Source organism: Miniopterus natalensis, chromosome 21 (genome assembly GCF_054644295.1).
Source record: "Miniopterus natalensis isolate mMinNat1 chromosome 21, mMinNat1.hap1, whole genome shotgun sequence".
NCBI lineage: Eukaryota > Metazoa > Chordata > Mammalia > Chiroptera > Miniopteridae > Miniopterus > Miniopterus natalensis.
Genome location: NC_142101.1, coordinates 15,868,942 through 16,296,644, shown reverse-complemented (window position 1 = coordinate 16,296,644; position 427,703 = coordinate 15,868,942). Strand labels below are relative to the sequence as shown.

Genomic DNA, 427,703 nt, shown 5'->3' with positions numbered 1-427,703 from the left:
AGTAGCAAGAGTTTTGGAAACGTATCCGCACCAAAAAAGTTTTGCAACAACACAGAGCGGCGTCAGGAACAACGTCTGAGAGATGAAGGCGTGGAAGCCACGTATATACAGCGTTTAAAAATTAGACTTATCTATATTGAAATATTCAAAGTTGTATTTCTAAGCTATACATCGGTATTCTATAATAAACCGTTAGAGAAATTATCCCTTGTTTTGAAAATATTATTATTATGACTTCGATGTGTTACCTGTTTCGTAATGAGTACTTGTTTGGGGGGGGGTGTCGATCTCTTAATTCTTATTAGCGGGAACCTTATTACGGGGAAGGGAGGGAATATACTACGGTCGTCTCCTGAGGAATTGTACATCCAATATTGTCTCTAATTCTACCCTGTGTCTAAAAAGCACACACCACAAGAATCCAAACACCACGAGAACAAGACAGACAGTCTCCGAATGCAACAGAAAACTTCAGGAAAAAGCACGGCAAACATGGAACATTGAGAAGCTGAACTACGTTTCTTTTGTTTGTTAGGGTTACAATTTTTAATTACATCTGTGTACATAGAATAAGACTGTTCACACAGTACAGGGAGCAGCTACTAACACTGGTCCATTGGTCTAGCGTCTGATGGAGGTTACTGTTTCAGCGACTGTAGGTGTCGGGGGCGTCTAGTCGGTTTCTTCCTTCGATGACACCTCTTCCCAGTCTGGAACCTGACTTTCTGGCTGTGACAATATTATCGGTGGAAAAGCAGACACATCGGCTTAGCTCTTGGCAAAAACTGCAGATTCGTTTCAACAGGCATTCCTCGAGGAATCAACTCAGACCGATAGGTTTGCGAATTTGGTCAAGCATCTGTCGTCTCCTATGGGTTTTTCCGTCGCCGTCGAGGATGGTGATGTTCAAATTCGGGCGTTCGCCTTATTGCCTCGTGGGTGAGCCCTGGCTCGCGGCTCCTTCCAGGACGGGGTCGGGGCCTTGCCAACGGGCAGGAGCTCGTTCCCGGCCTCGCCGCAGCTGGCAGGCCTATGGCCAAGGCGCCGCCCAGGCACAGGGGCGCCCTTCTGAGAAATCCCGGGGATCCGGATCCCGCGGGCAGTGCCGGCGCAGGCGACCGCCCGGAGTCACCGCAGGGCCGGGGCACAGGTAGGTGAGCTGGAGCTCGCGCTGAGAAATCGATGTTTGGGACCAGACTGGCACACGACATAAATTGCATCCGTGATAATATGCACCTTCCCCTTCGGCTATTGCTTGAGTACGTTAAATTCCCATATTCCTAATAAATGGCTGAAAAGTGGTAAAGCTGGTACCCAAAAAAAAAAAAAAAATTAAAAAAAAATCTCCATTTGTAAGAAGAAACAAAATGTGTGTGTGTGTGTTTTTGTGTGTTTTTTTTTGTGTGGTTTTTTTTTTTTAAATCTTCAAGATTTCATGTGTCCTTCATCACTGTCCGTCCCTGTTTGGAGCCAGCACACCAACTGCAGTGTTCTTATTTCTCTTTAGTATTGCATGAATGAATAAAGCTTAAGCTATTCCCTGAAAAGGTTATGCGCGTCGCAGCTAAACTAACAAATACCTGGAAGACTTGAAAAAACAATTAAGGAATCAAACGGCTGGAACTGATCTGGATGGAAAAGCAACGATGAGACGCAGCCGAGGCAAAGTTGCTCAAGTCGTCGGGTTCGCGGCTGCCTCCCCCCCGCCCCACCCCCACCCCCGGATCTACCACTGCGCTAGGCCGATCGTTTCTGTCGCACGGTCCTTCGGGTACGTCGGTTCCCTCTCTGATTCCTTAGTCACTGGGGGACGTCATAGTTCGCGATGAGTTCACTGGCATCCATATTATGGATCCCCATCCTTTGGCAGGGCTGGCTTCCACCTCTCTTCAATTAGAGACCTCTTTTAAGAGTTCAGCAGCAGGGGGGACGCGGGGAGGGAGGAAACGAGAGAGAGGGGGAACCGGTAATCAAGGAAGCCGAGAAATGAGGGCCAGAAGGAGTGAGAGAGGGACAGGGGGAGAAGGGCGGGGGAGAAATGAGAAAAAACAGGTGAGGCATCTGGAAGCTGCTTCATAGCTTTCCTGCTACATGACCGGCGCAGTCTCGGCTGATTTCGGATGGCGGTAACTAAACTCTAAAGTTTCCTCGACTTCACTCTTCTCGGGTTGGTTTCCCCTTTTCCGGCGAGCAGGAGAGGGCGGCCCGGGAGGACGTGGGTCAGACCTTGGCCTCCAGCATTTCCAGAAAGAGTTTGTGCATGGGCACCTTGCCTTCCAGTTTGATGCTGTAGAAGTGCTGCACGGCCTTGGTGGACGTCTGCCTGAGCAGCGGCAGGGTCATCAGCATCTTGCCGGCCCGGCGCGGGTCTTCCATGTGCTGGCCGGCCTCGTAGTCCTGCAGGGCCTCGTGCAGGACGTCCTGGAGCTTCTGGACGGCCTCCACGTCTTCTATGTGCATGGAGTCTGCGCGACAAAGCAGAGCACAGAGACGGCACCGTTAACAGTCACGAAAACCTGCGTGGGGTACAGTCGCGAGAGCTAAGCCTGGCCCTTGAACCTCTCTAGGCTGGGGCTGGCTCAGGGTCTCGCCTTTCCAAACGCTCTTTTGTGGGGGTTTTTTGGTCTAAATTACCCTACAGGAGATAATTTGCAGTGCTTCATGAGAACATAAGAATTATGACAAAAGATCCATTATTTAAAAGGTGCGGGTTTGGCCCGGCCGGGCGGGGCTCAGCGGTTGAGCGTCGACCTGGGATCCAGGCGATTGGGATTCGAGTCCCGGTCAGGGCACAGGCCCGGGTTGTGGGCTGCAGCCGATCAATGACTCTCCCATTGATGTTTCTCTCTCTCTCCCTCTCCTTTCCTCTCTCTGAAATCAATAAAGATATTTAAAAAATAAAATAAAATAAAATAAATAAAAATAAAAGGTGTGGGTTTGTTTGTGTGATTTTTTTCCCCCCTCTTAAGACTGAGCAAGAGAGACCTTTCCTTGAACAGATTATAATCTTGGCTCTTCCAGTCACTGCCCCATTCATGTGCACATCCATTCTGCAATTCTGGAAGGCCGTCTATTAAGAGTATTACTTCCCGTGGTGCGGACTTAAAATTCTTTATAATTCTGACCTTGCCCTGAAAATGCTCATATTTCCCCAAAGGAGAGAAAAATGTTGATGACTGAGATTTTGAGACCCCCCTGGGAGTACCCTGGATCGATCACCGGGTCCCGTTGTAGAATTTTCCGTTTACTATGCACAGTTCCTTAAATAGTCTGTTTCTCTCCTGGAACACAAATAAAGCCTTTAGATGAAGGAGTTCTGAAATTTAATTTTTAAAAAAATCTAATGCAGTCAAGCAAGGAAAGGGTTAACAGGGTTGCCCACGGTGGTTCTTGGGAGAAATGTGAGATGGGGTTGGGGGGAGTGGGGTAAAAGTTACAGCTCTAGCTCTAAAAGAGACACTTAATTATATACAAGTTTGAATCATTTAGCACGTTTTATTGATTCTGATGACAGTTTATCTGTTAATTATACATAATGGGGTCTTTGGGGGAATTCTGCGTGTTTAATAATTCCGGTTCTCGGAGAATGCCGAGTCCTAAGATGTATGGCGGTGGCCTGATCTTGCCTAGGATTCAGATGTCAGGCCACATGCACGAAAAGAGAGAGGAAATGTAATTTAAAGTCAAGTGGCGAAATGTACGATTAAAAAAAAAAAATTATGGCAAAGTAATTAAAAGGTTGACTGCGACTGTAAGTGGTAATATTTTTAGATTTTCTTTGTTGTGTTTTTCCCTTTACATGGTCATTTTGAATCATTTCACCACATTATTGGTGACCTGACACTATTTGCATTAAGTGACCGGTGACATGTTTATTTGAAAGAGTTTTGAATCATCTGGAAGACAGTCGTTTATAAGTGTTTACTGCCCAAGACTTGATTCCAGCCTGAAGGAGCCACAAGGAAGGAATTCTCGCAGGTTAGAAATGTTGATGGTGGGGGCCTGGACTGGAACTCAAGACATGCTCAGCCCGGCCGGTGCGGCTCAGTTGGTTGAGCATCACCAGTGCACCAGAAGGTCACGGGTTCGATTCCTGGTCAGGACACATGCCCAGGTGGTGGGCTCCATCCCCAGTAGGGGGCGTGCAGGAGGCAGCCCATCAATGTCTCTCTCTAAAAAAAAAAAAAGTTGAAATTGTCTTTCGAACTCACCCTGTCCAGGAACCTTCTCTACCACATTTTCATGAAGACATTTCCAATTATATGTAGGGCGTTCTGCTTGATAAGGAACCGAGCTAATTATTAGAAATGTCTTCTTCATATTTTCCCAAATCTGACTCCAGTGCCCGAACTCTGGTCCTGGCCCCAGCTCCTGGAACAAGACAGGGCACCCCTCCTCCCGCGTGGCGGGTCTTCACGTGCCTGAGGTCGGCGGCACGGTCACCTCGGGGGGCCCCCCCAGGTCTAGCCTTCCCCCGCTCCTTGGGCCCAGCGGGAGATATATTATAGGATGTCACAGGAAATGAGGCGAGAACAAATAGCAGAGAGATACGCTCACAAACAGCAATTAAGACTTCAAACTATTCTTTAAGGGCTGTGATTTAGCTGGTGAGATTTAAAAATGATTTAATCAAATTACTATGATAATTTAACTTCCCATTTGCAGGAAGGATTCTAACTCATTTTAGCTTTACCCGTCCTCGGATCTGCTAATACTTTAAACGCAAACTCACTAAATCTGAACTATTTAATTAGACCATGATTCAGCCGGCAGACTGTTGAAGAAAATATTAATCTCCATTAGAGATCCCAGTCCAAGTTCTGGCTCCGTAGCTTTCATCCCGCTCTGTTCTTTTTGCTAAATTTATATCTGCATGCCAGGCTCCACTGAACTGCCATTAATTTATGTAATCATTTAGCTTTGGTTGTAGGTGAGGGTTCCTTTTTAACTTGATGTTTTTAAAGGAAATAGTCCCAGTATTCTTGCAAATGAGAAACAGCTAAACTTAATAATGAAAATCATTGATTTATGAACCAACTAGACGGGGGAGGCTATATTTTAAAAATGATGCCTAAGTTGGTAAAAAACAAACAAACACAACAAGAACACAACAACAACAAAACATCTCATATGCCTGGGCCCAAGCCCAGGCCTCTTATATCAGAAAATTGGGGCTGGATCAGGACATCAGTATTTGTTAAAATCTAGATGACTCTATGGCCAAGCTACAGTTGAAGACTATTGAACCAGGCAGTAAGACAAACAAATGCTATTCTAATGTAATCAAAATTTTAAAAGATAACCAGGGATGAAAGATACATATGGTATCACCCGTATATTAAGTTTCAACACCTGATGATAAAATAGAACCCGCTCGTTAACTTCCAACATTTTACTCTGTGAAGTAGGACTTCACACCGTCTCTAGTCATTAAAGGAATGAAACACGATATGACTAAAATGACAGAGAAGTGACCAGAAGCCTCTTCTCTCAAAGAGAATCTGTGTTTCAGAGTTTTTATAAACAATATTTAAGGGGTCTAATGGAGCAGTCCTCTGGCTCTCAGGGGCTGGGGTACTGAGCTGGGGGGCGCTGGCTGACGGTCATGGCAAGTTGGCTCTTGATGAACGTAGGAGTTGGCCTTACTTGTTAAAAAAAGGTGCCAACCATAAAGTTTTGGTTAAAAGTAGGTAAACTGGATTCGAGGAAGATAGCAGCTGTGGAAGCAAAAGAGTTTAATCTCTCTAAATGTGCATATAAAAATCAAGAGAAAAATAGATCCCAAAACTAAAAACCCAACAATAAAGATAAATTACAAAAAAACAAAACAATAGAACCGATCGGGAGAAGGGAATCCCATCACGATATAATCTAACCCAAAAGGCTTGTAGTAACATTTCACTGCATTTTCCAATAAAGGCATGAAATTAATTACAGAATCACAGGGTTCCCCACATGAAAAAAAAATTCTACGTCAAGAAAACTGGGCCTAACAATTACAATGTTAAAACGGTGACTTCAATTTTACTTTTAAAACTCCATCCCACGGAGAGGTATCGGGGATGCGATCAGGAGGCTGTTGGCATTCTGAGGGGATCAATGAAAAAAAGAGAGGGGCATCTGTAATATCTTTAACAATAAAGATAAATTTAAAAATAAGCGAATACCTCATTTAAGTGAGACTCTGACTTCTTTTTTTAACCTTCAAAAATAATTGGAACAGTTACATAGGGTTTCCAATTATTTGAATGTGAGAATGACAGTATCAATTTATGCTATATTGGTGTTTTGGGGGACTTTTTGGTCATATACCTGAAGACAGGAACTATTCTTCCACTGGTTCTAACTATTCCTGAATTCACATATGACAGAAACGGCTACAAAAAATATGACAGTCATTATCAGGAAGCCAATCCCCTGTTTCCCGAGCCTAAGCACAACATTTATAATTATCGAATCAAGACAGATGTTTAAAAGAAGCTGAAATTTAGATTAATGAGACAATGGTTGTTAACACCTACAGCCACACAGGGACTGCTAAGATGCCTATCAATTAAAGAACGCTGATATAGCTTTTTTAAAAATTTTTTGCACCAACAGTCACTTCCGCTGATCTGAAATTTCTAGATACTAAAAGAAAACCTATGAGCTTTAGGAATCTAGGAATATTATGAAAGCATTTCTGTACTGATGTCTTTATGAGCAGTTTAAAAAAATAAAAATCACTGGATCCAAACATCAACACATCTGCAAAGTTTATCACTGTCCTCCCAGTAATGGTAAAAAGATGGAATGAATGGCATCATATACAGTATCAGAGAAAAGGACTTTCTGAGTCATTTATCCCAGGTTAGAATAGTGGAGCTTCCAGGTTCAAGGGCAAGAGAAAGGCCATGTTTATATAGCGCAGGAGAGTCGGCTCCGTAGGAATGGAAACCGCATGTAAGGCCGCATGTAAGGCGCTAACTTGTTTCTCCGTCTCTGCGGACGCCGGCTCGGCTCCTCTCGGCACTGAGGGGCCCAAAGCCTGTTCACATAACACGCAGGGAAATTCCGGGGCGTGGAGGGATTTTCTTTGAAAAAGTCACGCTACACAACACCGTAATAAAGGGAAATGGGAGGGCCTGCGAATTATTTCTGGCTTCCAACAAGAAACACCAACTAACTAGTTCTTTAAATACCCTGATCACCACAGTTAGGTCCCTTCCTCCCCCTAACAGAAGGGTGAGTGGGGTTTGAATATTTTTCCGTAAGAATATTACTGATCACACTGCTCAGCCACAGGGGCAGAGATGCTGCCGTTAATTCGGGCGCCCTCGGCTATAATCCATGGCCGTAAAGCATGCGTAACCTCACTTCTGAAATTATAAAAATTTCAGCTGTTTCGATGATACAACGCTTAGCGTCGCTCAGCATTCATGATCAGCTAATAATGGGACACAAGCAACTTGAAACAAAAAAGCTACAAAACGGGTTTGCTGAGCTTTATAAATATTCAAGTAAATGTCTAAATTTGAAGCGCTATATGGTTACCAAATAAAAGGTCTTTCCCAACTCTTCCATCTAATCACGGGAGAGGCCATACAGGGAAGTCTCTGCAAACTAGCAAATTCTCAGAAAACGGTTCCCCCATTTCCCACTTTGGTTCTCTAGGGAGCAGGACCAGGGATTCTCGGTGGTCTGCAACAGCAAGCAGCGCCATTTGTCACGATGAATCACACTTTACATTTCCCGGGGAGACAGGAGGAGAGGACCAGGCGTGTGGGGGGGACGGCTGGGCTCACAATTACAAGTGCGAATCGCCAACCCCACCGTAAAGACAGACCGCCAAGAACCACTTCACTGTGGAAAAACCGCCTCCCTCCTGTCCGTCCAAGGATGCGTGTGCATCGACATTGCAGATGAACTGTTAATTACAAAATCAATTAAAAATTATTTCTAAAAAACAGTCACGCGTCGCCCGAGCTCTCACGGGGGCAATCTGGGCAGAAGGACTCATCCCCCCCAGGTCCGCGCCAGATCGCCCAGTCCTCAGACCCGGCTAAGCAAAAGCAATCTGGTTTTTCATTTTTCAGCGCGGCTGAGCCCAGCCTGAGATTGATCGCCACATATGGCCCCCAGAAAACAAACTGTCAATACCTTGAACGCTGCAGAATTTGAACAAATAGCCATCCGCCCATTCAAGCCACTCATTGCATCCCATTTAACAGATTTTATTGACAGTTTCCTTCTTGTAATTAAAGGGGAAACTACTGGCCGGCAACCAAGATAAAGTTCAAAGACAGGGTCAAAACAAAAGCGGACGGAGGGGCGCCGTGTGACTGTCAATGGTACCCAGCCTCCGAGCCGCGCTATCGACGTGCAGGTATCTAACGATCGGCACGTCATTAAGGAGGGATCTATCCGGGACCTGACGCAGATGCTAAAACAGGCTGAGGCCACAAGAAAGCATCGGGAGAGGCACGCAGGGAAAAGCGCCAAAGCGCCAACGACCTGTACTTAGGAGGCTGCTCCCTCTTTTAGTGCTTTTCAGTTCAGATATAAAGACTTTATTCCCATAACTCTTAACCCTTCCTGCACAGGGAGGACCTGTGAGGGGGACACGCCCTCAGCAGAATCTGACTTCTAGGGAATTCCGGGAGGTGAGAAAACAGAGTGTTCTTTGATCACCAAAATTAAAAACAACACTTAATACGTTTTTGTTGTTGTTTTTTTCTAATTGCAAAAGTTGCATTTTTTTTTTGAGGGGGGAGAAATGGTTTGTGCGTATTTGTGATTCACGCTTATTTTCATTTGCCCACACAAGACAACTGAGCTAATTTTGCCCTGAGAGTGTCCCTATATATACTACAAACTAGTAAGTGCGTGAGGTAGCAAAAATTCCATGGCTTGCAACAGGCAGATATAAGGTGTCCCACCCAAAAATGTACACACACGCTTTGAATAATTATAAAGGCAGCGCTTATTAAAATACATTTCACTTGCAAAACTGAGCTAGGAGCTGTTGAAGTGTGTGTACGCTTTTGGGGGACACCCTGTATAATAAAAACCATCCCCATTAAGTTGATTTTTCTCATTTATAAACTGTTCACTGGAAAGGAATCATGATTCTGATTGTGCTGATTCATACAGAATTTACAACAGGGCCTAGCAAATCTCTGAAGAAGTGAAGGGAGCCCGGCTGGCGTGGCTCAGCGGTTGAGCGTCGACCTATGAACCGGGAGATCACGGTTCGATTCCCGGTCAGGGCACAGGCCCGGGTTGCGGGCTCGATGCCCAGCGGGGGGCATGCAGGAGGCAGCCGATCCATGGCCCTCTCATCATTGATGTTTCTCTCTCTCTCTCTCTGAAATCAATAAAAAAACACATTAAAAAAAAAAGGAAATGAAGGGAAAGGGTGAAACTGACATATCAAAACAACGTAAGAGCGACCACGTCAATGTGCCAACCTGAATTCGCGAGGGCTATTGCTTTGAGGGTGACGAACTCTTCTTTCTCCAGCTTCATGCTCTTGTACTTCTTGACCAGCTGCAGGATGGCATTGTTTAGGTCAAGGAGGCCGGCCAACTTGGACTGGTCTTCGTCCATGATATAGTCGTCTGCATAGACGAGCTCGTCCTCGAAGGAGAGAGAGCGGTAGACCACGCCGAGGATCAGGATCTCCATCCAGGCGCTCTGCAGGAGGCTCATCTGGTCGGCCAGGGACAGCGTGGAGAAGCCTGCAGGGGAGACGGCACATTAAGCCCCTGCCAGGCCGGGGCCTCGCGGGGACGCACCGGGCGCAGCGGCGCTCGGCCTCCGCACCAGCCTCCCTTAGATTCGCCCCCGGTCATTCTGCACATGGCGAAGTAAAAGTCACCAACCAGCCTCAACGCAACGCGGGGGGTGTTTCCCCCGAGGGTTTGTAGGCTGAGCTGAGAGGAATACAATAGAGAATTCTGCACCTTTCAGTTAAAAAAAAACAAAAAACAAATATAAAAACGTCATCGTTAAATATGCTTGATTTTCTGGCTCAATGACTCTCTCCTAGGAAGTCAGATTTTCAATGAGCGCATCTCTCAAAGCCACTATTGATAACATGAACGTTTCTTTTTTTAAAAGCCCAAAAATGAAGGAAAACAAATCATTTAGGTCATGCGGTGGAGTGAAATTGGGAAACATTTCTCTATGACAGTCACAAGCGCAGTGAATGGGGAGCGCTCTTACATCAAAAGAGCCTTTGTAATTGGATATTTGCCCCCATTCATTTTTAACATGAATTCCTTTTTTAAAACGGTGAGTATTGGCATAAAAGAGAGTGGAGTGCTTAGCATCCTGGCCTCCTCACCAAAGAGAAGAGAGGGTTTATTCTTGGGATTAAGATCCAGTTATTTAAAAAAGTTAAATACGAGGGCAGTGGGGTTTTGGGGGGAGGACAGGAGCAGAGCCAGACTGGAATTTAAGTATTGGCTCCACTGAGCTACTGGCTGTTTCATCCTGAGCACGACAACTTACCTGTACCTTAATTTTTTTTATTGGAAAATATAAAAACCAACACAAGATGGATCCGTAATACGAATTCAGTAAGTGTGGCTACATCAGATAGTATTTTTATCTGAAACACCTGCATGACTGTTTTCAATTCTTTATTTAAAATCCGGTCTGCATTTACACATGCGTGCTTACAGTCCCTTCTGAGCTTGAGAAAACACACGCAAACATACATATTAAACAGAAAATCGGGCTCAACAGGAGGCAGTAGTTCAACTCAGCCTACTTAGGAGTAAAGAGAGATACTCATGGCTTGGCGGGACTAGGTCGAAATTCCGCAAGAAATTTAAGGAATAAAGTCTTCGTGACTATACCTGATATTCCCCATATGCTTTTCCAACAGTATTTTTTTTTTTAAATGTTTCTTTTTTAAAACTTTACTTTCATGTCCAAGGTTATGCCCAGGAATTCCAAATGTAACCAACCACTCCTGGTCTTTGGGAACAATGATTTAAGGCACTGCCACCAGCCATTACCTCTAGAAGGGGGGCATTTCTGGATGATGCAACTTATAAAATCTATTTTTACTCCCCTGCTAGGCCCTATTACCCTAACCAAATATGCGCGGCGCGGCCCAACCTTCCTAGGCTCTTGCTAGGGTCATTGTTTTTGTCATTTTTGTTCATATCAAACCGTTCCTGTCCCACGTGATATGAGGAATGACAGTGCGATCAGGAAAAGGTTTCCTGGCCCGTTGGTGATAACTAGTACCCTGCCATTTGGCTCCAGTAACTAGGAGCGTTTAATAAAATCATCAAGAGGGGTCGGGCGAGCCTCATGTAAGGGGGTCTGCAGGTGCCCATAAAAAGCATCTCTTCCCTTGTTTAGCAAGCTGCGGACACATCACCGGACAGGTCTTCCTTTGGGCATGGCTGTGTAAGGTTTTTTTTTCTATTTTTTTTTTGGTCTTTGCAATCTGAGGTTCAATTAATAAAATCCTCCTAAAATCCTCTCTACAACAACTGACAACATTTTAAACAGGGATTCCAAAGAGAAAAAGGGCCGATCCAACCTGAGCGGGCTCGGCTCCACTTGCTGTTGGTTTAGAGAAGGTTCTGCTCACCACGAACAAACGACATTGCTCTTTTTTTTTCCTATCTCTACCCCCTACCCCTGCGCCCCAGGAGAAAAGATGCGGTGCACATCCAACTAGCGAGCTCAAGAAAAGGGACGGCCTGGGGATTTCTTTTGTAAACTCAACGGGTGAAAAGACCAGCGGCCCTCTAGGAAGTCAGGAGCGAAAGGGCATTTCCAACGCGCTCGGCCCCCGCCGGCCGCTCCCCGCAGCAGCAGATGGACGGGGCCGCCGCCCGCGGCCCCTTCCCGTGACAGCCGCCCTCCCTCCCAGCCGCCACTGTTAGTAAATAGATTTACACATTCCCCAATCTCCACACATCTTTCTGCCGAATAATTAAAAGCGGGATGATTAGTTTATTGAGTGGAAGGAGGAACTTTTTTATTGAGGCCCATCCACGATTTTATCAGGGCCAGCACTTTTACGGTTGTCAGGAGGGTGCAGGCATCCAATTTTTCTTATCTGCCTGATTAATACAAACGCTGTTTCAGGACGCATTAATTAACAGATACAAATCTACGTTCTCATGGAAGGATCAATACCGAGAAGAAAAGAGGCATCAGTGTGAATTTAGTGCTGATGATGGAGAAGGCTGGCTATCGACATTTACGTGCTCGGAAACTTGAAAGTTGCTCAGGGGCCCTTTGTCCCCGAGATTTACAGATGAACAATTTTTTCAGCCATCACAGCATTTCACACATTTGTTTGGGGTTTAATTAAGCAAAAAAAAAAAAAAAAAAAAAAAAAACACAACAAAAAAACACAACAAAAAAACACAACAAAAACACAGACACAATGAAAGTTCATTTTTTTTAGGTGGATTCTGCCATTTATTTCTTCTATATTATTGGCTGTGTGTGTGTGTGTGTGTGTCCTTCCTATAAACCTAAGTTTTTCCCTTCTCCTTTCACTTGTCAATGAAATAAAAAGAGAGGAAAGGTAAAGAAAGGTTCTACTTTCTTTTTGGGGGGATCAGGAGGGTGGGGAGTTGCGTAGAAGACAGAAGGTCTGACAAGTCTGCCGGCTCGCCGTCTTCAGGCCTATTGCCGCGATTAAAGCAGGTGTGATTTTGCAAAACAGTGGAGAAAGCAACACTCCGCGCCTTACACACTATAAATACGAGTCTGGACTTTTACCTCCTCTTGGTCTAGAAACAGCTGGCTCCCAACCCGTTAACCCTTTCCCTCCTCGCTTCTGCAACGTCCCCGCTGCCACCAAGAGCTCTGCCGCCCCCAGGCCCAGGGGTGGCTGTGCTCACCTGACCCCTCAGGAAGCTGAACACGCCTCGGAGATTATCTTTTCATTCCACAAAGTTCCCCCCCTGCGCCGGGGGGGGGGGGGGGGGGGCGCTGGCTATATTTCAGATAGACACCCGCACACGGATACAATACTATTTTTATCAGTAGATCGGAGCCAAGTATAAAAACTTAACCGACCGAGATCTGAATGAAAAATGCACATTTTAATACACGGGGCCTAAGGAATCCTGTAAAAGCACAACTGCTTTATTGGCACGCACACACCCGTGTCGGAACGGGGACTGCTTGTTTGTGCTTTCGCCAGCATTGAGTGGTGTTTTGTCGCCATCAGGCCAGAAGTTAGAGGTCCTCACCGTCCCCAACATTTAGCCACCTCTGGCGAGAAGCCTCCTTCCCAAGGGAAATAAAATACGCGTCGCACTGTGTCGTTTGCGCTTCATGTTTTGTCCAACCCCGGGTCTTCATCTTCGGTGTGTGACAGGTTATCGTTTTAAACGCTCTGCTGCATCGCAGCTTTTTGGAAATACACGGAGACCACGGCCCATCCTTTCCTTCTCCGACTATAGCCCGTCCCACGCGCGTCCCTGACAACTCCGCTCTGTCCTGGGGTCGGTGCCCCTTAATGCATCTCGGGCATCTTGCTGCAGAAGCACTCTCTTCCTTGACCCGCAGTTAAACGGCGAGTTTATCTGCCACACAGCAAAATGCCCCAAATAAACCAGATGCCAGTTGGCAAAAGCATCGCCGGGAAGGACTGAAACACCGCTCGAGAGGCAGGCACCCCCGAAGCTCCCAGGAAGCATGCTCTGTGCCCACCCCCTTGCCTGCGTCTCCCAGAAACTTCAGGGGATGCCAAGGGCTCTTGTCAAGTACTTTTCCCCCCCCCTTAGCCCGGCAAACGGGTGCACTTTGCAGTCTCCTTACAAAAAAAGGCAAAGCACTTGGAAGCGTGAAGGGCAAAAATGACCTGACGGCGACTCTTCAGAAACACACTTTCTTTTCACAAAGCATAAATGTTTGTTTCCCGAGTGGGGTGTTGACGGGAGCTGGCTGCCGCGTGGGCATTTCGGGTGCAGGCCCGCGGGGCCTATTCCCCTGGGCGGCGCCCCTGCGACGGGGACAGCGGGCCCCGCCAGCGCTCAGCGTGGCCCGGGTCGCGCCCGCTCACTGTTTTCCGACCGTAGTTTCTCTGTGCCCCACACGCACAACAAGGACGCTTTTCTACAAACAGCGCATCGTGCTAGCGTTACAATCATGCCGTGACGACTCACGAGGGACGCCGACCGAGTCACGGAGACATGCTGGTCGAGCGACAGGCCAGAGCTGAGCAGCCACAAATGGGCAGGTGCCAAGGCCAGGGCCTGAATAACTACCTGGTGCCATCTGAACCTTTTTACTCAAAAACCTTCCTTATAAGCGACGATTACTCTTCTGTCTAGATTTCATGGGGACTTAAGCACCAGGTAGGACGCCTCCAGTAATGCCCTTCGAGTCTTTCACTCTTTTTAGACTGACCGCGGCCCAGATCTCCCATCATTCAGATGCAACCGCAGCTGGTGGGGCTGAAACGCAGGAATGGTTAAGATGGATCGATAACCGGCGAACACGGGCTGGCTCCCTCTCTCGCCAACTCAGCCGTGGGTTTCGACACGTGTTGGCTCCTTAGGAAATCGGCTTCCTTGGCTCTGTTTTGATCTTTCAAGCGGGGCTCACAGGGATTCCACGGAGCCATTGTTTTTAAGCAGTGGTTTCCCAGGGCACATGTGAAAAGCCGGGAGACAGAACTCAGATCCAAAATTTCCTTTGTATCTTAAGATGCGGCAGGACTGGCCACCATCTATAAAATTTAGCCGAGGATTCGGGGTGCGGCGGTCAATTGAAGGAGGGGGAGAAGTGAATCGTGAAGGTGATGCCTCTACCAGTCCCAGACAGAAAGATCGCTCTGAACCGAGTCCGCTGGAGCACCTGGCAGGTGAGCTCGCAATCTGCCTACTCTGGGCACCGGAATGGAAACCGTGGCACTGGGGAAAAGCTTTCTTTAGCAACTGTCCCTCCTCTCCCAGTCCAGCTTGCTCGAAAAATTAAAAGTATAACGGCAGCTAAAAATGGATATTCTCTCCTGGCAACACAGGAGAGCCTCAAAATGATGACAAGGGTCTTTTTTGTTTGTTTCTGTGAGTGGGCGGATTTTAAGTGCCAACCTCGTTTGAAGGAAAGGCCTGGATGCGGGGCAGGTGAATGCGCAATAGGAATCCGGACAGTACCTACAGGGTGTGTGCCGTTCCTCCTGCAAATCCCACCTCCCTGCCACTTCCGAATGACGACAGAGGGTCGGAAATAATTCCCTCAGCTTTTCCCAAGCTCCCTCTTACCTGGCCTCCCCTTCACTCCCCCCATCCTTTCATCTAAGCCAAGAAGAAAGAAAAGGTGTTGGAAGGTGTGGAGGCCCGTATGGGCTGAGCTAATGAGCTAATGATCTTTCTTCCGACAACCTTTATTTTTTATTAGTTGAAAACCTTTACTTTTTATTATTTCTGCCTGGGAAGATCTCCTTTTTGATGTGACTACAAGTTGACCATCAAGAAAAACGTAACATAGGTGCCATATAATACAGAGCTCTAAAAACTATCTTAGAAAAGGGCCTTCTGAGCCTTACTTTAGGATTTGATGGATACTGAATAAGGAAAGGCACTGTTTTGAAGCCCTCTTTCTGATCTGAGAGAAAAAGAACCCGTGTTTTAATATGACTGGCTCCACCCCGTCACTGGTAAGAAGGGGTAGAAATACCATAGGGTGTCACAGGGCACTGACCAGTAGTCCGAGGAGAACCAGGCCAGCCGGGGCATCACCCTTTTCAGGAAATCCCCAACCCGTCTGCATCCAAGTTAGCCCAGGGCTTGATCTGAAATTCAAGACTCCAACATAAATGCATGCTGACTCCACGGTGCACTTTGGGGATTTGTGAAGCTGACAGACACACATTTCCATAGATTTTGAAAGAGTCTCTGGGAAACATTTAATGTCAAATATCCAAAAGCTAAGGGTCTGCTGTCCTTGAGTGATACAGGAGGGAAGGCACTAATGTGGGAGCAGTGACATTGAGGTCTGGAGATCTGAGTTCTAATTTCATTGCGTTACAACCACTGGTGCTAACTCGGCCCCTGTTGGGGCTGAATTGCGTCTCTCCAGAGATTTTGGAATCCGAACCCCCAGTGCCTGTGAATGTGACCTTATTTGGAAACAGGGTCTTTGAAGATGATGAAGTCATGATGAGGTTGTTAGGGGCGAGTCCTAACCTAATAGGACTGTAACTTTATAAAAAAGAGGTATTTTAGACAGAAACAAGATTAAAAATGAGGGAAAGCAATGTGAAGATACACAAGGAGACTGTCATCTACATGCCAAGGGATGTCTGAGGCTACCAGAAGCTGGGAGAGAAGCTAGGAGAGGTTCTCCCTCACGGCCTTCAGAAGGAGCCAACCCTCCAGGAACCTTGGTGCAGCCTCCAGAACTGAGAGGCGATGAATTTCAGTTATTCAAGCCACCCAGGTGGTGGTACGTTGTTACAGCAGCCCCAACGTACTGATACAGACTCACGGTTGACTCCTCACCTGTCCAGTGTGAAATGTAGTCTAGATACCCCTCTGAGGGAGCTTCCATTCCCAACCCTGTCTGACTCAGAGTGACAGAGAACTATCTGCATGGAGCACAGAGCTGGGTGGTCACTGGACAAAGGTCACTGGACTGGGAGTGAGGAGACCTAGCACTGGGTGCTACCTCTGGCCACCGAGTAACGGCCCGACTCTGATAAATGACTCAGTTCCTCTGGTTCCTGATTTCTCACCTGTGAAATGAGAAGGGGGGGGGAAATGTTCACCCAAGGTTTTGGGCCAGCCCTACATTATGAGGGTTCCAAAGGCTCCACTGTAACAAAATTCAAAGCAACGGATAATTCCTGGTGCATCTGTGGTATGTGGAGCACCAGGCTCAGGAACATCAGAACATACAAGGTGAACACGATATAGTCCTTGCCCTCTAAGATTTTACTTTAGACCATGATGAGGGGGGGAAAAGGTACCTGCCATACAGAATCATCAATGTGCATGAACACTCAGAGGAGGGAAGATCACTGTTGGGCTGTACGTGTCCATCTGAATGTGCCCCTCACTTTCTCTCCTTGCCCCCCCCTCCGTAGTTTTGGCTCAGGCCTCCATCATCTCTTCAGGGGTAAAGAAATACCAACATCCTTAAATCTGTTATTTTCCTCTCCTTTCCTCCTCGTGGCTATTCAGGCTTTCTTTCATCTGTGGAATCACAGTATGCCGTCGGCTAATCGAAGTGCCTTCTTGGCTTCCACTTCTTCCGAAAGACAAAACTGAAACTCTCCGGCACGATACAGAACTCCCTTCTCTCTTCTGCCCTCTTCTCCCTCCCCGGCCACACTGCCTGAAAAACCTCCCCCTGGTAAGTTTTCCCTGGCTGGTCTCCGACGTGCCGAAAAGCCAGCTCACCATCCGAACCCCAACGTCCAACCCCACAGATGCCCCGCTTCCCAGATTCACAGCACCGCCCTCCATCGGCGGCCTGCACGCTAGGCTTTCCCTGGTCTCTCTTTCACCAGTTCTTGTCTTTCCAGGCCCACGGCCGTAATCACTGCTCCCAAGCAGCATCCGGGGGAATTGACAGTTGTAGGTTGTAAAATATGAAAGTGGAGCTCAAGGTAAAGACGCGCGTGACGGAGTGGATGTGCTGGCCTGCCCTCTAACGGATCCATCTGCATCCCCCTCAGTGGGCTGCCGCGCTCCCCGAGATCTTGATGAGGGAGCCCCCTCTCCCTTGTTCCTTCCTGTGTCCCCAGCACCGCCCCCAGTCCCTGCCACATAGCAGGTGCTCAATTAAATACATGCCGAATGAACGGATGGCTGATTCGGAGACTGTCCCAAGGATCAGCCTCTCTCTCAACAAGAGGATATCTGAACATGTAACAAAAAGAGTTGCTTATTGTTTTTATTTTTTATTTTTTTGCAATTCAACAAGTGCTTAAGGCACTGATTATATGTACTGCTCTTTGCTTGCAAGTGCCTATATAGTTATAGGATTTTCTTCGGAGCCACTTAAACGCTCATAAACTCCTGCCTAAATTTCTCAGCCTCAGCCGGTTCCTTTTTAATTTGCAATTAAAGTAGGCATTTTTGTCACAGGGCCTGTTTTCTCTTATATTTACAAAGAGCCATTCACAACAGATCCCATGATAAGGTCACGATGGCTTTTTTATTATTCTCAAGTACCCGTAATTAATTTCTCGGCTTTATTCTAGCCGCATAATTATTTGACAATGTGTAAATTTATTTTCTGCAGCTAGAATTTTAAACCTCGGAAATCCTAACCCAGTCTGGTGAGGAATGAAAACAAACGCTCGCGGCTTCCGTCTACTTGCAGGAATCAAAAACGGTACGTCTCCATTTTTTAAAAATGGATTCTTAGATTTCAAATCTAGTTCTTGTAAAGCCCAAGTAACTGAGGAAGGCCCTTTCTACACTTAAAAAAAAAAAAGAAATGGCACGCAGACTGAGAAACCCTGGGCTGTTACCGTTAGGGGCTTCCCCTCCCCAAATCAAACACAGCTAAAAGAAGGCAATGCAATTAAAAATGCATCCGTGGGGCGGCATCTCCCTCTCAGTCCATCCAGATGCTCGGTGAGTAAACACTCACCTGTCAGAAGCATTTGTAACACGACAGCCACGGAGCAGCACAGGGGGAGTGAGCTGACTTCCCGCTAAACAGCAGCGAATTCGACACTGACACACAGGGACAACGGTGCTTGTCGGTTATGACCTTTCACTGTGTCGGCACAAGTTGGTGTTGATGTAATTTAAATGCCAAACTGGTCTGTATATCATTCTTATGTAATCCTTGTGGAGAGGGGCTATTTTTTTATGTTTTATTAATTTCAGCGAGAGGAAGGGAGAGAGAGAGAGAGAGAAACATTGATGAGAGAGAAACACCGATTAGCTGCCTCCTGCACGCCCCCTACGGGGGATTGAACCCGAAACCCAGGCATGTGCCCTGACTGAGAATCGAACCTGTGACCTCCTGGTGCACCGGGCGACGCTCAGCCAACTGGGCCGCACGGGCCAGGGCGAGGGGAACCATTTCCACCTGCTGTAGGAACAAACACAGCTAGAGAGAGCCCTAGACAAATATTCTGGGCAAGTCAAGGAAGATCCATTTAGGTTTATAAAAAGTCAGCCTAACCCGGAGACATACGATCTGCAGATTTTACTACAATTTGAAAACGGAAATGCATTTTAATAAACACTGCCTTTTATAATTATTCAAAGTATGTATACATTTTTTGGGACACTCTGTATGTACACACACATATATGTCTATAAATATATATATACATGCGCGTATCTGTAAATATATATATAAACTTACCGAGTTAGCACAAAAGAGAAAATTAGAGGAAGAGAGTAATAAACCCTCAATCCACCCCAGTCCTGTTTTGGAATAAGTGCCGCCTACCCAAGGAAAGTGGAAAGTCGCGTTTCTCTCAGAGTGTCTGTTGGAGTGGATGGGGGCAGAGTCGCTGGCATTTAAGTCCCACCATCTAGTCAAAGGAATCTTTCTGTCACCGTTTTCCCACTTGTGGAGGCCACGCCTACACGCCTGAAGGCACAGAGCGTCGCTGGCATCGTGAATATCTGGGAGATCTCACGAGCTCACCAAAACCTTGAACCTCTTGTTTCCGCTGCCAGTTACAGGAAGCTGGAGGGTGGTGCTGATCTTTCCCCGAGGTGACCAAGGACAGATCCTACGCCTGGGGTCTCTAAGAGAAAACCACTTATAATTTCTCTATTCATTTTAAACAACATGCCTTCGAATCTTTCCACATTTACCTAATTGGTCCCTTGGTATAGAGACAGGAATTCCAGCAAGAGCACTCGTTATTGGAGGCCTGGTGTCTGTGGCGTTAATATTAACATCGCCCCTTCTCTCGTTTGCACTAGTTTACAAATAAAGCATTAAAAAAGATCCTTCAGGTGTGTTTTTACTTGCCTTTCTCAAACAGAAAGACGTTATAACTCAGTGTCTCCAACATCTGGCCCCAGAAAGAGGAGAGGCAGGAAAAAAAGAAAAAAAAATCAGAAGGTCTTGAGCATAGATGCAAGTTAAAGGATTTATAGCACAGGCCATTAAAAAACCAACTGTCATATGTATTCATGGAAGAACGCAGAAGAAATATGCCACGCGTGAGGCGCACGTCACAGCTGTGAAATTACGGCACGCCGCCCCTGAAAGTCCACACTCAAATAATACTAGGAACCCTCGCCGTCTGTGCGTGTTTTAAAGGCCTTGCAGACTGTGGGTGCGGGACAGCCGGGCCAGACCGCACCTCTGAATTTCCAGCCCCCGGCGTTCTGCGGAAGGGCGGCCCCCGCCCTGTTCCCTCCTGTCTCATGAAGATCTGTCTACGAGCATTCACCCCGAGCTCACGGCTGGCGGAGCTCAGTCATTAGGGCTTGGCATCCGTTCCACCGGGGAGGCCAGCGGTCGTCTTATTGACAACAGAGACAACCCCTTCGATCCCTCTCTGGGGCCTCCCCTGCTTTCTCCCCACGCCGGCCCCGATGGGGAGGGGTGGCCGGGTTACAGGGAAACAAAAGCACAAACAGGGAACAACGCAGCGCTTGGAATGCCTCGGCCACGTGGATGCAGCTCCGTTCCCAGGAACGCGAGCTGCCGGCCGCAGGCATCGCGGGTCCGCGACACGCGAACCGAGCCTGCGCCTCCCTTCCCTCTGGCTGAGACGATCAACAGCAGGACGCCACGCAAGAGGGGCCGGGGCTGCGGGAAGAAGCTCCCAGACGACATGTAATTCCTCTCCTCCCCGATGAACGCAGGCGCCCCGGCTCTGCTCAGCGCCCCTGTGATCTCCTGCAGAGCAAGTTTACCTTTGCATCCCACCTGCCTCCCCTTCACGTCTCTCAGATCCCGCAAACAGATCCAGGAAACCCTAGGAATTCCTATATTCGGTTCCCGCAAGGAAACAAGCCGGGGAAGACACAAGGGTGACCGCGCAGGGGGGAGTCGACGGGGCAGCTGTGCCGTCTCCTGACTCGACTGGAGAGGGGCACGGCCCCCGCGTCCGCAGCCGGAGCCTCTTAACGTCTGCGAGAGTCCAGAATAAAAGGGGGCCAAAAAAAAAAAAAAAAAACCAAAAAAAAGGAGAAAAAAAAAAAAAAGCTGCCTGCTTCTAATACACCTAATTAGCTATCGGCAGACTCTTAATTGCATACATTAGGATGATTCCATAGTGGAGATTAATTCTAAATACACCCAAGCAGCTGGTTAAGATGCCGAGGACTACGGTGCGGACCGCACTTTTCCACTTAATTAGATATCAAAATTAAGCAAGCAACAAGCATTTTGACATAACGGGGATCCAGCCGCTGGCCGGTCTCCCTGAGCTGCAGTCAAGTGACCGCTAAACAGAGCCGCACAGATGGAGGGATATTAAATGCCTCACTGGAAAGTAATTTCAAATAATAAAATATCAATATTTACATTTTAATTACCCCTACTGAGAGCCGCTCTGTCATCCCCGCTATCGCCGGCGCAGCAAGGGGTAGCGCAGTGACATTGCGGCTCCGGCTGCAATGACTATTTTGTTTCCATTAAAGAATGACAAGTGTTTTAGAGGCAGTGACACTCGGGGTGAGAACAGGAGCGCCAGCGGATCAGGAAATTCCTGTCGGGGGACGAACCGCCCCGACGAGAGAATGGACTCCAGGCAGCCGCTCCTCCGTGAAGCTCGTAATCCCCTCCGAATTTTCTGCCGAAAGTTTATGGCGGGGGATCCCCAAGGGGGGCTTTAGTCGCCCATGAAATATTCAGATCCGCAAAGCGCCGTGCGCCGGGTGTCAATTTAAAAACCGTAACACCTGATGCGAACGGATATCCGGGAGTTAGGTGTACATCACGATGCCGTCAGGGGCTTCTTTTAATTTTATTATTATTTTTTTCTTTCACTTAATTTCGACCATGCCGTGGATCATGTTTCCCTGAAACGTGTCTATTTCCTATCGCAGGCAGGGTTTCTTTTTATTCTATTATTATTATTTTTTCCTTTAATTTAAGACCATGCCGTGGATCATGTTTCCCTGAGACGTGTCTATTTCCTATCGCAGGCAGGGTTTCTTTTTATTCTATTATTATTTTTTCTTTCGTTTAATTTAGGCCATGCCGTGGATCATGTTTCCCTGAGACGTGTCTATTTCCTATCGCACGCATGGACGGACGCTTGGAATATGGCCTAGGACGGTCATCGTAAAAAGGCTGGGTTTGTTTCCACGCTCTCTCCATTAGTTATTCTGTGGCGCTCGGCCATCTCGGTCATAGCTCCTGTGCGTGGAAAACAGTCGAGCACGGGTCGCCGTCCACGCGTGCACACGCACACACACGCACACACATACGCGCAGGCGCACGGCACGTTCTTCTGGAGCCCCAGTTATTGCTGAGAAAGAGCCAACTCCTCGCCCCGTTTAATTACTCTTTATGGGGTGTGAAGATGAGATTATGGAAAATAAATAAATAAAAGGCACAGATTCGCGGTGACACGCGGCACTCGCGGGATAATAGATGGAAACAGCCGAGTCTTCCTTTGGGGACCACTGTCAAAACTGCGGAGATCTTGAAAGAATGTTAATGCCTCGAGATACGGGAGAGCGTAAGAGAAAGTCCACGGTCAGTATCCTGGAGTGGGCCGTTAACTGACCCCCGATCGCCCGGCCTGCATTTATTTAATGCGCAGAGAGGAGCCGCCATAAACGTGATAGATGGCCGCAGCCAGAGGCCGCATGGGATTTTTCAAAGAAGGGAAAAGGGAAGTTGGGCAGTTAGATAGGCGCTTAGCGCTCTTGGATTCCCTCTTTTTGTAAAAAAAAATTTCCCTTTTGAAATTGGAATAAAAAACTTCATAATAGGCACGATGCACGAGTGCTTGTTTTCTAACCGGGAGACGTTCCTCTTAGCAAAAAATGGAAAGTGCCTGGGAAAGTATTACTTAAGCGTCCCTAATGCTTTTAGGATAAGACAGGTCCCCATTTCTCAGCGACTAGCACCTTTTAATTTCTGAAGGAGCCACGGTTGAAAATCTTAATTAATTGTTCCATACTGCTTCAGGAACATTATGCAATGTAATAAAGGCCGTGTAATTATGAAATTTTACAGCCATTACCGAGGCTGATGGCTCGTATTTCATCCTCAGCTGGACCCGATGGCTTTTAGGCTCTCGGCTCCTCTTTGATGAACTACAGAGAGATCTATCAGGCCCAAACAATATCCAGGCGAGGCAGCTATAATAGCTACCTACCGATGAAGCCGCCGATAAAGATAAACTATAAATCTACACGCGCAAATGCAGGCCCACCGCCTGGGGCCTGCGGGGGGGCGGGGGGGACGCTGGGGACGGGCGCTGCTCCCACGAAGGCGGCCTCCCTCCCGCGTCGCCCGCTCATTCGCTCCAGAACGGTCTGCGTGTCATAAAAGACGGAGAAACCCAAGTAAACGTCTCATTTATTCCCTGTATCTGGAAATCAAATGAGAGAAGGAAGGGGTGTGCCGGTGTCCACGAGCATTGTACTCACTGCATTATTTAAAGGGCAGGAACTGCTCAGATATCCTAACATCTATTTCAGTGGCGGAGAAAGGAAAAAAAAAAAGGTAGGCATCTGGGACTTTTCCCCCTGCCCACAGCATTTATACAGTAATCCAAAAATGAGTCCTCTGAAACGAATTCGATTACAGCCCATGAGTATTTTTCTTATCGACTTTAATGTTAAAAAAAAGATTTGAGCCCCGGCTGGTGTGGTTCAGTGGTTAGTGTCAGCACCAAAAGGTCATGGGTTCAATTCCTGGTCAAGGGCACACACCTGGGTACCTGGGTTGCAGGTTCGATCCCAGGCCCTGGTCAGGGTGTGTGTGGGGGAGGCAACCAATCTATGTGTCTCTCTCACCTTGATGTCTCTCTTTCTCTCTCTCTCCCTCCCTCCCTTCCACTCTCTCTAAAAAATCAATGGAGCCCGGCCGGGCGTGGCTCAGTGGTTGAGCATCAACCTAGGATTCAACCGGCGATCGGGGTTCGATTCCCGGTCAGGGCACATGCCCGGTTGCGGGCTCGATCAATGACTCTCTCATCATTGATGTTTCTATCTCTCTCTCTCCCTCTCCTTTCCGCTCTCTGAAATCAATAAAGATGTATTTAAAAAAAATAAAAATTAAAAATAAAAAAATCAATGGAAAAAATATCCTCAGGTGTGAATTAACAAAAAATAATGATACTAAATCGAGAACTATAAATACCCATACTGAAATGTAGACGGGGAAAATAAGGTCCTATTCATATATAATTAAGACGTTTGTAGCTCCAAAGTATTTTCGTTTGGGGGTGTAAGAATTCACAGAGTCTAAGAACCGATTAAACATATGGTTTGCTTAACATATTTCCAACGTGTCTCTTTTTGCGAATTAAGCATCTACGGAGATCCTTTCAAACATCAAGTTCAATGGAGAAGGGCCGTCTAGAAGGTTCCTTTGCCACCGTAAGTGCCACATACACTCCAGGGAGCATGTCCTTCAGTGCTGCCTTGGGGATGTGCCAGTCGCTTCCCAGGACTCATGCCTCTGTCTTCGGGATGGCACCAGCCACACGCTGGCTCATTTCATGAATAGGACCAGCCAGCCAGGCTGCCACGGGGCTTATCCGGGAGGGAAAACCCCATCTGAGGGTGAATGGGATTCTGGCTGCCAGGTGAGGCCGCGGACCACGCAGGGTGGGAAAGAAAAGTAACAGGACGCGCGCAGGCAGATCTGGGGTTGAAGACTGGCCGGGGGGTCTGTGCGTGTCTGCAGAAGGGGGGTGCGTATAAAAAGGGAAGTAAAACTGGCTTCAGCGGCATTTAGCCCCTGGAAAGCACAGCGTGAAACAGTTCACTCAAAGTACAGCTCAAGAGAGAGACGCACACTGGTTTTAGTACTATCTCAGCTACTAACTAGCCGTGTGACCTCGAGCTGGTCACTGAATCACGAAATTTCCGTATCTGCCCGACGAGGTTGCTGGGCTGGAGGTGCCAGGCCACGGTCCACTCCCCACTGAACCTCCCAGCGTCTCTGCCGCTCTTACCCAAAACACACCTTCCCTGCAGGAACTCAGCAATTCGTAGGTTATGAGATGGGTGTGAACTTCCATATTCTATGCAGAGGAAAACTTTACAGGCGATTCGTTGCACGTATTTTTCACTCATTACACATTTTAAGTGAGAAGGAAAGGGTGTGACATCAGACGCATAATTCATGCCTCCAACCGAACCCTGTGGGGCCACAGGCAAAGGACCTTGTTTAATTTGTTGATGGATCCACCTGTTACACCACAAAATAAACTAACAACCTGGGTCCCCGTCTGGTTTAAAATAAAGAGGTGTTTGGAGCTTTTCCTTCTAAATTCAATTATAGTACAAAAAAAAAAACAGTCAAGGACCTTGGCATTCAAAAATCAACGGTAAAGATGCGGGCGGAACATCGCTACCTGCTCAACTCAGTTTCTGCTTCTTCGAGGTCGAGGCCTAGAAAGTCCTGGGGTAACTGGACTGTAGGAGAAACAGCAGCTGGAAAGACTCATTCAGAGCCAGTTTCTTCATTCTGGGGCGTTTACGAAAGTGTGTCCTTTAGACACAATAATTCCCAGTGTGCTTGATTAGGATTTTTTCTACTTAAAGTTCAATAGTCGAATAATTTCTTTAAAAAAAAAAATCAAAGAATGTGCTTTTGCATTCCTGTCGAAAACTGGCAGTTTCTCAAGATGTTCCTTTATGACCCAGGCCGATGACGTGACTAGTGTGGGAAGGGGACATGGGTCCCTTTTGGAGGCAGGAGCACTAATACGAGAGAGAGGGTTCAATGTGCTATTCTTCCACGTTTTATTAATTATGAGCAAAGCCATTCCCAATGGAATAGCGCGGGGTATTTATTAACATTTCTTCCCTCCCACAGAACAAATGAACAGCAAAGGAGGTAATTATGAAATACACTGATCCCTTTATCCACGTGGCCAGGGCAACCCAAAAGATAGTTTCCGATTATGATCTTTTTCATGATGTTTTAATTGTGCTTCTTAACCTGCTCAATTAAAAAACTACCGGGCAATCTCCCTAAGATCACACAGACAAAGGAGATCATATCAATTTGCAACAAAACATATGAAGGCTCCTATCTGCTTTAATTACACCGAGAATTTCACAGGCAAATTCAACAGGATCACAGAAGGACTGAGAGCTAAATGTTATCTCCCAGACAATAGCACTATCGTCTCCCGTATGTTGTTACACATTAGGGAGCGTGAACTTGTGTTTAATAATAAGTTCAGGAATTAGCGGTATTTCAGGAAGCGAGGCTTGTTCGGACATTTCCGAGCCTGTTGGTTTTTCGCGATCGGCTACTCTGTCCACCCTGATTGTGAGCATGAGATGAGGGATTTTTGGAAAGTATCTAAATCTCGCTGCTTCCCCAAGGTCAGGGTGTGGATTCCAAACATGATTGTGAACTTTTATTTTCTGTCTGAATCATCTTTACGGCGAAATCCTGCCCGAATTTCTCTCGGCCAACCTTTTGGTTTCTCTCAAATAGTCCACTGGCCTTGATCCTGAAATCCTCACCCCAAACTTTCCAGGGATCCCCAAGTGTGATCACAGTTTCCTAAGAGTTCCAATGTCCAAGGGGTTGAGTTTTTTATTCCTGTCCACAGCATTGGGAGCCTAACCCAGGCCAATTCCCTGGCAATAAATTGTCCTAAAAAATATACTTTGGTGAGATTCACAAACTGGATATACTACACCCTGTGGTGTTTTATGGGTGTGTGCTTTTGGGGGGGGCACAGAGATGTTTTTGGCTCTACTAATCCCAGCTGATTCATTCCTGTCCTTTCTGTGCTACTTGCAAAGGAAATCCTTCCTAATGCTCACATTCTGCTGAACTCTTTTTTTTTTTTTCTCTCTCTCTCTTTCTGGAACTATTTTATCTCCCTCCCAAAGGGAGAATTTCTTATTTAATCACTTCCTCGAGATTCAAGCCTTTCACTTTTCCAGGACATGCACCTCTTTTTAACCCTTATGAAAAATCCTTAAAATCAGTTACAGCTCTTAAATACACGTAAGTGAGACATCAACATATAGTCAGGGCAACCAAGAGCTTCATTCGCGGTACAAATTCGCAATTGTCAAGGAAGGAGGCATCTCACCTCGGTGAATTTCAGTATATAAAACCCCAAATTCTTATTCTTTTAAATGTTAATCATCTTGGGAAGATATTTCTTGGTCTTCTTAAACTAAGTCTGTTAAATACATATTTAATTTTGCTGATGTCAAAGGACCAGGCAGGACCAGGATCATGGATCAGGAGGATCCAAGCTGCCCTGAGCCACCCTCGGAGGGAGCTGGGGGCTGTGGGGCTGTGCGATCCCACGTCACATCCCCTCCAGCGCTAGGCTCCCTAGGACTCGACCTGCATTTGCTATGTCCGTGCGCCGACTCTCACTGGCTCCCACTGTCCCTGAGATGGCCTCTGACATCAGCCTCCCCTCAAATCTGCTCACATGAGAAGCAGCGGGAACCTGGTTGGAGAGGTTCACAGAAATGGTTTGAACAGCCCGGGAGTGAGGGGCTGAGGGGCTCCTTCTCAACTACAATACCTTTGGGGGTTACCCGAAATCTCTTCCTATTTTTTTTTTCCAACTATGCTAGAGGGGATTGGACTGTTTGAAATTTTATATGTATCCTTAGACAGAGAGGAACTGAATTGAAAGACAGTGACATTTTATTCACTTAAATGGAAATTTCTGTCTAAAAATATGGTAATTATGGTTTGGTTTTCCTCCTAAATGATGAGAAAAACAACTTGAGAATTAGAAAATGCCAAGTAAGAGTTGAATCACATAGCTTCATACGTGTTTGTGAATAATTGCCAAAATATTAATGCAACACAGCAATGATTTACATATAATAGTTTTATATAAACTTTATACAGCTCATTGACAAGCTGATGACATACCAACCCCAACTCACCAATTCTAAGACTGTCCGAATTAATATTAGCATATTTAGAGTTACTCTGAGGTTATTTGCATATGTTCCTATAAACGATTTCTCTACCCAAAATTCAAATGTCTTTAAATATACACAGCATTTACCTGAGTGCTTAGAACATTTATCACTTAACGTTTATAAATTTTTACACACATTATTTACAACCAAATCACTAAGGAAAGGTTCCTGTTTGATGAATAAATACATATTTATATACCTGTTACAATGCATATTGCTTACTCGCTGTGCTGTGACTCCTTTCTCACCATTATATGTGAATATGTAATTAGTCACATAATAAATATCCCCTATAAAACTTCCAAGAAAGCTCTTAATTCAAATGCGCCATGGTCCCTGCTCAGGGATCACTGACCTTTCTGATTTGTTTGTAAACAGCGAAAATGAAACTTATAGCTCGGCTGCAAAGTGCGGGCGCAAATGCACCTTGGCCGCCCAATAAATATTTATTGATCCTGTCGACGAAGGGGGCTTCTTGCAAAGTGAGGCCTTCTCTTCGGTAATAAAACCACCATATTTATTTATGGATTAATTTATAAGATTTGCAAAAGTGAATGCTGAACTCAAAAACCCCACCAGGGTGATGGTTTACGACAGGTTGCTGAACCTCAACACTACTGATATCTTGGGCAGAATGATTCTTTGTTGGGGAGGAAAGAGTGAGGGGGCCGCCCTACGAATGGTCCAATATTTAGCTTCCTCCCTGATTGTGACCACCAACCTTTCTCTGGACATTGCCAAATGTTCCCTGAGAGGCAAAACTGCTCCTGGGAGGGAACCAAGAATGAATGAATTATGCATTGTTGAGAATGACATTAAAAACGTCATGTCTTGGCTGAATGTAGCATTTTTCCAGACCAGGCCATGCACAGACTTCAACAAGAGGGACTCCTCTATCTGCTAAGCTTGTTCCCAAGCACAGTGTCCATCTCTCAGAGCAATACCAGGCTGGTTTAAGGTTCTGCTGTCACCATCTTGAAATTCAAGGTAAATTTTTAATGAGTTCTGCGTTTTCATTTTGAACTGGGCCCCACCGCTTATATAACTAAGTCCTGTAATAACTATCAAGTCAACGTTACTGAGATGCACCAATGAAATCTATGTTTTGATAGCAGATATTTTTGAGATCATACCGTACTAAAAAAAAAAAAAAAAATCAGGATGGAAAAAAAAATAAAAGAACTAGCCTGTACCAGTAAGTTGGATTAGCCTAGTAAATAAGAATCAGGGACTGGAATCCAACCGATCTGAATTTAAATCTCATCTTCGATACCTTACTGGCTTTGGGATCTCAGGCCTGTTGTTTGACTTCTCTAAGGTTCAATTTTTTCCATTTTAAAATGGTTTCAGAGACGATCCCCAACTATAGGGTTGCTTTGAAGAATACTTGAGATGAAGTTACTAAGACAATTAATATGGGTGGGCACCTAGTAAGTGCTCAATGAATGTAGCTCATGAGTATGGTGATGTTGTCAAAACCCATTCTGGACTGGGGGAGTCAGAAAAAAACATTCAATTTCATGAGCTCCGTCATATGGCTTTGAAAGTGTATTTCAGAAGTTCAAAGTGTGGGTCCTTCAGGTTGACTCACTCTCGCCCAATATTTTCCAATCGCTATGCGCACGCCAAAAAGTCTTCGACGTAAATTTTACATACGCAATCGGAGGCCTCAAACCTGGCCCTGAGTTTACACACCCAGGTCCACGTGTCCCGGGAAAACACATCTGGATGGGGCTGCCCACGCCTGACTGCTGACACCACCCCAAGTTAATGGTGCAAGCGCGTGTGCGCTAATACATCTCATACATTACAGATGTAAATTTTATGCTTCGAGCCGAACGCCAGGTGATTAATTCTCATAGCACAGTGATCAATCGGTGCAGGTGCTCCACCTGTATTAATGTTTGTTTTTGTGCGCATTAGTCGAGGGAGCACACCAATAACACAGGTGTCTGCGGCGGAGCTCCGCAGCCCTCCCTGCCGCCGGCAAACGTTTGACATCGGTCGTCAGGTTGCACGTAGCACTGCCAATTTTTTCAATTAGACCCATTATTGATTTGATGAAAAAGCAAATTAAACATACCATGGTGGTATGTAAATCGGTTAGAGAGAGCACAAGGTTCTGGTACAAAGCCTCAAGGCAGGAGCTGCAGAGTCTGCTCAGCTGCAACTCCTAGGGGTTCCTGCCCACGGCTGCTGCAGTCGGGGCTCCTTGAGCCACACGGGCTGGACCAGCCCCCCGAAAGATGGGAGCTGTATCTAAAAAGCCCACCGCAGTTCTGCAGAAGGGAAAAGGAAGCGGGTGTTGAGATAAGAGGCATCGGGCGGCATAAAATCGCTCCCCTGAAGCGACGGGACACCTTGTCTGTGCAAATGCCCGGCGTGAAGAATGCACCCGGCAGGGACACGCGGGAGCCGTGAGAAGCCCATTGCACGGATCCGGAGTGTTGTCTGGACCGCTAACCTCAAGCTACCGCAGGCTTCTGTCGTCTGAATCTGAAACCCCCTGGCTCGTCATAGTCAGAGCCTAATCCAGCTTCCCCACTGTCACTTCTTACCGTGCTTCAGTCTTCAGTGAACGATGCCCTTCAGTCCTGCTGACAATGGGGCAGATTCGTAGAAAACGGGCCGGTTTAACCTTCACGATCGGTTTCACTGACAGAAGGAAGCTCGGGCCTAGCTGAAAACTTCACCTTGATGCCGCCCGATACACGTATCTTCCCCGGGTCCCTACACGAGAAGCCTTCCCGGACCCCGCACTCAGAGTTCCCACCACGGTGCCCCCCAGGGGCGCTGAGCTACCCCCTCAGTGCACTCAGAACACTGCACTACAACCGCCCCTTGGCTCACCGGTGCCCCCCGGCTGGCTCTATGCTATAGGGTGGCGTGATCACGTCTGCCCTCCTTCCCTTTCTATCCCGCTGCCAAGCTGAGCAACTCGAGATGCCAACACACGTCGCACGGTAAGTAATGCAGTCAAAAATCCAACCGGGTCAACATTCACTGAGACGTTTTTATTATTAACGCAGAAACGTTGCAAATGTTAAATATCATCAGATCGATGATTGAAAAAAGTATTGTTTGTGTGTGTGTGTGTTTTAATAGTAGAACTCAGGAAAAGAGACATAGACAGACAAGGGACAAACAGCAAGGATGGAAAAGTCTGAATATTGATTACGAATACCGAGAACATCAAACGGAGCCAAGAGATATCGGGCGGGATTCTCCGTGCGCGGGAGTTTCTGCAAATGAAGGAACGAACGAATGAAGGAAAGAGTGAATGAAAATGGGAAATTGTCACAGGTCATGAGCTGCCAGCAAGCAGGACTGGGGAAGAAACAGTCAGATCAGTTATTCCATCCGAACGATCCCACTCCTTGCCCCGTGAACTATAACAATAATTACATCATCAACATTTCTGCCGTGCCTACAATTAACACAGGCCTGCCCCGGCCACAGGGAGGCGCTGCACGTGCGCCCGGCATCCCGGAGAATGGCTCAGGCGACCAGGAACACATCCCCCAAATGGGAAACGCAGAAAAATTTAAAAAATAAAAAAAATAAGTTTTTGCTCACGTGTTTCCCCTGGGGCAACTCTTCTGTCCAAACAGATCAGGACGAAATAAATCATCTGGAGGGTTACTGGTTGTTCTCTGTTTTTCTTTATTGTTACAATTCGCGAGCTCACTGTTGCTTTTTAATAGAACATCCAGGAGATGGGGGCTGGCGGAGCCCCCGGTTTCCGACGGGCGCGGGCGCATGTGGGCTGTCGTGCCGGGAACCCGGCGGCCACGGCCGTGCGGAAGCCAGTTCCGTCCAAGTTTGTGCCGTTGGAGGGACATGGTTAGAAGTTGAAAAAAGAGAAAAGCGATGTCCATTTGAAGCTCGCCTGTGAACTCTGCATGAACCGCTGGCATAATGCAGCTGATGACAAGCCAGTTATACCTTCCACTAAATTTGCTGTCTGGAATGAACTGAAATAGTGTTTGGTTTGTGTAATTACGTCCATCTATCTTTATATTCCAGCGGCATATCGCAAATTGAAAATACTAAAAATTGACTGTTGGTTCTGATATTTAATGATTGCCAAAGACAAGACGATGATTTATTGGTTACTTACCGATGTGACACATTTGCATCTTAGGAGACGGAGATTACTATTCCTTAAAATGCGGACGAGGCCTGATCATGTCTGATGGATTGATTTGATTTGCAAATGTAATCAAACTAATAAGAGGGAAAAAATGAGCAATAATGCCTTGTTTTTCAACTGGCAATCACTCCGCTGCCAACAAGGCTGATATCCCTGACTAAGCAGCCTTCACGCAGCCTTCCTGTCGCCTGGAATAAACAAAGGGATGCTAAGGGCTTGATGAGAGGATAACAGGCCGAGGGCGGATGCCACGCGGAGGCCGCGCCTCTGAACCGCGCCGCGCTGTGCGGGGCCGGGAGGAAAGTTAGCAGCAGGATATGCAATGCGACCTCAACAACCTCGAGAAAAGCCACCGCCGGAAATCGGCTCTGTATTCCCAGGTGGATTCAAGGCACATGAAGGACCTTTTCTTTTTCGTAATTATTTAATTTTTTTTTTTTTTTTTATTGATTTCATAAGAGGGAGGGAGGGAGAGAGAGAAAGAAACATCACTGATGAGAGAGACTCCTTGCAGGGCCGGGCGTGGCTCAGCGGTTGAGCATCGACCTAGGATCCAGGAGATCGAGGTTCGATTCCCGGTCAGGGCACAGGCCCGGGTTCCTGGCTCAACGTGCAGGAGGCAGCCGGTCAATGACTCTCTCATCATTGATGTTTCCATCTCCCTCTCTCCCTCTCTCTTCCTCTCTCTGAAATCAATAAAGATATTAAAAAAAAAAAAAAAAAAAGACAGAGTCCTTGATCGGCTGCCTCCTGCACACCCCCTACTGGGGATCGAGCCCACAACCCGGGCATGTGCCCTGGTCGGGAACTGAACCAAACCCTGACCTCCTGAGGACCTTTCCTTGAAGGAAAGGAACCCTGACTCCCTCGTGCAGTAAGCAGGCCTCTGTCCCTAAGGGACTCTGCATCTGAGACAGTTTTATTTACAATCCAAATGGGTTTAGAAGGGTCACATATAGTTGGTTTGAAAACAGCACCAAAAGCCTCCCAGCCAGCCCTGGCCCTCAGTTTAGGCCACAGAACAGCACTGGCGCAGGGAGCCCAGGGCCGGGGAGCCGCGCAGAGGCAGGCTCTGAAACACTGGGCCAGGAGGGTGGCCGACGTCCCACTTACTCACTCTCAAAGCACCTCCGTTAGACCCTTGAGGACGTGTGACAGAGAAATGAAAACCATGATCCTGAGTGAGCTGCAAAGCAACATCCTTGAAATCGAAATTCGGAAAGTATTCTGATAGCCGATCAACGATGCCTCGTAATCATAAAATGACAGAGAGGGTGTCCTAAGAACAGCGTCAGTGCAAGGCCCACGCGTAGTAGGCTCTCACTATATATTCTGGCTCGACGCGTGAGTGAATAGGTATTAGCTTGCTACAGAAAATATATCGCACGTGGTATTTGCATCAGGGAATTGAATACAAGGCGTTTAGGAAAATGCCAAACTGAATGTATAGAGCTGATTACCATATTCAGATACTACCCCGGATATTATCACAGTTGATGTTTGGAAGGTAACCCGTCACCCACGCTGAGCCCACAGAAAATGTAGTCAGCCGTACCAATACCGATACGCTATGATCGAATTCAAATTAAATAATAAATAACTCCGTCCTAAGTACATAAACTTGCCTTGGAAGTTTGAGGTCGAGTGTCATGGCAAATACAGAGATGTTAAGGCCTAATCCCTCACCGCGTGTAAATGGGTCGGATAACTGACCAGGTGAATTAAAACCCGTAAATTATCCGCAAGCTAATTTTAGCCAAATGTTCTCTATGCCGATCCACCAGAGACATGATTTTTCAAAGATCAGTATTTACGTAGCAAGTACCCTCGGAGATGCTTCGTAAATATCCCGTCGGGTGTTGTTTTATCCTTACGTCACCGAGGCACTGAGCTCTGTTTCAAGACGCTCCACTGAGCAAAGTTTTGGCCGCTCAGGGCTGCTGGCTGCGCTGGCCAACCTTCAGCGTCCGCAGTCAGAAATCTCTCTCCACTGCATCTCCCCGCAAGAAACAGAAGGACACTGAGCCAGACCTACAGCTACCTAGTCCCTCAGGAAGGGCTTTGATCTGATACCCCCAGACACTGCACCCGGTCGAGATCAAAGATTGACAAAAGATGGGTTTATCGCTTCTAACCTGTGGTGTAAAACTTTTTAAAAAATACACCACAATAATGTTTTCTGTAACATTTTCACTGCTATTTTACCTCTCAGAAATATATTGTCGGGATAAATAGGTGCACGTGTTTGTGCATAATGCAATATAATGCGGTATAACATAGTAAAGAGATAAAATTAAAATAAATTGCTAATATTTGATACTGTGCGTACGAATGTGCACCACTTTTCTGGGAAACTGGTAGCGACAACGATAAATGTGAACTGATGCCTAAGTGGGAGTGAAAGACCCGAGTTTCAGTCTCAGTGAGCTCGTGACTTTGCGTAAGTCCTTCATTTTTCCTGGTCTTAAGTGTGTTTATCCGTAAGTGAATGTACAAGTAAAGGCATTGAACATTTACTTTATTTTATATTATTATTTTTTTTCCCTCACTGAAGGACATTTTTTCCATTGCTTTATTTCAGAGTGGAAGGGAGGGAGAGAGAGGGAGAGAGAAACATCAGTGTGAGAGAGACACACCCACTGGTTGCCTCCTGCATGTGACCCTTTGGGAGCCCAGCCTGCAACCAAGGTAGGTGCCCTTGACCAGAATCGAACCCGGGAACTCTTGGGTCGGAGGCCTGACACTCTAACCGCTAAGCCAAACCGGCCAGGGCTGGACTGGGCCCTTTATATACATCAGGTCACCAAATCATCCTAGCAACCTGTAAAGTAGACATCCTATCCCATCTTATACGTAAACAAGCCAAGTCCACGCAATACAGCAACACCACGATTTAAACCAAGGTCTCCAACTCCGAGCACGGTACACGGCCCACCACAGCACACTGTCCCGCCTCTTTCTTAAAATGCAAAGTTCCAGCCAATGATCTCTAGGGGCCCTTCTGGCTCAATCATCTGAGAATTTTGGGGAGGGGGCAGGGGGAAGAGATTGCTCTTTGATATTATTCCATTTACTTAAAAAGGGTGACCCAAAGTTTCCTCTGGGCCTGTTTCCCCAAAAGCAAGCCCGTTTGAAAAACGTCGAAAACTCCATCACAAAGCCCTTTACATCGGAAGAGCAGCAAGAGAAAAGAAACCTGAAATGCTTTAAGGGATCGTCCCACGTTTCTCCACCAAAGGTTAAACCCGAGCAAACACCCTTCTGGGGTGTGTTGCATTTTTAGGTACACGCGACCCTGTTAAAGACACCCGGCCACGTGGCTCGGCCACGACACAGAAAACCAGGGAAATAAGTACGGTTGGACTTTTCTGCCCCTGATGTGCTGACTTGGTCGGGAGTCAGGATTTCCAGGAGCCCCCAGCTGCTCCGATGTCCCCCTGCCTCCCTCCTCAGCCCAGGCCACCATGTGCCCGGCCACAAACCTGCTGACTGGCGGAGGGGGCCCAGCACCGGAGGCAATTAATCCTCCCCTAATGTAGGTTAAGCAGGTGTGAAGCCGCCTTGCAGGGAGAGGGGGGAGCTGCTCTTCAGAGACACCCTGGAGTTACGCTGCTTAATTGGGCTCCAGTGACTAAAGCCGGGGAGCTGTGCCGCCGACCCGGGCACCCAGCTCCCCGCTCGCTACCTCTAAATCCAGGTGAAGAAACTGGTCCTTTCCCCTCCTTGATTTGACGATAGAAACAATTTACAGTTAGGATTTAATGCCTGCCTGGCAATGAAAATACGATTTCCCCATTGGAAGCAAAGCGGTGTGATTAGGGGGTAAAATTTCGGGATTAACTAGGTTGAATGGACTAGACGGCCCTCGGAATTACCCAGAGGTGGTGTTTATCCAGTACGTCTTTCTATTTCCCTAAATGACAGTGTGCTAGCACTTTTTAATTCATATAATGATAATACTGAACTGCACCCAAGGAGATCCAAGTATAAAACGAAAACCGAATACCCTTCTTACTTGGAGTTTGTATCCTTTATACATCATTCCTGACTCTTGCTGGAGGGAAAAAATAATAATAACCTGGTAAAAATAAATAAAACATAAAAGCTCTTGATTGCTTCAGAGAGAAAAAAAATAGTGTTTTGTGTGTGTGTGTGTTTTCAAGGAAAAAGAGAAAATTTTCTTAAGAGAACTAGCAAGGTATTATAAACAAATCGGAGGTATTATATCTTGCTTATCAAATAGCATAAACTTCTTAGAAAGTTCGGTCAATTAAAGTGATTTGGGCAGGTTAAATAGGATTTCCTGATGGGATTCTTCTAACTCAGGTGCATTTGCGACTATTGAAAACTGGTCTGAACTGGGGAGGAAGGGGATTGGTTTTAGGGAGACCAGATGTCTGCGGACACTCCTAGGGCCGTGTCAAGATGTTACCTGATTTGTAAAATGCTGCTGATGCGGATAGCTTGGTCTGCCTTGGACTCAGACTTATCGAAATTAAAAGAAAGGGACCAGTAACATACATAGTTAAAGGGAGGGCAGGGCCTAAGTGGACCCCAAGGCTGGTTTAAGAGGAAAGTTCATCCTGAACAGGAAGGAAGGGAATGGACAAGTTCCAGCAAGTTCCAGCTGTAGGTCCCACCTTCCCTCCTCCTTTCTCGACCCCAACAATCCCCCAGGAGAGGCGACGTGACAGTCCCTTCGATCTCGAGGTCAAGAGAAATCCTCGGCCACCCCTCCCGCCTCTCGCTCCTCCCCAGGGGTCCGGGGTGACTTCAGCTCCACTCTCCTTCCCCCCTGGTTCCTCCGCACCAGCAAAACCACACTCTGTACCTGGGACGCGGTGGGGACTCACTCACTTCACCTTGGTCCAGGAAGGAAGCAAGCTGATCGGGTCACATAAAAATAAACAAACACACACACAGCCAGCCCCGGCCGGTGCGGCTCAGGGGCTGAGCGTCATTCGGCCCAACAAGAGGTCGCCGGTTCGATCCCCAGTAGGGGCCGGGCAGGAGGCAGCTGGTCCATCTCGCATCTCTGTTTCTCTCCCTCTCCCTCTCCCTCCCTCTCTCTAAAATCAATTATAAAACATGTTAAAACACACACACACGTACTACGAGCACCAGCACTTCCAAGCTCCCCATTCCCTTTTGCGTGGGTTGAGGCGAATATTTATTTTCCCGAGTAATCAGGCTACTTCATAGCTTTCGGGAACTAATTTTGATATGTGTGATCCTGCATGACGCAGCTATTTTTGTCCACGGAACTATAACATATTGTACCAGAAATTCTCAGTTCAGCTGAGTAATACTTACACCCTCTTTGAAAAAGAAAACTCAGCAGTTACAATTTTTTTTTTTTTTAAGAAATCACTTCTCGGTGTGCGTTTCAACGGCGCTTTTAAACTGCTCCGGATTCTACAGAAAACTGTTCCTCTGATGCCTGAAGTCTCCAGCTGCCACACAATTTATATCTCTTTCCTCTGCTCTTTGTTTTTCAGCCATTTTCCCTGAATGTCAAAGTCAATTTAGTGCGTTTCACTTTGCTGAATAAATCAGAGGCGAAATCCTTGCTAAAAGTGAAAATTTGATTTGCTAAAAGGAGCTTAGGGCAACTATTAATCAATATATCCAGAGTGTCAAAGCCGAGGCCAGGATAGACATGCATTCATTTGGAGATTGGCTGAGGCAGATAAAGGGGGACGAGGGGGGAAAGTGCCACGGGCCCGCCGAAGGGGGGTGGGGTTCGGGTTGAAAAGAGGGTCAGAGGAGAGCAGAGTGGGAGGCGAAACACGTCCGCCTCTCACCGTGCTCGTCTCCCTCCAGTTCCCTTAGAGGTGGGGGCAGTTTTTTAATTAAGCATTGAAGCATCTGTGGATTATACTAATCAGATCAGCTCTTCTTCTCTTTTCAAAAGAATTCTTAAAATGTTCTTATTGATTTCAGAGGGAGAGAGGGAGAGAGAGAGAAACATCGATGAGAGAGAAACATCCATCGGCTGACTCCTGCTCGCCCCCTACTGGGGGTCGAGCCTGCAGCTCGGGTGGGAATCAAACCGGCAACGTCTTGGTTGCACAGAAGATGCTCGACCAACCGAGCCACAGGGCCCAGGGCGAGGTGCTATTTAGATATAACTCTCTCCGCCGGCGATGGCCTGCTTTCTGCACATCAAACCATCACCGCACGCTCACACACGTGGCAACACGCTTTGTGTTACAAATGGAATTTTAATCTTAGGGTAATTCTTTCCATCGCGTGTGTTCGTGTGTTTTTGCACGCATTGCAATCGCTGAAAGGTACAATCAATTTAAGATAAGTAACGGGGATCTACAAAACAAATCTTCCACAACTTTGGCTGCGGGATGAGAGAATCTTTAAAATGTTCTCCACATGAAATGCTTTAGAGCAATGGATGTATCTTTAAGCAGCGTCGTTAGCAGTAAATGTTTTAAAATAGTCTCCCACAAATTTATATCCTAATGTGGAGCTCGTTTATCCATGCTCTTCAGCGATTTCTGTCATTTCTGGAAAAGCCTGAGTACTTCTGTTGGGAAAAATTTAAAAAGCCAAATCAATGAGCAGTTTTTGAAGCGCTCAACTAAGAATTTCACAAAATATGTTGTGAATGAGAAATATCGGCTTCTATACTTTAGATTTCTGTTTCTAAAGTGAGTCTATATAAAGACTGTTTTATCATATTGTTTTACTGGTGTGGCTTTCTTTTAGAGCTTAACATTTCCTGCTTTGCCGTGTATGAAGCAAAATTGTAGGGTTTTATTTTCTGTTTGCTGTCACTACAATAGAGACAATTTTTAAAATGTGCCTAACTAGGTCCCAAACTTGACCAGAGTAACCTTTCTTTAGTAGGAAATTATTTAATTTGTCATGTTAAAAATAAACAAACCCAGCCGGGCGTGGCTCAGAGGTTGAGCATAGACCTAGGATCCAGGAGATCAGGGTTCGATTCCGGGTCAGGGCACGTGCCCAGGTTGGGGGCTGCAGCCGGTCAATGACTCATCATTGAGGTTTCTATCTCTCTCTCTATCTCTCCCTTCCTCTCTCTGAAATCAATAAAGATATATTTTAAAAAAATAAAAATAAAAATAAAAATAAAAATAAAAATAAACAAGCCTGCCTGGGGTGGGGATGGGAGGGGGATGCGGAGTCGAAGGGGACAATGGGGGAGAAAAGGGGACACCAGTCATTCTTTCAGCAATAAAGATAAATTCAAAGAAATAAAATAAATCAAAAATAAAATAAATAAGTGACCAAGCCTACCCGAAAGTCTGTCCCACTTGATAAAGGGCAAGCTGGCCTAAAATGCATTCACTCACTTAATTGTGCAAATACCTTCCTATGCTTTTAAAGGAAACCGTCTGGCGAGACCCACAAATGCACTCGAGCCACTTATGTAGGTCAGCTAATGTGGGTGACGCTCTCCGCAGCGCCATCGGACGAAGGGCGTCCTGCATTTTGCGCAGGAAGTTCCCGTCCATGATAATATTTTAATCAGCTGCAGACAACAGCAATGGCCGATGTGACTGCTGCCTGACAGTCGCCTGGCCCGGCTCGGGCGCTGGCCGGGCCTCCGTCCCTGGGCACGGCCCTTTCTAGAAAAAGGGCCAGCGGTGGCCGGGAAAGAAGTGCAGCGGGCGAGGCTCTGCGTCTGCACAGAGGAGAGGTGGGGCGACGGCCCCCGTTTCACAGCTCGTCATGTTGTGTTAACAGGCGCTTAGGCCGGGACAGAGAGGGGAATGAAAAGGAGCCAGGAGCCAGGCACCAGGAAAGCGGGGCGCGGGCAATTTCTCAGGGTGGCAAAGGGCGCTCTGGGGGGGCGGTCACCCTGAGGGAGGGCTATTAGGGCCCCTCGCCTGCTCTCCTGCCCTCGCGATCCTCCGAGGAGAGTCAAGCGCATTTTCTAAAGCCCTTGTGATCTCCCCCCGCCTTTTAGATAAAGCCGGGGTCACGCTTCCTAACAACACACTTTTCCATTTATGGGATTTATTTAAGGAAGTCAACTAATTCTATTTACTGATTTTTAAAAAAGGGGGGCCCACTCCCTATGTATTTTTCAATGTGCTTTTTTGGTGTTGCTGAATTCTTTACTTTTTCCTGTAGCGAAAGCAAGTGTACAAAATAGGACATTCCCAGGGGTGCAGAAAGACCACTGATCTGATCTTAGATGTTAAACTTGATTTTTAAAAAGTGTGTGTGTGTCACCCTGGCCGGCGTGGCTTGCTTAGGCTGAGCATCATCTTGGGCTCTGAAATGTCACCGGTTCGATTCCCCGGCAGGGCACACGCCCAGGTTTGGGGTTTGATCCCCGGTTGGGCTGTGTATGGGAGGCAACTAATTAATGTTTCTCTCTCTCTCTCTCTCTTCCCCCCTTCCTCTCCCTTCCTTTCTCTCTAAAATCAATACAAACATATTTTTTAAATGTGTGTGTGATATTACACAAACAGAACAGGCTAGGACAAAGAGAGCAAAGGCTTAAATTTTTGTGCTGATAAAAACAAAACAAAAAAAGGTTTCTCTACCGTTACAAAGAGTTTTGAAGTTAAGACTAAGACCGGCAAAATCGCTGCTCTGATTTGGCTTAACTTCCAGCTCCGACCCCGGTTATCAGGTCGGGGTCACGTTATCCAAAACTCCCTTTTACTTTTACCGAGGCAGAAACGTGACTTCCACCTTTACGTTCTCTCTGTCTGTGCGCCCCCCATCCCACGCCGCTCTGCTGCTGCACCCGGCACCCCTGAACCAGGGCACAGCGGCACCCGGGGAGCAGGGCCCCCTTCTAACCCAAGTCACCGCGGGGCGCACTTATTGTTCGAGAGGCACAAAGGACCTCGGCTCGTTCCTGTTCTGCTAATCCCTCTCTGAAAAGCCCAGATACTCCCTGCAATCATCTCAAGCACCTTCGGGGTATCACAAAAAACCAGAGCTGCGAGTCATCAGGCCACAGAGGCCCATTCGGGCACTTTCCGTAGACAGCAGATAACGTCAGCGCTCGCCAATGCTAAGCCCCGGTTCAGGCTGAACGCATAATCGTACGGCAATTGTTTCCACCGCCGCTTCTGCTGTTGCTCAGGGTTATTTAAAGCGACTGTCTTCACAGAAGTCACTGGAGCCCCGCTACGGTGACACATCCCTTTGTAAGCTGACGCCTTGACTTCGATGCACAACTGGACCCACGGCCTCGGCGCTGACCTTTTCTCTCCAGCGGGCGCTGGGAGGAGGTGTCGAGTTTTACGGGTCCTGACCGTGGAATGTCTGCAGCGCGTCCGAATAGTGGCTTAATGACTCCCTTAAACCAGGGAGCGCGTGGGGACAGGTTTTTCCAGTGATGGGTGGTTTAGCGTCCCTGTGGCGTAGCCTTCCATGCTGCTGCTCTTAGTAACAATATCATCATTATTATTCTAGAATAGTTCTTTCATGTGCAACCCACAGGACACTAAACCACCCTGGTTCGGCTGCAGGAAGTAAGGCTGAATGTACGCCCTGCAGGCACTGGACTTGTGTGGGCTTGGGCTGGTCTTTCTACCCCTCTCTGCCTCACATCTCCCTGTTTCTTTGCCCTAAGGGGGTAATAACCGATTCCTGGGTCAGAGCAATGGTTCTCAGTTGGGGACAGGCACAACTCTGCCCCCCAGAGGACATCTGCAACATCTGAAGACACTTTTGGGTGTCACAATTCAAGGGTGGTCATGGGTAAGGCAAAGGATGCTGCTAAACATCCTACCACCAAGGGACAGTCCCCACAACAGAGGACAATCTGTTTCCAAACAGAAGTAGTGTCAAGGCTGAGAAACCCTGGGTTGGAACAAAGAACGAACAATGATACTTTAGACACGTAAATATATGTGTGTGTATGTATAAAATGATAAACCCGTGTGGCTCAGCGGTTGAGCATCGACTAGGATCCAGGAGATCGCGGTTCGATTCCCGGTCAGGGCTCATGCCTGGGCTGCAGGCTCCTGGGTCCCCAGCAGGGGCGGGCAGGAGGCAGCCGGTCAATGACTCTCGTCATTGATGTTTCTCTCTCTCTCTCTCCCCCTCTCTGAAATCAATAAAGACATATTTTTTTTAAATGATAAGATCTATAAATGTAAATGACTACATATATATATTGATTATCCTAAAAAAGTACCTGTGGACATTTCAACAAATGTTAGTTTTATGTCTTTTGGCTCTAAAACCCCTCATCACACTTTCCTCCCGGATAAATGTATATTTATCATTCAAGAAAATTCGGGCTGTCCCCACTGCCACCGCTCCCAAATGTCGTAACGTCTCACAGCCTATCTTTTTTTTTTTTTTTTGCTTTTTCTAAAAGTCAGATAGACGTGACAACAATCCCGATGCAATGTCAACAACCCCTGTGATCCCATCCTCCCACTTTTTGCACACCCGGCGACTCTTGTGTAGGTATCGTCTGAAGCACACACCCCAGAGCTCACCTATTTAACTAGTTTTGACTTAATTTGGGGTGCTTTGTTAGCAAACAGTGTAAGACAGAGTAGCTGGTATAATACAGAGTGATGTTTAAATTAGTTTACAATTTGCTTGGCCTCATCTAGAACAGCACCGAACAAAGCCATTCAGAGATGTCAGCTGTGTTCCTAACCACCGTAACAAATCGTCGCCCGAACGCTGCACACCTAATGACTTCAAATTAGCTTCGCCGCGATGCTGCCTGACAGTTCGTTACGACTGTTAGCAGCAGAGCTGGCGTATCATGACCAATAAATTGGTTTCAGTGTGGGCTGGGAAAGGGACTTCCATCAATTTGATTAAAGAAATTACCGTAGCATTCAAAGCAGAAAGACAAACTAGTTTAAGGAGACAGAAGTAAGTTAACCGTATACCAGAGAAAAACACCACTCACCGTGGTTCAAAAACTTTCTCATGAACTCTGTGAAGATCAAAAGCCAAGCAAACAAAAAAGGAAAAATTCGAATCTACTACGCTGCCCAAAATCTGCGGCCAGGCGTAGGTTTGCTATGACAGGACGGGCCAAGAAAAGAAAAGTCATAGGCGATTGTAAAATGCTGCTCTTACGTTACCAGATGAGAAAATATCCTATGTCAGTGTAACATTTCTTTTTCTAATTTCTGTATAGATTCACGGCGAACAACTAACTGTGAACCAAAGCAGAGCCCGTGACTGTGAACAGGACACAAATAAACAGTAAAAACAGGCAGTTATTCTTAACACACACACACACACACACAAAGGTGCATTAGACTAATCTTGACAGAAACCCTTTTTGACATGAAAACACAAAGTAGAAGCCTTTCCTTAGGGGAAAGCTCAGAATTTTTAAGGAAGAAAGAAGTGAGCGTTTAATTACATTTTCTTTATCTTACATTGGCAATGGCACCTTCAAACAGGCAAAGATAGTCAACGAGAGCTCACATTGCTACCGACATAAAAAGGTTTATGTTCTACGAAGCTCAGCAAAGCGCTGCGTGAAATACGATAAAAACAGATGGAAAGGTTAAAAACCATCCTAACGAGAGAGAAATTTAGAATTTGCCGAAATGGACGTATACAACCTAGGGAGTTAACGGCAGCCTTTTCAGGTTCATTGTTCATTTCCCTCCCTCCCCCCGGAACGTGTACCTGGAATATGCTTCGCCCATCCGATGATGACCACCAGCTCTCGGTCGGCCAGGTCGCACAGTGTGGTGAGGGCTTTGATGTCACTGTCGGGGACGGTAGGGTCGGGCATGGCATAGATCTTCTCCGGTTCAGCCACCAACAAATGGGAAACAATCTTGTTATCTGCAGGATCAGACCAGAGCACTACAAGATCACTAGCAGCAGCACCCTTCTTCTACAAACCTCAAAGCGCGTTGCGTCTGGGACAGTAATCAGATCGCCTACAAGAAACCCAACGTGTCCCACTCGGGGTTCGGCACGGGGGCGTCAGGCCGTGCTCGGGGCAGCTCCTAGCAAGGCCGGAGCTGCTGCAGCCGTAACAGCGCCACTCTTTCTCTGTCTTCTTTGCTCTACCTGCCTTTGTGGGAAGGAAGCATTGGTCCTAGAATGAAATTAGTTTTATAGCAAACAGATAAGAAGCGTTAGGTGCTCCCTGGGTTTATGCTTTGACCCTTACATGGGATTTGGGGGAGCAGATTAAATAGTATACGACAGCTTTAAAATAAAAATACACAGTAAATCCCCGAAACCTAGACGATCATGTGGAAGGCAAAGAACTTCTAAGTGCCCGGAGTCATAATGGGCACGAAAGTCATTAATTGTCTTAATTCCTTTAAAGAAAAGAAAAGGTCAGGCCCTTCTCCCTGGGTGAATTACGGACCAAATAACTCTATCTCTGTGGGATGCATTAAACAGGAATTTCTTTTCTTTCGCCCTCTCCCCACACAGCCAGCCAATCTCCCAAAAATAGCCGGTATCGGTTTCTAGAAAAGCACTCCTACTTAAATGTTACAGCATTTTATCTTCAGAGCTTCGGATTCTTTAACTCTCTATTTTCATCTGTTGTCTTTCGTTCATTCTCTGGTTCAGATTTATCTGTCAGAAACTGATGATATATGTTTTAAAAAACCTTCATAAAATAAACACTAGAGACAAATGAAAAGCATCCCATCAGATGTGTTTTACTGCTCGGGGCCATGCGCGGGTTTATGGAGGGGGCTGTAAAGGCTTGCTAACCGAATGCTCTTTCTTGTTGGCCCTATTTTCAATTTCTGTGTGTCGCTTTAGATTTTCACACTTTCTGCTAAGTGAGGAGATTGACATGGGGCAGAATAAACCCCAATAATATTTCTATGTCCTGTGTACTGTTCCTCTAAAAAAGGGGCCATTAAATGGGATTTTTGTGAGCAGAGCTAAAGCTGCCTCTGTTCCTATTCCTTTTACTGTAAGTTTTTAACTTTTTAACCCAAATTGAAAGACTTCCTATACATCAGAATAGAAAACGTAGCATTCTTTTAAGCTCCTTGAACACAGTAACGAGGAGACTTATCCAAACTGTAAAACATTTTTTTTCTGACATATTTTAAAATTGTATTATTATGGCTGCCATAGAAATTATATTTATTGCAAATAAGCAATAGATAACCATTCACTGGCAGTAATATTCAATTATCATTCAACTGCAGATTGGGGGGAAATATTCCCAAATGCCGTATTTTCTAGTAAAAAAAATGAAGATAAATAGAGATTCTTTTTTTTTTTTTTTTTAAACTTGCAGGATCTGCAGAGAATGGCGTTGGCTTCTTGTATGTGCTATAGAAACAACACCCTGTATTTTTAGTTACGCTTGGAAAAGTTTCAGCTTTCGTGGCTCTGACAACACAAGGAAGCCTGTCAGCAACCACTAGATTCTCAGGATGAAAGCAAAACACAACAATAAAGGGCAAAGACACGCAGCCGAAGGAAATCCTGATTCTAGCTCTTAACACAGGATAAACGCCACCTGTTTTAGCCAAGTCAACGGATGCTTGACTTGGGGTCAGAGAAATTGGGTGGCAGCTTGGAAAGTCCCATCCTTCAGAAAACGGAATTAGCCAGCAGCACTGCTTCTAGGTAAATCTTATTTAATGTTTCCCTAATTAGAATCAATAGAACCCAATTTCCACTCTTGGGCTTGTGTGGCACACAATCCGTCAGCTTCCAGAAATCTCCCCCAGCCACTTCCTGCGCGAGGCCCACACGCCGTCCGTCTCTTGACACTTATCGGACGGGATCTGAAAATTAAGTTTTATAAATGTTTGTTACAAAAACACACTAATTGGATGGACTCGGGAAAATTAACACGGAGGCCTTGAGGTAATGAGGAATGATTTATAGGAGTCCTCTTTATCTCAGACAAACGCAGCTCAGTGAAATTGCTGTAATCTCCTTAAAGGCACTTGACAAGCCACTTCCCAATTCCTCGGGTTTTCGCAGAAAACCGGAGATGTTCCTTTATCGCGGGCTGGTTGGTGCGCAGTTTCCTCTCCGTAGAAGAAATTATCAATGGCTTTAGTCAACGTTTGCATAAAATGAAGGAGGGATGGGCACCCTGTGCACTATCGGATCCAGGGAAACGAAACCTCTGATGAAATTAAGCATTCGTGTTTATTGCATTTTACTGTATTATCAGAAAGGGTTTTTTTTATTTTTTTTTTATTTTTTATTATAACGTGCAAAATCTGCTTAATGCAGTCCGAGATCGTCTTTGCAGAATGCCAAACAGCTTACGCAGGCTGAGGGGAAGCCGCCAGATTGGACAATTGAAGGTATAATCAACGTAATGTTTTTTGGAAAGGCAAAAGGAAACTATGCCATATGTTCACTTAAGCTTTAATTTTATGTAAAACTGGTTGTTTTGCCTTTGACACAGCTGAAATGTCCTTTCGTTTACAGTTCAGGGTCTGTTTTATTTATTTAACGGATCCCCAGATGCTGACTGTACCGAGTGCAGCAGCGACCCCTCCTGGAGGCTCCGAATCAGAAGCCGACACTTTCGCTCTTGCCTTGAAAGCAGGTAAGAAACACACGCCCGGGTCTTTCCTGGAGCCGCCACGGATGCGGTTTCGTCTGGCGAGTGCCGGTTGTGTCTTCGAAGCCAAAGGCAGCCACACGTGAGGGCTGTCCCCGCGGAGGCTCTTCCCAGTGCCCAATATGAACTCTTTGCATAAACCTCCTAAAACGCTAGGGCTGTTGCCCAGCAGCTGCGAGCTGATTTTTCAGAAAATGGGCTACAGGTATTGCCTCAATCTATATCCCGGCTCTTTTAGTTAATGGCGAGTAGAACGGGGCTTGCCTTTTAGCAACATACCATCACCCCTTCGAATTGCAACCTGGTATTATGAAACCACGGGCTCTTTAAAAACAATTCATGACGCCCATAAGGGCCCCTGAGACGGAACCGTCAACCTATGCTTGTTATTAGCTGGGCCCGTTCTTGTTTTAATCCATCGCTGGCTAGTGTGTTAACCTTCTCTAGCTCCAAATTAATGAGGCTCCTAATGTATTTTCATTGGGAGGTTGAGCAGTCAAACTCATTTAGTTAGCGCAAACTACAAAAATCGCTTTCTTGTGAAATCTGAAAACGAGCAGCTCCAATGAACTAATGATCACAGCATGATCCATTTTATGTACCCCTGAAAATAAAGATAACCGGTAAATGTGAAACCCGCACCGCGTAAGCGATGCCTTAAAACACGCGCGCTTCCACAAAGCGACTGGGTGAGAAAAGGTGGGCGGGAGAGACCCAGAGGAAAGACAAAGATAATTAGTCTCAGAGGCAGTCTTTGGGAAGGGAGCCGCGGCCTCCTTGGAGTGGGTGGGGTGGGCAAGCCCAAACCGACTCACACGGAGCCGGCGGGGCTCGGGGGGCCCGATGCGTCTGCTGTACTTACATGGCTTCTTGGCTGGCTGAACCAGCTGAGGGTTCAGGTACGGGCTGTTCTCCGCGTCTATTCTGCGCTTGTACTTCTGCCGACCTCCACGCACTCTGTCCAGACGCACCCCTGCGGGCAGAGACGGTCGCAGGTTTACTACGGAGCATCTTTTAAAACCGATTCAATACAAAGACAGGATCACCCATGGGCGCCGGGGAAACGGACAGTCAACGCACAACGGTCCGGGGGTATTAGAGGGATGTGGAAAAGTGGTGGCTAAACCTAGATGGTCACGGTTGGAAACCAAATCTAGCCGAGGATGGTAAACCCGACAGGCATTTTATGCAAGGCAATCAAAGCCACAGTCGAACAGCAAAGAAAAAGCACAGTTTCACGTGAATTAATCCAAAGAAACTGGTTTTCAAATGAAAGACAATGGCATGTTGCATCGTCTTTGGCAGGGACCCCTGAAAGCTCAGTAGGGGGCTCGGGTAGACCAGCTGACCAGCTAGCGGACCCTGGCGCCTAGTGGGGGCTTTAATGTGGGCCCGTGGGACTGGGCTGCATTGCAAACACCATCAGGCCCTGCGGATGACATGCATGGATCGTTCTGTATTAGCATGCCTTGTATTAAGATGTCTCAGAAGGGGAATGTTATTTAACATTTTGGGGCACAACTGTATTTCCTTTCAAACGAGAGAAAAGTGGGAGTGGATTTGGGCCAAGCACAGGACAGGAAAGGGAGCCTCCTGGAAGCACGCGGGCCAGGGTGGCCAAGAAGGGGGTGCTCGCAGGGCGGAGCTGGAGCGTGAAGTCGGGCAGGAGGCGAGAGCAGGTGGCTTTTGTCAAACTTCCTCCCAAAGAGCGACCCGCTGGGTCAAGGTTCAGGGAGGTTTGGGGGGCAGCGGGATTTAAAAGATCAAGGAAAGAGGCAATAAGAAAAGAAAGGAATTAAAAATAATGTTTCGACTATGTGGGGGAGAGGTGGGGAAGAGCTTGTGAGCAACCCGGCTTCCAGTGCACAACTGTGAAGTTTAGGACGGGACCTGGGTACACCGTCGCCAAACAGAGACAAGGTGATGTGGCAGGAAGGTCGAGGGGAGAGCCTCTCTTTGGGGTATTCAGTTCCATCTTAATTGATGACACAGGATAACATTCCCCATGAATAAATTCAACCAAGCAATGCATTGCACGTATTTTGGCATTTTTCAAACTGTGTACAAAATAGATTTGGTTTAATAGCACCATCAGTATTATTATTTTACTGAAGGGCCTCTCAGCGCCTTTAATATGCAAATGGCCCCTGTAAAACTCTCACAGGGAGATGGAGGCCAGGCAGTGTTTTGCAAAGCAATTTCACCAAGGATCCAGATTGGGGGATATCATTAATATCATGGGACATGTGAGTTGTGGGTTTTCTGGGGAACAGGAAACAGTTTGGGAAAGGCTGATATCTCTCTCTGTGGATCCTGAGGGTGGCTATATACACTCAAATGGTAAAGATGATTACTGAGCCACACAATCAAGAAAAACACAATTGTCCATATTATCTTAATAGTAAATACTATTTTAAGAGTTGGTTATCTTTTAGTGAAACACACAATCATACACTGGTTCCCAGATAAAGTCTGAAAGGCCATATGGAAACATCAAAGCAGAGTTTAACTAAAATCAGAGGACAGCTTCAAAAGCAATTAAGTGGGTTGAGACAAATAAATATCAAAAAACAAAGAAATTAGGTACACTAAGTAGTCACTGGAAATAATACTGCAAGTTACAAAAAAAGCTATATGCAATGACATAATAAATTATTCCTAAATAGTATATGAAGAATGTGTTTAAAAAAATAAGGCATAATTGGCAAATCAGAATGGTTGAGTTTTTTAATGACTCTTTTGTTAACTAACTCTATAAACTGATGTAACTTATTTCCTTTCCCAAATATAAGTGGATGGAAAGGCAATATCCTCTCCGAAGTTTTGCTGTAATGATCTAATGTTATATTAATTAATATAGTATTACAGTTGGATATTATACAAATGTCTTACTAAAATATTTTATAAACCTTAAAATGCCAAGGCATATACAGAAGTTGCTACTGTACTATAACTTTGTTAAAATATCGCTATATTATTTTGTTTCAATCCATTCTGCACCATGATTATTTATTGAAAATCTACCCCATGAAGCCTGACAGTCTACCCTGCCTCAGTTCTGCAGGTAAACAGATCTGAAATATGATGAAGTGGTGAGATAATTCAAAAACCACAAGCCAAATCACGACACTGTTTGATGTCTAAGTGATTTATAGAAATATCTGGTACCCCATTCCATTTACTGCTCAACCCTGTCACTAATAATAGCATTTATGTATGTGATTGCTCCAGAATAGACAGAGAAACTAACCCAAATTCCATCAAAAAGAACCTGAGTTTAGCTCTAAACACACAATAGAAATTTGAGTAGAGAACTGATAATTATCCAATTAACCTGATACACCAAAAAGTCTCCAACTAACTACTTTAGCAGAAACAAACAAAAATTGTGAATATTTCCCATGAGGCCCGAGAAATCCAGATCTGCCATAAACAAACATCAGTCTCATCCTAATATTTCCAGGGCAGGTGGCAATGCCTGCCTCTCCGCACCTCTATCATCTTAAACACAAACGATCTGTTTCCATGTCCCTTGTAGGCCAGTTCCGAAAAAGTTTAAAAGTAAGATTTCTCCCAGGAAATAAGATACCCAGCGTGTCCGATGTTTGACAGGATCTGAAGTTAATTAAGGCAACTGGATTTTCTATTCACGGGGAGCCTGCCATTGTCTTTTTTTCCTTTTTTTTTAACTAAAAGATTTTAATAGTTGGCATTACCTACCAAGTAGAACGTTTCCTTTCACATTGCTGCTCCTTTCAAACGCTGCGTGTGCCTACGCCGCCACAAGGGAATTGCAAATCTCATACACTGTCAGAATTTACAGAATTGAGAGCTCCAGACTAGGGCAAGGAGGGGAAAAAAAATACGCTGCGAGGCAAATAAACTCCAAGAGACGCAGAGCGGTTCAGCACCGGGGCCTCTTAAGTCAGCTAATTTTAAGCCTGCATTTTATGCCCAAATGCAAATTTTTAATATGATGTGGTCCAAAGTCAAAAGTACTGTTCACATTTCCAACAGCACAAAGTCAGAGGAATCTCCTAGAACAAAAAAGCTCTTCTCATCAGGGAACGGCACAGGATGCCCCAGCCTCCTTCCCCAAATTAAAACCAAGCCTTGTAAACTGCTGTTCCCAGACAAAGGTTTGCTAAGCACGTGAATGCCAAAGATGCTGGAATACTTGAGAAAGATGCAAATAGTCCCATTAAAGTAAAAATACTTTAATGAAGTGCATGGCTACTAAAATCACCAGCTGCATTAAATAAACCTCATCGGATGCGGCTTGTGAGGGAGCCTGGGGAGCAGGCTGGGACGAAGCAAGGCCTCAAGCCCCACCTATGACTTCTGGATACTCTCGCTCCCCTTCCTATGGAGGAAACCTCACTCCTTGACGTCCCTAGCGCCCCCCTTGAACTCTCCTGAGATTTCGGTGAGGGAACCATCATGAGCCAGCGAGGGAGACATTCCTTTGAGGAGCTACAAAGGACAGGAACCCTATCAGACGCCACAAGGGGCATCCTCGGGGCCCCTTCTGATGGGGTCTCCTTCCAGGCGCTGTCCTGAACCAGGCCAGCTGAACCATAGTCGCAGGCCGCACAGGAAGGGGGTGAGTGACAGTTATTCATATATTCGCACCCACACCCCAGGGGGAAATCTAACCCCAGTAGATTCTTGAGGAACCCGTGAGACAAGAAAACAGCCAACCCTCTGGGTTGGCTTCCCTGCCATTGCCCCTCTCAAAACAGTGACACTGTTAAACAGGGCACCAGGCGTTTTCGGTCCCTTCCCTCCTGTCCGAGCATCCCTGCCTCCTCGCACCCGCATCCCCCTACCAACCAAAGTCTTCACCGCTCACGGATCGACTCCGTCTCGACACGCAGAGAGCCTCGGGAGACACCAAGATAGGAGCCAGTGACTCGCAGTCCCTGGTTAGGAAGGACTCGGGATATTCCAGGCCGTGGGCTGCTGCGCATACATTAACACGTTTAATCCTTACAGAAACCCTAAGGAGGTGGGGACTATTGTTATCACTTTTTATAAGTGAGAAAACTGGAAACAGCAAGAGGCAGAGCCGGGGGGGGGGGGAGTTGGGGAGAACGGCTTCGATCCCACGTTCTTAAGCGCAGAGCCTGACGGCCTCTCTGCCATTAAAGGCTATTTTGGGGAAAGAACATCTGGTTCCAAAGGCAGAAGCAATACTCACATCCCGATACGGGTGCGTGAACAGAAAGATGAACTTGCAGGGCAGAGAAGCGGGTGCTGTTATCCAGGTGAAAGGCTGGTCATCTTGCCCGGATCCCTGCATAAGGCGACGCCACTTAGAAAAGGCTACGGCCCTAAGTGTGGGCCAGAGCCAAGCGACGGAAAGTCAGTGACGCCACTTCTCCACGGAGGCAGGGGCTCAGAGATACTCATTTCCTCCCCCCTTGTTTCTCCTTAAAATGTTACTGCAATTTAGACAAGGCTTGTTTTGCCTGGGGTCCCAGAGGCGGGGTAACATCCAGGCTGAAATTTTCAGTTCCGGAGGGCGCCCCAGGCTCTTCCCAGAGACACCCCTGCCCGATGGTCACATTTACTCTGTTGGATTAAGGTCTGTCGAACTACCGGGGTGGGGGGGTCACACCAGGACAGAAAATGCATATCCATTAGGTAAACTTTTTTTTTTTTTAGCTGAGTCCTCAGTCACTAAAAGAGATAAAAGGCGTGACTCACGTTAAGGCCTCCTTGCTCTACAGAAGAAGAGACAATTAGTAAGGGGCAGTCTTTGGTTTGGGTCTCCTGATAGCGATCGGGGCTATTAAACTCGGGAGGCCTGCATAGGAAACGCAAAGGCTGCCCCCTCTTTCGGATTCCAGTTGCATCCCAAATACATCTGTAGATTCCTGTGCATAGGACATAACCTCAAAGAAGTCCCCCTTCTTTTTTTCAAGATGAGATTCCCTGTTCTTGGCTCGTTCAGAGGCATATATATAGATAGATCTATCTATCTATCTATCTATCTATCTATCTATCTATCTATCTATCTATCTATCTATCTATCATCTATCTATCTATCTATCTATCTATCTATCTATCTATCTATCTATCTATGTCATCTATCTATGTCATCTATCTATCATCTATCTATCTATCTATCTATCTATCTATCTATCTATCTATCTATCATCTATCTATCTATGTCATCTATCTATCTAAAATGTAGCATCTGGATTAGGGCTGAAATCGAAACGATAGAAATTTGAAATAACCAGACAAAATATTTTTCAGGGGGCGCGTTTCTTCCACTGGGGGTAGAGTTACGTCGTCTGAAGCAGAGAGCCCTAATCTATGACACATACGAGTACAAATTAGGTCACTGCAACAGGTGACACGTTTTAATTGAATGTCTTCTGTCTTCAATTCTGACAAAAGGTGAATGGAAATAAATGAGCCTGGCAAGACGGCCCTGAGCCTTACAATACCCAATAGCTCATTATTTTTAAACAGCTATCTATAAACTGATGCTGACAAGCCCTGAACCTTTTATTTCTGCTCAAGATGAGGTGGCTGTGAAGGGGAGAGAAAATAGAGAGAAAGAGGCCCTCGGAACATTACATTAAACATGCAATACCCACGATTATCACTTCTCGATGTAATTAAAGGGAATCTCCTACTCAAAGGGCAGCATTTCTTCTATTTCTTACTTTGCTTGATGTCAGAAGGAATGAGAGAGAGAGAGAGAGAGAGAACATGCTTGGCCTGCATTTGCTAAACAGAGACTGCCTTTTAAAAAGAAGGGAAATAAAAGAATATCTTCCCTCTCCTTCCAGCCTGTTACAAATTCCACAGGCTACTGGGACGCGTGCCTACCTAAACCCGATTTTCTCTCCTTACCATTTAATCCTGGCGACTCTTCCCTTTCTCCTTTGCGAAATGGCCCCCCGTGTGAATAAAGTTATGAATTAGTGGGTGAAGCCCGCATGTCAACATCCCGAAAAGTGATTCCGCTCACTCACAATTACACGTGGCGGCGGCGGCAATGAGTTTAACCCGATAACACGATCCTAAGAGTGCACAGCACCCCACGGGGACGCTCTGTGCACACAGGCGCACGGATATTATTTATGCAAAATCCGATGCCCTGTAAAAATAAATTAAATATGAAATCGACCCATCTGATGTACAAATGGCCCGGTTGAGAGGCGTAGACACTTTGCTTTGTTCCATGGAGAGGAAGACAGTGGAGCCTAATGACCGTCAAAAGCAGACGTGGATTCTAAAATATAGGTTTAAAAATAGAAAGAAAGGATGTGAGCCTGGCTGGTGTGGCTCAGTGGTTGGGAGTTGGCCCATGCACCACGAGGTCGCTGGTTTGATTCCCGGTCAGGGCACATGCCCAGGTTTTGGGTTTGATCCCCAGTAGGGGGTGTGCAGGAGGCAGCTGGTCAATGATTCTCTCTCATCGATGTTCCTCTCTCTCTGAAAATCAATAAAAACATTTTTTTTTTTTTTAAAGAAGGAGGTGATAGAGAAAGGTGGAGCTGAGTCTGGAGGGCCTCTGGTTCAGCATGTGTGACTCTAACTCACTTGGGCAACATAGACGAGCTTATGAAGCTCAAAGAGAAGTTTATGGTGATTTTATGGGGGGAGAATGTTACGTTCTGGACAATCTGTTAGTTAGTCAACAAAAATAACAGAAATGCATTACCAGGCTCAAGTGAAAATTCAGAGAGCCGATGATAAGACACCAAAGCGATGCATGATGTTTAATCATGTTTGGTGATGACGATTTGGTAAAGGTAAGGTTCAAAATAAAGCAAATCTGGTACAAAGAACACATCCAGGTCATGTGGAAAGAGAATCATACCCAACACATAAGATATGTAGGGAGAAAACAAGTTCAAGGATTAAAATATATCGAAAAGGTTTTGGTATATGTTTTAACTGTATATTACTCACTGTGGCACATGCCTGCCACATAATGGGTACTCAGAAATACTAACTGAATAAATAAATAAATAAATTCACAGCATGCTTTATAGCCATGCACCAATCTGGTGTTTCTCATTTTGATTTTTTTTTTTTTTTTGGATACTTCTAAACCTGAAATGTATACACAGAAAGTTATGACCCTCTTGTCAACAATTCTGTGTGTGATGTGTTCCTTAATGTATTAATTTATTCTAACTTCAGAAAGGTATAGAAAACTTGAAGACAACTAAATAGCACAAAGCACTGGGGGAAAAAACACAACAAAAAAAGTTGTTGAAAGGTAGGGGAGCAGAATTTAATCGTTTTCAATATTTATCCTGGACAATATAAGAAGAAACCGCATTTGATTTTTTGGGGGAAAGCCTCAGAGAGATCTTAAGAAAAACGGACTGATGAGAGTTGTATTTAGATACTGAATATTGAGCAGGAAAGACCTTCGGTCCCTATCCTTGGGAAATCTGACAAATGAAGGAAACCATTCTCTCTCCGAGGCATTTTTATTGCTCGCCTGCCTGAGAGCAGATGAATGAGGCTGATCACGTGGTGAGCTCTCTCCCAGCGCCGAGATTCTATGAATGAAATGCTGTACTTAAAATGATGGAATTGACCCATGGACTCCAAGTACAACTGCCTTGGCAGTTGGAAGCATCAACACACTTCATATTTTAAATCAGGGAAGACCAGAGCCAAATGGACGGCACTAATGAACCAGGAGAGCAGAAGGCTTTCTGGCACCGGTCTTCGTGCTCCCCTCCCGGTGACCTTGGCCAAATGCACTTACTTCCTTTTGTTCTTGACTATAATCAAGCACACAGAGTGCCCATGTCTGAAAAATGCTTCTAGCTTATTACTGCATTAGGGAAGGATCCATGTCCATGCCTGTTGCGTGCACATGGCTGTGGAGACTGAAGAATGAAAATAACCCACCAAGCTTCAGATTTGTGGATTTTTTCTTTTCTTTTTTTAACATATCTTTATTGATTTCAGAGAGAGGAAAGGAGAGGGAGAGAGAGAGATAGAAACATCAATGATGAGAGAGTCATTGACCAAGCCCACAACCCGGGCATGTGCCCTGACCAGGAATCGAACCCTGATTGCCTGGATCCTAGGTCGATGCTCAACCACTGAGCCACGCCCAGCCGGGCAGATTCGTGGATATTTTTTTAAAAATATGTCTTTATTGATTTCAGAGAGAGGAAGGGAGGGGGAGAGAGAGAAAGATCAATGAGGAGAGAGAACCATCAACCAGCTGCCTCCTGCATGCCCCCTGCCGGAGATGGAGCTTGCAACCCAGGCAGGTGCCCTGACCGGGACTCGAACCCGGGCCTCCTGGTTCACGGGTCCACGCTCAGCCCCTGAGCCATGCCAGAAGGGCAGGTGTGTGGACATTATACAACAGACAGAGTAGCATCACACAGGGTGGAAAAGTGAGTCTCTAAACAGGCCGCAGACTGTGGGTGGGAAACCAGGTTCCACGGGTGGGTTCTCTGTGAACGTTCATCCCGACGGTTAAAGCACGTCTATCACCTCACTTATGAGCACAAATTTATGGAAAATAACCGAGAGGAAAGCTTTGTTCTTATTAAGAAAACATGAATATGTATGTAATTTTAGCCAGACTAAACGAAACCAAAAATGAATACATAAGAAAGATAAGGACAGTAATTGTCACGGGAGAAGCCTCGTCTCCCTTTTGGCTCTTACGGCAGCATTTATGTTTACAGAGTTTCAAAAACATGAATTCATATTTTTAAATACAATCCCGAAAGAGACAAAAGAAAAGGAATCTGAGCGAAAACCACGATGGAGTAAGGAACGTGCTATTTCCCATTTCACAAGTAGGGAAACGGAGGCAGGTTCAATGGGACAGGGCTCCTGGGGGACGGCAGCACCCTCATGACATTACCACCTTCCTTCTAACCCGGGGACTGTCTGCCTGTCCGCATTATAGGAAAGAAGGACACCTCGACCAGACGGACAACTGCCCCTGGGGCAAGACGGTGCTTTCAGGTTGCTCCAGGGGAATGACAAACAGTCACCGTCCTGGCTCTATCAACGCTCGGAAGCCCGCGGCCCTGTGTCTTCTTTCCCACTGTCGCTCAGCTTCTTAACGAAAATGGACGGTCCTTTATAGTTGTGAATTTTTTCAAAAGAAGTAAAACAAGAATGAACAAAATCAATTATAGTGGTAGGCGCATGCCATCTATTAGAGGCAGGACTTTACAGTTTTAATTAAACGGAAATATAGGCCCATTGTCTTCAAGACATTAAAAAGACAATTCCAGCCCTGAATCTGCCCCCGCCCCGTCCCTGTCTTTTTAAACTGGACCGTCTGACAACCAGGCCGACCGCTGTCTAGAAGATTGGATTCTGATAATGGTGAACTGGAAATCAGGGCCTGGCATTCTAATTATTCCTCTAAAGCTCCTACGAATTGCAGGTCTCCCACTTGGTACACGTTCGCAAAGTTTGAATAGTTACCGAGTTTAAAGTTACTTGATAAAGTGAGCAGATCTGAAATCAGAAGGAACTGTACATAAGTTTACATAAAATACTAGGATTTATTCCATTCGCACCGGCTAAATCTTAAGAGTCGTAGGAATCCTGAAACACAGGGGAAACCTCTCACGGTTGGTAGAAAGGAAGCGCTTAGTGGGTGCACTTTACCTTCAGGAGACAGGGTCAAATCCCCGCTCCTGCACTTCCCCGGTGTGAGACCTTCATCCCTCTGAGCCTCAGATGGCTCATCGTGAAGACTCGAGAGGAGCTATTCCGCGTACTTACGTTTGCATCACAAATGCTGTTCTAGAAATCAACGCAGTTTATTTTTACACGAAACAATCATTTATACCTCCTTGAATACTATTTCACGCTGTAATATCTGAAGAACAGCAAAATGTCCGTATTTATTTGCTCAATGGTTCCATCAGCCCTACTGTGTGTCCAGCCACCCAGTCTAGAGGGAAGACTTTTCACAAGCCATCTCCTCTCATTCCCACCTTTCGGAGTGGTCCTCTGTCCCCAGCCCACCAGCTGACCGGAGCTGTCAGCGCCCTGGGGCCGGCTGATGAGATCTGATGGCTCAGTGCACAATAAAGTCAAGTGGAAAAAAATCACCGGGTGGGTTTGAATCAGGGCTCGACCACTTTCTCGCAGCGCGTCCTCTGCACAATTCGTGAACCCCTTTGAGTATCAGTTCCCGCCTCTCCTGTAGCATGAGAATGAAGAATCACATGAAGAACGTTTTCTAAAGGGCCTCACACTGTACCTGGCACATGGTGGGCCTTCAGTAAACACAGATTCCCTACGGCCTTCAGGTCTCTTCTTCCCGGGAACAAGGAACGTGTAAAGTTCAAATACAAAGAAATTCGTCTCCACTGGGGGAATGTGGGGACTCTGTGTTGGTAGAGAAGATATCTGGAGACCTGGGGCACCTCTGGTGCCTGTGACATCACAAGAGGCAACCCCCTGACCCATCCTGCAGAGAGTGGACTGCGGCAGGGGCGATGCTTCTATAAACTCCCCTCGGAAGAACCTGCCAGGGCCCGTGTGAGAAGTGGGGATCTATCTCCTCTCCTTCTAGGAAAGACAAGAGGGATGCTGGGTTCCAGGCAAATACTTGAAATACACGTCTGAGAAAAGGTATGATTAGAACAAGCCATTACGTGGCACATGAAACCATGCTTAATCCCAGAAAGCATGGCTTTGTGCTCGAGATTGGTATTATCCCCTGGGAAGGCGGACCTGGGGTCTGAAATTCTCCAGTCCTCATGACACGCACCTCTCTTTACTTTAAGAGCCCAGGTTTGCTCAGAAACGGCAGGTGCCGACACATAGAGAAAAAGGAAACTCCGATACGGCCCACTGCTCTAGTCCAACGTGATCCACCGTAAATGGACTTTATTTTCCCACTTGGTGAAATATAGCCAGGGAATTCACTGAGGACAGTGTACGATAAGAACCTGTTTCAATTATTTCAGAGAATTAAATTTCAAATATTAAAAAATACAAAATGCTAGTATCGCATGTCAAAAATGCTTAAGATGTCCATTTCTTAGAAAGGGTGCAGCACAGACTTTATTTCTATTTTGCTTTTAGTACCTTTCCTCTATTTTTGGAAACAAAATATATTTCAAGAGGCCTAATTAGCTGTCTATTCAAGTACGACTCAGTGAAAAAGCTAACGGCGTTCATTCCAGGCAGTTTTCCCCCAACTTGGGATGCTGAATTTCTGCTTCAACTGCCTCAAAGCCCTCAGGATCAAGTGAAGATTTTTTTCTTCAATGCCAGAGGATGAAAGCAATTATACAAAGTACCCAGAACATTTGTTCTCTGCATAATTTGGGTAGACAAACGGTCGAATTTTTTAAATAAAAATCTGCAACAAGTTGGGCGTTTCAGTAGCACAGGGGAGAGACGGGCGTTATCCCGTTTCCTATGTGTTATTTTGACGCACGCTGCCCCAAGGCCAATTCAAAGAGCCATCGGGGATTATCCGCAGCTCCGTTTCCTCTGGAGACACACGCGTGTTCTTAACATCGCTTCTAACCTGGACGAGCCCTTTCCCTGGGGTCAGCGGGCTCACGGCGAAAGTCAGATGAGGAACAACCTGAAACACGACGGCTGCTCGGGCTTCCCCTAAATGCTCCAGCAGCCGTGGCTCTGCCCTGTGTACACCGCATTCCATTACTGCCCAAAGTAATAAAGACTTCTGTCACGGCCGGGGCTTTTCATCTTCAGAGCTCCTCTCTCTTCCCCTGATAAGGCTGCCAGCTCCACTCTCAGTCAATGAGCTCATGTGAGCGCTTTATTTTCGGCGTGTGAAAACAAAACACGGAGCAGGACAGGGCCGCGGCCCAGCGTCGGGGCGGGAGGGGTGGCGCTCCGTCTCCCAAGTCGGGTGACGGTGCCTGAAAGGGACTGAAGCTGACCCGGGGGCCTCTCTCACAATCAGAAAGTGGAAGCTGACCCATTATACCGGCCACTGGCCTCCCTGAGGACCTGGGAGTGGGGGGAGCAAGGGATGGGGAATGGGGAGGGATGGGGGAAAGGGGGGCGGGAGAGAGGAGAACAGCCCAGCGAGCTTTAAACCAATTTCTGTTTGTGAGCATCAAGCATTTGCATTCCCTTTGGCCAACACCACCAGCCAATGTCAATGCCGCGAGTCTATGTGCGCTGAATGCTTCGCGTGCCGGACAGATGGCTAACCCATTACCATGCGGCCAATTCCAAAATAAGTGAGTCTCGGCTCCGGCTTCCACATCCAAACAGTAACTAAATTTAATTTTTTTTTTTTTTTTGCAATCAGCGGCATATGTTTGCATCTGTCCACCATACGACTTGGACTGGATCTGATCTGGCCAGGGCATCCTGAGCACTAAGGCTACACAAGTCCGCGTGTAACTGTATTGAAAATATCACAGGGGAACAGGTTCACTCATTAAGAATATACATTGTTTTTTGAACTCTTGGATATCTACCGCGTTTGTGATCAAGGTAAGAGCAACTGACCATCTAGAGCAGGAGCAGGGAAGGTCCGGCCAGCGAAATCATTTGGTCTGGCCCTGCCAAGGCCACCGCAGGCGGGACGCGAACTTCAATAAATCCAGGAGCTTTTTTCATAGCTAATTTTTAACTTGATAATTTTGTACGGCCCGCGAATGATATCGTAAATATCCAAATGGCCCTTGGCAGAAAGAAGGTTCCCCACCCCTGATCTAGACGATCTCTGTGGCATTTCTAAATTGTTTAAACTTGTCCCATTCAATAAAAATAACAACAGCAGCCGCCACAGCAAGTGGAACACACATTTAATTTTCTATTACATCTAAAAGGGATCGGTCTTATCTTTGGCCTCATATACTCACCCAATTCGATTTATTCAAATATGTATAAAGTCCTTATACGTATTTTTAAAAAAATCAATAAAAACATTTTTAAAATTATATGAAAGCTGGTACAGCAGGTCCTCAGATAACACTGTTTCATTGGCCATCCTTCGGCTGTATCATTGATGAGGTGCCCTAGGAACTTAACTCTTGTTTATATCAATGAGCCTGGGGTAAAATCGGTTTTGTTATACGTCACTTCCCTTAAAGGCACAGTACCTACGGACGACACCAAGCGAGGACTTAACCGTACATGGCTTTCAAAGAAAACAGGATAAAAGCACATTAGAAAGTACAGGCCTTTAACACCTCGCAGGAAGAAGCAGAACTTTACACCAAGTCCCTTCCGCATAATTTCTCAAAACTTGGCTATGTACCATTTCCACTATAATTAATGGGGTGTTTATAATGCTTAATGTTGAAAATCCTCCGATCTAACTAATTTTTAAAATAAATTATTCCCTTTAACAAGGAGAAGAAATCCTTTCCGTTTTGGCACAAGTGCTGCCCTTCCCCGAGCGTTCCCCGCTCCCCGCTATTATCCCGTCCTCACAAAGAGCCCACTTAATAATGCTCACTCTAACAACCTCATTTATTTTCCAGAAAATTAACTCAGTTTCAACCCTGATTAATGATTTCATCTAAATGAATCAAATTAAAAATTGAAAATTATATTTCAAAAGCCCGAGCAAAGAAAGTTGACCGTTTCCCAGTTAACAAATGATCCTTTCAAATATTAAAAGATGACCACGGAGAGCGCGTGATGGTAATAAAATCAGGCGCGGGCCCCGCCGCTGCTCTGGGGGTTCTCGGAGGAGGTGAATGAGAGAAAGAAAAACAGGAGAGAGAAGGGAGAGAGAAAAGGTACCCTGTGCATTTTTTAAACGCTCAGCTCCCTGGGGGATGCCACACGGACCGCTCCTTACGCTGTGCTAGGAAGGAGCGAACCAAAGTAATAGCATCCCCGTTAATTAACGCAGGTCGGGCTGGAGATGCCTCAGAAGAGGGGGGATTAGGAAGTTTCTCTCTATTTCTCTCTCTATTTCTCTCTCTCTCTGTCTCACACACACAGGCCTCTGCTAACAAAACCTAACCCGCGATGTCTTCTCCACCCGGCGGAAACAGTCCCAACAAAAAGCAAGCGACTCCTGACAGAGGAACTTCTTGCCTGACGTTGCATTTTTAACCATCCCCGTGTGCTCAGGGCTCACAGGGGAGGGAGGGGAGAACGGGCGGAGCAGGGGGGGTTTTTAGGGCAGCGAGAACCCTCCTGGGTGATCCTCTAAGGGCGGATCCGTGTCACAATCCATTTGTTCAAACCCACGAGACCCCAAGAGCGAACCCCCATGTAAACGGTGAACTTGGGGTGACAGCGACGTGTCAGGGCAGGGTGGACTGAAACACATGCACCGCTCCCGCGGGGGCTGCTGAGAGCGGGGGAGGCTGGGCATGTGGCAGGTCCACGGGGGCTGTTTTCCATTGGGTTTCACTGTGAATCTAGAACTGCCTTAAAAACACCTATTCAAAAAGACAGAATCCTCCCTTCGAAATTCCCCTTTTGCGATCCCTAAGCCCTGCATTTATCCCAAGTCCTGTGACAAAACTTTAGAAAAGCATGGTGTCCTTTTCAGCCAGGTTCCCCCATTTAATTCGGGTTTTTGACCCCGTGTCCACTAAGGGCAGCTAAGGCGGTGTAACTGGCCTGAGAGCGGGGCTGGGAACACGCGCCGGAGGCCCTCCGGCTGTATGCGGGCTGCGTCCTGCTTCCCTGGCAGACCCGTTCGCCCCAGCTCTGCCTCCCGCGCGGGGCTGAAGGTGAACTAGCATCTCGCCTGGCGAGCGGAAAAGGCTGCCCGGCGCTCCTGCCCGGCCTCTGCTGGGACTCGGCTCGCGCGGGCGGCAGAGCCTTGCAGAGGCCTCGCAGCCTGCAGCTGCGCTGTGTGTGTGTGTGCAGGGGGGTGCCAGGCTCAGAGCGCCCGCTCCAGCCCCGGCCACCCACAGGCTGCCCACCAGCCCCAGATGGGCGCCCGGCCAGGGGATCTGCTCACAGGGAGATGGGCAGCTGCGGGGGAGGGGACGCCCTGTGACGGGAAGCTGGCCCGCAGCCAGGGTACCCGGGGCCTCCCCGGGGCTCCCCTCCAAGCCGATTTCCAGGGGCTGATGTGCTCATTAAAACCAACGTCAGAGGGAAAGCAGGCGCAGCTCATGCGCCCCGGTGAAGGAAGGGGGGCTCCCCAAACCTAGACGCTAACCGTGAGGAAGGCACGTGAGCGCCGTGGGGACCAAGGGGGTGTGATTGGGAATGTTTCCTACACAGAATGAATTCTCAGGAGTTGCTGGGGCTCTGACAGAGAAACAGGACTTCAAGGGGCACGAGCAAGGGTGCCCCTGATTCAGGGAGGAAAGAGGCATGTTTAGGATTTATGTTTAGTGCGAGTTACTACTCCTGGGACCCTTCTCCCCAGTGGCCTGTGTCCATGCTTCTTGCCATAGCTGTTGTGCCCACAGCTCCTTTGCCCACAGGTCGGATTATTTCATTAATCACCACACAGGAGGCAGGTACTATTCCCGACAATTTACAAGAGGAAACAAAGACACAGGAAAAGCGACGCGAATGAAGCCCCCCCAAAGGTACCATGTTCTATGGCTCCTTAATTATTATTAATTGGCCGAAGTTTCCACAGCATACTTCATAAAACTCTACAGTCTCTTAAAAACTGCGGCCCATTCAAAGCCCTTAAGACTGAAACGGGCCACTGGGAACATTATTCAGATGCCGCCATTCAAATGGATGAATGACTGGTCTAAGGTCACGCGGCTAGTCAACAAGCATACGATATAAATATGTGAAAACGCCTGAAAAAAAATCCCAGTCTTTCTGTGCTCTGCGCAGATTCCTGGTTCCCTCAAACAGCGACTGTTCACCTCACACTTAGGGCTCTGATCCGTCTCAGCAGGGCGGGGCTGGCCTGCACGGGCCTTTGACATCTGCGGGGGATGTCTAATGACTTGTGGGGACACCGACGAGGACCCGGCTCTGCTACGGAAGATTCCTCTCCCAATAAGTTACATTTACCCGAGGACGGTAAACGCTCGCGGACCCCAGCTTGTCGTCGGCTTGACAACACTCTGGGGCTTTGATATAAAATAAGCCTTTTGATATAAAATAAAATGTTGCTGATGAAAGCAAATATTCTTCAATACCAAATATAATCTACTTCTTGGCACTTTTCAAACAATAAGGCGGAAATTTAAAAAAAAACCTCAGAACCAGGGCGAGATAATAGCAGGTGCTAATAAAATGTTTCCATGCCCGGCCAGAGCGGCTCAGTTGTTTCTCACATCGTTGTTTCTCTCTTTCTCTCTCTCTCTCCCCCCGGTTCAGGTCTAAAAAATAATTTTTTTCCCCCTTGAACCATTGTGTCTGTTTCACATCTACTCTGACCGGAAACACTTGGGCCTCTGTTGCAGGTTAAATGCTCACCACTGGGTTGCTGATTCGGGGCGATGGAAAGAAGGTCTGCAGGGACTATTCTAAAATGTCCAAGAGTTTCTCTGACACACAGTCTCACTGAACTTAAGTTTTCAAAATTATGACTCAATGAATTTCCTAGCCAAGCAACGTCTTCTCAACGTAAAGGACACGGAAATGATTTTCTTCATGCTGAAGGGACAGAAAATAATGTAAACTCACTACATTCACTTAGTCTTTAAATGAGCACCTGATCAATAATGTGGCATTGTTTCCATCGCCTACATGAAGGGAATTATGACAAATTTTCCAGCTCCATCCTAACTTGGTGTTAAACTATAGTTATGCATCAGGGAGGAAGAAATAGGTGGAAATGCTCTGTTTAATTTGATTTCTATAGATAGCAAACCTGATAATAATGATTTCAAAGCATTATCTTCTTACTTGAACCACTGGATTTAGCTGCTATATCGATCACGATAACCACATTAATTTTCTTGCTCCTACATTTGATATTACTTAAAACCCCATTTTAATCATTAAATGTGCAGTGTGACATTTTAAAAATAAATTAATCTACGTAGTTTTAAACTATAGTTTCATTTTCACTCATTTCCTTTTGTGCGTTTTTAACAGCAAGCTCCTTCCCTTGCTTTAAAATATAACCCAAAACCCACACTCTGCACAAACTTTTTCAAAATGTATCGTATTAATCCACCCTCCAAAAGATGGACACAATCCATGAATCGACCCTAATTTCCGCTGAAGGAGTCTGCAAATATTTGCTGTAACTTTATTTACCTATCTGCTTTATCTGGTTTGACTTCTGGCTGGATGAAGATAGATTTCTATTTAATCCCTGCCATAAAAAGACACTATTGAATGCTAAAGAGCCTGTGAATATTCCATGAAGGATCATTCGCTGCACATCAGTTTAAGTTACAGACGTAAGAAAAATGAAAAATAAAAAAAAAAACAGTGATTCACTGAGTTCAGTAAATTTCAACCTATCCTAAAAAACTCTGAGATTTCCAGCAAAGAAAACAGAACAATTGTAAAGTTGATGCCACAGTAACCTAGTCCCCCATGTCGCCCATTCTTGCAGCCAGTGGGGAAACAGGATGTGACGTGAAACAAGGCATAGAAAAATTAGAAAATTGTTGTTCCACATTTGTCGAAGTTCAGACAGGACAACAGAAACCCTAGGAGCCATTTCAACAGGGAGAATTCAGTATGAGAAACTGGATTAAAGGGCGTTGGAGAACTGCAATGACAAAAAAATGGAACAGGGACAGCAATCACAGGGGGCAGGGCCCGCTTTTGTCAACTGTTGGGACAAAGGGAAGACTGCGGAGCTTTCAGGATCTGGAAGCCCACGGAGGAGGCCCCGCCGGGCCGAGATTCAGGCCCGCGATGAGCAGAAGGCGGCGGGCCCGTGGTGAGTCTCCCCAGGTGCGCGGCGGGGCCGGCTTGGGAGCGCCAGAAAGAGCCAGAACCGCTGCCAACTGCCAAGGCCGGGGCGAGGGGCCTCGGGGGGGCGGCACCATCGGGGGCAGGCCAACGGGAAGCAAACAGAAAGATCGAATTTCTCCTCCCTCCTCCTGCCTCGAGCCCCAGCCCTCACATTGAAAACCAAGTGCGGGTTTTGAGCTGAGAGACGACAGCTTGATAAAGGCACCGTGGGCTTCAGACGGGTTTCATAGCTGGATCATGGACCCCAGCTCCGAGGACGGTGACCTTTCTATAGCAGTCCATCCTGGGCCACTAGAAAGGGACCGGGTCCCTTTCATGAGCCAATAATCTGTTGCTAATACCTGGTGCTCACCCCTTAACGCCCATGCTACATTCCTTTCCATGCCCTGAATCACCTAAAATATTTATCTGTTGCTCCTTGATCACCATGTTCATTCTTGATCCTTTAACTTTAAAAAACAACAGCAATTTATATCATTGTTTGTCACCAAACACACAGCAGTGTTTCTGTGCGGGATGAATACATCTTTGGAATACGTTGAAACCCTAGCCCTGGGGCCTCGGGGCTGCTTTGGCTGGTGACCAGGTGGACAGGTGGACAGCAGGGGGAGGGGGTGGCCGCCTGTGAGGGGCGGCTGGATGCTCGGGGACAAGAGAAGCGCAGCCCAGAACTAGGCCAAAACGTGTCACGGACAGACAGAGCTCACACCCAAACTTGATCAAGGAGTTCCGTGTTCTTTTTGGCTCTTCTTATTTTTTATTTTTTTTTTTTTTTTTGCATTAATGTTTTGGGTCAGGCCCTTAATGTTATATGAAAACAGAAACCTCGGCCTGTGAACCAATTTACTAAACAAATAGCAGCTGTAGTAAAACATCTGTTTGGGAGAAAGGCAAGATCAACTCATAAAATCAAACGGAGGCGACGGGATCTGTACTTCCACAGATATGTGGGTGGCAGACAGATGGAGCAGTTTGCAGAAACCGATCAGTCATCCCATTAAAAAACAAAGTGCGAGACAGGTGAACGTTAGGATCTCTGCACCGCACAGTAGCCGGTGTCTGAAGGAAAGCTTAGAAAATGATATGCGGGTATTTCTCAGGAATGAGAGGAGCCGGCCACATCTCTCTTGCAAAAAGTATTTTTTTAAAAATATAAAATAGCATTATATCTAAAATTGACTATATTGTGTATACTGTCACCAGTAGTAGAATGACTGGCATAAGGTAATTATACAAGGCTAAGTAAAGACATAATAACAGGAAAGAAATATTGTACGTGGAACTCAGGAAAGACATCTGCTCTCTTACGCGTGGATCTGCCTTACAATTCACCAGAGCCAAAGTGACTTGCTCTCTAAGACCAACCGTTAGAGGACCTCTGACGACAACACTATGAGACAGAAAAGTAAACGAGAGACTGGGTTTCACACTCATGGCCCCGCATGGAAGACAGCAGAGCTGAAATTAAGAAACAAAACAAACACACTCTCAGAAGAAGCTGCTGTTATCTACATAATCATAGGAACGCTGGGTTTTTTGTGTGTTTGTTTCATACTTTGCCGCCCCTGGTCCCCTTCTTTTTCTCTGATGCACAGGGTTTGAGTTAAAACCAAAGAAAGACATAATACATCCCCCCCACCACCAAAAAAAATCACATCACTAGTACAAAGCAGATCTGAGAGCAGTAATAAATGTCAGAGCTATAAAGCAAGGCAGAAGCTTGGCTCCTTTTTTACCTTTTCATACTTAAAAGTGCAATACCTAGCTGTTATCTCGGTGCCTGCAGAGCCTCCCCATTGTAGATTCAATAATACGAGAGGCTTCTTATCAGCAGCTGGGGTGACTGATTAGAGCTGTGATATGTTTAGACAATGCACTGTATTTAACTGAATTTACAGATGCCCCAACTCCGACGTGGTAGTAAACGCCAGGGACTAATAGGAAATTAAACATGTACAATAGACTAACTGCATTTGCTCTCACACAGTGTAACGTGTTTAGTTAACTTACTTAGAGTCACACTTTATCTTCCTCTCTATGGATTCCCCGGGATATGTTTCAAATTGGCCAGAGATTAAATCTTCTTTTCAATTTTTTGTTACCATTTTATGGCCGCTTTCCCTTATTACTGGCCACTCTTTCTCTTGCAGAGATAAGCTAAACAAGATGGTCAGTGTGCCCCCCCCCCCCCACCCACCCAACCCAATTATCAGATAGTCAGCAAGGAATGCAAGGGTACAGGATTCCATAATATTAATATTAATATAACATGAGAGGAACAAAAATCAGTCACTTATTTGAAAGCAAGGGTGTATTTGACTCATTTGAAATTTAAATGTGAATTTTAATGTGCCTGGAATGGAACACACATCCATACAGAGGGACAGGGTGGCAGCGGAATGCACAGGTCAGCTGGGGGACTGTGTTAACTCTTCACTGTTTCACAGGCCTGCTCCTAAGAGCCGCTCCAAGCAGCCGCGTGTCTACATCAATGCCCGGCGCAACTGTTGAGGGGGAAGGAAAGATGTCACAGTGCTCTAGGACCTTCCGTCTGGGTAACAGAGAAAGGTGATGTATCGTTACATAAATCCACGATTAATCTGCAGGTATTCTGTGAAAAGAGGCTGTTCACGCAGAACTCGCCTCATTACAACGCAGCCACTGAATCCATAACGATTTTGTTGTCCTTAGGAAACTACAAAGACTTTCTACACTCGTGGAAGTATATTACCTAGAAGGTATGGAAGAAATCTCTAATCTATTCCGATCCTAATTGGGATTCCTGAGAGGGTTTAAGGCAGTTCCATCTCCATGCGGACCATGTCCCCACACCCCAGGACCCTGTCCTTGAGAAAAGAGGGTGGAGTTAGATGCCCAAACGTTGGCAACGAGGCCAGGCCACAGTGCCCTCTGATTAATTTTTGACATTTTTTTTTTTTTTAATATATCTTTATTGATTTCAGAGAGAGGAAAGGAGAGGGAGAGAGAGAGAGACAGAAACATCAATGAGGAGAGAGTCACTGATCAAGCCCGCAACCGGGCCTGTGCCCTGACCGGGAATCGAACCCTGATCGCCTGGATCCTAGGCCGATGCTCAACCGCTGAGCCACGCCCGGTTGGGCAATTTTTGACATTTTTTATGCAGACCAGCCAAAATACCTTGGGTCCACCTAACTTACGAAATCAAAGGAAATCCAGAGCAAACACAATGGTCCAGGGAGCTGGCAGAGTGGCCAGCTGCATGGCCACACACACTTCAGAGCCTACAGGTTTGACACTGGACAGAAAGATGCAGCATCAACTCCACATGCTGCATGGTCACACCTGCTTCTGAAAGCCCAGCCCCTGGACCCCAGGACGGCCCCCGTCTGATGGCCCAGGGCACCCGCCCAGGACCCATGGTCTCAATATCCCCTTGACGGTGAGAAGGGCCTCCTCCATTTCCAATTTTATCAACTGCTATTTTTACTGAGTACACAGACTCAGAATTTTATCAGAATTTTGCATCTATTAAGACATAAATACTTAAACCAAACAGAAAAGAAACATGTGACTACATTGACAATGATAAGTGCCTGTATGTCATAGTCCTTTCAATCAATTTTTAATTGACTTTTTTTTCAACCAAGGCTGGCATCAAGGGAGAACACTAAAAGCACAGGTAACCACACAAAACCACAAATAAGCAAACTGACATAATTAACCATCCCAATGGATTATCCCCCCCATCCCCAGATCAAAATTTTACACCACGCATAGAACAGAGTGGTATGTTATCCAGAAGTACTAATGTCATTTGAAAATCAAGTTATAATCCAATAACTATTACTCGGTAAAATGGACTTCAGAGGAATCGTTTCTCTCTATATCTGAGCAGTCCCATAAATGTTACTTCTCTTAATCAGTTCTGACTGGTATTTGCTGTATGAGACACAGACAAATCTTTGACCAATCTTTAATTAGTATCCCTGATGAAATATTTATTCTTTTAATTTGAATTTAGAAACCCAATAAAGCCATGTTTGCATCTTTTATCAACTTAAATATTATCTTCCTTTATTGCTTTTTTCATGACTGCAGAATCTGACCGTTTTCTCCGGAAACGAGTATTTCAGATAGGCCTAGTTGCCCTGGTCTCATTGCTTTTAGGGCAAATATTTAATATAGGCGTCCGGGTCCTAGATTCATTTCAGTCTTCTTTCTGAAGGGATCAGGAGGCAGACTTCCTCTAAGTGTCAAGAGACAAAAGGAAGATATTTTTAGGCATCCTGAGGCCTTCGTAGGGAATCATAAATTCACAGAATCATAACTTAATTCTCCCCAGAGCTCCCGGTGTCCAGTTCACAGAAACAGCGGGGCTGGCGTCACCGGGCCCTTGTTCGTGGACCGTGCGGGGTGTTCTAGCGCCCAGGCGCTGAACTCTGACGCCGGCAGGCTATTTTTGGCTCTCCAACGGATAAGCTGCCACCTCCAGCTTAACCCAGAGGCACAGTTACCACAGTCCCCAAGTCTGCCAGCGCACGGGGACTGGAGCTCATTTAACACAGGCAGAAATCACCAGGCATATCATTAAAATCTAATGAAGCAATCAGACTGCATCTTGTTATAAAAACACTTCTACAAAGTTCCTCTAGTCCACAAAACACCTCTGAAATTAGTATACCCAGGATCATCCAGGGAAAAAAAAGAGGAGGGGTGGTATCTTCGGAAAGATACAGAAATAAATGACACAGATGCCTTCTGTGTTGTTCAGAGGAGTCTCCAGGACCCGAAAGTCTTCCCTGGTTATTGGTTTTCGCTTTTCTTCCGCGGTTGACAATCTCCAGTGGAAGCCACCTCTCTAAAGCGAATCTATCACCAACGGGTGCCTGTAAAGTGTAGAGCATCGGGTGCCTGTAGGAGCTGTTCCTTGTCATCTGTTACACACTCCTTCTAGCACCATCTACCCCTGCTCCACAGCACCTGCACCTTTTCATTTACTTACCCATGAGATCATTGCACATTAGATGATAAACTCTCCAGGACCTGGAACTTACTGGCTTTTGTCTACGATTGTACTCAAGGCCTAGCACAATGTCTAGCACGTAAACATCAAAAAAAAAGTGAACGCAGACGTTCTTTCCAAGAAGCCAACACTTGCTCTGGTCTCGGGAAAGCCTTGGGCGGAGTCACACCTCATCTGTCCTGGCATCTGTCACAGCTCACTTCATCCTTGACATAGTTTCTGCCCCTAGTCTGAGCCCAGAACTCCAGGTGGGCACAGTCGGATACTCCCACATCCCTATTTCTACCCAGCAATAACCGAGGTTACATGTTTCGACACTATCTACTTTATGGGGGGGGAAAGCCAAGTAGGATTCCTAACTATTTTAATCAGGTCCAATAAAAATGCAAACCTCTGAGATTCATTAACAATCTTAGCTAAAAAAAAAAAACACGTTAGAAATAACAAGTCTACTTTTTTCCCCTTAAAATACTCTGCCATGAAAGAGACAGGAGACGCAGGTATAAAAATAGCATGACTGTTGACACATTAGCGAACATACCTGATGAGCGTGTTGGCATTTCCTGTCAAAATCTCCATCAGGAGTTAATTCTGTCAAATGAAATCTTGACCTACAATTCTATTTGGTGGTGGCTGTCAGCTTGGGTTTTGCACGTTTCGGTATTATTTAAAGGTACTTTTCCATATTTAATATATGATGGCTTACTGTACCTTTCCACGGGCATTTATCACCTCTCAAGAGTGATCAGTCTCCACAAAAGTGAAGTTCACTGTCAGGGAAGGGCCCAGCCCTCATTTATTTCCCCATATAGCAGTCGGCACAGACTGAGGGGTACAATAGCAGGCGTGCCTTCAATTTAGAGGTCACACATTGAGCGACAGAAATATAAGTGATTAAAATAGACTTGTAATCTCTAAAAACACAGAGTGCCCTTAGTGTAAAAGTCTAGATAATTGCACAAAATTCAATATATATACTTTCCTTTGCTCCGGGTTCCAAAATTACCTTAAAGATACTGCTACTTCCCAAACCAGACTCCCCATTATTGGCAGAATTCAACATTGAATTTAGAAAAATATGAGCTTATAATATGCCTGTCGTCCAACTTTATCCTTGCCTGATTCCTCCATCTCTGTAATAGGTTAAGTCAACGCAGCTCACAGGGCTCCAAGGCATTTAAAGAATATTTAGAGGGATTTTTTTCTATGTCATTTAGCTTCAGCATGATAAAACCATCTATTTTTTTTTCCCCCCTTCTGAATATTTAACCAATGATTTGAACAGGCTCAGATCATGAATGCAGAAGAAGGGGTGGGCAGTGGAGGGAAAACATTAAGCGACGAAAGGTCTGAATCTCCTCTCCCCAGCTCAGCCCAGCTCTGCCACTTAACTAGCTCTGTGACTCTGGGTAGGATGCCCCGACGCCATGCTGCAAGCCTCAGTGTCCTTATCTGTAAGGATATGACACAGGACGTGCTACGGACACATTTATTTATTTGTTATTTGTTGACGGAGCACTTATGTTCAAAGCAATGTCTTAAATGTTTTGCATGTATTAACTCACTTAGTCCTTGCAACAGCCCTGTGAGGGGGGAAACAAAGAGAACAGAAGTACCTACTGACTAAGTAATCGCCCAACTTTACTCAACCAAAAAGGGCAGATCCAGGATCTAGCTATTGTACTGCCTCTGAGAGGCAGGGCTGAGATTATAAGGAAGCATCTAGAACATCGTTTGGCACACAGTAGGTCCTCAGCATAACCGGCAGGTCCTTCTCTGTCTATCTCTGACTCTCTGTTTCCTTTTCACATAAATCACAGTCAGATTCTCTTAGAGTAGCCCGGAGGACTAATTCAATTGGTATAACAGATCCTAGCAGGGAGTCACAAGACACAAAACCTTACAAGCGTGTATATAAATACTAAGCCTACCAACAAAGACAGCACACATGTGTGCACACACATGACATTTCAGGAAGCCTTCAAAACAAGTCCTGGGAATACCCACGGCCGGCGGGTTTATCATCAATGCTGATGGAACATGGACTCGGGACACAAACACTAGGCTGGGTTTAGAGGCAGGACAAGAGTAAAACATAGTGTCTGCCCTCAAGGGCCCAGATCCCACTGGGGGACTCGCTGCAACGTATCATTAACTCACTGTCATATATTTTGCACTATGCTAGAGGTGCGTGAAAAAGAAATCCTACGGGAACCTAGAACAAGGAACAATTCTGCCTGAGGCCTGAGAAGTCTTCACAAAGAGAAAACGATTTCTTCTAGGTGTTGAACTTCTCCAGGCCAAGACGAAGGTGAGAAGGGGGGTTCCAGGTTGAGGGAATGACCGAGCGGAGCTCTGGAGGCACGAGAGCCAGGCTACGGCCAGGCAACAGTCGTGAGAAGAGCCCAGCGGCCAACACATAGGGTGCCTGGAGGAGGTTAGGGAGATCAGTTAGGCCCCTGCCCTACACGGCTGCTCCTGCGAGGGCCACGGATTCCGGGGTTAATTCTATGCAGTGCAAACGAGGTTGGAAGAGATGATACTGAAGACACACAGACCGGTGGCGGTCATTTCCGTAGCCCAGGTGATGAAGGAAAGTCATCTGTACTCAGTAGTGGCAAAGCGGGCGAGCAGGGATGGACTGAAAGGTTCACTGTAGGGAGAACCCACTAGGCTTAGGAAGTAAGAGAAATAGGGGGTTAGGAAAAGGAGAATTCCAGGGCGTGTCCAATGATAGTAGTCAACACAGTGGGTGCTCTTAAGACTTACTCTTGATCAAAAAGGAAGGGAGGGAGGGAGGGAGGGAGGGAGAGAGGGAAGGGAGGGAGGGAGGGAGGGAGGGAGGGAGGGAGGGAGGGAGGGAGGGAGGGAGGGAGGGAGGGAGGGAGGGAAGGGAGGGAGGGAGGGAGGAAGGGAGGGAGGGAAGGAAGGGAGGGAGGAAGGGAGGGAGGGAGGGAGGGAGGGAGGGAGGGAGGGAGGAAGTTGGTTAGTTAGTTAGTTAGTTGCCGGGTGCCATAAAATTGAAATAGGTGAGCAGATACCTTGGGCTACAGTGAAAGGCACCTCAAGGAGCTTGTTAGGGGCCCTTCGCCAATTCCCAAAACATACACATAACACCGCACGCCTCCTCCCTGTGTCCTTTGGGTTCCAGCCGCCCCCCCAGCCCCCCCCCCCCCGTTCCCGCCTCCCGTCCCCCCTCTGGGTGCCCTGCCCCAGCCACAGGCATCAGCGAGCTCAGCCCTGCAAGGCCGGAAGAAGCCATGGAACCTGCTGCCTCACGCGGCTCACGCTGACGTCAGTGTCACAAGCCCAGTTCACGATACACTCCTCAGGGGGCCGTCGTCAGAACCCAGGCTCTCCCCAAACTGCTCTGTGGGACTTATTTAACCTACAAGCTCAGGGGTGCTTGCCTCCGAGCCTGCAGAAGGAGGGGCAGAGGCAGCTTTGTTTCCTGGGCAAACACTGCTCAGCAAAGCCATTAATGGGAATTATGGAGGGAAAAGCCAAGGGGACGCAGGGGCAGGGACAAGGGAGATGACTCAGCCCGTCCTCAGGGGTCTTTCGTCCTCTGATGGTAATTTTTGCTAGAGCCGCGACCGGGGAAGAAATTTTAGCTTTTCGAATTAAATCTGAACTGCAAATTGTTTCTGCTTTCCACGGTATCCTAAAGGAATGTCAGGGGGAATTTTCCTTCAGTTTGTGAAATGATTCCCCACGGACTGGGGGAAGTCTTTTGGAAATTTCTGGGTTACTCTTCGGGGATTTTTCCTGAAATTAATTCTCCTTTAGAAATAGTTTGGTTATTAATTTAAAAAAAAAACACATTGGGAAAAAATGTTTTGTCGAAAATTGGTAGCATGCCCCCCAAGTTCCTACTTACAGAATTTATAAAAATACTATCGTAATGGTAGTACCTTATAATGGTGTTATCCAACCCTGTATGGCTGTTTTAATCACTGCAGTAAGAAGTCATTATTTAAAAAACAACAACAAAAAAAAAACCCTACAAAACAGCAGAATGTATTTTTTGAAAATTCTTCATTACCCAACTTATTTTTGGCAGAAGTGCTAAAAAGTGTTTCCTTTTTATTTATAAAAATGTATCATTTGCGATTCTGGGAACCGGCCTATGAAATGATGTGGAAAGCCCCTTGAAGTGACGATGGGACCACGCAAAGACTCACGAGGATCGCTCTCTTGATGTGATGTCATTAATTTTACTTAAAAGCATATTACTCCCTACGCATCCCAACCGCAACAAAAATCACCTTCCACGGTCCAGGTCCTCCCTGGGAAACCTCAGGCTGCAGTCCTAGCCGCGGCCTCGCACCGGGGCAACGTGAACCCCCTCTTTAGGGTCCCCCTCTCCTGTCTCTCCTGCGCCCCACGTTCTCCCACTGACAGCAGCGGCCAGGATCTGAGACGGCGCAGTGAAGGCCCGAGCTGTTTCTGCTCTGCTGCGAGCGGCATCTTACTCTGCTCACAAGCTTTTATCTCATTGCCATCCTTTCACGACAAACGGCTTCCCTTCCGCTATTTTCCCCGCTTTGTGGAAAGTTGCGGGGATCTCTCCTTGGTTTGCAAACAGTAGGGCCTTGGTAGGGCCCCAGGGTCCAGGCGGCAGGAAACTCCAAGTCCCTTCTCCCCGATCCCACACCCTGCTTTACAAAAACACACCATTTGCAGATCAAAGAGAGACGATTTATGCTTTCATCCAGCTGACAGACGATTAAATTAAAACAGATCAGCAGCGCCGTGCCTGGGCAGGTGGCTCCCAACGCCACCGTCGGCCGGCCACAGAGCGATTAAATCGTGGCGGAGATGGAGGGCCTGCCGCTCCCATTCCCGCAGTTACAGATCACACGGTGACAAATGAGATGTTACCGCTCTTGTAAAGCAAGGCTACAATCTGTCAAAATCCAACATAATTTGTGACCCTCGGTGACATCCCCTTTCTCTCTCTCTCTCTCTCTTTTTCTGTGTGTGACATTTGAATACAGTGATTGTACCAAAGTCAAGTCCATTTCAGTGAATGGAGTCAACTCCCTCTAAAGGAATATAGCCTGTTAGCTCCAACATGGTAGCTGAGCATACATCTGCTGAGTACTCCAGCGACCCTTTCTGTTAAGTACATACCATTAACAATGAATTCTGATTTTTCCCCAAGTTATATAATTTGATATCTTGACAGCCCAGACACTTAAAGCACCACTATTTGTTTTAAATGGCTTTATTTTATTGTTTAAATGTCAGTATCAAAATAAAGTAATGCATACAGCCTTGTCAGTCCCAGGGCGGGGGGGGGGGGGGGGAAGTGTTCCTGTTGAGAAGAGTCTTAAAAGAGTTTGTTCTAAAAATGGACTCGAAAGGCAATTGCGATGTCTCTTGGCTGAATCCCGAAATGACTCATGAAACATATTTATACCGCATTTTCTGTTTAGCTGGTGCATTTAATAAGGCACCGAAGCAGAAACAGCCAGGGAGGCAGAGCATCTTAACTTACTGAAGTTGACATCGTTGCCAGGTTTTAAAAAAAAAAAAAAAAAATCCTGACTCTGGGAAATAATTGAGGGATGCTTGGTGGAACCCACAGCCCGGATAAATGAGCAGGCCTCTCGGTGGGCTTTAATTGTATAATCGGCAGGATTATTGGAGTGGCTTAGTCTTAAAGGGAGAAAATCAAAGATTCCAGAGGCTGGTTGAGGGTAATTTCTAATGTTTTTAACTAGGAGGGCGGCAGGAAAATTGATTCTCTCACGCCTCCAGGCCGCTCAGACCTGTGAGGGGGTTAGGAGGCTGTCACTTCAGAGCATTGAACTTTCTACTTCAAAGTGGCTCAAGATCTTTCCCCAAAGACTTCTGTTGACCACAACCCTTAGGCAGGGTAACGCCAGCCCTCGGGGAAATCACTCTGAAATAACTTTGTTTACAGAGAATGAAAGTGCCTGGAGACCCCGAGCGCTTTCTTGTTTTAGGGTTAGACTTCAAGGTCCGTCAAACGTTTTCCTGCCGCGGAGCCCGCGCTGTGAGCCACCTGAGCGGACGCACGCGGCCCGGTTTAGTTCCCAAACTTCGCGCCTGTTTGCCCACATTTTCAAGTGTCCCCAATACCGCCCCACTCGACGGAAGATCCCTGTTGATGACCTGGCTTCAGAATCCCGGCTGCCTACACAGCAGACCCCGGTTCACGGCGTTTCCGAGCAACCGGCCGGGCCAGAGGTGTCGCCTCCACTTTTGGCACCTGCGTCGTGATACAGACTAATCTACGACGATGGGCCTTTATATCTTCTCCTGGCCTGAATGCCTGTCATCACAGAACTGTTGCCCCCACGTGGAACGGGTGAGCATGAGCCCTGGGACCTACAGACCTTGCCTAGGAAAGCCAGGGTCTCAGCCTTCGTCTGAACGCATCCCAGGAGTCACGCATTTGCTCTCTATGCCAGAAAGAGGCATTTTGCCCCCATAAAGGGGCTCCGGGGACTAGGGCCAGCAGCTCCACTGGGACAGGAGTTACTAAGGGGGGTGCTGCCACGGATGACCGCAGAAAAAGGCCAACTGCTTTTTGGCTCCAATGCTGCGTGGCCATGACCTTCTAGACGGTAACACAGAGCTACCCTGAGCTCCAGGGTGCAAGCGGTTTTGTCATCACCTGAAGCCTATCAGGAGGATGGGAGTCAATCAGAAGTACTTTCTGTGCTGCTCTGAACCAGCTGGGAAATAACTACGACACGGAAAACGCAGGTTTGGCAAACATCCCCTTTGCCATAGTCCCTCCCAAGTCAAAAAGAGCCACGTGACAAATTTCAGCAAGGTTGGTTTCTTCTTTCCTTCCACCTTACTATTCCTCCCTCTGTTTATTAATGCAAATTTGGGACAAGTGTTTGTTGGCCCGTACGCACTGGGATGACGCCTTGGCTAACAGATGACTTGGACTTCCTGGGCGTCCTGCCTGCCTCCTGTGCCTGTCAAACCCTCTGCAGGTATTTCAGGCTGCCCCAGACCACTGGGCGGATCTCGGCCTCCCTGTCTCCTTTCTTCTCTCGATTTCTCACTTTTGATGTAGATTCTGGGAGACAGGGCAGGTTTTCACCTCTGCCTGCAAGCACATGGAGAGGCAGGAGGAAGGTGGCAGCAATATTATTAACTTTAAAATCTCCCCTCTACCCCCAAGAGGAGAAAAAATGCTCCCCAAAGAGTCCCCGAGACACACAGAGACAGCTCTGCCCCCACGGGAATCTCCTGTCACCTGGGTGTTTTTTTGCCTTCTGTAAATGGAGAGATCTTTTCAAATAAAATTTCTGCATCTGTCAACTGACACTGTCATAATATGAAACTCACCCAATCTGTTTCTTTTCAACTTTCCCAATCTTTGGTCTATGGTGCCGATTATATCTTAACTTCCCCACCTCCCCCTACGTCCCCGGGTTTCAGCACATTGGCTAAAGCTCACAGGCTCCCTCTTCGCTTTTCAAGCCACAGAACAGAAGTGGCTATGAGTGGCTGATGTCATCCGAACCAAAGGCCACTTGAGATGCCACCGAAAGAATAGCGGCTGAAGTTTATAAAGAGGGGGCACTATTTATAAAGCACCAACACAATGTTTCGTGCTGTGTAACATAAATAGCAGCATGAACACAGTATCAGCCGCTGTGTTTGGCGTCCCCTAATCACAGGCCTAGGGATGAAGCCCTTCCTCCTAATTGCTGGTCTGCCTTAAAAAAAAAAAAAAAAGAAAAAAAAGTTTTGGGTTGGGGGAGACTTATAAGGTGAGGAAATATAGCATCATATAGCAGAGTTCAGAAGAATCCAAATTATTTGACCATTCAGCAGCCATCATCTATTGTGGTCCTCAAGTCCAACAATAGCATTTTGATAACAGGAATTCTAGACTCTTGGCCTGGACCTCACCCGCCCAGCACTTGTTACCACTGAGAGATTAATGTTATCTCTCTGTTTAAGTAACCCACATCGATGTCCAAAATTAGACTGCAAAGCAAGAGCCTTCTTGGCTGGAATAAAATGGATTTTAACATCAATTTATAAATACTCTGAAATGCAAGTCACTTGGCCGCAGCTGGATGACTCATGCATTACGAGATTTTTGCGATGCCCAAAGCTTTGAACGTCGGAAAGATTTAAGTTCAAATCAACATGCATTTATTCCGCAGTACAGCAATATGGAAGGCTGCTGGCATGAATATTTTACAGTAATGTTTCAATATTAAAATCCCCATATTGAGATTCTGGAGTAACATACAAATTATAGTTAACCATCCAAAAAATTCAATGAAGTACTTATTAGAGTATCAGTAATAATAGTCATTAAAATTTTATGATCACTTAAGAGAACACTAAATAAAGACAGTTTAGCAAATGCCCTATTTACATATTTTAACGAGACTTACATAGTAACATCAGAATCATACTGAATTTGAGAGTAAAATTAAACTTGCACTCAAAGAACAGATACATTATGGATCTACCCTAATAAACATGTTTGTTTCCCTAATAGTGGGGTGAGCCGCGTTCTCATTCTTTCTGCCTTTTTGGACCAGCTGTGATATTATACGAGATATGCCCAAGGGTCAGGGGTTCAACCTATGGATTAAGATCAGAATTAACTAAACAGGCTGCATAGGAATTGAGTCCACAACCTTTGCCTTATATAGTACCATTTTCTGTTTTGCTCAGCTAAACAATACATAATTTTACACATATACAAGTACCCCACCTAATTTTACACACACAGTATATAAGTACTATGTCTATACCTATTCCCACATATGTGTACATATGTGGCTCACTTTCATTGAAAAATTTTTATAGTACTTACGCAAGCTCAAGACTTTAAGCAATTTTTTAAAATATTTTTATTGATTTCTGAGAGAGGAAGGGAGAGGGAGAGAGAGAGAAACATCAATGATGAGGGTCATTGATCGGCTGCCTCCTGCACGCCCCCTACTGGGGATCGAGCCTGCAACCCGGGCCTGTGCCCTGACCGGGAATCGAACCTCGATCCCCTGGATCCTAGGTCAATACTCAAACACTGAGCCACACCTACCAGGCACCTTAAACATTTTGATATCCAGAATATTTAATTGACTTGTCACAGCCTTTTAGAACACCGAAGAAAATCATTTTCAAAACTGTGACCCTCGCAACTTGCACAAATCGAGTGTAGGACATAAAACTAAACATACTGGTCAGATCTGTTTTTACCTTGTGTGTTTAAGGTTAAGAGTGATCCCTGTAAATCCAATGAGCTTGGGTAAACAGGAGGCCACTAGACATTCTCCAACAGAGACAGATATATGTCATGCAGGCGCTCGGGGAAGATGGGTGGCCGGGGGTCAACAGCCAAGCCTTCACAGAACAGCCGTGTCACTGACACAGGTCACATTGGTTTGCCTGGGACGAGTGATTTACTGGCAAACACATCCACTAGGAGTCTTCAGGCTCTGTCAGGATTTGAGACTCAGGGGTGGCAAATTCATCGGGCAAGGCATGGAGCGCCCCAAACCCCAGTGAGGAAAACACCTCAGAATGTGTTTAGACTAAAGCGCTCACTGGATGTGCATCAGCGACGTCCTGAAAGCGCACGACTGACTCAGCAAGACTCAACTGCTCCCCCTCTTGGTCCTTCCCAATGGCTCAAAAAGTAAAGAATAATCCCTTCTGATATCAAAAAGTGCTCAATACGTGTAAATATAACTTTCGTATAATTTAGGAGCCCTCCACTCTACAACAGTGGATAGTATAGTTTTTTTAAGTCTGGGCTCAGAAGTCAACTTCAGGGTTTGAATCCCTGCTGTGTAACATACCAGCTGTGTGATCTGTACAAGTTTCTTAATACCTCTGGTCCCCAATTTTCTCATCTACGAAATGTGTTAAAAATAGCACCTACTCCATAGTGTTGTTTTGAGGATGAAACAGCTTAATACACATACCGTTTTAATGGCAAACGATCATTACTATCTAATGCATTTTAGATCAGTCGGTTACAGGGCCAGTTCCCTAGTTTAAATGCTGTGCTTTACCCCATTTACCTATCCAGTCTTTTACTCATGCATTCATTCAACTGTTCATGTTCTCAGAAAGAGTCTGGAGGAGGGCACGCCTTTGATCCGGATCTATAAATTACCATTTGGAGCATCGACCTACTTATACACCCTCTATTTTCAGAAATGAGCTCAATGCACAGCCGTATGTTGAACGGTGGAGAAAAGGGGACTGATCTCTAAACATGTTGGGCTCACCAACCCAAAATCCGCTAGGCCCTGAGATCACATCAATATCGACATCGAGTCTGGACACCAGACGTCAAGGCCCAGGGCGTTTTGCAAGGAAGCCTCCCATCGCAGTTTGCTTTTCCCTCAGCCGATGAATATCAATAAGACCCTGAAAGCAGCCCTCGATGTGTATCCACGGCAGAAACTTAATGTAAGTGGCGTGTAAGTGATATTTATGTATAAAATGTTGCTTATTTATTCTAGGCTGAAGCACTCAGTGCACTAACCTTGACCTACCCTATCAAGATGGGCAAAAATCCAACTTATTATCCAATTAAAGAATTTTCTTTTCTTTATGTTTCATTGGAAAATTATGCCTGTCTACCTCATGCTACTACTGGGGGGAAAAAAACACACAGCAAAAACACCCCATCCTAGTGATATGAGCTTAAAAGACTTTTGACGAAGAGGTCCGATATTGAGGGTCATGCATGGTAATTATTTTTGTCAATTCCATACATTCAATCAAAAGGGTGCCGTGGGTCGCAGCCTTGCGTTTTGCCACTAGGTGAGGAAAAGAGAGACGGAGAAAGATCTCAACCCCCATGGTCAGGGTATCTGATGGTAAAGCCACACTCCTTCCAGGAAAGGATGCCTTGGGGTATTTTTCACCTTGAGTCAACATCTGAGGTTCTCAACAATGCCATTGGCACACGGTGATCCCGCAGAAGCAGAATGTCCCATAGTGAACCGAGCCACTGGAGGGCAGGTCACCGACTACAGGAGACAAAATTCCACTCCACCAAGTCATCTTGGCTTCGCTGCGCAGACCACAGGTGGATGGGCTGCTGGGATTAACACGGGGCAGTAGACGGCCCCCCACTGACTTTTCAGATCAGGTGGATATCGCTCCTTCTACAATATTCCCAAATCCAGTCAGGCGCTGGGACAGGTTCATTCAGTCTTTAATTTCTTTGTAGTGTCACTGCCACCACTCTCTTGGGGACCCTCATCGTTTGACACTGAAATATCTGCAATGATATTTCTAGACTCCGCACCTGTCCCTCTCTGGATTCTTCCATCATAGACACATGGGCACCTGTGACTTCTCTGAAAACACCAAAGCCTTAACTGATGTCTACTCTCTACAGAACACGGGGCACCTATCGGGCCTGGAATTCAAGCAACACCCTCCATGGTCTGGGCCTTATCTACGTCTCTACCCTTATCTCCAAATTATGTCTTTCACAAGATTCGACTCCAGCCGGAACGATACTAACTGTACTTGCAGACACCCGCTAAGTTACACCTGTGTGACCTGCCTGACAACAATGACTCCTGGGAGGAAAGCCCTTCCTTCTGACCTCTGCAGTTCTGAGGACTAACGTTTCTTTAAGAACAGTAGCGAGTTCACTTCTAAAGGACTTCTTACAACGCTCTGGTCATCTTTAATCAGCTCAGGAAGGGAACTCTGATAGCTACTGTCTGCCATATTTATATGGGACCTCTTCTGGGCTCTCATGAATTGTTAATTTTCTTTTAGGTGTTCTTTGATCTTTCACAACTAAATCATCAGCCCTTTAGGGGCACAGACTTTACACTTGAAATTCCCTGTACATATCAGAGTGACCTGTACATCACGGAAAATTTGTTCACTATGATACTAAAAGAAATGTGGGTTTCTCTCTCTTTAATAAATAGTTCTAATGGAAAACAGATAAAGTGTGTGTGTGTGTGTGTGTGTGTATATATATATATAATTATATAACATTGTGTGTGTGTGTGTGTGTGTATATATATATATATATAATATAAATTATATATATTCCCCCCACAAGATAGTGCACAGAATGATTTCGTTAGTAGGCTACGCTTTGTATCAGTGTTTTGCTTCTTGTAGGCTCAATTTGTAAGGTCAGAATTTTCATAAAGAAGAAATTTAAATGCATATGAATCACTCTGGCTACAGATTTCTTTTTCAAAACACTCTACATTGATTTGAGTCTTTTGAAGTATCACAATAAATAAATTACCAGTGTATTTGAAAGAAAATCTGTATGTCTAGGTGAGATTGGCACTTCTTAAACATATGGAAATAAAGAAAGAAGGGAGATAATGTCGAGTGAACTAATCTAAATGCTTCCTAGAGAAGATATCATTCGTTTAACAATATTCTTCCTCTTTTCAAAATATTATTTTACTGATTTTTAGCGAGAGAGGAAGGAGGAGAGAGAGAGAGAGAGAGAGAAACATAGTCGGCTGCCTCCTGCATGCCCCCTCCTGGGGATGAAGCCTGCAACCCAGGCTTGTGCCCTGACCTGGAGTCGAACCAGTGACCTCTTGGGGCAGGGGAAGACACTCAACCAAGTCACACCGGCCAGGGCAATATTATTCTTTTTTGTCTAGGAGTTTAAACTGTTTATTTCTATAGTTACAGTTCAATCAACTTATGACTCAACTTAGCATCGGTCAGAATCAATGATTTCTGCCTTTTAAAAAAGGGACCAGGAAAGATCTTGCAGGCAGCATTGTACAGGTGAACATCACCCACCCAGGTGGCATTATCTAGCTAAGCTCCAGCAGCCTACGCATGATACGTCCACATGTCAAGACCAGAAAGCACTCACAGAAGATGCGGCCTGCCCGGCTCTCCCAGTGAAATGGGCAGAGTGCCAGCGACAAGCTCTGCTCCTGGATGACCAAGGACATTGAAGAGCTACTTTGACAACTTTGGAGGGTTCGGGAAAGGACAAGAGACACGTTAAAATGAGTCAGAGGCTTGCAAATACTGACAGGTAACTAGGCCACGTAGCACTCAGAACGTGCCCATGTCACATTAAACTAATGACCTGTCCGGGAGGCATGACCCTTCGAATGATGTTAAAGTTACTAGTAACTACATATGAGACACGCGGTGAGGATTTGCGATTGCCCTACGCAGGCTGCGATGGGCATACACAGCACGCGTAGCAAAATGCACAGACGCACAAATAAATACACAACAAAGGCGGGTCTACGGAGCTCACGAGTGTATATCTGGGTAGCCCGAAGGCAGTGTTCTAGCAGGGTCATCCTTTACAACTCGAACTCTACGCTAGATCAACACCATTTCCACTAAGACCGAGAAAAAGGCCCTGAGAGGCACAGAGACCCCATGAGTCACCACCAAATTCTAGCCTCGGTCCCTTCTTTCCCATCAATCCCGGGCAGGAGGGTGTCGGGCACTAAGACTCCAGAGTGGAGGAAGTTCCTAGAACCATGAATAGAAATTCGCTCACTTCCAGCAATCCTGGGAGTTCCCGATCCCGTGCTCACTTACCTTTGCAGAGATGAAAAACCGCTCGGATACCCAACAGGGTCTAATAGCAGGAGAGAGTCAGGTGCTGAAATAATCCCAGACGTCTGAGCACCTGCCACAGTTTCCCAGGGGTGAGAAAGGATGGCCTGCAGCAGACCACGGTCACGACCTCGGGGTCCAGGCGCTGACTCCAAAGAAAGGGGCCCTGAGACACGTGATGACAGGTGATCAAGACGTCACTGTCACGCCCTGTCTGGACCAGATAATGTGCTCTGAGGAACAGTCGGCCCACCCACCTTCAAGAGCGCGAGGGGACTCACAGCGACGCAGGAAAGAAGTGACATTCATTCTGGGCGCAGGCCCTCCTTAAACAGACACCCCCGCCACCCTCGCCACTGTGCCGCTGCTCTCCAATTGGAACGGCACCCCCAGCCCTGAAATCTCACCCCGGTTTCCGCCTCATCGATTTGGGGTTGTTGTGTGTTTTTGTTAATCTTCACCCGAGGATATTTTTTCCACTGATTTTTTTTTTAGCGATAGTTGAAAGGAGGGAGGGAGAGCGAGAGAGAGAGAGAAACATCGATGTGAGAGAGACACAGCCACCGGTCGCCTCCCGCATGTTCCCCGACCCGGCCGGGGATCGAACCTACAACACAGGTACATGCCCTTGACCGCGAATCAGACCCACGAGCCTCGGGTGTGCGCAGGGCGGCTCTCACCGCCGAGCCACGCTGGTCGCGGCCAAACTGTGTTTTTAAGAAGGGCATTTATTAAGCCAAAAAATAATGACAGTAAGACAATCAGAATGATAAGAGGCCGGAAAGTTTTAGGCAAGAATGGAAAAGCCTTTGCCTGGAGACGCGCGGAGGGGGGACAAGGGGCAGCTTCTGCACCGTGATGGTCGGTTCGATACAGAAAGTCTAACCCCTTGTGGATTCGAGTGAGAGCGAAACCGTCTCTGACCCACACAAGAGCAGCTAGTTTGTGGCCCTGGGTTTCTGAGTGTCACCTGTAAACCTGGAAATCCCTTCCTTCCCAGGCGCCAGTCCTTCCACCTTCCCCACCCCTCCACCTCCGGCTGCCTGGGCATCCCAGCCCCGGATTCCCTTCCTTTTATTTTTTACTTTTGGGGTCACAGGGCATCTGGTTCTATTTCCACCCTGCTCCGTCTAGTGGAGCGCTTTTCTCGACAGCTGGGGCCACACTGGCCAGGGCCTACCTCTCCTTCTTCAAGCACCCCAGCTGGAGCAGACGCCCCTGCTTTGAGCTCCCGCCACCAACTAGACAGCCGGCCACTCCAACTCCTACCCACTGTCCATCCCCCTCACCCAGAACCCTGCTCAGAACAAAGGGGGGGGGCTCCTGAGCCCTTGTTGAGCACCTTGAATTAACAAAGGAATGATACTAAGATCCCAGCGGATCCTGGGCACAGAAACCAAGGGCACTGCAGAGTTTCGTTTTATTAAACGTAAAGATAGGAGCATGATGTCTGGGTGCCAAATAATTTTGCTCTTTGGGTGGAGATGGAGAAAGGACAGAGCTGTGAGAAGCAAATTTAAGAAGACAGGGTTAAGTCACAATAGAATGATGCTGGGAGGTGCATAGAATTTCCCCACTGGAATGATTAGCTCTAATATCTAAGTCACCCCCTGGGGGGCGTTTGGCTCTTACGTAAGAAGGCTAACTTATTTTTTTCTATCAGAGCCGAGTCTAATCAAGTGTAAATGCCGCAATCCCGCGAGTGGCAGGAGGGAATAAATGATCCTCTCGTGGGGTCCTGACGTCGCCCTGCCGGGGAAGTGACTCGGGCTCTGAACGGAACAGGGACCGTGAGAAACGGTTATCCAAAACTTAGGCTCTACTCGAAGGTTAGAATTCGATGATTTTTTTTTGATTTTTTTTTTTAGGGCTCCTTGGAATGGAGACTTAGGGAAAATACCAAACGTTGCCCACAATCCCAGGGCTCAAAGTCAGGAAAAAAAATAAAAATAGCCAGTTTACAACTCCTGTGGTTGTCCATTGTTGGCTTCAGGCACTAGTTGGATACATTATCTTAGATAAGCTAGTGAGTAAATTCTCTTAAAAAAAAAAAAAGAAAAGCCACACAAACTCACACAAATGAAAAGTCGGACGCCGCCGTGATAAGCCAAATCCTGGTGAAGCCACTGGAAACGCTGGCGAGACACCCTGCCTGTTAAGCACGTGCTGCATTTTACCTGAAAGTCAGAATTATTCGATGGGAAACCAACGCGGGGCCCTCTGCAAAACTATCTGCTTCATGACACCCACTCTTCCGAATGTGGGTGAGTCAATCATCAGAGTCTCTCGTTCTCTGTTCTCTGAGGCCCTAAGTCACCGTCATAATTATCAGCCGGAGTTTTTTTCCCCCCCCTTTGGACAGAGGATGATCACTGGTTTATAGGAAAACTTTGGGAGGCCCATCTAGCTGCTCATCAAACTTCATTGGGCAGTTTTTTTGAAAACTGTGAGTAACACTAACACACACACAATTAAATCATATAGGAAAAGGCTTCTACCTCTGCCCAGTTTCAGCTGGGAACACATTTTTATGACCAGCTAATAAACCTGCTGAAAACAGGGGCTGATAATGGAAACCCTCCCGAGCCCTTCACTACAGCGTGTGCGCTGTAATAAAAAGAATTAATGCAGTCAATTTGTACTTCTGTTCTCGGAACAAAAAACCCTATTTCAACCCCAGTCTTTTCAACCGCTGATTGGCAGCCCTGTCCATTTCCCCTCTCCAGCGTTGTCAGGACTCTTCAACGTGATAATGAACCTGTCACCATATTCAAATGGCCCCGTGACAGCGAGTTTTGTGACTGTGACGTCCACGGCAAAGGGTCTGTCAAAAAGCAGCTTTCGGAAAATGAAGAGGGACTGCGGCCCTGACGATCAACCTCATTTCTCCACAGATAAAAGAGGGAGATTTGTCATCAGATTTTGTCAGCGTTGTGTTGCATTTATCTCTTCAAAGGTTCCTGTTTTCTTTTTAAAAATATACATGAATTTAGATGCGGCCGTGATGGTGATAAATGAGGAGGAGGCACGGGGTCTGTTTGAGGAAGCTGAGTCCCACAGAGGAAAAGGGGGGGGAAAGAGAGAGGGAAAAAAAAGTGATGTTTTGTTTGTTTGGTTTTTGTCACATATATAAAAACAAGCAAGAAGAGAGTCGGACGAAGCTGTCGCTAGTTGTCTAATAAACTTCCAAGTGTGGGACTCCAGGGCTGCGGGCTTCATGCACTTAGGCCCACTGGTCCCCCCAAAACACCTGCAGGAAGGGGCTGTGTGGACTGTCCCCCCAAACCGTCACCTCCTCAGTGCACCAGGGAATCTGTGGCGCGTCCGCAGCTGAGTGAGCACCCCAAGGTCAAGACTGGAGGGCTCCGTGACCTTGGCACATTGTGTTGGTTGGCTGAATACTGGGAAAATGTGTTTTCATCCCATTTCAACACATCTACGACTGCTGTGTGCAACCGAGATGCTAAAAAGTAGTCCTGTTAATGGAAAAATACTCATCTTTCTCCAGTTATGGAGAATTATTTTATAAAAAGACCAGCTCCCTAGAGTAGCGATTTCCGACCTTTTCCATCCCACGGCATACATAAACGAATTATTAAAATTCTGCAGCACACCAAAAACTGTATTATATTTTTTGCCGATCTGGCCTAAAAAAAACAGGTATAATTTTGATTGATTTACAAAATAATAATAATAATAATAATAATAATAATAATAATAATAGTTAACTACCCTTTTTGCTCCAAAGTGACTTTTTAAAACGTCAGGTGCCTGTATTTGTATATAAGGATTTCTGGTGCCAAGAATTAACCAATCAGATGCTACCCTGTTATGCGACGTGGCCGGTGAGACGCAGCTCGATTACATGACCTGTATATTTAGGGTTCGAGGCAGGGCATGCACACCGGACGGCTATTGCTGTGTTGACTGTTGTCATTTTTTTATTTGACTATCTAAGGGAAAGGGGTCAGTGTCCCCCACTAAAGAGCCAGGTGCTACATGTTTTAAAAATCCTTGCAGCTCACGGGTTGAAAATTGCTGCTCTAGAGCACTGTTTAACTAACTCCGCTCCCCACTCACCCCTTATATCAAAAATCACAATGTGTTCAGCCTTGATACAAAGCCTAATTTAGATATTTTCTCAGAAGGAGTACACGAACAGGCATGTATATGTGTATATGTATATAAAATACACATTACGTACTATGTATATGCATTATACGTGTGTATAAAACCCATGTACATGCACCATGTATGCATATAAAATGCATATGCATATGTGTATGTATTGCATACATACATGTAATACATGTATACACATGCACACATATTATACATACGTGCACATGCACATACACACAGTGGAAAGAATGTCAAAGTGTCACTTTTCTTAAAAGTTAGTGATTCAGATTTTAACAAAATTCACACAGGTGTGTACCCATGGAAAACTGGGAAGCACTCTGGCTTTGATAGTAGAAACAGGGGGACAGGGCACCCTCAGAGGACTGACGTTCTCTCATTCCTGAGGTGCCCTGAATACCATCTTCACACACAAACCCATGCAAGTGGTCCCCAAGCTTCAAATAAAGAAAAAAAACCCTGCGTAAAAATTTAAATCCAATGCCCCCTTTTATGGCAGGCTCTATGACGAAGAAAGAGCCTTACATTTGAGAAAGCGCACAGGATATCATGAGTGATTCATTAATAATCCTATATCAAACTATACTTTTAAAAGATACTGCATTATAACACGTATACAACTGTGTCCCTACCCTGATTGTAGCTGATGGCTCGCTGACGTAAGGTTCATTGTAAAGCCGTATCTCCTTTAGTTTTCTGATCTGGCAACTTACGTCTCTCTAGGTGATGACGGTCTTTGAGAAGTCCTCTTGCTGTTCAAAAAATGGGGAATCCCTGCAATTCTCATCCTCTGAATTTCAAAAAATGACGGTCCTAGTCATGTCTCATTTGGGCTGAGGTCTGGATATGCCAAAAGAGCCAATTAAATAAAACATGGTAATTTCACATTTCTGTCCATATATATATATATATATATATATATATATATATATATATAGCTGGTATGACTAGGCAGTTTTCTTAATCAGAAATTAAGACATTTTGGTGTTGGGTGGGGGGATTTCAATCAATCTTTGCAACTGAGGGTATTCTCAATACCCCTGGGGGTAAAAATGGAAAACACAAAACAGGGAGTTTGGGGGCTTTTTTAAAGCATGAATCGTCTTTACTAGTCAACAGTTAGGGAAGCTGGAATTATTGAAGAGTTTCCAGGGTTTTTTTTAATTCCAGAGAAAGAAAAGGAAGCCAAGAGGAAACGCAGGGTCAGGGTGCAGGAGAACGGTGCCTCCCCGATAGGGGTAAATCCACCCCCTGAAAGAAGATAAAAGTAACTAATTACGGATCAGCCATAAATTTGACTGATTTTAAGTTCGTCAGCTGGAGGGAACTATTATGAAGCCAATAAATAGAGCTGTAGACAGCTGGCTTCGTGTAATACCCAGCTCCTTTGCCTAAATGTTTAAACCATTGATTTATCTGGGATTAAAGAAAAAAAAAGAAAGAAAAAAAAAAAAGAAATGAAATCTCCAACGAAGCCATCCCCGACAGACAGAGCAAATTCCAGAATCCTGAAGACTTTCATTGTCTCCGAAAGTCATTGTCACCACCCCTAATCCCCTCATTAAAGCTACAGAAATGCTGGGACGGCATTAAAATGAATGCAAACCACTCGCAGCCATCTCCGGCTCACGCCACCGCCAAAGGCAGGCAGGCGCGTTGCATAATCCGGGCAGCCTGGCTCCTGACAGGTGGATGATTTATGCTCACGGTCAGGAGACGCGGAGGGCCTGCCGCGGAGACGGCGTGAGCAAGGCGTCGGCGAGACAGATGCTCTCAGTGGGCTTGCAGGGGCTGGCAGGCTCCGGCTAGTTCAGGTGCAACCTGGACGCTTCGGCGCTGAGCCCCCGGTGCCCGGATTCCGACACTCCGAGGTGCCACTTGCAATCTTCTGTGCCACGCACTGCCAGCTCCGAGCAAGCCGCGTACCCAGGCGCAGGCCCCTTGCACGCGTCGGTGGCGGGTACGCGTGGCCCAGCGCCGAGCCGCGTGCAAACCCGAGTGTGCCCAACGAGCATCAGAACACACAGGCACCTAGGATGCGGTTCGAGAATCTCCAGTCCGCGAAACGTTTAGCCCGGGCAGCGTACAAGGAGAGTGACAAGAGTCCCTAACGACTGGATCGATGTTAAAGATCGTGCCGTGGGATTAGGAGAAACACGCCTCAGCAGAAAACCGACATTCCTGTCAATTATATTAATTATTTTCCAGATACGTGACACCCTTTCGTGGCCTTTCATTCCGCAAAGGCATCTGAATATTCGAGAGGGAAATGAGCACGGGGTGGATAAAAGGATGGAGGGGCCCCGAAAGGGTCGAGCGGCTTGGAAATCCATCCGGAAAATAGCTTTCTCCGGAATTTCTCTCAACGGCCCCCAAACAATAACAACCTGGCAAAGATTATGGGATTGGTGAAAAGGGTAGATAAACCTAATTACAGCTATTGATGACAAATTACTGCTACTCCGAGCTCTAACGGGGGGGGGGGGGGGGGAGCCAGTACTTGGCTGGTCAGCAGTAACCCAGCGGTGGACACAGAAATTCTCCCCACCGCTGTCCCTGGGTCGCTGTGGTCCTGCTCATTCCCGGATCCGAGCGTCAGCATCGAAATGCACAAGCTCCAGGGTATTTGGGGTGAATGTGACTTTCCTCTCCGCCCACCCCACCCCCCCGAAACGGCAGGGTCAAAGGTAAAACCGCCAACGAGAATTAAAGACGCAGGCATCCCTTTAATTAGATCCCACGTTTCAAAGACTTGGAAATTCCCAAGAAGCCACTTTGCGAAGCAAGAGATACAGTTTTCTTTATTCTTTCTGGGGTTTTTTTTTTTTTGGTTTTGTTTTTTAGGGGAGTGATGGGGGGAGGGCAGTGGGCTTTTTCAACTCTGCACCACCAAAAGAGACATTTTTGAAAGAACAAAATAGAATACACTGTCAGTAATTCAAACTGCCTGCAGACTTCCCAGATCCCCCTGGAGAAAAAACTCAAACAATCTGAGGTCTTCACAAACTGTCTCCAAATCCCTTTTCTAACTTCATTAAGCTCCGGTGCTTAAAAATCGTTCCTAGCAAGTACTTTAATTAGAGACGAGCCAGCGCAGAAATTGCTCGCGAGGGGGGGTGTCCCCCCCAGTAACCAGACTGCACCCCACCCTCCGGCGCGGGGAGACGACTCTCCCTCACCCACGGGACGCAGAGGAGGGCCAGACTTGGGGGCTGACCCTTCCCCTCCTTCCCCAAAAAGAACCCAGGCCCCGGCGAGCGGCCTGGAGAGAGCCTCCAACGGTGCTCCGGCCTCATCAGTATTCTGCCCGTTGACCACGGTATGTACAGAGAGAAAATAAAAAATGTGTTAAAATGAAGAAAGCAAGTTTTTAAAGAGAAGCAGGGAACTAAGTCTCTGTACTATGCGAGCTGGTTTTCCCTCTTTTGTGTCCCCTCCCTCCTCTCCCCTCCCACTTGGAAGCTTTGCTTTCTCCGTTTCTCCAGGACAAACTGACAAACCGCCCAGCCCCAGGACTTTGGGACTGAAATCTCTGCCCGAACACTGAGGCCTGGGGCACCAAACCAGCCTCGGTGCAGATGCCACCCGGGGCTCCGAGACGCTGCTGCTCAGCTGCCGCTCCAGCCAACCCCAGGGGTGAGCCTGGGAGAGCAAGGCCCCTGCGGGAGGGATTCGCACTCGTCGCTTCCTGTCCAGAATAACAGCTTTGAGGCAGAGCCTGAGAAGACAGGGACAGAACTCACAGGTGCCAGGCGACCTGTGACCGCTTTAAGCTCAGGTTGTTAAGCGACCTAAAAAAACACAAGAACCTAAAACCTAAAACGGAACAGTTTTTAAAGGATCACATACGTGTTAAAAAAAGGTCTAGGTGGAGCCCTGGCCGGGTTGTTCAGCTGGTTAGAGCATCGTCCTGATGCGCCAAGGTTGTGGGTTCGATCCCAGTTTGGGACACATACCTAGGCTGCAGGTTCGATTCCCAGTCGGGGCACCTACGGGAGGCAACCCGACCGATGTATGTCTCACATCGATTTCTCTCTCTCCCTTCCTCCCTCTCTAAAATCAATTAAAAAAAACACACAATTAAAAGAATCAACCTATGAATGCATAGATGAGTGGAACAACAAATCAATGTTTCTCTCGCTCGCTCGCTCTTCTTCTCTCTCTAAAATCAATCAATAAAAAATAATAACAAAATTTAAAAGGTCAGGGGGCAGGGGCGGTGGGGGCCCTTTCTTCACACACATCTCAGGTCTTGTTTATCCTGAAAAGCTAGAGCTGCATGAACACATTAGCATCTGCAGAAGGAGCTGTAGCTGCCACAAATCACACTTGGGAGAAAGTTAGCAGTGGTCTGGATGAGAAGTGACTCCGTGGAGTGAGTCAAGGTCATTTGCTTCTGGTCCGTGACAGACTTGCCTGCTGTCCCCCCGCCCCCCGCCCCCCAGCCCACAGAGGGGTCTCTGTAATTCTGGCAGGTTCTGCTGACCCTGCCTGTCACCTGCAGCTCTCAGGAGCCCAGGAAAGGGTCTTGGGCTGGAGTCACACAGAGCTTGATCGGGGACCTCTGACCCCGGTGAGTCACGGAGATCAGCCACGTGAGGACAACCCAGGCCTGCTGTGAACGCAGCGCTCGGTCATTTGGGGGGGGGGGGGGGGGGAGAAATTCCAGAAAGATGACATCTGAGGCCAAGCAGAAGCAATCTGGTTTTGGTTTCGCTAGGCAGTGTCCGAGCACCTGGACAAAAAAATAATGTTGCTGATGCTGATAAGAGGCATAGCTCACACTGACCAAGGACTGACATTTGTCAGGCGGTGTACTGAGTGTTTTAAATGCATCATCTTCTTTAATCCTCAGGGCACACTCTGTAGGACATGCATTATCATGAGCAGCCCTATTTTACAGCTAAAGAAAAGAAAGCCGGAGATGTTAAGAAACCTGCTAGTAATGGTCAACAGCAACTCATCACCTTAATGATATGTTATGTAGGACAGTGTGTTTATAATACAGTTCCAAATGCATTATCTTTAATTAGCAAATACATACACTATGCCCCTGCTTTGTAAGATATCACACCACCTAACAGGCTTTTGGACTGTGCAAGGACGCTAAAGATTCATAATTTCCCCCTCTCCGTTTCCCACAGGCCTGATTTTCTTTAACATGTCCAGCCACGAAGAAAAATGAAAGTAAATTTTTAAAAATAATAATATTAAGGTACAGATGCCTCGGCACTTTACATAACAAGACTTTTTTTTACCAGCGATCTCTCTCGCTATGATGGAAAAGACCCCATGACTGAGCTCAGCTCCCTGGCCCATTAGCTGTTTTCTGATGTGCAAGCGACCCCGGTCTCCCAGGACTGTTTAAGGGTGCAGCTGACTCCAGCACTGTCTCCTTCTGGGCTCCCACTTAAATCAATGCTTTAACCCAGGCTGCTCGTTAGATTCTGCAAGTTAAGGAAGAAAGGTGGGGATGGGAGGAAGTCCTAGCTTTCCAGGACTGGGAACTTACAACGAGGCCAGCTCCCGAGCGACATTCAAATAGAAGTAGAATTACTTGTAAAAGCTGGGGGATTTTGTGCTTTCTACCTGAACAAAACTTCTGATGGATTTTCCACGCCGGAGCACATAACCAAATAGTTATAGAGATTTGCGAGATCACTGGGAGATCCTCTAGCATTTCTTAGGCACAGCGTGGCATCTGAATTGAATCTCCGGTTCCTTTTGACTCTGTCACCATTAGTGAAGCTTTGTTTTTCGACACGCTCCTCTCCAGATCTTAATTAATGACTTCTGGGGAGACCTCCAGACAAGTAACGGGATCGTGGAGAAAATGCATTTGTTCACAGACGCGGATCTGGACCTGTTGACTGCGGAGCATGAAAGCGATGGCACGAATTGAAAATGAAATCATCAGACAATGCCCTGGACTGCCCCTCGGGGACAGACGCTCCCATCTCCGCCGCCACACAGCAGCCTCTCATCGTCTACACGGGAGGGGTGCTGCTCCGACATCACTCGAGCCATTTCTAAGACGAGATAGAAATAGCCTACGCAGAAACTTTATGAAGCGAGATGGGGTCCTGCAGAGAGCAATGTTCAGAGATCAAAACGCATTCCTGTTCGGGCCTAGCCCGTTTGTTTCAGAGAATCTCCAATAAGGAATGATCTGGAATTCTAAGGGCCTGGTCTCCTTGCTCACAAAAGTGATACAGACGAGTGGCTTCCATGTGATGGGGAGAACAGTTCACCCCTCGACACTCTGGGAAGATTAATTCATGACAAAGAAAAGCAAACGACTTCAGTAGGGATGCGTCAGCGCAGCGTATGGGCTCAGAGTCTGCAAAATCAGCGGTGAATCCTGGCTTCACCATTGACCTGTTGTCTGATCTTAGCAAGTTACTGATATACGTTATTTAAAATAGGTCTTACATTTTCTCATTTCTATTCATCAACTTATCAAATATCTAAGGAGAAGGGAGATAAAATAAAACCGCAATGTCATTTCTTTATTTTTTTCTCTTTTTTGGGGGGAGGGGGTGTACTCAGAATATACCAATTGCTATGTGCTCAGGGTATTTGATAGAAATTCAGTACAACGTGACCGCTGAAATCCAGCTGGGTCAGGGTCACACGCACATAAAGGCAAATGTAGAAATAATTTATATATATGATGATAGCCCCGGACTTGTTTCTAAGATCATTATTTATGACAAAATTATTCCTGTCCTGAAATTTTCATGATGTGACTAGAAGTTTACAAAAAGAAACCATGTTATATTTTATTGAGCACCTTCTATGTATGTGATCATTTTGCTAGGTGCCACAGAGGAGTAAAATATGAAGACAGGGTCCCTGTCCTCAAGCTATTTATGCTTTCCTCTAGGAGGCATGCTAAGTGACTAAGAGAATGCTAGAAATGCATACTAACACGGTATTTTCCCAGTGCTGGCTGTTTACTGGGCACTCTGCCAAGAATATGGCATCTATTACCTCATTTAAACCTCAAAACCACCCTCTGGCTGAAGTTATGATTACAACCCCCATTCTACAGAGAAGGCTTCAGAAGGGCAAAGGAACTTGCTTAAGACAGCACAGCGAGTAATAAAGTCTGGATGGAGTCCCGGCCCCCTTCTCTGCACTGCCCAGCAGTCACAGGCCACATGGGATTATCTAACTCACATTAAAAATTCAATTCTTCAGTCGTAATAGACTCATTTCAACCCAGTCACCAGTACCATCTGATCTGAGAGACCAAGGTTTTTATCGTCACAGTCTCCTTTCCTCTGTGGCAAACGTGACGTTAAAATGTTCAGTGGTATGGAACAATATAAATGCTGGTGAAATTCAGAAGGGGCCGAAATCAATGCAATAACAAGTAATGAGGCTTTCTTTCGATAAACCCCATGAGGGTAGAAACTTGCCTGTCTGGTTTGCTTTTAATCTCTGGCACTTGATAAAGTGAGTGGCATGCAGTCATACCTCGAAAAATATCCTCTGCCTAGCTGGGGTGGTTCAGCGGTTAAGCGTCGACCTAGGATCCAGGAGATCGCGGCTCGACTCCTGATCAGGGCACAGGCCCGGGTTGTGGGATCGATCCCCAGTCGGGGGTGTGCAGGAGGCAGCCGATCCATGACTCTCTCATCATTGATGCTTCTATCTCTCTCCCTCTCCCTTCTTCTCTCTGAAATCAATAAAAACATATTTTTAAAAAAATGTTCACTGAATGGATGGATCAAGAGCGGATGAATCGGCGTTTAGAGACGAGCCTGTCTGCCGTACCTGGGCTGTGCAGTCCACCTGGGTCGCACGGCTGGGCGGGCGTGGCGGGTCCCTGAGATTTGCTCTAACGGCCACAAAGCCACACTGGCTCCCAAGCAGCGCAATCTGCCATCCACCGAAGGCTGGTTTGCCAGGAAGCCCAAGGATGGACTCCCCACCAGTGCCATCAGGCTCGGGGAATTTGGCTAGCACCAGGCACCCCCGACTTCTGCCAGCTAATTGGCTTTGGGGAAGCCGCTGACCTACTCTCCACTGAGCGGTTTCTGTGAATCTGGAACCCGGCCTGCTGCTCATCATTGATCAACCTTGGCCAAGCCAGCTGGCTTGTTCCTCTGCAGACAGCTTGCCTTAGGGAAGCTGGTTGGTGGCTCTACAACCTACTAAGCGAGAGAGACACACACAAAAGTACAGAACAGTCCCTTAAGAAAGGACCGGTGCTCGCTTTCCTTCGAGGGCATCTTAGGGATGAACAGGATCACGGAAGGCGCCCGGCATGGCCTGGGTGGACTAGAGTCTCAACGCGAAAGGTGACTCACAAGTTAGGAACGTAGGGATGGTGCCCAGATGAAATAAAAGCAGGGAGCACTTCGTTCAATGAGTCTTCCCCACATGTCTATAAGGTTCCTTTACATTGAATTTGTCATAACATCAGCACCATGTTGATAAACCTGCACTGCTGAGACAGGGCACACATCGGCTCCTGGAGGCCGGTGGGGCAAAAAATCCACATCAGAGTCCTCTGTGGCTGCCCCCCCATCACTTACTGGGGGTCACGGGACTCTCAGTGCCTGAGCAAATGTTTGAACAGGTTTTCTCCCCGAGCAGGGAGGGTAAAATCCATTGGGGAATTTTTAATAATCCAAAAGGAATAAAAACTGTGTAGCCTATCAGATAACTGCCGGCTTCCCGTTCCAAGTTCACCAATGGAAATGACAAATGGGGACAATCCAATAAATGATTAACTTTTAATGGTATTCCAATGAAAGCAGGGGGAAGGGAGCGAAGAGAGCTGTTTCTGATCATTTCAATCTTTCTGTGCTCTCTCGAGGGCACGAGGGCAGCCAGGGCCGATTTATTCAGCTCAAATAATTCGTGGTGTTCTCTTTGGTAAGGTGATGTGAGAGAATCTACTTCATTTCTAATGCAATTGTTGTTTTTGATAAAAACATGTACCTGGACAACTGTTTCCGAGAACCAGACTTGCAGTGGGCCATGTGATGGCCTGAGACCCACATGGATTAGATACAGAATCATGGACAGATCTTCATAATATTAGTACTTTGATTTTCTCCATTTATAAATGGGTAAGACTATAATACCCCACTGGTGCCTGATGACCTACCCTCAAAATAACTGAGGCAGGGAGTCAAGTGCCCTCCTCTCTACAAAGGCCAAACTTATAAGGAATTTGGTTCTTCAGTTCACCTTCTAAAAACTGAAACCAGAGCGCAGAACCTTGCCACGAGGTGAAACGTTCCTCTCGGCTCCAATTTCGACCTAAATGTGTTGCCCACTGTTTCACAAAAACACGCCCCTGGGACCAGGGTCCCAGGTAGTAAACAGCCTGAGTGCTGCTGATAATTATTCACAACAGCTGACAGTGAGCAAGTTCGTCCAGAGTTTATGTTGGGAGCCCGAGGACCTCCGAGCGGGATGTCACCCAGAAAGATGGTCTCGTCTAATCGCCACGTGATACCGGGACTTGTCCTGACATCTCTCGCAGTGACGGGAAACTTACTGCCTCTGACACCGTCCGTTCTATTTCTGGACAGTAAGTCAAAAGCTCAAAGCAATGAAGTGAAACCTCATTAAAAAAAAAATTAAAAGTGGGGTTTACTTAAGTCATCTTTTAAAAGCTTAGTATCTCCTAATATCCATAGCCTCGAAAGGATCCCATGCTAAATATATACTGGAATATCCGTATAGTTCACCAAAAAAACCCCCCAAAAATCAAAACTGTATAAAACAAACACAGGGCCCAGATCTGCTATAAAATCCAGACTCCCTCATACAAATCACTGTAAGAAGCCCAGCAAGGAACAATCTCTCTTAGCTTCCCTCTGCTCCCTGCAACGGGGAAATGCCCACCCCTGGGGGTCAGCAAAAAAATCGAAACCCACCTGAAGCACACAGTCCGCAGCCTAATGCATATTAAGCTCTCAAAAATGGGCCCTTACTTTTACCTGCAAAACCCTTGCTATTCATTTTGAGACGCTGCATATCCACAAAGCACGACAGAAGAATCGCCGGCTGGCACCTGCACACGAAATAACTTTTCGTGGCCCCTTAAATAGACTCCCCAACGGCTCAGTGTCAAGACAGAGCTCCCAGGGAAAGGTGCTCTCGGCGGCTGCTTCTATTATAACTCGGGAGTTTTGTTTAACACTCTGCATTAATGAGGGAGCTTCTTAGGATAATATTACAACAGAGAGTGCACGAAATACCAGGGAGGTCAGCTCCGTTCTATTAACTGTCATCTAACACAGAAATATTTTCCTCGAATACCATTAAAGCTTCCTTTGTTCTGCTTTTTGAAGGCAGCGAGAACCCAAATTTCCCCGCCGATAATTCCTGTTTTTGACTTGGCAACATAATGCTGTTCGGCTTCAGGAAGAAAAGAAAAGAAAACTCACCTTGGCAATGTCTTCTTCAGGGGTTTTTACAAAAGATATTTTGTTAGGACGTGTTTTTTTAAGCAGGTCCTTTAAGTAAGCCAAAACATAGCTGCTTGCCACTGAGTGACCTGAGTCGCTTTATATATTTTTTTTTTAAAGAGGCCCTACCTGGGAAACGCTACACCCTTTAAATGAACATTTTATGAAAATGGGAGCTGTGCAACAGAAGGGTAATTAGACGGGGAAGCTGCTCTTCGCTGCTCCTGCTGATACGGTGAACCCAGAGGACGCGGAGTCCCTGCTGCCACATATAAATCAAGACGCGAGCTGTGGATGCAGCAAAAACAGTTCTGGGATCATTTTTCTTCCCATCCTGGGGGCTTGCGACAACTGATTGGAGAGATGTCACCGCAGCTAAATGAAGAAATCTGTGCTGTCTCTTGTACCAACGCTCCTCCGCTTACGACAGGGTTTGGGTCCTGACAAACCCATGGGAAGCGGAGAACATCATTCGGGGAAACGTTTTCAACGCGTCTAACCTACTGAGCATCGGGGCCCAGCCCGGCCCGCCTCAGACACGCCCAGGACGCTTCCATTAACCCGCGCCGGGCAGAGCCATCAAACACTGGCTACGCTGCAGGGTGGCCCGGCTGGCCCTGGCGGCCGATCGAGGGCCCGACCAGGAGACGGGCGCATCACTACCGCCCAGCACCACGAGAAAGCGTCAAACTGCCTATCGCTCGCTCGGGAGAAGATCGAAATCCAAAATTCGAAGCACAGCTTCTCTCGAGCGTGTATCATCGCTGCCTCACGGCAAAGTCGAAAAATATCCTGCCAGGGCCCGAGTCTAGGTCCACCTGGCCTTACAGCTTGACCCGCCCTGCGTCCGGCAGCCACAGCTCGTGCAGACGACGCCTTCGCTCTGAGCCAGGCGCCGAGGAGCGCTGAACCCACAGTAGCTTTTTATTGTTATTTTTAAAATAGATCTTTATTGATGTCAGAGAGAAGAAAGGAGAGGGACAGAGAGAGGGAAACATCAATGATGAGAGTCACTGATCGGCTGCCTCCTGCACGCGCCCGACGGGGGATCGAGCCCGCAACCCGGGCCTGTGCCCTGACCGGGAATCGAACCCCGATCGCCTGGATCCTAGGTCGACGCTCAACCGCTGAGCCACGCCCGGCCGGGCTACGGTATCTTTTTAGATACTCACACTTTATTTGCCAACACTATTATTGCCACCGTCCTTTTACTGACGATGACGCTAAAGATTAGAAACGTTAAGGAAGCATTTTTTTTTTTTAAGGCAAAGTATAAAGGCCTACTTTTGGGGGCATGAAATAACTACATTAGCGCCCCATACGTGGGCATGGAGGGATATGATATTGTGCAGAGACGTGGGTGTCTTGCTCTCGTTTGCAAGAGTCAAAAAATAACAAAAATAACCGACTTGCCGAGGTGAAACCCATCATAGCAATAAACAGCCATAAGCCCTCCATCCTCTGATGGGTGAATTCTACACCTAAATAAAATAATTATTGCTTTCATAAAATGTCTCTGTTTGCCACTGACAGAGAGAAAACTGAACCCGTAGGCCCTGCAACTGCCTTTAAATAACCAAGGAGAAAAAATCAAAATAAAAATAAATCTTGACCAGATTTATAGGGGCGGCTTGATGAGGTCTTGCTTTTTCCCTTCAAATCAACAATACCTGCAAAAAATGAAAGGTGCATGTGGAGACCAGATATCTTGTGACAGATGGGTTCTCTGCGACCTACAGTACAGGATGATGCCGGAAAAATGATGCTGGCCCATCATTCGTGACGCTTACGAGCAAAGCAGAGCCCAGCGTAACCACTCGGATTTGAAGAAACGATCATTTTTTAAGTGCACTTCTTGAAGTTTTTGTTTTATTGTGGACTTGTGCTGTTTCTCCACACGACTGTTTCATTGCTCCAACTTGGTAACCATTCTTTGACTCAAAAATTCTAACCTTAAAATCAAATGTCATTCGTTCAGATACTGACTCATGAGAAGGCGCATCCAACAAGAATTTAATTATACACAAGGTGATGCAACTGGCACTGGTCGCCCGCTAAGCCATCGCTTCCCTTTGGCACCCCACGTCGTTAGCAGAAATGGCGATGGGCAGAACTGAGGGTTATTATTGTTAAAAGAGTGAAAGTCTCAGTTTTCTATTAACCACCCTTCGCATAAAAACTTCATTTCCCTCAGGCACCGCTTTAGCTAAGATGCTTTTGGCTACTGGAAAAAAAAAAAAATACCTGTTCAAGGAAAGAAGGCCCCCATCTGAGCTGTTGAAATCTGATTTCATTTCAGGTTCGAAAACGAATGTTGTTTTTTTGTTTAAATAGATTTTGTCTGTCGATCTCCAGACCCGCTGCGCCATCCGCCTGTATGGACCGCTGTGGTCAACACCGGGGTTGTAGCAGCAGATTTTATTACGGGCTGGTAATTGAATTGAACAGGTTTACATTTGAATAGATTTACTACCTCATGATCTCTGACATACTGCGTGGGACTGAACTCCCTCTCCATCCATAAAGATACGTTTAAGACGCACCGTTCCCTCCGGGCTGGGAAGGCGAGTCTTGAGCCAAGGAGATGGCCACTCGTAATTGCGCATTTATATGCGGGGCGCGATGCTGTATTTCAGAGTTGTTGTTTTTTTCAAGTACAAAAGAAAAAGAACATTCCGTATTTACTCGTATCCACTCCACCCTTTCTCTTTGGGGAAAGGGCCCTAGAGAACCGGTATTTGCCCATGGAAGTGTGCACCAGGGGTAGAGGAAAATTAGTTACTATGTGGGTATATCAGCCACAGCCGCAATTTCCCTGAAAACAGCCCCCCTAAAGGCTAGACGGCAGCATCTGAAGAGGTGTGACTAGCAGATAAGTGCGGGGCCCATTCCCTTTCACCAACCATGTTTCATTAAACACAGTTCACAGCTCCTCCGTAGCTCTGAACCCCCTTCACCGGGGCTCCTGCTTGAAAGCCGCAGAGGGGAAAATACCGTTTTTCTACCTCCTCCTTACACCTCGACGGGCACACGGTCGCGAAAATGACGGCGGTAAAACCACACCGCTCAAAAAAATCTCTCTCTGGAAATGGAGGCGTATCCCAGTGTACTCCAGATTTTGAAAATAAAATAGAAATCAATTCAAAAGCTGTTTAATTAATACACGGCTTTTATAAACTTTTTAAAAATCGACTTGCTTTTTTGAAAAGAAGGCTTATTTCTCAACGCCTGCCTTCTGGAAACGACAAGGGTAAGGAGTTCCAGAATCACCCCAACGTACCTGCTGGGTCGCACCGCCCGTCACAGGCGCCCCACCTTGTCCCGTCGACGTCAGCAGCCAGCCGCAGGGTATCGGGAAGGTCAGATAGGGAAGGAGCATCCTGCCCTCGGATTCAGGGTCCTCACTGTGACCCCCTTTTTCCTGGTTTCCCTAACACTGTTGCAAATCGCTTGTGCACCCCCCTCCCTTCCCCACCTGAAGCCCAGGGTGCCGGCAAGGGCCTTACCTTCCTTCAGCATGCCCACTTTCAAACACTTCATGAAGCGGCAAGCCTGGCAGGATTTACGTCGACGCTTTGTGATTTCACATTCATTCGTAGCCGGACAGCTGTACTCTATGTTACCTGGAACACAGGGTGGTGAGAACGGGAGCTGTTAGATGGGCAAGACCAGGAAAGCTACCATGCCCAAAGCAATGGATGATCCCTGCCCCTTCCCGCAAAAAAAATAAAAGCCCATTGCCCTCATGAGGATGTGACAAGTGTCATGCAGCTGGATGCTCTGTGACAACCCCTGGAGACGCATTGAACAAGGGGAAGATATCTGGTGAAGGTCTTTAAAAAAATTCCCTTTAAAATCAGCCTTTAAATCACGATGCTCAGTTCACCTGGGCCACGGTCCAGTCTCCCAGGATCTTAGGCTCCAAAAGAAATTTCAACGCAGATTATTTCCATAAAACCACAAACATCATAACTGTTTTTTTGTATTATCAAGCCTGGCTTCCCTTCTTTTTTTAAATTAAAAATGTTTAATGTTGACATAACTGCAGGTGTCTCCCCTTTCCCCACCCTTTGCCCACCTCCACCCACCCCCACCTCTCCCTCCCTTGGCCTTCACAGAAGGGTCTGGATACAGGTTCCTTAGCTAAGCGTGGATTTCCTTGGGTGACCAATGTTGGGATGCATCAGGCTTGTTGTCTTTCCGATTAAACGTCACTGTGGCAAATAATCAGCAGGCTAATTTGGGACCCTGCAGAAGCTCCTACAAGGCAGCGGCTGAAGTTACCTGCTTGTTGCTGCAACACGAACCACAGCCTTACAAAACAATTTAATGCTCCGCAAATGCTTCTTATTGGTAAACAGCGATCGTCGCTGTCGTCGTCACGCTTGCGACACCCCTTGAACAATGAAATCCAAACACTCCAGCCCCATGGACGTGTCATAAGTAAGAATAAACCGCGATGAAATTACATTTTCAATCCCTCGCAGTTTACATCCCTTGCAATAGTACCTACACATTCGAAATGATACGTAAGCCAGAAGAAGATCCAAACTTCATCTTGAATTTTTTTTTTTTTTTTCAATTAGTGGCAGTGACAACGTGTGGGATGAGCCCTGGGCCTGCCTACAGCTTTGTAAAGAAGCTGCCTTTAAAAATAAAGCCTCTCTCCCCATCAGCTCCCACACGCAGCCCTGGAAGGTCCTCGGCTCCTTCCTAACCCTTTCCCCTGGTGATTAAGTGCATTAGTATCTTAATGAAAATGCATTCTGTTTATGGCCCTCTTGGGAGGGGGGAGGTCATCACACCCAATGCATAAATTGTCATCGGAGACGGTCCGAGCATAATTGCAATTTTGCTGCTCTGCATCTGCAACACTCGGGGTCCGGCCGAGTCCCCTGAAACATGCGTGGAGCCTAGTAATTAGCATAGAGGCTGCCTGGGACCAGGGCATTGACGAAATATTTCAGAGTTAATCACACTTTGTAAACACTGATTTATATTGACTACCTTTCTGCAGACTGATGCCGTCTCAGTAAATATCACATTAGCGGGCTGCAGGGTAGTATGGACTCAAACCCGTGGCCGCTGCTAATTCAACAGGAGTAAGGCCTAGCCTCTGACGGCCGCCGAGGGTCGGCTCCGCACGCGTGACTTAGTGAAAAAGGGGGGCTGCGCATCAGAGCTCGAGATACGCCTATCCAAACAGTCTGGCTAAGTTAGCATTCTAATTCGGGACATTTATAACAATAAAAGCAACTACTTCTTAACAGAAGAGGTTAACTAATAAGAGCAGTATCAATTACATCAACAGAAGCACACCCATCATCTTCTTAGGAGATATTCACAGAAATCCAAGGATAAGTCGAAGGAACCAGACTGGCTGAGTCACGTCTGAGAATAAGGGGATTTAGAATATAACTGTAGGTAGGCCATTTCTCACTGCAGAGTTTCTTTAACCAGCGCCAGGAATTTATTTGGCATCAAGAGCGTGTTGCTAGCAATTGCCGAGGGGGTTAATGAGGACTCTACTACCAGAACCTTCCATGGGCGTGGCCTTCCCTACCCTTATGTAAAAAGAAACCCAAGTCCTTGCTTTCTTAGGAAAAGCAAACAATGACCAGTGAGAAAGAAAAAATATATATATATTTCCAAACAGGATTTCTTCCAATTTCTATGCCTGAAAAGTCAGTCCGGAGGCAAACTTTGTTCACTCTCCAGTATGGCGGTGTAAGCACCAGCCCCACATTTTGAAATGTTTTTTTAAAAAAAACTGATGTTAGAGAGAGAGGAAGGGAGAGGGAGAGAGAGATAGAAACATCAATGAGAGAGAAACATCACCGATCGGCTTCCCCCTTACTGGGGATCGAGCCTGCAACCTGGGCATGTGCCCTGACCGGGAATCGAACCGTCGACCTCCTAGTTCATGGGTCAACCACTGAGCCACCCTTGCTGGGCTGGTCCCACATTTTGAACCCAGTGCTGAAAACTTCTACTGGGATGATCCACCATCCACCCCACTCCTCCACTCTCCAAATCCTCATCATCTCTCCTTTCCAGCTGGTTCCCTTCCTCCTCGACAATCATACTCTCCCCCTTCACAGCAGCACGCTTCCGGCCGGGCCTACATCGGGCGCGTGTGAGCTCAGCCCCGGACCACCAGCCGGGCACGTAGCCTCCCCTCGGTCCCGGCCAATCCATGCCACACACCTCACTACCCTTCCTCCACCTCCGATCGCTTTGTTCAATCACCATCGTGATTTTGTTTCTAAAGTCAATAGATTCCTATGGCCTCCTAGACTCAAGGTATAATATTAGACCGGCTAACGAAGTCCCAGCCAATCTAACACTCGCCTGCCTGCCCAGCAACATAACAATTATCACCTTACGCGAACTTTCTGATGCAGCCATGTGATTTATTCTCTTTGGCTGTGCCCTTCAGGCTCCCCTCGGAGGATGATCTATCTTTGCCCCTCTTTTTTTTTTTTCCTTAAAATTACTTCCAAGTCTCAACGTTCAACTCAAATCCCAGTCAAATCTTTCATGAAAATGTCTCAGCCCAGCCTAGCAGAAAATGACTTCTTGGTTCTCATATCTTTTCAGGTCCCCTCATCATATCCAGACATGCCATATTTTGTTACACCTTTTCACATGCATATTTCCCATTAGAGGGTGAGGTCCTGGAGGCAAGGACCGTTTCTCAGGCAGCATAGAAACCTTCCACGACAAAGTAGTGCATAAGCAAAGTAATCCTCTTAGAATAGCTTAGTATTTTCATGACATCTCAAGGTCATTTTTAGGAGCATCAGTCATAAAGCGGTAATGCAGTCATGCCCACAAGGTCAAGGGAGTGGGATACCCCTATCAGGAAGGGATCTGAAGGTCACTAGCAAAAACCACCCTTCAAATCAGGAAAAGTAGAGGAACATTTAGTTCACTTTCAAAATCTTGAAAAGTCGCTTTGACAAAAATGGAAATGCATGACAAAACAGGGAGAGATGGTCAAGAAAAATAAAATAAAATACAAGAGCTTCTGGGGGGTAAAGGGTGAAAAATGGAAAAAAATGTAAGAGGCCTTAAAGGAAATAAAAATACATCTTAATATGAACTGGATAACAGTGAAAGGAAACTATAAAATACAGATAGATGAGTTATTTAATTTTTATCTAATTATAATACACTTTTCTTTTCTTTTTTACAAAATAGGTACTCTCAGAATTGTAGCCACATAGGAGATCATAGTTAGGAGTGATTCGACAATAGTAGCTAAATCTATGAATGACTGTGTTAAAGATTTTAAAATTTCTTCCAAAAACAGAATTGTCAAATTGTCACGAGACCATTAGACTGCACACAAAGAACTAGTCTAGCTTCCTTTCTCGCCGTGACATTCCATAATTCTTCAATGACAAAGAGAAATGCAAAGGCAGGGAAATCTCTAACGGTGCCTTAGAATGAAGTCTTGAAGGAGGAACCCTGAATTAGTCATCAAGGGACCCTCAGTGCTCACTGCTGAGCCTGGAACTGTGTGTCCTGCACTGGGGTGGGACAGACGGACGTGGTTCCTGCTCTCGAGGAGTCCACGGTGCCACAGAGGAGACAAGACATGTCAACAAACAACAATACAACCAAGTGCTGGGTGCGATGGCCCTGGATGCAGGGCGAACACACACGCTCGGGAAAGTCTGTGAACTCTCCGCAGGTGCAAACGCTGGGGCTATGCTGCGAGGAATTAATAAACGAAGACACCCTCCCAAAGCTGCAGGAAACACAACATTCCTGTAAGAATTTCCCGGTGAAGAGATGGAAAACATCGTGGTCCTCAGTGCTTTCATCAATCATGTATATTCAGCCTAAGTGTACGGAAACTGTTTACTATGAAACCAGGTATCCTTCAGCCAAATGACCTGTTTCAATAAGCCTGCCTTGACATCCACGGATGATAACCTTTATTTCACTAAGTAACCCTGGTTTATGTCTTGGGAAAAAACACACAAAACAACATCATTCTAATAACTTACTAGCTGGAGGAAAACCTCGCTCGTTTCTGAGCCCTCCCAGCGAGCCGCTCGGTTCATCCTTGTTGGCTACGATCGCCCACCCAACAGAGCCTTTGATCCACGTGAGAGTCCACAGAGCTGCTGCTCTTGAAAAACCTTCCCTGGTGCTTTTGCTACTCAATAAAGCAAGCATTTATCCAAAAAAAAAGTGCTGCCCCAAGCACCTGGGTAACAATGTCCCATCTATTCCGGTCATGGCTCAACAACACGACTCCCAGAAGACCTATGATCCGCACGGGGCGCTTGTTTTCTTCAATTCATGAAGGTGGAAACCAGACAACAGGCTTTCCAGCGGCCACCGTGGGCACCTGGACGGCTGGCGGTGGACAGACACTCAGACGAGGCCCAGTCACCGCTCACAGCCTGCGCTCCTTTTCTTGGATTACCGCTTGCTATTTTCTGGGACACATTTGTTAGATGGCACCGGGGACCGAACTGGGCAGCCACCGATGACAGGATGGGAATTGTCCCAGCTTTGTCAAGAGCTGGGGGAGTGAGCTGTGCCGGGAGAGAGGGAGCCACACCAGCACGGTAGCCGTGGGGTTTTAAAGCCGGCTCAGGAGAATGGCGGAGCCGCTTATAACATCTCCTGGCGGCTTCTCAGAAGGTCCCGGGCTCTGAGTCCTTAGTTCTGAGTCTTTGGTACAATTAGTTCGCAGGCGACACAATTCTCTCACTTACTGCTTAATAGAGCCTTGCAGCTCGCTGGTGGCGGAATGACAGGGCGCATGCGAAACCCCAGCCCCGGGTGCCAGTCGGTAATCTGCGCCCTCCTTTCAGTCGCTTAATGGACTTTTACAGTTTGGCAGTGAAGGGGCTGAGTGATGGAAATTAGCACAGCGTCTCAAAATAAAAATATATGTCAAATCCCGCCGCCCGCCTCCACCCCCGCACGCAGTGAGATGCGCGGCCTCCGGGTCCGTGCGTGTGCAGACATCGCAGTTCCGACGCCCACTGGAGAGCCTCCGAATAGCTCCCCAATGGTTTTAATTTTATTAACAGAACCAAATGGCTGGCGGTGACCCGCAGGGCACTCCAAGTGGGGTTTATCCAATTGGTTTCCAACATTAAGTGATTTAAAAATAATGGGATTTGCCTCGGTACACAAATACAGGGCATTAAAAATGGGCAGGCAATAATCTGTAGTATTTTTGTTTTAAATGCCCAAAAGGAAAGGAAAAAGTCCCTCTATCTATGGGAGTAAAGGTTTTTCCGTAGAGAGAAAACTTTCCCTTCTTTCCTTTCTTGTTTTTAATGCTTGTGTCTAGCTACTTTCTGCTAATTTAATCTGAAATTTAAAAAAAAAAGCAACCACTATTTACAGCTTAGATTATATAATAGGGAGTAATAATTGATTACATATCTATAGCAAAAAAAAGTTATAATTCCATCAATGTGCATTTAAGTTGAGTGCTGATTTTTTTTTCAGACTACACCCAAAGCTGGACTTCAAAAGAAGTCACCTAGAGATACTATCTCCGCCCCCAAAGACTTGTGGCAGCTTTCATGAGAACCGCCACTAGAGCCACTTTCCAAACTGTAGAGGATGGGGGAAGAATCAAATCACACTTCATTCATCTTAACCCAAAACAGGAGACTCCTCCTTCCTACAAGATGTGATGCCAAAGGGTTTCTGCCCATTGTCAAATTTTAAGTCTACCTAAACACTGCCAAGACCTCCAGATCACTGAAGATGAAATTTCGAGAATGGAGAATCGGCCTCTGAAAGAGGGCACCCCAAGATTATTACAAAGAATGACAGAGCCAGGGCAGTAAACGGGGCCCTCAAACCACCTGGGAACGTAGGTTGTGGCACGTTGGGGTGGAGGAGGGGACTGTCCCATGGCTTAACAGTCACGGCTGGCTCTAAGGAGAGCAATCGCTCACCCAGGGCTATGCCAGAGTCTCACGTTCCTCACCTTTTCGCTGCCCCTCTAGCTCCTAAAAAAAAAATGAGCTGGGAGACAGGCAGGTAGAGAAAAGGTCTCTTGATATTTGGCTCTTTAGATTTCTATAGGATTAGATGCTGACAGTCACGTATGTCATTCATTAGAGTCATAATAGTAAATAAACAGGCACAATTATGCTGCATTTTCACAATGAAACTCAGGCTCAGCTCATCCAAGGGAATAAATGATGCTTTGCCTGTAAGGAAAAAAGACCAGAAAGAGACCCACAAGTATACAGACTTACAAACGCCGAGCAACACCTAGTGACTGCAGACTAAGACCACACAGTCTGGCTTCATTGTCCAGTGAACCGAGCTGGGGGGGGGCTACTGAGCCTACAGCAAGGACACCGTCACCCGCCTCCCTGTGCTGTGAATCTAACCACAAGATTATATTTCCTTGTTGTATTGAACAAAAGAAAAAAAAAGTTCAGCAGGAAAATAATGCTGTAAAATGAGGTGAGATTCTTTAGCCCTGATTTTTTTTTTCCAGTTTAAACAAAACATATCCTGCCTTGGTTTCCCCCAAATTTGTAAACATGGTCATTCCTTTATCGCTTTAATTCTGTAACTATTAACTAAACACCAGGCACTGTACATGTTCACCTAAAAAAAAAAAAAGGTGGAATTCCTCCAAGTTCATTTCTTCAATGAAGCTTTCCCAGGCCCAAAGACCGAGTGCGGGGTCCTGATCTTCAGGTGAGCCCTTCTCTTACCCCCGAACATACTTTTATCACGTGTGTCTCCTGAACTGCCCACCTCCTGTCCCAACTGCACAGTCCCTGAGGGCAGGCACTTCCTCCCCTTGGAGTCCTGTGTCCGACAGGATGTCTAGTCAAGTCCCCGGCCCACAGGGAACACTCATTACCTGTCCGCTTGATTTTTAGAGACTCTGCTCCTAGTTCCCTCATTTTAATGTTTCGCCCCAAATTGTTCATTAAAAAACAAACAAACTATGCAGAGTCAATTACACAGAATAAACCTGAAAGCGATCCACCCACAATGTATCAGCTGGCATAAAGCAACACAGGTCTGTAAGATGTTAGGCTTCAAAGAGACCCGAGTCCCAGCTGGCTCAGGCCCCTGGTTCTGTGCAGGCCACAGAGGTGGATATGTACTGACTCACCTATGACTACCTGGCCCTCTTTACAGAGATATGGGCGAGTTAACTGCAGGAAAGGCTAAAACTCAAGCACCCTGACATCCAGTCAACTACTCCTTAAATGCACCCATAAGATCTAACTTATCAATTCCTATAATAAACATTAACGGTGCCAGGCATTCATCTACGTGCTTTACATCTTTGAAGCCCCATATTGCAGATGAGAAAACTAATGCATCGAGACAAGAGGTAACTTCCTCAGCATCACGTGGTTAACAAGTTTCTGCGTGAAGATTTGAACCCAGGCACACAGGATCCAAAGTCTGGGCTCAGTGACGCCCGGCCGGGCGTGGCTCAGCGGTTGAGCGTCGACCTGGGATCCAGGCGATCAGGGTTCGATTCCTGGTCAGGGCACATGCCCTGTTGTGGGCTTCATCAATGACTCTCTCATCATTGATGTTTCTGTCTCTCTCTCTCCCTCTCTTTTCCTCTCTCTGAAATCAATAAAAATATATTTAAAAAACAAAGTCTGGGCTCTTGGCTGATACCTGCCAGAGGGGAGGGGCATTGGGGGCTGGGTGAAAAAGGTGAAGGGATTAGTGGCACAAATTGGTAGCCACAAAGCAGTCACGGGGATTAGTCAAGTACAGCCCAGGAAATAGAGTCAGGGATGCTGTAGTAACTGCACGGTGCCAGGTGGGCACTGGAAATATCGGGGGGACACTCTGTAAGGCGTATGATTATCTAACCGCTGTGCTGTACACCTGATACCAACGCAAAATAATACCGAATGCCCCCTGTCACTGGAAAGTAAAATTTAAAAATACATAAAATCTGTGCTCTCAACCACGATGCGAGGCTGCCCGACTCTAATCTTAAGTTAAAAGTAATTGAGCGTCGTCTGGCACCGAGATGAGACGTGGAATTCCTGTCTCCCGAGGGTGCTTTGTGTAGCTGCCGGTGTTGCTATTGCTGCCGGTTGGAAAGGAAACTGTGATGCCTGGACCGAAGCAGGGGCGGGGTGGACCTTGGCATCGTCCTCTGCTGTTGTCAGAGTCGGGGGCGAGGGCAGCTGTGGGAGAGGATAGGGTTGCTTTTAAGAGAATGGAATCTCTCAACACCTCGAAAAGAAATCCCTCAACTCGGCTCTGCACCACTACGGTTTGCGGCCCAGTGTAACTCCACAGAAACCAAACAGACCCGTCGCCAGAGCAACAGGTGTCAGGCTGTAAACAATGCATTTTAAAGATCCCAAAATACTGCCATTGTTCATGATAGAAAGAAAAAATAATCCATCATCAGGAAGGTGCGCTCTGAGATCCATTTAAAAGAGAATCTTGTGTATAATAGAAATACACTCACTGACAAAAATGATGACGGATATAAATATCTCTCATCAGAGTTCTGCAGAAGCTCAATGCGTTTAGCTTTGACATGATGCTATTTCTTGGAAAAGACATTACTGTCCTGCAGTGTGGGACGTCCCCTATGTGACATGGGCAGACACTTAATCTTCATTTTTGAGTTCCTATAGTGTGAGTCACAAGAGTCTTCATAAAAGAGCCCAAAGATGACCTGTCCCAAGAAAGGTGTTATATCTGAGTTAACCCTAACCCCCCAAATTTGCTGTGCTCAGTAGCCAATATCAACTTTTCAATGTTTCTCTTCTGCTTACAAATTTTAAACAATCTGATATGAGTTTGCCTCTATCTCATTTAAAACATAGGACTAAAAAAAACGGAGGAAGGGTTGTTAACAAAATACTCTTGGTGAAAGAAAGAAATGCAATGCTAATGAAGTCTCATGTAGCCACTATCTTTGGATAGAAAAGATTTCCGTGTCTATATTTTGTAGTGACAGCTACCAAATGGCACAGTAAGTCCAGATGACAAGTGTTGGAGGCATTTGGGTCATGCCCTGTGTGACAAAAGCAACTGACTCATGACTCGGTACTTGACCTCATTCCAATCTTTAGATTTTCTTTGTACCAGAAACAAGCAGAAACAAGCAAATCCTTCCCTAACGCTGTCCCTAAGTGCTCCTGTTCTTGAATGCTCTCCATATGCCCAGAACTTGGCCAGAAAAGAGCTGTGGATATAGATCCTTCCTTCAAGATCAAGTTTACATATTCAACAAGTATGTATCTGGATCCCCCAAAGTTAAGGATTTGGGGAACTCCTGCTTGAGACAAGAGCTGGGAATGGATCTGCACCTAAACTGTAGGAGGCAATGTATCAACAGTGACAAGCTAAAGATACTGGAGTCTCCCTGGGTTCAAGTCCTGGCTCCCCCGTTTTCTGTGTGAGTTGGAGAAAGCTTTTCAATCTGAAGTTACTTTCTTTGGGAATGAAGTGCATGGAGATGGGTCATAACAACTGATATCTCAGGGGGTTGCTGTGAAAATCAAATGAGATCATGTCTGGAAGGTACAGGCAGAGCGCCTGATGCAGAGAGGTATCGATGATCGGCAATAATCACAACACTAACGAGGCTCAGCGGAGGGCCTGGGACGCAGCAGGAGAGCCGAGCGGGACCTGCAGGGCCCGGGTGCTGGTCCTCAGCGCAGGAGGAAGGAAATGCTGGCCTCCTAGGCCTGTTCAGTCAACAGGCGCCTCGGGGGAAACACAAGCAAGAAACACCAAGAAAGAGTAGCGAGTATTTACCCCAAGGGTCAGGGAACTAGGCAGGGCTGCTGGCTGGGTCTGGGGGTAAAACCGGGAAAGCCGGGAGGGGAACGAAAGCTCCCGAGGGGTCTTCTTGTGCCTGAAGATGCCCTCTCGAAATGAAACCTGTGTGTCCCCATGACCTGCTCTGATAGGGGTGGCAGGCAGTGCCCCACGGTCCGGCAATGCCACGATGGGCACATATCCCCCAAACGGAAGACAGGATCTGGAAGAGATACGTGTGCAGCACCATTCACGACAGCCGAGAGGGCAGTGAGCTCATGTCCAGGGACAGATAAGCAACTAGAGAAACGGGCTCTAGCCCTGGCGGGTCTGGCTCAGTGGTTAGACCATCGGCTCCGAGACTGAAGGGTCTTGGGTTTGATTCTGGTCAAGGGCACGTACCTCGGTTGCAGGCTGGGTCCCTGGTCCAACCGGGGCACACGCAGGAGGCACCAATCCAATTGATGTCTCTCCCACATTGACGTTTCTCTCTCTCGTCTCTCCCCCTCCCTTCTACTCTCTCTAAAAATAAAAAATCAATGGAAAAAGTATCCAGTAAGGATTAACAGCAACAGAAGATGTGCTCTAAACATACAATGGGACATGATTTGGCCTTAAAAAAAGGGGGAAACTCTGTCACATGCTACAACATGGATACGCTGAGGACACTATGCTATGTGACATATGCCAGTCACAAAAAGACAAATGCTATGTGATTCCACTTATTTGAGAAGGTATCAAAAGTAGTTAAGCCCATAGAAATAGAAAGAGTTGCCCGGCCGGGCGTGGCTCAGCGGTTAAGCGTCGACCTAGGATCCAGGCGATCAGGGTTCGATTCCCGGTCAGGGCACATGCCCGGGTTGCGGGCTGCAGCGGATCAATGACTCTCTCATCATTGATGTTTCTATCTCTCTCTCTCCCTCTCCTCTCCTCTCTCTGAAATCAATAAAGATATATTTAAAAAAAAAAAGAAATAGAAAGAGTGGTGGCTGCCAGGAGGTGGGGGGAGTGGGCAATGGGGAGCTGATGTTTAACTGGTATAAAGCTTCAGCGCTGCGATGAAAAAGTTCTAAAAACCTGTGGCACAGGAATGTGCATATAGTTACCACCAGTGGGCTACACACTTAAAAATGGTTATGACGAAAACTTCATGCTATGTGTTTATTACGTACTTTTACCACAATAAAAAAAAAATACAATAAATTTTAAAAAGTAAATAAATGCTGAAACATGACTTGTTTCAAATGCACACTTCTATTTACTTTTAGTATAAACTAGAAGATGTGACCGGCATCCTGTCCCAAATTTTACTTTCCTGTAAAAGTTTTTAGGTTGTTATCGGCAAACTCCAAAGACCAGGCCTTCTGTTGTTGAGTCCCCTTATCTGCGACTTCAAAAGCGAGTGAGCTAATGCAGAGTGTAGACTTTATCAGTTGCAAGGTATTATCCAAGTTTATGAAGTTAATATATCAGCAAAATGAGTAATTGCCCTGTGTGTTCACAGCAAAGAAAACGAAATTCTGGCCCGTGACGCTGAACCCCACCCTGCCCTTTAACGAGCAGAAGTCAGCCAGTCATTGTGAGGCAGAAACTCCTGAAACTAATTACCAAAAACGTGATGGGTTCACATCCAAAGGAACCTCAGACAACAGAACTCTCCTCACACATTGTTGTTTTATTTTCATTCCTCCCTTTAGGGTGAACATTCAATCTACCCGGATTTAGCCATAACCAATATTGAGTTGATTGCAGGAGGAAGGGTCTTCGCGTATAATTACTTTAACGTATGGATATAAACACATGCATTTTGAAAAACATACAGTAGAAGGCATCACAGTAATCAAGATTTAATTTACTGGGGTGCTCCTTAGACTCCAGCTATTCTAACAGGGTAATTTATTGGCTGTTTCTCTGAATGAAACAGCCTTACTTGTCAGGGCTGGGTTCTGGGGTAAGAGAGCAAGGAGGGAAGAAAGCTATTAGAACGTCCACACAGGCACAGATAAACCGGGCTTGGGAGTTTATCTTGTCATCAGAGAGCAGCCTCCAGCCCCTTCCTCCAAACAGTGGCCAGATAGTGCCAGGTCGAGCAGGGTGACAGGTCCTAGAAGGAAAGTCAAAGCGTCGGCCTCAGCCCACCCCCTAAGAAGCGCCGTTACTAGTGTAAGAAGCCCCCCTGCTGAGAGACAGGGAAGTAAAGGCATTTTTAAAGAATTAATTGGAACCAATCCATGAAGTCCCTCAGACGTGAGCATGGCATCGATGCCAAGTTCCTTCTCAACAGGTCCTTGCTGGGAGGCCTGGGTGGAGTGCCGGGACGGCCTTATGATATGACAAGGCACAGGCTGGGGCAGGCTAAGGCAAGAGGGTGTGTCCCCGACAAAACCCTTGGAAGAAACGGCCTTCTTTTCGCAGAGAGTGACTGACGCAGGAACAGGTGTGTTTGGATGGCTCAGGCGGGTCAGGATACGGGAGGGACAGGGGTGGCCCAGGTGACTCAGGGTGTGGGATGTCACCGCGCTGGAGCCCGAGTGGGCAGGAGCTCTCAGGCCAGCTCCACCCACAGCATCACCTGAGAGCACCTTTGTCCCTGCGCTCCTTCGGAGGCCACCGGCGCAGGCGAGCCGCGGGAAACTTGATTTTGCTTTCCTTTGGCAGGCAAACATAAAATGGGCACTATGACTTCTTTCTAACCACTGAGAAATAAGACAGTAAGAGGTCACTCATTTTGTGAATATACTGTTAGTAAAGTTAATTTGGTCTGTCAATTTCGCTAATTATCAAATTTCACTCATTTAATAGTGAACGACAGTTGGACATTTTACCATGACATAAAAAGTTGCACTGAGGCCGTGGCTGGGTAGCTCAGTTGGTTAGAGCATTGTCCCAGAAGGCCAAGGTTGAGGGTTCGATCCCAGCTCAGGGCACATAGGAGAAGCAACCAATGCATGTATAAATAAGGGGAACAACAAATCAAGGTTTCTCTCTCTCTCTCTCTCTAAAGTCAATCAGTCAATCAAAAACAGTTTTTTTAAAGTTACATAGCTAATTCATTTCCTCCCCAAATGCCCCTGACATATATACTCCTTACATGGGGCAGGTCCTTACTCAATGCCACCAAAAGGAAAATGTACCCTAAATGATGCGTCAACTTCGAATGACTTTGAAAAGACAGTAACACAATATGATATGTTTACTAAACATGTAAAATGACAGCAGAGATTCTGGGGCCTCAACTTTGAGCTCCTAGCATCTGAAGGACAAAAGCGTGGCGAGGATCATTAAACTTTCTTCTGTTTTCTCTTCCTAATTAAAGATCAACCGTGCAATCTAATCTCTGAAAATGATCACTCACTTTCTACAACCCGAGGTCCAGCTTCTTGTCAGCCACTCTCAATGCTCCTTTATTTTAATTCACATTGATTCTGGTTTCTGACTAGCTTGCTGAGACACACGAATATATGTCATAGGGACCAGTGAAAAAGACTAGAAAATTCTGATCCCTGAAAACGGAAAAATATTCTGAAAACTGAGATAGATAACAGACTAAAAAAATCATTATGATAGAGAACTTGCTTTCGGTTTAAACAAATGATCTGCAGAGCTGCCTAGGAAGCCTTCTGGAATGAAAATCTTGGTGTCAAGGTTTTCGTACAAGGAAAGAAATTGAGGGTATTTTGGTCAACCGGTTATCCCAGCTATGGCCCGCAGTCAAAGGGAGCCCTAGGCATATTCTCACAGGGCCCCAAGCTCAGAGTGGTTTTTATATGGTTGAACAACTTTAAAAATAAAACAAAGCACAGTATGTAACAGGGAAGGTATGTAACCAACAGATCCTAAGATATTTACTATCTGATTCACTATCTGTCCCTTTCCTAGAAAAGGTTTGCTGACCAGTAGGTCTAAAACAATCTCAGTATTGATGACAATGCCAGTTAATTCCTAAAAGTCAGAAAAGACCATGGAAAACGAAACACTCGTTTATCCCAAGAAGTGGGTCTGCCAAGTTAAAACTAAGAGAAATAAAACTGCGAATTATGCCATTCCCTAAGACATCCATTCACATAATATACATTTTCTACCAACAAAGAAAGTCTGCAATACTAAATTTTACTATTGAAATAAGCACTGAAGATAGCTGTTCAAATAGCAGGAACAGAATGATATTTCTCATTTATAACTTGGCAGCATTAATGCACTTCAAAAAACTAGACATAATTGGCATCAAATGCCAGAAGAGAAAAAAAACAGAAAAAGTCAAACTTATAACAAAGGCAAGCTCTGAGTGAAAGCAAATGAATTCAAGACAGTATTTCTTTTGAAAATATTACCTCAATATTGAATTTAATTGCTACATCTACACTTATAAATCACTGAGATTCCTCAAGTCAATTTAGACATTTCCATGGTATTTTGGATTTTAATTTTAGAAAATACTTGAGATTTAAAGCGCCCCTTTACAAACCAGGGTAATTACTTTCTCTGAACACTAAGTTAAATAGATGTTAATTTATTATGTTTCTTTGGGAGGTTCCTATGATGTAACAGACAGTTCTTAAGTACCTATTTCCTCCTGAGCTGCAAACATTCTATTCTAAGACCAGAATAGCTGCCTGATGGCAAAGAAAATAAAATGTAACATCTAAGAAAGAGCCTCTAGGATTCCTCCTGCTCGGGAAAGAGTCAGCAATTCGGGGTAGAAAAGAAGTCGGCGGCATCAAACTCACAGGCTATGCCCACAGCCTTTAGCATAGGACTTGCAGCAAATGCCTAATTTTTAATGACTCATGCTCTTAGCAGTGCTCTCTTTAGGCCTTGGCAAGAAGAGCTCCTACCAGACAGCCCTGGGCTTTAGAAGGCATCTCCAGTGCAAGGAATCCATCAACAGGCTACGGGGACCAGCCAGGCTGGAGCCAGCCCCCTTGAACGTCATGATCCTGAATACCCGGGACCCTCGAATTTCTGGCTAAGTCACGACATGCCCCACTCCAGGACCTGTCCCTTGGCCCATTCTCTAGAAGGTGGCCTGTACAGGACTCCAGGGCTGCGGTGCACTTTCTAAGGCCAGGGGAAACTTAAGGTAAAAATAATAATAATTTCCCACTCATTTATGAATTGAGGCCAAAACGAGAATTAGGAAAAAAAATCAGAATAAATTAGCAATCCTAGAAAACAACATTGAAATCACTGCTTCCATTGTAACCCTGTTGGACGCTAACGTAGAATCGTCAAAGTCTTCTAAAAAGTGTTTGGTCAACAGAAAAAACAAACAATAACATAAAATCAGACAAACAGAAAACAGCCTTGATTTTTACTTAGTTAAGTGCTGACCTAATTCAACAGTTCCCCAATGATAAGTTGAAAACAGTCAATAAATAAAATATGCCTTTCTGGTTGACTTTCCCCGAAATCTATGATTAATTGCCTTTCACAATCGGAATATCACATTCGGCTTTGGAAAGAACAATTCTCATTACTTTTCTGAAGATGTGCTCTGGATGTATGTTCTTTTGGCTCTCAATGCAAGAAGTACGTTCCCCAACTTTTAAAATGTATATGCATAACATACTGTATAACCAATCTTAGAAATAAATTATTATAACAAGAAAGAAAGATGCTAAGGAGGAACTATTCCGCCTGACTATGCCTTTGGGTGTAGATGTCCCTTGGTCAAGTCAATGAGAGTAGAAGCCACACTTTATATAACGCCCTGGCCATAAGGGCTGGGAGACAGTGGAGAGACTCGGTCTTAAGACAAGTTGCATAATCCTGTCTCAAAGAAGGGAAGGGAGAAGCTAAAACATGCTGCCCGAAGGCTTGACAATGGGTTCTCTGGTCCTTTCAAAACCTGAGTAAGAGTCCACGATGATACCAGAGCCTCGGCCACTTCCAACGCCTTTGGAGTTCAGTCGCTACCACGATTTGGCCACAGAAAGGAGGGGCTGTTCCAATCTCCCTGACCATTGCCACCCTAATTATTACATTACACTTTCACAATTTAATCCCTTTACTTGCCTCACTGCCTTTTCGGGGCTAAGCACGCACCGCGGTGGGCTGCCTGCTGATGTCGCCAGCAGCGTGGCCCCACCGAGCGCCGCCCAGCTGCCAGCTCCAAGCACAGCCAGGCGGGCAAGTCCAGAGTGCTAATCCGGACAGTGACATCTCTGTCTCCCGCTCAGGACCCTTGAGATGCTCCCTCCAACACGGAGCAGAGCTGAGCATGTGCATCGATGCCAAGATCACCCCGCGCTCCGCCCTGCTAGGCTCTTGGTCGCAGTTCAGCATCAGAAGGACTAATCAGGCACAGACTTCCAACCGTGTCCTCCGGCCACTGTGCGGTAACTACGGCACAGCCAATAACACCCGGCTCGCGGAGTCGCTTAAGCAACTCTCAGGAAATTGTTTCAAATGCTTCTTCTGTCTTGAGAAAGTACACTGAGGACCCAAGAGTCTAACCCTCTCCCCCAACCAAAACTCCCTGGTCTTCCCTCAATGCCGTAGGCCATTGTTTGAGGGATTCGCCCCAACCCACCAACCTTTGGGAACAAAACGCTACTAGATCAAAACTACAGCTCCAGCCGGCCAGCCGCCTGGCTCACAGTAGGTTCTCAGAAAATACTTGTTGGGAAAGCGGGAGGGTCCGTATGCACAGTATTTGTTCAGTTAGCCCCCAAAACGTTGGCTTATCTTTGCGTGGACAGGCCCAGAGCGGTGTAAACTGAGTTCACGAAATCACACGATGAACATTGGAAAGTTTAGAGACTCGGTGACTGCAGGATTCTAACACTGTTGACAATGGCTGGCGAGGACCCAAAGACCCAAGTTTTGCGATTTTACAGACGGACAAGGGGTTTCTCCAATGTCCCAAAGTGAAGGGAAGCTTTGCGCCTAGACTGTCGCTTTACCCACTTCACAGGCGCTTTTACACTGATTTTTACCCTCAACGTTTAGTTTATAGTTGAGAGGGAAGAAAGGAAGGATGCAGTCGATGAAGGGTTTTCGTAAGAAAATGCTAATAAAATATGGCAGTGCTGATCTAGAAAATGGGAAGAGGCAGCTGTTAGAATATTTAGGTGTCCCCCCCCACCTCCCCCCGACCCGGCCTTCGTCAGTGAAAACTATGAAGGGCTCTGAGGCGCTTAGGCTTAAGCAGCCACTCTAATGGGTGGGGGTTGCGATGTCCCGGAGAACCGTGCACTTCAGGTAACTCATCTAACGCCGTGTTCCTCGGCCACAAGCCAAGGGAGCTACGCAACAGACAACACAAAAGCAGTAAGTGATACAACTTCTCCCACTAAGGACAGTGGCCCTGCTCTAACCACGGCCGTGCTCTTCCGTTCCCACCCTTCGAGCTTCACTGGGACAGCAGAATTGGCAGGGGGACCGTTGATTCTCTAAGTCCTTCCCTCTCCATTTTAATCTATTTCTGTTTGACCTCAAGACGGAATTAAGACAGTGACGCCTTAGCCCGTTTGGCTCCGTGGTTAGAGCGTCGGCCCTCGGACTGGAGGGTCTCGGGTTCGAATCTAGCCAAGGGCACGTAACTCCGTTGCAGGCTCGGCCCCCGGCCCTTGTCGGGGCTCAGGTGGGAGGCAACCAATCGATGTGTCTCTCTCACATCGATGTTTCTCTCTCTCTCTCTCTCCCCATCTCCCTGCCACTCTCTCTGAAAAGCGAATGGAAAAAAATATCCTCTAGTGAGGAAAGAACTGAGACGGTGGAAGTTACCAAACGAGGGTAAGAAGTAGGGAAACCAGCCAACCAAGCAGCCATCACGCGAGGCCGGGAGAGCGCAGGGGCCTCCCGGTGGGGACTCACCTTGGATCGTCCTCTTGAAGAACGCCTTGCAGGCCTCGCAGGACGCCACCCCGTAGTGGTACCCAGAGGCGATGTCGCCGCACACCAAACACAGTCTCTTGGGCATGGAGTTGAGCATGTACTCGCACTTGGTCTGGGGGTCCTCCACGATGGTGCTGGAGCAGTCGTCGTAGAGTTTCCTGACGGGCCCGCCGCCGCCCAGGATGGGGGCGGACGGGTAGAGGGGCGGCGAGTCGAGTCCGTTCTGGTGGCCATTCATGGTCGAGCTGTAGCTCCCGCTGGCGTCCGACGAGCCGCCGGGGCTGTGGTGGTTGACGCTGTCCGTCAGGGAGGCCGGGCTGGAGGGTTCCGTCTTGATGAAGGACGAGCAGCTGGAATCAATGTGTCGGTCTTTGTTTGACATTCTGCAGAGAAGCCTGGGACCGAGGGAGGGGCGGGCGGAGGGAGAGAGAGGAGAGAGAGAGTCAATCGCAGGGGCCACAAGACGGGGAGACGAAGAGATGTTTAAAAACAAAATAGAGAAAGTGAAAGGGAAGAATGAAAGGAGAGAAAAAAACCCAGAATTCGTGTGCTAAAGACACCGCTCTCCGAGCGCCCCCCAAGGCCTGGGACTTGACATCAGTCACGCTCCAGTCGATACCTCCTGCTCTACAAGGAGGGGACCCGCACGGGCCTGACAGGCCTCCATAAAACTGCCCGGACAGCCCATGAACAAAAGCCCTAATGGGCCCAGTTCCTCCCGGCGCCTTTCTCTTGGCGAAGCTGTCAACGTCTAAATCAACCCTCCACACTCCGAGCGCACCCCCGGAGGAGGAGTGATCTGCAGTCCCCGGCACGGCTAAAATGGTATTTCTTTTCACTTCTACTTTCCCCCTCCGCTTTCGGATCCCGCAATCATTTTCTCACGAGCGGAATCAAACTTGTGTTTTTGAGACGGAACCGACGGGTCCGCGGCTCCCAGATGACCGCCGGGCGGCACCGTCCACGAGCATCACTGAGCCTTTTATTGATCTCAGGCGCGCAGGAAATACACCCGCAAGCGCTCTGCTTCCCTGTTCAAGTGGTTCTATTTTACGGACATGGGCCACTGTAGGGAGACATCACCGATAAAATTCTAGCCAATATTTAAGGATTACTTCCTGGGGCCCACAAAACTTAAGTGAAATGATCGCCGTCGCCGCTGAGTCAATATGTTCGTGTGTGTGTGTCACTGGCCGCCGTTGGAGAGATGACTCTGTAAACGCCACTTGAGCCTGCTGTGTGTCCATAAGTTATTTTTAGCAAAGTGAGAAGATGCCAAAGTTTGCACTAGGAAAAAAAGGAGATTCGCGACGGTCCCTTTTCTTTCCCAACTTGGTCTTTTAACACAAGAGCTCCTGAAAACAAACGTGAACATCTACGGTGACCAACTCCCTTATCTAGAAGGAACATACAGCCTGCCTGCCTTTGCTGGACCCATAAGGGGTGCAGCTTCTGAAAAGGCAATTAGATGAAAAGATATAATGGGCCCTATTTCCTTCCCGCTAGCCCATAGTGCAAAACCCCTTTTAGCAAAGTCCCTAAGCACCTGCTGAGAGCCCACTATGGAAAGAAGAGGTGACAGTTGAGTAAGGGACTTAGATAATTGCTTCCCGATGGAAAGCTGATTTATGGGAATCCCACCGAGCCGTGGTCACCCACCAGAATTCGGGGGCGCAGTCACCGGATAGCCAAATGGATGCAGTCATCTCTTTCGCCATCAATCCGGTGATATTTTATCATCGCACAAATTTCACACTCTCCTCTAGGCCCCCCTCCCCCCACTCTGTTATTTTAAAATGAAGAAAAATATGGAATTTCCTATCAGGGAACGTTCACTGTTCCGAGAAGATCTCAAGAGCAAGAATTTACCTGTTAACCAACGTATTGTACCTTGGACACTGTGTTCTACAGTATCAGGACCCGAGCAGAGCAAACCGGCAGGGGAAGGCCCCCCCAAAGACCTCGCCTGTGGCCCACCCACCTACGCTGTCCCTCCCACAAGAACTAGCCAAAGAACAGCATCGCCCCCTCGCCAGCCCGCAGGACACCACGGCGCCCACTCCTCCCGCATCTGTGGCCCGTCCCCGGCCCGTCCCCGTCTCTGTCCCCGTTAATGAGCGCTGTAATTAATAGATCGCTCTCCTTGTCTCCCTGCACGCACTCGGGGCTAAGCACTTTTCCTCAAGTCAACGTTTGAAAGAAAGCGGGTCGCCGCTGACTTACAACAGCCCTGCAAATCCCTTTTAATTTAGAGCACTTACCCCACCACACTCCACTTATTACCTTATAATTACTGGACTCTCCACACATACATTATGATCCGAGACTCGAGCTAGAAGTTATTAGGGTACTAAAACAAGCGTGTTCCCTGTCCTCTCTCCCGCACTGAATTTCTCACCGCTATGACAATTAACTCTTTCGCATCTGCCCGCCAGCACCATGTCTTGATTTAATTTTATTCTTTCCAGAGGAGAGATGCCTGGAGCATCTTCATCACAAAACAGACCATGTTTCCTTCAGACCCTCTTTTTAATTTCTCTCTTTCCTTGTATCATCTCTGGTCAATTCCCCCTTCTCCCCCCAATTTTCTCTCTCTCTGGCTTTTACTCATAGTCTTCCAAAATTTGAAGAGCTCTTGCGTAAGCAGCAAGGCCAGGCATGGCCTCCCCTAGAGAGGACAGTTATCGGCTAAGTCACTAACTGCTTCCGTGTCAAATGCGTGTCGGTCAAGTGCCTGAAAAATCGGGAGTCTCCAGCCAGCTGTGTCCCCCAAAATCTCTGTCCATAACTTTGCAATAACTTGGATGGACTCAAGGGAACTCGGGAAGTTCAGGAGTTCAGGGAGGTCTCTGGAGAGAGGCACAGTCTCCTCCCACACGAGGTCTGGCCGCTCCAGCTGTAAATGAACATGGAGAAATTGGATTTGTTTTAAAGCCTTAGTACAGTTGCCTTTATTATTTTAATTTTAATTATTTTAAGTTGTACATTCTTTTCAGACAGGAGCAACCTCCTTACTGCATACCTTCGGCCCAATTACAATAATAATAGCCGTGCTGTCATTTGTCAAGTGCTTGTTAGGTGCCGGGCAGGAACCTGAGCACTTTACAAAAAACTATCACCAGATTTAATCCCCAAGACAGCCTTGTCGGGGAGCTGCATTACATTTTAGGAACCCGAACCTCAGTCATTTCCTGAAAGCCATGCAGCTGGAAAGTTGAAGAACTGGGATTCGAACTCAGGCCTGACCCCAAAGTCCAGTGCCTACATGTCTGGAGGCCAACGGAGAGATTTTAAAGGTGTTCACTGATGTCTTAAAAATAGCCTTGCAAGCAGGGGTGCAGGAGGCCCGTGTGGAGATCTAGCCCCTCCACAAGCTCAGCCGTGAGCAGAAAGGGGCCGAAGGGGTCACCACACCGGCTGGGGGTCATCCCGTGGAGTCCCCTCTCCAGGGTGGGAGCGACGCCTAAACAGAAGCTCCGATCCTAAGAACACAGTTGCCGCCTAATGACTCCCCAGCTCATTACACTGAACGCTTCCTCGACACCACTGCATTACCCCCTAAAACTACAGCGGCTCTTAATTCTCTCCCCCTCTGTCTCTGAGATTCTACAGCTCTATTATTCAAGCCTGAAATATTCACAACTATCTATAAATTCAATTGTCAGCCGGGGTTTTTATTCTAGCCTTCGCTTCAATCTAAAATTAGAGGCACTAAAATTCGCATTAACTCTAAGAGGAATGCAGTGAATGAGACTTTATTTCAAAAGAGCACCTTTTTGTCAGAAAGAGCCATTTTCAAGATGATGGCTCTATCTGCAGCCAGAGAGAATAAGCCCAATTCCACATTGTGCTGTTAACGCAGAAATTGCAGGTCACATCGGATTAATAAAAACCTGAATTTAGTTAAGAATTATGAATAGAAATAGCGTGCTGAAGACGGTGGGAAATATTTACTTTAAAGCCTCAGTATAGTTGCTTTTATTTTATTTTATTTTAAGAGAAATGATCAGCCCTGGCTGGGTAGCTCAGGTGGTTAGAGCATCGCCCCGATACGCCAAGGTTGTGGGTTCGATCCCCGGTCAGGGCACATACCAGAAGCAACCAATGAATGAGTGAATGAATGAATGTGTAATGAATGTGTACATAAGTGGAGCAGCAAATCGATGTTTTTCTCTCTCTTTCTCTCGCAAATCATTTTTTTTTTTTTAATGAAATGATGAGACACACAAGGAAGCAAGACTGTGATTTTCCAAAAAACCTTCTCTGAGTGAACGCCCTGAAAACGGAGGAGAGGAGGGGAAAAACTGTCACCCCCCCACATATTTAGTTTCTGTAGAAGAAACTACATTGGAGGGGTTTAACAGCCTTCAGGAGACCAGGGCAATTTCAGTGCTTTGAAAGGCATTTTCAACAGCTTGAGATATGGCTCAAATTATTCTGATTTTCATGCCTCATCCTAGAAACTCACTACCCAGCCTGGCCTAAGGGTCAGACAGGGTAAATTTTATCTTTCGTGTTAACTACTAATGATCAGGCAAATAAAGCACCTTGGTTGCCGGGCTACATAAAAATGTGATTTTTGAAGGGAAATGAATTGTGTGCATATGTGTAACCTATACAGAGAGAAAGACCGAGAACCAAAGATAATCTGTAAGTTAATATTCAGTTTATATTATAATTATCAAGTATGCTTAATTGTTTCCTGAGATTCTAGCTGGACCCAGGTAAATGGGTGATGCTGAGGGAACTGCCCTGAATTTTTTCTCACACATGTGGACATGGCCAGGTTGGTCCACATTTCCCAGAGGGGACTGAAGCACAGCCAATATTTTAACTGTTAAATGCTGGTATAGCAATAATATTCCAGTGGTTTATATATGATTACCCCATTCAGCAAAATATAAGTTCTTCACAAACAGCTGCATTTCATCTTTTGAATGTCATGCCAAACTCAAATTTATTTGCTACTTTAGTTCCCTACTTAAAAAATGGTACATAAAAATTCTCCTAAGAAAAAAATGGGTACACCAGTCTTCCTTGGCCTTCCTGATCGTAGCACGGGGCAGGGATTTTGGAAACTTATTATATCAGCGACAGACACCTTAATAGGCTCAATGAATGACGACCGAAGAAGTCACTATTTTTTCCTTTCTTGTCAACCTTAAGAGCAGAAGAAGGTATCCTCATCTTTAAAAATTCCAAGCACGTCATCAATTTATATCCAAAGTTTTTATGCAGGTTTACAAATACAAGAAGAGAAAGAAGAGGGGAGAGAGCGAGCGGGAGAGGAGAGTCCTCAGCTCCCTCACTGAATTGTAGAATTTCAGGACTAAACAGCAAGGCTGTCAGGTCGCACACCTACTCGCTTACCAACAGCAGTGAATCTAGGAGCACTGGCCAGTCTTCCACTCTGAAATCCCAAATTAAATATTTAAGTAATTGTGTTTTTTAAAAAAAGCTCATTTTATTTTGTTTTGTTTTGCTTTGAATGCTTTTCGGCGGAGAACCCTCCAAGACTAACGAGGCCCGGGCTGCAAAGCCCAGGACCCCAGCAGCTCCTGTGCAGGCCCAGTTACAACTTGAAGCTGCTATGTGACAAGAGCTTTTCTTCGCCTGGCTCCGACTAATTGCACTCAAAAACGGCAAAATGAGAATCACTTAGGAACAAAATGGGCACCAGCTGCTATTGTCAGAGGACGGGACGCCGAAGGCTGGGGAAAGCGAGCGAATGGAGTGTCATGTCAGACATCCGCGGTGCAACGTGTGATTTTTGAAAACATGACTACTTTAGGGAGACAGGGTGTCATTACGGCTTCACAGTAATACGCTGCTTTGACAACTGTTGGGTCTAACATATCATCATTGCATTAAGGTGCACTGGCTTCGCTGGGGAAGGAAGAGAAAGGATTTTTTCTTTTAATAAGAAATATCTTAAGGTCTGCCTGGTTAACCTAATGGAGGGAGATCATTAATTGTAAAGAAAGAATTGTAAACCCGGACCCACGTGCTCAGAGAGATTAAAAAACATGTGCAAACCTATGCAGACACACTTGCGTATAATTTTAGGCCGTTTTAAAATAAGCGTTAAGGCCCATCCATTGAAAGCGTTATCTGCAGGACAGCATTGCGATGATGTAGTGACGCTGCTTCTGATTCTTGGAACAAATAGCTTGTGCACTGAGCCTTAAAGGCTCCTTCCCACCGACTCCATCGAGAGAAAGGGGAAGCAAACAGTTCCTGCCAAGCTGGTCCCTGAGTTGCTGACCTGAGATGGAGCTAAGTAGCCTGGGGACAAGGGGCCGGCTCCCTAAAATGACAAATCGGAGCATCTCTCTAAGCTGAAAGCCTTCCCAATTCTGCGAAAGGCTGTGAACTACACCCCTCACACACGCAAAAGAGGGAAATTTCGGACAAATACACAATAGCCTGTCAACTCATTTCTGGCCATTGAAAGGAAAGGGCCCCATGAATACAGGGTTTACAGTGGTGAGTACGCAAAATACAGAGTTTATTCTTATATTATTATTATTATTTATTAATTACCGTATTACTTTCCAAACAAACCACTGTAAACCTACTTTTGCCCCACCCTGTATAATTTCATACCTAAATGCTAAACCACAACAGGGAAGGATCTCTCCTGGACCCCAGCCCCTTTTAGGGTCCTAGAGTTCAATGATCTTTTCTTCATCAATTTGGCTGTGACCTTAGGTTGCTGGTTGACTGTCCTGGGTTAGTCACTAAAATCCCCTGTCCTGGGCCTCCATCCGTTTCAAGCAAACCAGGATGGTTGGCCATTCAATCTGACACACAAAGTCAAGAGACCTATAGAAGCATCTGACTCCACCTTTACCATTTTACCTGAAACAAAGGAAGGGAAATGGGGAAAATTCCTTTTCCTAAGCCCGATGTGCCGAGGCCACTGCCGATCGCCTTGTGAAGTTTCCCAGCCTATTTTACCTGTGGAAAACTGTGCTTGCTTCCATTGGCATCGCCACGTGATTTCTGATGCTCCCTGGTTGATAAACTTTATTAATGGGGGCGGGGGAATGGCCCTGGGAGATCAGGATGTGGTGTTGTCCCTGGTGATGGTTGACAGTTTCTACATTTAAGGATTTGATCTGAGGGACAGGCGCTCCATAGTGTCATTCATCCCCACCTTGTTTCCTTGGACCCATTTCAATCTGGGGGTGAACATCTCTTGTTTATAGCTCTAGATACAGTAAGTGAGCTGCCGCCAGATCAATAAAACTATTCAATGCGTAATAATGCTGGGTAATTGCATACATGATGTTTTGCATAATTAACTGTCTGAGCTTTTCTTTACTGTAATGGGCACTCACGTAATACAGAGTAGCTATAAGTCTATAAAATATACACAGTTTATATGCACCGTGATTCTGCTTAAAACTCCTGCTAATCGTCGACATCGGCTCTGAAGGGAGAGCTCTCCTCCACTGCCAAGTTCAAATCAATTCTTATGACATTACTTTATAACTAACATGATATTTAACTGATGATGGCCATTAGCTATTAAACAGATTGCATTCAAGGACTGTAACGGGAGGGGGAAAATACCATTTAGTTTAAACAAACTTCTGCCATGTAATCGATATTATTGAGGCAAATTAAGTGTTTTAACAAGTGTGTACATTTGCCCTAATGCAACTTAATTAACTATATCCTCACAACTGCCCAACTCCGTGACACCAGGAGATGTGAAAAGAGAATGTCGAGAAGTGCCCAGTCAGAAACTCAGATGTAAAACAAGAGGTTTTTCTCTGAGCCCTAAAAATAGCCCTTTCCTTACACAAGCTCTTCTCCAGGGACCAAAGGCCTAGAGACCAGAAGGGCTTTGGAACAGTTGACCCTACGTCAACCGACTCGGGAAGTAAATGCCTAATTGTGGACCAGGTCACTGTCCCCAGGGCGGGGTGAAATGGCCCTGGGCCCGAGGTGGGGATCGCTGCTCGAACGCAAGGTTAGTATGGGGTAGAAAACTACATGAGATAAATCATCAAAATGAAGCTCCCGATCTATGCCGAGTGTAACAGTTCTGCGGCCTTCGAGATTTACTGCCCTGAGCAGCCCTCCCCGGCCGTGTGCTTTCCGGACAAAAGAGCTAGGCTACTACTTCTACAAATCTCTGCTCTTTCAAACAGAAATATGGATCAATAAAGTTTGCTTGTGTTCAGACAATCCCGTTTTCAAGCGGTCAAGGAGCACACCGAAGTAAAAGAGACGACAGACAGGAGGGGACTGACAGCTAAATGAGGGCCTCCTGTCACCCGGCCAGAGGACAGAGACACAGCCAGCAGCTCACAGGAAGTCCATGCGCTGGTCTTCCCGGATCACAACCGAAAATCGATGCGACCCACGCGCTCCCAGGCAATGGGGCTCACCAGTGAAATCCGGGCCCGTGCAAGCTCGGGCTGCCTGCACCCCCTTCCCTACCCTGTTCGCTGCACCGAAGCGGGACCCCAGAGCGCTCTCAGGGCTTCGTGCGAAGCTACGGAGGTCACAGTGTCAATGTCACCCTCTACTCAGTAAGAAAATGTTTTGCAAAAGCAATTACAGCGACCAGTAAGCCCGTTGCCCTGATCGAGGCAGGCCGGTTCACTGGGAGTGGGACTCGAAAACGAAGCCTAAGACAGAGCAAAATGCAGTGGTGAGGAAATCTAAATGCCGAGGAGGAACCGCTGCTGCAATGAAGGATGCTTCGAGAACACCCCATTTCTACGGCAGGGAGAGTCGCAGTACCACCGGGGATCGTAAACCACGCCTTGGCCCGCTGGACAGTGTTTAAACTATATTTATGCTTTCGACTTAATAGCTTAGTCGGCAGTAGTCAACATCTGGATGCAAGCACAGCTGGGCCGGGGTGACCAGCAGAGGTCACGATTAGACCCTCTTGCTATCAGCTGCAGCAGAAGTGGGGGGCTTGGAGCAGGGGAAACCGGCTAATTATTAATCCTAAGACTTCTTCCTCTGATCTCTTTTTTTAAAAACACTGCAATGAGCTACATGAGCCACTATCTGCAGGCCAGGGAAACATCACACACACACACACACACACACACACACACACACGTTTAATTCAAGCCGTGGAAGGATTTGCTCTGTGGCCGACCCGGTTTTGTAAGAAGGATTATTCAGCAGTGAGAGAGCGGCCAGCGAAGCCAGTGGAAGCCGCGGACAAGCCGGGAGTTCGGATCAGAAACGGCTGCTTGTCGTTTGTCATTTGAAGGTCCCCAAAACAAACATGCACAGAAAAAGGTCTCAGTCTTCTCTGCAATTCTGAAAACCTGATTAAAGGAAAAGCAAGTACTGTGCCAGAGTCCCCACGGCCCACCTGCCTTTGCTCCTTTCCCTGGAAACCCTGACTTGGGGACACCACTGGGTGGAGTGGCAGACGTGGGTGCCAGCTCCGGACCCGGCACTGGGGGACCCGAGCCAAGACATGGCACCACTCTGACCCTTCGGCATCCTCATTTGAACAAGGAGAGGATTTGCCTACACGCTTTTTAAAGTCACTTTCTGTCATTTAAAAAAAAAAACACTATATTTTACTCCAGTGAAGACCCCACTGGCCTGTGATTTAGGTTAAACCAGGGAGCAGGGGCTCCTGAGTTAAATCTCACTCCTCAGGCTCCATTTCCTTAGGGGCTACTGCGCTCGGCAACCATTAGGGACCACAGCAGTGTGTATCTGTATGTCTGTGTGCATGTGTGTGCGCATGCATGTCTGTGTGCCTGTGTGCATGTGTGTGCATGCATGTCTGTGTATGTCTGTGTGCATGTGTGTGCATGTGTGTGTATCTGTGTGCATGTGTGTGCATACGTGTGTATCTGTGTGCATGTGTGTGGGTGTGCACTACCTAAGAAGGAATAATTACGGAAACAACTTGCTACATAACAGTGCAGCAAACATGCTGACCTGAGGAATCCTCCCCCGGGGGCTAAAGATGGACAGACAGAGCAGGGACCATTTGGGGGGCGCCGGGGAGCAGGCCTCCGGTTTTTCCTAGAAATGGTTCTCCGTTTGCTCATTGCGTGGTTTTGGTGGGAGGCGCTGGCGGGAAGGGCAATTCCCTGCAATCAGCGTCTAAGTGAATGTTTGTCCCCGCATGTGACACCACGCTGTCAGCAAGCAGTGGGGAGCCCGTGAGTTGTTACATTTGATTTGAGTGCCAGTAGGAGGCCTCATTTCTACCAACTGTTAGTTGCCTGCTCAGAGAATCTTCTCTTCATTGCTGGAGTGATTTTCCCCTCTCTTCCATTTCCTTTCCCTTGATGTGGCAAGTCAGTCCCAATGCCACGTGGATTTGTAAAGAGGGGACCTCGGTACTCGTCTCCTGAGCTTCTCAGACCAGAGGGCCTGGACGTAACCAGTCCGGGCACCCTGTTCTAGTCTCCCTCTTAGTCTGTGCAGCTGAGCTCGATTCCCTAAATCAGCGCAAGGTCAACGCAGACACACCCCGGGTCTGCCACGCTGGGCCCCCCGTCTTCCCACTGGGCGGGGCTTATTGTAGCCGATGGGGCAGGTATTTCTATAGTCTTTATTAACCAAAACAAAAGTGTCCCTCACCTTCTTGGGCAATTTTGTGAAAATCATTTCTGTTTTTGGCGACGGCTATAATTTTTTTTCCGATTTGATAATTTCATAACAGCCCATGCAAGTCCCCCGCCTAAAGATGAAGATTTGCGTCATTAGGATTCTCGGAGTGCCTCTGACAACACCTTCTGACAGCGCAAAGCGTCCTTGGAAACAACAGAGGCATATGTGCAAAAAGTGTGGGAAAGAAGAAAGAAAAATCCCTGAGAGATTAACAAAAATTCAGGCTGAATGGAAAAGTAATTAAAACCAAAGAGCTAAAACTGTAATTAAGAAAAAAATTTCATTAAGGGGAGGCAGGTGACTCTGCCGTTTCCAAACATGACAAGGCGCCGCGTGAGAAAGAAATCGAAGCGGGTTTCGGTGCGTGGAGCAGGAAAGGCACGTCTTTAACCAGATCAAATTCTCAAAATTGGCTGTCAAGACGGCGCTGCGGTGATTTATACCCGTCTATCAAGTGCGCGAAAGGAGAGACCGGAGAGCACAGGCAAGCTGCTGTCGCTTCCATTCGCAAAGAACCTTTAATTTCCACCCCGCCATCTGTTACCAAATCTAATTCACATCCCCCCTTAATCTGGTTTAGTTCCATAATACTAATTCTTCCCCAACCTCTAGGCACACAAACCACCAAAAACACACATGCAGGAAAAACCTAGAACAGCAGCAACAACAATGCAACAACAGCAGCGGCAAAAGACCACCCCGGGCTTTGATTCTTGGTGAGTGAGAAATTGAGTATTAGAGAGTTAAGGTGGTTAAGAGGCTGGTGACTCGAGCGACGAGGGGCCTTCTTTATTAAAATGTGTTCCCGGTAAAGGGATTTGTTTTCCGCTAACGCAGAGATGTGGAATAGTTCGTATTTGGGGTAAAAAAAAAAAAAAAAAAAATTGCTGATATAAAAGTAGGCCAGGGACATAAAAGCAGAGGTTGTCATAAAATCCAATTGTTGTCGAGTTTAGTCACTTTCAGAACTGGCTAGAAAATCACTTTGTCATGGTTTTCACATAAAGAAAGCCTGAAATTGTATTTTTGTTAAGGAAATTTAAGAGTGATGTATATATTTAGAGCAGGGCCGAGGGAGGGGAGGGGATCTAGGAGAAATGGGAATGGAAAAATATATATATAATTTGAAATAAAGAGACGTATATGGGTAAACACAAATTTGCTTTCTCAATCTAAGATTCTATTAGCACATTTTTGTTCACTGTCACTTCTACTCTGAGCCAAAATGATAACTGGCTGCGGAGCTATAAAATTATAAAGTGCTTTTTGCATCAGAGAAAGATTAAACTATGCTCAGTAAAGATTTAGTGTTCAGTGTATTTTATTGGTTTCTAACTCTATGACTATTTGTTGTCTCTAAAGGTGGTAAGAGTAAACACAGAGCCACAGGCATGCACTACAAAATGAGAAAAACATGTTGGAGTGCTGGGTGAGAAGTTTTGATTACACCTTTAGTCAACTGGCTCACTACCTAATTTTTCTATGAATTATCCTTTTGTTCTCTAACACTAGCCGGGTTGCATGATATCGATTCCTCCTGTTCATTAAATAATTGGAGAGGCTGTGACCACAATATTTACTTCCATGCTGGGCATGATTATCACCCATAAATAAACATATTTCTGTAGAGAAAACTTTAACATGTAAACTCCATCACTGAACTAGTGGTATCTTATTACTCAATTTAAAAATATCCTAAATCTGTTATATAAAGATATATACTTTCCGGAAAGAATCTCTCATTTGACTGATGAAATCCTCTGGTTAATTAGTTATAAAGATATTTTCAACTATTAGCAACAGTAAAAGCCTAATTTTTAAGAAATCTGGAAGATTATGAAAGACAATAAAGTATTCACAACATTGTTACAAACAAGAAAACCTGAGACTATAAGAAATACACTCATATGCACACATGAACATATTATATATACGTCACCTATAAAAACATCAATGGGTGTCATAAACAAATATAAGTGACTAAAGATAATAAAAATGACAAAATATAATACAATACTGTTAAAGTTTTCAATATTCATTAAGGAACATGCTAATTCTGATATCCCTAAATTGCATACAACAATTTGTATTGTATAATTTTTAGAGTTTCTATTATGGTTCTAAATTAAAAAGAGTTTTTATTTTCTTCACACGTAAAAATGGCTAAAATTCACAAGACTGAAAACACTAAGTGCTGGTAAGGCTGTTGAGCAACTGGAACTCCCATACATTGCGGGAAGGGTATAAAATGGTACAACCATTTTGGAAAAAAATAGTTTGAATGCTTCTTACAAAGTTAAAACAGACACTTTCCATATTACAATTCACTACCAGATATTTACTAAAAATAAAAATATACGTCCACAAAAAGAACTATCTATATACAAATGGGTAGCCCAGCTCTACTATTCACAATACCCCTCAGCAAAAAACAAATCAGATAAACAAGTTATGACACACACCCACATCCACACACACATGCAATGGAATCCTAGTCAACAATAAAAAAAAGAAATGAACTGTGATAAATATGCAATAACATGACTAAATATCAAAGATGCCCTGATGAGCCAAAACAAGGTATGAAAGAGCAACATACTCTTACGATTCTGACTATGTGATGTCCTAGAACAGGCAAAACTACTCTTAGGGATAGAGTTTTCAATATTCATTAAGGAACATGCTAATTCTGATATCCCTAAATTGCTAATTCTGATATCCCCCAGTGGTTGTCCGGAGCAAGGGCTGTGGACAAGGGGACATAAGGAAACTGGGGGTTGTGTGGGCCACACAGACCACATTGGTCAAAGGTCCTCTCACTGGGCACTGACAATATGCCTATTGTTGAATGTGAATTTTATCCCAATAAAACTGATCTTAAAAAGAAAATTTTGAACAATAGGTTAAATAGAGTGGCAATGTATGACTAGAAGTTTCCATTGATTCCTATACCCTGTGCCGGGGTCTTAGATAACCAAGTCTACACAATAGTTCATCAACAGCTAGTTCTGCGTTTCATTTACACACAAGGACACAGTGGGTCCGGGGAAGTGGACAGAAGACTTATTCAGGGCCACTCAGGATGAGAGGCAGAACCTAGCCCGTTCCAGGTTTCCATCCCTTAGGCCAAATGTTTTTCTAAGTTACTACAAAGTCAAAAGATGACATCAGAATTAGAGTTAGAGGGTCTACTGATCTGAACAATGAACACATTTCTGTATGCTGATGCCAAAAACGTATAAAATAGGTATTCCTGTAAACATACAAGAATCCCATGCATTCCTGTGCACGCCTTGGAAGTAAAGAGAGCTCACCTGGCCCCATCATCTAACCAAGAAACGTGGCCCATTATAAAATGTCTTGAGCAAAAATGCAACATCTGAGCAGTGATGTGTCACTGCCAGTAATTCAAGGGGGGGTTTTAAAAAAATGCTGTAGGGGCAGGATTTTAAGTTTTTTGGTTCTGTGCTTGTATCAAGAAAGTAGGTGTTATGGGAGACAGATTAAGGGGAAATTTTGGATTTATGAAGTGAATATAAAAGAGGAGAGTCACCTGATTTTTTAAAAAATACGGTTTAGATATAATTTTAAATAAAGGAAAAAGTTTTCAGGGAAAAGGGGCAACGTGTAAAACCCGAGTAGGTAAAATTATACATTTCAAAAGAAATGCAAAATTCCAAGGAGCTTCCAGGAAAGAAAACGTGCATCGTCGACCAAATTTAAAAGTGATTCCCTCACCAATTTACCAGATGCTCCTCCCGTAGAAGCATCTAGACGAGGTTCCTGCGCAGGAAAGGAGCCAGAGCACAGAGCACGGAGCACAGAGCAGGGCCCCTCCCGCCCTTAACCCGCGTGCCCGTGGACCTCAAGCGCTCAGCAGGAGCCGAGGGACCTCAAGCTTATACACTAATTCACGTTCCCCGGGCCCAGGGCTCTGCAGGAAACACTGGGTCTTCCTAAGACAACTCTGCCCGGGTTAACCTCGGCCCCTGGCGGCGGCTCCACGCTCTCTGCAGGCCACACCAAGTCCCTTCGCCAAGGGCCCGCGTCGCCTTCACTGCGCTGACCAGCGTCTCTCCCACCCCATCTCGCTCCCCAGAGAAACGCAGTGCTCAGGGACGTGTGCCCCCCCCCCCGGCCCAGTGGGGGAATCCCCTCCACCTGTGATTCCCTCCCCTCGGGAATGCACCTCCCTCCCCCCGCCCCGTCGGCGCGCTAGCTTGTACATCAGCTAAAGAGTCGGCTGAGTTACTCCATCCCCAGCAAGTCTTTCCTGACACCCCACTTCCCCTTCGTGTTCCCATGGTCCCACGAGCCTAGTTCTACAGCGGCACCGAATTCCCTGCTTTTTTTATTTTTTAATTTTAGTTTTATAGATGAGGAAACAGAACGGTGACAGAGCCAGAACCTGAACTTTCTATGGCTCAGCTCTGTTCTCCGAACCACAAAACGCTGTGCCAGAGGCGGAGCAGCAAAGTAACAGCCCCCAAAGTATGTCAGCGGCAGTCACGTCTGGGACTCCGAGCACTCGGATCTCCTCAAGGTTTTCTTTTCGGTGCTTTGATTTCTTCAACAACCGCGTACTCAGCAAGTGCTCTGAGGTATCTGTGATGACTAGTGAACCCATGATAACAAAAACGGGACCAAAATAAAACAAAGGGGGGGGAAAAAAGTAGCTTAGTCCTTAAGCGACCAAGAACGAAGGAGAAGAATCCTGAAAAGTCAAAACTACTGAGCAACTTACAAAAATTACTAGATTATTTATATCACAGAAAGGAGATGGCTCCAGGACGATTCTTACGTAGCTGGTGCAGGATCTCGGGGGACGGGGAAGGGGGAGCTGGCTTCTTTCGCAGTGTCTGGGAGGAAGGAGTTAGCTAGGTGTTGGCATCAGAGCTCTAACTGAATAACTCGCAGGTCTTCAGTGAGTGTCTGCTACGTGCGGGGAGGGTGCTGGCTCTGAAGGACCGGCCATGAGGCCTCCGTCCAAAGGAAAACGCTGCGTTTCACAGAAGGGCCGCACATCCCCGCTAAGAATTAAGGTTCTGTGAAAGTCACGCAGGATACTAAGGAGGTGGGAGCCCTTCATCAGAGTCCGTGTGGGTAACAATTAATTTAACACAGGTCTGGGGGGGGGAGATAGAGATAGAGATGGCTTCCGAAATGGCCCAACGACATTCAACCACCTCAGCCACTAGCCAAAGGAGAGCGAAGCAGACTGTGGATGAACCGATCTCCCGCCACTTCTGGGGGGAAAGGTGAACCCTAGGACTAGAGCCCTCGTCTTCCTGCAAGAACCACGGGGAACTCTCTATGGAGTCGCCTCGACGATGCCCAGGGTTAGTTACGACGGTTCCCAGCCTCAGAAGCTGCCGGGCGCACACTCCCAGGACCTCGGGCCCTGCCTCTCCGCCGGCCCCTAAGGCAAGGCTCTTCCATGACGGTCAATGTGCCCATTTTCCAGAAGGCAAGCAGGGCGGGGGGATTTCCTGCCCTCATTCAAAGCCAGCTGGGAACATGGAAGAAAAAAACGACTGTGGTCATCTCCTGAACCCCTTGGCCAAGATTATTAGTAACTAATTCCTTAGATGTATAAGACGGTGAGGCTCCTCTTGAAGCAAATCTGGGGTCGTGCAGCCTCCAGGCCCCTGACAGCTGTGTGTTTACTGGGAAACCACAAATATCACAGTAAGTGACAGTCAGCTGGAGTAACGCCGCTCTCCCAGGCCTGAGCAACCCAAGATTCGGTGACTCGGGAAACTGAGTCTAGCTTAGAAAAAACAGATTTTTTGAGAAACGGTCACTCCTGGGCCAGCCTCTCCCCACATGGACATATTTCTCCCCACTCTCCAAAATTCAGCCAACAGATGAGAAGCCCAGATAAGAACACTGACGGACGCTGGGAGCATCATTCATTCATCCATCTTTCTACCCACGGAAGCTCATGAAGCCGAGGGCCACACGCAGAGGTCACCGCCAGCGCACAGGTAAGGTCGTCGGCCCACCTACCTGCCTTGATGTATCCAACACACCGTCAAATGGAAACTGGGCAATCTCCTAAAATACATGTCGCAAGAAAACAAATAACGACAGTCCGATGACGGTGGGTGATTGGCTGACTATACTGAGCATAAGGGGTGGTTATCCCTAGCAGTTTTATTAAATATGAACCCAAAGATTTATATTATGGGTGATAAGGGCACAAACGCTCTAAAAGTGAGAAAATATGGCAACAGTGCGCTGTACATCACCAACGGGATAATTATTTATCTAAAAAGTTGGCATTCTTAGACTTCCAACACGCAGTGTATGAAATTCATATATTCAAAGGAGACATCGTAATAACCCGCCGGCTGCCGGTGATGGATATGTTTTTAATCCAAATGACCACAATCTTCAGTCTGCCTGTCACGGAGGGCCAGGGAAAAATGGAATTTTCCTTCCATAACTCTCGACGTTGAAAGAGGGAAAACCTGGAAGCTTGATAAGTGGCTCATTCCGATGGACAAATGGACATGGAGCTGGGAGGACATGAGTGAGTAAAAGTCACTGTTCCTTAACTAATGCCATTGTCACCTGTTACCCTTAAAAAATAAAAATGGAGCGAGGGATGATTTCTGCCTCCTTCAGGGGTGGGAAGCCCAAGTTCGAACTGCAACGAAATTCTCCTACCCCGTATGAGTTCATTTACAAATTACCCCTTGCTGGGAAAAGTCGGGGGCAGGTTGGTGTAATATTTGTCTATTAGCTAAAACTTACTATACAGGCGCAGCAAGAAGAGTTGATGCTATAGTGCGTTATTGACTAAAAAAAGTCTGCCTATGGATTTCCTCCTTTGAGGTTTACAGGAATTCCTATTTCTCATTTACAGTCTATCAGAAAAGGTATATGACCTGTATTTTTTAATTTATATAAATCCATCAGTCAATCAGCCTGGGCTGAAATTTAATGGATGTATCAGTCATCTTAGGTCCGGGGAGAGAGAAAGAGGCACCGTCGCCTACACCCCATCCCTGTTTCTTCCATTCCACTCCCCTCCCCCTTTTCTTCTTAACCCACCAGCTCGGAGGCCGCCCAACTGCAAGCCAGGAGTCTTCCGAAGCCGTTGTTTTTAAAGGGAGAAATCGGAGTAAAAATAAACCGATGGAAATAGAGGAAGACCCTCTGGCTATTTCGGTTGTTGAAAATCTCCCTTTTCCCATCTGCGGGATGGCAATTTTATTCCATATTCAGCGAATTTACAGTAACAAGATGTTCCCCTGACAAATTAATCACTTTCCAAGCATTTTACCATATAAATAAAATATCACCACAGGAGAGTAAAATCAGTTCAACCAGTTGATTTAACCTTCGGCAGGAAACTTGCCTGAAATAGGCTGAGGACCACCTCCCAGGCGCACACACGCTCACACACACACTCACAAACACACAGTTAGAAAATAAGAGCTGGGCACTCACACCACTAGTAACCAGGCTTTTACGGGCTTCTAACTTCAGAACCCAAACCACAGTGTTGCTGGATTAGTAGCAAAGAGAGGTCACCTATGCTTTTTAAGAGATGGGATACACTGAAGACAAGGGGACCTCTGCAACTATCTTTTTTTTAAACCCTCACCTTAGGATATGTTTTTATTGATTTGAGAGAGAGAGAATGGGAGAGAGAGAAACACTGATGTGAGAGAGAAACATCGATCGGTCGCCTCCTGCACAGGGACCGAATCCACAATCTAGGTAAGTGCCCTGACCGGGAATGGAACCCACAACCTTTGGGTGCAGGGGGTGATGCTCCAACCAACCGAGCCACACAGCCAGGGCCTCGTCGAATATCTTTAACCTCACAGTCACCTGCTGGAATCTACAGGTTCCCCTTCGTAGTTCTATTTCTTCATTAAAACAGCAAGTAAACAGTATATATTTTTACAGTCCTAGCCTTTCCCTAACTCCCTAGGCCGGGAGAAAACTCCGAGGGGTGAGGTTTCGGCCTTCGCTTGGCTTTTTCCTTCGCTAATTTCAGAAAACGAGCCCTGAAATTCCAGGCCACAGGAGGCCCCCGAGGAGTCACCGCGGGCAGAAGATGGGGCGACGCAGGCTTCCCTGACTAAGCCTGATCGTGACTCACTTCGACTTCAGATTGTGTCGGTTGAGGTAAGAAGCCAATTTGGCTCTGCGAAGTGAAACCCCAGTTTTGTACTTTCCTTCTAGGGATACTAAGAACCCCGTTATTAAGAGCAAGGTAGGAGGGGGCAGGAAATAGTCACTGGCTGCCCGCTCTCGCCAAGCACTTTTTTGGATGCTATTTTATGAGATCATTCAACTTCGCATACTCGAAGTAACCGCATACATTTCCCTGGCTTCCAAACCCATGATCTATGTGTCATAGCCTCTTACATCCCCAAATAAAGTGCATTATCTTTAAAGCCTGCACCCACAGTGACCCTCAAACTTGGGCCCTGCGATGAACAGTGGGACATCCTGCCAGATCCTGACAGCAAACCCAAGCAGAAAGGCCCTGTAGATTTGCCTTGACTGCTTCATCCCTCTGTATGCACACATGCTGCTCCTTCTGTATACGCCCATCAGCAGACCTGCCTCCTCTCTGGGCCTGGGTTCCCTCTTATCAAATACAATCAAGTCTTAATCCACAGATTTCAAGAAAATAAAGCAATCTGGCATCATGCCTGGGCCGGGTGTGATACCCAGAGACAGCAGAGGACCTGGCCACGCTGACTGTCCTCAGTTCTGTTTATTAGGTTTGCTTTTGGGAAACCCCAAATGGTCACCTTTCTTTATGGGCCCATAAAAATACCCGTGATTCCATCTTCCTTCTTTCCCATGAATCGGGGTAATGAAGTTCTTCACAGGAGGCCATTAAGAAGCAACCTGAATGCAACTTTATTTGCTACTGATCCTATATAATTAATAATACCCTAACTGCTATTAGAGAGCAGTACTTAAAGCAGCTAGCCCTCCATAAATATAGCTGATTTGACTAAACTGTCAATGGCAAATTCAACAAGAGCCACCATAAGGAGATTTATTTTTGAAATACGTAATGCGCTATACAAAGGCTTTTATTAACATTTATTTTATTTTTTTTATTCTAATTAAATCATTAGACAGACCCACTGAATAATTATAAAGTCAGCACTCTGAAAAAGCATGTCGTAACACTAATTAATTTCCTCCTGGGTATCTCCTTGACCAATTGTGAAATTTCTCTTTTGGAATTTCTGACAAATATTTGGGCACCTCGCTTTCTTTAAAAGTTAGTGTCCAGGTCTTTAAATAACACTTTCAGTGAAAACCCCCATCAACTTAAAAATAAAATTAACATCCAGGTTATGGGTTTTCAGGTCTGATAACAGAAGATGAAGGAAGAAATCTGGAAAGTGATAAAAAAAAGATGTTGGTAACAAGTACAATGTGTAGATACAGATTCACTTACGAAGTTCCCATTGTCATTTTAGGGGAATAACCAAGTTCTAAATGGCTTCTGTCAAAACAAATATATTTTTCATCATGATTTTAGGAAAAAGTGAGTCTGTATTCCAGGCAAAGTTGATACAAGCACATGATCTGATAACATCGTAGGCACGTGTATTATTCAAAGATAGTATGAAGCCGGCCCTGTCCAGATTAGATCAGAGACATCCTAACACCTTAACATCAGAATTCAAAAGGAGATAAAACAATGCTCAGGAGGACTCTCGCTGGTGAGTCCTCAACAAAAACAAAATTTTAAAAATGAGCGCAGTGCGCCATGGTGAGTAAAAGCAACTTAAGGCGACACGTTAAGCAGCTTACCTGCTCTTACACAGATATATTTACATTTTCTCTAAAACATTTCATAACTTGGTACGTTTCTCGTCTCAAAATAGCTCTACATGTTCCTCTGAAGTTGCCAATTAAACACGGAGTCGACTCCTGTCCTCATGGTTGCTCATGACCACTAACAAGTACATGTGACTTCTAATTAATTCATGTCGCTGTCAGCTTCGCCCTTCTTTGCCTGTCAAGAGTAGTCATTTAATCGGCGGCACAGAGTAGCCACGGGACTGGAGGGGGAAGAGCCCGTTTCCCAGCAGAAGGTGATGTAAGAAGAGTAAGTGAAAGTCCTTGTTACCGATTCTGGACAAATAGAACCTTTTGGGGGGCGGGGGTGGTCCCTGTGGGGCCGGGGAGAGAGGGACCTAGGGGGGCAAAGGGGGAAATGTGGGACAGAAGACGACAGAGAGGAAGGAACGAACTTGGCGTTGCCACTTGGCGTTGCCCAACTCTCCTGAACTCGACTTAATGCCCTTAAATGGGATGGGGTTCCTCAGCGTAAGGCAAGTATCTCATCTCCTTCGGGGCTGTAAAATGATGTCAAATGCAGATAGAAAGAAATCATGTCTAATACTTTTTCGAAAGGGACTGGTCATAAATAAATTTTCTTGAAATCAAAGGTATTTCACTGGAACAAATAGGAAGTGGGTAACTGGTTATACTTTGAATTAATGACTGGTCCTCACGCATACTTTGCTCCAGATACACGTTGCTTATTTAAGTGAAGGCTGGAGCTTGACTGGCTCAAAAAAAAAGCAAAAAAAGGCTACTTTGCAACCAAATTGAGTCAAGGGGGTTGGCGTAAACACGCGCTAAAGCATTTAGTCTATTCCAGGACGCCAATATTCACAAACACGTAGGCTTGGGAGTGAAGACATAAACAGGCCATCTAGCACACAGAGCATTACCTACGCGTCTGTATTAATCTTTTAAGTAAAAACAAGACGGATGCATAAAGAATCATAAATTAATTTAAATGACGCCCCTCTCCCCACCCCCAAATCATACCGTCCTCTCAACGATTCCCAGGAAAGAAAACGAGTCTGGAGACGACCAATGCCACTCATAGTTCTAACCCTTCATTTACAATTCAGAATCATTTTATAGAAACCAGACTTCGATGACAATTACAGGCTCGGGAACCTGGCTTGTTAGCTACAGAATGATACCAGTAAGTCTATTGAAACCATTCTGTGTACACTGACCTTATTTCAATAAAGAGTCTATCTCAGTACAAATGACTTGTCTCTGGTTTAGCATTTAAGTATTTAATTTTTTTCATCAACCGGGTAATTCTTAGGGCATGTGTCCCTATCAACATGGTTTTAGACCCGAAACACACATAGTCGTACACCGATTTCCCTGATTGAAGGTTTTCATCTCATATTCAGTATGTGTATACTGATGAATGGGAATGCTGAATTCAGTAAGTTTTGTACACAGTAGCTACCTGAAGTATTTTTAATGGGAGACACACACAAATAAAATCAGATTTTTTCTAATGTCTTCTATCTAATAGGAAAAAGGACACCATATGTATAAATCACAATTCACTAAAAAGCCAAATGTGTCGTCTCCCCCAAAAAAAAAAAAAAAAAAAATCATCTATTTCAGAAAGGGCACACAGCTGTTTTACTTCTGCAAAATCAATGCCCATATATATTACATTTCATCAGTTTCCCTTATGCTGAAAGTCCCCAAGGTTCCCTACCTGACGCTGGCCATATTTTAAGTGCAAAACAGGCGGAGCGCTATCTAAATCTAGATAAAACTCATGGCGTGTAATGATCTATACGTCTAAATCTATATGCAAATCAAACACTCCGGAGCATCCCCGCGCCCCAAGCACCCAAGGGCTAGCTAGGGGCGCAGGAGGCCCTTCCAAAGCCCGCTCCCGCTACTCCTCCCGCCCCCTCTCTGTTTATTTATCCCAGCCGCCTAAATAATTCACACCGCCTGCTTTCCAGCCCGAATGCTCCTCCGAAGAGGCCCACGATGAGCTATTGCAGTCACCAGATGGACCCCTGAATGCAGCAGGTGGGGCAGATGGCAAGGCGCCCTGTCCTGTCTGAGGCTGCTGGCGCGGCGAGGGCTGCTCCTCCAGGTACCCGCACGGGCCGGGGGTGGGGTGGAAGCGGGGCGCTGGCAAGCCCTCTACACACGGGACTGGGAGACTCGCAAATTACCAGCCCCCAGGCCCCCCACCCCCAGGGACCCCCGATGTCTTGGGCTGTTGCTTTGTTAGTGGGGGTTTTTTTAAAGACGAAGGGGAAGGTTTCCCAAAACATTTTGGCATCGGGCATCAGAAAGGATGCATCCATTTAAAAATTCCGCCTCAGCTCAATAGAAAGGAAAGGCGAGAGGATTCGAGGGGAGTGGATACCAGGAAAGTCAGGAAGACTATGGGGGGAAACGTGTATTTTCACCAGTAGTTGGCAGACAGCACAGATGAAGGGGAAAGGCAGGTGACATGACTCAGCGCCTGGCCGAGACGCTCATCCGAGAAGGTAAGAGGCCTCTGCGCCTCCGGGGAGGAGAGACCGGGTCTCCTAGCCCTCTGGTGTGCAGAAAATACCAGCTGCACTCAAGTTGAGACAGGTCTTTATCTCGTATTTCTCATTTCCAAAAAGGGTGGCAGGCGTTTCCTCGCCAAAGTCTGTAATTCCATAGCATCTAACAACAGCAACAAAATGCACCGCGTTGTCACTGGAAACTGCAACTTTGCAAGATCACGATGCCAACCTATCCTGAGACAATCGGCCTGTAACGTGCAGCATCGATTTTAACCGAGCATAAATACTCAAAAAAAAAAAAAAATTCTCCGGAGAAGTTGCTGGCATATTCTGACCGGCAAGGGTGCCACGATGCTGTGATTTTTAAACCTTCTATAAACTTAACTGGTGCCAACATAAATCTTATGCCCTGACTTCACTCATCATTGAATTATAAACATCTAAAACATGCAAAAGACACTAATTTTAATGACCTGAAGCAAAAGAGCCAGTGCCTTCAAAATAAGTAAAGAAGTAAAGGAAACACTTTAATAAAATGCATCCACTGGAGAGATGCTATCTAGAGAGAGAGAGGGGACGGCTACGAATTCTGTCCAGTCCTCGGGCAAATTGAAATCCCAGGCTTTTGGGAACGCTCCCAGGCAGTTCTGCAGGGATGCTGGACAAAGACAGTCGCTGGGAGATGATCTCAAGATGAAGGGCAAGGCTTCCTCATAATAACTACCTTCCCATAGTCAGTTACTTCAATGAAAATGGATTTACTAAGACTTTCCCTTCATTCAAGCCACAAAAAAAGTCCAGAGTTCAAATACATCTTTTGCTTTCTCTACAACCTGGGAAGTATTTTTTTCTTACATGATCTTTTAAAGCATTTTGTTCCCCTTTTCATTTCCAGTCTTAGAAACAAACCATATCCAAGTCATGTAGGGCATTTTAAGGTATAACGGCAACTCTGGGGTTGGAATCTTCAAGGGCCTCACCGGGAAGCAGTGCTGGGCCAGCTATTTAGCTGGGGGAGCTCACACTGGGCCAGACCCGACCCCCGTCACACTGGGGCAATATTCAGATCTTAACGTATGATTCCTACTTACGTTCCTGATGCTAACTTCACATCAGCTCTAAAAAGCCAAAACCAGAAAAACCAGGGTGGGAGCTTCAGTTTGCTCAAATTTTGTGTAAAATCCATGCTACCTAAGTCTCTGAAATCATTTTCCGAAGGCAGACCCAAGTTTAAATCAGAGACTTGGGTACAAAACACTCTATTTTTAAGTGTTGTTGTTTTTTTTAGTGCACTCAAGATCATGTTATAATTTTATCATTTATTTCAGCACCTTAGTGCCCAGGCAGGTACCTGTACAGAGTGAAATATTTTTGAATGAATGACCCAAAAAAAGGCAGTTTCATGCACTAAATTGATTACTTATTTCAAAAATTGCAAAGGAATGCATATAATCATTTCGATGCAACATGAGAAATTACTATAAGCAATCAATTTGACACCTGAGAGTTGGTTATAAAAAATACACTTCAAAACTCAATTTTAAACTAATATCCTCTAAACCTGATTTCATTAACTATCATTAATCTACGTGCCCACCACCTAATTAATGTACATAACTGAAGGTATTTAATAATACTAAGCAGAAGGGAATGGACATTTCTTAGAGAGAAACACATTATAAGGCAAATGGTAAATTAACATTTAAAGGTAGTAACTGTGGAATTAAAATATAGTTTTAAGAATTTATATATTTCATAACGACTTGGATATTCTTGGTGTGTCTGATGTGTGTGAAGATGGCCACAATTAAACTGGCAGGCAACATTCTAAAATGAAAGGAGTAGCCAAGCCTTAAAAAAAAAAAAAAGAAAAAAAAAAAGCCATTTTAAAAATAAAAAACAGTAAGTGTAAGCAAAGTGTGAAGGAATGGGTAGGTAATTTCAATTTAAGACCTGGATAAAAGATAATATAGGTAATGTTTGTTATAAGATGCTGCTGAAAGTGGATGATAAAATTTTTATTTTCGACATTTCAAAATTATTTTAGTAAAGTCTCCATGATATTTTCAAACGGATCCATCTTATGTAAATGTCTACACTTGCACATACATTTGGAGTATCAGAAATCAATGTGATGGCATTACATACAAATGCAAAAAACCCAGTAACAACATTTGCTTAGCATGCATTTTAAAAAGAGTCAGTTCATGTGTGTGTCTACATAGGTGTGTATATGCCTGTATGTGTGTGTGTGTGTGTGTATAAAAATATGATTTCTTTAACTGACTGAACTGCTATTTCCTCATTTCAGACCCCTTCTGGATGTGAACAAACCTTAAAGTTTCAGAAATACAAGTTAGTCTGAACCTAATAAAGAAGACACAGTTATCCAAATTTTAATCAATATATAATATATTCTAAAATTAGTATTAATTTAAAGAGAACCATATTTTTAAATGCCACCTTTTTCTTTCCTAAACAAAATATTGACAAACTGACTCAGATGCCATAAATTCAATGAAATGCCCAATCTGTTAAATTCATGCCGTTTCCTATAATAACTATGATTATTTTTTGCTGGCTTTCTTGCTTCCTATGTATATAGCACTGATAGGAGAAAAAACAAAATCGGGGGACGGAGGTGCTATCGTCTCTAAGAAATTACCTATTTTACTTATTTGTGGTGCTCTCCTCGGAGAAACATAAATTAAGTCGCACAATGAAGCACACACAAAAAAATCTGAGCATGAACTAGCCGGCAATATTTTTTTAGGGACGGAAAGCGAGCACCCAGAGTGACTACCAGCTGCTAACCTGCAGGCAGCTCTGCAACACGAACCTGCAACCCTGGTTCGAGCCTGCCCCAGGCCACTTCTGCTCTGCTCTGCTCCCCCCTCCGAAAGCCCGAGAAGAATTTTCTGCGGAAGTTTTGAGTTTATAGTTTAAAGAGAGAGAGAGTGGGTCCAGGAGCCCTCCCATGCCTCCCCGGCCCCTAAACAGAGCCGTCTGCATAGGCCATTGAGCACCGTTTAGTAAACAGCGAGCGCGCAGGGCCCGGGCGGCTCCGTCCTCCCGTCCTGCGGTCCCTCGCGAAGGGAGGCGGGGGCTCTGTTTTCAGTACACACTCTGCTTCGGCGTTAATCCTGTTTTATGTTGTTCACACCTGCTGCTGACTCCCAGCCTGCCGCTGGGCTGCGGCTCACGCTGCCCGGAGAGAGCCCAGGAAGCCAGGAGCCGGACAAAAGCTCCTGCGCTGACCCGCAGACAAAGCCGGGCAGGTCCAGCTCCGGGAGACGCAGCCCCACGAGGCTTCCCGGTCCGCACAGGAGGCTCCCGCGGCCCCTGCCTGCCGCCCAAGAAGAAATGCAGCCAATGGGCCTTTCTGGAAAGAAAAGACTGAGCCCCGCTGCCTAAGAAGCCTTTTATGCTTTTTTTTTTTTTTTTAAAAATGAATGCCAATACAGTTAAAAAACATAAGTTACCCTAGCCAGCTGTACATGCCGGCCACTGTTTTCCTCTTTAAGCAAAGGAATCTGTAACCTGAAACAAACCTAATTATGAATTTAAAACACTCTCTGGCTCAGCTTTCTGCTCCTGGGATTTTACATCCAAAATAAACAGAGATACAAAATATAAACTCTGCCATCAGTGGCCACCGTGTGACCAGGACGGTGACTTGGATGCTCAGACGGCTCCACCACCACCACCCCTGCGCGGCATGTGCCTAATAGCAGACATCAAAAGGAATGACTTCTTTTTTGATCTTAGTACCGGCGATAAATCAAATTCAGTGCCACAGACAGGGGCGAATGGGCTACTAGGGGGAAACTCCAAGACTGACTGGGAGTGGGACCCGCCGGAGGCCTTCGCTCAGTCAGTTCCAGGGAAGGACGCCCACCCTGCTTCTCTCTGGGCAGGGTGTGAGCTGTCCCGTGCTTACCCAGAGCGAGAAAAACTCGCCCAGTCCCGATGTGACCCCCAAGGTGCACTGTGTGCTGACATTTCCAGGGGTGGCACCTGAGCTCCTCCCTCCTACCTAACGACAGAGCCAATGCCCTTCCTGAGAGCCCGATTCTGCACGCAGGTGGGCACAGCAAGCTCCCATTGGCCAGCTCATCTGGGGGGGCCAAGTGGAAGCTCTGGGATCATTTTATTCCAGCTCCCGAAGCACCTTCCCTGCCTGCAATGGCCAATAGCGCATCCTGGGCTCCCCTGCCAACTCGGGGCTCTCTGCACCTGCTAACCCACAACGGAGCACAGATTTAACAAAGCACAGGCTGAATCCTTCTCTAGGGGGGAGCAGGCAATGCACTAACTAGCATTTATCAAGGTTCTGTTAAGGAATGAATGCGAGGATGAGGTCTTGGAGGTGCCTGTATCATTTTCCCACTTTGCTTTCCCACTATTTACCCTTAGCCGTGTGGGCTTCGGGAGGGTCAGGACTTGAGTCAATGGCCGGGTTAGGCCATCCTGGTCCTCAGCAGAGGACACATTCACCCGGATGCTCAGGAGAGGCTTGGCTACAGCAGGTGAGATGCCGGACAAACGCACGCTTTTCCACGTGCGTAACGCTGGATGCTTGCTTGGGGACTCTCTAGTGGTGTCAAAGGAGAAAATAGCTGTTCAGGCTGATGCTGTAATATATTTAGCATAATTGTAGGCAGAATTCCTGTGTCTCCCAAAAGCTCACTCAGCCCATGGTGAAATAAAATTAAAAAAACAACAACTGTCCCTTTCAATTTGTTTATGGAGTGTGAACAGTATAGGGATCAATTCGATTATTATGTTGAATCACATAAAATTGCTGATTTTTGAGACCATTTTTTGACCTACAAAAAAATGGCATTTTTATGTGGTTCAACCTAATCTAATTAAATCCTATCACTCACTTTCAAGCAAAAAAAAAAAAAAAAAAAAAAAAAAGGCCTGGCTTTGTCAGGGAATGTCATGATTCCCAACGTCACCTTCCTCCCAATTTTCCCTCAGAAAGCCATCTCTAGTTTGGTTTTCTTCCTTTTAATTACTACCAGAATGAGTGGACATATCAAGTACATTTTAAGACTTAAACAGGCTAAGATTTGGGGTACCCAAGCCCCAGTGGTCAAACTTTCACAGGAGATCAAACCTCACACATGAGAACTTTGAGGCAGTCCATGGAGTATAACACTCACCATTTAAAAAAATAAAATAAAATATATATATATATATATGTTTTCATTGATTTTTAGAGGAAGGGAGAGGGAGAGAGAGAGAAACACTGATGAGGGAGAAACCTCATCCATGAGCTGCCTCCTGCTCGCCCCCTACTGGGGACCCAGCCCACAACCCGGGCACGTGCCCTGACCTGGAATCGAACCCGTGATCTCTTGGTTCCTGGGTGGACGCTCAACCGCTGAGCCACACGGGGCGGGCAACGCTCACCTTTTGAGAAGCAACCTGGCGATCCCGTATTAACGGAGGAGCCAACGCTCCCCTCCAAGTGCCAAGACTGCGCCCCGATGGAACCTGGGGGCGAGCTTTATCCCTGAGCCCCTTCACAAAAGGACTTGAAACACCGGTGCTTTTCTCCGCAGTGACTTTGTACGTTTGCTGGGGTCTCAAAGACTTCAGTCCATCAGCAGCCCTAGCGGCTTTCAGGTCCGGGGGTACCCCGAGTTTTGCGTGCAGCGTTGGCGGCGTGGCGGGTAATGTGCCCTCAGAATAGGGGGCGGGGGGCAGTGGCCCTGCTCTGGGTCAGGGTGCTCTGCCTGCTGCCGTCTCCCAGCTCCCCTGCTTCCCCCCCAAGCAAGCCCACTTCCGAAGAAAGTTAAGACGTATACTGCTTTCCCCAGGCAGGAATTTTTATTTCCGATGGAATCTTAAACCATCACGTTTCCACTGATGCGTTTTTATGTTTACAATCGACATCTTCATACGAGAATGAAAACCTTGGAGCAGCGGCTCAAAGCATGAAGGTTGCCTGCAGTGAGGACTTAGATTATTTTACACCTAAACGGAGCCCAGTTGTTTTGAGTTAAAATTTAATAAACCTTAAACCGATGACCTTTCATTCCGCAGAGAGGGCCGGAGTTGCAAAAAAAGCGAACTTTCCCAATGAAATATATTTTAAGGAAAGGCCTCCGAACAAAGGGCTATTTAAAGCTGAGCGCTTTGTCAATTTATCAGCTTGTGAACATTCTGTTCCTGATTTCCCCGCGCTGCCCGACGGACAGCAAGGACCGTGGTGCCTCGCTTAATCGAGTCCTATTGATCCGGGGGTGTCACAGTGATCTCATTGAGAGTAATCAATAGTAATCCAAAATCAATCCATCTGCTCTTGCCCTATCATTCATCAAATCTGAATACGCCGAATTATTTGTAGGCGTCCAATTACAAAGGGGAGAACCTGGTAGAGCAAGTTCATGGTTTACACCAAAGAGCAAAACCAACATCTCTCTCTCTCTCTCTCCCTTTTTTTTTTTTTTTTAAAGGGGAGGTGCTTTAAAAATGGACTCAGACTCGGACAAATGCGTCTGTCTCCTCATCAAAAGATCCTAAATCTCTAACGAATCTCATCTCATTCCTGAGAAATATATGATTTCTCCTACAGGAGTTTGCTGGCCCAGCAGAGACGATGCAAAATGACAGATGCCCCCCAACTTCCCCAGCAACCACACACCAGCTTTTACAAGCCCGTCGCCCACGTGCTGGGAAGCATGGAGACGTCCACGGACCCGGGACACAACTGCATCTTCTAACATCTGAGACGACGCTTTAATCGAATCGCAGCGGGACGGGGGAGGCTCCCGTTCTCCAGGGGACGCGCAGCCGACTCGCACCCGCTCATCGAAGGAGCCGCTGTTGACCCGCAAGGTGCTTTTATCCAGAGTCACCGGTAATTTCGTGCAGGTAAAAAATTCTCCTACGCATCACAGGAGCACCCCCCTGCTATTTAACTCCAATGAGAAAAAGAAAGAAAGAAAAAAAAAAAAAGGCACTGGAGTGTCTAAAACATTGACTTTTGCTAATGTAAAAGTGTTGGCGTTTCCCTTGGCTCCTGATAAGCTGGTGCCAGGAGGAGCGATTATTCTTTCCTCATTCAGAGCCGATCGGCGCTGGAAAGGCTCTCAATCTTATCAGGTGTGTGAACAGCACAGCCACGGAAAACAGTGTGTGCCGCAGGCCAGGCCGCTCCTTCTGCCAGGCTATCTGATCGACCCTCGGCTAACTAACTGTATTTACACACAATCAGGTGCAAGTTGTATCTCCCCCCCCCCCCCCCACAGCCCCATTCCGGTGACATTAGCTTAACAAAAATGTCAGCGCAGAGCACCCCAAACTGACAACAATCACGAAAACACTATAAAAGCGCTCGGCCGGAATGCATAGCAAACAGGAACCGGGGGAAACAGGTATGAAAAGTGGGAGGCGACGGCTTTGGGGTTGGGAGGGGGAGGTGGGGGTGAGGGGGGTGCGCCGTGTAGGCACATGAGGCTCAACGTCAAGAGCTTATCTTTGCCCAAAGTTAAGTGATCTTTTAGCAAAACGGGCGAAGAGAACAGAAATTTTGAAAAAAACGCTGCTGGGGTGGAGCAGGGGTTCGGGGAAGTTTTTTAGAACTAAGTAGGCCTCTCTGCGCCCCCCCCAGCCCCCCATTCCAGGTTACCTCAAGGCGGAGGCAGAGAGGTTCTATAACCTAAGCAAAGGCAAGAGACATCGCCGCCCTAACCCCATACACAGGAGGCAAGAAAGAAAGCGAGGCTGTCACGCAGGGTCACCACGTTCTCAGGGCAGGTTTTCCAATCACTGAGGCCCTCAAAAACCGCTCTAGACATTCAAGCTTTGTTCACTCTAAGAAAAATTAAAAAATAAAAAATAAATACAATTTTGAGGGCTGGCCCTCCTGATTTTTCTCATTCCGCAGACTTCACCAAGCAGCTCCACGCGAAAGTCTCGTCCAGGCCAACCTAGGTAGACAATCAGCTCTCCACTTCCATCCGTTAAAAAAAAAATGCTTAAGCCAGTTCATGCTCCGCAGGGATGGAGAGACAGGCCCAGGCACGTGCGGGTGGTGGTTCTCTGCACCATGGAAGACAGGTGGCATTTCTAGAACATAGAAGGAACCTGGAATGGACCTGAATGTCTGAGTAACACCTTCCTGGGCTCCTGGGCATAACCCGTCCGTGTGTCCCTCCCCTTTCTCTGCTGAATGGCTGGGAGAGAGCAGGGAGCCCACCGCCAGGCCCCGTCTAGACCCCAGGGGCAGAGTGAACCAGGCCTGGGCCGGGCGGGCGGGGGGAGGGACTGGCCAGGTGCGCAGCTCGGCTGACGGTGGCCTTTCCATCCGTGACACTGTGATCCCCTGACCGATGAGGCCGCCCTCATGGAAGCCTGTGGCTAAAAGGTTGGCTTCTGTCACTTCGTGGGGCCCGGCACCAACTGCATACAGTCGCTTTTTCAGAGAAAAAGGCCCGATTCTTATCAACTCTACAGGATGGGCGAAAGTAGGTTCACAGCTGTGAGTACACGGAACACGGGGTTCTTGTATTATTTATTATTATTGCATTATTTATTTGTATCATTTGTCTTATTATTATTACTATTTTGTATCCTTACTGATTTATGGCATCATTTAGGTAATGATGGCTGGTATTTTAACCGACTTCCGCCCACCCCTAGATGTCTGCATCTTTTCCTTTCTTTGGTCATGAACAGTCGGTTACAAGTATAATATGCCCCCTCAAAATACCTGATCGGTTTTAATAGATTCATGGGGTGGGAAGAAAGCTTTGTCAGAGTACTTTTTCATCTATAGAAAATAAATACAGTTTACCATGGCCACCTTACATTTTTTTGGAGAAGTGAAAGTACTATGATAATTTGGAATTGTGGAGGGCAAAGGGCAATCGATCGGGCAACCTTTGAATTACTTTTTCTCGTAAACAAGTGCCCCAGTCTCTGTAATTGTTCCTATTACCCAGCATTTCTGTTAACTCCGGATGCAATGTTAGACGCTCTTTTCAAAGCAAAATGCCTTTTTATAAAAATAAAATGCAATAATGTTAACTGAAAAGCACACCTTTTAAAACATTTTAATTCACATTATGAATAGCAAAAGGAAATAAGTGTATTTATTTAGCAAGTCCTTTGTCTAAATTCTCAAAAGCCATTACACATGAGTAACATCTCCCTAGCATAGGTGAAAAAGAAATTATGACGTACAAGGAGACCATTCCGATGGCGGGGGGGGGGGGGGGGAACTTTGTGGGCTTCTGCCTATTTTCTGTGCATAAGTTCTTGCTTTACTTTTTAAAATTTCATTTCTGCATATTGAATAAGCCATGTAAAAAAAAAAGCACATATAAAAAAAAAAAAAATAAGCCATATAAGAATTTTTTTTCTTTCTTTTTTCAACTACAGCAGAAAAGAGATGCCATCCCTGTTCAAAGCAGGTTCACCCAGCTCCCCCTTTAGTCCCTGCTCTCAAGTTTGCATTTACCCCACATGGAAGAACGACTGAGGTTTGACACTTGAGGCTTTTTAGAAAGGAAACGCCATGGTTGCTTCTAGCCCAGTGGAAAGATTCAAACAGGCTTAAGTTCCACTGCTGCAGAGCCCCTCGTGGCCTATGGGTCTGTATCCCACAGTTAGGGGCTTAAAGGAAGCACGCAGGCCGGTCCCCGTGACCCTCCTGGAAGCCATCAGTCCCCGAGGCGACGTGAGGATGCGCTGGTGGCCCCCCTTTATTTAGTACCATCTCAACCAACTGTTTGCGGAGAAGGTGTATGACCAAGCGAAGTCAAATTGACAGGCCTGTGATATGCCTGACAGCCCTCACGATGCCCGATATTAATTTGTTTTCTTTGGCTACGTAAGTGCTGCCAAAGCATATTACACATAATGTGTCCTTCCAATCAAAATGATGAGAAGTCGAGATGCTGTTTCGTTCCCCTCAAAGCAATACCAGACGGCACAGAGGAGAGTGGGTGACAAAGGCCGCCTTCCACAATTAAAATATAAATTTACTTTTAAGGTTTGTTTGTTTTCACAATGTAATCTAATCTCAGGTGGGCTCTCCGTGAGTTTAACGCTTTAAGTAAGTATTTAATAGGTGTTAAATGCCAAAAGCAAACGTCTTCCTTATTCTAGTGTGGGGGAGAATTCCACGGGTTGTGTTTCTAATGGCCGGGGCTGGGTGTCATACGTCTATATTCAAACGCACATATGCTTCTGTGCCAGGATATTAAAATGGACCTCAAATGGTCAGGAAGAAGCCAATTTATTTAAAACTGTACCTTTTCTTATATTGCTTTGCCTTAGTGAGTTGTCTTCCAAATATACATGCACTGTCATAAATTAAAAAGGCATAACGTGAAAAAATCAAAACATAAAAAGCAAGTTTTCTCCAAAGATTTAAAAATATTGTTTTAATTAAAAGGATGATCTACACACACAACACACACACACAAAATCTAAATCTTCTCAATTCAATGATTTTGTGTAATTGATTAGAAAATAGGTTTGAGAAATATTGTCAAATCAGAAGAAAAGAAACATCCAGTACATCTGTAAATAAAAAGTAGAGACGCAAGATGTGTTTGCTAATACTCTAAATAAAAATTATTTTTATTGGCTGAGGTTTCCTAGACCTCAGACGGTGTAAGTCTAAAATGAACTTGAGACAAGAAAAAGATGCCAGGTAAATCCTTCAAAAGGCAAAAGACTATCGCTTATCAAGCTCAGATAATAAAGGAGCTAACTTTGATCTGATGGATTGGCAGAAAAAAACAGCAGGATTTTTTTTTTTAAACACAGAACCATTAAATTTGTTAAAGTGTCACACAGACAAATAAAGGTAGGAAATGAATCTAGGAATTTTAACAAGAATGTGAATTAGAAGAATTAGAGTAGAAAGGCATTTGGTAAGTGTTTTCTCTCAGCACGCATTCAGACTCACTAAGCAAAATCACAGTTTCTAAAATTACCTCTTGGAAAAAAATTCAAAAATTCTGAAATCTATAATGTACTTTATATAAGCATAATATTTATTAAATTTCTATATTTCCTTGTAGCAGGAAAAAATAAGCTAGTGACATATTTATACAGTACAGAAAAATGAAATTCTTATTTAGTATTTATTTGAAAGCTGCCATGTTTACATTAAAATATATTTGTCAGATCCAATTGTATATGAAAACAATGCAGCCACGAGCTAATTCAAAAACTGTTTCTTGGCCATAGGCCCAAACCATTAAAGTATGCATTTAATATCAGTAGCTTATTTCCTATTTTACAAATTATTTATGATTACTAGATATTGAATTTAGGAATGACACAAATTAAACATTTATAAAATCAGAGCCAAGTTTACTTATTAGGTTACCTGGTAACCTGTCTTTTATACAGTAGTTAAACCAACTGAGTTCAAAATCAGACCTGATAAATACCTGAAATACTAATGGCAGGTTGAAATCATGCCTGGCAAATTTAACTGGCAACTAACTGATTAGAAAAAATACTTGCGATCCACTTTGTGATATAAATAAATGTACATGAACACTCTTAGCTGCATCCCTATAGTCTATACATGCACCTCCTCCCATCTATACACGTATCTCACATGCATATTACATGCACACACCAACGCACGTGTGTGCATTCTATCTGCTGAACTGGATTTTAAAGTAGCTTATGAGTATTCACTTATTTATCTACAATGGTATAAACCACATATATCCATATACACACATGGCTATGAAAATCACAATCCATGGCAAAACCTATACAAAATGCAGTAAGAAGCATGTCGACGGCTGGGATGCTGGGTGTCATCCCTGCCCGATCAAATACACACATAAGTATGATTGGAGAGCCTAAATATTTCACTGTCAGAGCATGGGGAGGACTGCAATTCATTTCTATCTCCTGTGCTTTAGGACAATGACAATTTAATACAAGGCCAGGGGATGTAAAAGAGATAAAAAGCTGAACAAACTGGGCCAGCGTAATCAAAGATTTTCTCCAGAGAGCTGGCCAGGGCCGGAGCTCATATGCACTTATAACAGATCAACACTGTATTGTTTCTCTCTTCCATGAATTTGCTATGGAGCAAAAATCAGAACAAAGCTTATCAGCTACGCGACGTGGAAGTTCTATTCCGGCACCTCCGATGCTCTTCTCTCATTTCTAAATGCCTGAGAGCTGCTTCTAAAAAAAGTTTATTTCGTATGAATCCCTTGGTTCAATAGAAACCACTGCTATTAATTGCCACTGCTGTGACAAAGTACCAACCCAGAGCCCAGATTTTCATTTGTTTTATGCAATAACACAGGCAAAACCTTCAGAGACGGACAGCGTGTTAAGAGTCAAACAGAGAAATATTTTGTTTCAGTCACTAGGTTAAAACAAATGTGGAGGAATTTTTCACAAGTGACAGGGACTTGAGCTTGGGCATTATGCCTACCTTTCAAAAGGACGGTCTCTTCTTTGTCTGGAGTCCTGGCCCGGGTGAGTTCTTGGGAAACTATTGTTAAATAGACTCACGGAGAAGTTACCTGCCCTGTGTGATGAATTGCGCCATGAACCTAAAATTAATTGCAAAAGTATGACCCGGCTAATGAGATGGCCCTTATCTTTTTTCAGCACAGGGATTTTTCTGCTGGCTCAATATTTGACCAAAAAAAAAAAAAAAAAAAAAAAAAGCCTGAAGTGTTCTTAACTAAGTAAAAATCTGATTAAAAGACCTCAGAGATACCAATGATCATCAATTCTGAGATCTGGAAAATTCGGAGTTAAAACTGATTTCCTGCATTATTTTCTTCTTACACCTTAATTTCTTTTCTTTTCTTTTTTTTTACTTTGAGGAGAACAAAATATATATCTTTTTCCTTTGGCTTCTATGAGCATTTGTTAAAGCTGAATTACAATACCATTCTTTATAAGATGGCCAATAGATTAGTATATTCCAGGTCAGATTAAATCAAAGGAATTTATCAAAGACCGTCAATGTAGAATTAAAAAAAAAAAGGGGGGGGGAACAATGACACCTTATTGGGGAGAAAACACTAAAAAATGATCATCCATGCAAGAGAATGAATGGATATCCACAAGGGCTTTGCTAATAACACGGGTTAATTACCGCTGCAACACGCTAGGCTCAGTAAATAAAAGAGCAGAGCCATAAACACATTAAGATGAGAAACCATCACTATGAGGACCGACCAGCACCATCGCCCTGGCCTCTGCCCCAGCAATGGGGAGCTGTTCTCCAGCCCTCTCTATAAAAAGAGGATTTCTAAACGTGCCACCTAACGTGCAGGGTGATACATAAATACAGTGACACAAAGGGCCGCTGGAACGCAGGGTCCCATCACCGACTCACCACTCCCATCCAGCCCCCATGGCGTGAACTCAGAATCACTTTTTTTTTTTTTTTGCTTACTCCAAGGAAAAATCATACATTACATAATACAGGCTGTCTGGCTATCTCGACTATATATAGCCTAGGATACATCTACAGAGAGCTGTGGCTATTTAATTTTTAGGAAAAAACAGGATGAATCTGTTTGCTTTAGTGATGGGAGGGACCAGATTACTAGACGACAGCTTAAGCACACTCGCCCCTACGTGTAGCTGGTTGTCACCTGCAGCAATTTACAAAGAAATCATCTGAAAACCCCTCGGACACCACCTACCTCTGAGGCTGCAGGTGTTCGCAACAGATTTACAGAGAAGAAACAGGAGAAAAGTAATGTGAGCTCCAAGTCTGGAGTTTAAGTATTCTTTCTCAGAAAAATAAACTTGAAGTGTCTGTTCATAGTTCTCAAATAAGAGCACATCGAAAAGGCAAGCTCCTTACCTTTTAAAAAAAAAATAAAAATGCTTCCCCTCTGATTTAGGTTTATTGTTATTGTTACTATATACATTTTCCCTTCCTGCCTAGATTCATCCCATATATTCTGACCTTCCAGTATTACTTCTGGATAGTTGTATTTCAATTTACTTTAAGCTTGTAATAAGGAAAGACGAGGCAGAGGGGAAAAAAATAAAATCAAAACCCTGAAACAGAACAGAGTGGAGCATACAAAATAAAACTTGCAGAGCTCCACACAGGACTCTCAAAACCCAAATGTGTTTCATTTTCCACGTCTGCATTTCCATTGATCGGACGCTGAAATTTACCGGACTGGCCCCTCCTCGCCTTGCCTATTTGGGAGCGTTTCAATTGCCTTCCCTTTTCCCAACAGCTGTGACAACTGTTAAAACAGTCAGTAAAATTAAGTCCGCTCTGTAATCCTGGAGTCGATGTTACATTTTAATCAGAGGTTGAAAGGGAGTCCTGTGATGAGCACACTCATTTAGAATGATTAGACTGACACATATGTCAAAATGAGCAGAGATATTATTTTCATCTATCTGTGCTATCAGTTATTCCTGCTGGGAAACGTGAAACAGGCTTTCAAGTATTATGTTCTTTAACACGCTGGCACATATCCTAAAATAAATAAAAAAATACATACTTCTAGGTTAACATTTGAGGCTCTCCTCTTGGCGGTCAGTGAATCGTACGAACCCTGTACAACAGTCTCCGAAGCAGAAAGGGTCCGATATTTCCCTCCGATCCTGCACGCCTGGTTTCGCTTCTATGTAGACACACACGTGATGGGGTTTAACCCAGTACAATTACTATGAATATTAATAGCATGTATAAATTCCGTGGTTTATTAATTGAGACAGAGAGGCAGATGCGTTGCTTAGCGTTAGATCTTTCTGTCTGTCCAGTGAACCACGTAACCATCAGAACTGCACTCAGACAATAAATCTGTTTCTTTCTTTTTTTTTTTTAAGATGACTTTTAATTGAGCCAAAAAGCAAGCTAGTTTGAATCTTGCGCCAAAGCCAAAAGGACATGTGCCCTGATTTCATTTAAATGCATCTGCTTTAAGAGGCTTATCTCAACTAATTATTCAAATTAGCTACCAGAAGTGAAATCCAAGGAAACTACTTTAAAAAGAAGCCTCTGGGGGGGGGGGGATTTTTAAAGTTTGTTTTGTCTATTTATTTAAAAGAGAAAGTTCAGAATCTGGGTGAGCTCGGAGAAGGGGTCCTTTCTGATACACGGAGGCATTCTCAACTCTAAAATTCCCCAGCCTCTAACCTTCAAACCCCACTGGAGGGGGGCAGTCCTACCTTTGTTTAGGTTTCATTTTTATTTTCACACAATTTAAGGCTGTTTCTGCCTTGGAGGGTTTCAGACGGATGCACCCGCAGCCCTCTGATCTCTCAGCTCCTCCTAAGTCCACCGCCCGGCTAGCATCCCCCGTGTGAGCGTGCATGTGAGCGTGTGTGAGCGTGCATACATATGCACACACTCACTCATACACAGGCAGGCGGCCACGGAGACTGCAAGTCACTTTCATTTCTTCGTTAATTAGCCGGCAGTGCAATCTGCAGACACTAAGGACAGCTAGTGGACGGCCACCTCTAGTGCACTACCTCATCGACGGGACTTTTACATTTTCTCCACAATCTATAGCGAGGAATGCTTGCCAAAGGCACACTTTTTACAATTATCACAGTTGGTACCACGGTACCGTGAATGCAAAGCAACCGAAAGACGGCCAGTCACAGCTCCCACGACCTAATATTTTCTCTAACTGTGGGTTGAAATTAAGTTTACAACCTGCTCGTGAACATAAGAACGCCTGATTTACTTCTCTTGGCCTTCACTCACTTCTCCCCCATTTTTAGTCAACCAAATATATATATATATATATATATATATCCACGTGCACAAAGATCTTCCTAAATACGAATGAAACCGCATGTAAGGACAAAAGTACTTTTCTGCATTTTCCGGACATGATACATGAAACAAAATCCACAATCTCAACACTGTCTATCCAAGAGGAAAATTTAAAAAGTCACTACACTACTGTTCCTTCTTTTGGGTTTTTTTTTTTTTTTTCTTCCTTTCTTTCTTTTTCCCCTTAAATATTTATAATGTGTGAAAATCTCATGTTACTTAATGGACTGATTTGTCAGTTAAGTGCTGACTTAACGCTAACCATGCAAATAACATTATCCTAGCCCCGAATGGCAAAGGGCTAGTTTGGAAATTGCTCTCTGAAGAAGCATTAGTAAATGTGCAATTTCGCCTCTAACTCTGCCCGGTAGGAAATGACAAGGGGCTGCAAATATCCGTCACACTGCAAACACATAAGCAGCGCTCCATAGTATAAATCATCCTGAATATTGTATTTTAAAACATCTCTCCTCGGAAAATGGGTCCTAGTCAAAGATGCATTTTAACAGTTCACTGAGCATTTGTGCCAAGTGCCTATTCTTAGCACCTGAATAAGAAGTGACTGTCACACAGCTGTTTTAGTGACAGTCACCGGAGCTTTTGCCTCAAAGGTAACATTGTAGTCAAGAGAACAATCCTCTCTCTTCGACTTACTGAATTAGGAGATCACCCTGCACACAAAAGGCACCAGACACACACAAACAAGGACCCGCGCACCCGGGGCGCTCCCTGCACCGGGGTGCAGAGACACCATCTGTCCAGCCCCCCTCCACCCGCGCCCCCCACCCCCCGCGCGCACCCCCGCGCCGAGTTTGCAAACGCGAAGAAAAGAGGTACCTACTCTTCCTCGTAGTGCAGGGGGAAAGATTCAGGGAGGCAAAGTTCTACCGAATCCATGTGCGGCCGGCAACCATTCTGCGCGCACCCCCCGCAATAAATCAAAGTTTCCCGGACGGAGCGCAGCGCGGCGCGGCGGGCGCGGGCGTCCTCGCGGCGACAAGCCCCTGGGCACGGCCGGCGGGGACCGGAGCTCGCGCTCGCTCCTAATCAAGGACTTAAAGCCCCGCTCGGCGCTCATGAATATGAAGCAGGGCTTTGCATACGCGGCCCCCCGCCCCCCGCGAGCCGCGCCGCCGATTGGGGGGCCTCTGCCCAATCAGGACGGAGGCGGCGGGCGCCGCGGAGCGCCGCGCGCCGGGCGGGCAGGTGGGCAGGGTGCGCACGGGCGCAGACGAGCCGGGCGCGGGGCGCGGGGCGCGGGCCGCGGGGCGCGCGCGGGAAGGGCGGGGAGAGCGCGCGGGCCGGGGTGGCGCTCGGAGCGCCCGCGCGCGCCGCAGCCGCGCCCGCCTGCCCGCCCGAGGGGTTTTCTTACCCCCCTGCCCTGGAAAGCTGCAAAAAAAAAAACCAAAAAAAAAAAAACTACGCAAACCCAACTAACTTAACTCTCCAAGCCCCGGAGGCTCTGGGGTCCAACCTCGGGTCGGTGGCGCCTGGAAAAGAAGACTCTCCGCGGACCCGCGCTCAGTTATTGGGGGCGAGGATTGGGCGGCAGGTACAGAAGTTGGTCCTGCGCTGGTCTGTGTGTTATCCGCGGGGGTCGCTGGCTGCTTGCTGGGTGCCTGTGGTTTCTCGTGCATTCGTCACCCTGTCTTTTCCTGTTTTCCTGATTTATTTATATATATATATATATATATATATATATAAATATATATATTTATTTATTTATTTTTTAATTTATATTTATATATACATATACACACACATATATGTATATATGTGTATATATACACATACATGTGTGTGTATATATTCATATATACACATATATGTGTGTTTATATGTATTTATATATAGAAATATATATAAATATAAATATAAATATAAATATAAATATAAATAATATAAGTATATAAATTGCTGGGCGTTTGAAACAGTCACATTTCTGTCAGTGGCTGGGGCATGTCAATGGCCATCTCACCTTTGAGGAGGAATTCCGTTTTTTCCACAAGTACAGAAGAGGAGCTAGTGCCCGGGGACAGCCGGAGAGGTGACTGTGTGCATTATCTGTGTCCACACTTCCTTGCCGGCTGCTGTCTGTCTGCCTGCCTACTGGGATGGGTTGCGATTGCATAGCTTTTCCCAGACTGCGGGACACAGCGGCCTCTCCAGTTTCAGGGGCGGGAGACTGAGGGTTGCGGTTGATAGGATATTAAATCTGTCTCGGGGCGTGTGGATAAAATAAAGACTGCATTTTTTTTGCTACCGGCAGCCTGCACTCCAAGTGTCCTTAATCATATACTGATTTCAAATACAAGCTCCCGAACTGGGAGGCATGCACAAATGTATATGATTTTTACCCAAAACACCAGCTTTCCAATAAAAGGCACTTTACCTATTTGTTCCTATACATAACACAGCCTGAATGTTTTTAAAAATCAGTTTGTAAATCATCACGCAGTCCCAGCAATAGAAGGACAATTTCCAAACAGATACTAATTTACAGAACTAAGATATTGCAATCAAAAGTTGTGTTTGTTTTTTTTTTTAAAGAGGTTATAGCAAGAGAGGATGTTTTCCTTCTGGTAGCATACAGCGTGTTTCCATATAACAAAGAGTTTTCTTATGTCCTATTTTAAAATATAGATTTTTTTTTTTATACAAGCAAATCTACTTGGAATAGATACCAGCTATTTATAGTGAAGAGATAACTGGTACCTTATGGAAAGTGAAAGACCCACAGTTTTGATATAATTCATCTCTAGTGCTTACCAACCTTTTGTATCCTAAGTCTACATGATATAAATAGTATAATCTTTGAGATCAAAATAAATGTATTCAGATACTCGGTGTGTATTCAGTTCACTAAATCAGAACTCGACTCTTTTTCCTGACCCTCTCAAATTCTCTAGGTCTATAAGAAACAAAATGCTGAAATAGAACAGCCACATTTAAATTCAGAATATAAAAAGGACAGACATGATTTGATCTCCCCCATAGAAGAGAGCGGTTTTCCTACCATGTATTTAGCCGTATCTGAGATTTGGGCCTGATTTCTTTTATTAATGGTCTAAATGCATCCAAGTTTCTAGATGGGAACTCACACAGCAAAAACTGTGCCTGAGAAATCTGTATAAAAGCAGGTAGTAAAAGCTTAATTACCAGTAGCATTATGCTGTCTATATTGTTAAATGTGAACTCTGCAATTAAGATGTAAATTTGGTTGTGAGCAGTGAATTAAAAGAGCTTTGAGATGTGGAAGAAAATCCAGGCATTCTGGAGACACCCCCCCCCAAAAAAAGATTTGTCTAGTCAGCCTAAAATGAGACATATAATCATAATTAAAAAAATAAAAAGGCATTTGAAAAAGAAACATGTTTTTTTCTAAAATATAATATAAGGAATATGGGAGCTAATCGTGCACTAGAAATACAATGTTAAAAACATCTTGATTTCAAAGATGACTATCTGGATTTCTGAATAAACTAAGATCCTCAGGGACATGAGTAAATCTAATTGTATATATTTCAAAAAGATATGCAAAATAAAAAAAAGTTTCCTTCTTATTTTGTCCAGAGATCTTTTTTAAAAAAAAAAAATTATTTAATGCACTCAATGCATTCCGAGTTTGCACCTGTGCAGAATCCTGTACTGGCGTCAGTCTCTTCGCATTAGATGCTGTCACAGGGCCTCTTTATTACTGCTCAGAAATGGCTTTTTAAAGACAAGATGTGTAGTCAATTATTTACTGATGGACCTTAAGTCACCACGTTGCATGGGAGTTATCTTTTATTTCCTGGAATTCCCTTATACCCTTTGGGTACCTATTTGACCCATTATGAACCATCTGATTGCGTGAGTGTATATTTTAAACACATTCAGACCCACATTTAGGTGTATGTCTTTTTTTTAATGTGCTCACAGAGATCCACGTACCAGCAAACACCGTGGAGTCCCCACTGATCTTTCACTAAACGGATTTCATCTTTGCAAACGGCCGTGCCCACGGAGCTGGCTGCTTTCTGAGTGACCAGAAGTACACAGGTTTGTGGAGCTGCGTGTTCTCCCCTTGGGATCCATGTGTCACCTCTACAAGTCAAGGACCTGAGATTACACCTCCTGTCTTGAATCGAGTTGAACCAATTTAAATTTTAAAATAATATCTACGGCACTAAACTTGCCAGACAGCTTGCAAGATATTTTATAAACACACAGCTTAGTCATCTCAAGACTCTTCCCTTGTCACTGAATTTTCTCACCTTGAAGCAGGAAAGAGCAGATAATCACAGGAAATAAACAGGCCCTGAGCAGTATCGGGTATAAACCTTTAAGGATCTCAACTCAAAGGATGTGGGGAGGGGGGCAAACAAATAGATAAACAGCTTAGAATAAACACATATTGCTAATCAGTCTATATACACTTCACAATCTTACCACCAGGAGTCTACCCAAAGCAGGATAAATGGGACCAGACAAAAGGCCCTCTCAGGGATTGTTTCACAAAGAATATTAATAAATTAGTTAATATCAGTCTGTTATGCATCATGCCCCGGGTCCCAGCATACTTTCAATCTCTTCTTTAAACAATGCAGTCCCAAATATCCAAAAGACTTCATTCTCAGGCCCCAAGCAGAAAATACACGTCATTTTCATTTAAAAAAAAACACAGAATGGCAATAAATGAAACTGAAATGGAAACAAGATGTAGATTCCTGCTCTCTGCACCAGAACTTTTACTGTATTTTAATTAGAATCATTTCCTAAAACATTCCGACAGTGCATTCTTACATTGCTAAAAGGAGATGAGAAAATGCTTCGTCTTGCTAATTATTGCATATTAATGGCTATTTTTAGTTTCCAACTCCCTTTTTCTTAAAATGAACAGGACTCGTTGGTATTAAAATGTTTACAGTTGCCACACTCTTTTGGAAGCACATTTTGACTCTGCATTGCACATTTGCCATTTGTTAAATATTTAACACCAAACAAAGGCGCTGCAAATTTAGATTTTTCAAATTGCCTTGAAACCTGTCCACCCTTTGCTGGCCTTTCCTCAAGATCACAGCATCTTTGAAAATCTGTTTACCTCTCGGAACCATCTTCCCTGCTGTCTTGGACTCCAGCATGGTGTGTAATATAACACACCCCACTACAGAAAGCAAACCAAGCCTCTTACAGACGACTGTCTTTAACTCCAAAGAAAACCCAAGATGAACATCCCTGGAAAAAGGACCCCAAAGGACTGGCAGGGGAATTAACGTCAGACTCCCTTCTGACCCCACGAGAGTGAGCTGCGTGGCCTTGGGCAGGTCACCTCGCTGACCTGTCCCCAGTTCTTCATCCGTTTTGGCACCTGGGGTTTCTTTCCTTCTGGAAACCTGCTTCGGGAGACACCTTTCCCACTGAGAACACGAAGACTTCTTTCGAAGTCAGCCTGACTACTCTCCTATTACCACCAAGCCTCTATCAATCCATCATGCCGCATTTCCCATTGCCTTTCATTTCGAGGGCGCAGGCTTTGATATTTAAATTATTGTCTCGATTGGCAAGAAGCAATCACTTCTACCGCAAGTGATCTCCTCCACAGAAGCACTAATAAAAGCCTTTCCTTTCGACAAACCTCGTGTCCTGTAAATCCATCCCATTCCCAGGTTACTCAGTCCATGTGAAAAACAGACCAAAAAACAAAGAAAGAAAAACAAAAACAAAAACAAAAACAAAACACACCCGTGCTCTGGGGGGCAATTCCATCACCTCCATCACAGGCCAAACTCCCTTCCTAGTGTGTTTGTTCAAGTGGGGAGAGGGGGGAAGGACTCAAAGAAACCGAGTCCTAATAGAGAAACTAATAGAGGTTTCTGATTAATTAATTCAGGATTATTTCACGTCCACTTTGTCAGGCTAATAACATACATGGTAAAATGTCAGTAAAAATTAAATTATAAACTACAGTCGCTATGTTGTCTCTGCGACGTGCTCACCGAGGTGAAATCCCAAGTGCGTTTTATGGTTTCCTACCCGCTTTCCACAATCGGCGTGGCAGGTATTTCCCATCGTTAACATTTTGAGACCACACGTTAATAAATGAGTTTGCAGTCAAATTCTTCCTTGAATGTTAAGCACCACGCACTAAATGCAGGAAACATTCAAGGTCATTGTCCCGTTTTAGACCTTTTCAGGCGGCTGTAATATTATGTTAATCAAGCTTAAAATATTCCTATGGAAAGAGTAAATTAGCCTTTTCACTTGAAAGATGATTATGATAAACAATAAACCGAACAGAGGACAAAAATCCCTATTTTTAAAAGCCATAAATTGTTGACTCAATCATGTGTGTGATCGTCTTGTCCAAAATAAAGGGCGGCTGGAGAGGAAAGTGGGGGGAGCCGTGGGCACCGAGAAGGAGGGGGGCAGGGGAACAAAAGTGACAGAGCTCAGAACGCGCAATACTTGCTTTGATGCCAGGAAAACGATAAAATTATCCGCATTAACCACCCCGTTTCACGTATAATAGATTTGAAGCTAAAAATGTATATGTGCACAAAACATCAAAAAAAGCACAAAGTATTTTTTCCCCCTGATGTATATAAACATTCAACACTATTTGAAAGTTCTCTCTTCTTTGGACCCTTTTTTCCAAATTTTCAAAGGACCACTTAAAAAAAAAAAAATGAGATATTTAGCGTCTGGTGTCCATATAAACAGGCTTAGAGAGGTTATGTTTTTTGGGTTTTTTTAATGTTAGAACTTTCTGGGGCCCTTCTAAGGTTCCTTTATAAATGAATACCTGCTTCCCACGACCAAGGGAATTCATTAGAGGCGGGGGGGTGTTTGCCATGCCCAGCAGAGGTCAGGGGACCAGAAGGCCTGACAGTAAGGGGGTGGCAGCCTGGGCTGGAGTCATGCCTGGGGCTCAGATGAGGCTTCGGACTAGAGTCATTTCCCGCACCTACGTCTCAGTTTCCCCCTCTAGCAAATGGAAATAACCACCATAAAGACCTTGTAAAATCCTTATGGGGATTCACTGAGTTGAGCCAACTTAGCACAGCGCCTGGCCCTAGCTGGGGAAACCACATGGCCCAGGGGGCCAAGGGCATTCTGGCTTGTGCCAGCGGTCTTCACCCTAATAAAGTACAGTATTTCCTCCTCATGCTCTCAAAAGCATCTCAGTTTGGATAAATAATGTTAGCGTCAACCTACACATAGTGAGCCTTCTGGGACTATCAGCCATATTATTTATAAATCTCATTAAATGAAAGAGGCGCTGTAAGAGAATCGTATTGCCCATCCCTTGGTCTTCATCTTTGACTAGGAGATCAAAGTATTAATATATAAAAAAAAATGAAGTATACGTACTGCCCCAGAGAAAATGCCAATGACTTGCACCCTAAGATGATGTGAGGTGCTTGCTACAACAGGGCCACATATGCACTGTCTCAAAATCAGGACAGAAAGAAAAGAAAAGATGCCCCCTCGAGCCACCGTCGCGTTTTGTGCGGGAGTTTGAGGAAGACAGACCTGAAAGGGCCTGATCCCGTGGACTCAGCTCTCAGTTCGCCAGAAAGAAGGGGGGAGAAACTGCTCGCCCCCTTTCTCATCCTTGGAGGGTTTCTGCCACACCCCTCTACCCAGCCTTCCGCTCAGTACCGTTGTGGATGCTGTGACTGTCCCAAGCATAAGGGGACAGACATCCCAAGAACTCCATTTCTCCACAAGGCTTTGCTCTCGCTACACTGAAGGGCCGCTCACTTACGGCAGAACAGAAAGTCTGGGCGGCAGGAATTACAGGGAGGGAAAGACTGTGGGACATGTGAGTCCAACCTGGTTACTTCCAGGGGAGGAAAACAAGGCTTAGGCCCTTAACTCAGGTGACACACCCAGGTGGCAGATCTACCCAGCTGTGACCTGCGGAGCTGCACCAGCCCTGACGTGGTCCCCAGGGCCAGCAATGGATCTTGGTAACTTCCAGCCAATGTCACAGGAACACAATGAACATGCTGGATAAGTGAATGAAGGAATGAACTAATGACAAATGCTATCACTCGGTTTATTATCATTCCGTTTCAGGGTGGCTGCCAAATTTAAACATTATAATTCAGTTGGCTTACTGGAGTAATATAGGGAAATTTAAAAAGATGGTTTTAAAAAAGAGAAGAGAGGACCAGGCCTGCTGGCCTAGCATTTAACTTCCACATATTCTCTTATTTATTTATTCCACTGACTACTGGATACTTTCAGAAAGGGGATGGACGTCTCCTCTGACAGGAGAGGAAGAAGGGAAATAATTAATCAGCAGATAAAGACAAGGTCTCGGGTTTGAGCCACTGTCTACCTCTCCTCACTGCGGGTAATTCTTTAACCAAGCCCTGCATGTTCTGGTTGGCGGTTTCATTCCAAGAGCAAGACCCTGGTGAGAACACATCACATCAGGGAGAGCCCCCGAAAATTTCTAGAAAAATCCCACTCTGGGAGCAAGAAAGAGCAAGACAGAGAACTCCTTTCCTACTGCCCTGGGAGCTTAAAATAACAGAGATGGGGATGGGGGAGGGACATGTGGGGGCCATAACAGACACCAACACCCTGAGGCTCCTTATCTCACCTGGAGTTTGTCACTAAGCGCACAGGACTTGTATCCCGAGCCTCCTCCCACCAGACGTGGTCTTATGGAAAAGCAAATAACATAATTAAAGAGCCCGTTTTCCCCCTAGAGGTCAGGGAGCACTCGAATTAGAAAACCGAATAAATCGAAGAATATTTTCATTAGCGGGAAAAGACACAAACTAATTCCCCTTTCGATAAATGAGAACTCTGAACAAAGAGGCAAAATGTAACAGGAGAGTGAGATTTTTCAAACTTTCTAGTTTTAAAAGATAGCCAGATAGAAAAGCTTAGCTGTTTAGAAAGTTTTAAAATGGTAATAAGTAAACTAATATTTTTGCAATACTTGGACATGAACAAAGCAGTTTCACACTCATATCTTTTGTTCATCACAACAATACTGTGGGGCAGGTGGAAGCTGTATTATTATTACTCCCATTTGACAGATGACAAAACTGAGGCCCAAAGGGTTTATTGGATGGCCCACGAACATTAGGTTGGTACACTGCAAAGTCAGGACCTGGACTTCTTGTTTTTTAAATGCTACATCTTTCGCACTCCCAATCCCAAGCTGTTTCCCATAAATCTTTCTGCAGACTCTTTAAAAGGCACTCAAGGAGCCCAAGAAAGCACTCCCCAGAATGCATTTTTGCGCACCCAAAACTGTGTTGTTTCGGGGAAGTGGAATAAAACTGCTTCTAACAATTGTACACCCGATTCCTCCTTTGTGAGGAAAGGTGCACCTTTTGGATGCCTGGGCTGACCCTGTGTACGTGTCCTGGGATAAACACATACATGTGAGAACCTGAAATACAAAAAAGGAAAGCTTGAGGTCTCAGTGTCCCTTCTCTGTAACGGCTTTCACTCAGAAAGGTTTGGTTTAGCGCCCGATGGATTAGTTCCTTTTTCCCCAAGTTTCATAGAAAAGTCTAATTCTCAAATACCTAAGCCAAGGAGCAAAGAGACCTAAGGAGGCACAGGGTCATTCTTCAATCGGACAGAAGCAATGATCATTTTTAAAAATTTAAATTAAATTTTAAAATCACCATATTGGCCTGGACTCTTTCCAAGATTTCCTCATTAATAAAAAAAGAACTATGATCGACTCATATAATGTAACAGCTTTATAAACCCCAGTGTCCTCTTTAGAATTATTCAATTCCATCTTCCTAATCTTTCTGGAATGCTGTAGAAGGGGCCTGGGTTGCCCGGTGCCAAGTGCTCTCGGGCCTGGCTATGCTGTTGCTAAGATCTTGGAAGGAAGCATGGCCACAATTTGTTTTCTCTATTAGCAAAGATGATTAAATGAGACAATATTAGCTTTAATGGGCTCTTTCTGTGGTTAGAGCTTTCCAGTTTGGCCCCACCAACGGCCTCATTTCCATCGATTGGGCAGTTAGTCCTATTCAATTATTCAATCCCTATCAATATTTTGAGATGTCCAGAATGTAAACATCTTGTTTATTTTTACCAGACTTAATTCATGGGCTCTTATTTGGGTGGAGACGGGGGGAGGGGGAGAGAGAGACATTTTATTTTATAAATAAACCATGCAGTGTTGCAAAGAAAGGCTTCTTTTCCCTGTAATTCTGGCGATAACGTTTAGCGACACAATCCACAGGGTGCACAGAGCCCCCTTCCAGTATTTCCAGGCTGGCTGAATGCCTCCTGCTCCGTGAGCCCCCGCCAGGGCTCCCCAGCTGCGATCAAGGGCTCTCTCCTGTGCCCTACAATGCTTGGCACCAACTCGTCTACCTGGTTTGCATCAAGGAAAGTTGTACCATGTCTGTGTGTCCCTTTAGTAAGCACCTCGATGGCCTTAAATCATCTGGGTTGCGCCTAGTACTATAATCTGTACATTTTAGGCTCTTAATAAATATTGCCCAAGAAACTGCTGATATGGGCAAAAAAAAAAAAAAATTCAAAAAAAAAAAGGAAACATTCATGCTGCCTGATTTTTTTGCAAACGAGGTTCAATATTTTTCTGAAGAAATCCTGTCAGTATCTTAATGGGGCTAATACATTCACTTTTTCATAATTAACAACTCACTAAATGAAACTGTCTTTTGACTTAATGAGGAGAGGAGCCTTGGCATTGTTGGATCTCCCTCCATCCAGCGGGGAAGAAGGAAACGTTGACTGCAGGACTCCGCTTCTCAGCGTTCGGTTTGCGGCAACAGTGATGGCAAACCCTGCCCTCTCCCCACCCCTCCGTCCACGAGAGAACCTCTAGAACAATTATTTACTAGTTCTGAATATGTAAAATCATACTAGTCAATGGATCCTAAGGCCACTTAGATGGCCCTGACTGGTCCCAGTCAACTGAGGGGTTTACGAGAGAGCCTGGTGTTCAGGGTCACTAATCTCATCTCTTCTTGAGAGAGAGGAGTGTAAGGACAATTCCCAGTGGCAGTTCCTAGCGTATCGGTGAGTGACCTTCCTAGACTGTGCAAATGCATCCACAACCTGATGCTTCCGAGAAGTTAAAGAGCATTTTAACCCAAATATTTACACCCTCACGTTCAAGTCAAGTTGAATTTTAGGGTAGCGAGGAAAAAAGCATCTCTGAGTTTCCTCAGCTGGCCCAGAAAAGCGAGATGTGGTAGGAAGAACATGCGTGGAACAGTGGTTCTTCTGTCATCTGTGACCTTGTGGCCTCGGACTTGGTGCCTCATGGTTAGAAATGCACATTCCCGGGCCCCACCCCAGACCTAGTGGATCAGAAAACTTCAGAGGAGGGAGCCCAGCCACCTGTGTTTTAACAAAGCTTCAAGGTGATTCCGATACCTGTCAACCTGTGAGCACCGCAGGCTAGAGGATCCCGATGGTTCTCTTTTGCTCTAAAATTCTACAGTTTCATCATCAGGATGACACAGAACTGTGATCACAAAGAGCGGGGAACTCAGGTTGTAATTCTCGTCTTGGCCCCCAGGTTTTTCTTTATGTTTCGGTGCATTGAGTCTGGGGAATATAGGTGAGCAATGACAAAAGCCAAAAATATAAAATAAACTGCTTGTGACTGCTACAGCTAATTCACAGACAGGCATAGGACTCTTGCACTTTCAGGAAACTCTAAATTCGGTTCGTTTTTAAGTTAGCACATGCTCACTTGCTCCACTCGGCTGTTCATGCCTCAAGATTTGTAAAAACGGTACAACTGTGAGAGACCAGTATGGAAACTAGAAGAACTTCAGGGTGGGCTCTCTCCTCATTTGGAGCCTGGCTTCTGCCATTCTTTACCTGCTGACAGGTGGATTAAACTCTTCTCTGTTTTGCCCCGGCTGGTGTGGCTCAGCGGTTGAGTGCAGACCCATGAACCTAGAGGTCGCCAGTTCAATTCCCGGTCAGGGCACATGCCCGGGTTGAGGGTTCGATCCCCAGCATGGGGTGAGCAGGAGGCAGCCGATCGATGTTTCTCTCTCATCAATGTCTCTCTCCCTCTCCCTTCCTCTCTCTCTAAAATCAATTAAAAAATATTTTAAAAAAATAATAATTAAAAAGTCATCTATGTTTCAGTTTCCCCCTTTTTAAATGGTGACGACTCTAACCTCCTACCGTTGTTAAGGGGATTAAATGAAACGGTCTGCATGTCGGTGGTCTCAACATCTGAAAAATCCCGAATCCCCAGGCTGCACCTCGGCCAACAAATGCATAACCTCTGGCATCGGGATTTTTAAAATCTACCCCAGGTGAGCTGAACAAGCTGCCAAAGCTGAGATTTGAGAATCGCTGCGAACTGCTTAGCACAGGCCCTGGGATCATTACTGCACCATTACTGAGCCGCAGAAAGGAGGTGAATGTAGAAGCGTAAACCTGGACACAGGGCGGCCTAGTTCCAAGCCGGCTCTTCAGCCTGCTGGCTGTGTGGTCCGGGGCAAGGACCTGACATGCTTCACCTCCGTGTCATCTCCTGGGAAGAGCAATCATTGAAAAGAGGGGAGAGAGGGTAAAAACACACCCGTCCCGCCTACTTCATGAGGTGGTTGTGGAAACAAATGAGGCCATGCAAATGCGAGCCCCTCGAGAATCAGGCAAATGTAGGGGACCGGTGTCCTTACGTAGAGCTCATGAGAACTATTTCTCACCTGACAATAATAGACAGACAGAATCTAGGGTGTGTGCGTGGGGTGGGGGGGAGTAGGATGAATGAGGGGCGAAGTATGAAGAGAGATACCAGGTACAAACCTGAGAGGTAAAAAAAATGATGCGTTTATAAGCTACAAATTCTAGAACTTTCCAACTCCAGGCAGATTCCTGAACACCTCTCCACGCACATTTCAATCCTGCTCTCCCCTCTTTCTTCTGTGTAGCAAAACCCTACTGATCCTTAATATTTAGTCCACACTGGGGGTCAGAAGAGGCATCTTACAGGACAGAGGGTCCAGCATCCCACGATCACCACCATTAACCAAACGCTATTGACGTTCTGCCTCTGTTTGTCTGGCTCCCCCACGACTATAAGCTTCTTGAGAATAAAACTGCCTCCTCGTCTTTATAACTAATCCCAGCTCTTAGGACAAGTGCACAAAAGATGATCTCTAAAGACTCATTAAACTGAACTAAGAAGCCGCCCGGCTGTGGGAAATAGGCAGGGATTCCCGAAGAGACAATAATAAGATGTCAGACAATCGCCCTTTTATTTTTTTAAATAACACTCAGCAAAGGAGATCCCTGTACCTGACTGTCTTGGGTGATCTTTCGGACTTTCTGCTTGAGGTTAAGTGACGGAGCCGCCCAGGGCTCTGGCCTAGTGGATTGAGTGGGAGGCTCTTTGAAATGCTAATGCCCGAGCCTCTGGGGAAGGCCCGGAGTCTGTACCAGTGGTCCTCAGAGGGAGGCTCGCTGTTACCTGGAAACTGCTCAGAGTACAGTCTCCGTCCCCGCCTGGGGAAGCCCTGAGGGTGCTCCGGACACTTACGGTCTATTAAACCGCCCGGGTAATTTTAATGCATGCTCAGGTGTGAGGCCCACTGGTCCAAACTCAGAGATGTAGAAACAAGAATGAAAACGCAGCCCGACGGGCGATGCTCAGCGGCTGAGCGTCGGCCTGAGAACCAGGAGGTCACGGTTCCATTCTCGGGCACATCCGAGGTTTGGGGCTCAGTCCCTGGGAGGGGGCGTGTAGGAGGCAGTCGATCGATGGCTCTCTCTCATCGGTGACGTTTCTCTCTCTCCCTCTTCCTTCCTCTCTCTGAAATAAATAAAAACATATTAAAAAAAACAAAAGAATGGAACATCAGGCTCCGTGTTCAACCTCTTTTCGGAGTGAATGTCCCTAATACGGCTCTTCTCTATGGGCCAGGGACCCCCCCAAATCTGCCAAGCAAGTATTTCAGACCAGACCAAGACAGGGCACAGTGTAAAACCCTCACCTCCTGCCCCTCAGGAAGATGTGGTTTAAGATGCGTTGGACGAGCCCGGCCGGGCGTGGCTCAGCGGTTAAGCATCAACCTAGGATCCAGGCGATCAGGGTTCGATTCCCGGTCGGGGCACATGCCCGGGTTGTGGGCTGCAGCTGATCAATGAGTCTCTCATCATTGATGTTTCTATCTCTCCCTCTCCCTCTCCTTTCCTCTCTCTGAAATCAATAAAGATATAAAAATAAAAGATGCGCCGGACGAGCCTGTCCCTTTTCTGGAGCCTGTCCAGCCAGATGCCCTCCTGCCTCACCACTTTCCCGGGAGATGGACTTGGACGCGCAGCCAGGGCCGCATCCCCGGTCCTGGGTCCGACTCCTGACCTGGGGAGTGCGGGCCCCGCCCCGCCGGCGAACAGCGCTTTGACTCACCGAGTCGCTATTATTCCGTGTTTAATAGGCCTGACCTGTGCAATATTTTTTATCTGCTCCAGCCCCATCTCTTAAATTCTCTCTTTTGAATGAATACCGATTTTGTGACATGAAGGCCGCAACATAATGAAATGCAAACAATGAAAAGGCTAAATCAGTTTACAAAAAAATCTATTTGTCAAACAGCGCGGAGGTGCTCCCAATGTAGTCTGCGCGGTTCATGCAGCTCTCGATAAGGGACTTAAAAACAGAGCCGTTCCCCGGACGAAAATAAAGGCACGGGCGCCGCAGATATATTTTGCTTTCGAAAGTCTTTGTTGTAACTTGTAGCTAATTAAATGCCCTCACACAAGAGATGTACACACGCAGCAAAACCGGAGCTATTTTTTTTTTCCAAGGGAGCGTGGATAAGGGAAGAGAGAGAGAGACACTGGCTTCCCACACACCAGTCTGTATATTGCATTTACATTTCTATACAGCTTCATCAGCCTGGCCAAAAAAAAAAACAAGCGCACGGGGAGGTCGTTTTTGTTCAGTTTTGGACTAGAGAGATTTCTAAGGCCTGCAAAGGAAAACGCGCTTACCATTAAAAAAACTAAGAAGAGGTAAAAAGAAAGGAATAGCAATCCTGCCCTGGGCTTGTAGAAAAATAATGCTTTGCACACACCTTTCTATGTAACCAACAGAGTAACTAAAAGTGATCAAGAACTTAAAGGGCTCACATTTTTGTCTGGACTGCTCCGCTCGCTCCTGGAGTTCATTTGCAGGCAGAGGTGCTCTGTATTAAACTTGACATTTATTGCAGTGGCTTTGAACTTACCCTGTCACATTTATCAATATGGGATTTTATACATAATGACATTCTTCAGTTTTTCCACCTTCAGAACTTAACTGTTTCATGGGGCAGAATTTAAAGTGTTAATTTTCAGTCGATGTTTTTTTTTTTCCCCCCAATTGTTGAAGAAACTGATTCTCAAATGTAACTGGCATGGGCTTAGCACAGTCCCTAACCTGTGTCTTCTCTCTTCATTCACAAACCCGTCCCCATATAAGAAGACCGTCCAACATAAGGAAATCGCGCAGGATATGAAAACCTAACACTGTCTAAACAGAGGACCCATTACTAGAGAGTTCCATGCTCTTTGGAGTTGGTGCAATTTGTATTACACTTATTTATACCTGTTCACAGTCCTACGTCACTACACATGTGGACCCCTCAGGCCTAAATACATGTCAACCCACCTGCACCCCCCCCACAAATCTCTTTTTCACCTAGAAACCCAGAAAGATCACCTCTTCCCTGGGGCACCTTTTATCACACCATCATTTTGTGTTCTCCTATCACTTTGTACAAAATTGTGTTTCTCCCGTTAAACTGTGAGCTCCCCGAAGGCAGGAACCTCGTCTTATTTGTCTTGAATGCTTGGAACACAACTCAGGGCCTGACAGAGCACACGTCCCATAGCTACTGATTGAATAAATGAATGACAGAGTGAAAGAAAAACAAGGCACCTGCCTTCTGAGCTTTGAATTGTTATACTTACGAGAAAGATTAATTTATAGTCATCATAAAAACTCCATTTTTGCAGATAAGTGCTCAGGGGGGGAAAAAAACATTTCTAAGACCTATTGGTTCTAACCTTATGGCATCTCCATATGGTCCAAGTTCAATCCCAACTGCCCCAACCTCCTAACTAGCAGCTTACCTGGTCTCCCCCCCCTCCATTCTTTCTACTTCTCTCTAATCTGTTTCCTATGCTGTTAAAACATTTTACTCTGTGTTTCTCAATTCTCCAGGGCAAAAATCAAGATCGTGGTAACCTGAAATTCAAGTCTGTTCACAATCTGACCTCCATCTTCTTTCCTGGCCTATTTCCAACAATTCCGCTCCGAGCAACCCAAGAATCATAATCTCCCCTTATCTCGAACATACTGAAATGCACTCCCATTTCCAGGATTTTTGCTCCGACTCTTCCCACCATCGGATATGTAACGTCCACCCATTTGTAATGCTCTCCCTACATGCGACGGGCCTTTACAGAGAAGGTCAGAGCCTTAAAAAGGGACATGGCCAATTCTACTTGGGAGAGGGCAGAACAGAGGGAGGTTTGCTGAGCTGTCTTAAAAGATAGTTGAGGGAGGGAGGGTTTGGGGTAAGTTGAAGAGTCTTCAATGACAAGAAAAGAAGTGTAGGATTGTATTTTTTCAATGAACTGTAAGTTCTTTGAGGACTGGGGCTTCCTAGCTGATCGTAATAGCACCAACAGCGCCTACGAGCATGCTTGTTTACCGCAGTTGACTAATAAATATTTCTTGAACGGGTCTTTATGCATTCCTGTATTTACTCCCTCCAAATCCTTTATACAGCGTCTTGCATATAGTAGGTGCTCAATAAATACCAGTTAAATAAATAAATGCTTGTTTAATCTTTCAGTACTTTGAAAGATGTAAAAGTGGGGAGAGGGACAGTGAAGCAATTTCTTCAGTTCCTAGGAAAAGAATTCTCATGAAGAAACATGAATGGGTATGAACACAAGATATGCTTGTTTTGTTTACCCAGCCAAAAATAAACAGTAAATCTAAACTAGTTAGAATGTTGTATTCGCATCGCCCTCTGGTGTTGGACTCTCCCAAGAAGGCTCTACCTCTCCCGAGAAGCACAGAATGAAAGAGCACGGAAGGGGAAGTGCAATGCGCTTCGGCTTTGCTTCCATGTTCAAAGATTGAACCCTTAACCCCAAGGTTTGGAGCCTCCAGTATATTTGCCTAATGGGGTGAATCTCCCCTTCTGTCCAAGTCACAGCCTCGCCCTGAGAGTCACTAGAGACCAACGGAAAGAGGCTGCTGGCTCTGCTACAGGTCTTTGTATGAAAGGTGCACGCTAAACCCGAAGAAGAGATGGGTTTGCACCAGTAGCAGACAATGAAAGTCTATCCCTTGGCCAAATTTGCCAAGTGTGAGAAACGTTGTTGAGCAGAAAAAAACAAAGGTCACCACACAGGTGAAACCTATTCATCGGCTATCAGAGGGAGGAGCGTGTCCAGGTGACTGAAAGAAGACAACAGGCCAGCCTCACAGCGGCTCTGAGCGTCACGGAGAGAACACCGGCATAAATATCTCAGTAGTAGAACCATTTTCCTGGCTGTGGCAGAGAATTCAGTAAATCTTCCCTACTGAAATTACAAAGTCTTCAGGGCGATTTAAGTTAGAGAGTGGGTTCACATTTCCTAAAAACGAAGGGCGCATTTGAAGGAAGCCTGAGTCCCAGAAACATAGACTGGAAACAGATCTTGGAACGATTCCTTGTAAGAGTTTGCCCAGCAAGCTGTCGGCCACCGTCGTCACTGTCAGCATCACCGCCACCATCAAGGGCATCAGCGTGGTCGATATCGCTCAATGCCAGGAGTTTACAATGTGCTAGGACTGTGCTCGGCCTTTTCCTTAACTTAGCTCGCCTGAGCCTCACAGTCAGCTTAATAATACACCCATTTTACAGATGAGGAGACGGAGGCTTGATAACTGCAGCTTCCCTAGTGGGTGACTATTCCAACCTTGCTCGTGGGACACAGCCTGTGCCCCTCACCACCTCCTGCCCTTAGGGGCCACACCCTCCTTCCCTGCAGTTGCTCTATGGGGCCCCACGGCGTGTGGCTCTGTTCATCTATGTGCTCATCCCTCTTTTTGTCCAAGGAGCTGATAGGAAGGTGGGGAAGGGTTAAGTGTTTTAAGAGAACAAAGCTAAAGAGATCAATCTGGGGTGGACAAGGTACCACGAGGGAGTAAGGAATGCTTTGTCTGCCGGAGTCTCTTTTACTTTGTGCCGGAACAAATGGCAATAAAGAATGCCAACCTTCAGGGCATCCAGTCGATGTATTTATTTATACTATATTTGGCAAGCATTTATCACATTGTTGTTAGCACTGCGGGAGGCGCTAAACAAAATATTTACACTCGAGGGAAACGCACGCCCGCACCTTTTCCTGAGCGAGGAAACATCAACCAACTGCGCCGTATTTATCAATTAACTCATTTGATGTTTTTGATCAAATCTTTGATCTCATCTGAGTCTAGCCTGCACACGTGGGCACACACACACACACACCCTTCTCGACACACTCCTGAAAGCAAAGGTTCAACGATGCCGGAAATCCACAGAGTTTAGTCCAAGACTTTCAAAATATGCACACACACAAAATAAAAATAAAATAAAATAAAATCACACCTGAGTTTAAGAAATACACATGTATAGGATGTATAGAGGTTATTCCCACCGCACCCCACCTTTACTCCTGGCATGCTGTGTCACCTATGAGTCGTCCCTTTTCAGCTACACGTATCCCCTTGTCCATCTGTTCTCCTAGCGACACTGCTGGCCTGCAGCCATCTGAGCTCCACCAGCACAGGAATCTTGACTCTCTTGGGCTGAAAGCTGGGCCTTTCCCCCAACTTTTCCTCTTGTCAAATGTTTCATGCAGGCCAAGTCAACTATGGTTTTGGAAGTTGCTAAGTTTCCAAACCCGCTCTGTCCCTTGCTAGGGGTTCGTCCTTGGAAAAGTGACTTACCCTCTCTGCATTTAGCTTCTTCATCTGTAAAGGACACACTCAATAAAGAGCGGTTATTATTTTTTTAATTGTATGATGGTGACTTATATTTATATCCCAGCCTTCCTGATAGGGCCATTACCTGTGTATTAAATTCAGTCTGTAAATTATAAAGCAGTCTACAAATAGAAGACGGTATTATTACTGAAGGCAGGGTTTAAAATAGGTTTTCATGTAGAGTTTGTGTAGAAGAAAAACCGAAAACATTTATTGAGCACCTACTACGTCCCAAGCACTGTGCTTTTATTATATACATTTTTTTTTCTCCAGGTCAAAAAAGTTCAGTGCCTTCTTTTATTGTGCAATCATCTAATTTAATGTAAATAATATATATATAAGCAGAAGTTAGGATTCTATTTCACGGAGAACGGAAAAGAAAGAAAATGACGCTTAGCTATCAACTGAGCCAAGAAAACCCAGCTGGTAAGTGACAGAACCAGGATATGACCTCAGGAATTTCTGTCACCAGAGGCTGCGATGACTTGCTTTTCCCGATAACAGGAATGTAAGATCGCCCCAGGTAGGCTGAAGAAAGGAAAAATAACACCGGACTGATACAGCATCGATCCCTAGAGGAAAATGCTCCAACTGGCAAAACGTTACCCGCACGCGGACAGTGTTTTCCCTCCCAGGCTGGCATCCCCGTCCTTACAAATCGCAGAAGCGGCAGAGCCAACTGTAAGACAGTCCTTTGCCTCAAGTTCTTGATTTTCACCGTTTTCTTGCCTGCTCCTAGGACAGGGACCGCGTCCGATTTGAAGACGCGGACAGGTTTATGAACGCGTAAAGGATCGCGGGGAACCCGAGAGCATTTATTTCCATGCTGTCGCTAACAACGGGCCTGGGGGGAGCCAAGCGCCAAAGAATAAAAGTACGGGGGCCCTGCCTCGCCACTCCTGCCCTGCAGACCGCAGAGAGCTGTCAGAGGCTAAGCGGACAAAAGTCGGTCCCTAATTCTAAAAACTGTCCGCTGACACCCTGGCCGGGGAGCTCCGCTGCAGGGAGCACCGTTCTGAGACCCCAAGGTTGTAGCTTCGATCGGGGATCAGGGCGCATACAAGCACCAACCAACGATGCACACGCACGTGAAACAACAAATCGACGTTTCTCTCTCTCTCTGAATCAATAAATTAAAAAAAATTAAAACTACTTATCAAATGCATAAACTGTGTGTGCTTTTGCGCCCACGCAGGCACGCCAGCCAACACACAAACGCCCCATCCTGCTCTGTTTCGTGTAAAATGCTGATCTTTTCCCCTAAAGCAGCCTCCTTTCACTTAACATGTTTTTCCTCCAACAGACTCAAAAGCCCTCGGATCATTAGCAGTCACGGTCAGGATGACTTAGCAAAGGAACCTCATCTAAAAAAACCCATGAAACAGACCTCGCGCAATTGATCCACTTTATAGGAGTTCTGTTCTCTTTTATTAATTTCTGGCACAAACGTACGACTTTAAGAAAAAAAGCTTCCCAAACCCTTGTTCACACACCATCTCATTTAATCCTTTCGCCTATTTGCGAGATAAATAACGTTCCTTTTCCAGTTTGATAGATCCTGACGCCGCGATCCTGAGAGGTTCTCCAAATTTCCACGGGACACCTCAACCCGTAAGTGACAGAGACAAACTCGAAAAGAACGACCCCGATCCCACCAGGTTTCCCCTCTCTTCTCAGCCCTCCCCGTGGGGCGATACCACGTGATAGAGACAGTGGCAGGGTGAGAATACCTGTTGTCCCAGGGCGGGGTCCTCCCAGATCACTCCCGCTCGGCGCCCCGGCACAGCTCCCTTATGTCATCACGGGGCTGTGAGGAAATGGCCGAGTCCCTCCCGCTCCCGCCCCCCGCCTGCCGCTTCTCGGTTTCTCCAGATACCCCTGGCCCAGGAATGTAGCAGAACTGGATGTCTGGGCGCGATGATTGCATTTCCTTCTACGCCAGATATTCTCACTCTGTCAGACAATTTGTAAACACTTCGCACCGGAGTATCTCTGGGTGGCCTCTCTTCCAGGCTGGTTCTGCCCTGGACGATGTGTGGGACTTTGGGCGAATCATTCGATCTCTTTCAGCCTCACTTTACCGATTTCACAGCGAGAGAAATGGGCCGATTTATACAGAGACTATTCAAACGCCTCAATATTATTAATCTCTAAAAATGGGATTTGTAATGATTCCAGAAACTCGCCGGGTCACAAAACATGATTAATGAGTCGAGCGCCATAAATGTTCACTCTTATTTTGTGTACAATGTTGCCTCATCCATCAACCCTGTTTTGCTTGTTTCCTACTTCTGAACTAGAAAGGGGATTGTGTAAAAATTAATTCTACCATGCGGATAACACGCATTTCAAATAATAAATACTGCTGAAATAGAGCCGTTACTGCGAAAATAAAAACCTTAACCGTGCGTGTTCTGTGGGGGCTGTTTTGGGATATAATTACTGACTTGGAAATTTAGTTTGGAAGGGCTGGAATCTACCGCAAAGCAGGAATTCTCGATCGCCGGCGAGTGTACAGCCTTGATCGAGGCCTGCTCAGAACAGGCTGCAGGTGCCGCGTTTCCCATCCGCCTTTCCCAGCCAGGGCAGAGACGGACGCTCCGTGAGCCCAGGCGCCCGGCCTCCCTGGCTGGGCCGCAGCCTCCTTTGATTACCCAGGATTAGCAAACTAAGGAAAACACACAAAACAGTCAGATATTTTCCCAACCGCAGAAGCAAACGGTTTCCCAGGGATTTCAAAGAACTTAAAACTCGGCCCTGCGTCTCTCTCTCTTTCACTGTCAGTACCAAGCCGGGACCCTGAGCGTGAACGGAGCTATCCACACAGGCCAGCTTCCGCCTCGCTCGGATTTTCCACGTTGCTTCTGCATCTTGCTGTATCTCCACCCACGGCATCCTCTCAGGTCCTCTCCAGGGCGCTCAGGGTCCACGTGGGAGGCCAGGAGCTCTGTGTCAATTCCCAACTTCTCATTCCCTACGGGGCACACCAGTCACCCCGTGCTTACTAAGTGGCAGGATTTGGAGGGGTGCTGTAGGCTCGGCCAACTGCTCAGCTCACTTGAACCAAGTGTCGGTAGAAGGCGGGTGATTCAGAGCAAGGAGAGCAGGTCCAGGTGTGCATGAAGCGGGCCTTGTGAACTAGAAAGGGTCATGAGCCCAGAGGGCGTGGCTCGGGGGATTGAGCCTCGTCATGGGCACCAAGAGGTCACCGGTTCGATTCCCAGTCAGGGCACATGACCAGGTTTCGGGCTCGATCCCCAGTAGAGGGCATGCAGGAGGCAGCCGATCCATGTTTCTCTCTTATCTCAATGATATTTCTATCTACCTCTCCCCACCTCTCTCTCAAAAAAAAATTTTTTTAAAAATAATAATAATAAATGATCGTGAGAGCGAGTGTGCCACGTATCCTTGCAGACAAAGACAGAATGGGGCACTGACCCACTGATGTCCCATGAGGTCCATGCCTACGTGGTCACATTTTTCAGTTGTCTAATTTCAAAATAAGCAAGCACCTGCTTCCATCCAATCTCTGACCCATCCCTTGCAGTCCTGAGCAGGTACATGCTCTTTATTCCAGTCCATTCGGTCTCTGGCACCGCAGCCACGAGACATCTATCCGGCAGAAGTCTGTTTGCAGGGGCCCCCGCGCGGCTATAAATGTCTCAGTATTTTTCTGTATCGTTATGCCCTCACTTAAGGATCTGTTAACCAGCCCCCGTGGCCAACCGCCGCCCCGTGGCTGGCGTCGCCCTTTGCACTAGGGCAAACCGAGGCCGCTGACCAGCGGTCCCCATCGCTTGTTGTGTCTCTCAGGATCCCTAAGACCTCAGCTATGGCACCTGTTAAACTGCTTCTGCTAAGCCGGGCTGCATCTGTCCGTCTGGGCTCCCTGGATCCCTGACCGCATACAAAGTGATTAGAAAGCCCAGCGTTTGGCAACGGGAGCCATGGGGAGTGTGCTGTGTGTGGGTCTGAAAGGGACACAGTGTGTTCTTCGTAAGCCTGAGCAGGGAGGGCCCGGCTGGATCCCGGGCTGTGGACATCAAAACAGACCTCGTAGTCGTTGTCAGCTGTTTAACAGCAGCTGTTTAATGGAATTCCGAATGATCCACTCGAATGAAGCCGTCACTCCTGCAGCAACCTTTAATTTAGTAAAACACAGAGCTGAGCGACGTTCGTCTGAATGTTATTTCAGTTTAAAAGAAAATTCCCAGCGCCTGTATTTCCCATGCCGACGGCAGATACAACAAATCACTGCCGAGACAGACAAACCGTGCAAAGGGGGGGACGCCAGGCACGGGCATTGGTATTTTTCTACCAGAGTTCAGTGCTGACTTGTAAACAGAGGGTGAAGAAACCAAAAAGAAGCAGGGTGACATGAACAGAACTGTCCCATCCCGGGCTCAATCTTCATCATTACTAAGTTCAAATCGCACCTTCCTTCCAAGGGGCACTTCTTAAGTTAATGAACCAGGTAGAAAAAAAAAAACCAAAACTTAAGTATATTTCATGTTTTAAACATCTGGGCAATAGAGCTCACATTAAAAAAAGGTGACCACAAATTCCTTCCCTCCCTCCGTCTCCCCCTGCTTTCTGCTTTCTTTCCTTCCTTCCTCTACTGATCACCATCGATCACAATTTGCCGGGAAGTCTGTCTCGCAGGCCCAGATGCCCGGCCTGTCTCAGGCAATTCTGCAGTTCTCCAGCCAACAACAGAGGGCACTGGAGCTTCTAATCTGGCAGACAGATCACCGGCAAGCAGGGAACTGCTCGTCTCCCACCCGGGCCCCGGCCGCCCAGCCCGCCGACCTCGGGGCCCACACGTGTCCCGTCGGCGGGAGGCATCCCCTCTCTCCCACGGAAGCTGCCTCTCCTCCCTCTCAGTCCACGTTGCGCTTCCAGTTTTCAAAGCACTGCTTACAAAAGCTGTTCTTCAGTCCTCGCCTGTGATCTCCTTTTCATATCTCCCTGCTTTTCAGATCCTGAATGGCTGTTCTCAGAGCTTTTCTTCTTACCTTACCGCTCGCCATTCCAACCTCATTTAAATGTCATTCAATCCGAGATGGTTCTACGCTGAGCGTCCTGGGTTTAAAGAAAAATGAAAGCTCCGAAGGCTATGGCCCTTTAGAACAGGTCCCTACAGCCTACTGTCCATGACACAGTAGCCACCAAATGCCACCAATCGATCCAGTGACAGGCACCGGGCCTCCACCTGTAGAGGGATAGACCGTAGATACAGTTCTCTAATAAAAGAGCTATTTATGTGCCATTGTTGTTTTTTAACTCAAAGCCATAACAATTTAAACTGGATCACATGAGATGCATCATCCATTTGCCTGATCTGCTTGCAGGAAAGAAGAAAAACATTCGCAGGAAACACCCGAGCGGAGCGTTCGGTGTTTCACCATTTTCTCCCCTGATCAGATAAGACACTATCGCTTTCCACTGAATGGATCCTAAGAACATAAAATCCCATTTAGTGCCCGGACTCGCGGTCATCCTTCACCCTTTTAAAATGCTCACCCACCCTCCTCATTGCTATTCAGAGACGCGGGTTTACCTGTCACCTGGAGCAGGGAATTTGGGCCCCCCAGGCCGGGAGCGTGCCCGACCCCAGGGCTGGACGGGTTGTTCTCAGTCTCCCGACACACCCAGGAGGAAGTCGGGCCGCGGGTGTCTCTCTATCAAGCAAAGTTCTTCGGAAACTCTGACTTTGGCAGCAGCTCCACGAGCAAGGCCCCTGTCATGTTGGAAAAGGAACCGGGATCGGGAACGATGCGGATCTGGGCCCCAGTGAAAGAGATGAGGGCCCCGTCTTAGCGACTGTGGAACGATCGCCATAGTCATTGGGTGTCTAATTTTCTTTTAAAGTGTCTGTTGTGGAAATTAGAGAAATTCTGCCAATGTCTTTTGATGGCTCTAATTTCTAGTGGGAAAGGCAGCTACTGACATGGGTTGGGGGTACTTTGCCTCAGCCCAGCTGTGCAAAACCCTTGCACTGTTTCTCTCCCGTTCCTTCCACCCACCCTCTAACTTCTTCCAAATGTCCCCTCCCTCCTTGGGCATCGAGGCCTGGGGGACACGAGTGGACCCTAAGTGACAGAAGTGGCTAAAAGAGTCGCTGCCCCTTCTTTGATAAATTCAAGGGAAAAGGTCTCCTTGCATAACCGACGCCGGGTCTCCTCTTATGAAATAAAAATCGGAACCGCCTTTGTTAATCTCGTGTTGGAGACTGCGCATCGTATTCGGTGGAAGAATATTAGGCTGATGATCTTTGTCTCTTTTCTTTCTGGAAGGAGCGGCGCCCACGCTGAGGCAGAGCTCTCCGGCAGCCGGCAGCGCCTGTGATGAGACGGCTACTCCATAAATTACAAGCCACCAGAGCCCGAGTCATTACGCAGAATGGGCTCTGCCATCTGGTCGTCCACTCTCGACACGATTAAGGCCATCATCTTTGCTCTGTGGCTTGGCGACTTCAAGGAGCCCTCAGCCACAGGGAAAGACAACAGATAGGTCTTCGTTCCAAACTCGCTTGGCCCTTTAACCCCAGAGTGCCCAGGCTCTCGGAAAGGCTAGTATTCCCATTTAACAGATGGGGAAACCGAGGAAGGAAAGGGTTAAGTGTTCTGTTTATAAATAGCTTTTTAAAAATCACAGATAATAGTGTGGTGAAGGCCTGGAATGGGGGGGGTTGGGCTCAGGGTGGAGGGGATCAATGGGGGAACAAGGGGAACACCTGTAATACTTTCCACAATAAAGATAAGTTTAAAAATAATAATAAAAGAACTGCAAATAAACCTTTTTTAAAAATCAAGCAAAAAAAATACGAACGTGAGATGGACTCTTTGTTTTAATAACGAGAGCAAACCCTACTCTCCCACCCCCCACCCCGGCCTGCTCTCCATATAAGAAATTTCACGTATGAATATGTCATTTCCATTTTCTGAAAGGTTCTAGAGACACAAGTTACAGGTGCATGAGAGGGGAGAGAACAGATTTCTTATTGAACAGGCAGGCACTTTGCAACAATTCATCCCAGCTGCCTCTGGGGGAAAAATCATAAAAGATTTTTAGTGAGGTTGATAAAATGCCAGACAGGAACTAATTCTTTACTTTTATGAGTGCTTCTTTCCCGAAGCAAACAGGAGAAACGCACCTCCCGTTACCTCTGGCAAGCAGCTTGGGATACACGGCCAGAGGCCCCATGCTCCCCGGGCACAGCGGCTGGGCCTTAAAACTGAAACTGGCCAAATCACAGGACTGGTTAGCCCAGCAGGGTTGGGTAGGATGGGAACTACTAATTACTCAAGATTTCCACATTTCTTCCTTAAATATGTCTTTCTTATATCGTAGTGTTTTAGAATCAAAGTCCAGGCTCCATCTACAGGCCTGTTATCAGCTGCTTGACTTTGGGCGAGCTAGTTGACATTAACGTGCCTCAGTTTCTTCCCCTCTAAAATGGGCGCATAACACTGACCATTTCACTGGATTATCGGGAGAGTCAAAGGAGTGAAAATGTTATGGTGCCCGGAACAAAACTTTCCCCAATGAGAATCCCATGCTGTCTTCTCACTAAATTGTATTGTGGTCTACAGGTTGAAAATAAAATAAAAGGTAAGAACTAGGGGTAAGTTCCTACCAGGCTGATGTCTCTACTAATGAAAATAATACATTTGAGTTTTCTGTCTTCGTAACCTACAGGTAGCATGGGCAAGTGATAACTGAAGTCAAAGGACCCCCCCCCAATGCCCCCCCACTCCCTCGTGCCCTTAGAAGTCCCTATGCACGCATACATGGGGGCCGTGTATGAAGCATTTCAAAGTGCACACCGTGCTTACAGCCAGGCTCGCTTCTTCGCAAAGATACGTCAATTGAATTGGATGCTTTCAATCAGTGCTTACAGCCTTGGTTGCCTGGTCTGTAATGTCAGACTCTTCTTAATCAAGGAAGGTTGGTGTCTATGAGTCACGGCAAAAGAAAACCATCAAAGTGTATTTTTAAAGTCCACATTAACTATAACTGACAGAAAATATCTATAAAGGAGTTAAAGAAATGAATACTACTAACTGCTTATAGATTTTTTTTTGTTTTTTAAATCTTCACCCAAGGATATGTGTGTGTGTTTTATTGATTTTTAAAGAGAGAGGAAGGGAGAGAGAGAGAAACATCGATGTGAGAGAGAAACATTGATCAGTTGCCTCCTGTATGTGCCCGGACCAAGGATGGAGCAGGGAACCTAGGTAAGGACCCTGACCGGTAATCAAACCCATAAATAGCCCTTTGGTTTACGAAGGACACTCCAACCAACGGAGCCACTCAGCCAGGGCACAGATTTCCTTTTTTCTTAAGTCTAAGTTCCATTTAAAAACATTAATTCCAGAGGCACATTTGGGTTTTCTGCATATTTTATAACAGTGGTACAAATACACAAAGGTGTATATTCCTCTAACAACGTCTGTAGGTATAATCTGAACTAACGTAAAGCACCCATAATTTTCTAGCTGGAAAACAAAGGCTATTGGAGATATTAAAGATTATGGATCGTGACTTCATATCCGAATGTAAGAAACCCCCTTTTCAAATATCCCAGGAGGGTGGGCGCAGGGACCGGGGAGAAAGAAGCTGTGCGAGGATCGCCCGTCCGAATTCTCTTTGGAAGAGGAATAAAACCAGTCCCCGGGGACCTTGCACGGGACATAAAGCCGGTCTCGTGGGCCTGTGGCGCTCAGCCACGACTCCGCCCGGTGTTCTCAGGTGCGAGGGGCACCGCTCGGCCTGCTGCTGTCGCTTGCGGGCCTTTGGTCAGAGACCATGCCGGTTTTACTGCCAGTTTTTTCTTCCCAAACCATAAAAGCTCTCAAAAGTAACTTAATGGGAAGCAGCTAGACACATTCAAAGAGAAGGAGGGGGGCGGGGATCCTTCCTTCCAAATATTCTCAAACTCAGGCCAAGAATGAATGTGACCTTGATATAGCCTATCCCCTTTTTTAAGGGGTCTAGGCCCTAGGGAACCCCAAGCCTCCCCCAGTCCCTGGAGCTTGTGGTCATGAATGGAAACGCACACGCACACACAGGTTCACCCACGACGGCCTTATCTTGGGGTTTACTTTTACAAAAGGACACAGCTCACACGTTTCCTCCAGTCCAGTATCTGAAAACACTGCCTAGAACGTTTAAATTGGGTTTGTCCCTTGCAAAGTCAGCTTTCACTGTTCAGCATCCTTCGGGGGCATCTTTTCTCCTGCTCCTTTAGTTCAAGTTTACCAACAACTCTTTAAAAAAAAACAACCCTCCCCACCCTGGCCGGGCGGTAGGTAGCTCAGCTGGCTGGAGCATCGCCCTGCTATGCCAAGGTTGCGGGTTTGATCCCGTCAGGGCGCATACAAGGGTCAGCCAGCGAGTGCAACAGTGAGTGGAACAACAAATCTCTCTCTCAAATCAATAAATGCTTTTTTTAAAAATCCCCCTCTAAATTCTATATAGGGACATCGAATTAGGCCTGACCTACTGCTGATTCCTCAGAGGTGATCACAGCCCCTTGGCTCTATCCGGACCTTTGTTCAGTCCCTGACTCAGGGTTCGATTCCATCTCATCTACGTTCGTGGTGCCAGGGAAAAAAAGGGAAAGAAGCCACTCAGTGTAGCCACGTCGGCCACCTTTAAATCAAACTGGGTAAAGGATTTGGTGGGACACTTGGGAGGTAATGGCTCAAGTGAACGTTCTCCGTGATTTGTGGATTTCACTCTGGAATGTTCCTTTCCTGTTCCAACTCCATTATAATGGATAATTGAGAACCGGCTCCACAGATGGGGAATGCATCCATCCATTCATTCAACAAATATTTCAAGACGGTGACAAGGACATCAGATTGGCTAGCCTGTAACCAGGCCTCCTTAGCGGGGCAGATGGTGACAGAATGCAGAAGAGGGACAGGAAGTCTTTTTCCGTCTGTATATTTCAGGTATTCCGTGCACACGTTTACAAAGAACAGATATTTTATGAGCTTCAAAGCAATTCATGTACTTATCTCTTCTACTATTTTTTTTTTTTTTTTAATGAGGTCAGGGATTCTTGATAAAATTTGACTTTTTTTTCAAAAGAAGTAAATTGGAAAATTTTTGATGTTTTGTAATTTCCTAAATTATGTGGGGTGTTTTGTTTTTTTTAATTAAATCTCACTCAGAGTGGTAGCAAACGACATGACTGGCCTTCGAAGGACAAAATAATTTGGGAATCTCATGGTTGGTCTTTATTTTATCTGGGCTAGAACTCTGGACCTTAGAAGCCCCCAAAACTCAGGTAATGCATAATATTTATAGAAAGGGAACATGTGAGTCAATAAATGACTAAATGAATCATCCAAGTGACTGCATCATGCATCTTTTATACAGAATTTCTTACCCTGAATTATTGATTATACATCTATATCTCTATATATCTTTATTATATAGAACAGCATATTAAAATGTTGTCAGTGAGAAGCAAATTAATTTTTAGCCGTATCTGCTTATATTTACCTCACATGGTCCCCGCATCTCAGGGAAGAATGACCTTTATCTCAGCCCAGGCTGTCCATGCCCCCGACACCCAGTCTCCGAATCCTGTGGATCCTCAGAGCGCACCCTGAATAGATGTTTATAGAACTGAACCCCCTCTCTTTAGTGCAAATGACCAGCGGCCCAGACAGCATGAAGCAGTCTGCAATGTTATGCTAAGGATTTACTCTGCCACATACAATGTTTAAAATGCATTTCCACTTCTTATGTGCCAGGGGCTGTTTGCATGGGCTAATTTCAGGGTTCTAGTTAAACAAGGAGCACTTTCCCCTGGACGGTGAGGCCCTGTAAGGACCAATTCAGAGATGCTCCCTGGCCCCGGCCCCCACTGCGGTTTGCCAGGAATTTAAGAAGACTAACTTGCCCCAGAAACCCGAAGAGGTTCTGATCCCTGAGTAGGGTGCATTGCCAACTCCGATATACCCCAGATAAATCTAGCTTCTTGCTGCCAGATCTTAAGGGAGCCTGTGTACTTTAATTTTCTCACCTGGAAAATACAGATTGCCTCTGCTTTCTGGAATTTACAGGCATGTGTGGGAACAGATGCAATAAACGGAAAGCTCTGGCATTCCATTAAATCCACTCTCCACCCCCCCCCCCCCAAGCCCCTCAAAATCAAACTACTAAAAAAACCTGATATATAAATAGGGGTTCCCTCTCTTTCCCTTTGTATCCTAGGGTTATCTCAATGGTATGTTGTGGTAGACAGGATCAAAGATCCCAGAAGTAGGCCCTTTCTTGGTCCTGAAATTAAAGAAGGAATTGGAGTGGAGTCATTCCTAGTCATTTATCTGGATATTACCACAACCTGGACCCAGCAGGCCTCGAAGAACAAGAGGAATCTGTACTTATCAGAATCAAGAAAATCAGGTTCTTCCTCTCTGACTGACACAGCTCTCAGAATGGGTCTTGATAAACCCTAACCCCACCCCACCCCCAAGGAATTGAGAGAGAGAGAGAGCTCCTTTCAGGTACTTTAAAGGGGACAAGGCAAGAGAGGGAAATATGGGTAAGATTTCCAAAACTAGGGAACCCGCAGATACCTACAGAAGCCAGTATCTATTTCAAGAAATTAAAGAGGGAAATGAAGGCAACAGAGATAACATAAAGTTAAAAAGAACACTCATTATGGACTAACATCACTTTAAATGTGTGTAACGATCTTCCAGGGAGCCCCCCCCCCAAGGCACTGCCACAGCTTCCCGACCCCGATCCAAAGGTTGTCATCGCGACTGCGTGCAATGCTTTGCTGCGAACATTTCACTAATTCACACTGGAAATCTTTATCCTAGAGGTTTCTTCCCCTGAGCAGTAGTTCTCTCTGCTCGGGTGGGGAGAGGAATGGTCTGTTTTTTTTTTTCCGTTACTGGTTATTTATAAGATATCTACTCTAGATTAGTCCTGCTTGAGTGACATCCTAAATGGCTCATTCCCGGCCGTACTCTACTTCTGATGGGAGCCTGACAACCTCTACTTAGGACGTCTCTCGTGGCGCACAGCGAAGTGTAAAACTGGCGCAGAAAGCCGAGTCTCAAAACAAACCATCTCTATAATAAGCACTTAAGACACTTTTCATTAATATATTTCTCTGTGGATAAAACAAAAGCTTAAGCTGCAGCGTGGCCTTTGACAAATTTTTTAACAAACATTTCAATTTTTATAGCTGGACCAAAAATGATGACAATGCAATTGAGACTTGCTTGGGATGTTTACCCACACGCGAACGCTGGGTTGCTTTCAACCCAAATACTGAAAGTTCAATAAAAACCCCGAGGCGAAGCCAGAAATTAGTAAATGCAGAATCTACCGACCTTCCTCTCTCAGGTATCGGCAGACACCTTTGGTCTGGAGAGATAGCCCCGTCTAATCTTTATCTGAGTTTGCAATTAAGACTTCAGAGCTGCAGATATCTGCACAGTTCTGCCCTTGTAATTTTAAACAACTGCACCTAAATCAAACCAGGCTCCAAATGTATTGAAAAGTAAATGTCTAATGTCTAGTTGAGCTGATAGCACTGTTTTTAATGTGGCCGACGCTGGGTGCCAGCTTTGGGCTACCAGGAGCTCTAGGGTGGGAGAAGTGAATGGAGAAACGGAGAGAGGGAGGGAGGGAGGGAGTCCCCTTGGAAAACTTGCCATGAAATTATGATCACTCAATTCCTTAATAGAAATAAAAAAGCCAGCAAGCTCCCGCTGCTTCCCAGCTGCCTCCCCCCCCCATGAAAACGTGCTTGAATTAGAGTCTCACTCAGTCCCGTCAACTGTCACCTCCAATAGAATATCCCGGGAGCCTCAGAACGAAGCACTCAGGAGTTTTCGTTTTCAATCTCGTGTGGGCCTCTCTCAGTTTATCGCAAATGAACAATCGCGTTGGAAGGGGCTCCGTCTGTTTAATGTCGTCGGCGATTGTTCCATAAAGCAAACAGCCGCTGGGCGCGGGGCGCAGCTAATCTCAGACCTGAAAGCGGCGGCCCGCTCGGCCCCGCGCGCGCCCCGGCCGGGCCGTTCTCACCCGCCCGGGCCTCAGTCCGCTGGGCTTATCTCTCCGCCCAGCTCAGGGATTTCTTTGTCCAAATACTAAACCAAACCCAGTTCGCATTGTGCGTCCAGACTTTTTTTTTTTTTTTTTATTACTTGAGCAATTGTTTTTTCTCAAGCGACTCAAAGTCTACAGTATATTTATTTATTGACTGTACTGTTTTACAAATATTTCCCCAATACTGACAAAGTCAAATTCTTCTGCAGGTCGGCGCCAAAGAGCCAGCCTAATCAGTGAGCTTGGGAGTCCTAATAAAAGGCTCACTGGGTAATTTCCAAGTACCCAGACCTGGGGATGATGGGTGCTTGGAAATTCAGAGACTTCATGGGGTTATAGGCTCCCAGAAGGATCTGATGATCCCCAGACTTTAGGCTTACTCATGATTATTATCATCTTAAATAACAATATTATTTAGCATGTATTTTGTCACAGGCATGGCCCTAAGATTCACTGGATATTACTTTTTTTCATTGACTCAGTCAAATAGACCTTCGGAGGGAATCTCCCCATTTTCAGATAAAGTAACTGAGGCTTTAAGAGGTGGAGAAATGTGTCAAAGGTCTAACTGTTCCTAACCAGGAGGCCCTATTAAAAGCGTTCATCAGGCCAATTTGAAAATTCATATCTATAATTATCTGGAGTTCCCAGGAGGGTTCTCACTCACACATGTTCCTACTTCTGCCTGACGCTCTGTCTCCGATTCTCAGTGGAAAATATCACCTGGGTCCTAGGCTTCCCTTTTGCAAACTGTAGATCTTCCAGGGTCAGCAGTAAGTACAATGATTATTAAATTTATACAATGAATGCACTGGTTTCAGAATCAAACAACATTTCAAGTGGCAAGCTTCACTAACAGAAACCAGGAGAAAGAAATAAGAATTTTACAAATCACCCATTTCCTACCTTCGAGGAAATGTTTGACTAATCCATAGTTTCGCATTCCCCACAAATATTCACCCCAGTCAATCCTTAAAGCGGAGTGGCTACAACTATCCACTCTGGTGTGGCCAGACCCGAAGGGGGCTGGAGAGAGAGGAGAGAGCCTTCAACACCAACCCTCGGAATTGCAATTTTTCACACCGGCAGTGGGGAGTCAGGGGCCCCCACAACCTGGGCAGGGAGCTGATGCCCAGGCTCAGCTGAGCTCAAGGCGCTGCGGTGGGAGACGGAGTCCTGGTGACTCACACGTGGGGCCCCTGGCCCTCTCTCTCCTTTCCTTTCCTGCTCCTGATATACCTCTTATATCTGCAGCGACAGAAACACAAACCGAAGACATCTCAAGGCAGCGGAGGTAAAAATAGGATGTCGTAGTCAAGCAAGGCCATCTTCGTCACGGGTCCTGTAAAGCGAACCTGTTGGGTTCGCTGTGGCCTCTCGGCATCCCTGTCTTCACACAGGGCACTCGCACGTAAAACTGTCACAAAAGGCTCCGGCCCCCGTTACTCTGTTGCTAAGACATCTCTCTTTTGCTCAATTCACAGCCCATCACACACAAGGATTAAAGATAGCGCCTCCCACAGGATATCTGAGTTCCCAGCCGCTCCCGTCGGGGTGCTCGGGAGATACATGGGTGCAAGGGGGGGGGCTGTGGAGAGAGTTACCCGGAGGGGAGGGTGCAGGGAAAGCTACGAGACAGGAGAGGAAGAGAAATCCTTACTTTTCCTTCCTGGCTACTTGATTTGTATGGAAGCTTTCATTCCTTCCTTCTTTCCTCGGTTCAAATTTGGCGATCCTAAGACTGAAAATGTAATGAGGAAACTGTCCATTCAATTGCCAGAACTTTCCTTCCCAGCACCCAGTGAACTGCTTGGGACGGCAGCACATTCCACGGGTTTTGCTGTAAAACATGTGCTCACCTTGAAAAAAATCAACACCTGACGCCGTAGGGAAAGCAGTGTGATCTTTAATAACAGGCACTGGGTACTTCCCTCCACAGCAGAAAGAAATTCGTGATTTATTCCAGAATTTACACCACAGACGCCGACCTATTTCCAGCATTCATACAGAAAGAGAATCAGAGTTCCCTTCGAAGCTTCTGATAATCCACCCTGATCTCTTTGGGGTCAGACGTGACGCAGACCAAGGCCTCTGGCTGTAGACGGGGCCTTCTCCATCCATCACGCCGTTAGTGCAGGCGCTCTATACTCGATTGTGGTTATTACATAATTTCTTTTCTGACCTAAACCAAGTTCTCCTTCCCGACAGATAAGCCCCGATGAAGCTCAAACTACTCACAATCACTCAATTTAGGAGCCAGAAGGGAACCTCAGATCACATCATCCGACTCCTTGCTCTAACAGATAGCTCAGGCCCAGCAACGGGAAAGACACCTGTCCAAGGTCGCAGGAGGCCGCGCACCTGACTCGAGTTGTGGTTGGAGTGCTCTCTCCATGCTGACTCAGCAGACTATCCCACGATAACAAGGTTTTCCTTTCTCTACTTGTTCCTTAAATTTTTAAAGTCACATTGACTTCTAAAAACAGACAAGAAAAACACACACACACACACACACACACGAGTGGGTGCCGGCCAACATTTCAAAGATAGTATTTCTGAAAAATAAAGGCATAAAAAAAGAACTGGGGAGAGGGGGTGGATTTTTGAGCCTCATACGTAAAATGCCACCCAGATAGGCTAATCATAATCCAGTCACATGCAACGTTTATCGTGGGTTATGGTAACAATGACTTTGAAGCTATTTGCATAACAAGATACTGGGTTTTTGTCAGCTATAGCTCCATGATGTCTGCAATTTTCAATATATCTCACGGTAGAAAAATATACGCGATTGCCGAGCCTTTGATTGCCCCTGTACAGTTTACTTAAATAGATACATAACTTCTATGCCGCCGAGCGGATAGCCGAGTCGCCCGAGAGCGGTCCCCTGCCTGTGGCTGTGCGGACATCGAAACGGCACGGGAGTCTTCCGCGTGCTTTTCCTCCTCGGATGAATTTTCTCATTGGGATCCCTTATATTTATTCTGGGCTGCAAAAATTAAGTGTGCGTTTTGATCCTGGGGCAAGACAGGCAGCGAGAGTGCGGCCTGTTAAAAAAAAAAAAAGAACCTATTAAAATGTAAGTGGAATTTGTGCACAAAACGGTATTTCCATGAGAGGACTACAAACTAGTAGGGAGCTACCTTTGAGCTTTCTGGCTGGAATAAAATGTGGAAAGTCAAGGTAAACAGTCCACAAACCCCTTGCACCTGCCCGGATTGTTCGTACACTTTGTTACTGAAGGCGGCCGGTGCTTGGCTCGGCATTGAGCATATACTGTCTCCAATCCTCGCAAAAATCCCGAATAAAAGGAATTATAAGCCCACTGTCCTGTCCAGGAGATAGCTCAGAACTGTTTTAAGAGCTGAGCGAGGCCATATAGCTGACAATCCCGGGATCTACACTGAAGCTCAGCAGTGTCTTGCTGCGGCGTCTAAAGCTATGTCCTTGACCTAGGCCACCCTGCTGCAGTCTACAAAACACCCAGACACCACTGGAGAGACTTCAGGTGACGGGCGATGCTACCACATCCTGATAATAATCTGCAATATCCTAGGACTATTCTGCTTTAAAGGAATTTTTTTGAAGGAAGGAGAAACCACTCTTATTTATTGATACCAGATAACCCTCCTATGAGGTAAATATTACGTAAATTAGTCCGGCACACAAGGAAGCTCAGTGTCAGTAAGTCACTATCTTGTCTAGGATCACACTCGACAAAGAACAGAAGCCAGGATTTAAATCCCGCGTGTCTGGCTTAGAGCCTCGCCTCGGCGCTAACAACCGTATTTGAAGCCTCAACATCTACCATCGAAATAGAACCGACTTATTGTGAAACACGTATTTTTACCGGAAATAGGCCAAACCCCATATTTCAATTAATGAGCATTTTTTAAAAGTCCAGATCAATAAGAGAAGAGAAAGGTACTAGCCTTTTACACTGATTTTACTCATCTAATAAAGAGGCTCAATAGTTCTTTAGCATAAAAACACATATGCTTATAGCGGTATGAAAAAATTCAATTGGAAAATTTAAATTAGGCACGTTTCTAATTTAATGCCTTATTATCTTTGCCATAGCATGTGCCCACAGTTATCTAATAAGCAGAATATGTAGAACAGGGAGAAGAGACCTGCCCTCGGGGAATTTATAATATATTCTAATGTATTCTAATGGTGTGTGAAATATACCTCTAAAGTCAGAATTTGTCAAAATTTCTTCACTGGAAGATGCTGATAACTATGTCCAAGTATGCATCTAAAATATTCCTGCCATCGGGGAAAAATACGTCTTTATTCATCGATGCTCTTATGTTGTATTTAAAAGCTTCCTTATGTACTGCTAGAAAAATAATTAATAGGCCTCTATCTAGAAATATTTTGAGAAAATAGTGGGGCACAGCCCTGCCGGGTTTACTTTCACTACTGTGTGTGTGTTTGTGTTGTGTTTTTTTCACCCCTGGTGAAATCATTAGGCAAGCAGTTGTAAACTGATTTATAGTATTTGTTGTTCAAGCTGTGTGTTTCTTTCTTTTTTGTTTAAGCTATAGCTAATGGGGTATGTTTAAATGCCAGACCCCAAATTGTGTGGTCAAAATGACACTGCTCTAGCAGTCAGGGGACCCGAGTTCTGGTCTTAGCTCTACATGGCCTTAGGTGAACAACACGTCTCTGAGCCTCTGAGACCATCCCTTTATAAAAAGGAGATGCCATCAGCATACACCGAGGGCAGATCTCTAAGGGTGGCAGCCCCATAAGCTCCCCAGGGCAGCCAGGCAGGCACCAGGCAGGGATAAGCAGTGTGGAGAAATGGGATCCATAGTGACCTGGAGAAAAGAGTCCCATCTAAGTGCATCCAAAGTCTAGCAACTGTCAGGCCAACAGAGAAACAAAGCGTATTTGCAGCCCACACACAGCCGGCTGGCACAATCTGCGTTGGACGACTGCGGAGGTAATTTCTGGCTCTAAAAAGGGGGATCTGTGGTGTTGAGTCCCCCCGCCCCAGGAACTCTGCCTTTTTCAAGCCCTTGCAACCTTGACTCTAAAATCCCAGAGTCAAGGGCCCAAGCTGCACGTAACTAGGTGCTGAAGATTCAACGTTTCAAAGACGCATCGATTTATCCAGCCCGACTTTTCTCCAACAGCTAGAACTCAACGTGAGACAAACAATAATTGAGACAGAAAGAGACAAACACTGAAGTGGTTAAGATTTCTCTCTCCCACATAATTTTTGTAGCTGTCAAAACATATTGTCATCCCTCCGCATCTAAAGGCAGCATCTTTAGCTTGAATAGCGTGTGCTAGTTGCCAATGATTGGCAGAGAAAGTTGGTTTTATAAAACAGGATGACACACCGCGTTCTTTTTTGCTTACCAACATCTTCTGGCTTTGGAAGCAGATTCCCAAACAGCTTAGTGGATCTAACCCAGGGTCAAATTACCCAAAGACAGGCTAAGAAATGTGCTTGGGCAGCGACAAAGCAGGGACGTTAACACTTTTTTCTTTTTAATAAGCTGATATTTGATGTTTCCAAAAAAAGAAAAAAAAATAGTACACATTGGTGAAAAAAAGTCAAAACGTTGTTAATTTCTTACACTTCCTCGTAGTGTGGCGTTGTTTTCATTTTTAATGACCTTTAGGTAGGAGATGAAGAGGTGGGCATCCATTTAGTGCTCAACAAGGTTTCTAAGAGGCGTCCCCTGCTCTTGATGTGACCATTTGAGTGAACAGAAAAGTCAGACAAGCACATCAGGGTGTGAAAAAAAATCAATCCAGGAGACTACTTTTTAAGCAAAGAAAATTTGGACTTAAGCTGCATAAGCTTTTCTGCAATATTCCTAGCAAAAGCGGGTAAGCTGTTTTTGTTTCCAAGAGCTAGAAATAAGAAATGAGGGTGGTTTACCAACCAGATAAAAAAATCACTATGGAACCCACGCCTCTTCCACGCAGATGCAGCTTGGCTTTGGTTTAAAACTTCCACCAGAAATACAACTACTTTAAGCAGCAGGTAGTTTTATACTATACACTCCATGGACCGCCGGGGTGCAGGCACAGTATCTTACTTGGGGAATTTATTTCTGCATTCCTGACCCCACTGAACAGCACTGAACGAACACCTTAGGGATGGTTCTCCCCACTTTTGATGAAATTTCTAACTGGGGTTAACTCTAAAAATGTTTTTCTATCAATGGTATTTGATAGACCTATTCAGAGGTAAGAAAAAAAAAAAGATAACAGGGCTTCAATACATATCCAAAAGACAGGAAAAAAAAAAAGCATTCATAAGTCTCAAACAGGCAGCCCCTAAGTTCTTTCCTGAAGGAAAAAAGTTAGATTCATGTAAAAGAAAGGAGTCAGATTTGGGTCTTTTTGAGAAAAGAGCTGTAGATCCGCTTGCGTTGAGGCCTAAAAAATAACAAGAACTCTGGGGGTAAAGGGTCCAAATAGGCTCATGCACTTTTAGAAACGAGGGTGCCTTTATACCGCATGCAGGACAAGACCCTGCTCCGTTCCTCAGCACAGACGCCGTTCCAGGTACTGCTCCAGTCACAACATGTCAAAGCACAAAAGGGGTTCTGTGCACAGAACACGTAGCAACAAAAATAACGAAGCAGCAGCTAATCTCAAAGCGCGATGCCACGTTGCAGAGCACCCCACGGACCAACGCGGGCGTCGGCCACAGCTCGAGCGGCATGCATTCAGCGCCCTGAGGCTCGCGAGCGAGCGGCCGGCCAGGGTTTGAACCCGGGCATAAACGCTCTGACCTCGGGTCCCTGCGCTTCGCTCCTATGCCTCTTGGGGAGGGCTGGATCAGAATCCGCTCTCGGGGCAGCAGGGTTAGGGGCACGTGGCTGCCCCCGGCTCCCGCATCTCTGCGCTTCGGAAGGCGCCTGTCGCAAAGCACAGGCTCCGGCTCCTTTCAGGAGGGCGACTTGCCCGGCGTCACAAGCCTGCAGCGGGGGCCACAGTGCAGCGCGCAGGAGAACGCTGCTCATGTCACGGACGTGCAAGGACAGGATGTTCCACTGGCGAGAGGCGGCGGGGCCGGGCCGGGCTGTGAAACCCTAGCCCGGGCCTCCGCGTCACTCGTCACTGTCACTCGTGCTGGGCGTTCTCACGTTACCCTCACTTTATGAATGGAGAGCGCTGCTGCGGCTCCCTTTCCTCTCCCTCCTGCGAGGAGGGCGCCTCCTTAAAGGCACTGCCGTGGCTCGGGGCCACCGAGGGCGAGGTCGGAGGAAAACGCTGGTGACGAATGACTGAGAGCAGCTAGAAGGAAGCGTGTCAGCGACACCCCGATGGAAGCGTCTGGAAGCTGGGAATCAGTGCGAACAGGCTCTCGACGGGCGCGCGATCGAAGCAGTGGGGCGGCAGGTGATTTCTTTCCTTTTTTTCAGTGTTTAATTGTTGCTGAAAATGTGGCCGGTGGAAACACTGCCTGTTTTCAGCCTGCCTCCCGCACCCGTCGCTCTGTTCACTGTGGATAGCGGGGCGTCCGGGTTCCAAGGTCGGTCGCCTCTCGGATCCCCGCTTCCTCCTAAGGAAATTCATCCATCCCATCCTTTAATGACTTTGTAATTTTGCCAAGGGTCTTTGTCGCTAGCTCTTGAGCTCTGCGGCTGTGCAACCGTGGCCCCATGGGGAGCAGCACATGAGCTGACTGTCCCGTGAGCACCTCAACTTCAAATGCTATCACCCTTCCCCGCACCTGTTCCCGATCCTGTGTTCCTCACACGGGGCAACCACACAGCTCTCCACCCGACCCCATGGAGTCCTTCCTGCAGAAATAAGATGTCAGATCTTTTTTTTTTTTTTTTTATATCATCCCCAACTTATCGGCCACCCCCTTGCCCACTGGCCCTGTGACAGCTGAGACTGCCCTGGCCTCTCACCACCACCACCGAGAAAGGCCTTGTCTCACCTTGACTCTCTCCGGTGAAGCCACAGTGATCATTTGCAAAGGACAAGCTCTCCCTGCCACTCGTTCATGGAAATCCCTTTCACAGCTTCCTGTTACTTTTAGGATTAAGGTCAAACCGGTTCATATGTTTATAAGGCCCCTTTGACCTGACCCGTTTACATTTACACTCCTTTCTCATTGCTTTCACCTCTCCCTTCCCTTGCCACCTTATTGCCATCTACAACGAACCATAATAACCGTGATCCCCGGCTCACGGTCCTCCAACAATACGCCGTCCTTTGCACAATACGGCAAACCCTCCCCACTCCACTCCCAACGCAAACCCCCCGGACTCATCCCAGGGTCTGTCCTGCAGGGCTTAGCTCAGGTGATCCAAGGACCCTGGGCCTAGCCGCCTTCTAGCACTTTCCACGCTCTATTATAACTGCCTGCTCCTGGGTCTGCAACCCTTTTCTGGACCCCCGACTCTCCCTGAGGGCTGGGACTTTGTCCTATTCATTGTTGTGTGTCCCTAGCACAGTCCCTCCCACCGTTTACTATAACATCAATCAATGCCCAATGGCGATTTCTAAAGATCAAGGCCTACTGGAATGTCCCATGTGTGAGCATAGACAATATTTAAATAGATTTATAGATTTATACTCTATATATTTAGGTATATATAATACAGCCCCTCCCTGTTGGTGGTAAGGATTTTATAGAGTTCAGGAGGTAAAGGAATATCCCATGAGTCCCAAATAGATGTGACAAAAGAGGGGGGAAAAATTCCACACATCCTTCTCAAGGAGGAAGCAGCGATGGTCACGGCCACCACTGAAGGTAAGAGGCCATCCCAGCAGCCTGGCCAGGGGGACAGTGGGGAACCACAGATGCTCACAACAGTCGGGCAAAGCACGTGCTAAGGAGGCAAAGGCAGAGCCAAGACCTTAGAAGATAGAAGAGGCCACCTCCTGGCATTTCCTACCGGAGCTTTGTCTCTACACCCGGCGTCCCTGAAGCTCTGGAAGTGCGTGAACCACTGTTCGGGAGTTTTCCCCTCCCTCCCGCCGGGCACGCCTGGCATGATCTATGACGAGGGCATAATTCACCAGCACGGCTCGCCCACACAGGCCGTAATCAGCGGTGGCGTATTCTGTGACAGCTCCGTATAAAAGATGACGAACGTAAATAAAGCGCATTGTGGATTATGGGGTAACAGGATGTAAAGCGCCGCGGAGCCGCTCCTCTGGCGGCGGGATGCTGCGGGACTCAGCCTGGGCCACGCACTGGGAGGGAGGGCGGACTCCCGCCTGCAAGCTCCCCTCCCCACGGAACGGCCTCGGGTGTCGGCCAGCTCACCAGGGAGACCTCAAGGACAGCTAACAAGGGGGGGCCACAGACATTCACCACCTCGGATCGAACACGCTTTAGTTTTCCTTCTACCCGTTTGGTCACAGAGGCTTTTGCTTTTAATACGTTACAGGCCACGGAAGACCGTTGGTAAGAATCATCAGGGTATTGACTAAATAAAGCACAACACTCTGGAGTCGAGCCCAAGCCTGCAGTGGAGAGAGAACCTAACCTCTGAGCAGGACCCTGGGCATAGCAACAGTTCCTTGGAGGGACACAGTGAAGCACCAAGGCTGACCCCTGGGCCTTCTCCTCAAGGTCACTCCTCAGCTCTGACTCGACAACCTCACGGCATCGGAGCTGGGGCCACGCAGAAATCTCTCTCGTGGTTACTCAAGTGTTATCTGCATCTCTATTATTATCAGAGGCCTAACCTCCTGCCCGGGGAACACGTTTATGTAATTCACCTTCAAAAGACATCTGCTTACGTCGGCAAAGTACTATTAGTTTCAGTCTGACTTTTTGAATCATAATGGATTTAAAATGATCTCAACCCATCTTCCTAACGATCCAGTCACAAATGTGAAGGTAACTGGAAGTTCCTTTGAGGTCAGCGAAGGGGAGGTAATCTGGAAATGACCTTGGCCAACTGGCTTATCTCTCCTGAGACTCAGTATTTTCACCTGTACGAAGGGGATGATAGTGCCCCACTGGGTGATGGTAAAGATCGGATGAGCTGCCTTATGTAAGGTGACCAGCACCCAACATATCACACGCACCTCACATAGCATGATGTTAGTTTCCTTTACTCTGTTGTCTTCTCCACAAACTCTCTGAGGAATTTTCTAAGAATGAGTCTTACAATTTAAAAAAGGCATATGATGGATACGTTGGGGGGATAAATGGTGATGGAAGGAGACTTAACTTGGGGTGGTGAACCCACAATACAATATACAGATGATGTATTGTAGAATTGTACACCTGAAACTTATATAGTTTTATTAACCAACGTTACCCCAATAAGATAAAATACAATTTTTAAAAAAGGCATATGATGTTTCCGTAGCTCAGAGTTATCACAGAAAAATTTAAAAATGTGCATGAAGAGGGCCAATGCAAAGAAACTGAGACTCATGAGCCACAGCCGGTGATTAAACCTTTAATGCCACCTGTCGGTTTTAATTTTTGTATAAATACCACCCGGGCCTATCACTCATGTTATGGATCTCAGGCTTCACAAATGTAATTTAAAAACAACAAAGCTGCCTCTGAAGGTGTACTGGCCACGTACTGACATTTTCAAAATTGAAAATGCTCCGCGTAAAAGATCTGAAATGGAAAACTTAGCAATTCTTCTACCTGACAGAAGTTATCAGGATGGGCCCTGGGAGTGCCTGGACATTTTTTAAGTTGAGTTATTGATGGGTGAGGACAATTTCTCATGAAATCACCTATATTTAGATATAGAGTAAGGGCTATCAATTGCTGGAATTTGCTAACTGCATCCTGAGTTAGGTGCTGTGCATAAACTATTTCTTTAATTGTCACAGAAACTCTATGGGTCCCTCACAGTCATAATCTTCATTTTACTAAAAAGAAAACTTGTAGAGAGATCTGGAGGCTCTTTGATTCCTGAATGCTCTCCTCTAGTTATATTATTTCTATAATATAACAAACCACATCCTGGGAGTGGGTTTACTGAAGAGAGAACAGGTCCACAGAGGAGAAGGGATTTGCAAGGTCCTCGGCTAGTTAGTGGTGACGAGGTAATGACTGGAACTCAATGCCCAACCCATGTTCTTTCTCCCACACCTTATGTCCTTCCTGGATTGTGGCTCTGGCTCAAGAGATTAGAACATATTCAGCAAAACAAATCTTTATGTGTTCAGGACCCAGAACTAAGTATAGTGACTACTGTGACTATTTGGTTTATCAACATCGATGGGTCCCCTACCTTTCTCTTTCAGAACTAGATTCAACTTGTGAATTTCAAAATAAATAACTCTGTGATGCAATCTAAAACTGCTAACCAAATTAGAAATAAGCAACATTATTGTCTTATCCAAAGTAAGTAAGAAATATACCTGGTTAGTGGCACTACATCTATGCAAGAGGAAAGTAAATTACTATTTTAACTTCTCCGCTATTTGCCATAACAGTTATCCATTCGATCAGCAAATACAGGGTGTCCCAAAATAAATGTATATACACTTTGAATAATTATTAATTCCACTGGGTTAAATCTGAAAAGAAAGAAACATCAAGTGAGCTATCAGCTGTTGAAATGTGTACATATATTTTTGGGGTACCCTATGTTTATTGAGCACCTACTATGTGACAATCACTGCTCAGCACTTGAAATACATCCCTGAACAGCAACGACAAAAAAAAAACACAAAAAAATCTCTTGCCTCAATCCTTGCTGGAGACTCAGATCATAGAGAAGCCAAGGTCAACACACTCAGTTGGTGGTGGTGTTGTTTTGAAAGATCAGTGATGAAAACAGCAGATAATAAACACTATATTTGCAAGTTCTTTTAAACAGCCTTCAAATTTTTCTTATTTCCCAATGTCCAGCAATGGATTTAACCATGTTATCATAGGCAGAAGAGATCTATCAACAAATGAGCTGATATTTATTTAATGCCTGTGCATTTCAAATGCTAGACCAGACATCAGCACAGTTCAAAGGAGCTTCTGTTTTAACGGACTAATCAAAGCAAGTCAAAGGAAGTCAGCAGCCTACCTGCCAGCCCTGGTGCCCCAGCTCGGGACAGGCCACCTGGGCACGTGCAAATACGCCCCCTCCGCTTGTGCTCCTACTGGCCGCCCGGGAGAGCCAGGCACGCGGCCAGGCAGGAGAGGATCATAGGGCTGGCGAGCCCAACTCTCTTGCTCCTTTCCAGACAATTCCAGAGAATCATGAATGTGCAAAGTAGGAGCCAGAGTGGCCGGATTCATATTTGTGCCCTGCACAGTGGTACTCAGGCCTGCCATGTGCAAATGCCGGCTGTTTCAAGGTGACGAGCCTCTGAAAATATATATATAACCCACAGACACACCCACATATGGGGACGCTTGTAAATGCTACGCTAATGTATTAGCTGCACAATTACTAACATCAGTGTACTTAACAACAGGCCAATCTTCCTTATAACATCTAAGTCCTTCATAAATTGTCTTTTGCAAACCCGTTTGTGCATCATTAATTTTATTTAAATTAAAATATAATTTAGATTATTTGACCTCCTAGGAAATCACAGTTCCTGACCCTACCTTTAGTTTCTGTTGTTTATCGATAAATATATCTCCTCCCGCTCAAAGACTACTTGCTTAGGTGTTTGTAGTTTCCCCGACCTCAGTTAATTAGGTAACCTAGTCTCTCTTCAATTTCTCACAAATCGCAGTCAAGATTTTTCTATATTTAGCGATGAGTAACTTTGGCTTGAGATTAAAATTAGTTCCTTGCCGAGGCCTTCGTTCTACTCCACTACAGCCCAGTATCTAAGTTACATCTCATACTTTATAATGAAAGAAACCCTTCTATACCTTATTTCTATGAACATAGGGACACACATGCCTCTCCTAGGATTTATGATAAAAATATATAAAGCAGTAGATTCAAATTCTGAGGCCAACAGAGAAGGGAGTTCATATCACATTATGATCGAAAAACAAAGATGCTCTCATGAACTTCTCATGAACGTTTCCTCTCCTTCGTTAAAAAATTACAGAACAGACGATTCGTCCGTGTCTCACTGCGGTTTCTCCATTTCTAAAACCTGATTCCTTGACCCAAGTTTCCTTTGTGTTTCCCTCCTTCCCGTCGCCCCCAACCCCCAACAAAAAGCTTACCAGTTGGTTAGTCAGTGTGTTATTAGTTCATGGAAATGCTAGTATTATTTAACAACAAAAATAAAAATCGCACTCGGGCGAGTCCTGAATTATTCATGCCCTCTGGTTTTACATAATTTGGCCATGCCTCTTTTTATGGCTGTTTCCGTTTCTATCGCTAAACAATTCTCCACCAGGTCCACCTTGGGTTCCTGTGAGCAAGGAGATAACACTTGCAAAATGCTCCCTTGGAGACGATGTTCTGAGCTGATGTCCAAACATCTGCCCCCGAAGCCCAAGCACGCTAGGAAAACAGCGAGGAAGGAGCACCCTCAGCGCCGGGAATAAAATGTAGACTATTAACAAGACCTTTTTTTTTTTTTTTAAATCAAATTTCTTTAGAACTGAAAAATCTGTAGTGACACAAAAGCTGGCAAAATTGAACCATCACAGGAACGGACTTTGAAGACTTCCATTGTCACTCTATGTTTTCATTATAAGGACACAGGCCCTAGACATCACTTAAAAACACAAATCAGGGCACTTTGTGTGGTTCTGACATTAAAAAGTTACTGATGGGCAATGCCGGGCTCTCTGCTCAGTTAAGCAGCGGGAAGAAAGGGAGGGATGCGTGTCAGCCGGGAAGCTTCGGACAGGTAGGGGACAGGAGCAGGGATGCGCGCTCAGCAAAATGACAAGAGCCGGCGTGATGAGTCCTTAGGATGGCAGATATCTTCCACCCCGGGGTGTCAGGGCACCGCCTGCCCTGGCCTGTGTCTCGTGCAGCGGGCCCTCTGAACTTCATAGAAATTGTGCTCACAGTTGGAGTCAAAACCTAGTTTCTGTGGCAAAATCCAGACAGAGCCTCAGAAAGCGAGAGAAAGCCAAGAAGAAGGCCGGGCAGAAAACACCCAACACCCAACACCTGTGGGCTTTGAGAAACACCTTCTGGAGCAAGAGAAGGGGTCTCCTTTTTAAAGCCACAGTTTGCTGTGCTGCTCATTTCCAAAAGTGAGCGTTAGCCAAGTCCTTGGCGTCGGCCACCGGCCGCGTAAATGAGACCTCGGTGTCCTGCCGGCGTTCTCGGAGGGTTAGGTGTTAAGTGTGAGAAAGGAAAAAAAAAAAAAGAACACGGATGGAAAATACTGTAATGAACTGACATGTTCTATTTAAAAACTGTTTGTCAGCCGTAGTTAAGTGGACACTGTCAGCATGGCAACAAATCATAACATTGTGCCTGTTCCGCGACGCGCTCGAAGCGGTCATGGCACATGGCACACCCGGAGCATCCTGGTGGGAGCGGGGCGGTGATGCCAGCGCCGGAATGGAACAGAACACGTCCATCCGCTGGTCCCTAAAGGTCAGCCGTCGGGGAAAATGCCTGCTCGGCGGCCTCTTTGTGTCTATAAAAGAAAACTGCTGCTCGGAGCTTTTTCAACAGGACCTGGGTGGCCCCGCGGGACTGAGAGGATCCCCCTCGACCTGGTTTAGTTGTTGCAATTCATGCGGAGAGTCAGGGGCCGCAGAGACGACACTCTCCGTCGGCCCTGCCCCTCTGTTGGCTTTATGACGAGAGGGGAAATGGCAATGATAAGTCACATGAACTGGGACCAGGCTTGGGGGCGTAGAGCTGTATTCGGGGGCCTGGGCCTGGGCAGACAAAGCTACGTGGCCATCCAACTACGCTCGCCCCGGCTCCTGCACCCCAGGCAACACTGCATGTCCCAGTCTAGCAGCCCGGGACCGAGCCTGCAACCCGGGGATGTGCCCTGACCGGGAATCAAACCTGCAACCTCTCGGTGCACGGGACCACCTCCAACCAGCTGAGCCACCCCGGCCGGTTTTGGGGTCGTTCATCCCCTAGGAGCGGGGAGGGCACTCATTCAAATACAGCCTCTCTTGCTGCTCCCGTTTCAATTTTCACAAGGCACCTGGATCCCCAGTAAAAAAAGAACTGCTCATAGTGTGCTGCTGATAGGAATAAGAGATCAGGAACCCTAAGTCCCTTTTTTGCAAAGTCAGACTCATGTCAGACCCTTAGAATTCAGAATTTCTATATAAAAAATGCCCTGGACAGGCATCTGAGGCTGCTGTCCCTTTTGACTGGTCTGCACTTACCCCCACGGCCACCCTCCCAGCTCTAACACAACTGCCCCGTCCTGCCCGCGGCGTTGGCTAACGTCTGCGTGTTTTCGATCATGCTGATCCTGGAAACTGAGCAGGTCAGTAAAATGTGGGTGGAAGACCCAGGGCCAGAACTAGCCAACTAAGCTGCTCCCACGTCGCCGACTCTCAGAAACCATGTGACATAAAAAAATATATATTTGTTGTTTTTAGCTATTACGTTTCTGGGTAATTTGTTATACAGCCTCCTACGTACTAACAGTTGCTATCAGGTTTTGGTTTGTGTTTTGTTTCTTTTTTTCTCATCTTTAAGTGAGTTGAAGATAGAAGCCGCATCTTATTCATTTTTTAGGTTTAGCAAAGTGCCTAAGGACATAGCAAATCTAATAACCATTTTCTGAATGAATGATCATCTTCCTGTGTTTATCATTAAAGTAAATTCAATGACAATTACACTTACAGGCTTCTGGCTTAACTAAGGAATTTTTTTTTTTTCTTCATAGTGTGGTTTAAACCCAGAGACTATAGAAGAGAGGAAAAAATATCTGAAATGAGATCACCGCTCAAAAGCTCCAATTTTTTTAATGCTCCCACCATTAAGAGTTCAATATAAATTTACAATGAGGCTCAGTGAGCAATTTAGGAAGCCTTGGCCTCCTGCCTTCTACGCATTCATGATTACAAATTAAAACTTGGCCTCGCCCGCTAAGGCATGACGGCATGATCGGAAAGACTAAAGACTGACCTAAGTGTAAAGGGGATAAACTCCTCTGGGTCCCGGGTTTTAGGGGACAGTCGGGTTATACTCAGTAAGACCGAGGAAAAACATTCCGAAAGGTAAGTACTCCTTGGTCACCCGACCGCCTGGGGAGAATCATGGATCTCGCATGTTCTCACCTTCTGCAGGTGGCAGCTTATTCTGCAGGAGCCTGATCTGGTACAGAATTCATGGCATATCCGTCGCTCCACACCCACCAACCCCTGGGTCCCAACCCATGAGAAAACACCGGCTACAGGAAGGGGCAAAATAATCCCATGACCATGTCGAGAAATGAAGATGTGACCATTTGGAAACCTCTTGGGCGATGGGCTTGTTTGAGCTGATATTTATTAGCAGGGCAACAATTATATATAATTTTTTCCATTGACTAAGCCCCTTCCCTGGACAGTGATCTCCCTGGGAGAGAGTTACTACTGCAGAGCAAAGAGAAAAGGGTCCGGGGAGTAGAAAAAAGCAAAGCAAAGGTGTTGCTCAGCACAGCTGAGCTTTTACCAAAGTTTGAGTTCTGTGAGTGAAAACGGCAGCATTTCAGAGGGTTCAGGGGCGGTGCAAAGAAGGGGGGCCCTGGTCTTCTCCCAACTGATGCAGGGAGGCAAGGGCAATCCATACGGGAGAAGGCTGAACGTAAGACTGTAGAAATTATGAGTGATTTCTCCATTCAGACTGTAGGTAGACAGGAAAGAATTCAAAGGAGAGGGAAAGAGGGATGTGTAATGACAAGAAGTGCCAAGAACACTGGGATATATGATCATAATAAAGTTTTTACGTCAACAATAAGCTCGTAGAATCTCAACCAAGAGAACAAAATAAGGCTTCTACCCATCCCTGACTCAGCTTCCATCCTCAACACAAACACAATTTGATGAAACAAACCAGAACAGGCCAGACCCTTCTACTAACCTGGGTGGACTGACCTGGAATGATACCTGCAAGTGTCCCACTGGTCCCTAATTTGGCATTTTCACCTACAGAGCCCTAAGACCATGCAGTGTTCTGAGGAAAGGGTGCCCTTCCCAACACACATTCATTTATAAGTAAAAATGCCCTGCCTTACAGAGGGGGATGGAGGAGGCATCTCAGTATCTTTCAGACAAAATTACAGAAAACCAAGAAAGGAAACAGAAGCTGTTAAAGGTGAAAAAAAAAAAGACCAAAAAAAAAAAAATTCAGTTGTAAATGAGCTAACGTTGCAGGTAAATTGGAACTAATGAAACAGATGATTTTACCGAAAACTTAACACCTCTCAACACAGCTGTCTGCCCAGTCAGGAAAGCATTAACATCCTGTCACCAATGCCCCAAACACATCAATGATGTGAAGTCGAAAAACAACCCAGAACAACAGAAGGGACGCACCGCTCAGTAGCCAGGGGCACACGGGCATCTCAACCGCACTCTCCCGGAGCATCTGGATACAGTGAAAATCTACAAAAGCAGGGAGGATACAGGCTGGAGAGGAAGGGACCCATCAGCGCAGATAACTCTGAGGAGCGAGCGCAAATACATCAACCCGCCTTTTCGAAATTACAGCTGATCAACGGCGTCCTATGTGGTGAGGGTGTGAAAAGTCAGGAACTATCCCTTTAACAAGGGTAAGTCATTATATACTGTACTCCCTTTTAATAAGAAAGAAACAGCATTTTCTCAAATTGAAAGACAAAAGCAGGGGTCTTTAATTACTTTTGGGCCAGAGGCTCCTCTGAGGATCTGATGAAAGCCAGGGACTTCCTCCTCAGAAAACTGCATATGCTCACAAAATTTAGCATCCAGCTGCAAGAGAGAATTCACTGACTCCCATCGCTGCCCACAATCGAGCCCACCCCTGTCCGGCTCCCCATTAGCTTGTGGGCCCGTGTGTTAAAGGAGTGTAAGCCCCGTGTTAAAGAAACATGTGTAAGGTCTCGGAACAAGAGCTGTAGTATATCATTCAATGGATCAGAAATTATAATAAGAATCCCATTCTATTTACTGTGTTGTGTACAAAGGTATCCATTTAGTTGTGCACCACTTCTTGATATTTAGAAGCTCATCTCTGCCTCAGAGGCAGCCCCGCCTGTTTATTTTTGCGTTTGGTCCCTACTGCATGCGATCCAGTCAACCCGTCGCTCAACAATAATTTGCAGAAGGAAAGCAGAGAGAATTTCTTTGATGGTGAGATGAAAATAAGTCAGCTGTGCTCTTGGGAGCTCTGGTAATTGGTCTGGTTACTTATTCAGTCAACAAACTCTGAATATGGGCTCTGTATTATATGGTGGGAAGGGGAATGCCAAAAGCTAGTTTAAAATATCAATTAAAAAGGAGTTGCAAAGAAAGTAAAAGTAATGGGCAAAATAAAATAAAATAAAATAAAATAAAATAAAATAAAATAAAATAAAATAAAATAAAATAAAATAAAATAAAATAAAGACTATATCAGGACCAGCTACATAATTTGTGGGTCCCAATGCAAAATGAAAATGTTGCTAAAAAATTATCAAGAATTTCAAGGCGGTGACAGCCAAGCATTAAACCAAGCTCAGGGCCCTTCTGAGCATGCGACCCTGTGTGACTACACAGGTCCCACATCCAGGAATCTGGCCCTGATGCTATTAGAAGAAAATTTCAGAATTCACTTCTATTCTTTTTGACACAGATAAATAACCCACATTTCTCAAAATGGCACCCAACAAACACTTAACATGTTCCACACACCAGGCTGGGAGATTAGATTTACCCTACAAAGCAGATATCCCTACCCCTACTTCTAGATTATAAAACCAACTGTACAAGAGGCAAAGTAACCTACACTGAAGGGAAACTGATCTTCTCTAAATTGAAGATATTCCAGTGGCTTCCCACCAGGCTGTGTTACAGCGAAGGCTCAACAGTGACTTAAATAAATAGGCATTTATTTCTCTGCTGTGGGTTCGTCGTTGACTGAGCCAGGGAAGCAGTTCTGTGAGGTCAGCAGGAGGGTCCGTGCTTACAGCAGCGAGGGAGAGACCGGAGTGTGCGGGGCCACCACTCCCCATTCCCGGTACACCACCCAGGGGAGTCCCATGACAGCCACCTCTAGGAAGGTGCACAGCGTCAGCAACGCCCAGAACCGTCCTTTTCAACACAGACATGCCTCTAAGGGAAGGCCTGTATAATTTCCATGAGAAATTGTGCATTGAAATAGCACTTGCCCACTCCACGAGAACCGAATCTATTTTGGAAGGAGTTGCTCAATTTTCAGAACCTGCAGTCATTTCTGTCTCCCAACAAACCTCCAGGTAGCAGTTTCTGGAAACAAAGGCTCGCCGGGGTGTGCGGGTTCATCTGAGTCCTTCCCCCTCGCCCCCCGCCCCATCGATGCAGCTGAATGATCTGAAAAATCTACGGCCATCAGTGACGTTCACCTTTCCCACCCGGGAATGAGAATAGGAACCGGCAGGGTCCTAACAGCACATGAATTCAACAGTAAAAAACGAGAGTTGAAATATTTACTCAAACTCTCTACATTTTTATAGGCTTTGTTTAGCCTGTTTGAACAGATCACCCCTCTTACACTTTGGGGGGAGGCTGCTGGGGGTGTATTAAGGGCTCACCGTCCCTCCGTCTTAGCTGCCTTCACACAACCCTCCCCGCCAGCATCCTGTGTGATTACCGCCTGTGCCAGCTATTTATTTAAAAACTATTTAAAAAACGATTCTTAAGTGGACAAAAAGGGTCCACATCCTCAACCTGACAAGAGCAGGGGACGCCTGCATGGCGGCCTCACAAACTCAGACCTAAAGCAGCCACATAGGATGGCCTGAAATGAAGGCTTTCTCACCAGAAGTGAGTCGTGGCAGGTGGTCCTGTCCTAGGCCAGTATCTTCCCCGACAAAAGTCAGTCTTTCGCTTAACCGAGCCTGTCTACTGTCCTTTAGCATCGATGGTGACACCCCTTGGGAATGTCAGGGGAATGTCTTTCCTTCTGGACCCCTCACCGCACCAGAGCAGCGACCACAAAACCCCTCGGTGTTACTGCCACAGTGTTAATTGTTAAGAGCTAACTTTCCTGCGCCCACCTGGATAAAAGAAATACGTGTCTATCATTTTACTTTCTATCCAGTCCCAGAGGCTTCCCAGCTTTGCTTTCTCCCGCCTCCCTAATCTACCACCAATGGATTTCACGTGACCCACTTACGTCTCCTCTTTTGACTCTAAATGTTTAAAATAAGGCGCAAAACTACCATTCTCTGGAGCATTTTCTCAATCCCTTGAGATCTTGCTTCCCAGAAACTGTTGTCAGTTTGGCTCCAATAAACTCATAAAAATTCTCTATGGGTTTAAACGTTTCTTAGGCTGACACCTACTTTATGTCTTTTTTTTTCCCATGTTGCCCCCGATTTTCTCCGATCTTTATTTTCCTCCTCAGCAGAAATTACCTACTGTCAGAGCTTTCTCCCCACTCCGAAGCCTAGTGACTTTACTCCATGGTGTTTTGTTTTTTTGGGGGGGGACCTTTTATTAAATCCATAACAGGTCTATTGGAATTAAGCAGGTAACTGGCCCAAAAGTCCTACACAGGTTAGTCATCTGACACCCCCCCTTCCAAATCTACCACTGGGAGTCAAAAAACAAAAAGAAAAGAAATTCGGCCAGCTAAGTGATTCAGCACCTCCCAGCCAGCAAGCGGGATTTCCTGGTGCTGCTTGTCCCCAGGAAGGGAATGCTGCATTTTCAAAATGATTCTGTCAGCCCCATGACAATTTAATTCATTCATTCATATATATATATATATATTTTATCCAGTGTTTCAGCCCCGGGTAGCCATGTCCCGTCCATATCTCATTCAGGTGCCACATGGAGAGGCCCAGCAGCCCTGGGCGGGTAGCCAAGCTCGCCAGCGACTGACGCTTGCTTAACTGAGCAAAGATTTGCCCTGCGCCCAGGGGGGTCTGACAACAGGACCCAGCACTGGCGACGACGCGGGTGCCGGCCGGAGTTCCCGCAAAGCCGCCTCCCGCTCGTGCTCAGGCAGGTGGAACCGGCTCTCAAAGCGAACGGGAAGGGCCTTCCATCTGGGCCCCTTTATTTCTCTTTTCTCCATCCTTTCTTTTTCTGAGCAAACCCTGGGATGTCCCAGGGAAAACGGCCCATTCGCACACTTAAATCACAAATCCTTGTACTTTTTTCAAAGGCTGCTGAGGGCGGATTAGCTTGTCGGAGCAATCATTTCATGGCTACCCCACACGCACTATTTCTTTTTTTTTTTTAAATGACCAAATTAAACCTGCCCCACCAACGTGGGAAGTTCCTGCTAAAGAATCATTCCTTTGAGACAGTGATTAAAAAAAAAAAAAAGACTTGGAGCACTGTCCTTTGGCACAAATGTCCACACACATTCCCCCCCCCCGCTTCCCAGCCCGAGACGCCTTCCTGTACAGAAGCAAATCACTTGCTCTCGTTTAAATGTTTCCAATTCATTTTCCAAGCCAGGTCCGAAATCCACCGTCGCCTTTCCTTCTGTCGCTTCCGTGAAAGCCCATAAGCATCGACAAATGGAGGAGCATCGTACTTACAATTTTGGGACGTGTATCGTATGGACAAAAAACACCTGTTATGTCTCTACACTCCTGTCCCTCCTGTTCACACCCGACAGCGCTCGGGGAAGCTGAAGGCACTAGCGAGAAAGCAAGTCCTTTCCAGGCCACGGGCCCGGGCGAGCTAGTCTGGGAACCCCTGGCCCGGGCGTCGGTGGCAGGTCGCGGAGCCTGCTGCTGCCTGAGAGTCTGTCTCAGCCCAAAGCCAACCGGGCGACTTAGCATCTAACCTCCCTGAGCTGGGTGACGCGCACCTGCAGAGTCAGACATGTGGGCTCGTTTCCCACGTCACCCATAAAAACGGGACGGACACGGAGAGGTGCACACGCACCGGGCCCCCGGCGGGCACCTCCGCGCAGAGGGCGAGCCGGCGGCGCTCCGGAGCTGAGCGTGGATCACTAGACAGCGTCCCGGGGACAGGGACGGCGCGACGGGTTTTTTAAGGCGCTGGACGCCTCTCCGGCTTGGAAAGGACTCCTGTTCCATTGCATCAGACTCCCGGTAACACGATAGCGTCACCAAGGCGAGCCTCAGAAGTCCCGGCCGGTCACAAGCGACCCGGGCTCGGCTGCCAGCTGAGACTGACACGGGCGGGTGTCCTGGAGATCGCACTGTCCGGTTGGGTCAAACCGGTGGTCCCGCGCCGAAACAAAGGTGCGGTCTGTCACACCGAAGGGCGTCTGCCCGGCTCGAGCGTTAGGTTTCCGCGGGGACAGTTGGCTGCATCTCTGTGGGTTACAGCACTCCAATTTGTAACTGGAGAAAAAGGAATTTTTTTTTTTTTTTTTTCCTTTTGGAATGTTGTTCTGCTTTGGCTTTGTCCCGTTCCGGTCTGTTGGTGTGTTTCGGGTTTTCTTCCTCCTTTTATTGAATTTTGGGGGGGTGACACTGGTTAAGAAAATCATACAGTCTTCAGGCGCACAATTCCACAACACACATCCTCTGTACGCGGGGCCGCGGGCTCACCACCCCAAGTCAAGTCTCCGCCCGTCCCTCTTTGCCCCCGTATCCTCCTTCGCCCCCTCCCGCCCCCGCCAGCCCCTCCAGGCAATCACCACATGGCTGCCCATGTCATGAGTTTGTGTTTTTGGGGTGTTTTTTTTGGCTCAGCCCTTCCCCTCTGCTCCCCCACACACAGCTGTCCGCCGGCTCTCTCTGAGTCAGTTTTCTGTTTTGTTTTTGGTTTTTTTTAAAGCATTTCTGCCTAGAGTGCCACGCAGGGATGGAAGCAGTGCGTGTAGGTTCGGAAGGACACAGGGTGGCAGGGACACTGCTGCGACCCCTCCGAACCCGGGCCTGCAGAGCCGTCCTCTCCCCCCCGCGGGCCCTGGAGCCCGGGCGCCGTAACTGAACGCCAGCGGATCGGGCGCAACACGTCCAGCCCCGGTTAACACCCAGCCTCCCGCAAGGCTGCCTCCCAACGGCTCTGTTTTCCCCGACAGCCCGCGCGGGCCAGTGGAACCCTCGCCCGCGCCGCCTGCTGAGGGCCGCACGCGGCCTTTGTCTCCTCCAAGTCCTGTCTGTTTCCCAGGCTAACGCGCGGCAATTAGTCTAATTAATGTGAAACAATGAGCTGTGTTACCACTTATCAAATTGATTGTTCCCCTATCAAAACAAAACAGGGTGGCTTTTTTGATGTAATTTCGAGAGATGATTCGAAATGTCACGTCGCTGGAAGCCAATTACCTTGCGCCTGGAGTCGCGGTCAACGGAATGCATAATTAGCGTGAGTTTGGGAAGGCTGCGCTCCGCCGGTATGTTAATTAACTGCCTTTTGTTATGAAACAAAAAAAGGTTGCACGGGAGGTTCTGAAATGGGTCTTTTTTATTTACACGGCTTTGCGCTTATCAACCTGAGGCGTGACAATGCAAAAGAATAGGACATTTTAATTCCGCCACTTCAAACGGATGCGCGCCCGCGTGGTCGGTCGGGCGTCCTGCGAGGCTGCCGGGCCGCTCACCTCGCTCGCCCCAGTCCCGGCCCAGGGCTCTGCATTCCTCCTGCAGCGAAATCAGGTATTGGGGAGAAACCTGAGTGCAAGAAACACGGAGCAGGACGGAGCAAACCCCCTAACAGGCGTCTTTCCAGCCACCTTTGCGTCTTGCGCGGGCTGGACAGCACCTGGCTGCCGGGGAATTACATTCAGGTGCCGCCTATTTCGGTCTTGAAGTCTGAAGAGAGCCCCGAATGGTGCTCTTGCCTTCCCCTCGCTAGGGCAGAGAGAATGAGTAATGGGGCACAGGGGACCCCTCCTCCGTCCAGGAGTCCTGTCTAGCGTCCTGGCCTCCACAGCTCCTCTGCAGCTGGCTCTGGTCGGCGCTGGCCTGGCAACCCCAGGCTTGATTAAGGAACCGATTCTCTACTCGAGCCCTGACGCCTCGTGGAGGTGGCTGCAATCAGCGGCTGACAATTAACACTCCAGCTCCCGGCAGCCCTGAGTCACTGCTTGACCCGCGTATCAGTAAACACGGTTCCGGCCTAGAGAACACATTTCTCATAGGAGGCCATGGGATGCCCAAGAGAGCCCTCCCCACCCCCGTCTTTGCAGGTAAAACAATGCCATCGGCCGCAGGACTATCGTATTAGACTTTGGGGGACTTCCAACGTGTTCTCTAACCCAGCCGGGCCCTTTTAAGGCTTTTGCATTTTCTTGGAGACATAACACCCAGGAGCACTGACATCCGCCTCCGTAAAGTCACGGAGGGATCTCGTTATACCACTAACTCTCTGAACACAGGCGTGCGGGTCGTAACCAGGAGCAGAAAGGAACGGAAGTGGCCTGCGAAGAAAGGCCGGGCGTCCCTGCCATCTGCCCAGGAGCATCCCTGCCCGCCGTGAGGTCCGGGCCCCGGTGATGTGAGTGTGGGAAAGCAGTGACCGGGCCCTGCTGCCCGCCACCCCAGTTTTCACTGTGTCCACGCTCACGAAAGACCCTGAGCTCCCAGGAACGGTTTTCCGGCGTGTGCCTGTGCCACGGGGCGTCCAGGTGAACTAAACGGTCCCTCTCTTTCCCTCCCTCCCCCCCCCCCCACTCCCCAAGCTCATCTCATTGAAGTTGGAGGAAAAAAAGCCGTGAGGCTCGCCCGATTTGCTCTGACATAAAGACGGTTTAGCTCTGTGAGAGGCGGCGGAGAGCCCAGCACCTGAGTGACGTCTCAACTGTGTGTCCGCGGGGACAGCTCCCTCCGTGCCCGTGTCACCGTGTGTCCCCGGCTCCCACAGGGCTCTTGTCTACTTTGCTGTGAGAGGGGCGACAGTCCCCCTGGGGTCCCAAGCTCAACACCTTGTTAGATCCGCTGACAGGGACCCTGTTTTCGGTTTAGCACTTTTCTGCAGGTGCTCTTGATGCCCGGAGAGAACATTGCCGAGGAGACGTAGCCTTTAAGGTGGAAAGACAATGCCCGGTGTTCTGGACACACTGATTTGCTTTACAGTTTTCTTAAATTTCAAGGAGACGTTTTGGACTCAGCGCAGAAATGTTGCCGTCGCCCAGCTCTCCTTAAATCCCTCATCTGCAGGAGGCAGCCGATCAATGACTCTCTCTCATCACTGATGTTTCTCTCTCTCTCCCTCTCCCTTCCTCTTTCTGAAATCAATAAAAACGTATTGAAAAAAAAAGGGAATTAGCCCAAAAAGCAATACTTGGGAACAGACATATAGGAGATGCACACAGAAACAACAGTGTCACCTGCCTTCCCGCACAGCTCTGATCACAACCTACTAGGCTCTGTTTTGAGAAGCAAGACCAACTTCCCCAACTAAAGACAGTCACGTATTTGTTTACTGAGTTTGTCAGCACACACACGCAGGACCTCAATTCTACAGAGGTTTCTGTTTTGAACGGGGAACGCCGGTTGCTCCTGGAGGAAGTGTTTGGTTCGGGAGAAGATTGCACCCATCAAATAAAATGAGATACTATAAATATTTCATTCAGGCCTTATCATCGCTCTTTATGATGATGAGACGACATTATTATCATATTTTTTTATTCTAACTCATAAAAAAACGGCCGATCCTTCCGCGTCTGTAATAAAGCTCATCCAAACCACTCACGATTTTCAATATAAATGTAATGACTTCTGATTTTTAGGGCCAAATAACGATGCTCGGAAGAAAACATCGCTCGTTCACTGCAACTCTCTCCAACTGGTCACGGACGTGAACACGTGGGCTGGCAAAAAATAAAATAAATAAACGTTTTGCATATTCATCGCGACGGAGACGGCCGATAATCAGCAAGAGGGACAGCAAATTTCTTCTTGGGGATTAGGCTCGGAATGGTTGGGTTTCAACACCAACCTGGCAATTTTACTATTAAGTCAGCAGAAGTGAGGTCTCATACACGAGGCCACTTGCTGCCAGAGAACACCGGGCAGAGGGGGAGAGAACAGGCCGGAATAAATTGTGCATTATTTCTGGCATTAGTTAAAGGAACAGAGCATTCTAAGAAAAAAAAAAAATACAGTACCATTGATTTTTACAGGTGTTTAATGTAGATAAGCTGAAAAAAGGGTTTCCATTTTAAGCCCAGTTGATGGCTGAAGATGCATTCAAAAATGTTCAAAAGCAATCTAAAGTCTTCTAAAATGGTGTTTAAGCTATTCAAGCAAAACGTAAATAGTTTTTGTGGGAGGACTGAGGCCTGTAGCACAAAGACAGAGTCCAAGGAGCTGACTCGGGCACGGGGCCGGCCACTGGGGAATCAGGGGGGTCATGAAAGCAGAGGTAATGCTGGTCGTCCATTACATGATCGCAGGTTATTTAGAGAAAACAGTCACAGACGGGCCTTAGAAAGGTAGGAGGCGTAATTACCCGGAGTTCTCCAGGTCCCGCTCTCCAGGGAAGACACCGAAAGAGACAATCTAGTTGCGAGACGGAGCCACGCTGGGGAGTTCTCAAGGGGAGAAACCAAAGCCGTATTTTTTTTACCTGCGGCCTGTTTCGAACACATTTCTTTAGAGTTCATATGGAAGGAACAGGAACAAAATGTTTGCTTTTCTCGGACAACGCTAAGGGGATGGCTTTCAGTGCTTTGCAAACACCAAACGATAAAAAGAGTTTAAGTTTGCATGGTCCCCGAACGGGGAACTGTTCTAGTTCACTAATTCTGGGGGGCGGTGGGTCCCTAATTTCTGCAAAACTGTTTGTTCACACAGTAGATTGCATAATAAACAAAGCAAAAGCGACCGCCATCATTTTTTAGCTCAGAGCCACGGCATTTGCAGACGTCACAAGACAGCGAGAGATACTCCGGCTTTGGTCTTTTTTCACTACGTACCATGACTTGTCTTCTCATTGGCACTCAGTCTTTTTCTTTGAAACACATTTTGATAACTCTGGCTCAAATTGAAGTCTAATTTCTATAGTTTGCATCCCTGGTACATCTTTTTTTTTTTTTTTTTTTAATTTATTTTTTTAAATATGTTTTTGTTGACTTCAGACACAGGAAAGGGAGAGAGAGGTAGAAACATCAATGATGAGAGAGTCATGGGTGGTCTGCCTCCTGCACGCCCCCTGCTAGGGATGGAGCCTGCAACCTGGGCCTGGGCCCCGACCCGGAATTGAACCACGATCTTCTGGTTCATGGGTAGATATTCAACCACTGAGCCACCCAGGCCGGGCACATCTTTTTTTTTTCTTAAATCTATCCCTTCCTCTTCGTGAATCTGCCCTAAGATCATCTTTTTCTTCCCTTATTATTATGATCATATCCTAACCGACCACAGGGCCAAAGTTCCCTCCGGTCCACGGAGCGATAAGCACCCAGTTAGTGCCTGTTTTCTACGCCACACCGACACGAGGGCAGAGATGACATCAGTGAGGAGAGAAGGGGCTCAAGAGACAAGAACATCCCTCTCGTAACAAAGTGGAAGATAATTACAAACAGCCCGTTAACCGGCGCAGCTGAGCACTGAGCAGCTGAACGGTTAAGAAAGGTCCCGTGGAAGCCGAGCTCCAGGGGCAGCCAGAGTTCAGGGCGCAGGCTCACTGTCCCCACGCCCCGTCACCAACGGATCCCGTGAGCGGGGCTGGCTGGCTCACGCTCGGGGCCGCGGCAGGGGCGGGAAGCCTGCGGCTCAGATGCGGCTGTCTGTTAAACACATGACCCGGGCGGCTGAAAGTCAGCGCCCGGCCTGGGCAGTGACACTGCTGGACGCGAACCGGCCCAGCTGCGGCCGGCCGTGTGTCTCAGAGTTTCCATAGGTGCGTCGTCACGGGACGCCTCTATGTCATCGGCGCTAATCTCAGGAACTCAGTGGACATTCTGGAATTTCGTTACGTTTGTAATATTTGAGAATTTAGTTTAGAGGGTTCAGGGACTGAAAAAATATCAGATGACTAAAAGTGATATCAGAATTTGCCCGGGCCCGCTGGTGCGGCTCAGTTGGTTCTGGCGCCATCCCAGGCACGGAAAGGCTGCCGCTGGGATTCCAGGTCAGGGCACATGGCCGGCCGGACTGCAGGCTCGATCCCCGGGAGGGGTTGTGCAGGAGGCAGCCAATGGATGTTTCACTCTCACACTGCTGCTTCTCTCTCTCTCTCTAAAAATCAATTTAAAAAATCTCCAAAAAAACCAGAATTTATATTATGTAGAGTTACACTAATATATAGATTTTGATTCTACATAGGTGGGGTGGACCAGGCAGCAAGAACACAAGTATTGAAGCCCCCAAATCAAGGTCCAAATCTTTGCTTGGCCAGCACCGGTCGGTATGCATGGAATGGTCCATACATGCTCCATAAATAATGGCTATTATTATTTACTGGGGGTTATACCCCCCAGTGCCGCTTAGGGAGGGAGGGATCATTCAGTGAACCTCTTCACTCCTTTCAGAGAGAATTCTCGCCGCTCTCGTGAATCTGAGTAGTGTCTTGGTGGCATCAACCAGTGTTTATGAAGGTATCAGGAACCTCTGCTGCAGATCTGACTCCCAATTATTGGGAGTCACTTATTTCTCAATGCCTGTTTTCCTGCCCGCGGCACCACCACCATCTCCCAGGAGCGCTTCAACCCGATTATTACCCATTTTACATCACTTGCTAAAGAGAGTGCTCACGTGCCCATAAGGCTTTGCTCCTCACGGTTAAAAAACAAATGAACAAACAAAAAACACCCCAAATCTCCTGTGCTGCTCACTACAATACTGTCAGGAGAAGAAACCCTCCCCTCCCCGGACCACTGGGCCATATCTAGCAAACAAACCATATTAGCAGCCTGACTGCGCCATGGCCATGAGTGGCCGACCTGGGCTTACTTAGTATTTATTTTGGGGGGTTGGAAGGGAATTCCATCTGCAGCAATGAAATTCACAACCTAGAGGGAGCTGAATTATTCCACGCCGATATCCACAAACTGTTTTTATTTGCTTGTTTGGGGAATTGCGTGTCAAACTCACTCAAATAACTGGGTCGATTCGACTTTTTTTTTCTTCTCAAAAACCGACTCACCGGTTGTTTAGCCAACTCCAAATCCAAAACTAATTTGCGAATGTAGACAGAACTCGTAATTAAAAGAAGCGGCCTAAAGGTTCCTCGTTACCTCTGCTTTTTAATCCAGCCTTATACGTGGTTTTTAAGGTTGTGGTGTAATATTTCTGCTACTTCCTTCAGTCTGTTTCACTTTGAAAATGTGCTTTTTGCTATCCCAGGAGTTTCTATATGGCTCCAGGCAAAATACTCCAGGATGAGATCACAGCCATGAACTGTAAACATTTTCCTACCTTACTCTGCCCAAGGCTCAGAGCCCGTTTAAACGTCTGTGGATATTTCTCGAAGCACCGCGAGACTCCCCAGACTCACCAAAAATAATTATGTTTTAAAACTTGCCAATTTCACGAGCCACATAAAACTCATACGTTAAAAATCCAGTCGTTTTAGCTGTGGAGAGATACTGACCGGACACATATTGTTTTTTTTTTTTTTAATTTCTAATATGATCAGCTTCAAGGATGAGACACCGCAGATTAAGTTAATCTCTTTGGCAGGTTATTTCTTACCATTATTTTCTAAAACCCTCTCCTCGCTGTAATATAGAGTAGGGATGTGAAGGGCTTGATTCGAGGAAGAAGCATAGATTAGTGGTTAGCATAACAGCATGAAAGCCAGGAAACGCTAAGGCTATTCTTGGCACAGTGGTCTTAGGTGAGCTCATGATTTACAGCCTCAGTTTCTCCATTTATAACAGGAAGGTGATGCACACATTAAATATGAGAACTTCACAGAGGCGATATTGATTGCTGACTACCGTTTTGAGCCCGAGCTAAGCGCTTTAAAGGTCTTATCTTAGTCAGTCCTTTGAAGTAAATCATTTTATTATCTTAATTCTACAAACAAGGTAACTGAGGCTCAGAGACGTTAAGTAATTGGCCCGAGGCCGCACAGCTGGGACTAACTGCAAAGGCTGAGCTCTAACCCGCAGGCCACACTGCTCTCCCGATGAGCTAGAAGGGCCTCAAGGAACGGCACCTGCTCCAGGCACCATCCAGAAAACTCTCAGGATGGGGGGCCCAGGTGTGTCCTTCTGCTCCTGGAGCTCCGTGCACGTTACCCCAAATCCACACGCACTACGCCACTCCTGCCACCGGCGTGGGGAGGACCACCCGGGCTCGGGCCTCTCTGGCTGCCCTGCACCCGGTGGCCCTCACACACTGCAGTTGCGACACAGCCGAGCTGGATCTGCCAACAGCGGAACCCGAGACCTCTGGGTAAGGCTGAGAGCAGCTGGCGGAGGAGGCTCAGATTTCCGATGAACTGAACACAATAGAGCAGCGCTGACTGTCACAGGACCATTGCGAAAGCACATGCTTGCTGCTAATTTTTCTAGCCTCAGTGTGTGCACTATTTAAAACTATGTTCCCCTCCCAGCTCTTAAAGGCCTTCCCAGGTTCGGCCAAGGGACTATCGGCCGTAGGTTATTTGGTGTCTTTTTTTTTTTCTTTGCAAAAAACGGAATAAATACTCAGAAATGGACAGCATGTGCCCCGAATGGCAGGCTCTCCCACTACTAGGATTCACCTTAGGTAGGTCTCGGAGCGAACCTGCCAAAACAGGAGCAAAGGTTTCAGAGGTGACATCACATCTTCGGGGTGCTGTATGCGGCGTAGTTTGGAAACGGGCATCGGTGAGGGTTCGCTGGGAACGGTGATCACTGAACACATTTCATCACCGTGAACTTGGTAAAAGCTATTGATCGCCGCAGCCCATGACGTTGGTTAGGCGGTGAGTAGGGAAATAATGCCCTTTGTGCTTAAGCCAACAATAAATAAGCCATAAATAAGGAAGGCTACAGGAGAAGAGCCGAATTTTCAGAAACACCCCAGTACTTTAAGGTGTCAGAAATAAGATTGTAATTGGTGCACAAGAGTGTGGTCGGGCAATTGCTACATCAATATCTGTACATTTTACAGAACTAAGCTGGGTTAAGGGAAGCCTGGTATCTGCCAAAATCTAATTGGAGGGAGAATAAAAAAGAAATCATACGTTTAACTTTGGAGATGTTTTGAAAATCTCTCTAAATAGAAACCTTTTAAAGAGGGAAACTACGGAAGATTTGCTTGTAAAGAAACAGTACCCTCCCCAAGAAGTCACAGCAGTAGGGTGGGGCCTATGTCACGGCTTCCTCATGTGATTTGTGGTTTAGGAAGAAAACATTTTTGGTCTTTTTAGATTCCAATATTCTCTTTACAAAACGCTGCTTTCCTTGGTTCAGAAAATCAGAACTAAATGTAAACAATTTTTCCGCATAGTTATCACATAGCGCCGACTGTTCTTAAAGGAAAAATAAACAACAAAAAATAAACGCCAGGAGCTGAGTGAGTCAAAACAGAACAGCCTCCTTGAAAGGAAGGGAAAAGAAAACTTTGGGAAAACTTGCCCTTGACAATCCTCATATAATGTCCGGAAGTTGTGAAGGACCCTAGGAAACTAATTCCTCTCCTTCCTACAAATATTGGAAAAAAACAGGGACAAGATGCAACCCAATGGCTGAGCGCAATCCTGGGTCTTTAAAATGGATTTCAGTCGGATAGCCAAAATATCATCCAAGTACGAAAAAGAGGAGTGGTGGCAGCCTTCGGAAAGGTGAATTAAGAGCACGCTGTCATCAACTCCAGCAAAAAATAACAAAGGGAGAAAAGATTAAGAGGCAGGCCTACCTCTCGGAATTGTAAAATGGGTTTACAGGTCTCCTAATAACAACTTTTACTGCAACCTTACATAAATAGGCTTAGGCGAAATCAAATAGTGTGTGGGCCGTGCGGACACCCCCAGGTTCCCTAATCATGGGCAGGGATTACTCGCTAAAACAGAGACATTTCATTCCTATTGGGCCGAGGGATTACAGTGCGGAAACATCTAATATTCCATTTTTTAATTTCATGCATTTTTTATTTACCTTTAATGATGCTGTATATATTCATCATCCTGAAATATTAAAACAGTATGAAAAAAGTAATAAATTGGCGGGGAATTTAGGGAACCGGAATGCAACAGCACGCAAATCATACACTATCAAGTGCTTGATACACATTTAAAATTACTGCCGACAACGGCAGAGCCAAATTCCTGGCAGATTTCCGAAGCACAAGTCACAATAAGAAGATCAGCAGAACAGACTGAAATAATAGAATATTCATCCCTCTAATCCATATGCAATTCTTTAGGGCTTTTTTTTTTTTTTAACAATGCATATGAGGCCTGACTGTATTCAGGATTTAAATAAGTTGGTTCCCTCCTTTCTGCTCTTCCCCATTTTTATTAAAAACATGTATATACAGTTATCATTTCCGCACTCCTGCACCGACGAAGACAAGGTTAGCACATTCCCTCACACCTCAAATGAAACGATTGCATTTTAAAACAACATAAGTGTTCAAAGAAAGGCAATGTATTCATCTCGCTCAAACCTCCCGAAGCAGCTTCTGGGGGGGAAGAAAACATTGGTGTCACGCAGGGGTGTTTTTTTTTCATTTAATTACCAATTAATGGATTGATAAAATATCGCATTTAAATACTGACAAGAGGAGCTAGAGGTTGGCATTTCCTCTTTGCTTCCTTCACTTTCCCTGGCGGGGAGATGCGATTGTCTAGTGGGCACCGATAAGGTTCTATAACAAAGGAGAGAACATTCCAGAAGAATGACCCACCCTCCCGAGCTTGGTCTGCGCTCCTCTGCGAGAGCACCTGCGAGTCCGGGGACACCAGCTGCCCGGTGGTCAGTTCAACTGCAGGTGCCCGGCAGCTACATCCGCACCCATCGGTCATGGCATGTTCTAACTGTTCATGTTAATCGCAGGTGTCTTCCTGCAGGTACCGTGTCTTAAAATGCTCTTCTTCTGGTTTCTTTGTATATTCTGATTTTATTTTTTTTTAATGAGCACTTATTGGCTTCTAGCAAGGAGGAAAACCAACAAAATAGAAACTAGCTAAAATGTTACCTATTTTTCCAAGTCTTGCACATATTCCTTCTGTAAGGGACCTTCTTCTGTTCACCCCAAAGGATCGGTCGCTCCTTTGTGCTAAGGCTGCTAGCAAATCCCTTACGGCCCAAGTCGCATTCTGTCTTGTTCGTCTGGCCCTTTGCCTTATAAACTTGCCTTTTCCAGGATTAAGTCCCCTCGGGGCAAAGGCTGAGCCTTCTTTTCCATTACACTCTCTCTTCCTGTAATGATCACATTTCTTTCCACCTAGGTGGGCTTGGGGCCATTTGTTGTTGTTGTTGACTTGATGGAATCTAGTTTTATTAAGTGTTTTTATTTCTGTGATATTGTTCTTCAGCTCAGGGCTCCTATTCGACAGTTCTATCAGCTGTGGATGTGGTTAGTTACCATGAATGATGCTAAACACAAAGACACTACACCGTCTAAAAAATAAATCAGAGTTCTTTCGTGTCCCACGGCCTCAAACACGGACCCTAATCAGAAAAGAGAGTCTGCAACTCAGCAGAACAATGAAAACGCTTACAGGGTGTGGAGGAGATATGCTCAAGGAAACACTAAAAATAAAAATCCCTGTTACCACCAAGCAATACAAAAATGTATAGGAAACGAAGGGGGGGTGTGACACAGAGAGAGAGGGGAGGGAGGGGTGGGAGGGCAGGGAAGGGGCCTTCACTCCACTCAGGAGGAAAAAAATAGGAGATTCTTTAGGGGAAGAGATGCCACCACTCCCAAGTTTAATAAATATGAAAGCACCACCTGGTAAAATGTTCAATGAGAAGAAAAGCCTTGAGGAAGCTCTTCCATTGCAGGCTCTAGCTCTGAAAACCCTCTGCCAGGCCCCTCCCCACGGTCGTCGGCCGGGCCTAAGGTGTCACCGCTCCTCGCTAACTCTCACTACAGGCTTCAGAGTCGAGACAGACCGAGAGGCCACCCCACTGCGATCCAATCCCTTCTTGACGATTTTAAGCGAGTTTCTTCATTCCTCTTTAAAGACATTAAGCTACTCGAGGGGAAACATATTCAAAATACGGAGTGATGAATGGCGAGAGGAAAAGGGAAGGAAGCGACTTATTAAAGCTGATGTAAACTGAGGGGGAAAACAAGCCTCACGTCTTCTCACGCCCTCTCGGTCTTATGTCAGGACAATCTGCATTCAGTTCTCATTGTGACACGGCGATCCTGTCTACGCCGTGATGTCATCTTTTGTTCAGCTCCGGCTCCCTTGCCAGGAAGCCTTTCGGCTCCAGGCAATCAGTCAAGAATCCAGGAGCGTTCTCAAGGTCTTGAGCGAACCGAAACGTGTCAGCCCCGAGCAGGGGTCCCAGTTGCCCTGAGATTCCCTGCCGAGGACACGCCGCATTTGGCTAACGCCTCTTACAGACAATACAACTCGTCGCACGGACTCCTCGGGGTTAATAAACCACCCAGCATTTACAGCTGACGACAGCAGGTCAAGGTGTCGCATCTAACGGGGCAGAGAGAGCGTTCGGACGTTGGTCCTTTTAAGTTCTATGTCGCGTGCCAACTCCGGTCATGACAGCGTCTCTTCCCACCCATGCCTTCCTTCCCCCGTCTACCTGCTCTTTTTATTGCTTCGTGAACTCTGCTTTCCCTGCCTTTGTGGTCTACTAATATTTCATCAGAGGTTTATTGAAAAATATTTCTAAAATAAAGTACATTGTGAAGTTTCCAGAGCCTGGCCTGATTTTAATCGATCCAGTTATAGGTGTGCTCATTCATATAAAAGTATGAGCTCATAAGGACACACCAGGGTTAGGACAATAGTCACAGACACTTGGAAAGGAGAGCCACCGGCAATTCCTGCTGTCACCTCGCTCACCTTCTCTGCTCCCCCATCCCGTGTGCTTTCTCTTCACTAATAAATTCAGGTTTCCCTCCTTCCAGCCCACACTCTCTTTCTTTGAAGTTGTTATTTAGTAGGAGTTTCCATTTGATGGGAAATCCTCTCAATGCTTTGACCATTTGACGAACGCATTTGAAACTGTGGAGCTAATAACTGTTAAACATTGAAAATCATGGTCCAAAACTGAAAATTCCATACGATGCAACCTGATCCACTGTCTCATTTGGGTCCCAGGATGATGTTTTGCAGGAGACACTCTGACCTCCACGTGACGATTACTGTGTAGAGTTACACGACAGAAGCTGAGCTTAAAACCAGGACTAGATGGATTCTAAGCTCAGCCCTCTCACCTCCACACCCCAAAGTCCCTCAGTGACTCCCCAGCACCTGGCAGAGCAGGTAGGACTCAGAACGTTGACACAGACGTACCCCATTGTAAGTGTCTGGAAACTCTGATGAAATAGGTGAGAGGCTGGTGGACTGGGGCCATCTTTCTCTATAACGATGGAGACGTATTTTTTTAGAGTTGTTTGAACATGACATCATTCGATAGCAAGTTTTCACCTCTGCTTAGATAAGCATTGCGCCCAAGTAGCTTAAAAAGTCACTGTTCTAAACTGGGGTTTCCTTAAGAAATTAACGATAGTCTCTAAAAGTCTGAATGGATAACAAATTATATAAAATAACGAATACTTGGAGGAAACCAATTTCCTAACAAATGCAATTAAAATGATCTCAGGCGTAAATGAGATGACCAACAACAAAAGAAAATGTACCTCTTACAACAAATAATGAGATCAAGGTTGTAACTGCCCTTCTTAGCAAAATGCTCACAAATTAATAAACTTCAAGAGACATGTACCTAAGGCAGTAACTATTTTCCCCCCCAGTCCTTCCCTCTTGAGCCATTCAAACCCCTGGGCACACACCTGTCCTTGTTTCGCCCAGTGAATCAGGCAGGTGTGTGGGAGGCTTATCTTTGAGTCACTGAGGATTTCTGCTGCTCCCCGGGCTCCGGCTGCTTCCGGTATCATGGATTATCAGCCTGTTCCTTCATTTGTTTATATAAATGGGCCCAGGGCTGTTGAAACACTTCAGAGCACTTAACCAAAGCAAACAAAGCTCTTGAACTTTAAATACCCAACAAGAAGAGCTATTGACAAGTTGGACTTTGCTTAGCAAATCTCAGTATCATAGAGAACCTTAATACAATCTCCCGGATTTACAAAGAAGTCATGCGGCCCAGACTGGAATCTCACCTATGACTCCAAGTAGAAGACACCATTCCGGTTTGAGACGGGGCTCAGAAAGTAACACTGCCACCTGGTCGTTTTTCTGCCTTTCTTAACTGTCATTGAGCTTGGAGATGTCCACCCAATTAGAGAAGGGAAAGAGAGTTTTGGATGTATGTCTCTTAGCCTCCTAGCTTCTTGACTCCCTCCTATACTCACTCCCTAAATGCAAAGATATTTCACAGAGAAATCTGTGATGAGAACCTCAGATTAACATTGGGGTAGCTGGATTTCAGTCCCAGTGTTCCCAGGATTTTGAAGACTGCGGGAAATCAGACCCTCGAATTTGTTTAGCACCGTGTCAGAGACTGGAAGCAGGAAAGGTGGTGGATTCTAAGTTACGTTTAAAGTAGGAAAAACGAGTGAATGAATGAATTAGACGAGTCTGTTTGGTCCCCGTGATGCAAGAAGCATACATGGTGGGTAGAGCTGAGCAGCCTTGAGTTCAAATCCAGTCTCTGCCACCCAAAATCTGTGTGATCGCAGAGAGGGTGCTCACACCCTACGAAGCTTTTCGGGTAGCGAAGGGCTTCAAGCAACATGATTCCTTGGCATCAGCATCCCAACAAGAAACTTCTGGAACTGTAATGATGAGGCTTCCTCGGCCTAGCACAGAGAGGTATGTGGCCGTAGGCGGCTGAGTCTCCCAACACTTACTAAGTCCCCAGATTTAAACAGACGCCACCGGCTGCGGCAAAACCTTCCCAACCAATGAAGCCAACCTATTGTCTCAGCTGAAGAGTCAACCGATGCCAATGTCATAGCATCCAGTGAGGAGTATAAGCTCCTACTCGAATTTCTTATATGTCCCTTGCTAATAACACTAAGAGAGCAGTGAGCTTTACTACATATTCTCATAGGCGGGGACTGAAAGAAGGGCAGGTAAAGTTACTCTGCATTGAAGCCGAGTCCTAAGGATACAGCGTTCAGGTCACCACGATCCAAGCAAATGTTTAAGGAAAAAAATACACAGAGACACACGGACGGTGTGCTATCAGTAAGTCAACGCACACTGGATAAAGGAACAATCCCAATACAATACATTTATCTGGGCTTGTAAACAAAGAACACGCTGACCTCTAGTATCAGAATCCAACATACAGTGCGGCCCAGCACATGCTGGCCCGCCCGCCGACCTTGAGTTTCGGGTCCTGGCTGTGTGATGTGGGCTCGCTGGCCTATCGGGTACAGTTTACTCCCCGGCTCAGGAGTCAAGAGAGGTGATTAGCAGAGGTTAGTGATAATCCTGCCGCTATACTACTAGAATATCACTGGAAGTCGTGTGAGAATTGTTTTAGAAAACATTTCCTGACTTCATTTCATCCTTACCCTAATAAGCCTTTGAGGTGGATATTACTGATCCCATTTTGCAGATAAGAAAACTGAGAGACATCATGTTTCTGAATCCCAAAGTCTCACCCTCCCTTTTAGGCCATGCTACCTAAATTCCAATTCCAGACTGACTCCTGGGGTCTTTAATAGAAGGACGTGGTCGTTGCTCTGGCCCTCAGTTCAGAAGGGAGAACGTGAAATTGTTCCTCCATACTTTTCCATAATAAATTCTTTCAGCAATTATTTTCAGTTATTTCCTTAGAACCACACTATTTCCATTTCACTGATGAGAAAAATGAGGCCTCACAAGGCGACGAAAGATGTTGAAGAAGCCCACAGCTGCCGGCCAGCGTGGCTCAGCGGTTGAGCACCCGCCTATGTCTGACTCAGGGGGTCGCGGTTCGATTCCGGGTCAGGGCACATGCCTGGATTGCGGGCTCGAGCCCCAGTGCGGGGCGTGAAGGAGGCAGCCGATCCAGGACTCTCGCATCACTGATGTTTCTCTCTCTCCCTCTCCCTTCCTCTCTCTGAAATCAATAAAATATATTGTAGAAAAAAAAGAGGCCCACAGCTAATGAGCGGGGGAGCCAGGATCTGAACACAGACCTGCCTCAGTCTAAAAAGCCTTGTTCTCAGACACCCACAGCGCTCCCTGCTCCCCTCTCAGCGGGTTTACAGGATTCAGCGGAGGCTAAACCGGCAGCCAACTCACCAGCGCAAACGCTATGGCATCAGGAAAGCCCTAGAGCAGGCCGGGTTTTGAAAGGCCAGCATCGGGTAGGAAGGGAAAACACGCACAGGTCCACGCAGGGATCCTCTTAACGTCTCCTCCCCGCTGAAACCTTTACCGCAGGCCCACCCGCCACGCACGCAGTGCAAGATGCCATGAGGGCCCGGCTCCATTCAAGAGCTACCGATTCACCGGCACATTAATAACGCGGTTAATATGAAGTGTTTGGAGCCTGCGCATCGGTGACAAATACGACGCCGCCGATTTTCCTGACCACCGAGGTCATGGAGGAACAATTTGGTAGATTTCATCAACAGTCCTAATTATGTCCCTGTCAAGTCCAGAACGAACTAATCCATAAAGGGGGGCGGGGGGGCGCTCGGAGACGGTGGCTCGGAAGAGTAATTTATGCCCCAGACTCGGGGCCTCTTTCGTAGTCAGTGTGCAAGATGCTCAACTAACAAGTGGCTTCAAAAAGGAACTTTTCTGGTTGTTGTTAATCTTCATTGCAGGATATTTTTTCCATTGATTTTTAGAGAAAGTGGAAGGGGGGGGAGAGAGAAAAAAACATTGATTGGTTGCCTCCCCCACATACCCGGACCAGGGCCAGGGACTGAAACCTGCAACCCAGGAATCGAACCCAAGATTCTTTGGTCTGTGGGCCGACTCTCTAACCACTGAGCCACACTGGCCAGGGCTCAAAAAGAAATTTATTAGGGAAAACATAGCTTTCTCGATTTGAGAGGCTTGTCAGGGGTAAGTTGATGAGCAGGTATGAGGGGGTGACTTCTAGAAGTTTCATTTGTCAAGCATCCCGAGCTCCGGGGGCCTGCAGGTTGGAAGGTGAAGGAAACGGGCTCGGAGCCTCTCTTGGACTTTTTACAACGGGAAGATGTTGAGCCTGGTCTCTTGAGAGGATTTGTGGGCAGACTTTTAAGTGTGACAGGAGCGGGGACTGAGGGGAGTGAGCCCATGAGAAGTCAACTTACAGAATAGATTTTTTAAAAATAACAGTTCAATGCTCAGATAGCACGATCATCGGAGATACGAGGATATGTTAGAAGAAGGAAGAAGGAACCCTTTTATGAAGCTATAAATAAGGTGCTAATGGGATGCACAAAGGGTCGGTAGGACAGTGAACCGAAATGTCACAATAGCCCCGTGCATGCTCCCACCCCCGGGAAACTGAATCAAGAGACAGACAGTTAGAAAAGAGGGGGGAGGAAGGACGGGGGACGGGGGATATCGGGGAGGGAGCACATCAGGGAATTTTGAATGATTTTGCACTGCGATCCCTATTGCAATGCAGCTCCTGGTCTCTCCGACAGCGTAATTTTATACATGGCATTCTTATTAAATATTTCAAAGGGGGGACAGAAAGCAGGAGAGCTCGTGGGGCTGGCGCCTTTTTTTTTTTTAAGAGTTAAGGCTGGTAATGTCAGCAGCTGCTGGGTTATTATTACCGATCAGTTGTTAATTAAAATAAAATGAAGCTTCTTAAACTTCAACACCGTATTGCAAATTATGCAAAAGACACAACTAATTGCATTATTAGCAGAAATTACATTTAAAAATAGCTCCGCACAAAGAACTAAAATTATCTAATCTAAACTTGCTTTTACCGAATGAAGCCTGAGGGGACAGAGCTGGAGGGGGGGGAACGGGAAGAGGGGGAGACAAGGGTTTTTCTGCCTCTCATTCAACAAAGAGAGACAGACAGACAGAGACAGAGACAGAGAGACACACATAGAGAGAAAAAAGCCTTAAACATCACTAAAGTATAGAAGTACGGTAGTAAATACATCTGAAATTAGGTAAACGAGTAGGTTACAAATTCAGGCCATCCTCACCGAGGACAACATGACATGCATTTGGATATTCTTGACCGCTTACAAATAATTTTTCAGGCAACGACTTGAGGAAAAACCAGGACTTTTATTATTATTATCACTAAGGCCTTTTTGTGTCTTTAAATATAGGGCCTGATCCAAGATGGGGTAGAAATACGCTCAATATTGAGAAAGATGCCATTGACTGGGACCTTAACCTCTCCATATATGTATTTAAAGAAGAGTTTCAAGTTATCTATTGTCTTTTCCCCCCAAGTTGTCTCTGCCTTCCCCAGGGCGGACAGCCACGAGCTGCCAGTGTCTGCGAAAGGTTTATTCTGCTACATGGAGACTTCGGGGTGCCCACGGGCCCCATCGGGCTCTCTCACGCTGTCCAAGCGGCAACATACTAATAAGTGCAAAGCAAGCCGGTGCAGTGTCTCTACCAGCAAACACTTGCTCATTAAATATCACTGTGCATTTAATAGCCACTGGATTATTTTTTTTTTCCCCTTGCACACTGCTCCTTCGGTCCCTTATTTCTCCAGCCACCACCGTCTCTTCTCAAGAACAGCAGCTTCTCTGGCAAAACGTAAAACGTTGCGTGGGAAAGGGCCATTCCCATCTGCGTTTCAAGGAATTCCTCCTTGTTCCACGCTGACCGAAGCTCCTGAGCGGAACAGAAAGTGCCTTCTGACTATTAGTTTTGGCAGGTGTCTCAAGTAGGTGGAAAACACAAGCATTATTCTATTTATCCGGGAGAGAGAGACGAGTTACTTACTGAAATGTCATCTTGCTTCAGGGTCATAACACAGTCTAATCCTTTCTATAAACACCCAGGCCCAAGAAGCATCTTACACCTGAAAATAGGATGTTTTTCTTCTAGGGATGTTCTGGAAAGAAAAGCCCACAAGCTAACCTGGTAAAATGATCCTATTTGCTAACACACTGTCCCACCTGACAGTGACCCCCCCACACACCAAAGTCCGGGGAGACAATCCACCTCCTGTCTTTATGTTCTTTTTAAAAAATACCTGCACCACCATCTTTATTTTTAATTTAATTTCACCCTCCCTCCCCCGCCCCCCCCCCCGCCCTGGTAGGTTATCCACCAAGATTTAGAGGAGAAACAGCTGAGTGTTTTTTTTAAAAAATGTGCACTCTCAGTTCTGTATTTTGAGAGCTCTAGGACCTGCTTATGCTGAGCGAGGGAGGCAGCCAGGGTTGTTATTTTAACAAACACCTGGGAATGGTAAATTAAAAATACACTCCTTATCACCAGACTGATTTTCAAAGCTGCCAAAAATATTAAAGGTAGCTGGTGGGCTTTGGCTAATGCAGAGACCTAACTCGGACATATTAACAGCAAAAGTCATTTGAGAAACAAAAACCTTTCTTGTCCTCTCGTTCCCTTTTTTGAGGTTAGACCTCAAAAACCGAGCTGCACGTGGCCAGATGATCGGTTCTGCTAGTGAGTAAACTTAAGAAAGTCGGGGAAAATAAAATGAAATGGGGACCCTACGCTGCTCTCTCACCAGCGAGCTAAAACCCACCCGCAGTAAGTCACTGAATGTGCCTGCACCTCTCTGATGATCTTGTTTCACTTTTCCACTGTTTTTATTCCTACAGTCCCAGGGGCCCAGCAAGACAGGCACCTCCCAGAGGGCGCCTGGGGCCCACACAATGGGGGGGCCCACACAATGCGGGGCCGGGGGGCAGCGGGGAAACAGACACGCTCCTCTTCCCGGCTGCTGTTTAAAGCGTCTTGGCATGCAGGAGGGTTCCGGCAGCCGCCCGATCATCGACACCAGCGTCCAGGGGTGGGGGCTCTGTACAGAGTGCCCAGCGTGCAAACGCTTTGGGCTAATTTAAAATCCTTGTGCAGCCGAATCAAACATGACAAGACGGTGGCTGGAGGAGAGGCCATTATCCCGACTGGGCGCCGGTGGACGGCTGAAATCGGTTTGAGGGGCAGAGACAGTGGAGAGGGAAAGGGGAGAATTAACTGAGAATGAAAAGCTAGATAAAAAGGCTGCTAGCTAGTCAGGAACACGCACAAAGACACACACACACCCCAAAGTTGAAAAGGCAAAGCTGCCAGGTTCTAGCGCAGGGCAGGGTCGCCCGATGAGATGAAGGAATTCCAAAAAAGCTACGCTGCGATGAAGCATCAGTCCACTCACAGGTAAACATATAGTTCACTTTAGACCACGTAGCCCTTTCCACAGAAATCCCCAATTTTTGGAATACCCGAACCGGCATGTCCTGCTTGAATTCATGAGCTGCTGCCTACCTGTCATCACGAGGGGGGACGTGGGCAGTCGCTATTTGAGACTTGCAAGTCCTGAGATGAGCCCATGGGTTTGTGTCAAGAGCCCAGAGGTTCCTCAAGTCATCTGGTCATTGAGAGAAATCAACGGAGTGGACAGAGGAGACGAGGGATTCGTTCTAGAAGGCGACAGGCCGATGGGGTCCCAAGGCACAAACCTTGACCACGGCTTCCAGGAGTCTGGCTTTCAACACACAGACACATGACCTGTGGGATCAGCCAGGAGCTGTCCTTTGTAAGATTAACAATCTAAAAAGCGTGGGCATTAATTCTGTCCAATAGTTATGGGCACAGACTTCTTATAAAGTAGATGACAGGTCATTCAGCTTTCAGGTGTTTTACATTTAAAACCTTGTTTTAAATGGGGAGAGTAGATTTAGGACCGAATATAGCTAATAGCTGGACTACAACCTAGGATTGGGAGGTGAACTTTTATAAAAAATCTGGTTCCAGACTGAAGAATCTCAGAGGGAAGGCAGGGGCGGGGGAGAGATTAATCGAAGAACTTATATGCACATATGCATAACCCATGGACACAGACAAGTGTGCAGAAGGCCTGGGGGAGGGCGGATGCCGGGTGGAGGGGATCAGTGGGAGAAAAAAGAGGGATATCTGTAATATTTCCAACAATAAAGATAAACTTAAAAAATAAAATCTGGTTCCTTGCCCTGGCTGGGTTGGCTCAGCGATTAGAGTGTCCTTTCCCTGGCTGGCAGGGAATCTTAGAGCACAGAGCAGTCCTGTTTTCAGGGTACGTGCCTGACCCTTGGCACCCGGGTCAGCAGGCTGGTCAGCGAGGTCTGCACACTCTGCCTGCCCTGGGGGGCTCTAGGGGATTCGGTCAGGGAGGGGGCTGTGTAAGGTACATGGGCGCTGGACAGACACAGCCGCCAACCCAACCGGATTCCGGGTGGGACTTGGAGATGAAGGGTCAGGTCTAGGGGCATTTTGCTGCTCACTTTGGAGACCGGTTAAGAAAAAGGTTTCCTCAGGACAGCCAGGTGCAAACCTAAGACGACAAGGCAGGGAGCTTGTGGCAGGTTGACCTTGTCGGGCTAGCGCCTCTTAACCTCACCTGTGCCCTGCGGGGGCAGGTGTCGCTTGCAATTGGGAGTAAAAGACAAAAAGGCAAGTGTCTGGCTCAACGTGAAGTCTTTGGGAAACAGAGCAACGTCACCTTGAAGAAAACATCATAATGTTCACATTTGAAAAAAGATGAATGCGAACAAAATTTCTGGACTTGGGATGGCACAAACGATTTTTAAACGGAGGGATGTATTTTTCATCATGAAGCTCACTCAGTGTTTACATCTCGTTTTCGAACCTAAATGGAGTAACCCTCTGATATGAGAAATTCTGGATATTAAAGAGAATAAATTAATTTGTCTAGACTGGACAAACTAAAGCCAGAGGATATTTTCTGCCACTGTTCACACCGGCAAAAAAAAAAAAATGATGAAAACGAAATACCCAACAACCAAATATTATTTTTGAGGCTGGACAGTCTTATGACAACTGTGCTATAAAATGACTCAGGAGGCCCTGGCGGGTGGCTCAGTGGTTGGAGCATCGTTCCCATATGCCAAGGTTGCAAGTTCAAGCCCCAGGTCAGGGCACATACGAGACTCAACCAATGAAGCGCAGACAAGCGGGACAACAAACTGCGGTTTCTCTCTCTCTCTTTTTCTCTCTCTCTCTCTCTCTAAATCAATAAACAAACAAAAAAACGTGTTGTGTGAAAACAACACCTGTCACGGTGCCTAGCTCTACGTAAGGCTCTTAACTTCTTTTTCTGTCTGAGTCAATGTACATCCTCCTATTGTGACTTAAGAGACCCTGGCGCACAGTTCAGTTCAGACGCTGCTTCCTAGAGCCCGGCGCTGGGGCTCAGGCACCCCATCCATCCCGGGCTCACATGGCACGCGCTACCAAGGGACCCCATTAGCGAAGAAGGGCACGCGGAAGCCTGGGCGGAGGGCTCCCTGAAAGGGGGCGCCGGGGCGCCGGCCCATTTGTCTTCAGAGCGTCGGGAGACAAACTCCACTCTCTTTCCAGCCCAGAGTTTGCTTAAAGCAAGAGGCAGACATACGTTCTGCCTGGAGACGGGACCCCAACCTGGCTGTCACCCGAGACTCCAATTAAGGGGTTTGTGACATGCTACGAGATAACCCGGCCAGGGCCCAACCCGGCCCTTCTACGGAGAGGTAAATGGTTCTCAGGGGAAGACATGCATCTTGATCTCCCCCTGGGCAGGACGGTGTCACTGCTAATCCAAGACGCAAAAGGGCTGTGCACCGGTCGGCGTATTTATTTATTCCACACGTCTCTGAAGAAGCACAGGGTGGCTGAAGACGGCCTGACTGTCCCCCGTGCCAGGTGGGAGCTCACCGACTCAAATGCGCCGAAGAGATTTTCCTTTGGGCTGGTAGAATTTCATAAAAGCACATTCATCTGGAATCCACATTTTAAACCTGTGCCATCAAACCATAGTGACTGTCGCCCGACTGGTGTGGCTCAGCAGTTGAGCATCGACCTAGGATCCAGGCGATCGGGGTTCGATTCCTGGTCAGGGCACAGGCCCAAGTTGTGGGCTCGATCCCCAGTCGGGGGCGTGCAGGAGGCGGCCGATCAATGACTCTCTCATCATTGATGTTTCTCTCTCTCCCCCTCTACCTCTCTCTCTTTGAAATCATTAAAGACATATTTAAAAAAACAAAAAAAACTAAACGAATGCCTGTGAACAAACAGTAGGATGGATTAATTCTTCTTTCTTTCTGCCTTCAAGGAAATAAAATGACTCCTCTACCCCGTCTTCAGTTCACAGAGACCAGGCAATCAGACAGACTACCTAGTTGCTCCGAAGCTCAAACACGGATTCTTCTTTTATTTTTAAAAAAATGTAATTCTATGCATCTTTTCAACGCTGTCCCAACAAAGGGAGCTGTTAAGAAATTGATTTCTGTTTTGCTCTGTTTTTGTCTGAGTTTGTTTTTTGCAATCCTAACATGACAAGCAGGGAGTGTCAAAAATCACGATTTTATGAACGCGTGGAAGACAACCTTTTCCACCAGGACTTCACACGCTATTCCATCAGCGGGAGTGTGAGGCAGGTCGGAGAGGCAAACTTCTCCAAGGTATTAAATGAAAAGATGTCGAATTAAGTTAAATGCCCCACATTGAATTGACATTTCCCCTTTTTTAATGCAAGCTAAGATTGATGAAAAATACCACTTATCTACATTAAGGGTCAGACTCTCCCGCAAGAGGAGCTTCGGGGTCAGCACGCCAGAGCCGAGCCGGTCTTCCATAATCCAGGGCCCAGGACGCGGATCACATCCTGATGATCCAATTAATGGGGGGACCCTTCGCCATCATCCAGCAAGCAAGGCCCCTAACAGATTGTGGGGCTGTAACATCAATTTCTTAAGTGCATTTAAAGGATTACAAATGTTAGTCCTGGCTTGAGATGGAAACACCTTCCGAGGTGCTCTGAACCGCATTACTGTAATTGGGAACCTGAATTAGTGCCATTTCTTACGAAGCGCAAGTGGAACGCGGTGGAATGGAGAGCTCTTTCTGCTGTGTTTCGCTTCCCCATGCCTGCTTCCCTTTTTTGTTTCCTTGGAACATACTTTGGAATTGAAATGGCTCTTTTTTTAATCCAGAAAGCTTCAATTACAGCCCTTGGGCATCCAAGTATTGTCCTCGCTTTACCTTGTGCTGTTTGGGTGAGTTCTCATAGGGCCTGTTATCTTTTTAATATTTTTTTATTATTGATTTCAGAGAGAGGAAAGGAGAGGGCGCGAGAGAGAAACATCAATGATGAGAGAGAGTCACTGATCGGCTGCCTCCTGCCCGTCTCCTACTGGGGATCCAGCTCGCAACCCGGGCATGTGCCCTGACCGGGAATCGAACCCGGAGATCTCCTGGATCCCTGGTCGGTGTTCCACCGCTGAGCCACGCCCGGCCGGGCAGGGCCTGTTACCTTAATACTCAGCGCTCAGGAGATGAAAATACAATTCTTTCCTCAAACAAAGGGAATGAGGGGAGGGGAGAAGCGGGGGAGCAGCCCTTCCGCTCTTCCCTCCTCCCAGCCAGATGAACCTCTAAGAACACAGGGGACAGCTCTTGAAATTCACCGCAAGGCTGGCGGGTCAACAACCGGAACCGCCCCTAACCTCTCGTCTCTCTGAGACGGGTTCGAGTGAAGGTTCCGCCCGGGGGAGAACTGAATGGACGTTTAAACCCCGCAATAAGGATTTACGTCTTCTCTTCCACCTGGATCTCTGCTAAGTTCCTCGATTCCGGGGAAATCACATCACTACCCTGCTTCACGCCTCCCAAAGCTCGCGCGTGGTACACAAGTGAGATCTAAACGTCACGCCTGAGTCCGAGGGCCGGACACGCTCTGCCCTGGTCAACCCGAAGCCACACTCTCGGCTCTGCAACCTGCGGACGGAGCTCTGGCCACGGGCCTTCTCGCTATCATCAGACACCCCCAGTTCCTCCCCCACGAAGGCCCTCTGCGGGGACATCGGACACTGAAACCCCGCCCTAGCTCCTTTAAGGCTTCCACCCAAACAGAAGCACCTGCCGCCTCCTGACTCTGCTATAAAATAACACTCAGGCTCCCCAAGCTGCTCAAGTCAGTTTCTCTCTCTCTCGTTGCTTTACCTTTCTTCCTAGCACCGCTGCGTGTGTGCGCACACGCATAATATATGCACCACGCATGCATGCACATGCATGCACATGCACACGCGGAGGCACACACAAAAGCTCCACACAAGCAAGGACTTGGTTTCATTCACTACTAGAGCCCACGTGACCAGAGCAGTACCCAGCGCAATTCAAATATTTGTTTAGCTGAACGGGGCTGAATTTTTGTGCGGCTGACTCGGCCTCAGATCAAATGTTTTCTCCACGGAGGCCCCCCGATAACTCGTAACTAAGACAGCACTTTCCCACCCCACCCCGCGGCGCCCTGCTTTACTGTGTTCCCGCTACATGCCGGGGCCTGAACTATTATTACACGTGTTTGTACACGCGCGTAGGTGAGGCCTGTGTTTGTGGCCTATTTCCCCAGCTTATGACTCGAATTCCACGGGGGGCCGAGGAAATGTGCTCCCGTCTCCTTCACATTGGGTCCTCAGTGCCGAGAACAGCGCCCGGCACGTGGAAGAGGCGCCCTGAGTACCTGCCAGATGTGAATGAACCTAAGCCAACCCGGGCCCGTCGGACACGCGAGGTCCTTTATCAGGCTGGGGTGCCGACGACACCCATCTTCCTCGCCTGACTTCAGCAGGGACACAGTAAAGAACCGAGCATAGGGGACCGCGGCCAGGTAGGGTGTGACTCACTCCGCGTCCCGTAGAAAGACAAAGCAGGCCACGGCAGTGCTCACCCACTTCTGTGGGGGACACAGAAGAACTTAAAGAAAAAAAAAGCCTGACTCAGAGCGGAGACGACTCGGCAGAATCGGGAGCGGGTGACGCCCGTGAGAGCTGCTTCCCCCCGCGCCCGCTGGGTGCCCTTTTCCGCCTGTACACCGCACAGTTCTCCTAACTCCGCCCCAAGTGCCCGGCGGCCTGCTCTCAGGCTAACTCCGTTTCCCGCCCCACCCCCAACTCACTCCGATTCTGAAACTCTCTCACTCATCTGTGTTTTTCTTCCAAAATCTCCAAGTTCAGGCGTCACATTCTCTCACCTCTACTCTTGGACTTGAGCTAATCTGATAAACCTCTGGATCTAACATTAAATTAAAAAAAAAAAAAAAAAGGGAAGAGCCCTGGTCGGTCCGTGCGGCTCAGTGAAGGTTAAGCATCATCCCAGGCACCTACCGGCGCTCAGGGCACACGCCTGGGTTGCAGGCTCACTCCCCAGTAGGGGGCCTGCAGAAGCAGTCGCTGGATGGTTCTCTCTCATCGATGTTTCTCTCTCCCCCTCTCCCTTCCTGTCTCTTTCTAAAGTCAATAAAAACACATTTAAAAAAAAAAAAGAAATGGAAGAGAAGAGGCAGTGAGAATCCTTCTGCAAATCTCTCCTTCCGGGACCAAGGGAAAAGCGCTCTCCTGCCCTGAGCGGGTGGAGCAGAGACACCCGGGCAGAAGTACCACACCTTTCCAGGGGACCCGGGTCATGTCCATTCCTTTGCCTTTAAAGGTCTAAGACACAATGGTATGTTTAGGGAGTGGAAGGGAGACACCGGCATCCTTGCCTCCTTCTGTGCCTACTACATATTGTTGGAAATGTCGTAAATACATGCTGCTCTGAAGTGTGGGAATGAAGTAGCACTTCCCGACCTCCGCGATATTGACACTTGGGGCCAGGTAACTGACTCCCTGCTGCAGACGCTTAGCAGTATCTCTGGCCTCCCAGCTGTGACAACGAAAAGTGCCCCCTCCAGGCAAAGTCATCCTGGTTGAGCACCAAGGGATCAAAGGAACGTACAGCGGCAACCGGGAAAAGGCAGCGAGCCCCACAGCCCCGCCGTGAGCCCCCGAGGGGACTGTGCCCTCGGCGGACGTGGGACGTGCAAACCGTCTCCCCATCTGCAGGGCGGAGTAGCCGGCTCCTCGGGCCCCGCAGTCATTACAAAGCTAGACGGGAGTTTCTCGGGTGGGTTTGTGTTGTGTTTTTTTTTTTTGACTCATTAGATCTCCCCGCTCAGAATGATTTACATGGAGATAATTAAACTTAAGCCCTGAGGACTAGTTAACTGTTTAGCAGTGTATACATTTCATATAACCATTTCCATACATCTAGTTTTAAATTCATTAGCAAAAACGAATGGCCGCGGCGCTCCGCCCCGCGCGGCCTGCTGCTGCGGGATGCTCGCTAAATTGCCCCTCTCGATCACTCCCGCGGCAATCTCCCAGACAGTTCGACTTTGCTGGGCTGCAGAGGCGGCCTACCAATTTGCAGCAAAGCTCATATTTACTATATTTAGTGTGAATCATTGACTCAACTTCGGAAAATATCTGTCTCTGTTGGCGGTGCCTCCGGAACATTCCATCAGCTTTAGACAACGGGGCGCGCGCTTTTTTTCACTCGCTGAAAAATTAGGGAGAAGCATTTAATGGGCAAGATTTAGCTTTGAATATGCATTAGAAATATATTTTTTTACTAATATATCCTTCATTGGAAGTCCCCTAAATGCACTTAAATGGCTTGTATTTTTTTCCTCCTGGCTTGTTTCATGAGAATAAAGTGTGTTTCTAATGTGAACGACCTATGTATGAGCAATTCCTTGTTTATTTCTGATACCCATACATAACAGGAAAAAAAAACAGAGAGTAAATCTCTTTTCCATAAAGTTATTGTCACATTTATACCTATTTGGGGGGTTTTGGTAATTAAAGTATTCTCTGTTAAAAAATAATCTTTAGCCCGGCCGGCATGGCCCAGTGGTTGAGCGTGGACCTGATTCAGGAGGTCACGGTTTGATTTCTGGTCAGGGCACGTGCCCCTGTTTCCAACTCAATCTCCCGTAAGGGGCGCGCAGGAGGCAGCGGATCAATGGCTCTCTCATCGTCGGTGTTTCTATCTCTCTCGCTCTCTCCCTTCCTCTCTCTGAAATCAATAAAAATATATTTAAAAAATAATCGTTTTCAGACTCCGCTTCAATCATATTTCAGCAGTATTTACAGTCTTCAGCTCAGGTTGGAGAGGGAGTCCGGGTGAACGAATTCATTGTTTACACTCAGAATCCGAGGGGCTCCAGTCCCACAAAGGTAGTACAAAGCACTGTATCTTTCGTTCTCAGTACTTATCTTAATCCTAATAACCAGCCAGACAAGTGACTCCAGACTCTGGGGCTTATCAACTGGAATTCGTCACATGAACCCAACAGAAGACGGGCAGTGCCTTACCTAACACTGCTACACAAATTGTTATCTTTCGACATTGAAAGGTATGCGTTCAGAGGCCTAGAGGAGCCTTTCATTTATTTATGTATTTATTTATCTTTCGCCGAACTCAAATTCCTCGTGTTTGTTTTAAACGGGAGAGCAAATGAACAGAAATGCTGTTGTTCAGGATTATCTGAGAGCGGGGTTTACTCCCAAGAGATCAAAACGGTTGTTCCTGCCCCATTCCAGCACTGCTATCGGGAACAATCTGCTTTCAAAGGCAGCTTTGATACTGATTATCGGGGCAACAGATTAATAAAAATAATAAAAAGGCCCATGTTCCTCAAATATTAAGAAACGTCAGCTGCCCTAGTTGGACTTCAGTGTCTTGCCCATTAGGAGGCTGCCTGGATTCTTTCAATTCAGCTCATGCAAACAATGAAAATATTGAGCCCTCCCCACGACGCTTTTCCCAGCTCCTGGGTTAAAATAAGACATGGCTCTTCTCTTAGAACTGTACACCCCGAAGGTGTTGTCTTCAGCAGCCAGAAGTTGATCAAGTTTCTTTTTGGGGTGGATGATTTATTATGAATATTTCTAATTATACCTTCAAATTTTCATTCCAAACAAATGGAGACTTGGAGAGATGGAATGTATTCCACTTCCTATCCTTCTATACGAAGTATTTATCAGTTTTCCAGAACATTTTATGATGTCCATATTGAGCTAAATATGTTTACTGAGATTTCAAATTAAAAAAAAAAGAACAAAACTATATATACAATCAAAAAATAGAGATGGCCAAATAATCTAGGCTTAATTTCAGAGTGGACTCTGTGTCTTCATCAACCCTCCTTTCACAGGCCGCCAGTTAGTTTCTAAATATCCAGTGTGGATCACGTCACATCCATCCTCAAAAATGTCCCATGGCCCAGATTCCTACATGATAATAACTCCAAGCTCTTTTGCATAATACCTGAGATCTTTCCTATTTTTGCCTTTAACTTACTGTTCTATTTAGCAACCCCACCAGGTTCTACTCACGCCTCCACCTTAGCTCCTCAGTTCATACAGTCCCAGAACCTTCCCCCCGCCCCCCACCCCGGACACACACACGTTGGAAACAACAGGCCACTGGAGAGCGAAGAAACCAAACTGGATCTTGACCTGCAGCAGCTCTTGGACCAAATCCGTCTCTGATATCGAAACAGCTTATGTCACACCAAGGGCCCTGGTTCAAGCAGCCCACGAAACAGCAGCTCGTTTAAGAACCAAAACCAAAAATGCACAGGTCGCCGAGAGGGTGATACTTGGAGCGCACACGAGTAAAACTCATTCAAGCTCTGGAAAGTCATCTCGGGAGAGAAGAGCTGGGATCCCTTTATAAGATGTTTCAGCACCGCGATTACTGACGAGGGTAGACGGCCTCCACCGTCTCTGATCGGGAAGGGAGGGACATTGCAGCCGTCGGGCTGTTTTCCAACGGCAGAGACGTAGTTTACCGTGGGCTCGGCCGGTCTCTCAAGACCCAGTTAAAGAAGCCTTTTTAAAATGCCTTAAAAAGCCAACTCATCCATTAATCAAGTTAAGCCTTCATCCATAGGTACTGCAATACATCAATTACGATGTCCTTTCCTTAAAAACAAAAAAAAAACACACCTCCGGTTGACAGCAGACACCTTATTAAGGCCCAAGGAAATGATACAATGAGTTGAAGGCTATTAATATTGCTCTTTTTTCTCTCCCCGCTATTGTCTGGCCGCCTCGGTCTGCAAACAAATTCAGGCTGCATTACAATTAATGCCAGCGCAACTCCTTCTAACGACTTCCAGCTTGCTAATTTTTTACGCTAATAATAATAAAATAAAATAAAAGGCATTGCTATGCGAGGACGACCTCCCTTTATCATCCCGGCATAGGACACCAGAGAGTGCCTGCCTTTGTTCACGGGAAAGACAATTAAACCCTGAACATCAAACCTGAAAATGACAATCTGCTAACCGGCGCTGGGCCCTGCTCGCCGCGCTCTGTTTTCTGAACCAGCCGAGAGAAAATTCTCCGAAGACATCTCTTTCCTGTTCTCCCACCCTTTGGGGCGGGGGAGAGAAAAGTTTAAAAATCCCCTTTGCTGATTTATGCCTCCCTCCCTCCGTCTCCCTCTCTCAAAAACGCACAATATTAACTGTCCAGGGCCAACTTCACCCCGAGCTCCGACCGCCTGCAGGTTTAAATTCCCGGCACATAAAAAGAGATGTGCCCACGTCGCAGCCCATTTAAAAATAAACGTTAAAGGTGTTCTCCAAAAACGCACACGCTGTAAAAGTAAAAACTGAAGCCCACGCGTCTGAGTCTCTTGTCATCTCTGGGGACCTTGAGGGGGGTCCCTGGCATTCAGAAAACTAAGTCTGGTCCCTCCGGGTGTCCATTCTCCACAAAGCCAGAGCCGGAAACCTTCATCCTCGGCAACGTCTAGGACTCGTTCACCCAAACGCACACCCATGTGACAGAAAAGCACCCCTCCCTCGGGCGCTAAGTGTCACATGCAGGACAGAGCTACAGTTGCTCCCAAGTGCAGGGGCCTTCTCAAAGCATCCTTCAAATTCTGACAGATACTTTGCAATATAAAGAAAAAACAGATACAAGTCCAACAGCCCAGGCGACCACCTCGGCTCTGCCGCCTGCCAACCTTGGGGTGGTGGCCGAACCCCAACCTCTCGGCGTCCGTTCCTCCCCTTGTGAAATAAGGAGAGGCTCTAGCCCTTTCTTCAAACAAAACGCTGGACATTTTAATTGCCAATAAATAATTAAACAAAGTAGCCCCGTGTCCTCAGCAGAGTTGCACTAAGAAAGAGCTTTATTATCAATTAGCAGAGTGGCACCCAGAGCTGAGCACGGCCACGCCTTACACCTAAGCAGCAGGTTTTCCGTAAAGGGGCCCGAACCTGTGTCAGGGTCTCTGTTCTGTTTCATTTTCAACAAGGACCCCCTGTGGCTGGGATGACAAGCCCCCTATGGACAGATGAGGAAACTGAAGCCCCAGGATGGTTCATGGAGCTGCCTGGGTGGCAAAACCAAGGTTTGAACCCAAAACCCGGGGGGGCGGCCCCCGTGGGATCGCGGTTCTGGGAAGCTCAGGAAGCCTGTCGCGGACGCCAGGGCTCTGCAACCCGGGGCCAGTCGCTCACCCTCCGGTTTCCCATCTGTAGAACACAGATAACATCTGTCCCCTGCATCCAATAAGCCGGTCCGCGAACGACGTTCAGAAAAAGAGCCGGCTAATCGCGAGTCCTCAGCGCGTTATGGACAAATGCCATTTGGTGCCCTGACCACCCCACACTGCGTGACATAAACACTAATATAGGAAATGAGAATAAACCAGGATCCGTAACGTCTGCACTCACCTAAGAGGGAGAAACGGGGACCAGACTCACCCTCCACCCCGAATAAACAGTTTGCAAGACGCTGGGACGAGGTAAGGACAGAGCGTGGTCTCCGAGAGCTGAGACACGAGTGAGGGAGGACCTAGGCTCTCCCTGGCCCGTGTGGCGCAGTGGACCGAAGGCTCTCGGGTTCAAGTCCAGGTCAAGCAAGGGCACGTGCCTCGGAGAGAGAGAGGAACCTACGATCCTCTCAGCTGACGGCCCGGAGAGAGGTTCCAGGCCATGAGCACGGGGAGGTGAAGTCGGGGGGAACCCAGCAGACTCCTGCAGCTGGCAAGACAAAGCTGAGGGTCCGGGGAGATCGGGGCAGCTGGAGTCTGCAGGACAGAGCGTCGGACAAGAGAGGGGGACAAAGACCGAGAGCTCGGCAACGTGCGGCTGGTCCCCTTGGAGCATTCAGCTGAACGCTAGCATCTCCCTGAAGCTGAGGGCAGAGCCATTCAGGACATCAGAGGTAACCGGCAGTGCCCGGAGCCCACACAAGGCCAGGAACAGTGCCCGGCCTCACCAGCCAGCCTGGAAAATCCCCAATATTCCCGAGACACCGCGCAAGGTGCCCAGAAGACCGAGCCCTCTTCAGGCCAAGTGAGCAAATCCTCAGAGCCACTGTGATCAGGACACAGACGCAGAAAAGCAAGAAACGATAGCATTTGTGAAAAGCTTTTCTTTTTCCCTCAAGTTCACAAGAAAATAAAATTTAAGCAAATAAGACCTTACTTTATTATTCTAAGAACTTCTTTTTTCCCTAAAATGTTGCTATGTTCTTGCAGAAAACCCCAGGCCTCTCTCGGGAGCGTCTCACACAGGTCGCATCGGCTTAGAGAAGGTCGCCATCCTTCCCGAGGGCAATGAAACCTCAAACCCGGGAGTCAATTTAGAACCAGGCCGGGGAGGAGGGGAGTCCAATAGTCACCCCCCTCGTTCCCACTCTCTGTCATATTTCAACTCGTCTTCTCTTACATCCCTTTGGGGAAATCGTTACCGTAATAGGTCAAAAATAACTTAAATATTTAATCTCTCTTTCTCAGTCCCGGGCTCTGGCCCTTGGAGTTCCTTGGGGTGTTAACGCCTTTTACTCCTGCACCTGCGCACTTTCCTCTGACGAATTCTGAATAAGTCAGAGCTTACACATCAGCTCTCTGAAGGACTTCATTGTTTTCCCTTTTCCTAACATTTTTTATGATGACTTTATTTATTTTAAATGTACTTTATTGTTGAAAGCATTACGGATGCCCCCCTTCCCCGCCCTCCCATTGACCCCCCTGCACCCCCCAACACCCTCTCTTTGCTTTTGCTGCCCTGGTCTCTGCCGGATGCCTTCATTTGAACTTCCAATCGGTGACTCCTGAGTGATTTCTTCTAAATCACTTTCACCACACTCGGCCCATTTCTCGCTGCCTGTTCAAGAACTCAGGTGTTTCTCTTTAGCCTAATGCCGTAGCCTCCGGGACATCCCAGCTTCCCTGCGCTTCTCTGAGTTACAAGGAGCATTAGGGATACAGATGGAGGGGATAGGGTAACAAAATCTATAATTATAAAACTGGAGAGGAAGGAAGTGGGATGAAATTGTAAATATACGACATACTCAAGCAGATATACATATACAGACTATGGGGGGGACTGTTGACGACATCTCTGGGGACAGTAATATCAAGTAGCGCCAATCTCTAACCCAGATAGGATCGCCGGACAAATCAAGTTTCCCAATCCCCACTCATGCATCTGACACATTTACGGGCTGCTTTTATAGCTTTTGATCACAATTTCCTAGGAGGCAGCTGGTCCCTAAATCAACAAGTCAGTAAAAAGCAAGCCAAGCCCAGGCCTGTTAACAGAATTACCTAGGAGGAGGTCAGTGCTGTCGGGGAGCACACCGAACACATTTACGAGAGCCGTTGAAAAATGCCTGCCCATGAATTCGGGTTCCGGGTGAGGATCTGGATTGTGCTTGCTCGTGATCCTAGGCTTCTGCTATCACAGCCTGAAACAAGGATTAAAGGAACCACGAGCATAAAAATGATGCAGGAAAAAAAAAAAAATCTGTCCTGAGCCCTGGGGCTAGGGGGCGCCACTGAGTGGAGCTCGTCCTGTGCACAGGGCGGTGGTGGGTTCAATTCTGGGCCTGGACGCGTACCCAGGTGGCGGGTTGGATCCCTGGTAAGGGAACGTGCAGGAGGCAACCAATCCGTGTTTCTCTCTCCTTTCTCTTTCCCTTCCTCTCTCTAAAAAAAAATCAATTAAAAAACAGAAATCTTCTCTGAAAATCTTCATTTCAACCAGAAGGAAGGATGGGACGAGAACACAAAGTAGGGGACACTGAAGCATTTGTCTTGGGACTTCCCATGGTCTTGACACGCATTAGGGGTCGGTAGCCAGAGAGGAGTAACGGGGCCCGACCTCAGCAGGAAGCTCTGGGGGTACCTGTCCGCTTTAGAAGACGATGCCTGGGGGCCCAGCACATGGAAGAGCACCCCGAGTTCTCTGGGGGGGTCAGCCCATGCTTTCAATGCTGGGCAGCACTCAGCCAGGCCCAGCCCAGCAGGGCAGCTGGCCCGGCACATGGGATCCTGACTTCCAGGTCCCACCACCACCTCAGAGGCCAACAGCTGGGGGCCACACCCCAAAAAGCATCATGGATCCCGGCCCTCAGCACAACCAGAACTTATTACGCCTCTGGCCGAAAAATTTGACCCCCAAAAGAGAATTTACCTCTCACTCCTTCTGGTCGACTTACATTTTGATGAATGAGAAAGGAAAAGTTGGACTCGGATTAGAAAAGTCTCTTGTAAGAAGGTTTCCAATAGGCTCGGGTTTTTTTTTTAAAGCTATGCATAATAAAAATATCCCCAAAAGGGGACAAGGAGAGTGCCGGCCAAAGAAATCTCACTGTCACGGGCCTCCAGCCCCTGGAACTTCCTTGAAGGGGAAGGGCAAAGGGGCCGTTTGCTCAGCTAAGATCCTTTTGATGGAGACTCATATGTTATTTTAAATGAACACTGCTCAGCTCGTTAAGCCTTAAAAACCAACCATCCTTGACAATTGTCTTTTTTTTTCCTCTTTAAAGTCTCACCTTAAGGGTTTGGGAAACGCATTGACACAGGGCGCTGCGGCGGGAGGTGGCGGGGCTTTCTACCCGGCCTCACGACTCGCGTGGGGCCGCTGGCCTCGGTTCATTTCAGTCTTTGAAAACTTCATGTTACAAGGAAAGAGGAAAAGATGTCAGAGGAAACTCACACAGCAAAATGGTTGGAACAATACGAAACTTCGATGCAAATTAAATAGAAAGTCCGATACCTAATTGCATTTGGTTTTTAAGATTTTTTTACTCTTACTAATAATGTTTAACAGAAAAGGAAGGTACCGCATGTCCTCGGGGACACTAATGTGTCACTTACGCTGACATTCCCGTGGGGACGTCGCACTAGCGAAGGACAAGAGCTAACGTCTTCCACGCATTTTCTATGCGCCGCGTCCCTACGTGAGCCAAGAGCAGCTGCTTTTACACTCATACTTCACGGAACATTTTTCTTTACTCTGCAAAAGTTCAGAGTCTTACAGCTCCGAGTCATGCCAACAAAAGTGTTTGAGGAAAGATCATCCGAGAGAAGACGTGACATTTTGCAGAGTCTTGAGTTTATCTCTAGAAAGCACAGCTCTAAGCCGGGCGTGAATGAAGCTGCCCAGGCATTTGTGTTCGCTCGCAAGCTCTGTTACCATTAGTTCTTGCTCAGTAAATGCAAATGTTGCGAACATGCTGTTTAACAGCAGCCGGATGTCAGTGTTACAATGAACAGTAACATTGTATAACCGGCCCCAAGTAATAAACATATTTATTGAATAGGCCTCCATACAAGCTATGGACACACACACACACACACACACACACACACACACACACACATTTTCTTGGACAGATTAAGGGGTGATAGTTTGTTTCTATACAATAGGATACATATGTATACCCCTTTGTGCTGTGCTTCTGTAACAGCACAGCGACACATTTTATATATATATTTAAATATATATATCTCCTTATCAATATTGAAATATGCATTATTTTTTAAAATATGCTTTTTATTGCCCGGCCAGGCGTGGCTCAGCGGTGGAGCGTCAACCTCGGATCCAGGAGATCGGGGTTTGATTCCAGGTCAGGGCACATGCCCGGGTTGCGGGCTCGATCAATGGCTCTCTCATCATTGATGTTTCTCTCTCTCTCTCCCTCTACTTTCCTCTCTGAAATCAATGAAGATATAGTTTTAAAAAAAAAATATATATATATATATATATATATATATATATATATATATGGTTTTTATTAAAGAGAGAGGGAGAGAAAGATAGAAACATCATGCCTGGGTTTAAATAGGCCGTGAGATACATTTCTGAATAAAGAAGCTATTAAATTACAACTCCACAGAGGTGTTTTAGGAAGTGCCAGGTGAGCACAGAGGACAGAGACCGAATGTGAGGAGAGCGACTGAACTGCAGCCCACGGGTTTGGCTGGAGCACACACAGCTTCACTCCGAAGGCGAATAGGTGAGCACACAGCCATTAGACGGAGTCTATTTATACAATTCTTTAGCAAATCTGCCTTGCCATCTGTCTTTGTCTCTAAATAACTCGGAGTTCAAGAGTTTACGCGGGGCTGCGCTCAGCTCGACGTCTCGGTGAGCGGTTACGGAGCCCTGTGCTCACTCTCAGGGCGAAGGGAAGCGTGTTGACTCCGTCCGTCCGTCCGTCCGTCTGTCCATCCACCGCAATCCCTCGCTCTACAGCTGCCACCGGGGCCTCCGATCACCGACCCCGTTACCCCCAGAAGACAGTTCATGGAGATTCTCGCCCCCGGCTAGGCCGTCCCAGCTTCATAACGTGAAAACCTGGCCGGCCTGCTCCACGGAGGGGAAAACAAAAGGCCACCAGGAAAACATACCAAGGGGCTGTTGACGAGGGACAGCAGCTGCCAGGACGCCGCGTCAGTGCGGACACAGCAGCGCCGGGGCGGGGTGTCCATTCTGCGGTCTAGCTGCTCTTCTTCTGTCCCTGCCCCTTAAGGGACAGCGTTGCGAGCGAGGTAACGGAAACACCGCCGTAGGCCTTTCTGAACAACGAGATGGTCACCCTCTGTAATAGTCTCGATCCCAAAGCAGTTTTCCTTCCAAAGGAGGGAGATTTAGCAGCCATCCTACTCTCCCTAAATCCATCCCCAGCTCCCAGGTCCCAGTCGTGTGGGCTCACGTCCCATTAGACTAGAAAAATGTCCTGGTGGCACCAAGGAAATCAAGCGAAACGCCGATACTTGGGATTTTTGTGAATTCCGAGTCCATGACCTATAGAGATAAGAGTCTGTTCATTGGAAATTACTCTGGTTTAATGAGGTATTTATTTACAAATTACTGTAAATAACATTAAACCACTTAAGAAAGGTTCACCTACTTTCACGCACCTTAAATATTTTGGGTTCATCCGTTGATATTTTGAAGGTTGATCCATTCGTGCCAGAAGAAATCGCAAAGATAATTTCACCTAATATTTATATTATACATGAAGAACCTAAAACCCAGAAAGGGGAAGAGACCCGATGTTTTCATTCAGACAGCCACCTAGAGATTTCTACTAAAGTTTCCAGCAGCTTCCAGATGCAGTTCTAAAACAGTCACAATTTTCTTACGCACTTAGGAATGTTTTGACCTTAACTAGACAAGTGCCCCTAACTTTAGTGTCACATCGGTAACACCAGCATCATTTACTCTCTGCTTTCCATTTAGTTTAGGAAATTATTTATCAGGCTGATTTATCATCGTATCACGGTAATAAACCGAGTACGGTGGGACAGTGGATTATTAAGGAACATGAGGTATGAATCCACAATCGAGAGGGAATTAGAATCCTCAACTTCATTTTTGTTTATATTAAAAGTGTTCAATATAAAGGCAAAAAGTTAACTATGTTGCAAAGAAGAAAGCATTGCTGATCCATTATTATTGAACGCACTCTAGGATAATTGTTGCCTTTTAATATGCCTTCTTTCTACTTTGAAACAATTGAACCTACAGATAAAAAAAATAAATATCAATTGAAGCTGAGGTCCTTCATTAGTGAGCCACAGGGAAAATCCCTAAGATACAACATAAAAGAAAAAAGATGCATAAATTAAACTAGCAGAGTTCAAATGCTTCTACTTTCATGTACATTAAATGCTTCTTAGGATGAGTAGGAACAAATGTGACCAAAGAGATACTTGGTAACAATTATCTGGAGTTAACCAGTTCCTAAATAATAGTTTTTAACACATGTATATTTTCCCACTAAAAAAAAAAACAACCAATGCTCTCCAGGTAGAAAACAAAGATTACTCTGAAAACAACCGCAAAGCTCGGTGGCTTGTCAGACACCGTGCCTTCATTTGAAGAAATGCCACCAGGACCGGAAGGCCATTTTTGAAAGATATTAACAGATATAAATTGCATTTCCCCTGCCCACGAGCTGCCACACAGAATTCAAGCAGGACTGGGGGGTGCGGCTGGGGTGGGGGTTGGACGTAAGAGAGAGGGGTGGTCACCACATGAAAGGAGGTGTTAAAAAAAAAATCAAGATCCAGAAATGCGCCCCTAGTTATCTCGTGTTCCCATCATCACCGCATCGCCTTCTGCGGCCGCCTTCCCCCACCCGGAGAAGTCGGGATTGATTTTGCCGTCCAGGCCCAGGAAAAGGGTACCTGACCCCGGCCGCGATCGGACGCTAAGGAGGCCACACGCGCCCCACGCAGGCACGTGAACAGAGTGTAAAAGGTTACGGGCACGTTCGAACACGTTTTAGGGGGAAGGAAGGTTTACTGCATAAATCTAAGAGGAAAGATGGGCTGCGGCCATCTGGTAAGTGACTTGCACGGCCCCGTACATTAGCATCCCCTTGGCATGTTGGCGAAGTTACAGAATTCCAAAACCGTGCGCGGCTGTCTTTGGGATGCAATGAGTTCGCAGCACTGGGATTTTTAAATTTTATTTTATTTTTAATCCTAAAGAAAAGTCTTGGGCTTGACCTCTACATAAAGTTCTGTACGGTGCTCTGGAGGCGAGCGCACTCCACCATCTGCCCTCAGTTACCATGGAGGTCGGCGGGCGTGATGATTACAATCACCTTTTCGCAGGCAGGTACCTGAGAAACCCGGATGGTGGTTACGTGTAGAGGGGGTGGGAAGGAGTAAAAAAAAAAAAAAAAAAATGACCTTGAAATACGCAAAACTAAAGCAGAAGCAAAATCACGCGCTTCTCAAAGCAGCCCTGAAAGCGCCGTGGGCAACGCCGAGGACGCACTGGCTCCGGCTCTCGCTCCCCAGGCTGCCCAAGAAGTGGAGTCACCTCCCACCGCCAGCGGTTGAAGAACCCAAGAGACAAAATATGGGTTCATAGGAAATCGCCGTCTAAATAAAAAGCTCAGATGCACAGGTGAGAGGGAGCAGCCGGCAGTGCCAGGGAGAGGGGGCGCCCACGGCCCCCACGTGGCCCTGCAGCCTGAGTCTGGTCGAGCACCGCGGACGAAACGGGGCAGCTCAAACACGGTCGCAGTGGGTTCTTCTGAACCTCGAGTCCTTGCTCCGCCAGGGGGTCCCTGCGGCATAGCCTCACGGAGGCGGCAGGACAAGTAGCTGCTGCTCTCCAAAGCACCCGCCCCCCAGTGGTGGCACCCCCCAGACCGGGCGCACCTGCCGAGCACCCGTCCCAGGTAGTAACCGTGAAGAACATCGCCCGGCATGAGGAGCGGCGTCCAGGACCACCTCGGAATAGTCATTCCCTAATCCTCCTTCGGACCCGGCAGGCGAGAGATCGTAACTCCGTCTAAAGCGGCCACGTGATCCCGATGGCATCCTGCTAGTGGGCCGTTGGCTTAATTGATGCAATTTTTAAAAAATGCAATAGTCGCGTTTCACCTGCCCGCGGCGTCCTTCAGACGGAAGGTCCGCGTTGGAAAGTCGCTGTGTCTTTATAGATCAGCGTCGCCAAACTTCTCGGCTGGTTCACTGGGCTCTGCTCACGTTTTACCTTTCCTTGGGTCCCCCCCTCCTGGAGCCTTGAGGAATATTCCGGAATCCCACAAGCAAGTCACCGGGTGCTCTGCTGTGGGGAAGCAAGTTGCTCTATTTGGGTTTATACCGAAATACGCATCTGTGGCTTTCGGAACGGGCGGTGAGCGCCCAGCGTGCTGAGGTCCAGGTGTACGTGCAAAGGGGCCTTTCCCAGCGGGGCAAACGCCGTGTTGGGAAACGCGCAACATCAAATTCACTCTGCGTTACGCGCACGATTCCAAAAACCTCCCAAACATTTCAGCTCATGAGCCACTTGCTGGGTCTCCCCGTGGGGCCGCTCTGACCACGGTGACTCGGTGCTGCCAACGCACCGCCTTCCAGCTGCCCAGGGGGCGGCAGGCGCCCCGGAGACAGTGCGTCCTCGATCCGGAAAAGCACCTCCCGCGTCTGACCTGCAACCCGAGCGATCAAAACATCACCGCTCCTACCTCCGACACGTACCATCCCGATAACGGCTCTGGCTCGGGTCAGGAAAAACGGGACGAGTGACTCTCGGTCCTCAAACAGACTGTCACCGTTATAAAAAGATGGCATTGCCGGTTGATCCCGCCGGGCGCTCTAGAACCGTTCCACGAATGGGATCGTGGTTATTTTGGGTATTTTAAAACAACATATGCTACGGCTCTGTTTATGGAACGCGGCACGTTTCTGTCGAATAACGTAACCGGCCTATTCGTAAGTGTTTTCCATTTTCTGTCCCGTGCAGAGACGCCCACCCCTCCCCTCCCCTCGGAAAGGCTGGTTTTTCCTCTCCAAATACACCGCGAGGTGCTCGTTCCGATTGAGCCGCATTTAAAAATAGACCCAACGGGTTCATACGTCTCCGCAGGTCTTTTCTATGAAAAGAATAGGAAATGACCCATTCTACCCGGAGAAGGGACATTCTCCCCGAGAAATGTCAGCGCTGAGCTTCCCATTGAACAACAGGGTTAAATCTCAGATGCGACGAGGTTCCGTGAACTCCGAGCATTCACGATCAGGGCGGCTTTCCTGCCTGATTGGTTAAAGACGACAATACAGTTTATAATTGATGTTTGTGGGTTTGTGTGTGTGTTTTGTTTTTTTTACCACTGAACAATAATTTTGTCCTCCAAAAAAAAGGCTCTAGGGTTTATTAGCTGTGCAATCACGACATACTGAGGCCCCTTCATCAAATTAGCCTGCAACAAAGCAATTTTTCCCGTATTTTACTTCTATTTCAAGATGGGCTTCCCACTATGGCTCTTATTAAGACGGTCGCGCTCCTCTAACTCGGGTGTTTTTCTCACGGCAACGGTTCATTACTACAGGTGAAGAATTTTTTTGAACCCAATTCCAGGCTTCCCTTTCCTTATTTCCCATTTCCGACAACATCAGAAAGTGTGGTGTCTCCAAACTGTAGCAACCAATGGCCCTTCAAAGGAATATGCTCTGCCCTTCTTTAGAAATAAGACTTTTAATCTAGAAATAATTCAATAAATCTCCTCTGGCTATTTGTTTATTTTTTTTTTCCATTTTTTTCCTTCACTTATCTCACAGTTCGCTCTATCACGACGAGCTTCAATGAAATAACTACATTGTTGTTATTATATTTTGATTGAATTTTTTTTTAAAGAGAGAGGAAGGGAGAGGGGGAGAGAGAGAAACATCGATGTGAGAGAGAAACGTCCACCGGCTGCCTCCTGCGCGCCCCCTGCTGGTGACTGAGCCACATCACAGGCATGTGCCCTGACCGGGAATCGAACCAGCAACCTTTGGGTGCAGGAAAGCTGCCAACCAACCAAGCCACACCGGCCGGGGAGAAATAACTCCATCATTAAAATCTTTTTTTTAAATACACGCTCTCTCTTATGCCCAGCAAGATAAGCTGACTCTATTTTGCCTTCCTCTTTATTTACAGGCGTACGGGATGCCTGCGGACTCTCATCCATACCCCTTTCGAAATCTGCTTCTAGGAAATCGAAGGAGCGTTCTTATTTTAGCTCCTAGCACCCAACAGCCAATACCCCACACGTCAAACAAGTACATGAATGGAAATCCCGAAATAGAGCCCCGAAGATCAATAGGTGCGATGAGAAGGCGTTCGCGTCCTCAGGGGGAGAGCTCGCCGTGATTCTAAGCGGCTCCGAGATGTGATCCGGGCCCCTGTGAATGGAAAGGAAACTGGATGCCATCGGAGGGAGATACCGGGCGCTAATGCAGTGAGGTAATGCGGCAAAGAGCAGAAGAAGCCAGGAGAGAAATGCTGCCCCGAGGAGTCTTAAAATTAGCTCATCCTGGCCTCCCAATCCTCAGCAGAACAGACGGGGTTTCAGAGTCGAGAGCCCTTGGAGCCGAGACGAGTGAACTCTTACTCCCTCGCCCCTCTGCTGAGCTACACCCTGAGTAGCTGCAGAGTGACCTCAGCATGTTTGCCCAGGAATAGACGGCACAGACTGCTGACACCTCCTCGTTTGGCGGGAGGGGGCCCAAAACGCTGACTCTCCGCAGGCTCTGACTGGACATTTCTAAGAAGGTTGCTGAAGCACACATTTCAAGCCAAAATGCCCGAGAAACGGTCAACGTGGAGGGTTTTCGCACATGCTAGGCACACTGCGGCAGCCTCCCGAGCACAGGGCGGGTCAGCAGTCTGTCCGTCAAAGGCCCTGAGGCTGACTGACCATGGGGCCCACTGCCGACCTTGCTGGGCAGCCGGGACAAGGGGGACAGGCCTGGCTGACCGGAGAAGTCCCCCAATGAAAAAAGACTAACTAAAACTATTGCTAAAAGGCGTCTCTCCCCGTCGGCCTCCTTTGCACACCCACTGTGCACCACCCTCTGCTTGCACCTAAGTTTCCAGAAGGCAAACGAGAGGCTACCATGAAGAAGAGAGGGCCGCCCTGGCCCATAGAGGCGGGTCCCTATAGTTTTGATTTTGGTTTTTGTTCTGTTACCTGACGGTATTTCTCACCTTCTAGGGCATCTCATATGCTCATTGGTTTTGCTTTCTTGGTAAATCACTTCTTAATAAATCCAGAGTTAATTCTAGGTGAATTTATGTGCGGCCACTGAAGTCTAATAATTATTTTATTGTGTACAGAAGTGGGGGAGGGAAATATGAAAAAGGGGTCTTTTCATTTACTTCAGGCTAGAGTGGAAGCATTGATGGAGTCTAACAGGGAGAGAGCCTAGCAGGCAGACGGAATAAAATCAACATCGCCTGCACGTTCAATTCCGGTGATAAAGTGAGTTCACTTGCTTGAGAACTTGAGGACTTGGGGGGCTTATCAAAGCCTGTGATGGATTTTATAGGTCAATAGCTCTGAAGTTTTTACTGAAATCCAACTATAACCTACGAGTTGAGGACACCAAAATGAATGAAATACACGGCCAGCTTTACCCTTGGGTCAAGAGGGTAGAGGGGACGTCTCAGATAGAGCTGGACGCTGATGACATCATAGGCGGTGTGTCCCTGCTCTGGTTGGGCTAGAAATAACAATCTCAGGGCTCTACACCGAGTAGTCACCGACCAACTCCAATGGTCAGAAGAGGGGGCTCGGCCACATCCATCCCTCTCTGCCCCGACTCTGAAGTGGTCTTCACCGTCCAGTGGGACACGTGGACGCATCGACCTGAGGCAGGTGGCCTGTGACGTAAAAACCCAACCTACGAGAGTGTTGATTTGACCAAACAGACATGAACCTAGTATTTAAAAATAAATATACAGTCACACACACACACACACAGTGAGTCCCCCCTATAGCACCGCTTCTCTCCCATCTCCGCATCCCTAGTATGTGAAACAGTCCATTTACTCCCCTCTCCTCCCCCCGCTTCCAAATTTTAGGGCAATAATTTCTAGGAAAGAAGAAACAATAAAGAATGATTACACAATCTTATTTGGGCGAAACGCGAACATATGGGTATCAAGGCCAAAAATATGGATTTCGAGATAAAACATATGGATGCCCATATGGAAAACAAAAAAGGTTCCCTGGCCGGAAACTCTGCTGCTGCATTTTTCATGCCCATCCGCACGGGGTGTGGTTCTCCCTCCTGCCGGGGACGCCGTCGGCCCACAGAGTCCAGCGCTAGAAATTCACACGCGCATCTCACACGCTGCTGGGCCGGTCCCGTCTTTATTAGATTTCTGTCTCCCCTTCATTGTTTTCATCACTTAATAAGCTCAGCAAAGTCATGGGTTTTAGTAAAAACGGTGAGCTGATGACAGTCGGTCCTGTTGCTGACCCTCCTCTTGATGTGCAGCTAATGAAGCTGGTTTGTCTTCCTTCCTTCACACACGTGTACATGCCCAGGCACACGCACAGGTGCGCACACACACACGCACACGCCTAAGTGACAGGTGGGTCACTTAGGATCCTGCCTCCATGGCAACAGATATTTACAGGTGCCTCCTTAGTGTATCTTCTGGACAGTCACCTACCACAGAGACAGCAAACATGGGTCCATGACGAGATGAAGTCTCCGTAAAGTTTCCACCTTAGTCTCTTAGATTTTATTCATCGAGACCTTTCTCCGTGTGTGGGCAAAGGGCATGGCAATATCAGGAGAAAACAGGAGACTCTGGGGACATACATCCTAGTGCTATGCCTACTTCAGGACAATGGATTCTTGGCGAGCTGATGCTGAAATCTGCAGGTATCATGCAGTTTGTGAGAGAAAACATCCCTTCACGAAGAGCTTCCAGAGTGCCTCCTTTGGCATTCAGGTAACAAGAACATAAATCCAGACTCTGGCCTTGCAAGAGGTCAGGGGCAAAGATCCTATCGGGTGTGCCCACCAAGGAGACGCTCTCAGTGATTTTCAGCCCCCCGAAGCTCTAGATGTCATAAGACCACTCACTGCCTTCTATCCTGAAGGCTCCCTGTGGGGTTTATACCTCCAACAGGGAAAAGAACCCTAGCTTTTGTTAGGGGTTTTGGGGTTTAGAGGGCCTCAGATTCTGCAAACTGAGGCTGCTAGAATCTCCTTGAATCCACTCATACCAGGGGCATGAAAGGCAAAGAAGACAAGGGGAAACGAACTCCCACGGAGGCGCCAATGCAGGAGCAGACACAGGCCTGTCCTCACGTATTTTAACAGCATCCAGCTATTGCAGCAAGGACAGCCGCACAACTGAATTATTACACCATCCCCACCACGCGTCCCGCTCAGTATCTCTAGACCGGGAATCAAGGCCAACTCCCTGTATTCTTATTATATGGCAGCCAAGCTCCCCTTGTTTTAAGGTAATTCTCCCTCAGTTATCAGTCATGAACCATATACGGTGTCTGCGTACAAAAGTCCAAGTTCAGACTATTTACAATCTAATCCTAAGCTACCCTTCCAAACTTATTTTCTGTGTTGATTATAACTCAGACTATTGGCTGTGTCTTGGGAAAACATATACACCTCCAGTTCCCAAGACCTTGCAGCCTAAACTGCTCCCTTCCAGCCGTTTTCCTTCCTTCAGCAGCATTTACTGAGCAACCAACTTGCCAGGCAATATTGCCGGTAATTGGTGAACCAGTAGACACAGTTCCTGAATTCAGGAAGCTTATAATCTGCCCCAAATCTAAACCATCCTCGGAGGCTCAGCGAGAATTCCCAATGTCTTTCTGATGCTTCCGTGATTAGTAATTACCCCACCGCTCCATCAGATCAGACTAAAATTCCGCAGTGCCCTAGGAGAGAGCCTCAGGGCCCCATCGGGCACCCGGGAACACGTACACACTGTAAAGATATGAATGAAATGGGCTTTTGAGATAAATCGTGAAGGAATTAGAGAGACGTTCAGGTCCTTCACTCATTCAGCTGAGTGTATTGTTTGTCCTAAGCACAGGATCTGGCCAATAAAAAACCACCAATATATTTTCATTTCAAGTGTGAATAGGACACAGTCCCTCCCACAACCCTATCGAGATGATAAGACGTAAACAAATAGGCCAGATGTACATAAATAAAAACGCCTACTGGAAAAACAACGTTGGCAAGACAAGCGACTACGCCGCAAAGCATGAGAAATGCAAAGATTGTCTTTCTCCTGATTGCTCCTGAAAGGCAGACCTCCCCCTTTTCCCCCCCCAAAAAAGCCAGCTTTGGGACTATTTAGGTAATACAATGCATCAAACTGCAGAATCAGGACTAATTTGGAATTATTGTCTAAATGCGATGTAATGTTTGATTCAATCAGAAGCAATGCCATGCTTTGGAATTGAGTCAAAGCAACGCATTACTCAATGACTCGGGAAGAGCTTGTCCAAAAATGCACGCTGGCTGGAGTTGATGGAAATGCTGACCTCCTGACCGGAAAGAGAAGCGAGCGATTTTCACGATGCTCATACAGCGGGCGTCGCCCATCCCTAATCCCTAATCCCGAGCTGCCGGGTGGAGCATCCGGCTCCGCTTAGAGCCTGTGTCCTCCTTGACTCTGGATCGCCTTCCAGAAGCTGCCGCGCTGGGTCCGATCAGGAGGCTCTGCCCCAGCAGCAAATTGCATTTCACTGGACTCAGAAACCACAGGGTACACAGTCTTAAAAATAGATGCCTTCAAGCCAGCGGTCAATTTCTCTTTTACAGGCCTGCGCTCCTAACTCCCTGAGTCAGGTCATTTGTCCTGCAAATATTGGGGAAAAGCCTGAATCAACGAGACACGTGTAACACGCGCGCCAAGCCAGCCAGTTCCTACAGCGGCCTGGGCGAACCCTTGCTCTTTCCACAGCCCCCCGATCCAAGGCGTGGGCCCAGGGTAGCCGCGCTTATTTCTCTTGCTTGCACGTCATCTCTTTTGTTAAGTTTGCTGTCTCTACGGAGGAACCCGCAGGCTTTCACGCGAAGGCTGCCCTCCTTCCCTCCTGGCTTAGGATCTTATTTTTAGGAGGAAGAAAAGTCGAGGGGCTGGGGAAGGAGGCCGTGGGGGGAGCGGAGGAGGGAGGGGAGAGAGAGCAGTTACTTGCCAACCCAGCACATGTTCGCAGAGAACACGGTCAAGTGGTCAGAGCGGCGCTGATGTTAATTAGCAGTGAAATGAGGAATGAACTAGCATTAGCCCTGAGACCAATCAATGGGAAAACCACTCCAAGCAGCAGCTTAATGAAGTAGTATGCAGCTGTTTATTTTTAGGCTGTTTTATCCTGACCAAAAAAAAAAAAAAAAAATCTCCATTAATTAATAAAAGAAAATTCGCTGAAGTATATTTCTTTGCAAAGCGGGGGTGCAGCTCTGATTTACGTGCTTATAGCCTAACTCCCTACACTTATTTCTTTCTATGAATCAGACAAATCATAAAAATTAGGTGGGTACCAACACCCGTTCCATGCCAGAAATACGCTTTTTTTTGTAAATTTATTTTTGTCAGTGTCCATACTGGCTTTGATTTATTAAAAAACATCACTTTTCCTATTAAGTAAAACAATCCTATTTTTATTGTAAGTGGACTATTTAAAAAATTCCATTGACAGGAAAGAAGACTCCTATCTTTCAAGTGGGAAGGAAATTAGTTGCAAAATATTTTTGCTTGTTTCTCTTTTAAAAAAAAAAATATGACTGGCATCTATCTCAGAGCAAGACCGTAGAGCCTCATTAACTAAGACATACTGATCTCTGGGTGTTTTTGGAGAGAAGGTGCATGGGGACATGTGCAGGAATCTAAAGCGAGGCGGCCAGTTGGGGTGAAAGCCTTTGTCATCCATCTCATCAGGCTGGTGAGGAAACAGGGAAGGCGGATTCAACACAGGGCGTCTCTCTCTGAATCTCTTCCTCAGCTCTCACGGGGAGATTACATTTTCCTCTGAAGATACAAATGTTCTACACGAGCAAGTTCGAAGTCAACTAAAGGGACTTCTCGGGTGAGAAAGTCGTACCCACAGCTCTGGCGACACGCTGAGAGCCCACCTTTCCTCCTAACGGTGGGCATGCTGGCGAAAGCGCAAGCACGCCCTTAGCCAGGCAGGATTGAATGGAAATATAATTGGGTGGGAGAGTGGGGAAGGGGGAGATACAGGAAAGGAAAGAGGGGAATTAAAAGGCCTCCTTTCTCATGCCTTCCCCCCGCTTTTCTTCTTTGTATTTAATCATTTGACAAGTGGGCCCTGGCTGCCGTGGCTCAGTTGGTTGAGCATCGGCCCAGGATCCAGAAGGTGGCTGGGTTTGACTCCGGGTCAGGGCCTATGCCTGGTTTCGGGCTCAGTCCCCAGTGCAGGAGGCAGCCGATCAATGTTTCTCTCTCATCAATGTTTCTCTCACTCTCTCCCCCTCTCCCTTCCTCTCTCTGAAAATCAGTAAAAACATATTTAAAAAAATAAAAAATAATAATTTGACACGTGGCAGTATCCCCTCACGACACAGAAAACTGAGCGTCTGCCAGTGTGTCCACGTGGAAGTCGGAACGTAAGTCTGAAGACCACGAGCAATGAACTTGTTGCTTTAACGATGCAAAACCCCAAGGGAAAGATGAAGTTTCCTTTTATCTTTCTTGTACCAAGGTCGACCGCTGACTTTGTTTACCGCTCTTTATCTCCCAAGGGTTACAGTACACAAGGGATTTTTTTTTTAAAACATCATGATGCCAAGACTAATGACATGAACTCATAGTCTCTTCCAAGGAAAGTCTATGCAAACCTCTCTGCAACTTGAAAACAAAACAAAACACAATCAAGCTAAAATTTCAACAGACCCGCGAAGAGGAGCCCCCTCCACCTGGAGGCATCTTTTGAAACCTGGCCTGAGCGTTGTAATTCAAGGCCACTGCCATTGTTTAAGCCTATTTCCATACAACGGAGCGTCTTGAGGAAACAAAAACAGAAAACAAACCCACGGCTAAATGCAAACCTGGGAAACCATGGCGCTCAGGTAACCCCCTTTATAGGTTGATTTGAGAGGGGAGGGAAATGGAAACAGAGGCGCAAACACTAGCTCGCCAACAGCTGGTTGGGAAATTGCCACAGATTGTTAGGGGGAGCTGCAGACTAGAGATAGGCAATGAAAAGGTTAGAAATGATAGTTAACAAAAAGACACATTGCTCCAAAGACCATATTCTTTAACTCGCTGAGGCAAAACATGTTTACTCGATGTGTTTGGATGCCTATTACGGAAATGCTACTTTGGGATTCTAGGAACCCAGTCTGTCCATTTTTCAGTCCCCGCACTTTCATGGTTGCTTAGAGCTGTTTAATGCAAATACACTTCCAATAAGAGATTTCACGCCCCTAAATTACACCCAGTTAAAAGCGAATGAAAATGTAAGGTAAATAACTATAATCAGCCATATGATCTTTCTCTTGGCACCTCTCACTTTACGGGCATATTTAAAGACATCTCTGGGGCCCTATCCGTTTTAACAAGCAGCAGCGCATTTCCTGGAATATTACTTAAGATGCTGCGCAGCGAACATTACACGGGTTAAAATGTTACCTAGAGACCTAGAGAGAATGGTATCTGATGCAGAGCCATCTCTTTTTTTTTCCCTCCCCCCACATTTTGGGGCGTCTGAGAAGATGAAAGAGCATTTGCCACGGAGGAGATGAAACGGGGTGAGGAGAGTTTAACTTTGTCTTTCATGTGGAAGTTCATTGATCAGGCTTTGCACAGGGGCTGAAAAGAGGGACCCTGGGAAGACATGAATGGTGGGGGGAAAGACATGTACCAGCAGGAAGGACCCGCTGGATTTTCCGTACAAAGAACTGGCTTGGGAGTAAAGACACCAAGCTACTCTTGGAGGGGGACCATTGTTTTGGGTTTTTTTTTTTTTTTGCCTTAGATTACCTTTTTTTTTTTTGGTTGAGTCAATGGTTCTCAAAAATCCGGGTGCCTAAGGGTCCCCCTGTGAAGTATTTACAACGCAGAGCCCTGGGCCACCCCGAGAAATCGGGGTTAAATGGATGACGGGATCTTTAGCTAGCACTGCCATTGAGTTTGTGGATGACACTTTGAGAAAACGGCTCTGTTACGATGTTAAGAGCGCACATATTTTAAAGATGACAAAGGCCATTTCTTTTTTTAAATTGATTTTAAAGAGAGAGAGGGCAGACGGGAACAGAGAGCTGGGTCTGAGTTCGGTCCCACCCCGTCACGGACTTAGCGGTACAACCCCGGGCAGGGCCTAGCTCATTTCTTGGCACACGCGCACTTGGCTTCCTCATCGGCACAATGAATGTGCATTCTAGGCAACGGCGGGCTTCTGCCCAATAGACATAAAACCCCTTCTTTGCAAGATATGAGGGCGAAATGAGATGATAAAGCCGTATCCTTAGCAAAGAGCCGGGAACATGAGAAGTGCGGACACCTACAAAAAAATCGGAGCAATCTGTTAGTCAAACCGAGCGCGAGGACTTAAATTTCAGTGACTCAGTGTGGGGCATTAATTTCCTGACTCAAACGATGAGAGGGAGGCTGTTCGTTTTCAGCGACTTAAAGAATCATTAAGATCTGACGGTGGAAAATGGACTGAGTCCACGTACTCCTACTAATTAAACTGAGTGGACTGTAGGAAGTCGGTACATGGTCACCCCACGGGGCCAAGAAGCCATCACAACATGTATATTCTAAAAGCGTGTTTGAATTTAATAGTTCTTTAGAATTTAGAATGATTTTTTCCCCCATTGAAACCAAGTCATAAATGGAGCTTAGGTTGGTAGATCACTCAACCAAAGCCTATTTAGCTTATAAGTCAATGAGCTGTTATTTTTATGGGAAAACATGTGTATGGAACACTGGAGGTATCTTCTACTGCTCCTCCAGCCCCTTCAACTCAATATAGTCCCATTAGCTCAAGTGGGAGAGTATGTACCTCTGTCCACCAGGATTTCGGGTCAGAGATAGAACTAGAAAGGACCTCTAAGGTCTCGAACGTAGGACACAGCAGATTGGTCACCTGTGAGTCTGTTCTTAATTTCCTTTACGGAAAACACCTGGGCCTCTTTTAGGAGATGAATGGTTAAGAGACTTTATGGGTAACGACAAGAAAGTTTCAAGGGCTAAGAGCCAAAGACTCACGAATGATAACCTGGATTTTGTTTCCCTGTAATAACCGCCTTCATCAACAGTATTTGCTGGGGCAGTTGGGATTTACGTAAATGTTCTCATCCGTGCTGCATTTTATAGATGGCGTTCACAGTGTTTCAGTTCTTCAAGATCTCTGAACATCGAGTTCGTGTAATTTTCTTACTCCCTCAGCCGCTAATTTTACCCTTGAAAACAGATGCTTAGGACCAGGATCAGAGGACCCCGGAGATGAGCAGAGATGCTTCCTTTACGCTTGGCACTTCTAACGATCCAGGAGATCGTTTCCGAGTTCCCGCTGGAAGACAAGGGCGTGTGAACACCTGAAGGGGGGGACCAGCCACGACGGGAGTTTCGGGCGCTTGGCAAGAGGCCCCCGTTAGCGTGCCCTGCTCCCATCTGCACTGACAACGGCCCAGTTACAGGTCTCCGCGGCGCCCGCCGAGGCTGTCAGAGGCGCTCAGACGACGCTGACACTGACGTGCTCACGGAGGAAGACAGGGAGAGCCTGGCCGGAGCCCAGGCTAATGTCGGTGGCGGAGGGAGCAGCAGCCAATCCGCCCATCCAAAAGGTGGGCCTGGCAGGTGCTGGTAGCCACAGTGGCCCAGGAGGCAGCTGGGTTACCTGCCAAGCCTCTGAGCGTAGGGCCACAGCCCACTGCCTCATCAACTGAGCTGTGTCTTATGCCTGAGGCTTGGATGCCGGAATCGCTCACTCCCACACGCCAGATGGGTGTTTTCTCTTCAACTCTCTGCTTTTGTAAATTTAACTATTTTTGTCCTGTCTGTATGATATCATAAAGCTGCTTAAGAAATCCAAGTTCATTTGTTTAACCTCGCAGAGTCCAGAATTCTTACACCCTCCTTATAAAAGATTTCAATAATATAGATATAGGATACCCCATAAAGGAGCATTTGCTGCCCTTAATACAGACCCTGAAGGCCAGGAGCTGCAGGGGAAAGTCCAAGAAGATGAGCTAAGTTATTCTAACAACGTACCAAGGCTTCCAGCTGACAACCCGCAAATCTGGGATTCTCAGTGACAAACGAAAAATTCCAACTGCTCAGGTTAAAAGGCCATGCTTACTGTTTCCCCAGAATGCTGGGGGAAGACGTCTCCCCCTCAAATCTGTGCTTGGATTGCGGAACACTGGGGAGCTCCCAGGCTAAAGCAGTAATGGGAACGGGGCTCCCAGAGTGTTTAGGAAATTGAGCAAAATTATATCCGGGGTGCGGCTGCATGTGCGTGTGTGTGTGTGCGTGTGTGTGCGTGTGTGTGGTGTGCACAGCACAGTCGGAACTAATTCAGTCTGGTTTGAGGGGAAAGAATTTTGACCTAGTGGGTAAATTTTACCCTAACATATGCACCGTATTATCGCAAACCTTTCTATGAAGAACCAGCCTCGTGTTTTATCTCTCGGTCCCCAGATCGTCAGGACCTTGAGACACTAAGGAGTGGGCCACGGGGAGATTCTGTAATACAATTTCAAACCACGACGGCTTGATCTCCTTCGGTTACAATAAGGGCTCGCAGGTCATCATAATACATTTGCTCTGTATCCTGAAACTGCAAAGTGCACAGGCGTGCGCGAGACTTGCCCCAGGACCTGTAATCGTATCCAGTCCTCCCGGGTCTCAGATAATGGGGATGGGCAGAAAGAGCAGAATGGAGAAGTGCACTAGGGGTGTCACTTTGCCAAGTGAAATAGGCTTCTAGAACATCCATGCGGGGAGCCCGGATGGGTGGGAGCGCTGGAGATGGCTGCGGGGCTCCCTATGGAAAACACCACCAGCGGCAGGGACACCCTGTAACGCAGAGGACGCCCGCCTCGTGGGGACGCTGGCCGACTGCGGGACCGCACGGTAACACTGCGCCTGCCAGCGCGTGGTGACGGGCCTCGGCTCGGACAGGGTGACTGCAGGCAACCGAACTCCTTTCTGTTCACATGCTCCCGCTGAGCTGTCGGAACTGTGTGCACACGTGTGTCTGCACCCGAGCCCTGCAAACCATACCTGGAGTCGCGTAACTCACGCTCTGGCTTAGTCTGCCGTGTGTCCAAAGCCCGTGTCATCGAGCCCTCCTTACTGGGACCGCAGGATGCCACACTGGGGCCAATCCCTGTCACAGGAGAACGTACCAGCCTGTGACTTTTCACGGAGGCTGTTCTGAGAGACCATGACGTATCTGGCACCAGGGTACGTCTCTTTTTGAAGCTGAAAGGCAGTTAGACGAAAACATGTGTGTGCCTGTGTGAGTGGGAGTGTGCATGCATGTCTGTGTGACTGCCTACGTGTGCATGTACGTGCGTGGTGGTGTGTGTGTGTGTGTGTGTACAGGGGGACTATGGAGGAAAGAAGGGAAATGGGCAGATTTACAGGTTTGCAGCGCTGTGTTTAGGATCCGGTCCCCAACTGCAGGAACGCAGGGGGACAGGATGCCTGGTAGAGGGAGCAGCAGGCGGCAGAACCCTGCACAGCTGGTCCCCGCTGGCCCAGCTCCTCAGGGCTGAGGGCTGCACAGAGGTGGGGAAGGACAGCCCTTCGGAGCAGCAGCGCTCTCCTGGGGCTCGTCCGGAGGGGCCCTCTGCCCTCGGCCGCCCGCAGCGCGGGCCAGCCTTCCCGAGCAGCCTCACGCACCCAGGACACGCCAACTCACACCCCAGGACAAAGGCTTACACTCTGAAACAGGCGTATTTATCACAAGGAGGAGACTCGGCCGCACATGCGTGATCGGCCTGAATGAAGATAACTTCCTAGGACCCGGAGCCCAGCGCCCAGGAGAGAGAAAGTCAAGAAAAAATGCAGAGAACTCCTGCAGTGTCTGTCTTGTGCGGTCCCTGCCAAAGGACTCGTGCCAAACTTCTCCCTGCCTCTCTAGGAAGTAGCTACACACAGCGTTTTCCTTTCCTTTCCTTTCTTTTTCCTATCTCCCCCTGTCTTTTTTTACTCTTAGAGATAAAGAACATGTTTCTAAAGAAAGAAATGAGATAAAGTATTGAGCTGAATCCAGAAATCTAAGTGTTCTATGCACACTTGGGACTGTCCGCATGCCTGTGCCCATGCGTGTATGTTGGGGGGCCTGCACACACGTGCACGTGTTCGGGGCGCTGGACAAGCTGGGGTGGGACCTGCCACGCCGGGGTGGTCCCGGGGAGCTGGAACGGTGCGAGTCGGGGCGAGGCCATGTTGCAAACTGCTCATGCAGCAGGGCCGGCGAAGAGGCACCGCCTGGCCACCGGCTGCTCCTGACTCTGGGAAAATGAAAACACAGCATCTCTGCACCTGCTCGCCTGATGGCGAGGGAAGGAAAAGCCATGACCGAGTGACAGGAGACGAAACACCAAAACCCACTTCAGCAACTCGTCCCTCGGCTGGTGATTAATCTCACACTCCCACAGCCCGGTGCACATTAACCAGATAATTAATAATTTCTTTAGGGATTCCGGCGCGGCAACTGTTTCATCAACCTGCGCCGCATTCGCAGGGAGACGCTGCGTTGGCGAGCGAACGCCGGGGACCGGGAAAGGGCTGCGGAGGGACAGCCAGGGCCTCGCAGGGACCCGCGGGCCTCTTTCCAAGGGAGCGCGTGGGATGGGAGCGGGCCGGCCGAATCTTCTGTCGCTACCAGCCAACCCGAGCCGCCCAGGAACGGTGGTGCGCCCACGCCCGCCCCCAGTGGGAGACCCCTCGGCGCTGTGACACCCCACAGGCTTGGCGTCACATGTGGTTGGACAGCAGGTACATAAACTTGAAAAAAAACAGATGCTTGTAAGCGCTGGAAATGCATCTTCCTAAAGAAGGCGTAACCGAGGCCTCCCCAAAGGAGAGGTTTCAAACCAGTGTCTGATCAGAACAACGACGGTTGACATCCAGCCATTCTAAAGGGTCTCATGCACACTCGTCACATAAAGAAAGGCAGAGAGATCCGCGTCTCCCTTTCGGAATCTCAGGCCAGTGTATCCCTCAGGCTAAAACCTGCCCCACAGGGAGAAGCCGACCCCTCTTTATATGTATATAAGTTATTAAGATTTTAGGACTGTGAGCCAGACCCCAAGTTGAATAACAAATCGTAAGGGTCGCTATTAAAAAGGCTCGCCGTTAAAATTCCAGCTCCTTTTCTCTCCTAATGAGAAAAACACGAGGCTGAAAACCGTTCCAGCCGTGTTTCCCGAACTCCACCCGATGCGGATGGAAGGAAGCGAGAGTGTAACCCGCCCTCGTCGGCGACCACAGCGGGGCCTGCGGGCAGCAACCCTGGGCCGAGGGCTGCCAGCCGCCCTGCGTCTCGGCATCGTATCTGCCAGGTTCCCTCAGGGATGCTTGCAGTGCCAGGGGGCCCCGTGAATGGGGTTAGTGGCCTTATAAAGGAGACCCCAAAGGGCTCCTTCACCCCTTTCCACCCTGTGAGAAGACGGCCAGTGAATCAGGAACGGGGCCTTCACCAGATACCAAATCTACCAGCGCCTGGATCGTGGGCTCCCCAGACTCAGGAAATAAATGAATGTGGGAAATAAATGCCTGTTGTTCGAGCCACCTCTCCATGGACGGCTGTCGCAGCAGCCCGAGTGCAGACAGCCGCTAGTGATTTATATACGTTGCTTGACCTCTGCGGTTGGGGTGCAGAGGTAGAAATTTTTAGGAACTTTTGACCAGACCACGTTTCAGACGAGGGAAATGAGGCCCGATCTCTTGAACTTGTACAGCCTCAGGCTCCTCAGCTCTAAAATGAGAATAATAAATATTTCGCTGGCTACCGTGAGGCCCAATGAGATAACATACGTGAGAAATATCATAACCTATGACGCACCGATAGCTCTAAAGTCTTCATTAGGGTCACATATGACCCAGATTCAGCAAAAAAAAATCCAGTTCTGACCAATAGCTCTGCAACTTTCCCCTAAGAAAGTAGGTTCGGAGTCGCCTGGTGGTTTAAGTGATCAAACCACAATGTCATGGATGGAGCCCAGTTCTCATAGGGCAAAGCTGGATGGGAAAGACCTGAGACTATAAACTCCTTGAGGATAAGGCCCTGCCCACTTTATTCTCGACTTCCTAGAACCCATCACCCGGCCGATACTAAGCCCTCAGTACGTCAGACTTAGTATTAGCAGAACAACTCTTTGTTGAACTGAGGTCTCAGAGACAGGTACCTGCAATTAAACCTGAAAGCGCTGAAGTATCACAGGCTTGTTTTCAAAACCGAAACCACAGTATCACCATCAACAACAGACAGAACAAATGAACCGCAACAAAACAAGCCCCAGGACCTTGATGTTGGAAAGGGGCAAAGAGCCCTGGCTTTTGAGCAGTTGCAAGACTTGGCTTAACTCCCGATTCTTTACTTATGCAAATGTAAAGGCCTAACCTGATCTCAATCCTATGCGGCCCATTTCCTCATTAAAGTAGATAAAATAAAAATACAGACCTCAAAGAGTTATTGTGAGGAATGGGTTAATGTAAGAAAAATCTGTGAAATTATAAAGTACTCAAACACATTGGTGATAGTCATATTATACTATTGTATGGAAATGAAACGGGTCGGCTGACACACCCACGCACACATTGTAGGGTTTTCTCTCTCTTTCCCAAACTGCTTGCCTTCCAAAGCAAACGAAACCAAGATCTTTACACACTAGAAAGAGCGTTTTAAAATAACGACACACCATCCCAGCCGCTAATTATTTTCAGGATTTTACTACATGCGGCTAATCGAAAATGCTCGGTCCTTTCCATTCATTAGTTTCATTGCAGTGCATGGAAGGAAAATCCATCATCCCCACCCGCCTTGAAACGTCCACTGTATTGTCACGAAGGCCTGGACCTGACAAAAACAGTTCACATTCATTCCGAACGAGTCCCCGGACTGGACAGAGGAGGGAAATTCGGCACCTCTAATACATGGGACGGCATTGAACACGTGTGACGGGTCACTGTTGAAGCCTTGATGTCTGGAAACGGGGCAGACAATGCCTCCCCGGTCCCGGGAGGTCTTGCATTTGGGCGCCCTGTACGTCACCGACCATGTTGGAGACGGTGTTTCCAAAGGTGAGAAGTCATCGTGACTTTATCAGGACGGTTTCTTTATTAAAAACTCCCCTATGGCCCTGGCCACCGTAGCTCAGTCGGTAAGGCATCGTCCTATGCACTAAAAAGGTGGCGGGTTCGATTCCCAGTCAGGGCGCACGCCTGGGTTGTGGGTTCGATCCCCAGTGGGGGGCATGCGGGAGGCAGCCTGTTGATGACATGCTCTCGCCCTCTCCTTTCCTTTCTCTCTAAAAATCAATTAAAAACTAAAAAAACAAACCAAAAAACCAACTCGCCTGTGCCTACTGATAAGAATTGATCCCTGAAAAGAGAAATTACAAAGATCTCTCCGAAGGAAATTGTGAGATTGTAGGCAGGTCCTCCGTCAGGGGAGGAAGCTGGCTGTTTTCTTTATCTATCATATTTTTAAGAACTTTTAGCCGTTTGTGCCTCTCTCTCTGCCTCTGTGTGAGTGTGTGTGTGTGTGTGTGGTTCACACCCACCCATCCACCTCTCTCTCCCCTTCAGCCTCGATTCAAGCATTAACCTCCGACGTAGCATTATTGCTCCGCATCAGAATGGAAAGGACGAGCTTCAGAGGAGCAATTGAGCTGAGAGAGTAAAAAAGATGACCTCCCTTCAAACGTGGACTTGCCAGGAAACGACCCTTTCAAGTGCTCCCCTGTGCGACCCGCTAGGGACCCCGGGCTCTCTCTGACCACCGCTCGCGGCCCCGGTTCCACGCCTTGCGACCGCCGTCTGTTTCATGTTACCGTTACCGCTCCGAACATCCCCCGTGGGGGCCTGCGTGTGTTACACTCCTGTACTTTTTAAAAGCTCCTGCCCGCGTTCGCTTTAGAAACTCCCGAGTGGAAGAGGGGAATTCATTAGCATGAGTTATTAGCTTGATAATTCTACGTCGAGTCAATCCGGGCATTTACAAGGCAGTTGCCCAGCTAGAGGCTCAGGAATGGGAATTGGGGGGCCTCTGGCTCGTGTTCTTTCTGATAAACGCCCTACGAGGTACACGCAGCAAGAAGGCCCTGGGGACGGTCCTTAGGACACTAATATGTTTCTCTCCTCCCCTAAAATACAAAATAAGGACTTCTAACCTTTCCCATTTTTACAGTTCATTCATGTTGGATGCAGACCATTTTGAGAGGTGTTTAAATATCACTGGATTCCTTTCCCCACCAACTCGTGAGCAAACAGTGAGATAAAATACACGTTAAGAGTCAGACTGACCAGGGCTGAAATCCCACGCAGGCTTCGGTCTTCTTTAGCTGCGTCATTACCCACTCAGAGCTCCGTGGCTGAGAACAACAGCCGCCGCATTTGCTCACAATTCCACAGGCCGGGCCGAGCTCGGCTGGGCTGTTCTGATGAGCCTGCTGTCGGTCGCTCGTGCGGATGCGTTCAGCCGGCTGCGGGCTGGGCCTGGCCGGGAGGTTCAGGTAGCTGATCTCCTCTCTCTCCCTCTCCACGTGTCTCTCTACAGGGTCTCAGCACGGGGTCTCTGCAGCCGAGCAACCAGATTTAGTTTTACCGGGTGACTGAGGACTTGCAAGTGTACAGAAATGGAAGCTGCCAGGCCCGCTTACAGCTTAGGTCTGGAACTGGGACAAGGCCCTTTCTGCCATGATCTCCTGGTTCAAGCGCATCTCAGGATGAGCCCAGATTCCAGGGGCGGTAAGAATACAGAAGGCCTGAGTCCTCTGGAGCCACCACCTAGCAGGCTACCACTGCCATTTAACAAGCCATTTAATCTACACATTTTTTAAAAATATGTTTTTATTGATTTTAGAGAGAGAGGAAGGGAGAGGGACAGTGAGATAGAAACATCGATGGGCTGCCTCCTGCACGCCCCCTACTGGGGATCGAGCCCGCAACCCGGGCATGTCCCCTGACCGGGGATGGAACAGGCGACCTCTTGGTTCACAGGTCAATGCTCAACCACTAAGCCACACAAGCCAGGCTAATGTGTAGATTTTGCTGTAACATCAGTTTCCCCATTTCCATTAAAAGAAAATAATAACATCCCTATTTTTATGGAGATCTAACAATTAAATGTGATCATGAATTTAAGACGGTTAGCACCGTGAATGGTAGTCAGCAAATACTCTATACTCTCTTGTGTGTGTCGCAAAGTACTTGGATTACCCAGAAATTGGTGAACCCCTTCCTACCACTGTCTACTGAGGGCAGAATCCACAGCTCATGTTAGCGATCTTCGAGGCCATCCCAGTGTTTAGTACAGATCCTGGCATTCAGCGAGCTCTGGTTGTTGACTGAATATGTGACCAACTGAATGGGTATACACTGTGCCCAACAAGTCACGCCCACAGCACAGACAGATTGAGCTATTTCACAAGGATGTCTTACATGCGAACGAAAAGGTTCAGCGTCATGAGCAATCACAGCAGCCCGGAGTTCAGCATCACCTCTTTTTAAATATAGTCTATAGCGAGAATTACCCAGAAATATTTTGCCAGATTTTCACAGCCTCAGTCTTGAAACTCGGGCACACTGTAAGAAATATGTAATCCATATGTCTATGATTCATTCTCACCGGGTTCATTAAAATTCTGTTTTTGTAGTAAATGTCAAAATGCCTTTTATGTCTTTCTTTATGAGCCCTTTAAAGTTGTTATTTTTAAATGATGGCAGAATATGTTTTGCCAAATTTAAAATCGACAAAGGCATTGGTAATTTTGTTCAAATATCAGCTTATGGGAGAGTTAATAACATGAGGACAATGAAGCTTACAGTACCCATCACAGACTTACTGTGAATATCAAATGAGTAATATAACATTTTATAAACTACAAATAAGATTTGTATCATTAAATATCTGGTATTCACCATTATATATTTTTTCTCTCAGTTTCAGTTATAAACTGGTGTGAATTTTCTTTCTTCTCTGTTTCCATGTCAGAGTGGTTATATCTAATCACTATAGAAATACCAGAAGTCAGTTCCCATAACTTTGAAGATCACGAAATGAGGCCTCATGTGTTTATTTTCTCTGGTTCATGCTCTTTCTCCCAGAGCCCAGGGGGCTAATTCCACGTCACTAGGTGAACAAAGGACTACAGTCTGTCTCCCGGTAAAGAAAATGCCATCCACAGGGCACTGATACTTTTCCATTCAATTTGTCAAAATGTCAATCACTCCAGGAACAGCATTTATGGGTTCGAACTGAAAAATATCCCGTTTCCAATGTTTTGGCGAGGAGACCAGTGACACAGCTCGAACCTTCAGCTGGGACTGAAAAGCAACTCTCCGAGTTGAACACCAACCCGTACAAATCCATTGCTAGATTGACAATGTTTTTTAATAAACAAAGTGTGCTTCTTTAATGCCGTATTAAAACGGTATTAAAGAACGCATTCTTTTTATTATTTTTCTCTTACCAAAGGCAAGGAAAGAACTAACAGGCGATCACCATAGCTAGGTCCCTTCCCTAGAAATCAGACAGGGGAGATGCAGATTGTGCACTCAAATTAGCTTTGTGTTAAGGAGGCATCCTGTGCTTCTGTAACCCTGCAGAGCTGACCCGGGTGGTAATTTGAATTTTAAGCAGAATCAAGCTTTTGCTCCGGTCCGTCCTACCTGCCAGTATCGAGTAGTATAACAAGGTAATTACTTCCTCTTATTTCAAAATGCCAGACACCCAAGTAAGACTTCCAGGGAAAATGAACAGAGCTCTGTATTAAACTGTATTCTAATAAGTCCAAGGCTGGGTACCACTGGCACCTTATGTTCGGGGAAATGGTGGCGGATGACGCATAAACCCCACAGAAAAAGGCAGACCCTCATTGTGAGATGATTTCAGAAACATACTCGGGGGGAAACTGGCAGGAAGCGAGATGAAGTTGTGCATCATTCATTCACGCAGGACATGCTCCCTACCTTGTAGGGTTTGCAAATATAAGACAGATCATGTCGCTCTGCCTAAAACTTCCAGGCCCTTCCCACCTGCTGCCAAATAAAAAGCAAAGTCCACAAAAGGGGCCTCAAGTTCATAGAGACCTGGCCCTCCCCATTCTCTCCTTCCGTCCTCTTGGCCTGCCTGCTGCTTCTGGAACACTCCAGCTGCTCCCTCGCTTCCTCCAGGTCTCTGCTCAAATGCCAGCGGCTCAGCCAGCTTTCTGCTCACCTCACTTAGAACTGCAGCATCTCTCTCCTCTCTGCTTTCTCTCCATGGCACTTACCGCCTTCATCAAACAGAACTATTTGTTCACTTATTGTGTTCATCATCTTAACGCCTTCCACTGGAATAAAACCTTCAAGAGGGCAGGGATCCGTATCAGTTTCATTCCCTTTTGTACCTCGACAGTGGAGCTTGGGCCTAGGGACGGCTCAGTAAATATTTACTGGGTGGGTAGGTTGGTGAGAAGGAATCACATGGCTTGTTATCTATAAAGCTCTGAGCACAGGGCCTGGCGCAGGGCAAGAACATGATAAATGACGGCTATTAGTTCTCATAGGTGTGTGACCTTGGGTAAGATGACAATCTTTGGAACTGCGAGTGGCCATGTGCTGCTTGGGGCCAGTCAACAGTGCAACGAACACCTGGGTTACCCCAGGGTACTGGAAGGCCACTGTCCCATTGTTGGGCATCCACGTGACGCATCTGTGGGACCTGTGGTGCAGGTTCCTGCACCTGTAAAGAAATACAAGGATACCTACCCCCCAGGGGGGGGAAGAAGCCAAGGAAAGCTCTGTTTGTCACTTGCTTTGCCACCTGAGATCAAGTGTCCACAGCACAATTTAAAACATTTGATAAGATTCAAAGTAGAAAACGCCATAGCTCCTCGTGTCTGAAGGTTTTTCTACTACTAGAGGCATCTTTCAGCAGCACTCACACCCCCCACCTAAGAGGGTCTGAGCCACAACCTTGCTTCTCAGGGTTCAAGTTAAGCAGCATTGAGGGAAAAATGTGGCCAAACTTTCCTGGGGACATCGGAGGATCTTTTTTTTGCCAACTGGGGCAAGTCATTCTTTTCATTGGGGTAGAAAAAAACAGGGAAGGACATGGCGCTAGTCTCCTGTTCATTAACTGGGGACAATCATCTCAGCTAGAAGGTTAATCATTACACAAGTAATTAATATTTCCTCGATTTTCACGCTCTGATCCTATAATTGCAGGATGTCAACTTTGGTCCTAGAGTCTATGGGAAGATGACAGTAGAGTGCCAGGGAATGGGACTGGCTTTGAAGAGGGGGCTTGGTGACCAGGAGGTATCTCTGGGTTTCTTACCCCATTTTAATGAGGTACAACCGGTGAACATCACCAGCGAGCACACTAGTTCTTTTTTAACCACCGGGAGCCATTTGACACCCTGATCTTACCTCCGCCCCACTCCCACCCCCCCACGCCACATACAGTATATTTGGTGTCACTGTTTATTAAAGATAACTAATGCCCTAAGTCTTTATTTACTCCTGTTTATTGCTATTTTAGCAAGAGTCGCTGGAGAGCAGCTACGCTCACGGTCCACTCGGGTTCTTTAATCACCGTTAGCAGGTAAAATCATCTGTGACAACTAATCCAAAAAGCAGATTATATTTATTTTGGCTACAGTGGCTTGCAATTCGTTAAAATCAACAAAGCCTTTTCATTAGCCCCCTGCTGATGTCCTAAAAACAGACATTTCGAGAGTCTCAAAGCACCGAGCTACGCCGTGTACGCAGCCAAGCTAATTGTGACAGATTCTCAGCGCCACTCTTACCACAAAATCTGATTAAACCAACAAACAAAACCCAGAGCCCCCTAGCTTCTGTACAAAGGCTTAATTAACATGCCTAAACCCCGAAATCAAAATCATAGCTTCCCAAAGCTTCCCGAACGAACGCGGAAGGAAAAACCAAACACAGAGACCCTGTCATTAGTTCAGCAAGATTTACCAGAAATGGGGACTTTAAACAATAACAACAGTGTGGGAAAGGATCAGAAGTCAGAAGCATGGGGCCTGTTTCTAGACAGTTCTGCGTGGCCATTCTGGCCTCCAAAGCCGGGACTGTGGTCGACGGGGCTGCTGACGGAGGCAGCACATCTGCCGAGAGGGGGACTGACGCCAGGGGTGACCTGTTTAAGGCCACCTTTCCATCAAATTCCAGGTGTCCTTCCTCTCCAACCCTGACTCCTGAGACCACACGGCCGCCTTTCCCAGGCCGATTTCTTTTACTCCCTGCCATCCGGCTGTCCCCTGCCAAGGAGGGTCTCTATCACGCCGAATTGGATGGTGGGGCCCGGTGTCAGGAACGGGGGGGGGGGCGTTCCAGGAAAGATGCGCCCAGCGGTGACTCGGCCATCGCAGAGCCACCAGGCAGCCGCCGTAATTAATGAACGTATCCAAAGGTCTACTCCAGGAGCAAGGAAGGTAGACAATGATTTATGTTTACCTGAGGGGGAGATTATTTAGCTTCGCAAGAGCTTGCACAATGAGGCAGCCCAGAAATAGTTAGATACGGGGAGGTACCCCCTCTCCGAGCCTGGGGAGAGATTCAAAAAAACGGGCAAGCGGGTCCCCAAATGAAGGGCGGGGACCCGCGCACGGGCGGGCACGCTCGGCCCGCGTTCCGTCCACGCTCTGCGGGCAAAGCGCTGTGCCCTGCGCTCTTCCAAGGCCGGAGTGATGGAACTGCTTGCTTGCACCCCCAGCAGGATCCTGAATGCTGTCAAGGATGATTAGCCGATGGTATTTCATGCACATCTCTGCCCTAACATGTGGGTTTCCACTAGTCGGAAGGGGAAGCCCAAAGCAGCCCTTGAGAGCGAGGCTCGCGTGGGTTTTAACCCACAAGGGATGTGCCCATCAGGCGGCCTCCGAGACAGCAAGGTCCAGTTCATCCCCAGGAGGACCGCCACCCAGCAGCCCCCTCGGCCGGCAGGTCAGAGCTCCGTCCAGAGGGACGAGGGAGCCCCATCTGATGCCCAAGTTATCGTTTGGGCCCTCCGTGATTAAAACTATTGTCGCCCATGGCGATCCAAACAGGGCGGCAAAGACACGCGAGGCTAATGTCACGGCTTTCGGGGTGGTGGAGAGAGTTCAGAGCCCCAGCTGGGGTTCATTTAGGGCAGGGCAGGATGAGACTCAGGCAAACAGCAGAGCCAAACCGGGTGAGAGAGGTGAGAAAATCTAAAACTCAATTATGTACCCAAGACACCGTTTTCAACTGTGGCTCGGGCCCCAGCCTGCCTTATTCGGTCTGTTTCCACCCAGCATCTCTCCCCAGCGCGCCCCAGAGCTCCCCGAAGTCCTGCTCTGTCATCTCTCTCTTTCTCTCAAGGGTTAGACTCAAGAAGATTCCCACCAGGTCATCGCAACAGGTCACGTCTCTGAGTCACCTTGCCAGGCGACAGGGAGCCACATGCAGCTCACCTGCCGGGAAACAAAGCCTCCCCTTGGCTTTGCGCCTTACCCAGGATGGCGCAACAGCCTTTATTACCGTTGTCACATAGGACAGGTTGAGACAGGCCAGGCAACGGCGGCCGCCCCGAGGAAGGTTCCAACTTCATGCCTCCCGAGGTTATCCTCAGAGCAAAGAGAACACGCCCGTCGGGTTCTGCTTTCGGTTGAGTTGGGTTGTTTTATTTTATTTTTTTTAAAGCAGGCTCCCTCTCTCTCTGGTTCGTTCAAAGCAGGCCTGCTGTCCTGTGTTCGTGATCTGCTCAGGACACACAGTGGGAGCCACGCAGGAGGAAAACTCCACTCCCGTGGGGACAACCCCTGAGATCCGGGACGCCTCTGCTGGGAGAGGCAGGAATGAATGGCCCAGTGTTTCCCAGGCCTGCGGGACCCCAGGAGGCACCTGGGGCGCTTGGTAAGACGCACAGAGTCAGGATCCTGCCCTGGAGCCTTGGCCTCAGCAGGCCTGGAGACATTTGGGAAACACCGGAACAGATGAACTTGGCCAGATGCTCTCAACTTGGTAACACGTTCATAAGCGAGTTAAGAATTAAATGCAGAGGTGAAGACGAGAGGGGGCAGAGGACAATTTAAAACTCAAGAAAATAAACGGGTTACTCTGGGGGGAGCTAAGAGGATATTGGGCTTGTAGAAATAGTTTAGAGATCTGAAAAAAAAAAAGTATAATGTTTCACTTAATGCCGGGCACAGTAGCTCAGGATGTTGAAAGAAGCCTATAATATTTCCCCCGAGGGATCTGAAGGTAGCAGGGTAGGTGACAAAAGAGCCCGGGGGACTGAGAGAGAGCAGCGAGCTTGCATCTGGCCAAACGAGTAGCCGGAGAGCCTGCGGAAGGAACGCGGAGTCCAACACGCTGTCCCTAAGCTCGCTTCCCTGCAAAAAGAACAGCTCAGCCCAGCCCCGATTACGACACTTCCCAGACATGCGATGTCCCTGGAATCCAACTTGTTGGGGGCACTGATATCTAGAGAGAAATTCTCAGATGAGCTTTTACTGAAAGACGAGAGGCTCAGCTGTGGCAAGTGTCTCGTTTTCATTCCAAAAGCCACCTGAGCCATCACCCAATAGTTCTGCCCTCTGATAACGGAGTAAAACCGAACCCCGGCCCTGAAATAAATTTTACGGACGTGTCTCTCTCTCCAAGTATCTGAATAGTCTATCAACATTCTTCAAAGCCTCCGTTTTTTCTCTGTTGTAGCAAAATGGCTGGAGCCTACGGGGGAGCCGTGCCGGAGGCAAGGGTCCGTTTTGCTTATAAGGCACCTGCTGATCACCTGCAAGTGCTAACGAACGACAGGGAAGGTGCCCCAGAGAAGGTGCCTCCCGCCAGGAGGGGTAGGGGGAAGGTAGAAACAAAGAAAAAGAAGCTTTCTTGGCCTGAGGGGGCTCCAAACAGTGACCAGTGAGACTGTCCCCAAGGATAGATTCAAGGGGCTGAGCCGAGGCCATTCAAGATCAGAGGCAACTTGAAACGGGCCGAGCTGGGCTTGTGAAGTAGAAAGATAAAAACACTACTACTTCCCCCAAAGATAACACAATCTCAGGGCCAGCAAGGCTTGGGAAGCTGCCTGCTCTGCCTCTAGGCCGAGACGGAAAGCCTGATGGGCATGGTGCGTCCTGAGCCCCGTCATCAGAAACAGGGCAGCTGCCCACCCCGCGGTAAGGCCAGGGCACCCGCCAGCTTCCAACAGGATGCGACAGGGCCTGGCAATTCCCCCTGGTGTGCCTGAGCCCGAGGGAACTTGGAGGAGACGGTTCGAAGAGCATTAAAGGCCTAGAAAACGGTAACCAAGAAGTCGTGAAGGGAAAAGATCTGGTCCAGCTCCGGTCTTTAACGGAGAAAGGATTCCGGTGCGTGAGGGATTTGGGTGGAATGTCCCGCGAAAGTTACCAAACGGGAGACAAATGCTTGCAGGCAGGTAACGGAGACCTTACCTGGCGCGGGGTACAGGGGGACGGGAGGAAGGCTCCGGGAAATGATTTTACGTTGAGACCTCGACTTAGGCAAAGAACAGGAGACCGTTCCAGGCCGAGAGAACTCCGGGTGCGGACAGAAGGGCCCTCGGGCTTAGGGGGTGGAGGGCAGTTTGGCTCCGCTGCAGTTTAGGGACAGAACAGAGGCGGGTGAAGAGAGACCACGGAGGCCTGAGAGGTCACACCGAGCGTCCGAGGCCTTCCCCTAAGCACCAGATGGGGATACTGAGCCAGATCTCCAGGCCCGCCGGGCTTTCAGCCGCACAGATGCCAAGTCTGTGATCCATTCCCAAGCACAGGTGCCTTGCCTGTTACGCCGTCACCTTCCCCACGTCCTCACGATAACTCGGCCTGATCCCCCCCAGGCCAGAGGACCCCTCAATCCCCCCCCACACACACACCGTGTCACTCTTACCTCCCTCAAGTGACGAGGCAGCCCCTGGCTTCCTTGGCCGTCCTCCCTCCCTGAGCCCAGGGTCGGCATCCTCGCTGCAGGGACGTCCTGCCAAGTCTATTATGTAATCTTCCCTCTGACTCACAGCCCCAAGAACTTTCTGACTCACTTCTCCCTCTTCTCACGCATCCCTCCTTCTCGCCTGCATCTTTAATCTCTCTCCACTACTCTTTTTTTTTTTTTTTAAATGTTTTTATTGATTTCAGAGAGAGAGAGAGATAGAAACATCAATGACGACAGAGAAGCGTCATCAATGGGCTGCCCTTTGCAAGCCCCCTACCAGGGGTTTGAACCCGAAACCCGGGCACATGCCCTGACCGGGAATCAGACTGTGACCTCCAGGTCCGTAGGTCGACGCTCAGCCACCGAGCCATGCTGGCCGGGGCGTCTTTCTATTTGCTGCAGATATTCTCAGGTCTCCTCGGCCGCCCGTGTTGCTCTTTGGTCACCAACTTTGAATGAAACTGGCTCAGTACCAGTTCATTCTGCGCGACTCCACCCTGGCCCCCACCATTCATCCATCCCCTGTGCACCCCCAGGCTCACCTCCTGCCGAGGTTTATTTAGAATTACTCTTTCCTCAAGCTCCGAACCCCTCATTTTTACGAAATGGTTTTACTTTCCATTTCCTCCGTGAGCGCCCTCACCTGTCACCGGTCCCTCCCTTTGCTGTCCGTGGGTCTGATTATACAGATGGCCTTGGGGAGAAGTCACACTTGCAAACTCGAGGACTGCCTGAGTGCTTCTCCTTTGTTCATCGGTACTTACACAGGGCGTCCCCCCCCCAAAAAAAATGTACACACGCTTTGAATAATTACAAAGGCAGTGTTTATTAAAACACAATTCGTTTCCAAAATGTAAGAGAAATCAGCTGTTAAAGCATGTGTACATTTTTGGGGGGACACCCTACATTTGCCCCAAGAAAGAAGTATTTTTTTTTCCAGGAAGTCTGTGCAGTGAAGGAAAAGACTCAGAAGTGCTGGTCCCACTTACCCAGCAGTAAGCTCTTTGCTAATTCTCGGTCAGAAATAAATAACATTGACAAAGACGTTAAAGATGGAACCGGTAAAAAATAGGCAGGGAGGGCAGAGAAAAGATCGCCATGATTTCATCTAAGTTTGCAAAAAAAAGAAAAGGTATTAAAATACCAAGGGTACAAAGATAGACTTGAACAATTATTTTTTAAAGGGAGGGGGGCACTGCTCCCAGACTTCCTAAGATGAGTGTCCTAACGGTTTCATTGATTAGTTGATCGGTTTGCCAGTGAATGAGGAGTCGATTAGCCAGGAAGGCTCGCATTAGTCACCAGAGCTGCGCCTCCCTGAATAAAATGCGGGGAGCGTGCCTCTCCCCCCCTCGGTGACAGATGATATCTGTTTTCACCTGTGAGTTTGAATTTAAGAGCCACTGAAGCTCAGCCACAGTATATTCTGTCTCAAATGAGCTGAAAATTGCATTCAATTTGAATTTCAAAAACGGAGGGGAAGGGGGGGGGCGGGATAAAAAAAAAAAAAGACAAAAACCTCAGCACCCATCAAGTCCCCACACTTTTCACCGACTTCCTGCCCCTTGGTCGCATTTCGCCAGGCTCCGGACCTGAGACCAGGATGCACGGCACTGGAAAGAGCATCGCTGGACTGCTGCCCAGTCTGAGTTTAAAAATAAACTTTTAATGGTCAGGATCAAAGCAAACCTCACTCGTACGCGCATGCAGAATGCAGAATGCGACCCACCGGGGAAACAGATCTATCTTTTCCAAATTCAAGCCGGCCTGCTGCTTTGTCCATACATACTCCGGAGGTGGTAAAGGTGACGTTGTTTTCCCCGGGAAATTCTAGAAAATCAAATGCTTTCCTAAATGAAAATTAATTCCTCTTCAGCTCCAGTAAGACCCTCATTCCTTGTGGCCTGATCCAACCCCCCCACCGCCCCGGACCCCGCTCCTATTACAAAGCAGATGTGTTCTTGAAAAATGGAGTGAGTGGACATTGATTTTTCAAATCAAATCAGATTTTAGATGCTCCGAGAGAGCCGGTTATTTAAAGGAATCTCGTGATCAATTGTTTTATGAAGCCCAGCTATTTTTAGAGCGCAAACGATCGCCCCTTCCTGCAACCTGCAACGAACAGCAAAGAAAGCGTGAACCCGAGTCACGTCCATCCTGGTTTCCTTAGAGCAGGGCCCGCCTGCCGTGGGGCAAGAAGCGCAGATTTAAGCATCGCCGATGACTAAAAACGAACCCGATGTGACACAGAACACCAGAGGATGTCCCAGAACCGTGGGACTGAATGACTTTTGGGCACAACTCCATGTTATGACAGTTTGAGCTGAAAGAGCAGAGAGGACGCCACGCTCATTCCAATCCTCTTCACATGGAAACATACGTCTCCCGTTGCCTGAATTACCCTCAATTTGCAAGGAAAGCAACTTGGGTGCCATGAAAAAGGTAATTCAACTCCAAAAGTGCCGTTTCCCACACGGAGGCAGCAATCTGCCGGATTCGGCTCAGAAAAATCGGACTTACTCCAGCGGGTTCGGTTCCAAGCGGAATGGAGAGGCCTCTTCCGTCACCAGCGACTGAACTGGGACATCCTGCAGCGGGGACTGGGGGTGACGAATGGGTCACTTACTGTGCCTGGGAAGAGCTAACCTTTTAGGGCTGTGGTTTGTCACCTTTGCTGAGTCCTATGAGCAGGTTTGAGGGTCAGATGGAGGTACCACCCTGCTCCGCTGATAGAACCTTCCACACTCCTACCCTTATAGGACAGTCGTGATACGGGTCCATGGACCCCGGGAGGTGAAGGACCTGCGTCTGGGAGACCAAGTGAGTACCTGACGGTGCCCGAGAGAAGTCAGTATAACATCACCTTCTCTTTCAAAACTGGCGTGAAGGAGACTGAACATCTGGATAGACCTGAGAAGGCCCGAGTGTTCAGCTGGTGACTGACGGCGCCCCACAACCTCTGCAAGCTCACAGAAGGTAGAACTGGGCAGAGAAGGCTTCCTATCCTAAGCACAGGACACAGCACAAAGAAAAATAAATCTGACTGCTCGTGCATCACCAAGAGTCAAGAATTAAGAAGCAGCCTGGCCTTGATCGCCACGAGTCAACGGAAACAAGGTCGTAACCTCCCGAAAGGAGCCCCACGATCACTGCAACGCACGCCCAGCGGAGCCCAACCTGCCAGAATAGCCCCTAAAACAAAACACGGCAAAAGCACGAAAAACAGCGTCTTCCCATTTTTAAAGACAAAAAGAGGGAAACGCCGCGAGCCTCTCTCCATGTCCGTTGCTAATGAAATACCAGCCGGGACCACGGTGACGGTCACCGATGCCAAGAGGCCACGGGACCCTCGGACGGGTAGAGCATTAGTATCTCCTAACCTTGTAGGGGCCAGCTCACCTTTCCAGTTGCAACCAGGCTAGCGTAGGGCTGTTTTTCCTTACATCGTCATAATTTAATATTGTTTCACTGACGAACCAGTAAATTTGTCAGCTCTGTTCATTTATGGGATGTGAGGAAGGATCCAACCCAAAAGGAAAAGGAAAAAAAAAAGGGAAGTCAATTTCCTTGGCCGCTGCATTTAATAAAATCTTCGGGGCAATTGAGTTAAGCTCACATTAGTAGCTGTAACTTAGTACACTCTGCCTTTAGCTAGTCTTTGATTTTCCTATATATACTCTCAGGGCTGTATTAACACCCCAACTAACACTCAGCCCTCATTTCTTATTTTAAATTTTCTTCCTTCTCAGGTTTATTCGATTTATTAATCTTCTGCTCCTCTCTTATTTATAGCAAGTGCTCCGGTTAAGATTTCAAAGCATTTTCCATTATAACACTCATTTATAACTTTCAGGGGGGGAAAAAAAAATTCTACCACAGGGACCAAGGGACTGACTTTCTACTTATTTCACATTAGTCTCAAAATATATGAATTTCTCCAAATAGGAGGGTTTTGTTTCTTATTTCTCAGAGTCTCAGGAGGGGTGGAAAAAGGGGTAGCAGGAATAGAAAGAAGCAGAGGTTTTTCTGGTTGGAGAAACAACTTGAAGCTTCTATTTTAAATAAGTCCGTGGAGGGTTTTAACCAAACGTGCATTTCAAGAGGTTGTTTCAGGTAACGTGGCCATGAGAGGAAGCGATTAGGCTGAACCTCACGAAACTGCCAACATTCTACCCATCAGGACTTACAAAAAAAGGCCAGTCTGCGTGAGTTAACTGAGCACTATGCATATCTTTACCCTCCTATGATAGAAAACGCCGGAGCAACTCAGCGATCCCTCCGCAACCCAGGGCACTGATTCTGCTCTGGACCCGCAGCCCAGAAAAGGGGGGAGAGAGAAGGGAAGGTTAAGATTATGGCCCAATAGACAAAAGGTCCCTGGCCATTTGTTTGGGACACACTCTGGTGCAGTTTGTTAAGAGGAAATGTGGGGACACGCGTGAATCAGGTGGCGCCAGGCCATTTCTGTCACGCCCCTTGAGGCATGAATGCAGTAACCGCAGACTTTGGGGAGTGAGCGCTTCCAAGAGATGCCTGGGTTGTGAGGACTCAGAGGAGCTCTGAAGTGTGCTCACCAAGGACACCCTTCAAATCAGTGTCTCCCCCTTTTTTCTTGAAAGAATGAAGTGAAAAGTAAAATGCTGGACAAGTCAACAAGATTGAGGGTCCCCTTCCAGCTTCGCCTTAATGCACCAAGGCAACAAAAACCAACCGGAACCGAACGCTGACCATCTGCTTTAATGCTAAAGAGAAATGACTCGAGCACTAGAACACGCAGAGACGATTTTAAAATAAATTCTCGCCGAGAGGGACAGTGGGGGTCAAGCACGCCCCGAGGACAGGAGGCTTCCAGTGTAGATGGGAATCTGACAGGGTCTGGAATCCAGAAAGGTACTTTGCAAATAAAAATAGGAGACTGTTTCCAGTATCCTCGTGGGTGAGAATGAAGCCACGGTGCCGCAAAAGTGAGAATCCGACCCTATTTATTCTCTAGGACGGTGTAGCCTGTATAAATATAAAGAAACGTTAGGAGAGAACCTCCCCGACTGGCACTACAGCACGAGAACCCTGGCGGGAATTCAGGTCGCTGCTTCCCTTTTTGAGAAAGCGGCAGGGCCTCGAGAAGTACAAAGGAAGGATTTGAAAAATGAAAACTCCTTGGGGCGCTAATTTCATCAGATACGTTGCTGTCGGCGCAATACGGGGCGCCGGGGCCCACGGCCGTGATTGATGTGGCCGTGGTTTCAAGTTCATATTTAAAACATAGGGTTTGTCAGAGCCCATCTCTGAAATCAAATGAAAGTTCACAATAGTGTTCACCTCGTAATAACAGTTTGGGGAACGCTTTCTGCTTTGGATGCTGCACATGGGACTGATCTGGGAACAGAGGCAGTCAGCTCGGGGTCACCTTACCTGCGGTCTCCCGAACCCGCGGGCAGCCCGGGTCAGCCGGCGGCGGGTCCTGCTCTGTCTGGGGAAGGAAGAACGGCTTTAGTCACTAAGCTCCCTTCGGGTCACGCACGAGGCTCTCAGGAGTTGCTGCAAGGACAGAAAGGACGCATGCTAACCCTTCTGGAACTCCTCACAGAATCTGGAGCGCTCTGAGCCCGAAGGTGCATGAGCTGGTCGTCCCACGGGCCAACGGGGATCTTGCTATGTTTCCCATGTCATGCTCGGTCCCTGAGGCTTTGGGGGGCTTTGGGGGTTGGTGGGGCATGAGAAGGTTCTGTGGGGCTTGTTCCTGTTACCTCATAATCTCCTCCTACTACAAAACGCAGTGTGTATTTCCCTAAATTAAGTATTCCGTTTTCAGTGGTAACAACCAACCCCAGTGGAAGATTTCTTATTCAATATTGCAGATAATTTACAGAAAACAAGTCCGTTGTAAGCCTTTAGAGGTTCAGTTACAGTGTGGCTGAGATTTTTGTGTGGATACCTTAGACATTCACTACTATTTATCTCATTTTTCCTCCCCGTCCTCAAATCTTCTGAATTACAAACAAGCAGTTTTAAAATGCAGACTGGGTGGGACACGACTGTTTCGTTAACTAGGAATTGCCTAGACCCAGTTAATTACTGAGATTGGACGTATGAGCTCGCAACAAAAAAATGAACGGCCAGGATTACGAGATATCACATGCATGCTCCTGGATTTCGCATCGCACAACTCCAGGGGGCGTCTTTCCCATAGAGTATGTGAAAGAACATAATGACCAGTGTCCTTTCACACGCAAAGTCACTGACCCAAGGCAATAGGACCCGAACAGGGGATATGTTCCAAGTCCCCCTCAGTGGACGCCTGAAACCTAGGAAAGTACTGAATATAGACTATGTTTTTTCCAACACATAAATATCTATGATGAAGTTTAATTTATAAATCAGGCACAGTAAGAGGGTAGTAATAATAATAAAATAGAACAATTGTAACAATATGCTATAATAAAAGTTATAGGAATGTAGTCTCTCCCTCAAAATATCTTATCGGACTGGATTCACCCTTCCTCTTCTTGTGATGATGTGAGATGACACAGTGCCTACGTGAGGAGATGGAGGGAGGTGGACACGTTGGGCGACGGGTGACTCATGTCCTGGGTGGGCTGGAGCAGGACACCGCAGGACAGCATGAGATTTCATCAGGCCACTCGGAATGGTAAGCAACTCAAAACCTATGAATTGTCTGCTCGAATTTTCCATTTAATAGTTTTGGACCACAGTTGATCCTGGGAAAGTGAAATCTCAGGCAAGGGGGATCTACGGTCCATCAGTTTAGATACCACTCTTTCAGCAACGGATACGACGCATGGCTTTTCCCCCTAAACTAAGCTCGGACTGAGAAGTCAGACTGAGATCTCCCAGAACTTAGTCTCCCCAAATTCAACAGCACTGGTTACCTTCAGCCGCAATGTCGGAAGGAGAACGCTTTCCCGTAAGTGAGGACAGAGTATTTTTCAGATAAGTGACCTCGTCTTCAAGTCGGCCAAGATCATCCATTCTAACACACTGCCAAGCTCCTCCTCCCACTTAACCCTGGAAACGGGGAAAGTCAGGGAGGGAAAGAAAAGGGGGGGGGGGTGTAGCAGGAGAGAAGGGATCCGTGAAAATCTAAGAGAAAGGAAACCTATTGGAGAGAGAGAGGGTAGCACTGAGGACATGCACGGTCTACTCAAGCTCAGAACACCATCAATGAACCCCAGAGGAAAGGCGTGTGGCTTCCCCTTGGCTGTCACCTCCTTCGCTTGGAGGAAGTGAGAAGGCGATCATTGTCCGAGTTCTTGGAGATGACCCACTACAAAACTCTCATTTTATTTTATATTTTATTTTATTTTTTTAATTTTATTTATTTTAAAATGTTTTCATTGATTGTTAGAGAGAGAGGAAGGGAGAGGGAGAGAGAGAGAAACATCAATGATGAGTCACTGATCAGCTGCCTCCTGCAGGCCTTTTACTGGGGATTGAACCCACAACCAGGGCACCTGCCCTGACCGGGGATGGAACTATGACCTCTTGGTTCCTGGGTCAACGCTCAACCAACTGAGCCACGTCAGCTGGGCTTACCAAGGAGGAAACCAAGGCCCTGGCAGGCAAAGTGACCTACACAGTCATGACGAGAAGCCAAGTTCACCATGGACCAGTCTAATGTTCTGCCAAGCACAGCTGCTTGAAAGCAGTAATGGCTTTTCCAAGTCTTAGAGGATCCCTAATGACCCCGATAGTGATGAAGCGCTCCCCTCTCTAGGGGAACAACACAGATCGGGTCACAGCATTTGATCCGGCAGAAACAGCTGGATTTGGGTGAGGCCACAGCTGACCCAGCTTCCGGGGTAATTTGACCCTGGGGGATAGATAACACACTCTAAATTTAGAGGGGCAAGCTTGAAACCCAATTTTTATAGTCCCACCGAACCGTCTCCAGTGGCGGTTATGACATAACATTTCTGATGATTAATTAAGAGCTCTTCACTGCGTCATTCGGCTTATAACTAACAGCGCCCCCTGTCTTTAATAAAACGTATAGACTGATAGGAAATGAATGAGGGTTACCAGTGGTAGGTAGAACCTAAACCCAAATGATAGCATCACCCTCCACAGTCAAGAAGGGGGGCAAAAGAAGCCAAGGAGGGAAGAGCAGTTTTTGTTAAACAAAGATGAGGGGAGAGTGGTGAGGAGGAGAGTGCGGGGCAGGAAGGAGGCGTTTGCTCAATCAGTACCTATTTTCAGAATTTCCTTCAAGCTGGCTTGGACTGCAAGTCATCAATTATTTAAAAGTTGTAACATGACGCTTCCTTTGTTGAGGCAAATCTGCAAGCTGACCCCGAGAGAAAATAAAAAATGAATTAGCCGGAATGTATTCGTCTGCTTGAAGAAAATAGAGATTTAACTATTGGGATGGACTTAGTTTTAGAAAGAGTTCAGTTTTGTCTCCACAAAGCTTTTCTCTCTCTCTCTCTCTCGCTCTTTACTTATCTATTTATGATTTTCTGCAGCAGACCACACAAAAAGAAGAATGAATCATTTCCTAAACTTCTCCTTTCTTTCCAGATTCCAGAGTGATGTATTGTCTTCATTTAAATTACAAATACACTAATCTGAGACACTGTTTACCAAGGAGCCTTTTAAATGAAAGCTACAAGGAATTGCATCACTCACATTTTAAAAATGACTTTAGACTCCGGACCTCATAAAAAACAGCCGACAGCGTTCTCTGTCTTGGCTGCTATATTTCAGTCCAGCGAACGAAATTCAATTAGTGAGCTTTGTACTTAGGACATTATGATTCCGACGGTTGGTCTGATCGAAACTGGTGTGCCAAGCCCTAGTTCTGTTTTGTTTTGTTTTTGGCAAACCACAGTTACAAAAAAAAAAAAAAATTCAATAGGGTAGGTTGGCAGAAGGAAAGTTAGTTTCAGAATAGCTTCCTTGTCACCATCATTAAAATCACGGGAGGAGAGGGGGAGGCTCCTTGGAAAGCTCATTAGTCACTAAGTGGACGGATTAACTTTTTGAGAAAGCTCCACGCCTGAGCCTGTCATTACCAGTGTTAGTACTTGCCCCCAAAGAGCGACTGGCTTAAAATAAACCAGTAACCGACTAGAACCAATGGATCACTGACTGAAGTCACTCTTAGGTTTTGATTGGCCTCAGCTTGAGTGTCAAACAAACGGTACAGAGACCGGAATCTGGGTGATGTGTTTGTAACGCTGCCAATGAAAAGCAGCAATAAACATCAACTATGAAACCAGGGGTCTTTACAGTGCAGACTCGGGCTACCTCATCGGTTCAAGAGGTTCTGTATCTTTAACACCTGAACACTTGAGAACAGGCCCACACACAGCAAAGCCACTGGGCAGACACCTCCTCCCTCAGGTGTCCTCATTTTCCAGCCTGGAACCCTGGGCTTTGATTCCAGAGCATCCGGACCAAGCAGAATGGTGACAATGAATGAAGCTGAGCACTGCATGGCCTGATTCTTTGAACTGCAAAAGTCAACAAGCCATAGTGGAAATGCCAAAAGTATATACAGCTATTGGTCTATTAAAAACAAGCATAAGGAATTAGCCCACTGAGAGGGGAGCACCCACTTAACTTTCAAAGTTGTTTCAGATCCTATCGCTTCTTTGCTCCTCTCATTGGGCATGGACACCACCATCCAGCCCGTCTTGCAGACAGAAACACAAAGGACTCATCCTTGGAATCTCCTTTCTCTCATCACCACTGTCCAATCCATCTCCGAACCTTTCCTCCCTTTGGAAAACAATGACGGGACCCAATCATATGCCTCCTTGGTAGCCTCCCTGGAAAGTTCTAGAAGCCTGTCATTTAGTCTGAGTGGGACCTAGGATTCCTTACAGATGGGCGGCCTTGACTCATTGCGCTCTTGGTGCCATTTTTCTCTGACTCAGAAATTGTATCTCCCATCTGTTTTTTGGTGTGTTTTTTTGTATGAATACATCGTATTGATGGTTTTTTAGATGATAAACCCAAGCTGAAGTGAATTGTTCCTTATGGCAGATACAAGAGGGAAAAGCTCCCATCCTTGCCACCAATGGGCTGCCTCCCCATGTCCCTTTCCAAAGACTTCTGCAGATGACACAGGCAACCATGGACGCCGTCCACTGAAGTCCAAGAGGAAAACAATAGAAGGAGCCTAACTTTTGAATCACCACTCGAAAGAGGCCACCCCCAAGGGCCAGCACCATGGATTTTATATGAGAGGTAGAATAATTTTATTATGTTTTTACTGTTTAATATCGGGGGGTTTGTTTTGACACACTGGTCCCCATTTCAATTAACTCAACTCTCTCCTCTTCTTTCAACCATTGTATTTCCTTCCTCCAGCTGATACGATAAATCCAGGCATGAGGACTGGTCAAGGCTGAGAAGACAGAAACAGGAGACCTAATATGATACTGATTTCTCACTTAGGGTTTTCATGTCACTTGAGAGTTTCTGGTTCTCCGTGTCTTTCATTTCAACAGCCACCAGCGAGGAAGCTGTGTTCTTCCCACACGCGTTTTCCCTTTAGTGATGTCACCTAGAAGAAACGTTCCCATTTAGGCCCGTTTCCACATTAGAAATATCTGAAGAATCCAATCCATACGCCTTCTGACTTGCCCAGGAAATTAACTATAAAGGCAGTATCGATGTTATACAATTAAAATGAGAGCTCTTAGCATATTTAATTTCCCCCGACCTGACTTTCTTCAGTCACTGTGGACATAAAGCATGAATTCACTCTTTGCAAATAGCCCGACTGCTTCATGTATTTTAGAAGGAACCGAGAACACCGCCCTGTGGCACATGCACACGCACACGTTCGAGCACACGAGTCTCCCCCTCTCTCAAGGGCAAGCTAAGAAACATTCTACGGCGTCGACCGTGTAGCCTCAGTGCAGTGGGACAACAAATGCATTTTTAGTCCCTCCGTTTGTATCTTAAGCCTTTCTCTTTCTCTAACAGTCGTTATGGAAGGAAAGCAGGAAAGGAGAGAGGAAAATAAAGACACCAAAAAAATCGTTTTATAATCCTTCCATCTTATTTACCATCGAAAGCATCACGTGTTTTTCCTCCCTATAAACTTGGACAAGGAGTCTATTTGGGGGTGTTTGGGACTGTTGTGTTTTGAAAATGTTAACATTCTTAGCTCCGAAGCTTAATCACTCGTATGTGTTACAGGACCAGATGGTTCCAGTGGGCGTTTGTTTACAAGCTCTTCGCATGAGGTTTTTTAGCTGCTTTTTAGACCAACGCTTAGTATTTCCCCTCACAAAGGAGGCGATGAGGAATTAATGAAAAACGACTGGATTTCAGAGGTTCCTGGGCCGCTGGCCTGCACGCTGGCATCATTCTTTGCACGTTTTCAAGGATGTATTTGGGGCTCAAGAAACGGTAACAGATATTTAACACGCTCTGAGTTCTTAATGGAGCTCTGCAGACTTTGGGGAGGAAGACATCTCCCCGGGCTTCACATTCTTCTGGAGGCTGTGGGTGGACCAACTAGCAGAGAACAGAGCATCCTGTCTCCCCACACCTGTCCCATCCTGGGGCTCTCCAATTTAATGTCTCCTGTTCCTACTGGCTTCCTGCACCGAGCTGTTGTGACCAGCGACATCCATCCCCGGCCCCTCCTTCCAGATGTGGGTGAAAACAGAGAAAGAAAACTTTCCTGGGGACTCCCCTATTCTTTGTTCCTTATACAGGAACCACAGGGCCACTGTCTGCAAACATGTAAAGAATGCAGGTTTATTTACGGCAAAATATATCAATAATAAAGGTCTGATAAAGGCACAAACTTGTTTAGCTTTGAGAAAATTGCCTCTTCCTAAGTGGCTCACTGACTGTTCTGGCACTTACCTCCTAAAGAAGGTGGCCCATGCTTGCTTATTTCATTGTTAACAAGTTTAATAATATCTTATCATGCGTTATCTCTATTTTTAATAAGATTAATGGCGTTCAGTATACTTAATACACTGGGTAGTAATACCTGACATCAGAAGCTGCCTACTCGTCACCGATACCCAAACTGGTATCTTTCTAGTCACCACCCAATCAGCTCTAAGAAAGAAGATCCTGCCCGGCCGGCATGGCTCAGCGGTTGAGCGTCGACCTAGGATCCAGGCGACTGGGGTTCGATTCCTGGTCAGGGCACATGCCCGGGTTGTGGGCTTGATCAATGACTCTCTCATCATTGATGTTTCTGTCTCTCTCTCTCCCTCTCCTTTCCTCTCTCTGAAATCAATAAAGATATATTAAAAAAAAAAGAAGATCCTGGAGGTCAAAAGGGCAGGAGACGTCCATGAATATCTGAGCATTGCCATGCCCCTGCCTCTACCACATTCTACAACAAAACTAGGAGAAACCACACACTAGCAAAAACGTGTGTGATCATTACCATTTGCTGCATCTGACTCCTCTCTTTTCCTCGTTTGGGGGAGAAATAACTTTTTCATAACTCCTTCGGATGGCCTCAGCAAAATGTGCTAACGTTGAGCCGTGTCTTTAAGATAAGGGATGCGCTCCCCTTGCAGTTAATTCTCCAGGGAGCCACACGGTTTCCAGCAGATAGCCGGCGCCCCGCAAAGCTTGTTGAATGACTGAAGGACCAGGCCTGACGATCTTTCACGCCTAACGAACTCAGAGCTTCATTTAACACCCGGCATTCGTCTTTCCAAAAGCACCCGGAGAGAGTAGCGTAGTCATGACGCACGTGACTGTTTTGCCTCCTGAAGGCAACTTTTAAGAAAGAGTGTTTTCATAATTCATGGGCTTGAATAGAGAGTGTGTCTGGTGAAATTCAGACAGACTTGATACACCGCCTTGATTTCCAACCAAAGAAGTTCAACCCGGAACGTACTTGTCTGTAGAAACAGCAGCCACCACGTAGTGCTTGCCTTGGGCTGAACGTTGGGGGCCCCTCAAAATTCACATGCTGAATCTCAACTCTCAAGGTGATGACGTTTGAAAGTGGGGCCTCTAAGGGATACTTACGCCATGAGGGTGGGGCCTTCGTGATGGGATTAGTGCCCTTCTGACAGAAGCCAGAGAGAGATCCCTCACCGTGAGAGGTTACAACACAAGCACAGCCCTGTAGGAAGTGAATCTCCAGATACTGAACCTGCTGGCTCCTTGGTCTTGAATGCCTCACCCTCCAGGACTGTGAGAAATTAATATGTTATTCATAAGCCGCCCAATTTATGGCATTTGTCGCAGCAGCCCAAAGGGACTAAGGACAGCAGTCAACCCTCCATTAAAACTTGTTCAATGAATGGATAGATACCAGCCAGCTTCATATCAAGGTAAAGACCAAGCCGGGGTCTAGAAGGCTAAACCAAAACTCAGCTCCTGAGGGGCTGACTACGCTTCCGTTACTGTGGACAATGATTATTTCGTCTTAATTGCGACGCAAAATCAGTGGCCACAGGGAGTAAGAATATTTGGAACCAAGACCTGATTTCCTCTACATGAATCCCTCTGGTAACACTAGGAGAGTCTCGGCAGGTCTCTGCACACATACAGTGCCCTCTGCAGACCAGAGGAGGCGGGGCCACCCGCAGCAGCCGTGACATGTCACCTGTCGTCGCTATTTATGTTTTATATACTGTCAGCAGCAGCAGCAGACGCCCTTATCCGGGCACTCAGATGATACAGCAAGTGTCAGTACTGATGTTCCTGCTTATAGCCCAATAAACCACACTTTGAACAATATTAGTAATGTTAAGCTCAGGTAGCATGGCAGGTATGAATGCGTTAATCCAGATATATTGCTATACGCAGAGTTTACAGCACGGAACATAAACACAAACCCAGGGATACGAATAAATCACTTTCCTGACTGCTTGAGGTCCTACAGCCAGCATGGGCCCTCTGTGTCCCACAGCGGAGCAGAAGGCAGGGATGTATATTTAAATTTTCCATATTTAAGCTGTCACTCAAAAACTCTTCATACTTTTTTTAGCTTATTGATCTTACCAGCTTGTGATAAGACTTCAACTGCTTGGTTGGGCTGTTTTTAGCTTCTGCTTCTTATTAAAAGAGCTAAATCAGGAATCATAAAATGCTACTAATTTAGCATTTTTTCACTAGAAATGAAAGCTGAAAACAGCACCAAAAAAGAGTGTAACTCTCACGGTTTATTGCCCTAGAAGCCCAGATTTAATTACCATGTGGTATAAAGGAGTCATGTATCACTGTATTTACACCTGAAATAAAAGCTTGTATTAAATATGTTAAAATAATTATTATGGGTTTTCTGGTACTTTCCACTAAATATGTTTGCACAGGAATACACAGGGTGTCCCAAAAATGTATACACACTTTGAATAATTATAAAGGCAGTGTTTATTAAAATACACTTCATTTTCAAAATGTAATAGACATTAGCTGTTAAAGTGTGTACACATTTTTTGGGACACCCTATATACACACACACACACCTCAGTTCTACATTTATATATTAATTTCATGTTTCCCCTCTTTTTCATTTCATTTTCAAAGAAACGTCCATCCTTAATGTTTTGGCTACTCCTTACCTTACAATAGTCTCCCTGCATCAAAAAAAAATCAAAATCTCATCGGAACAGTTGGGGCGATGGGCTAATCTTCTGGTCAACCAACTCATGTAACCCCCGCAACACACATACACACACACAGTTCGGGCTGTGAGTGGCCGATTACATACCATAGTCAGAAAACCTCCAGAGGCTGCTTTGGGGCTGAGAACTTTGCTCGCTCAGCCCTACTCTGAAAGTCTGCTCTCACATTAGACTTTCTGGGAGCCCCTTCAGCAATCTGTGATTTGTTTCTCCCATGAGCGCCGGCTCCAAAGGGCAAGGCTCCCTGCGGAAGGGAGCGTGGCCCTCACTGCGAATTGCCCACATTTTGCAAAGTGTTGTGTGGACAGGGACAGCCACAGCCTCCCAAGGCCGGGATCTGTACTAAATATTCTTATGACAAATGAGAGGTGTGGTCATGGCAGGGGATCCGGGCACAACGCTGAATCTCACCCACTGGGGACAAAGCACAGGGCTCCTTCTTACTCCCCAGGGCATCTTCCCTGCTGTCCTTGCCAGACGGGGCGGTGGTGACAACTATTAAGCAGCCGTGGAATGTATTCCCAGCACAACAGCGGCTGGAATTTTACCCACTGTCCTGACATCCGCCTTCCGGGAGGATCCTGGGGGCTGTATAAAACAGCAAACACTTAAGGAAGGGAAGATGATTTTCTTTTAGCGTATCTACAGTCACGGGTCTCTCGCAGGCATTTCTTGTTTACTGGACAGCTCCTAACGTCAATCATTCTAGCCTTCCCGCAGTATTTCAAACCGAGGCCCAGATCTTTCCTGGGGCTGCTTCGGTGCCAGCTACCAGCGCGTGGGCACCACCAGAGTCCTCAAGTTTCTACAGAGCTCCCCTTTTCACTCCTGTACCCCTCACTTCCACCAGTGCTGCCTCGCCAGCCATCGCTCACACTGGGCCGCTCCGGCTGGGCCACGACCTGCCTACGCACATGTAGGCGCAAGTGTGCACCCCCAACTGCAGAGCCACGTCTCCCTCCCTCTTCCACGTAAATACGGTGACGAACGGGCCGCCTCGAGTTTTTCTGACAGCCGGGCGACATGGTAGCGACAGGGGCCAGGGATGTCCCGGCTCCTCCTTGCCGAAGGGTGTTCAGGGCGCGTAACAATTATCCATCCGTCTCGTTCCCGCTAAAGGCATGGCAACGCAATTTTAGCCTCCTAATCAAGACCATATGACAAAACCCAGGGCCATTAGGGACCAATTTCGAGTATTCTCTGCAAGTCAATGATTTTCCAACTGCACTTGCATATGCTGAATAGTTGCCTCTGCGTGATCGCACCTGCTCTCATTTATGTAACCCCCCCCGTTTTCCAGGGCCTCTCTTCGCAATGCCATAGAGCAAAGTTGTAAAGGCTTGCTGGCTTTTTTCCCCTTCATTATTTTTTTTATTTATTTATTTTTTTTTGCATTTCCCCAAGCATTGTATGAAAATGCTGAGGGCAAGGTTTCCGCTCGCGCCTCCCTGTCTCCTCCCCCGGGCCCCTGCCCTGGCTCCTTCCATCCTCGCTGCGGCTTCCCTTGGAACTGAAGCCTCGCCTTCCGGGCCCACAACTGCTTCACGTGTACTCCCGACCTCACCACTGCAGGTTCGGTGTCATAATAATGTTGTCCCTGAAAGGACCTGATGCCACCATAAATCAAAGAGCTCCCTGAGCAGAGGCTCTGCTCGCAAAGTTGAAAGAATGCCCAAAGTATTTTGAAATAATATGACACGTAGCTCAAATGTTCTTTCGCGTCTCATTTTAACTTGCGTAGAGAAATGAATGAATCCTTGCCCTTTGTGCAGGTAACGCACACATTTTTATAGCTTTCACGTTTTATTTGTAATGGCTGATATAAAAGAATGTATGTATCATGTGTGTAAACTATGAAGCGTAATGATAAGATGAACTCTCAGGAACCTACCACCCCGCTTGAGTAACGGGCATCGTCCGAAGTGTTAAATCTCTCCGTGGACCTTTGTCCGGTCACACTCAGCGCCCTCCATTCGTCCTTCCCAGAAGCAAACAGGATCATCCTGAATCGAGTTTGTATCATTCCTTTGTTTTTCTCAGAAGTCTGACCACAAGATTGCGTCCCCAGATAATATATGGTCTAGATTTATTTCTACGTGACCTTTTAAGACGGTATCGTTCTGTATACAGCTCTTTCTGGTTGTTTTCTGTCTTCTCGTTAAATGGTAACGCTTCTGGGACTCACCGGTTTCGCTGCCCTGCCGCCTTCCAGGGCGTGACCGTTCCAAACGTGTCGTCCACCTCCTGCTGGCTCCTCCCAGGGACGTGAGGCCTGTCGCATGGCCACTGGAAGGCAGTGGGGCACTCACACGAGGGGAGGCAAATCGACAACAGGGCCGAAGACAGATCTCAGAAACAGCTCCGCGCCAGATGGCAACTCGGAATCTAACAGGGGCGAGCTGCGGATCTGTGGGGAGAGGGTGAACTCTCTGGAAGAACGGAGCTAAGATAATTGATGACCCGGAGAAGAGACACTGCCTGATATTATACACAGCAGCCAATCCCAGGCGGATGAAAAGCTGAAAAGCAAACCTCTAAAACTTCAAGAAGACAATAGAATAGAATATCTTTATGACCTCCAGTTAGGAAAAAGAACATTATTTTGGACAACAGAAAAAACTGCTAACCTGTAAGGGAAAAAAATGATAAATTCGACCTCACTGAAAGTAAGAGGGTATTTTCATAAAAGGAGACCTTAAAGAAAACAAATGGAGAATTATTAAGAATGTCTTTCTTAAGGACAGTTCCATCTTCCCTAAAACAGTCCCTACTTGAGCATCTACTCTTACTGTTTCGTCTTCTTACTCCTAGTGCTCTGAAGAGGTGCTTCATAAACACGGTTGATTAACAGGCCTTTATTTTAGACTGTTTCCTGTGGCAGCACATATAAAATTTTACCTCGCTTTAAACAGAGTCGACCAACTATAGGTGGCATTGTTGTAGCATATATCATGTTCTCAATTACCTGTATGATAGCAAAGACTGATACCAGTAAAACTTCATTTAAGTTTTTTAATTCAATGGAACCAGGAGGTCATTGACACTTCAGTAATTGCTATTGGAAACCATTTGGCTGACAGAGAAACACACACACACACACACACACACACACTAAATAAACTGTGACATAGTCTTTGCTATAGATAATTCATTTTAAAAGAATTACCTAGTTTGGTTCTTGTTACAAGATCATTATTGCAATGATTTTACCTGGTAGATGTGTTAATGACTCGAAAATAGTCAAACAGGACATAATTTATACAACCCAGATAAAGAAAAACTGTCAGTGCTCCTTTCTCCCGATTTTTCCCGATGGCAACACGGCGGCAGGTTGGTGACCACACGTGAGTCCCCACTACTGTCCAAGTACCGCAGAATGCAGGTGACCTGGCTGTTTCCCCCGACTCGGGACCTCCAGGGAAGCCTTTGACTTTTTCTGATTCCCTCTCTGTTTTCATTCCAAGACATGGCTGAGTGTAGCGAAGCGCCTAACATCCCCTGGTCGGGGAATTTTAAAAACCATGTCCCCCCCATAACAGCGTGGCAGAGAGGGGAGCGTGAACGCACATCCCAGGCTAGAAAGGCCGTCTGTCAAGTCCAGCATCTGTTGTCTCGTCCATGAGATTGTGGGTTTCCACCAGCAGGGACCTTCATTTTCATTCTTTGCTAAGTTATAAAAGTCGCCGTCAGGCTTACAAATCCTGCTGTCAATAAACAAAGTCAGCACAATACCAGAAGGCACGTCTAGAATGGTAAGGCATCGTCGAAATCTAATCATTTTAATTGTTTTCAAAGATGCTGTACTTCAGGGCTACGGAACCAATATTACACATTTAAAACTGAAGAGCTCGGAAAAGAGCAGGGGAAAGGAACACGGGCGTGGAAATCAGAAACGGAGAAGCCTGTCCATGAACACGACAAGAAGGTGACAAGCCGAATAAAGATCCGGGTAGAAAACCACTTCCCACGTACAGACGGTGGCTTCGGAAATTGTGAGAACAGCTTGGGGTTTAGAAACACAAGCACCTGGGTCTGAGACCCGCCTGTCCATCGGCGTCACGTCCAAGCCGGGGATCCCGCACAAGTTCTCTCACCTCCCCGGGCTGTGTCGTGAAAGCAAAGGGATTCTCACTCAGCTCCCTGAGTTGGGCGAAGATTTGACGAGATGAGGCACTTAAAACACTTTGTAAACTGTAAGGCATTATAGGAACATGATTCATCTATTTAAAGAATAATTATCAAAACGGATTCTCCCCGAGGAAAGAACAAAGGAAATGGGCTTATTTAATTATAGCAAAAGGAATTTATATTCGGCAGCAGGGGCCGCATCCTGGCTGTGACGCTGATTACAAGGGAGGGAGCGGGGCTGCCTTCCGAGGGACCAGCCACCACGGCTTCTGAGAATTACAACAATCCCGCCCGGAGGGAGAGGGGCAGAGTGCGCGACATTTTCTTTGTGCCACCCAGGATAGAAATTGGGCACAAAGTGAATAGAATTCCTTTGCCAGTTGGGTCACCTGAAGACAGCCCTGTACCACGGTTTCTGGGGCCCTAAGGAATCTAACAGCATCGAACTATGTAATTCTAAAGCATTTGCTGGCTCCCTCTTGTAAAAGTTGAATGAAGACCTGTCTGCCCCCCTCCATTATTCCAGATGAATGTCTTTAAATGAGTCACCAGCCTATAAGAGTAATTCGATGGCAGTTTGCCAAATATGAGACCATGGAGGGCTGTCCTTCGGGAAATGCGGGGAAGAGTAAAGTCACACCGCTCTCCCATCCTTCCCACGAGGGACATCGAGGGCTCACCCTATGGAAAATGCTGGAAAGACACAAGAGTAGCTCAAGCAGACACGGTCTCGGCCCTCGAGGAGTGTCAGTCCAGTGGGAGAGGCAGACATTACTCAAAAGCCACATTATTGAAAATAAATGCCTGGAAAGTATATAATCAAGGGATTTGTTACACACATCAGAGAAGCAAAGTAAGGGTGACCAGACCCTTAACAGTAGGTATTAACTAGGCAGAGACAAGACTTGGCGATTTCGTAGCAGAAATACCAGCAGGCGCAAAGGTCCTGTGGCAGGAGGGAGCTTGGTGAGCCCAAGGATCTCAAAGAGGGCAGCTGGGCAGGTGCACAGGGAGGGGAGCCTGGGCTGAGCTAACTGAGAGAGAGGGGGGGCCGCACCAGACAGGGACTTGTAGACCATGTTCAGGATGTCGGCCTTTATCCTCAGAGCAACGTGAAGTCACGGGTGCAGTGAAGGCCGAGAGAAGACTAAATCACAGAACCTAAGAATTGCTTGTGGAGAGGCCTGAACTGATCGGTGATGAGATGGAGGGAAGATTGAAAAACGACTGGGGGCTTCCTTAAACCGCACGTGTGCTCTGCCGGCCATCCCCTCTCCTCTCGGAGTGGACCACGCACCCGATCATCTCTGCTGAGCTAGTCATCTGCCCCCTCCAGAAACTGAATGATGGGCCTCGGGGAGGCAGGGGCACGCAGTCCATGAAGAGGGCTGAGTGTGGCAGCTGACACTGGGTGTGGGTCAGCGCGTGGCCACCTAACCCTAGGGCAGCCCAAGAAGGAAACCGCCATTGGGACTTACGCTCCCCCTTTCTGCTCCAGATAATGGCTCTCTATTACAAATGCCCCTGCTCATAGTAGTTCGGCATTTATAAAAATAAAAAATAAAAAGAGAGGGAAAAAAACTGTGGCAGGGAAATAATAACAAAATGTATGATCCACAGAGGTGGTGGAAAGATATAATGTTATTTTACATATTTGATATAGAGCCTAAATTAAGCCATAGAAAAGAGCCCATGAATCTTCAGAGCCTCATTATCAAGCCTCCTTAAACCTCAAATACAGAAAAATACATTTCATAAACAAAGACCCGATAGGATTTTAATAGTACAATAAATTTCACAGACATTTGCACTAATCACATTTCACTATATTTTTTTTATTTTTATTTTTTTAGAAATAAATTCCATTTGATGGAGAGTCAGATTTCGAAAGAAGGTACAAAATATCTTTTAGGGAGTCATTTTTCGACTACCCACAGAAATGCAAGTCAAATATATTATGGCCGCATCAAATATTAGGTAACTGAAAATCTGCACATATACTTTTATCTGCCAGCCCCATTCCTCAGATTCACTGTGTCGGGGTTCAATCCCCAAAGTCTCTAGAAACATCTTTCCTCCAAACCATCCCATCATGGCAGGAAAGTCAGGCCTCAATTAGAGTTGCCCATCTCTGAGGCGTTCTAGGACCCTGCATGCCTTTTAACAGCTCTGTCTTTTTTCAATATGCGGACGTACAAGTTTCCATCTGTCCATGACCTGTTTTGTTGAAGATGCTCTAGCTTGAATGCCATCTCCGCAGTAATCTCACACTCAGCAAAAGAGATACGTTCACCCAGCACTACCCCTCGACCAGAGCGAGAGGGGCTCCTACCTGGGCCCTGCGCTTTAGCTGGCTCTTCTTTGGCTGTGCCCCGCACCGTGGTGTGACAGGTCTATAGGATCGGGGGGATGTGCCCACCTAGAGCTCATGACCCCCTTCTCGACCCTGGTAAGTCCTGGGGCCCTGGAATTCCCTACTTTAATTGTCCTAAGCTTATTTTTTTTGTATTTTTTAGATGAATCTTTATTTTTTTTTTTTAAATATGTCTTTATTGATTATAGAGAGAGAGAGGAAAGGAAAGGGAGGAGAGAGAAACATGGACTGGCCGCCTCCCGCATGCCTCCTGCTGGGGATCAAACCCAAAACCTGGGCAGGTTCCCTGACTGAGACTCGGACCGAGGACCTCTTGGTGCACAGTCAGTGCCCAACTAACTGAGTCACGCTGTCCAGGTCGCCCTGAGCTTACTTAAGGCCAGGATCCATCTTCCCCATGGCTAATGGTCCTGCCAATGGTGGACTCCTGGGCCCGAGCAGAAGCCAAAACGCAGCTACTTTGAAGGGATTTGAATGTGTACACGGGAGTATCCGCTTGTGCGTGCACGTGGAGCTTTGAGATGCTGAAAAAAAGCTGGGACTGGGAAGAGAAGGGGAGCCAGGACAGGGGCTGTGGGCTTAGAGACCATTCTAGTCCTGTTGCCATATCCTGTCCCCCAAGACATCAGGGGATTCTCCGTTAGAACTTGACCTTCCAGGTCATTCTCAACAGTGCTTCTCAAAGCTTAATGTGGCAACAGAGCACCTGGAGGTCTCGATAAAATGTGGATTCTGCCAACCAGTCCGAGGGAGGGCCTGAAAGCCTGCATTTCTAATGAGCTCTGAGGTGACACTAACCTGGCTGGTTTGTGGGCCACACACTCAGTTAAAAGGATCACGGAGGTAGATCCGACAAGGTGGAATAACAGGATAATGTTTTATTTAACAATTTATTAGCTTGATTTGTAGCTTTCAAACCATCGCGGGGCCTGGGCCTGCGTTTGTACTCTGGCCCTGCCCCAGCAAATCAGGTTCCATTGCGCCACGGATGGTGGACTCTTAAATGTGACCCTTCAGGTGTTGCGTGGGGCAGAAAAATGCTGAGAACCACTCGTCGAAACAGGATTGAAGCCACCCCAAGTTTTACTATCGACTGGAAAACCCACAAATAAAAATGAGGGTGAGAAAACGCATCACTAGAAATCTAATGTGCAGTTGGCTAAATGATGAACCCATTTGAATTAGTGAATACTAATTGAAAAACTGCATGACAGAGTATTTTCCCATTAAAACAGGAATTTCCTGAAGGCATTTTCAATTATTTATGGTGCTTCGGTAAAAAGCCTCACACATCCCAACAACTCAGGGTCTTAAACAACTTTGCCTACTGATCGAGTTTTGAGCACAGCGGCACCCAGCCCGAATGACTTTAAAAATTGCAGGCCCGTGACCTTGACAATGCTCTTCGATTTTTATGAGGTTCTTTTTTCCTCCCTCTACCGTCCTCACACCTAACCGAGCAGATGCTTTTAACTTGATAGCCTAATTATGATCTATGAGTTTTAATATTTTTAACCTTATCAGGGCTTATCTGCCTCCCAGAAACAGTTCGGCAGACTTTCCTAGACAAGGGGAATATTTAGACATTTTGACCATCTCAAAGGACATTTTAGATGAAGGACTGTCTCCCTTTGAAGCTCACAAATATTTGAATGTCCTTTCAATTGCTCGGATAACTTATGCTTCTCAAAATCAGGGCAGAGGTGACTGCTGGGAGCCAAAACTGTGGATTCCAAGCCTACGGGGAAGGGAATATATTTGGAACATAATACCCTGTTGGTGCCCAATAAATGTTTATTAATGAGCCCCATTTTTTGACCCAAGCATGGAGAGTAAGTCCAAGGAAAGAAGATTATGCAAATGGACAGAAAGGTCACCCAGCCCTACATGGGGGTGTGGCCCAGGGTGGGGGCAGGACCAAGTCATTCAGGTGGCAGGACATCCTCCTGGGTGTCCAGCAGTGACCCGCGCAAGCCCCACGCCAATCGTTATCTATCCCACTACAAAATAAAGCGGAACATCCTAGCCAGTGGCTGTAAAAACTGTTGTTTGAGAACAAAACAAAAACCCTGAACAATCTCTCCTCTTAAACAGCTTCCAAGATTCTTGGGCCAGACTCCTGACGGAGGCTAGGGAGCGAAGAGGGTCGAAGCGCGACCTACGAGGTTCATTAGTAATTGATACGCCCGCATGGCGTGACTGGCCAGTGGAGAGCTCTAGAAGCCAGGCCTCTAAACATCTTTTCAGAGAACAGATTTAGCATGAAAGCGATGTGTTAGAAAGAATCACAAGCCCCGGGAATTCACGTGAGCCGAAGTGGTGACACCGGGCAAGGGCCACTGCAAAGGCAGAATCTACAAAACAGTGTCACCTTCCCTGATGTAACACCGAAGAGGCGCGACACGGTTACCAAAATGCCTCGTGAGATTCATCTGTCCCGTCTCCCCCCAGCACTGCAGAGAAGGCTGTCTGTATGATTTGGCACCAGTCATTAGCGATTTAAAATTATTGTTTTTAATCTAGTAAGTAAAACCGAAATTTGCTGTGGTTTCTTTTAATAAAATATTTATGGTGCTAGGAAAAATAGCTAAATGGCTCTGATGTGAAAGTAAACAATGGAATGGAACTGAATTGATGTCTTCCCCGTAGGACATGCAGCTCAAGACACGGGCACATCAGAGACTGTCACGTCGAACGTTAAACTATATTTCATGGACGTACCCTTCTTTTAATTGAAATCTTATCTAAGGTGGAGATTACCTCTTTCCTCCGCTACGCTCACCCTTTCTAGCCTGAAGGCCCGTAACTTGTGAATTATTAAACAATCATATTTGTAGCAGCAAATTGATTTTTGAGAGAATCCATATTGATTGAAATATTCAAGACTAACGATTTTGAGGTTAAGGTGTTTAGATATTATTACCTCGGATGGACTAAATGGGTAGAGTTTGTTGTTTTTTTTCCCCTCCTATTTATATTATTTTCCATTAATTGACAGTTAAACCTGCTCTTCATTTTGAATCCATCCATCATATTAAAGCCCGGTGCAGCCAATTGGCTTTCTCAATGGCCAAAACTCTCGATAGGCTAAAACAAGGCCAGGTGTTGCTCATGTCCATTAAAAGAAGGCAACCATAGGTTAGCCAGCTGGTTGGCATCTTAACGATCCAGGGTTGAAGTCCTATTTTAATTGCTGGTTAGGCTAATCAGGCTCAGCTGGAAGGAAGGAAGGAAGGAAGGAAGGAAGGAAGGAAGGAAGGAAGGAAGGAAGGAAGGAAGGAAGGAAGGAAGGAAGGGACTCCAAATCTAGCCCTGCATTCTAACATTTTTGATTCTCACGAGCCAGTAAGCATATGCCTAGCTTTTAATGTACCATATGATCAGGGCTCATTCCAAAACTAGATCGCCATAATTGTCCCCACCCCACTGGTTGCAAACACTACAAATCAGTCACAAATCCTGATGTACCTCCTGAGCTTACGATTAGAGCAGAAAGGGATTATTACCGTAATTACGATCATTATCCATAAACTTTTATTTAAAGGAAAAAAGTAGGTAACGTCCAACTACGTTCATCTTTCCAAAAACTGCTAATTGCCGTGAGCCTCTGAAATGCCTGACTTGGCCTGAGCTTGACCCTTGTAGATAATCCTTTTGCCAAAGGGGGGGAAAAAAACAGCAATAAAAAAAAGTCTCAACGTTTCTTAAACTTCGATTCACAATATTTCTATTTCTCGGCCACATGTACGTTCGTCTCCAACGCTCTCAAGGTAAGGAATAAAAAAGGCCGGTTTATAATGTTTTAAACGGAAACGCGGGCAGCAGCTCTTTAAAACTTCTCAGTTGGAAAGGGATATTTTTGGTCAATGATCTATTTTTATTTCTGCTCGGCTGTTTCTCGAGGAGTCCAATGACAAGGACCTGTCCTTCAGAGTTGTAGGCTGTGGGCACAGAATTAGCATTTTCAATTACTTTCCCTGGATGGAGTACACAGGTCCCTTTCCCTCCCCCTCTCCCCCCAACTCTCGCTCTTCCTCTCTCCCCTCCGAGGACAGGGAGGGCAGTTTCTGGGTTACCCTTCATTTTTTATTCAGAATGTTCTCAGCAGGCTACAAACATACTTTAAAAAGCAATTTATAATTTTCTTCCAAAAAATAAGAACCGCAGATAGGATGTGAACATCACTGGATGCACGCTTAAACTGCCAAGGGTACCCGTTTTAGTTACCAGATTTGTTTTGTGTCATTTTTAATCAGCAGACGTATATTTTTCTTATTCCCTGTGGACTTTGTAGCGAAGCTAGTTAATGTTATTTCCTTGGATGATATACTCAGGACGGTTACCCTTACGGACATTTTTAATAAAAACAAACATCAATTGGGGACTCAGAAATGCAATCAGATTGCTCTATCAACCAAGGAACAACCGTCACTCTCGCCTTCTTTCAACACCCTACCTTTTACCACCTTTTTAATACAACCCACAGGTCAGATCAAGGACAGATATGGAAAAGGAAAGATAAAGGGCAGCAGCTTCTGTTTAATTTTGGGGAAAGCCATTATCCCAAAGAAAGCAAACCAGAAAGTACAGGAGGCCAGGAGCCAGGGGTGAGCTCAGGTGATGGGAGTCGTAAACCGTTCTATGGTGACGTAGTTGTCCTGCCAACGGGGTGGACGATCTTGAAGGTCCTTCCTGTGGTCTGGCCACCCCTGGCCCTGACGCGTCTTTCCATTACAGCAAGAAAGGTACTAAGTTGGAGTTACGCGCCTGTCTGCCTTTCCACGCTACCCCAAGCTCAACACTCAATCACATGCATGTCGGAAGAAAGAAAAAGTCCATTTTGTCTCTTCAACTACTGTGTCCTCTGGTTTCATTGGGTTTCTCAAAGGATATCTTCGAATACGAGGTACAGGTTTTGGGATCGGACAAACTCGGTTCCAAATCTGGGTCTCCTACTCATGAGCTGCAGGACCTGGGCTGGCCACTTATCTTCCACGAAACGGAGACGACAATGGCATTCAACCGCACGGCCCCGTCGCGGGGAGTCAACGAGCTAATCCAGGAAAATAAGTGAAAACATCGCCCGGCACAAGGCAACCCTTCGATACCTGTGAACTTTTATTATTTCACACCTCCTCCTGCCCATGTACGGGACAGCACATTGTGGAAATCAATAAAAATGAATCTCTTTGTTCGGGTAGTCACTCACGCAAGTATTTTTGCCTCGGTGATTTCCAACTGTGTTGAGCCTGAAGAGTCCCCCCCCCCCACACACACACACACACAGGAGCCCAGCTTCGCACCCAAGGCTGGTCCTCTGAGGAAGAGGGCTGGGGAGGGGAGTCCTGCCGGCGATGGGTGTTAAATCAACAATTTCTTCTTACAACAGAGCCCCGGCGCCCGCGACGGCTGAGCGCCTCCCAGGCGTGACCAGGCGATTAGCAGGGCAGGGGCCGCGCCCTCCCCGGTAATGGGGGCTCTCTTTCCGTCGGCCGCGCGCGGAGGCCTGAGCGCTTGGCTGCCCCGCGCATTTCCAGCTTGATGAATTCATTATCCCCCGTCTCTCCCCTCCCTCCTTCAGAGAAAACCTTTCCCTAAAAGGCCAGGATTTGGTCTCTGTCTTTAAAAAAAAAAAACAAACAAAAACAAAAACCCCCGGGCGTGTTTAAACCTGAAGCTTGACCATCGAGCCTGCGACAGCTCGGCCGCCCCCAAGGCCGCCTTCAGGAGACAATGACGCGGAGTTTCCCTAATTCAGACACCACCGTCCTGCCTCTCCCTGGACGGAAACACGCGGGCGTAAGCGGGGCATCTTCTAAGGAAAAACTATTCTTTCAGGCCTGAAAAGGAATCAGGCCGAAGCGCCGTGTCCTCGTGGGCGACGGCGCCTGGCCTCACGCAGGCCTGCCGGCTTGTCCCACCGTGTGCGTTCCCCCCACGGCCAGCCCTCCCCGGCGCGGTGTCCGCTTGTCCCGCCCGACAGGGACAGCGATGCGGCTGCAGGGCGGCGAGGGCCACTGCAGCTGAGCTGCGGCTTTAGAAAGCGCTTTCGGGGAAGAGGACAAGGAAGGGAGCTACCCCACCGGGCTGGAAAAGTGGGTACTAGACGCCTGCCTTACCCCCGGCCCGTGGCTTCCAAACTTGCCCTTTCCAGCCACGCGACGCGTCGGGCAGCGGGGAGGCCGTCGGGGAGGACCGGACCCGCAGTCGGCGCCAGAGGGGCTCCTTCGATCTTTCTACACCAAGGCCCAGGGCTAAGGAACCAGAAGGGCTCCGTCCACGGGAAGGGCGGCATCGCACACGCCGTCTGTTCGGCCGCCTGGGCGCCTGGGTCACGGTCGCCACCGGCGGTGTCTTCACGCTCGCGAGGCGACGTGAGCCGTCAGAGCGCCGCATCTAAGGGCAGCTGGGGTCACGGCTCCGAGCTCTGGCCCGGGAGTCAGGCCACCTGCGTGTGAACCCGTCTAGCTCGGCGACCGTGAACGGGTTAACGCTCCAAGCCTTGGCCTTCCTATCTGTAAAATGGGAGCGTTGCTGCACGCCGCGAGTAACACGGTGGTTAAGTGAAACAGTTCTTATTAAAACAGTATCAAACACAGGGGACTGATTATTTCTTCTTTCTGCTAATTTCCCCGATATAGCTTCAAATACTGATTTTCTGTTTCAAAAGCAGGTACCATAGATGTTTCTGGGTGAAAAATATTGTTGTCATTAACTAGAATTTTTATCTTCCCCAAATATGAATAAAAAAAAAACCCTCTCTTGGGGATACGTGTGTGTGTATATAGGCATATCTATATATTTTAAGAATCTATCCCAAAACATTGGTAAGCAGTGCTTTTTGCAATGAACACTAGATTACAAAAAATGTTTCCGTTCTATGAAACGATATCCAAGAGATGCTACCTGCTAATTGGGTTTCTTACATAAAGCAAAGCCTTATCCCCCCGGAAGGTGGAAATATCCCGCGTGGATATCTCTTCCATTAGACAAAATAAGCCCATATCCCGCCACCCTTCTCGGAGGCGCAGCCTGCCGTGGTCACACCGCATCTGAAGGTCTAAATATAGGGCCTCAGTGCCGGGGGCGGGGCTGAGAGATAAAAAGGGCGGTAGGTGGAGGCTCCTGTTATAAATAACCAAAGAGCCTGACTACATTTAGAGCTTCCCAAGTGTAGATTCCAGCAAATCTGCTTTGTTTCCTAAAACAAAAGAAACAAGGGCTGTGTCCAGGTTTCTCAGCGCCTCTGGCACGGAGATACCCTTCTGTATATCTTTTCTTTTTTTTAAAGAATGGAGAGCTCTAAATAAATCCTTCCGATCACCTGAAGCCCCTCTAATCCCCAAGTCCCATCCACGTAACACTTCTGGAATGATCTGCCCGCTCGGGCAGGCACCAGCTCCATGCAAAGCTGCTCCCTAAACCTAGAAGTTTCCCTGGGCAAAGTCTTTCCAAGCCCAGGACAGATCTCAGCTGCAGGTATTTGTTTCTCTGACATCGTCAAGATGGGAGCTTCTTACAATGTTCGGCGGCAGCAAACATCTGTTTTGGGGACGACACCTGATCATTGTAACTGTCCCTATAATGGGAAAGTGCTGACTAGAGGAAACGTTTCCAAAGCTCCTCTGTGCAGCGCGGATGCCCAGGTGTTGATGCAAACGTTCGTCTGCTCAGCAAAAGCACAACCACCCAACGCCGCGGAGTCTCTGGGCATCTCCCCTCAACATTTCCTAGGCTCTCTGCTACAGGGAAGAATCCCTTAGTGAGCCCACTGGGGAATTACTTGCATAATCCTGGCCTACGTTTGGTGACGAATTGGCCTTCCTGTCCACCTGAGAGGGGACCACATGCGTGTGGATTTGTACAGTCCCAGGAGAAATTTGGGTCCATTAACCCAAACTTACAGACTCTGCGCAGAGCAGAAATAGACTATGAAAAGCAATTTCCAGGTATATTTTATTGGTGGCACTTAATGCACTCCATATGTGTATCTCGGGTATAAATCACTCCCCCCTAAGTTCCACTTCATTCCATCCTTAAAATACACCTAGGCTGAGATGTTCACCCTTAACTTTCTCCGGACAGGATGTAACATGCTGCTCACAAAGGCTAGAGGACAGTAGAGGGTTGCTAGGAGGATTTGGGGCTCCCATGTAATCTGGATTTTTCAGACTCAGTGAATCAGTTCGACCTGTATGACCTCAATTAAGGTGGGAATGGGGGGCTGCACTTGGCCCCACATCCTAAACCACAAACAGTACTTAAGTTTCCAAACTGACAGTCTCTGGGACTCCCCTTTAGCGATATTTAAGTACCTGTGACAAGAGATTCTAAAAGCTTTCTGAATGCCCTGTGCACTAATGGAAAAGCCTTTTGCATATTTTATAAAACTAAACAAACATCAAAGTTAACAGTCAAGTGCAACTTGTGTTTTTTTATCTAAACTCTACAGAGACTTGTCAGCATGGAAATCCCTCCTGCTAGTTCCACTTAAACAAATAATACCAGAGTCCTGAATTACAATGGGGGGAAAATAAGATTATAAGCTTCCTGAGGGTAAAGACTCGACTCTGGTTCTGATTTTTGTTTCCCCAGCGCCCTGCACACATCCCTGACACTATGCGGTTGGGCAAGAAATGTTTAATTATACATCACAAGATTTTTAAACCACACAAAACAACCAGCTTTCGTTGGTTTTCCTTTCAACGTGATTAGCTATCTCCAAAGTAAAACTGCAACTGAAGATTAAAAAAATCTCTATATATGCAGATATATGATTCCATTACGGATATGGGCTACACCAAACTTTCTACACCACTTTACAGACCCCCAACATTTCAAAAGGGCAAGCAGGCTCGAAATGCACCATTCTGATCAAGAATGATAGTCATTATAGCAATAGTGCTAAACATGTGCCAAGCACTGTGCTAGATGCATCCAGATACCCTTCCCTCTGTCCTTCATTCAGCAGGTCCTGCATGATGACACCACCTCCCTCAAAGAGGCCTCCCCTAATAGCCCAGTATTTGGGTCTTCCTATGCCTTACCTTGCTCTATCACCTACCTGCCATTTTATATATTTACTTGTTCAGTTATTTATTAGATCCAGCACTACATCCCAGAACGTAAGTTCATGAGAGCAGGAACACTACATCATTCGCTCTTGGACCTTGAGCAATATGTAAAACTCAATAAATAGTTGACGAATGAATGAATGAATGAATGAATGAATGAATGAATGAATGAATGAATTCATCTACCCTTTAAACCAACTCTGCAAAGCAGTACATTGAGCCCCAAGAAATGGCACCTGCAGGTCTCTAAGTTCCACTCTCTTCTTGGTACCTCGAGCTGACGCATGTTGAATGAACCAGGCACCCCGCCCTCCCCCCCTCCTCTCCCTACCTTTCCTTGATAGAACCAAAGTCTCCGGTTCTCTCTTTCACTCGCACATTCTCAGAGGAAGGCAACGGGCAAGGTCCACGCCGATTAATCAGTTCCCATGTTATTTTTACGTAACTTATCTGCAACCCGAGAAGGAAACGTCCTGTCACCAGGAGTTTGGGAACAGAGATCGTGGGATTTCCAAGTCATCTCTGACTCACCTGGAGCCTCACCGCGGTGTGGACATGGTCTGAGGCACAGGCCGGAGTCAGGGAAGCTGATGGGGCCGGCACGTCCAAGGTTAAGGTGACGGATTTTCCTGTACCGCAGTCCTGCCCATTTAGATCCAAGACCCTCCACCTCCGAGGTACCCTGTTGAATGACTCACTCCTGGCTACATTTGTGCTTCAGAAAATATTGGGTAGAGATTGCGCTCGCTCTGGCTCCTGTTCCACAATGATCTCACTCCCGCTGCTGGTCCATATTGATGAGGTGCTGCCTGAATTATATCCTACAGAGGATGCTCAGTCGCTTCTTTCAGAAAAATGGACACCGAACTGCCTTAGATTTGAAATTTTTATCTCCAGGTAGATACCGCTTTTTCGCCAATGTATTTTTTATTTCGTGAGTGTGATGGATGAAAACAGAAGCCACTGTTTTAATTGCTCTGATAAAATGAATCATCTCTTTTGTGTACATTTTACTCCCTGCAAGGACTTTTTTTTTTCTTCTTAAACCTGTAAGTGCCTTTCTGAGAGTTCTTAAATGTTAAAGCGCCTCTCTGAGCTTGCTAACTGCATTTCCCATAGTAGGCCATTTAAAATGCATCTTTAAAGTGGATCGCATATCCCAGGGGACGGGTGATGGGCGATGGAGTCACCCAGTTTAGTCCCGGCTTTTGGCAGTGGGAAAAAAAAATCATTATAACTGACCATTGTGTGGCTTCCTTTTGTGGAAATCAGCGACTCCTGCCCAGTACTTAGCTCTAGGTATCCAATCACAAGTACCTCCCTCATCTCAGGGGCATCCAACCAGACCCTCCCAGTGACTGGGGAACTGGAAAAGATGTGTCTATATTCACAAACACATGTGCACTTTGTGAATGGACATGCGTGTATAAACACATGCATGCACGCATAGACACACACACATCCTAGTACCACTGTTTTCACTGAACTCGTCCATAAGGGAGCATAAGCAAGATATTTAAACCATCTATTTGACAACACTCAATTCAATGCAAACTGTTCCACATCATAAGCGTGTGCCTACAAGCTTCGGTGGTCCTGCTCTCTCTGGGCAGGATTTCTGCAAACATACGAGAGCACCTTCACAGCCGGCCTCGCTGAAACCAGTCACTCGTTCACTCATTCACTTATTCACCCAACATTTACTGAGCACCCGCGATGGACCAGACACTGTATTAGGTGTTAAGGACCTGGCTTTGAGACACATCACCTATGCCCCCAAGGAGATTGCAAAAGAAAGCTTTAAATCTTTTTCGAATTGGAAAGAACCTTCTACTTTATATCACACAGCTTCCATAATCTGCGGGGGGGGGGGGGGATAAAAGAACCAAAAATAATAGTATGGCCAAATAAATACCACAGGAGACTGGGGTGTTTTCCGCAACAGAATCACATGACATTATGCTATGCGCCCATTTAGAATGGGAAGGGCGAATCATAAAAAAAATGCCGAAGATGTGGACAAGAAACACATTCAGGCAGCTAACAGGGGACAATTAAGGACAGACATAATTAAAGAGAGAAAGGCATAATAAACACAGGGCCCTTTGAAGTCCCTCTGTCGTGGGGCTCGACGGCAGTTTGACTCCCAGTCCCATTCAGGTCGTTCTGAGTTGATTCCCTGGGTCTAATGAGACCCTCTTGACAACACCAAGACACTGGGCCTCTCAAGGGCTCCTTAAGGGGGCCCTCAGAGCCCACCCCCAACTGGATATTCACGAGGAGAACCCCCGGCAGAAACACAGGCCAAGTCGAGCTTTTCTCCCGGGGTGCTCAGGAGAGGAGTGAGCAGAGGGGTCGAAAGTGGGGGAGACGCTTCAGGGGCCTGTTTCAGCAACGCAGTCCCACCGAATCCCCACCTTTTAAGGTTTCCTGGCTCTGAGTGTCTTGACTTGAAGAGTTGTGATATTTCCTTGCAGGTTTCCTGTAACAACTATCCTTCACTATTTTATCTTTGGGCCACAAGTTGTAGCCTCCTATTTAATTGGAACAAAAGAGAGAATTTATAGGATTTCCCCACGGAGGGAGGTCATCTTTCCTCATATACTTCTGTTGGATTCCGCACAGAAAGGAGCTTGCCGTAAGGACAGAGGGATCCCAAACGCACTTACTCACCAGCACTGCCCCCTCCGCCAGACGGAACGCTAGCAAATTTGAGGGACACGCACGCTAAGTCAGTGGGACATCCAAGAAACCCAAATTATTACATTACCATTTCCTTGGGCTGCATTAACCTTGAGAGAACTGTAAAGGTCATCCGTTTGCCTGGCTAAATAGCTCTCAGCAATTTCTCTAAAAATGTAACAGCAGTAGCTTTTTCACCCGCGCTCCTTTTTTCCCCATTTTTAATCACTAAAGGTATTTGCACAGAAACAGAATCCTTGTTTCCTAGGATGGGTCCCCTTGCCACTTACTGCTGCTTCCCGACTTCATAGTTCCCGCTAAGGAGCTAATTTTAATGTCACAGAGAACTGTGATTTCACGAGGAAGCAGCTAACCTCCTATGAAACAAAGGCCCTATTTTCAAGCAATTGTTTCTTCTAATAAAATAAAATTTAAAAAGCTAAATACCTAAAAAGTAAAATAGATGATTTATCTAAATAACAGACACTGATACTATAACTCTCCTTAAAGCTGCAGGAAAAGTTAGGACAAAGGAAAAAAGCAAAAGACTAAAGACAAACTTTCCAATGGCAACTGCATGCTTTTCCTACACCTTCCCTGGTGTTGTCTGCCTACCTACGTGGGACAATTACATTCTTATTATTTTACTATATTACCCTCATTTCACGGAGCGCTATCACTCTAAAAATAGGTTTTGAAAATGGCACCCTTTATCTAGACATTACTTAATTTTTGCAGCTATAAAGCCACTTACAATGTTTTCTATGATTCCATTATCCTGGCACGATTTAGGATTTTGCTCACATTTTATTATTTATATTATCACAATTAAGAATTAGTTCTCAGTGATTTTCATCTCAGCAGTGTGCCTATGTGAGTGGACCCCTAATCGCTCTATTTGTAACAGATAAGTAGAAATATTCCTTCACACAGCACGAAATGAAATTCTAGATCTCATAAAGCCCAAGTTATTGGACAAGTAAAAAATATATATATATTTATTTATATTTATATATATAAATGGATTTAAAATGCATTTTAAGAAATTTATGTAATTTATGAAAAATATATGAGAAAATTATAAATGGTTATTCAGAGAACCTGGGAGATGGCCGGGGGCCTCTGAATCAGATTTCAGGACAATCACACCTGGACACTCAGGTTTGCATGGTTCACCTGACCCATGATGGCCCCTCCTGTAATTATTTCTACAAAGCAGAACTGAAGGATGACATGTGTTTTACCCAGTTTATTTATCCTGCGTGTTTGCACGAGTTTTAGAGAGGATTTAAAAATAAAGCAGAATGGATTAATGACCAAATTTATAATCCCAGATTTTCCCCAATAGAGTAAACCATGGCCGTGGGCACCTAATCTAGTGTTCTGAAAGAAAACAGACTGCGCTGGTTAAGGAGTTAATCTGTATAAATATACCAACCAATAGCTCTAGTCCAAAAGCATTGGTTTATTCTCATGAACGCTGCTGTCTGATGCTTTAGATCGACTGAGAATAACATTTTGGTTTCCAGCTGCCATCATAAATAGCACATCACTTTAAAATTACTGAACTAAAAAAAAATCAAAAGAAACTGGGCATTTTATGACCAAGGACACCTCACAGCTTTTAACATTTTCTCCCACGAGTCCTATTATTTTGTGTCTGACAAAATGTATTTCGTTAATAACGATGGCTCTACTTTTATTAATAAAAAGGCATATTATTACCAGTCAGAATGTGTAATTTGTGTAAGATAACTCCATGTAAAAAAAAAAAAAAAGGGAGGAGCGGACATATAATCTCAAACTAAAGCAAAAACAAAGAGATGTTTGAGTCAGCGTGTACACATTGTGATTTTATGTCTTATTTTCATTAGGCTTTTTAAAATCCTGAGTATGAGTCACTGCCCATCACTTCCTCCAAGGATTCTAAGATGAGAGCTATGCAGACCCAACTGCCCCTTTTAAAGAAAATCAAGGCCCAAAAGGTTCGGTGATTCCACACAGTTTAGGAGTAAAATAAACAGGACTGAAAACTAAATTTTTTAAATCCAAGACTGGTGCCCTTGCCCCATTACACTAAAATCCCTGTGGGTCTGCGCACAGGACCACAAGGAACTCCATCAGCCACATCAACAAGAATGTCGGTCACAATTGTTTGGCACTTGCCGGTAACTTCTCCAAAGTAGCAGGAAACGCTTCGGACTTCAGCAAGGCCAAAGAGGTGGGTCAACATACGGGACGCCTGGTTCTGCAATGTTTTCCTTCTGGAAACATCAACGTCAACCAAAGAGAAAGTTCTGCTGTTTATTATATTGAACTCAAAAGTTAGCCTGACATCTAGAATACCCTGCATTCTCACTCAGTGCGCTGTATGGTAACAGAGTTGGTTATTAAATGGCTCTTTTGACCATTAGAAGAAGAAAAAAATTAATAAAAGGTTCAAATCACAACTTTTCTACATCAAAATTCTCTCCTCTCTCCCTCTCTCCTCTCTCTCCATTTCTAAGTCGGGTAGCCCACACAAGTTTATAGAAAAAGTACTCTTTCGCTTACTTTTAACTTGTCAACTTCAGAGCCAGGAGACTCATTACCATATAAATCATAGTGGTTGTTACTGATGGATATGTTATCCCCAAGTATGTTATAACTTATTTTCAACAGAGCAACAACTAATAATTAGGGATAAAATTGGTTTGCTCTGAAAACCCAGAAACTATTATTTAACTCACGGAGCTGGGTCCAGTTTGACTCCGAATGGCTTTGAAGCCATCCAACTGAGTGCTTTTGGCTGATTACCAGTCCTTTTTTGTTCACTATAATACAGTGCAGAAAAAATAAACACATGCTCAATATTCAACATAATTTATCATGCTAAGAATAAATGTAGACACCATTTTAAAGTATGTTGAAAAGTAAAATATAAATAATGACAAAACAATTAATTCGGTCGTGTAAAGACCCACGACTCTTATTTAAGATTACTGGTGACTACTTACCTGAGTGATTAATATACACAACTTAAATTTATTCAATGAATAATATCATTGGTCATTTATTCATTTACGACTACAATACACCTATAACTTCAACAACCCCACAGGATACGTGGAGCCAATATGGCAACATGGGTGCCTTGGAACTTGCTTTAAGTAACAGCGATAGATTTCAACGATTTAATAAACTGAACTCTCTTCAAAGCAATTTTCTAAACTTCATGCCCTTCTATTTATTGTCATCAGTGATACAGGCTAATGCCCCCACAACACTTGTTCAATCTTACGAGCAGTTTAAGGTTCTGAAACTATGGTAATTCTATGCGACTTACCACCAAGATTTTCTTTTAGATCTTTAAAAGGACTGCAATGTGTTGAGGGATGACAGAGTTCAAGTTCACAGGACACTCACAAGAAGAGCCAAAGGGATATTTCATCACCCCTTATACACACACATACAGTCTCCTTAAGAAAAGTTAACCCTTGAATGTGGCCTCGATTCCCCTGGAAATTATGGGGGGAAAGTGGAGAGAGCAAGAAACAAAGAGAGCCATAATCCCATGGTTTCAGTTTAAAATTTTAAAGATATTCTCCCACGCTGCCTTGTAACTGCTAACTCAGGAACTTCAGTCTCTCCTTCCAAACTGGGGAGAGGAACAGGAGAGGAACACAAACCAATGGCATATTTGTAACACCCTTTGAAACGCTGTCGCTGTGCGACTGGGTAATTCAAGGGCATTTTCTTTATCTTCAGCTCCGTGCCTGAAAATATCAGCACTCGGAAAGATTATTGTCAAAACTATTTAGGACTTCCTTCCGGAGGATTAGGAAGTGAAAAGCTCCAGTCTTGTAAATATCTTTATCAAGGAAGTCTCCACGAAATGCTTCCCCTTCCTGCTGTGATTTTAGGTTATTTTCTTGGATGAAACTGAGCTTTCTAAACCTATCAGCCAAGTTTGCCCTTGGATTTCCTTACTTCTTCCCTCCCTCCCTCCCCTCCCTCTCTCTTCCCTCTCTTCCTTCGGGTGTTTATTCACTACACCTGTGCTGAGCATTTACTATGCATCAAGCACAGGCCTAGGTGTCGGGGAGCCAGGGGTAAATAAGAAAAGGAAATTCCCAGCCCAACCAGGGCACTGAGCTGGGAGCAGCTACAGCAAACGGTGCGGAATGACCCACAGCGCATCCAAGGGAGGAGCCATGATAAAAGCAAGGTGGGTGATCTACCAAGGAGAGTCCACAACCTCAGCTCTTCTTTTTTTTATATATATATATTTTTAAATGTGTTTTTATTGATTTCAGAGAGCGGAAGAGAGAGGGAGAGAGAGACAGAAACATCAATGATGAGAGAGTCATGGATCGGGGGCCTCCTGCACGCCCCCAACTTGGGATCGAGCCCGCAACCTGGGCCTGGGCCCTGACCGGGAATTGAACCCTGATCTCCTGGATCCTAGGCCGATGCTCAACCTCCGAGCCACGCCGGCCAGGCCAAAACCTCAGCTCTTCTGCCCTGAGGGTCTAGTCCCACCTCACTGAGTCTCACCTTTAATCCACCGTGCTCAAACATGCCCGCTATTGTATTTGACTTGAAACTCAAAAAATAAACCAAAAAAAAATTTTTTTTAAATGGGAGGCTATAAAACAGATGTGAATGTGCCATTGCTTTACGATGCTCTGCTGGTCCATCAGTGCTCTGTTGTTCATGGTGTCTGGCATGAGTCCTTCCCGTCTGAAAGCTGCTTAAGGAATGCTCCGAGCGCCAGACCTCGACGTCCATGCGTCTCGTGAGCATATCGCGTCGAGCACAGCCTGCACATTTTAAATTGTCCTAACTTACACTCGGAGTGTAAACATCAGCCCAACCACGGGGAGTTTTTTATTTACGGGGCGCAAAACGAAGAGGCTTCGCTGTAGGGGCAAAGGCGAGCAGATCAGAGGGGCAGAGAGGATCCCAGCCAGCCCGAGATGCGAGGGGCAGATGAGCGCAGCTTCCGAAGCGTCAACAGGCCCTTCTGTGTTATTCCGATGTCTGCCTGCGCTCGCACGCTGGGCCTCTTTGGCGAAGGAGAGCCAATATCTGTCTCTGAAAATGACTGTTAATCACATTTTGGAGCAATGGATTTTAGCGAGAGACGAAAACACTCACAAATGCAGCTGGAAAGCAAAAGGGAAAAGGGGGGGGGGAGCAAAGCAGCCACCCCCGCAGCCAAAACAACTCTGTGGGAAGGGTGGCACGTGGGCGCATCTCCAAAGCCCGGCCAATCCGGACAATCACCCGAAATGAGGCGGCCGGCTCTGATGACCACTGTGATTTGGGGGTGCACTTAGCCTTGGATTGAAAATCTGCCCCAATGAATTCTCCCACACATGCCGCCCGCCAGGCAACGCGCCCACGGCCATCTTCCTGGAGAACTGACGGCCGTCAAAGTTTATCGTTTCACTCAAAGGAACGGAATGAAAGGCGGAGAAATAGCCACACCACCGAATTGTGCCCTGTGAACGGAAGTCACTCAATGACTGAAGGGGCCAAGAGAGTTTGCATAAAATAGCCAGAGACCAGGGAAACCATGACCTTGAATGCAGAAGTGTGGGAGATAAGATCAAGCTAGATGGGTAGTCGAGGCGGGGAAGCCGAGGTAAGAGAGAGGAAAGACGGAGAGTTTTGATGCTGTTCTCTACAATATCAGCCCCCTTCCCTCCTCTCTCATCCCTAGAGACGGATTAGATCTGAAAGTAGACAGGTTTCAGCACCAATAGGCTAAAATATCCATGGGCAATGGCCTGCAAACTCCAACAGCCACATTAAACAATTACATCTACTGAGGAGTCCAGGTTACCCACCAGGCCATAGACTCCAAATAATCTGCTGACCATGCAAATATCTACATACCTGCGAAGTTGTATTATTATAAATAACTCATTTCCCAGCAGCTTCCATACTCTACAGAGAAAATGACACATAGCCCAACTATTGCTAAAAAAACACACACAGACTCACAGGCTACATTTAGGCTAAAGGAATTGGGGGGTATTTCTCACCTTCTTTCCACAGTTTCTGAGGTTACCTCCCCTCCACAGTCACCCTCTGTGACCACCCTCTGCCAGGGAGCTCACCACGCTCTTTCATGAGCTGACCAGGCTTCCTCTTCTTTGAATTCTTTGAACATCCCTGAACTAGATGCTTGGGACTTACACTCGTTTGCTAGTTTGCCATAACAAGGTACAAACCCAGCAGCCTCAACAAATTACACCTATTGTCCCATTCCAGAGGCTGAAAGTCTGAAGTCAAGGTGTCCAGGGAGTTAGCTCCTTCTGAAGGCTGCGAGGGATGGGCCAGTTCGAGGCTTCTCTCAGCTTGCTAACTTCAGGATGTCAAAGGAGCATCTGAAGAACATGTTCCATGAACGGCACAAAATAAAGGTTTATGAGCTGATAGGATGCTGGATGGCAATTATACTAAATTGGGCAAATAATATGAAATTATAAAACCCTTTCTGACTGGCTTCCGTGTCCATGGACATTTTAACAAATTAACTCAACGTATTTCAACATTTTGACAGTCTCTGAGAAACTAGAGCTCCTTAAAGAAACTATAGCCCCTCTGCTAGGTAACCTCAGGTTCACAGAAGGGAGAAGTGAAATCAGACGTCTTAGCCCTGATAATATTAGGCCTTTTATGTATTTTTATTTCCAAATCAAAGATGGGGAATGGCTTCAAGCTAAATTCTTGGCACATCCTTTAGCAACAGAAGGACCTACAATGTCATGTGGGCTCACTTTAATTGGTGGAGGGCCAGTCGGGGTTAGTTTAATGCCATCTTCCTGACAGAGTGACCAAGCAGGTCCTCCACCTGGCTGGCTCTTAGCTCCTTGTCTCACCTGGTACCATTTAACAAAGAAGCCGAACCACTAGCACCAGGATGGAGAGAGAGGGTGACCATGATGTGATGATCATGTCAACAAAAGCCAATCCCTTTGGCCTTTCTTTCTTTGCCCCCTTTGTCCCTCCTTCCAAAATAAAATTTAGTTTTGTGACTGCTTGTGGGTGTTTGGGTTCTTGTTTCAATTTATTTTTAAAGTTTGATTTAAATTTGGAACCTGCCTAAGACTTTTGACATTTATTTCTGGGGGTGTTTTCTGACGCTCGATGAAGTGGGTGTTGATGGACAGGCAGGTTGCTATGGAAATAGCTGTCACTGCAGAGACGAAGGCTTCATTTCGTACTTTTCCTTTGTCAGGCAAAGGCTTGTGGGATATTTTAAAAATAGTATAAGTGCCCCAGAATTAATGGGAAATGGTTCCCTGACTCTTTTCCAACATACCTATCAAAACCTGCGACTGTTTTCACTCTGTACCACTCTGTTCTGCATCTGTAGCCACAGCTCTTTGCTTTAAAGCGAGTTCTTTCCGATATTGTTTTCTCTCATTGGTTACTTGTTTTTCTAGGATCCTGGCCCCCCCGTGAAACTGTGCAGGTAAGGAAAGTGAAGTCACAAAAAGCACTGAACAGCCCTTCCAAAGGAATTCCCACCTAATACAGCCATGACCTTGGACGGCCTGCCAGCTCCGTATTTCCCGGGCAAGCTCCTCACCCTAGGCTTTTAAAGAGAAAATTCAGGAGGCGAGAAAATGCATGGATGATGTTTTAAAAGGAGCGTATTAGTTCCCTTCAATTTAAGTTGGGTCCAATTATTCTTATTTCTATTCATGCATTTCTTCTCCACCTCTCCTAGCCTCTTGGGCAGTTGAGTATATGATTAAATAACATGCAGGGTTTTCACACCAAATACTAAGCAGACCCAAATTTCCTATTTCTCAGGAGCCTCACTCCCTAGACATTCATTACAGCCCCCAAAGCAACTGAATTCGAAATACATTCCGAGCATTATTTTTTTAAAAGGCAGAACCCCCCTGGAATAATATGATGTGCCAACAAGTAAGAGTGACCCTCCTCCCAACCCAGATTCCTGGGAACCGAGTCTTAAGCCTGCTGCCATCACTCCCTCGTCACATTACCACAGGGGCCACATGACCGCACAGTGACTCACTGCAATTCCGAGTCCCCGGCCTCCCTGACTCTTCGAGCCGGCATCCTCAGCACAGCGACACGCTCAGGCCCCCCCAAAGTGTGAGCTGGGTAAACACCTGCGAGCACCAGAGCTGCCTAGAACTTTCCCCCAGACAACAGATGGCAAAGATCTATGAGGAGCCACCACCCACTAACTTGAAACGTTCAGAGGTCTTTTCTTTATAAGATAAATTGTACCTTTGTCCTCAGTGGCCCTCATGAAAGAACTCTCCACACTTTGGTACTGAGGCTGAAGACAACCGAAGTCGTCCTTTTACCGTGTTTTATTATCCAAACCAGAAGCACGGAGCGTTGAAACAGGTGTCCCTAGCGCTAGACAAAGACTAGGCCTGGGCCAGCGAGACCTTGCTGTGAAGTCGCTTTAAAGTTTTCAGCAAAGAAAAACTCAGGAGGAAGACTGAGAGCCATAAAATCTCCCACCACTTCCCAAAGGGATTTGCGTGTGTTGGTGCCTCTTGCGCACGAGCCCACGCCCCGAACGGCCCTGCCAAGCACCTCCCCAGCGTATCCGCGGTAAGAAGAAAGCTATTCCAAGCAAAACAACGCCCGGTGTGGTCAAGGCAACTGGGACGGGACAGCCTGCCAGGACCAAAGCACGTGCTGGAGGTACTCGAACACCACGCTGTGCAACTACCAACTAGCACATTCCGCGTGAATTTGGGACAGGTAATTAAAGGAGATTTTTTAAAAGTATTAACAAACATCGAGCCTGTTCACTGGTCCTTCTTGTTCACTTATCTGTATTTTTTTTCTTTTGAGAATGAGGTTTTCTTTCCTAGTGAGGGGCCCGAGCGAGCTCTGGTGGGTGTGCCTGTATCTTAATCACCGTCAACGCCGAGGTCAGTGGCTGCCCTGCAGGGAGCTCCTAACAGCTCTTTAGTGAGCAAAAGCAGAAACTTTCGCTTAGGGAACATACTTTTTAAGGTTCTCTTTCTACATCTTAGGTCTAATTAGAAAGCATTTCTATTTTACTGATTTCAGCAGGTGCTTGCAGGAAGGCAAAGCCAAACTGTCAATTATTCGTGATTTGGTACCCAGATAAAATAACCAGAACTCTGGAATTCCTGATGCCACTCTTCGTGAACCTTGGCCACGGGTTCACACAAGGCCGCAGAATAACTACGTGGCATCTCCTTTCCTGCCCTGCCCTAAATCTTCAAATGTCCTGGTAAACCTCACATTGCCTTTTATCAAATCCACAAACAAACACACAAATAAAAATCCCTGGGGAAAACAGCATTGGAGTGGGCCAGACTGAGTGTTAGGAGATCTTTTGTGCTTTATTTTAGACCTGGGTGCTAACCACTGACGAAGGCTGGTATCATAGTGCCACCTTGTAAAAATAAAAATGTGAAACCACAGGAAAATACGACAGATTTTCAAGACTCCTGGATAAAGTTCATGAAGTCTCCACGTGTCCATCAAACATACTTCCATCTTCTACCTTGACCCTGAATGCCTTAAACAGTAACTTACTCGGGTTCACACATTCTAACACCCAAAGGGAAATATGGCTTCCCCTTCTTTATATGGGAGTTTTGTCCATGATAACAGCCCTACTTGAAATAAAATAAGGACCAATATCTTCCACCACCCTCCACGTGAGACCCTTCAGAGATGCAAGCAAGATTATAGATCCAGTGGGCCCCAGGACACTTGCGGAGGAGGCGGGAGACAGGAAAAAGAAAGCAAGACGTGAAATGATACAGAGGTTCTCTGTCCCTGGTTTAAGCTTTAGAAGGTACTGTTGAAAAATCCACAGATAAGCATCTTAAATCACAGTAAATTACACCCTGCATGCTGGTGGCTCGGTCATGGAAAATTATGAAGCTACGTGATGTCTCATTTGTTGTGCAGAAAACAAATGTAAATAAATTACTGGGAGAATCTCATTTACATTTAGAGCTTCATCCCGATGCATGACACGACTACCGATTTTTTTGAAGATACTTTTGAGAAGAAACGCCACTCGTTACACCCAGATCATGCGGATCACAGCCTGAGTTTGATCTGGCGCAGGGTTTTGAGAGCCAGTAAGACCTACGCTTTCCTAACAGTAGAAATACACACTCCTACCCGTTACAACCCCCCCCCCACACACACACACACAGATGAGAGAAAGGGGCATTCAGCTCATGGCCACTCTGTTTCCAATGCCCTGCCTGCCACCATTCAGAGAGAATAGTCCTGGCCCACTGTCACTGGACTAGCTGGATGCCCAGTACTGGGGATGGTTCACAGTGAGCCACTCACGCCACCCCACCCACGGCAGCTGGCAGGGGTTAATGGGACAGAATGGAGTTTACTGGCCCCCGTAGGGATCAAACCCATGACCGATCCCATGAACACTGTGCGTGGACCAGCTGAGCTGCAAAGCCACGGGCTCGCAGTGACTGGGAACCGGTCACCAAGCGCACAAGGCGCCCTGCACCAAGATTCGGCTCACCCGAGGGGGCAGATGTGAAATGCAGGAGACTGATGGGATTCGAGCAAAATCCTTGAAGGGCTTCAGGTGTGGGGTGGCTGGTAGGCTGGCTGCCATGCTTAATGCATCCCATCCACCTGGCCACGACTCCCTTCAGATGGCCCGGGGCAGAGGCAAGGATGTAGCGACAAAGGGGCGGCTTGTTCCTGGGGCTGCCGTGCTACGCCTGGCGTACTCTGCTCCTCCCTACCACACACAGCAACGCATCCCCACGCCCGGCCTGCTAACTGAGGACCTGGGACCCAACCCTTTTTTTCCTGCAGCTGTGACTGTGACATTCTCGCCACTAAATGTCTTCCCATCTTTTTTTCTTTCCCCCACTCTCAATAGACATCTCAGAAAGTTGTCGACTTTTGCTGTCCACCCCCCGAGGGTGAGAGACGACCATTTCCTAAATCGGGATATTACGGCGTAAAAGCCACATCCTCGCCCTGGTCCCCAGCAGAATATTTACAGAAGCCCGAGGAGGTCTGGGAGTTTATTGGTCAAGGGAGAAATAAGCAGGCCATGAAATAATTATTTGTCATTGTGCCCTGCCAAAGCCACTCAGCCAAAGGCTAAACGGAGCTGCTATTGTGATTATTTGAACTGCGGAGCCAAAAAGTCTTTGCTGCAAAGCATCCCAGCTGTCCTAAATTTTGTTCTGATGGCTAGTTTTTCATTCTGGCTCAGACCCTGCCAAAAAAAAAAACGGTCCCTGAAATAGGCGGGCGGAAGGGTGGCTTCACCCAGACCCACATCAATTACGGATTTAGGGCCATTCGGAGAACTCGATTATGAACAAATCGCTTCCTGAAACCGTTAGGACAAGACTCCCCGTATGCAAATGGCAGGCCGCTCGGACGCGCACACTGAGGCGAGGAAATTAACACAGAGACTTCCCAAATTTACGGAGGGTCATTTGCTTTAACGCTGATTGTACTTTATGGCACATGGGTTCTTCCCAGAGGCCCTGGCTGCTGGGAGGCTGTAGCAACACTGGCCTAACGGGGGCACTGACCCCGCGTTTGCCTGGCACCTTGACAGGTACGTCTGGTGACTGCAGGAGTCCATGACCCACCCAGCAAGGGCCTTTAGGAAGCAATGCGGCCTGTGCTCGGAGTGGCCCCCAGGATCCACAGCAACCCTGCCCACTGCAGGTACTCGACAGGTATGTGTTGGAAGGAAGGGAGGAAAGGAGGCAGGCAGGCCAATAGCCCAGTGCGGTGAGGGTGTCAAGTAGTCGCACCTTTAAATAAATATCCCCTTTGTGTGTTGGGATGGACACATTTTGGAAAACTAACCTAGGCTGGGGGCACAGACAACTGCCTGATCAGATGTCTTTTAACAAACCATGACTGCCTTCTACTTTGGCTAAGAGCCATTCGGAAAGAAGGAGCCAACACAATATTTTAACCTGATATTTTGTCCAAGCAAAACATACACTAGGTTTGCCTCTAAAGGATCTCCTGGTTTTCCTGCAATTTACCTCTCAATATGTTTTAAGAAACAGAATCAGCTGTGATTGTATGTTAAATCCACGTAGACCAATAAGGCCGATCTGGAGGGTGCGAGGGGAGGTAGGTGTGTGAGATAGTCTTAGGAGAACCACATCCTGCAAACCCACTGATATAAAGTTATGTGGTTAGAGATCTACTAAGTTACCAGAGCCATGGTAGGTCGTTTTCATTCTGATTTTCCATTGTCCCTTTTACGTGTTACTCCTACCTGGAATAATTCATGGCCTAAGATGAGAGAAGAAAGAGCTGGAAAAGGAAAATTCCCACAAAATGATAAAGAGCGAAACTCCAGCTGAGAACAACCTTTGCCTCCTCTCCCCCTGTGGCCAGCCGAGCGTGGCACTGAGCGCCCTGCCTTTAGTTTCCAGACCTCTCCTCTCTCCCCTGGCCTGCTGAGCCCCATGGGACTTCCAGCAACTCGTGATTCAATTCCCACCTGAGTGACCAGAGCTCTGACCTGTGGCCGGTGAGGCAGCCACCACTGTACCTGCTGACTAGACCCCTCTGGGATCCAGAGGGTGATGGGCTCGGGGGAGGCCAGGGCTCGGTGATTAGGCAGCACCTCTGCCCTGCGTTTGGCCGAAACGGTGCAATGTTTTACATGTGATAACGCAGGAGGCTATCCACTTGGGGAGGGTCTGATTTGGAGGGCTATTAATGTGTAGCCTTTTCTAGCAAATCTGCCTAAGGGATTAGTAACCCCCCAAAAGTTCAGTTGAATATTAACTGCATTAACTTTGCCGGCTGCAACGTCCTGCCACACACAAACAGCCTAGGGTGCCTTGTGGATGACTTGCTTAACCAACAACATTCCACAGCGAGCCCCGAGGCCCGCGGCTGGGAAATCGTGTTCCATCAAGAGGGGAGCCCTTCCTGCCAACCCTGGCTGAGACTCCCCAAGAAAGAGCCCAGTCTGGGGTATTCATGGCTTCACCCCACTACCAGAATGTCTCTGACCAGCGAGCACCCCTTACTTTTCTAAAGTTTAGCGTAAACCAAGTCCCCCCAAGATTATTTGAAAAGATGTATCTTATAAGGTAAGGCTTTCAACTGTTCAATGTCAATTGAAGAAAAAAAAAAAATCACCCACCACAATTTGTTTATCCCGTTTCCAAAACATACTGTCCCACAGATCAACTTCCTACTGACTATAATAATTCTGGAAAAATCAAACTTTATTCCTATCTCCAGCACCCAAAAAGAGAATCAGTAAAGCTTGTACCTATGTGATAAGTAGAGGAAAGGGTGACCAATCTTCTGCCCAATGAAAGGCACCATCTTAGAAGAGATGAGCTCCCCCGAGCTCCCAAAAGGCCTCCCTCTCTCCTTCTGCCTTAGTTTTTGTGTTACATGCATTGCTGCGCCGCTCCAAGCCACCCTTACAACGGAATTCAGCATAATTAAAAATCAAGTTAAATCTTAGGCCCTGTGACATTTTTTTTTTTCATAATGCTATACACTTAATTATTCCTGCCAGTTAGCAATGCAATTATGTTGTCTAGAAATGGAGACAAACAATAGATTTTGGTATTTAAACAGGAACTGAACCTGCAAGCAGAGAGCCCCAAACCACACCAATACACTGGAATCAAAGCTACATGTGAGAAGAAAAATGTTCCCTCCCACCAATCGCCTGCAAAAAAGAAAGCTACCCACAGATGGGAAGGGAAGTGGACTGCGGGAGGCAGAGCTTGGGTTCCAAGCTTGGGATGAGATTCGGTCAAAACCCAGGCTTATAAATATAACCTGACACTGCAGACAGATAGCAATAGGGCGCAAAGATGAAAGACGCCTTCTCCGTCAAGAGTGTCACTCATGCATAAATGTTGTGTCCCTTCAAGCCCTTCTCTAACCTTCATGCCTACATCAAGGTTTTCCCAACTTGCTACATCATAGTTCAGAAGAAGAGCAAACACCAATCTGCTGATACTTACATTTTCCAGGCCCAATGCCCCTGCTTTCGGAAAAGCAATGGGTGCACATCGGCCATCTCTACCCTACAGCACTAAACCCTCGGGGAAAATATCTCCCTTCCATTTCCTTTCATTCAAAAGTAACTGTGCATCTCCAGAGCTCAGCGTTGGAAACAAGTTCTCTGAAATACCAAAAAGAGGGGTTATAAGAGGAAGAAGGAATTAATTCTAAGCCTTACCTTTGGCGCCTTGGAAGACTTTCGGCCACGACTTACCTGTATAAATAGAAAGAACTAATTGACTCCAGGAATGCCCACGGGCACCTGTGTTCTGCTAATGAAGTGTTCTGCCTCTGCCTGAATAACCAGCTGGCGGGGGCAGCGTGGAAAGCGAAGGGCATAAAACAATAAGGAAAGTGGACCCGCAGCCCTCTTTTAAAGTAGCCCGTGAAAAATGCCCTTTTTATACTCACTAACTCGGAAACCGGCTGGGAAAGATGACCCACATGACTGACCTACCCAGGAAACTGGACAGGCCCCTGGGCGACTGTTGGCGCCTTCCAAATTCACTCAACGGGGAGGTTCAGGTAAGAGAAGACACCAAACTGCTTCCAAACGGATTGACCTCAACAACAGGCCTGGCCAGTTGTCCTGAAGTTAATTTTCTAATTCATTGCGCAACACGTTCTCTAAAGTTCGAAACCATGACTGGGCTTTGTGTCCATTCAATCTTCCCTCATGAGCTCTGCGCTAGACCACACTTGGCTCCAACTACTGCCAGACCAATTCATTAAGAAAAAAGGGGATAGTCTCGAGCCAGAATATTTATACACTTGACTCAGAAACAATCTATTCTAAGGGACATTTTCCCAAGCTAAATGCACTACAGGGCTTTCCTATTCACAAAATTCTTTAGCTGGTCTGCAGGTCCCTTGAGTGAGGAGAGAGAGAGTCAGATCCAACAAAGAAAAATTCACACTGCGCCCAAGAAAGAAAATGCCTAAGGCAAGGGGTGGGTTTAGGCTACTTAAAAAGCAATGAAACTTTTTGTCTTCCATTTACCCTGATTGCACAACTAATATTTACTCAGCTCAGTCCTCCCGGTAGCCCAAGCAACAGGCATTACCCAAGCAAAGCAATCCAGAACGACCCATACTCAGTAGCCTGGCCGGACCGGCTCTGGCCCCGAGTCCCACCCTTCATCTAGGACAATGCCTAGGCTGTTAAAGACAAGAAGATGTTCCAGAAGCGGTACCCCACAAAGACACACATGCACATGCACGCACAGTGCACACGCAAGGACCAAACACGTATTCTTATCTACGTGTGTGTTATCCAGGTGATCAGAGCACAGGTCTTCCCTTCCCTTCCCTTCCCTCTTCTCTATGGGCACAGACATCTCTTCCCAATCAGATGTCTCACACGGTTGCCACAAATCACAAGTAGGACCTAATGCTGAGCTATGTGTAGAATAAACACATCACCATGACCAGAAAATCAACCATTTTCCTGGGGGTCCTCTCCCTGCCAGGCAAAGGGTTGTTAATGACAAGTCTGCGTACCCGAGAGACATCATAGTGTGAAGGGAAGGCCACTGGCGGGGCCAGAGGTCTGAGTTCTGCTGCTAAACTAAGCTGTGTGGTCTTGGGCAAAATGCTCAGCCTTTCTGATCCTCAGCTGCATCATTTACAAAAGGAAGGGTTAGATCTCTGAGCTTCCTTCCAGTTCTAAGATCTTCATTTTATTTTCTGTGCTCACTGAAGATGAATGGACGAGAGGAGTTTGGCCAGATATTCATCAAAGATACTCTAGAGCTGTGCTGTCCAATCTGGTAGCCACTGGCCATATGCAGCTACTGGACACTTGAAATGTGACTGGCCCAGATTTCAAAGACTCAGTGTCCAAAAAATGAAAAATAGCTCATGAATAGCTATTATGTTGGTCACATGTTGAAAAAGTAATGCTTAAGATATATTGTGTTAAATAAAATGCACTATTAAAATTAAATGTAGCTGTTTCCTTTTACTTTTTAAAAGTAGCTACTAGAACATGAATCAAAATCGTGACTCACACTATATTTCCGTCAGACAGCAATGCTCTCTCTACGGGAGAGTTCGGCTTGGAGGCCGCATTGGGTCCACAGCCTATTTTTATAGACTCTAAAAGGTAAGAAGAGTTTGTACATTTTCAAAGGGTTGTTTTATAAAAAGAGACCATGTGTGGCCAGCAAAGGCTAAACCATTTACCATCTTGCCCTTTGTAGAGAAAGTTCGCCCACCCCCTCTCGAGCCTCCCCGCTCAGGGTCTGGGGGCTGGAGTCATACCCAGTCTTGAACGCAGGGCTAGAAGAATTAGGCTTGGAGAGACACCCCCCCCCAATCTCCATAACCCTGCCACTGTCCTGTGTGGTGGACGGGATAAGAGGAGAATCCCAGGAGGGGCAGGGACGGCGTTGGCTCGACGCGGATTTTTCCCTGGCCAACCACAGCAGCAGCAACGCTCGCTTAAACTGCCTCTCAGAGTTCCCTTCCCTTCTTTTTTTTAAAATATGCTTTTATTGATTTCAGAGAGCGGAAGGGAAAGAGAGAGAGAGAAACATCAATGATGAGAGAGAGTCATTGATCGGCTGCCCCCGTGCACCCCCACTGGGGATCGAGCCCACAGGCTTGGGCACGTGCCCTGGCCGGGAATCGAACCGTGACCCAGGTTCATGGGTCGACGCTCAACTGCTGAGCCACGCCGGCTGGGCCCGGTTCCTTCTTAAGAGAACATGAAGAAACTTAGCCTAGGGGGACATACGAGAGCTTTGACCGAAAATTGTAGCTTTGGGGGGGGCTGCATTCAATAAGAGCAGTTCTGTTTGCCCAAAACTGAGGGGCTCCTGAATTTGAGACTTTTCCACAGGCTACAGTGCAAAAGTAGGACAGTCCTGGGCAGGCCGGGACACGTGCGTCACTTCAAATCTGAACAGCGGACGCGAGACTTCTATAGTATAGAAAGGGTGCCGTGCTAACTGCATTTTTTTCCAACAAGAAATCTGCTTTCTTCAATAAAACTGCACGTTGAATTTTTGCCCTTTCTACTTTTATTACCGTTTGGTTATTGAAAATTAAATTTTCAGTAAGTTCCGCACTGACCATTCGGTTCTTTCATTTTGTGATCTTGGATCAGATCCCCTCACCGCTCGGGGCCCCTGCTCTTTCCTCTATAAACCATCCCGAGTGGCCGGCGCATCTTCCCGGGGACTTCCGCGGGGAGATGGGACAGTGGACTCGAAGCGCCTCGAGGGAAACGAGGAGCCTCAATTGAGAACCCACCCTCAATCCAGGACGACTGGGACAACAGCTCTCCATAGGACGGATGTTGAAAAAAGTGTTTAAAACTGCTCGACACTACAATTGCTTAAACCGGAGACAAAAGAGAACCCACCAAGATCCAATTTCCAAAGGAAAGGCTATGCGGATGCTACTTCAGTCCCAGAGAAGCTGGATGTCCCATATACCTGAGGCCACGTGGTGACATTGGATGGTCATCTGTTCCATTATTTGGGGGTAAACCTTTTGAAAACCACGGATGAAATGATGGTGCATATCACTCTCACAAACAACGAAACTTTAGAATGGAAATCCCCTTCCCCAAATGGCACAGAAACGCCCCCACTGTTTAGGGGACGGTGGTGTCATTCGCTGCCTATTAAACACGTGCCTCTATGTGTCATCGGGGAGGCCCTGTTGTGCCATAACGGGGCCCCATTGTTACCTGCACAATTTGGCTACTCAGATGTAAAAGTAAAACCTCTTAAACAGCTCTCCCTACTGATAACCTGAGGCACAGGTGGTCCCCGGTGGCCACATGCCTGCAGCAACCCATGACTAAGGCTTGTGGGAGGGAGGGGTGCATCCACAATCCTTTATTTATAGTAGAAATGCACCCACAAAACCTCGTTAGCAATGGCTGAGCGGTGTGGCAAGTCCCCAGCAAGGACTGTGCCAAGGGTGCAACCTGTTGAGGGAGGGAGGCGGCCGATGCCCGGGACAGAGAACTGTGGAAGGCACACACTCCTGTTGTGTCCGATGCCTCCTGCCCATGGGAGCACCCGGCCTCCCCTCTGCAGGCCCCGGTCCCTTGCTCCACACATCGCCCACTCTAACCACACAAGTCCCACTCGTGGTCACCTGAGCTCCCCACAGGGTGCCCCCAGACCCCGGAGCTCAGCTCAGGTACAGCTGAGATGGCCTCATAATACTGAAGACACTCTGTGGCTCCCACATCACTGAAATTCTCCCCTTTCAACTCGGAAACCCTTTTATGTCAAAGTCAGACCTTGGATTCCGTTTTTGTTATTGTTTCCACACACGTCTTTTTGAAATCTCTTTGTTCCCCTTGGTCTGGCGCAAACCCTGCCGCTCCCGAGTCTGAAGTTCAGAGAGGCCTGCAGGGACTTTCCTCCCCAATTCAGCGGAGCCCCGTGAACCACGGGGACCTGGCACTCGGGAGGAAGCGGCAGGCTGGCCACGGAACAATGACACACATTGTTCTGTCCTCTGGGGAACTGACATTTGAACCGCGGGGACAATCGCTGTTTCCCCCGAGACAAAAGCCAACGTTCTCCCATAAAAGCTTTTAAATACAGAGCCACAAAGATGGGGGCAAGCCAAAGGCAGGCGAGCAAGGGGAGCCGGCTCTCTCTTCTCCCCAGGGTGTTGCTCACAGCTCCGGGGGACAGGGCAGGAAGCAGGCTGCAGGGCGCACTGTGTCACCGCCTGTGCCCAGCGCTTCACGGTTCTTTTACCAACACGGAGGCGTCATCGGTGAGCAAATCAGAGCTGGACATCGCACCACAAATCAGAGGGTCCAGAATGGGGATTTCCTGTGTTGTGTGGAAGCAACGGAAGATAACACCTTCTATCTAATTATACATTGCTTCATTTTTTCATGTGTCCTATGTTACTAGATCTTCTAAGTCAATGTCAAAGTCTCCTTGTGGCTCGGTTGGCGTGGCTCAGCCATTGAGCATCGACCTATGAACCAGGAGGTCATGGTTGATTCTAGGTCGGGGCACACGCCCCGGTTGTGGGCTCGATCCCCGGTAGCGAGTGTGCAGGAGGCAGCCGATCAATGACTCTCTCATCATTGATGTTTCTCTCCCCCCTTCCTCTCTCTGAAATCAATTTTAAAAAAAGTCTCCTTGTAGCTGGAGCACAAGACTGAGCAGGCCGGTCCTGAGCTCAGGTCCCAGCTGTGTGACGCTGACCAGGCTTCTGAACGTGCCTTGGCCTCGAGTTGTCATTGCAGAAGTGGCACTAATAACATCTACCTCGTCAGGACTGCTGTGAGAATTAAATGGGTGATATACAAAAAGTGTTTAGCACCCCTGAAACAAACACAAAGTTATATCTCCCTCTTTTAAAAAAGCATTTAGCGAAGTGCTCATGCACTTTTAAAACAACGAACAGCGACTGCTGTTACTAGTCGTCTTAATAAATGTGTAAGAAATCGGAAGTTGAGAGTGAGGTCAAGGTTACCGAGTAGCCAACCTAGAAGCAGGCCTGTATTCTCCATAAGCTGCAGACAGCTTCCTCCACAAGGCAACCCCTTCGAATATCTCTGGCCACAGAAGTGAGATAGCTATAGAAAAACAAACCAGCAGGCCCTGCAATATTTAACGGGGTGCTGAGGTTTAATACAAAAGTCAAAAACTCAACTGCAGTGGAAGTGATTCCGTGAAACAATTAGGAGCAGGTCGCAGAGCTATTCCCAAGAAACACCCGAGTAATTTTCAGAGTTTAAAGAAAAGGCCCAGCACTCGCTTTCCCTATTAGCTCATCCCATCTGTGCCTCTGGCCAAAGCCTGTGGCCTTTAAGAAGAGGCACCTGGCGATAAGCAAGCAGCCGCTCACCATCAGGAGCAGGTGCCTATCCTGTTCTTTTCTAGCTCTCCACCGTTGCCGGGGCTGTGAGCTAAGCAGCACCCTTCCTTCAAATCCCAGCTGGAAAACCGACCACCAGACAAGCAGATCCCCTCCAAGGTTGAAGGAAACCCTCCCGCTGCTTGCCTGGGGGCCACAGGCTGAGCTGCTTTGTGGACACAGGGTGGGGGGGGTAAGGTATTGACCAGCGTCTCAAGTAGCCCAACTCTGCTCCCTTGTGACAAATATTTTGCTTCCTTTTTACCTCCAGTCTCCTGAGATTCCTCCCTAATAACCCAGATGGGGGAGATATTTAACGTCCCCCTCCCCACCCCGCCTTTTTCAAAGGCTGTTTTCACTCCTCCAAAAGTTTTATAGGTTTTCTGATTCAACCAAGTCCACGCCAGGATTCTGAGCACACACGCAGGCTTCCCCCTGCGGATGTGTCCCCGCTGTCCCCAAATTTCTGATGTGCTCTCGACGTGCTTGGACGTTGGTGTGTCCAGTTCCTCCACCCCCCCAGGGAGAGCTCCTGCCATCTGAAGGCTGTTTTGCTGACCCGGTTTCATTGCCTCCTGAATGGTAGTATTTATTCTGCAACCAGTCACAGGGTGATCGACATGACCCCATCAACTCTGCCTTAATCTGTGTAGGCTGGGCACCATGGAAGCGTGTGGAAACAAACATAAACAACACACACACACACACACACACACAGGAGAGGGGGAGGGAGGGAGAGGGAGGTGAGAGACGGCAAGAACCATGCGCTTCATTTTAATGCAGCGACATCTCCCAGAGCATACATACATGCCCTCATATTCTTGGCCTCTGTTTCATAAGAACTGTGTGATGCTATATATTTTTTAAAAATTTCAGACTGGTTGATCTCAAAATGGGTCATATGAGACTTGCGGTCAAGACGGTGGAGTAGGAAAAAAATGGGTCATACAGGTGGCAACAGGATAGATTTTTGGACTGGTCATGGATGAAAAAGTCACGAGGCGGGTGAGTTCAAAGTCTGTCTCCTGGGCAGCCCGGCTGAGAAAGGTCTTAATCACTGTTCATCTCCCGTCCACAGTCCACTGAAGACGGGAACTGAGAGGCTGCCACAGAAAACGAAACATCCTCACTTCCTTTCTTTCATCTGCCCTTGACTTGGCATTTTCTGAGGCACTTCAAATTACTTATCTCGCCACTTTGGGATTAAATATTATTGTAAAGTTATTGCTTTAGTTAAACCTTTATGGCCGTAAGTTAGAAATAAGAATAATTTAACTGATGAGTTTTAGTTTTGGAATATTTCAGTATTTTTCTATCAACAAATCAACCTTTCCTGTGAAATGTCTTTGCAATTCTAGTGCACCTTTAACCTTCAAAAAAAAAAAAAAAAAATCTTAAGGTGGTTTGTTTTGATTAGGTAAAAACTGTGAATCAGGGAGGTTAGGGAATTTGTCTAAGGGAAAACTCTATCAGCAGGCATTTGGGTTGAGATTCAAGCCAATCTAATGCGACTCCAAACCCTGCTCCCTCTACCTACACCAGGTACGCAGTGGTACCCAATAGATGCTGTTGGACCCAGAGAGAGGCTCTTAGGAATTGGCCGGGCATGAAGGAAAGGCCATGCCAGATCAATTGCTTCACCACGGAGCTCGCTGGGTTTTACTTGCAGCTTCTGGCAATACAACCCATTGCCCTCTAGCATTCCCAGTTACTCCCTTCTACGCCGGGCTCCCTCCACGGCTAAAAAGGCCTCCTACGTTAGTCCATGCCCTCCCCCTCAAGGCTGGCTTCAAGCTCTGTCCTGAGCGGGTGCTCAGTGAAAGCATTACAAATATTCTCATCATTTTTATCCAAAAATAAAAATAAAAAATGAAATCACAAAGACCCAGGGATGTCTAGCTAAGAGGCTCCATCGTCGGATATACTGAAAAAAGATCAGAGCTGACACCACAGTGGGTGAACGTAACAGCCTACAAGCTATGCCAGAAGCCCTCTTCCTCCCCGAATCCCCCCATCACTCTTCTCACACAAGACAGCAAAGTCATTAAATCCTTTAAACATTCATCACAAGTTGGTATAAAGGTAGTGCATCTTAAGAGCTGAAAGAATGTCTATGTACATACTCACACACACAAGCTCACGTCCATCCATATGTAACCCGGTATGTAGTTTTTTAAAGAAATAGGCTCAGTAGAGACTTAAAATAGTCATTTAATCTCGCTGAGCCCCTGTATGACAGTCAAGAATCTAGCTAAGTCCACATTAGATGTGAGAAGCAGATCTTCCATCTTTGGCTTCTCTGGAAAAATCAGTTTCCACAACAAGCCCTGTATATATAGTTTTTGTTTATTGTTTCTACTTTGTCTCCTCCCTGGGACTTCAAGTGGTCAACGGGCATCTGACTGTCACCCAACCAGCTGGCAGACTCAAGTGTCACAGCTAAAGCCCACACCTGCTTAGTTTCCCACAGAATCTCCACTTTAATTAGAATTAGATATTGGTCAGGGAGTATGTGTTCTAATTTTTATTTTAAATCTTGCTTGGGCACGCAATGTCCTTTTTACGTTCTTTGAAAGGAATACTGATGCTTATCCTAGGAAAGCCTTAGGATTATATGCGAAGCAAGGCACCCAGTAGGTTGTTAGCTGACATTTCAGGATCTGGAACCTATGAACGCCAGGGTGGAGTGTGTCATTCGGCAATGCTGTCACCATGCGATGCTCCCCAACGGCGCTCCATTTGACAGAAGCCATCCCTTCACTAAGTAGGTGGGCTCACTCCAACCCCAGCTGTGTATTTCAGCTTTGATAAAATGTAGAATTATTTATATTATGGATGGCTCTCTCTATTTGTTTTTCGCGAATCACTCAGCTATACAGTACGCTGAATGACACATAAATATAGAAATTATGGAAATAGAGAAAGCATTTTATCCAGTGCAGATCCGGAGTTGCTAAAATGAGTGGCTGAAATTTCTCTCAAGGGTGTCATTTAAAATCTAACCTTGTCCCCAACAACAAGTGACCACCAATTTCTTTGATTCCCAAGAAAAGAGAGCTCGGCCATGTGACGCGGGCAGGAGCATTTATTTGCTACATGGCTGGAGGCGGTCACCCGGGAGGCCAGGAAAGGACTAACACACACACACACACACACACACACATGAATGCACACACATGAGTGCACACACACATGCGAATGCACAAGCACACATGTGCCCACGAGTGAACACACATGCACACACAAGTGAATACGCACCCATAAACGCGCATGCACACACACAAGTGGACACACATACACACACATGCACACCGCTGGCGTCCAGCAGCAGTAAGATAGTACACAAACGGGGCCCCGCCACCTCCAGGCCCCTCTCTCTCCCACCACAGGCCCATTCGAAAAGGCAAACAAACAGTGTCGGTGCAGGTGTTGGCAAACAAGTAAGTTTAGAGATGTTTCTAATTATAAGCTGTCACAGCTAAAATTAGAAACCTGATCTGTTCATTAAAAAAAAAAAAAGCTGTCCAGAGGGGCTTATTTAAATGAGAGCAGCCAGAAGACTTTGACTTAGCAAAAAGCGATGGCAGAGACACGGCCCGGGGAAGGCTGTCCATCAGCTTTCCCTCGGTGCCACGAGGTGTCTTCCCTGTCCCTCGTGGAGAAGCCTCGACTTTCATCCACCGTTATGGAGCGATCCCACCTCCTCTGGAACAGGGCATCGATCACCCCCTCACTCCCAGGCCTGCCGGCTCCCCTGCTACCCTCGAAAGTACGCTCTCATAAATTCCCATTCTCCTCCCGTTCGAATTTAATGCCCAGCAATCCCTCTCCTGGGCCTACACCCAAAAAGCTCAAAACCATGTATTCTCAAAGCTATATACAAGCCTATGTGCACTGCAGCATTGTTCACGGTAGCCAAGGCACAGAAACACCCAGAAGTGTCCTTTGAAAGGAGACTGGACAAAGAAGCTGTGGGACACGTACACAATGGAACACTACTCAGCCATGAGAAAGGACGGGTTACTGCCATTTGCGACAACGTGGGTGGACCCTGAGAACGTTACGCTAAGTGAAATAAATCCGGCAGAAAAAGCTAAGAACCGTATATTTCACTCATGTGTGGGATATAAAACTGAAACTCGTGGACACAAACAGCAGTGTGGCGGTTGCCAGAGGGAAGGGGGTAGGATGTGGCCGGGGGGGGGGGGGGGAGTGAAGGGGGTCCTAATATATGGTGTCGGGAGAAGACCTGACTTTGGGTGGTGGGCACATAGTGCAATAGGCAGATCTTGTAACCCAGAAACCCACACCTGAAACCTGTATGATCACATTAACCCATGTCACCCCAATGAATTTAATTAAACATTTAAACATTTAAAAAATTTAATGCCGCCTGGCCAGGCATGGCTCAGCGGTTGAGCGTCGACCTAGGATCCAGGAGATCGGGGTTCGATTCCCGGTCAGGGCACATGCCCAGGTTGCAGGTTCTATCTCCAATGACTCTCTCATCATTGATGTTTCTATCTCTCTTTCTCCCTCTCCCTTCCTCTCTCTGAAATCAATAAAGATGTATTTGATCAAAAAAAAAATTAATGCCAAACATTAAGCATTTCTTGGCATTCACCAAAAAAAAAAAAAAAAAAAAGGCCACAAAAACCCCCCAATACTCATTCCTCCATAATAGCCCATGTGGGGGTGCCCAAGCCCCAACATCCGTTAAGAAACTCGGCAAAGACGACAAACCTCGCACATCTATGGGGAAGTCACACCGCACCCCAGTTCTAGACACAGCAGAGCGAGCCGCCCTCACCGACTGCAGCTAAATCGGGCCTCGAAGATGCTTTTTCCATAAATGGAAAGAAGGAAGCCGGGTTCGGTTACACGAGCAATTTAAACCACCGGGCTTGACTTGAAAAGTGTGTGTCGCTTTCAAAACCCATCAATAATAAATGAAGAGGCACAACTTAGCCCAAGTTAACCAAAATCCTCCGTCATCCTGCCTGAAATAAAGCCCATCACTGCTGACCCTTTGTAGTCTTACGACAGCCAAAAAGGGAGTCTTGTGACAGTCCTGTTGCTCAAAGCTTTTATTAAAGAGCCATTATCATAACCCGGAGTTTTAACGCTCACACTGAGCCAGCTTCTCGGGCTCAGAGGCAGAAGAGGGGAATGTTTATTTGCACCCACATCCTGGCTCCGAGAAACACTCATAGACAGCGATTTAAGTCGTCATTCTAAAGACAAAGTGCTAATGCTCTTTATGTAGAGGGTGCCCGTCCAGGGACAAAACAGAAACTAAGAACTAGAGGTGGGGAGCTAGAGAGCAACGAGCTGGGGTTGCAGAAGATAGGGGGGACCGTCTCCCCTGGACAGTCACCTCGCGAATGGAGGCCATAGCTCCAACCTCGAGCCTCTGCACCGACCCTCACCCAGAGTTCTGAGTGAAGGGAAAATAGGATGCCAGATTTTTTTTTTTTAATTGGTTTTTAGACAGAGAGGAAAGAAGGGAAAGAGAGGTAGAAACATTGATAAGAGAGAAACATCAATCGGCTGCCTCCTGCACGTCCCCCCACACTGGGGATTGAACCTGAAACTGGGGCATGTGCCCTGACTGGGAATTGAACCGGGGACCTCATGGTGCGTGGGTCAATGCTCAACCACTGAGCAACACTGGCCAGGCAAGATGCCAGATTGTAATTTTACTTTTCTCTGTCCAATTTCTAGAAAAGATATCAATAGCATTAAAATAGCCAAAAGCAAGAAGGAAGGGAGGGAGGGAGGGAGGGGGGGGGGGGGAACTGGAGATCTTTTGACTTTTGTGTCTGGGATAACCTGTCTTTAAATAATCAAGACTTAGCCAATTCTCTAATAAAGCAATAATCACCTCTCCAGTTTACCAAACTGGGTAGCAGACCTTGACATGCAGAAGTTCAAGGCGGTTTATCACCCTCCCCAGGGTGTCCGGTAGCTCCCTCTGGAATCACTCTGCCTGCTGACCACCCTCCCTTGGGCTACGTGGGGATCCCTGCCCCGCTTGGCCTTGAACATGAACATGAGCCCTACTAATACCTTCACTCTCTCTCTCGCTTACCTTTCTCAACCGTCGGGCCCCTCCCCACCGTATGCATGCACCCGCTCTATTTATTAGCTACAGAACCATACTAGAAAGATCCGTGGAATGACACAATTCCATCCCCTATCGAGTTTATTCTATATAAATTAACGTGACCCCTCCTGGGACTCCTAAATCCATCTCTCGTCAGTCCCTGGGGTAATCCACATAGCGTGGATTCCAAGCGTGACCGGTCCACCTCACACCCCTATGCCCACCTCCCATCACAGAGGAGACGTGGGCCGGAAAGAACCCCAAGTAACTTACGGAGAGACACACAATCACGGACTACAGCTGACACATAAAACCCCAGCCCATTTTCATATTTTCTCGCTAATGCTTAAAAAATAAAATAAAGCCCCAGCTCCACGCGAAAACGGACTTCCTGCCGAAAGCCTGGGTGAAAACAGCCCCCAGAATAACTCGCTGGCACTGGGTTATTTAAGTCCCTGACAGGTATTACTTAAGATGTTAGAAACTTATTCAGGCACAAGCGTGCACACAGAGCCGTCCCCGCGCCGCGCCTGCTCCCATGTGGAGTGAGGGCCCACTAGGCCATGGGAGACGCTCAAGCCCATCAGGGCCGCTTCCCTTCAACGGGCTCCACCGGTAAAGAGAAATGAGCCCGTTGTCATTTACTTCAAAATCGTTCTTTATGGGAAAAATAGCTAATCTCCAGAAGCACACCTGGTTTATTGAGGGGAACACAAAGATGTCGCATCGAGAGCCTTAATGTGCTCAGCTGGGGAAATATATTTTTTTTTAAATGAGCATTTGTTAGGGCTTTATTTGCAAATGCAAAACTATCCAAGGCACTCTTGGAGCACACGGGGATTTTTTCATTTCAAAATCAACATTAATATAGGAGGGTTCGTATCAAATGCTCAGAGCAGCAGAGAAAATTAACCCGTGCAGGACTGAAAGATAACAAGAGAACATCCTACAGGTTATAGGAAGTTCAAAACCCAGAAAACTACTGACACACTCTTGAAGCGCATCCTGTAGAAGTTTTTCACATCACACTCTTTTGACAAAGCCCCCTGACTCATAGATTTAAAGTACAAGGATCTATGAAGTCAACTCAGGTATTAAAAGTGGCAGAAACAGAGGAACTGCTGGGTTAAACATTAGAAAGAAAAGATCACCTATTAACCGCACTTGGGAACTTCCAGGGGAAAATGAAGACAAGTCGAGAGCTTTGCCTAATTTTCTGAGATGGCCAGTCTCCACGAGGAGGCACAAGGTTGCCCCAGTTGCCAAAAAGGGACATTGGACGGCTTTCATAGCAAGCCATGTGGGAGGGCGTGTGTGGCTCCCGGCCATGTTAGCCGGGTGTTTCCTAGATACGATGGCAGGTGTCATTTTTTTTTCCATTTGATCAGGAAATGTAATACATCTTCAAAACAGTTTTCACCCAACTGGTCAGCGATGTTAAAATCCAACCCCGAAAGGATCTCTTTGCCTCGCTCCCTCAGAAGTACTCTCTCCGAGGATGCTAATGTTTCCTTTGAAATATGTAATTTTCACACTAGAGTCTATGGTCTGTTCGCTTCTTTAATTTTTTTGTGTGTGTGTGTTTAAAAATAAAATCAAAATATATAGTTAGGATATATTGAGATGACTTTCCATTAGGGATCTGAAGGAAATAACAATTCTGCTAAATGACAGAAGGAACGAGAACCGGTAGGCTGGCATTTCCAGAGCTGAGGAAGCTTGTCGTGACCTGAAAAGGTTAAGTCGTGTCTTCAGTAAAAGCACTTATGTCAGGAACCATTGACATTCTCCGCTGTGCTTTCCTTTACAAATCAAACCTAAAAATAGCGCTAATTTTTCTACTTAAATCCCAAAGGCAAACTAGCATAATAACTGGAGAATTTTTTTTTTAACTTTTAATTTGATATCTACGTAGCATCTAGCACAGTATCGTATGCAAAAGAGATGACCGATACATAGGTGTTGAACTGACTGTCAGAGTCAGCTTGCTGGCCTCAGATCCAGGAGGTCATCCTAGTCGAATCATGTCGCGTTCACTGACTTACAACCCTTCAATGGCTATCCAAGGCCTATCGCAGGTTGAAGTCCAAATATCTTCTGGTTATTTAGCTCCTACCTACATTTCCAGCTCCATCACTCATAACCTTTTTCCAAGTATTTGGAGAATACAGTAATAATAGACATAAAGTTGACTTTTAGAGTAAAATCTTAAGAGCAACGCAGAACGGAATCGGAATAGAGATATGCAACATCACTGGAAAGAGACAAAATTATCCCCTAGTGGGTAAGGTTTCCTGTAAACTGACTGAATGTATGAATATATGTGAATGAAGCGGTGGCTTTCAGAAGAGGAGGCAGAGTGGTGAACCAAGGGATAGGCCACAGGAGAGAAGCCAACAGACTCACTCATCACCTGGTCTCGAGGGAAAGCCTCTGCCTACAGCGAGACGGTGACATCAAACTCTTTACCATCGATTATTCCAGTTATCACTCTTCTGATGTCATAGTCACCAACCAACCTCATCATTATGATATCCCTTTCCATAAAAACATCCAACTTTGAGCTATCAGTCTGTCCATCCTACTGATTTGTGAGATAGCTCCACTTAGATGTTCCAGAAGAACGTAAAATTCAGCATGTCCAAAGGGGACTAGTCCCCCTAAACAATTCTTTCTCCAGTGTCCTGTGTCTTCACAAATGGCACTGCCATCCATCCATGCAAACCAGGAACCGGAGGTCCTCATATTCGACCAAGTCACCTTATTCAATAAAGCCCCAAGTACTGTCAATCCCACCATCTAGGTGGTGTTCTAATCCATTAATTTCTCTCTATCTCCATTATCATCACCTAAGTCCAAGATATGGCTATCTCTCTCAGCAGACTTTGTTTCTACTATCAACAGGGAGATTATTTTGGAGATACTGAATTAATGCATTAAATCATAATCCTTTGCACATATCTATTTCCATGGCTGAGCCATGGGGATTATTGTCCCAATTAGGGGGAGTAGATGGAATGACCAAGAAGAACACATTGCTCAGATGTGAGTTTCAAAGCCGACTTGCTCGACTTCTGTAGCTGAGCAGAAGCCTCTAGGCCAAGCCTTGCAGAGGGCAAGGAGGGGCATTCTCAACTTCATAGTAAGAGAACTATTTTTCCCACGATGGGAAAATTCCCATGTTGAATTTTGTCCGAGGACGTGATAAGGTGATAATAACAGCAGAAGAGAGACAAGAAAAGAACAACTGGTGTGACCATCGGCTCCACCAAGGAGGCCTGGAGGTGCGTTAAAGGAGTTTGCCCATGTTGGGCACCCATGTCCCCCTGATTCCCGGTGCCCGCTATCCAAAGCCTAGATCCATGACCATAGCCTGGGCTCTGAGCACCTTCTACTCATGCCACAGGCTTCATTGGAGCTGGTTCCAATCCAGGAAGACCAGCCAGTGCCACTAGTGAGACGTCAACAGCAGCTATTCTAGCAGCTGAGAAACAGGCCTCAAGAAAAAAGCATGAGCCAGGGTGGGGCAGAAAGGAAGGTGGGAGAAGGTCTCCTCCGCTCCCATTTGGGGAAACCATCTGGAAAGGGAAAGGTCTTCTGTGCTTCCCACTTGGGAAGATCATATGCTCTGGGAAAGAGGTGGCATTCTCTTGGATACGTACACACATCTGCAAACAACACTAAAAATAGGAGCAAAACTTCCCCGGGGACGATTTATGCTGTTCTCTACCTGGAGTAAATTTCACTATAAGCCAGATGTGCCTGAACCCCATTCAAGAGAATTTAATAACTGAGATGTCAAAGAACCTTATTAGAAGGCAATCGTACCTGTGTGGTACCCTGACCCGGACCCCGAGGATCGTCTACAGTGATGTGCCAAGATATCTGAGCCAGGGGGGTGAAAAAGAACTTCTGGCAACCCAGCTTAATAAATGGATTCTCTGGCCCAGGGAAGTTGCTGAAGTAGTAAAACTCAATGCAGTCCAACAAAAATTAGGTTACACATGAGAAATATCTTGATAAAATAGAGCCCTTGCCCAGGGGGAAAAAAAAAAAAAAAAAAAACTACATTATTTTTCATTAGATGGGGCAGACCACGTAACCTGTGCAACTTGATCATCTGAGGTCATAAGTCACTTGGGGACAATCGTGATTGAATAACAGAGGGGCCAGACCGTCTGCGCGTGAATGAGTCCTCATCGGGAAGCTGCTGGCAGGAAAGCCAAGCATCTCCTTCTGATCTAAAGAAACTCCACAGAGAGGCAGGCGATTGTGGATCAGCTGAGAAAATGCCAACCTCCAATAACCAATACTCTCCCAAGACCCGGTGGTTGGAACAGCGGGATCTTCAGGGCAGAAAAAGGAGACTCAGAGCGTCCACTGCCCAGGCCTAGATTGGATGGATCAGTCCCATCTCCCCCTCTGTTCTATTACCGACTGACTGTCCTTCCACATGCTTGTTTATAAGGGGTCCCGGCAGATGGGACTTCCACCAAAGTAAATCAGTCTTTAAATTAATAATTAGGAAATCTGAGGACAGTTACGGCCCAATCACTGCGTCACGAGGAAACGAGTGCCTGGTTCCGCTCTGAGAAGACCCTTCTAAGGCTCCAAATGATAAAAATGGTGCCGCTTAGAATCACTGCTCTGGTCAAGGGATATTGCTCCGGCCATCAGGTTAGAAATAGCCAGGGGTGGGAAAGAATCAGTGAACAGAACTGACTCCAAAGTAGAAAGAGCGTTTTTTTGTTGTTGTTTAAGGCGTGCAGATAGGCTGACGGAGGGGAAATGAAATCATGGAAGGAAGGTTTTGTGAAAGACTTTGTTCCTCCTAATTCCCTTCCAGGATCTAAGGCCTAGACACTGGCCAAGAAGCTGAAGTCAGCGGTTCCAGGTCCTCAGGTGGTTCTGAGACGAGAGAGGGAGAGAAAGGAGCGGATAAAGCAGGGCAGGGAGGAGGGAAAGACTGGGTCATTTGATAATTCTTGGCTGGAGCCTGCAAGGGCTTCCCTTCGGATAATATCCTAGAGGAAGCTCCGGGCAACCCGGGGCGGATTCTGTGCTTGTCACTTCTGAAGGGTGACTCAGTTCACGCCGACAATGGCTGACTCGGTGCTACCGCTCGAGTTCACAGGCACCTTCTAATTATAAGAAACAGGCTTCTTGGGTTTCTCCAGGCGAAAGCTGAGAGGAAGCCAACATTATTTTTGCTGCTCCTGCAACCTCCAAATAATTTTCCATCCGCCTCAAGTGAAAAGAGCGAGAGCGATGAGTCAACGCGTGCCCACTGGCATGGTCCGCCCTTCACCGATGTTTCTGGAACCGTCGCTGTGCCCTTTCTTGTGTTCAGAGGTGAGGAGAGGAGAGAGCCCCATCTGGAACAGGGGCTGGCCTGGGAGGCAGGGTGGCTGGAGTCCGTACTGACCGTGCCTGGGAACAGCGGAGTGGCACTCGCCAACAGCAGCTCAACCCATCGGGAGTCCCACTGCCCATTTATAAAATGCCCAGAAGTTCTGAGAAAAAACAAAAACAAACAAAAAAAACCCGGCAAGAGCAAGGAAATCGTGTTGGAGAGCCCATCAGAGCCATTTCAGGCGCACGGGGAGGCACACCGGGAATGGCACGTGGAGAGACACCTGCGGCTGAATTTGAAAACGAATGTGGTCACCCAACTTTTGGAGAAGGGACACCGAGCAGAGTCGGGCGATTAGAAACAGACCGACTTTGAGGTTCGGTTCAGAAGATGGTCTGCGCGTGTCCTAAGGCATGCGGGGTAACCCGACGCAGACGCTGGGGCAGGATTCCTAGTGGCTGAACCCATCGCCATCAAAGGCACCTCCGTCCGTAAATCATCCCAAGTGAATTCCGTTACCCCTTGAGTGACAACCAGGCACCGCATTCGCGTTACCCCCCTTCTTTCTAAAATGATCTAAGAGTGAGCTATGTGCTCACGATGACCGAAGATCCAAGGGTCCTTCAAAAAAAACCCTTAAGCGCCTCTTGACTTGACGTGAATGTTTCTAGACTTAGGAGCCGGGACAACAGCGGGTCAGTAACCAGACAAGCAGTCTTAGGAGAGGATGGTTCCCCGCCTGTGTACCGGGGTGGGGCGGTCGTGGAGACTGGAATCTGGCTGCTCGGGAGAGCGAACAACAGCAGGGCATTCCTGAAATGGCTTCTAGAGGCAATCTGGGGCAGTTGGTTCAGGAATCGTGTGTCTCCCAGCCAGAGTCCACGGTCTAATCGCCCTAAGCTCTCAGAAGGCCCCTGCATACTACGGGAGCCTGATGAACAGAAACGGGCCACCTGCAGGTGAAGATGGAGATCGGGGCTGCTGTTCCTTCATCTCCCTTCACTCATCCTTAATCACATCAGAATTGTATCTGCGTACGCATGGACATGGACACGGGGGGGGGGGGGGGGCGCGTTATTAGCCAAAGGAGGGGTCGGTGGCTGCGTAGGGGTGGAGATATTACACTATCTGTAATAGTGTAAACAATTTAAAAAATTAAAATAACTCTAGATCGATAGGTGGTTGCAAAAAAGGCACCTCAAACGGTGCAGAAATTTGTGTGATTCTTGCTGTAGTCATTACACACAGACTGAACCATTCCAGAATATTAAATCAAAACTTTATGTGTTCCCCAAATTCTTTCTTTTGTCCCAAACAATTGGAGTGGCATGACAAATTAAGGTAACGGCATTTGTTCCTAAAATATGGTCATATTTTTGTTTTGTTTTTTACTCACATAGGACCAAAGAAAAGTCCTTTGTGTTCTCTCAAGAGCCACCCAAGGGCTGGCTATCATCATCATGGTTACTGTCGCCAGGCACGGGGCAACATGGTAAGGAGGGGTGGGCACATTCTTCCAGGATAGAGGCATTTGGAGACTCTTGTGCATGGCACCGCTTTACGGGAAAGCCTGAGCCGAGCCCTGGGCAGCTGCGAGGTTGTCAGCCGTGGCTCCCTCCACAGAGCTCACTGCTGACCTATTCAGTCTGAAGCTGGAATGTTGAGCTCGGCAAAGACAGCAGATGCCAGTCATACATCGGCTGCCCAGGAACCGTGCGGAAACTACTGAAAAAACATGAGTATTCTTCTAAGTTTGCACACAGCCATCTTGGGCGCGTCCACCAAAATCCCTCCGGCTTCCCTTCCCCAACCTTGACAGCCAGAAGACGAGAGACATCCAATAGGGGATCCATCATTTTCTCTCCAAAGGTCACAGTGGGGAAGGCAGGCGCGAAGGCCCGAGAAGCCACAGGCTCCTCCGAGGAAGATGCACATTTCATTTACCTCCTCTCTAAAGCCCGGCGGGCTTTCAGGAAGACGTGGAGAGGTCTTGAAAAGGTCCACGTGAGGACCAATGCCGTGTTTGTGATCATTTTCTGTGGTTTTCTAAATCTGGGGCCCTACTCAAAAGGACAAGAGGCATGTGGCAATCTTCCTGGACTCCCGTCTAAGCAAGAAGTCAAGCGGACAGCACACTTTGGTATCTTCTCACGGGAGAAAATCAGTCTCCTTCCGAGAAGGTCCCATCCTGTTCCTGGGACCAGATCTTGCCACAACAGCGTCTACTTAGGTCATCGTGACCCGAACAAAGCTAAATGTATGGCTACGGTGGTTATTATGGGGGTGCCTGGAAATAAAACACGATGCCTGAGCAAACAGAGAGACACGGGAGGTGAAGAGAGGTCAGAGGAAAAAGCAGATGAGAAATCAATGTCAAAAGAGGTCATTTTAGGAGCTGCAAGAGGAGCCATGGTCATTGACTATAATGTCACTGAGACAACAGGGGCCCGGTGCGATGGGAGATTACGCCGCCAGCCTGAGTTTACAGGACGCGGCGCAGGCTCGGGCTGTGACTGTGGCGCATGGATGGGAGCCACCCAGGGAAGCATGAGTTAGATGGGCGCGGGTGGAGCTGAACTCAGTTGTTCCTGGTTCATGGCACGGGGTTCACGACAGAGGCAGGTTTCGGAAACACTGCTTCTCCACTTTCAGAGACATGACCGTAATAGCGGGGGGCCCAAGTTATCTCTAAAATAGAAATGGGTTGTGGCGCTCCCTTTTTTTTTTTTTTTAATATATCTTTATTGATTTCAGAGAGAGGAAAGGAGAGGGAGAGAGAGATGGAAACATCAATGATGAGAGAGTCACTGATTGGCTGCCTCCTGCACGCCCCTGACTGGGGATGGAGCCCGCAACGGGCTGGCGCTCCCTTCTTACAACCCACAGAGAGTCCTTTCCCATGCAGGGTAAGGTTTCCAATCCTTAGACAACACGTAAGCCCCTTCTTATGAATCCACCGCCAGTAATGAACTTGAGAACAGGACAACCCCCCAAACAGTCACGAGTACTCACCGGAAAGTTCAGGGGGTCGGCTTGGAACAAGACTACACCCGGGAGGTGTTCTGCCCTTTTTAAGACCTGAGTGCGCAGGGCCCTTGGTAAGTTGGACTGAAAGGGGTAGAGCATTTTAGTCCCCACAGACTGTCAAGCCGCCAGGGCTCCCGGGCAGAGTAAGTCCCCACCCATGAGAAACTATTGTGAGTGGCCTCGGGTTTGGGCAGCATGGAAGAAGAGATCTGAAAGAAAGGCAAGGCCTACATCAAAGTCAGGGAGGGAATCCCAAAAAGAATCTGCCATATTTTTTAATATCATACCACATATGTGTGCACACACACAAGCACGCACACACATGCACAGGCACACAGGAGAAAGCTCTGTGAAGTTAGATTTTCTGAATCTTACCTCTTTCTAAAAGGCCAGGAGAATTAATTTCACATAAAAATGAACAACAGAAAAGTATCAAGGTCAAATTCCATAAGCATTATTATGATTATTTAAAAACAAAAACAAAAAAAGAGCAGAAGACACCCCTGGAGATAACAGAAGCATATTGCAGACATTCTCACAAAAGCGGTCAAAACTTTACTTATCATTTCAAAACGGAAAGAACATTGGAATCAGGTGTAAAGATCTCAGAAACTGGGTGACAGGACTCAGAAAAGAATGGGAAGTAAAAGGGAAATTCACTTCGTAAATGCCAACTAGACTAGAAACAAGAAAACACAACAGATAATCCCTTAATAAACACAAACGGCAAAAAGAAGGAAAACTAAAAAAAATAAAATAGATTAAAAAGTTTGAAGACAAGACACAGATAATAAAAATTGTCAGAAGAATTGAACATCTGGATCACAAGAGATCCTGAAGAAGAAACCGAGGTGAGGGGACATAACCAATACAGTACTGATAACTATAATTCAAAAATCTTCCTGAAATATTAAAAAAAAAACAACTTAAAATGACATTGAAAACCAGGTACTTAACAATACTGACCCCCAAAAAACAATATCAAGATTCTTGGGGAGGGAAGGATACATCAATGTTCTGCAGCAGACATTAAATAAAACTCTGTAATCTCACATTTTAATGGGAGTCTCAATATGAACTCATAAGTTCATAAAATATGAAACAAAATAACTATTAACGATTTTTTAAATGAACAAGACTAAAACATGGTTTTGGGGAGGCACACTGGGTGATAAATGTATTTCTAAAAATGTAACAAAGTGACTATTATAATAGGATAGTGGTTACTTATCGAGAATACAAAGACTTGTAATTGGATGAGGGATATGGAGAGGTTTACACAGTAGCAAAATTCTACTTCTTGTCCTGGCTAGTATATTATATACAATATATATATATAAGTACACATGTTTTATACAATGTATATACAATATATAAATATACAGCACATCAGGACTTGCATTTGATTCATGCAGTTTTCTCTGTTTTATTTATAACATATACATATATATATATATATATATATATATATATATATATATATATATATATAATTAAAAAGACTATGAGTTCCTCCCTGCCATCCAATCTCCTACCGAGAAGGCAAAGCCAAGCACATGGTTAAAGTGGAAAGGAGGCTAGGAAATGATTAAGGTCATACTGTGAAGGTCAAGGTCAACAGAAGTCCTTGCAGAGTTGTACTTAATTGGAAGCTAAGGTAGATCCACTTACAGGGCTTCCCCTTTCCTCTGAACTTCTTAACGTCTCCATCACGGACTTGAGTCCCACGCTTGTATCATGAAGCCGAGGGAGCTGAGGGAAGACGGCGCGAAATAAGCCCCGGCCACCAAACCGTAGCCTTGGGTGGGGGAAGAGAAGCTGGGCCGGTGCCGTTATCGGGGTGAAGCCACACTCATCCTGCTTATTGGGGCCTCACAGAAAAACCCGCTTGCTCGCTGGGTCATACATACTAAATTAAGCTTATCCGCAGCTTTTTGCCTTTTCAAGCATCTAAATTACTCTTTTTTCTCGGGGAACATGGTAGGACTCAGGAGAAAGAGAGTCAATTTCGAGTTATAAAATCAAAACGACACTGAACGCTAGAGAGACGGAGAGATGCAAGGGAATAAGCGGCTCCGAGTGCACCTGAGCAATCGAAACAAATTTACCTTCTGGAGACTGTGGGGAAGACATCCCTCAGCAATGATCATTTTATGCCCGTTATTCCATTTTAAAATATATCACACGTTCATGGATAGGCTGCTTTATTTAGCATGCCAAATACTTTTAATGACTATAAAGAATGATCCTAAGAGATTTTGTGGATTTGTTCTTTTCCCCCCACACGCCCCCCCAAAAAGTCTTAAATTCTCCCATTCCAAATTATCCATCCAGTGGGATTTCCAGCGGTTAATAATCTGTAAAATGCTCCTCATTCGAGACAAAGACGAAAAAAGAAGGTTTTTAAACTGCCAGCATCACAGTTAGGAGAAAACAGCCTGCCAGGCACGGGAGCAGAACTCAGCCCCGTGCTCCGAACGCTCTGCTCCCCAGTTCTTTTAGAGACAGGTGGGCTATTAAATCACAGATAAATAACAAAATCTAATGACACACACAAAAAAACACGACACCAAACAGAGATCAGACAAATCCAGGCAGCTAAATGCGTGTAAATAAGGACCCAATTCAGCAGGCACACGAGTAATACAAACCTCACAAGAGCCGTTTTTTCCCCAGGACGACTTTCAGGCTCCCAATTCACAAGAAACAAATGGGCTCAGCCCACCCTTAAATATGAAATAAAAAGACAGTGGCACCAGACTGCAGAAGAGCCCAAATTCACCGAGGTTTTATTAAAAACAGGAATAGGTCAGTTCTCTTCCCCCAAAGGAATGTCCAGGGCTTGTTGGAATTATTACTCCAAGGTAGTTTCTTTATTAAATCCACTGCACGGAGATAGAAAGACAAGGCCAGGGAGGGCCAGAGACACGCCGGGAGTCTTACCCCAGCCACAAACTAAATTTAACGGGAGATACCCGGAGTCAGTATCCTCTTTGCTGTGTCTACAAACCAGATGTCATTTGAAACCCAGGCTAAATCCTTAATGAACTAAGGAATTGTGTCATTAAATAATCCACCGACGATAAATACATCACCTTGGCTCTTTTTCCCTCCAAATTAAGAGTGAAACGCCAGGTATAACTTTTGCTGCAACCTTCCTGCTAACCAAGGACAGGAAACAGCCACCTGGCTTTGGAACCCAGGTTTGCCTCGAGTTAAAATCAAATGTTAGTGAATAAATTAGTTGGAGTGACTTTAGAGACTCGCTGTCCTGCTCCGGCCTGGTTAGCAAACAGTTTTTCAACCTGGGCAGTCACGGGGAAATTGCAAACCCAAGCTCGGCGCCAACCTAAAATGGGTTCCTGAGACACCCCCGGCGTGCGAATTAATTCTATTTGTATTAATATTGGGAAAGTCACGCAGGATGCCACAGCTGGTTTGGTGCGACGCTTCAGCACTCTCCGCAGCGTTTTCATCATGAAAATGACCGCGTTTTGAAGGCTGTGGCGCACCGTGTGAGAGACGTTACGAGGGCGAAAAAGATGAAAGGCTGAAAATCTCTCCCCTGGTCTCTGCCTATTAAACACCCTAGCTTTTCAACAGCAGGGCAGGTCTTGATGCTAAAGAACAGGGCACCGTATTCAATTCCAGTGCCCGGAGGGGTTTGGGTAATCCCGTCTCTTTACTTGTCAGGTCCCACCACTTGGAAGAAGTCAAAAGATCGGGGGCTCCAAAAACAAAGGCCACCAATTGCAAACTGGTGCAGCCATTAGGGGAAACAGTATGGAGAATCCTCACAAAATTAGAACTAGAACCCCCGTGCAATCCAGCAATTCTGCTTTGGAGTGTTGATCCGAAGAAATCCCAAACACTAATTTGAAAAGATATCTGCCCCTCTGTGTACTCTGCAGCATTGTTTATAACAGCCAAGATCAGAAGGAAGCAACCTAGGTGCCTGTCAGCAGGTGAGTGGATAAAGAAGCAGTGCGTATATACAATGGAATATTACGCAGCCATAAAAAAGGCTGACGTGTGGCCATGTGCCACAACACGGGCGGATCTAGGGGGGATTATGCCAAATGAAATGAGTCAGACAAAGACAAATACCGTATTATTTCACTCACATGTGGAATCTAAAAAACAAATGAACACACAAAACAGAAACAGACTCAGAGATAGAGAACATTTGGATGGTTTTCAGATGGGAGCGCAGTTGGAGGGAATGGGTGAAAAAGAGGAAGGGATTAAGAAGTACAAATTGGCAGTTATAAAAAAAGTCACGGGGATATAAAGTACTGCACAGGTAATCCAGTCGATAATATTGTAATGACCAGGCCTGAGGTCAGCTGGGTACTAGACTTATTGGGGTGACCACCTCATATGCGGTATAAATGTTTACACAATATTTTGTATACCTGAAACTAATGATAGAACATTGTCAACTGTAATTGAAATTTTAAAAAAAACAGTAATTTAAAAAAACAAAACAAAAAATAATGCCCACCACTCAGGTACACGAGCTAAAAAATGCTCCTTGTGAGAAGGTGAAAAAAAACAAAAACGACAGCAGCCCCTGGCCGAGCAAATCCGCTCTCAAGAGCTCCCATGGACGGGGAGGGGCAGAGGCCGAAGTCTTCTTTGAAAAGCGTTTGCCAACCGGCTGCTGTTTTCCTGGTACCAGGCACCGGGCTGGTTTGGATCAGCCTAAACCAGGTAGAGACAAACACCTTCCCTTCCGTCGACAGCCTCAAACGTTTCTTAACATCCAACACTTTCCTGCCTTGGCAATGAGAACACCCCCTGGCGTGGGTTGTATTTCTTTCCCTTCCGGGCTTCTGGGGAAGGCGTCAAGCACGTTACGTTCATTTGGCTGCAGAGAGGGAGGAACACCAAGGAGAGTGGGAACAAACGCGGCTCCGCCGCCTAACCGGCGATTCCCCGACCGACCGGCTCTTTCCTCCCCCGGCAAGACGGCCCGACGTGGGCCTTCGGGGTTTGACGCGCTGCTAACCCCTCACACCCTCCCTCTCTAATGGGTTCTAGAAAAAGCACAGGAGACTGCCGCTTCAGCAGCCGGGGGAAAGAGGGTTGATGTGCCTTCCATAGTTATTTTTACATTTAATCCAAGAGCAAGAGAAGGCTGAGCGGCCCAGCTGACTCTAAAAAGCATTTTAGGAAGTTGGCAAGCGGACCACCCCCTCCCGCTGCCTCCCGCTGTGAAGCAACCGGATCTGGGGGATAGACGTGTCCGTCGGAGGTATCACCAGCGCGGATAATTAAGTTAGCTCGGCAAACGAGCCGCGCGCTTTGAAGTGTGGACACAGTTGGTGCGCTAACCTTTCCCTCGCCCCAAAGGCTAAGCCCCACAATCTCCTCACACATGTTAACAATCCCGTGACCTCTGCTCGGGCCTCATTATCACATCGTTTGGGTCGCCCCACCTCGCGGGGCTGCTGGTAAACTGAGAGAGGGAGAGGGAGCGGCTGACTCGAGCCCAGGCTCCCCGGGCCTGGGAGCACCTTCAGCCGGCGGAGCCACAGCTGTGCCGACCTCGCTCCGCTGCAGGGCCAGGGAGCCGCTGGCTGACCCAGTGCTCTTCGAACTCCGAATCCAGTCTAGGAAAGTCACATGAGGTGGTTCTAAAAATATAGGTTACTGGATCCCAACCTCTAGAGGTGCTTGTCCAAACCACTGGGCTGCACTGTAATGAGCACGGAGGAGATTCTAAATCTGTGGCCCTTGGACTACGCTTTTTACAAAGCGCTAAGTTCAGTCTCCTAAGACTCTAGCGGTATGTCCAGCGGTATGACCCCGGCAACCGCCCAACCCTTCACCCATTACCTCTGGGGCTGTCCAAATACGTTTTCCATATTTTATATCATTTAATCTCCCGAGATGGAAAACAGACAAAATACACAAAGCCCAGAATAGATTACCTGCATGTCAGGCCTCGCCTCCACGGGGCACAGGAGGGCGGGAGGCCAGGAGCTTGGGAAGGACCGAAGCCGACATGCGCCAAGCGTCGGGCATCCTGCAAACCATGAGCCTTCCGTATGCTTTGCTGGAGCTGGTTGGACAAAACAGCCTACCTGGCCCGGCCGGGCCTGGCTCAGCGGTTGAGCGTCGATCCAGGCGACCAGGGTTCGATTCCCAGTCAGGGCACATGCCGGGGTTGTGGGCTCGATCAATGACTCTCTCATCGTTGATGTTTCTGTCTCTCTCTCCCTCTCCTTTCCTCTCTCTGAAATCAATAAAGATATATTTTATAAATAAATAAAAACACAAAAAAAAAACAGCCTACCTGAACTGCAGGTAGGAATCGGCCTGCAGGCCCAGAACGCTGCTAGGAATACATGGGGGTTTTGTTTGTTTTTGTTTGTAGTTTTCAGAGACAGGAAGGGAGAGGGAGAGAGAAATATCAATGATGAGAGTCATTGATCGGCTGCCTCCTGCACGCTCCCTACTGGGGATTGAGCCCGCAACCTGGACATGAGCCCTGACCGGGAATCAAACAGTGACCTGGTTCACAGGTCAAGGCTCCACCACTGAACCACACCAGCCGGGAAAGCCTGCTATGAATGCCCTCGGTCCCCGGAAACAGAATATGTGATCGGGCCTCTTTCTATTCCACGCTCTACCCCGATCCTATCAGTCTTTGTACAGACTCCCCAAACTTGAATATATCCTTCCTGTGTTCTAGTTTGGGTTTTCAAAGACAAAAAGAGGCAAAAAAAAAGCAAAGAGACCACGAGATGAAAGAAAACGGGACCAGAAGGGCCCTTTCCTCCAACTCCAGTCCCAGTTGGGGACCCCGTGAGCTCGGTGATGGAGAGGCCTTTTACAGTAAGAAAAAGGCAGAGGTGTTTCAACAGCTACTGGAAAGATAAATAGCTCAGGATATCCATTAGTGCCCCATAAATTCTGCCGCTCAGAATGCTGATGCATTTCTAGTGATTTGTGATGCTTTCCTCTCTGGTTTTTGATGGCCACGGAGGTTTAATACAATAGACGGGTTCGGCAAAGGTAAGACGTCCGGCCGGGACAAACTTAAATCCTGGGACCCAACACCCCCGGTCGGTGTGAACGCAGCGGACGGAGCTGGCTTCCCCCGTCCCACACAAATCCCACTGGGAGGGTGACATCCGATGTAGCATTTCCAGGGAAAACTCCATTGTTCGATGTGTTCCTGAAGGACCTCCCGGGAGGTTTGCCTAGAGAAATTTCACCTTTCCAACACGAGGTTTTAGTGGCTCAAACCCACCCCGATGGTGATATTTTAAAGGGAGAGAGCTTCCTATCCCACTGTACACTCCAGGATGAGACAGGGGACCAGGGGATGGGGGCGGCCCCCCATGTGACCGGCCGTTCTCTATCGTTTACGCACAACCTGAAGGCCGGTGCAGCGAGAATGGTTATTGGAGAGGAAACAATAACCATTGTTTTTGGTACAGAACCGGCAAGCGGGGAGTTACCAAGCCTTTCTCTGCTTCTTGCTCTGTAAGCAGATGTCAACCTGGTTTCTGGTGGCAGCCCTAGCTTCCCAGAGACGCTCTCGGGCGATAGATAATTGCACCGTAGGACAGAGACTTGAGCAACCAGGGGCATTTAGAAAAAGAAAGCCAGCCCGGCCAGCGTGGTTCAGCGGTTGAGCGTCGACCTAGGATCCGGGCGATCGGGGTTCGATTTCCGGTCAGGGCACATGCCCGGGTTGCGGGCTACGCAGCCGATCAATGACTCTCTCATCATTGATGTTTCTCTCTCTCTCTCTCCCTCTCCTTTCCTCTCTCTGAAATCAATAAAGATATATTAAAATAAAATAAAATAAAATAAAATAAAATAAAATAAAAAAAAAGAAAGCTGTCTTCTTTCCAAACATACCGTCTCCACTCTGTTCCTCACACCTGCGGCCAGGAGCCCCCCTTACTCATATGGACACAAGGACTGAAGCGTCCGGGTTCTGAAGGTCACGCTCACGGGGCCTCCTCTATGCAGGTGCTTTGAGGACTAACTTAGTAAATGGACAGACACTCTGGCTGGTGCACAGCGAGCTCTCTATGGATATTGATATTGTTGGGATGCCGACTGTTGTAAGCAGCTCAGTTAGTCACAACACCTGTTTGCATCCCGAATATTTTTTTACAGCGAACATGGGACGTGTTCGTATTTTTCATCTTTATTCTGCGTCCCATTGGGAAAACGCTAACCATGAAATCAGCCCATTTAGAAACGTCTGAAAATACCGAAGCCACCTCCTTTGTCCCTTCCTTACCTTGTAAACGCTGGAAGAGTGTGGAGCGAGCCTTCCCGACCTCAGCGCTGCTGACGTTTGGGTTGGACAATTCTCTGTTGCATGGGGGCTGCCCTAGGAGGCCTAGGATGTTTAGCAGCGTCCTGGTCTCTACTTACTAGACGCCAGGAGCACCCTCTCCCCAGCTATGATAATGAAACATGTCTTCGAACTTTGCCAAATGTCCCTTGGGGGTCACACTGGCTCTCAGCTGAGAGCCACTAATCTGGAGTCCACTTGAAACAGGCCAGTCAGCCACAGGCGCGGTTCCCTAAAACACCCCCCAACGTAAGGCGGTGGGCTCCCGCCCGATTGCACTCACGCCACAAACGGCATGTTGCTGGCGCTGAAGTGAGACCCAAAGCCTTGGGGGGTGGGCCAGTGAGGTGCTTGGTACTAACAAGGTACAGAGAACCCCCTAGTCCAAACTTCCTCCCCTATGCAAACTCCACATTTAATTTTCTGCAAGATTACCCACAATAATTACCAAGTTCCTACAGCACAGCCCTAAAAGCTTGGCACCATGAGCTCCATGCGAATTGATCTTCTATCTCTTACTTTCACTGTGGACTGTGTCCGCGTGACGTGGCAAATGCACGCAGGCAGTGTCTCCCTCTGATTTTTAGGACTATCAAAGTGAAGCTCTACTCAAATTAAATTGATGATGAGGTAATCCAAGGGAGGGAAACACAGAGCGAGGCTCTCGCGTACCAACAGCACCGAGGCGGACCGCGTTGATTTCGAGCGTGTGTCAGGACTCACAGCTGAACGTCCTAAACATAACGTTGAAACAGCAGGGGGCAGCTGCGACTGGTCCGTGATGGTCTGAAGGCCAAAGGCTGACATCTGTATGGCACCTTTTTGCACGTGCTAAAGCTCACCTACTGCGCTTGGGAAGCATCGCCAATAGTCTGAACGGGCTTCCTCCTGGAACGACGGTCACCTCGACGATTTCAGGGCCATTACCAAATACATACTTTCTCTATCACCGAACTAGAACAGTGGCCTTCAACCTTTTTCCCCCCATGGCGCACATGAACTATTTACTAAAATTCGGCGGCACACCAAAAAAATGCTGTTTCTGCAGATCTGACCAAAAAAAAAAAAAAAATAGGTATAATTTTGATTCATTGACACAGGACGGCGATTGTTGCGTTGGCGGTTGTCGTGTTTTTTTTCAACAATCTAAGGTAAAAAGAGGTCAGTGGCCTTGACTAAACAGTCAGGTGCTGCATGTTTTAAAAATTCTTGCAGCTCACCGGTGGAAAATCGCCGTCTTAGACTTAAGCCAAGCCCATAAATTCGCCGTACAGCACGGAGCTGCGCTTGGGTATTAGTAACCCAGGGCTCATGGGAGAGAGCACACACACTCACGTCACCTTCTAATATCCACATGGCTCACGAGGCTTCCTTTCAAAGGGAGGAAAAGACGCCGTATTTGAACCAAGCATCGGGCCTGCGCGGTTTCACGCTGCGGGGACACGCACCGCTTCGGTGAAGGAACGCTGCGCTGTCTGCCCACGTAGGGATCTCATTTAGTCGTCCTTCCGCTTTTTCTTAAAGATTTTTAACTGATTTTTTATTTTTTTTTAAGAGAGAGAGGAAGGGAGAGGGAGACAGAAGGAGAGAAACAGCGATGTGAGAGCGAAACAACCGTCGGCTGCCTCCCGCACGCCCCCGACTGGGGATCAAGTCTGCAAGCCGGGCCTGGGTCCTGACCGGGAATCGAACCTGCAACCTTTCGGTGCCAGGGCCAACGCCCAGCCACACCGGCCAGGGCATGTCCCTTCACGTCTAAGACAATAGCACTGACAGAGATGACATGGTAAAGTGGGGGGACTGCAGATAAACACGGGAACTCGGCTTCCATGGACAAGGCCATTCCCCTTGCTTAGAGCCGCCTCAGCGCCACCTTCTAAGGAGCAGAGATTTGACTCCTGCACCTCTGCCTGAACTCAGACAGAGGGGAAAGCCTGAAGACTGGGGGGGGGGGGGGGGGGGGGGGCGGCGTTTCCCCTCTCCCTGCCTTTTCTCCATCATTTTTTCAGACAAATACAAATTCAGAATTTTCGCACCATCTTGTAATCATAGCGACCACACCCAGCACAAAAAAAACACCGACATTAACTTATTTCTTCTAACATTTCTTCCCCTTCCTAACTTTCTTTACACTCAGCCTCTAGTCCTACCCTGCGCCAACCCCCTTCCAAGACTGGCGTCTCTAAGAGGCAGAATCAATCCGGACCGAGATGTCCCAAAACCTAATTTCTAGTCTTCTGCTCTCTTTTGAATAGTCTGTGTTACTGTGAAGAAGCCACTTAATCTTGCTGAGTTAACTCAGCTGTAAAACCAAGATGATAATTTGTGACTCCATAAAATTTCACTACACAAATATCATGCGTTATTAGAAGATATACTTAAATGCAGAGAAACCGCGGAAGGGGGTCATTCTCGCATGTTATTTCAGCGGACGCGATCAGACAATTATTCATCACAACAAGCACAGTTATTCTCAGGCAGCTTTTTTTCAAAAGCCGGTCATATGTACGGTTCCATCCCTTTCCCCCCGTTTCAATCCCTCCTCTCCACCTACTTCATCTAAGCACGGAAAGGTGCTAACTGGGCAGCTACCATGTATTTTATTTTCCCCAAGAAGGATCTTGGGGCCTTTGCCTGGTGGCCTAACTTCAGGGCTTCTGCTTGAACTGATTTTAGAAGGTGTTCTGACCTTGGCATTAACCTTGAAAATGAAAGGATTTCCCATCTCCCTCTGTCCACTCTGCCTGGGACTGCATCTTACTTCTCACACAACAGTTTGGTCCCTCCTCTCTTCCCGCTCCCCTGAACTTACCCAAACCCACATCCTCAAAGCAAACAGGAGGGCGGGAAGCACCTCCAGGAGGGGAACTCCATCTGCTGTACAGACAGAGTGCCAGTCGGACACGCCGGGGGGCAGCAGGCAAACGTCTGGGGCAGACCCACAGCATCTGGTGGGCCCCAGGGAGCTCAAGCACAGGGGCACAGGATTCTCTCCAGGGCCCAGCCCGGATTCCTGGGGAAACTAGAATGTCATACACCTTAGTCCCTGCATCATTCCTTACATCCCAGATGCCGGTACTGCAGGCCTGAAGGAGAGTGCAGGGCCTGCGTGAGAGGATCACCCTCTAGTGCGTTTCCATTTCCCAGAAAGGCTCCCATTGTATACACAGGTGTGACTGTCCTCCATCCGGGTGTCCCCAAGTTCTTAGACATTGATGGCGTGATAACCACACCAATTAGAAGGTGTCCTCACATTACAGAGAAGCATCTTTCTCCGGAGGGTCAAAGACCAGAGGATGACTCTCGTGTCTACTGTAAGTTGCTATGATCACAGGGAAATAAATCTGTGCATAACTCAGTGTCTTTATCTGCAAAATTAGAAAGAAAACGACTTATTTTAGCCCAAGATTTTTATTTATTTTTTTGGAAAATCAATCCAAGGAGAAGTGAAAACTACTTTATGTAAAAAGCATTAAATATTAACCACCTATAGTCTCCTACATATAGATTTCATCTAACTTACGCCCAGAGTTGCAAAAGCTCAACAGGACTTTCAAAAATCTCCAGTGTTAACACGTGAAAAAGTGGAAATATGGTTCTAACTTCATCTGTCCCCATGCCGGGCGGCGCACCTGCCCTCTGCCCTCTCCCTTAGTCTATGTCTTTGTTTGTCTTCACTCCAAAAAACGCTGTTTCTCCAAAGAGGGCACACAGGTGGCCAGTAGACATACGAAAAGATGATCGACCTCACTAATCATCAGGGAAACGCAAATCAAAACCGCAAAGTGACATCACCTGGCACCTGTCAGAGTGGCCGCCACCCACAAATCCACAAACAACAAGTGCCGGCGAGGGTGTGGAGCAAGGGAGCCCCCGGGCACCGCTGGCGGGAACGTGAGCTGGGGCAGGCACCGTGGAAAGCAGCACGGAGGTGCCTACAACGATTGAAAAATAAAGCAGCCACGTGACCCAGCCATTCTGCTTCTTGGTATTTATCTCAAGACAACAAGAACACTAATTCAAAAAAGACATATGCACCCCTATGTTCATTACGCTATTACTTGCAATAGGCAAGATATGGAATCAACCTAAGTGTCCATAGATAAATAGATAGATAGATAAGAAATAAAACATATACAATGTAATATTACTTAGATAAATAAAGAAGAAATAAAACATATATACAATGTAATGTTACTAAGACAGATGAAGAAAACATATATACAATGTAATATTACTAAGATAGACGAAGAAAACATATACAATGTAATATTACTAAGATGAAGAAGAAATAGAACATGTATACAATGTAATATTACTAAGATAGATGAAGAAAACATATATATAATGTAATATTACTAAGATAGAGGAAGAAGAAATAGAACGTATATACAATGTAATATTACTAAGCCATAAAAAAGAAAAAGGTGTAATCTTACCATTTGCAACAACACGGATGGACCTGCAGGGTATGATGCTAAGTGAAATAAGTCAGACAGAGAAACACAAGTGTTGTGTGATTTCACTTATATGTGGAATTTAAGAAAAACAAAGCCAGAGAGTAAGCAAAACAAAACAGAAGACGACCCACAGAGAGAGAACAAGCTGATGGAGGGCTGCCAAAGGGGAGGGGAGTAAGAGCATGGGGAAAATCTTCTAACTACAGAGAATAACAGATACCTGTTGTCATGCCCATGTTTTCCATTCTAATCACAGGCTTTTCTCTCTGCCCTTGGAAGGCGAGAGGAACCCGCGCATCAGTGTGCTCCCCACCGGCTGGACCACCGGTCGAGGACGGTTTAGAAGATTGGCTGGAAGTGTGAGAAAGTCATCCCCCAGCAGCTGTCCCCGCCTGAGCGGTCCCGTGGATAAACAAGGGTCCCTCTCCAGAGATATCTGCTGGCACCTCCTACTCATTCCTTTCTGGAAAAGAATACTCCTGCCCTCTTGAAGAATGCACTGCCTTCCACACGCCGCTGCCAAAAACCCAACTGTAGGCCAAGACCCATCCGACTGAACCCCTCCACGGCTTTGATTCAGTCCTTACGGGGGTCAGCTGCTGGGAGGCCACGGAGAAGCCGTCCATCCCAGGGCGCAGGGGGCTGGGGTGTCAGCTCTCGCTCGCTGCGGGGCATCTCCGGGGACCATGCCCCGTCCCCCGACAGCAGCAGAAAGGACGGGGCCTTGCGGCTCCTCCGAAGGTGTCCCTTTCCAAAACCAGGGCAACATAAAAAGACCATCCGGTCTCAGGTCCCTCTCTCTCTGAACTTTTCTGGCTCACAAAATAAAAGGAGACACTATGTAGCGGAGCGGGTGTATGAGAGCCAAAGGATGCAGAGACAGAAAAGGGGGGGACGACGGGCGGAGGGAGGGACCGAAGAGGACAGGGAAGGGGAGAGAGGCAGGACGGTCAGAGGACGCCCCGCGCGTGTGCAGACGATCCTCTGCAGCCGCCTCGTGGCAGCCTGTGGCCTCCATGCCACCCGCCGACTGGTTATTACCGCTCTCGGGTGTGCACGCACTCATCTTCGAGAACAACTGGCCACCACTATTTTTAAGCTTTTAGGACGGGTGCGATTATGAATTTCTGATGCCTTCCACGTGTCCCATCTGCTCTGCACTCGGGCAATCCAGTCACAGATAAAAAGTGCACATCACCTCAATACCCTAGTACCACAGATCCTAAACACAAAACTAACAAACCGAAGTCATCGGTTCCCCTAAATAGCTTTGTGTTGCAAAAAATGATAATAATTTCCATGAAAATAAAAACGTCCAGTAGTAAGATATCAATTTGGCTTTCGGTAAATGTCATAAAGCACTGCAGTATGCTACAAAGCGAATCGCCGTCTCCCAGTGGTGACGCGTTCCCGCAGTGCACGGTTGTCCCTAGCACAGGACCAAGCTATGACGTGAACGGAGTCTCTCTTGGACCCAACACTTAGGGCAGGACTCCACCTCACTATATGTTTCCTCGGTCAAAACCAGCGACAGTTTATTAAGCACCTGCAATATGCCAGATGTACTGGGGAATACTATCTATGCATTAATTTCCTCATGTAAGCCTTTCACCTGCCCACGGGGGTGCTCTGCTCTCCTCAATCTACAGAGGAGGGCCTGGGACCTACCTCAGAGAGGTGACGTCACGAAGCAAGTGAGGGCCGGAGCAGAGACTCCGTTCCACCCAGGTCTGGCTCCAAAGACTGTCCTCCTAGCCCCGCTGAGGCTGATACTTGATTCCTGTCTCTTGGATTTGGAGAACCCAGGCCAGGGGAAGTAAAAATAATGTCTTTTACTATCATTTACCCAAACCCTCACTTGAGCTTTGTATCCCCACGTCAGCGTCGAATTACCTCTCCTCCCCTCCCCCAGCGTGAATTATGAGTTTATTTTTTTTGTTTGTTTTTAAGGCAAAGTTCGTATCAGAGTAGCAAACACACCACGAGACCCTAGCTAACCGTGACACCGTGACGAGTTCTCCAGTCTAAGTAACACAGCCGGGCTCGCCAACATCTTAAAAAGCTTAAGTTAAAAAAAAAAAAAAAAAAAAAAAAGAGGCTTACGCATGAGGACTTTGTTAACACTTGCAGGTCTAAAGAAAGAGTTTGCTAGATACAAGCCTTACGTATAGATTAGGGGTGCTCTTACACCTTCCTGAGCCTCTCCCTTATAACCCTCACGCTTTATTGAATTTATCATAGTGGAGGTACTGACAGAAAAATATAAACACCTGAGCTTCTGTTATGCAGTATGATATCTACAAATGCACAACTATGCATCTATTGAGAAATATCCAAATGTCAGAAAGGAGGCGAAATATAAATGCATCGTTCCCTCCTGCTCCAGGATGACACAATTATTTCATGTCCTGGGAGGGGGGGGCATGGCTCAAGACGCCCGTTCAGGTCCGGTTCACCTTGAGACACAAGGCAGTCAGACGCAGGCCTCGCTCCTGGTGCCCGTGGCTGTCTGAGACGGCGACTCCGAGCCCCTTCATTCCTGTACCGACGAGGTCCACCCTCCAAGTCTGGCTTCCCAGTGCCCCGTTTCCCCAGTTGGACAACCAGAGTTTCCCTCTTCATTTCCTTTGACTAAACACAGCTGGCGTCAGGACACCCAACAAACCACCGGGTGAGCACTCAACAGAGGTACAACTTGTTCAGATCTCTCGGTTAAAGGCGAATTTAAGAACATAATCGTGCGGAGCCTGCGGAAGTCAGAGGGCCGGGGGGGGGGGGCCGGGGATCTATCTGCATGGGCTCATTACCATATTGCAGAGAAGTTGCTTGGAAAGCAAATAACAGTTTTCAGAAAGAAAGACCGGGATTCGAGACTCCGGAGATTCCGGAAGGGAGAGAAAAGACAGTTGTATCCTGTAAAAGCCAAGGGACAAAATGACCTGTCCCTCTCACTTCAAAGCTAGGGGGCCGCTCGCCCACCAGGAGCATGACCTTCCAGGAAGGAAGCCCTGGGATCCCCACATTCCCGTTTAGTTTCTAGAATAAAGCTACTTACTGTGAAAATCCACAAGTCCCCACAGTCTGCCCGGAATCACACTGCCCAGCCTTCTCCATGGGAGCAGAGAGTGGGGACGGCCAAGTCTGTGGACACAGCGACTTGGGTTGACTGGAGACAGGTATGTGTTTGGGGGGGGGGGAAGCGCAGCTAGAAAAGCAAGACTTTCCCTTTAAAACTGAACAGAAGCCGATAGCACATCACATGACCTTTTACCGTAATTTCTATTAAAATCATTTCATGTCTGGTTGCCTCTGCTCGCCTGGCTCATTTGTATTGTTTACAACAAGTCGCTGCACTGGCGGTTGGTGGTGGCTGGATCCATGGTTACCCGCTTTCACATTCACTAGTTAAATGGAATGCAGCTCCGCTCCGGGTTTCAGGGAGCAAGCTCTTAGGAAACCACAACCCGGCTATCAATCAGGCCAATCGGAGAGAAATTAATCTCACACACGCAAGTATCGGTGCGTATTAAAAATTGATAGGCAGGGGGCCCGGACTTCTCTGGGTTGGAGTTACAAAAGTGGATGAGCTGAGGCTGGACTTGGAGCCTCGGGATATTCAGTCCGTGGTCTATGTCTGACAGCCATTCGCGCTGTGCATCTGAAAGGGCTTCCGAGGGTGATGCGACCACCCTTGAAAACACCCCCCCCACACACACACACACCACAATTTTGTGAGCACTTATTGCCCCGGAGTGTCCTGAGGATGGAAAGAGTGCCTACACACAGGTTTAACCAGACTGCAATCCCAGCAAGTAACTTAAGGACATTCACGCAAGACAGTAAAACACCCAAGCAGAGAGCACGGGGTAGGTAGGGATCAATTAAGACAGAAATCTCCGTGGAGCTGAATTTCCTCCATATGAGTAAATTAAAACTGCAAACTAATATGTTTGACTCAGAGCAGCCACGGTACAAATTCATTCTCCTGCCCATGCATGTATGTGGTTAATTCTTTACAAACAGAGCGAACTTGTTTCTCGAGATGGACATGACCCACAATTATCATCCCTAATAAACAAGTAGGAGTTTTACAGCTTAACGCCCACCCTAATCGCCCCCCAAATCACTGGATGGAAATGCCAAGTGAGAGCAGCAAATAGTTAAAGCGAACATACTCCAACCCCATCTACTGCAAAGTCACTGTATCAGAAGCTACAGCTGATTTGTCTCCTCAGAACGAATTGAAAATGAATGTAACCTAACGTCGTCGGAAAAAAAAACACACACACCCCTCCTGCCCCGCTAATCGGATACCGTATAAAGGTTGATTGCAGCTCAGCCCAGCACTGTCGCCTGAATCGTACATACTCACGCGTTCTGGGTTCTTCCAAGAGTTTGGTGCAGTTTCAAGGACAAATGTCTTAAGGGAGCCTCTCCACCGTGCAGCAAGGAGCCTAGCTCGGATCTGATGACAGGGGCATGGTGCTCGATCTGACAGCCGCGGAGGGAACTTCCTGCGTGCAGAGGAGGTCCTGGAGAGTCTCGGGGTTAAAGAGGCTGCTGGAAATGTGCTGGCTGGTCTGTTCCCGGGTTGTGTATACACAGGAGCAGCTGATCCGGGTTTGCAGCCCTGCAGAAAGGAACCTTCACTGAAAACCAATGGCATCACATTTCAGCGGGGCCGGTGCCAAGTGCTGGAGAGCAGAGCAACCTTTGACAACTCCACACAATCTGCCCGCCCGGGCCGACCTGACCACCGGTCAGCGGGGCGGGGGGAGAGCGCGGCCCCCACCAGGCTGCACCTCCAGCGTGTTAGCGGGCTCCCTGGGAGACCAAACGCAGCTACCCACCGGCCTCTGACGACGCTGTACTTATTCCCTGGACTTATATATATATATATTTTTTTATTAATCTTTACTCGAGGATATTTTTTCCACTGATTTCCAGAGAGAGTGGAAGGGTGGGGGAGAGAGGGAGGGAGAAAGAGAGAGAGAGAGAAACATTGATGTGAGAGAGACACGTCAACTGGGTGCCTCCCAACTGGGGCCAGGGATCGAGCCTGCAACCCAGGTACATGTCCTTGAACGGAAACCAAACCCGCGACCCTTTAGTCCCCAGGTCGACGTTCTAACCACCGAGCCACGCAGGCCAGGGCCGGACTTATCTTAAATATACTCTCTGTCTCTGCCATCCTGACCTCCCACAGGCTATATTTTCACAGGATTTAAGAGCTGAGTCCCAATTTCTAACATGTATTTCCTTCTGTTTCTTACATAAACCCTCAAGTCCACAGTGCATTACTAATCCTGCACTGTCCCTCTGACGTCCCTCACAAATGAGTTGGGGGGGAAATAACTTAGGGTTGGGGAGTGTGGTACCCAGTTCTGTATGCTGCTTCCAAATTTAGAGGCTGGGGTTTTAACAGGACCGTTTGGTTGGGGGTCATTTCTTACTGTTCATGATGAACTTCACCCCAGTAGAACCTGGTAGGATCGCGACGCTCTGGGGACATTCGGAGCAGGGATGCAACACAGACCATTCACTGGGTGGGGGAATCACCCTCTCTACCCCCCTTATGACTGAGAGGGGAAGTTAAGAGAGGGTAAGAGGCACAGGGGTGGGGGCTGCCGGTTGCTGTAACAAATCTGGCCCAGGCCCCTGCTTGGCCACGTCACTATCTGTGTTCCTCCCTGACCTTCCTCTCCCTTCCGTCCCAATGACAAGTCCAGGTTATGGTATATTATACGGTATTTTCTCACTATTGCGCATTTTACTTCAAAGGGCAGAAATCAGAACTGACAGTTTAACAAAAGGCCACGTTCGGCGGGTCAGGCATCCCGGGGCCATGGCTCCCACTCCTCCGGCTGGGGACTCATCCCGGGGAGGCCCTGGCTCTCACGTGGACCTGACTATTGTTCGGAAGTAATCATAATCCTCGGACATCGGAGGGTCCACGGAGCGTGATGAAAAGCCTGGGCTCCGGTGCCAGGTAGGCTTGGCTTCCTATCCTGGCCCTCCCGCCGTCTACCTGCCTGAAGTTGGGAGTTGCTCCCTAAGCTGCTGTTTTCTCATCTATGACACAGAGACAATACAGCGACCGCGCGAGATTACTGTGAATGTTTAAGGAGCCGCATACGTCAGGGGATGGCCACAGTGCCTGGCATCCGTGCGTTTACAAACATTTACTGAGCCTCCTCTTGGAATCGGGCACAGTGCCAGACATGGGGGGGCAAAGTCATCTGAGACTGGCCCCTGCTCTCGAGCGCACTGCCACGTGTCGGTCCTTCCTTTTTGCCTCCTAGAACTCATGTAGTCTCCATCATAAAGCACGAAAACCTTTCGAATACTTTGTCTCCTCTCATTCAAATACTTAACACATGGCCAATCTTAGAGAGACTCCAAGCCGATTCTTGGATCTGCCATTTGAAGATATATTGCCTGTACACATAGCCCAAATGTCTCAAATAACTGTTGACCTACTGCTTCATTTTATGCTTTGCAACGTAGTCCATTTCTGATGGGAGAATTGGCTAGATATTTATCAGTGAATCATACATAAAAACAACAAAATATATTCTTGAAAGAGATCTGTATAGAATCTAGAACTTGGAGTTTGACTCATGTATTACATTAATGAGTTCTGTTATATCCTGGAAATCTTTTTTTAAATGGAATTTATATCATTAATTATAAGGATTTACTGCCAAATGATGATTCCTCCAGCCTTAACGAAAATCCAGGAAATTAAGATTAATGTCAATGCCAAGGCAGGAGCGCTAGTGACAGGCGACGTTTGAGACAAAGAAAAGTATTATTCAGTGTTTTTGTTTTCAGTCGTTCGTTTGTTTATTTAGACAAGCCTTGGCCATCTGTAGAGGAAACTAAGCATGCTCCTCACAGATTGGCAACAGATAGGTTAGAATTATCAAGCTTGCCACACTTAAGTGCCCAGCTGCATACTATTTCCTGCTTCCTCCCTGACCAAAGTAACGTGTAAAGTATCGACCACGGTTCTTGGGCCACAGGGGACAGGAGACGTGCCCATCAAAGACCACTCTGGAGGGAAGCAGATCAGCCTAAGACCTGGTCAGGCCTGGTCAGCACGGAGAGCTGGTCGACCCAATGATGTTTCCTCGCCGCCTTAAACTACAGGGGTGGGCAAAAGTAGGTTTATAGTTGTTTGCATGGGGGGGGGGCGGGGAAACACATGATACAATTAATTAATAAGTACTAATGCAAGAATAAACTATGTCATTTCACAGTGACAAACCTACTTTTGCCCCACCCCTATAAATACAGTTTTCAAGCACTTTTATACCCACGGGTCTCGCTCAACTCCCACAACTATCCTGGAAGCAGATGCTTCTATTATTTATATTTTTACAGATAAGCCCAATTCAGAGAATTTAATAATTTTACAGATTCACCCCGGGCAATCAGGGGCCCCAGCACAAATTTCAAAATGGATGCTCTACCTTCAATCCCAAAGCTTTTTCCACGTAACATACGTGGCACGTGCATACATTCAATTTTCTCATCTGAGAAAGATCAGTTAAATGCAGACCAGGCCGTCGTACACGCACACGCACACACGTGCCTCCACCTTCTACCTTCACCCATCTCTTCTGCTCTCGCATCCTGGACCATTACTTCAGAGAATAAATTTTCCTCTCCGCTCTCCCTCACTCCCCCGCCTCTCGATGCATTTGGGTGTCAGGAAACAAATCTCATCTTAGGAGGAGTGCTCATGTTACATTATTCCCAGCGAGGGGAAAAGCCATATGCTTTGCAACCAGCCTCGAAAAATCCTGGAAGTTTCTTAAAATCCCTCTCAGAGACGCTGCAATAGTTCTCACCCATCTTCTGAACTTCCAGTTAATTACATGCACGTTCTCTTAAACATCAAACCCTCCCGTGTCTGCGTAAGTGACAAACTGACACTCAGTTCTATGGCCTTTTTGTCATGTTTGTCACTTGTATCATAACAGAACTGTTTTTTCACATTTGCCTCACCACCGATATGCAGTATTCCACCCAAATAAATAACGTAGGTGTGTATGGCCTAATCGAGCAATCAGCATTTAAGATCGCCTTCTGAGGGGAAAAAGTATGTTTTAAATATCTAATAATGGATCTGCACGTGAAAAATTTTAATGCAAACTTGAAATTTCATAAAGCTTTCATTTCCAGCCACTAAACCTGAGCTCAATTACTACTCCACATACTAATGTTTCTGGCCATGGCATAAGGCCATACTTCAGTCAATAATATGTTTACAGAATAGAAATAAACAGGAATATAACTCATTGGTTCATTCATTATGAATCAATTATTTAATTCAGGGGCGAAGGAAGTTGGAGACCATCAAGGCAGACCCCTCCCTTTTAGAAATGAGGAGACCAAGCTTCGCTGCTCAGACAGTAACGAGATCAGACTATCAGCTCCGCTTCGGACCATTCTGACTTGTCCTTAGCCGAAGATCGATGCTCAGCGGTATATGCATTAGCTAAAAAGAGCAGATTTCTAACTCTGAAGGTGATGGATCTAAAGGATCATCAGGTATTATGCCCCATTTCTGCAACCTTTGGAAATAAATGTTCATACTAAATAGAGAATGAATTTCTGATAACTGAATTAAACGGTTCCTCTAAATAGCCAACTTTGGATTTCTTTCCACACATAATAACTTGGAAAAATATATAGCCTGTGTTTACTGTGGCACTATAGCCACAGTCTCTAAGAAGAGCTATAACTCGCTAACAATTTTCCTGATTTATGTTTGAAAACATACAGGGCATGAAATGATTTCTGCAACCTTACATTTTCCTCAAGAGCACTGGTAGGCAGGAGATATATTCCAAAAGTCATGTTGGATTGCTTGTTACAGCTCCTTTTATTAATAGAAATGTGTGATAGGCAATTATACATGATCCACACACAGAAAAAAATATCATTGGATGATGCCCCATTAAAAGAAGTAACAATATCAAAGAAAGGAAAGGAAAGAGGAAGAGAGGAAGGAAACTCTAATAAAAGAATCTCTTTTCATAAGATGCTTACAATGTAAAAATGGATTGCCTTCTTGAGTAAGAATGTGCAATAAAGATTCTTCTAAAGAACAGTTTATGGGTAATGTATGGTTATAAACTGTAACACACTCTACAAATGTTATTCTTGCTCTTCGTATGTAACATATGTGGAAATTTGCTTCACAAATCTATCATTGTGCTAATAAAAATAGGTATTCGTGAATATAAATTATATTGGTCATAAAATTAGCCTTATTAACCTAATATATCTTAGAGTAAGATCGGATTTAAATGGGCCACCGTGATAACACAGATATCTGGAAACTGTTTATCCTACCGCGCAAGTATCTTTCAGAGCAGGAATACAAAAGTTTCGCCCTGTTTCATGCAAAGTTAACCCCCTGAAATTGAATCTTCAAGACAGTAAACAGTACCATGTCAGATGCGCATATTTGCCAAGTTAAAAAAAAAAAAATTCTTTTGTAAAGGGAAGTAAAATAAGCACATTCATTAATTAGTATCCGGTATAGAGTCCTATCCAGGTTAATTTACTTTAGCAGCTGTACCACCTGAAACAGCCATAAATGTTCATAAGTAAATAAAATATTGTTGAATCTCCTGTGTCTTGCATTTTATCACAGGGATTCCAAATGCATTCGACCCTCTTTCACGGTAACTATGGTCACTCCCTTGTTTAAACAAACAAAGCATCCTTCATAATAGCAACATAAACAGAGGCCTGATTTAAAACTACCAATGATTCTTCACAACCTCGGGAATTACCGAGCACAATGACAGCAACACACCACTAACTATCTGTACACAGTGTGCACGTCGGGGTGGCGGGGTGGGAGGTGGGATTCGCACCCAAGGCAACGGAGCAGGTAAGCTAAGAGGGTGCCGGCCTTTCCCAGCTGGAAATCATCAGCATTGAGTACATTCATGGGATCTGATCTCCAAGAAAAAGAAAAGACTGCCCCACAGGTTCTGGCTGTCCCTTGCGGCCGGCCACCACCATTGATGACAAAACCAAGCGCTGTTTCTACATTAGGTTCTAAACAATCAAAAGGACGTGATTGCAGAGAAAGACCCCTCTACTCTCCTACAGTGTCCCAGCCCTGCCCGCTGGCATGAGAAGGTGAGGAGCTCTTGGGTTTTCTGCATAATTCCCTGCTCTGATTCCTACTACTGCACAGCAGTGCTAACCTAACAACTACACACGCGGCTGAACTAGTCCAGAGCTTTATAAAACTAATAGCAAAGTGACAAGAGAACAGGTCTTTGTGTGCACAAGACGCCCGAGTACCTTATTTTGACTTTATAAAGACATGGTGAATGAATTTTTTTTTTAAATCACAATATTGGGAAACGTGGTCCATCATGACTTCACAATGACAGATTCTAATGTGCGTGGAGAAATTTTCAGTGGGTTTTCTCCTAGCAGTGGTTCAATGGAAAGATTCACCGACGGCTCCCTGGAGAAAACAGGAGCTCTGCATTTAAATGGAGATACAGTATTTTGAAACGCACAGTCCCTAAAGGGCAGACACTGGCAAGGTTTCCTAGCAAGAGTAACTCAGACTGTGTCAGGCACTTTGGATGCTGAAGTCATCCCCATTTCCCAGGGTCGGTCTGTTTCCATCGCATCGGTTTCCCTTGTGCATCTTGCTCATTCTTTGCAAGAGTTGCGGGCGAGAAGTTAGAGTTCAACCTGGCTCCGTTGCAAAGTCCCCACACTAACAACGAGCAATTGCGACCACAGGTATTTCTGACGTGTACAGAAGACGACACAGAAGGTAGGCTGGCCAGAAACGCTAAATAATTGAAGAGTATAAATGACTTACTAGAGTAGTAAGCCGAGTTTACGTTGCAGCCCGTTGAAAGCCATAAAAATCCTGTGTAAAAACTTTATCTTGTGGTTGGCCATGACATTGCCTATCTATTATTCAAAAGTATCTCGCCAGTGTTTTTCTTCATTAATGTGGCTTTTCCTGCTTCCCTCTAGATCTCTCTCTTCCCGCAGTTTTCCAACAATGTCGAGACAAGTACAGAATTCCTATGTTCTACCATGAATACCCCTCACGAAGATAATGACATCTTCCATGGCTAATGGAAACCAGTCGCGTAGGTCAATCTGGAAGGCAAACTTGAACTTGCTCAGCTAGAACGTGTTTGCTTTCAATGCAGCCAAACACGCAAGACTTAAAATAAAATTAAATAAATAAAAAATAAAATAAAACAGGACTAACTCTACTAGTATTGATGCATCTGTAAACAAATGGGGGAGCTCGTAAATAACCCCCTTTCCTGTGACACACTAACCCGGGGGTTTGCCTAGATCTGAAAAGCCACAAGGTCTGGCCTGAGTGTTCACCTAAGGTGCACAGCACATCGGCAAAGAAGAAAAAAAGAGACACCGAGGGATCAATGTCAAACATCAGCCCATTACCTCTGTCAGGCTCTTGCTAAAATTCTAGCTGCTACTGAAACGTCCCTGGAAACAAGAGTCATGCATAGCACACAAACATACGTTTGAAAGACCACCTAGGCCAGCTTCATGACATACGAGATTCTTTACCTATTTGAAGGAAAAGAGGCCCTACTATCACAGAGACTTCGCCTCCACCTAGGTCTCAACGTCCGTCCCTCCTTTCTATCCGATGCCCCTCAGCTCAGCTTTGAGAGCCGGGGAACTATTCAAATTTCCCTCCCTTTCCCACAATGGCAGGAGTGTTTCTCAGGTTGGCTAAGTCATGTTGATAACATCAGATCTGCTGGACAGGAGGGAAAAAAAATAAAAATCCTGACACCACTTCCAACCCTGTGGCTCGCCTCCCCTCTTGCCTGCTGCTTCGGAACTTGGGCGTCTTCCAAACACACTCCCCCGTTTGGTCTCTGGGCAGCATGGGAAACAAAGGAGAATCTCTCTTCAAAACTGGACCAAGTCTTCAGCTGCTCCCAGCACTTCACAACCCCCGCAGGGCTCTTGATCTCAACTTAAGAGTGTTAAGCAGGAGTGTTTTGAAAGGAGTAGGAGGTCATATGTGGCCCTGACTGCTTCTCTTAACTCACATGCTGAGAATGCCTCTCTCTTTTTTTTTTTTTTTTCCTGAGATAGAGAGAGAAGGTGCTATTTTCAGCATCGCCCTCTGGTTTATGATAGCAACATCATTTGCTTTCTGTGTGAGTCTGTGTCTCGCCGTTCGGCCGCTGGATCTGGTAGTACAACACAAACACAGCAAGCGTGTTTCCCGACCTTAAGCAGACCCATGTGGCAACTCGCAACATAACCCAGGCAGGCACAATAAACAAACACACACGGAACCATTCCCGGGCACCGAGGCACCCGGGGCTTTCTCCAGGCCCTTCTGGACTCTTAAGGTTCTGAAAGGGGGCCGGGGATGAAGTCACCAAAAGGTCATGGAAAGCAAGGGGACAGAAGAGGAGGAAAGCTTTGCCCTCTGTGTCTTTCTCTAAGAATCTTCCATCACCAAACATAGGGGGGGGAGACGGGAAAGGGGGGGCCTCTATCCTGCAGATGTTTCTAAGCGACTTGCCGGGTAGCAGTGGGTATATGTGGTTTGAAATACTTCCAACGGTGGTCCTGTGACCTCCCTGCAACTTCAGAGTCTCCCTGGGGAAGGGGAAGGGGAAGGGGAAGGGGAAGGGGAAGGGGAAGGGGAAAGGGAAGGGGAAGGAGAAGGCGAAGGGGTTGGGGAGATGGGGGAAACAAGGCGGAGAGGCCAGGAGGGAGACACCTAGGACGCCAGCAGCAGCAACCACGAGATTTTCCAGCCCCTGACAAGCAGCCCTCAACTCCAGCGGCCACCCTCTCCCCACGACCCCTTCCCACAGAGACCAGAGGGCTCCCTCCCTGCCCCCCTGGGACCCAACTCTGCGCGCACTCTGGCCACTTAACCGAGCCCTGAAGTCTCTATCCAGGAGGGGGGGTAGGAATGGGAGAGGTGTTTAAAGAACAAATCCCCTTGCCATGAGGATTTCTCTGTGTCTCCAGCACACACTCCGCAGGCAGGCCGGCAGCTTTGCAGTCGCGCTCCAGGCACGTCTCCAAGAGGCCGGGCAGCACTTAGGACCGACCGGTGGGATGGAGGGAGGGGCTGGTTCGCTTTTATTTTTATTTTTCCAAGACACTCTAACACAAGTAGGGAGGGGGGTGGCCATAGAGACTGCAACCAGGGCTCCCAAATGGAGAACGACCCCCCCCCAGCCCCCCCGCCCCCCCTCCAGGCCAACGTCTGTCTCCAGATGTTGCTGAACCCAAGGATCCGGATGGTTACCTTGGCAGGGTCAGAGAGAACTGCGGCAGGGCGCGCGGGGAGCCGTCGGGTGGGGTGAAGGGGGCGGGTGGGTTTAAAGGCGCCAAGCCCCGCCGGTGTCCCCGGCTGGGAAAGTCTACGGAGCCCCCCCTCCCGCCTCCCGTGCGGGAACCTCGCGCGCGCACTCACACTCACACTCGCACACGCACACGCACACGCACACACGCGCCTCCCCTCCCTGGGCGGGCCAGGGGGTGCGGGCCGGCCCGCCGCGGGCAAGGGCACAGCCGCCGTGCGCCCCCCACACGCGCGAGCGCGCGCGCGCAAGGCGCAGGCCTGGCCCCCGGGGTCCGCGTCCCGCGCGCCGGTCACTCACCGAGCGGGGCTGCAGGGCGGAGGGCGCCGCCACCCCGCGCCCGGCGCCTCCCCGCGCCCCGGGACCGGGACGTCCTGCTGCCCGTCCGCCGGCCCGGGGATAACTTGGCCGGAGAAGCGCCGGGGGCCCGCCTCTCCCAGGGTGGGTACGTGGTATGTGCACGTTTCTGTTTTCATGCGTTTCTCTCTCTCTTTTTTTTTTTTAAATAATAATAATAATAAATATCGATTTTTTTTCTTTCTATGGCCAAAACAGAAAACCTGGGGCATCACCGCGTTGGCATAACTGGCGCCCCTGGGGCGTGGGTCCGCGCGGGAGGCTTTGGTGCCCCTTTAAATCCCGCTGCTCCCGCAGCCGCCGCCGCAGCCCCGGGGAAGCGAGCACGCGTTCGTCTTTTGTCTTTCACTTTACCTTCAGGGTGACATTCAGGGCTCCCTTTGGACCGTCGCCGGTCCCCGCCTGGGCAAAACAACATGGAAAAGCCGGGCGGGGGGAGGGGCGGGACGCGGCGCAGGCAGCGGCCGGCGCGCGGGGGCTTCCATCCCGCCCGCCCTCCGGCCGGCTCCCGGGCACCCCGGGCCCGCCCGACCCTCCCCGCGCCGGCCTCCCCGCTACCCACCGGGCCCGGGCGGAGAAGCGGCACCAGGACGGCCGGGCGCGTCCACGCGGGGCCAGACACTCATGTTCGCGGCGGCCACTTGCTGACTTGCATCTCTCGGTTGCCTTCCCAGGGTGTAGGCCTCTCGCCACTGGAGCTATTTTTGTCTCCCAGAGCTGTTCTTGAAAGCCTTTTTTAAAATGGGGAGGGGGCAGGGGAGGCAAAGAGAGACAGAGAGGGAGGGAGACAGAGAGAGAGGGAGAGAGAGGGAGGGAGGGAGGGAAAGCAGAAGCCCGAGCCCCTAGATGAGGGGCTGCACAGACGCATCAGGAAATTGGGGGGACTCCTGGCACCTGGCCCATCAGGGGAGTTTGAAAGGACAGACAGGATAACAGGTTTTTAATTGAATTCTTCTGCAACAGCCGGAAAAGTTGCCTGTGTGTGTGTTTTGTTTTCATTTTTAAATACAAAGATATTCGTGTTGGCTCATCACGGTATCTGTCATTCTTGCAGTTTATGTTCTCTAGCATCAGTGGGGAAGGTGTCGGGTATAGCCCTTGATATTTACTTCTGCCGACGTGAGAATGTGTTGCAGGTGGTGCGATGACGGGACGGGTAGAGCAGAAACCAGGTCCTTTTTCATAACACGGAGTCTGTGTTATCCGTACGTTGGTCGTTTGGTGCGTTGTCTGCGGCGTTTACTGGTGGGGTGCGTGTGAATCGCCATGTGGACAGTATGGGAAAAATAAATATCCGGCGTCAGGTTTGGCGAATATCTCGGCCTGCTTTGTCACTCATTCCTCATCTGGGATAGCAGGATGGGCTTAGGGACCCCCGCCCCCCCTCCTCGGAACATACACACACGTCCCTTGTTGACCTTGGTCACCATCACGCATTGGGGTAAAGTCACTGTGCCTACTGACTCCAAATTCCTGAAAGATGACCGTAAAAGCCGAGGTTGCAAAAAAAAAAAAAAAAAAGGCAAGGGGGAAGTGTCAAATCTGAAAAGCAAAGCCTTTCAAACTCATCCAAGATCAACTACTGCTGCCAGAGGTTTAAAAATAGTTTACCTATTTCAGAGGTTGGCTAAGTTTAATGAAAGTAGCAAGGAGCTTGTTAGATCTCCTTCCCTTTGGAGTCACAGACCAAGGATCCCTAGAAAATTCCGTAGGGAAGACATTGTCCAGTTATGCAAAGGCCAGGCCCTAAGAATCCGAGAAGAGCTTCCCTAATGTAAACCTAAGAGGGTCTCGGAACTGTTGACTAGTAGATTCCGAAACTTGAATGGTGCCACCTCACCCTCAACAGCTGGACGCACCTCCCCGGCCCTGCTCACCAGTCCCCTTGGCATGCCGGCGGAGAACTGGTGCATTCCGGCCAGTGCTTGGAGGTTATCGGTGTCATGGACAATCTACACAAGGCAAGGCCTTTTCGGAACCGGAGGAGGCATCCTCTCTCCACATTACCGGTAGCTTCTCAGGAACTACCCAAGAGGGGCTTGTTAATATTCAACCTACCAACCTGCTTCTCCAGCTTTTTCACTTATTAACCTCAGAATTGGACCCTTGAAGACCCACTGCAAAGACAAAGGACCATAAACATTTGACTCACTTTAATCCCTTGAAAACCAATTTTTTAAAATTTATTATTTTTTTTTTCAGACAAATGCCTTCCATGCTGTTTGTCACCCACCCACCGGCCGGTGGTTTCCTTCCCCCGGGTCTGAGATGTTTGAGCAACCAGCAAAGGGGACAGGCGGAGTACCCAAGTTCCCCCGGAGGTTTGAAGAGATCCTTCTAAGCCCAGATTCTCCAAATCCAATTCTGCCTAAGAACAGCTGTGTTATTTATTCAAGTTCAGGCTCCCCAGACGACTTTCAAGTCTTTATTTTTCTGGCTTCACCCTAAATATGACAGTTAATATTGTTGTAGCGTGTTTGTGTCAACTCCCCAACCAATTCCAAAGGGCAAGGAAATGCTTACTAAGGTTGATGGGACACTCAAGGCACTGCTCTAACCTCTCCTCATGCTTCAGAACTCGTAAATCTAAATCCTCTGGACAACCACAGGGGAGAGGGATTACTGTTGTTCCCATTTTACCCCAGGGAATGGAGGTCCAGAGACGTCAAGTAATTTGCCCAAAGTTGCACAGCTGGGATTCCAAGTCAAATGCCTTGAGCCCTCACTGTCAAGCTCTCTGCCAGCCTCCCTCCCTCCCTCCCTCCCTGTTCACCTTTCTTTCCAATGACTGGCCTCTTGCATGTATGGTTCATGTGGCTGGTCACCCGCGGCGCATCTTCTACCCAGTGTCAGCTCCCACCCCAGTGTCATTGCCCAAGCTCTCAACACCCTGGTCTGCCTCTTTGCTATTCAAATTCTATACCTTGGCCAAGGCCAAGTTCCAATTCGACTTTGCCCACAAAGCCATTATTTACTATTCTTGGGTGTATTGATCATTCTGTAGCTTTGTTCCTCAATGTCCACGTCTACCTATGACATCACTGTCCCTTCACTGCTTGTGGGACTTATTTATTTTTTTGTCTCCTCTTTATCTCTCCATTCCTTTCCGACGGGATCATGCCTTTTTCCCCGACTCTTCCAGTATGCCCAACATCGTGCCAAGGACAACATTGGCTCTCGTTAAACAGCTTCTGATGCACTAATTGACAAAAAAAAAACCTGCCCTTTGGAGAGCTCGGGTGCCAGTTTTCTATTTGACAGAAATTGAAAGTTTTATGTAGCACAGCTTTATCCTTTTAACAGGAGAAATTGCAAGCTTATTTAATCCATATTTCGGACAGACCCTAGAAAACAATCAAGTAAGATCAAAGGGGAAATCGTTTAATTGGAGAAGCATGTTTTGATAAGATAGAATTTAATGAGAGTGTGTGGGGGCAGGAAAGGTGGACATATATATAATTGTAGTGTTTGGAAAGCAATTGTAAACTTGCTCATTCTAATTACTTTTTCCCCCTGGTATTTTATTTTATTATTTTTTAATTTTACTTTTTTATCTTTATTGTTGAAAGTATTACAGGTGTCCCATTTTTCCCCCCAATTGACCCCCTCCACCTCGCTCCCACCCCCTCCCCAGGCCTTCATCTGGTTATTGACTGTGTCCATGGGTTATGCATATATGCATATAACTTCTTTAGTTAATCTCTTCCCACCCTCCACCCTCCTTCCCACTTTCCTCTGAAATATGATCGTCTGTTACATGCGTCAATATCTCTGGATCTATTTAGTTCGTCAGATTCTTTTGTTCATTAGCTTCTTCCTAAAGAAGACCCTTCAGCGTTTCCTGTAGTGCTGGTCTGGTGGTGATGGACTCCTTTAGCTTTTCCTTGTCTGAGAAGCTCTTTATCTGACCTTCAGTTCTAAATGATAGCTTTGCTGGGTAGAGTCATCTTGGTTGTAGTTCCATGTTTTTCATCACTTTGACTATTTCTTGCCACTCCCTTCTGGCCTGCAAGGTTTCTGTTGAGAAATCAGCTGGATCCTCCCTTGTAGGTAACTAACTGATTGTCTCTTGCTGCTTTTAAGATCATCTCTTTGTCTTTAACCTTTGGAATTTTAATGATGATGTGTCTTGCTGTGGGCGTCTTTGGGTTCCTCTTGTTTGGGACCCTCTGTGCTTCCTGGACTTGTAAGTCTATCTCTTTCCCCAGGTAGGGGAAGTTTTCTGTCATTATTTTTTCAAATAGGTCTTCAATTTCTTGCTTGAAAGACCTTCAAATAGGTCTTTCCTCTCCTTCTGGCACCCCAATAATACAAATGTTGGGCCTCTTGAAGTTGTCCCAGAGGCTCCTTATACTATCTTCGTATTTCTGGATTCTTTTTTCTTTTTGCTCTTCTGGTTGGGTGTTTTTGTTTCCTCATGTTCCAAATTGCTGATTTCATTCTCAGCGTCCTCTACTCTACTGTTGATTCCCTGTAAGTTATTCTTCATTTCAGTTCGTGTAGTCTTCATTTCAAATTGGTATTTTATTATGTCATCGATTTTCTCAGTTATTTTCATAAAACTCTTACTCGTATGGTTGAGCATCCTTATAAACAAATTTCTGAACTCTCTATCTGTTAGCTTGCTTGGATCTATTTCATTTAGTTCCTCTTCTAGAGATTTCTTCTGTTCTTTCCTTTGTGACATGTTTCTTTGCCTCCGCATTTTGGCTGCTTCCAGGTGTTTGTTTCTATGTATTAGGTAGAGCCGCTGTGTCTCCTGGAATTTGTAGAGTGGCTTTGTGCAGTAGGTGTCCTGTAGGGCCCAGGGGCTCAGCCTCCCCAGTCACCTGAGCTGGGCCTTCCAGGTGCTCCCCTGTGTGGGCTGTGTGCACTGTCCTGTTGTAGCTGAGCCTTGGTTGCTGTTGGCATCCCTGGGAGGAACTGACCCCCAGGCCAATAGGCTGTGAGGACCAGCTGCAGCTACAGCCAGAGAGCTGCTGTGCTGGAGACACCCCTATGGAGCAGGATTTACTTCAGTGGAGCTTTGGTGTTCACCAAGTGCGCCCCTTGAGTGTCACTCGTGGCTGTGGTAGGGTTGTAATCCTGCGTGGTCGAGTCTGACCACCAGGTGCACTGTCTCTGGGGCCTCCCTGGAGGTGCAAAGTCAGCCTCTGTCAGAGCCTTGTCCAGGGCCACCCAGCATGACCTACACAGCAAACCGTAGTTGGCTGCTACTTGTGCTGGGCTTGGAGGTGCCCAGGAGAGGCCCAGCTATGAGCCAATGCAGGCTGCCACTAGTGCCAGGCCTGGCGCCACTTATCAAGCCGTATGGGGCCCGCTGCTGCTTGTTTGAGAGATTTTAGGAAAGTCCTAAGCATGAGGCTCGAGAGGCCACTTGCACAGAAAAGCCACTGGAAATGGCCCGGATGAGCTGCAGGTGGGGAGGGGCGGGGCCTCCGGGAATCACCAGGGCAGGTGAAAAGTGTAAGCCAGGTTGATGTGCGGGGAGGGCTCGCCAAAGGAGCAAGGCCTCGGCCAGCGCTTCTGCCTGGGAGGAAGCTGCCCCTCCAGCTCTCGCCCCGATTTCAGACAGGTTGGTTCCTCCCCAAATATCCCAGGTTCCTTTCAGGCTGCTGCCCAGTGCTGAGGGTCAGAGGGGGGCGTCTGAGTGAGTCCGTGCGTGGGCCCTTTAAGAGGAGCTGCTGGGGCTCCAGCAGCTTCTGGGACCCTCAGGGACAGTCCCCGCTGGTTCTCACAGCCCGAAGTTGTGAGGACATCTCTTCCCGGCCCTGGAGCCCTGGGCTGGGGGCCTGCTGTGGGGCTGGGACCCCTCACTCCTCTGGGAAACCTCCGCCGCTGAGATTCCCTCCTGGGTTTAAACTGCACCAAGTGTGGGCCTGCGGCCCAGTCTCTGCGATTCAGCCCTGATCCGCCCACGTCTGCACCCCTCCTACCGGTCTCGGTGCTCCTTCAGTTCCCTGGTTGTGGGGCTTCTGTTCAGCCAGATTTCAGGAGGTTCTGAGTGATGATGGTTCTGTATTTTCGTTGTAATTTTGATGTGGTTGCAGGAGGCGGCGGGTGCAGCTGTTACCTAAGCCACCAGCTTATTTCCTCTCCCACTCATTATAATTTTTTTAGCTGTTATGAGCCATTCCCTGCTATATTTTGAATTTCCTGAGTATCAATAAGTTAGTTTTTCTGCTTAAAAAGGTAAGAAAATAGGTCAGGAGACCTGTGATCTTATCCTGAGTTTGTTACTGATCAGTTGCGCATGTCCTATGACATATTATTTCATCATTCTGAGCTTCAGTTTCCTTCTTGCACAAGGGGGATAGTTAACCAATTTCCAAGTTTCCTCTAGCTAAGCTTCTACAAGTCTGAAACAGGATTTTTTTTTTTTTTTTTTTTTGAGAATACAAATAAATATGCTGGGGAGCTCAGGGAAAGTTAACAAAGATCATATTTCTCATTCCTAGCATAGCTCAGAAAAAAAAAATCTATATACAAAAATGTTTCCAAATTTACCTTTGACAAGATGGCCCCACTTATTTGAGATAAAATGATTAATAACCGATTGCGCCAGTAGCCCACCTTATTATCAACCCAGTGTTATTAGTCAGCATTCATGCTTGCCTAGAACTTTCTTTCTAGAACAGATTGCTATAGAGACTTCATTTCATATGAACGGAGCCAACCATTTTTGCCCGAATGCATTGGGCTCAGGCGGAGCTTGAATTAAATCACGCAGTTAGTTGCAGAGCACAGATCTACCCGGGGACTGGAATCAGAACGGGACCTCTTACACACCTCCTGATGGAGCTCATTTGAGCAAGCCTCCCTCTGTCTTCTTTTCCCCGCTTGTGTTTACGCATCCACTGCTTATAACTAACTCGGCGGCCTTCCCACCAGGCCTTTGCAGGATCAATGAAACAGCCTGAGTGAGGGTGATCTACCAGTATGACAAAGTGTGCCTAGGGCAGATGGGCCTCTTCTTCACGAGAGTTGCGTTTCTAAAGGACGTTAAAGTCAGGAGAGCACATGGACACACGAGTCCAGGCCCCGGGCTGGGAATCTAAGCTGACTCCTGCTGCATCCTGCTGGGTGTTTCCCTTCACAGAGTCCTGTAGGTAACTAAGGGCGGAATCAGGAGGGCCGTGCAGATCCGTCACCCTGTCCCAGTCCAGACGCAAAAGACGCCGTACGAACCGTGGGAAAGTATTACAGTTCATCCACTCAGCTAGGATCAAGTTCATTGGAGCATTTATTTAAAATAGAAATTTACACTATGCCTCCGGCATGAAAGAATAAAGACAGTCTCATACAAGGCAGTCGAGATTTCGTGATGGCTCTAGGGACCCGTGGGTGAATTAAAGTGCCTTGAAGTTATAGGCAAAGTGTGTGTGCACGCGTGTGTGTGCGCGCTTGTGTACATGGGCATTGTTCTCAAGAGAAGACCCATAACTTGCATCACATTCTCAGGAAAATTCGTGACCCCCAAAGGTCAAGAACCAATGATATAAGAATAGTTTACTTCTAATCTGAACTGAAGAGACTAACACAGTCATTTAAGCCAAATGCCATGCTGACTACAACTTAGAGAGTGTAACCTAAACACCAATATTCAGAATGATGGCCTTGAGACAAAATAAGAGCTTCAATCACCAAAAAATATATATCTCCAAGGTATTTTACTTAACTGACATGAGAAAATGTACTGGCCTTTCAGAAAGAGTTGAATATTGAATTAAGAAGAGGTTTCTGGTTTTTCTGAGAAAGGTGGATTCACGTGGGGGAAAAAACTCCTTATTTGTGGGGCGGCGTGCAATGAAGATCCACGGCAGCTGTCAGGACGCAGCAAATGAAGGCAGTAGGCAGAACCGTGGCAGTGAGGTGGGGAGGAAGATTGGAGGAATGTCTGGCAGGGAACTAGAATCGACAGACTTTCGTGTCTGTCTTGGGCAGCCGAGTTAATGACAGGACGTTCCAGAGGTCCAAATAAAGGCTATGCTAAGAAAATCATGAGTTTGGTGTGGGGCCCATTAGGCTTCAAGGCCTGTGGAACAGCCAGATTCAACCTGCCTTAGAAAGATTTTGAAGAGATCTGTGGCTGGAGACATTTCCTTGTGAATCTTTAGTGAACTGGCAGTGGCTTAAGCAATAATAAAGATGGGGGGAAATTATGAATGCAAATGATTTAGGAGCACCTGAAATAAGATTGCATTTATTTGAATAAAATCTAATTTGCAAAATATGGAATTATATAACACCCAAGGCAAAGCAGTGTGGGTGATTTTAAATATTTATAGATACTGGTATTTGTGCCATAAATTTCTGAACAGAACTATATATCTCAGATTTTATTTTACACCTGGGGTTTTCTGGGGTTCTCTCATCTCAAGCCTTTCTTCTCTTTCTTATTTTAAATTTTATTTTTCAATTACAGTTCACATTCAATATTATTTTGTGTTAGTTTCTAGACATCAAGGCTCTATTTTCCATGTGCCTGGGTTCAGAAGAGAGAAAGAGTTCTCCTTGGCATCCAGGTTCAACTGGAAAAAATAATCGAGATGTCACCTGATGCCACACGTTAAGGACTATGTTCTCAGCTACGTGGCTCTGCCAGTTGCTGAACCAGCAGGGGAAAGTCGGTGTCATGGAAAGAACATTAAACTTGGAATCAGGACACTTGGGTGTGAGTCTAATTTCTGCCTATTCCTGTTTTTGCGACCTTGGGCAAATCATTCAACTTCTTACCACCTGCAGTTTCCCTTTAATTCTTGCTCTGCTGTCCTCGAGGAATGTCCTCGAGGGTGGTGTGAGTGAGCTCAACCTCAGGGCTTCTAACTCACCTCCTCGATGAGCATTTTCGGGGACACCACCTCCCACTCTCCTCCCTGTGACCACCTGGTGGGATCCATCCCTCCTTCCTTTCTGCCTCCACCAACACGCTTCTATGACTGTATGTATTTTTGGTTAATATGTCTGTCTTTGCTGTTCTGTTTAGGTAAATGCCTTTCGTATAACAGATGTTTTGTTTATCTTTTCACTCCTAGTGCCTAGCACACAGTAGGTACTCCATCAGTGTCAAATGAATCAACTAGTATCAGGGGAGAGCATTTGCCTGCATCTGTGCCTATTTTTAGTGAGTCTGGGACAAACAGAAAAGGCAGGGCCAGCCTTACTCATAGGCCCCATGCTGCATGGTATGGCCACTTGGCTCAGAAGGGGCCCCTGTCTCCTAAAACTCCCACTTTTACTATCAATTATGCTACCTTATGTGTACACTTATTATAAGGGAACAAAGTATATCATCTCCCAATCACATTTAAGCTTAAAATGCAAAACAGGCCCCCCCCCTCCAAAAAAATGTTCACCCTGACTTCATGGGACACTGAAGAAAACAGAGACAAGGGAAAGCACAGTGAGGGCCCTAGAAGGGGGCTGAACGGTGCTCTCAGTGCGGCGACATCCCAAGTACCAAGCGAAACGAAACAGAACAGAAAACAGGACCAAATGTCCTCTCTTAACTTCTGGAGGAATGACCTTGAGCTCTCTAGGATCCGTTCGTACGTCTTTAAAATGGAATTATAATATTTAAGGCTCAGGCTTCCTGGGAGAATTAAACGAGATGATGCTTATGAAGGTTAGATGAGATAATGCCTGGTCAAAACAGGCAGCTGATAAAAGAAAATTCTCCTCCTCGCCTGTTTACCTTCCCAGAAAAAGGAAAGAAGTCACATCCCTCCATTTGTAACCACGATCCACCGGTCAGCTTTTCTCTGGGCCTGGCTGCTAAGAAAGAAGATCCCGGGGGGGATTATCTTATTTATGCCAGGGGGGTCTCCAAAGTTGTCCACACACTGGCATCCCTTGGACGGCTTTCGAAAATCCCGACACTCAATGCACACCCCACAGCAATTAAGGCAGAATGTCTGTGGGCCGGAGACGAGCAATAGTATTTCTTTCTAAAATCCCAACTTACTCCTGCGGGCACCGGAACTTGGGAACCACTGGCTAATGAAGAGAAGGGAGCCTGTGGCCGGCGAATTCGTCTGATTGGAGCCTGGTGCTCATTCGGCCCTTGTTTTGAATTCTGGTCTAGAACAGGGCAGCTCCTGACTCTTTCGCAGACCCAGGGAGCCTATTCCTTCTCCTCTAACCCTCCTTGTGGTTCATTTATAAATGAACCCCAGACAGGGTAAGAACAGCGGACTGACTCATCCCAAGTACCAAAAAACAACAACAAACCCCAAACAGATTAAAAAATAAAAAAATAAAAAGCCCGTAAGACACATATATTGGTAAATTTACAATTTAGAAAGTGCTTTAATACCTTATTTATTCTTCAACAACCCTATAAAGTTGGCATTATTACTATGATGCCCAGTTTCCTGATAATTGAACAAAAAATAAGTAGCACGTTCGGGCCTCATACTCAGGTCCAGGGTTCCAGAAAATGGTCCTTTCCCCGGATCTTTCTGCCCCAGAAATCCTACTGATTGGTTGGTTCGGAGGGAAGGAAGGGAGAGGGGGAGGGAGGGAGGGAGGGAGGAAAGTATTATGCCAACAAGCGCAGTGAGTGTGTGAAAGTTATTTATTTCCAAAGGTATTGGAGAGTGAAACTCTCTCTAAGCTCAGTTTCTCAGGACCCATGCGTGTCATCGGGAATGCCATTCGCTAGGTGCTCCCTGGGTCCCCTCCCCTCCTTCAAGGCTTCCTCAAGGATCACCCTCACGGGAGGCACACCACCCCAGCGCCTTATTTAAAACGGAAACCACCTCCCCCTAGTGCAGTCCCGGCGCCTGCTCTCCTGCTCGCTTTCTGCCGTCTGTCCTAATATACTTCATCACTTAGTCGTTTATGTTGTTTACGGTCTGCCTCTCGCTGAACGTCTGTACGGTCCAGGAGGGCAGGGCGTCGCCTGGCTGGGCTTTTGCCCGCAGTGATACCTCCAGCCCCCAGCAGTTACCTGCACAGAGTAGATGCTCAAGAAAGTCGCATTAAAGGGAGGAAGGAGCGGCCAAAGAGAAACGCCGCCCGGAAGACACTCGCGTGAAGGCACTTCTGCACAGTTAAGGACATCTTTCCTGATTCTAATGACGTGGATGGCATCCCTACCGTATAGAGAAAGAAAATGAGAATGAAAGTAATTAGACCTGTAAGCGGAGCAAAAAATTGGTTAAGCAAAAAAGATTGTTAAACTGGGATCGACTCTTTTTAATTTCCTGTGTAATTATGGTGGGAGGAAGTACATAGGGCAGATATTTCTAACAGCGTCTGGAAAACCTAACATAAACGTGGATAGTCATGCATTAATTACACCGCGGCCCAATGGGTCAGGCCGGGAAACTACTTTCCATCTGCCCGAACCAGACCAAGCCAAGATGTAAAAATTCAGCAGAGCCTTCAAGTACAATGTCAGCCTGGACTGAGGTTCTCTGTAGGCTGAGTCATGTCCTGAGAAACGTCCCAGAGAGTTCTAAGGGAAGTCAGTTTACAGCAGCGGTGTTAACCGGGTGCTCCCGTTTCACAAGGGCTCCTCCACTCTGTCCTGACAACGCCTGGCACCAACGCAGAGCTGTTCCCTGCCAAGGTCAAGAGCCATGAACAACCTGAAGGTGAGCAGGGGCGATGATGGTCGTGGCGCCCAGAAGATGACTCAATGGACCAATTCCGATCCAAACACAGAGTCACGGTGAAGTGGCAGGAATACACGTCAGGTGAATGCTCTGCTCAGCTGTGCTTTCCTTTCCAGAAGGGGCTCATTGGTGAAATGAGGCTCCTTTAGTAATGAAGGTGGTATTTATTAAACACAGCAGAAACTACACATCCAAACGAGCATTTCTCTACAATACAGTCACTTGCGGAGGGCATGGAATTACCTTAGTGGATCATTCTAAATGTTTCAGGAATTCTTCTTTTACAATCACCTGCATAGCTGGTTTAGAACTCACGAGAGAACTGATATCGTTCCTTATAGCTGCACTTTCTGTAACTAAAATAGCCCCTTTCAATCCCAGGCTGTGTGAGAGTGAGATACCATTATCTTCTCAGCTGACTAGTTCCCAAGCAAGGTCCTGAAGCCACAGAATGGGAGTGTCTTGAAGTGGAGACTGAGGTAGGCGGGGGTCTCAGCAGCAAGTGTTGAGTGGCTCGGGGCACCGGACTTTAGGTGAGAATTGGAAGAAAAGTGACATTATCATGGGATGAGAAGTGGCAGTTTTCCCATTGATAATACATGTCATATCTGATATTTTGAATTTTGCAACAAGTTTAGAAACTCTATGAGTTGAGATGAATCATAAAACTCTTCCTTATAGATGACCCTTCTATGATGAGTGACAAATCTTGGGGAAAGTTCACCTGATGTCTGAGTCTCTAGGAAAGAGCTTTGGAAGGATCGTGGGTTAAGCATGGTTCCATGTGCTTTATTATTTTAATAACACAATAACCCTAGAAGGTAGGCAGTATCATTTTTTTTTTTTTTTAAGAATTTATAGAAGTTGTTGAGAGAGATTAAAAAACTTGGTCAGAGCCATGAGTGAGTAAGTGATGGGTCCAGGACCTGGGTTGACCTGTTCATCTCCTGAGCTTCAATTAGATGGCATGACTACTTGACCATGGCTCCTGAATGCTGGTCTTGTGCATGAATCCTCCCTAAAACCATGGTCGCTGCTCACTGGTCTTCCGTGACCTCCCTGGATGGTTGGAATAGCAATCACGTATCAGTCTCCAGACTTCCCTGATGTGCAGAAGGGTCCACCAGTCTCCATGGTTACAGACAGTGTACACTAGTCTCCTGCTTAAACTTCCTCCCCCAACCTGCATATGGGCGATTGGCCCAGCACCTGCCCCATCCTAGTAATCTCAGTGTTTCTGGCCTATCACTTCCAAGCATGTGAAGTTGGGCTGTGTCTCCCAGAGGGAGTTTCCTTCATCTAATTTCACTTTCTAGATAAATAAAATAAAGCTTGAGGCCACACACAGATGTATGTATGTATCTGTGTATATGTACAACTCTATGGTGTGTTTGTCTATCACTCCAGTTAGTACTAGTGGTTAAGAACCATATCACAGGGACTGAACAGATTGCAGTGAATTATGTTGTCTCTGTGGAAATTAAACATGAATGCAACATCCCCAGATTGGCAACCCAAACGGTAGACTTCATTGATAAGAATAAAAAACTGTGTCTTCTTCCAAAGACAAAAAGAAATCCTGAAGTTAGGTAGAAGTCTTTAGATGCAACAGTCTCTGAGCAATAGGTTTCAAACAATTTTCAAGCAAGGGAACCACTGGTGAAAGTAATGGTACTTGGGACCTGGATATGCAAGAGATCAAAGGGCAGCTTCTCTGAGTGAAGGGCACTGTGAAGGTCAGACCTCCTGTCTGTTGTGCCTCCCTGCTTTATCACAGCTCCAAAAGCCCTCGGTTTATACCACACACACACACACACCACCTGGCCTCAGTGCTTTGGGGGGGGGTTGTTTTTAAGTGATTCTATGACTAGTTCCTGAAAGTAATTAGTTAGGTGTGACTTGGGTTGACAGGCTTGCAAAAGGCACTGATGGTTTTACCTTAGGGACAGAACATAACAGAAGAAAAGCTTCGAGTTTCTAGGCGAAGCAGCCTCACTGAGCAGGAGAAGGGGTTTTCTGAAACAAAAATTCCCTTAGCCGTCCTCTTGGTAACATCAGCTATCCTGTTACAAGCTGCTTGACTGGCCCAAAGTTTTGCTGACACGGGACATTGGCTTTGAATTTTGTTACTCTCCCCTTATAACCATGACCCGGCCTCCAGCTTTAAGGCCTTAACCTTGACAACCTTCTTTGCTTGACTTTGAACTGTGCCTGTCACTCTGAAGGGGAGGACACTGTAAAAAGTCTTCTTGGCCAACAACAGATTTTGCCTGGTTTTATGCTTTCACCACACTCTATAAGCCTATTATGATTTAAAAATCGGTCTCCTGTCCGGCCAGTGTGGCTCAGTGGTTGACTGTCAACCTATGAACCAGGAGGTCACAGTTCAATTCCGCATCAGGGCAAGAACCTGGGTTTCAGGCTCGATCCCTAGCAGGGGGCATGCAGGAGGCAGCTTATCAAATGACTCATCATTGATGTTTCTCTCTCTCTCCCTCTCCCTTCCTCTCTCTGAAATCAACAAAAACATATTTTGAAAGAAAAAAAAAAAAGTAGTCTCCTTCTCTCTCCACTTACCACCTACCTGGGAACAGAGAAATTAAAAAAAAAGGACTAATTAATACAGTTTAAACAGATCTGGATGTATTGATTAGACTGATCATTTTTTATATATGCATCTGCTTTGCAAGCTAAGCAGAGAGATTATAGCAGAATTCAAGCTCTCACTATTTCCCATATCCTCTGGCCAATATTCGTGGTCTGGCTTAATCTTAGGACCCAAAAGATAAAAAAAGAATTTTGCCACTCTGTTAGGTTCTATCAGAAAAATTAAAGATAAGTAACTAACAGTCCACCAAGTCTCCTTTCTCCAAGAATAGTCGATAAGACACCCCCTGCTCAGGTTCACCGGATTTTGCATGACTCCAAATGTTCTGCCTTGGATTAACAGCTTAGGCTGCAATTTTTATTAGTGACATTACCCAGCGTTCAAACTGCAACTCTAACTATTCACGCCTGAATTAAATGCCAGTACTTCCTTGATAGTAATTTCCAGTCATCTCCTTTGACTTGGGAGCTGAAACTTATGCATAGATATTGCACTTTCCCCCCCTTGGCCTTAGTTTGGAAAGTTTGTTTTATTAGGCAACAGACATAGGAAAGGTTCGAGTTCTCCTTAATCGTTGCATTTAAATGCATATATAAACATTTCACTGCAGACAGTGGGACGGGAAGTTCACGGAGAAGTTACCTCTCAGATATATGGTCTGTTTCTCTGCCCACACTTAATGCTGAAATACATTTTTAAAAAACTCTCCTAAAATTCGGCGTTAGCTACTTATGCACAAGGCCATGGGATTGGCCTCCATACAATTATTTAAGGTGTTATAAAGGTGTTTTCCATCTTTCTTATGCTTGGAAATAGTTAGATTTTATGACTGCTGGGTCAGAGCCAAAAATATATAATTTTACTACATAAAATACAACCTTTCCCTTTGGCTGTGGAAATTTATATGTACATATTTATGTGCTTATGTAGGTAAAAATCTTCATAAACAGAGTGGCCCATTTGAGATGAACTCTGACAATATCACTGCCACGCTCAAAAAAGCTCAGTGCCTCCCCATCACTTACCAAATCAAAAACAAACAACTCGCACTGGTATTCAAGTCTCTCCAGGTTTGAAAAACTTTTCCTGGATCTTCTCCTCATGCTTTACCATAACACAAAAACTTAACCTATTCAAAAGAAACCAGATATCGCGGTCACTGTGTCCACACCTTTGAGTCTCTCTGAAATCTCACCGCTATTTCACTTGTCACAATCCCAGTCACCCTTCAGGTTTCCCCGTACATGCTCCCTCTTGTCGTCAGTCCCCATCGGCTTCTAAACATAAGTTTTTCCACCACTCGGCCTCCTTAGTTCACTGCAGCTCGCTCATGCTCTCTGCTAGAGCTCTGTTATATTAAGTCAAATGGATCTTTTTAAAAAAGTCATTACAATAATCTATTTACAGCAGATTGATGGGCACATACGTTAAAGTTGCGATATCCGGCAGCCCACACCCAGGCATGCAATGGGCTAGTCTAAAGGACAGGGACTTTACCTACCAGACCGATTTTGCTCGGAAATTCATCTGTGTAAGCCAGTGAAGAGAAGAGTCCAAGGGAACTTCAGGGCGTGAAGGGGGACGAGAGCTTCCTTCCGCTCCGATGCCCGCGAGGCTGCCCTCGCGGGCATCGGGCATGGGCACCCGGAAGCTGGCTGCGCGCTCCCCACTGTCGGTACACGCGTGTTCGGCACCTGCAGGCGCAGCTCCCGGGACCCTCTCAAGCCCAGGCAGGCAGGATGGGCCCAGGGTCCTTTTCCCACAATAAATGCATCAGGTGCGTCTGCTTGCTTAGCTTCGGGACTAAACTAGCGGCTCTGGCTATATCACCAGGGGAACCTGGGAAACAGCAAACATGCTCAATGTTTATTGTGGTAAAGGAGGGGTGCGCTTGCGGGGTGTCCGATCAACAGCTACTTAAGTACTTCCTTACACTACACATCTCATCATATCACCAGAAACACGCCTGCCCTGGGTCAAGGAAAAGGCTGCTTTCATCTACTCCACCGGCCCTCGTAGCCAAGGGAGCCAAGAACTCCACATGGAAGGAAGTCTAAAGTTATCCATTGTCCAAGGTAAAGGTGGAGGTGATGTTAACAAGCTTCAAGACAAAACAAAACACACGTAGATAAAAGGCCAAAAAAATTACAGAGGCTACTGGCAAAATGGTCACAGTTCACGACTGGCTCTGGCGTTAGTGAGCTCTGAGGGGTTTAATTTCTAGCTTCCCGAACACACCATACCCATGAGGGGTCTCTAAGTTGAGGTGGGCGAGCCCTGGCCTTTTTAAGAGAGAAATCATCCCTGTTCAATTCGTGTCGAAGCCTAAGCCACATCCCGTATTGTAGCTCAACAGAGAGAGGATCAAGGCCGCGTCCCGGAATCCAGAGTGTGACTTACAGGGCCCAGTGGTCTGTGCACCCCCCAATCTCTGTTGCATTTTCTGGGTTTGTCCTCCTGTTCTCTGTGCTCCAGCTTCCTTGCCCAAATGTGCCAGGTGTGCGCCTCCCAGGGCACCTCTAAACATGCTTGCTGTTGCCTCTGCCTGGATGCTTTTCCCCCAGACTTCCTTGGGGCCGACTTCCTCACTTCCTTCAGATAGGAAGCCAAAAGTCACTTTTTCCTGCGTGCCACCTGCTCTGATTTTCACCCTCCCAAACATTTCATATCCCCTTCCCTTTTCTGATTTTCACAGCACTTATCATGATCTTATATGCTAGATATTTACCTCCTTATATTGTTCACTGTTTCTCCAAAAGAATATAAGCTGCATTAGTCCAGAGACTTTTGTGTGTTTTTTTATTTTTTAGAGAGAGAGAGAGAAACATCGATGTGAGAGCAACACATTGATGGCTGCCTCCTGCATGCCCCCTGCTGGGGATGAAGCCCGAAGCCCAGGCATGTGCCCCGACTGGGAACTGAACCAGTGACCTCTTGGCATGTGGGACGACACTCGATCCACTGAGCCACACCGACTAGGCAACCCGGAGACTTCTGTATGTTTCATTCCCTACCCAGCACAGTGTCTGATATTTAACAGCTGCTTGTTGTAAATCTGACAAATGAATGAAGAAATGAATGAATGAATGAATGAATGAATGAATGAATGAATGAATGAATGAATGAATGAATAGCAGGCTTCCAATCCATGGACCATTTCCCAATGGTAATTTCTGGTATAAGTGGGTACAGAGGGGAGGGAAGACTGAATGAAAGGTTTATTAATGTGTGTATCTTTCCAAGATCCTGATCTCATACTCAGCCTGTTAAAGTGTCTGGATTCTGGGTAGGTATTATAGATAAGATAGATTAAGACAGGCACTTTTCCATTTTATGGATATAAATATCTTAATTACCTTGAGAGGAATGTGCGGAGCCAACAGCACGGGTAACAGCAATTGCTGGCAGGTCCTAACTCTGCTTGTCATCTCACTGGCAAGTTCCCAAATCAGGTATAATGATTTGCTACTAATTCAAACCAAACTAATAACAACCCATGGTTTGCCTTTTGTGTTTAAAGAAGTGAGCTAACTCCAGTGGTGTCTACTGGACTAATTTTATCCAAAAGCTGAGTGTTTTGACCTGGTGACACTTACTTACAATATAACATGGTAACAGGTAGAATGAATATCATATTTTACAAACTTATGGGAAAAGCAATTCCCCATAACCCTTTAGTATTTCAACTCCCGGACTGTCCAAATATTTACTAAAAGTCTAACGTACATATTCTGTTATAATTTTGACATCATTAATTAGAAAACAGACAATAGAAGGGGACAGTCATCATGTCACTGAGAATGTGGAGACCAAGTTAGACACTTTCTAACTCGCAGAGAGAGTGCAGGGGAGGTGTGGGTCTGCTTTCTCCCCACATCCTTGCTTCTTGCCCCCCCTCTTTGAATCTCCCTCACATTGGTGTTTCTGCTGACTTTCTCCCCCTCTATTGGCGCATTGTGTCAGTGGCAAGTATGGGATTGGCAAAAATATCTAGTTTTAGATAGCTATGGATGAATTAGAAAATGGGGTACTTTACAAAAGGAATGCGCTGTAACCACATAATTCTGGGCAAATCAATCAACGTCATTAAGCCTCAGTTCTATTACCTGTACAATTTGGTCCTTAAAACATGCTTAACTTACAGGGCATGTAAAGTGTTTTAAACACCATATCGATGCAGGTTATCACTATGAATAACAGCACATAGGGAGAAATGGGCCATGGAGGTTTAAAAACATTGGCTTTGAGCTTTGTCATAACTGGGTTCAGATCCTGATTCTGCACAAACAGCTTTGGCCCCTTAAAGGCCACATTACCTCTCTCAGCCTCAGGTCAGTTATATAAAAGAAACAGGTAACCGTGCTCCATGGAATGGTGTGGGGACTAAAGAAAATTAAATTATTAAAGAATGAAATGAAATGAAAGAATTAAGTAAAAATTTAAAAGGTTCCCCGACAGAGGAAGCCCTCAATAAACAGTTGGTATTATTTTAATTGTTAATAAACCCATTTCCACATCCAGGCTAATACATTTTTTCAGGCTTTCTTTTCCCAGAACTAAATCGTCTTGAGGTCTTTAACCTTCATGAAATGACTCTTATACCTTCGACTTTTCTAGAACAATTTTTGATATGTGTGATGTTTTTAGAGAATATTCATAGAAAGCGGTTTCTAAAATAAATCAGTTTATAAGGTCAAGTAGGTAATGGATATCCAATCTTCACCAAAAAGTTCAAAATTCTTTACATTTGACCATAAGGGGCACTGACTTTGCTTTCACAGACCTATCGTTGTCTCTACAAACCTGCCCACATCTTAAGCATTCCCTATGTAAATAGTAGCTTGAAATTATTTAGCGCATACTGTGTGCCAGGCCCTGTTCAGAGCATTTCCCCAATATTAACGCTTGTGATTCTTCCAACAACCCTGTGTGGTAAGTATATTCCTAACCTCATCTTACATGTGGGGACACTGAGAAACAGGACCAAGGCAATACCACTGGGAAGAAATGAACCTGGGCCGTCTTGATTCGGCATCCTGGGCTCCTATCCACCCTACAAAACCTCTTCATGCAAACACTGACAACTCGAAGACCTGCATTCAGCTTGGCCGTCTTTGGGACCTGTAGTTACTGGGTAACTGCCCGATCCACCCTTTGTACTGTGTAGACCCTGCTTCAGAGTCTGAGGCTGTATTTAGTCACGCTTGCCACGGTGAGTCATTAAAATCAGTCTGACTGGGCCATCAGTCATGTGATACTCAATTCCAATTCTCATCATTAAGATCTACAAGAAGAACTGTGGGTTCGTTCAAGCCAACCACTATCCCCTCTGCTCACATTAGGGAGGATTATACAATCTTCCAAAGGAAGTGAAGGACTCTCTCTCTCTCTCTCACACACATGCATATGAAGATGGAAAAAATACACACTTTGGCTCAGTTATCTGAATACTTCATGTGGGGTAAGATAGGCAGGGGGCCTTCTAAATATTTCAAATAAACCAGTAGGGATGATTTACCCAATTTCAGGGTTAGAGGAAGTTCTCTCATCCCCGCCTGGGTTAAGGAAACTAAAGCAGCACCACTCGTTACTGTGTACAAGCTAAATTGACAAAAGGTCTTGCACAAGCCAACGTTAAGGGCCCCAACATCCCAAACACATCCCAGAAAATTTATAGACTCAGCTTTTTTTCACCGTAGATAGTAGCTGTTTGTGTGGTTAGAAGTAAATTCAACAGATTCAAAATACTGTCCTGTCCCTCTGACTCCAAGAAGCAGTGGGAGCCCTGTAACATTAACTCCTTGACATCCATGCTGTGAAAATAACCCAGCGATGGACCCGGTAAATATCTGAATCCCCCCTTAGATCTGCCCTAATGACTCAGTGCTCACCTCCAACAGGAGGTGAAAAGAGAGGGGGGAAAAGAAATAGGTTTGTTCATTTCTTTCGAATCTACAAACCCCTTTTCTTGTAGATTCACCCTAATTTCACTGAATCTCGTGACGCGAAGGCGGAGTTCATTTTTATGGTACGATCTCTGGGCTCTTCCTGCAGCTTGGCCGGATTTGATTTACTTAGGAGAGGATGTCCCTTGAGTAAACACTAGCGGTTTTTAAAATAACAGAAGCATTATTTGAAACAAAGGTTGCATTGGAAAGTAAATGTAAACTCAAGGTTTAATTACACGGTGTGTCATAATGTGACTCCTTAGCCAGGGATTTAAAACACTCTACAGTTGTGCCCCAACTTGCCTTTCCCGGGTTCTTTTGCAATTCTTACCGGGGAGGGAGAAACTGTGTGAACTTTGGGGTCAAGTAGACGGTTTATTCAGAAGCACTCAGCAAATATTGTGTGTGAGTTACAGCCATGGGTCTTGGGGATGCAAAAATGAGTAATAATAATAATAGTATTAATAATAAATGCTGCTCCATTTCTTTGAGGAGCTCACCTTCTAATAAAGAGGAACACACATGTAAGTAATGATAATCCCATGTATGTGAAGTAGTAGAAATATGCTGAATATCCAGTGAGATGACTCCTCCTAGATATCCCTAAGGTACCTCAACACCCACTCTTCCAACTCATTTTCTTCTATGTTTCTTATCTCAGCCCCCCAGGAGTGCAGGGGCCATCCCTGATACCTCTTTCTCCCCCCTCTACCCTATTTAATCCGAAATATGAATTATTTCATCTCCAGGGTCACAACCATAATTCAACATATCAGTATGTCTTACCTGAACTAGTAAGTCTAGCATTATCCACTAGGCTAACCCTCCAACTCATTCTTTAGGCAGTAGCTAAGATGAAATCTTTTATAAAGACCTTGCCCAGCCGGCGTGCGGCCTCAGTCCCCAGCAGGGGCCGTGCAGGAGGCAGCCGGTCAATGACTCTCATCACTGATGTTTCTCTGTCTCCTTCCCTCTCCCTTCCTCTCTCTGAAATCAATAAAAACATATTTTTTAAAAAAAGCTTGGCCACATCTTCTCTACCTCATTGGGTTGGCCTTCCATTCCTCTTAGAACAAAGAGAAACCTCAACATGCCTTAGGAGGTTCTTCGGAGTCTAGTCCCCACTTATTTCTCTGGCCTCACCCCGTACCCCACCCAATTCCCCCACCAAAACTGCTCTTCATATAATCCCTTCATATCTCCTGATGGGGTTCAGGACATGCTACCCCAAAATACATATCTGGGCATTTAGTGTATTTTAAGCTGAAGGAGTCTGTGGAAATGGCAGAGTCAGCAAGGGCTCTCTGGCCCTGCCCTCCCCTTCTCTCCGGGAGCAGTCATGAGACCCTCATGGGAGAGGTGCCCTCTCTGTGCCCAGAGAAAGGAACATTCTTGTCTCCAAGGTGAAGGGACACCGAGAAGAATCCAAATGGACAGGCCTTGCTCGGGTCCCCCCAGTCCCTACACTTTGCCCTGTCGTGTCTGTCCACGACTTCCCACTGTTCACCAAACCTAACACGGAAACATTCAGTTTACCATGCTTTGGGTCTTCATTCCTTAGGAAGGTCCCCGTGGCAGGTCGAATCTGTATTAAATAAATTTGTTAATCTGTGTTTGTCCATTTAATTTTCAGACTCATTCGGGGACCCTACGAGTGTCAAGGGAAACTTCTTCCTCCACTACATTCCCCAAATTCCCTCTTAATATAAAGTCACCGTTATCTCTATCTACAATTCATTTTTCTCACCTGGTTAATTCATTCTTCACGTGTCAGCTTAAGCATCCTTCCTTGGTGAAAGTCTCCCCTGTACCCCTTTACTAGGTCAAATTCTCCTACTATGTGCTAAGAATTGTGTTGATTTTCTCTTCACGTATTTATCACAGTTGTAACTTTACATTTGTTTGTGGGAATATTTGATTAATGTCTGACTCTGCCACTAGACTTTCAGCTCCCAAAGAGCAGGGATCTATGTCTGCTCATCACACCCAATGCTTAACACAACGCCTAAAAGGGGCAGGCAGTCAACAAAATTCATGGAATAAACGAAACATAACAAGGAAAGAGCGATGAACTTTGCTTGGAGAAGAGTTGGGATAACATCACAGGAGAAGAGGTGTCAGCTGTACTGGGGGTCTTAAAAATATATATATAATCATTCGTTAGGCAGAAGGAACACGTGAGCAGAGACACAAAGAAACGAACCTGTCGGACAAAGCTCAGCATAACCGAAGCTGTGGGCGTGATCTGCTTGGGGGAGGGGAGTAGTCAAGTGTCAGAAATGAGGCTGGAGAGACTCGGGGACTGAACCACAGAGGGCCTTTTGTGCTCTGCAAAGCAATTTGGACTTTTGCCATGGGAAATCACTGAAGGGTTGTAAAAAGGGAGTGAAATGATCATCAGATTTGCATTTTAGAGAAATCACTCTCGTGGTAGTGTGAAGGATGTCCTTGATAGGTTCATACTGGAGACAGGGTGACCAGTTAGCTGGCCATCCTACAAGTCTACGTGAGATGTTGAAGGCACGAACCAGGGCGGTGCGGGGAGGGTTTCGGGGAGCGGGCAGTCTCCAAAGATATTCAGGAGATAAAAATGACTGGCAATGGAGCATAAGGTAAAAGAAAAGTCAAAGTACGTCCCACTGATCTCTGGGCATCGGGGATAGCGGTGTGGTGCCCAGACGGGTCCATGAGGAGTCCGTGTGGGTTTCTAAAGCCAGTGAGGGCTAATATCCGAGAGCCTCTGTGTGAACGACGCTGACCTCCAAGTTTTCCTTCACCTGCAGCTGAGCAACGATGGCCTGTGAGTGCCCACACCGTCCAGCCTCCCCGTGCCCACGTGGCTACGTTCTGGACAATGCAATCGGCCGAAGTGCACAGCCTCTGTTTCCTTTGCTCAGTCACCTTGGATTTCTTTTCAGATGAGCAGGATTTGGGTTAGCTTTAAAACTATGCAAATGCGACAACATTTTAGGTAAACACTATGAAAAGAACCCACAGCCAGGCCCGAGCAAACGGGAGAACAGGCAGCCTGTCCCAAGTGTTTCTGTCCTCGGGTGGCGGCTACCTGAATTACCAGGATCCGCCACATTTCTTTTACTTTGTGTGTCCCTGAGCCAGCATGTGTGGTAAGACCTGCTTATGAGTCAAGCACATACTTAACAAACAATAAAGCAACTTCTCTTTAAACATTATGATAACTAAGGAAAACAAATAGTTCTGAAGAGGCTTCTTCAAGAACTCGCATGGGCGTGAGCCGAGGTGGTGACGTGGCGGTTTTCTGGGTAATTTGATAAATGTCAACAACCAAACTATTTAAATCCGTCCATCAGGTGGACACACTCTGGGTTATCTGAGCGGTTGCCAAGTCACTCTGTTCTGCTTAGGTAAAGCCACAGTCTGAAGAAATGACAAACAAAGGAGGAATCTGGGAGTAACTGGCCTTACAGAGCCCACTGAAAATGCCTATGTTTTCCTTTCCCCAACAACCTTCTTGATAAAAGTAGGCAATGCCTAGACAGGGGGTATGTTCCAGCAAATAATCTGATGACAAGCACCTAGACAAAGGCTGCTGTCCCTCAGATAACATGCAGTGCTTCATGTGGGGGACTGACATGGCTCCCCCACGAATGCTCTTCTTCAAAATGCCTTGCAAGGTTTCACACGTATTATTCCATTTCTCCCCCATTGTAACTGGGGGATGAAGGTGAGAAAACTGAGTTTCCCTCAGGATCCTTCAGGGCTGTTGGGGGTGACAGCCGTGCGTGTGGCTCAAGCAGGAAGTCTGCACGGGGACACAGAGAGAGTGTCCAGAGGGCCACCAAGTAGCATATCCCATAAAATGACAGGTGCAGGAATCTGCCCAAGACTTCGGGTGGACAGAATCGGAGGCGTCTACATCGGTGTTCACCAGAAGCCTTCTCACTCAAGAGCTAAATCACTCAGTAAGATGCAGATCTGACTGAAACCACTGTCTGGTTATTTTTAATTCATAAATCAATTGCCCCAAGACAGCCAATTTGAGAGACTAGGCAAGGCCTTTGCATTCAACCCTGTCTATTTAGAGTCTTACTGGTTTACTAACTTTTGCTTTGTAACATGTTTTGCAATAATTTAGTTTCTCTGTGTCTGACTCCAAGATCTTTTTCCCGGGAACTTTATAGGTGTATCGCCTGATACACAGGCCTGCGGGTGGTGTGTTAGAGGCTGCTGAGTTAGAAGCACCCTGTCAACCTTTGGATCTTCCTGGTTGTTGTTGATTTAAGGCAGATCCTTAATGTTATTTAAACATAGGAGACTGTTTGAAATTTCTTGGTAGATGAATTTGATAGTGATAATTTAAAAAACACACACACAACTATTGTCATCTTGAGATAAAAGATCTCATTCAACGGGGTTGACAACTTATCTGAATAACCCAGGACTTCTTCGAAGATCAAGGTCAGTGTAGCCCTAGCGGTTTCCTTTTCTTGAACAACGGCAGAAACTTTCCAAACTCCCTGATAATCTGCATTTGATAAAGTCTCTGTCTGGGCATTACAAGAGTCTTCTTGTTTTGTTTTGTTCTTTTAGAGTTTGGCTGTTTTAATTTTTTGTTCCATGTTGTGTTTGATCTGAGGAATGTTTAAAACAACTACTGTTAAATGGGACTTTATCGAAAATCAAAAGCTGTTATGAATTGCAGGGCACTGTCAAGAAAGTGAACAACAACCCAGAGACTGGGAGAAAATATAAATATTTGCAATCACATACCCGACAAGGGTCTAATATTCAGAATATAGAAAGAACTCTTACAGTTCAACAATGAAAAGACAAGCAGCCCGACTGTAATGGGCAAAGACCACGAACAGACATTTCTCCAAAGGAAATATTCAAATGGCCAATAAGCGCCCCAAAAGATACCTAGCATCATTAATCATTAGGAATATACAAATCAAAACCACAGCGAGACATCACGTACACCCACTAGTGTGGCTACAATTTTAAAAAATGGAAAATAAAATAAATGCTGGCAAAGATGTGGAGAAATTGGAAGCCTCACACACACATTCATGGTAGGCCTGTGAAATTCACAGCCGCTGTGGAAGGCTGCAGAGGGATTCCTCAGAAAGTTAAACACAAAGTTACGATCCTACCCAGCAATTCCATTCCTAGGAACGTACCCAATAGATCTGAAAACCTTTGCTCAGACAACACCTGTACGTGGACGTAAGTTAATGGAAAGTTCTGAACGTAAGCCCGGTTGACAGTGAATCTCAAAGACACAAATTCCTGAAATTACGTTACATGCCTGAGCTATGATTTTTTATGAACCTTAAAAACAATTTCTGCATAAAAAGTCATATTTACCTTTTATGACATGTCTATTCAAATGTTACTATGGCCGGGTTTACCCCAAACAGGCAGAAAGGAAAAATATATATATATATATTTGAATAAATCAGGTTTAAAAAAAAAAAAATGACTCTCACTTTCATCTCAAGTATGTGTGTCATTTGGGTAAAAGCAGAGGTGGTTCCAGCTAGAACTACCTGGAGCACTGCAGAGCCAATAATCCTGTCTCAGAGCAGCTGAGCATATCTGGTTCTTGTCCTGTTATTGTAAGGAAATCTGAGAAATACAGAAACTGAAACCAGCCTGTTGAAGGTGAACGAGAACCTGATGAAGGTAAACGCTTAGGCCGTATTTACGTCAAAGTCGAGTCAGGTGGAAATACGCACAGAAGACTTCGCAGGCCACGTTTGTATTCCGTGGCCAGATTCAAAAAACCGCTTGGCCAGGGTACGCATCTGATCACGCGGCAGAGAGAGTCACATGAGCTGAGAATTCTGTTCCTTCACTTTAGGAGAAGTGCAGTTGCACCCGTGAGACGTAAGAGGAAACTGTGGCAATTCCTTGTCTAACGGCCACTTAGCTCTTTTCTGGGTTCTCTCTAACTTCCCCCCTCCATTGGCCTTTCAGGCCTCAGGTCTTTGCCCAGATATGTGTAAATTTAACTATCCAACGAAATCCTGGAAGGAGGCTGTTCTCAGCTCCTCTAAGCTCTCACTTCTGAGTTAGGGAAGTCTCTGTAAGAACACATAGGTTAGGAATCACCCCATAGATTAGGCGGGAGCCCTGATGTTACTGACCCAAGGAAGACGGGTGGGGGTGGGAGGAAAGAAACTGCTCGTTTTGGGGAGAAGTGGCCATTGCCTTTCTCCTTCCACCTCCCCCCCCCCCCCCCCCGCCCCAGCAGAGTCATTCTTTTCCAAGTCAAAGGTCCAGCTGGGGAAAGGGAGAGAGGGGGGGACTAGAGTTGCTTCGCAGGCCATTTTAGTCCCCAGATGACCCAGCCACCCTGGGGAGAGGACAGGATGGTGGCCAGGGGATTGAAGGTGAGGCTGAAGATGACAGGGACCAGCTCATGGTCTGGGATGGTTCAAGCTGATCATCCCACCCCTGCTGACATAGCAGCTCACATCGGAAACTCGAAACTTAGGGACTGTCAGGTGTCTACGCTCTGATTACTCATAAAACGGTGACCACTGTTTACAATCTTAACCTCAGGCCATCTACAAAGAGGAAGGCCCACTCACAGGTGGCACACGTGGCACAGGTGGCCGCCTCTGCCAACCCTCCTGCATCATTTCCCTCTCATCGCCTCTTTTCTTGCCTCTTCTCGGGGCTTATAGGTCACAGACCTGAAGAATTTGTACAAGGACAGGTCCTTGTCCTGACACTGTCCAGAGTTCCTTGGAAACAGACGCTATATGGAGAGAATAGGGAATGTCTTCTTTCTTTCACTAGTTCATTTGGAAATAAATAGGCTCCTCTCTCTGACCTCACCTCCTTCCATACAAAAGTCAACTCCCCAGTTTCGTCTGGATGGTGGGATGGCATCTCTACTCATACTGAGGAAGGGAACTTAGGGTCCCCTCCTCGCTAAAGCCCCACCTGCAGGTATAGCCCAGGAGTGTCTGGCAGCCAGGCAATAGGACACTAAGGGCAGGGACTGAAAAGAATCTGCAGGCCAGAGAGAGGACTGGAAGGATTGGGAGTGAGGGTAGGTGGGCACAGCAGCCTGGAGAGCCAGCCAGAGCTCAGGGCAAGTGTGTTTTACTTCCCTGAGCCCACGAAGCTTCCAGGTTCTAAGATCCCACCAGAGAGAGGCAAACGCCTAAAAGCAGAATGACCACAGTGCCAAGCCTGGTTCACTGAACCCACCTTCCAGGCCCAGGTTCTGTGCCAAACAATCTCAGGGTCCGCTAGGGCTTTGACCAGCTCCTGAATGAAGCCTGTCCTAGAACAGTGGGACAGGGTATTCGTAGGCAGCTGAGGGTGGGGACCTGGGGCCCTGAGAAGAGCAAGTGCTGGGACAGGCGCCTTTACTCTGGGCCAGGGCTAACTTCATGGCTCTCAAAGCCTCCTGTTCTCAAAGGGAACCCGAGGAAAGACGGTTATCACTCCCTCTCCTTCCTTCCCTTCGTCTTAGGATTTCCTAAAAGACTAGGTGCTCAGACCATTGCCTGAGAGCTGAGTGGCACTTACTGTCGGGGAAGAGAGGTGGGGGGAGAGATACTAAGACATCGCACACCCAGTGCTGGAGCTCTGACATTTACAGATCCCTGCCGCTAGTTTGGGGCTATAAAGTTGTACTAATCTCGACTTTCGTTCATAACCCCTCAGGGAGCCCAGGGATAGCAGCAGAAACTTGCTTCTGCTTTGAACTTGGCAGCTGAGTTTTCAAAAGCTGTTTGGGGCCGGCTGGGGTGAGCATCCCGACAGCTCTGCGCCAGGTAGGAGCAGCCAGTCCTGTCTGAACCGGGCTCTCCCCGCAGTGTGAGCGCAGGAGTGAAACAGGAGGAGGGCTGGGAACAGACCCCACCCCGATTCCTGGCGCACACACCCTGGAAAGGAAGGTCCCTCTCTCTGTGGCACTCAGACTGGTGCTGGGTCTTCGCTCCCCACCAGTTTATCCACATTACAGACTGAGCGCTTTAGGGATGGGGCCACAGGGGTTCCACCTGTGACAGCCACTCTGAGAAGAGAAATTGGCGGCGTGGAGGAAGCTGATCTGGGGATGGCACAGGGCCCTGCGCGCGGGCGGGAGGCGAGGCCGCAGTTCTCTCCCCGCTGGTTGTAACTGCTCCCTACCTCCGCCCTCCGCCGTGGGGCTCTGATCTTCTCCCAAAGGCTTCTGAGCCTCGGGTTATTTTCAATTAAAAGCTTCTCTGATCTCTTCCCAAATGTCCTGCCTCGGCTCTAGGAGGGGAAAAGGGTGGCTTGACCTTCGTTGCGCGCCAGAGTCTCAGGCTCCCAGCTGCTGGGCCGCCCAGGAAAAAGGCCGCCTGACCGCAGCAGGGCGCACACCCTTCCCTGCTGCTTGGACGCGCGCACCGCAGCGCTCCCCTCGCCGGGTTCCCCGAGGTGTCCAGCCTGCCACGCTGCGCCCCCCCCCCCCCCGCCTTGAGGGCTCAGTTCCAAAACACAGAAGCGTCGTCTAAGTCCCTGCCGTTTAGAAAACGAAGCCAAGGTCCAGGCCCACGGACCTCCGGGGTTCGCTTGCGCCTGTGCCCTCTCCGCGAGCGAGTCCCGTCCCAAGACGTTCCGGGGACAGGCGTCGCAGCTCCCAGTTCCACCTGGAGTGTAAGAACCTGACCCGACCCTATCCCCGGGCTACGTTCAGCCCGCGCCCACGCCCTCCTTCCCGCCCACCCAGGGCGGGTGCCGGGGTCCTGATGAAGACACCTGTCCCCGCATCGCAGAGGGACGGCCCCACATGGCGAAGGCTCCGCGAGCCCCCGTTTCCCCGCCGGCGACCGGTGCCAGGGCGCAAGGGGAGGTGTCTGTTCCAATGCGCCCGTCCCCTCCCCCAGCTCAGGGCGAGCTCCAGGCCCGCTGGGTCCCGGGCCCCCCCACCCCCGCACCCCCGACCCCCCCACCTCCAGCCCTGCAGGGTTTTCTTTATGAAACGCACAGGCCCAGCCCACCCCGCCTCCTGCGTAAAGGCCAGTCTGGCCTCCGCTTGCGCCCAGCTGCAAACTCAGCTGGAAGTTGAGAGCCGGGGAGAGAGCGAGAGGCACGTTAATAGAGAAAGGGGGCGTGGGGGCGTGGAGAAAGGGGCTGGAGGCCGGCGGGTCGGGGGAGGGGGGGGGCGCAGGCGGAGTGGCAGCCAGGCTGCCCCCGGGGCGGAGGTGGGGCGGCGGCGTCTCCCCTGCGCTCTCCAGCCGCGGGGTCCGCGCGGACTCACCCGGTGGGGCTGCGGGTCGGTGCTCGCGGGGCTTCCCGCGGCCCGCGGTGTGCGGGCGGGAACGAAACCGAATAAATCGCGGGGCGAGGTCCAGACGCGCCGCGGGGACCTCTCGCTCTGGGCGCCGGGAAGCGGGCGCGGGGATTCCCGCCGCCTCTCGGGAACCCGGAGGCCTCCCGCAGCCTACAAAGAGCGAACTTTTAGACTCAATCGACTAACAAATGAGAGGAGAGGCCGTAAATCTGTGCCGGATCCCCCTTTCCGGGGTCCCCCTCCCGCCCCTGTCCAAGCAGGATTTGGGAAGGGACAGATTCGGAAGGGGGGTGGGTGGAGTTTAATTGTGTTAGAATTTACAGTACTTTTGTTATTTTTTGCAGGGGCTGGGGAATTCTGCACTTGGACCTCCCCATGCGCCCCCCTGTGCTCGCCCCCCCCCCCTGGCGCCCCCAGGCCGGAGGGGCAAAGGCCCAGAACCGCGGGCGCGTCGGGCTCGGCTGCAGGAGCAGGGAGGCGGAGGGGACACGGAGACGGGTATCCCCTGGGATTCCGGGAAAATGCCAGGACTTGGGGTTTTCTTCAAAATCCAGGACGGGAATTTAGGCAACCCCGAGTTTGGGAGGGACGCGAGGATGGGGGAGGGCAGACGGCGCAAAGGAGTTCCTGGGCGCGCAGCGACCTTTCCCAGGGGCGAGCGCAGCAGACTGTCCGAGAACCTCGGGCCCCACCTGCCCGCAGAGCAAAGGGCGCACCGGGACTAGGTCCTCCCAGGGGTCCTCGCCAGGGGGCCGCGAGCTCTCCAGGAAACGCGTCCTGCCAGGCTGCGCCCTGGGCCCGCCTCGCGGAGCCCTCCCAGGGCCGAGGCCCGCTCACACCTGCTGACCCACAGGAAGGGGGGGCTCTTAGACCCGGAGCGGCCCCAACACCCCTTTCCGTCCACCCTCCCTCTTGCCTTGAGCCGGGGCCCGAGTGCGCATGGGGTGGGCTCGGTTTTCACTCTAGGTTCCTTCTCAAAAGTTTCCCCACCCCCAGGACAACAGGCACTCGCGGCCCCTCCCCGCTCCCCACTTAAGGAGGTTGCTTTTGCTAAATGCACCCCGAGGTCCCGCTCGGGCCAGAGTCTGTAGGATTAACAACCCGGTGGGGGTGGGTTGGAGAAACTGGGGACGCAGCAGGGGAGAGGGGTTTGCCTCGCGCTCCCTAAAGACCCCATTTTCCACGCGCGAGCGGGGGCTAAGCCCACCCAGGGGCCGGAGGGCAGCTGCTCCTTGGGGAGGGAGGGGGCAGCCAGAGAACCACTGCCTCCCGGGCCTATTAACAGGAATATCAAACCTAACCTCTCCCCCCACCCCGGGGAAATCACAGAGGGTCCCCGACGCCATTGGGGCGCGGCCTTGCACCCATCAGGTACCTCCCCAGACGCGCGGAAAAGTTATTTTCTTGTCCCCAGAATCCAGCCGAGTTTGGAAGGAGAGAAAAAGGCAGAGGTGCTGGGGGGGGGGGGGGGGAGACGGCGGTGGTGACTGTCCCTGCGAGCTGCGCCTACCCCACGCGGGCAGCTGCTCGCGTCCTTGGCAGGCCCCCCGCCCGCCCCCAGCGCGCCACGTCCGCGCTCCAGGCGCTGCAGCTGGCGCGCGGCCCAGCCTCCCTCGCCTCCCCAGGGGCCTGGACCCCGCGGGGCGCCCCCTCTGTCCGGCCCAGAGCGGGCGGCACGGCGCCCCCAGACGGCGTGGGACGGAGCCCGGGCGCCCCGGGCTCTGCGGGCTGGCGCGCCCCTTCCCCTACCTGTCCGGGCCTTCCCTCTCCAGTGCTGGCGCGGCTGGAGAGCCCGACCCGGAGCCGGCCGCCTCCAGCCCGGCCCGCCCCCGCCCTCTCTGGGGCGCCGGGCCCGGTGCGGGGCGGTCTCTCGCGGGCCATTGGCTTGGGCCACTGTGCGCAGCTGACTTCTGGGGTTTACCCCGGCTCTGCGGGCCCTTTGTGGGCTGGAAAGAGAGGGTCCAGGGCTGCGCCTCACCTTTCACCCCCCCGCCCCCCCCCACACACTCCCCCATTCCAGTCCTGCAGGTTTCCCTCTTCCCACCCCTGAAGCCCAGGCTTTGAAACTGTCACCCCGAAAGGAAAGCGGGTGTGAACCTCCTAACAGGCCGAGGGTGGAGGTCAAGGGGGAGCTGGTGGCGTTTCTCAAAGGCCCTGGGTGTTTGTACTGGGGGCGCAGGCCCCATGGGGACAGAGATGACAGCCGCGCGGCGGTCCCGGCAGCCGTCTTGGGGGCGCAGCTCACGTCTGTTGGCGGCCTCGGGGAAGGCTGCCCGGGGTGATAGATCTTTTCAGATCCCATCACGGGAAGAAAAATCCTGGTGATAAGGGTTATCTCCGGCTCCCGCTATCTCGCCATCGCCCCCATTCATCTCCCTGGAGCTCCAGCCCCTGGAGGCGGGCGCGGGGCCGTGCGGGGAACCCTCGGGCGGAGCGCGCAGAGCGCACAGGCCCCGGCGCCCCGTGCACCCGGTTGGGCTCCGCGCCGGGGAGAAGGGACGCGGCCGGCTTTCTCTGCCCAGGCTCGCGCCTCCTTCACATGATTTTCGTCTGGCGCCCCGGTCTATCCACATACATTTCCAATCTCATGGCTCATAAACTATTAGCAAAATGGTTTCATCACTCACCTTCTGTATCCTACGAGAGAGTACAGAAGGGAGCGGCGGGAAGGTAGGGTGGGGGCGGGGGCGCAGCGGTCGGACACTAGTTAACAAGGACAGGACGCCGCCCGCGTTTAAATCACGGCTCCGTCTGCCTTCTTCAGGCCGACACTCAACAATCCCGATGCCTTTCCGAGGCTCTGCAGTGGACCCCTTCTCTACCCCCCCCCCCGCCTCTCCCCCCCCCCCATCCATCACTATCCATCTCTCCCTAACACCCAGGAGTCTCTACAAGGACCAGATGTATAGCCGAGGTGCGGCCAATCCATTATTTCCTTCATTAGGTGTCATCAAGAAGGCGCGCTCTTTGGACAGGACACGTACAATTCATCGGTTAGAAAGGCTACCACCCCCGGCCCCCTTTTGGGTGGTGTTGGTGATGGGACCACACGGCCGCGTCGCTGAACGGGAACCATCCTAAGACACAAGTCCAGGGTGATGCCCAAAAAGCTGACTCTGGGGCTCGGCGTGGCGTCGAGGTGCCCAGTTGGGCACTGAGCCCCGTGTGGCTTCCCCAAGCCCTGGGCAGTGAGGCCGTGGCGGAGTGGAGTGAGTGTGTGTGTGTCTGTGCGTAAAGGCAAGAACACATAAGAAGGGGGCTCACAGATGGGGGCTTTGTTTGGTTTGAGAGGCGGCAAAAAAAAGAAAAAAATGAAATCTATCTGAGTTAAAATACAAATAGGAGCAAACTGACTCCCGGAGGCCTGAGGACCGAGCGCCAGGGGCGGACTCGGGGAGAAAGCCGCGGGCAGGTGGAGCTGGCGGGCGCTCCCCGCGCGAGCGAGCGGAGTCAGGACCAGGCTCCTCCGCTGGGGGCGGTGATGACGCGGGGTCTCCACCGACACTTCTACCTTTCATATAAATATCTTTTATCTACAAGGGCTCTATCCCACGCGCACACACGCACACTTCCCCTGCCCTTGTGAAAATAGGATGCTAGGCAAGTGGGCGTGGGGCAATTATCGCCGGAGGTAAAACCAACCTGGCTGCCGGCGGCCCCTGTGCAGTCGCCGGGGCGCGCGCGGACTGGGGCTCCGTGCGCTCGCTGGGTCACCGCGCGCGCCCCGCGGCCGCCGCTCCCGGCTGTTGAATATACATGGGGTGGGAACGCAGGGAAACGGACCTTGCGCCTGTATCACCCTCCTAAAAAAAATCAATTTGCTATTTATTTTTGAAATCTATAGATTTCGGGAATTTCGGTTTTTTTTGCCCAGCCGGACCCCCTTCCAGAAGGGCGGGCTGCACTTGATTATGCCTTTTAATGACGTTTCCCTTATTTGCCATTCCTGTTTCATGTTAAGGCCAGGGGCGGGCGTGCGGTGGAGTTTCTTGGGGGGCTGGGGGCGGGGCGGTTTCCATTCTGGTACTTTCCAAAAGATTTGCCTGATGTGTTAATTGCATGCTGTTCAGCACATCTGGGAATGCGCGCTGACCAACTCGGACCAACTTTTAATTAACACATTGACCTGGCAAAGAAGCAGGCGCCCGGCCTCCCCCTCGAAATATGTATATGAGCCGCGCCAAGCTGCTGCCCACTCCCCTGCCCACCGCCACCAGATGCCAGCGAGGAATTGCCTGCGTTCCCGGGGCAAGAGTGGGGGGTGCGCACCCCAACCGCTCGCTCTTTCTGTGAACCTTTTCCTCGCCTCACTTCCAGAAAAACAACAAATACAAAGAGTCCATGGCCAGCTTCTGGTTGGTGGATTGGTAGGGGAGACTCCCCCCCCCAAAAAAAAGCCACTTCTATGCAGGGTGACTGGGGCCTGCGCTGAAGTCTGGAGCCCGGGCTCTTTGAATGGCCTGTGTTTTCTGTGAATGCATAAAACGCATGGCCAATAATCCTGATGGAAAGTGGAAAGGAGCCACCGGCTGCCTCTTCTGGTTCAGGCCTCCCTCCTGCCAGCTTTCTAGCCTTTGCCTGGGCTCTCCGAGGCTAAGCCACAAAGTCCAGGGCCCCCAGGTCTGAGAAGGAGCCAAAGGCGTCTCCAGCTTGGAGCCCCCAGCTGCCAGGAGCAGGCCAGGGAGACTGGTAGCTATTTTTAGTGCGCTAGGCCAGGGCCCAGGGGTCTAGGCTATTTGGGAATGGTCTTCACTGCAGGCCAGTGGAGGCCCCGCTGCAGGGAGGAAGAAACCCCTGGCGAAGAGCCTGCAGAGAGCTCCTCCACCCTGAGGAATTGCGCTCAGGACTGAGGGCGCTTCCCTGAGCGGTGCCCTGGCAGTGAGAGCCCAGCCTGCCTCCCTGCAGAGCACCCAGGTGGGTGAATCCCCAGATACCTACTCACTTCTCCCTCTGCATCTAATCTAACTGCTTAGCTTCAGCAGGCGTCCCTATAACAAAATGTCAAAGTGCTGTATCCCTTCCCCCAGCTACAAAAGAAAAGTTGGAGCGAATGGCTCCCATGTCACCCGTTAATGTCCCCTCCAGGGGACAAGGGGAAGCGTCCTGGTGGGTCTTTTTCCTTCCCCAATACAGAACTTTTCAATAAATATGCAGGACCAGCCCGAGGAGGAGTCTCTGCCGCAGTAAATTCACAGCTATGTGCTCCAGCCGCGCCGATGCTTTGGGAAATTTAATGTGACAAGATTGCTCCCCAATTTCCTTCCACTTTTTTTTTTTCTGACTCTTATCCTCTGTGTGTGTACGCGTGGGTGTCCTCTGGAATCTTCACTTCCTATCAACTTATCCTCAGAATCTGCCAAATTTAAAACTACAAGAGCAGAAGAGATAAAGACAAGAAAGGTGGTGGACGACTAGTTATTGTTACACATTCTCCCAGATCTTTGTATGTTCTGATAAAGGCATAATATGCCACACACATCTTCAGTCAGGAAAAACACACACACACACACACACAAAACCCATCCGTTGGTAAATTACAATATCCCTTTGCCAAGAAGGGAAGGACTTTGGAAAGTTAGCACAAGCGTTGCCCGAATGTCCTTCCCTTCCCTTTTTATTGAATGTATTGGGGTGAGGCTGGTTAAGGACATGAGACAGGCTTCAGGTGCAAGATTCCACAATACGTTGCGGGTTCGCCACTCCAAGTCAAATTTCCGTCCATGCGTCTTTATTCGAATCATAGTGGACCACAGCGATTTAGCTCAGCTCACCAACTGGTCTGCCAGGTTGCGACATGCACCTGAGAGCCAGGGAGAAACAAGACTTGGCAACTGCAGCTGGTTCTTTGGGTTTACTCTGCCTGGTAAGATGTATGTTGAGGTGTTTTGATAAGAGCGGGGGAAAGGAGTCAGCAGTTTGCTTTGGAAAGTCTTCAGTGGCTGGATCTGGTTGCAGGTTTAAACTGAAGAGCGTGTCTCTGCTGGGGGCATTTGCATGACGCGTCCATATGCGTTAGCAGCTGCACGGTGCTAGAGCATGGGTTCCTGGGAGCATTCCTCTTTTCTCCCCCCTTCTGTCTTAAAGGAAGTTGGTAAGTGGCCTGTCGGAGGGCCAGATAGCCTTTAAAGAGCCATGAATCTTCCTGTGCCCTTCGGGCCCGTGGCACTGAATTGGCCTGTAACAGCCTGTTTCTCTTGAGGATTTTGGAATAGTTGAAGCAGCTGGACTCCCCCGTTACATGGTTTTTAAAATCATAATAATAGGTTACAGTGTGTAAAATATAATGAAACTATTCTGAGAAGGGAGCCTTGGTGACTCAGCTCTGTATTTAGGAAAAGGTGCTGTGACCCGTGATCTGCTAATTTGCTCAGCGACTTAATGGAGAAACGTTTTATTAGATAAATGCTCCTATATGTCTTCAGGCTTCACTTCTTGGTATTTGGCAGATGTAGTATTTTTGAAGGAAGAGCGCTAAGGCCTCGCCACACTGGCATGTAGTGATGGTGTCACAGAGACTTCAGGAGAAGTTCTAGAAGATGTTTGCTTCTCCGGACACTGTATGAGCTGTGCAAAGGCCACTGACTAATATCATATATATAGTCCTCACCTGAGGACATTTTCATTGATTTTTAGAAAGAGAAACATCATTATGAAAGATCAATGGGTTACCCTTTCACCTGCAGGTGACCCAATCGGAGATCAAGCCTGAAACCTAGGTCGGTATGCACCCTGACCGGGAATCTAACCCACAGCCTTTCAGTGTATGGAACGACTCTCCTACCAAATTAGCCACACCTGCCAGGGCCCATCAGCACATTTAAAAAAACACCTCTTATTTCTGCTTATACTCAGTTTTTCTGTGTGTGTGTGAAATTATTTGAGGATAAATAGGCTCAGATTTTCAAAGTGCAGGTGTATTACAGGTGTATAGGAAACCGAAACAAAAATCTTACACACACATGCAAAGAAAAAGAATAATTCTTATCAGAAATCATGATGAACAAAGAAGACATCTTACTAGAGATATTATGGAGTATTATGTGGGTTTTTGTTTTGTTTTTTTGCCATTTTTTGTAGCTTTTTTTAAATCACCAGAGAAGGTATTTAGAGGGGGGAAAATGAAAATAATGAATGCCATCAATTTTTTCTAAAATACTTGAAACTAACATGCAGCGCTGTACAAATGTGCGTGCGCAATGACACATGAATATGCATGAGCCTAAATAATAATCTATTTTTATGTCTTCTTTCCAGATGTTTGCACATACCACCAGTGTGCTGGTTCGACCTGACCAAAGCTAGGTCTCTGCCGCTCCTTCTAATCCTAGATGATTCAGGTACCACAGGACAAATTTCTCCTGCCCTCCGCCGCACAGAAGTTGTGTTGTTGTCCTTTTAACTCTTCGGGTGAAAAACAGTAACTCAGTAGAATGTCGGTAAAAGTAAAAACAGCCGCTTGGTATTATATAAATGGAAAAATTAATCGGCTGCATTATTTTACTCAGTTATTTCAGGGACGATGAATACAGCCAGTTGTTAAGGCCGGCTTAGTTGTTTAGTGCAAAACACTGCCCAGAATTGATCTTTCGGTTAGTTGTGCTCATGCTCAAGGGCCACACAGGACGTCCCCTGACCCTGACCAGCCCTGGACAATTATGTCCCAGGAGCGACAAGAGGAACCAACAAGAATGGGGATGGATTTACACAAATTAAATAAAAAGATTTATTTTTTTAAAAGTGCGTGTCTTACTTGCGGCATTAAGTACAGAAGAGTTGGTGCATATGTTTGCCAATCGAAATGAAATCTCTCTGGCAAGATGCGTTAGAGAGCAGGGACAGGAACCAAAGGCACCTAATGGAGGCTACAAGGAGAGCTTAGACATGATGGGGAAAACTACTTGGATGTTGGTATATCACTTAAAATTTTACAAATCTCAGATGCTGCTGCTTAATATGGATTATTTTACCTTTAAGATTTAAAAAAAAAAAAAGAATTTGTTTTTTAGTTTGCTTTGGATTGGATTGGGTTTTGATAGTGAACACTTCTGGATGTATTAATGGTGTCAGTAGACTTTGGGCAGTAGACACACTGACCAGGGCCAGGGATTGAGGCCTGTAACTGAGGTACGTGCCCTTGGCCAGAATCAAACCCAGGGCCCTTTGGTCCGCGGGCTGACACTCTAACCACTGATCAAAACCTGCTGGAGCTGTACTGTGACTTTTAAACAGACTATTGACTTCTGCTGGGCGCCCATAATTGTTCTTGTCACCCACAGGCTCGGTTACAGTCGATATCTTTATCATATACATTTTTAATCGTGTATTAATAAACAAGAAGTCTGTCTCTTATTGATGATTGGATTAGATTATTGACTAAGTCCACAGTTCTGCACATGGCTTCTGAGAAATATAAACAAGGTCAAAATGTAAAGATCGCGTAGAGCGGCTCGGAGACACAAACGAGACTTTCCTCCAACTCTGTGCAGCTCCCGCAGGGGATGACTCTGAGGAGAACAGAGGAATTTTGAAATTATCCATCGAGTCGATGATTCTGTCCAAACTAAGGAAAGTAACAGAAATAAAAACAAAGCTCAGGTTATTTTACCGTACAGGAACACAAAGCGTTCTTGCTTTTTGCACATCTTGGTTGTGGCTGGTTCCGTGCAGTAAAACTTGATCCGGCTGCCTTAAGGCTCCTCGCTGAGATTACCCCTGGCGGGCGGCCACAGAACACGTTCCGTTGGAGGAAACGGAGCTGACTACAGTAGCTGCCAGGAGGATCAGGGTTTCCTCCCCTCAAGGCTGAGCTCTTCCTATTGTTTCTGCCCCTCTCTCGCCCCACACTCCTCCCTACTCTGCAGTACCCCTGGTCTCCACCCACAGTGTTTGCTCCTGGCGGGGTCGACCAGACACCTCGAATAGATGGGCCGACACCACTGGGAGCACCAACCACATGGAAATAGGTTGCAGGTAGAAAACCTCCGTACGAATCAGTTCAATGGGACAAACTCTCAGGCACAGCGTACACCTGAACCCTACTTTCCCTTTCTCTCTTCATCAATACCTCCTCTCTCCCTGCCTCGATCTCTCCTTTCCCTCCATCAGGGTACTTGAGAGACCACTGACTCTTGGTTTTCATCTTTCTTCCTAACAGTCCCCTTTAATTCACCATTACTCCTCTTACTTGGGTCTTGAGCTTTCCTCTGTAGTCTGGTTCATTGTTCCAACACGCCTTTCTTGGTTTTGATACTACGCTGTGGTTATATAAGGTGTCACCATTGTGGGACTCTAGCCAATGGGTAGGCGAGACCGCTCTGTATTGCTCTACAACTTCTTTCTGGGTCTATAATTATTTCTAAATCTAAAAAAAATATTTAAAATAATCAGGCCAAAATATTATCCTATATTTACATGTTAATCTAAATATTTCTGCACTCTCTGGACATAATTCTTTAACTCACAATTGCATTGTTGGTGGGGAGAGGTGCTGAGGAGAGGGATAGTAATCTTTATTATAGAAGCGATCTTTTATTTGGGAGCTTTAGCCACTTTTGGAGAGGAGTTTGGGGCACAGGAGGAGAAACAGACTTTAAGCAAAAGGAGAAGACGGTGAGTGCTTGGGGGCTGCCCAGGAAGGCGATGGTCGAAAGCACTAATATCTTCCAAGTTCACATAAAATAACATCGTGTCTTTTCACAATGAAACGTAGTCAAATAGCATTAATTCTCCTTTGGAGTTCTTCCTTTGTGTCGGTTAAATATGATAATAACGCCTCATGGATACAGCGACTTACGCTTGTTAAAATTCACGTTTATCATCTCTTTGATCTTCATAAAAATTCCGTGAAGTGGGCAAAGCAGCAACTGTTATTCCCACTGAAACGTGACTGCAGGTCAGAGAAGACGTGTGTCCTTTCTGAGGCGAAGCGAAGACCCGAACCCGTATTTTCCACTTGCTAGTCAGGTGCTCTTCCAAACGCTCTATATCACTCTATATCACTCTATATTACTAGACTATCCACTTTGTTACAGATGAGACACCTGCTGTCACAGAATACAGCTGGAATGCTTAAGTGAACTGAGTCGCCCTGCAAGCAAAGTGGAGCATGGGGGAAACACAGGAGAGGGTCAGGGCCCCAAGGCGGCAGGCGCTGGGAAGTAGAGAGAAAGTCTATGTGCCACTCCGATCCTTAGGGAGCCAGGGTGGGCTCAGAGATCAGAGGTCAGAGTCTAGCCCCCAACCCGTCAAAAATCCACAGCACCTGTTCCCTGTGACTGGCGCTCCTGAGACAGGGCAGGTACAGTGCCTACGTCGAAACCTCTGTCTTCGGAATGGGCAGCGCCGGGTTACCAGATGCTGGGAGAAGCTCTTGTTTAAAGTCAAGTTTGAGCCTCAAATAGTGACGGACTCAGCGGCGGGTTGGGGAAGGGACCTCGGCTGAGGGGAGAGGAGAATGGAAAGCTATGAATCTCGCCAGTGTTGAGTGGTAGAAACATGAGTGAAAGCTTCAGTCATGTTCACGTCATCCCCGCCCCCCCGAATTGTGCAAAGGAGTCGTTTCCTTCTTATTTCAAAATTGATAGGTAAACTAGAGATGCTTATACTTGAAATCAAGTTTTTTATGAGGTTTAAATAGGTGGATTAATGGAATTAGCTCTATGGGTCGAGCAGAGTAAAAACGTTAGGACTGAGTAGCTTTGACATGGTTGCTTCCAGACAAGGGGTCTCTTTCATTATTAGCATTTCTGCCAATATCTTTTTCTTGAGGAAGGAGACTCTTTAATCACCCAGTGGGCCTTTTGGCACCACAGAGGGAGCTAAACTCTGATAAAAGATCAGGTATTTCATTCACCTGATTTCACTATTAGCTGCAGCCACGGCATCGTTTTGGACAGATTCTTGGACAGAGCTCCCTAACAGGAGCTCTGAGATCATGAAGAAACAATTTATTTCTCTCACATATCACTTTGCATTAGGTCATGACTCAGTCTTAATTATGCTCTCGTTTTAGGTGTAGGTGTAGACCTGCCAGGACCTAAAGAAATGTGATAAAAGGACTGAACAGACAGACCATTCTATTGGCTCTGCTACTCTCAGGTTTCCTTTCGCCGCATCACTCGTTAGGGGTGTGGTATTGCACCCCCCTGGCCATGAACCACAGGGCGGCTCTTTATATGTCTCCAAAATACCTACTTTCCTTCCTCAAGAGAAAAGTATTCATAGAAATGCTAAAAATATGTCAAAACCCCTTTTCTGAATTTAAGTCACTCCTGTAGCTGGTTTGGCGGTGACAGCCTCCTAAAGGTCACCCGCGCGGTTATTTGCATTCACGGCGCCATCGACAAATATAAATTAAGCCACCTGCAAGAAAAGGAACTTTAAATTTAGGCAACGGGCATAGACGGGGCCCAAAGGATCCATTTCCGCTAAATGAGGCTATAAAAACTAAACATGAGCTAAGCATTCTTCTGCCCTCCAAAACAAGGCTCAGGAAGACAGCAAAGCCGAGAAAACATACTTAGAAGAAAGCAAAGGGCAGGGCGGGCACTCACGCGTCCCGTCGTCTCCCGGTACAAAGAGAACACAGATGCGATACGGGTTTGGAAAGGACCACCGGTCTGAGGCATCAGCTTTTCTTAGGCAGCGAGGGTGTTGCTAGCCGCGATGCACACACACACCATTTTCACAGGAAAATACAGTCGCTGAGATGTATGGGCAGTCAGCACAACCCCAAAGAGAGGCCAACAGGACCCGCAGGGTGGGGCTCAGTGGAGGCGCTTGGCCTGTGCATGTGTACAGCGGAAACAGGCCACTGCTTGGCTCTAGCAAATTCTCATGAAATAGCCTGCGGGGGATCCCGCTGGTCCCCGGGTGCCGCACAGGGTTCGAATCAGCCGAAAAGCCAGCTCGATGGCCTTGGGGGGGAAATAAGGCAAGTGCCAGATGTCTGGAATTGTGTCATTCAGTGTCTTTTTTCCTCCTGAGGGGCCGCGTGGGCTCTTTGTCGTGATCTTCCTCCTGGGATCTTTGAAGAGCTTCTCTTAATCAACAATGACAAGGAAGGGCCCTGGGTATATATGTCTGTCCTTGAAAAGCTAGTGTCCTTACAAAAAAAAAGAGCAAAAAAGACGCCAAAGATCCCCCGTCTCTGGGAGCACAGGGAGGGGAGGCAGTGGAAGGACACGGGGGTGAGGAGGGGGTTGCCAGAAGGAAGAGAGGTCTCACCAGGAACCCACCTGGAAAGCACGCTAATCTTCAACTTCCAGGCTCCAGAAACGTAGGAAAATGCGCTCCTGTTAGGCCGCCCAGCCGGCGGTGCTCTCTCGGGGCAGCCGGGCAGACAAACACAATAGCCGCCCCTCTGCTGTTCTCTCCCCTCCCCTCTCTACCCCATTCCTCATTTTGCGGGGCCCCTGTCCCCTGAGATTTTCCTACAGGAAGGCGGAGGGGAGTAATCGAAGTCTCCGCCGAGGGCAGTAGTTTCCTGAACTTCCACTTAAGAGCCTGCGTGGGTGGCGTCAGTGATGCTCCTGTGACAGCTGGGCCGCCACCAAAACAAGCGGAACATTGAGCATCTCAGGAGGTCAAGGGGCACATACCTTTTGGGCCCGTGAAACAGCTCTTTTGCTGGAGAAACTGGTTAAACCTGGGCGCCCAGCTCAAGGGCACTGCCGGCCGGGTGGGACTTTTTAAAGGAACGTATATAAACTACAACACAACCTCCCGATATCCTTCAGCAAGTTGCTCTGAGGGCAATGGGACACGTTTCAGAAATGTTCTAGACACAGCCCCGATCCATGACTGCCTCTGAGACACAAGGCGGAATCACACATGAGCAGGACTGTCCCAGTCCATGACTAACGCCCTCTGTGGACACAGGCATGTCCGGCCAACGAGGACAGGCAGGCTCTGGTCGCACGGCACCCAGGTGTCTGTCAGGTGAGGTGAAGCTACCCAGGCCCCACGCTGTCGAAGTTAATCTACCCTCTCTTGTCATTGAATATTTTTGTCCCAACTTCAACAGTCTGAATAGTATGTCCTGAAGGACATCCAGGGACAGAGTCAACTCGAGCACCCTGTTGGTGGAATACATGTATGTGTGTATGTTTACATGTATGTATATGTTTTTTTCGCTAGAGAAGGCATTTGGAGGGGTGTAAGAAACCGTGAGCACCAGCCTGAATCTCAGAACGAGTTCTGTTTACAAGCTCCAGCAATAACTTTGTGTGTAGGGAGCAGGGAGCTCAGTTAACCTCTCTATTCCTCGGTATTTTAATTTTTCCAGAAGTGATAATCATCATGTCATTGACCTCGCGGGTGCCCTGAGCGTTAATGAGACAATGTGAGAAAATTACCAAATGCTACGGTAATGTTAGTCCTAGCGCTGCTTATTTTAAGTTTCTCATTTCTCTTGAAGGAGAAAAGAATTGTTAAAAGGAAAGACCTAGTACTACAGAGGGTGGAGCGGGGGAAAAGTCGCCCGAACAACTTTAGCGAAGGAAATCGCAGATGTACGCAGGCACCGGGGGCACCTCACTGCACCCACTTCTGAGGCCCCATCTCTGCTCTGTCGTTTCACCCAGCCCTTTCTGGGGGAGCACAAATATAGCTTAATTTGGGGGCTGTATGTCCGTTCCAAACTCCCCTCTCCGAACGATTATACTTAACGAAACGGATCTAAAATGTCCACGGCTACTTACGTATATGATGGATGGAAGGAAGGGATTTTCACTCGTTTGGGTTTTAGAATAATATTATAGAGGGAATAGGTCATAAACAACCAAAGAGGGTTAGGAACGTGCCCTTCCGTGCTGGGTCACTCAAAGTCATCTTTCTCGGTCTATCAACAAACGAGTGTGCCCAACACAAGGAGAGTGAAAGCTGTGTAAGACACGGCCGCTTACGTGAAACAGTTTAAAGTCCAGCTGCAGAATCGACACACAGATCTACATATACACACATGGAATCATTATAAACGACAAGGCAGAGACTCTGGGTTGTAACTCTGCGCGCAGCTGACACTGAGAGAGGGAGAGGTCACCAGGGACCGACCCAGGCAGAGAAGGCTCCTGAAGGACGTGGCCCTGGAACTGGGCCTCCAGGTGAACTTGCCCTGGCCCCATCTATTCCCCACATTGACCCCGGGAGGTTAATCTCTGCTCGTAAATGAGGAAGGAACTCAGGCAGACCAAGTCACTTAGGAAGGCCGTGCGATGCAGTCTAGCTAACTGCGGAGTTCTCTTCGCCACACAGAGGTCTTTTCTGTAACGTCTGGATCCTTCCAGTAAATAAGGGGGTTAAAAAAAAAAAAAAAAGCCCAAGCTCGCCTTGTCTGGCTCAGCCCCCGCCCCATGGAAGCCCCGTCACCCACCATCCTTCCCCCACTCACCCTCTGCTTCAGCCACGCCTGGTCCTAGGTGTGGATCGGGAAGGCTCCTAGCAGGAGGCACCCGGCACACTCACACGAATTTAACTGAGCATAATTGAGTGAGGAATTACTTTCAGACAAGTGAGCAATAATTAGGGGAACCCAAAAGGCTGGTGAGGCACCCAGGCACCAGCGGCAGCGGGAGGTCATGGCTGCTGCAGGACTGGCGAGGCAGGGGCACTACTCGGAGATCCTAAAGCCTGGAGAATGTCAGAACAACCAGGGCAGGTGCCGGGGATGGTAGCTTCCCGGGGACACTGTCAAAGCCGGCGAGAAGTACCCAGACCTCCTCTCTCTCCACCTGCCAGCAGCCCCTCCAGGTGTCTTCCATTGGCCAGACCTCTGAAAGGCTGACGGAAAGGGAGCCCAGGCGATGCAGTCCAAGTAAGTTGCCAAAATACTACAAGGAACTCTCAGGTTTCCTTCCACCACCCTCCCACTGAGATTCACCAATTAACATTTTTGCCACATTGGCATATGATGTACATACATGCAAATTTTATGGTGTAAAATTTGCCGTGTGCATATTTTTGTATATGTGCATTTTTATGTGTACATTATATATGTATAATATATATATCTATAAAAATTTTTACAAATATATACTTTCCTCTTCATTATTTGGACAACTGAATGGCTGCATCCCTCTGCCCCTAAATGCTTCAATGTGGATTTACTAGGAAAAATAGCATTCTCTTATATACTTAAGAGTACTCTAATCGAAATCAGGAAATTTAACACTGATGCAATACTATTACGAGTTCACAGCTCATTTTCAAAACCTGCCAATTGTGCCAATAATATGATAATATCCTTCACAGCTAGGCCCTCTCCCTTCCTCTAGTCCAGAACCCAACACGGGCCCGTGTACTGCAAGTGGCTGTCGTACAGCTTTAGTCTCCCGTAATCCAAAACACAGCCTCTGCCTCGCTGTACCTTAACCTTGACATTTCTGAAGAGTAAGGGACGCTAATTTCGTAGAATGTCCCGTAATGCGTCTTTATTGGATATTTCCATATGATTAGATTTAGCTCCTTTGCTTTTGGCAGGAGAGCCACAGAAGTGAGGCCGCGTCCTTCCCAACGCCTCCCTGAGCGATGTCAGCCTTTCCTGACATCGGTGATGTTACCCCTGATCATTGGTCCAGGTGTGTCTGCTAGGTGTCCCTATTACTAAAAATTCCTGTTTTGAATTTATAAGTTATTTATGCACGGTGCTCTGAGGCTATGTAAATAACCTGTTCCTCATCAAATTCCAACTTTTTTTTTTTTTTTTTAAAGAGGACAGTTCACTGGGTACAGTGGGCAAAAATCAAAAGAGGAAGGGACACTAACCTCCAGTCACTCCTCGGGTGCCGAGGCAGGTCATTCTCGCTGCCCCGGCCTCTCTGTTTTGGATCACAGCTCGTCTCCGCTGGGCCCCTCCTAAGGCTTCTATTAGGAGAAAATTGAAGAAGGGATTGATTTGAGTCTCCACGAAAACAATAAACCAGCCCCAGTAGCACCTCCTCAGGATCAGAGCTCAGTCCTTTTATAACCCTCCCGTCTCATTCTGTCATCAGAGGCAGGGATGCCTCCCTGCCCGTCCCAGCTTCACAAAGTGGACATCAAACCTGGGCAGGCTTTGCGCCGGCTTCTGTGCTTCTAAGGTCTGAGCTACGGAAGGGGAGCCTAATTATTATTGACCCAAGTCGTTTCTCTTGCTTAGAGAATCATTTAACAGTGTTAAGAGCTGAAGTCTGGCAGAATTGGAAACCAAAATAATCTTGTCCTCAGACCTTGGAGACGCATACAAGGTTAATGTTTCTGCCTTTTTTAAAAATTGTGTTTATAGGGTTTTAAACCGGTACTTGCTTTCCTGCCCATCTCTCCCGTGATAAGACCATCACAAGGGACGACTTTGGATCACCCCTAAAAGATGGCATTGTGGCCGTGTAGTCGCCTGTCCCCACACTAGAATGGGGTCTCCCTGAGGCCAAGGCTGGGCACCACGGATTTACCCGTGCATCACCCTTTGGCTAGCATATCGCACAGTGAGTCCATCACAGGTACTCGGGTTTAGTTGAATAAGTGAATGAATTAAATGGCCCCAGTATTATAAATTATTTTCACTCATGCAGTGATATTTTGTATAGACCTCTCTATGCATTTGTTGACTGAATGAAGGACTATCCCCTAGGCCAACATTTTCTAAACAGACCCAACGTCCCCAGCCCTCCATAGAGTGGTTAGGTCACCGCTCAGGTCACCCACAGAAGGACCCATTTTTGTTCCTCTTGGAAAGTCTCAGCGGTGAGCTGATTCAGAAGTATGTCATCAAGAACGAGTTGTCTGAAAAGTCGTATAAGCATGGACATGGGTGGGTGGCTGATTGGGGCGTGGAGGCAGAAAGGGGGGGAGAAAGGCAGAGGCCACAGAGCTAGACGTGATTGGCTCCCCTGCCCCTGCTCCAGCTGAGTCACTGCCCGACTCCCAGAATCTGATATTTTTAATTATTATTTAACGAATAACTGTGCCCGGTGTTCCTGGCTCCTGGGTTCTGAAGCTCAAGCATCCCTTGCCTTTCAAGAGGATTCTCCCACCGGCATGTGCCACGGGCTTTAGAAACCATCTCAAAGACACTACACAGATGTGCTGAGAACTCCTTCCTGAGACCTGAGACCACACAGCAAAAGTCAGCGTGAGGAAAGAACCTTTAAAGTCTCATTGAATTGATGCTTCGCATTTGAGAGACAAAAATAAACGACTGCTTCAAATAAAAGTGTCTGAGATATTGTACAGAGACAGACCAAAGTTTAGTTTAAAGAACTATTAAAACATGACAAAGGGATCGAGAAGGTCCCCCCCCCCTTTTCCTGAAAGTCCTTCATGTGACATCCACCTTCACACTGTACCTGATTTTAAAACTAGCGGATGTGTGACATATAATACAACATTTATAAATTAAGGAAGCCCACCTCTTTTAAGTAATATTCTTTAAATCTCTGTTTCTGACAGTCCTACTATTTGCACAGTAACTGTAATAGGCGTATTTTTTGGAAAATGGTGAATAAAACTTGACAAGCTATCTGGGGAATCTGAATGTATAATTGATAGGGGCATAAATTAATATGATTAGGCCTTTATTGGGTGCCAGGGCTGCCAAACCTACAAAAGGGGCCTGGAATGAAACACGGCTGTGGTCCCGGGGCTGATAGGCATCAATGTGTAATGTGGGTTATCTCGCGGGCTCTCATGTGCTCTGCTCCTGACAGCGCGGAGCCTAATTGAAATTTTTATCTTTTTGTTGCATACAGACAGTTTTGGCTGATCACTTCCTTTGGAAAGAGGAGCGGACCAGGTGATAAAAAAAAAAAAAAAAAAAAATCAAGGTTTTCAGCGAAGGTCTTAATAAAATTTCACGAAGGCTTTAGAAATTAGCGCTTTGTGAAGCCCCTTTGGAGACCCTGACTTCTGGACATTCCTTCGCACTGTGATTTTCTGCATATTAAGCAGGCATGTGTCCAGCCCAAGTAACAAAGACACGGGCCATGCAGTCACTCCCGTGGAAACTGATGGCTTCTTCATGAAATCACGGCTACTAGGTTAGCCTGTTTTTGACACTGTATAAAGCCATTTCCTAATGGCTATGATAAAATGCATCTTTGCAGAATGACATCTTTATTTTCATAAGTAACAAAATTGAAGTAATTTTTCTCACAGGCTTCCGTTAAACAGTATCACCCCTGCTTGTCAGCACTTCTGCTTATATTCAGTTTCCCAGCGCATGTTTTTGGTTGTGATTCCATGATCAAACATAGGAGGCTGGAGGCGCGATAGTTACAAAAGGACCTGTTAAGTTTCGAGGGACATCTGTAATTTTCCAGAACTTTGTCATTTTATAGCATCTAAAATATTAGGCACCTTTCACATCTGTCCTTGGCAGTAACAAGTGTGAGATGTGAAACAAGCTCGGCATGATTTTGGGGAACGTTTGTGTACTGCCACCAGGAAGGTCATATGGTTTATGTACTTTGTGATAAAAACGAGTGCTGATATCCAGGGACCGTACAATGAAAACTAATGGGGCATCTGAACTTCCTTAGTGACCTCATGAAGCAATTTACGGTCCTTTTATCACCCCTAATATGATGTTGTCATAAAAATGATCTTTTAATTAAATGTAACAGGAAAATCTGCACCCTCATTGGGGTGTTCCTGGTGCCTGTGAATTAACATTTTTTAATGGTACACCTCCAGCAGACAGCAGTGTTGGGTGGATAAAGTACCATTGCCCTCGAGTCCTTTCAAAGCTAAACCTACCCAAGAGACTGAGAGCAAAGAGTAAGCAATTGGAATGGTTTCTCCTGCAGAAAGACAGCGGAGTATCCCGGAAAGGCAACTGGTCTAAGAAGGGAAATGGACTGTCACGAATAAAGTACCTACTGTGTGCCGGGCATTTCCACCAACGTTACCATAACTTTTTGTTTCATGTAGCTCAGCCCTTGTTTTCTCTGGAGAACAGCGTTCTATTTCTGACTCTGTCACTACTTGGCTGTGTGACCTTGGGCAATCAATAAACGTGATGCATCACATAAACAAATTGAAAGACAAAAATCACATGATTACATCCATAGATGCAGAAAAAGCCTTTGATAAAATCCAACACCCATTTTTGATAAAAACTCTCAGCAAAGTGGGAATAGCGGGATCATATTTCAACATAATAAAGGCTGTATGTGACAAACCTACAGCCAACATCATACTCAATAGGCAAACACTCAAACCATTTCCCCTGAGAACAGGAACAAGACAGGGGTGTCCGCTTTCACCCTCTTATTCAACACAGTACTGGAAGTCCTAGCCACAGCGATCAGACATGAAGAAATCATAAAAGGCATACAGATTGGAAAGGAGGAAACAAAACTGCTGGAGACACTCGAGCCAGGCTGGTGGGAGCAGGGGAGGGAATCGGCTCCACCGGCTCCCGGGCCACACTGTCCCCGCCCAGCCTCCCCTGTGACAGAGGAACCGAAAGCGATTTTGTTCAATTAGTATCGATTGTCATTAGTCAACACTTGGTATATTCAAGTGGCTTTCATTTTCATTTCCTTAGCTAGTCCTAAGGAAATCAGTCCTCATGACTAATGCTATTTTAGTAGCTCATTGGCTAGATATCTTCTTGGGTGACTTGTCTGTTCAAATCTTTTGCCCCTTTTAAAAATCAAGTTGTTTCCCTTCCTATTATTGAGTTGAAATAGTTATTTATATCTTTCAATCAATGAGAGTGTGTGTGTGGGCGGGGGGAGATATTTATGCCACCAAAGGTCAAAGGACATGTGCCTATGGAGGTCAAAGTAAACTTTGGGCCCAAGGCTGAGAGGCAGGTAAGTTAGGGGTGACATTTAAAAAAAACTATCCGCATGAAGAGGTTACTCACACAGCTGACATCAAAAATCAGGTAAACAATCAAGGACCAAGAAGGTAGAAATATGGGAATTGGTTGAATCAGTCCAATAGCTGAAACATTCGTTGGCCCCAGGGTGGCTGATGGTTTCCCTCCCACCCTGGTAGGAGGCTGCTCCTAATTGTTAGAGAACCGGAGCCTTGCTGGGAGAGAGGAGTGAAGACAGGCATGGTCAGCAGTGCAGGGTCAGCGACCAGACATCGTTTCTTTACCACAGAGAGTGTCTGGGGATCACTCTCTGTATTTAATATACTTTTAACAAATGTCTGCGTGCCTGTGATGTTCCAGACATTGTGTTAAGTCTTGGATGTCCAATGGGGACTAAAAGAAAAACACTACGGTAGTAACAACAAAAGGTAAGACTGATGCTCCGAGGAGCTGAGAGCCCCGACCTATAATGTATTTAATTTTGTACTCATTTCAAATATTACTGTTAATTATGATAATTATCATCGATAATTAAATAATAATAGATGAGTAAATAATCAACCCTCTTAGTTAAACCCTTAGGATTTACACGTCCACTCAATTATTTAGCCAACATTTTTTGAGCAAAAGATATATTTTGGTCACTGTCTTTGGTGCCGAGGCCAGCGTTTGAGTCTCTTTGTGAACTAATGCTCTCAAGTACCCTTTTGAAGCTCCTTCTAACTATAAGCACAATGTTATATTATTTGGTGAAGAATTTCCATTTTCAAGAGCTCTTTATTCCAAAAAAAAGCCCCAGACAATTACACATTCATGGCCCTCCTTAAGTGCTATCGGTTACACAGCCTCCGCAGAGCATTTCAACATGAGGTTAATTGCAGCTAAAGAAAAGTTTATGATGAGTCCAGACAGGTATTTTTCTTCATTGTCTAATACCATAAATCCATTAAACTCCCATCCATCTTGTCATGCTCTCCTTGAAGACTTGGTTATATGACCCGCAATACTAGTTCAGTTTCGTGATTATAATTGTGATTGGCAGAGAGCTTTCAGAGTTGCAATAAATTTTGCCACAGGCGGAGAGGGATTTTATACCAACCCAGCTCCATGGTGAAATCTGAATTTTTAACTCTCTTATTCCTGGCAAACAGTATCGTTTGGAAGAAAGAACCATAACTTTCTTCTGGCTGTATTAGCTGTCATAATTTGCTTGGATGATAAAGTTGGAAGTAGCTCACAGATATGTGGCTTTTTAAATATATCTTTATTGATTTCAGAGAGAGGAAAGAAGAGGGAGAGAGAGCTAGAAACATCAGTGATGAGAGAGTCATTGATCGGCTGCAGCCCGCAACCCAGGCATGTGCCCTGACTGGGAATCGAATCCTGATCGCCTGGATCCTAGGTCAATGCTTAACCGCTGAGCCAGGCCCGGCCGGGCACAGATATGTGGCTTTTTAAAAAAATCCTTTTTAACCCCATATTCTGGAGTTATCTTGTATCCTTAGATGCAGGATGCCTGCATCTGGTTTCCAAATTGTTCTCATAGCCGGCAGATAATTCTGGGGTCTGAGGAGTTAGGGATCTTGTTAGGAAGTGAACAGCACGTTTTCCTATGCTCTGTTTCTTTCTGAAAAAAACCAGCAAATTTCAGGGACTCCCTAGCGTATGTGTGCACACGTGTACGCACGTGTGTGTATAAACAAGTAGCCCATATGCCCATGACACATGCATCCCTCCTTGGAGTTTCAGTTGTTGACATGCTGGAAAAATTGGGGACGTAAATTATTTCTGCCCCCGGGCACTTCGGCTCGAACGGCCAGCACTTACTCAGCTGGCCACCTAGGTCTCCCCGTCCTTGGCAGCGTTACAGGGGTAATATTTTTTAACATGGTTGAACAGCTCTTGAAAATTTCTCCAATGTATTAAGCACGAACCAGCCTTTCTCCGACATCAGGCCCTGCGTGGCTTCCCTCCCCATTTATTTCTCGACAACAAACATATTTATTGGGGCCAATGTGAGAAAAATCTCCCTCTCCATAAATGTTTGTCTTTCCCTTTGTGGCTTTTACAGGATCGTGACGAAATGACGGCGGGTCTTGTTGGGCGGTTGTGCGAAGGGGCATCTCCCTTGTGCTCTTTAACTGAACCATCCCCATGAAATCTTCTTTAAAAAGCCAGACGCCGGGTTTGCTTTGAAGAGAGGAATGGGCTAAGTAGCAAAATAGGACTCAGCGATTTAAAGAAACAGTGGGATAGTCTCTGTACCGGTATTTGCAAATGATTTCCTCATTTACCGGACGCCCGGGTGTCTCTAAAATGTATCTAGCGCCATATCTGATCCTCCGCTGGCCGAAGGGCTATCTAGAACTGGCTTAAATTATGGAATTCGGATAAACAAGTGCTCAGAGATGGGTTAACCTTTCAACATTTTTCATGATGGGAGACACAGCCGATAAGAAATGTCATCAGATTTTCTGACCATTGTTAAGAGCTGTTAGCTCTGTGGTACCGGACGCAGTGGCCTAGATGGTCTGGTGCGTCTGTTGACACAGAGTCTTGGTTCATAATTAGAAGAAAATTCAGGGTCCGTTTGAATCCTGTTGGTGACCTGCCAAGCTGGATCCCTGACACAGTCCCTGATCAGATCACTCGGCAAAAAACTGGACCAAAATGGCTTGGTTGGGGTGGAGGGTTGTTTGTTTGTCTCGCTTTGCAGTGCATGGCAGACACTCTCTCCCTGGGCAGGGACGGGTCTTCCTTACGGAACCATAGCGCAGCTTAAATTGTCACGCATTTGTCTTGTAAGGGATTAGGTGGAACCGGAAGAATGGGGGGCAGAGGGGTGGGGGGAAGTTCCAGATGATCATTTTTCTCACCCGGCTATAATGAAAAGGGTTTTCTTTATTCCACAAACGACCAAAGGAATGAAGCTGTAAATAAAACGCCGGCCTTTTCGGATATGTCCTCACATCCCACCAGTGAGGCGAGGAAATCCCAAGTGAATCCTGTTGTTTTTCTTTTCTTTTTTTTTTTAATATATCTTTATTGACTTCAGAGAGAGGAAAGGAGAGAGAGAGAAATAGAAACATCAATGATGAGTCCTTGATCGGCTGCCTCCTGCACGCCCCCAACTAGGGATCGAACCCGCAACCAGGGCCTGTGCCCTGACCGGGAATCTAACCCCGATCGCCTGGATCCTAGGTCGATGCTCAACGGTTGAGCCATGCCCGGCCGGGCTCCTGTTGTTTTTTTCAAAGTGTAGCTGACATGTCTTTAATGTTCAAAAGTTTAAAACACCACCGCCCCCCCCCCCAAAAAAAATAAATAAATAAAAACTGTGTTCAGGTGCGCCAGCCGGGATGAACAGGACTTATTGGAAATGCTAGTTGAATTGTTTGGAATGTCACCGTTTCCCTGGTTTGTTTTGTTTTTTTAATGGTACATTTTCATGGCTCAATTACCAGACCAATTATAGTTTTCTGTTTTTATTTGTTCTCTTTTATTGCCACTTAGAACTGATAAAAAAAAAAAAAAGAACATTGGTGACAGTCATCTCGTTTACGGAAGGCTCTCGACACTGCTGATTAGAATGCTCTTCAGCTACTCGACTTGCCAATGGCTCCCCATAAAAACAGCTTTTCGGATGAGGGTCCCCATGGCCATGGAGATACGTCTCCTCATGGAAGCAGACAAACGTGGGCTCACCCCGTGACTGAGGAACAAGGGGTCTCCTGCAGGAGGGAGTCTTCGACCCACCGTTTCTTTCTGAAGATTTCCGTCGTCAGCTTGGAGAAGGGATGAGCGTGTTCCTGGATGGCCTCGGTCCTCCCACCCTACCCGACGGCACCCATATTTGTGTGTATTCCACACCCATCAGAGCTGTCGGCGACATGTGTTGCAGCAAAACCAAGCCCAGCATTTCATGATGGATTCTCACTGTTGCTTTCATCACAGCCCTTAAAGGCCTACAAGGCAAAGAGACTGAGACGGGTGGATTTTACGAGGGTAGATGGGAACACCGAGACCAACTAGGAGAGGGGAAGTCAAAGAGGTGCATCTGCAGATAACAGATATTTTGAGCAGCCTCACACGGAGAATTTAGAGGTGAATTTTATGGGTGCCGGGTATTTTATACAACTACCTATTTCTTACGCTTATAATCCTAGAAGAAGGAAACACTTTGGGTACTCTAAATGCATCATGTTTTCTCTCATCTGTGGTCTTTTGCTTGTTTTATTTTCTGTAGCTCCCCTTGCCCTAACAGTTCAGCTTATTTATTTCTTCTACCTTCTCCAGCAATTGCCTTAATCCTTATGTGAAAGTGTAGTGGTCATTTCTAATAATGGGTCTTCCTTGAACTCCAAAGACTGGGTTAGGAATCCCTCTTATGCCCCATAACACCCCATTCTTGCACCGGACGGCACGTACATGTTATAACATTACTACATTTTAACCAGCTCGACTCTCCAATCAGGCCATAAACATTTTCTGTGGCTATTTTTCTGTCTAGTTTACCATAAGATCCTTCCTTTTTGCTTAGGACCACCCTTGCCACACAGGAGCTCAGAAATATTTGAACCACCTCTGCCATGTCAGATACCTAGGACCACATTTCTGTCCACCCTTATTTTCTTAGAAGTAAAGAGAGCAGGACTTGTAAAATTTTCCTCCAATGTCAGCATAGATGTTTATCATCACTTTCACGGTCTCAGTTCCAAGGGAATCTAGGAACTTAAAGCAAATCAACAGAAAGAGTGTATTCTTATGCGAAGGGTGGGCTTCGGGGATGCTCACATGGGAAGGTGGCTAGACTACCGCTGTCACCAAAAAAGGATGACAGGTCTTCCATTAGGTCTCATCCAAAAAGTCCAATCTGGTGGCAGGATTAGCATCAGGGGTCTCTGAAGAATGTAGCTCCATAACCGTGGTTCTAGGATGCTTTATTAGATTGGAGTGGATCTCAGAGAAGTAGTAAGTTCTACTTTTTGAGGGAGAAGATTGAAACGGGAACAGGGCAGGGGACCAGGTCTCCAGACATATGTGCCGAGGAGTATTAAGAAGCTGGAGAAAAACCCCAAAACTGATCTA

The 427,703-nt window shown here is 47.0% G+C and overlaps 1 protein-coding gene across 2 annotated transcripts; it reads right to left on the bottom strand.

The window, feature by feature from the left end:
- Positions 1–2,050: 2,050 nt before the first annotated feature.
- ESRRG (estrogen related receptor gamma) lies at positions 2,051–364,164 on the bottom strand. Of its 2 annotated transcripts, none has more exons than XM_016221218.2 (7): positions 364,009–364,164; positions 120,224–120,639; positions 102,139–102,255; positions 47,547–47,657; positions 43,795–43,956; positions 9,450–9,719; positions 2,051–2,465 (listed from the first exon to the last, which is right to left on the bottom strand). In XM_016221218.2, exons 2-7 carry the CDS (start codon positions 120,624–120,626, stop codon positions 2,221–2,223), a joined length of 1,308 nt encoding a protein of 435 aa, XP_016076704.1. In that variant the 5' UTR covers positions 120,627–120,639; positions 364,009–364,164; the 3' UTR covers positions 2,051–2,220. The 2 variants fall into 2 exon arrangements, with proteins under 2 accessions (XP_016076704.1, XP_087685083.1); XM_087828957.1 differs by lacking the exon at positions 364,009–364,164 and adding an exon at positions 159,825–159,994.
- Positions 364,165–427,703: the final 63,539 nt, after the last annotated feature.

Bases quoted from the DNA above. Each gene is read 5' to 3' on its own strand.
- ESRRG (XM_087828957.1), bottom strand. From the start codon at position 159,880: ATGGATTCGGTAGAACTTTGCCTCCCTGAATCTTTCCCCCTGCACTAC. The intron at 43,957-47,546 runs GTAAGTACAGCA...CTGATCCTGCAG, and splicing joins TCAGCCAGCCAAGAAGCCAT to ATAACAAGATTGTTTCCCAT. The intron at 2,466-9,449 runs GTTGGCACATTG...TTTGTCGCGCAG, and splicing joins AATAGCCCTCGCGAATTCAG to ACTCCATGCACATAGAAGAC.